Below are 576,716 nucleotides of genomic sequence, written 5' to 3'. Positions count from 1 at the left end.
ATGCTCTATGACCCCTGTCATCACAAAGCTCCACGACACTTGTCATCACAATGATCCATGACCCCATTCATCACAATGCTTCATGACCACTGTCATCACAATGCTCGATGACCCTTGTCATCACAATGCTCCATGCCGTTGTCATCAGAATGCTCCTTGGCCCCTCTAATCACAATTGTCCATGCCCTTTTAATCACAATGCTCCAGAATTTTTGTCATCATAATGTTCCATGGCCGTGTCATCACAATGCCCCATGACCCCTGTCATCACAATGCTCCATGGCCCCTGTCATCCCAGTGCTCCATGATATCTTTCTTCACAATTCTAGATGACCACTGTCATTGCAATGCCCCATGACACCTGTCTTCACATTTCGCCATGTCCCTTGTCATCACAATGCTCCATGAACCGTGTCATCACAATATTCCAGGACACTTGTCGTCACAATGATCCTTGACCACATTCATCTGAATACTCCATGGCCTATGTATTCACAATTTTTCATGGCCCCTGAAATCAAATTGCTCCATGTTCCCTTTCTAACAATGCTCCATGACCACTGTCAACACATTGTCCCATGACGCCTGTCATCACAATGCTCCATGGCCCTTTCATCACTATGCTCCATGATCCCTGTCTTCACAATGTTCTAGAACAATTGTCATCACAATGCACCATGACCCCTGTAATCACAATGCTCCATTCCCCTTTCATCACAGTGCTACAGAATTCTGGTCATCACAATATTCCATAACCGTGTCATCACAATGCTCTATGACCACTGTCATCACAATGCTCCATGACACTTGTCATCAAAATGATCCATGACCACATTCATCACAATGCTTCATGACCACTGTCATCACAATGCTCGATGACACTTGTCATCACAATGCTCCATGCCGTTGTCATCAGAATGCTCCTTGGTCCCTCGAATCACAATGGTCCATGCCCTTTTTATCACAATGCTCCAGAATTCTTGTCATCATAATGTTCCATGGCCGTGTCATCACAATGCCCCATGACCCTGTCATCACAATGCTCCATGGCCCCTGTCATCCCAGTTCTCCATGATATCTTTCTTCACAATTCTAGATGACCACTGTCATCACAATGCCCCAAGACATCTGTCTTCACATTTCGCCATGGCCCTTGTCATCGCAATGCTCCATGAACCGTGTCATCACAATATTCCAGGACACTTTTCGTCACAATGATCCTTGACCACTTTCATCTGAATACACCATGGTCTATGTATTCACAATTTTTCATGGCCCCTGAAATCAATTTGCTCCATGTTCCCTTTCTAACAATGCTCCATGACCACTGTCAACACATTGTCCCATGACGCTTGTCATCACAATGCTCCATGGCCCCTTTCATCACTATGCTCCATGATCCCTGTCTTCACAATGTTTTAGAACAATTGTCATCACAATGCACCATGACCCTTGTAATAACAATGCTCCATTCCCTTTTCATCACAGTGCTACAGAATTCTGGTCATCACAATATTCTATAACCGTGTCATCCCAATGCTCTATGACCCCTGTCATCACAATGCTCCACGACACTTGTCATCACAATGATCCATGACCCCATTCATCACAATGCTTCATGACCACTGTCATCACAATGCTCGATGACCCTTGTCATCACAATGCTCCATGCCGTTGTCATCAGAATGCTCCTTGGCCCCTCTAATCACAATTGTCCATGCCCTTTTTATCACAATGCTCCAGAATTTTTGTCATCATAATGTTCCATGGCCGTGTCATCACAATGTCCCATGACCCCTGTCATCACAATGCTCCATGGCCCCTGTCATCCCAGTGCTCCATGATATCTTTCTTCACAATTCTAGATGACCACTGTCATCACAATGCCCCATGACACCTGTCTTCACATTTCGCCATGTCCCTTGTCATCACAATGCTCCATGAACCGTATCATCACAATATTCCAGGACACTTGTCGTCACAATGATCCTTGACCACATTCATCTGAATACTCCATGGCCTATGTATTCACAATTTTTCATGGCCCCTGAAATCAAATTGCTCCATGTTCCCTTTCTAACAATGCTCCATGACCACTGTCAACACATTGTCCCATGACGCCTGTCATCACAATGCTCCATGGCCCTTTCATCACTATGCTCCATGATCCCTGTATTCACAATGTTCTAGAACAATTGTCATCACAATGCACCATGACCCCTGTAATCACAATGCTCCATTCCCCTTTCATCACAGTGCTACAGAATTCTGGTCATCACAATATTCCATAACCGTGTCATCACAATGCTCTATGACCCCTGTCATCACAATGCTCCACGACACTTGTCATCACAATGATCCATGACCCCATTCTTCACAATGCTTCATGACCACTGTCATCACAATGCTCGATGACCCTTGTCATCACAATGCTCCATGCCGTTGTCATCAGAATGCTCCTTGGCCCCTCTAATCACAATTGTCCATGCCCTTTTTATCACAATGCTCCAGAATTTTCGTCATCATAATGTTCCATGGCCGTGTCATCACAATGCCCCATGACCCCTGTCATCACAATGCTCCATGGCCCCTGTCATCCCAGTGCTCCATGATATCTTTCTTCACAATTCTAGATGACCACTGTCATCGCAATGCCCCATGACACCTGTTTTCACATTTCGCCATGTCCCTTGTCATCACAATGCTCCATGAACCGTGTCATCACAATATTCCAGGACACTTGTCGTCACAATGATCCTTGACCACATTCATCTGAATACTCCATGGCCTATGTATTCACAATTTTTCATGGCCCCTGAAATCAAATTGCTCCATGTTCCCTTTCTAACAATGCTCCATGACAACTGTCAACACATTGTCCCATGACGCCTGTCATCACAATGCTCCATGGCCCTTTCATCACTATGCTCCATGATCCCTGTCTTCACAATGTTCTAGAACAATTGTCATCACAATGGTCCATGACCCCTGTAATCACAATGCTCCATTCCCTTTTCATCACAGTGCTACAGAATTCTGGTAATCACAATATTCCATAACCGTGTCATCACAATGATCTATGACCACTGTCATCACAATGCTCGATGACCCTTGTCATCACAATGCTCCATGCCGTTGTCATCAGAATGCTCCTTGGCCCCTCTAATCACAATGGTCCATGCCCTTTTTATCACAATGCTCCAGACTTCTTGTCATCATAATGTTCCATGGCCGTGTCATCACAATGCCCCATGACCCCTGTCATCACAATGCTCCATGGCCCCTGTCATCTCAGTGCTCCATGATATCTTTCTTCACAATTCTAGATGACCACTGTCATCACAATGCCCCATGACACCTTTCTTCACATTTCGCCATGGCCCTTGTCATCGCAATGCTCCATGAACCGTGTCATCACAATATTCCAGGACACTTTTCGTCACAATGATCCTTGACCACTTTCATCTGAATACACCATGGTCTATGTATTCACAATTTTTCATGGCCCCTGAAATCAATTTGCTCCATGTTCCCTTTCTAACAATGCTCCATGACCACTGTCAACACATTGTCCCATGATGCCTGTCATCACAATGCTCCATGGCCCCTTTCATCACTATGCTCCATGATCCCTGTCTTCAAAATGTTCTAAACAATTTTCATCACAATGCTCCATGACCCCTGTAATCACAATGCTCCATTCCCTTTTCATCACAGTGCTACAGAATTCTGGTCATCACAATATTCCATAACCGTGTCATCACAATGCTGTATGACCCCTGTCATCACAATGCTCCACGACACTTGTCATCACAATGATCCATGACCACATTCATCACAATGCTTCATGACCACTCTCTTCACAATGCTCGATGACCCTTGTCATCACAATGCTCCATGCCGTTGTCATCAGAATGCTCCTTGGCCCCTCTAATCACAATGGTCCATGCCCTTTTTATCACAATGCTCCAGAATTCTTGTCATCATAATGTTCCATGGCCGTGTCATCACAATGCCCCATGACACCTGTCTTCACATTTCGCCATGGACCTTGTTATCGCAATGCTCCATGAACCGTGTCATCACAATATTCCAGGACACATTTCGTCACAATGATCCTTGACCACATTCATCTGAATACTCCATGGCCTATGTATTCACAATTTTTCATGGCCCCTGAAATCAAATTGCTCCATGTTCCCTTTCTAACAATGCTCCATGACCACTGTCAAAACAATGTCCCATGACGCCTGTCATCACAATGCTCCATGGCCCCTTTCATCACTATGCTCCATGATCCCTGTCATCACAATGTTCTAGAACAATTGTCATCACAATGCCCCATGACGCCTGTCATCACAATGCTTCATGGCCCCTTTCATCACTATGCTAAATGATCCCTGTCATCACAATGTTCTAGAACAATTTTCATCACAATGCTCCATGACCCCTGTAATCACAATGCTCCATTCCCTTTTCATCACAGTGCTACAGAATTCTGGTCATCACAATATTCAATAACCGTGTCATCACAATGCTCTATGACCCCTGTCATCACAATGCTCCACGACACTTGTCATCACAATGATCCATGACCACATTCATCACAATGCTTCATGACCACTGTCATCACAATGCTCGATGACCCTTGTCATCACAATGCTCCATGCCGTTGTCATCAGAATGCTCCTTGGCCCCTCTAATCACAATGGTCCATGCCCTTTTTATCACAATGCTCCACAATTCTTGTCATCATAATGTTCCATGGGCGTGTCATCACAATGCCCCATGACCCCTGTCATCACAATGCTCCATGGCCCCTGTCATCCAAGTGCTCCATGATATCTTTCTTCACAATTCTAGATGACCACTGTCACCACAATGCCCCATGACACCTGTCTTCACATTTCGCCATGGCCCTTGTCATCGCAATGCTCCATGAACCGTGTTATCACAATATTCCAGGACACTTTTTGTCACAATGATCCTTGACCACATTCATCTGAATACTCCATGGCCTATGTATTCACAATTTTCATGGCCCCTGAAATCAAATTGCTCCATGTTCCCTTTCTAACAAGGCTCCATGACCACTGTCAACACATTGTCCATGACGCCTGTCATCACAATGCTCCATGGCCCCTTTCATCACTATGCTCCATGATCCCTGTCTTCACAATGTTCTAGAACAATTGTCATCACAATGGTCCATGACCCCTGTAATCACAATGCTCCATTCCCTATTCATCACAGTGCTACAGAATTCTGGTAATCACAATATTCCATAACCGTGTCATCACAATGCTCTATGACCCCTGTCATCACAATGATCCACGACACATGTCATCACAATGATCCATGACCACGTTCATCTGAATACTCCATGGCCTATGTATTCACAATTTTTCATGGCCCCTGAAATCAAATTGCTCCATGTTCCCTTTCTAACAATGCTCCATGACCACTGTCAACACATTGTCCCATGACGCCTGTCATCACAATGCTCCATGGCCCATTCATCACTATGCTCCATGATCCCTGTCTTCACAATGTTCTAGAACAATTGTCATCACAATGCTCCATGACCACTGTAATCACAATGCTCCATTCCCTTTTCATCACAGTGCTACAGAATTCTGGTCATCACAAAATTCCATAACCGTGTCATCACAATGCTCTATGACCCCTGTCATCACAATGCTCCACGACACTTGTCATCACAATGATCCATGACCACATTCATCACAATGCTTCATGACCACTGTCATCACAATGCACGATGACCCTTGTCATCACAATTCTCCATGCCGTTGTCATCAGAATGCTGCTTGGCCCCTCTAATCACAATGGTCCATGCCGTTTTTATCACAATGCTCCAGACTTCTTGTCATCATAATTTTCCATGGCCGTGTCATCACAATGCCCCATGACTCCTGTCATCACCATGCTCCATGGCCCCTGTCATCCCAGTGCTCCATGATATCTTTCTTCACAATTCTAGATGACCACTGTCATCACAATGCCCCATGACTCCTGTCTTCACATTTCGCCATGGCCCTTGTCATCGCAATGCTCCATGAACTGTGTCATCACAATATTCCAAGACACTTTTCGTCCCAATGATCTTGACCACGTTCATCTGAATACTCCATGGCCTATGTATTCACAATTTTTCATGGCCCCTGAAATCAAATTGCTCCATGTTCCCTTTCTAACAATGCTCCATGACCACTGTCAACACATTGTCCCATGACGCCTGTCATCACAATGCTCCATGGCCCCTTTCATCACTATGCTCCATGATCCCTGTCTTCACAATGTTCTAGAACAATTGTCATCAAAATGCTCCATGACCGCTGTAATCAAAATGCTCCATTCCCTTTTCATAACAGTGCTACAGAATTCTGGTCATCACAATATTCTATAACCGTGTCATCCCAATGCTCTATGACCCCTGTCATCACAATGCTCCACGACACTTGTCATCACAATGATCCATGACCACATTCATCACAATGCTTCATGACCACTGTCATCACAATGCTCGATGACACTTGTCATCACAATGCTCCATGCCGTTGTCATCAGAATGCTCCTTGGCCCCTCTAATCACAATGGTCCATGCCCTATTTATCACAATGCTCCAGAATTCTTGTCATCATAGTGTTCCATGGCCGTGTCATCACAATGCCCCATGACCCGTGTCATCATAATGCTCCATGGCCCCTGTCATCCCACTGCTCCATGAAATCATTCTTCACAATTCTAGATGACCACTGTCATCACAAAGCCCCATGACAACTGTCTTCACATTTCGCCATGGCCCTTGTCATCGCAATGCTCCATGAACCGTGTCATCACAATATTACAGGACACTTGTCGTCACAATGATCCTTGACCACATTCATCTGAATACTCCATGGCCTATGTATTCACAATTTTTCATGGCCCCTGAAATCAAATTGCTCCATGTTCCCTTTCTAACAATGCTCCATGACCACTGTCAACACATTGTCCCATGACGCCTGTCATCACAATACTCCATGGCCCCATTCATCACTATGCTCCATGATCCCTGTCTTCACAATGTTCTAAACAATTGTCATCACAAAGCTCCATGACCCCTGTAATCACAAGCTCCATTCCCTTTTCATCACAGTGCTACAGAATTCTGGTCATCACAATATTCCATAACCGTGTCATCACAATGCTCTATGACCCCTGTCATCACAATGCTCCACGACACTTGTCATCACAATGATCCATGACCCCATTCATCAGAATGCTTCATGACCACTGTCATCACAATGCCCCATGACACCTGTCTTCACATTTCGCCATGGCCCTTGTCATCACAATGCTCCATGAACCGTGTCATCACAATATTCCAGGACACTTGTAGTCACAATGATCCTTGACAACATTCATCTGAATACTCCATGGCCTATGTATTCACAATTTTTCATGGCCCCTGAAATCAAATTGCTCCATGTTCCCTTTCTAACAATGCTCCATGACCACTGTCAACACATTGTCCCATGACGCCTGTCATCACAATGCTCCATGGCCCTTTCATCACTATGCTCCATGATCCCTGTCTTCAAAATGTTCTAGAACAATTGTCATCACAATGCACCATGACCCCTGTAATCACAATGCTCCATTCCCCGTTCATCACAGTGCTACAGAATTCTGGTCATCACAATATTCCATAACCGTGTCATCACAATGCCCCGTGACCCCTGTCATCACAATGCTCCACGACACTTGTCATCACAATGATCCATAACCACATTCATCACAATGCTTCATGACCACTGTCATCACAATCCTCGATGACCCTTGTCATCACAATGCTCCATGCCATTGTCATCAGAATGCTCCTTGGCCCCTCTAATCACAATGGTCCATGCCCTTTTTATCACAATGCTCCAGAATTCTTGTCATCATAATGTTCCATGGCCGTGTCATCACAATGCCCCATGACCCCTGTCATCACAATGCTCCATGGCCCCTGTCATCCCAGTGCTCCATGATATCTTTCTTCACAATTCTAGATGACCACTGTCATCACAATGCCCCATGACACCTTTCTTCACATTTCTCCATGTCCCTTGTCATCGCAATACTCCATGAACCGTGTCATCGCAATATTCCAGGACACTTTTCGTCACAATGATCCTTGACCACATTCATCTGAATACTCCATGGCCTACGTATTCACAATTTTTCATGGCCCCTGAAATCAAATTGTTCCATGTTCCCTTTCTAACAATGCTCCATGACCACTGTCAACACATTGTCCCCTGACGCCTGTCATCACAATGCTCCATGGCCCCTTTCATCACTATGCTCCATGATCCCTGTCTTCACAATGTTCTAGAACAATTGTCATCACAATGCTCCATGACCCCTGTAATCACAATGCTCCATTCCCTTTTCATCACAGTGCTACCGAATTCTGGTCATCACAATATTACATAACCGTGTCATCACAATGCTCTATGACCCCTGTCATCACAATGCTCCACGACACTTGTCATCACAATGATCCATGACCACTTTCATCACAATGCTTCATGACCACTGTCATCACAATGCTCGATGACCCTTGTCATCACAATGCTCCATGCCGTTGTCATCAGAATGCTCCTTGGCCCCTCTAATCACAATGGTCCATGCCCTTTTTATCACAATGCTCCAGAATTATTGTCATCATAATGTTCCATGGGCGTGTCATCACAATGCCCCATGACCCCTGTCATCACAATGCTCCATGGCCCCTGTCATCCAAGTGCTCCATGATATCTTTCTTCACAATTCTAGATGACCACTGTCACCACAATGCCCCATGACACCTGTCTTCACATTTCGCCATGGCCCTTGTCATCGCAATGCTCCATGAACCGTGTTATCACAATATTCCAGGACACTTTTTGTCACAATGATCCTTGACCACATTCATCTGAATACTCCATGGCCTATGTATTCACAATTTTCATGGCCCCTGAAATCAAATTGCTCCATGTTCCCTTTCTAACAAGGCTCCATGACCACTGTCAACACATTGTCCATGACGCCTGTCATCACAATGCTCCATGGCCCCTTTCATCACTATGCTCCATGATCCCTGTCTTCACAATGTTCTAGAACAATTGTCATCACAATGGTCCATGACCCCTGTCATCACAATGCTCCACGACACATGTCATCACAATGATCCATGACCACGTTCATCTGAATACTCCATGGCCTATGTATTCACAATTTTTCATGGCCCCTGAAATCAAATTGCTCCATGTTCCCTTTCTAACAATGCTCCATGACCACTGTCAACACATTGTCCCATGACACCTGTCATCACAATGCTCCATGGCCCATTCATCACTATGCTCCATGATCCCTGTCTTCACAATGTTCTAGAACAATTGTCATCACAATGCTCCATGACCCCTGTAATCACAATGCTCCATTCCCTTTTCATCACAGTGCTACAGAATTCTGGTCATCACAAAATTCCATAACCGTGTCATCACAATGCTCTATGACCCCTGTCATCACAATGCTCCACCACACTTGTCATCACAATGATCCATGACCACATTCATCACAATGCTTCATGACCACTGTCATCACAATGCACGATGACCCTTGTCATCACAATTCTCCATGCCGTTGTCATCAGAATGCTGCTTGGCCCCTCTAATCAAAATGGTCCATGCCCTTTTTATCACAATGCTCCAGACTTCTTGTCATCATAATTTTCCATGGCCGTGTCATCACAATGCCCCATGACTCCTGTCATCACCATGCTCCATGGCCCCTGTCATCCCAGTGCTCCATGATATCTTTCTTCACAATTCTAGATGACCACTGTCATCACAATGCCCCATGACACCTGTCTTCACATTTCGCCATGGCCCTTGTCATCGCAATGCTCCATGAACTGTGTCATCACAATATTCCAAGACACTTTTCGTCCCAATGATCCTTGACCACGTTCATCTGAATACTCCATGGCCTATGTATTCACAATTTTTCATGGCCCCTGAAATCAAATTGCTCCATGTTCCCTTTCTAACAATGCTCCATGACCACTGTCAACACATTGTCCCATGACGCCTGTCATCACAATGCTCCATGGCCCCTTTCATCACTGTGCTCCATGATCCCTGTCTTCACAATGTTCTAGAACAATTGTCATCAAAATGCTCCATGACCGCTGTAATCAAAATGCTCCATTCCCTTTTCATAACAGTGCTACAGAATTCTGGTCATCACAATATTACATAACCGTGTCATCACAATACTCTATGACCCCTGTCATCACAATGCTCCACGACACTTGTCATCACAATGATCCATGACCCCATTCATCAGAATGCTTCATGACCACTGTCATCACAATGCCCCATGACACCTGTCTTCACATTTCACCATGGCCCTTGTCATCGCAATGCTCCATGAACCGTGTCATCACAATATTCCAGGACACTTGTCGTCACAATGATCCTTGACCACATTCATCTGAACACTCCATGGCCTATGTATTCACAATTTTTCATGGCCCCTGAAATCAAATTGCTCCATGTTCCCTTTCTAACAATGCTCCATGACCACTGTCAACACATTGTCCCATGACGCCTGTCATCACAATGCTCCATGGCCCCTTTCATCACGGTGCTCCATGATCCGTGTCATCACAATGTTCTAGAACAATTGTCATCACAATGCTCCATGACCCCTGTAATCACAATGCTCCATTCCCTTTTCATCACAGTGCTACAGAATTCTGGTCATCACAATATTCCATAACCGTGTCATCACAATGCTCTATGACCCCTGTCATCACAATGCTCCACGACACTTGTCATCACAATGATCCATAACCACATTCATCACAATGCTTCATGACCACTGTCATTACAATGCTCGATGACCCTTGTCATCACAATGCTCCATGCCGTTGTCATCAGAATGATCCTTGGCCCCTGTAATCACAATGGTCGATGCCCTATTTATCACAATGCTCCAGAATTCTTGTCATCATAATGTTCCATGGCCGTGTCATCACAATGCCCCATGATCCCCGTCATCACAATGCTCCATGGCCCCTGTCATCCCACTGCTCCATGATATCTATCTTCACAATTCTAGATGACCACTGTCATCACAAAGCCCCATGACACCTGTCTTCACATTTCGCCATGGCCCTTGTCATCGCAATGCTCCATGAACCGTGTCATCACAATATTCCAGGACACTTGTCGTCACAATGATCCTTGACCACATTAATCTGAATACACCATGGCCTATGTATTCAAAATTTTTCATGGCCCCTGAAATCAAATTGCTCCATGTTCCCTTTCTAACAATGCTCCATGACCACTGTCAACACATTGTCCCATGACGCCTGTCATCACAATGCTCCATGGCCCCTTTCATCACTATGCTCCATGATCCCTGTCTTCACAATGTTCTAAACAATTGTCATCACAATGCTCCATGACCCCTGTAATCACAATGCTCCATTCCCTTTTCATCACAGTGCTACAGAATTCTGGTCATCACAAAATTCCATAACCGTGTCATCACAATGCTCTATGACCCCTGTCATCACAATGCTCCACGACACTTGTCATCACAATGATCCATAACCACATTCATCACAATGCTTCATGACCACTGTCATCACAATGCTCGATGACCCTTGTCATCATAATGCTCCATGCCGTTGTCATCAGAATGCTCCTTGGCCCCTCTAATCACAATGGTCCATGCCCTTTTATCACAATGCTCCAGAATTCTTGTCATCATAATGTTCCATGGCCGTGTCATCACAATGCCCCATGACCCCTGTCATCACAATGCTCCATGGCCCCTGTCATCCCACTGCTCCATGATATCTTTCTTCACAATTCTAGATGACCACTCTCATCACAAAGCCCCATGACACCTGTCTTCACATTTCGCCATGGCCATTGTCATCGCAATGCTCCATGAACCGTGTCATCACAATATTCCAGGACACTTGTCGTCACAATGATCCTTGCCCACATTCATCTGAATACTCCATGACCTATGTATTCACAATTTTTCATATCCCCTGAAATCAAAATGCTCCATGTTCCCTTTCTAACAATGCTCCATGACCACTGACAACACATTGTCCCATGACGCCTGTCATCACAATGCTCCATGGCCCCTTTCATCACTATGCTCCATGATCCCTGTCTTCACAATGTTCTAGAACAATTGTCATCACAATGCTCCATGACCCCTGTAATCACAATGCTCCATTCCCTTTTCATCACAGTGCTACAGAATTCTGTTCATCACAATATTCCATAACCGTGTCATCACAATGCTTTATGACCCCTGTCATCACAATGCTCCACGACACTTGTCATCACAATCATCCATGACCACATTGATCTGAATACTCCATGGCCTATGTGTTCACAATTTTTCATGGCCCCTGAAATCAAATTGCTCCATGTTCCCTTTCTAACAATGCTCCATGACCACTGTCAACACATTGTTCCATGACGCCTGTCATCACAAAGCTCCATGGACCTTTCATCACTATGCTCCATGATCCCTGTCTTCACAATGTTCTAAACAATTGTCATCACAATGCTCCATGGCCTCTGTAATCACAATGCTCCATTCCCTTTTCATCACAGTGCTACAGAATACTGGTCATCACAATATTCCATAACCGTGTCATCACAATGCTCTATGACCCCTGTCCTCACAATGCTCCACGACACTTGTCATCACAATGATGCATGACCACATTCATCACAATGCTTCATGACCACTGTCATCACAATGCTCGAAGACCATTGTCATCACAATGCTCCATGCCGTTGTCATCAGAATGCTCCTTGGTCCCTCTAATCACAATGGTCCATGCCCGTTTTATCACAATGCTCCAGAATTCTTGTCATCATAATGTTCCATGGCCGTGTCATCACAATGCCCCATGACGCCTGTCATCACAATGCTTCATGGCCCCTTTCATCACTATGCTCCATGATCCCTGTCATCACAATGTTCTAGAACAATTTTCATCACAATGCTCCATGACCCCTGTAATCACAATGCTCCATTCCCTTTTCATCACAGTGCTACAGAATTCTGGTCATCACAATATTCCATAACCGTGTCATCACAATGCTCTATGACCCCTGTCATCACAATGCTCCACAACACTTGTCATCACAATGATCCATGACCACATTCATCACAATGATTCATGACCACTGTCATCACAATGCTCGATGACACTTGTCATCACAATGCTCCATGCCGTTGTCATCAGAATGCTCCTTGGCCCCTCTAATCACAATGGTCCATGCCCTATTTATCACAATGCTCCAGAATTATTGTCATCATAATGTTCCATGGCCGTGTCATCACAATGCCCCATGACCCCTGTCATCACAATGTTCCATGGCCCCTGTCATCCCAGTGTTCCATGATATCTTTCTTCACAATTCTAGATGACCGCTGTCATCACAATGCCCCATGACACCTGTCTTCACATTTTGACATGGCCCTTGTCATCTCAATGCTCCATGAACCGTATCATCACAATATTCCAGGACACTTGTCCTCACAATGATCCTTGACCACATTCATCTGAATACTCCATGGCCTATGTATTCACAATTTTTCATGGCCCCTGAAATCAAATTGCTCCATGTTCCCTTTCTAACAATGCTCCATGACCACTGTCAACACATTGTCCCATGACGCCTGTCATCACAATGCTCCAAGGCCCCTTTCATCACTATGCTCCATGATCCCTGTCTTCACAATGTTCTAAACAATTGTCATCAAAATTCTCCATGGCCCCTGTAATCACAATGCTCCATTCCCTTTTCATCACAGTGCTACAGAATTCTGGTCATCACAATATTCCATAACCGTGTCATCACAATGCTCTATGACCCCTGTCCTCACAATGCTCCACGACACTTGTCATCACAATGATGCATGACCACATTCCTCACAATGCTTCATGACCACTGTCATCACAATGCTCGAAGACCATTGTCATCACAATGCTCCATGCCGTTGTCATCAGAATGCTCCTTGGTCCCTCTAATCACAATGGTCCATGCCCGTTTTATCACAATGCTCCAGAATTCTTGTCATCATAATGTTCCATGGCCGTGTCATCACAATGCCCCATGACGCCTGTCATCACAATGCTTCATGGCCCCTTTCATCACTATGCTCCATGATCCCTGTCATCACAATGTTCTAGAACAATTTTCATCACAATGCTCCATGACCCCTGTAATCACAATGCTCCATTCCCTTTTCATCACAGTGCTACAGAATTCTGGTCATCACAATATTCCATAACCGTGTCATCACAATGCTCTATGACCCCTGTCATCACAATGCTCCACAACACTTGTCATCACAATGATCCATGACCACATTCATCACAATGATTCATGACCACTGTCATCACAATGCTCGATGACCCTTGTCATCACAATGCTCCATGCCGTTGTCATCAGAATGCTCCTTGGCCCCTCTAATCACAATGGTCCATGCCCTATTTATCACAATGCTCCAGAATTATTGTCATCATAATGTTCCATGGCCGTGTCATCACAATGCCCCATGACCCCTGTCATCACAATGTTCCATGGCCCCTGTCATCCCAGTGTTCCATGATATCTTTCTTCACAATTCTAGATGACCACTGTCATCACAAAGCCCCATGACAACTGTCTTCACATTTCGCCATGGCCCTTGTCATCGCAATGCTCCATGAACCGTGTTATCACAATATTCCAGGACACTTTTTGTCACAATGATCCTTGACCACATTCATCTGAATACTCCATGGCCTATGTATTCACAATTTTCATGGCCCCTGAAATCAAATTGCTCCATGTTCCCTTTCTAACAAGGCTCCATGACCACTGTCAACACATTGTCCATGACGCCTGTCATCACAATGCTCCATGGCCCCTTTCATCACTATGCACCATGATCCCTGTCTTCACAATGTTCTAGAACAATTGTCATCACAATGGTCCATGACCCCTGTAATCACAATGCTCCATTCCCTATTCATCACAGTGCTACAGAATTCTGGTAATCACAATATTCCATAACCGTGTCATCACAATGCTCTATGACCCCTGTCATCACAATGATCCACGACACATGTCATCACAATGATCCATGACCACGTTCATCTGAATACTCCATGGCCTATGTATTCACAATTTTTCATGGCCCCTGAAATCAAATTGCTCCATGTTCCCTTTCTAACAATGCTCCATGACCACTGTCAACACATTGTCCCATGACGCCTGTCATCACAATGCTCCATGGCCCATTCATCACTATGCTCCATGATCCCTGTCTTCACAATGTTCTAGAACAATTGTCATCACAATGCTCCATGACCACTGTAATCACAATGCTCCATTCCCTTTTCATCACAGTGCTACAGAATTCTGGTCATCACAAAATTCCATAACCGTGTCATCACAATGCTCTATGACCCCTGTCATCACAATGCTCCACGACACTTGTCATCACAATGATCCATGACCACATTCATCACAATGCTTCATGACCACTGTCATCACAATGCACGATGACCCTTGTCATCACAATTCTCCATGCCGTTGTCATCAGAATGCTGCTTGGCCCCTCTAATCACAATGGTCCATGCCGTTTTTATCACAATGCTCCAGACTTCTTGTCATCATAATTTTCCATGGCCGTGTCATCACAATGCCCCATGACTCCTGTCATCACCATGCTCCATGGCCCCTGTCATCCCAGTGCTCCATGATATCTTTCTTCACAATTCTAGATGACCACTGTCATCACAATGCCCCATGACTCCTGTCTTCACATTTCGCCATGGCCCTTGTCATCGCAATGCTCCATGAAATGTGTCATCACAATATTCCAAGACACTTTTCGTCCCAATGATCCTTGACCACGTTCATCTGAATACTCCATGGCCTATGTATTCACAATTTTTCATGGCCCCTGAAATCAAATTGCTCCATGTTCCCTTTCTAACAATGCTCCATGACCACTGTCAACACATTGTCCCATGACGCCTGTCATCACAATGCTCCATGGCCCCTTTCATCACTATGCTCCATGATCCCTGTCTTCACAATGTTCTAGAACAATTGTCATCAAAATGCTCCATGACCGCTGTAATCAAAATGCTCCATTCCCTTTTCATAACAGTGCTACAGAATTCTGGTCATCACAATATTCTATAACCGTGTCATCCCAATGCTCTATGACCCCTGTCATCACAATGCTCCACGACACTTGTCATCACAATGATCCATGACCACATTCATCACAATGCTTCATGACCACTGTCATCACAATGCTCGATGACACTTGTCATCACAATGCTCCATGCCGTTGTCATCAGAATGCTCCTTGGCCCCTCTAATCACAATGGTCCATGCCCTATTTATCACAATGCTCCAGAATTCTTGTCATCATAGTGTTCCATGGCCGTGTCATCACAATGCCCCATGACCCGTGTCATCATAATGCTCCATGGCCCCTGTCATCCCACTGCTCCATGAAATCATTCTTCACAATTCTAGATGACCACTGTCATCACAAAGCCCCATGACAACTGTCTTCACATTTCGCCATGGCCCTTGTCATCGCAATGCTCCATGAACCGTGTCATCACAATATTACAGGACACTTGTCGTCACAATGATCCTTGACCACATTCATCTGAATACTCCATGGCCTATGTATTCACAATTTTTCATGGCCCCTGAAATCAAATTGCTCCATGTTCCCTTTCTAACAATGCTCCATGACCACTGTCAACACATTGTCCCATGACGCCTGTCATCACAATACTCCATGGCCCCATTCATCACTATGCTCCATGATCCCTGTCTTCACAATGTTCTAAACAATTGTCATCACAAAGCTCCATGACCCCTGTAATCACAAGCTCCATTCCCTTTTCATCACAGTGCTACAGAATTCTGGTCATCACAATATTCCATAACCGTGTCATCACAATGCTCTATGACCCCTGTCATCACAATGCTCCACGACACTTGTCATCACAATGATCCATGACCCCATTCATCAGAATGCTTCATGACCACTGTCATCACAATGCCCCATGACACCTGTCTTCACATTTCGCCATGGCCCTTGTCATCACAATGCTCCATGAACCGTGTCATCACAATATTCCAGGACACTTGTAGTCACAATGATCCTTGACAACATTCATCTGAATACTCCATGGCCTATGTATTCACAATTTTTCATGGCCCCTGAAATCAAATTGCTCCATGTTCCCTTTCTAACAATGCTCCATGACCACTGTCAACACATTGTCCCATGACGCCTGTCATCACAATGCTCCATGGCCCTTTCCTCACTATGCTCCATGATCCCTGTCTTCAAAATGTTCTAGAACAATTGTCATCACAATGCACCATGACCCCTGTAATCACAATGCTCCATTCCCCGTTCATCACAGTGCTACAGAATTCTGGTCATCACAATATTCCATAACCGTGTCATCACAATGCCCCGTGACCCCTGTCATCACAATGCTCCACGACACTTGTCATCACAATGATCCATAACCACATTCATCACAATGCTTCATGACCACTGTCATCACAATCCTCGATGACCCTTGTCATCACAATGCTCCATGCCATTGTCATCAGAATGCTCCTTGGCCCCTCTAATCACAATGGTCCATGCCCTTTTTATCACAATGCTCCAGAATTCTTGTCATCATAATGTTCCATGGCCGTGTCATCACAATGCCCCATGACCCCTGTCATCACAATGCTCCATGGCCCCTGTCATCCCAGTGCTCCATGATATCTTTCTTCACAATTCTAGATGACCACTGTCATCACAATGCCCCATGACACCTTTCTTCACATTTCTCCATGTCCCTTGTCATCGCAATACTCCATGAACCGTGTCATCGCAATATTCCAGGACACTTTTCGTCACAATGATCCTTGACCACATTCATCTGAATACTCCATGGCCTACGTATTCACAATTTTTCATGGCCCCTGAAATCAAATTGTTCCATGTTCCCTTTCTAACAATGCTCCATGACCACTGTCAACACATTGTCCCCTGACGCCTGTCATCACAATGCTCCATGGCCCCTTTCATCACTATGCTCCATGATCCCTGTCTTCACAATGTTCTAGAACAATTGTCATCACAATGCTCCATGACCCCTGTAATCACAATGCTCCATTCCCTTTTCATCACAGTGCTACCGAATTCTGGTCATCACAATATTACATAACCGTGTCATCACAATGCTCTATGACCCCTGTCATCACAATGCTCCACGACACTTGTCATCACAATGATCCATGACCACTTTCATCACAATGCTTCATGACCACTGTCATCACAATGCTCGATGACCCTTGTCATCACAATGCTCCATGCCGTTGTCATCAGAATGCTCCTTGGCCCCTCTAATCACAATGGTCCATGCCCTTTTTATCACAATGTTCCAGAATTATTGTCATCATAATGTTCCATGGGCGTGTCATCACAATGCCCCATGACCCCTGTCATCACAATGCTCCATGGCCCCTGTCATCCAAGTGCTCCATGATATCTTTCTTCACAATTCTAGATGACCACTGTCACCACAATGCCCCATGACACCTGTTTTCACATTTCGCCATGGCCCTTGTCATCGCAATGCTCCATGAACCGTGTTATCACAATATTCCAGGACATTTTTGTCACAATGATCCTTGACCACATTCATCTGAATACTCCATGGCCTATGTATTCACAATTTTCATGGCCCCTGAAATCAAATTGCTCCATGTTCCCTTTCTAACAAGGCTCCATGACCACTGTCAACACATTGTCCATGACGCCTGTCATCACAATGCTCCATGGCCCCTTTCATCACTATGCTCCATGATCCCTGTCTTCACAATGTTCTAGAACAATTGTCATCACAATGGTCCATGACCCCTGTCATCACAATGCTCCACGACACATGTCATCACAATGATCCATGACCACGTTCATCTGAATACTCCATGGCCTATGTATTCACAATTTTTCATGGCCCCTGAAATCAAATTGCTCCATGTTCCCTTTCTAACAATGCTCCATGACCACTGTCAACACATTGTCCCATGACACCTGTCATCACAATGCTCCATGGCCCATTCATCACTATGCTCCATGATCCCTGTCTTCACAATGTTCTAGAACAATTGTCATCACAATGCTCCATGACCCCTGTAATCACAATGCTCCATTCCCTTTTCATCACAGTGCTACAGAATTCTGGTCATCACAAAATTCCATAACCGTGTCATCACAATGCTCTATGACCCCTGTCATCACAATGCTCCACCACACTTGTCATCACAATGATCCATGACCACATTCATCACAATGCTTCATGACCACTGTCATCAAAATCCTCGATGACCCTTGTCATCACAATGCTCCATGCCGTTGTCATCAGAATGCTCCTTGGCCGCTCTAATAACAATGGTCCATGCCCTTTTTAACACAATGCTCCCGAATTCTTGTCATAAAAATGTTCCATGGCCATGTCATCACAATGCCCCATGACCCCTGTCTTCACAATGCTCCATGGCCCCTGTCATCCCAGTGCTCCATGATAGCTTTCTTCACAATTCTAGATGACCACTGTCATCACAATGCCCCATTACACCTGTCTTCACATTTCGCCATGGCCCTTGCCATCGCAGTGCTCCATGAACCGTTTCATCACTATATTCCAGGACACTTTTCGTCACAATGATCCTTGACCACATTCATCTGAATACTCCATGGCCTATGTATTCACAATTTTTCATGGCCCCTGAAATCAAATTGCTCCATGTTCCCTTTCTAACAATGCTCCATTACCACTGTCAACACAATGTCCCATGACGCCTATCATCACAATGCTCCATGGCCCCTTTCATCACTATGCTCCATGATCCCTGTCTTCACAATGTTCTAGAACAATTGTCATCACAATGCTCCATGACCCCTGTAATCACAATGCTCCATTCCCTTTTCATCACAGTGCTACAGAATTCTGGTCATCACAATATTCCATAACCGTGTCATCACAATGCTGTATGACCCCTGTCATCACAATGCTCCACGACACGTGTCATCACAATGATCCATGACCACATTCATCACAATGCTTCATGACCACTGTCATCACAATGCTCGATGACCCTTGTCATCGCAATGCTCCATGCCGTTGTCATCAGAATGCTCCTTGGCCCCTCTAATCACAATGGTCCATGCCCTTTTTATCACAATGCTCCAGACTTCTTGTCATCATAATGTTCCATGGCCATGTCATCACAATGCCCCATGACCCCTGTCATCACAATGCTCCATGGCCCCTGTCATCCCAGTGCTCCATGATATCTTTCTTCACAATTCTAGATGACCACTGTCATCACAATGCCCCATGACACCTTTCTTCACATTTCGCCATGGCCCTTGTCATCGCAATGCTCCATGAACCGTGTCATCACAATATTCCAGGACACATTTCGTCACAATGATCCTTGACCACATTCATCTGAATACTCCATGGCCTTTGTATTCACAATTTTTCATGACCCCTGAAATCAAATTGCTCCATGTTCCCTTTCTAACAATGCTCCATGACCACTGTCAACACATTTTCCCATGATGACTGTCATCACAATGCTCCATGGCCCCTTTCATCACTAGGCTCCATGATCCCTGTCTTCACAATGTTCTGGAACAATTGTCATCACAATGCTCCATGACCCCTGTAATCACAATGCTCCATTCCCTATTCATCACAGTGCTACAGAATTCTGGTCATCACAATATTCCATAACCGAGTCATCACAATGCTCTATGACCCCTGTCATCACAATGCTCCACGACACTTGTCATCACAATGATCCATGACCACATTCATCACAATGCTTCATGACAACTGTCATCACAATGCTCGATGACCCTTGTCATCACAATGCTCCATGCCGTTGTCATCAGAATGCTCCTTGGCCCCTCTAATCACAATGGTCCATGCCCTTTTTATCACAATGCTCCAGACTTCTTGTCATCATAATGTTCCATGGCCGTATCATCACAATGCCCCATGACTAATGTCATCACAATGCTCCATGGCCCCTGTCATCCCAGTGCTCCATGATATCTTTCTTCACAATTCTGGATAACCACTGTCATCACAATGCCCCATGACACCTTTCTTCACATTTCGCCATGGACCTTTTCATCGCAATGCTCCATGAACCCTGTCATCACAATATTACAGGACACTTGTCGTCACAATGATCCTTGACCACATTCATCTGAATACTCCATGGCCTATGTATTCACAATTTTTCATGGCCCCTGAAATCAAATTGCTCCATGTTCCCTTTCTAACAATGCTCCATGACCACTGTCAAAACAATGTCCCATGATGCCTGTCATCACAATGCTCCATGGCCCCTTTCATCACTATGCTCCATGATCCCTGTCATCACAATGTTCTAGAACAATTGTCATCACAATGCTCCATGACCCCTGTAATCACAATGCTCTATTCCTTTATCATCACAGTGCTACAGAATTCTGGTCATCATAATATTCCATAACCGTGTCATCACAATGCTCTATGACCCCTCTCATCACAATGCTCCACGACACTTGTCATCACAATGATCCATGACCACATTCATCGGAATACTCCATGGCCTATGTATTCACAATTTTTCATGGCCCCTGAAATCAAATTGCTCCATGTTCCCTTTCTAACAATGCTCCATGACCACTGTCAACACATTGTCCCATGACGCCTGTTATCACAATGCTCCATGGCCCCTTTCATCACTATGTTCCATGATCCCTGTCTTCACAATGTTCTAGAACAATTGTCATCACAATGCTCCATGACCCCTGTAATCACAATGCTCCATTCCCTTTTCATCACAGTGCTACAGAATTCTGGTCATCACAATATTCCATAACCGTGTCATCACAATGCTCTATGACCCCTGTCATCACAATCCTCCACGACACTTGTCATCACAATGATCCATGACCACATTCATCACAATGCTTCATGACCACTGTCATCACAATGCTCGATGACCCTTGTCATCCAATGCTCCATGCCGTTGTCATCAGAATGCTCCTTGGCCCCTCTAATCACAAAGATCCATGCCCTTTTTATCACAATGCTCCAGAATTCTTGTTATCCTAATGTTCCATGGCCGTGTCATCACAATGTCACATGACCCCTGTCATCACAATGCTCCATGGCCCCTGTCATCCCAGTGCTCCATGATAACTTTCTTCACAGTTCTAGATGACCACTGTCATCACAATGCCCCATGACACCTGTCTTCACATTTCTCCATGGCCCTTGTCATCGCAATCCTCCATGAACCGTGTCATCACAATATTCCAGGACACTTTTCGTCACAATGATCCTTGACCACTTTCATCTGAATACACCATGGTCTATGTATTCACAATTTTTCATGGCCCCTGAAATCAAATTGCTCCATGTTCCCTTTCTAACAATGCTCCATGACCACTGTCAACACATTGTCCCATGACGCCTGTCATCACAATGTTCCATGGCCCCTTTCATCACTATGCTCCATGATCCTGGTCTTCACAATGTTCTAGAACAATTGTCATCACAATGCTCCATGACCCTTGTAATAACAATGCTCCATTCCATTTTCATCACAGTGCTACAGAATTCTGGTCATCACAATATTCTATAACCGTGTCATCCCAATGCTCTATGACCCCTGTCATCACAAAGCTCCACGACACTTGTCATCACAATGATCCATGACCCCATTCATCACAATGCTTCATGACCACTGTCATCACAATGCTCGATGACCCTTGTCATCACAATGCTCCATGCCGTTGTCATCAGAATGCTCCTTGGCCCCTCTAATCACAATTGTCCATGCCCTTTTTATCACAATGCTCCAGAATTTTTGTCATCATAATGTTCCATGGCCGTGTCATCACAATGCCCCATGACCCCTGTCATCACAATGCTCCATGGCCCCTGTCATCCCAGTGCTCCATGATATCTTTCTTCACAATTCTAGATGACCACTGTCATCGCAATGCCCCATGACACCTGTCTTCACATTTCGCCATGTCCCTTGTCATCACAATGCTCCATGAACCGTGTCATCACAATATTCCAGGACACTTGTCGTCACAATGATCCTTGACCACATTCATCTGAATACTCCATGGCCTATGTATTCACAATTTTTCATGGCCCCTGAAATCAAATTGCTCCATGTTCCCTTTCTAACAATGCTCCATGACCACTGTCAACACATTGTCCCATGACGCCTGTCATCACAATGCTCCATGGCCCTTTCATCACTATGCTCCATGATCCCTGTCTTCACAATGTTCTAGAACAATTGTCATCACAATGCACCATGACCCCTGTAATCACAATGCTCCATTCCCCTTTCATCACAGTGCTACAGAATTCTGGTCATCACAATATTCCATAACCGTGTCATCACAATGCTCTATGACCACTGTCATCACAATGCTCCACGACACTTGTCATCAAAATGATCCATGACCACATTCATCACAATGCTTCATGACCACTGTCATCACAATGCTCGATGACCCTTGTCATCACAATGCTCCATGCCGTTGTCATCAGAATGCTCCTTGGTCCCTCGAATCACAATGGTCCATGCCCTTTTTATCACAATGCTCCAGAATTCTTGTCATCATAATGTTCCATGGCCGTGTCATCACAATGCCCCATGACCCTGTCATCACAATGCTCCATGGCCCCTGTCATCCCAGTTCTCCATGATATCTTTCTTCACAATTCTAGATGACCACTGTCATCACAATGCCCCAAGACACCTGTCTTCACATTTCGCCATGGCCCTTGTCATCGCAATGCTCCATGAACCGTGTCATCACAATATTCCAGGACACTTTTCGTCACAATGATCCTTGACCACTTTCATCTGAATACACCATGGTCTATGTATTCATAATTTTTCATGGCCCCTGAAATCAATTTGCTCCATGTTCCCTTTCTAACAATGCTCCATGACCACTGTCAACACATTGTCCCATGACGCCTGTCATCACAATGCTCCATGGCCCCTTTCATCACTATGCTCCATGATCCCTGTCTTCACAATGTTTTAGAACAATTGTCATCACAATGCACCATGACCCTTGTAATAACAATGCTCCATTCCCTTTTCATCACAGTGCTACAGAATTCTGGTCATCACAATATTCTATAACCGTGTCATCCTAATGCTCTATGACCCCTGTCATCACAATGCTCCACGACACTTGTCATCACAATGATCCATGACCCCATTCATCACAATGCTTCATGACCACTGTCATCACAATGCTCGATGACCCTTGTCATCACAATGCTCCATGCCGTTGTCATCAGAATGCTCCTTGGCCCCTCTAATCACAATTGTCCATGCCCTTTTTATCACAATGCTCCAGAATTTTTGTCATCATAATGTTCCATGGCCGTGTCATCACAATGTCCAATGACCCCTGTCATCACAATGCTCCATGGCCCCTGTCATCCCAGTGCTCCATGATATCTTTCTTCACAATTCTAGATGACCACTGTCATCACAATGCCCCATGACACCTGTCTTCACATTTCGCCATGTCCCTTGTCATCACAATGCTCCATGAACCGTATCATCACAATATTCCAGGACACTTGTCGTCACAATGATCCTTGACCACATTCATCTGAATACTCCATGGCCTATGTATTCACAATTTTTCATGGCCCCTGAAATCAAATTGCTCCATGTTCCCTTTCTAACAATGCTCCATGACCACTGTCAACACATTGTCCCATGACGCCTGTCATCACAATGCTCCATGGCCCTTTCATCACTATGCTCCATGATCCCTGTCTTCACAATGTTCTAGAACAATTGTCATCACAATGCATCATGACCCCTGTAATCACAATGCTCCATTCCACTTTCATCACAGTGCTACAGAATTCTGGTCATCACAATATTCCATAACCGTGTCATCACAATGCTCTATGACCACTGTCATCACAATGCTCGATGACCCTTGTCATCACAATGCTCCATGCCGTTGTCATCAGAATGCTCCTTGGCCCCTCTAATCACAATGGTCCATGCCCTTTTTATCACAATGCTCCAGACTTCTTGTCATCATAATGTTCCATGGCCGTGTCATCACAATGCCCCATGACCAATGTCATCACAATGCTCCATGGCCCCTGTCATCCCAGTGCTCCATGATATCTTTCTTCACAATTCTAGATAACCACTGTCATCACAATGCCCCATGACACCTTTCTTCACATTTCGCCATGGACCTTTTCATCGCAATGCTCCATGAACCGTGTCATCACAATATTCCAGGACACTTTTCGTCACAATGATCCTTGACCACATTCATCGGAATACTCCATGGCCTATGTATTCACAATTTTTCATGGCCCCTGAAATCAAATTACTCCATGTTCCCTTTCTAACAATGCTCCATGACCACTGTCAACACATTGTCCCATGACGCCTGTTATCACAATGCTCCATGGCCCCTTTCATCACTATGCTCCATGATCCCTGTCTTCACAATGTTCTAGAACAATTGTCATCACAATGCTCCATGACCCCTGTAATCACAATGCTCCATTCCCTTTTCATCACAGTGCTACAGAATTCTGGTCATCACAATATTCCATAACCGTGTCATCACAATGCTCTATGACCCCTGTCATCACAATGCTCCACGACACATGTCATCACAATGATCCATGACCACATTCATCACAATGCTTCATGACCACTGTCATCACAATGCTCGATGACCCTTGTCATCACAATGCTCCATGCCGTTGTCATCAGAATGCTCCTTGGCCCCTCTAATCACAAAGATCCATGCCCTTTTTATCACAATGCTCCAGAATTCTTGTTCTCCTAATGTTCCATGGCCGTGTCATCACAATGTCACATGACCCCTGTCATCACAATGCTCCATGGCCCCTGTCATCCCAGTGCTCCATGATATCTTTCTTCACAATTCTAGATGACCACTGTCATCACAATGCCCCATGACACCTGTCTTCACATTTCTCCATGGCCCTTGTCATCGCAATGCTCCATGAACCGTGTCATCACAATATTCCAGGACACTTTTCGTCACAATGATCCTTGACCACTTTCATCTGAATACACCATGGTCTATGTATTCACAATTTTTCATGGCCCCTGAAATCAAATTGCTCCATGTTCCCTTTCTAAAAATGCTCCATGACCACTGTCAACACATTGTCCCATGACGCCTGTCATCACAATGCTCCATGGCCCCTTTCATCACTATGCTCCATGATCCTGGTCTTCACAATGTTCTAGAACAATTGTCATCACAATGCTCCATGACCCTTGTAATAACAATGCTCCATTCCCTTTTCATCACAGTGCTACAGAATTCTGGTCATCACAATATTCTATAACCGTGTCATCCCAATGCTCTATGACCCCTGTCATCACAAAGCTCCACGACACTTGTCATCACAATGATCCATGACCCCATTCATCACAATGCTTCATGACCACTGTCATCACAATGCTCGATGACCCTTGTCATCACAATGCTCCATGCCGTTGTCATCAGAATGCTCCTTGGCCCCTCTAATCACAAAGATCCATGCCCTTTTTATCACAATGCTCCAGAATTCTTGTTATCCTAATGTTCCATGGCCGTGTCATCACAATGTCACATGACCCCTGTCATCACAATGCTCCATGGCCCCTGTCATCCCAGTGCTCCATGATAACTTTCTTCACAATTCTAGATGACCACTGTCATCACAATGCCCCATGACACCTGTCTTCACATTTCTCCATGGCTCTTGTCATCGCAATCCTCCATGAACCGTGTCATCACAATATTCCAGGACACTTTTCGTCACAATGATCCTTGACCACTTTCATCTGAATACACCATGGTCTATGTATTCACATTTTTTCATGGCCCCTGAAATCAAATTGCTCCATGTTCCCTTTCTAACAATGCTCCATGACCACTGTCAACACATTGTCCCATGACGCCTGTCATCACAATGTTCCATGGCCCCTTTCATCACTATGCTCCATGATCCTGGTCTTCACAATGTTCTAGAACAATTGTCATCACAATGCTCCATGACCCTTGTAATAACAATGCTCCATTCCATTTTCATCAGAGTGCTACAGAATTCTGGTCATCAAAATATTCTATAACCGTGTCATCCCAATGCTCTATGACCCCTGTCATCACAAAGCTCCACGACACTTGTCATCACAATGATCCATGACCCCATTCATCACAATGCTTCATGACCACTGTCATCACAATGCTCGATGACCCTTGTCATCACAATGCTCCATGCCGTTGTCATCAGAATGCTCCTTGGCCCCTCTAATCACAATTGTCCATGCCCTTTTAATCACAATGCTCCAGAATTTTTGTCATCATAATGTTCCATGGCCGTGTCATCACAATGCCCCATGACCCCTGTCATCACAATGCTCCATGGCCCCTGTCATCCCAGTGCTCCATGATATCTTTCTTCACAATTCTAGATGACCACTGTCATTGCAATGCCCCATGACACCTGTCTTCACATTTCGCCATGTCCCTTGTCATCACAATGCTCCATGAACCGTGTCATCACAATATTCCAGGACACTTGTCGTCACAATGATCCTTGACCACATTCATCTGAATACTCCATGGCCTATGTATTCACAATTTTTCATGGCCCCTGAAATCAAATTGCTCCATGTTCCCTTTCTAACAATGCTCCATGACCACTGTCAACACATTGTCCCATGACGCCTGTCATCACAATGCTCCATGGCCCTTTCATCACTATGCTCCATGATCCCTGTCTTCACAATGTTCTAGAACAATTGTCATCACAATGCACCATGACCCCTGTAATCACAATGCTCCATTCCCCTTTCATCACAGTGCTACAGAATTCTGGTCATCACAATATTCCATAACCGTGTCATCACAATGCTCTATGACCACTGTCATCACAATGCTCCATGACACTTGTCATCAAAATGATCCATGACCACATTCATCACAATGCTTCATGACCACTGTCATCACAATGCTCGATGACACTTGTCATCACAATGCTCCATGCCGTTGTCATCAGAATGCTCCTTGGTCCCTCGAATCACAATGGTCCATGCCCTTTTTATCACAATGCTCCAGAATTCTTGTCATCATAATGTTCCATGGCCGTGTCATCACAATGCCCCATGACCCTGTCATCACAATGCTCCATGGCCCCTGTCATCCCAGTTCTCCATGATATCTTTCTTCACAATTCTAGATGACCACTGTCATCACAATGCCCCAAGACATCTGTCTTCACATTTCGCCATGGCCCTTGTCATCGCAATGCTCCATGAACCGTGTCATCACAATATTCCAGGACACTTTTCGTCACAATGATCCTTGACCACTTTCATCTGAATACACCATGGTCTATGTATTCACAATTTTTCATGGCCCCTGAAATCAATTTGCTCCATGTTCCCTTTCTAACAATGCTCCATGACCACTGTCAACACATTGTCCCATGACGCTTGTCATCACAATGCTCCATGGCCCCTTTCATCACTATGCTCCATGATCCCTGTCTTCACAATGTTTTAGAACAATTGTCATCACAATGCACCATGACCCTTGTAATAACAATGCTCCATTCCCTTTTCATCACAGTGCTACAGAATTCTGGTCATCACAATATTCTATAACCGTGTCATCCCAATGCTCTATGACCCCTGTCATCACAATGCTCCACGACACTTGTCATCACAATGATCCATGACCCCATTCATCACAATGCTTCATGACCACTGTCATCACAATGCTCGATGACCCTTGTCATCACAATGCTCCATGCCGTTGTCATCAGAATGCTCCTTGGCCCCTCTAATCACAATTGTCCATGCCCTTTTTATCACAATGCTCCAGAATTTTTGTCATCATAATGTTCCATGGCCGTGTCATCACAATGTCCCATGACCCCTGTCATCACAATGCTCCATGGCCCCTGTCATCCCAGTGCTCCATGATATCTTTCTTCACAATTCTAGATGACCACTGTCATCACAATGCCCCATGACACCTGTCTTCACATTTCGCCATGTCCCTTGTCATCACAATGCTCCATGAACCGTATCATCACAATATTCCAGGACACTTGTCGTCACAATGATCCTTGACCACATTCATCTGAATACTCCATGGCCTATGTATTCACAATTTTTCATGGCCCCTGAAATCAAATTGCTCCATGTTCCCTTTCTAACAATGCTCCATGACCACTGTCAACACATTGTCCCATGACGCCTGTCATCACAATGCTCCATGGCCCTTTCATCACTATGCTCCATGATCCCTGTATTCACAATGTTCTAGAACAATTGTCATCACAATGCACCATGACCCCTGTAATCACAATGCTCCATTCCCCTTTCATCACAGTGCTACAGAATTCTGGTCATCACAATATTCCATAACCGTGTCATCACAATGCTCTATGACCCCTGTCATCACAATGCTCCACGACACTTGTCATCACAATGATCCATGACCCCATTCTTCACAATGCTTCATGACCACTGTCATCACAATGCTCGATGACCCTTGTCATCACAATGCTCCATGCCGTTGTCATCAGAATGCTCCTTGGCCCCTCTAATCACAATTGTCCATGCCCTTTTTATCACAATGCTCCAGAATTTTCGTCATCATAATGTTCCATGGCCGTGTCATCACAATGCCCCATGACCCCTGTCATCACAATGCTCCATGGCCCCTGTCATCCCAGTGCTCCATGATATCTTTCTTCACAATTCTAGATGACCACTGTCATCGCAATGCCCCATGACACCTGTTTTCACATTTCGCCATGTCCCTTGTCATCACAATGCTCCATGAACCGTGTCATCACAATATTCCAGGACACTTGTCGTCACAATGATCCTTGACCACATTCATCTGAATACTCCATGGCCTATGTATTCACAATTTTTCATGGCCCCTGAAATCAAATTGCTCCATGTTCCCTTTCTAACAATGCTCCATGACAACTGTCAACACATTGTCCCATGACGCCTGTCATCACAATGCTCCATGGCCCTTTCATCACTATGCTCCATGATCCCTGTCTTCACAATGTTCTAGAACAATTGTCATCACAATGGTCCATGACCCCTGTAATCACAATGCTCCATTCCCTTTTCATCACAGTGCTACAGAATTCTAGTAATCACAATATTCCATAACCGTGTCATCACAATGATCTATGACCACTGTCATCACAATGCTCGATGACCCTTGTCATCACAATGCTCCATGCCGTTGTCATCAGAATGCTCCTTGGCCCCTCTAATCACAATGGTCCATGCCCTTTTTATCACAATGCTCCAGACTTCTTGTCATCATAATGTTCCATGGCCGTGTCATCACAATGCCCCATGACCCCTGTCATCACAATGCTCCATGGCCCCTGTCATCTCAGTGCTCCATGATATCTTTCTTCACAATTCTAGATGACCACTGTCATCACAATGCCCCATGACACCTTTCTTCACATTTCGCCATGGCCCTTGTCATCGCAATGCTCCATGAACCGTGTCATCACAATATTCCAGGACACTTTTCGTCACAATGATCCTTGACCACTTTCATCTGAATACACCATGGTCTATGTATTCACAATTTTTCATGGCCCCTGAAATCAATTTGCTCCATGTTCCCTTTCTAACAATGCTCCATGACCACTGTCAACACATTGTCCCATGATGCCTGTCATCACAATGCTCCATGGCCCCTTTCATCACTATGCTCCATGATCCCTGTCTTCAAAATGTTCTAAACAATTTTCATCACAATGCTCCATGACCCCTGTAATCACAATGCTCCATTCCCTTTTCATCACAGTGCTACAGAATTCTGGTCATCACAATATTCCATAACCGTGTCATCACAATGCTGTATGACCCCTGTCATCACAATGCTCCACGACACTTGTCATCACAATGATCCATGACCACATTCATCACAATGCTTCATGACCACTCTCTTCACAATGCTCGATGACCCTTGTCATCACAATGCTCCATGCCGTTGTCATCAGAATGCTCCTTGGCCCCTCTAATCACAATGGTCCATGCCCTTTTTATCACAATGCTCCAGAATTCTTGTCATCATAATGTTCCATGGCCGTGTCATCACAATGCCCCATGACACCTGTCTTCACATTTCGCCATGGACCTTGTTATCGCAATGCTCCATGAACCGTGTCATCACAATATTCCAGGACACATTTCGTCACAATGATCCTTGACCACATTCATCTGAATACTCCATGGCCTATGTATTCACAATTTTTCATGGCCCCTGAAATCAAATTGCTCCATGTTCCCTTTCTAACAATGCTCCATGACCACTGTCAAAACAATGTCCCATGACGCCTGTCATCACAATGCTCCATGGCCCCTTTCATCACTATGCTCCATGATCCCTGTCATCACAATGTTCTAGAACAATTGTCATCACAATGCCCCATGACGCCTGTCATCACAATGCTTCATGGCCCCTTTCATCACTATGCTAAATGATCCCTGTCATCACAATGTTCTAGAACAATTTTCATCACAATGCTCCATGACCCCTGTAATCACAATGCTCCATTCCCTTTTCATCACAGTGCTACAGAATTCTGGTCATCACAATATTCAATAACCGTGTCATCACAATGCTCTATGACCCCTGTCATCACAATGCTCCACGACACTTGTCATCACAATGATCCATGACCACATTCATCACAATGCTTCATGACCACTGTCATCACAATGCTCGATGACCCTTGTCATCACAATGCTCCATGCCGTTGTCATCAGAATGCTCCTTGGCCCCTCTAATCACAATGGTCCATGCCCTTTTTATCACAATGCTCCACAATTCTTGTCATCATAATGTTCCATGGGCGTGTCATCACAATGCCCCATGACCCCTGTCATCACAATGCTCCATGGCCCCTGTCATCCAAGTGCTCCATGATATCTTTCTTCACAATTCTAGATGACCACTGTCACCACAATGCCCCATGACACCTGTCTTCACATTTCGCCATGGCCCTTGTCATCGCAATGCTCCATGAACCGTGTTATCACAATATTCCAGGACACTTTTTGTCACAATGATCCTTGACCACATTCATCTGAATACTCCATGGCCTATGTATTCACAATTTTCATGGCCCCTGAAATCAAATTGCTCCATGTTCCCTTTCTAACAAGGCTCCATGACCACTGTCAACACATTGTCCATGACGCCTGTCATCACAATGCTCCATGGCCCCTTTCATCACTATGCTCCATGATCCCTGTCTTCACAATGTTCTAGAACAATTGTCATCACAATGGTCCATGACCCCTGTAATCACAATGCTCCATTCCCTATTCATCACAGTGCTACAGAATTCTGGTAATCACAATATTCCATAACCGTGTCATCACAATGCTCTATGACCCCTGTCATCACAATGATCCACGACACATGTCATCACAATGATCCATGACCACGTTCATCTGAATACTCCATGGCCTATGTATTCACAATTTTTCATGGCCCCTGAAATCAAATTGCTCCATGTTCCCTTTCTAACAATGCTCCATGACCACTGTCAACACATTGTCCCATGACGCCTGTCATCACAATGCTCCATGGCCCATTCATCACTATGCTCCATGATCCCTGTCTTCACAATGTTCTAGAACAATTGTCATCACAATGCTCCATGACCACTGTAATCACAATGCTCCATTCCCTTTTCATCACAGTGCTACAGAATTCTGGTCATCACAAAATTCCATAACCGTGTCATCACAATGCTCTATGACCCCTGTCATCACAATGCTCCACGACACTTGTCATCACAATGATCCATGACCACATTCATCACAATGCTTCATGACCACTGTCATCACAATGCACGATGACCCTTGTCATCACAATTCTCCATGCCGTTGTCATCAGAATGCTGCTTGGCCCCTCTAATCACAATGGTCCATGCCGTTTTTATCACAATGCTCCAGACTTCTTGTCATCATAATTTTCCATGGCCGTGTCATCACAATGCCCCATGACTCCTGTCATCACCATGCTCCATGGCCCCTGTCATCCCAGTGCTCCATGATATCTTTCTTCACAATTCTAGATGACCACTGTCATCACAATGCCCCATGACTCCTGTCTTCACATTTCGCCATGGCCCTTGTCATCGCAATGCTCCATGAACTGTGTCATCACAATATTCCAAGACACTTTTCGTCCCAATGATCTTGACCACGTTCATCTGAATACTCCATGGCCTATGTATTCACAATTTTTCATGGCCCCTGAAATCAAATTGCTCCATGTTCCCTTTCTAACAATGCTCCATGACCACTGTCAACACATTGTCCCATGACGCCTGTCATCACAATGCTCCATGGCCCCTTTCATCACTATGCTCCATGATCCCTGTCTTCACAATGTTCTAGAACAATTGTCATCAAAATGCTCCATGACCGCTGTAATCAAAATGCTCCATTCCCTTTTCATAACAGTGCTACAGAATTCTGGTCATCACAATATTCTATAACCGTGTCATCCCAATGCTCTATGACCCCTGTCATCACAATGCTCCACGACACTTGTCATCACAATGATCCATGACCACATTCATCACAATGCTTCATGACCACTGTCATCACAATGCTCGATGACACTTGTCATCACAATGCTCCATGCCGTTGTCATCAGAATGCTCCTTGGCCCCTCTAATCACAATGGTCCATGCCCTATTTATCACAATGCTCCAGAATTCTTGTCATCATAGTGTTCCATGGCCGTGTCATCACAATGCCCCATGACCCGTGTCATCATAATGCTCCATGGCCCCTGTCATCCCACTGCTCCATGAAATCATTCTTCACAATTCTAGATGACCACTGTCATCACAAAGCCCCATGACAACTGTCTTCACATTTCGCCATGGCCCTTGTCATCGCAATGCTCCATGAACCGTGTCATCACAATATTACAGGACACTTGTCGTCACAATGATCCTTGACCACATTCATCTGAATACTCCATGGCCTATGTATTCACAATTTTTCATGGCCCCTGAAATCAAATTGCTCCATGTTCCCTTTCTAACAATGCTCCATGACCACTGTCAACACATTGTCCCATGACGCCTGTCATCACAATACTCCATGGCCCCATTCATCACTATGCTCCATGATCCCTGTCTTCACAATGTTCTAAACAATTGTCATCACAAAGCTCCATGACCCCTGTAATCACAAGCTCCATTCCCTTTTCATCACAGTGCTACAGAATTCTGGTCATCACAATATTCCATAACCGTGTCATCACAATGCTCTATGACCCCTGTCATCACAATGCTCCACGACACTTGTCATCACAATGATCCATGACCCCATTCATCAGAATGCTTCATGACCACTGTCATCACAATGCCCCATGACACCTGTCTTCACATTTCGCCATGGCCCTTGTCATCACAATGCTCCATGAACCGTGTCATCACAATATTCCAGGACACTTGTAGTCACAATGATCCTTGACAACATTCATCTGAATACTCCATGGCCTATGTATTCACAATTTTTCATGGCCCCTGAAATCAAATTGCTCCATGTTCCCTTTCTAACAATGCTCCATGACCACTGTCAACACATTGTCCCATGACGCCTGTCATCACAATGCTCCATGGCCCTTTCATCACTATGCTCCATGATCCCTGTCTTCAAAATGTTCTAGAACAATTGTCATCACAATGCACCATGACCCCTGTAATCACAATGCTCCATTCCCCGTTCATCACAGTGCTACAGAATTCTGGTCATCACAATATTCCATAACCGTGTCACCACAATGCCCCGTGACCCCTGTCATCACAATGCTCCACGACACTTGTCATCACAATGATCCATAACCACATTCATCACAATGCTTCATGACCACTGTCATCACAATCCTCGATGACCCTTGTCATCACAATGCTCCATGCCATTGTCATCAGAATGCTCCTTGGCCCCTCTAATCACAATGGTCCATGCCCTTTTTATCACAATGCTCCAGAATTCTTGTCATCATAATGTTCCATGGCCGTGTCATCACAATGCCCCATGACCCCTGTCATCACAATGCTCCATGGCCCCTGTCATCCCAGTGCTCCATGATATCTTTCTTCACAATTCTAGATGACCACTGTCATCACAATGCCCCATGACACCTTTCTTCACATTTCTCCATGTCCCTTGTCATCGCAATACTCCATGAACCGTGTCATCGCAATATTCCAGGACACTTTTCGTCACAATGATCCTTGACCACATTCATCTGAATACTCCATGGCCTACGTATTCACAATTTTTCATGGCCCCTGAAATCAAATTGTTCCATGTTCCCTTTCTAACAATGCTCCATGACCACTGTCAACACATTGTCCCCTGACGCCTGTCATCACAATGCTCCATGGCCCCTTTCATCACTATGCTCCATGATCCCTGTCTTCACAATGTTCTAGAACAATTGTCATCACAATGCTCCATGACCCCTGTAATCACAATGCTCCATTCCCTTTTCATCACAGTGCTACCGAATTCTGGTCATCACAATATTACATAACCGTGTCATCACAATGCTCTATGACCCCTGTCATCACAATGCTCCACGACACTTGTCATCACAATGATCCATGACCACTTTCATCACAATGCTTCATGACCACTGTCATCACAATGCTCGATGACCCTTGTCATCACAATGCTCCATGCCGTTGTCATCAGAATGCTCCTTGGCCCCTCTAATCACAATGGTCCATGCCCTTTTTATCACAATGCTCCAGAATTATTGTCATCATAATGTTCCATGGGCGTGTCATCACAATGCCCCATGACCCCTGTCATCACAATGCTCCATGGCCCCTGTCATCCAAGTGCTCCATGATATCTTTCTTCACAATTCTAGATGACCACTGTCACCACAATGCCCCATGACACCTGTCTTCACATTTCGCCATGGCCCTTGTCATCGCAATGCTCCATGAACCGTGTTATCACAATATTCCAGGACACTTTTTGTCACAATGATCCTTGACCACATTCATCTGAATACTCCATGGCCTATGTATTCACAATTTTCATGGCCCCTGAAATCAAATTGCTCCATGTTCCCTTTCTAACAAGGCTCCATGACCACTGTCAACACATTGTCCATGACGCCTGTCATCACAATGCTCCATGGCCCCTTTCATCACTATGCTCCATGATCCCTGTCTTCACAATGTTCTAGAACAATTGTCATCACAATGGTCCATGACCCCTGTCATCACAATGCTCCACGACACATGTCATCACAATGATCCATGACCACGTTCATCTGAATACTCCATGGCCTATGTATTCACAATTTTTCATGGCCCCTGAAATCAAATTGCTCCATGTTCCCTTTCTAACAATGCTCCATGACCACTGTCAACACATTGTCCCATGACACCTGTCATCACAATGCTCCATGGCCCATTCATCACTATGCTCCATGATCCCTGTCTTCACAATGTTCTAGAACAATTGTCATCACAATGCTCCATGACCCCTGTAATCACAATGCTCCATTCCCTTTTCATCACAGTGCTACAGAATTCTGGTCATCACAAAATTCCATAACCGTGTCATCACAATGCTCTATGACCCCTGTCATCACAATGCTCCACCACACTTGTCATCACAATGATCCATGACCACATTCATCACAATGCTTCATGACCACTGTCATCACAATGCACGATGACCCTTGTCATCACAATTCTCCATGCCGTTGTCATCAGAATGCTGCTTGGCCCCTCTAATCAAAATGGTCCATGCCCTTTTTATCACAATGCTCCAGACTTCTTGTCATCATAATTTTCCATGGCCGTGTCATCACAATGCCCCATGACTCCTGTCATCACCATGCTCCATGGCCCCTGTCATCCCAGTGCTCCATGATATCTTTCTTCACAATTCTAGATGACCACTGTCATCACAATGCCCCATGACACCTGTCTTCACATTTCGCCATGGCCCTTGTCATCGCAATGCTCCATGAACTGTGTCATCACAATATTCCAAGACACTTTTCGTCCCAATGATCCTTGACCACGTTCATCTGAATACTCCATGGCCTATGTATTCACAATTTTTCATGGCCCCTGAAATCAAATTGCTCCATGTTCCCTTTCTAACAATGCTCCATGACCACTGTCAACACATTGTCCCATGACGCCTGTCATCACAATGCTCCATGGCCCCTTTCATCACTGTGCTCCATGATCCCTGTCTTCACAATGTTCTAGAACAATTGTCATCAAAATGCTCCATGACCGCTGTAATCAAAATGCTCCATTCCCTTTTCATAACAGTGCTACAGAATTCTGGTCATCACAATATTACATAACCGTGTCATCACAATACTCTATGACCCCTGTCATCACAATGCTCCACGACACTTGTCATCACAATGATCCATGACCCCATTCATCAGAATGCTTCATGACCACTGTCATCACAATGCCCCATGACACCTGTCTTCACATTTCGCCATGGCCCTTGTCATCGCAATGCTCCATGAACCGTGTCATCACAATATTCCAGGACACTTGTCGTCACAATGATCCTTGACCACATTCATCTGAACACTCCATGGCCTATGTATTCACAATTTTTCATGGCCCCTGAAATCAAATTGCTCCATGTTCCCTTTCTAACAATGCTCCATGACCACTGTCAACACATTGTCCCATGACGCCTGTCATCACAATGCTCCATGGCCCCTTTCATCACGGTGCTCCATGATCCGTGTCATCACAATGTTCTAGAACAATTGTCATCACAATGCTCCATGACCCCTGTAATCACAATGCTCCATTCCCTTTTCATCACAGTGCTACAGAATTCTGGTCATCACAATATTCCATAACCGTGTCATCACAATGCTCTATGACCCCTGTCATCACAATGCTCCACGACACTTGTCATCACAATGATCCATAACCACATTCATCACAATGCTTCATGACCACTGTCATTACAATGCTCGATGACCCTTGTCATCACAATGCTCCATGCCGTTGTCATCAGAATGATCCTTGGCCCCTGTAATCACAATGGTCGATGCCCTATTTATCACAATGCTCCAGAATTCTTGTCATCATAATGTTCCATGGCCGTGTCATCACAATGCCCCATGATCCCCGTCATCACAATGCTCCATGGCCCCTGTCATCCCACTGCTCCATGATATCTATCTTCACAATTCTAGATGACCACTGTCATCACAAAGCCCCATGACACCTGTCTTCACATTTCGCCATGGCCCTTGTCATCGCAATGCTCCATGAACCGTGTCATCACAATATTCCAGGACACTTGTCGTCACAATGATCCTTGACCACATTAATCTGAATACACCATGGCCTATGTATTCAAAATTTTTCATGGCCCCTGAAATCAAATTGCTCCATGTTCCCTTTCTAACAATGCTCCATGACCACTGTCAACACATTGTCCCATGACGCCTGTCATCACAATGCTCCATGGCCCCTTTCATCACTATGCTCCATGATCCCTGTCTTCACAATGTTCTAAACAATTGTCATCACAATGCTCCATGACCCCTGTAATCACAATGCTCCATTCCCTTTTCATCACAGTGCTACAGAATTCTGGTCATCACAAAATTCCATAACCGTGTCATCACAATGCTCTATGACCCCTGTCATCACAATGCTCCACGACACTTGTCATCACAATGATCCATAACCACATTCATCACAATGCTTCATGACCACTGTCATCACAATGCTCGATGACCCTTGTCATCATAATGCTCCATGCCGTTGTCATCAGAATGCTCCTTGGCCCCTCTAATCACAATGGTCCATGCCCTTTTATCACAATGCTCCAGAATTCTTGTCATCATAATGTTCCATGGCCGTGTCATCACAATGCCCCATGACCCCTGTCATCACAATGCTCCATGGCCCCTGTCATCCCACTGCTCCATGATATCTTTCTTCACAATTCTAGATGACCACTCTCATCACAAAGCCCCATGACACCTGTCTTCACATTTCGCCATGGCCATTGTCATCGCAATGCTCCATGAACCGTGTCATCACAATATTCCAGGACACTTGTCGTCACAATGATCCTTGCCCACATTCATCTGAATACTCCATGACCTATGTATTCACAATTTTTCATATCCCCTGAAATCAAAATGCTCCATGTTCCCTTTCTAACAATGCTCCATGACCACTGACAACACATTGTCCCATGACGCCTGTCATCACAATGCTCCATGGCCCCTTTCATCACTATGCTCCATGATCCCTGTCTTCACAATGTTCTAGAACAATTGTCATCACAATGCTCCATGACCCCTGTAATCACAATGCTCCATTCCCTTTTCATCACAGTGCTACAGAATTCTGTTCATCACAATATTCCATAACCGTGTCATCACAATGCTTTATGACCCCTGTCATCACAATGCTCCACGACACTTGTCATCACAATCATCCATGACCACATTGATCTGAATACTCCATGGCCTATGTGTTCACAATTTTTCATGGCCCCTGAAATCAAATTGCTCCATGTTCCCTTTCTAACAATGCTCCATGACCACTGTCAACACATTGTTCCATGACGCCTGTCATCACAAAGCTCCATGGACCTTTCATCACTATGCTCCATGATCCCTGTCTTCACAATGTTCTAAACAATTGTCATCACAATGCTCCATGGCCTCTGTAATCACAATGCTCCATTCCCTTTTCATCACAGTGCTACAGAATACTGGTCATCACAATATTCCATAACCGTGTCATCACAATGCTCTATGACCCCTGTCCTCACAATGCTCCACGACACTTGTCATCACAATGATGCATGACCACATTCATCACAATGCTTCATGACCACTGTCATCACAATGCTCGAAGACCATTGTCATCACAATGCTCCATGCCGTTGTCATCAGAATGCTCCTTGGTCCCTCTAATCACAATGGTCCATGCCCGTTTTATCACAATGCTCCAGAATTCTTGTCATCATAATGTTCCATGGCCGTGTCATCACAATGCCCCATGACGCCTGTCATCACAATGCTTCATGGCCCCTTTCATCACTATGCTCCATGATCCCTGTCATCACAATGTTCTAGAACAATTTTCATCACAATGCTCCATGACCCCTGTAATCACAATGCTCCATTCCCTTTTCATCACAGTGCTACAGAATTCTGGTCATCACAATATTCCATAACCGTGTCATCACAATGCTCTATGACCCCTGTCATCACAATGCTCCACAACACTTGTCATCACAATGATCCATGACCACATTCATCACAATGATTCATGACCACTGTCATCACAATGCTCGATGACACTTGTCATCACAATGCTCCATGCCGTTGTCATCAGAATGCTCCTTGGCCCCTCTAATCACAATGGTCCATGCCCTATTTATCACAATGCTCCAGAATTATTGTCATCATAATGTTCCATGGCCGTGTCATCACAATGCCCCATGACCCCTGTCATCACAATGTTCCATGGCCCCTGTCATCCCAGTGTTCCATGATATCTTTCTTCACAATTCTAGATGACCGCTGTCATCACAATGCCCCATGACACCTGTCTTCACATTTTGACATGGCCCTTGTCATCTCAATGCTCCATGAACCGTATCATCACAATATTCCAGGACACTTGTCCTCACAATGATCCTTGACCACATTCATCTGAATACTCCATGGCCTATGTATTCACAATTTTTCATGGCCCCTGAAATCAAATTGCTCCATGTTCCCTTTCTAACAATGCTCCATGACCACTGTCAACACATTGTCCCATGACGCCTGTCATCACAATGCTCCAAGGCCCCTTTCATCACTATGCTCCATGATCCCTGTCTTCACAATGTTCTAAACAATTGTCATCAAAATTCTCCATGGCCCCTGTAATCACAATGCTCCATTCCCTTTTCATCACAGTGCTACAGAATTCTGGTCATCACAATATTCCATAACCGTGTCATCACAATGCTCTATGACCCCTGTCCTCACAATGCTCCACGACACTTGTCATCACAATGATGCATGACCACATTCCTCACAATGCTTCATGACCACTGTCATCACAATGCTCGAAGACCATTGTCATCACAATGCTCCATGCCGTTGTCATCAGAATGCTCCTTGGTCCCTCTAATCACAATGGTCCATGCCCGTTTTATCACAATGCTCCAGAATTCTTGTCATCATAATGTTCCATGGCCGTGTCATCACAATGCCCCATGACGCCTGTCATCACAATGCTTCATGGCCCCTTTCATCACTATGCTCCATGATCCCTGTCATCACAATGTTCTAGAACAATTTTCATCACAATGCTCCATGACCCCTGTAATCACAATGCTCCATTCCCTTTTCATCACAGTGCTACAGAATTCTGGTCATCACAATATTCCATAACCGTGTCATCACAATGCTCTATGACCCCTGTCATCACAATGCTCCACAACACTTGTCATCACAATGATCCATGACCACATTCATCACAATGATTCATGACCACTGTCATCACAATGCTCGATGACCCTTGTCATCACAATGCTCCATGCCGTTGTCATCAGAATGCTCCTTGGCCCCTCTAATCACAATGGTCCATGCCCTATTTATCACAATGCTCCAGAATTATTGTCATCATAATGTTCCATGGCCGTGTCATCACAATGCCCCATGACCCCTGTCATCACAATGTTCCATGGCCCCTGTCATCCCAGTGTTCCATGATATCTTTCTTCACAATTCTAGATGACCACTGTCATCACAAAGCCCCATGACAACTGTCTTCACATTTCGCCATGGCCCTTGTCATCGCAATGCTCCATGAACCGTGTTATCACAATATTCCAGGACACTTTTTGTCACAATGATCCTTGACCACATTCATCTGAATACTCCATGGCCTATGTATTCACAATTTTCATGGCCCCTGAAATCAAATTGCTCCATGTTCCCTTTCTAACAAGGCTCCATGACCACTGTCAACACATTGTCCATGACGCCTGTCATCACAATGCTCCATGGCCCCTTTCATCACTATGCACCATGATCCCTGTCTTCACAATGTTCTAGAACAATTGTCATCACAATGGTCCATGACCCCTGTAATCACAATGCTCCATTCCCTATTCATCACAGTGCTACAGAATTCTGGTAATCACAATATTCCATAACCGTGTCATCACAATGCTCTATGACCCCTGTCATCACAATGATCCACGACACATGTCATCACAATGATCCATGACCACGTTCATCTGAATACTCCATGGCCTATGTATTCACAATTTTTCATGGCCCCTGAAATCAAATTGCTCCATGTTCCCTTTCTAACAATGCTCCATGACCACTGTCAACACATTGTCCCATGACGCCTGTCATCACAATGCTCCATGGCCCATTCATCACTATGCTCCATGATCCCTGTCTTCACAATGTTCTAGAACAATTGTCATCACAATGCTCCATGACCACTGTAATCACAATGCTCCATTCCCTTTTCATCACAGTGCTACAGAATTCTGGTCATCACAAAATTCCATAACCGTGTCATCACAATGCTCTATGACCCCTGTCATCACAATGCTCCACGACACTTGTCATCACAATGATCCATGACCACATTCATCACAATGCTTCATGACCACTGTCATCACAATGCACGATGACCCTTGTCATCACAATTCTCCATGCCGTTGTCATCAGAATGCTGCTTGGCCCCTCTAATCACAATGGTCCATGCCGTTTTTATCACAATGCTCCAGACTTCTTGTCATCATAATTTTCCATGGCCGTGTCATCACAATGCCCCATGACTCCTGTCATCACCATGCTCCATGGCCCCTGTCATCCCAGTGCTCCATGATATCTTTCTTCACAATTCTAGATGACCACTGTCATCACAATGCCCCATGACTCCTGTCTTCACATTTCGCCATGGCCCTTGTCATCGCAATGCTCCATGAACTGTGTCATCACAATATTCCAAGACACTTTTCGTCCCAATGATCCTTGACCACGTTCATCTGAATACTCCATGGCCTATGTATTCACAATTTTTCATGGCCCCTGAAATCAAATTGCTCCATGTTCCCTTTCTAACAATGCTCCATGACCACTGTCAACACATTGTCCCATGACGCCTGTCATCACAATGCTCCATGGCCCCTTTCATCACTATGCTCCATGATCCCTGTCTTCACAATGTTCTAGAACAATTGTCATCAAAATGCTCCATGACCGCTGTAATCAAAATGCTCCATTCCCTTTTCATAACAGTGCTACAGAATTCTGGTCATCACAATATTCTATAACCGTGTCATCCCAATGCTCTATGACCCCTGTCATCACAATGCTCCACGACACTTGTCATCACAATGATCCATGACCACATTCATCACAATGCTTCATGACCACTGTCATCACAATGCTCGATGACACTTGTCATCACAATGCTCCATGCCGTTGTCATCAGAATGCTCCTTGGCCCCTCTAATCACAATGGTCCATGCCCTATTTATCACAATGCTCCAGAATTCTTGTCATCATAGTGTTCCATGGCCGTGTCATCACAATGCCCCATGACCCGTGTCATCATAATGCTCCATGGCCCCTGTCATCCCACTGCTCCATGAAATCATTCTTCACAATTCTAGATGACCACTGTCATCACAAAGCCCCATGACAACTGTCTTCACATTTCGCCATGGCCCTTGTCATCGCAATGCTCCATGAACCGTGTCATCACAATATTACAGGACACTTGTCGTCACAATGATCCTTGACCACATTCATCTGAATACTCCATGGCCTATGTATTCACAATTTTTCATGGCCCCTGAAATCAAATTGCTCCATGTTCCCTTTCTAACAATGCTCCATGACCACTGTCAACACATTGTCCCATGACGCCTGTCATCACAATACTCCATGGCCCCATTCATCACTATGCTCCATGATCCCTGTCTTCACAATGCTCTAAACAATTGTCATCACAAAGCTCCATGACCCCTGTAATCACAAGCTCCATTCCCTTTTCATCACAGTGCTACAGAATTCTGGTCATCACAATATTCCATAACCGTGTCATCACAATGCTCTATGACCCCTGTCATCACAATGCTCCACGACACTTGTCATCACAATGATCCATGACCCCATTCATCAGAATGCTTCATGACCACTGTCATCACAATGCCCCATGACACCTGTCTTCACATTTCGCCATGGCCCTTGTCATCACAATGCTCCATGAACCGTGTCATCACAATATTCCAGGACACTTGTAGTCACAATGATCCTTGACAACATTCATCTGAATACTCCATGGCCTATGTATTCACAATTTTTCATGGCCCCTGAAATCAAATTGCTCCATGTTCCCTTTCTAACAATGCTCCATGACCACTGTCAACACATTGTCCCATGACGCCTGTCATCACAATGCTCCATGGCCCTTTCATCACTATGCTCCATGATCCCTGTCTTCAAAATGTTCTAGAACAATTGTCATCACAATGCACCATGACCCCTGTAATCACAATGCTCCATTCCCCGTTCATCACAGTGCTACAGAATTCTGGTCATCACAATATTCCATAACCGTGTCATCACAATGCCCCGTGACCCCTGTCATCACAATGCTCCACGACACTTGTCATCACAATGATCCATAACCACATTCATCACAATGCTTCATGACCACTGTCATCACAATCCTCGATGACCCTTGTCATCACAATGCTCCATGCCATTGTCATCAGAATGCTCCTTGGCCCCTCTAATCACAATGGTCCATGCCCTTTTTATCACAATGCTCCAGAATTCTTGTCATCATAATGTTCCATGGCCGTGTCATCACAATGCCCCATGACCCCTGTCATCACAATGCTCCATGGCCCCTGTCATCCCAGTGCTCCATGATATCTTTCTTCACAATTCTAGATGACCACTGTCATCACAATGCCCCATGACACCTTTCTTCACATTTCTCCATGTCCCTTGTCATCGCAATACTCCATGAACCGTGTCATCGCAATATTCCAGGACACTTTTCGTCACAATGATCCTTGACCACATTCATCTGAATACTCCATGGCCTACGTATTCACAATTTTTCATGGCCCCTGAAATCAAATTGTTCCATGTTCCCTTTCTAACAATGCTCCATGACCACTGTCAACACATTGTCCCCTGACGCCTGTCATCACAATGCTCCATGGCCCCTTTCATCACTATGCTCCATGATCCCTGTCTTCACAATGTTCTAGAACAATTGTCATCACAATGCTCCATGACCCCTGTAATCACAATGCTCCATTCCCTTTTCATCACAGTGCTACCGAATTCTGGTCATCACAATATTACATAACCGTGTCATCACAATGCTCTATGACCCCTGTCATCACAATGCTCCACGACACTTGTCATCACAATGATCCATGACCACTTTCATCACAATGCTTCATGACCACTGTCATCACAATGCTCGATGACCCTTGTCATCACAATGCTCCATGCCGTTGTCATCAGAATGCTCCTTGGCCCCTCTAATCACAATGGTCCATGCCCTTTTTATCACAATGCTCCAGAATTATTGTCATCATAATGTTCCATGGGCGTGTCATCACAATGCCCCATGACCCCTGTCATCACAATGCTCCATGGCCCCTGTCATCCAAGTGCTCCATGATATCTTTCTTCACAATTCTAGATGACCACTGTCACCACAATGCCCCATGACACCTGTCTTCACATTTCGCCATGGCCCTTGTCATCGCAATGCTCCATGAACCGTGTTATCACAATATTCCAGGACACTTTTTGTCACAATGATCCTTGACCACATTCATCTGAATACTCCATGGCCTATGTATTCACAATTTTCATGGCCCCTGAAATCAAATTGCTCCATGTTCCCTTTCTAACAAGGCTCCATGACCACTGTCAACACATTGTCCATGACGCCTGTCATCACAATGCTCCATGGCCCCTTTCATCACTATGCTCCATGATCCCTGTCTTCACAATGTTCTAGAACAATTGTCATCACAATGGTCCATGACCTCTGTCATCACAATGCTCCACGACACATGTCATCACAATGATCCATGACCACGTTCATCTGAATACTCCATGGCCTATGTATTCACAATTTTTCATGGCCCCTGAAATCAAATTGCTCCATGTTCCCTTTCTAACAATGCTCCATGACCACTGTCAACACATTGTCCCATGACACCTGTCATCACAATGCTCCATGGCCCATTCATCACTATGCTCCATGATCCCTGTCTTCACAATGTTCTAGAACAATTGTCATCACAATGCTCCATGACCCCTGTAATCACAATGCTCCATTCCCTTTTCATCACAGTGCTACAGAATTCTGGTCATCACAAAATTCCATAACCGTGTCATCACAATGCTCTATGACCCCTGTCATCACAATGCTCCACCACACTTGTCATCACAATGATCCATGACCACATTCATCACAATGCTTCATGACCACTGTCATCACAATGCACGATGACCCTTGTCATCACAATTCTCCATGCCGTTGTCATCAGAATGCTGCTTGGCCCCTCTAATCAAAATGGTCCATGCCCTTTTTATCACAATGCTCCAGACTTCTTGTCATCATAATTTTCCATGGCCGTGTCATCACAATGCCCCATGACTCCTGTCATCACCATGCTCCATGGCCCCTGTCATCCCAGTGCTCCATGATATCTTTCTTCACAATTCTAGATGACCACTGTCATCACAATGCCCCATGACACCTGTCTTCACATTTCGCCATGGCCCTTGTCATCGCAATGCTCCATGAACTGTGTCATCACAATATTCCAAGACACTTTTCGTCCCAATGATCCTTGACCACGTTCATCTGAATACTCCATGGCCTATGTATTCACAATTTTTCATGGCCCCTGAAATCAAATTGCTCCATGTTCCCTTTCTAACAATGCTCCATGACCACTGTCAACACATTGTCCCATGACGCCTGTCATCACAATGCTCCATGGCCCCTTTCATCACTGTGCTCCATGATCCCTGTCTTCACAATGTTCTAGAACAATTGTCATCAAAATTCTCCATGACCGCTGTAATCAAAATGCTCCATTCCCTTTTCATAACAGTGCTACAGAATTCTGGTCATCACAATATTACATAACCGTGTCATCACAATACTCTATGACCCCTGTCATCACAATGCTCCACGACACTTGTCATCACAATGATCCATGACCCCATTCATCAGAATGCTTCATGACCACTGTCATCACAATGCCCCATGACACCTGTCTTCACATTTCGCCATGGCCCTTGTCATCGCAATGCTCCATGAACCGTGTCATCACAATATTCCAGGACACTTGTCGTCACAATGATCCTTGACCACATTCATCTGAACACTCCATGGCCTATGTATTCACAATTTTTCATGGCCCCTGAAATCAAATTGCTCCATGTTCCCTTTCTAACAATGCTCCATGACCACTGTCAACACATTGTCCCATGACGCCTGTCATCACAATGCTCCATGGCCCCTTTCATCACGGTGCTCCATGATCCGTGTCATCACAATGTTCTAGAACAATTGTCATCACAATGCTCCATGACCCCTGTAATCACAATGCTCCATTCCCTTTTCATCACAGTGCTACAGAATTCTGGTCATCACAATATTCCATAACCGTGTCATCACAATGCTCTATGACCCCTGTCATCACAATGCTCCACGACACTTGTCATCACAATGATCCATAACCACATTCATCACAATGCTTCATGACCACTGTCATTACAATGCTCGATGACCCTTGTCATCACAATGCTCCATGCCGTTGTCATCAGAATGATCCTTGGCCCCTGTAATCACAATGGTCGATGCCCTATTTATCACAATGCTCCAGAATTCTTGTCATCATAATGTTCCATGGCCGTGTCATCACAATGCCCCATGATCCCCGTCATCACAATGCTCCATGGCCCCTGTCATCCCACTGCTCCATGATATCTATCTTCACAATTCTAGATGACCACTGTCATCACAAAGCCCCATGACACCTGTCTTCACATTTCGCCATGGCCCTTGTCATCGCAATGCTCCATGAACCGTGTCATCACAATATTCCAGGACACTTGTCGTCACAATGATCCTTGACCACATTAATCTGAATACACCATGGCCTATGTATTCAAAATTTTTCATGGCCCCTGAAATCAAATTGCTCCATGTTCCCTTTCTAACAATGCTCCATGACCACTGTCAACACATTGTCCCATGACGCCTGTCATCACAATGCTCCATGGCCCCTTTCATCACTATGCTCCATGATCCCTGTCTTCACAATGTTCTAAACAATTGTCATCACAATGCTCCATGACCCCTGTAATCACAATGCTCCATTCCCTTTTCATCACAGTGCTACAGAATTCTGGTCATCACAAAATTCCATAACCGTGTCATCACAATGCTCTATGACCCCTGTCATCACAATGCTCCACGACACTTGTCATCACAATGATCCATAACCACATTCATCACAATGCTTCATGACCACTGTCATCACAATGCTCGATGACCCTTGTCATCATAATGCTCCATGCCGTTGTCATCAGAATGCTCCTTGGCCCCTCTAATCACAATGGTCCATGCCCTTTTATCACAATGCTCCAGAATTCTTGTCATCATAATGTTCCATGGCCGTGTCATCACAATGCCCCATGACCCCTGTCATCACAATGCTCCATGGCCCCTGTCATCCCACTGCTCCATGATATCTTTCTTCACAATTCTAGATGACCACTCTCATCACAAAGCCCCATGACACCTGTCTTCACATTTCGCCATGGCCATTGTCATCGCAATGCTCCATGAACCGTGTCATCACAATATTCCAGGACACTTGTCGTCACAATGATCCTTGCCCACATTCATCTGAATACTCCATGACCTATGTATTCACAATTTTTCATATCCCCTGAAATCAAAATGCTCCATGTTCCCTTTCTAACAATGCTCCATGACCACTGACAACACATTGTCCCATGACGCCTGTCATCACAATGCTCCATGGCCCCTTTCATCACTATGCTCCATGATCCCTGTCTTCACAATGTTCTAGAACAATTGTCATCACAATGCTCCATGACCCCTGTAATCACAATGCTCCATTCCCTTTTCATCACAGTGCTACAGAATTCTGTTCATCACAATATTCCATAACCGTGTCATCACAATGCTTTATGACCCCTGTCATCACAATGCTCCACGACACTTGTCATCACAATCATCCATGACCACATTGATCTGAATACTCCATGGCCTATGTGTTCACAATTTTTCATGGCCCCTGAAATCAAATTGCTCCATGTTCCCTTTCTAACAATGCTCCATGACCACTGTCAACACATTGTTCCATGATGCCTGTCATCACAAAGCTCCATGGCCCTTTCATCACTATGCTCCATGATCCCTGTCTTCACAATGTTCTAAACAATTGTCATCACAATGCTCCATGGCCTCTGTAATCACAATGCTCCATTCCCTTTTCATCACAGTGCTACAGAATACTGGTCATCACAATATTCCATAACCGTGTCATCACAATGCTCTATGACCCCTGTCCTCACAATGCTCCACGACACTTGTCATCACAATGATGCATGACCACATTCATCACAATGCTTCATGACCACTGTCATCACAATGCTCGAAGACCATTGTCATCACAATGCTCCATGCCGTTGTCATCAGAATGCTCCTTGGTCCCTCTAATCACAATGGTCCATGCCCGTTTTATCACAATGCTCCAGAATTCTTGTCATCATAATGTTCCATGGCCGTGTCATCACAATGCCCCATGACGCCTGTCATCACAATGCTTCATGGCCCCTTTCATCACTATGCTCCATGATCCCTGTCATCACAATGTTCTAGAACAATTTTCATCACAATGCTCCATGACCCCTGTAATCACAATGCTCCATTCCCTTTTCATCACAGTGCTACAGAATTCTGGTCATCACAATATTCCATAACCGTGTCATCACAATGCTCTATGACCCCTGTCATCACAATGCTCCACAACACTTGTCATCACAATGATCCATGACCACATTCATCACAATGATTCATGACCACTGTCATCACAATGCTCGATGACACTTGTCATCACAATGCTCCATGCCGTTGTCATCAGAATGCTCCTTGGCCCCTCTAATCACAATGGTCCATGCCCTATTTATCACAATGCTCCAGAATTATTGTCATCATAATGTTCCATGGCCGTGTCATCACAATGCCCCATGACCCCTGTCATCACAATGTTCCATGGCCCCTGTCATCCCAGTGTTCCATGATATCTTTCTTCACAATTCTAGATGACCGCTGTCATCACAATGCCCCATGACACCTGTCTTCACATTTTGACATGGCCCTTGTCATCTCAATGCTCCATGAACCGTATCATCACAATATTCCAGGACACTTGTCCTCACAATGATCCTTGACCACATTCATCTGAATACTCCATGGCCTATGTATTCACAATTTTTCATGGCCCCTGAAATCAAATTGCTCCATGTTCCCTTTCTAACAATGCTCCATGACCACTGTCAACACATTGTCCCATGACGCCTGTCATCACAATGCTCCAAGGCCCCTTTCATCACTATGCTCCATGATCCCTGTCTTCACAATGTTCTAAACAATTGTCATCAAAATTCTCCATGGCCCCTGTAATCACAATGCTCCATTCCCTTTTCATCACAGTGCTACAGAATTCTGGTCATCACAATATTCCATAACCGTGTCATCACAATGCTCTATGACCCCTGTCCTCACAATGCTCCACGACACTTGTCATCACAATGATGCATGACCACATTCCTCACAATGCTTCATGACCACTGTCATCACAATGCTCGAAGACCATTGTCATCACAATGCTCCATGCCGTTGTCATCAGAATGCTCCTTGGTCCCTCTAATCACAATGGTCCATGCCCGTTTTATCACAATGCTCCAGAATTCTTGTCATCATAATGTTCCATGGCCGTGTCATCACAATGCCCCATGACGCCTGTCATCACAATGCTTCATGGCCCCTTTCATCACTATGCTCCATGATCCCTGTCATCACAATGTTCTAGAACAATTTTCATCACAATGCTCCATGACCCCTGTAATCACAATGCTCCATTCCCTTTTCATCACAGTGCTACAGAATTCTGGTCATCACAATATTCCATAACCGTGTCATCACAATGCTCTATGACCCCTGTCATCACAATGCTCCACAACACTTGTCATCACAATGATCCATGACCACATTCATCACAATGATTCATGACCACTGTCATCACAATGCTCGATGACCCTTGTCATCACAATGCTCCATGCCGTTGTCATCAGAATGCTCCTTGGCCCCTCTAATCACAATGGTCCATGCCCTATTTATCACAATGCTCCAGAATTATTGTCATCATAATGTTCCATGGCCGTGTCATCACAATGCCCCATGACCCCTGTCATCACAATGTTCCATGGCCCCTGTCATCCCAGTGTTCCATGATATCTTTCTTCACAATTCTAGATGACCGCTGTCATCACAATGCCCCATGACACCTGTCTTCACATTTTGACATGGCCCTTGACATCTCAATGCTCCATGAACCGTATCATCACAATATTCCAGGACACTTGTCGTCACAATGATCCTTGACCACATTCATCTGAATACTCCATGGCCTATGTATTCACAATTTTTCATGGCCCCTGAAATCAAATTGCTCCATGTTCCCTTTCTAACAATGCTCCATGACACTGTCAACACATTGTCCCATGACGCCTGTTATCACAATGCTCCATGGCCCCTTTCATCACTATGCTCCATGATCCCTGTCTTCACAATGTTCTAGAACAATTGTCATCACAATGCTGCATGACACCTGTAATCACAATGCTCAATTCCCTTTTCATCACAGAGCTACAGAATTCTGGTCATCACAATATTACATAACCGTGTCATCACAATGCTCTATGACCCCTGTCATCACAATGCTCCACGACACTTTTCATCACAATGATCCATGACCACATTCATCTGAATACTCCATGGCCTATGTATTCACAATTTTTCATGGCCCCTGAAATCAAATTGCTCCATGTTCCCTTTCTAACAATGCTCCATGACCACTGTCAACACATTGTCCCATGACGCCTGTCATCACAATGCTCCATGGCCCTTTCATCACTATGCTCCATGATCCCTGTCTTCACAATGTTCTAGAACAATTGTCATCACAATGCTCCATGACCCCTGTAATCACAATGCTCCATTCCCTTTTCATCACAGTGCTACCGAATTCTGGTCATCACAAAATTCCATATCCGTGTCATCGCAATGCTCTATGACCCCTGTCATAACAATGCTCCACGACACATGTCATCACAATGATCCATGACCACATTCATCACAATGCTTCATGACCACAGTCATCACAATGCTCGATGACCCTTGTCATCACAATGCTCCATGCCGTTGTCATCAGAATGCTCCTTGGCCCCTCTAATCACAATGTTTCATGCCCTTTTTATCACAATGCTTCAGAATTCTTGTCATAATAATGTTTCATGGCCGTGTCATCACAATGCCCCATGACCACTGTCATCACAATGCTCCATGGCCCCTGTCATCCCACTGCTCCATGATATCTTTCTTCACAATTCTAGATGACCACTGTCATCACAAAGCCCCATGACACCTGCCTTCACATTTCGCCATGGCCCTTGTCATCGCAATGCTCCATGAACCGTGTCATCACAATATTCCAGGACACTTGTCGTCACAATGATCCTTGACCACATACATCTGAATATTCCATGGCCTATGTATTCACAATTTTTCATGGCCCCTGAAATCAAATTGCTCCATGTTCCCTTTCTAACAATGCTCCATGACCACTGTCAACACATTGTCCCATGACGCCTGTCATCACAATGCTCCATGGCCCCTTTCATCACTATGCTCCATGATCCCTGTCTTCACAATGTTCTAAACAATTGTCATCACAATGCTCCATGGCCTCTGTAATCACAATGCTCCATTCCCTTTTCATCACAGTGCTACAGAATTCTGGTCATCACAATATTCCATAACCGTGTCATCACAATGCTCTATGACCCCTGTCCTCACAATGCTCCACGACACTTGTCATCACAATGATGCATGACCACATTCATCACAATGCTTCATGACCACTGTCATCACAATGCTCGATGACCATTGTCATCACAATGCTCCATGCCGTTGTCATCAGAATGCTCCTTGGCCCCTCTAATCACAATGGTCCATGCCCGTTTTATCACAATGCTCCAGAATTCTTGTCATCATAATGTTCCATGGCCGTGTCATCACAATGCCCCATGAGGCCTGTCATCACAATGCTTCATGGCCCCTTTCATCACTATGCTCCATGATCCCTGTCATCACAATGTTCTAGAACAATTTTCATCACAATGCTCCATGACCCCTGTAATCAAAATGCTCCATTCCCTTTTCATCACAGTGCTACAGAATTCTGGTCATCACAATATTCCATAACCGTGTCATCACAATGCTCTATGACCCCTGTCATCACAATGCTCCACGACAATTGTCATCACAATGATCCATGACCACATTCATCACAATGCTTCATGACCACTGTCATCACAATGCTCGATGACCCTTGTCATCACAATGCTACCTGCCGTTGTCATCAGAATGCTCCTTGGCCCCTCTAATCACAATGGTCCATGCCCTATTTATCACAATGCTCCAGAATTATTGTCATCATAATGTTCCATGGCCGTGTCATCACAATGCCCCATGACCCCTGTCATCACAATGTTCCATGGCCCCTGTCATCCCAGTGTTCCATGATATCTTTCTTCACAATTCTAGATGACCACTGTCATCACAATGCCCCATGACACCTGTCTTCACATTTTGCCATTGCCCTTGTCATCTCAATTCTCCCTGAACCTTGTCATCACAATATTCCAGGACACTTGTCGTCACAATGATCCTTGACCACATTCATCTGAATACTCCATGGCCTATGTATTCACAATTTTTCATGGCCCCTGAAATCAAATTGCTCCATGTTCCCTTTCTAGCAATGCTCCATGACTCTGTCAACACATTGTCCCATGACGCCTGTCATCACAATGCTCCATGGCCCCTTTCATCACTGTGCTCCATGATCCGTGTCATCACAATGTTCTAGAACAATTGTCATCACATTGCTCCATGACCCCTGTAATCACAATGCTCCATTCCCTTTTCATCACAGTGCTACAGAATTCTCGTCATCACAATATTCCATAACCGTGTCATCACAATGCTCTATGACCCCTGTCATCACAATGCTCCACGACATTTGTCATCACAATGATCCATGACCACATTCATCACAATGCTTCATGACCACTGTCATCACAATGCTCGATGACACTTGTCATCACAATGCTCCATGCCGTTGTCATCAGAATGCTCCTTGGCCCCTCTAATCACAATGGGCCATGCCCTATTTATCACAATGCTCCAGAATTCTTGTCATCATAATGTTCCATGGCCGTGTCATCACAATGCCCCATGATACCCGTCATCACAATGCTCCATGGCCCCTGTCATCCCACTGCTCCATGATATCTATCTTCACAATTCTAGATGACCACTGTCATCACAAAGCCCCATGACACCTGTCTTCACATTTCGCCATGGCCCTTGTCATCGCAATGCTCCATGAACCGTGTCATCACAATATTCCAGGACACTTGTCGTCACAATGATCCTTGCCCACATTCATCTGAATACTCCATGGCATATGTATTCACAATTTTTCATATCCCCTGAAATCAAATTGCTCCATGTTCCCTTTCTAACAATGCTCCATGACCACTGACAACACATTGTCCCATGACGCCTGTCATCACAATGCTCCATGGCCCCTTTCATCACTATGCTCCATGATCCCTGTCTTCACAATGTTCTAGAACAATTGTCATCACAATGCTCCATGAACCCTGTAATCACAATGCTCCATTCCCTTTTCATCACAGTGCTACAGAATTCTGGTCATCACAATATTCCATAACCGTGTCATCACAATGCTCTATGACCCCTGTCCTCACAATGCTCCACGACACATGTCATGACAATGATGCATGACCACATTCATCACAATGCTTCATGACCACTGTCATCACAATGCTCGAAGACCATTGTCATCAAAATGCTCCATGCCGTTGTCATCAGAATGCTCCTTGGCCCCTCTAATCACAATGGTCCATGACCTTTTTATCACAATGCTCCAGAATTCTTGTCATCATAATGTTCCATGGCCGTGTCATCACAAGGCCCCATGAACCCTGTCATCACAATGCTCCATGGCCCCTGTCATCCCAGTTCTCCATGATATCTTTCTTCATAATTCTAGATGACCACTGTCATCACAAAGCCCCATGACACCTGTCTTCACATTTCGCCATGGCCCTTGTCATCGCAATGCTCCATGAACCGTGTCATCACAATATTCCATGACACTTTTCGTCACAATGATCCTTGACCACATTCATCTGAATAGTCCATGGCCTATGTATTCACAATTTTTCATGGCCCCTGAAATCAAATTGCTCCATGTTCCCTTTCTAACAATGCTCCATGACCACTGACAACACATTGTCCCATGACGCCTGTCATCACAATGCTCCATGGCCCCTTTCATCACTATGCTCCATGATCCCTGTCTTCACAATGTTCTAGAACAATTGTCATCACAATGCTCCATGAACCCTGTAATCACAATGCTCCATTTCCTTTTCATCACAGTGCTACAGAATTCTGGTCATCACAATATTCCATAACCGTGTCATCGCAATGCTCTATGACCCCTGTCATCACAATGCTCCACGACACTTGTCATCACAATGATCCATGACCACATTCATCACAATGCTTCATTACCACTGTCATCACAATGCTCAATGACCCTTGTCATCACAATGCTCCATGTCGTTGTCATCAGAATGCTCCTTGGCCCCTCTAATCACAATGTTCCATGCCCTTTTTATCACAATGCTCCAGACTTCTTGTCATAATAATGTTCCATGGCCGTGTCATCACAATGCCCCATGAACCCTGTCATCACAATGCTCCATGGCCCCTGTCATCCCAGTGCTCCATGATATCTTTCTTCACAATTCTATATGACCACTGTCATCACAATGCCCCATGACACCTCTCTTCACATTTCGCCATGGCCCTTGTTATCGCAATGCTCCATGAACCGTGTCATCACAATATTCCAGGACACTTGTCGTCACAATGATCCTTGACCACATTCATCTGAATACTCCATGGCCTATGTATTCACAATTTTTCATGGCCCCTGAAATCAAATTGCTCCATGTTCCCTTTCTAACAATGCTCCATGACCACTGTCAACACATTGTCCCATGACGCCTGTCATCACAATGCTCCATGGCCCCTTTCATCACTATGCTCCATGAACCCTGTCTTCACAATGTTCTAAAAAATTGTCATCACAATGCTCCATGACTCCTGTAATCACAATGCTCCATTCCCTTTTCATCACAGTGCTACAGAATTCTGGTCATCACAAAATTCCATAACCGTGTCATCACAATGCTCTATGACCCCTGTCATCACAATGCTCCACGACACTTGTCATCACAATGATCCATGACCACATTCATCTGAATACTCCATGGCCTATGTATTCACAATTTTTCATGGCCCCTGAAATCAAATTGCTCCATGTTCCCTTTCTAACAATGCTCCATGACCACTGTCAACACATTGTCCCATGACGCCTGTCATCAAAATGCTCCATGGCCCCTTTCATCACTATGCTCCATGATCCCTGTCTTCACAATGTTCTAGAACAATTGTCATCACAATGCTCCATGACCCCTGTAATCACAATGCTCCATTCCCTTTTCATCACAGTGCTACACAATTCTGGTCATCACAATATTCCATAACCGTGTCATCACAATGCTCTATGACCCCTGTCATCACAATGCTCCACGACACTTATCATCACAATGATCCATGACCACATTCATCACAATGCTTCATGACCACAGTCATCACAATGCTCGATGACACTTGTCATCACAATGCTCCATGCCGTTGTCATCAGAATGCTCCTTGGCCCCTCTAATCACAATGTTTCATGCCCTTTTTATCACAATGCTTCAGAATTCTTGTCATAATAATGTTTCATGGCCGTGTCATCACAATGCCCCATGACCACTGTCATCACAATGCTCCATGGCCCCTGTCATCCCACTGCTCCATGATATCTTTCTTCACAATTCTAGATGACCACTGTCATCACAAAGCCCCATGACACCTGCCTTCACATTTCGCCATGGCCCTTGTCATCGCAATGCTCCATGAACCGTGTCATCACAATATTCCAGGACACTTGTCGTCACAATGATCCTTGACCACATACATCTGAATATTCCATGGCCTATGTATTCACAATTTTTCATGGCCCCTGAAATCAAATTGCTCCATGTTCCCTTTCTAACAATGCTCCATGACCACTGTCAACACATTGTCCCATGACGCCTGTCATCACAATGCTCCATGGCCCCTTTCATCACTATGCTCCATGATCCCTGTCTTCACAATGTTCTAAACAATTGTCATCACAATGCTCCATGGCCTCTGTAATCACAATGCTCCATTCCCTTTTCATCACAGTGCTACAGAATTCTGGTCATCACAATATTCCATAACCGTGTCATCACAATGCTCTATGACCCCTGTCCTCACAATGCTCCACGACACTTGTCATCACAATGATGCATGACCACATTCATCACAATGCTTCATGACCACTGTCATCACAATGCTCGATGACCATTGTCATCACAATGCTCCATGCCGTTGTCATCAGAATGCTCCTTGGCCCCTCTAATCACAATGGTCCATGCCCGTTTTATCACAATGCTCCAGAATTCTTGTCATCATAATGTTCCATGGCCGTGTCATCACAATGCCCCATGAGGCCTGTCATCACAATGCTTCATGGCCCCTTTCATCACTATGCTCCATGATCCCTGTCATCACAATGTTCTAGAACAATTTTCATCACAATGCTCCATGACCCCTGTAATCAAAATGCTCCATTCCCTTTTCATCACAGTGCTACAGAATTCTGGTCATCACAATATTCCATAACCGTGTCATCACAATGCTCTATGACCCCTGTCATCACAATGCTCCACGACAATTGTCATCACAATGATCCATGACCACATTCATCACAATGCTTCATGACCACTGTCATCACAATGCTCGATGACCCTTGTCATCACAATGCTACCTGCCGTTGTCATCAGAATGCTCCTTGGCCCCTCTAATCACAATGGTCCATGCCCTATTTATCACAATGCTCCAGAATTATTGTCATCATAATGTTCCATGGCCGTGTCATCACAATGCCCCATGACCCCTGTCATCACAATGTTCCATGGCCCCTGTCATCCCAGTGTTCCATGATATCTTTCTTCACAATTCTAGATGACCACTGTCATCACAATGCCCCATGACACCTGTCTTCACATTTTGCCATTGCCCTTGTCATCTCAATGCTCCCTGAACCTTGTCATCACAATATTCCAGGACACTTGTCGTCACAATGATCCTTGACCACATTCATCTGAATACTCCATGGCCTATGTATTCACAATTTTTCATGGCCCCTGAAATCAAATTGCTCCATGTTCCCTTTCTAGCAATGCTCCATGACTCTGTCAACACATTGTCCCATGACGCCTGTCATCACAATGCTCCATGGCCCCTTTCATCACTGTGCTCCATGATCCGTGTCATCACAATGTTCTAGAACAATTGTCATCACATTGCTCCATGACCCCTGTAATCACAATGCTCCATTCCCTTTTCATCACAGTGCTACAGAATTCTCGTCATCACAATATTCCATAACCGTGTCATCACAATGCTCTATGACCCCTGTCATCACAATGCTCCACGACATTTGTCATCACAATGATCCATGACCACATTCCTCACAATGCTTCATGACCACTGTCATCACAATGCTCGATGACACTTGTCATCACAATGCTCCATGCCGTTGTCATCAGAATGCTCCTTGGCCCCTCTAATCACAATGGGCCATGCCCTATTTATCACAATGCTCCAGAATTCTTGTCATCATAATGTTCCATGGCCGTGTCATCACAATGCCCCATGATACCCGTCATCACAATGCTCCATGGCCCCTGTCATCCCACTGCTCCATGATATCTATCTTCACAATTCTAGATGACCACTGTCATCACAAAGCCCCATGACACCTGTCTTCACATTTCGTCATGGCCCTTGTCATCGCAATGCTCCATGAACCGTGTCATCACAATATTCCAGGACACTTGTCGTCACAATGATCCTTGCCCACATTCATCTGAATACTCCATGGCCTATGTATTCACAATTTTTCATATCCCCTGAAATCAAATTGCTCCATGTTCCCTTTCTAACAATGCTCCATGACCACTGACAACACATTGTCCCATGACGCCTGTCATCACAATGCTCCATGGCCCCTTTCATCACTATGCTCCATGATCCCTGTCTTCACAATGTTCTAGAACAATTGTCATCACAATGCTCCATGAACCCTGTAATCACAATGCTCCATTCCCTTTTCATCACAGTGCTACAGAATTCTGGTCATCACAATATTCCATAACCGTGTCATCACAATGCTCTATGACCCCTGTCCTCACAATGCTCCACGACACATGTCATGACAATGATGCATGACCACATTCATCACAATGCTTCATGACCACTGTCATCACAATGCTCGAAGACCATTGTCATCACAATGCTCCATGCCGTTGTCATCAGAATGCTCCTTGGCCCCTCTAATCACAATGGTCCATGAACTTTTTATCACAATGCTCCAGAATTCTTGTCATCATAATGTTCCATGGCCGTGTCATCACAAGGCCCCATGAACCCTGTCATCACAATGCTCCATGGCCCCTGTCATCCCAGTCCTCCATGATATCTTTCTTCATAATTCTAGATGACCACTGTCATCACAAAGCCCCATGACACCTGTCTTCACATTTCGCCATGGCCCTTGTCATCGCAATGCTCCATGAACCGTGTCATCACAATATTCCATGACACTTTTCGTCACAATGATCCTTGACCACATTCATCTGAATACTCCATGGCCTATGTATTCACAATTTTTCATGGCCCCTGAAATCAAATTGCTCCATGTTCCCTTTCTAACAATGCTCCATGACCACTGACAACACATTGTCCCATGACGCCTGTCATCACAATGCTCCATGGCCCCTTTCATCACTATGCTCCATGATCCCTGTCTTCACAATGTTCTAGAACAATTGTCATCACAATGCTCCATGAACCCTGTAATCACAATGCTCCATTTCCTTTTCATCACAGTGCTACAGAATTCTGGTCATCACAATATTCCATAACCGTGTCATCGCAATGCTCTATGACCCCTGTCATCACAATGCTCCACGACACTTGTCATCACAATGATCCATGACCACATTCATCACAATGCTTCATTACCACTGTCATCACAATGCTCAATGACCCTTGTCATCACAATGCTCCATGTCGTTGTCATCAGAATGCTCCTTGGCCCCTCTAATCACAATGTTCCATGCCCTTTTTATCACAATGCTCCAGACTTCTTGTCATAATAATGTTCCATGGCCGTGTCATCACAATGCCCCATGAACCCTGTCATCACAATGCTCCATGGCCCCTGTCATCCCAGTGCTCCATGATATCTTTCTTCACAATTCTATATGACCACTGTCATCACAATGCCCCATGACACCTCTCTTCACATTTCGCCATGGCCCTTGTTATCGCAATGCTCCATGAACCGTGTCATCACAATATTCCATGACACTTGTCGTCACAATGATCCTTGACCACATTCATCTGAATACTCCATGGCCTATGTATTCACAATTTTTCATGGCCCCTGAAATCAAATTGCTCCATGTTCCCTTTCTAACAATGCTCCATGACCACTGACAACACATTGTCCCATGACGCCTGTCATCACAATGCTCCATGGCCCCTTTCATCACTATGCTCCATGATCCCTGTCTTCACAATGTTCTAGAACAATTGTCATCACAATTCTCCATGAACCCTGTAATCACAATGCTCCATTTCCTTTTCATCACAGTGCTACAGAATTCTGGTCATCACAATATTCCATAACCGTGTCATCGCAATGCTCTATGACCCCTGTCATCACAATGCTCCACGACACTTGTCATCACAATGATCCATGACCACATTCATCACAATGCTTCATTACCACTGTCATCACAATGCTCAATGACCCTTGTCATCACAATGCTCCATGTCGTTGTCATCAGAATGCTCCTTGGCCCCTCTAATCACAATGTTCCATGCCCTTTTTATCACAATGCTCCAGACTTCTTGTCATAATAATGTTCCATGGCCGTGTCATCACAATGCCCCATGAACCCTGTCATCACAATGCTCCATGGCCCCTGTCATCCCAGTGCTCCATGATATCTTTCTTCACAATTCTATATGACCACTGTCATCACAATGCCCCATGACACCTCTCTTCACATTTCGCCATGGCCCTTGTTATCGCAATGCTCCATGAACCGTGTCATCACAATATTCCAGGACACTTGTCGTCACAATGATCCTTGACCACATTCATCTGAATACTCCATGGCCTATGTATTCACAATTTTTCATGGCCCCTGAAATCAAATTGCTCCATGTTCCCTTTCTAACAATGCTCCATGACCACTGTCAACACATTGTCCCATGACGCCTGTCATCACAATGCTCCATGGCCCCTTTCATCACTATGCTCCATGAACCCTGTCTTCACAATGTTCTAAAAAATTGTCATCACAATGCTCCATGAGTCCTGTAATCACAATGCTCCATTCCCTTTTCATCACAGTGCTACAGAATTCTGGTCATCACAAAATTCCATAACCGTGTCATCACAATGCTCTATGACCCCTGTCATCACAATGCTCCACGACACTTGTCATCACAATGATCCATGACCACATTCATCTGAATACTCCATGGCCTATGTATTCACAATTTTTCATGGCCCCTGAAATCAAATTGCTCCATGTTCCCTTTCTAACAATGCTCCATGACCACTGTCAACACATTGTCCCATGACGCCTGTCATCACAATGCTCCATGGCCCCTTTCATCACTATGCTCCATGATCCCTGTCTTCACAATGTTCTAAACAATTGTCATCACAATGCTCCATGGCCCCTGTAATCACAATGCTCCATTCCCTTTTCATCACAGTGCTACAGAATTCTGGTCATCACAATATTCCATAACCGTGTCATCACAATGCTCTATGACCCCTGTCCTCACAATGCTCCACGACACTTGTCATCACAATGATGCATGACCACATTCATCACAATGCTTCATGACCACTGTCATCACAATGCTCGATGACCATTGTCATCACAATGCTCCATGCCGTTGTCATCAGAATGCTCCTTGGCCCCTCTAATCACAATGGTCCATGCCCGTTTTATCACAATGCTCCAGAATTCTTGTCATCATAATTTTCCATGGCCGTGTCATCACAATGCCCCATGACGCCTGTCATCACAATGCTTCATGGCCCCTTTCATCACTATGCTCCATGATCCCTGTCATCACAATGTTCTAGAACAATTTTCATCACAATTCTCCATGACCCCTGTAATCACAATGCTCCATTCCCTTTTCATCACAGTGCTACAGAATTCTGGTCATCACAATATTCCATAACCGTGTCATCAAAATGCTCTATGACCCCTGTCATCACAATGCTCCACGACACTTGTCATCACAATGATCCATGACCACATTCATCACAATGCTTCATGACCACTGTCATCAAAATGCTCGATGACCCTTGTCATCACAATGCTCCATGCCGTTGTCATCAGAATGCTCCTTGGCCCCTCTAATCACAATGGTCCATGCCCTATTTATCACAATGTTCCAGAATTATTGTCATCATAATGTTCCATGGCCGTGTCATCACAATGCCCCATGACCCCTGTCATCACAATGTTCCATGGCCCCTGTCATCCCAGTGTTCCATGATATCTTTCTTCACAATTCTAGATGACCACTGTCATCACAATGCCCCATGACACCTGTCTTCACATTTTGCAATGGCCCTTGTCATCTCAATGCTCCATGAACCGTGTCATCACCATATTCCAGGACACTTGTCGTCACAATGATCCTTGACCACATTCATCTGAATACTCCATGGCCTATGTATTCACAATTTTTCATGGCCCCTGAAATCAAATTGCTCCATGTTCCCTTTCTAACAATGCTCCATGACCACTGTCAACACATTGTCCCATGACGCCTGTCATCACAATGCTCCATGGCCCTTTCATCACTATGCTCCATGATCCCTGTCTTCACAATGTTCTAGAACAATTGTCATCACAATGCTCCATGACCCCTGTAATCACAATGCTCCATTCCCTTTTCATCACAGTGCTACCGAATTCTGGTCATCACAAAATTCCATATCCGTGTCATCGCAATGCTCTATGACCCCTGTCATAACAATGCTCCACGACACATGTCATCACAATGATCCATGACCACATTCATCACTATGCTTCATGACCACTGTCATCACAATGCTCGATGACCCTTGTCATCACAATGCTCCATGCCGTTGCCATCAGAATGCTCCTTGGCCCCTCTAATCACAATTGTCCATGCCCTTTTTATCACAATGCTCCAGACTTCTTGTCATCATAATGTTCCATGGCCGTGTCATCACAATGCCCCATGATCCCCGTCATCACAATGCTCCATGGCCCCTGTCATCCCACTGCTCCATGATATCTATCTTCACAATTCTAGATGACCACTGTCATCACAAAGCCCCATAACACCTGTCTTCACATTTCGCCATGGCCCTTGTCATCGCAATGCTCCATGAACCGTGTCATCACAATATTCCAGGACACTTGTCGTCACAATGATCCTTGCCCACATTCATCTGAATACTCCATGGCCTATGTATTCACAATTTTTCATATCCCCTGAAATCAAATTGCTCCATGTTCCCTTTCTAACAATGCTCCATGACCACTGACAACACATTGTCCCATGACGCCTGTCATCACAATGCTCCAAGTCCCCTTTCATCACTATGCTCCATGATCCCTGTCTTCACAATGTTCTAGAACAATTGTCATCACAATGCTCCATGACCCCTGTAATCACAATGCTCCATTCACTTTTCATCACAGTGCTACAGAATTCTGGTCATCACAATATTCCATAACCGTGTCATCACAATGCTCTATGACCCCTGTCATCACAATGCTCCACGACACTTGTCATCACAATGATCCATGACCACATTCATCTGAATACTCCATGGCCTATGTATTCACAATTTTTCATGGCCCCTGAAATCAAATTGCTCCATGTTCCCTTTCTAAAAATGCTCCATGACCACTGTCAACACATTGTCCCATGACGCCTGTCATCACAATGCTCCATGGCCCTTTCATCACTATGCTCCATGATCCCTGTCTTCACAATGTTCTAGAACAATTTTCATCACAATGCTCCATGACCCCTGTTATCACAATGCTCCATTCCCTTTTCATCACAGTGCTACAGAATTCTGGTCATCACAATATTCCATAACCGTGTAATCGCAATGCTCTATGACCCCTGTCATCACAATGCTCCACGACACTTGTCATCACAATGATCCATGACCACATTCATCACAATGCTTCATGACCACTGTCATCACAATGCTCAATGACCCTTGTCATCACAATGCTCCATGCCGTTGTCATCAGAATGCTCCTTGGCCCCTCTAATCACAATGTTCCATGCCCTTTTTATCACAATGCTCCAGACTTCTTGTCATAATAATGTTCCATGGCCGTGTCATCACAATGCCCCATGAACCCTGTCATCACAATGCTCCATGGCCCCTGTCATCCCAGTGCTCCATGATATCTTTCTTCACAATTCTAGATGACCACTGTCATCACAATGCCCCATGACACCTCTCTTCACATTTCGCCATGGCCCTTGTTATCGCAATGCTCCATGAACCGTGTCATCACAATATTCCAGGACACTTGTCGTCACAATGATCCTTGACCACATTCATCTGAATACTGCATGGCCTATGTATTCACAATTTTTCATGGCCCCTGAAATCAAATTGCTCCATGTTCCCTTTCTAACAATGCTCCATGACACTGTCAACACATTGTCCCATGACGCCTGTCATCACAATGCTCCATGGCCCCTTTCATCACTATGCTCCATGATCCCTGTCATCACAATGTTCTAGAACAATTGTCATCACAATGCTCCATGACCCCTGTAATCACAATGCTCCATTCCCTTTTCATCACAGTGCTACAGAATTCTGGTCATCACAATATTCCATAACCGTGTCATCACAATGCTCTATGAACCCTGTCATCACAATGCTCCACGACATTTGTCATCACAATGATGCATGACCACATTCATCACATTGCTTCATGACCACTGTCATCACAATGCTCGATGACCATTGTCATCACAATGCTCCATGCCGTTGTCATCAGAATGCTCCTTGGCCCCTCTAATCACAATGGTCCATGACCTTTTTATCACAATGCTCCAGAATTCTTGTCATCATAATGTTCCATGGCCGTGTCATCACAATGCCCCATGAACCCTGTCATCACAATGCTCCATGGCCCCTGTCATCCCAGTGCTCCATGATATCTTTCTTCACAATTCTAGATGACCACTGTCATCACAAAGCCCCATGACACCTGCCTTCACATTTCGCCATGGCCCTTGTCATCGCAATGCTCCATGAACCGTGTCATCACAATATTCCAGGACACATGTCGTCACAATGATCCTTGACTACATACATCTGAATACTCCATGGCCTATGTATTCACAATTTTTCATGGCCCCTGAAATCAAATTGCTCCATGTTCCCTTTCTAACAATGCTCCATGACCACTGTCAACACATTGTCCCATGACGCCTGTCATCATAATGCTCCATGGCCCCTTTCATCACTATGCTCCATGAACCCTGTCTTCACATTGTTCTAAACAATTGTCATCACAGTGCTCCATGACTCCTGTAATCACAATGCTCCATTCCCTTTTCATCACAGTGCTACAGAATTCTGGTCATCACAAAATTCCATAACCGTGTCATCACAATGCTCTATGACCCCTGTCATCACAATGCTCCACGACACTTGTCATCACAATGATCCATAACCACATTCATCACAATGCTTCATGACCACTGTCATCACAATGCTCGATGACCCTTGTCATCATAATGCTCCATGCCCTTGTCATCAGAATGCTCCTTGGCCCCTCTAATCACAATGGTCCATGCCCTTTTATCACAATGCTCCAGAATTCTTGTCATCATAATGTTCCATGACCGTGTCATTACAATGCCCCATGACCCCTGTCATCACAATGCTCCATGGCCCCTTGTCATCCCACTGCTCCATGATATCTTTCTTCACAATTCTAGATGACCACTGTCATCACAAAGCCCCATGACACCTGTCTTCACATTTCGCCATGGCCCTTGTTATCGCAATGCTCCATGAACCGTGTCATCACAATATTCCAGGACACTTGTCGTCACAATGATCATTGACCACATTCATCTGAATACTCCATGGCCTATGTATTCACAATTTTTCATGGCCCCTGAAATCAAATTGCTCCATGTTCCCTTTCTAACAATGCTCCATGACCACTGTCAACACATTGTCCCATGATGCCTCTCATCACAATGCTCCATGGCCCTTTCATCACTATGCTCCATGATCCCTGTCTTCACAATGTTCTAGAACAATTTTCATCACAATGCTCCATGACCCCTGTAATCACAATGCTCCATTCCCTTTTCATCACAGTGCTACAGAAATCTGGTCATCACAATATTCCATAACCGTGTGATCGCAATGCTCTATGACCCCTGTCATCACAATGCTCCACGACACTTGTCATCACAATGATCCATGACCACATTCATCACAATGCTTCATGACCACTGTCATCACAATGCTCGATGACGCTTGTCATCATAATGCTCCATGCCGTTGTCATCAGAATGCTCCTTGGCCCCTCTAATCACAATGGTCCATGCCCTTTTATCACAATGCTCCAGAATTCTTGTCATCATAATGTTCCATGACCGTGTCATCACAATGCCCCATGACCCCTGTCATCACAATGCTCCATGGCCCCTGTCATCCCACTGATCCATGATATCTTTCTTCACAATTCTAGATGACCACTGTCATCACAAAGCCCCATGACACCTGTCTTCACATTTCGCCATGGCCCTTGTCATCGCAATGCTCCATGAACCGTGTCATCACAATATTCCAGGACACTTTTCGTCACAATGATCCTTGACCACATTCATCTGAATACTCAATGGCCTATGTATTCACAATTTTTCATGTCCCCTGAAATCAAATTGCTCCAGGTTCCCTTTCAAACAATGCTCCATGACCACTGTCAACACAATGTCCCATGACGCCTGTCATCACTATGCTCCATGGCCCCTTTCATCACTGTGCTCCATGATCCGTGTCATCACAATGTTCTAGAACAATTGTCATCACATTGCTCCATGACCCCTGTAATCACAATGCTCCATTCCCTTTTCATCACAGTGCTACAGAATTCTGGTCATCACAATATTCCATAACCGTGTCATCACAATGCTCTATGACCCCTGTCATCACAATGCTCCACGACATTTGTCATCACAATGATCCATGACCACATTCATCACAATGCTTCATGACCACTGTCATCACAATGCTCGGTGACCCTTGTCATCACAATGCTCCATGCCGTTGTCATCAGAATGCTCCTTGGCCCCTCTAATCACAATGGGCCATGCCCTATTTATCACAATGCTCCAGAATTCTTGTCATCATAATGTTCCATGGCCGTGTCATCACAATGCCCCATGATACCCGTCATCACAATGCTCCATGGCCCCTGTCATCCCACTGCTCCATGATATCTATCTTCACAATTCTAGATGACCACTGTCATCACAAAGCCCCATGACACCTGTCTTCACATTTCGCCATGGCCCTTGTCATCGCAATGCTCCATGAACCGTGTCATCACAATATTCCAGGACACTTGTCGTCACAATGATCCTTGCCCACATTCATCTGAATACTCCATGGCCTATGTATTCACAATTTTTCATATCCCCTGAAATCAAATTGCTCCATGTTCCCTTTCTAACAATGCTCCATGACCACTGACAACACATTGTCCCATGACGCCTGTCATCACAATGCTCCATGGCCCCTTTCATCACTATGCTCCATGATCCCTGTCTTCACAATGTTCTAGAACAATTGTCATCACAATGCTCCATGACCCCTGTAATCACAATGCTCCATTCCCCTTTCATCACAGTGCTACAGAATTCTGGTCATCACAATATTCCATAACCGTGTCATCACAATGCTCTATGACCCCTGTCCTCACAATGCTCCGCGACACTTGTCATCACAATGATGCATGACCACATTCATCACTATGCTTCATGACCACTGTCATCACAATGCTCGATGACCATTGTCATCACAATGCTCCATGCCGTTGTCATCAGAATGCTCCTTGGCCCCTCTAATCACAATGGTCCATGACCTTTTTATCACAATGCTCCAGAATTCTTGTCATCATAATGTTCCATGGCCGTGTCATCACAATGCCCCATGAACCCTGTCATCACAATGCTCCATGGCCCCTGTCATCCCAGTGCTCCATGATATCTTTCTTCACAATTCTAGATGACCACTGTCATCACAAAGCCCCATGACACCTGCCTTCACATTTCGCCATGGCCCTTGTCATCGCAATGCTCCATGAACCGTGTCATCACAATATTCCAGGACACTTGTCGTCACAATGATCCTTGACCACATACATCTGAATACTCCATGGCCTATGTATTCACAATTTTTCATGGCCCCTGAAATCAAATTGCTCCATGTTCCCTTTCTAACAATGCTCCATGACCACTGTCAACACATTGTCCCATGACGCCTGTCATCACAATGCTCCATGGCCCCTTTCATCACTATGCTCCATGAACCCTGTCTTCACAATGTTCTAAACAATTGTCATCACAATGCTCCATGACTCCTGTAATCACAATGCTCCATTCCCTTTTCATCACAGTGCTACAGAATTCTGGTCATCACAAAATTCCATAACCGTGTCATCACAATGCTCTATGACCCCTGTCATCACAATGCTCCACGACACTTGTCATCACAATGATCCATGACCACATTCATCTGAATACTCCATGGCCTATGTATTCACAATTTTTCATGGCCCCTGAAATCAAATTGCTCCATGTTCCCTTTCTAACAATGCTCCATGACCACTGTCAACACATTGTCCCATGACGCCTGTCATCACAATGCTCCATGGCCCCTTTCATCACTATGCTCCATGATCCCTGTCTTCACAATGTTCTAGAACAATTGTCATCACAATGCTCCATGACCCCTGTAATCACAATGCTCCATTCCCTTTTCATCACAGTGCTACAGAATTCTGGTCATCACAATATTCCATACCCGTGTCATCACAATGCTCTATGACCCCTGTCATCACAATGCTCCACGACACTTGTCATCACAATGATCCATGACCACATTCATCACAATGCTTCATGACCACTGTCATCACAATGCTCGATGACCCTTGTCATCACAATGCTCCATGCCGTTGTCATCAGAATGCTCCTTGGCCCCTCTAATCACAATGGTCCATGCCCTTTTTATCACAATGCTCCAAAATTCTTGTCATCATAATGTTCCATGGCTGTGTCATCACAATGCCCCATGACCCCTGTCATCACAATGCTCCATGGCCCCTGTTATCCCAATGCTCCATGATATCTTTCTTCACAATTCTAGATGACCACTGTCATCACAAAGCCCCATGACACCTGCCTTCACATTTCGCCATGGCCCTTGTCATCGCAATGCTCCATGAACCGTGTCATCACAATATTCCAGGACACTTGTCGTCACAATGATCCTTGACCACATACATCTGAATATTCCATGGCCTATGTATTCACAATTTTTCATGGCCCCTGAAATCAAATTGCTCCATGTTCCCTTTCTAACAATGCTCCATGACCACTGTCAACACATTGTCCCATGACGCCTGTCATCACAATGCTCCATGGCCCCTTTCATCACTATGCTCCATGATCCCTGTCTTCACAATGTTCTAAACAATTGTCATCACAATGCTCCATGCCGTTGTCATCAGAATGCTCCTTGGCCCCTCTAATCACAATGGTCCATGACCTTTTTATCACAATGCTCCAGAATTCTTGTCATCATAATGTTCCATGGCCGTGTCATCACAATGCCCCATGAACCCTGTCATCACAATGCTCCATGGCCCCTGTCATCCCAGTGCTCCATGATATCTTTCTTCACAATTCTAGATGACCACTGTCATCACAAAGCCCCATGACACCTGCCTTCACATTTCGCCATGGCCCTTGTCATCGCAATGCTCCATGAACCGTGTCATCACAATATTCCAGGACACTTGTCGTCACAATGATCCTTGACCACATACATCTGAATACTCCATGGCCTATGTATTCACAATTTTTCATGGCCCCTGAAATCAAATTGCTCCATGTTCCCTTTCTAACAATGCTCCATGACCACTGTCAACACATTGTCCCATGACGCCTGTCATCACAATGCTCCATGGCCCCTTTCATCACTATGCTCCATGAACCCTGTCTTCACAATGTTCTAAACAATTGTCATCACAATGCTCCATGACTCCTGTAATCACAATGCTCCATTCCCTTTTCATCACAGTGCTACAGAATTCTGGTCATCACAAAATTCCATAACCGTGTCATCACAATGCTCTATGACCCCTGTCATCACAATGCTCCACGACACTTGTCATCACAATGATCCATGACCACATTCATCTGAATACTCCATGGCCTATGTATTCACAATTTTTCATGGCCCCTGAAATCAAATTGCTCCATGTTCCCTTTCTAACAATGCTCCATGACCACTGTCAACACATTGTCCCATGACGCCTGTCATCACAATGCTCCATGGCCCCTTTCATCACTATGCTCCATGATCCCTGTCTTCACAATGTTCTAGAACAATTGTCATCACAATGCTCCATGACCCCTGTAATCACAATGCTCCATTCCCTTTTCATCACAGTGCTACAGAATTCTGGTCATCACAATATTCCATACCCGTGTCATCACAATGCTCTATGACCCCTGTCATCACAATGCTCCACGACACTTGTCATCACAATGATCCATGACCACATTCATCACAATGCTTCATGACCACTGTCATCACAATGCTCGATGACCCTTGTCATCACAATGCTCCATGCCGTTGTCATCAGAATGCTCCTTGGCCCCTCTAATCACAATGGTCCATGCCCTTTTTATCACAATGCTCCAAAATTCTTGTCATCATAATGTTCCATGGCTGTGTCATCACAATGCCCCATGACCCCTGTCATCACAATGCTCCATGGCCCCTGTTATCCCAATGCTCCATGATATCTTTCTTCACAATTCTAGATGACCACTGTCATCACAAAGCCCCATGACACCTGCCTTCACATTTCGCCATGGCCCTTGTCATCGCAATGCTCCATGAACCGTGTCATCACAATATTCCAGGACACTTGTCGTCACAATGATCCTTGACCACATACATCTGAATATTCCATGGCCTATGTATTCACAATTTTTCATGGCCCCTGAAATCAAATTGCTCCATGTTCCCTTTCTAACAATGCTCCATGACCACTGTCAACACATTGTCCCATGACGCCTGTCATCACAATGCTCCATGGCCCCTTTCATCACTATGCTCCATGATCCCTGTCTTCACAATGTTCTAAACAATTGTCATCACAATGCTCCATGGCCCCTGTAATCACAATGCTCCATTCCCTTTTCATCACAGTGCTACAGAATTCTGGTCATCACAATATTCCATAACCGTGTCATCACAATGCTCTATGACCCCTGTCCTCACAATGCTCCACGACACTTGTCATCACAATGATGCATGACCACATTCATCACAATGCTTCATGACCACTGTCATCACAATGCTCGATGACCATTGTCATCACAATGCTCCATGCCGTTGTCATCAGAATGCTCCTTGGCCCCTCTAATCACAATGGTCCATGCCCGTTTTATCACAATGCTCCAGAATTCTTGTCATCATAATGTTCCATGGCCGTGTCATCACAATGCCCCATGACGCCTGTCATAACAATGCTTCATGGCCCCTTTCATCACTATGCTCCATGATCCCTGTCATCACAATGTTCTAGAACAATTTTCATCACAATTCTCCATGACCCCTGTAATCACAATGCTCCATTCCCTTTTCATCACAGTGCTACAGAATTCTGGTCATCACAATATTCCATAACCGTGTCATCAAAATGCTCTATGACCCCTGTCATCACAATGCTCCACGACACTTGTCATCACAATGATCCATGACCACATTCATCACAATGCTTCATGACCACTGTCATCAAAATGCTCGATGACCCTTGTCATCACAATGCTCCATGCCGTTGTCATCAGAATGCTCCTTGGCCCCTCTAATCACAATGGTCCATGCCCTATTTATCACAATGCTCCAGAATTATTGTCATCATAATGTTCCATGGCCGTGTCATCACAATGCCCCATGACCCCTGTCATCACAATGTTCCATGGCCCCTGTCATCCCAGTGTTCAATGATATCTTTCTTCACAATTCTAGATGACCACTGTCATCACAATGCCCCATGACACCTGTCTTCACATTTTGCAATGGCCCTTGTCATCTCAATGCTCCATGAACCGTGTCATCACCATATTCCAGGACACTTGTCGTCACAATGATCCTTGACCACATTCATCTGAATACTCCATGGCCTATGTATTCACAATTTTTCATGGCCCCTGAAATCAAATTGCTCCATGTTCCCTTTCTAACAATGCTCCATGACCACTGTCAACACATTGTCCCATGACGCCTGTCATCACAATGCTCCATGGCCCTTTCATCACTATGCTCCATGATCCCTGTCTTCACAATGTTCTAGAACAATTGTCATCACAATGCTCCATGACCCCTGTAATCACAATGCTCCATTCCCTTTTCATCACAGTGCTACCGAATTCTGGTCATCACAAAATTCCATATCCGTGTCATCGCAATACTCTATGACCCCTGTCATAACAATGCTCCACGACACATGTCATCACAATGATCCATGACCACATTCATCACAATGCTTCATGACAACTGTCATCACAATGCTCGATGACGCTTGTCATCACAATGCTCCATGCCGTTGTCATCAGAATGCTCCTTGGCCCCTCTAATCACAATTGTCCATGCCCTTTTTATCACAATGCTCCAGACTTCTTGTCATCATAATGTTCCATGGCCGTGTCATCACAATGCCCCATGATCCCCGTCATCACAATGCTCCATGGCCCCTGTCATCCCACTGCTCCATGATATCTATCTTCACAATTCTAGATGACCACTGTCATCACAAAGCCCCATAACACCTGTCTTCACATTTCGCCATGGCCCTTGTCATCGCAATGCTCCATGAACCGTGTCATCACAATATTCCAGGACACTTGTCGTCACAATGATCCTTGCCCACATTCATCTGAATACTCCATGGCCTATGTATTCACAATTTTTCATATCCCCTGAAATCAAATTGCTCCATGTTCCCTTTCTAACAATGCTCCATGACCACTGACAACACATTGTCCCATGACGCCTGTCATCACAATGCTCCAAGGCCCCTTTCATCACTATGCTCCATGATCCCTGTCTTCACAATGTTCTAGAACAATTGTCATCACAATGCTCCATGACCCCTGTAATCACAATGCTCCATTCACTTTTCATCACAGTGCTACAGAATTCTGGTCATCACAATATTCCATAACCGTGTCATCACAATGCTCTATGACCCCTGTCATCACAATGCTCCACGACACTTGTCATCACAATGATCCATGACCACATTCATCTGAATACTCCATGGCCTATGTATTCACAATTTTTCATGGCCCCTGAAATCAAATTGCTCCATGTTCCCTTTCTAAAAATGCTCCATGACCACTGTCAACACATTGTCCCATGACGCCTGTCATCACAATGCTCCATGGCCCTTTCATCACTATGCTCCATGATCCCTGTCTTCACAATGTTCTAGAACAATTTTCATCACAATGCTCCATGACCCCTGTTATCACAATGCTCCATTCCCTTTTCATCACAGTGCTACAGAATTCTGGTCATCACAATATTCCATAACCGTGTCATCACAATGCTCTATGAACCCTGTTATCACAATGCTCCACGACACTTGTCATCACAATGATCCATGACCACATTCATCACAATGCTTCATGACCACTGTCATCAAAATGCTCGATGACCCTTGTCAACACAATGCTCCATGCCGTTGTCATCAGAATGCTCCTTGGCCCCTCTAATCACAATGGTCCATGACCTTTTTATCACAATGCTCCAGAATTCTTGTCATCATAATGTTCCATGGCCGTGTCATCACAATGCCCCATGAACCCTGTCATCACAATGCTCCATGGCCCCTGTCATCCCAGTGCTCCATGATATCTTTCTTCACAATTCTAGATGACCACTGTCATCACAAAGCCCCATGACACCTGCCTTCACATTTCGCCATGGACCTTTTCATCGCAATGCTCCATGAACCGTGTCATCACAATATTCCAGGACACTTTTCGTCACAATGATCCTTGACCACATTCATCTGAATACTCCGTGGCCTATGTATTCACAATTTTTCATGGCCCCTGAAATCAAATTGCTCCATGTTCCCTTTCTAACAATGCTCCATGACCACTGTCAACACATTGTCCCATGACGCCTGTCATCACAATGCTCCATGGCCCCTTTCATCACTATGCTCCATGAACCCTGTCTTCACATTGTTCTAAACAATTGTCATCACAGTGCTCCATGACTCCTGTAATCACAATGCTCCATTCCCTTTTCATCACAGTGCTACAGAATTCTGGTCATCACAAAATTCCATAACCGTGTCATCACAATGCTCTATGACCCCTGTCATCACAATGCTCCACGACACTTGTCATCACAATGATCCATAACCACATTCATCACAATGCTTCATGACCACTGTCATCACAATGCTCGATGACCCTTGTCATCATAATGCTCCATGCCCTTGTCATCAGAATGCTCCTTGGCCCCTCTAATCACAATGGTCCATGCCCTTTTATCACAATGCTCCAGAATTCTTGTCATCATAATGTTCCATGACCGTGTCATAACAATGCCCCATGACCCCTGTCATCACAATGCTCCATGGCCCCTTGTCATCCCACTGCTCCATGATATCTTTCTTCACAATTCTAGATGACCACTGTCATCACAAAGCCCCATGACACCTGTCTTCACATTTCGCCATGGCCCTTGTCATCGCAATGCTCCATGAACCGTGTCATCACAATATTCCAGGACACTTTTCATCACAATGATCCTTGACCACATTCATCTGAATACTCCATGGCCTATGTATTCACAATTTTTCATGGCCCCTGAAATCAAATTGCTCCATGTTCCCTTTCTAACAATGCTCCATGACCACTGTCAACACATTGTCCCATGATGCCTCTCATCACAATGCTCCATGGCCCTTTCATCACTATGCTCCATGATCCCTGTCTTCACAATGTTCTAGAACAATTTTCATCACAATGCTCCATGACCCCTGTAATCACAATGCTCCATTCCCTTTTCATCACAGTGCTACAGAATTCTGGTCATCACAATATTCCATAACCGTGTCATCGCAATGCTCTATGACCCCTGTCATCACAATGCTCCACGACACTTGTCATCACAATGATCCATGACCACATTCATCACAATGCTTCATGACCACTGTCATCACAATGCTCGATGACCATTGTCATCACAATGCTCCATGCCGTTGTCATCAGAATGCTCCTTGGCCCCTCTAATCACAATGGTCCATGCCCGTTTTATCACAATGCTCCAGAATTCTTGTCATCATAATGTTCCATGGCCGTGTCATCACAATGCCCCATGACGCCTGTCATCACAATGCTTCATGGCCCCTTTCATCACTATGCTCCATGATCCCTGTCATCACAATGTTCTAGAACATTTTTCATCACAATTCTCCATGACCCCTGTAATCACAATGCTCCATTCCCTTTTCATCACAGTGCTACAGAATTCTGGTCATCACAATATTCCATAACCGTGTCATCACAATGCTCTATGACCCCTGTCATCACAATGCTCCACGACACTTGTCATCACAATGATCCATGACCACATTCATCACAATGCTTCATGACCACTGTCATCAAAATGCTCGATGACCCTTGTCATCACAATGCTCCATGCCGTTGTCATCAGAATGCTCCTTGGCCCCTCTAATCACAATGGTCCATGCCCTATTTATCACAATGCTCCAGAATTATTGTCATCATAATGTTCCATGGCCGTGTCATCACAATGCCCCATGACCCCTGTCATCACAATGTTCCATGGCCCCTGTCATCCCAGTGTTCCATGATATCTTTCTTCACAATTCTAGATGACCACTGTCATCACAATGCCCCATGACACCTGTCTTCACATTTTGCAATGGCCCTTGTCATCTCAATGCTCCATGAACCGTGTCATCACCATATTCCAGGACACTTGTCGTCACAATGATCCTTGACCACATTCATCTGAATACTCCATGGCCTATGTATTCACAATTTTTCATGGCCCCTGAAATCAAATTGCTCCATGTTCCCTTTCTAACAATGCTCCATGACCACTGTCAACACATTGTCCCATGACGCCTGTCATCACAATGCTCCATGGCCCTTTCATCACTATGCTCCATGATCCCTGTCTTCACAATGTTCTAGAACAATTGTCATCACAATGCTCCATGACCCCTGTAATCACAATGCTCCATTCCCTTTTCATCACAGTGCTACCGAATTCTGGTCATCACAAAATTCCATATCCGTGTCATCGCAATGCTCTATGACCCCTGTCATAACAATGCTCCACGACACATGTCATCACAATGATCCATGACCACATTCATCACAATGCTTCATGACAACTGTCATCACAATGCTCGATGACCCTTGTCATCACAATGCTCCATGCCGTTGTCATCAGAATGCTCCTTGGCCCCTCTAATCACAATTGTCCATGCCCTTTTTATCACAATGCTCCAGACTTCTTGTCATCATAATGTTCCATGGCCATGTCATCACAATGCCCCATGATCCCCGTCATCACAATGCTCCATGGCCCCTGTCATCCCACTGCTCCATGATATCTATCTTCACACTTCTAGATGACCACTGTCATCACAAAGCCCCATAACACCTGTCTTCACATTTCGCCATGGCCCTTGTCATCGCAATGCTCCATGAACCGTGTCATCACAATATTCCAGGACACTTGTCGTCACAATGATCCTTGCCCACATTCATCTGAATACTCCATGGCCTATGTATTCACAATTTTTCATATCCCCTGAAATCAAATTGCTCCATGTTCCCTTTCTAACAATGCTCCATGACCACTGACAACACATTGTCCCATGACGCCTGTCATCACAATGCTCCAAGGCCCCTTTCATCACTATGCTCCATGATCCCTGTCTTCACAATGTTCTAGAACAATTGTCATCACAATGCTCCATGACCCCTGTAATCACAATGCTCCATTCACTTTTCATCACAGTGCTACAGAATTCTGGTCATCACAATATTCCATAACCGTGTCATCACAATGCTCTATGACCCCTGTCATCACAATGCTCCACGACACTTGTCATCACAATGATCCATGACCACATTCATCTGAATACTCCATGGCCTATGTATTCACAATTTTTCATGGCCCCTGAAATCAAATTGCTCCATGTTCCCTTTCTAAAAATGCTCCATTACCACTGTCAACACATTGTCCCATGACGCCTGTCATCACAATGCTCCATGGCCCTTTCATCACTATGCTCCATGATCCCTGTCTTCACAATGTTCTAGAACAATTTTCATCACAATGCTCCATGACCCCTGTTATCACAATGCTCCATTCCCTTTTCATCACAGTGCTACAGAATTCTGGTCATCACAATATTCCATAACCGTGTCATCACAATGCTCTATGAACCCTGTCATCACAATGCTCCACGACACTTGTCATCACAATGATCCATGACCACATTCATCACAATGCTTCATGACCACTGTCATCAAAATGCTCGATGACCCTTGTCATCACAATGCTCCATGCCGTTGTCATCAGAATGCTCCTTGGCCCCTCTAATCAGAATGGTCCATGACCTTTTTATCACAATGCTCCAGAATTCTTGTCATCATAATGTTCCATGGCCGTGTCATCACAATGCCCCATGAACCCTGTCATCACAATGCTCCATGGCCCCTGTCATCCCAGTGCTCCATGATATCTTTCTTCACAATTCTAGATGACCACTGTCATCACAAAGCCCCATGACACCTGCCTTCACATTTCGCCATGGCCCTTTTCATCGCAATGCTCCATGAACCGTGTCATCACAATATTCCAGGACACTTGTCGTCACAATGATCCTTGACTACATACACCTGAATACTCCATGGCCTATGTATTCACAATTTTTCAAGGCCCCTGAAATCAAATTGCTCCATGTTCCCTTTCTAACAATGCTCCATGACCACTGTCAACACATTGTCCCATGACGCCTGTCATCACAATGCTCCATGGCCCCTTTCATCACTATGCTCCATGAACCCTGTCTTCACATTGTTCTAAACAATTGTCATCACAGTGCTCCATGACTCCTGTAATCACAATGCTCCATTCCCTTTTCATCACAGTGCTACAGAATTCTGGTCATCACAAAATTCCATAACCGTGTCATCACAATGCTCTATGACCCCTGTCATCACAATGCTCCACGACACTTGTCATCACAATGATCCATAACCACATTCATCACAATGCTTCATGACCACTGTCATCACAATGCTCGATGACCCTTGTCATCATAATGCTCCATGCCCTTGTCATCAGAATGCTCCTTGGCCCCTCTAATCACAATGGTCCATGCCCTTTTATCACAATGCTCCAGAATTCTTGTCATCATAATGTTCCATGACCGTGTCATAACAATGCCCCATGACCCCTGTCATCACAATGCTCCATGGCCCCTTGTCATCCCACTGCTCCATGATATCTTTCTTCACAATTCTAGATGACCACTGTCATCACAAAGCCCCATGACACCTGTCTTCACATTTCGCCATGGCCCTTGTCATCGCAATGCTCCATGAACCGTGTCATCACAATATTCCAGGACACTTTTCATCACAATGATCCTTGACCACATTCATCTGAATACTCCATGGCCTATGTATTCACAATTTTTCATGGCCCCTGAAATCAAATTGCTCCATGTTCCCTTTCTAACAATGCTCCATGACCACTGTCAACACATTGTCCCATGATGCCTCTCATCACAATGCTCCATTCCCTTTTCATCACAGTGCTACAGAATTCTGGTCATCACAATATTCCATAACCGTGTCATCGCAATGCTCTATGACCCCTGTCATCACAATGCTCCACGACACTTGTCATCACAATGATCCATGACCACATTCATCACAATGCTTCATGACCACTGTCATCACAATGCTCGATGACCCTTGTCATCATAATGCTCCATGCCGTTGTCATCAGAATGCTCCTTGGCCCCTCTAATTACAATGGTCCATGCGCTTTTATCACAATGCTCCAGAATTCTTGTCATCATAATGTTCCATGACCGTGTCATCACAATGCCCCATGACCCCTGTCATCACAATGCTCCATGGCCCCTGTCATCCCACTGCTCCATGATATCTTTCTTCACAATTCTAGATGACCACTGTCATCACAAAGCCCCATGACACCTGTCTTCACATTTCGCCATGGCCCTTGTCATCGCAATGCTCCATGAACCGTGTCATCACAATATTCCAGGACACTTTTCGTCACAATGATCCTTGACCACATTCATCTGAATACTCAATGGCCTATGTATTCACAATTTTTCATGTCCCCTGAAATCAAATTGCTCCAGGTTCCCTTTCAAACAATGCTCCATGACCACTGTCAACACAATGTCCCATGACGCCTGTCATCACAATGCTCCATGGCCCCTTTCATCACTGTGCTCCATGATCCGTGTCATCACAATGTTCTAGAACAATTGTCATCACATTGCTCCATGACCCCTGTAATCACAATGCTCCATTCCCTTTTCATCACAGTGCTACAGAATTCTGGTCATCACAATATTCCATAACCGTGTCATCACAATGCTCTATGACCCCTGTCATCACAATGCTCCACGACATTTGTCATCACAATGATCCATGACCACATTCATCACAATGCTTCATGACCACTGTCATCACAATGCTCGATGACACTTGTCATCACAATGCTCCATGCCGTTGTCATCAGAATGCTCCTTGGCCCCTCTAATCACAATGGGCCATGCCCTATTTATCACAATGCTCCAGAATTCTTGTCATCATAATGTTCCATGGCCGTGTCATCACAATGCCCCATGATACCCGTCATCACAATGCTCCATGGCCCCTGTCATCCCACTGCTCCATGATATCTATCTTCACAATTCTAGATGACCACTGTCATCACAAAGCCCCATGACACCTGTCTTCACATTTCGCCATGGCCCTTGTCATCGCAATGCTCCATGAACCGTGTCATCACAATATTCCAGGACACTTGTCGTCACAATGATCCTTGCCCACATTCATCTGAATACTCCATGGCCTATGTATTCACAATTTTTCATATCCCCTGAAATCAAATTGCTCCATGTTCCCTTTCTAACAATGCTCCATGACCACTGACAACACATTGTCCCATGACGCCTGTCATCACAATGCTCCATGGCCCCTTTCATCACTATGCTCCATGATCCCTGTCTTCACAATGTTCTAGAACAATTGTCATCACAATGCTCCATGACCCCTGTAATCACAATGCTCCATTCCCTTTTCATCACAGTGCTACAGAATTCTGGTCATCACAATATTCCATAACCGTGTCATCACAATGCTCTATGACCCCTGTCCTCACAATGCTCCACGACACTTGTCATCACAATGATGCATGACCACATTCATCACAATGCTTCATGACCACTGTCATCACAATGCTCGATGACCATTGTCATCACAATGCTCCATGCCGTTGTCATCAGAATGCTCCTTGGCCCCTCTAATCACAATGGTCCATGACCTTTTTATCACAATGCTCCAGAATTCTTGTCATCATAATGTTCCATGGCCGTGTCATCACAATGCCCCATGAACCCTGTCATCACAATGCTCCATGGCCCCTGTCATCCCAGTGCTCCATGATATCTTTCTTCACAATTCTAGATGACCACTGTCATCACAAAGCCCCATGACACCTGCCTTCACATTTCGCCATGGCCCTTGTCATCGCAATGCTCCATGAACCGTGTCATCACAATATTCCAGGACACTTGTCGTCACAATGATCCTTGACCACATACATCTGAATACTCCATGGCCTATGTATTCACAATTTTTCATGGCCCCTGAAATCAAATTGCTCCATGTTCCCTTTCTAACAATGCTCCATGACCACTGTCAACACATTGTCCCATGACGCCTGTCATCACAATGCTCCATGGCCCGTTTCATCACTATGCTCCATGAACCCTGTCTTCACAATGTTCTAAACAATTGTCATCACAGTGCTCCATGACTCCTGTAATCACAATGCTCCATTCCCTTTTCATCACAGTGCTACAGAATTCTGGTCATCACAAAATTCCATAACCGTGTCATCACAATGCTCTATGACCCCTGTCATCACAATGCTCCACGACACTTGTCATCACAATGATCCATAACCACATTCATCACAATGCTTCATGACCACTGTCATCACAATGCTCGATGACCCTTGTCATCATAATGCTCCATGCCGTTGTCATCAGAATGCTCCTTGGCCCCTCTAATCACAATGGTCCATGCCCTTTTATCACAATGCTCCAGAATTCTTGTCATCATAATGTTCCATGACCGTGTCATAACAATGCCCCATGAACCCTGTCATCACAATGCTCCATGGCCCCTTGTCATCCCACTGCTGCATGACATCTTTCTTCACAATTCTATATTACCACTGTCATCACAAAGCCCCATGACGCCTGTCTTCACATTTAGCCATGGCCCTTGTCATCGCAATGCTCCATGAACCGTGTCATCACAATATTCCAGGACACTTTTCGTCACAATGATCCTTGACCACATTCATCTGAATACTCCATGGCCTATGTATTCACAATTTTTCATGGCCCCTGAAATCAAATTGCTCCATGTTCCCTTTCTAACAATGCTCCATGACCACTGTCAACACATTGTCCCATGACGCCTGTCATCACAATGCTCCATGGCCCCTTTCATCACTATGCTCCATGAACCCTGTCTTCACAATGTTCTAAACAATTGTCATCACAATGCTCCATGACTCCTGTAATCACAATGCTCCATTCCCTTTTCATCACAGTGCTACTGAATTCTGGTCATCACAAAATTCCATAACCGTGTCATCACAATGCTCTATGACCCCTGTCATCACAATGCTCCACGACACTTGTCATCACAATGATCCATGACCACATTCATCTGAATACTCCATGGCCTATGTATTCACAATTTTTCATGGCCCCTGAAATCAAATTGCTCCATGTTCCCTTTCTAACAATGCTCCATGACCACTGTCAACACATTGTCCCATGACGCCTGTCATCACAATGCTCCATGGCCCCTTTCATCACTATGCTCCATGATCCCTGTCTTCACAATGTTCTAGAACAATTGTCATCACAATGCTCCATTACCCCTCTAATCACAATGCTCCATTCCCTTTTCATCACAGTGCTACAGAATTCTGGTCATCACAATATTCCATACCCGTGTCATCACAATGCTCTATGACCCCTGTCATCACAATGCTCCACGACACTTGTCATCACAATGATCCATGACCACATTCATCACAATGCTTCATGACCACTGTCATCACAATGCTCGATGACCCTTGTCATCACAATGCTCCATGCCGTTGTCATCAGAATGCTCCTTGGCCCCTCTAATCACAATGGTCCATGCCCTTTTTATCACAATGCTCCAAAATTCTTGTCATCATAATGTTCCATGGCTGTGTCATCACAATGCCCCATGACCCCTGTCATCACAATGCTCCATGGCCCCTGTTATCCCAATGCTCCATGATATCTTTCTTCACAATTCTAGATGACCACTGTCATCACAAAGCCCCATGACACCTGCCTTCACATTTCGCCATGGCCCTTGTCATCGCAATGCTCCATGAACCGTGTCATCACAATATTCCAGGACACTTGTCGTCACAATGATCCTTGACCACATACATCTGAATATTCCAGGGCCTATGTATTCACAATTTTTCATGGCCCCTGAAATCAAATAGCTCCATGTTCCCTTTCTAACAATGCTCCATGACCACTGTCAACACATTTTCCCATGACGACTGTCATCACAATGCTCCATGGCCCCTTTCATCACTAGGCTCCATGATCCCTGTCTTCACAATGTTCTGGAACAATTGTCATCACAATGCTCCATGACCCCTGTAATCACAATGCTCCATTCCCTATTCATCACAGTGCTACAGAATTCTGGTCATCACAATATTCCATAACCGTGTCATCACAATGCTCTATGACCCCTGTCATCACAATGCTCCACGACACTTGTCATCAAAATGATCCATGACCACATTCATCACAATGCTTCATGACCACTGTCATCACAATGCTCGATGACCCTTGTCATCACAATGCTCCATGCCGTTGTCATCAGAATGCTCCTTGGTCCCTCGAATCACAATGGTCCATGCCCTTTTTATCACAATGCTCCAGAATTCTTGTCATCATAATGTTCCATGGCCGTGTCATCACAATGCCCCATGACCCTGTCATCACAATGCTCCATGGCCCCTGCCATCCCAGTTCTCCATGATATCTTTCTTCACAATTCTAGATGACCACTGTCATCACAATGCCCCAAGACACCTGTCTTCACATTTCGCCATGGCCCTTGTCATCGCAATGCTCCATGAACCGTGTCATCACAATATTCCAGGACACTTTTCGTCACAATGATCCTTGACCACTTTCATCTGAATACACCATGGTCTAGGTATTCACAATTTTTCATGGCCCCTGAAATCAAATTGCTCCATGTTCCCTTTCTAACAATGCTCCATGACCACTGTCAACACATTGTCCCATGACGCCTGTCATCACAATGCTCCATGGCCGCTTTCATCACTATGCTCCATGATCCTGGTCTTCACAATGTTCTAGAACAATTGTCATCACAATGCTCCATGACCCTTGTAATAACAATGCTCCATTCCATTTTCATCACAGTGCTACAGAATTCTGGTCATCAAAATATTCTATAACCGTGTCATCCCAATGCTCTATGACCCCTATCATCACAAAGCTCCACGACACTTGTCATCACAATGATCCATGACCCCATTCATCACAATGCTTCATGACCACTGTCATCACAATGCTCGATGACCCTTTTCATCACAATGCTCCATGCCGTTGTCATCAGAATGCTCCTTGGCCCCTCTAATCACAATTGTCCATGCCCTTTTTATCACAATGCTCCAGAATTTTTGTCATCATAATGTTCCATGGCCGTGTCATCACAATGCCCCATGACCCCTGTCATCACAATGCTCCATGGCCCCTGTCATCCCAGTGCTCCATGATATCTTTCTTCACAATTCTAGATGACCACTGTCATCGCAATGCCCCATGACACCTGTCTTCACATTTCGCCATGTCCCTTGTCATCACAATGCTCCATGAACCGTGTCATCACAATATTCCAGGACACTTGTCGTCACAATGATCCTTGACCACATTCATCTGAATACTCCATGGCCTATGTATTCACAATTTTTCATGGCCCCTGAAATCAAATTGCTCCATGTTCCCTTTCTAACAATGCTCCATGACCACTGTCAACACATTGTCCCATGACGCCTGTCATCACAATGCTCCATGGCCCTTTCATCACTATGCTCCATGATCCCTGTCTTCACAATGTTCTAGAACAATTTTCATCACAATGCACCATGACCCCTGTAATCACAATGCTCCATTCCCCTTTCATCACAGTGCTACAGAATTCTGGTCATCACAATATTCCATAACCGTGTCATCACAATGCTCTATGACAACTGTCATCACAATGCTCGATGACCCTTTTCATCACAATGCTCCATGCCGTTGTCATCAGAATGCTCTTTGGCCCCTCTAATCACAATGGTCCATGCCCTTTTTATCACAATGCTCCAGACTTCTTGTCATCATAATGTTCCATGGCCGTGTCATCACAATGCCCCATGACCCTTGTCATCACAATGCTCCATGGCCCCTGTCATCTCAGTGCTCCATGATATCTTTCTTCACAATTCTAGATGACCACTGTCATCACAATGCCCCATGACACCTTTCTTCACATTTCGCCATGGCCCTTTTCATCGCAATGCTCCATGAACCGTGTCATCACAATATTCCAGGACACTTTTCGTCACAATGATCCTTGACCACTTTCATCTGAATACACCATGGCCTATGTATTCACAATTTTTCATGGCCCCTGAAATCAAATTGCTCCATGTTCCCTTTCTAACAATGCTCCATGACCACTGTCAACACAATGTCCCATGACGCCTGTCATCACCATGCTCCATGGCCCCTTTCAACACTATGCTCCATGATCCCAGTCATCACAATGTTTTAGAACAATTGTCATCACAATGCTCCATGACCCCTGTAATCACAATGCTCCATTCCCTTTTCATCACAGTGCTACAGAATTCTGGTCATCACAATATTCCATAACCGTGTCATCACAATGCTCTATGACCCCAGTCATCACAATGCTCCACGACACTTGTCATCACAATGATCCATGACCACATTCATCACAATGCTTCATGACCACTGTCATCACAATGCTCGATGACCCTTGTCATCACAATGCTCCATGCCGTTGTCATCAGAATGCTCCTTGGTCCCTCGAATCACAATGGTCCATGCCCTTTTTATCACAATGCTCCAGAATTCTTGTCATCATAATTTTCCATGGCCGTGTCATCACAATGCCCCATGACTCCTGTCATCACAATGCTCCATGGCCCCTGTCATCCCAGTTCTCCATGATATCTTTCTTCACAATTCTAGATGACCACTGTCATCACAATGCCCCAAGACACCTGTCTTCACATTTCGCCATGGCCCTTGTCATCGCAATGCTCCATGAACCGTGTCATCACAATATTCCAGGACACTTTTCTTCACAATGATCCTTGACCACTTTCATCTGAATACACCATGGTCTATGTATTCACAATTTTTTATGGCCTCTGAAATCAAATTGCTCCATGTTCCCTTTCTAACAATGCTCCATGACCACTGTCAAAACAATGTCCCATGACGCCTGTCATCACAATGCTCCATGGCCCCTTTCATCACTATGCTCCATGATCCCTGTCTTCACAATGCTCTAGAACAATTGTCATCAAAATGCTCCATGACCCCTGTAATCACAATGCTCCATTCCCTTTTCATCACAGTGCTAAAGAATTCTGGTCATCACAATATTCCATAACCGTGTCATCACAATGCTCTATGACCCCTGTCATCACAATGCTCCACGACACTTGTCATCAAAATGATCCATGACCACATTCATCACAATGCTTCATGACCACTGTCATCACAATGCTCGATGACCCTTGTCATCACAATGCTCCATGCCGTTGTCATCAGAATGCTCCTTGGCCCCTCAAATCACAATGGTCCATGCCCTATTTATCACAATGCTCCAGAATTCTTGTCATCATAATGTTCCATGGCCGTGTCTTCACAATGCCCCATGACCCCTGTCATCACAATGCTCCATGGCCCCTGTCATCCCACTGCTCCATGATATCTTTCTTCACAATTCTAGATGACCACTGTCATCACAAAGCCCCATGACACCTGTCTTCACATTTCGCCATGGCCGTTGTCATCGCTATGCTTCATGAACCGTGTCATCACAATATTCCAGGACAATTGTCGTCACAATGATCCTTGACCACATTCATCTGAATACTCCATGGCCTATGTATTCACAATTTTTCATGGCCCCTGAAATCAAATTGCTCCATGTTCCCTTTCTAACAATGCTCCATGACCACTGTCAACATATTGTCCCATGACGCCTGTCATCACAATGCTCCATGACCCCTGTAATCATAATGCTCCATTCCCTATTCATCACAGTGCTACAGAATTCTGGTCATCACAATATTCCATAACCGTGTCATCACAATGCTCTATGACCCCTGTCATCACAATGCTCCACGACACTTGTCATCACAATGATCCATGACCACATGCATCACAATGCTTCATCACCACTCTCATCACAATGCTCGATGACCCTTGTCATCACAATGCTCCATGCCGTTGTCATCAGAATGCTCCTTGGCCCCTCTAATCACAATGGTCCATGCCCTTTTTATCACAATGCTCCAGAATTCTTGCCATCATAATGTTCCATGGCCGTGTCATCACAATGCCCCATGACCCCTGTCATCACAATGCTCCATGGCCTCTGTCATCCCAGTGCTCCATGATATCTTTCTTCACAATTCTAGATGACCACTGTCATCACAATGCCCCATGACACCTGTCTTCACATTTTGCAATGGCCCTTGTCATCTCAATGCTCCATGAACCGTGTCATCACCATATTCCAGGACACTTGTCGTCACAATGATCCTTGACCACATTCATCTGAATACTCCATGGCCTATGTATTCACAATTTTTCATGGCCCCTGAAATCAAATTGCTCCATGTTCCCTTTCTAACAATGCTCCATGACCACTGTCAACACATTGTCCCATGACGCCTGTCATCACAATGCTCCATGGCCCTTTCATCACTATGCTCCATGATCCCTGTCTTCTCAATGTTCTAGAACAATTGTCATCACAATGCTCCATGACCCCTGTAATCACAATGCTCCATTCCCTTTTCATCACAGTGCTACCGAATTCTGGTCATCACAAAATTCCATATCCGTGTCATCGCAATGCTCTATGACCCCTGTCATAACAATGCTCCACGACACATGTCATCACAATGATCCATGACCACATTCATCACAATGCTTCATGACAACTGTCATCACAATGCTCGATGACGCTTGTCATCACAATGCTCCATGCCGTTGTCATCAGAATGCTCCTTGGCCCCTCTAATCACAATTGTCCATGCCCTTTTTATCACAATGCTCCAGACTTCTTGTCATCATAATGTTCCATGGCCGTGTCATCACAATGCCCCATGATCCCCGTCATCACAATGCTCCATGGCCCCTGTCATCCCACTGCTCCATGATATCTATCTTCACAATTCTAGATGACCACTGTCATCACAAAGCCCCATAACACCTGTCTTCACATTTCGCCATGGCCCTTGTCATCGCAATGCTCCATGAACCGTGTCATCACAATATTCCAGGACACTTGTCGTCACAATGATCCTTGCCCACATTCATCTGAAAACTCCATGGCCTATGTATTCACAATTTTTCATATCCCCTGAAATCAAATTGCTCCATGTTCCCTTTCTAACAATGCTCCATGACCACTGACAACACATTGTCCCATGACGCCTGTCATCACAATGCTCCAAGGCCCCTTTCATCACTATGCTCCATGATCCCTGTCTTCACAATGTTCTAGAACAATTGTCATCACAATGCTCCATGACCCCTGTAATCACAATGCTCCATTCACTTTTCATCACAGTGCTACAGAATTCTGGTCATCACAATATTCCATAACCGTGTCATCACAATGCTCTATGACCCCTGTCATCACAATGCTCCACGACACTTGTCATCACAATGATCCATGACCACATTCATCTGAATACTCCATGGCCTATGTATTCACAATTTTTCATGGCCCCTGAAATCAAATTGCTCCATGTTCCCTTTCTAAAAATGCTCCATGACCACTGTCAACACATTGTCCCATGACGCCTGTCATCACAATGCTCCATGGCCCTTTCATCACTATGCTCCATGATCCCTGTCTTCACAATGTTCTAGAACAATTTTCATCACAATGCTCCATGACCCCTGTTATCACAATGCTCCATTCCCTTTTCATCACAGTGCTACAGAATTCTGGTCATCACAATATTCCATAACCGTGTCATCACAATGCTCTATGACCCCTGTCATCACAATGCTCCACGACACTTGTCATCACAATGATCCATGACCACATTCATCACAATGCTTCATGACCACTGTCATCAAAATGCTCGATGACCCTTGTCATCACAATGCTCCATGCCGTTGTCATCAGAATGCTCCTTGGCCCCTCTAATCACAATGGTCCATGCCCTATTTATCACAATGCTCCAGAATTATTGTCATCATAATGTTCCATGGCCGTGTCATCACAATGCCCCATGACCCCTGTCATCACAATGTTCCATGGCCCCTGTAATCCCAGTGTTCCATGATATCTTTCTTCACAATTCTAGATGACCACTGTCATCACAATGCCCCATGACACCTGTCTTCACATTTTGCAATGGCCCTTGTCATCTCAATGCTCCATGAACCGTGTCATCACCATATTCCAGGACACTTGTCGTCACAATGATCCTTGACCACATTCATCTGAATACTCCATGGCCTATGTATTCACAATTTTTCATGGCCCCTGAAATCAAATTGCTCCATGTTCCCTTTCTAACAATGCTCCATGACCACTGTCAACACATTGTCCCATGACGCCTGTCATCACAATGCTCCATGGCCCTTTCATCACTATGCTCCATGATCCCTGTCTTCACAATGTTCTAGAACAATTGTCATCACAATGCTCCATGACCCCTGTAATCACAATGCTCCATTCCCTTTTCATCACAGTGCTACCGAATTCTGGTCATCACAAAATTCCATATCCGTGTCATCGCAATGCTCTATGACCCCTGTCATAACAATGCTCCACGACACATGTCATCACAATGATCCATGACCACATTCATCACAATGCTTCATGACAACTGTCATCACAATGCTCGATGACCCTTGTCATCACAATGCTCCATGCCGTTGTCATCAGAATGCTCCTTGGCCCCTCTAATCACAATTGTCCATGCCCTTTTTATCACAATGCTCCAGACTTCTTGTCATCATAATGTTCCATGGCCATGTCATCACAATGCCCCATGATCCCCGTCATCACAATGCTCCATGGCCCCTGTCATCCCACTGCTCCATGATATCTATCTTCACAATTCTAGATGACCACTGTCATCACAAAGCCCCATAACACCTGTCTTCACATTTCGCCATGGCCCTTGTCATCGCAATGCTCCATGAACCGTGTCATCACAATATTCCAGGACACTTGTCGTCACAATGATCCTTGCCCACATTCATCTGAATACTCCATGGCCTATGTATTCACAATTTTTCATATCCCCTGAAATCAAATTGCTCCATGTTCCCTTTCTAACAATGCTCCATGACCACTGACAACACATTATCCCATGACGCCTGTCATCACAATGCTCCAAGGCCCCTTTCATCACTATGCTCCATGATCCCTGTCTTCACAATGTTCTAGAACAATTGTCATCACAATGCTCCATGACCCCTGTAATCACAATGCTCCATTCACTTTTCATCACAGTGCTACAGAATTCTGGTGATCACAATATTCCATAACCGTGTCATCACAATGCTCTATGACCCCTGTCATCACAATGCTCCACGACACTTGTCATCACAATGATCCATGACCACATTCATCTGAATACTCCATGGCCTATGTATTCACAATTTTTCATGGCCCCTGAAATCAAATTGCTCCATGTTCCCTTTCTAAAAATGCTCCATGACCACTGTCAACACATTGTCCCATGACGCCTGTCATCACAATGCTCCATGGCCCTTTCATCACTATGCTCCATGATCCCTGTCTTCACAATGTTCTAGAACAATTTTCATCACAATGCTCCATGACCCCTGTTATCACAATGCTCCATTCCCTTTTCATCACAGTGCTACAGAATTCTGGTCATCACAATATTCCATAACCGTGTCATCACAATGCTCTATGAACCCTGTCATCACAATGCTCCACGACACTTGTCATCACAATGATCCATGACCACATTCATCACAATGCTTCATGACCACTGTCATCAAAATGCTCGATGACCCTTGTCATCACAATGCTCCATGCCGTTGTCATCAGAATGCTCCTTGGCCCCTCTAATCAGAATGGTCCATGACCTTTTTATCACAATGCTCCAGAATTCTTGTCATCATAATGTTCCATGGCCGTGTCATCACAATGCCCCATGAACCCTGTCATCACAATGCTCCATGGCCCCTGTCATCCCAGTGCTCCATGATATCTTTCTTCACAATTCTAGATGACCACTGTCATCACAAAGCCCCATGACACCTGCCTTCACATTTCGCCATGGCCCTTTTCATCGCAATGCTCCATGAACCGTGTCATCACAATATTCCAGGACACTTGTCGTCACAATGATCCTTGACTACATACACCTGAATACTCCATGGCCTATGTATTCACAATTTTTCATGGCCCCTGAAATCAAATTGCTCCATGTTCCCTTTCTAACAATGCTCCATGACCACTGTCAACACATTGTCCCATGACGCCTGTCATCACAATGCTCCATGGCCCCTTTCATCACTATGCTCCATGAACCCTGTCTTCACATTGTTCTAAACAATTGTCATCACAGTGCTCCATGACTCCTGTAATCACAATGCTCCATTCCCTTTTCATCACAGTGCTACAGAATTCTGGTCATCACAAAATTCCATAACCGTGTCATCACAATGCTCTATGACCCCTGTCATCACAATGCTCCACGACACTTGTCATCACAATGATCCATAACCACATTCATCACAATGCTTCATGACCACTGTCATCACAATGCTCGATGACCCTTGTCATCATAATGCTCCATGCCGTTGTCATCAGAATGCTCCTTGGCCCCTCTAATCACAATGGTCCATGCCCTTTTATCACAATGCTCCAGAATTCTTGTCATCATAATGTTCCATGACCGTGTCATAACAATGCCCCATGAACCCTGTCATCACAATGCTCCATGGCCCCTTGTCATCCCACTGCTGCATGATATCTTTCTTCACAATTCTATATTACCACTGTCATCACAAAGCCCCATGACGCCTGTCTTCACATTTAGCCATGGCCCTTGTCATCGAAATGCTCCATGAACCGTGTCATCACAATATTCCAGGACACTTTTCGTCACAATGATCCTTGACCACATTCATCTGAATACTCCATGGCCTATGTATTCACAATTTTTCATGGCCCCTGAAATCAAATTGCTCCATGTTCCCTTTCTAACAATGCTCCATGACCACTGTCAACACATTGTCCCATGACGCCTGTCATCACAATGCTCCATGGCCCCTTTCATCACTATGCTCCATGAACCCTGTCTTCACAATGTTCTAAACAATTGTCATCACAATGCTCCATGACTCCTGTAATCACAATGCTCCATTCCCTTTTCATCACAGTGCTACAGAATTCTGGTCATCACAAAATTCCATAACCGTGTCATCACAATGCTCTATGACCCCTGTCATCACAATGCTCCACGACACTTGTCATCACAATGATCCATGACCACATTCATCTGAATACTCCATGGCCTATGTATTCACAATTTTTCATGGCCCCTGAAATCAAATTGCTCCATGTTCCCTTTCTAACAATGCTCCATGACCACTGTCAACACATTGTCCCATGACGCCTGTCATCACAATGCTCCATGGCCCCTTTCATCACTATGCTCCATGATCCCTGTCTTCACAATGTTCTAGAACAATTGTCATCACAATGCTCCATTACCCCTCTAATCACAATGCTCCATTCCTTTTCATCACAGTGCTACAGAATTCTGGTCATCACAATATTCCATACCCGTGTCATCACAATGCTCTATGACCCCTGTCATCACAATGCTCCACGACACTTGTCATCACAATGATCCACGACCACATTCATCACAATGCTTCATGACCACTGTCATCAAAATGCTCGATGACCCTTGTCATCACAATGCTCCATGCCGTTGTCATCAGAATGCTCCTTGGCCCCTCTAATCACAATGGTCCATGCCCTTTTTATCACAATGCTCCAAAATTCTTGTCATCATAAGGTTCCATGGCTGTGTCATCACAATGCCCCATGACCCCTGTCATCACAATGCTCCATGGCCCCTGTTATCCCAATGCTCCATGATATCTTTCTTCACAATTCTAGATGACCACTGTCATCACAAAGCCCCATGACACCTGCCTTCACATTTCGCCATGGCCCTTGTCATCGCAATGCTCCATGAACCGTGTCATCACAATATTCCAGGACACTTGTCGTCACAATGATCCTTGACCACATACATCTGAATATTCCAGGGCCTATGTATTCACAATTTTTCATGGCCCCTGAAATCAAATTGCTCCATGTTCCCTTTCTAACAATGCTCCATGACCACTGTCAACACATTGTCCCATGACGCCTGTCATCACAATGCTCCATGGCCCCTTTCATCACTATGCTCCATGATCCCTGTCTTCACAATGTTCTAAACAATTGTCATCACAATGCTCCATGCCGTTGTCATCAGAATGCTCCTTGGCCCCTCTAATCACAATGGTCCATGACCTTTTTATCACAATGCTCCAGAATTCTTGTCATCATAATGTTCCATGGCCGTGTCATCACAATGCCCCATGGACCCTGTCATCACAATGCTCCATGGCCCCTGTCATCCCAGTGCTCCATGATATCTTTCTTCACAATTCTAGATGACCACTGTCATCACAAAGCCCCATGACACCTGCCTTCACATTTCGCCATGGCCCTTGTCATCGCAATGCTCCATGAACCGTGTCATCACAATATTCCAGGACACTTGTCGTCACAATGATCCTTGACCACATACATCTGAATACTCCATGGCCTATGTATTCACAATTTTTCATGGCCCCTGAAATCAAATTGCTCCATGTTCCCTTTCTAACAATGCTCCATGACCACTGTCAACACATTGTCCCATGACGCCTGTCATCACAATGCTCCATGGCCCCTTTCATCACTATGCTCCATGAACCCTGTCTTCACAATGTTCTAAACAATTGTCATCACAATGCTCCATGACTCCTGTAATCACAATGCTCCATTCCCTTTTCATCACAGTGCTACAGAATTCTGGTCATCACAAAATTCCATAACCGTGTCATCACAATGCTCTATGACCCCTGTCATCACAATGCTCCACGACACTTGTCATCACAATGATCCATGACCACATTCATCTGAATACTCCATGGCCTATGTATTCACAATTTTTCATGGCCCCTGAAATCAAATTGCTCCATGTTCCCTTTCTAACAATGCTCCATGACCACTGTCAACACATTGTCCCATGACGCCTGTCATCACAATGCTCCATGGCCCCTTTCATCACTATGCTCCATGATCCCTGTCTTCACAATGTTCTAGAACAATTGTCATCACAATGCTCCATTACCCCTGTAATCACAATGCTCCATTCCCTTTTCATCACAGTGCTACAGAATTCTGGTCATCACAGTATTCCATAACCGTGTCATCACAATGCTCTATGACCCCTGTCATCACAATGCTCCACGACACTTGTCATCACAATGATCCATGACCACATTCATCACAATGCTTCATGACCACTGTCATCACAATGCTCGATGACCCTTGTCATCACAATGCTCCATGCCGTTGTCATCAGAATGCTCCTTGGCCCCTCTAATCACAATGGTCCATGCCCTTTTTATCACAATGCTCCAAAATTCTTGTCATCATAATGTTCCATGGCTGTGTCATCACAATGCCCCATGACCCCTGTCATCACAATGCTCCATGGCCCCTGTTATCCCAATGCTCCATGATATCTTTCTTCACAATTCTAGATGACCACTGTCATCACAAAGCCCCATGACACCTGCCTTCACATTTCGCCATGGCCCTTGTCATCGCAATGCTCCATGAACCGTGTCATCACAATATTCCAGGACACTTGTCGTCACAATGATCCTTGACCACATACATCTGAATATTCCATGGCCTATGTATTCACAATTTTTCATGGCCCCTGAAATCAAATTGCTCCATGTTCCCTTTCTAACAATGCTCCATGACCACTGTCAACACATTGTCCCATGACGCCTGTCATCACAAAGCTCCATGGCCCCTTTCATCACTATGCTCCATGATCCCTGTCTTCACAATGTTCTAAACAATTGTCATCACAATGCTCCATGGCCCCTGTAATCACAATGCTCCATTCCCTTTTCATCACAGTGCTACAGAATTCTGCTCATCACAATATTCCATAACCGTGTCATCACAATGCTCTATGACCCCTGTCCTCACAATGCTCCACGACACTTGTCATCACAATGATGCATGACCACATTCATCACAATGCTTCATGACCACTGTCATCACAATGCTCGATGACCATTGTCATCACAATGCTCCATGCCGTTGTCATCAGAATGCTCCTTGGCCCCTCTAATCACAATGGTCCATGCCCGTTTTATCACAATGCTCCAGAATTCTTGTCATCATAATGTTCCATGGCCGTGTCATCACAATGCCCCATGACGCCTGTCATCACAATGCTTCATGGCCCCTTTCATCACTATGCTCCATGATCCCTGTCATCACAATGTTCTAGAACAATTTTCATCACAATTCTCCATGACCCCTGTAATCACAATGCTCCATTCCCTTTTCATCACAGTGCTACAGAATTCTGGTCATCACAATATTCCATAACCGTGTCATCACAATGCTCTATGACCCCTGTCATCACAATGCTCCACGACATTTGTCATCACAATGATCCATGACCACATTCATCACAATGCTTCATGACCACTGTCATCACAATGCTCGATGACCCTTGTCATCACAATGCTCCATGCCGTTGTCATCAGAATGCTCCTTGGCCCCTCTAATCACAATGGGCCATGCCCTATTTATCACAATGCTCCAGAATTCTTGTCATCATAATGTTCCATGGCCGTGTCATCACAATGTCCCATGATACCCGTCATCACAATTCTCCATGGCCCCTGTCATCCCACTGCTCCATGATATCTATCTTCACAATTCTAGATGACCACTGTCATCACAAAGCCCCATGACACCTGTCTTCACATTTCGCCATGGCCCTTGTCATCGCAATGCTCCATGAACCGTGTCATCACAATATTCCAGGACACTTGTCGTCACAATGATCCTTGCCCACATTCATCTGAATACTCCATGGCCTATGTATTCACAATTTTTCATATCCCCTGAAATCAAATTGCTCCATGTTCCCTTTCTAACAATGCTCCATGACCACTGACAACACATTGTCCCATGACGCCTGTCATCACAATGCTCCATGGCCCCTTTCATCACTATGCTCCATGATCCCTGTCTTCACAATGTTCTAGAACAATTGTCATCACAATGCTCCATGACCCCTGTAATCACAATGCTCCATTCCCTTTTCATCACAGTGCTACAGAATTCTGGTCATCACAATATTCCATAACCGTGTCATCACAATGCTCTATGACCCCTGTCCTCACAATGCTCCACGACACTTGTCATCACAATGATGCATGACCACATTCATCACAATGCTTCATGACCACTGTCATCACAATGCTCGATGACCATTGTCATCACAATGCTCCATGCCGTTGTCATCAGAATGCTCCTTGGCCCCTCTAATCACAATGGTCCATGACCTTTTTATCACAATGCTCCAGAATTCTTGTCATCATAATGTTCCATGGCCGTGTCATCACAATGCCCCATGAACCCTGTCATCACAATGCTCCATGGCCCCTGTCATCCCAGTGCTCCATGATATCTTTCTTCACAATTCTAGATGACCACTGTCATCACAAAGCCCCATGACACCTGCCTTTACATTTCGCCATGGCCCTTGTCATCGCAATGCTCCATGAACCGTGTCATCACAATATTCCAGGACACTTGTCGTCACAATGATCCTTGACCACATACATCTGAATACTCCATGGCCTATGTATTCACAATTTTTCATGGCCCCTGAAATCAAATTGCTCCATGTTCCCTTTCTAACAATGCTCCATGACCACTGTCAACACATTGTCCCATGACGCCTGTCATCACAATGCTCCATGGCCCGTTTCATCACTATGCTCCATGAAACCTGTCTTCACAATGTTCTAAACAATTGTCATCACAGTGCTCCATGACTCCTGTAATCACAATGCTCCATTCCCTTTTCATCACAGTGCTACAGAATTCTGGTCATCACAAAATTCCATAACCGTGTCATCACAATGCTCTATGACCCCTGTCATCACAATGCTCCACGACACTTGTCATCACAATGATCCATAACCACATTCATCACAATGCTTCATGACCACTGTCATCAGAATGCTCGATGACCCTTGTCATCATAATGCTCCATGCCGTTGTCATCAGAATGCTCCTTGGCCCCTCTAATCACAATGGTCCATGCCCTTTTATCACAATGCTCCAGAATTCTTGTCATCATAATGTTCCATGACCGTGTCATAACAATGCCCCATGAACCCTGTCATCACAATGCTCCATGGCCCCTTGTCATCCCACTGCTCCATGATATCTTTCTTCACAATTCTATATTACCACTGTCATCACAAAGCTCCATGACGCCTGTCTTCACATTTAGCCATGGCCCTTTTCATCGCAATGCTCCATGAACCGTGTCATCACAATATTCCAGGACACTTTTCATCACAATGATCCTTGACCACATTCATCTGAATACTCCATGGCCTATGTATTCACAATTTTTCATGGCCCCTGAAATCAAATTGCTCCATGTTCCCTTTCTAACAATGCTCCATTACCACTGTCAACACAATGTCCCATGACGCCTATCATCACAATGCTCCATGGCCCCTTTCATCACTATGCTCCATGATCCCTGTCTTCACAATGTTCTAGAACAATTGTCATCACAATGCTCCATGACCCCTGTAATCACAATGCTCCATTCCCTTTTCATCACAGTGCTACAGAATTCTGGTCATCACAATATTCCATAACCGTGTCATCACAATGCTGTATGACCCCTGTCATCACAATGCTCCACGACACGTGTCATCACAATGATCCATGACCACATTCATCACAATGCTTCATGACCACTGTCATCACAATGCTCGATGACCCTTGTCATCGCAATGCTCCATGCCGTTTTCATCAGAATGCTCCTTGGCCCCTCTAATCACAATGGTCCATGCCCTTTTTATCACAATGCTCCAGACTTCTTGTCATCATAATGTTCCATGGCCATGTCATCACAATGCCCCATGACCCCTGTCATCACAATGCTCCATGGCCCCTGTCATCCCAGTGCTCCATGATATCTTTCTTCACAATTCTAGATGACCACTGTCATCACAATGCCCCATGACACCTTTCTTCACATTTCGCCATGGCCCTTGTCATCGCAATGCTCCATGAACCGTGTCATCACAATATTCCAGGACACATTTCGTCACAATGATCCTTGACCACATTCATCTGAATACTCCATGGCCTTTGTATTCACAATTTTTCATGACCCCTGAAATCAAATTGCTCCATGTTCCCTTTCTAACAATGCTCCATGACCACTGTCAACACATTTTCCCATGACGACTGTCATCACAATGCTCCATGGCCCCTTTCATCACTAGGCTCCATGATCCCTGTCTTCACAATGTTCTGGAACAATTGTCATCACAATGCTCCATGACCCCTGTAATCACAATGCTCCATTCCCTATTCATCACAGTGCTACAGAATTCTGGTCATCACAATATTCCATAACCGTGTCATCACAATGCTCTATGACCCCTGTCATCACAATGCTCCACGACACTTGTCATCAAAATGATCCATGACCACATTCATCACAATGCTTCATGACCACTGTCATCACAATGCTCGATGACCCTTGTCATCACAATGCTCCATGCCGTTGTCATCAGAATGCTCCTTGGTCCCTCAAATCACAATGGTCCATGCCCTTTTTATCACAATGCTCCAGAATTCTTGTCATCATAATGTTCCATGGCCGTGTCATCACAATGCCCCATTACCCTGTCATCACAATGCTCCATGGCCCCTGCCATCCCAGTTCTCCATGATATCTTTCTTCACAATTCTAGATGACCACTGTCATCACAATGCCCCAAGACACCTGTCTTCACATTTCGCCATGGCCCTTGTCATCGCAATGCTCCATGAACCGTGTCATCACAATATTCCAGGACACTTTTCGTCACAATGATCCTTGACCACTTTCATCTGAATACACCATGGTCTAGGTATTCACAATTTTTCATGGCCCCTGAAATCAAATTGCTCCATGTTCCCTTTCTAACAATGCTCCATGACCACTGTCAACACATTGTCCCATGACGCCTGTCATCACAATGCTCCATGGCCGCTTTCATCACTATGCTCCATGAGCCTGGTCTTCACAATGTTCTAGAACAATTGTCATCACAATGCTCCATGACCCTTGTAATAACAATGCTCCATTCCATTTTCATCACAGTGCTATAGAATTCTGGTCATCACAATATTCTATAACCGTGTCATCCCAATGCTCTATGACCCCTATCATCACAAAGCTCCACGACACTTGTCATCACAATGATCCATGACCCCATTCATCACAATGCTTCATGACCACTGTCATCACAATGCTCGATGACCCTTTTCATCACAATGCTCCATGCCGTTGTCATCAGAATGCTCCTTGGCCCCTCTAATCACAATTGTCCATGCCCTTTTTATCACAATGCTCCAGAATTTTTGTCATCATAATGTTCCATGGCCGTGTCATCACAATGCCCCATGACCCCTGTCATCACAATGCTCCATGGCCCCTGTCATCCCAGTGCTCCATGATATCTTTCTTCACAATTCTAGATGACCACTGTCATCGCAATGCCCCATGACACCTGTCTTCACATTTCGCCATGTCCCTTGTCATCACAATGCTCCATGAACCGTGTCATCACAATATTCCAGGACACTTGTCGTCACAATGATCCTTGACCACATTCATCTGAATACTCCATGGCCTATGTATTCACAATTTTTCATGGCCCCTGAAATCAAATTGCTCCATGTTCCCTTTCTAACAATGCTCCATGACCACTGTCAACACATTGTCCCATGACGCCTGTCATCACAATGCTCCATGGCCCTTTCATCACTATGCTTCATGATCCCTGTCTTCACAATGTTCTAGAACAATTTTCATCACAATGCACCATGACCCCTGTAATCACAATGCTCCATTCCCCTTTCATCACAGTGCTACAGAATTCTGGTCATCACAATATTCCATAACCGTGTCATCACAATGCTCTATGACAACTGTCATCACAATGCTCGATGACCCTTTTCATCACAATGCTCCATGCCGTTGTCATCAGAATGCTCTTTGGCCCCTCTAATCACAATGGTCCATGCCCTTTTTATCACAATGCTCCAGACTTCTTGTCATCATAATGTTCCATGGCCGTGTCATCACAATGCCCCATGACCCTTGTCATCACAATGCTCCATGGCCCCTGTCATCTCAGTGCTCCATGATATCTTTCTTCACAATTCTAGATGACCACTGTCATCACAATGCCCCATGACACCTTTCTTCACATTTCGCCATGGCCCTTTTCATTGCAATGCTCCATGAACCGTGTCATCACAATATTCCAGGACACTTTTCGTCACAATGATCCTTGACCACTTTCATCTGAATACACCATGGCCTATGTATTCACAATTTTTCATGGCCCCTGAAATCAAATTGCTCCATGTTCCCTTTCTAACAATGCTCCATGACCACTGTCAACACAATGTCCCATGACGCCTGTCATCACCATGCTCCATGGCCCCTTTCATCACTATGCTCCATGATCCCAGTCATCACAATGTTCTAGAACAATTGTCATCACAATGCTCCATGACCCCTGTAATCACAATGCTCCATTCCCTTTTCATCACAGTGCTACAGAATTCTGGTCATCACAATATTCCATAACCGTGTCATCACAATGCTCTATGACCCCAGTCATCACAATGCTCCACGACACTTGTCATCACAATGATCCATGACCACATTCATCACAATGCTTCATGACCACTGTCATCACAATGCTCGATGACCCTTGTCATCACAATGCTCCATGCCGTTGTCATCAGAATGCTCCTTTGTCCCTCGAATCACAATGGTCCATGCCCTTTTTATCACAATGCTCCAGAATTCTTGTCATCATAATTTTCCATGGCCGTGTCATCACAATGCCCCATGACTCCTGTCATCACAATGCTCCATGGCCCCTGTCATCCCAGTTCTCCATGATATCTTTCTTCACAATTCTAGATGACCACTGTCATCACAATGCCCCAAGACACCTGTCTTCACATTTCGCCATGGCCCTTGTCATCGCAATGCTCCATGAACCGTGTCATCACAATATTCCAGGACACTTTTCTTCACAATGATCCTTGACCACTTTCATCTGAATACACCATGGTCTATGTATTCACAATTTTTTATGGCCTCTGAAATCAAATTGCTCCATGTTCCCTTTCTAACAATGCTCCATGACCACTGTCAAAACAATGTCCCATGACGCCTGTCATCACAATGCTCCATGGCCCCTTTCATCACTATGCTCCATGATCCCTGTCTTCACAATGCTCTAGAACAATTGTCATCAAAATGCTCCATGACCCCTGTAATCACAATGCTCCATTCCCTTTTCATCACAGTGCTAAAGAATTCTGGTCATCACAATATTCCATAACCGTGTCATCACAATGCTCTATGACCCCTGTCATCACAATGCTCCACGACACTTGTCATCAAAATGATCCATGACCACATTCATCACAATGCTTCATGACCACTGTCATCACAATGCTCGATGACCCTTGTCATCACAATGCTCCATGCCGTTGTCATCAGAATGCTCCTTGGCCCCTCAAATCACAATGGTCCATGCCCTATTTATCACAATGCTCCAGAATTCTTGTCATCATAATGTTCCATGGCCGTGTCTTCACAATGCCCCATGACCCCTGTCATCACAATGCTCCATGGCCCCTGTCATCCCACTGCTCCATGATATCTTTCTTCACAATTCTAGATGACCACTGTCATCACAAAGCCCCATGACACCTGTCTTCACATTTCGCCATGGCCGTTGTCATCGCTATGCTTCATGAACCGTGTCATCACAATATTCCAGGACAATTGTCGTCACAATGATCCTTGACCACATTCATCTGAATGCTCCATGGCCTATGTATTCACAATTTTTCATGGCCCCTGAAATCAAATTGCTCCATGTTCCCTTTCTAACAATGCTCCATGACCACTGTCAACATATTGTCCCATGACGCCTGTCATCACAATGCTCCATGACCCCTGTAATCATAATGCTCCATTCCCTATTCATCACAGTGCTACAGAATTCTGGTCATCACAATATTCCATAACCGTGTCATCACAATGCTCTATGACCCCTGTCATCACAATGCTCCACGACACTTGTCATCACAATGATCCATGACCACATGCATCACAATGCTTCATCACCACTCTCATCACAATGCTCGATGACCCTTGTCATCACAATGCTCCATGCCGTTGTCATCAGAATGCTCCTTGGCCCCTCTAATCACAATGGTCCATGCCCTTTTTATCACAATGCTCCAGAATTCTTGCCATCATAATGTTCCATGGCCGTGTCATCACAATGCCCCATGACCCCTGTCATCACAACGCTCCATGGCCCCTGTCATCCCAGTGCTCCATGATATCTTTCTTCACAATTCTATATGACCACTGTCAACACAATTCCCCATGACACCTGTCTTCACATTTCGCCATGGCCCTTGTCATCGCAATGCTCCATGAACCGTGTCATCACAATATTCCAGGACACATTTCGTCACAATGATCCTTGACCACATTCATCTGAATACTCCATGGCCTATGTATTCACAATTTTTCATGGCCCCTGAAATCAAATTGCTCCATGTTCCCTTTCTAACAATGCTCCATGACCACTGTCAACACATTTTCCCATGACGACTGTCATCACAATGCTCCATGGCCCCTTTCATCACTAGGCTCCATGATCCCTGTCTTCACAATGTTCTGGAACAATTGTCATCACAATGCTCCATGACCCCTGTAATCACAATGCTCCATTCCCTATTCATCACAGTGCTACAGAATTCTGGTCATCACAATATTCCATAACCGTGTCATCACAATGCTCTATGACCCCTGTCATCACAATGCTCCACGACACTTGTCATCAAAATGATCCATGACCACATTCATCACAATGCTTCATGACCACTGTCATCACAATGCTCGATGACCCTTGTCATCACAATGCTCCATGCCGTTGTCATCAGAATGCTCCTTGGCCCCTCGAATCACAATGGTCCATGCCCTTTTTATCACAATGCTCCAGAATTCTTGTCATCATAATGTTCCATGGCCGTGTCATCACAATGCCCCATGACCCTGTCATCACAATGCTCCATGGCCCCTGCCATCCCAGTTCTCCATGATATCTTTCTTCACAATTCTAGATGACCACTGTCATCACAATGCCCCAAGACACCTGTCTTCACATTTCGCCATGGCCCTTGTCATCGCAATGCTCCATGAACCGTGTCATCACAATATTCCAGGACACTTTTCGTCACAATGATCCTTGACCACTTTCATCTGAATACACCATGGTCTATGTATTCACAATTTTTCATGTCCCCTGAAATCAAATTGCTCCATGTTCTCTTTCTAACAATGCTCCATGACCACTGTCAACACATTGTCCCATGACGCCTGTCATCACAATGCTCCATGGCCCCTTTCATCACTATGCTCCATGATCCTGGTCTTCACAATGTTCTAGAACAATTGTCATCACAATGCTCCATGACCCTTGTAATAACAATGCTCCATTCCATTTTCATCACAGTGCTACAGAATTCTGGTCATCACAATATTCTATAACCGTGTCATCCCAATGCTCTATGACCCCTGTCATCACAAAGCTCCACGACACTTGTCATCACAATGATCCATGACCCCATTCATCACAATGCTTCATGACCACTGTCATCACAATGCTCGATGACCCTTGTCATCACAATGCTCCATGCCGTTGTCATCAGAATGCTCCTTGGCCCCTCTAATCACAATGGTCCATGCCCTTTTTATCACAATGCTCCAGAATTTTTGTCATCATAATGTTCCATGGCCGTGTCATCACAATGCCCATGACCCCTGTCATCACAATGCTCCATGGCCCCTGTCATCCCAGTGCTCCATGATATCTTTCTTCACAATTCTAGATGACCACTGTCATCGCAATGCCCCATGACACCTGTCTTCACATTTCGCCATGTCCCTTGTCATCACAATGCTCCATGAACCGTGTCATCACAATATTCCAGGACACTTGTCGTCACAATGATCCTTGACCACATTCATCTGAATACTCCATGGCCTATGTATTCACAATTTTTGATGGCCCCTGAAATCAAATTGCTCCATGTTCCCTTTCTAACAATGCTCCATGACCACAGTCAACACATTGTCCCATGATGCCTGTCATCACAATGCTCCATGGCCCTTTCATCACTATGCTCCATGATCCCTGTCTTCACAATGTTCTAGAACAATTGTCATCACAATGCACCATGACCCCTGTAATCACAATGCTCCATTCCCCTTTCATCACAGTGCTACAGAATTCTGGTCATCACAATATTCCATAACCGTGTCATCACAATGCTCTATGACCACTGTCATCACAATGCTCGATGACCCTTGTCATCACAATGCTCCATGCCGTTGTCATCAGAATGCTCCTTGGCCCCTCTAATCACAATGGTCCATGCCCTTTTTATCACAATGCTCCAGACTTCTTGTCATCATAATGTTCCATGGCCGTATCATCACAATGCCCCATGACTAATGTCATCACAATGCTCTATGGCCCCTGTCATCCCAGTGCTCCATGATATCTTTCTTCACAATTCTAGATAACCACTGTCATCACAATGCCCCATGACACCTTTCTTCACATTTCGCCATGGACCTTTTCATCGCAATGCTCCATGAACCCTGTCATCACAATATTACAGGACACTTGTCGTCACAATGATCCTTGACCACATTCATCTGAATACTCCATGGCCTATGTATTCACAATTTTTCATGGCCCCTGAAATCAAATTGCTCCATGTTCCCTTTCTAACAATGCTCCATGACCACTGTCAACACAATGTCCCATGATGCCTGTCATCACAATGCTCCATGGCCCCTTTCATCACTATGCTCCATGATCCCTGTCATCACAATGTTCTAGAACAATTGTCATCACAATGCTCCATGACCCCTGTAATCACAATGCTCTATTCCTTTTTCATCACAGTGCTACAGAATTCTGGTCATCATAATATTCCATAACCGTGTCATCACAATGCTCTATGACCCCTCTCATCACAATGCTCCACGACACTTGTCATCACAATGATCCATGACCACATTCATCACAATGCTTCATGACCACTGTCATCACAATGCTCGATGACCCTTGTCATCACAATGCTCCATGCCGTTGTCATCAGAATGCTCCTTGGCCCCTCTAATCACAAAGATCCATGCCCTTTTTATCACAATGCTCCAGAATTCTTGTTATCCTAATGTTCCATGGCCGTGTCATCACAATGTCACATGACCCCTGTCATCACAATGCTCCATGGCCCCTGTCATCCCAGTGCTCCATGATAACTTTCTTCACAATTCTAGATGACCACTGTCATCACAATGCCCCATGACACCTGTCTTCACATTTCTCCATGGCCCTTGTCATCCTAATCCTCCATGAACCGTGTCATCACAATATTCCAGGACACTTTTCGTCACAATGATCCTTGACCACTTTCATCTGAATACACCATGGTCTATGTATTCACAATTTTTCATGGCCCCTGAAATCAAATTGCTCCATGTTCCCTTTCTAACAATGCTCCATGACCACTGTCAACACATTGTCCCATGACGCCTGTCATCACAATGTTCCATGGCCCCTTTCATCACTATGCTCCATGATCCTGGTCTTCACAATGTTCTAGAACAATTGTCATCACAATGCTCCATGACCCTTGTAATAACAATGCTCCATTCCATTTTCATCACAGTGCTACAGAATTCTGGTCATCACAATATTCTATAACCGTGTCATCCCAATGCTCTATGACCCCTGTCATCACAAAGCTCCACGACACTTGTCATCACAATGATCCATGACCCCATTCATCACAATGCTTCATGACCACTGTCATCACAATACTCGATGACCCTTGTCATCACAATGCTCCATGCCGTTGTCATCAGAATGCTCCTTGGCCCCTCTAATCACAATTTTCCATGCCCTTTTTATCACAATGCTCCAGAATTTTTGTCATCATAATGTTCCATGGCCGTGTCATCACAATGCCCCATGACCCCTGTCATCACAATGCTCCATGGCCCCTGTCATCCCAGTGCTCCATGATATCTTTCTTCACAATTCTAGATGACCACTGTCATCGCAATGCCCCATGACACCTGTCTTCACATTTCGCCATGTCCCTTGTCATCACAATGCTCCATGAACCGTGTCATCACAATATTCCAGGACACTTGTCGTCACAATGATCCTTGACCACATTCATCTGAATACTCCATGGCCTATGTATTCACAATTTTTCATGGCCCCTGAAATCAAATTGCTCCATGTTCCCTTTCTAACAATGCTCCATGACCACTGTCAACACATTGTCCCATGACGCCTGTCATCACAATGCTCCATGGCCCTTTCATCACTATGCTCCATGATCCCTGTCTTCACAATGTTCTAGAACAATTGTCATCACAATGCACCATGACCCCTGTAATCACAATGCTCCATTCCCCTTTCATCACAGTGCTACAGAATTCTGGTCATCACAATATTCCATAACCGTGTCATCACAATGCTCTATGACAACTGTCATCACAATGCTCGATGACCCTTTTCATCACAATGCTCCATGCCGTTGTCATCAGAATGCTCTTTGGCCCCTCTAATCACAATGGTCCATGCCCTTTTTATCACAATGCTCCAGACTTCTTGTCATCATAATGTTCCATGGCCGTGTCATCACAATGCCCCATGACCCTTGTCATCACAATGCTCCATGGCCCCTGTCATCTCAGTGCTCCATGATATCTTTCTTCACAATTCTAGATGACCACTGTCATCACAATGCCCCATGACACCTTTCTTCACATTTCGCCATGGCCCTTTTCATTGCAATGCTCCATGAACCGTGTCATCACAATATTCCAGGACACTTTTCGTCACAATGATCCTTGACCACTTTCATCTGAATACACCATGGCCTATGTATTCACAATTTTTCATGGCCCCTGAAATCAAATTGCTCCATGTTCCCTTTCTAACAATGCTCCATGACCACTGTCAACACAATGTCCCATGACGCCTGTCATCACCATGCTCCATGGCCCCTTTCATCACTATGCTCCATGATCCCAGTCATCACAATGTTCTAGAACAATTGTCATCACAATGCTCCATGACCCCTGTAATCACAATGCTCCATTCCCTTTTCATCACAGTGCTACAGAATTCTGGTCATCACAATATTCCATAACCGTGTCATCACAATGCTCTATGACCCCAGTCATCACAATGCTCCACGACACTTGTCATCACAATGATCCATGACCACATTCATCACAATGCTTCATGACCACTGTCATCACAATGCTCGATGACCCTTGTCATCACAATGCTCCATGCCGTTGTCATCAGAATGCTCCTTTGTCCCTCGAATCACAATGGTCCATGCCCTTTTTATCACAATGCTCCAGAATTCTTGTCATCATAATTTTCCATGGCCGTGTCATCACAATGCCCCATGACTCCTGTCATCACAATGCTCCATGGCCCCTGTCATCCCAGTTCTCCATGATATCTTTCTTCACAATTCTAGATGACCACTGTCATCACAATGCCCCAAGACACCTGTCTTCACATTTCGCCATGGCCCTTGTCATCGCAATGCTCCATGAACCGTGTCATCACAATATTCCAGGACACTTTTCTTCACAATGATCCTTGACCACTTTCATCTGAATACACCATGGTCTATGTATTCACAATTTTTTATGGCCTCTGAAATCAAATTGCTCCATGTTCCCTTTCTAACAATGCTCCATGACCACTGTCAAAACAATGTCCCATGACGCCTGTCATCACAATGCTCCATGGCCCCTTTCATCACTATGCTCCATGATCCCTGTCTTCACAATGCTCTAGAACAATTGTCATCAAAATGCTCCATGACCCCTGTAATCACAATGCTCCATTCCCTTTTCATCACAGTGCTAAAGAATTCTGGTCATCACAATATTCCATAACCGTGTCATCACAATGCTCTATGACCCCTGTCATCACAATGCTCCACGACACTTGTCATCAAAATGATCCATGACCACATTCATCACAATGCTTCATGACCACTGTCATCACAATGCTCGATGACCCTTGTCATCACAATGCTCCATGCCGTTGTCATCAGAATGCTCCTTGGCCCCTCAAATCACAATGGTCCATGCCCTATTTATCACAATGCTCCAGAATTCTTGTCATCATAATGTTCCATGGCCGTGTCTTCACAATGCCCCATGACCCCTGTCATCACAATGCTCCATGGCCCCTGTCATCCCACTGCTCCATGATATCTTTCTTCACAATTCTAGATGACCACTGTCATCACAAAGCCCCATGACACCTGTCTTCACATTTCGCCATGGCCGTTGTCATCGCTATGCTTCATGAACCGTGTCATCACAATATTCCTGGACAATTGTCGTCACAATGATCCTTGACCACATTCATCTGAATGCTCCATGGCCTATGTATTCACAATTTTTCATGGCCCCTGAAATCAAATTGCTCCATGTTCCCTTTCTAACAATGCTCCATGACCACTGTCAACATATTGTCCCATGACGCCTGTCATCACAATGCTCCATGACCCCTGTAATCATAATGCTCCATTCCCTATTCATCACAGTGCTACAGAATTCTGGTCATCACAATATTCCATAACCGTGTCATCACAATGCTCTATGACCCCTGTCATCACAATGCTCCACGACACTTGTCATCACAATGATCCATGACCACATGCATCACAATGCTTCATCACCACTCTCATCACAATGCTCGATGACCCTTGTCATCACAATGCTCCATGCCGTTGTCATCAGAATGCTCCTTGGCCCCTCTAATCACAATGGTCCATGCCCTTTTTATCACAATGCTCCAGAATTCTTGCCATCATAATGTTCCATGGCCGTGTCATCACAATGCCCCATGACCCCTGTCATCACAACGCTCCATGGCCCCTGTCATCCCAGTGCTCCATGATATCTTTCTTCACAATTCTATATGACCACTGTCAACACAATTCCCCATGACACCTGTCTTCACATTTCGCCATGGCCCTTGTCATCGCAATGCTCCATGAACCGTGTCATCACAATATTCCAGGACACATTTCGTCACAATGATCCTTGACCACATTCATCTGAATACTCCATGGCCTATGTATTCACAATTTTTCATGGCCCCTGAAATCAAATTGCTCCATGTTCCCTTTCTAACAATGCTCCATGACCACTGTCAACACATTTTCCCATGACGACTGTCATCACAATGCTCCATGGCCCCTTTCATCACTAGGCTCCATGATCCCTGTCTTCACAATGTTCTGGAACAATTGTCATCACAATGCTCCATGACCCCTGTAATCACAATGCTCCATTCCCTATTCATCACAGTGCTACAGAATTCTGGTCATCACAATATTCCATAACCGTGTCATCACAATGCTCTATGACCCCTGTCATCACAATGCTCCACGACACTTGTCATCAAAATGATCCATGACCACATTCATCACAATGCTTCATGACCACTGTCATCACAATGCTCGATGACCCTTGTCATCACAATGCTCCATGCCGTTGTCATCAGAATGCTCCTTGGCCCCTCGAATCACAATGGTCCATGCCCTTTTTATCACAATGCTCCAGAATTCTTGTCATCATAATGTTCCATGGCCGTGTCATCACAATGCCCCATGACCCTGTCATCACAATGCTCCATGGCCCCTGCCATCCCAGTTCTCCATGATATCTTTCTTCACAATTCTAGATGACCACTGTCATCACAATGCCCCAAGACACCTGTCTTCACATTTCGCCATGGCCCTTGTCATCGCAATGCTCCATGAACCGTGTCATCACAATATTCCAGGACACTTTTCGTCACAATGATCCTTGACCACTTTCATCTGAATACACCATGGTCTATGTATTCACAATTTTTCATGTCCCCTGAAATCAAATTGCTCCATGTTCCCTTTCTAACAATGCTCCATGACCACTGTCAACACATTGTCCCATGACGCCTGTCATCACAATGCTCCATGGCCCCTTTCATCACTATGCTCCATGATCCTGGTCTTCACAATGTTCTAGAACAATTGTCATCACAATGCTCCATGACCCTTGTAATAACAATGCTCCATTCCATTTTCATCACAGTGCTACAGAATTCTGGTCATCACAATATTCTATAACCGTGTCATCCCAATGCTCTATGACCCCTGTCATCACAAAGCTCCACGACACTTGTCATCACAATGATCCATGACCCCATTCATCACAATGCTTCATGACCACTGTCATCACAATGCTCGATGACCCTTGTCATCACAATGCTCCATGCCGTTGTCATCAGAATGCTCCTTGGCCCCTCTAATCACAATGGTCCATGCCCTTTTTATCACAATGCTCCAGAATTTTTGTCATCATAATGTTCCATGGCCGTGTCATCACAATGCCCCATGACCCCTGTCATCACAATGCTCCATGGCCCCTGTCATCCCAGTGCTCCATGATATCTTTCTTCACAATTCTAGATGACCACTGTCATCGCAATGCCCCATGACACCTGTCTTCACATTTCGCCATGTCCCTTGTCATCACAATGCTCCATGAACCGTGTCATCACAATATTCCAGGACACTTGTCGTCACAATGATCCTTGACCACATTCATCTGAATACTCCATGGCCTATGTATTCACAATTTTTGATGGCCCCTGAAATCAAATTGCTCCATGTTCCCTTTCTAACAATGCTCCATGACCACAGTCAACACATTGTCCCATGATGCCTGTCATCACAATGCTCCATGGCCCTTTCATCACTATGCTCCATGATCCCTGTCTTCACAATGTTCTAGAACAATTGTCATCACAATGCACCATGACCCCTGTAATCACAATGCTCCATTCCCCTTTCATCACAGTGCTACAGAATTCTGGTCATCACAATATTCCATAACCGTGTCATCACAATGCTCTATGACCACTGTCATCACAATGCTCGATGACCCTTGTCATCACAATGCTCCATGCCGTTGTCATCAGAATGCTCCTTGGCCCCTCTAATCACAATGGTCCATGCCCTTTTTATCACAATGCTCCAGACTTCTTGTCATCATAATGTTCCATGGCCGTATCATCACAATGCCCCATGACTAATGTCATCACAATGCTCTATGGCCCCTGTCATCCCAGTGCTCCATGATATCTTTCTTCACAATTCTAGATAACCACTGTCATCACAATGCCCCATGACACCTTTCTTCACATTTCGCCATGGACCTTTTCATCGCAATGCTCCATGAACCCTGTCATCACAATATTACAGGACACTTGTCGTCACAATGATCCTTGACCACATTCATCTGAATACTCCATGGCCTATGTATTCACAATTTTTCATGGCCCCTGAAATCAAATTGCTCCATGTTCCCTTTCTAACAATGCTCCATGACCACTGTCAACACAATGTCCCATGATGCCTGTCATCACAATGCTCCATGGCCCCTTTCATCACTATGCTCCATGATCCCTGTCATCACAATGTTCTAGAACAATTGTCATCACAATGCTCCATGACCCCTGTAATCACAATGCTCTATTCCTTTTTCATCACAGTGCTACAGAATTCTGGTCATCATAATATTCCATAACCGTGTCATCACAATGCTCTATGACCCCTCTCATCACAATGCTCCACGACACTTGTCATCACAATGATCCATGACCACATTCATCACAATGCTTCATGACCACTGTCATCACAATGCTCGATGACCCTTGTCATCACAATGCTCCATGCCGTTGTCATCAGAATGCTCCTTGGCCCCTCTAATCACAAAGATCCATGCCCTTTTTATCACAATGCTCCAGAATTCTTGTTATCCTAATGTTCCATGGCCGTGTCATCACAATGTCACATGACCCCTGTCATCACAATGCTCCATGGCCCCTGTCATCCCAGTGCTCCATGATAACTTTCTTCACAATTCTAGATGACCACTGTCATCACAATGCCCCATGACACCTGTCTTCACATTTCTCCATGGCCCTTGTCATCCTAATCCTCCATGAACCGTGTCATCACAATATTCCAGGACACTTTTCGTCACAATGATCCTTGACCACTTTCATCTGAATACACCATGGTCTATGTATTCACAATTTTTCATGGCCCCTGAAATCAAATTGCTCCATGTTCCCTTTCTAACAATGCTCCATGACCACTGTCAACACATTGTCCCATGACGCCTGTCATCACAATGTTCCATGGCCCCTTTCATCACTATGCTCCATGATCCTGGTCTTCACAATGTTCTAGAACAATTGTCATCACAATGCTCCATGACCCTTGTAATAACAATGCTCCATTCCATTTTCATCACAGTGCTACAGAATTCTGGTCATCACAATATTCTATAACCGTGTCATCCCAATGCTCTATGACCCCTGTCATCACAAAGCTCCACGACACTTGTCATCACAATGATCCATGACCCCATTCATCACAATGCTTCATGACCACTGTCATCACAATACTCGATGACCCTTGTCATCACAATGCTCCATGCCGTTGTCATCAGAATGCTCCTTGGCCCCTCTAATCACAATTTTCCATGCCCTTTTTATCACAATGCTCCAGAATTTTTGTCATCATAATGTTCCATGGCCGTGTCATCACAATGCCCCATGACCCCTGTCATCACAATGCTCCATGGCCCCTGTCATCCCAGTGCTCCATGATATCTTTCTTCACAATTCTAGATGACCACTGTCATCGCAATGCCCCATGACACCTGTCTTCACATTTCGCCATGTCCCTTGTCATCACAATGCTCCATGAACCGTGTCATCACAATATTCCAGGACACTTGTCGTCACAATGATCCTTGACCACATTCATCTGAATACTCCATGGCCTATGTATTCACAATTTTTCATGGCCCCTGAAATCAAATTGCTCCATGTTCCCTTTCTAACAATGCTCCATGACCACTGTCAACACATTGTCCCATGACGCCTGTCATCACAATGCTCCATGGCCCTTTCATCACTATGCTCCATGATCCCTGTCTTCACAATGTTCTAGAACAATTGTCATCACAATGCACCATGACCCCTGTAATCACAATGCTCCATTCCCCTTTCATCACAGTGCTACAGAATTCTGGTCATCACAATATTCCATAACCGTGTCATCACAATGCTCTATGACCACTGTCATCACAATGCTCCACGACACTTGTCATCAAAATGATCCATGACCACATTCATCACAATGCTTCATGACCACTGTCATCACAATGCTCGATGACCCTTGTCATCACAATGCTCCATGCCGTTGTCATCAGAATGCTCCTTGGTCCCTCGAATCACAATGGTCCATGCCCTTTTTATCACAATGCTCCAGAATTCTTGTCATCATAATGTTCCATGGCCGTGTCATCACAATGCCCCATGACCCTGTCATCACAATGCTCCATGGCCCCTGTCATCCCAGTTCTCCATGATATCTTTCTTCACAATTCTAGATGACCACTGTCATCACAATGCCCCAAGACACCTGTCTTCACATTTCGCCATGGCCCTTGTCATCGCAATGCTCCATGAACCGTGTCAGCACAATATTCCAGGACACTTTTCGTCACAATGATCCTTGACCACTTTCATCTGAATACACCATGGTCTATGTATTCACAATTTTTCATGGCCCCTGAAATCAATTTGCTCCATGTTCCCTTTCTAACAATGCTCCATGACCACTGTCAACACATTGTCCCATGACGCCTGTCATCACAATGCTCCATGGCCCCTTTCATCACTATGCTCCATGATCCCTGTCTTCACAATGTTTTAGAACAATTGTCATCACAATGCACCATGACCCTTGTAATAACAATGCTCCATTCCCTTTTCATCACAGTGCTACAGAATTCTGGTCATCACAATATTCTATAACCGTGTCATCCCAATGCTCTATGACCCCTGTCATCACAATGCTCCACGACACTTGTCATCACAATGATCCATGACCCCATTCATCACAATGCTTCATGACCACTGTCATCACAATGCTCGATGACCCTTGTCATCACAATGCTCCATGCCGTTGTCATCAGAATGCTCCTTGGCCCCTCTAATCACAATTGTCCATGCCCTTTTTATCACAATGCTGCAGAATTTTTGTCATCATAATGTTCCATGGCCGTGTCATCACAATGTCCCATGACCCCTGTCATCACAATGCTCCATGGCCCCTGTCATCCCAGTGCTCCATGATATCTTTCTTCACAATTCTAGATGACCACTGTCATCACAATGCCCCATGACACCTGTCTTCACATTTCGCCATGTCCCTTGTCATCACAATGCTCCATGAACCGTATCATCACAATATTCCAGGACACTTTTCGTCACAATGATCCTTGACCACATTCATCTGAATACTCCATGGCCTATGTATTCACAATTTTTCATGGCCCCTGAAATCAAATTGCTCCATGTTCCCTTTCTAACAACGCTCCATGACCACTGTCAACACATTGTCCCATGACGCCTGTCATCACAATGCTCCATGGCCCTTTCATCACTATGCTCCATGATCCCTGTCTTCACAATGTTCTAGAACAATTGTCATCACAATGCACCATGACCCCTGTAATCACAATGCTCCATTCCCCTTTCATCACAGTGCTACAGAATTCTGGTCATCACAATATTCCATAACCGTGTCATCACAATGCTCTATGACCACTGTCATCACAATGCTCCACGACACGTGTCATCAAAATGATCCATGACCACATTCATCACAATGCTTCATGACCACTGTCATCACAATGCTCGATGACGCTTGTCATCACAATGCTCCATGCCGTTGTCATCAGAATGCTCCTTGGTCCCTCGAATCACAATGGTCCATGCCCTTTTTATCACAATGCTACAGAATTCTTGTCATCATAATGTTCCATGGCCGTGTCATCACAATGCCCCATGACCCTGTCATCACAATGCTCCATGGCCCCTGTCATCCCAGTTCTCCATGATATCTTTCTTCACAATTCTAGATGACCACTGTCATCACAATGCCCCAAGACACCTGTCTTCACATTTCGCCATGGCCCTTGTCATCGCAATGCTCCATGAACCGTGTCAGCACAATATTCCAGGACACTTTTCGTCACAATGATCCTTGACCACTTTCATCTGAATACACCATGGTCTATGTATTCACAATTTTTCATGGCCCCTGAAATCAATTTGCTCCATGTTCCCTTTCTAACAATGCTCCATGACCACTGTCAACACATTGTCCCATGACACCTGTCATCACAATGCTCCATGGCCCCTTTCATCACTATGCTCCATGATCCTTGTCTTCACAGTGTTTTAGAACAATTGTCATCACAATGCACCATGACCCTTGTAATAACAATGCTCCATTCCCTTTTCATCACAGTGCTACAGAATTCTGGTCATCACAATATTCTATAACCGTGTCATCCCAATGCTCTATGACCCCTGTCATCACAATGCTCCACGACACTTGTCATCACAATGATCCATGACCCCATTCATCACAATGCTTCATGACCACTGTCATCACAATGCTCGATGACCCTTGTCATCACAATGCTCCATGCCGTTGTCATCAGAATGCTCCTTGGCCCCTCTAATCACAATTGTCCATGCCCTTTTTATCACAATGCTCCAGAATTTTTGTCATCATAATGTTCCATGGCCTTGTCATCAAAATGTCCCATGACCCCTGTCATCACAATGCTCCATGGCCCCTGTCATCCCAGTGCTCCATGATATCTTTCTTCACAATTCTAGGTGACCACTGTCATCACAATGCCCCATGACACCTGTCTTCACATTTCGCCATGTCCCTTGTCATCACAATGCTCCATGAACCGTGTCATCACAATATTCCAGGACACTTGTCGTCACAATGATCCATGACCACATTCATCTGAATACTCCATGGCCTATGTATTCACAATTTTTCATGGCCCCTGAAATCAAATTGCTCCATGTTCCCTTTCTAACAATGCTCCATGACCACTGTCAACACATTGTACCATGACGCCTGTCATCACAATGCTCCATGGCCCTTTCATCACTATGCTCCATGAACCCTGTCTTCACAATGTTCTAGAACAATTGTCATCACAATGCACCATGACCCCTGTAATCACAATGCTCCATTCCCCTTTCATCACAGTGCTACAGAATTCTGGTCATCACAATATTCCATAACCGTGTCATCACAATGCTCTATGACCACTGTCATCACAATGCTCGATGACCCTTGTCATCACAATGCTCCATGCCGTTGTCATCAGAATGCTCCTTGGCCCCTCTAATCACAATGGTCCATGCCCTTTTTATCACAATGCTCCAGACTTCTTGTCATCATAATGTTCCATGGCCGTGTCATCACAATGCCCCATGACTAATGTCATCACAATGCTCCATGGCCCCTGTCATCACAGTGCTCCATGATATCTTTCTTCACAATTCTAGATAACCACTGTCATCACAATGCCCCATGACACCTTTCTTCACATTTCGCCATGGACCTTTTCATCGCAATGCTCCATGAACCCTGTCATCACAATATTACAGGACACTTGTCGTCACAATGATCCTTGACCACATTCATCTGAATAATCCATGGCCTATGTATTCACAATTTTTCATGGCCCCTGAAATCAAATTGCTCCATGTTCCCTTTCTAACAATGCTCCATGACCACTGTCAACACAATGTCCCATGATGCCTGTCATCACAATGCTCCATGGCCCCTTTCATCACTATGCTCCATGATCACTGTCATCACAATGTTCTAGAACAATTGTCATCACAATGCTCCATGACCCCTGTAATCACAATGCTCTATTCCTTTTTCATCACAGTGCTACAGAATTCTGGTCATCACAATATTCCATAACCGTGTCATCACAATGCTCTATGACCCCTCTCATCACAATGCTCCACGACACTTGTCATCACAATGATCCATGACCACATTCATCGGAATACTCCATGGCCTATGTATTCACAATTTTTCATGGCCCCTGAAATCAAATTGCTCCATGTTCCCTTTCTAACAATGCTCCATGACCACTGTCAACACATTGTCCCATGACGCCTGTTATCACAATGCTCCATGGCCCCTTTCATCACTATGCTCCATGATCCCTGTCTTCACAATGTTCTAGAACAATTGTCATCACAATGCTCCATGACCCCTGTAATCACAATGCTCCATTCCCTTTTCATCACAGTGCTACAGAATTCTGGTCATCACAATATTCCATAACCGTGTCATCACAATGCTCTATGACCCCTGTCATCACAATCCTCCACGACACTTGTCATCACAATGATCCATGACCACATTCATCACAATGCTTCATGACCACTGTCATCACAATGCTCGATGACCCTTGTCATCACAATGCTCCATGCCGTTGTCATCAGAATGCTCCTTGGCCCCTCTAATCACAAAGATCCATGCCCTTTTTATCACAATGCTCCAGAATTCTTGTTATCCTAATGTTCCATGGCCGTGTCATCACAATGTCACATGACCCCTGTCATCACAATGCTCCATGGCCCCTGTCATCCCAGTGCTCCATGATAACTTTCTTCACAATTCTAGATGACCACTGTCATCACAATGCCCCATGACACCTGTCTTCACATTTCTCCATGGCCCTTGTCATCGCAATCCTCCATGAACCGTGTCATCACAATATTCCAGGACACTTTTCGTCACAATGATCCTTGACCACTTTCATCTGAATACACCATGGTCTATGTATTCACATTTTTTCATGGCCCCTGAAATCAAATTGCTCCATGTTCCCTTTCTAACAATGCTCCATGACCACTGTCAACACATTGTCCCATGACGCCTGTCATCACAATGTTCCATGGCCCCTTTCATCACTATGCTCCATGATCCTGGTCTTCACAATGTTCTAGAACAATTGTCATCACAATGCTCCATGACCCTTGTAATAACAATGCTCCATTCCATTTTCATCAGAGTGCTACAGAATTCTGGTCATCACAATATTCTATAACCGTGTCATCCCAATGCTCTATGACCCCTGTCATCACAAAGCTCCACGACACTTGTCATCACAATGATCCATGACCCCATTCATCACAATGCTTCATGACCACTGTCATCACAATGCTCGATGACCCTTGTCATCACAATGCTCCATGCCGTTGTCATCAGAATGCTCCTTGGCCCCTCTAATCACAATTGTCCATGCCCTTTTTATCACAATGCTCCAGAATTTTTGTCATCATAATGTTCCATGGCCGTGTCATCACAATGCCCCATGACCCCTGTCATCACAATGCTCCATGGCCCCTGTCATCCCAGTGCTCCATGATATCTTTCTTCACAATTCTAGATGACCACTGTCATTGCAATGCCCCATGACACCTGTCTTCACATTTCGCCATGTCCCTTGTCATCACAATGCTCCATGAACCGTGTCATCAAAATATTCCAGGACACTTGTCGTCACAATGATCCTTGACCACATTCATCTGAATACTCCATGGCCTATGTATTCACAATTTTTCATGGCCCCTGAAATCAAATTGCTCCATGTTCCCTTTCTAACAATGCTCCATGACCACTGTCAACACATTGTCCCATGACGCCTGTCATCACAATGCTCCATGGCCCTTTCATCACTATGCTCCATGATCCCTGTCTTCACAATGTTCTAGAACAATTGTCATCACAATGCACCATGACCCCTGTAATCACAATGCTCCATTCCCATTTCATCACAGTGCTACAGAATTCTGGTCATCACAATATTCCATAACCGTGTCATCACAATGCTCTATGACCACTGTCATCACAATGCTCCATGACACTTGTCATCAAAATGATCCATGACCACATTCATCACAATGCTTCATGACCACTGTCATCACAATGCTCGATGACCCTTGTCATCACAATGCTCCATGCCGTTGTCATCAGAATGCTCCTTGGTCCCTCGAATCACAATGGTCCATGCCCTTTTTATCACAATGCTCCAGAATTCTTGTCATCATAATGTTCCATGGCCGTGTCATCACAATGCCCCATGACCCTGTCATCACAATGCTCCATGGCCCCTGTCATCCCAGTTCTCCATGATATCTTTCTTCACAATTCTAGATGACCACTGTCATCACAATGCCCCAAGACACCTGTCTTCACATTTCGCCATGGCCCTTGTCATCGCAATGCTCCATGAACCGTGTCATCACAATATTCCAGGACACATTTCGTCACAATGATCCTTGACCACTTTCATCTGAATACACCATGGTCTATGTATTCACAATTTTTCATGGCCCCTGAAATCAATTTGCTCCATGTTCCCTTTCTAACAATGCTCCATGACCACTGTCAACACATTGTCCCATGACGCTTGTCATCACAATGCTCCATGGCCCCTTTCATCACTATGCTCCATGATCCCTGTCTTCACAATGTTTTAGAACAATTGTCATCACAATGCACCATGACCCTTGTAATAACAATGCTCCATTCCCTTTTCATCACAGTGCTACAGAATTCTGGTCATCACAATATTCTATAACCGTGTCATCCCAATGCTCTATGACCCCTGTCATCACAATGCTCCACGACACTTGTCATCACAATGATCCATGACCCCATTCATCACAATGCTTCATGACCACTGTCATCACAATGCTCGATGACCCTTGTCATCACAATGCTCCATGCCGTTGTCATCAGAATGCTCCTTGGCCCCTCTAATCACAATTGTCCATGCCCTTTTTATCACAATGCTCCAGACTTCTTGTCATCATAATGTTCCATGGCCGTGTCATCACAATGCCCCATGACCAATGTCATCACAATGCTCCATGGCCCCTGTCATCCCAGTGCTCCATGATATCTTTCTTCACAATTCTAGATAACCACTGTCATCACAATGCCCCATGACACCTTTCTTCACATTTCGCCATGGACCTTTTCATCGCAATGCTCCATGAACCGTGTCATCACAATATTCCAGGACACTTGTCGTCACAATGATCCTTGACCACATTCATCTGAATACTCCATCGCCTATGTATTCACAATTTTTCATGGCCCCTGAAATCAAATTGCTCCATGTTCCCTTTCTAACAATGCTCCATGACCACTGTCAACACAATGTCCCATGATGCCTGTCATCACAATGCTCCATGGCCCCTTTCATCACTATGCTCCATGATCCCTGTCATCACAATGTTCTAGAACCATTGTCATCACAATGCTCCATGACCCCTGTAATCACAATGCTCTATTCATTTTTCATCACAGTGCTACAGAATTCTGGTCATCACAAAATTCCATAACCGTGTCATCACAATGCTCTATGACCCATGTCATCACAATGCTCCACGACACTTGTCATCACAATGATCCATGACCACATTCATCGGAATAATCCATGGCCTATGTATTCACAATTTTTCATGGCCCCTGAAATCAAATTACTCCATGTTCCCTTTCTAACAATGCTCCATGACCACTGTCAACACATTGTCCCATGACGCCTGTTATCACAATGCTCCATGGCCCCTTTCATCACTATGCTCCATGATCCCTGTCTTCACAATGTTCTAGAACAATTGTCATCACAATGCTCCATGACCCCTTTAATCACAATGCTCCATTCCCTTTTCATCACAGTGCTATAGAATTCTGGTCATCACAATATTCCATAACCGTGTCATCACAATGCTCTATGACCCCTGTCATCACAATGCTCCACGACACATGTCATCACAATGATCCATGACCACATTCATCACAATGCTTCATGACCACTGTCTTCACAATGCTCGATGACCCTTGTCATCACAATGCTCCATGCCGTTGTCATCAGAATGCTCCTTGGCCCCTCTAATCACAAAGATCCATGCCCTTTTTATCACAATGCTCCAGAATTCTTGTTCTCCTAATGTTCCATGGCCGTGTCATCACAATGTCACATGACCCCTGTCATCACAATGCTCCATGGCCCCTGTCATCCCAGTGCTCCATGATATCTTTCTTCACAATTCTAGATGACCACTGTCATCACAAAGCCCCATGACACCTGTCTTCACATTTCGCCATGGCCCTTGTCATCGCAATGCTCCATGAACCGTGTCATCACAATATTCCAGGACACTTTTCGTCACAATGATCCTTGACCACTTTCATCTGAATACACCATGGTCTATGTATTCACAATTTTTCATGGCCCCTGAAATCAAATTGCTCCATGTTCCCTTTCTAAAAATGCTCCATGACCACTGTCAACACATTGTCCCATGACGCCTGTCATCACAATGCTCCATGGCCCCTTTCATCACTATGCTCCATGATCCTGGTCTTCACAATGTTCTAGAACAATTGTCTTCACAATGCTCCATGACCCTTGTAATAACAATGCTCCATTCCATTTTCATCACAGTGCTACAGAATTCTGGTCATCAATATATTCTATAACCGTGTCATCCCAATGCTCTATGACCCCTGTCATCACAAAGCTCCACGACACTTGTCATCACAATGATCCATGACCCCATTCTTCACAATGCTTCATGACCACTGTCATCACAATGCTCGATGACCCTTGTCATCACAATGCTCCATGCCGTTGTCATCAGAATGCTCCTTGGCCCCTCTAATCACAAAGATCCATGCCCTTTTTATCACAATGCTCCAGAATTCTTGTTATCCTAATGTTCCATGGCCGTGTCATCACAATGTCACCTGACCCCTGTCATCACAATGCTCCATGGCCCCTGTCATCCCAGTGCTCCATGATAACTTTCTTCACAATTCTAGATGACCACTGTCATCACAATGCCCCATGACACCTGTCTTCACATTTCTCCATGGCCCTTGTCATCGCAATCCTCCATGAACCGTGTCATCACAATATTCCAGGACACTTTTCGTCACAATGATCCTTGACCACTTTCATCTGAATACACCATGGTCTATGTATTCACAATTTTTCATGGCCCCTGAAATCAAATTGCTCCATGTTCCCTTTCTAACAATGCTCCATGACCACTGTCAACACATTGTCCCATGACGCCTGTCATCACAATGTTCCATGGCCCCTTTCATCACTATGCTCCATGATCCTGGTCTTCACAATGTTCTAGAACAATTGTCATCACAATGCTCCATGACCCTTGTAATAACAATGCTCCATTCCATTTTCATCAGAGTGCTACAGAATTCTGGTCATCACAATATTCTATAACCGTGTCATCCCAATGCTCTATGACCCCTGTCATCACAAAGCTCCACGACACTTGTCATCACAATGATCCATGACCACATTCATCACAATGCTTCATGACCACTGTCATCACAATGCTCGATGACCCTTGTCATCACAATGCTCCATGCCGTTGTCATCAGAATGCTCCTTGGCCCCTCTAATCACAATTGTCCATGCCCTTTTTATCACAATGCTCCAGAATTTTTGTCATCATAATGTTCCATGGCCGTGTCATCACAATGCCCCATGACCCCTGTCATCACAATGCTCCATGGCCCCTGTCATCCCAGTGCTCCATGATATCTTTCTTCACAATTCTAGATGACCACTGTCATTGCAATGCCCCATGACACCTGTCTTCACATTTCGCCATGTCCCTTGTCATCACAATGCTCCATGAACCGTGTCATCAAAATATTCCAGGACACTTGTCGTCACAATGATCCTTGACCACATTCATCTGAATACTCCATGGCCTATGTATTCACAATTTTTCATGGCCCCTGAAATCAAATTGCTCCATGTTCCCTTTCTAACAATGCTCCATGACCACTGTCAACACATTGTCCCATGACGCCTGTCATCACAATGCTCCATGGCCCTTTCATCACTATGCTCCATGATCCCTGTCTTCACAATGTTCTAGAACAATTGTCATCACAATGCACCATGACCCCTGTAATCACAATGCTCCATTCCCCTTTCATCACAGTGCTACAGAATTCTGGTCATCACAATATTCCATAACCGTGTCATCACAATGCTCTATGACCACTGTCATCACAATGCTCCATGACACTTGTCATCAAAATGATCCATGACCACATTCATCACAATGCTTCATGACCACTGTCATCACAATGCTCGATGACCCTTGTCATCACAATGCTCCATGCCGTTGTCATCAGAATGCTCCTTGGTCCCTCGAATCACAATGGTCCATGCCCTTTTTATCACAATGCTCCAGAATTCTTGTCATCATAATGTTCCATGGCCGTGTCATCACAATGCCCCATGACCCTGTCATCACAATGCTCCATGGCCCCTGTCATCCCAGTTCTCCATGATATCTTTCTTCACAATTCTAGATGACCACTGTCATCACAATGCCCCAAGACACCTGTCTTCACATTTCGCCATGGCCCTTGTCATCGCAATGCTCCATGAACCGTGTCATCACAATATTCCAGGACACTTTTCGTCACAATGATCCTTGACCACTTTCATCTGAATACACCATGGTCTATGTATTCACAATTTTTCATGGCCCCTGAAATCAATTTGCTCCATGTTCCCTTTCTAACAATGCTCCATGACCACTGTCAACACATTGTCCCATGACGCTTGACATCACAATGCTCCATGGCCCCTTTCATCACTATGCTCCATGATCCCTGTCTTCACAATGTTTTAGAACAATTGTCATCACAATGCACCATGACCCTTGTAATAACAATGCTCCATTCCCTTTTCATCACAGTGCTACAGAATTCTGGTCATCACAATATTCTATAACCGTGTCATCCCAATGCTCTATGACCCCTGTCATCACAATGCTCCACGACACTTGTCATCACAATGATCCATGACCCCATTCATCACAATGCTTCATGACCACTGTCATCACAATGCTCGATGACCCTTGTCATCACAATGCTCCATGCCGTTGTCATCAGAATGCTCCTTGGCCCCTCTAATCACAATTGTCCATGCCCTTTTTATCACAATGCTCCAGACTTCTTGTCATCATAATGTTCCATGGCCGTGTCATCACAATGCCCCATGACCAATGTCATCACAATGCTCCATGGCCCCTGTCATCCCAGTGCTCCATGATATCTTTCTTCACAATTCTAGATAACCACTGTCATCACAATGCCCCATGACACCTTTCTTCACATTTCGCCATGGACCTTTTCATCGCAATGCTCCATGAACCGTGTCATCACAATATTCCAGGACACTTGTCGTCACAATGATCCTTGACCACATTCATCTGAATACTCCATGGCCTATGTATTCACAATTTTTCATGGCCCCTGAAATCAAATTGCTCCATGTTCCCTTTCTAACAATGCTCCATGACCACTGTCAACACAATGTCCCATGATGCCTGTCATCACAATGCTCCATGGCCCCTTTCATCACAATGCTCCATGATCCCTGTCATCACAATGTTCTAGAACAATTGTCATCACAATGCTCCATGACCCCTGTAATCACAATGCTCTATTCATTTTTCATCACAGTGCTACAGAATTCTGGTCATCACAAAATTCCATAACCGTGTCATCACAATGCTCTATGACCCATGTCATCACAATGCTCCACGACACTTGTCATCACAATGATCCATGACCACATTCATCGGAATACTCCATGGCCTATGTATTCACAATTTTTCATGGCCCCTGAAATCAAATTACTCCATGTTCCCTTTCTAACAATGCTCCATGACCACTGTCAACACATTGTCCCATGACGCCTGTTATCACAATGCTCCATGGCCCCTTTCATCACTATGCTCCATGATCCCTGTCTTCACAATGTTCTAGAACAATTGTCATCACAATGCTCCATGACCCCTTTAATCACAATGCTCCATTCCCTTTTCATCACAGTGCTACAGAATTCTGGTCATCACAATATTCCATAACCGTGTCATCACAATGCTCTATGACCCCTGTCATCACAATGCTCCACGACACATGTCATCACAATGATCCATGACCACATTCATCACAATGCTTCATGACCACTGTCTTCACAATGCTCGATGACCCTTGTCATCACAATGCTCCATGCCGTTGTCATCAGAATGCTCCTTGGCCCCTCTAATCACAAAGATCCATGCCCTTTTTATCACAATGCTCCAGAATTCTTGTTCTCCTAATGTTCCATGGCCGTGTCATCACAATGTCACATGACCCCTGTCATCACAATGCTCCATGGCCCCTGTCATCCCAGTGCTCCATGATATCTTTCTTCACAATTCTAGATGACCACTGTCATCACAAAGCCCCATGACACCTGTCTTCACATTTCGCCATGGCCCTTGTCATCGCAATGCTCCATGAACCGTGTCATCACAATATTCCAGGATACTTTTCGTCACAATGATCCTTGACCACTTTCATCTGAATACACCATGGTCTATGTATTCACAATTTTTCATGGCCCCTGAAATCAAATTGCTCCATGTTCCCTTTCTAAAAATGCTCCATGACCACTGTCAACACATTGTCCCATGACGCCTGTCATCACAATGCTCCATGGCCCCTTTCATCACTATGCTCCATGATCCTGGTCTTCACAATGTTCTAGAACAATTGTCTTCACAATGCTCCATGACCCTTGTAATAACAATGCTCCATTCCATTTTCATCACAGTGCTACAGAATTCTGGTCATCAATATATTCTATAACCGTGTCATCCCAATGCTCTATGACCCCTGTCATCACAAAGCTCCACGACACTTGTCATCACAATGATCCATGACCCCATTCTTCACAATGCTTCATGACCACTGTCATCACAATGCTCGATGACCCTTGTCATCACAATGCTCCATGCCGTTGTCATCAGAATGCTCCTTGGCCCCTCTAATCACAATTGTCCATGCCCTTTTTATCACAATGCTCCAGAATTTTTGTCATCATAATGTTCCATGGCCGTGTCATCACAATGCCCCATGACCCCTGTCATCACAATGCTCCATGGCCCCTGTCATCCCAGTGCTCCATGATATCTTTCTTCACAATTCTAGATGACCACTGTCATCGCAATGCCCCATGACACCTGTCTTCACATTTCGCCATGTCCCTTGTCATCACAATGCTCCATGAACCGTGTCATCACAATATTCCAGGACACTTGTCGTCACAATGATCCTTGACCACATTCATCTGAATACTCCATGGCCTATGTATTCACAATTTTTCATGGCCCCTGAAATCAAATTGCTCCATGTTCCCTTTCTAACAATGCTCCATGACAACTGTCAACACATTGTCCCATGACGCCTGTCATCACAATGCTCCATGGCCCTTTCATCACTATGCTCCATGATCCCTGTCTTCACAATGTTCTAGAACAATTGTCATCACAATGGTCCATGACCCCTGTAATCACAATGCTCCATTCCCTTTTCATCACAGTGCTACAGAATTCTGGTAATCACAATATTCCATAACCGTGTCATCACAATGATCTATGACCACTGTCATCACAATGCTCGATGACCCTTGTCATCACAATGCTCCATGCCGTTGTCATCAGAATGCTCCTTGGCCCCTCTAATCACAATGGTCCATGCCCTTTTTATCACAATGCTCCAGACTTCTTGTCATCATAATGTTCCATGGCCGTGTCATCACAATGCCCCATGACCCCTGTCATCACAATGCTCCATGGCCCCTGTAATCTCAGTGCTCCATGATATCTTTCTTCACAATTCTAGATGACCACTGTCATCACAATGCCCCATGACACCTTTCTTCACATTTCGCCATGGCCCTTGTCATCGCAATGCTCCATGAACCGTGTCATCACAATATTCCAGGACACTTTTCGTCACAATGATCCTTGACCACTTTCATCTGAATACACCATGGTCTATGTATTCACATTTTTTCATGGCCCCTGAAATCAAATTGCTCCATGTTCCCTTTCTAACAATGCTCCATGACCACTGTCAACACATTGTCCCATGATGCCTGTCATCACAATGCTCCATGGCCCCTTTCATCACTATGCTCCATGATCCTGGTCTTCACAATGTTCTAGAACAATTGTCATCACAATGCTCCATGACCCTTGTAATAACAATGCTCCATTCCCTTTTCATCACAGTGCTACAGAATTCTGGTCATCACAATATTCTATAACAGTGTCATCCCAATGCTCTATGACCCCTGTCATCACAATGCTCCACGACACTTGTCATCACAATGATCCATGACCCCATTCATCACAATGCTTCATGACCACTGTCATCACAATGCTCGATGACCCTTGTCATCACAATGATCCATGCCGTTGTCATCAGAATGCTCCTTGGCCCCTCTAATCACAATGGTCCATGCCCTTTTTATCACAATGCTCCAGAATACTTGTCATCCTAATGTTCCATGGCCGTGTCCTCACAATGCCCCATCACCCCTGTCATAAAAATGCTCCATGGCCCCTGTCATCCCAGTGCTCCATGATATCTTTCTTCACAATTCTAGTTGACCACTGTCATCACAATGCCCCATGACACCTGTCTTCACATTTCGCCATGGCCCTTGTCATCGCAATGCTCCATGAACCGTGTTATCACAATATTCCCGGACACTTTTCGTCACAATGATCCTTGACCACATTCATCTGAATACTCCATGGCCTATGTATTCACAATTTTTCATGGCCCCTGAAATCAAATTGCTCCATATTCCCTTTCTAACAATGCTCCATGACCACTGTCAACACATTGTCCCATGACGCCTGTCATCACAATGCTCCATGGCCCCTTTCATCACTATGCTCCATGATCCCTGTCTTCACAATGTTCTAAACAATTGTCATCACAATGCTCCATGACCCCTGTAATCACAATGCTCCATTCCCTTTTCATCACAGTGCTACAGAATTCTGATCATCACAATATTCCATAACCGTGTCATCACAATGCTGTATGACCCCTGTCATCACAATGCTCCACGACACTTGTCATCACAATGATCCATGACCACATTCATCACAATGCTTCATGACCACTGTCTTCACAATGCTCGATTACCCTTGTCATCACAATGCTCCATGCCGTTGTCATCAGAATGCTCCTTGGCCCCTCTAATCACAATGGTCCATGCCCTTTTTATCACAATGCTCCAGAATTCTTGTCATCATAATGTTCCATGGCCGTGTCATCACAATGCCCCATGACACCTGTCTTCACATTTCGCCATGGCCCTTGTCATCGCAATGCTCCATGAACTGTGTCATCACAATATTCCAGGACACATTTCGTCACAATGATCCTTGACCACATTCATCTGAATACTCCATGGCCTATGTATTCCCAATTTTTCATGGCCCCTGAAATCAAATTGCTCCATGTTCCCTTTCTAACAATGCTCCATGACCACTGTCAAAACAATGTCCCATGACGCCTGTCATCACAATGCTCCATGGCCCCTTTCATCACTCTGCTCCATGATCCCTGTCATCACAATGTTCTAGAACAATTGTCATCACAATGCCCCATGACGCCTGTCATCACAATGCTTCATGGCCCCTTTCATCACTATGCTAAATGATCCCTGTCATCACAATGTTCTAGAACAATTTTCATCACAATGCTCCATGACCCCTGTAATCACAATGCTCCATTCCCTTTTCATCACAGTGCTACAGAATTCTGGTCATCACAATATTCAATAACCGTGTCATCACAATGCTCTATGACCCCTGTCATCACAATGCTCCACGACACTTGTCATCACAATGATCCATGACCACATTCATCACAATGCTTCATGACCACTGTCATCACAATGCTCGATGACGCTTGTCATCACAATGCTCCATGCCGTTGTCATCAGAATGCTCCTTGGCCCCTCTAATCACAATGGTCCATGCCCTTTTTATCACAATGCTCCACAATTCTTGTCATCATAATGTTCCATGGGCGTGTCATCACAATGCCCCATGACCCCTGTCATCACAATACTCCATGGCCCCTGTCATCCAAGTGCTCCATGATATCTTTCTTCACAATTCTAGATGACCACTGTCACCACAATGCCCCATGACACCTGTCTTCACATTTCGCCATGGCCCTTGTCATCGCAATGCTCCATGAACCGTGTTATCACAATATTCCAGGACACTTTTTGTCACAATGATCCTTGACCACATTCATCTGAATACTCCATGGCCTATGTATTCACAATTTTCATGGCCCCTGAAATCAAATTGCTCCATGTTCCCTTTCTAACAAGGCTCCATGACCACTGTCAACACATTGTCCATGACGCCTGTCATCACAATGCTCCATGGCCCCTTTCATCACTATGCTCCATGATCCCTGTCTTCACAATGTTCTAGAACAATTGTCATCACAATGGTCCATGACCCCTGTAATCACAATGCTCCATTCCCTATTCATCACAGTGCTACAGAATTCTGGTAATCACAATATTCCTAACCGTGTCATCACAATGCTCTATGACCCCTGTCATCACAATGATCCACGACACATGTCATCACAATGATCCATGACCACGTTCATCTGAATACTCCATGGCCTATGTATTCACAATTTTTCATGGCCCCTGAAATCAAATTGCTCCATGTTCCCTTTCTAACAATGCTCCATGACCACTGTCAACACATTGTCCCATGACGCCTGTCATCACAATGCTCCATGGCCCATTCATCACTATGCTCCATGATCCCTGTCTTCACAATGTTCTAGAACAATTGTCATCACAATGCTCCATGACCCCTGTAATCACAATGCTCCATTCCCTTTTCATCACAGTGCTACAGAATTCTGGTCATCACAAAATTCCATAACCGTGTCATCACAATGCTCTATGACCCCTGTCATCACAATGCTCCACGACACTTGTCATCACAATGATCCATGACCACATTCATCACAATGCTTCATGACCACTGTCATCACAATGCACGATGACCCTTGTCATCACAATTCTCCATGCCGTTGTCATCAGAATGCTGCTTGGCCCCTCTAATCACAATGGTCCATGCCCTTTTTATCACAATGCTCCAGACTTCTTGTCATCATAATTTTCCATGGCCGTGTCATCACAATGCCCCATGACTCCTGTCATCACCATGCTCCATGGCCCCTGTCATCCCAGTGCTCCATGATATCTTTCTTCACAATTCTAGATGACCACTGACATTGCAATGCCCCATGACACCTGTCTTCACATTTCGCCATGTCCCTTGTCATCACAATGCTCCATGAACCGTGTCATCAAAATATTCCAGGACACTTGTCGTCACAATGATCCTTGACCACATTCATCTGAATACTCCATGGCCTATGTATTCACAATTTTTCATGGCCCCTGAAATCAAATTGCTCCATGTTCCCTTTCTAACAATGCTCCATGACCACTGTCAACACATTGTCCCATGACGCCTGTCATCACAATGCTCCATGGCCCTTTCATCACTATGCTCCATGATCCCTGTCTTCACAATGTTCTAGAACAATTGTCATCACAATGCACCATGACCCCTGTAATCACAATGCTCCATTCCCCTTTCATCACAGTGCTACAGAATTCTGGTCATCACAATATTCCATAACCGTGTCATCACAATGCTCTATGACCACTGTCATCACAATGCTCCATGACACTTGTCATCAAAATGATCCATGACCACATTCATCACAATGCTTCATGACCACTGTCATCACAATGCTCGATGACCCTTGTCATCACAATGCTCCATGCCGTTGTCATCAGAATGCTCCTTGGTCCCTCGAATCACAATGGTCCATGCCCTTTTTATCACAATGCTCCAGAATTCTTGTCATCATAATGTTCCATGGCCGTGTCATCACAATGCCCCATGACCCTGTCATCACAATGCTCCATGGCCCCTGTCATCCCAGTTCTCCATGATATCTTTCTTCACAATTCTAGATGACCACTGTCATCACAATGCCCCAAGACACCTGTCTTCACATTTCGCCATGGCCCTTGTCATCGCAATGCTCCATGAACCGTGTCATCACAATATTCCAGGACACTTTTCGTCACAATGATCCTTGACCACTTTCATCTGAATACACCATGGTCTATGTATTCACAATTTTTCATGGCCCCTGAAATCAATTTGCTCCATGTTCCCTTTCTAACAATGCTCCATGACCACTGTCAACACATTGTCCCATGACGCTTGTCATCACAATGCTCCATGGCCCCTTTCATCACTATGCTCCATGATCCCTGTCTTCACAATGTTTTAGAACAATTGTCATCACAATGCACCATGACCCTTGTAATAACAATGCTCCATTCCCTTTTCATCACAGTGCTACAGAATTCTGGTCATCACAATATTCTATAACCGTGTCATCCCAATGCTCTATGACCCCTGTCATCACAATGCTCCACGACACTTGTCATCACAATGATCCATGACCCCATTCATCACAATGCTTCATGACCACTGTCATCACAATGCTCGATGACCCTTGTCATCACAATGCTCCATGCCGTTGTCATCAGAATGCTCCTTGGCCCCTCTAATCACAATTTTCCATGCCCTTTTTATCACAATGCTCCAGACTTCTTGTCATCATAATGTTCCATGGCCGTGTCATCACAATGCCCCATGACCAATGTCATCACAATGCTCCATGGCCCCTGTCATCCCAGTGCTCCATGATATCTTTCTTCACAATTCTAGATAACCACTGTCATCACAATGCCCCATGACACCTTTCTTCACATTTCGCCATGGACCTTTTCATCGCAATGCTCCATGAACCGTGTCATCACAATATTCCAGGACACTTGTCGTCACAATGATCCTTGACCACATTCATCTGAATACTCCATGGCCTATGTATTCACAATTTTTCATGGCCCCTGAAATCAAATTGCTCCATGTTCCCTTTCTAACAATGCTCCATGACCACTGTCAACACATTGTTCCATGACGCCTGTCATCACAATGCTCCATGGCCCTTTCATCAATATGCTCCATGATCCCTGTCTTCACAATGTTCTAGAACAATTGTCATCACAATGCTCCATGACCCCTGTAATCACAATGCTCTATTCATTTTTCATCACAGTGCTACAGAATTCTGGTCATCACAAAATTCCATAACTGTGTCATCACAATGCTCTATGACCCATGTCATCACAATGCTCCACGACACTTGTCATCACAATGATCCATGACCACATTCATCGGAATACTCCATGGCCTATGTATTCACAATTTTTCATGGCCCCTGAAATCAAATTACTCCATGTTCCCTTTCTAACAATGCTCCATGACCACTGTCAACACATTGTCCCATGACGCCTGTTATCACAATGCTCCATGGCCCCTTTCATCACTATGCTCCATGATCCCTGTCTTCACAATGTTCTAGAACAATTGTCATCACAATGCTCCATGACCCCTTTAATCACAATGCTCCATTCCCTTTTCATCACAGTGCTACAGAATTCTGGTCATCACAATATTCCATAACCGTGTCATCACAATGCTCTATGACCCCTGTCATCACAATGCTCCACGACACATGTCATCACAATGATCCATGACCACATTCATCACAATGCTTCATGACCACTGTCTTCACAATGCTCGATGACCCTTGTCATCACAATGCTCCATGCCGTTGTCATCAGAATGCTCCTTGGCCCCTCTAATCACAAAGATCCATGCCCTTTTTATCACAATGCTCCAGAATTCTTGTTCTCCTAATGTTCCATGGCCGTGTCATCACAATGTCACATGACCCCTGTCATCACAATGCTCCATGGCCCCTGTCATCCCAGTGCTCCATGATATCTTTCTTCACAATTCTAGATGACCACTGTCATCACAAAGCCCCATGACACCTGTCTTCACATTTCGCCATGGCCCTTGTCATCGCAATGCTCCATGAACCGTGTCATCACAATATTCCAGGACACTTTTCGTCACAATGATCCTTGACCACTTTCATCTGAATACACCATGGTCTATGTATTCACAATTTTTCATGGCCCCTGAAATCAAATTGCTCCATGTTCCCTTTCTAAAAATGCTCCATGACCACTGTCAACACATTGTCCCATGACGCCTGTCATCACAATGCTCCATGGCCCCTTTCATCACTATGCTCCATGATCCTGGTCTTCACAATGTTCTAGAACAATTGTCTTCACAATGCTCCATGACCCTTGTAATAACAATGCTCCATTCCATTTTCATCACAGTGCTACAGAATTCTGGTCATCAATATATTCTATAACCGTGTCATCCCAATGCTCTATGACCCCTGTCATCACAAAGCTCCACGACACTTGTCATCACAATGATCCATGACCCCATTCTTCACAATGCTTCATGACCACTGTCATCACAATGCTCGATGACCCTTGTCATCACAATGCTCCATGCCGTTGTCATCAGAATGCTCCTTGGCCCCTCTAATCACAATTGTCCATGCCCTTTTTATCACAATGCTCCAGAATTTTTGTCATCATAATGTTCCATGGCCGTGTCATCACAATGCCCCATGACCCCTGTCATCACAATGCTCCATGGCCCCTGTCATCCCAGTGCTCCATGATATCTTTCTTCACAATTCTAGATGACCACTGTCATCGCAATGCCCCATGACACCTGTCTTCACCTTTCGCCATGTCCCTTGTCATCACAATGCTCCATGAACCGTGTCATCACAATATTCCAGGACACTTGTCGTCACAATGATCCTTGACCACATTCATCTGAATACTCCATGGCCTATGTATTCACAATTTTTCATGGCCCCTGAAATCAAATTGCTCCATGTTCCCTTTCTAACAATGCTCCATGACAACTGTCAACACATTGTCCCATGACGCCTGTCATCACAATGCTCCATGGCCCTTTCATCAATATGCTCCATGATCCCTGTCTTCACAATGTTCTAGAACAATTGTCATCACAATGGTCCATGACCCCTGTAATCACAATGCTCCATTCTCTTTTCATCACAGTGCTACAGAATTCTGGTAATCACAATATTCCATAACCGTGTCATCACAATGATCTATGACCACTGTCATCACAATGCTCGATGACCCTTGTCATCACAATGCTCCATGCCGTTGTCATCAGAATGCTCCTTGGCCCCTCTAATCACAATGGTCCATGCCCTTTTTATCACAATGCTCCAGACTTCTTGTCATCATAATGTTCCATGGCCGTGTCATCACAATGCCCCATGACCCCTGTCATCACAATGCTCCATGGCCCCTGTAATCTCAGTGCTCCATGATATCTTTCTTCACAATTCTAGATGACCACTGTCATCACAATGCCCCATGACACCTTTCTTCACATTTCGCCATGGCCCTTGTCATCGCAATGCTCCATGAACCGTGTCATCACAATATTCCAGGACACTTTTCGTCACAATGATCCTTGACCACTTTCATCTGAATACACCATGGTCTATGTATTCACATTTTTTCATGGCCCCTGAAATCAAATTGCTCCATGTTCCCTTTCTAACAATGCTCCATGACCACTGTCAACACATTGTCCCATGATGCCTGTCATCACAATGCTCCATGGCCCCTTTCATCACTATGCTCCATGATCCTGGTCTTCACAATGTTCTAGAACAATTGTCATCACAATGCTCCATGACCCTTGTAATAACAATGCTCCATTCCCTTTTCATCACAGTGCTACAGAATTCTGGTCATCACAATATTCTATAACAGTGTCATCCCAATGCTCTATGACCCCTGTCATCACAATGCTCCACGACACTTGTCATCACAATGATCCATGACCCCATTCATCACAATGCTTCATGACCACTGTCATCACAATGCTCGATGACCCTTGTCATCACAATGATCCATGCCGTTGTCATCAGAATGCTCCTTGGCCCCTCTAATCACAATGGTCCATGCCCTTTTTATCACAATGCTCCAGAATACTTGTCATCCTAATGTTCCATGGCCGTGTCCTCACAATGCCCCATCACCCCTGTCATAAAAATGCTCCATGGCCCCTGTCATCCCAGTGCTCCATGATATCTTTCTTCACAATTCTAGTTGACCACTGTCATCACAATGCCCCATGACACCTGTCTTCACATTTCGCCATGGCCCTTGTCATCGCAATGCTCCATGAACCGTGTCATCACAATATTCCCGGACACTTTTCGTCACAATGATCCTTGACCACATTCATCTGAATACTCCATGGCCTATGTATTCACAATTTTTCATGGCCCCTGAAATCAAATTGCTCCATATTCCCTTTCTAACAATGCTCCATGACCACTGTCAACACATTGTCCCATGACGCCTGTCATCACAATGCTCCATGGCCCCTTTCATCACTATGCTCCATGATCCCTGTCTTCACAATGTTCTAAACAATTGTCATCACAATGCTCCATGACCCCTGTAATCACAATGCTCCATTCCCTTTTCATCACAGTGCTACAGAATTCTGATCATCACAATATTCCATAACCGTGTCATCACAATGCTGTATGACCCCTGTCATCACAATGCTCCACGACACTTGTCATCACAATGATCCATGACCACATTCATCACAATGCTTCATGACCACTGTCTTCACAATGCTCGATTACCCTTGTCATCACAATGCTCCATGCCGTTGTCATCAGAATGCTCCTTGGCCCCTCTAATCACAATGGTCCATGCCCTTTTTATCACAATGCTCCAGAATTCTTGTCATCATAATGTTCCATGGCCGTGTCATCACAATGCCCCATGACACCTGTCTTCACATTTCGCCATGGCCCTTGTCATCGCAATGCTCCATGAACTGTGTCATCACAATATTCCAGGACACATTTCGTCACAATGATCCTTGACCACATTCATCTGAATACTCCATGGCCTATGTATTCACAATTTTTCATGGCCCCTGAAATCAAATTGCTCCATGTTCCCTTTCTAACAATGCTCCATGACCACTGTCAAAACAATGTCCCATGACGCCTGTCATCACAATGCTCCATGGCCCCTTTCATCACTCTGCTCCATGATCCCTGTCATCACAATGTTCTAGAACAATTGTCATCACAATGCCCCATGACGCCTGTCATCACAATGCTTCATGGCCCCTTTCATCACTATGCTAAATGATCCCTGTCATCACAATGTTCTAGAACAATTTTCATCACAATGCTCCATGACCCCTGTAATCACAATGCTCCATTCCCTTTTCATCACAGTGCTACAGAATTCTGGTCATCACAATATTCAATAACCGTGTCATCACAATGCTCTATGACCCCTGTCATCACAATGCTCCACGACACTTGTCATCACAATGATCCATGACCACATTCATCACAATGCTTCATGACCACTGTCATCACAATGCTCGATGACGCTTGTCATCACAATGCTCCATGCCGTTGTCATCAGAATGCTCCTTGGCCCCTCTAATCACAATGGTCCATGCCCTTTTTATCACAATGCTCCACAATTCTTGTCATCATAATGTTCCATGGGCGTGTCATCACAATGCCCCATGACCCCTGTCATCACAATACTCCATGGCCCCTGTCATCCAAGTGCTCCATGATATCTTTCTTCACAATTCTAGATGACCACTGTCACCACAATGCCCCATGACACCTGTCTTCACATTTCGCCATGGCCCTTGTCATCGCAATGCTCCATGAACCGTGTTATCACAATATTCCAGGACACTTTTTGTCACAATGATCCTTGACCACATTCATCTGAATACTCCATGGCCTATGTATTCACAATTTTCATGGCCCCTGAAATCAAATTGCTCCATGTTCCCTTTCTAACAAGGCTCCATGACCACTGTCAACACATTGTCCATGACGCCTGTCATCACAATGCTCCATGGCCCCTTTCATCACTATGCTCCATGATCCCTGTCTTCACAATGTTCTAGAACAATTGTCATCACAATGGTCCATGACCCCTGTAATCACAATGCTCCATTCCCTATTCATCACAGTGCTACAGAATTCTGGTAATCACAATATTCCTAACCGTGTCATCACAATGCTCTATGACCCCTGTCATCACAATGATCCACGACACATGTCATCACAATGATCCATGACCACGTTCATCTGAATACTCCATGGCCTATGTATTCACAATTTTTCATGGCCCCTGAAATCAAATTGCTCCATGTTCCCTTTCTAACAATGCTCCATGACCACTGTCAACACATTGTCCCATGACGCCTGTCATCACAATGCTCCATGGCCCTTTCATCACTATGCTCCATGATCCCTGTCTTCACAATGTTCTAGAACAATTGTCAGCACAATGCACCATGACCCCTGTAATCACAATGCTCCATTCCCCGTTCATCACAGTGCTACAGAATTCTGGTCATCACAATATTCCATAACCGTGTCATCACAATGTCCCGTGACCCCTGTCATCACAATGCTCCACGACACTTGTCATCACAATGATCCATAACCACATTCATCACAATGCTTCATGACCACTGTCATCACAATCCTCGATGACCCTTGTCATCACAATGCTCCATGCCATTGTCATCAGAATGCTCCTTGGCCCCTCTAATCACAATGGTCCATGCCCTTTTTATCACAATGCTCCAGAATTCTTGTCAACATAATGTTCCATGGCCGTGTCATCACAATGCCCCATGACCCCTGTCATCACAATGCTCCATGGCCCCTGTCATCCCAGTGCTCCATGATATCTTTCTTCACAATTCTAGATGACCACTGTCATCACAATGCCCCATGACACCTTTCTTCACATTTCTCCATGTCCCTTGTCATCGCAATTCTCCATGAACCGTGTCATCGCAATATTCCAGGACACTTTTCGTCACAATGATCCTTGACCACATTCATCTGAATACTCCATGGCCTACGTATTCACAATTTTTCATGGCCCCTGAAATCAAATTGTTCCATGTTCCCTTTCTAACAATGCTCCATGACCACTGTCAACACATTGTCCCCTGACGCCTGTCATCACAATGCTCCATGGCCCCTTTCATCACTATGCTCCATGATCCCTGTCTTCACAATGTTCTAGAACAATTGTCATCACAATGCTCCATGACCCCTGTAATCACAATGCTCCATTCCCTTTTCATCACAGTGCTACCGAATTCTGGTCATCACAATATTACATAACCGTGTCATCACAATGCTCTATGACCCCTGTCATCACAATGCTCCACGACACTTGTCATCACAATGATCCATGACCACTTTCATCACAATGCTTCATGACCACTGTCATCACAATGCTCGATGACCCTTGTCATCACAATGCTCCATGCCGTTGTCATCAGAATGCTCCTTGGCCCCTCTAATCACAATGGTCCATGCCCTTTTTATCACAATGCTCCAGAATTATTGTCATCATAATGTTCCATGGGCGTGTCATCACAATGCCCCATGACCCCTGTCATCACAATGCTCCATGGCCCCTGTCATCCAAGTGCTCCATGATATCTTTCTTCACAATTCTAGATGACCACTGTCACCACAATGCCCCATGACACCTGTCTTCACATTTCGCCATGGCCCTTGTCATCGCAATGCTCCATGAACCGTGTTATTACAATATTCCGGGACACTTTTTGTCACAATGATCCTTGACCACATTCATCTGAATACTCCATGGCCTATGTATTCACAATTTTCATGGCCCCTGAAATCAAATTGCTCCATGTTCCCTTTCTAACAAGGCTCCATGACCACTGTCAACACATTGTCCATGACGCCTGTCATCACAATGCTCCATGGCCCCTTTCATCACTATGCTCCATGATCCCTGTCTTCACAATGTTCTAGAACAATTGTCATCACAATGGTCCATGACCCCTGTCATCACAATGCTCCACGACACATGTCATCACAATGATCCATGACCACGTTCATCTGAATACTCCATGGCCTATGTATTCACAATTTTTCATGGCCCCTGAAATCAAATTGCTCCATGTTCCCTTTCTAACAATGCTCCATGACCACTGTCAACACATTGTCCCATGACGCCTGTCATCACAATGCTCCATGGCCCATTCATCACTATGCTCCATGATCCCTGTCTTCACAATGTTCTAGAACAATTGTCATCACAATGCTCCATGACCCCTGTAATCACAATCTCCATTCCCTTTTCATCACAGTGCTACAGAATTCTGGTCATCACAAAATTCCATAACCGTGTCATCACAATGCTCTATGACCCCTGTCATCACAATGCTCCACCACACTTGTCATCACAATGATCCATGACCACATTCATCACAATGCTTCATGACCACTGTCATCACAATGCACGATGACCCTTGTCATCACAATTCTCCATGCCGTTGTCATCAGAATGCTGCTTGGCCCCTCTAATCACAATGGTCCATGCCCTTTTTATCACAATGCTCCAGACTTCTTGTCATCATAATTTTCCATGGCCGTGTCATCACAATGCCCCATGACTCCTGTCATCACCATGCTCCATGGCCCCTGTCATCCCAGTGCTCCATGATATCTTTCTTCACAATTCTAGATGACCACTGTCATCACAATGCCCCATGACACGTGTCTTCACATTTCGCCATGGCCCTTGTCATCGCAATGCTCCATGAACTGTGTCATCACAATATTCCAAGACACTTTTCGTCCCAATGATCCTTGACCACGTTCATCTGAATACTCCATGGCCTATGTATTCACAATTTTTCATGGCCCCTGAAATCAAATTGCTCCATGTTCCCTTTCTAACAATGCTCCATGACCACTGTCAACACATTGTCCCATGACGCCTGTCATCACAATGCTCCATGGCCCCTTTCATCACTGTGCTCCATGATCCCTGTCTTCACAATGTTCTAGAACAATTGTCATCAAAATGCTCCATGACCGCTGTAATCAAAATGCTCCATTCCCTTTTCATAACAGTGCTACAGAATTCTGGTCATCACAATATTACATAACCGTGTCATCACAATACTCTATGACCCCTGTCATCACAATGCTCCACGACACTTGTCATCACAATGATCCATGACCCCATTCATCAGAATGCTTCATGACCACTGTCATCACAATGCCCCATGACACCTGTCTTCACATTTCGCTATGGCCCTTGTCATCACAATGCTCCATGAACCGTGTCATCACAATATTCCAGGACACTTGTCGTCACAATGATCCTTGACAACATTCATCTGAATACTCCATGGCCTATGTATTCACAATTTTTCATGGCCCCTGAAATCAAATTGCTCCATGTTCCCTTTCTAACAATGCTCCATGACCACTGTCAACACATTGTCCCATGACGCCTGTCATCACAATGCTCCATGGCCCTTTCATCACTATGCTCCATGATCCCTGTCTTCACAATGTTCTAGAACAATTGTCATCACAATGCACCATGACCCCTGTAATCACAATGCTCCATTCCCCGTTCATCACAGTGCTACAGAATTCTGGTCATCACAATATTCCATAACCGTGTCATCACAATGCCCCATGACCCCTGTCATCACAATGCTCCACGACACTTGTCATCACAATGATCCATAACCACATTCATCACAATGCTTCATGACCACTGTCATCACAATCCTCGATGACCCTTGTCATCACAATGCTCCATGCCATTGTCATCAGAATGCTCCTTGGCCCCTCTAATCACAATGGTCCATGCCCTTTTTATCACAATGCTCCAGAATTCTTGTCATCATAATGTTCCATGGCCGTGTCATCACAATGCCCCATGACCCCTGTCATCACAATGCTCCATGGCCCCTGTCATCCCAGTGTTCCATGATATCTTTCTTCACAATTCTAGATGACCACTGTCATCACAATGCCCCATGACACCTTTCTTCACATTTCTCCATGTCCCTTGTCATCGCAATTCTCCATGAACCGTGTCATCGCAATATTCCAGGACACTTTTCGTCACAATGATCCTTGACCACATTCATCTGAATACTCCATGGCCTACGTATTCACAATTTTTCATGGCCCCTGAAATCAAATTGTTCCATGTTCCCTTTCTAACAATGCTCCATGACCACTGTCAACACATTGTCCCCTGACGCCTGTCATCACAATGCTCCATGGCCCCTTTCATCACTATGCTCCATGATCCCTGTCTTCACAATGTTCTAGAACAATTGTCATCACAATGCTCCATGACCCCTGTAATCACAATGCTCCATTCCCTTTTCATCACAGTGCTACCGAATTCTGGTCATCACAATATTACATAACCGTGTCATCACAATGCTCTATGACCCCTGTCATCACAATGCTCCACGACAATTGTCATCACAATGATCCATGACCACATTCATCACAATGCTTCATGACCACTGTCATCACAATGCTCGATGACCCTTTTCATCACAATGCTCCATGCCGTTGTCATCAGAATGCTCCTTGGCCCCTGTAATCACAAAGATCCATGCCCTTTTTATCACAATGCTCCAGAATACTTGTCATCCTAATGTTCCATGGCCGTGTCCTCACAATGCCCCTTCACCCCTGTCATAAAAATGCTCCATGGCCCCTGTCATCCCAGTGCTCCATGATATCTTTCTTCACAATTCTAGATGACCACTGTCATCACAATGCCCCATGACACCTGTCTTCACATTTCGCCATGGCCCTTGTCATCGCAATGCTCCATGAACCGTGTCATCACAATATTCCAGGACACTTGTCGTCACAATGATCCTTGACCACATTCATCTGAACACTCCATGGCCTATGTATTCACAATTTTTCATGGCCCCTGAAATCAAATTGCTCCATGTTCCCTTTCTAACAATGCTCCATGACCACTGTCAACACATTGTCCCATGACGCCTGTCATCACAATGCTCCATGGCCCCTTTCATCACGGTGCTCCATGATCCGTGTCATCACAATGTTCTAGAACAATTGTCATCACAATGCTCCATGACCCCTGTAATCACAATGCTCCATTCCCTTTTCATCACAGTGCTACAGAATTCTGGTCATCACAATATTCCATAACCGTGTCATCACAATGCTCTATGACCCCTGTCATCACAATGCTCCACGACACTTGTCATCACAATGATCCATAACCACATTCATCACAATGCTTCATGACCACTGTCATTACAATGCTCGATGACCCTTGTCATCACAATGCTCCATGCCGTTGTCATCAGAATGATCCTTGGCCCCTGTAATCACAATGGTCGATGCCCTATTTATCACAATGCTCCAGAATTCTTGTCATCATAATGTTCCATGGCCGTGTCATCACAATGCCCCATGATCCCCGTCATCACAATGCTCCATGGCCCCTATCATCCCACTGCTCCATGATATCTATCTTCACAATTCTAGATGACCACTGTCATCACAAAGCCCCATGACACCTGTCTTCACATTTCGCCATGGCCCTTGTCATCGCAATGCTCCATGAACCGTGTCATCACAATATTCCAGGACACTTGTCGTCACAATGATCCTTGACCACATTAATCTGAATACACCATGGCCTATGTATTCAAAATTTTTCATGGCCCCTGAAATCAAATTGCTCCATGTTCCCTTTCTAACAATGCTCCATGAACACTGTCAACACATTGTCCCATGACGCCTGTCATCACAATGCTCCATGGCCCCTTTCATCACTATGATCCATGATCCCTGTCTTCACAATGTTCTAAACAATTGTCATCACAATGCTCCATGACCCCTGTAATCACAATGCTCCATTCCCTTTTCATCACAGTGCTACAGAATTCTGGTCATCACAAAATTCCATAACCGTGTCATCACAATGCTCTATGACCCCTGTCATCACAATGCTCCACGACACTTGTCATCACAATGATCCATAACCACATTCATCACAATGCTTCATGACCACTGTCATCACAATGCTCGATGACACTTGTCATCATAATGCTCCATGCCGTTGTCATCAGAATGCTCCTTGGCCCCTCTAATCACAATGGTCCATGCCCTTTTATCACAATGCTCCAGAATTCTTGTCATCATAATGTTCCATGGCCGTGTCATCACAATGCCCCATGACCCCTGTCATCACAATGCTCCATGGCCCCTGTCATCCCACTGCTCCATGATATCTTTCTTCACAATTCTAGATGACCACTCTCATCACAAAGCCCCATGACACCTGTCTTCACATTTCGCCATGGCCATTGTCATCGCAATGCTCCATGAACCGTGTCATCACAATATTCCAGGACACTTGTCGTCACAATGATCCTTGCCCACATTCATCTGAATACTCCATGACCTATGTATTCACAATTTTTCATATCCCCTGAAATCAAAATGCTCCATGTTCCCTTTCTAACAATGCTCCATGACCACTGACAACACATTGTCCCATGACGCCTGTCATCACAATGCTCCATGGCCCCTTTCATCACTATGCTCCATGATCCCTGTCTTCACAATGTTCTAGAACAATTGTCATCACAATGCTCCATGACCCCTGTAATCACAATGCTCCATTCCCTTTTCATCACAGTGCTACAGAATTCTGTTCATCACAATATTCCATAACCGTGTCATCACAATGCTTTATGACCCCTGTCATCACAATGCTCCACGACACTTGTCATCATAATCATCCATGACCACATTGATCTGAATACTCCATGGCCTATGTATTCACAATTTTTCATGGCCCCTGAAATCAAATTGCTCCATGTTCCCTTTCTAACAATGCTCCATGACCACTGTCAACACATTGTTCCATGACGCCTGTCATCACAAAGCTCCATGGCCCTTTCATCACTATGCTCCATGATCCCTGTCTTCACAATGTTCTAAACAATTGTCATCACAATGCTCCATGGCCTCTGTAATCACAATGCTCCATTCCCTTTTCATCACAGTGCTACAGAATTCTGGTCATCACAATATTCCATAACCGTGTCATCACAATGCTCTATGACCCCTGTCCTCACAATGCTCCACGACACTTGTCATCACAATGATGCATGACCACATTCATCACAATGCTTCATGACCACTGTCATCACAATGCTCGAAGACCATTGTCATCACAATGCTCCATGCCGTTGTCATCAGAATGCTCCTTGGTCCCTCTAATCACAATGGTCCATGCCCGTTTTATCACAATGCTCCAGAATTCTTGTCATCATAATGTTCCATGGCCGTGTCATCACAATGCCCCATGACGCCTGTCATCACAATGCTTCATGGCCCCTTTCATCACTATGCTCCATGATCCCTGTCATCACAATGTTCTAGAACAATTTTCATCACAATGCTCCATGACTCCTGTAATCACAATGCTCCATTCCCTTTTCATCACAGTGCTACAGAATTCTGGTCATCACAATATTCCATAACCGTGTCATCACAATGCTCTATGACCCCTGTCATCACAATGCTCCACAACACTTGTCATCACAATGATCCATGACCACATTCATCACAATGATTCATGACCACTGTCATCACAATGCTCGATGACACTTGTCATCACAATGCTCCATGCCGTTGTCATCAGAATGCTCCTTGGCCCCTCTAATCACAATGGTCCATGCCCTATTTATCACAATGCTCCAGAATTATTGTCATCATAATGTTCCATGGCCGTGTCATCACAATGCCCCATGACCCCTGTCATCACAATGTTCCATGGCCCCTGTCATCCCAGTGTTCCATGATATCTTTCTTCACAATTCTAGATGACCGCTGTCATCACAATGCCCCATGACACCTGTCTTCACATTTTGACATGGCCCTTGTCATCTCAATGCTCCATGAACCGTATCATCACAATATTCCAGGACACTTGTCGTCACAATGATCCTTGACCACATTCATCTGAATACTCCATGGCCTATGTATTCACAATTTTTCATGGCCCCTGAAATCAAATTGCTCCATGTTCCCTTTCTAACAATGCTCCATGACCACTGTCAACACATTGTCCCATGACGCCTGTCATCACAATGCTCCAAGGCCCCTTTCATCACTATGCTCCATGATCCCTGTCTTCACAATGTTCTAAACAATTGTCATCACAATTCTCCATGGCCCCTGTAATCACAATGCTCCATTCCCTTTTCATCACAGTGCTACAGAATTCTGGTCATCACAATATTCCATAACCGTGTCATCACAATGCTCTATGACCCCTGTCCTCACAATGCTCCACGACACTTGTCATCACAATGATGCATGACCACATTCATCACAATGCTTCATGACCACTGTCATCACAATGCTCGAAGACCATTGTCATCACAATGCTCCATGCCGTTGTCATCAGAATGCTCCTTGGTCCCTCTAATCACAATGGTCCATGCCCGTTTTATCACAATGCTCCAGAATTCTTGTCATCATAATGTTCCATGGCCGTGTCATCACAATGCCCCATGACGCCTGTCATCACAATGCTTCATGGCCCCTTTCATCACTATGCTCCATGATCCCTGTCATCACAATGTTCTAGAACAATTTTCATCACAATGCTCCATGACCCCTGTAATCACAATGCTCCATTCCCTTTTCATCACAGTGCTACAGAATTCTGGTCATCACAATATTCCATAACCGTGTCATCACAATGCTCTATGACCCCTGTCATCACAATGCTCCACAACACTTGTCATCACAATGATCCATGACCACATTCATCAAAATGATTCATGACCACTGTCATCACAATTCTCGATGACCCTTGTCATCACAATGCTCCATGCCGTTGTCATCAGAATGCTCCTTGGCCCCTCTAATCACAATGGTCCATGCCCTATTTATCACAATGCTCCAGAATTATTGTCATCATAATGTTCCATGGCCGTGTCATCACAATGCCCCATGACCCCTGTCATCACAATGTTCCATGGCCCCTGTCATCCCAGTGTTCCATGATATCTTTCTTCACAATTCTAGATGACCGCTGTCATCACAATGCCTCATGACACCTGTCTTCACATTTTGACATGGCCCTTGACATCTCAATGCTCCATGAACCGTATCATCACAATATTCCAGGACACTTGTCGTCACAATGATCCTTGACCACATTCATCTGAATACTCCATGGCCTATGTATTCACAATTTTTCATGGCCCCTGATATCAAATTGCTCCATGTTCCCTTTCTAACAATGCTCCATGACACTGTCAACACATTGTCCCATGACGCCTGTTATCACAATGCTCCATGGCCCCTTTCATCACTATGCTCCATGATCCCTGTCTTCACAATGTTCTAGAACAATTGTCATCACAATGCTGCATGACACCTGTAATCACAATGCTCCATTCCCTTTTCATCACAGAGCTACAGAATTCTGGTCATCACAATATTACATAACCGTGTCATCACAATGCTCTATGACCCCTGTCATCACAATGCTCCACGACAATTTTCATCACAATGATCCATGACCACATTCATCTGAATACTCCATGGCCTATGTATTCACAATTTTTCATGGCCCCTGAAATCAAATTGCTCCATGTTCCCTTTCTAACAATGCTCCATGACCACTGTCAACACATTGTCCCATGACGCCTGTCATCACAATGCTCCATGGCCCTTTCATCACTATGCTCCATGATCCCTGTCTTCACAATGTTCTAGAACAATTGTCATCACAATGCTCCATGACCCCTGTAATCACAATGCTCCATTCCCTTTTCATCACAGTGCTACCGAATTCTGGTCATCACAAAATTCCATATCCGTGTCATCGCAATGCTCTATGACCCCTGTCATAACAATGCTCCACGACACATGTCATCACAATGATCCATGACCACATTCATCACAATGCTTCATGACCACTGTCATTACAATGCTCGATGACCCTTGTCATCACAATGCTCCATGCCGTTGTCATCAGAATGATCCTTGGCCCCTGTAATCACAATGGTCGATGCCCTATTTATCACAATGCTCCAGAATTCTTGTCATCATAATGTTCCATGGCCGTGTCATCACAATGCCCCATGATCCCCGTCATCACAATGCTCCATGGCCCCTGTCATCCCACTTCTCCATGATATCTATCTTCACAATTCTAGATGACCACTGTCATCACAAAGCCCCATGACACCTGTCTTCACATTTCGCCATGGCCCTTGTCATCGCAATGCTCCATGAACCGTGTCATCACAATATTCCAGGACACTTGTCGTCACAATGATCCTTGACCACATTAATCTGAATACACCATGGCCTATGTATTCAAAATTTTTCATGGCCCCTGAAATCAAATTGCTCCATGTTCCCTTTCTAACAATGCTCCATGACCACTGTCAACACATTGTCCCATGACGCCTGTCATCACAATGCTCCATGGCCCCTTTCATCACTATGCTCCATGATCCCTGTCTTCACAATGTTCTAAACAATTGTCATCACAATGCTCCATGACCCCTGTAATCACAATGCTCCATTCCCTTTTCATCACAGTGCTACAGAATTCTGGTCATCACAAAATTCCATAACCGTGTCATCACAATGCTCTATGACCCCTGTCATCACAATGCTCCACGACACTTGTCATCACAATGATCCATAACCACATTCATCACAATGCTTCATGACCACTGTCATCACAATGCTCGATGACCCTTGTCATCATAATGCTCCATGCCGTTGTCATCAGAATGCTCCTTGGCCCCTCTAATCACAATGGTCCATGCCCTTTTATCACAATGCTCCAGAATTCTTGTCATCATAATGTTCCATGGCCGTGTCATCACAATGCCCCATGACCCCTGTCATCACAATGCTCCATGGCCCCTTTCATCCCACTGCTCCATGATATCTTTCTTCACAATTCTAGATGACCACTCTCATCACAAAGCCCCATGACACCTGTCTTCACATTTCGCCATGGCCATTGTCATCGCAATGCTCCATGAACCGTGTCATCACAATATTCCAGGACACTTGTCGTCACAATGATCCTTGCCCACATTCATCTGAATACTCCATGACCTATGTATTCACAATTTTTCATATCCCCTGAAATCAAAATGCTCCATGTTCCCTTTCTAACAATGCTCCATGACCACTGACAACACATTGTCCCATGACGCCTGTCATCACAATGCTCCATGGCCCCTTTCATCACTATGCTCCATGATCCCTGTCTTCACAATGTTCTAGAACAATTGTCATCACAATGCTCCATGACCCCTGTAATCACAATGCTCCATTCCCTTTTCATCACAGTGCTACAGAATTCTGTTCATCACAATATTCCATAACCGTGTCATCACAATGCTTTATGACCCCTGTCATCACAATGCTCCACGACACTTGTCATCACAATCATCCATGACCACATTGATCTGAATACTCCATGGCCTATGTATTCACAATTTTTCATGGCCCCTGAAATCAAATTGCTCCATGTTCCCTTTCTAACAATGCTCCATGACCACTGTCAACACATTGTTCCATGACGCCTGTCATCACAAAGCTCCATGGCCCTTTCATCACTATGCTCCATGATCCCTGTCTTCACAATGTTCTAAACAATTGTCATCACAATGCTCCATGGCCTCTGTAATCACAATGCTCCATTCCCTTTTCATCACAGTGCTACAGAATTCTGGTCATCACAATATTCCATAACCGTGTCATCACAATGCTCTATGACCCCTGTCCTCACAATGCTCCACGACACTTGTCATCACAATGATGCATGACCACATTCATCACAATGCTTCATGACCACTGTCATCACAATGCTCGAAGACCATTGTCATCACAATGCTCCATGCCGTTGTCATCAGAATGCTCCTTGGTCCCTCTAATCACAATGGTCCAAGCCCGTTTTATCACAATGCTCCAGAATTCTTGTCATCATAATGTTCCATGGCCGTGTCATCACAATGCCCCATGACGCCTGTCATCACAATGCTTCATGGCCCCTTTCATCACTATGCTCCATGATCCCTGTCATCACAATGTTCTAGAACAATTTTCATCACAATGCTCCATGACTCCTGTAATCACAATGCTCCATTCCCTTTTCATCACAGTGCTACAGAATTCTGGTCATCACAATATTCCATAACCGTGTCATCACAATGCTCTATGACCCCTGTCATCACAATGCTCCACAACACTTGTCATCACAATGATCCATGACCACATTCATCACAATGATTCATGACCACTGTCATCACAATGCTCGATGACACTTGTCATCACAATGCTCCATGCCGTTGTCATCAGAATGCTCCTTGGCCCCTCTAATCACAATGGTCCATGCCCTATTTATCACAATGCTCCAGAATTATTGTCATCATAATGTTCCATGGCCGTGTCATCACAATGCCCCATGACCCCTGTCATCACAATGTTCCATGGCCCCTGTCATCCCAGTGTTCCATGATATCTTTCTTCACAATTCTAGATGACCGCTGTCATCACAATGCCCCATGACACCTGTCTTCACATTTTGACATGGCCCTTGTCATCTCAATGCTCCATGAACCGTATCATCACAATATTCCAGGACACTTGTCGTCACAATGATCCTGGACCACATTCATCTGAATACTCCATGGCCTATGTATTCACAATTTTTCATGGCCCCTGAAATCAAATTGCTCCATGTTCCCTTTCTAACAATGCTCCATGACCACTGTCAACACATTGTCCCATGACGCCTGTCATCACAATGCTCCAAGGCCCCTTTCATCACTATGCTCCATGATCCCTGTCTTCACAATGTTCTAAACAATTGTCATCACAATTCTCCATGGCCCCTGTAATCACAATGCTCCATTCCCTTTTCATCACAGTGCTACAGAATTCTGGTCATCACAATATTCCATAACCGTGTCATCACAATGCTCTATGACCCCTGTCCTCACAATGCTCCACGACACTTGTCATCACAATGATGCATGACCACATTCATCACAATGCTTCATGACCACTGTCATCACAATGCTCGAAGACCATTGTCATCACAATGCTCCATGCCGTTGTCATCAGAATGCTCCTTGGTCCCTCTAATCACAATGGTCCATGCCCGTTTTATCACAATGCTCCAGAATTCTTGTCATCATAATGTTCCATGGCCGTGTCATCACAATGCCCCATGACGCCTGTCATCACAATGCTTCATGGCCCCTTTCATCACTATGCTCCATGATCCCTGTCATCACAATGTTCTAGAACAATTTTCATCACAATGCTCCATGACCCCTGTAATCACAATGCTCCATTCCCTTTTCATCACAGTGCTACAGAATTCTGGTCATCACAATATTCCATAACCGTGTCATCACAATGCTCTATGACCCCTGTCATCACAATGCTCCACAACACTTGTCATCACAATGATCCATGACCACATTCATCACAATGATTCATGACCACTGTCATCACAATGCTCGATGACCCTTGTCATCACAATGCTCCATGCCGTTGTCATCAGAATGCTCCTTGGCCCCTCTAATCACAATGGTCCATGCCCTATTTATCACAATGCTCCAGAATTATTGTCATCATAATGTTCCATGGCCGTGTCATCACAATGCCCCATGACCCCTGTCATCACAATGTTCCATGGCCCCTGTCATCCCAGTGTTCCATGATATCTTTCTTCACAATTCTAGATGACCGCTGTCATCACAATGCCCCATGACACCTGTCTTCACATTTTGACATGGCCCTTGACATCTCAATGCTCTATGACCCCTGTCATCACAATGCTCCACGACACTTTTCATCACAATGATCCATGACCACATTCATCTGAATACTCCATGGCCTATGTATTCACAATTTTTCATGGCCCCTGAAATCAAATTGCTCCATGTTCCCTTTCTAACAATGCTCCATGAACACTGTCAACACATTGTCCCATGACGCCGGTCATCACAATGCTCCATGGCCCTTTCATCACTATGCTCCATGATCCCTGTCTTCACAATGTTCTAGAACAATTGTCATCACAATGCTCCATGACCCCTGTAATCACAATGCTCCATTCCCTTTTCATCACAGTGCTACCGAATTCTGGTCATCACAAAATTCCATATCCGTGTCATCGCAATGCTCTATGACCCCTGTCATAACAATGCTCCACGACACATGTCATCACAATGATCCATGACCACATTCATCACAATGCTTCATGACCACAGTCATCACAATGCTCGATGACCCTTGTCATCACAATGCTCCATGCCGTTGTCATCAGAATGCTCCTTGGCCCCTCTAATCACAATGTTTCATGCCCTTTTTATCACAATGCTTCAGAATTCTTGTCATAATAATGTTTCATGGCCGTGTCATCACAATGCCCCATGACCACTGTCATCACAATGCTCCATGGCCCCTGTCATCCCACTGCTCCATGATATCTTTCTTCACAATTCTAGATGACCACTGTCATCACAAAGCCCCATGACACCTGCCTTCACATTTCGCCATGGCCCTTGTCATCGCAATGCTCCATGAACCGTGTCATCACAATATTCCAGGACACTTGTCGTCACAATGATCCTTGACCACATACATCTGAATATTCCATGGCCTATGTATTCACAATTTTTCATGGCCCCTGAAATCAAATTGCTCCATGTTCCCTTTCTAACAATGCTCCATGACCACTGTCAACACATTGTCCCATGACGCCTGTCATCACAATGCTCCATGGCCCCTTTCATCACTATGCTCCATGATCCCTGTCTTCACAATGTTCTAAACAATTGTCATCACAATGCTCCATGGCCTCTGTAATCACAATGCTCCATTCCCTTTTCATCACAGTGCTACAGAATTCTGGTCATCACAATATTCCATAACCGTGTCATCACAATGCTCTATGACCCCTGTCCTCACAATGCTCCACGACACTTGTCATCACAATGATGCATGACCACATTCATCACAATGCTTCATGACCACTGTCATCACAATGCTCGATGACCATTGTCATCACAATGCTCCATGCCGTTGTCATCAGAATGCTCCTTGGCCCCTCTAATCACAATGGTCCATGCCCGTTTTATCACAATGCTCCAGAATTCTTGTCATCATAATGTTCCATGGCCGTGTCATCACAATGCCCCATGACGCCTGTCATCACAATGCTTCATGGCCACTTTCATCACTATGCTCCATGATCCCTGTCATCACAATGTTCTAGAACAATTTTCATCACAATGCTCCATGACCCCTGTAATCAAAATGCTCCATTCCCTTTTCATCACAGTGCTACAGAATTCTGGTCATCACAATATTCCATAACCGTGTCATCACAATGCTCTATGACCCCTGTCATCACAATGCTCCACGACAATTGTCATCACAATGATCCATGACCACATTCATCACAATGCTTCATGACCACTGTCATCACAATGCTCGATGACCCTTGTCATCACAATGCTACCTGCCGTTGTCATCAGAATGCTCCTTGGCCCCTCTAATCACAATGGTCCATGCCCTATTTATCACAATGCTCCAGAATTATTGTCATCATAATGTTCCATGGCCGTGTCATCACAATGCCCCATGACCCCTTTCATCACAATGTTCCATGGCCCCTGTCATCCCAGTGTTCCATGATATCTTTCTTCACAATTCTAGATGACCACTGTCATCACAATGCCCCATGACACCTGTCTTCACATTTTGCCATTGCCCTTGTCATCTCAATGCTCCCTGAACCTTGTCATCACAATATTCCAGGACACTTGTCGTCACAATGATCCTTGACCACATTCATCTGAATACTCCATGGCCTATGTATTCACAATTTTTCATGGCCCCTGAAATCAAATTGCTCCATGTTCCCTTTCTAACAATGCTCCATGACTCTTTCAACACATTGTCCCATGACGCCTGTCATCACAATGCTCCATGGCCCCTTTCATCACTGTGCTCCATGATCCGTGTCATCACAATGTTCTAGAACAATTGTCATCACATTGCTCCATGACCCCTGTAATCACAATGCTCCATTCCCTTTTCATCACAGTGCTACAGAATTCTGGTCATCACAATATTCCATAACCGTGTCATCACAATGCTCTATGACCCCTGTCATCACAATGCTCCACGACATTTGTCATCACAATGATCCATGACCACATTCATCACAATGCTTCATGACCACTGTCATCACAATGCTCGATGACCCTTGTCATCACAATGCTCCATGCCGTTGTCATCAGAATGCTCCTTGGCCCCTCTAATCACAATGGGCCATGCCCTATTTATCACAATGCTCCAGAATTCTTGTCATCATAATGTTCCATGGCCGTGTCATCACAATGCCCCATGATACCCGTCATCACAATGCTCCATGGCCCCTGTTATCCCACTGCTCCATGATATCTATCTTCACAATTCTAGATGACCACTGTCATCACAAAGCCCCATGACACCTGTCTTCACATTTTGCCATTGCCCTTGTCATCTCAATGCTCCCTGAACCTTGTCATCACAATATTCCAGGACACTTGTCGTCACAATGATCCTTGCCCACATTCATCTGAATACTCCATGGCCTATGTATTCACAATTTTTCATATCCCCTGAAATCAAATTGCTCCATGTTCCCTTTCTAACAATGCTCCATGACCACTGACAACACATTGTCCCATGACGCCTGTCATCACAATGCTCCATGGCCCCTTTCATCACTATGCTCCATGATCCCTGTCTTCACAATGTTCTAGAACAATTGTCATCACAATGCTCCATGAACCCTGTAATCACAATGCTCCATTCCCTTTTCATCACAGTGCTACAGAATTCTGGTCATCACAATATTCCATAACCGTGTCATCACAATGCTCTATGACCCCTGTCCTCACAATGCTCCACGACACATGTCATGACAATGATGCATGACCACATTCATCACAATGCTTCATGACCACTGTCATCACAATGCTCGAAGACCATTGTCATCACAATGCTCCATGCCGTTGTCATCAGAATGCTCCTTGGCCCCTCTAATCACAATGGTCCATGACCTTTTTATCACAATGCTCCAGAATTCTTGTCATCATAATGTTCCATGGCCGTGTCATCACAAGGCCCCATGAACCCTGTCATCACAATGCTCCATGGCCCCTGTCATCCCAGTCCTCCATGATATCTTTCTTCATAATTCTAGATGACCACTGTCATCACAAAGCCCCATGACACCTGTCTTCACATTTCGCCATGGCCCTTGTCATCGCAATGCTCCATGAACCGTGTCATCACAATATTCCATGACACTTTTCGTCACAATGATCCTTGACCACATTCATCTGAATACTCCATGGCCTATGTATTCACAATTTTTCATGGCCCCTGAAATCAAATTGCTCCATGTTCCCTTTCTAACAATGCTCCATGACCACTGACAACACATTGTCCCATGACGCCTGTCATCACAATGCTCCATGGCCCCTTTCATCACTATGCTCCATGATCCCTGTCTTCACAATGTTCTAGAACAATTGTCATCACAATGCTCCATGAACCCTGTAATCACAATGCTCCATTTCCTTTTCATCACAGTGCTACAGAATTCTGGTCATCACAATATTCCATAACCGTGTCATCGCAATGCTCTATGACCCCTGTCATCACAATGCTCCACGACACTTGTCATCACAATGATCCATGACCACATTCATCTGAATACTCCATGGCCTATGTATTCACAATTTTTCATGGCCCCTGAAATCAAATTGCTCCATGTTCCCTTTCTAACAATGCTCCATGACCACTGTCAACACATTGTCCCATGACGCCTGTCATCACAATGCTCCATGGCCCCTTTCATCACTATGCTCCATGATCCCTGTCTTCACAATGTTCTAGAACAATTGTCATCACAATGCTCCATGACCCCTGTAATCACAATGCTCCATTCCCTTTTCATCACAGTGCTACAGAATTCTGGTCATCACAATATTCCATAACCGTGTCATCACAATGCTCTATGACCCCTGTCATCACAATGCTCCACGACACTTGTCATCACAATGATCCATGACCACATTCATCACAATGCTTCATGACCACTGTCATCACAATGCTCGATGACCCTTGTCATCACAATGCTCCATGCCGTTGTCATCAGAATGCTCCTTGGCCCCTCTAATCACAATGGTCCATGCCCTTTTTATCACAATGCTCCAAAATTCTTGTCATCATAATGTTCCATGGCTGTGTCATCACAATGCCCCATGACCCCTGTCATCACAATGCTCCATGGCCCCTGTTATCCCAATGCTCCATGATATCTTTCTTCACAATTCTAGATGACCACTGTCATCACAAAGCCCCATGACACCTGCCTTCACATTTCGCCATGGCCCTTGTCATCGCAATGCTCCATGAACCGTGTCATCACAATATTCCAGGACACTTGTCGTCACAATGATCCTTGACCACATACATCTGAATATTCCATGGCCTATGTATTCACAATTTTTCATGGCCCCTGAAATCAAATTGCTCCATGTTCCCTTTCTAACAATGCTCCATGACCACTGTCAACACATTGTCCCATGACGCCTGTCATCACAATGCTCCATGGCCCCTTTCATCACTATGCTCCATGATCCCTGTCTTCACAATGTTCTAAACAATTGTCATCACAATGCTCCATGGCCCCTGTAATCACAATGCTCCATTCCCTTTTCATCACAGTGCTACAGAATTCTGGTCATCACAATATTCCATAACCGTGTCATCACAATGCTCTATGACCCCTGTCCTCACAATGCTCCACGACACTTGTCATCACAATGATGCATGACCACATTCATCACAATGCTTCATGACCACTGTCATCACAATGCTCGATGACCATTGTCATCACAATGCTCCATGCCGTTGTCATCAGAATGCTCCTTGGCCCCTCTAATCACAATGGTCCATGCCCGTTTTATCACAATGCTCCAGAATTCTTGTCATCATAATGTTCCATGGCCGTGTCATCACAATGCCCCATGACGCCTGTCATCACAATGCTTCATGGCCCCTTTCATCACTATGCTCCATGATCCCTGTCATCACAATGTTCTAGAACAATTTTCATCACAATTCTCCATGACCCCTGTAATCACAATGCTCCATTCCCTTTTCATCACAGTGCTACAGAATTCTGGTCATCACAATATTCCATAACCGTGTCATCAAAATGCTCTATGACCCCTGTCATCACAATGCTCCACGACACTTGTCATCACAATGATCCATGACCACATTCATCACAATGCTTCATGACCACTGTCATCAAAATGCTCGATGACCCTTGTCATCACAATGCTCCATGCCGTTGTCATCAGAATGCTCCTTGGCCCCTCTAATCACAATGGTCCATGCCCTATTTATCACAATGTTCCAGAATTATTGTCATCATAATGTTCCATGGCCGTGTCATCACAATGCCCCATGACCCCTGTCATCACAATGTTCCATGGCCCCTGTCATCCCAGTGTTCCATGATATCTTTCTTCACAATTCTAGATGACCACTGTCATCACAATGCCCCATGACACCTGTCTTCACATTTTGCAATGGCCCTTGTCATCTCAATGCTCCATGAACCGTGTCATCACCATATTCCAGGACACTTGTCGTCACAATGATCCTTGACCACATTCATCTGAATACTCCATGGCCTATGTATTCACAATTTTTCATGGCCCCTGAAATCAAATTGCTCCATGTTCCCTTTCTAACAATGCTCCATGACCACTGTCAACACATTGTCCCATGACGCCTGTCATCACAATGCTCCAAGGCCCTTTCATCACTATGCTCCATGATCCCTGTCTTCACAATGTTGTAGAACAATTGTCATCACAATGCTCCATGACCCCTGTAATCACAATGCTCCATTCCCTTTTCATCACAGTGCTACCGAATTCTGGTCATCACAAAATTCCATATCCGTGTCATCGCAATGCTCTATGACCCCTGTCATAACAATGCTCCACGAAACATGTCATCACAATGATCCATGACCACATTCATCACAATGCTTCATGACCACTGTCATCACAATGCTCGATGACCCTTGTCATCACAATGCTCCATGCCGTTGCCATCAGAATGCTCCTTGGCCCCTCTAATCACAATTGTCCATGCCCTTTTTATCACAATGCTCCAGACTTCTTGTCATCATAATGTTCCATGGCCGTGTCATCACAATGCCCCATGATCCCCGTCATCACAATGCTCCATGGCCCCTGTCATCCCACTGCTCCATGATATCTATCTTCACAATTCTAGATGACCACTGTCATCACAAAGCCCCATAACACCTGTCTTCACATTTCGCCATGGCCCTTCTCATCGCAATGCTCCATGAACCGTGTCATCACAATATTCCAGGACACTTGTCGTCACAATGATCCTTGCCCACATTCATCTGAATACTCCATGGCCTATGTATTCACAATTTTTCATATCCCCTGAAATCAAATTGCTCCATGTTCCCTTTCAAACAATGCTCCATGACCACTGACAACACATTGTCCCATGACGCCTGTCATCACAATGCTCCAAGTCCCCTTTCATCATTATGCTCCATGATCCCTGTCTTCACAATGTTCTAGAACAATTGTCATCACAATGCTCCATGACCCCTGTAATCACAATGCTCCATTCACTTTTCATCACAGTGCTACAGAATTCTGGTCATCACAATATTCCATAACCGTGTCATCACAATGCTCTATGACCCCTGTCATCACAATGCTCCACGACACTTGTCATCACAATGATCCATGACCACATTCATCTGAATACTCCATGGCCTATGTATTCACAATTTTTCATGGCCCCTGAAATCAAATTGCTCCATGTTCCCTTTCTAAAAATGCTCCATGACCACTGTCAACACATTGTCCCATGACGCCTGTCATCACAATGCTCCATGGCCCTTTCATCACTATGCTCCATGATCCCTGTCTTCACAATGTTCTAGAACAATTTTCATCACAATGCTCCATGACCCCTGTAATCACAATGCTCCATTCCCTTTTCATCACAGTGCTACAGAATTCTGGTCATCACAATATTCCATAACCGTGTAATCGCAATGCTCTATGACCCCTGTCATCACAATGCTCCACGACACTTGTCATCACAATGATCCATGACCACATTCATCACAATGCTTCATGACCACTGTCATCACAATGCTCAATGACGCTTGTCATCACAATGCTCCATGCCGTTGTCATCAGAATGCTCCTTGGCCCCTCTAATCACAATGTTCCATGCCCTTTTTATCACAATGCTCCAGACTCCTTGTCATAATAATGTTCCATGGCCGTGTCATCACAATGCCCCATGAACCCTGTCATCACAATGCTCCATGGCCCCTGTCATCCCAGTGCTCCATGATATCTTTCTTCACAATTCTAGATGACCACTGTCATCACAATGCCCCATGACACCTCTCTTCACATTTCGCCATGGCCCTTGTTATCGCAATGCTCCATGAACCGTGTCATCACAATATTCCAGGACACTTGTCGTCACAATGATCCTTGACCACATTCATCTGAATACTGCATGGCCTATGTATTCACAATTTTTCATGGCCCCTGAAATCAAATTGCTCCATGTTCCCTTTCTAACAATGCTCCATGACACTGTCAACACATTGTCCCATGACGCCTGTCATCACAATGCTCCATGGCCCCTTTCATCACTATGCTCCATGATCCCTGTCATCACAATGTTCTAGAACAATTGTCATCACAATGCTCCATGACCCCTTTAATCACAATGCTCCATTCCCTTTTCATCACAGTGCTACACAATTCTGGTCATCACAATATTCCATAACCGTGTCATCACAATGCTCTATGAACCCTGTCATCACAATGCTCCACGACATTTGTCATCACAATGATGCATGACCACATTCATCACATTGCTTCATGACCACTGTCATCACAATGCTCGATGACCATTGTCATCACAATGCTCCATGCCGTTGTCATCAGAATGCTCCTTGGCCCCTCTAATCACAATGGTCCATGACCTTTTTATCACAATGCTCCAGAATTCTTGTCATCATAATGTTCCATGGCCGTGTCATCACAATGCCCCATGAACCCTGTCATCACAATGCTACATGGCCCCTGTCATCCCAGTGCTCCATGATATCTTTCTTCACAATTCTAGATGACCACTGTCATCACAAAGCCCCATGACACCTGCCTTCACATTTCGCCATGGCCCTTGTCATCGCAATGCTCCATGAACCGTGTCATCACAATATTCCAGGACACTTGTCGTCACAATGATCCTTGACCACATTCATCTGAATACTCCATGGCCTATGTATTCACAATTTTTCATGGCCCCTGAAATCAAATTGCTCCAGGTTCCCTTTCAAACAATGCTCCATGACCACTGTCAACACAATGTCCCATGACGCCTGTCATCACAATGCTCCATGGCCCCTTTCATCACTGTGCTCCATGATCCGTGTCATCACAATGTTCTAGAACAATTGTCATCACATTGCTCCATGACCCCTGTAATCACAATGCTCCATTCCCTTTTCATCACAGTGCTACAGAATTCTGGTCATCACAATATTCCATAACCGTGTCATCACAATGCTCTATGACCCCTGTCATCACAATGCTCCACGACATTTGTCATCACAATGATCCATGACCACATTCATCACAATGCTTCATGACCACTGTCATCACAATGCTCGGTGACCCTTGTCATCACAATGCTCCATGCCGTTGTCATCAGAATGCTCCTTGGCCCCTCTAATCACAATGGGCCATGCCCTATTTATCACAATGCTCCAGAATTCTTGTCATCATAATGTTCCATGGCCGTGTCATCACAATGCCCCATGATACCCGTCATCACAATGCTCCATGGCCCCTGTCATCCCACTGCTCCATGATATCTATCTTCACAATTCTAGATGACCACTGTCATCACAAAGCCCCATGACACCTGTCTTCACATTTCGCCATGGCCCTTGTCATCGCAATGCTCCATGAACCGTGTCATCACAATATTCCAGGACACTTGTCGTCACAATGATCCTTGCCCACATTCATCTGAATACTCCATGGCCTATGTATTCACAATTTTTCATATCCCCTGAAATCAAATTGCTCCATGTTCCCTTTCTAACAATGCTCCATGACCACTGACAACACATTGTCCCATGACGCCTGTCATCACAATGCTCCATGGCCCCTTTCATCACTATGCTCCATGATCCCTGTCTTCACAATGTTCTAGAACAATTGTCATCACAATGCTCCATGACCCCTGTAATCACAATGCTCCATTCCCTTTTCATCACAGTGCTACAGAATTCTGGTCATCACAATATTCCATAACCGTGTCATCACAATGCTCTATGACCCCTGTCCTCACAATGCTCCGCGACACTTGTCATCACAATGATGCATGACCACATTCATCACAATGCTTCATGACCACTGTCATCACAATGCTCGATGACCATTGTCATCACAATGCTCCATGCCGTTGTCATCAGAATGCTCCTTGGCCCCTCTAATCACAATGGTCCATGACCTTTTTATCACAATGCTCCAGAATTCTTGTCATCATAATGTTCCATGGCCGTGTCATCACAATGCCCCATGAACCCTGTCATCACAATGCTCCATGGCCCCTGTCATCCCAGTGCTCCATGATATCTTTCTTCACAATTCTAGATGACCACTGTCATCACAAAGCCCCATGACACCTGCCTTCAAATTTCGCCATGGCCCTTGTCATCGCAATGCTCCATGAACCGTGTCATCACAATATTCCAGGACACTTGTCGTCACAATGATCCTTGACCACATACATCTGAATACTCCATGGCCTATGTATTCACAATTTTTCATGGCCCCTGAAATCAAATTGCTCCATGTTCCCTTTCTAACAATGCTCCATGACCACTGTCAACACATTGTCCCATGACGCCTGTCATCACAATGCTCCATGGCCCCTTTCATCACTATGCTCCATGAACCCTGTCTTCACAATGTTCTAAACAATTGTCATCACAATGCTCCATGACTCCTGTAATCACAATGCTCCATTCCCTTTTCATCACAGTGCTACAGAATTCTGGTCATCACAAAATTCCATAACCGTGTCATCACAATGCTCTATGACCCCTGTCATCACAATGCTCCACGACACTTGTCATCACAATGATCCATGACCACATTCATCTGAATACTCCATGGCCTATGTATTCACAATTTTTCATGGCCCCTGAAATCAAATTGCTCCATGTTCCCTTTCTAACAATGCTCCATGACCACTGTCAACACATTGTCCCATGACGCCTGTCATCACAATGCTCCATGGCCCCTTTCATCACTATGCTCCATGATCCCTGTCTTCACAATGTTCTAGAACAATTGTCATCACAATGCTCCATTACCCCTGTAATCACAATGCTCCATTCCCTTTTCATCACAGTGCTACAGAATTCTGGTCATCACAATATTCCATACCCGTGTCATCACAATGCTCTATGACCCCTGTCATCACAATGCTCCACGACACTTGTCATCACAATGATCCATGACCACATTCATCACAATGCTTCATGACCACTGTCATCACAATGCTCGATGACCCTTGTCATCACAATGCTCCATGCCGTTGTCATCAGAATGCTCCTTGGCCCCTCTAATCACAATGGTCCATGCCCTTTTTATCACAATGCTCCAAAATTCTTGTCATCATAATGTTCCATGGCTGTGTCATCACAATGCCCCATGACCCCTGTCATCACAATGCTCCATGGCCCCTGTTATCCCAATGCTCCATGATATCTTTCTTCACAATTCTAGATGACCACTGTCATCACAAATCCCCATGACACCTGCCTTCACATTTCGCCATGGCCCTTGTCATCGCAATGCTCCATGAACCGTGTCATCACAATATTCCAGGACACTTGTCGTCACAATGATCCTTGACCACATACATCTGAATATTCCATGGCCTATGTATTCACAATTTTTCATGGCCCCTGAAATCAAATTGCTCCATGTTCCCTTTCTAACAATGCTCCATGACCACTGTCAACACATTGTCCCATGACGCCTGTCATCACAATGCTCCATGGCCCCTTTCATCACTATGCTCCATGATCCCTGTCTTCACAATGTTCTAAACAATTGTCATCACAATGCTCCATGCCGTTGTCATCAGAATGCTCCTTGGCCCCTCTAATCACAATGGTCCATGACCTTTTTATCACAATGCTCCAGAATTCTTGTCATCATAATGTTCCATGGCCGTGTCATCACAATGCCCCATGAACCCTGTCATCACAATGCTCCATGGCCCCTGTCATCCCAGTGCTCCATGATATCTTTCTTCACAATTCTAGATGACCACTGTCATCACAAAGCCCCATGACACCTGCCTTCACATTTCGCCATGGCCCTTGTCATCGCAATGCTCCATGAACCGTGTCATCACAATATTCCAGGACACTTGTCGTCACAATGATCCTTGACCACATACATCTGAATACTCCATGGCCTATGTATTCACAATTTTTCATGGCCCCTGAAATCAAATTGCTCCATGTTCCCTTTCTAACAATGCTCCATGACCACTGTCAACACATTGTCCCATGACGCCTGTCATCACAATGCTCCATGGCCCCTTTCATCACTATGCTCCATGAACCCTGTCTTCACAATGTTCTAAACAATTGTCATCACAATGCTCCATGACTCCTGTAATCACAATGCTCCATTCCCTTTTCATCACAGTGCTACAGAATTCTGGTCATCACAAAATTCCATAACCGTGTCATCACAATGCTCTATGACCCCTGTCATCACAATGCTCCACGACACTTGTCATCACAATGATCCATGACCACATTCATCTGAATACTCCATGGCCTATGTATTCACAATTTTTCATGGCCCCTGAAATCAAATTGCTCCATGTTCCCTTTCTAACAATGCTCCATGACCACTGTCAACACATTGTCCCATGACGCCTGTCATCACAATGCTCCATGGCCCCTTTCATCACTATGCTCCATGATCCCTGTCTTCACAATGTTCTAGAACAATTGTCATCACAATGCTCCATTACCCCTGTAATCACAATGCTCCATTCCCTTTTCATCACAGTGCTACAGAATTCTGGTCATCACAATATTCCATACCCGTGTCATCACAATGCTCTATGACCCCTGTCATCACAATGCTCCACGACACTTGTCATCACAATGATCCATGACCACATTCATCACAATGCTTCATGACCACTGTCATCACAATGCTCGATGACCCTTGTCATCACAATGCTCCATGCCGTTGTCATCAGAATGCTCCTTGGCCCCTCTAATCACAATGGTCCATGCCCTTTTTATCACAATGCTCCAAAATTCTTGTCATCATAATGTTCCATGGCTGTGTCATCACAATGCCCCATGACCCCTGTCATCACAATGCTCCATGGCCCCTGTTATCCCAATGCTCCATGATATCTTTCTTCACAATTCTAGATGACCACTGTCATCACAAATCCCCATGACACCTGCCTTCACATTTCGCCATGGCCCTTGTCATCGCAATGCTCCATGAACCGTGTCATCACAATATTCCAGGACACTTGTCGTCACAATGATCCTTGACCACATACATCTGAATATTCCATGGCCTATGTATTCACAATTTTTCATGGCCCCTGAAATCAAATTGCTCCATGTTCCCTTTCTAACAATGCTCCATGACCACTGTCAACACATTGTCCCATGACGCCTGTCATCACAATGCTCCATGGCCCCTTTCATCACTATGCTCCATGATCCCTGTCTTCACAATGTTCTAAACAATTGTCATCACAATGCTCCATGCCGTTGTCATCAGAATGCTCCTTGGCCCCTCTAATCACAATGGTCCATGACCTTTTTATCACAATGCTCCAGAATTCTTGTCATCATAATGTTCCATGGCCGTGTCATCACAATGCCCCATGAACCCTGTCATCACAATGCTCCATGGCCCCTGTCATCCCAGTGCTCCATGATATCTTTCTTCACAATTCTAGATGACCACTGTCATCACAAAGCCCCATGACACCTGCCTTCACATTTCGCCATGGCCCTTGTCATCGCAATGCTCCATGAACCGTGTCATCACAATATTCCAGGACACTTGTCGTCACAATGATCCTTGACCACATACATCTGAATACTCCATGGCCTATGTATTCACAATTTTTCATGGCCCCTGAAATCAAATTGCTCCATGTTCCCTTTCTAACAATGCTCCATGACCACTGTCAACACATTGTCCCATGACGCCTGTCATCACAATGCTCCATGGCCCCTTTCATCACTATGCTCCATGAACCCTGTCTTCACAATGTTCTAAACAATTGTCATCACAATGCTCCATGACTCCTGTAATCACAATGCTCCATTCCCTTTTCATCACAGTGCTACAGAATTCTGGTCATCACAAAATTCCATAACCGTGTCATCACAATGCTCTATGACCCCTGTCATCACAATGCTCCACGACACTTGTCATCACAATGATCCATGACCACATTCATCTGAATACTCCATGGCCTATGTATTCACAATTTTTCATGGCCCCTGAAATCAAATTGCTCCATGTTCCCTTTCTAACAATGCTCCATGACCACTGTCAACACATTGTCCCATGACGCCTGTCATCACAATGCTCCATGGCCCCTTTCATCACTATGCTCCATGATCCCTGTCTTCACAATGTTCTAGAACAATTGTCATCACAATGCTCCATGACCCCTGTAATCACAATGCTCCATTCCCTTTTCATCACAGTGCTACAGAATTCTGGTCATCACAATATTCCATAACCGTGTCATCACAATGCTCTATGACCCCTGTAATCACAATGCTCCACGACACTTGTCATCACAATGATCCATGACCACATTAATCACAATGCTTCATGACCACTGTCATCACAATGCTCGATGACCCTTGTCATCACAATGCTCCATGCCGTTGTCATCAGAATGCTCCTTGGCCCCTCTAATCACAATGGTCCATGCCCTTTTTATCACAATGCTCCAAAATTCTTGTCATCATAATGTTCCATGGCTGTGTCATCACAATGCCCCATGACCCCTGTCATCACAATGCTCCATGGCCCCTGTTATCCCAATGCTCCATGATATCTTTCTTCACAATTCTAGATGACCACTGTCATCACAAAGCCCCATGACACCTGCCTTCACATTTCGCCATGGCCCTTGTCATCGCAATGCTCCATGAACCGTGTCATCACAATATTCCAGGACACTTGTCGTCACAATGATCCTTGACCACATACATCTGAATATTCCATGGCCTATGTATTCACAATTTTTCATGGCCCCTGAAATCAAATTGCTCCATGTTCCCTTTCTAACAATGCTCCATGACCACTGTCAACACATTGTCCCATGACGCCTGTCATCACAATGCTCCATGGCCCCTTTCATCACTATGCTCCATGATCCCTGTCTTCACAATGTTCTAAACAATTGTCATCACAATGCTCCATGGCCCCTGTAATCACAATGCTCCATTCCCTTTTCATCACAGTGCTACAGAATTCTGGTCATCACAATATTCCATAACCGTGTCATCACAATGCTCTATGACCCCTGTCCTCACAATGCTCCACGACACTTGTCATCACAATGATGCATGACCACATGCATCACAATGCTTCATGACCACTGTCATCACAATGCTCGATGACCATTGTCATCACAATGCTCCATGCCGTTGTCATCAGAATGCTCCTTGGCCCCTCTAATCACAATGGTCCATGCCCGTTTTATCACAATGCTCCAGAATTCTTGTCATCATAATGTTCCATGGCCGTGTCATCACAATGCCCCATGACGCCTGTCATCACAATGCTTCATGGCCCCTTTCATCACTCTGCTCCATGATCCCTGTCATCACAATGTTCTAGAACAATTTTCATCACAATTCTCCATGACCCCTGTAATCACAATGCTCCATTCCCTTTTCATCACAGTGCTACAGAATTCTGGTCATCACAATATTCCATAACCGTGTCATCACAATGCTCTATGACCCCTGTCATCACAATGCTCCACGACACTTGTCATCACAATGATCCATGACCACATTCATCACAATGCTTCATGACCACTGTCATCAAAATGCTCGATGACCCTTGTCATCACAATGCTCCATGCCGTTGTCATCAGAATGCTCCTTGGCCCCTCTAATCACAATGGTCCTTGCCCTATTTATCACAATGCTCCAGAATTATTGTCATCATAATGTTCCATGGCCGTGTCATCACAATGCCCCATGACCCCTGTCATCACAATGTTCCATGGCCCCTGTCATCCCAGTGTTCCATGATATCTTTCTTCACAATTCTAGATGACCACTGTCATCACAAAGCCCCATGACACCTGTCTTCACATTTCGCCATGTCCCTTGTCATCGCAATGCTCCATGAACCGTGTCATCACAATATTCCAGGACACATGTCATCACAATGATCCATGACCACATTCATCTGAATACTCCATGGCCTATGTATTCACAATTTTTCATGGCCCCTGAAATCAAATTGCTCCATGTTCCCTTTCTAACAATGCTCCATGACCACTGTCAACACATTGTCCCATGACGCCTGTCATCACAAAGCTCCATGGACCTTTCATCACTATGCTCCATGATCCCTGTCTTCACAATGTTCTACAACAATTGTCATCAAAATGCTCCATGACCCCTGTAATCACAATGCTCCATTCCCTTTTCAACACAGTGCTACAGAATTCTGGTCATCACAATATTCCATAACCGTGTCATCACAATGCTCTATGACCCCTGTCATCACAATGCTCCACGACACTTTTCATCACAATGATCCATAACCACATTCATCACAATGCTTCATGACCACTGTCATCACAATGCTCGATGACCCTTGTCATCACAATGCTCCATGCCGTTGTCATCAGAATGCTCCTTGGCCCCTCTATTCACAATGGTCCATGCCCTATTTATCACAATGCTCCAGAATTTTTGTCATCATAATGTTCCATAGCCGTGTCATCACAATGCCCCATGATCCTCGTCATCACAATGCTCCATGGCCCCTGTCATCCCACTGCTCCATGATATCTATCTTCACAATTCTAGATGACCACTGTCACCACAAAGCCCCATGACACCTGTCTTCACATTTCGCCATGGCCCTTGTCATCGCAATGCTCCATGAACCGTGTCATCACAATATTCCAGGACATTTGTCGTCACAATGATCCTTGCCCTCATTCATCTGAATACTCCATGGCCTATGTATTCACAATTTTTCATATCCCCTGAAATCAAATTGCTCCATGTTCCCTTTCTAACAATGCTCCATGTCCACTGTCAACACAATGTCCCATGACGCCTGTCAACACAAATCTCCATTGCCCTTTTCATCACTATGCTCCATGATCCCTGTCATCACAAAGTTCTAGAACAATTGTCATCACAATGCTCCATGACCCCTGTAATCACAATGCTCCATGCCGTTTTCATCACTGTGCTACAGAATTCTGGTCATCACAATATTCCATAACAGTGTCATCACAATGCTCTATGACCCCTGTCATCACAATGCTCCACGACACTTTTCATCACAATGATGCATGACAACATTCATCACAATGCTTCATGACCACTGTCATCACAATGCTCGATGACCCTTGTCATGACAATGCTCCATGCCGTTGTCATCAGAATGCTCCTTGGCCCCTCTAATATCAATGGTCCATGACCATTTTATCACAATGCTCCAGAATTCTTGTCATAATAATGTTCCATGGCCGTGTCATCACAATGCCCCATGATCCCTGTCATCACAATGCTCCTTGGCCCCTGTCATCCCAGTGCTCCATGATATCTTTCTTCACAATTCTAGATGACCACTGTCATCACAATAACGCATGACACCTGTCTTCACCTTTCGCCATGGCCCTTGTAATCGCAATGCTCCATGAACCTTGTCATCACAATATTCCAGTACACTTTTCGTCACAATGATCCTTGACCACATTCATCTGAATACTCCATGGCCTATGTATTCGCAATTTTTCATGGCCCCTGAAATCAAATTGCTCCATGTTCCCTTTCTAACAATGCTCCATGACCACTGTCAACACAATGTCCCATGACGCCTGTCATCACAATGCTCCATGGCCCCTTTCATCTCTATGCTCCATGATCCCTGTCATCACAATGTTCTAGAACAATTGTCATCACAATGCTCCATGACCCCTGTAATCACAATGCTCCATTCCCTTTTCATCACAGTGCTACAGAATTCTGGTCATCACAATATTCCATAACCGTGTCATCACAATGCTCTATGACCCCTGTCATCACAATGCTCCACGACACTTGTCATCACAATGATGCATGACCACATTCATCACAATGCTTCATGACCACTGTCATCACAATGCTCGATGACCCTTGTCATCACAATGCTCCATGCCGTTGTGATCAGAATGCTCCTTGGCCCCTCTAATCACAATGGTCCAGGCCCATTTTATCACAATGCTCCAGAATTCTTGTCATCATAATGTTCCATGGCCGTGTCATCACAATGCCCCATGACCCCTGTCATCACAATGCTCCATGTCCCCTGTCATCCCAGTGCTCCATGATATCTTTCTTCACAATTCTAGAGGACCACTGTCATCACAATGCCCCATGAAACCTGTCTTCACATTTCGCCATGGACCTTGTCATCGCAATACTCCATGAACCGTGTCATCACAATATTCCAGGACACTTTTCGTCACAATGATCCTTGACCACATTCATCTGAATACTCCATGGCGTATGTATTCGCAATTTTTCATGGCCCCTGAAATCAAATTGCTCCATGTTCCCTTTCTAACAATGCTCCATGTCCAGTGTCAACACAATGTCCCATGACGCCTGTCAACACAAATCTCCATTGCCCTTTTCATCACTATGCTCCATGATCCCTGTCATCACAATGTTCTAGAACAATTGTCATCACAATGCTCCATGACCCCTGTAATCACAATGCTCCATTCCCTTTTCATCACAGTCCTACAGAATTCTGGTCATCACAATATTCCATAACCGTGTCACCACATTGTTCTATGACCCCTGTCATCACAATGCTCCACGACACTTGTCATCACAATGATCCATGACCACTTTCATCACAATGCTTCATGACCACTATCATCACAATGCTCGATTACCCTTGTCATCACAATGTTCCATGCCGTTGTCATCACAATGCTCCTTGGCCTCTCTAATCACCATGGTCCATAACCTTTTTATCACAATGCTCCAGAATTCTTGTCATCATAATGTTCCATGGCCGTGTCATCACAATGCCCCATGACCCCTGTCATCACAATGCTCCATGGCCCCTGTCATCCCAGTGCTCCGTGATATCTTTCTTCACAATTCTAGATGACCACTGTCATCACAATGCCGCATGACACCTGTCTTCACCTTTCACCATGGCCCTTGTCATCGCAATGCTCCATGAACCGTGTCATCACAATATTCCAGTACACTTTTCGTCACAATGATCCTTGACCACATTCATCTGAATACTCCATGGCCTTTGTATTCGCAATTTTTCATGGCCCCTGAAATCAAATTGCTCCATGTTCCCTTTCTAACAATGCTCCATGACCACTGTCAACACAATGTCCCATGACGCCTGTCAACACAATGCTCCATTGCCCTTTTCATCACTATGCTCCATGATCCCTGTCATCACAATGATCTAGAAAAATTGTCATCACAATTCTCCATGACCCCTGTAATCACAATGTTCCATTCAATTTTCATCACTGTGGTACAGAATTCTGGTCATCACAATATTCCATAACCGTGTCATCACAATGCTCTATGACCCCTGTCATCACAATGCTGCACGACACTAGTCATCACAATGATGCATGACCACTTTCATCACAATGCTTCATGACCACTATCATCACAATGCTCGATTACCCTTGTCATCACAATGCTCCATGCCGTTGTCCTCACAATGCTCCTTGGCCTCTCTAATCACCATGGTCCATAACCTTTTTATCACAATGCTCCAGAATTCTTGTCATCATAATGTTCCATGGCCGTGTCATCACAATGCCCCATGACCCCTGTCATCACAATGCTCCATGGCCCCTGTCATCCCAGTGCTCCATGATATCTTTCTTCACAATTCTAGATGACCACTGTCATCACAATGCCGCATGACACCTGTCTTCACCTTTCACCATGGCCCTTGTCATAGCAATGCTCCATGAACCGTGTCATCACAATATTCCAGGACAATTTTCGTCACAATGATCCTTGACCACATTCATCTGAATACTCCATGGCCTTTGTATTCGCAATTTTTCATGGCCCCTGAAATCAAATTGCTCCATGTTCCCTTTCTAACAATGCTCCATGACCACTGTCAACACAATGTCCCATGACGCCTGTCAACACAATGCTCCATTGCCCTTTTCATCACTATGCTCCATGATCCCTGTCATCACAATGTTCTAGAACAATTGTCATCACAATGCTCCATGACCCCTGTAATCACAATGCTCCATTCCCTTTTCATCACAGTGCTACAGAATTCTGGTCATCACAATATAACATAACCGTGTCACCACATTGTTCTATGACCCCTGTCATCACAATGCTCCACGACACTTGTCATCACAATGATCCATGACCACATTCATCACAATGCTTCATGACCACTGTCATCACAATGCTCGATGACCATTGTCATCACAATGCTCCATGCCGTTGTCATCAGAATGCTCCTTGGCCCCTCTAATAACAATGGTCCATGACCTTCTTATCACAATGCTCCAGAATTCTTGTCATAAAAATGTTCCATGGCCGTGTCATCACAATGCCCCATGAACCCTGTCATCAAAATGCTCCATGGCCCCTGTCATCCCAGTGCTCCGTGATATCTTTCTTCACAATTCTCGATGACCACTGTCATCACAATGCCGCATGGCACCTGTCTTCACCTTTCGCCATGGCTCTTGTCATCGCAATGCTCCATGAACCGTGTCATCACAATATTCCAGTACACTTTTTGTCACAATGATCCTTGACCACATTCATCTGAATACTCCATGGCCTATGTATTCGCAATTTTTCATGGCCCCTGAAATCAAATTGCTCCATGTTCACTTTCTAACAATGCTCCATGACCACTGTCAACACAATGTCCCATGACGCCTGTCAACACAATGCTCCATTGCCCGTTTCATCACTATGCTCCATGATCCCTGTCATACACAATGATCTAGAAAAATTGTCATCACAATTCTCCATGACCCCTGTAATCACAATGTTCCATTCAATTTTCATCACTGTGGTACAGAATTCTGGTCATCACAATATTCCATAACCGTGTCATCACAATGCTCTATGACCCCTGTCATCACAATGCTCCACGACACTTGTCATCACAATGATGCATGACCACATTCATCACAATGCTTCATGACCACTGTCATCACAATGCTCGATGACCCTTGTCATCACAATGCTCCATGCCGTTGTGATTAGAATGCTCCTTGGCCCCTCTAATCACAATGGTCCAGGCCCATTTTATCACAATGCTCCAGAATTCTTGTCATCATAATGTTCCATGGCCGTGTCATCACAATGCCCCATGACCCCTGTCATCACAATGCTCCATGGCCCCTGTCATCCCAGTGCTCCATGATATCTTTCTTCACAATTCTAGAGGACCACTGTCATCACAATGCCCCATGACACCTGTCTTCACATTTCGCCATGGACCTTGTCATCGCAATGCTCCATGAACCGTGCCATCACAATATTCCAGGACACTTTTCGTCACAATGATCCTTGACCACATTCATCTGAATACTCCATGGCGTATGTATTCGCAATTTTTCATGGCCCCTGAAATCAAATTGCTCCATGTTCCCTTTCTAACAATGCTCCATGTCCACTGTCAACACAATGTCCCATGACGCCTGTCAACACAAATCTCCATTGCCCTTTTCATCACTATGCTCCATGATCCCTGTCATCACAATGTTCTAGAACAATTGTCATCACAATGCTCCATGACCCCTGTAATCACAATGCTCCATGCCGTTTTCATCACTGTGCTACAGAATTCTGGTCATCACAATATTCCATAACAGTGTCATCACAATGCTCTATGACCCCTGTCATCACAATGCTCCACGACACTTGTCATCACAATGATCCAGGACCACATTCATCTGAATACTCCATGGCCTATGTATTCACAATTTTTCATGGCCCATGAAATCAAATTGCTCCATGTTCCCTTTCTAACAATGCTCCATGACCACTGTCAACACATTGTCCCATGACGCCTGTCATCACAATGCTCCAAGGCCCCTTTCATCACTATGCTCCATGATCCCTGTCTTCACAATGTTCTAAACAATTGTCATCACAATTCTCCATGGCCCCTGTAATCACAATGCTCCATTCCCTTTTCATCACAGTGCTACAGAATTCTGGTCATCACAATATTCCATAACCGTGTCATCACAATGCTCTATGACCCCTGTCCTCACAATGCTCCACGACACTTGTCATCACAATGATGCATGACCACATTCATCACAATGCTTCATGACCACTGTCATCAAAATGCTCGATGACCATTGTCATCACAATGCTCCATGCCGTTGTCATCAGAATGCTCCTTGGCCCCTCTAATCACAATGGTCCATGCCCGTTTTATCACAATGCTCCAGAATTCTTGTCATCATAATGTTCCATGGCCGTGTCATCACAATGCCCCATGACGCCTGTCATCACAATGCTTCATGGCCCCTTTCATCACTATGCTCCATGATCCCTGTCATCACAATGTTCTAGAACAATTTTCATCACAATGCTCCATGACCCCTGTAATCACAATGCTCCATTCCCTTTTCATCACAGTGCTACAGAATTCTGGTCATCACAATATTCCATAACCGTGTCATCACAATGCTCTATGACCCCTGTCATCACAATGCTCCACAACACTTGTCATCACAATGATCCATGACCACATTCATCACAATGATTCATGACCACTGTCATCACTAAGCTCGATGACCCTTGTCATCACAATGCTCCATGCCGTTGTCATCAGAATGCTCCTTGGCCCCTCTAATCACAATGGTCCATGCCCTATTTATCACAATGCTCCAGAATTTTTGTCATCATAATGTTCCATGGCCGTGTCATCACAATGCCCCATGACCCCTGTCAACACAATGTTCCATGGCCCCTGTCATCCCAGTGTTCCATGATATCTTTCTTCACAATTCTAGATGACCACTGTCATCACAATGCCCCATGACACCTGTCTTCACATTTTGCCATGGCCCTTGTCATCTCAATGCTCCATGAACCTTGTCATCACAATATTCCAGGACACTTGTCGTCACAATGATCATTGACCACATTCATCTGAATACTCCATGGCCTATGTATTCACAATTTTCATGGCCCCTGAAATCAAATTGCTCCATGTTCCCTTTCTAACAATGCCTCATGACACTGTCAACACATTGTCCCATGACGCCTGTTATCACAATGCTCCATGGCCCCTTTCATCACTATGCTCCATGATCCCGGTCTTCACAATGTTCTAGAACAATTGTCATCACAATGCTGCATGACACCTGTAATCACAATGCTCCATTCCCTTTTCATCACAGTGCTACAGAATTCTGGTCATCACAATATTCCATAACCGTGTCATCACAATGCTCTATGACCCCTGTCATCACAATGCTCCACGACACATGTCATCACAATGATTCATGACCACATTCATCTGAATACTCCATGGCCTATGTATTCACAATTTCTCATGGCCCCTGAAATCAAATTGCTCCATGTTCCCTTTCTAACAATGCTCCATGACCACTGTCAACACATTGTCCCATGACGCCTGTCATCACAATGCTCCATGGCCCTTTCATCACTATGCTCCATGATCCCTGTCTTCACAATGTTCTAAACAATTGTCATCACAATGCTCCATGACCCCTGTAATCACAATGCTCCATGCCCTTTTCATCACTGTGCAACAGAATTCTGGTCATCACAAAATTCCATAACCGTGTCATCACAATGCTCTATGACCCCTGTCATCACAATGCTCCACGACACTTTTCATCACAATGATCCATAACCACATTCATCACAATGCTTCATGACCACTGTCATCACAATGCTCGATGACCCTTGTCATCATAATGCTCCATGCGGTTGTCATCAGAATGCTCCTTGGCCCCTCTAATCACAATGGTCCATGCCCTTTTATCACAATGCTCCAGAATTCTTGTCATCATAATGTTCCATGACCGTGTCATCACAATGCCCCATGACCCCTGTCATCACAATGCTCCATGGCCCCTGTCATCCCACTGCTCCATGATATCTTTCTTCACAATTCTAGATGACCACTGTCATCACAAAGCCCCATGACACCTGTCTTCACATTTCGCCATGGCCCTTGTCATCGCAATGCTCCATGAACCGTGTCATCAAAATATTCCAGGACACTTTTCGTCACAATGATCCTTGACCACATTCATCTGAATACTCCATGGCCTATGTATTCACAATATTTCATGGCCCCTGAAATCAAATTGCTCCATGTTCCCTTTCTAACAATGCTCCATGACCACTGTCAACACATTGTCCCATGACGCCTGTCATCACAATGCTCCATGGCCCCTTTCATCACTATGCTCCATGAACCCTGTCTTCACTATGTTCTAAACAATTGTCATCACAATGCTCCATGACTCCTGTAATCACAATGCTCCATTCCCTTTTCATCACAGTGCAACAGAATTCTGGTCATCACAAAATTCCATAACCGTGTCATCACAATGCTCTATGACCCCTGTCATCACAATGCTCCACGACACTTGTCATCACAATGATCCATAACCACATTCATCAAAATGCTTCATTACCACTGTCATCACAATGCTCGATGACCTTTGTCATCATAATGCTTCATGCCGTTGTCATCAGAATGCTCCTTGGCCCCTCTAATCACAATGGTCCATGCCCTTTTATCACAATGCTCCAGAATTCTTGTCATCATAATGTTCCATGACCGTGTCATCACAATGCCCCATGACCCCTGTCATCACAATGCTCCATGGCCCCTGTCATCCCACTGCTCCATGATATCTTTCTTCACAATTCTAGATGACCACTGTCATCACAAAGCCCCATGACACCTGCCTTCACATTTCGCCATGGCCCTTGTCATCGCAATGCTCCATGAACCGTGTCATCACAATATTCCAGGACACTTGTCGTCACAATGATCCTTGACCACATACATCTGAATATTCCATGGCCTATGTATTCACAATTTTTCATGGCCCCTGAAATCAAATTGCTCCATGTTCCCTTTCTAACAATGCTCCATGACCACTGTCAACACATTGTCCCATGACGCCTGTCATCACAATGCTCCATGGCCCCTTTCATCACTATGCTCCATGATCCCTGTCTTCACAATGTTCTAAACAATTGTCATCACAATGCTCCATGGCCTCTGTAATCACAATGCTCCATTTCCTTTTCATCACAGTGCTACAGAATTCTGGTCATCACAATATTCCATAACCGTGTCATCACAATGCTCTATGACCCCTGTCCTCACAATGCTCCACGACACTTTTCATCACAATGATGCATGACCACATTCATCACAATGCTTCATGACCACTGTCATCACAATGCTCGATGACCATTGTCATCACAATGCTCCATGCCGTTGTCATCAGAATGCTCCTTGGCCCCTCTAATCACAATGGTCCATGCCCGTTTTATCACAATGCTCCAGAATCCTTGTCATCATAATGTTCCATGGCCGTGTCATCACAATGCCCCATGACGCCTGTCATCACAATGCTTCATGGCCCCTTTCATCACTATGCTCCATGATCCCTGTCATCACAATGTTCTAGATCAATTTTCATCACAATGCTCCATGACCCCTGTAATCACAATGCTCCATTCCTTTTTCATCACAGTGCTACAGAATTCTGGTCATCACAATATTCCATAACCGTGTCATCACAATGCTCTATGACCCCTGTCATCACAATGCTCCACGACACTTGTCATCACAATGATCCATGACCACATTCATCACAATGCTTCATGACCACTGTCATAACAATGCTCGATGACCCTTGTCATCACAATGCTCCATGCCGTTGTTATCAGAATGCTCCTTGGCCCCTCTAATCACAATGGTCCATGCCCTATTTATCACAATGCTCCAGAATTATTGTCATCATAATGTTCCATGGCCATGTCATCACAATGCCCCATGACCCCTGTCATCACAATGTTCCATGGCCCCTGTCATCCCAGTGTTCCATGATATCTTTCTTCACAATTCTAGATGACCGCTGTCATCACAATGCCCCATGACACCTGTCTTCACATTTTGCCATGGCCCTTGTCATCTCAATGCTCCATGAACCGTATCATCACAATATTCCAGGACACTTGTCGTCACAATGATCCTTGACCACATTCATCTGAATACTCCATGGCCTATGTATTCACAATTTTTCATGGCCCCTGAAATCAAATTGCTCCATGTTCCCTTTCTAACAATGCTCCATGACACTGTCAACACATTGTCCCATGACGCCTGTTATCACAATGCTCCATGGCCCCTTTCATCACTATGCTCCATGATCCCTGTCTTCACAATGTTCTAGAACAATTGTCATCACAATGCTGCATGACACCTGTAATCACAATGCTCCATTCCCTTTTCATCACAGAGCTACAGAATTCTGGTCATCACAATATTACATAACCGTGTCATCACAATGCTCTATGACCCCTGTCATCACAATGCTCCACGACACTTGTCATCACAATGATCCATGACCACATTCATCTGAATACTCCATGGCCTATGTATTCACAATTTTTCATGGCCCCTGAAATCAAATTGCTCCATGTTCCCTTACTAACAATGCTCCATGACCACTGTCAGCACATTGTCCCATGACGCCTGTCATCACAATGCTCCATGGCCCTTTCAACACTATGCTCCATGATCCCTGTCTTCACAATGTTCTAGAACAATTGTCATCACAATGCTCCATGACCCCTGTAATCACAATGCTCCATTCCCTTTTCATCACAGTGCTACCGAATTCTGGTCATCACAAAATTCCATATCCGTGTCATCGCAATGCTCTATGACCCCTGTCATAACAATGCTCCACGACACATGTCATCACAATGATCCATGACCACATTCATCACAGTGCTTCATGACCACAGTCATCACAATGCTCGATGACCCTTGTCATCACAATGCTCCATGCCGTTGTCATCAGAATGCTCCTTGGCCCCTCTAATCACAATGTTCCATGCCCTTTTTATCACAATGCTCCAGAATTCTTGTCATAATAATGTTTCATGGCCGTGTCATCACAATGCCCCATGACCCCTGTCATCACAGTGTTCCATGGCCCCTGTCATCCCAGTGCTCCATGATATCTTTCTTTACAATTATAGATGACCACTGTCATCACAAAGCCCCATGACACCTGCCTTCACATTTCGCCATGGCCCTTGTCATCGCAATGCTCCATGAACCGTGTCATCACAATATTCCAGTACACTTGTCGTCACAATGATCCTTGACCACATACATCTGAATACTCCATGGCCTATGTATTCACAATTTTTCATGGCCCCTGAAATCAAATTGCTCCATGTTCCCTTTCTAACAATGCTCCATGACCACTGTCAACACATTGTCCCATGACGCCTATCATCACAATGCTCCATGGCCCCTTTCATCACTATGCTCCATGAACCCTGTCTTCACTATGTTCTAAACAATTGTCATCACAATGCTCCATGACTCCTGTAATCACAATGCTCCATTCCCTTTTCATCACAGTGCAACAGAATTCTGGTCATCACAAAATTCCATAACCGTGTCATCACAATGCTCTATGACCCCTGTCATCACAATGCTCCACGACACTTGTCATCACAATGATCCATAACCACATTCATCAAAATGCTTCATTACCACTGACATCACAATGCTCGATGACCTTTGTCATCATAATGCTTCATGCCGTTGTCATCAGAATGCTCCTTGGCCCCTCTAATCACAATGGTCCATGCCCTTTTATCACAATGCTCCAGAATTCTTGTCATCATAATGTTCCATGACCGTGTCATCACAATGCCCCATGACCCCTGTCATCACAATGCTCCATGGCCCCTGTCATCCCACTGCTCCATGATATCTTTCTTCACAATTCTAGATGACCACTGTCATCACAAAGCCCCATGACACCTGCCTTCACATTTCGCCATGGCCCTTGTCATCGCAATGCTCCATGAACCGTGTCATCACAATATTCCAGGACACTTGTCGTCACAATGATCCTTGACCACATACATCTGAATATTCCATGGCCTATGTATTCACAATTTTTCATGGCCCCTGAAATCAAATTGCTCCATGTTCCCTTTCTAACAATGCTCCATGACCACTGTCAACACATTGTCCCATGACGCCTGTCATCACAATGCTCCATGGCCCCTTTCATCACTATGCTCCATGATCCCTGTCTTCACAATGTTCTAAACAATTGTCATCACAATGCTCCATGTCCTCTGTAATCACAATGCTCCATTCCCTTTTCATCACAGTGCTACAGAATTCTGGTCATCACAATATTCCATAACCATGTCATCACAATGCTCTATGACCCCTGTCCTCACAATGCTCCACGACACTTGTCATCACAATGATGCATGACCACATTCATCACAATGCTTCATGACCACTGTCATCACAATGCTCGATGACCATTGTCATCACAATGCTCCATGCCGTTGTCATCAGAATGCTCCTTGGCCCCTCTAATCACAATGGTCCATGCCCGTTTTATCACAATGCTCCAGAATTCTTGTCATCATAATGTTCCATGGCCGTGTCATCACAATGCCCCATGACCCCATTCATCACAATGTTCCATGGCCCCTGTCATCCCAGTGTTCCATGATATCTTTCTTCACAATTCTAGATGACCACTGTCATCACAATGCCCCATGACACCTGTCTTCACATTTTGCCATGGCCCTTTTCATCTCAATGCTCCATGAACCGTATCATCACAATATTCCAGGACACTTGTCGTCACAATGATCCTTGACCACATTCATCTGAATACTCCATGGCCTATGTATTCACAATTTTTCATGGCCCCTGAAATCAAATTGCTCCATGTTCCCTTTCTAACAATGCTCCATGACACTGTCAACACATTGTCCCATGACGCCTGTTCTCACAATGCTCCATGGCCCCTTTCATCACTATGCTCCATGATCCCTGTCTTCACAATGTTCTAGAACAATTGTCATCACAATGCTGCATGACACCTGTAATCACAATGCTCCATTCCCTTTTCATCACAGTGCTACAAAATTCTGGTCATCACAATACTACATAACCATGTCATCACAATGCTCTATGACCCCTGTCATCACAATGCTCCACGACACTTGTCATCACAATGATCCATGACCACATTCATCTGAATACTCCATGGCCTATGTATTCACAATTTTTCATGGCCCCTGAAATCAAATTGCTCCATGTTCCCTTTCTAACAATGCTCCATGACCACTGTCAACACATTGTCCCATGACGCCTGTCATCACAATGCTCCATGGCCCTTTCATCACTATGCTCCATGATCCCTGTCTTCACAATGTTCTAGAACAATTTTCATCACAATGCTCCATGACCCCTGTAATCACAATGCTCCATTCCCTTTTCATCACAGTGCTACCGAATTCTGGTCATCACAAAATTCCATATCCGTGTCATCGCAATGCTCTATGACGCCTGTCATAACAATGCTCCACGACACATGTCATCACAATGATCCATGACCACATTCATCACAATGCTTCATGACCACTGTCATCACAATGCTCGATGACCCTTGTCATCATAATGCTCCATGCCCTTGTCATCAGAATGCTCCTTGGCCCCTCTAATCACAATGGTCCATGCCCTTTTATCACAATGCTCCAGAATTCTTGTCATCATAATGTTCCATGACCGTGTCATAACAATGCCCCATGACCCCTGTCATCACAATGCTCCATGGCCCCTTGTCATCCCACTGCTCCATGATATCTTTCTTCACAATTCTAGATGACCACTGTCATCACAAAGCCCCATGACACCTGTCTTCACATTTCGCCATGGCCCTTGTCATCCCAATGCTCCATGAACCGTGTCATCACAATATTCCAGGACACTTTTCGTCACAATGATCCTTGACCACATTTATCTGAATACTCCATGGCCTATGTATTCACAATTTTTCATGGCCCCTGAAATCAAATTGCTCCATGTTCCCTTTCTAACAATGCTCCATGACCACTGTCAACACATTGTCCAATGATGCCTGTCATCACAATGCTCCATGGCCCTTTCATCACTATGCTCCATGATCCCTGTCTTCACAATGTTCTAGAACAATTTTCATCACAATGCTCCATGACCCCTGTAATCACAATGCTCCATTCCCTTTTCATCACAGTGCTACAGAATACTGGTCATCACAATATTCCATAACCGTGTCATCGCAATGCTCTATGACCCCTGTCATCACAATGCTCCACGACACTTGTCATCACAATGATCCATGACCACATTCATCACAATGCTTCATGACCACTGTCATCACAATGCTCAATGACCCTTGTAATCACAATGCTCCATGCCGTTGTCATCAGAATGCTCCTTGGCCCCTCTAATCACAATGTTCCATGCCCTTTTTATCACAATGCTCCATACTTATGTCATAATAATGTTCCATGGCCGTGTCATCACAATGCCCCATGAACCCTGTCATCACAATGCTCCATGGCCCCTGTCATCCCAGTGCTCCATGATATCTTTCTTCACAATTCTAGATGACCACTGTCATCACAATGCCCCATGACACCTGCCTTCACATTTCGCCATGGCCCTTGTCATCGCAATGCTCCATGAACCGTGTCATCACAATATTCCAGGACACTTGTCGTCACAATGATCCTTGACCACATACATCAGAATATTCCATGGCCTATGTATTCACAATTTTTCATGGCCCCTGAAATCAAATTGCTCCATGTTCCCTTTCTAACAATGCTCCATGACCACTGTCAAAACATTGTCCCATGACGCCTGTCATCACAATGCTCCATGGTCCCTTTCATCACTATGCTCCATGATCCCTGTCTTCACAATGTTCTAAACAATTGTCATCACAATGCTCCATGGCCCCTGTAATCACAATGCCCCATTCCCTTTTCATCACAGTGCTACAGAATTCTGGTCATCACAATATTCCATAACCGTGTCATCACAATGCTCTATGACCCCTGTCCTCACAATGCTCCACGACACTTCTCATCACAATGATGCATGACCACATTCATCACAATGCTTCATGACCACTGTCATCACAATGCTCGATGACCATTGTCATCACAATGCTCCATGCCGTTGTCATCAGAATGCTCCTTGGCCCCTCTAATCACAATGGTCCATGCCCGTTTTATCACAATGCTCCAGAATTCTTGTCATCATAATGTTCCATGGCCGTGTCATCACAATGCCCCATGACGCCTGTCATCACAATGCTTCATGGCCCCTTTCATCACTATGCTCCATGATCCCTGTCATCACAATGTTCTAGAACAATTTTCATCACAATGCTCCATGACCCCTGTAATCAAAATGCTCCATTCCCTTTTCATCACAGTGCTACAGAATTCTGGTCATCACAATATTCCATAGCCGTGTCATCACAATGCTCTATGACCCCTGTCATCACAATGCTCCACGACAATTTTCATCACAATGATCCATGACCACATTCATCACAATGCTTCATGACCACTGTCATCACAATGCTCGATGACCCTTGTCATCACAATGCTCCCTGCCGTTGTCATCAGAATGCTCCTTGGCCCCTCTAATCACAATGGTCCATGCCCTATTTATCACAATGCTCCAGAATTATTGTCATCATAATGTTCCATGGCCGTGTCATCACAATGCCCCATGACCCCTGTCATCACAATGTTCCATGGCCCCTGTCATCCCAGTGTTCCATGATATCTTTCTTCACAATTCTAGATGACCACTGTCATCACAATGCCCCATGACACCTGTCTTCACATTTTGCCATTGCCCTTGTCATCTCAATGCTCCATGAACCTTGTCATCACAATATTCCAGGACACTTGTCGTCACAATGATCCTTGACCACATTCATCTGAATACTCCATGGCCTATGTATTCACAATTTTTCATGGCCCCTGAAATCAAATTGCTCCATGTTCCCTTTCTAACAATGCTCCATGACTCTGTCAACACATTGTCCCATGACGCCTGTCATCACAATGCTCCATGGCCCCTTTCATCACTATGCTCCATGATCCCTGTCTTCACAATGTTCTAAACAATTGTCATCACAATGCTCCATGGCCCCTGTAATCACAATGCCCCATTCCCTTTTCATCACAGTGCTACAGAATTCTGGTCATCACAATATTCCATAACCGTGTCATCACAATTCTCTATGACCCCTGTCCTCACAATGCTCCACGACACTTGTCATCACAATGATGCATGACCACATTCATCACAATGCTTCATGACCACTGTCATCACAATGCTCGATGACCATTGTCATCACAATGATCCATGCCGTTGTCATCAGAATGCTCCTTGGCCCCTCTAATCACAATGGTCCATGCCCGTTTTATCACAATGCTCCAGAATTCTTGTCATCATAATGTTCCATGGCCGTGTCATCACAATGCCCCATGACGCCTGTCATCACAATGCTTCACGGCCCCTTTCATCACTATGCTCCATGATCCCTGTCATCACAATGTTCTAGAACAATTGTCATCACAATGCTCCATGGCCCCTGTAATCACAATGCCCCATTCCATTTTCATCACACTGCTACAGAATTCTGGTCATCATAATATTCCATAACCGTGTCATCACAATGCTCTATGACCCCTGTCCTCACAATGCTCCACGACACTTGTCATCACAATGATGCATGACCACATTCATCACAATGCTTCATGACCACTGTCATCACAATGCTCGATGACCATTGTCATCACAATGCTCCATGCCGTTGTCATCAGAATGCTCCTTGGCCACTCTAATCACAATGGTCCATGCCCGTTTTATCACAATGCTCCAGAATTCTTGTCATCATAATGTTCCATGGCCGTGTCATCACAATGCCCCATGACCCCTGTCATCACAATGTTCCATGGCCCCTGTCATCCCAGTGTTCCATGATATCTTTCTTCACAATTCTAGATGACCACTGTCATCACAATGCCCCATGACACCTGTCTTCACATTTTGCCATTGCCCTTGTCATCTCAATGCTCCATGAACCTTGTGATCACAATATTCCAGGACACTTGTCGTCACAATGATCCTTGACCACATTCATCTGAATACTCCATGGCCTATGTATTCACAATTTTTCATGGCCCCTGAAATCAAATTGCTCCATGTTCCCTTTCTAACAATGCTCCATGACTCTGTCAACACATTGTCCCATGACGCCTGTTATCACAATGCTCCATGGCCCCTTTCATCACTATGCTCCATGATCCCTGTCTTCACAATGTTCTAGAACAATTGTCATCACATTGCTCCATGACCCCTGTAATCACAATGCTCCATTCCCTTTTCATCACAGTGCTACAGAATTCTGGTCATCACAATATTCCATAACCGTGTCATCACAATGCTCTATGACCCCTGTCCTCACAATGCTCCACGACACTTGTCATCACAATGATGCATGACCACATTCATCACAATGCTTCATGACCACTGTCATCACAATGCTCGAAGACCATTGTCATCACAATGCTCCATGCCGTTGTCATCAGAATGCTCCTTGGCCCCTCTAATCACAATGGTCCATGACCTTTTTATCACAATGCTCCAGAATTCTTGTCATCATAATGTTCCATGGCCGTGTCATCACAAGGCCCCATGAACCCTGTCATCACAATGCTCCATGGCCCCTGTCATCCCAGTGCTCCATGATATCTTTCTTCACAATTCTAGATGACCACTGTCATCACAAAGCCCCATGACACCTGCCTTCACATTTCGCCATGGCCCTTGTCATCGCAATGCTCCATGAACCGTGTCATCACAATATTCCAGGACACTTGTCGTCACAATGATCCTTGACCACATACATCTGAATACTCCATGGCCTATGTATTCACAATTTTTCATGGCCCCTGAAATCAAATTGCTCCATGTTCCCTTTCTAACAATGCTCCATGACCACTGTCAACACATTGTCCCATGACGCCTGTCATCACAATGCTCCATGGCCCCTTTCATCACTATGCTCCATGAACCCTGTCTTCACAATGTTCTAAACAATTGTCATCACAGTGCTCCATGACTCCTGTAATCACAATGCTCCATTCCGTTTTCATCACAGTGCTACAGAATTCTGGTCATCACAAAATTCCATAACCGTGTCATCACAATGCTCTATGACCCCTGTCATCACAATGCTCCACGACACTTGTCATCACAATGATCCATAACCACATTCATCACAATGCTTCATGACCACTGTCATCACAATGCTCGATGACCCTTGTCATCATAATGCTCCATGCCGTTGTCATCAGAATGCTCCTTGGCCCCTCTAATCACAATGGTCCATGCCCTTTTATCACAATGCTCCAGAATTCTTGTCATCATAATGTTCCATGACCGTGTCATAACAATGCCCCATGACCCCTGTCATCACAATGCTCCATGGCCCCTTGTCATCCCACTGCTCCATGATATCTTTCTTCACAATTCTATATGGCCACTGTCATCACAAAGCCCCATGACACCTGTCTTCACATTTAGCCATGGCCCTTGTCATCGCAATGCTCCATGAACCGTGTCATCACAATATTCCATGACACATTTCGTCACAATGATCCTTGACCACATCCATCTGAATACTCCATGGCCTATGTATTCACAATTTTTCATGGCCCCTGAAATCAAATTGCTCCATGTTCCCTTTCTAACAATGCTCCATGACCATTGTCAACAAATTGTCCCATGATGCCTGTCATCACAATGCTCCATGGCCCTTTCATCACTATGCTCCATGATCCCTGTCTTCACAATGTTCTAGAACAATTGTCATCACAATGCTCCATGACCCCTGTAATCACAATGCTCCATTCCCTTTTCATCACAGTGCTACAGAATTCTGGTCATCACAATATTCCATAACCGTGTCATCGCAATGCTCTATGACCCCTGTCATCACAATGCTCCACGACACTTGTCATCACAATGATCCATGACCACATTCATCACAATGCTTCATGACCACTGTCATCACAATGCTCGATGACCATTGTCATCACAATGCTCCATGCCGTTGTCATCAGAATGCTCCTTAGCCCCTCTAAACACAATGGTCCATGTCCTTTTTATCACAATGATCCAAAATTCTTGTCATCATAATGTTCCATGGCTGTGTCATCACAATGCCCCATGACCCCTGTCATCACAATGCTCCATGGCCCCTGTTATCCCAATGCTCCATGATATCTTTCTTCACAATTCTAGATGACCACTGTCATCACAAAGCCCCATGACACCTGCCTTCACATTTCGCCATGGCCCTTGTCATCGCAATGCTCCATGAACCGTGTCATCACAATATTCCAGGACACTTGTCGTCACAATGATCCTTGACCACATACATCTGAATATTCCATGGCCTATGTATTCACAATTTTTCATGGCCCCTGAAATCAAATTGCTCCATGTTCCCTTTCTAACAATGCTCCATGACCACTGTCAACACATTGTCCCATGACGCCTGTCATCACAATGCTCCATGGCCCCTTTCATCACTATGCTCCATGATCCCTGTCTTCACAATGTTCTAAACAATTGTCATCACAATGCTCCATGGCCCCTGTAATCACAATGCTCCATTCCCTTTTCATCACAGTGCTACAGAATTCTGGTCATCACAATATTCCATAACCGTGTCATCACAATGCTCTATGACCCCTGTCCTCACAATGCTCCACGACACTTGTCATCACAATGATGCATGACCACATTCATCACAATGCTTCATGACCACTGTCATCACAATGCTCGATGACCATTGTCATCACAATGCTCCATGCCGTTGTCATCAGAATGCTCCTTGGCCCCTCTAATCACAATGGTCCATGCCCGTTTTATCACAATGCTCCAGAATTCTTGTCATCATAATGTTCCATGGCCGTGTCATCAGAATGCCCCATGACGCCTGACATCACAATGCTTCATGGCCCCTTTCATCACTATGCTCCATGATCCCTGTCATCACAATGTTCTAGAACAATTTTCATCACAATGCTCCATGACCCCTGTAATCACAATTCTCCATTCCCTTTTCATCACAGTGCTACAGAATTCTGGTCATCACAATATTCCATAACCGTGTCATCACAATGCTCTATGACCCCTGTCATCACAATGCTCCACGACACTTGTCATCACAATGATCCATGACCACATTCATCACAATGCTTCATGACCACTGTCATCAAAATGCTCGATGACCCTTGTCATCACAATGCTCCATGCCGTTGTCATCAGAATGCTCCTTGGCCCCTCTAATCACAATGGTCCATGCCCTATTTATCACAATGCTCCAGACTTCTTGTCATCATAATGTTCCATGGCCGTGTCATCACAATGCCCCATGATCCCCGTCATCACAATGCTCCATGGCCCCTGTCATCCCACTGCTCCATGATATCTATCTTCACAATTCTAGATGACCACTGTCATCACGAAGCCCCATAACACCTGTCTTCACATTTCGCCATGGCCCTTGTCATCGCAATGCTCCATGAACCGTGTCATCACAATATTCCAGGACACTTGTCGTCACAATGATCCTTGCCCACATTCATCTGAATACTCCATGGCCTATGTATTCACAATTTTTCATATCCCCTGAAATCAAATTGCTCCATGTTCCCTTTCTAACAATGCTCCATGACCACTGACAACACATTGTCCCATGACGCCTGTCATCACAATGCTCCAAGGCCCCTTTCATCACTATGCTCCATGATCCCTGTCTTCACAATGTTCTAGAACAATTGTCATCACAATGCTCCATGACCCCTGTAATCACAATGCTCCATTCACTTTTCATCACAGTGCTACAGAATTCTGGTCATCACAATATTCCATAACCGTGTCATCACAATGCTCTATGACCCCTGTCATCACAATGCTCCACGACACTTGTCATCACGATGATCCATGACCACATTCATCTGAATACTCCATGGCCTATGTATTCACAATTTTTCATGGCCCCTGAAATCGAATTGCTCCATGTTCCCTTTCTAAAAATGCTCCATGACCACTGTCAACACATTGTCCCATGACGCCTGTCATCACAATGCTCCATGGCCCTTTCATCACTATGCTCCATGATCCCTGTCTTCACAATGTTCTAGAACAATTTTCATCACAATGCTCCATGACCCCTGTTATCACAATGCTCCATTCCCTTTTCATCACAGTGCTACAGAATTCTGGTCATCACAATATTCCATAACCGTGTAATCGTAATGCTCTATGACCCCTGTCATCACAATGCTCCACGACACTTGTCATCACAATGATCCATGACCACATTCATCACAATGCTTCATGACCACTGTCATCACAATGCTCAATGACCCTTGTCATCACAATGCTCCATGCCGTTGTCATCAGAATGCTCCTTGGCCCCTCTAATCACAATGTTCCATGCCCTTTTTATCACAATGCTCCAGAATTCTTGTCATAATAATGTTCCATGGCCGTGTCATCACAATGCCCCATGAACCCTGTCATCACAATGCTCCATGGCCCCTGTCATCCCAGTGCTCCATGATATCTTTCTTCACAATTCTAGATGACCACTGTCATCACAATGCCCCATGACACCTCTTTTCACATTTCGCCATGGCCCTTGTTATCGCAATGCTCCATGAACCGTGTCATCACAATATTCCAGGACACTTGTCGTCACAATGATCCTTGACCACCTTCATGTGAATACTGCATGGCCTATGTATTCACAATTTTTCATGGCCCCTGAAATCAAATTGCTCCATGTTCCCTTTCTAACAATGCTCCATGACACTGTCAACACATTGTCCCATGACGCCTGTCATCACAATGCTCCATGGCCCCTTTCATCACTATGCTCCATGATCCCTGTCATCACAATGTTCTAGAACAATTGTCATCGCAATGCTCCATGACCCCTGTAATCACAATGCTCCATTCCCTTTTCATCACAGTGCTACAGAATTTTGGTCATCACAATATTCCATAACCGTGTCATCACAATGCTCTATGAACCCTGTCATCACAATGCTCCACGACACTTGTCATCACAATGATGCATGACCACATTCATCACAATGCTTCATGACCACTGTCATCACAATGCTCGATGACCATTGTCATCACAATGCTCCATGCCGTTGTCATCAGAATGCTCCTTGGCCCCTCTAATCACAATGGTCCATGACCTTTTTATCACAATGCTCCAGAATTCTTGTCATCATAATGTTCCATGGCCGTGTCATCACAATGCCCCATGAACCCTGTCATCACAATGCTCCATGGCCCCTGTCATCCCAGTGCTCCATGATATCTTTCTTCACAATTCTAGATGACCACTGTCATCACAAAGCCCCATGACACCTGCCTTCACATTTCGCCATGGCCCTTGTCATCGCAATGCTCCATGAACCGTGTCATCACAATATTCCAGGACACTTGTCGTCACAATGATCCTTGACCACATACATCTGAATACTCCATGGCCTATGTATTCACAATTTTTCATGGCCCCTGAAATCAAATTGCTCCATGTTCCCTTTCTAAAAATGCTCCATGACCACTGTCAACACATTGTCCCATGACGCCTGTCATCACAATGCTCCATGGCCCCTTTCATCACTATGCTCCATGAACCCTGTCTTCACATTGTTCTAAACAATTGTCATCACAGTGCTCCATGACTCCTGTAATCACAATGCTCCATTCCCTTTTCATCACAGTGCTACAGAATTCTGGTCATCACAAAATTCCATAACCGTGTCATCACAATGCTCTTTGACCCCTGTCATCACAATGCTCCACGACACTTGTCATCACAATGATCCATAACCACATTCATCACAATGCTTCATGACCACTGTCATCACAATGCTCGATGAACCTTGTCATCATAATGCTCCATGCCCTTGTCATCAGAATGCTCCTTGGCCCCTCTAATCACAATGGTCCATGCCCTTTTATCACAATGCTCCAGAATTCTTGTCATCATAATGTTCCATGACCGTGTCATAACAATGCCCCATGACCCCTGTCATCACAATGCTCCATGGCCCCTTGTCATCCCACTGCTCCATGATATCTTTCTTCACAATTCTAGATGACCACTGTCATCACAAAGCCCCATGACACCTGTCTTCACATTTCGCCATGGCCCTTGTCATCGCAATGCTCCATGAACCGTGTCATCACAATATTCCAGGACACTTTTCGTCACAATGATCCTTGACCACATTCATCTGAATACTCCATGGCCTATGTATTCACAATTTTTCATGGCCCCTGAAATCAAATTGCTCCATGTTCCCTTTCTAACAATGCTCCATGACCACTGTCAACATATTGTCCCATGACGCCTGTCATCACAATGCTCCATGGCCCCTTTCATCACTATGCTCCATGAACCCTGTCTTCACAATGTTCTAAAAAATTGTCATCACAATGCTCCATGACTCCTGTAATCACAATGCTCCATTCCCTTTTCATCACAGTGCTACAGAATTCTGGTCATCACAAAATTCCATAACCGTGTCATCACAATGCTCTATGACCCCTGTCATCACAATGCTCCACGACACTTGTCATCACAATGATCCATGACCACATTCATCTGAATACTCCATGGCCTATGTATTCACAATTTTTCATGGCCCCTGAAATCAAATTGCTCCATGTTCCCTTTCTAACAATGCTCCATGACCACTGTCAACACATTGTCCCATGACGCCTGTCATCACAATGCTCCATGGCCCCTTTCATCACTATGCTCCATGATCCCTGTCATCACAATGTTCTAGAACAATTGTCATCACAATGCTCCATGACCACTGTAATCACAATGCTCCATTCCCTTTTCATCACAGTGCTACAGAATTCTGGTCATCACAATATTCCATAACCGTGTCATCACAATGCTCTATGACCCCTGTCCTCACAATGCTCCACGACACTTGTCATCACAATGATGCATGACCACATTCATCACAATGCTTCATGACCACTGTCATCACAATGCTCGATGACCCTTGTCATCACAATGCTCCATGCCGTTGTCATCAGAATGCTCCTTGGCCCCTCTAATCACAATGGGCCATGCCCTATTTATCACAATGCTCCAGAATTCTTGTCATCATAATGTTCCATGGCCGTGTCATCACAATGCCCCATGATACCCGTCATCACAATGCTCCATGGCCCCTGTCATCCCACTGCTCCATGATATCTATCTTCACAATTCTAGATGACCACTGTCATCACAAAGCCCCATGACAGCTGTCTTCACATTTCGCCATGGCCCTTGTCATCGCAATGCTCCATGAACCGTGTCATCACAATATTCCAGGACACTTGTCGTCACAATGATCCTTGCCCACATTCATCTGAATACTCCATGGCCTATGTATTCACAATTTTTCATATCCCCTGAAATCAAATTGCTCCATGTTCCCTTTCTAACAATGCTCCATGACCACTGACAACACATTGTCCCATGACGCCTGTCATCACAATGCTCCATGGCCCCTTTCATCACTATGCTCCATGATCCCTGTCTTCACAATGTTCTAGAACAATTGTCATCACAATGCTCCATGACCCCTGTAATCACAATGCTCCATTCCCTTTTCATCACAGTGCTACAGAATTCTGGTCATCACAATATTCCATAACCGTGTCATCACAATGCTCTATGACCCCTGTCCTCACAATGCTCCACGACACTTGTCATCACAATGATGCATGACCACATTCATCACAATGCTTCATGACCACTGTCATCACAATGCTCGATGACCTTTGTCATCACAATGCTCCATGCCGTTGTCATCAGAATGCTCCTTGGCCCCTCTAATCACAATGGTCCATGACCTTTTTATCACAATGCTCCAGAATTCTTGTCATCATAATGTTCCATGGCCGTGTCATCACAATGCCCCATGAACCCTGTCATCACAATGCTCCATGGCCCCTGTCATCCCAGTGCTCCATGATATCTTTCTTCACAATTCTAGATGACCACTGTCATCACAAAGCCCCATGACACCTGCCTTCACATTTCGCCATGGCCCTTGTCATCGCAATGCTCCATGAACCGTGTCATCACAATATTCCAGGACACTTGTCGTCACAATGATCCTTGACCACATACATCTGAATATTCCATGGCCTATGTATTCACAATTTTTCATGGCCCCTGAAATCAAATTGCTCCATGTTCCCTTTCTAACAATGCTCCATGACCACTGTCAACACATTGTCCCATGACGCCTGTCATCACAATGCTCCATGGCCCCTTTCATCACTATGCTCCATGATCCCTGTCTTCACAATGTTCTAAACAATTGTCATCACAATGCTCCATGGCCCCTGTAATCACAATGCTCCATTCCCTTTTCATCACAGTGCTACAGAATTCTGGTCATCACAATATTCCATAACCGTGTCATCACAATGCTCTATGACCCCTGTCCTCACAATGCTCCACGACACTTGTCATCACAATGATGCATGACCACATTCATCACAATGCTTCATGACCACTGTCATCACAATGCTCGATGACCATTGTCATCACAATGCTCCATGCCGTTGTCATCAGAATGCTCCTTGGCCCCTCTAATCACAATGGTCCATGCCCTTTTTATCACAATGCTCCAGAATTCTTGTCATCATAATGTTCCATGGCCGTGTCATCACAATGCCCCATGACGCCTGTCATCACAATGCTTCATGGCCCCTTTCATCACTATGCTCCATGATCCCTGTCATCACAATGTTCTAGAACAATTTTCATCACAATGCTCCATGACCCCTGTAATCACAATTCTCCATTCCCTTTTCATCACAGTGCTACAGAATTCTGGTCATCACAATATTCCATAACCGTGTCATCACAATGCTCTATGACCCCTGTCATCACAATGCTCCACGACACTTGTCATCACAATGATCCATGACCACATTCATCACAATGCTTCATGACCACTGTCATCAAAATGCTCGATGACCCTTGTCATCACAATGCTCCATGCCGTTGTCATCAGAATGCTCCTTGGCCCCTCTAATCACAATGGTCCATGCCCTATTTATCACAATGCTCCAGACTTCTTGTCATCATAATGTTCCATGGCCGTGTCATCACAATGCCCCATGATCCCCGTCATCACAATGCTCCATGGCCCCTGTCATCCCACTGCTCCATGATATCTATCTTCACAATTCTAGATGACCACTGTCATCACGAAGCCCCATAACACCTGTCTTCACATTTCGCCATGGCCCTTGTCATCGCAATGCTCCATGAACCGTGTCATCACAATATTCCAGGACACTTGTCGTCACAATGATCCTTGCCCACATTCATCTGAATACTCCATGGCCTATGTATTCACAATTTTTCATATCCCCTGAAATCAAATTGCTCCATGTTCCCTTTCTAACAATGCTCCATGACCACTGACAACACATTGTCCCATGACGCCTGTCATCACAATGCTCCAAGGCCCCTTTCATCACTATGCTCCATGATCCCTGTCTTCACAATGTTCTAGAACAATTGTCATCACAATGCTCCATGACCCCTGTAATCACAATGCTCCATTCACTTTTCATCACAGTGCTACAGAATTCTGGTCATCACAATATTCCATAACCGTGTCATCACAATGCTCTATGACCCCTGTCATCACAATGCTCCACGACACTTGTCATCACGATGATCCATGACCACATTCATCTGAATACTCCATGGCCTATGTATTCACAATTTTTCATGGCCCCTGAAATCGAATTGCTCCATGTTCCCTTTCTAAAAATGCTCCATGACCACTGTCAACACATTGTCCCATGACGCCTGTCATCACAATGCTCCATGGCCCTTTCATCACTATGCTCCATGATCCCTGTCTTCACAATGTTCTAGAACAATTTTCATCACAATGCTCCATGACCCCTGTTATCACAATGCTCCATTCCCTTTTCATCACAGTGCTACAGAATTCTGGTCATCACAATATTCCATAACCGTGTAATCGTAATGCTCTATGACCCCTGTCATCACAATGCTCCACGACACTTGTCATCACAATGATCCATGACCACATTCATCACAATGCTTCATGACCACTGTCATCACAATGCTCAATGACCCTTGTCATCACAATGCTCCATGCCGTTGTCATCAGAATGCTCCTTGGCCCCTCTAATCACAATGTTCCATGCCCTTTTTATCACAATGCTCCAGAATTCTTGTCATAATAATGTTCCATGGCCGTGTCATCACAATGCCCCATGAACCCTGTCATCACAATGCTCCATGGCCCCTGTCATCCCAGTGCTCCATGATATCTTTCTTCACAATTCTAGATGACCACTGTCATCACAATGCCCCATGACACCTCTTTTCACATTTCGCCATGGCCCTTGTTATCGCAATGCTCCATGAACCGTGTCATCACAATATTCCAGGACACTTGTCGTCACAATGATCCTTGACCACCTTCATGTGAATACTGCATGGCCTATGTATTCACAATTTTTCATGGCCCCTGAAATCAAATTGCTCCATGTTCCCTTTCTAACAATGCTCCATGACACTGTCAACACATTGTCCCATGACGCCTGTCATCACAATGCTCCATGGCCCCTTTCATCACTATGCTCCATGATCCCTGTCATCACAATGTTCTAGAACAATTGTCATCGCAATGCTCCATGACCCCTGTAATCACAATGCTCCATTCCCTTTTCATCACAGTGCTACAGAATTTTGGTCATCACAATATTCCATAACCGTGTCATCACAATGCTCTATGAACCCTGTCATCACAATGCTCCACGACACTTGTCATCACAATGATGCATGACCACATTCATCACAATGCTTCATGACCACTGTCATCACAATGCTCGATGACCATTGTCATCACAATGCTCCATGCCGTTGTCATCAGAATGCTCCTTGGCCCCTCTAATCACAATGGTCCATGACCTTTTTATCACAATGCTCCAGAATTCTTGTCATCATAATGTTCCATGGCCGTGTCATCACAATGCCCCATGAACCCTGTCATCACAATGCTCCATGGCCCCTGTCATCCCAGTGCTCCATGATATCTTTCTTCACAATTCTAGATGACCACTGTCATCACAAAGCCCCATGACACCTGCCTTCACATTTCGCCATGGCCCTTGTCATCGCAATGCTCCATGAACCGTGTCATCACAATATTCCAGGACACTTGTCGTCACAATGATCCTTGACCACATACATCTGAATACTCCATGGCCTATGTATTCACAATTTTTCATGGCCCCTGAAATCAAATTGCTCCATGTTCCCTTTCTAACAATGCTCCATGACCACTGTCAACACATTGTCCCATGACGCCTGTCATCACAATGCTCCATGGCCCCTTTCATCACTATGCTCCATGAACCCTGTCTTCACATTGTTCTAAACAATTGTCATCACAGTGCTCCATGACTCCTGTAATCACAATGCTCCATTCCCTTTTCATCACAGTGCTACAGAATTCTGGTCATCACAAAATTCCATAACCGTGTCATCACAATGCTCTTTGACCCCTGTCATCACAATGCTCCACGACACTTGTCATCACAATGATCCATAACCACATTCATCACAATGCTTCATGACCACTGTCATCACAATGCTCGATGAACCTTGTCATCATAATGCTCCATGCCCTTGTCATCAGAATGCTCCTTGGCCCCTCTAATCACAATGGTCCATGCCTTTTTATCACAATGCTCCAGAATTCTTGTCATCATAATGTTCCATGACCGTGTCATAACAATGCCCCATGACACCTGTCTTCACATTTCGCCATGGCCCTTGTCATCGCAATGCTCCATGAACCGTGTCATCACAATATTCCAGGACACTTTTCGTCACAATGATCCTTGACCACATTCATCTGAATACTCCATGGCCTATGTATTCACAATTTTTCATGGCCCCTGAAATCAAATTGCTCCATGTTCCCTTTCTAACAATGCTCCATGACCACTGTCAACATATTGTCCCATGACGCCTGTCATCACAATGCTCCATGGCCCCTTTCATCACTATGCTCCATGAACCCTGTCTTCACAATGTTCTAAAAAATTGTCATCACAATGCTCCATGACTCCTGTAATCACAATGCTCCATTCCCTTTTCATCACAGTGCTACAGAATTCTGGTCATCACAAAATTCCATAACCGTGTCATCACAATGCTCTATGACCCCTGTCATCACAATGCTCCACGACACTTGTCATCACAATGATCCATGACCACATTCATCTGAATACTCCATGGCCTATGTATTCACAATTTTTCATGGCCCCTGAAATCAAATTGCTCCATGTTCCCTTTCTAACAATGCTCCATGACCACTGTCAACACATTGTCCCATGACGCCTGTCATCACAATGCTCCATGGCCCCTTTCATCACTATGCTCCATGATCCCTGTCATCACAATGTTCTAGAACAATTGTCATCACAATGCTCCATGACCACTGTAATCACAATGCTCCATTCCCTTTTCATCACAGTGCTACAGAATTCTGGTCATCACAATATTCCATAACCGTGTCATCACAATGCTCTATGACCCCTGTCCTCACAATGCTCCACGACACTTGTCATCACAATGATGCATGACCACATTCATCACAATGCTTCATGACCACTGTCATCACAATGCTCGATGACCCTTGTCATCACAATGCTCCATGCCGTTGTCATCAGAATGCTCCTTGGCCCCTCTAATCACAATGGGCCATGCCCTATTTATCACAATGCTCCAGAATTCTTGTCATCATAATGTTCCATGGCCGTGTCATCACAATGCCCCATGATACCCGTCATCACAATGCTCCATGGCCCCTGTCATCCCACTGCTCCATGATATCTATCTTCACAATTCTAGATGACCACTGTCATCACAAAGCCCCATGACAGCTGTCTTCACATTTCGCCATGGCCCTTGTCATCGCAATGCTCCATGAACCGTGTCATCACAATATTCCAGGACACTTGTCGTCACAATGATCCTTGCCCACATTCATCTGAATACTCCATGGCCTATGTATTCACAATTTTTCATATCCCCTGAAATCAAATTGCTCCATGTTCCCTTTCTAACAATGCTCCATGACCACTGACAACACATTGTCCCATGACGCCTGTCATCACAATGCTCCATGGCCCCTTTCATCACTATGCTCCATGATCCCTGTCTTCACAATGTTCTAGAACAATTGTCATCACAATGCTCCATGACCCCTGTAATCACAATGCTCCATTCCCTTTTCATCACAGTGCTACAGAATTCTGGTCATCACAATATTCCATAACCGTGTCATCACAATGCTCTATGACCCCTGTCCTCACAATGCTCCACGACACTTGTCATCACAATGATGCATGACCACATTCATCACAATGCTTCATGACCACTGTCATCACAATGCTCGATGACCATTGTCATCACAATGCTCCATGCCGTTGTCATCAGAATGCTCCTTGGCCCCTCTAATCACAATGGTCCATGACCTTTTTATCACAATGCTCCAGAATTCTTGTCATCACAATGTTCCATGGCCGTGTCATCACAATGCCCCATGAACCCTGTCATCACAATGCTCCATGGCCCCTGTCATCCCAGTGCTCCATGATATCTTTCTTCACAATTCTAGATGACCTCTGTCATCACAAAGCCCCATGACACCTGCCTTCACATTTCGCCATGGCCCTTGTCATCGCAATGCTCCATGAACCGTGTCATCACAATATTCCAGGACACTTGTCGTCACAATGATCCTTGACCACATACATCTGAATACTCCATGGCCTATGTATTCACAATTTTTCATGGCCCCTGAAATCAAATTGCTCCATGTTCCCTTTCTAACAATGCTCCATGACCACTGTCAACACATTGTCCCATGACGCCTGTCATCACAATGCTCCATGGCCCGTTTCATCACTATGCTCCATGAACCCTGTCTTCACAATGTTCTAAACAATTGTCATCACAGTGCTCCATGACTCCTGTAATCACAATGCTCCATTCCCTTTTCATCACAGTGCTACAGAATTCTGGTCATCACAAAATTCCATAACCGTGTCATCACAATGCTCTATGACCCCTGTCATCACAATGCTCCACGACACTTGTCATCACAATGATCCATAACCACATTCATCACAATGCTTCATGACCACTGTCATCACAATGCTCGATGACCCTTGTCATCATAATGCTCCATGCCGTTGTCATCAGAATGCTCCTTGGCCCCTCTAATCACAATGGTCCATGCCCTTTTATCACAATGCTCCAGAATTCTTGTCATCATAATGTTCCATGACCGTGTCATAACAATGCCCCATGAACCCTGTCATCACAATGCTCCATGGCCCCTTGTCATCCCACTGCTCCATGATATCTTTCTTCACAATTCTATATGACCACTGTCATCACAAAGCCCCATGACACCTGTCTTCACATTTAGCCATGGCCCTTGTCATCGCAATGCTCCATGAACCGTGTCATCACAATATTCCAGGACAATTTTCGTCACAATGATCCTTGACCACATTCATCTGAATACTCCATGGCCTATGTATTCACAATTTTTCATGGCCCCTGAAATCAAATTGCTCCATGTTCCCTTTCTAACAATGCTCCATGACCACTGTCAACACATTGTCCCATGATGCCTGTCATCACAATGCCCCATGGCCCTTTCATCACTATGCTCCATGATCCCTGTCTTCACAATGTTCTAGAACAATTTTCATCACAATGCTCCATGACCCCTGTAATCACAATGCTCCATTCCCTTTTCATCACAGTGCTACAGAATTCTGGTCATCACAATATTCCATAACCGTGTCATCGCAATGCTCTATGACCCCTGTCATCACAATGCTCCACGACACTTGTCATCACAATGATCCATGACCACATTCATCACAATGCTTCATGACCACTGTCATCACAATGCTCAATGACCCTTGTCATCACAATGCTCCATGCCGTTGTCATCAGAATGCTCCTTGGCCCCTCTAATCACAATGTTCCATGCCCTTTTTATCACAATGCTCCAGACTTCTTGTCATAATAATGTTCCATGGCCGTGTCATCACAATGCCCCATGAACCCTGTCATCACAATGCTCCATGGCCCCTGTCATCCCAGTGCTCCATGATATCTTTCTTCACAATTCTAGATGACCACTGTCATCACAATGCCCCATGACACCTCTCTTCACATTTCGCCATGGCCCTTGTTATCGCAATGCTCCATGAACCGTGTCATCACAATATTCCAGGACACTTGTCGTCACAATGATCCTTGACCACATTCATCTGAATACTCCATGGCCTATGTATTCACAATTTTTCATGGCCCCTGAAATCAAATTGCTCCATGTTCCCTTTCTAACAATGCTCCATGACCACTGTCAACACATTGTCCCATGACGCCTATCATCACAATGCTCCATGGCCCCTTTCATCACTATGCTCCATGAACCCTGTCTTCACAATGTTCTAAACAATTGTCATCACAATGCTCCATGACTCCTGTAATCACAATGCTCCATTCCCTTTTCATCACAGTGCTACAGAATTCTGGTCATCACAAAATTCCATAACCGTGTCATCACAATGCTCTATGACCCCTGTCATCACAATGCTCCACGACACTTGTCATCACAATGATCCATGACCACATTCATCTGAATACTCCATGGCCTATGTATTCACAATTTTTCATGGCCCCTTAAATCAAATTGCTCCATGTTCCCTTTCTAACAATGCTCCATGACCACTGTCAACACATTGTCCCATGACGCCTGTCATCACAATCCTCCATGGCCCCTTTCATCACTATGCTCCATGATCCCTGTCTTCACAATGTTCTAGAACAATTGTCATCACAGTGCTCCATGACCCCTGTAATCACAATGCTCCATTCCCTTTTCATCACAGTGCTACAGAATTCTGGTCATCACAATATTCCATAACCGTGTCATCACAATGCTCTATGACCCCTGTCATCACAATGCTCCACGACACTTGTCATCACAATGATCCATGACCACATTCATCACAATGCTTCATGACCACTGTCATCACAATGCTCGATGACCCTTGTCATCACAATGCTCCATGCCGTTGTCATCAGAATGCTCCTTGGCCCCTCTAATCACAATGGTCCATGCCCTTTTTATCACAATGCTCCAGAATTCTTGTCATCATAATGTTCCATGACTGTGTCATCACAATGCCCCATGACCCCTGTCATCACAATGCTCCATGGCCCCTGTTATCCCAGTGCTCCATGATATCTTTCTTCACAATTCTAGATGACCACTGTCATCACAAAGCCCCATGACACCTGCCTTCACATTTCGCCATGGCCCTTGTCATCGCAATGCTCCATGAACCGTGTCATCACAATATTCCAGGACACTTGTCGTCACAATGATCCTTGACGACATACATCTGAATATTCCATGGCCTATGTATTCACAATTTTTCATGGCCCCTGAAATCAAATTGCTCCATGTTCCCTTTCTAACAATGCTCCATGACCACTGTCAACACATTGTCCCATGACGCCTGTCATCACAATGCTCCATGGCCCCTTTCATCACTAAGCTCCATGATCCCTGTCTTCACAATGTTCTAAACAATTGTCATCACAGTGCTCCATTGCCCCTGTAATCACAATGCTCCATTCCCTTTTCATCACAGTGCTACAGAATTCTGGTCATCACAATATTCCATAACCGTGTCATCACAATGCTCTATGACCCCTGTCCTCACAATGCGCCACGACACTTGTCATCACAATGATCCATAACCACATTCATCACAATGCTTCATGACGACTGTCATCACAATGCTCGATGACCATTGTCATCACAATGCTCCATGCCGTTGTCATCAGAATGCTCCTTGGCCCCTCTAATCACAATGGTCCATGCCCGTTTTATCACAATGCTCCAGAATTCTTGTCACCATAATGTTCCATGGCCGTGTCATCACAATGCCCCATGACGCCTGTCATCACAATGCTTCATGGCCCCTTTCATCAATATGCTCCATGATCCCTGTCATCACAATGTTCTAGAACAATTTTCATCACAATGCTCCATGACCCCTGTAATCACAATGCTCCATTCCCTTTTCATCACAGTGCTACAGAATTCTGGTCATCACAATATTCCATAACCGTGTCATCACAATGCTCTATGACCCCTGTCATCACATTGCTCCACGACACTTGTCATCACAATGATCCATGACCACATTCATCACAATGCTTCATGACCACTGTCATCAAAATGCTCGATGACCATTGTCATCACAATGCTCCATGCCGTTGTCATCAGAATGCTCCTTGGCCCCTCTAATCACAATGGTCCATGCCCTTTTTATCACAATGCTCCAGAATTCTTGTCATCATAATGTTCCATGGCCATATCATCACAATGCCCCATGACCCCTGTCATCACAATGTTCCATGGCCCCTGTCATCCCAGTGTTCCATGATATCTTTCTTCACAATTCTAGATGACCACTGTCATCACAATGCCCCATGACACCTGTCTTCACATTTTGCAATGGCCCTTGTCATCTCAATGCTCCATGAACCGTGTCATCACAATATTCCAGGACACTTGTCGTCACAATGATCCTTGACCACATTCATCTGAATACTCCATGGCCTATGTATTCACAATTTTTCATGGCCCCTGAAATCAAATTGCTCCATGTTCCCTTTCTAACAATGCTCCATGACCACTGTCAACATATTGTCCCATGACGCCTGTCATCACAATGCTCCATGGCCCCTTTCATCACTATGCTCCATGATCCCTGTCATCACAATGTTCTAGAACAATTGTCATCACAATGCTCCATGACCACTGTAATCACAATGCTCCATTCCCTTTTCATCACAGTGCTACAGAATTCTGGTCATCACAATATTCCATAACCGTGTCATCACAATGCTCTATGACCCCTGTCCTCACAATGCTCCACGACACTTGTCATCACAATGATGCATGACCACATTCATCACAATGCTTCATGACCACTGTCATCACAATGCTCGATGACCATTGTCATCACAATGCTCCATGCCGTTGTCATCAGAATGCTCCTTGGCCCCTCTAATCACAATGGTCCATGCCCTTTTTATCACAATGCTCCAGAAGTCTTGTCATCATAATGTTCCATGGCCGTGTCATCACAATGCCCCATGAACACTGTCATCACAATGCTCCATGGCCCCTGTCATCCCAGTGCTCCATGATATCTTTCTTCACAATTCTAGATGACCACTGTCATCACAAAGCCCCATGACTCCTGCCTTCACATTTCGCCATGGCCCTTGTCATCGCAATGCTCCATGAACCGTGTCATCACAATATTCCAGGACACTTGTCGTCACAATGATCCTTGACAACATACATCTGAATACTCCATGGCCTATGTATTCACAATTTTTCATGGCCCCTCAAATCAAATTGCTCCATGTTCCCTTTCTAACAATGCTCCATGACCACTGTCAACACATTGTCCCATGACGCCTGTCATCACAATGCTCCATGGCCCCTTTCATCACTATGCTCCATGATCCCTGTCTTCACAATGTTCTAAACAATTGTCATCACAATGCTCCATGGCCCCTGTAATCACAATGCTCCATTCCCTTTTCATCACAGTGCTACAGAATTCTGGTCATCACAATATTCCATAACCGTGTCATCACAATGCTCTATGACCCCTGTCCTCACAATGCTCCACGACACTTGTCATCACAATGATGCATGACCACATTCATCACAATGCTTCATGACCACTGTCATCACAGTGCTCGATGACCATTGTCATCACAATGCTCCATGCCGTTGTCATCAGAATGCTCCTTGGCCCCTCTAATCACAATGGTCCATGCCCGTTTTATCACAATGCTCCAGAATTCTTGTCATCATAATGTTCCATGGCCGTGTCATCACAATGCCCCATGACGCCTGTCATCACAATGCTTCATGGCCCCTTTCATCACTATGCTCCATGATCCCTGTCATCACAATGTTCTAGAACAATTTTCATCACAATGCTCCATGACCCCTGTAATCACAATGCTCCATTCCCTTTTCATCACAGTGCTACAGAATTCTGGTCATCACAATATTCCATAACCGTGTCATCACAATGCTCTATGACCCCTGTCATCACAATGCTCCACGACACTTGTCATCACAATGATCCATGACCACATTCATCACAATGCTTCATGACCACTGTCATCACAATGCTCGATGACCCTTGTCATCACAATGCTCCATGCCGTTGTCATCAGAATGCTCCTTGGCCCCTCTAATCACAATGGTCCATGCCCTATTTATCACAATGCTCCAGAATTATTGTCATCATAATGTTCCATGGCCGTGTCATCACAATGCCCCATGACCCCTGTCATCACAATGTTCCATGGCCCCTGTCATCCCAGTGTTCCATGATATCTTTCTTCACAATTCTAGATGACCACTGTCATCACAATGCCCCATGACACCTGTCTTCACATTTTGCAATGGCCCTTGTCATCTCAATGCTCCATGAACCGTGTCATCACAATATTCCAGGACACTTGTCGTCACAATGATCCTTGACCACATTCATCTGAATACTCCATGGCCTATGTATTCACAATTTTTCATGGCCCCTGAAATCAAATTGCTCCATGTTCCCTTTCTAAAAATGCTCCATGACCACTGTCAACACATTGTCCCATGACGCCTGTCATCACAATGCTCCATGGCCCTTTCATCACTATGCTCCATGATCCCTGTCTTCACAATGTTCTAGAACAATTTTCATCACAATGCTCCATGACCCCTGTTATCACAATGCTCCATTCCCTTTTCATCACAGTGCTACAGAATTCTGGTCATCACAATATTCCATAACCGTGTAATCGTAATGCTCTATGACCCCTGTCATCACAATGCTCCACGACACTTGTCATCACAATGATCCATGACCACATTCATCACCATGCTTCATGACCACTGTCATCACAATGCTCAATGACCCTTGTCATCACAATGCTCCATGCCGTTGTCATCAGAATGCTCCTTGGCCCCTCTAATCACATTGTTCCATGCCCTTTTTATCACAATGCTCCAGACTTCTTGTCATAATAATGTTCCATGGCCGTGTCATCACAATGCCCCATGAACCCTGTCATCACAATGCTCCATGGCCCCTGTCATCCCAGTGCTCCATGATATCTTTCTTCACAATTGTAGATGACCACTGTCATCACAATGCCCCATGACACCTCTTTTCACATTTCGCCATGGCCCTTGTTATCGCAATGCTCCATGAACCGTGTCATCACAATATTCCAGGACACTTGTCGTCACAATGATCCTTGACCACATTCATCTGAATACTGCATGGCCTATGTATTCACAATTTTTCATGGCCCCTGAAATCAAATTGCTCCATGTTCCCTTTCTAACAATGCTCCATGACACTGTCAACACATTGTCCCATGACGCCTGTCATCACAATGCTCCATGGCCCCTTTCATCACTATGCTCCATGATCCCTGTCATCACAATGTTCTAGAACAATTGTCATCGCAATGCTCCATGACCCCTGTAATCACAATGCTCCATTCCCTTTTCATCACAGTGCTACAGAATTCTGGTCATCACAATATTCCATAACCGTGTCATCACAATGCTCTATGAACCCTGTCATCACAATGCTCCACGACACTTGTCATCACAATGATGCATGACCACATTCATCACAATGCTTCATGACCACTGTCATCACAATGCTCGATGACCGTTGTCATCACAATGCTCCATGCCGTTGTCATCAGAATGCTCCTTGGCCCCTCTAATCACAATGGTCCATGACCTTTTTATCACAATGCTCCAGAATTCTTGTCATCATAATGTTCCATGGCCGTGTCATCACAATGCCCCATGAACCCTGTCATCACAATGCTCCATGGCCCCTGTCATCCCAGTGCTCCATGATATCTCTCTTCACAATTCTAGATGACCACTGTCATCAAAAAGCCCCATGACACCTGCCTTCACATTTCGCCATGGCCCTTGTCATCGCAATGCTCCATGAACCGTGTCATCACAATATTCCAGGACACTTGTCGTCACAATGATCCTTGACCACATACATCTGAATACTCCATGGCCTATGTATTCACAATTTTTCATGGCCCCTGAAATCAAATTGCTCCATGTTCCCTTTCTAACAATGCTCCATGACCACTGTCAACACATTGTCCCATGACGCCTGTCATCACAATGCTCCATGGCCCCTTTCATCACTATGCTCCATGAACCCTGTCTTCACATTGTTCTAAACAATTGTCATCACAGTGCTCCATGACTCCTGTAATCACAATGCTCCATTCCCTTTTCATCACAGTGCTACAGAATTCTGGTCATCACAAAATTCCATAACCGTGTCATCACAATGCTCTATGACCCCTGTCATCACAATGCTCCACGACACTTGTCATCACAATGATCCATAACCACATTCATCACAATGCTTCATGACCACTGTCATCACAATGCTCGATGAACCTTGTCATCATAATGCTCCATGCCCTTGTCATCAGAATGCTCCTTGGCCCCTCTAATCACAATGGTCCATGCCCTTTTATCACAATGCTCCAGAATTCTTGTCATCACAATGTTCCATGACCGTGTCATAACAATGCCCCATGACCCCTGTCATCACAATGCTCCATGGCCCCTTGTCATCCCACTGCTCCATGATATCTTTCTTCACAATTCTAGATGACCACTGTCATCACAAAGCCCCATGACACCTGTCTTCACATTTCGCCATGGCCCTTGTCATCGCAATGCTCCATGAACCGTGTCATCACAATATTCCAGGACACTTTTCGTCACAATGATCCTTGACCACATTCATCTGAATACTCCATGGCCTATGTATTCACAATTTTTCATGGCCCCTGAAATCAAATTGCTCCATGTTCCCTTTCTAACAATGCTCCATGACCACTGTCAACACATTGTCCCATGATGCCTCTCATCACAATGCTCCATGGCCCTTTCATCACTATGCTCCATGATCCCTGTCTTCACAATGTTCTAGAACAATTTTCATCACAATGCTCCATGTCCCCTGTAATCACAATGCTCCATTCCCTTTTCATCACAGTGCTACAGAATTCTGGTCATCACAATATTCCATAACCGTGTCATCACAATGCTCTATGACCCCTGTCATCACAATGCTCCACGACATTTGTCATCACAATGATCCATGACCACATTCATCACAATGCTTCATGACCACTGTCATCACAATGCTCGATGACCCTTGTCATCACAATGCTCCATGCCGTTGTCATCAGAATGCTCCTTGGCCCCTCTAATCACAATGGGCCATGCCCTATTTATCACAATGCTCCAGAATTCTTGTCATCATAATGTTCCATGGCCGTGTCATCACAATGCCCCATGATACCCGTCATCACAATGCTCCATGGCCCCTGTCATCCCACTGCTCCATGATATCTATCTTCACAATTCTAGATGACCATTGTCATCACAAAGCCCCATGACACCTGTCTTCACATTTCGCCATGGCCCTTGTCATCGCAATGCTCCATGAACCGTGTCATCACAATATTCCAGGACACTTGTCGTCACAATGATCCTTGCCCACATTCATCTGAATAATCCATGGCCTATGTATTCACAATTTTTCATATCCCCTGAAATCAAATTGCTCCATGTTCCCTTTCTAACAATCCTCCATGACCACTGACAACACATTGTCCCATGACGCCTGTCATCACAATGCTCCATGGCCCCTTTCATCACTATGCTCCAAGATCCCTGTCTTCACAATGTTCTAGAACAATTGTCATCACAATGCTCCATGACCCCTGTAATCACAATGCTCCATTCCCTTTTCATCACAGTGCTACAGAATTCTGGTCATCACAATATTCCATAACCGTGTCATCACAATGATCTATGACCCCTGTCCTCACAATGCTCCACGACACTTGTCATCACAATGATGCATGACCACATTCATCACAATGCTTCATGACCACTGTCATCACAATGCTCGATGACCATTGTCATCACAATGCTCCATGCCGTTGTCATCAGAATGCTCCTTGGCCCCTCTAATCACAATGGTCCATGACCTTTTTATCACAATGCTCCAGAATTCTTGTCATCATAATGTTCCATGGCCGTGTCATCACAATGCCCCATGACCCCTTTCATCGCAATGCTCCATGGCCCCTGTCATCCCAGTGCTCCATGATATCTTTCTTCACAATTCTAGATGACCACTGTCATCACAAAGCCCCATGACACCTGCCTTCACATTTCGCCATGGCCCTTGTCATCGCAATGCTCCATGAACCGTGTCATCACAATATTCCAGGACACTTGTCGTCACAATGATCCTTGACCACATACATCTGAATATTCCATGGCCTATGTATTCACAATTTTTCATGGCCCCTGAAATCAAATTGCTCCATGTTCCCTTTCTAACAATGCTCCATGACCACTGTCAACACATTGTCCCATGACGCCTGTCATCACAATGCTCCATGGCCCCTTTCATCACTATGCTCCATGATCCCTGTCTTCACAATGTTCTAAACAATTGTCATCACAATGCTCCATGGCCCCTGTAATCACAATGCTCCATTCCCTTTTCATCACAGTGCTACAGAATTCTGGTCATCACAATATTCCATTACCGTGTCATCACAATGCTCTATGACCCCTGTCCTCACAATGCTCCACGACACTTGTCATCACAATGATGCATGACCACATTCATCACAATGCTTCATGACCACTGTCATCACAATGCTCGATGACCATTGTCATAACAATGCTCCATGCCGTTGTCATCAGAATGCTCCTTGGCCCCTCTAATCACAATGGTCCATGCCCGTTTTATCACAATGCTCCAGAATTCTTGTCATCATAATGTTCCATGGCCGTGTCATCACAATGCCCCATGACGCCTGTCATCACAATGCTTCATGGCCCCTTTCATCACTATGCTCCATGATCCCTGTCATCACAATGTTCTAGAACAATTTTCATCACAATGCTCCATGACCCCTGTAATCACAATGCTCCATTCCCTTTTCATCACAGTGCTACAGAATTCTGGTCATCACAATATTCCATAACCGTGTCATCACAATGCTCTATGACCCCTGTCATCACAATGCTCCACGACACTTGTCATCACAATGATATATGACCACATTCATCACAATGCTTCATGACCACTGTCATCAAATGCTCGATGACCCTTGTCATCACAATGCTCCATGCCGTTGTCATCAGAATGCTCCTTGGCCCCTCTAATCACAATGGTCCATGCCCGTTTTATCACAATGCTCCAGAATTATTGTCATCATAATGTTCCATGGCCGTGTCATCACAATGCCCCATGACCCCTGTCATCACAATGTTCCATGGCCCCTGTCATCCCAGTGTTCCATGATATCTTTCTTCACAATTCTAGATGACCACTGTCATCACAATGCCCCATGACACCTGTCTTCACATTTTGCAATGGCCCTTGTCATCTCAATGCTCCATGAACCGTGTCATCACCATATTCCAGGACACTTGTCGTCACAATGATCCTTGACCACATTCATCTGAATACTCCATGGCCTATGTATTCACAATTTTTCATGGCCCCTGAAATCAAATTGCTCCATGTTCCCTTTCTAACAATGCTCCATGACCACTGTCAACACATTGTCCCATGACGCCTGTCATCACAATGCTCCATGGCCCTTTCATCACTATGCTCCATGATCCCTGTCTTCACAATGTTCTTGAACAATTGTCATCACAATGCTCCATGACCCCTGTAATCACAATGCTCCATTCCCTTTTCATCACAGTGCTACCGAATTCTGGTCATCACAAAATTCCATATCCGTGTCATCGCAATGCTCTATGACCCCTGTCATAACAATGCTCCACGACACATGTCATCACAATGATCCATGACCACATTCATCACAATGCTTCATGACCACTGTCATCACAATGCTCGATGACCCTTGTCATCACAATGCTCCATGCCGTTGTCATCAGAATGCTCCTTGGCCCCTCTAATCACAATTGTCCATGCCCTTTTTATCACAATGCTCCAGACTTCTTGTCATCATAATGTTCCATGGCCGTGTCATCACAATGCCCCATGATCCCCGTCATCACAATGCTCCATGGCCCCTGTCATCCCACTGCTCCATGATATCTATCTTCACAATTCTAGATGACCACTGTCATCACGAAGCCCCATAACACCTGTCTTCACATTTCGCCATGGCCCTTGTCATCGCAATGCTCCATGAACCGTGTCATCACAATATTCCAGGACACTTGTCGTCACAATGATCCTTGCCCACATTCATCTGAATACTCCATGGCCTATGTATTCACAATTTTTCATATCCCCTGAAATCAAATTGCTCCATGTTCCCTTTCTAACAATGCTCCATGACCACTGACAACACATTGTCCCATGACGCCTGTCATCACAATGCTCCAAGGCCCCTTTCATCACTATGCTCCATGATCCCTGTCTTCACAATGTTCTAGAACAATTGTCATCACAATGCTCCATGACCCCTGTAATCACAATGCTCCATTCACTTTTCATCACAGTGCTACAGAATTCTGGTCATCACAATATTCCATAACCGTGTCATCACAATGCTCTATGACCCCTGTCATCACAATGCTCCACGACACTTGTCATCACGATGATCCATGACCACATTCATCTGAATACTCCATGGCCTATGTATTCACAATTTTTCATGGCCCCTGAAATCAAATTGCTCCATGTTCCCTTTCTAAAAATGCTCCATGACCACTGTCAACACATTGTCCCATGACGCCTGTCATCACAATGCTCCATGGCCCTTTCATCACTATGCTCCATGATCCCTGTCTTCACAATGTTCTAGAACAATTTTCATCACAATGCTCCATGACCCCTGTTATCACAATGCTCCATTCCCTTTTCATCACAGTGCTACAGAATTCTGGTCATCACAATATTCCATAACCGTGTAATCGTAGTGCTCTATGACCCCTGTCATCACAATGCTCCACGACACTTGTCATCACAATGATCCATGACCACATTCATCACAATGCTTCATGACCACTGTCATCACAATGCTCAATGACCCTTGTCATCACAATGCTCCATGCCGTTGTCATCAGAATGCTCCTTGGCCCCTCTAATCACAATGTTCCATGCCCTTTTTATCACAATGCTCCAGACTTTTTGTCATAATAATGTTCCATGGCCGTGTCATCACAATGCCCCATGAAACCTGTCATCACAATGCTCCATGGCCCCTGTCATCCCAGTGCTCCATGATAACTTTCTTCACAATTCTAGATGACCACTGTCATCACAATGCCCCATGACACCTCTTTTCACATTTCGCCATGGCCCTTGTTATCGCAATGCTCCATGAACCGTGTCATCACAATATTCCAGGACACTTGTCGTCACAATGATCCTTGACCACATACATCTGAATACTCCATGGCCTATGTATTCACAATTTTTCATGGCCCCTGAAATCAAATTGCTCCATGTTCCCTTTCTAACAATGCTCCATGACCACTGTCAACACATTGTCCCATGACGCCTGTCATCACAATGCTCCATGGCCCCTTTCATCACTATGCTCCATGAACCCTGTCTTCACATTGTTCTAAACAATTGTCATCACAGTGCTCCATGACTCCTGTAATCACAATGCTCCATTCCCTTTTCATCACAGTGCTACAGAATTCTGGTCATCACAAAATTCCATAACCGTGTCATCACAATGCTCTATGACCCCTGTCATCACAATGCTCCACGACACTTGTCATCACAATGATCCATAACCACATTCATCACAATGCTTCATGACCACTGTCATCACAATGCTCGATGAACCTTGTCATCATAATGCTCCATGCCCTTGTCATCAGAATGCTCCTTGGCCCCTCTAATCACAATGGTCCATGCCCTTTTATCACAATGCTCCAGAATTCTTGTCATCATAATGTTCCATGACCGTGTCATAACAATGCCCCATGACCCCTGTCATCACAATGCTCCATGGCCCCTTGTCATCCCACTGCTCCATGATATCTTTCTTCACAATTCTAGATGACCACTGTCATCACAAAGCCCCATGACACCTGTCTTCACATTTCGCCATGGCCCTTGTCATCGCAATGCTCCATGAACCGTGTCATCACAATATTCCAGGACACTTTTCGTCACAATGATCCTTGACCACATTCATCTGAATACTCCATGGCCTATGTATTCACAATTTTTCATGGCCCCTGAAATCAAATTGCTCCATGTTCCCTTTCTAACAATGCTCCATGACCACTGTCAACACATTGTCCCATGATGCCTCTCATCACAATGCTCCATGGCCCTTTCATCACTATGCTCCATGATCCCTGTCTTCACAATGTTCTAGAACAATTTTCATCACAATGCTCCATGTCCCCTGTAATCACAATGCTCCATTCCCTTTTCATCACAGTGCTACAGAATTCTGGTCATCACAATATTCCATAACCGTGTCATCACAATGCTCTATGACCCCTGTCATCACAATGCTCCACGACATTTGTCATCACAATGATCCATGACCACATTCATCACAATGCTTCATGACCACTGTCATCACAATGCTCGATGACCCTTGTCATCACAATGCTCCATGCCGTTGTCATCAGAATGCTCCTTGGCCCCTCTAATCACAATGGGCCATGCCCTATTTATCACAATGCTCCAGAATTCTTGTCATCATAATGTTCCATGGCCGTGTCATCACAATGCCCCATGATACCCGTCATCACAATGCTCCATGGCCCCTGTCATCCCACTGCTCCATGATATCTATCTTCACAATTCTAGATGACCACTGTCATCACAAAGCCCCATGACACCTGTCTTCACATTTCGCCATGGCCCTTGTCATCGCAATGCTCCATGAACCGTGTCATCACAATATTCCAGGACACTTGTCGTCACAATGATCCTTGCCCACATTCATCTGAATACTCCATGGCCTATGTATTCACAATTTTTCATATCCCCTGAAATCAAATTGCTCCATGTTCCCTTTCTAACAATGCTCCATGACCACTGTCAACACATTGTCCCATGACGCCTGTCATCACAATGCTCCATGGCCCCTTTCATCACTATGCTCCATGATCCCTGTCTTCACAATGTTCTAGAACAATTGTCATCACAATGCTCCATGACCCCTGTAATCACAATGCTCCATTCCCTTTTCATCACAGTGCTACAGAATTCTGGTCATCACAATATTCCATAACCGTGTCATCACAATGCTCTATGACCCCTGTCCTCACAATGCTCCACGACACTTGTCATCACAATGATGCATGACCACATTCATCACAATGCTTCATGACCACTGTCATCACAATGCTCGATGACCATTGTCATCACAATTCTCCATGCCGTTGTCATCAGAATGCTCCTTGGCCCCTCTAATCACAATGGTCCATGACCTTTTTATCACAATGCTCCAGAATTCTTGTCATCATAATGTTCCATGGCCGTGTCATCACAATGCCCCATGAACCCTGTCATCACAATGCTCCATAGCCCCTGTCATCCCAGTGCTCCATGATATCTTTCTTCACAATTCTAGATGACCACTGTCATCACAAAGCCCCATGACACCTGCCTTCACATTTCGCCATGGCCCTTGTCATCGCAATGCTCCATGAACCGTGTCATCACAATATTCCAGGACACTTGTCGTCACAATGATCCTTGACCACATACATCTGAATACTCCATGGCCTATGTATTCACAATTTTTCATGGCCCCTGAAATCAAATTGCTCCATGTTCCCTTTCTAACAATGCTCCATGACCACTGTCAACACATTGTCCCATGACGCCTGTCATCACAATGCTCCATGGCCCGTTTCATCACTATGCTCCATGAACCCTGTCTTCACAATGTTCTAAACAATTGTCATCACAGTGCTCCATGACTCCTGTAATCACAATGCTCCATTCCCTTTTCATCACAGTGCTACAGAATTCTGGTCATCACAAAATTCCATAACCGTGTCATCACAATGCTCTATGACCCCTGTCATCACAATGCTCCACGACACTTGTCATCACAATGATCCATAACCACATTCATCACAATGCTTCATGACCACTGTCATCACAATGCTCGATGACCCTTGTCATCATAATGCTCCATGCTGTTGTCATCAGAATGCTCCTTGGCCCCTCTAATCACAATGGAACATGCCCTTTTATCACAATGCTCCACAATTCTTGTCATCATAATGTTCCATGACCGTGTCATCACAATGCCCCATGAACCCTGTCATCACAATGCTCCATGGCCCCTGTCATCCCAGTGCTCCATGATATCTTTCTTCACAATTCTAGATGACCACTGTCATCACAATGCCCCATGACACCTCTCTTCACATTTCGCCATGGCCCTTGTTATCGCAATGCTCCATGAACCGTGTCATCACAATATTCCAGGACACTTGTCGTCACAATGATCCTTGACCACATTCATCTGAATACTCCATGGCCTATGTATTCACAATTTTTCATGGCCCCTGAAATCAAATTGCTCCATGTTCCCTTTCTAACAATGCTCCATGACCACTGTCAACACATTGTCCCATGACGCCTATCATCACAATGCTCCATGGCCCCTTTCATCACTATGCTCCATGAACCCTGTCTTCACAATGTTCTAAACAATTGTCATCACAATGCTCCATGGCTCCTGTAATCACAATGCTCCATTCCCTTTTCATCACAGTGCTACAGAATTCTGGTCATCACAAAATTCCATAACCGTGTCATCACAATGCTCTATGACCCCTGTCATCACAATGCTCCACGACACTTGTCATCACAATGATCCATGACCACATTCATCTGAATACTCCATGGCCTATGTATTCACAATTTTTCATGGCCCCTGAAATCAAATTGCTCCATGTTCCCTTTCTAACAATGCTCCATGACCACTGTCAACACATTGTCCCATGACGCCTGTCATCACAATGCTCCATGGCCCCTTTCATCACTATGCTCCATGATCCCTGTCTTCACAATGTTCTAGAACAATTGTCATCACAATGCTCCATGACCCCTGTAATCACAATGCTCCATTCCCTTTTCATCACAGTGCTACAGAATTCTGGTCATCACAATATTCCATAACCGTGTCATCACAATGCTCTATGACCCCTGTCCTCACAATGCTCCACGACACTTGTCATCACAATGATCCATGACCACATTCATCACAATGCTTCATGACCACTGTCATCACAATGCTCGATGACCCTTGTCATCACAATGCTCCATGCCGTTGTCATCAGAATGCTCCTTGGCCCCTCTAATCACAATGGTCCATGCCCTTTTTATCACAATGCTCCAAAATTCTTGTCATCATAATGTTCCATGGCTGTGTCATCACAATGCCCCATGACCTCTGTCATCACAATGCTCCATGGCCCCTATTATCCCAATGCTCCATGATATCTTTCTTCACAATTCTAGATGACCACTGTCATCACAAAGCCCCATGACACCTGCCTTCACATTTCGCCATGGCCCTTGTCATCGCAATGCTCCATGAACCGTGTCATCACAATATTCCAGGACACTTGTCGTCACAATGATCCTTGACCACATACATCTGAATATTCCATGGCCTATGTATTCACAATTTTTCATGGCCCCTGAAATCAAATTGCTCCATGTTCCCTTTCTAACAATGCTCCATGACCACTGTCAACACATTGTCCCATGACGCCTGTCATCACAATGCTCCATGGCCCCTTTCATCACTATGCTCCATGAACCCTGTCTTCACAATGTTCTAAACAATTGTCATCACAATGCTCCATGGCTCCTGTAATCACAATGCTCCATTCCCTTTTCATCACAGTGCTACAGAATTCTGGTCATCACAAAATTCCATAACCGTGTCATCACAATGCTCTATGACCCCTGTCATCACAATGCTCCACGACACTTGTCATCACAATGATCCATGACCACATTCATCTGAATACTCCATGGCCTATGTATTCACAATTTTTCATGGCCCCTGAAATCAAATTGCTCCATGTTCCCTTTCTAACAATGCTCCATGACCACTGTCAACACATTGTCCCATGACGCCTGTCATCACAATGCTCCATGGCCCCTTTCATCACTATGCTCCATGATCCCTGTCTTCACAATGTTCTAGAACAATTGTCATCACAATGCTCCATGACCCCTGTAATCACAATGCTCCATTCCCTTTTCATCACAGTGCTACAGAATTCTGGTCATCACAATATTCCATAACCGTGTCATCACAATGCTCTATGACCCCTGTCCTCACAATGCTCCACGACACTTGTCATCACAATGATCCATGACCACATTCATCACAATGCTTCATGACCACTGTCATCACAATGCTCGATGACCCTTGTCATCACAATGCTCCATGCCGTTGTCATCAGAATGCTCCTTGGCCCCTCTAATCACAATGGTCCATGCCCTTTTTATCACAATGCTCCAAAATTCTTGTCATCATAATGTTCCATGGCTGTGTCATCACAATGCCCCATGACCTCTGTCATCACAATGCTCCATGGCCCCTATTATCCCAATGCTCCATGATATCTTTCTTCACAATTCTAGATGACCACTGTCATCACAAAGCCCCATGACACCTGCCTTCACATTTCGCCATGGCCCTTGTCATCGCAATGCTCCATGAACCGTGTCATCACAATATTCCAGGACACTTGTCGTCACAATGATCCTTGACCACATACATCTGAATATTCCATGGCCTATGTATTCACAATTTTTCATGGCCCCTGAAATCAAATTGCTCCATGTTCCCTTTCTAACAATGCTCCATGACCACTGTCAACACATTGTCCCATGACGCCTGTCATCACAATGCTCCATGGCCCCTTTCATCACTATGCTCCATGAACCCTGTCTTCACAATGTTCTAAACAATTGTCATCACAATGCTCCATGGCCCCTATAATCACAATGCTCCATTCCCTTTTCATCACAGTGCTACAGAATTCTGGTCATCACAATATTCCATAACCGTGTCATCACAATGCTCTATGACCCCTGTCCTCACAATGCTCCACGACACTTGTCATCACAATGATGCATGACCACATTCATCACAATGCTTCATGACCACTGTCATCACAATGCTCGATGACCATTGTCATCACAATGCTCCATGCCGTTGTCATCAGAATGCTCCTTGGCCCCTCTAATCACAATGGTCCATGCCCGTTTTATCACAATGCTCCAGAATTCTTGTCATCATAATGTTCCATGGCCGTGTCATCACAATGCCCCATGACGCCTGTCATCACAATGCTTCATGGCCCCTTTCATCAATATGCTCCATGATCCCTGTCATCACAATGTTCTAGAACAATTTTCATCACAATGCTCCATGACCCCTGTAATCACAATGCTCCATTCCCTTTTCATCACAGTGCTACAGAATTCTGGTCATCACAATATTCCATAACCGTGTCATCACAATGCTCTATGACCCCTGTCATCACATTGCTCCACGACACTTGTCATCACAATGATCCATGACCACATTCATCACAATGCTTCATGACCACTGTCATCAAAATGCTCGATGACCATTGTCATCACAATGCTCCATGCCGTTGTCATCAGAATGCTCCTTGGCCCCTCTAATCACAATGGTCCATGCCCTTTTTATCACAATGCTCCAGAATTCTTGTCATCATAATGTTCCATGGCCGTATCATCACAATGCCCCATGACCCCTGTCATCACAATGTTCCATGGCCCCTGTCATCCCAGTGTTCCATGATATCTTTCTTCACAATTCTAGATGACCACTGTCATCACAATGCCCCATGACACCTGTCTTCACATTTTGCAATGGCCCTTGTCATCTCAATGCTCCATGAACCGTGTCATCACAATATTCCAGGACACTTGTCGTCACAATGATCCTTGACCACATTCATCTGAATACTCCATGGCCTATGTATTCACAATTTTTCATGGTCCCTGAAATCAAATTGCTCCATGTTCCCTTTCTAACAATGCTCCATGACACTGTCATCACATTGTCCCATGACGCCTGTTATCACAATGCTCCATGGCCCCTTTCATCACTATGCTCCATGATCCCTGTCTTCACAATGTTTTAGAACAATTGTCATCAAATGCTGCATGACACCTGTAATCACAATGCTCCATTCCCTTTTCATCACAGTGCTACAGAATTCTGGTCATCACAATATTACATAACCGTGTCATCACAATGCTCTATGAACCCTGTCATCACAATGCTCCACGACACATGTCATCACAATGATCCTTGACTACATTCATCTGAATAATCCATGGCCTATGTATTCACAATTTTTCATGGCCCCTGATATCAAATTGCTCCATGTTCCCTTTCTAACAATGCTCCATGACCACTGTCAACACATTGTCCCATGATGCCTCTCATCACAATGCTCCATGTCCCTTTCATCACCATGCTCCATGATCCCTGTCTTCACAATGTTCTAGAACAATTTTCATCACAATGCTCCATGACCCCTGTAATCACAATGCTCCATTCCCTTTTCATCACAGTGCTACAGAATTCTGGTCATCACAATATTCCATAACCGTGTCATCACAATGCTCTATGACCCCTGTCATCACAATGCTCCACGACACTTGTCATCACAATGATCCATAACCACATTCATCACAATGCTTCATGACCACTGTCATCACAATGCTCGATGACCCTTGTCATCATAATGCTCCATGCCGTTGTCATCAGAATGCTCCTTGGCCCCTCTAATCACAATGGTCCATGCCCTTTTATCACAATGCTCCAGAATTCTTGTCATCATAATGTTCCATGACCGTGTCATCACAATGCCCCATGACCCCTGTCATCACAATGCTCCATGGCCCCTTGTCATCCCACTGCTCCATGATATCTTTCTTCACAAATCTAGATGACCACTGTCATCACAATGCCCCATGACACCTGTCTTCACATTTCGCCATGGCCCTTGTCATCGCAATGCTCCATGAACCGTGTCATCACAATATTCCAGGACACTTGTCGTCACAATGATCCTTGCCCACATTCATCTGAATACTCCATGGCCTATGTATTCACAATTTTTCATATCCCCTGAAATCAAATTGCTCCATGTTCCCTTTCTAACAAAGCTCCATGACCACTGACAACACATTGTCCCATGACGCCTGTCATCACAATGCTCCATGTCCCCTTTCATCACTATGCTCCATGATCCCTGTCTTCACAATGTTCTAGAACAATTGTCATCACAATGCTCCATGACGCCTGTAATCACAATGCTCCATTCCCTTTTCATCACAGTGCTACAAAATTCTGGTCATCCCAATATTCCATAACCATGTCATCACAATGCTCTCTGACCCCTGTCATCACAATGCTCCATGACACTTGTCATCACGATGATCCATGACCACATTCATCTGAATACTCCATGGCCTATGTATTCACAATTTTTCATGGCCCCTGAAATCAAATTGCTCCATGTTCCCTTTCTAAAAATGCTCCATGACCACTGTCAACTCATTGTCCCATGACGCCTATCATCACAATGCTCCATGGCCCTTTCATTACTATGCTCCATGATCCCTGTCTTAACAATGTTCTAGAACAATTTTCATCACAATGCTCCATGACCCCTGTAATCACAATGCTCCATTCCCTTTTCATCACAGTGCTACAGAATTCTGGTCATCACAATATTCCATAACCGTGTCATCGCAATGCTCTATGACCCCTGTCATCACAATGCTCCACGACACTTGTCATCACAATGATCCATGACCACATTCATCACAATGCTTCATGACCACTGTCATCACAATGCTCAATGACCATTGTCATCACAATGCTCCATGCCGTTGTCATCAGAATGCTCCTTGGCCACTCTAATCACAATGTTCCATGCCCTTTTTATCACAATGCTCCAGACTACTTGTCATAATAATGTTCCATGGCCGTGTCATCACAATGCCCCATGAACCCTGTCATCACATTGCTCCATGGCCCCTGTCATCCCAGTGCTCCATGATATCTTTCTTCACAATTCTAGATGACCACTGTCATCACAATGCCCCATGACACCTCTCTTCACATTTCGCCATGGCCCTTGTTATCGCAATGCTCCATGAACCGTGTCATCACAATATTCCAGGACACTTGTCGTCACAATGATCCTTGACCACATTCATCTGAATACTCCATGGCCTATGTATTCACAATTTTTTCATGGCCCCTGAAATCAAATTGCTCCATGTTCCCTTTCTAACAATGCTCCATGACCACTGTCAACATATTGTCCCATGACGCCTGTCATCACAATGCTCCATGGCCCCTTTCATCACTATGCTCCATGATCCCTGTCATCACAATGTTCTAGAACAATTGTCATCACAATGCTCCATGACCCCTGTAATCACAATGCTCCATTCCCTTTTCATCACAGTGCTACAGAATTCTGGTCATCACAATATTCCATAACTGTGTCATCACAATGCTCTATGACCCCTGTCCTCACAATGCTCCACGACACTTGTCATCACAATGATGCATGACCACATTCATCACAATGCTTCATGACCACTGTCATCACAATGCTCGATGACCATTGTCATCACAATGCTCCATGCCGTTGTCATCAGAATGCTCCTTGGCCCCTCTAATCACAATGGTCCATGCCCTTTTTATCACAATGCTCCAGAAGTCTTGTCATCATAATGTTCCATGGCCGTGTCATCTCAATGCCCCATGAACCCTGTCATCACAATGCTCCATGGCCCCTGTCATCCCAGTGCTCCATGACATCTTTCTTCACAATTCTAGATGACCACTGTCATCACAAAGCCCCATGACACCTGCCTTCACATTTCGCCATGGCCCTTGTCATCGCAATGCTCCATGAACCGTGTCATCACAATATTCCAGGACACTTGTCGTCACAATGATCCTTGACCACATACATCTGAATACTCCATGGCCTATGTATTCACAATTTTTCATGGCCCCTCAAATCAAATTGCTCCATGTTCCCTTTCTAACAATGCTCCATGACCACTGTCAACACATTGTCCCATGACGCCTGTCATCACAATGCTCCATGGCCACTTTCATCACTATGCTCCATGATCCCTGTCTTCACAATGTTCTAAACAATTGTCATCACAATGCTCCATGGCCCCTGTAATCACAATGCTCCATTCCCTTTTCATCACAGTGCTACAGAATTCTGGTCATCACAATATTCCATAACCGTGTCATCACAATGCTCTATGACCCCTGTCCTCACAATGCTCCACGACACTTGTCATCACAATGATGCATGACCACATTCATCACAATGCTTCATGACCACTGTCATCACAATGCTCGATGACCATTGTCATCACAATGCTCCATGCCGTTGTCATCAGAATGCTCCTTGGCCCCTCTAATCACAATGGTCCATGCCCGTTTTATCACAATGCTCCAGAATTCTTGTCATCATAATGTTCCATGGCCGTGTCATCACAATGCCCCATGACGCCTGTCATCACAATGCTTCATGGCCCCTTTCATCACTATGCTCCATGATCTCTGTCATCACAATGTTCTAGAACAATTTTCATCACAATGCTCCATGACCCCTGTAATCACAATGCTCCATTCCCTTTTCATCACAGTGCTACAGAATTCTGGTCATCACAATATTCCATAACCGTGTCATCACAATGCTCTATGACCCCTGTCATCACAATGCTCCACGACACTTGTCATCACAATGATCCATGACCACATTCATCACAATGCTTCATGACCACTGTCATCACAATGCTCGATGACCCTTGTCATCACAATGCTCCATGCCGTTGTCATCAGAATGCTCCTTGGCCCCTCTAATCACAATGGTCCATGCCCTATTTATCACAATGCTCCAGAATTATTGTCATCATAATGTTCCATGGCCGTGTCATCACAATGCCCCATGACCCCTGTCATCACAATGTTCCATGGCCCCTGTCATCCCAGTGTTCCATGATATCTTTATTCACAATTCTAGATGACCACTGTCATCACAATGCCCCATGACACCTGTCTTCACATTTTGCAATGGCCCTTGTCATCTCAATGCTCCATGAACCGTGTCATCACAATATTCCAGGACACTTGTCGTCACAATGATCCTTGACCACATTCATCTGAATACTCCATGGCCTATGTATTCACAATTTTTCATGGCCCCTGAAATCAAATTGCTCCATGTTCCCTTTCTAAGAATGCTCCATGACACTGTCAACACATTGTCCCATGACGCCTGTTATCACAATGCTCCATTGCCCCTTTCATCACTATGCTCCATGATCCCTGTCTTCACAATGTTCTAGAACAATTGTCATCAAATGTTGCATGACACCTGTAATCACAATGCTCCATTCCCTTTTCATCACAGTGCTACAGAATTCTGGTCATCACAATATTACATAACCGTGTCATCACAATGCTCTATGACCCCTGTCATCACAATGCTCCACGACACTTGTCATCACAATGATCCTTGACCACATTCATCTGAATACTCCATGGCCTATGTATTCACAATTTTTCATGGCCCCTGATATCAAATTGCTCCATGTTCCCTTTCTAACAATGCTCCATGACCACTGTCAACACATTGTCCCATGACGCCTGTCATCACAATGCTCCATGGCCCTTTCATCACTATGCTCCATGATCCCTGTCTTCACAATATTCTAGAACAATTGTCATCACAATGCTCCATGACCCCTGTAATCACAATTCTCCATTCCCTTTTCATCACAGTGCTACCGAATTCTGGTCATCACAAAATTCCATATTCGTGTCATCGCAATGCTCTATGACCCCTGTCATCACAATGCTCCACGACACTTGTCATCACAATGATCCATGACCACATTCATCACAATGCTTCATGACCACTGTCATCACAATGCTCGATGACCCTTGTCATCAAAATGCTCCATGCCGTTGTCATCAGAATGCTCCTTGGCCCCTCTAATCACAATGGTCCATGCCCTTTTTATCACAATGCTCCAGACTTCTTGTCATCATAATGTTTCATGGCCGTGTCATCACAATGCCCCATGACCACTGTCATCACAATGCTCCATGGCCCCTGTCATCCCAGTGCTCCATGATATCTTTCTTCACAATTCTAGATGACCACTGTCATCACAAAGCACCATGACACCTGCCTTCACATTTCGCCATGGCCCTTGTCATCGCAATGCTCCATGAACCGTGTCATCACAATATTGCAGGACACTTGTCGTCACAATGATCCTTGACCACATACATCTGAATACTCCATGGCCTATGTATTCACAATTTTTCATGGCCCCTGAAATCAAATTGCTCCATGTTCCCTTTCTAACAATGCTCCATGACCACTGTCAACATATTGTCCCATGACGCCTGTCATCACAATGCTCCATGGCACCTTTCATCACTATGCTCCATGAACCCTGTCTTCACAATGTTCTAAACAATTGTCATCACAATGCTCCATGACTCCTGTAATCACAATGCTCCATTCCCTTTTCATCACAGTGCTACAGAATTCTGGTCATCACAAAATTCCATAACCGTGTCATCACAATGCTCTATGACCCCTGTCATCACAATGCTCCACGACACTTGTCATCACAATGATCCATAACCACATTCATCACAATGCTTCATGACCACTGTCATCACAATGCTCGATGACCCTTGTCATCATAATGCTCCATGCCGTTGTCATCAGAATGCTCCTTGGCCCCTCTAATCACAATGGTCCATGCCCTTTTATCACAATGCTCCAGAATTATTGTCATCATAATGTTCCATGTCCGTGTCATCACAATGCCCCATGACCCCTGTCATCACAATGCTCCATGGCCCCTTGTCATCCCACTGCTCCATGATATCTTTCTTCACAAATCTAGATGACCACTGTCATCACAATGCCCCATGACACCTGTCTTCACATTTCGTCATGGCCCTTGTCATCGCAATGCTCCATGAACCGTGTCATCACAATATTCCAGGACACTTGTCGTCACAATGATCCTTGCCCACATTCATCTGAATACTCCATGGCCTATGTATTCACAATTTTTCATATCCCCTGAAATCAAATTGCTCCATGTTCCCTTTCTAACAATGCTCCATGACCACTGACAACACATTGTCCCATGACGCCTGTCATCACAATGCTCCATGTCCCCTTTCATCACTATGCTCCATGATCCCTGTCTTCACAATGTTCTAGAACAATTGTCATCACAATGCTCCATGACGCCTGTAATCACAATGCTCCATTCCCTTTTCATCACAGTGCTACAGAATTCTGGTCATCCCAATATTCCATAACCGTGTCATCAAAATGCTCTATGACCCCTGTCATCACAATGCTCCATGACACTTGTCATCACGATGATCCATGACCACATTCATCTGAATACTCCATGGCCTATGTATTCACAATTTTTCATGGCCCCTGAAATCAAATTGCTCCATGTTCCCTTTCTAACAATGCTCCATGACCACTGTCAACACATTGTCCCATGACGCCTGTCATCACAATGCTCCATGGCCCCTTTCATCACTATGCTCCATGATCCCTGTCTTCACAATGTTCTAAACAATTGTCATCACAATGCTCCATGGCCCCTGTAATCACAATGCTCCATTCCCTTTTCATCACAGTGCTACAGAATTCTGGTCATCACAATATTCCATAACCGTGTCATCACAATGCTCTATGACCCCTGTCCTCACAATGCTCCACGACACTTGTCATCACAATGATGCATGACCACATTCATCACAATGCTTCATGACCACTGTCATCACAATGCTCGATGACCATTTTCATCACAATGCTCCATGCCGTTGTCATCAGAATGCTCCTTGGCCCCTCTAATCACAATGGTCCATGCCCGTTTTATCACAATGCTCCAGAATTCTTGTCATCATAATGTTCCATGGCCGTGTCATCACAATGCCCCATGACGCCTGTCATCACAATGCTTCATGGCCCCTTTCATCAATATGCTCCATGATCCCTGTCATCACAATGTTCTAGAACAATTTTCATCACAATGCTCCATGACCCCTGTAATCACAATGCTCCATTCCCTTTTCATCACAGTGCTACAGAATTCTGGTCATCACAATATTCCATAACCGTGTCATCACAATGCTCTATGACCCCTGTCATCACAATGCTCCACGACACTTGTCATCAGAATGATCCATGACCACATTCATCACAATGCTTCATGACCTCTGTCATCAAAATGCTCGATGACCCTTGTCATCACAATGCTTCATGCCGTTGTCATCAGAATGCTCCTTGGCCCCTCTAATCACAATGGTCCATGCCCTATTTATCACAATGCTCCAGAATTCTTGTCATCATAATGTTCCATGGCCGTGTCATCACAATGCCCCATGACCCCTGTCATCACAATGTTCCATGGCCCCTGTCATTCCAGTGTTCCATGATATCTTTCTTCACAATTCTAGATGACCACTGTCATCACAATGCCCCATGACACCTGTCTTCACATTTTGCAATGGCCCTTGTCATCTCAATGCTCCATGAACCGTGTCATCACCATATTCCAGGACACTTGTCGTCACAATGATCCTTGACCATATTCATCTGAATACTCCATGGCCTATGTATTCACAATTTTTCATGGCCCCTGAAATCAAATTGCTCCATGTTCCCTTTCTAAGAATGCTCCATGACACTGTCAACACATTGTCCCATGACGCCTGTTATCACAATGCTCCATGGCCCCTTTCATCACTATGCTCCATGATCCCTGTCTTCACAATGTTTTAGAACAATTGTCATCAAATGCTGCATGACACCTGTAATCACAATGCTCCATTCCCTTTTCATCACAGTGCTACAGAATTCTGGTCATCACAATATTACATAACCGTGTCATCACAATGCTCTATGACCCCTGTCATCACAATGCTCCACGACACATGTCATCACAATGATCCTTGACCACATTCATCTGAATACTCCATGGCCTATGTATTCACAATTTTTCATGGCCCCTGATATCAAATTGCTCCATGTTCCCTTTCTAACAATGCTCCATGACCACTGTCAACACATTGTCCCATGACGCCTGTCATCACAATGCTCCATGGCCCTTTCATCACTATGCTCCATGATCCCTGTCTTCACAATGTTCTAGAACAATTGTCATCACAATGCTCCATGACTCCTTTAATCACAATGCTCCATTCCCTTTTCATCACAGTGCTACAGAATTCTGGTCATCACAAAATTCCATAACCGTGTCATCACAATGCTCTATGACCTCTGTCATCACAATGCTCCACGACACTTGTCATCACAATGATCCATAACCACATTCATCACAATGCTTCATGACCACTGTCATCACAATGCTCGATGACCCTTGTCATCATAATGCTCCATGCCGTTGTCATCAGAATGCTCCTTGGCCCCTCTAATCACAATGGTCCATGCCCTTTTATCACAATGCTCCAGAATTCTTGTCATCATAATGTTCCATGACCGTGTCATCACAATGCCCCATGACCCCTGTCATCACAATGCTCCATGGCCCCTTGTCATCCCACTGCTCCATGATATCTTTCTTCACAAATCTAGATGACCACTGTCATCACAATGCCCCATGACACCTGTCTTCACATTTCGCCATGGCCCTTGTCATCGCAATGCTCCATGAACCGTGTCATCACAATATTCCAGGACACTTGTCGTCACAATGATCCTTGCCCACATTCATCTGAATACTCCATGGCCTATGTATTCACAATTTTTCATATCCCCTGAAATCAAATTGCTCCATGTTCCCTTTCTAACAAAGCTCCATGACCACTGACAACACATTGTCCCATGACGCCTGTCATCACAATGCTCCATGTCCCCTTTCATCACTATGCTCCATGATCCCTGTCTTCACAATGTTCTAGAACAATTGTCATCACAATGCTCCATGACGCCTGTAATCACAATGCTCCATTCCCTTTTCATCACAGTGCTACAGAATTCTGGTCATCCCAATATTCCATAACCATGTCATCACAATGCTCTCTGACCCCTGTCATCACAATGCTCCATGACACTTGTCATCACGATGATCCATGACCACATTCATCTGAATACTCCATGGCCTATGTATTCACAATTTTTCATGGCCCCTGAAATCAAATTGCTCCATGTTCCCTTTCTAAAAATGCTCCATGACCACTGTCAACTCATTGTCCCATGACGCCTGTCATCACAATGCTCCATGGCCCTTTCATTACTATGCTCCATGATCCCTGTCTTAACAATGTTCTAGAACAATTTTCATCACAATGCTCCATGACCACTGTAATCACAATGCTCCATTCCCTTTTCATCACAGTGCTACAGAATTCTGGTCATCACAATATTCCATAACCGTGTCATCGCAATGCTCTATGACCCCTGTCATCACAATGCTCCACGACACTTGTCATCACAATGATCCATGACCACATTCATCACAATGCTTCATGACCACTGTCATCACAATGCTCAATGACCCTTGTCATCACAATGCTCCATGCCGTTGTCATCAGAATGCTCCTTGGCCCCTCTAATCACAATGGTCCATGCCCTTTTTATCACAATGCTCCAGAAGTCTTGTCATCATAATGTTCCATGGCCGTGTCATCACAATGCCCCATGAACCCTGTCATCACATTGCTCCATGGCCCCTGTCATCCCAGTGCTCCATGATATCTTTCTTCACAATTCTAGATGACCACTGTCATCACAATGCCCCATGACACCTCTCTTCACATTTCGCCATGGCCCTTGTTATCGCAATGCTCCATGAACCGTGTCATCACAATATTCCAGGACACTTGTCGTCACAATGATCCTTGACCACATTCATCTGAATACTCCATGGCCTATGTATTCACAATTTTTCATGGCCCCTGAAATCAAATTGCTCCATGTTCCCTTTCTAACAATGCTCCATGACCACTGTCAACATATTGTCCCATGACGCCTGTCATCACAATGCTCCATGGCCCCTTTCATCACTATGCTCCATGATCCCTGTCATCACAATGTTCTAGAACAATTGTCATCACAATGCTCCATGACCCCTGTAATCACAATGCTCCATTCCCTTTTCATCACAGTGCTACAGAATTCTGGTCATCACAATATTCCATAACCGTGTCATCACAATGCTCTATGACCCCTGTCCTCACAATGCTCCACGACACTTGTCATCACAATGATGCATGACCACATTCATCACAATGCTTCATGACCACTGTCATCACAATGCTCGATGACCATTGTCATCACAATGCTCCATGCCGTTGTCATCAGAATGCTCCTTGGCCCCTCTAATCACAATGGTCCATGCCCTTTTTATCACAATGCTCCAGAAGTCTTGTCATCATAATGTTCCATGGCCGTGTCATCACAATGCCCCATGAACCCTGTCATCACAATGCTCCATGGCCCCTGTCATCCCAGTGCTCCATGATATCTTTCTTCACAATTCTAGATGACCACTGTCATCACAAAGCCCCATGACACCTGCCTTCACATTTCGCCATGGCCCTTGTTATCGCAATGCTCCATGAACCGTGTCATCACAATATTCCAGGACACATGTCGTCACAATGATCCTTGACCACATACATCTGAATACTCCATGGCCTATGTATTCACAATTTTTCATGGCCCCTCAAATCAAATTGCTCCATGTTCCCTTTCTAACAATGCTCCATGACCACTGTCAACACATTGTCCCATGATGCCTGTCATCACAATGCTCCATGGCCACTTTCATCACTATGCTCCATGATCCCTGTCTTCACAATGTTCTAAACAATTGTCATCACAATGCTCCATGGCCCCTGTAATCACAATGCTCCATTCCCTTTTCATCACAGTGCTACAGAATTCTGGTCATCACAATATTCCATAACCGTGTCATCACAATGCTCTATGACCCCTGTCCTCACAATGCTCCACGACACTTGTCATCACAATGATGCATGACCACATTCATCACAATGCTTCATGACCACTGTCATCACAATGCTCGATGACCATTGTCATCACAATGCTCCATGCCGTTGTCATCAGAATGCTCCTTGGCCCCTCTAATCACAATGGTCCATGCCCGTTTTATCACAATGCTCCAGAATTCTTGTCATCATAATGTTCCATGGCCGTGTCATCACAATGCCCCATGACGCCTGTCATCACAATGCTTCATGGCCCCTTTCATCACTATGCTCCATGATCCCTGTCATCACAATGTTCTAGAACAATTTTCATCACAATGCTCCATGACCCCTGTAATCACAATGCTCCATTCCCTTTTCATCACAGTGCTACAGAATTCTGGTCATCACAATATTCCATAACCGTGTCATCACAATGCTCTATGACCCCTGTCATCACAATGCTCCACGACACTTGTCATCACAATGATCCATGACCACATTCATCACAATGCTTCATGACCACTGTCATCACAATGCTCGATGACCCTTGTCATCACAATGCTCCATGCCGTTGTCATCAGAATGCTCCTTGGCCCCTCTAATCACAATGGTCCATGCCCTATTTATCACAATGCTCCAGAATTATTGTCATCATAATGTTCCATGGCCGTGTCATCACAATGCCCCATGACCCCTGTCATTACAATGTTCCATGGCCCCTGTCATCCCAGTGTTCCATGATATCTTTATTCACAATTCTAGATGACCACTGTCATCACAATGCCCCATGACACCTGTCTTCACATTTTGCAATGGCCCTTGTCATCTCAATGCTCCATGAACCGTGTCATCACAATATTCCAGGACACTTGTCGTCACAATGATCCTTGACCACATTCATCTGAATACTCCATGGCCTATGTATTCACAATTTTTCATGGCCCCTGAAATCAAATTGCTCCATGTTCCCTTTCTAAGAATGCTCCATGACACTGTCAACACATTGTCCCATGACGCCTGTTATCACAATGCTCCATGGCCCCTTTCATCACTATGCTCCATGATCCCTGTCTTCACAATGTTCTAGAACAATTGTCATCAAATGCTGCATGACACCTGTAATCACAATGCTCCATTCCCTTTTCATCACAGTGCTACAGAATTCTGGTCATCACAATATTACATAACCGTGTCATCACAATGCTCTATGACCCCTGTCATCACAATGCTCCACGACACTTGTCATCACAATGATCCTTGACCACATTCATCTGAATACTCCATGGCCTATGTATTCACAATTTTTCATGGCCCCTGATATCAAATTGCTCCATGTTCCCTTTCTAACAATGCTCCATGACCACTGTCAACACATTGTCCCATGACGCCTGTCATCACAATGCTCCATGGCCCTTTCATCACTATGCTCCATGATCCCTGTCTTCACAATATTCTAGAACAATTGTCATCACAATGCTCCATGACCCCTGTAATCACAATGCTCCATTCCCTTTTCATCACAGTGCTACCGAATTCTGGTCATCACAAAATTCCATATTCGTGTCATCGCAATGCTCTATGACCCCTGTCATCACAATGCTCCACGACACTTGTCATCACAATGATCCATGACCACATTCATCACAATGCTTCATGACCACTGTCATCACAATGCTCGATGACCCTTGTCATCAAAATGCTCCATGCCGTTGTCATCAGAATGCTCCTTGGCCCCTCTAATCACAATGGTCCATGCCCTTTTATCACAATGCTCCAGAATTCTTGTCATCATAATGTTCCATATCCGTGTCATCACAATGCCCCATGACCCCTGTCATCACAATGCTCCATGGCCCCTTGTCATCCCACTGCTCCATGATATCTTTCTTCACAAATCTAGATGACCACTGTCATCACAATGCCCCATGACACCTGTCTTCACATTTCGTCATGGCCCTTGTCATCGCAATGCTCCTTGAACCGTGTCATCACAATATTCCAGGACACTTGTCGTCACAATGATCCTTGACCACATTCATCTGAATACTCCATGGCCTATGTATTCACAATTTTTCATGGCCCCTGAAATCAAATTGCTCCATGTTCCCTTTCTAAAAATGCTCCATGACCACTGTCAACTCATTCTCCCATGACGCCTGTCATCACAATGCTCCATGGCCCTTTCATTACTATGCTCCATGATCCCTGTCTTCACAATGTTCTAGAACAATTTTCATCACAATGCTCCATGACCCCTGTAATCACAATGCTCCATTCCCTTTTCATCACAGTGCTACAGAATTCTGGTCATCACAATATTCCATAACCGTGTCATCGCAATGCTCTATGACCCCTGTCATCACAATGCTCCACGACACTTGTCATCACAATGATCCATGACCACATTCATCACAATGCTTCATGACCACTGTCATCACAATGCTCAATGACCCTTGTCATCACAATGCTCCATGCCGTTGTCATCAGAATGCTCCTTGGCCCCTCTAATCACAATGGTCCTTGCCCTTTTTATCACAATGCTCCAGACTTTTTGTCATAATAATGTTCCATGGCCGTGTCATCACAATGCCCCATGAACCCTGTCATCACAATGCTCCATGGCCCCTGTCATCCCAGTGCTCCATGATATCTTTCTTCACAATTCTAGATGACCACTGTCATCACAATGCCCCATGACACCTCTCTTCACATTTCGCCATGGCCCTTGTTATCGCAATGCTCCATGAACCGTGTCATCACAATATTCCAGGACACTTGTCGTCACAATGATCCTTGACCACATTCATCTGAATACTCCATGGCCTATGTATTCACAATTTTTCATGGCCCCTGAAATCAAATTGCTCCATGTTCCCTTTCTAACAATGCTCCATGAACACTGTCAACACATTGTCCCATGACGCCTGTCATCACAATGCTCCATGGCCCCTTTCATCACTATGCTCCATGATCCCTGTCATCACAATGTTTTAGAACAATTGTCATCACAATGCTCCATGACCCCTGTAATCACAATGCTCCATTCCCTTTTCATCACAGTGCTACAGAATTCTGGTCATCACAATATTCCATAACCGTGTCATCACAATGCTCTATGACCCCTGTCCTCACAATGCTCCACGACAATTGTCATCACAATGATGCATGACCACATTCATCACAATGCTTCATGACCACTGTCATCACAATGCTCGATGACCATTGTCATCACAATGCTCCATGCCGTTGTCATCAGAATGCTCCTTGGCCCCTCTAATCACAATGGTCCATGCCCTTTTTATCACAATGCTCCAGAAGTCTTGTCATCATAATGTTCCATGGCCGTGTCATCACAATGCCCCATGAACCCTGTCATCACAATGCTCCATGGCCCCTGTCATCCCAGTGCTCCATGATATCTTTCTTCACAATTCTAGATGACCACTGTCATCACAAAGCCCCATGACACCTGCCTTCACATTTCGCCATGGCCCTTGTCATCGCAATGTTCCATGAACCGTGTCATCACCATATTCCAGGACACTTGTCGTCACAATGATCCTTGACCACATACATCTGAATACTCCATGGCCTATGTATTCACAATTTTTCATGGCCCCTGAAATCAAATTGCTCCATGTTCCCTTTCTAACAATGCTCCATGACCACTGTCAACACATTGTCCCATGACGCCTGTCATCACAATGCTCCATGGCCCCTTTCATCACTATGCTCCATGAACCCTGTCTTCACAATGTTCTAAACAATTGTCATCACAATGCTCCATGAGTCCTGTAATCACAATGCTCCATTCCCTTTTCATCACAGTGCTACAGAATTCTGGTCATCACAAAAGTCCATAACCGTGTCATCACAATGCTCTATGACCCCTGTCATCACAATGCTCCACGACACTTGTCATCACAATCATCCCTGACCACATTCATCTGAATACTCCATGGCCTATGTATTCACAATTTTTCATGGCCCCTGAAATCAAATTGCTCCATGTTCCCTTTGTAACAATGCTCCATGACCACTGTCAACACATTGTCCCATGACGCCTGTCATCACAATGCTCCATGGCCCCTTTCATCACTATGCTCCATGATCCCTGTCTTCACAATGTTCTAGAACAATTGTCATCACAATGCTCCATGACCCCTGTAATCACAATGCTCCATTCCCTTTTCATCACAGTGCTACAGAATTCTGGTCATCACAATATTCCATAACCGTGTCATCACAATGCTCTATGACCCCTGTCATCACAATGCTCCACGACACTTGTCATCACAATGATCCATGACCACATTCATCACAATGCTTCATGACCACTGTCATCACAATGCTCGATGACCCTTGTCAACACAATGCTCCATGCCGTTGTCATCAGAATGCTCCTTGGCCCCTCTAATCACAATGGTCCATGCCCTTTTTATCACAATGCTCCAAAATTCTTGTCATCATAATGTTCCATGGCTGTGTCATCACAATGCCCCATGACCCCTGTCATCACAATGCTCCATGGCCCCTGTTATCCCAATGCTCCATGATATCTTTCTTCACAATTCTAGATGACCACTGTCATCACAAAGCCCCATGACACCTGCCTTCACATTTCGCCATGGCCCTTGTCATCGCAATGCTCCATGAACCGTGTCTTCACAATATTCCAGGACACTTGTCGTCACAATGATCCTTGACCACATACATCTGAATATTCCATGGCCTATGTATTCACAATTTTTCATGGCCCCTGAAATCAAATTGCTCCATGTTCCCTTTCTAACAATGCTCCTGACCACTCTCAACACATTGTCCCATGACGCCTGTCATCACAATGCTCCATGGCCCCTTTCATCACTATGCTCCATGATCCCTGTCTTAACAATGTTCTAAACAATTGTCATCACAATGCTCCTTGGCCCCTCTAATCACAATGGTCTATGACCTTTTTATCACAATGCTCCAGAATTCTTGTCATCATAATGTTCCATGGCCGTGTCATCACAATGCCCCATGACGCCTGTCATCACAATGCTTCATGGCCCCTTTCATCACTATGCTCCATGATCCCTGTCATCACAATGTTCTAGAACAATTTTCATCACAATGCTCCATGACCCATGTAATCACAATGCTCCATTCCCTTTTCATCACAGTGCTACAGAATTCTGGTCATCACAATATTCCATAACCGTGTCATCACAATGCTCTATGACCCCTGTCATCACAATGCTCCACGACACTTGTCATCACAATGATCCATGACCACATTCATCACAATGCTTCATGACCTCTGTCATCAAAATGCTCGATGACACTTGTCATCACAATGCTCCATGCCGTTGTCATCAGAATGCTCCTTGGCCCCTCTAATCACAATGGTCCATGCCCTATTTATCACAATGCTCCAGAATTCTTGTCATCATAATGTTCCATGGCCGTGTCATCACAATGCCCCATGACCCCTGTCATCACAATGTTCCATGGCCCCTGTCATCCCAGTGTTCCATGATATCTTTCTTCACAATTCTAGATGACCACTGTCATCACAATGCCCCATGACACCTGTCTTCACATTTTGCAATGGCCCTTGTCATCTCAATGCTCCATGAACCGTGTCATCACCATATTCCAGGACACTTGTCGTCACAATGATCCTTGACCACATTCATCTGAATACTCCATGGCCTATGTATTCACAATTTTTCATGGCCCCTGAAATCAAATTGCTCCATGTTCCCTTTCTAAGAATGCTCCATGACACTGTCAACACATTGTCCCATGACGCCTGTTATCACAATGCTCCATGGCCCCTTTCATCACTATGCTCCATGATCCCTGTCTTCACAATGTTCTAGAACAATTGTCATCAAATGCTGCATGACACCTGTAATCACAATGCTCCATTCCCTTTTCATCACAGTGCTACAAAATTCTGGTCATCACAATATTACATAACCGTGTCATCACAATGCTCTATGACCCCTGTCATCACAATGCTCCACGACACTTGTCATCACAATGATCCTTGACCACATTCATCTGAATACTCCATGGCCTATGTATTCACAATTTTTCATGGCCCCTGATATCAAATTGCTCCATGTTCCCTTTCTAACAATGCTCCATGACCACTGTCAACACATTGTCCCATGACGCCTGTCATCACAATGCTCCATGGCCCTTTCATCACTATGCTCCATGATCCCTGTCTTCACAATATTCTAGAACAATTGTCATCACAATGCTCCATGACCCCTGTAATCACAATGCTCCATTCCCTTTTCATCACAGTGCTACCGAATTCTGGTCATCACAAAATTCCATATTCGTGTCATCGCAATGCTCTATGACCCCTGTCATCACAATGCTCCACGACACTTGTCATCACAATGATCCATGACCACATTCATCACAATGCTTCATGACCACTGTCATCACAATGCTCGATGACCATTGTCATCAAAATGCTCCATGCCGTTGTCATCAGAATGCTCCTTGGCCCCTCTAATCACAATGGTCCATGCCCTTTTATCACAATGCTCCAGAATTCTTGTCATCATAATGTTCCATATCCGTGTCATCACAATGCCCCATGACCCCTGTCATCACAATGCTCCATGGCCCCTTGTCATCCCACTGCTCCATGATATCTTTCTTCACAAATCTAGATGACCACTGTCATCACAATGCCCCATGACACCTGTCTTCACATTTCGTCATGGCCCTTGTCATCGCAATGCTCCATGAACCGTGTCATCACAATATTCCAAGACACTTGTCGTCACAATGATCCTTGCCCACATTCATCTGAATACTCCATGGCCTATGTATTCACAATTTTTCATATCCCCTGAAATCAAATTGCTCCATGTTCCCTTTCTAACAATGCTCCATGACCACTGACAACACATTGTCCCATGACGCCTGTCATCACAATGCTCCATGTCCCCTTTCATCACTATGCTCCATGATCCCTGTCTTCACAATGTTCTAGAACAATTGTCATCACAATGCTCCATGACGCCTGTAATCACAATGCTCCATTCCCTTTTCATCACAGTGCTACAGAATTCTGGTCATCCCAATATTCCATAACCGTGTCATCACAATGCTCTATGACCCCTGTCATCACAATGCTCCATGACACTTGTCATCACGATGATCCATGACCACATTCATCTGAATACTCCATGGCCTATGTATTCACAATTTTTCATGGCCCCTGAAATCAAATTGCTCCATGTTCCCTTTCTAACAATGCTCCATGACCACTGTCAACACATTGTCCCTTGACGCCTGTCATCACAATGCTCCATGGCCCCTTTCATCACTATGCTCCATGATCCCTGTCTTCACAATGTTCTAAACAATTGTCATCACAATGCTCCATGGCCCCTGTAATCACAATGCTCCATTCCCTTTTCATCACAGTGCTACAGAATTCTGGTCATCACAATATTCCATAACCGTGTCATCACAATGCTCTATGACCCCTGTCCTCACAATGCTCCACGACACTTGTCATCACAATGATGCATGACCACATTCATCACAATGCTTCATGACCACTGTCATCACAATGCTCGATGACCATTTTCATCACAATGCTCCATGCCGTTGTCATCAGAATGCTCCTTGGCCCCTCTAATCACAATGGTCCATGCCCGTTTTATCACAATGCTCCAGAATTCTTGTCATCATAATGTTCCATGGCCGTGTCATCACAATGCCCCATGACGCCTGTCATCACAATGCTTCATGGCCCCTTTCATCAATATGCTCCATGATCCCTGTCATCACAATGTTCTAGAACAATTTTCATCACAATGCTCCATGACCCCTGTAATCACAATGCTCCATTCCCTTTTCATCACAGTGCTACAGAATTCTGGTCATCACAATATTCCATAACCGTGTCATCACAATGCTCTATGACCCCTGTCATCACAATGCTCCACGACACTTGTCATCACAATGATCCATGACCACATTCATCACAATGCTTCATGACCTCTGTCATCAAAATGCTCGATGACACTTGTCATCACAATGCTCCATGCCGTTGTCATCAGAATGCCCCTTGGCCCCTCTAATCACAATGGTCCATGCCCTATTTATCACAATGCTCCAGAATTCTTGTCATCATAATGTTCCATGGCCGTGTCATCACAATGCCCCATGACCCCTGTCATCACAATGTTCCATGGCCCCTGTCATTCCAGTGTTCCATGATATCTTTCTTCACAATTCTAGATGACCACTGTCATCACAATGCCCCATGACACCTGTCTTCACATTTTGCAATGGCCCTTGTCATCTCAATGCTCCATGAACCGTGTCATCACCATATTCCAGGACACTTGTCGTCACAATGATCCTTGACCACATTCATCTGAATACTCCATGGCCTATGTATTCACAATTTTTCATGGCCCCTGAAATCAAATTGCTCCATGTTCCCTTTCTAAGAATGCTCCATGACACTGTCAACACATTGTCCCATGACGCCTGTTATCACAATGCTCCATGGCCCCTTTCATCACTATGCTCCATGATCCCTGTCTTCACAATGTTCTAGAACAATTGTCATCAAATGCTGCATGACACCTGTAATCACAATGCTCCATTCCCTTTTCATCACAGTGCTACAGAATTCTGGTCATCACAAAATTCCATATTCGTGTCATCGCAATGCTCTATGACCCCTGTCATCACAATGCTCCACGACACTTGTCATCACAATGATCCATGACCACATTCATCACAATGCTTCATGACCACTGTCATCACAATGCTCGATGACCCTTGTCATCATAATGCTCCATGCCGTTGTCATCAGAATGCTCCTTGGCCCCTCTAATCACAATGGTCCATGCCCTTTTATCACAATGCTCCAGAATTCTTGTCATCATAATGTTCCATGGCCGTGTCATCACAATGCCCCATGACCCCTGTCATCACAATGCTCTATGGCCCCTTGTCATCCCACTGCTCCATGATATCTTTCTTCACAAATCTAGATGACCACTGTCATCACAATGCCCCATGACACCTGTCTTCACATTTCGCCATGGCCCTTGTCATCACAATGCTCTATGACCCCTGTCATCACAATGCTCCATGACACTTGTCATCACGATGATCCATGACCACATTCATCTGAATACTCCATGGCCTATGTATTCACAATTTTTCATGGCCCCTGAAATCAAATTGCTCCATGTTCCCTTTCTAAAAATGCTCCATGACCACTGTCAACTCATTCTCCCATGACGCCTGTCATCACAATGCTCCATGGCCCTTTCATTACTATGCTCCATGATCCCTGTCTTCACAATGTTCTAGAACAATTTTCATCACAATGCTCCATGACCCCTGTAATCACAATGCTCCATTCCCTTTTCATCACAGTGCTACAGAATTCTGGTCATCACAATATTCCATAACCGTGTCATCGCAATGCTCTATGACCCCTGTCATCACAATGCTCCACGACACTTGTCATCACAATGATCCATGACCACATTCATCACAATGCTTCATGACCACTGTCATCACAATGCTCAATGACCCTTGTCATCACAATGCTCCATGCCGTTGTCATCAGAATGCTCCTTGGCCCCTCTAATCACAATGGTCCTTGCCCTTTTTATCACAATGCTCCAGACTTTTTGTCATAATAATGTTCCATGGCCGTGTCATCACAATGCCCCATGAACCCTGTCATCACAATGCTCCATGGCCCCTGTCATCCCAGTGCTCCATGATATCTTTCTTCACAATTCTAGATGACCACTGTCATCACAATGCCCCATGACACCTCTCTTCACATTTCGCCATGGCCCTTGTTATCGCAATGCTCCATGAACCGTGTCATCACAATATTCCAGGACACTTGTCGTCACAATGATCCTTGACCACATTCATCTGAATACTCCATGGCCTATGTATTCACAATTTTTCATGGCCCCTGAAATCAAATTGCTCCATGTTCCCTTTCTAACAATGCTCCATGAACACTGTCAACACATTGTCCCATGACGCCTGTCATCACAATGCTCCATGGCCCCTTTCATCACTATGCTCCATGATCCCTGTCATCACAATGTTTTAGAACAATTGTCATCACAATGCTCCATGACCCCTGTAATCACAATGCTCCATTCCCTTTTCATCACAGTGCTACAGAATTCTGGTCATCACAATATTCCATAACCGTGTCATCACAATGCTCTATGACCCCTGTCCTCACAATGCTCCACGACAATTGTCATCACAATGATGCATGACCACATTCATCACAATGCTTCATGACCACTGTCATCACAATGCTCGATGACCATTGTCATCACAATGCTCCATGCCGTTGTCATCAGAATGCTCCTTGGCCCCTCTAATCACAATGGTCCATGCCCTTTTTATCACAATGCTCCAGAAGTCTTGTCATCATAATGTTCCATGGCCGTGTCATCACAATGCCCCATGAACCCTGTCATCACAATGCTCCATGGCCCCTGTCATCCCAGTGCTCCATGATATCTTTCTTCACAATTCTAGATGACCACTGTCATCACAAAGCCCCATGACACCTGCCTTCACATTTCGCCATGGCCCTTGTCATCGCAATGTTCCATGAACCGTGTCATCACCATATTCCAGGACACTTGTCGTCACAATGATCCTTGACCACATACATCTGAATACTCCATGGCCTATGTATTCACAATTTTTCATGGCCCCTGAAATCAAATTGCTCCATGTTCCCTTTCTAACAATGCTCCATGACCACTGTCAACACATTGTCCCATGACGCCTGTCATCACAATGCTCCATGGCCCCTTTCATCACTATGCACCATGAACCCTGTCTTCACAATGTTCTAAACAATTGTCATCACAATGCTCCATGAGTCCTGTAATCACAATGCTCCATTCCCTTTTCATCACAGTGCTACAGAATTCTGGTCATCACAAAAGTCCATAACCGTGTCATCACAATGCTCTATGACCCCTGTCATCACAATGCTCCACGACACTTGTCATCACAATCATCCCTGACCACATTCATCTGAATACTCCATGGCCTATGTATTCACAATTTTTCATGGCCCCTGAAATCAAATTGCTCCATGTTCCCTTTGTAACAATGCTCCATGACCACTGTCAACACATTGTCCCATGACGCCTGTCATCACAATGCTCCATGGCCCCTTTCATCACTATGCTCCATGATCCCTGTCTTCACAATGTTCTAGAACAATTGTCATCACAATGCTCCATGACCCCTGTAATCACAATGCTCCATTCCCTTTTCATCACAGTGCTACAGAATTCTGGTCATCACAATATTCCATAACCGTGTCATCACAATGCTCTATGACCCCTGTCATCACAATGCTCCACGACACTTGTCATCACAATGATCCATGACCACATTCATCACAATGCTTCATGACCACTGTCATCACAATGCTCGATGACCCTTGTCAACACAATGCTCCATGCCGTTGTCATCAGAATGCTCCTTGGCCCCTCTAATCACAATGGTCCATGCCCTTTTTATCACAATGCTCCAAAATTCTTGTCATCATAATGTTCCATGGCTGTGTCATCACAATGCCCCATGACCCCTGTCATCACAATGCTCCATGGCCCCTGTTATCCCAATGCTCCATGATATCTTTCTTCACAATTCTAGATGACCACTGTCATCACAAAGCCCCATGACACCTGCCTTCACATTTCGCCATGGCCCTTGTCATCGCAATGCTCCATGAACCGTGTCTTCACAATATTCCAGGACACTTGTCGTCACAATGATCCTTGACCACATACATCTGAATATTCCATGGCCTATGTATTCACAATTTTTCATGGCCCCTGAAATCAAATTGCTCCATGTTCCCTTTCTAACAATGCTCCTGACCACTGTCAACACATTGTCCCATGACGCCTGTCATCACAATGCTCCATGGCCCCTTTCATCACTATGCTCCATGATCCCTGTCTTAACAATGTTCTAAACAATTGTCATCACAATGCTCCTTGGCCCCTCTAATCACAATGGTCTATGACCTTTTTATCACAATGCTCCAGAATTCTTGTCATCATAATGTTCCATGGCCGTGTCATCACAATGCCCCATGACGCCTGTCATCACAATGCTTCATGGCCCCTTTCATCACTATGCTCCATGATCCCTGTCATCACAATGTTCTAGAACAATTTTCATCACAATGCTCCATGACCCCTGTAATCACAATGCTCCATTCCCTTTTCATCACAGTGCTACAGAATTCTGGTCATCACAATATTCCATAACCGTGTCATCACAATGCTCTATGACCCCTGTCATCACAATGCTCCACGACACTTGTCATCACAATGATCCATGACCACATTCATCACAATGCTTCATGACCTCTGTCATCAAAATGCTCGATGACCCTTGTCATCACAATGCTCCATGCCGTTGTCATCAGAATGCTCCTTGGCCCCTCTAATCACAATGGTCCATGCCCTATTTATCACAATGCTCCAGAATTCTTGTCATCATAATGTTCCATGGCCGTGTCATCACAATGCCCCATGACCCCTGTCATCACAATGTTCCATGGCCCCTGTCATCCCAGTGTTCCATGATATCTTTCTTCACAATTCTAGATGACCACTGTCATCACAATGCCCCATGACACCTGTCTTCACATTTTGCAATGGCCCTTGTCATCTCAATGCTCCATGAACCGTGTCATCACCATATTCCAGGACACTTGTCGTCACAATGATCCTTGACCACATTCATCTGAATACTCCATGGCCTATGTATTCACAATTTTTCATGGCCCCTGAAATCAAATTGCTCCATGTTCCCTTTCTAAGAATGCTCCATGACACTGTCAACACATTGTCCCATGACGCCTGTTATCACAATGCTCCATGGCCCCTTTCATCACTATGCTCCATGATCCCTGTCTTCACAATGTTCTAGAACAATTGTCATCAAATGCTGCATGACACCTGTAATCACAATGCTCCATTCCCTTTTCATCACAGTGCTACAGAATTCTGGTCATCACAATATTACATAACCGTGTCATCACAATGCTCTATGACCCCTGTCATCACAATGCTCCACAACACTTGTCATCACAATGATCCTTGACCACATTCATCTGAATACTCCATGGCCTATGTATTCACAATTTTTCATGGCCCCTGATATCAAATTGCTCCATGTTCCCTTTCTAACAATGCTCCATGACCACTGTCAACACATTGTCCCATGACGCCTGTCATCACAATGCTCCATGGCCCTTTCATCACTATGCTCCATGATCCCTGTCTTCACAATGTTCTAGAACAATTTTCATCACAATGCTCCATGACCCCTGTAATCACAATGCTCCATTCCCTTTCCATCACAGTGCTACCGAATTCTGGTCATCACAAAATTCCATATTCGTGTCATCGCAATGCTCTATGACCCCTGTCATCACAATGCTCCACGACACATGTCATCACAATGATCCATGACCACATTCATCACAATGCTTCATGACCACTGTCATCACAATGCTCGATGACCCTTGTCATCATAATGCTCCATGCCGTTGTCATCAGAATGCTCCTTGGCCCCTCTAATCACAATGGTCCATGCCCTTTTATCACAATGCTCCAGAATTCTTGTCATCATAATGTTCCATGACCGTGTCATCACAATGCCCCATGACCCCTGTCATCACAATGCTCCATGGCCCCTTGTCATCCCACTGCTCCATGATATCTTTCTTCACAAATCTAGATGACCACTGTCATCACAATGCCCCATGACACCTGTCTTCACATTTCGCCATGGCCCTTGTCATCGCAATGCTCCATGAACCGTGTCATCACAATATTCCAGTACACTTTTTGTCACAACGATCCTTGACCACATTCATCTGAATACTCCATGGCCTATGTATTCACAATTTTTCATGGCCCCTGAAATCAAATTGCTCCATGTTCCCTTTCTAAAAATGCTCCATGACCACTGTCAACTCATTGTCCCATGACGCCTGTCATCACAATGCTCCATGGCCCTTTCATTACTATGCTCCATGATCCCTGTCTTCACAATGTTCTAGAACAATTGTCATCACAATGCTCCATGACCCCTGTAATCACAATGCTCCATTCCCTTTTCATCACAGTGCTACAGAATTCTGGTCATCACAATATTCCATAACCGTGTCATCACAATGCTCTATGACCCCTGTCATCACAATGCTCCACGACACATGTCATCACAATGATGCATGACCACATTCATCACAATGCTTCATGACCACTGTCATCACAATGCTCGATGACCATTGTCATCACAATGCTCCATGCCGTTGTCATCAGAATGCTCCTTGGCCCCTCTAATCACAATGGTCCATGCCCTTTTTATCACAATGCTCCAGAAGTCTTGTCATCATAATGTTCCATGGCCGTGTCATCACAATGCCCCATGAACCCTGTCATCACAATGCTCCATGGCCCCTGTCATCCCAGTGCTCCATGATATCTTTCTTCACAATTCTAGATGACCACTGTCATCACAAAGCCCCATGACACCTGCCTTCACATTTCGCCATGGCCCTTGTCATCGCAATGCTCCATGAACCGTGTCATCACCATATTCCAGGACACTTGTCGTCACAATGATCCTTGACCACATACATCTGAATACTCCATGGCCTATGTATTCACAATTTTTCATGGCCCCTGAAATCAAATTGCTCCATGTTCCCTTTCTAACAATGCTCCATGACCACTGTCAACACATTGTCCCATGACGCCTGTCATCACAATGCTCCATGGCCCCTTTCATCACTATGCTCCATGAACCCTGTCTTCACAATGTTCTAAACAATTGTCATCACAATGCTCCATGACTCCTGTAATCACAATGCTCCATTCCCTTTTCATCACAGTGCTACAGAATTCTGGTCATCACAAAAGTCCATAACCGTGTCATCACAATGCTCTATGACCCCTGTCATCACAATGCTCCACGACACTTGTCATCACAATCATCCCTGACCACATTCATCTGAATACTCCATGGCCTATGTATTCACAATTTTTCATGGCCCCTGAAATCAAATTGCTCCATGTTCCCTTTGTAACAATGCTCCATGACCACTGTCAACACATTGTCCCATGACGCCTGTCATCACAATGCTCCATGGCCCCTTTCATCACTATGCTCCATGATCCCTGTCTTCACAATGTTCTAGAACAATTGTCATCACAATGCTCCATGACCCCTGTAATCACAATGCTCCATTCCCTTTTCATCACAGTGCTACAGAATTCTGGTCATCACAATATTCCATAACCGTGTCATCACAATGCTCTATGACCCCTGTCATCACAATGCTCCACGACACTTGTCATCACAATGATCCATGACCACATTCATCACAATGCTTCATGACCACTGTCATCACAATGCTCGATGACCCTTGTCAACACAATGCTCCATGCCGTTGTCATCAGAATGCTCCTTGGCCCCTCTAATCACAATGGTCCATGCCCTTTTTATCACAATGCTCCAAAATTCTTGTCATCATAATGTTCCATGGCTGTGTCATCACAATGCCCCATGACCCCTGTCATCACAATGCTCCATGGCCCCTGTTATCCCAATGCTCCATGATATCTTTCTTCACAATTATAGATGACCACTGTCATCACAAAGCCCCATGACACCTGCCTTCACATTTCGCCATGGCCCTTGTCATCGCAATGCTCCATGAACCGTGTCTTCACAATATTCCAGGACACTTGTCGTCACAATGATCCTTGACCACATACATCTGAATATTCCATGGCCTATGTATTCACAATTTTTCATGGCCCCTGAAATCAAATTGCTCCATGTTCCCTTTCTAACAATGCTCCATGACCACTGTCAACACATTGTCCCATGACGCCTGTCATCACAATGCTCCATGGCCCCTTTCATCACTATGCTCCATGATCCCTGTCTTCACAATGTTCTAAACAATTGTCATCACAATGCTCCATGGCCCCTGTAATCACAATGCTCCATTCCCTTTTCATCACAGTGCTACAGAATTCTGGTCATCACAATATTCCATAACCGTGTCATCACAATGCTCTATGACCCCTGTCCTCACAATGCTCCACGACACTTGTCATCACAATGATGCATGACCACATTCATCACAATGCTTCATGACCACTGTCATCACAATGCTCGATGACCATTGTCATCACAATGCTCCATGCCGTTGTCATCAGAATGCTCCTTGGCCCCTCTAATCACAATGGTCCATGCCCGTTTTATCACAATGCTCCAGAATTCTTGTCATCATAATGTTCCATGGCCGTGTCATCACAATGCCCCATGACGCCTGTCATCACAATGCTTCATGTCCCCTTTCATCACTATGCTCCATGATCCCTGTCATCACAATGTTCTAGAACAATTTTCATCACAATGCTCCATGACCCCTGTAATCACAATGCTCCATTCCCTTTTCATCACAGTGCTACAGAATTCTGGTCATCACAATATTCCATAACCGTGTCATCACAATGCTCTATGACCCCGGTCATCACAATGCTCCACGACACTTGTCATCACAATGATCCATGACCACATTCATCACAATGCTTCATGACCTCTGTCATCAAAATGCTCGATGACCCTTGTCATCACAATGCTCCATGCCGTTGTCATCAGAATGCTCCTTGGCCCCTCTAATCACAATGGTCCATGCCCTATTTATCACAATGCTCCAGAATTCTTGTCATCATAATGTTCCATGGCCGTGTCATCACAATGCCCCATGACCCCTGTCATCACAATGTTCCATGGCCCCTGTCATCCCAGTGTTCCATGATATCTTTCTTCACAATTCTAGATGACCACTGTCATCACAATGCCCCATGACACCTGTCTTCACATTTTGCAATGGCCCTTGTCATCTCAATGCTCCATGAACCGTGTCATCACCATATTCCAGGACACTTGTCGTCACAATGATCCTTGACCACATTCATCTGAATACTCCATGGCCTATGTATTCACAATTTTTCATGGCCCCTGAAATCAAATTGCTCCATGTTCCCTTTCTAAGAATGCTCCATGACACTGTCAACACATTGTCCCATGACGCCTGTTATCACAATGCTCCATGGCCCATTTCATCACTATGCTCCATGATCCCTGTCTTCACAATGTTCTAGAACAATTGTCATCAAATGCTGCATGACACCTGTAATCACAATGCTCCATTCCCTTTTCATCACAGTGCTACAGAATTCTGGTCATCACAATATTACATAACCGTGTCATCAAAATGCTCTATGACCCCTGTCATCACAATGCTCCACGACACTTGTCATCACAATGATCCTTGACCACATTCATCTGAATACTCCATGGCCTATGTATTCACAATTTTTCATGGCCCCTGATATCAAATTGCTCCATGTTCCCTTTCTAACAATGCTCCATGACCACTGTCAACACATTGTCCCATGACGCCTGTCATCACAATGCTCCATGGCCCTTTCATCACTATGCTCCATGATCCCTGTCTTCACAATGTTCTAGAACAATTGTCATCACAATGCTCCATGACCCCTGTAATCACAATGCTCCATTCCCTTTCCATCACAGTGCTACCGAATTCTGGTCATCACAAAATTCCATATTCGTGTCATCGCAATGCTCTATGACCCCTGTCATCACAATGCTCCACGACACATGTCATCACAATGATCCATGACCACATTCATCACAATGCTTCATGACCACTGTCATCACAATGCTCGATGACCCTTGTCATCATAATGCTCCATGCCGTTGTCATCAGAATGCTCCTTGGCCCCTCTAATCACAATGGTCCATGCCCTTTTATCACAATGCTCCAGAATTCTTGTCATCATAATGTTCCATTGCCGTGTCATCACAATGCCCCATGACCCCTGTCATCACAATGCTCCATGGCCCCTTGTCATCCCACTGCTCCATGATATCTTTCTTCACAAATCTAGATGACCACTGTCATCACAATGCCCCATGACACCTGTCTTCACATTTCGCCATGGCCCTTGTCATCGCAATGCTCCATGAACCGTGTCATCACAATATTCCAGGACACTTGTCGTCACAATGATCCTTGCCCACATTCATCTGAATACTCCATGGCCTATGTATTCACAATTTTTCATATCCCCTGAAATCAAATTGCTCCATGTTCCCTTTCTAACAATGCTCCATGACCACTGACAACACATTGTCCCATGACGCCTGTCATCACAATGCTCCATGTCCCCTTTCATCACTATGCTCCATGATCCCTGTCTTCACAATGTTCTAGAACAATTGTCATCACAATGCTCCATGACGCCTGTAATCACAATGCTCCATTCCCTTTTCATCACAGTGCTACAGAATTCTGGTCATCCCAATATTCCATAACCGTGTCATCACAATGCTCTATGACCCCTGTCATCACAATGCTCCATGACACTTGTCATCACGATGATTCATGACCACATTCATCTGAATACTCCATGGCCTATGTATTCACAATTTTTCATGGCCCCTGAAATCAAATTGCTCCATGTTCCCTTTCTAAAAATGCTCCATGACCACTGTCAACTCATTGTCCCATGACGCCTGTCATCACAATGCTCCATGGCCCTTTCATTACTATGCTCCATGATCCCTGTCTTCACAATGTTCTAGAACAATTGTCATCACAATGCTCCATGACCCCTGTAATCACAATGCTCCATTCCCTTTTCATCACAGTGCTACAGAATTCTGGTCATCACAATATTCCATAACCGTGTCATCACAATGCTCTATGACCCCTGTCATCACAATGCTCCACGACACATGTCATCACAATGATGCATGACCACATTCATCACAATGCTTCATGACCACTGTCATCACAATGCTCGATGACCATTGTCATCACAATGCTCCATGCCGTTGTCATCAGAATGCTCCTTGGCCCCTCTAATCACAATGGTCCATGCCCTTTTTATCACAATGCTCCAGAAGTCTTGTCATCATAATGTTCCATGGCCGTGTCATCACAATGCCCCATGAACCCTGTCATCACAATGCTCCATGGCCCCTGTCATCCCAGTGCTCCATGATATCTTTCTTCACAATTCTAGATGACCACTGTCATCACAAAGCCCCATGACACCTGCCTTCACATTTCGCCATGGCCCTTGTCATCGCAATGCTCCATGAACCGTGTCATCACCATATTCCAGGACACTTGTCGTCACAATGATCCTTGACCACATACATCTGAATACTCCATGGCCTATGTATTCACAATTTTTCATGGCCCCTGAAATCAAATTGCTCCATGTTCCCTTTCTAACAATGCTCCATGACCACTGTCAACACATTGTCCCATGACGCCTGTCATCACAATGCTCCATGGCCCCTTTCATCACTATGCTCCATGAACCCTGTCTTCACAATGTTCTAAACAATTGTCATCACAATGCTCCATGACTCCTGTAATCACAATGCTCCATTCCCTTTTCATCACAGTGCTACAGAATTCTGGTCATCACAAAAGTCCATAACCGTGTCATCACAATGCTCTATGACCCCTGTCATCACAATGCTCCACGACACTTGTCATCACAATCATCCCTGACCACATTCATCTGAATACTCCATGGCCTATGTATTCACAATTTTTCATGGCCCCTGAAATCAAATTGCTCCATGTTCCCTTTGTAACAATGCTCCATGACCACTGTCAACACATTGTCCCATGACGCCTGTCATCACAATGCTCCATGGCCCCTTTCATCACTATGCTCCATGATCCCTGTCTTCACAATGTTCTAGAACAATTGTCATCACAATGCTCCATGACCCCTGTAATCACAATGCTCCATTCCCTTTTCATCACAGTGCTACAGAATTCTGGTCATCACAATATTCCATAACCGTGTCATCACAATGCTCTATGACCCCTGTCATCACAATGCTCCACGACACTTGTCATCACAATGATCCATGACCACATTCATCACAATGCTTCATGACCACTGTCATCACAATGCTCGATGACCCTTGTCAACACAATGCTCCATGCCGTTGTCATCAGAATGCTCCTTGGCCCCTCTAATCACAATGGTCCATGCCCTTTTTATCACAATGCTCCAAAATTCTTGTCATCATAATGTTCCATGGCTGTGTCATCACAATGCCCCATGACCCCTGTCATCACAATGCTCCATGGCCCCTGTTATCCCAATGCTCCATGATATCTTTCTTCACAATTATAGATGACCACTGTCATCACAAAGCCCCATGACACCTGCCTTCACATTTCGCCATGGCCCTTGTCATCGCAATGCTCCATGAACCGTGTCTTCACAATATTCCAGGACACTTGTCGTCACAATGATCCTTGACCACATACATCTGAATATTCCATGGCCTATGTATTCACAATTTTTCATGGCCCCTGAAATCAAATTGCTCCATGTTCCCTTTCTAACAATGCTCCATGACCACTGTCAACACATTGTCCCATGACGCCTGTCATCACAATGCTCCATGGCCCCTTTCATCACTATGCTCCATGATCCCTGTCTTCACAATGTTCTAAACAATTGTCATCACAATGCTCCATGGCCCCTGTAATCACAATGCTCCATTCCCTTTTCATCACAGTGCTACAGAATTCTGGTCATCACAATATTCCATAACCGTGTCATCACAATGCTCTATGACCCCTGTCCTCACAATGCTCCACGACACTTGTCATCACAATGATGCATGACCACATTCATCACAATGCTTCATGACCACTGTCATCACAATGCTCGATGACCATTGTCATCACAATGCTCCATGCCGTTGTCATCAGAATGCTCCTTGGCCCCTCTAATCACAATGGTCCATGCCCGTTTTATCACAATGCTCCAGAATTCTTGTCATCATAATGTTCCATGGCCGTGTCATCACAATGCCCCATGACGCCTGTCATCACAATGCTTCATGTCCCCTTTCATCACTATGCTCCATGATCCCTGTCATCACAATGTTCTAGAACAATTTTCATCACAATGCTCCATGACCCCTGTAATCACAATGCTCCATTCCCTTTTCATCACAGTGCTACAGAATTCTGGTCATCACAATATTCCATAACCGTGTCATCACAATGCTCTATGACCCCGGTCATCACAATGCTCCACGACACTTGTCATCACAATGATCCATGACCACATTCATCACAATGCTTCATGACCTCTGTCATCAAAATGCTCGATGACCCTTGTCATCACAATGCTCCATGCCGTTGTCATCAGAATGCTCCTTGGCCCCTCTAATCACAATGGTCCATGCCCTATTTATCACAATGCTCCAGAATTCTTGTCATCATAATGTTCCATGGCCGTGTCATCACAATGCCCCATGACCCCTGTCATCACAATGTTCCATGGCCCCTGTCATCCCAGTGTTCCATGATATCTTTCTTCACAATTCTAGATGACCACTGTCATCACAATGCCCCATGACACCTGTCTTCACATTTTGCAATGGCCCTTGTCATCTCAATGCTCCATGAACCGTGTCATCACCATATTCCAGGACACTTGTCGTCACAATGATCCTTGACCACATTCATCTGAATACTCCATGGCCTATGTATTCACAATTTTTCATGGCCCCTGAAATCAAATTGCTCCATGTTCCCTTTCTAAGAATGCTCCATGACACTGTCAACACATTGTCCCATGACGCCTGTTATCACAATGCTCCATGGCCCATTTCATCACTATGCTCCATGATCCCTGTCTTCACAATGTTCTAGAACAATTGTCATCAAATGCTGCATGACACCTGTAATCACAATGCTCCATTCCCTTTTCATCACAGTGCTACAGAATTCTGGTCATCACAATATTACATAACCGTGTCATCAAAATGCTCTATGACCCCTGTCATCACAATGCTCCACGACACTTGTCATCACAATGATCCTTGACCACATTCATCTGAATACTCCATGGCCTATGTATTCACAATTTTTCATGGCCCCTGATATCAAATTGCTCCATGTTCCCTTTCTAACAATGCTCCATGACCACTGTCAACACATTGTCCCATGACGCCTGTCATCACAATGCTCCATGGCCCTTTCATCACTATGCTCCATGATCCCTGTCTTCACAATGTTCTAGAACAATTGTCATCACAATGCTCCATGACCCCTGTAATCACAATGCTCCATTCCCTTTCCATCACAGTGCTACCGAATTCTGGTCATCACAAAATTCCATATTCGTGTCATCGCAATGCTCTATGACCCCTGTCATCACAATGCTCCACGACACATGTCATCACAATGATCCATGACCACATTCATCACAATGCTTCATGACCACTGTCATCACAATGCTCGATGACCCTTGTCATCATAATGCTCCATGCCGTTGTCATCAGAATGCTCCTTGGCCCCTCTAATCACAATGGTCCATGCCCTTTTATCACAATGCTCCAGAATTCTTGTCATCATAATGTTCCATTGCCGTGTCATCACAATGCCCCATGACCCCTGTCATCACAATGCTCCATGGCCCCTTGTCATCCCACTGCTCCATGATATCTTTCTTCACAAATCTAGATGACCACTGTCATCACAATGCCCCATGACACCTGTCTTCACATTTCGCCATGGCCCTTGTCATCGCAATGCTCCATGAACCGTGTCATCACAATATTCCAGGACACTTGTCGTCACAATGATCCTTGCCCACATTCATCTGAATACTCCATGGCCTATGTATTCACAATTTTTCATATCCCCTGAAATCAAATTGCTCCATGTTCCCTTTCTAACAATGCTCCATGACCACTGACAACACATTGTCCCATGACGCCTGTCATCACAATGCTCCATGTCCCCTTTCATCACTATGCTCCATGATCCCTGTCTTCACAATGTTCTAGAACAATTGTCATCACAATGCTCCATGACGCCTGTAATCACAATGCTCCATTCCCTTTTCATCACAGTGCTACAGAATTCTGGTCATCCCAATATTCCATAACCGTGTCATCACAATGCTCTATGACCCCTGTCATCACAATGCTCCATGACACTTGTCATCACGATGATTCATGACCACATTCATCTGAATACTCCATGGCCTATGTATTCACAATTTTTCATGGCCCCTGAAATCAAATTTCTCCATGTTCCCTTTCTAAAAATGCTCCATGACCACTGTCAACTCATTGTCCCATGACGCCTGTCATCACAATGCTCCATGGCCCTTTCATTACTATGCTCCATGATCCCTGTCTTCACAATGTTCTAGAACAATTTTCATCACAATGCTCCATGACCCCTGTAATCACAATGCTCCATTCCCTTTTCATCACAGTGCTACAGAATTCTGGTCATCACAATATTCCATAACCGTGTCATCACAATGCTCTATGACCCCTGTCATCACAATGCTCCACGACACTTGTCATCACAATGATCCATGACCACATTCATCACAATGCTTCATGACCACTGTCATCACAATGCTCAATGACCCTTGTCATCACAATGCTCCATGCCGTTGTCATCAGAATGCTCCTTGGCCCCTCTAATCACAATGTTCCATGCCCTTTTTATCACAATGCTCCAGACTTCTTGTCAAAATAATGTTCCATGGCCGTGTCATCACAATGCCCCATGAACCTTGTCATCACAATGCTCCATGGCCCCTGTCATCCCAGTGCTCCATGATATCTTTCTTCACAATTCTAGATGACCACTGTCATCACAATGCCCCATGACACCTGTCTTCACATTTTGCCATGGCCCTTGTCATGTCAATGCTCCATGAACCGTGTCATCACAATATTCAAGGACACTTGTCGTCACAATGATCCTTGAACTCATTCATCAGAATTCTCCATGGCCTATGTATTCACAATTTTTCATGGCCCCTGAAATCAAATTGCTCCATGTTCCCTTTTTAACAATGCTACATGACACTGTCAACACATTGTCCCATGACGCCTGTCATCACAATGCTCCATGGCCCCTTTCATCACTATGCTCCATGATCCCTGTCTTCACAATGTTCTAGAACAATTGTCATCAAATGCTGCATGACACCTGTAATCACAATGCTCCATTCCCTTTTCATCACAGTGCTACAGAATTCTGGTCATCACAATATTACATAACCGTGTCATCACAATGCTCTATGACCCCTGTCATCACAATGCTCCACGACACTCGTCATCACAATGATCCCTGACCACATTCATCTGAATACTCCATGGCCTATGTATTCACAATTTTTCACGGCCCCTGATATCAAAATGCTCCATGTTCCCTTTCTAACAATGCTCCATGACCACTGTCAACACATTGTCCCATGACGCCTGTCATCACAATGCTCCATGGCCCCTTTCATCACTATGCTCCATGAACCCTGTCTTCACAATGTTCTAAACAATTGTCATCACAATGCTCCATGACTCTTGTAATCACATTGCTCCATTCCCTTTTCATCACAGTGCTACAGAATTCTGGTCATCACAATATTCCATAACCGTGTCATCACAATGCTCTATGACCCCTGTCATCACAATGCTCCACGACACTTGTCATCACAATGATCCATAACCACATTCATCACAATGCTTCATGACCACTGTCATCACAATGCTCGATGACCCTTGTCATCACAATTCTCCATGCCGTTGTCATCAGAATGCTCCTTGGCCCCTCTAATCACAATGGTCCGTGCCCTTTTTATCACAATGCTCCAGAATTCTTGTCATCATAATGTTCCATGGCCGTGTCATCACAATGCCCCATGACCACTGTCATCACAATGCTCCATGGCCCCTGTCATCCCAGTGCTCCATGATATCTTTCTTCACAATTCTAGATGACCACTGTCATCACAATGCCCCATGACACCTTTCTTCACATTTCTCCATGTCCCTTGTCATCGCAATTCTCCATGAACCGTGTCATCGCAATATTCCAGGACACTTTTCGTCACAATGATCCTTGACCACATTCATCTGAATACTCCATGGCCTATGTATTCACAATTTTTCATGGCCCCTGAAATCAAATTGTTCCATGTTCCCTTTCTAACAATGCTCCATGACCACTGTCAACACATTGTCCCCTGACGCCTGTCATCACAATGCTCCATGGCCCCTTTCATCACTATGCTCCATGATCCCTGTCTTCACAATGTTCTAGAACAATTGTCATCACAATGCTCCATGACCCTGTAATCACAATGCTCCATTCCCTTTCCATCACAGTGCTACAGAATTCTGGTCATCACAATATTACATAACCGTGTCATCAAAATGCTCTATGACCCCTGTCATCACAATGCTCCACGACACTTGTCATCACAATGATCCATAACCACATTCATCACAATGCTTCATGACCACTGTCATCACAATGCTCGATGACCCTTGTCATCATAATGCTCCATGCAGTTGTCATCAGAATGCTCCTTGGCCCCTCTAATCACAATGGTCTATGACCTTTTTATCACAATGCTCCAGAATTCTTGTCATCATAATGTTCCATGGCCGTGTCATCACAATGCCCCATGACCCCTGTCATCACAATGCTCCATGGCCCCTGTCATCCCAGTGCTCCATGATATCTTTCTTCACAATTCTAGATGACCACTGTCATCACAAAGCCCCATGACACCTGTCTTCACATTTCGCCATGGCCCTTGTCATCCCAATGCTCCATGAACCGTGTCATCACAATATTCCAGGACACTTTTCGTCACAATGATCCTTGACCACATTCATCTGAATACTCCATGGCCTATGTATTCACAATTGTTCATGGCCCCTGAAATCAAATTGCTCCATGTTCCGTTTCTAACAATGCTCCATGACCACTGTCAACACAATGTCCCATGACGCCTGTCATCACAATGCTCCATGGCCCCTTTCATCACTATGCTCCATGATCCCTGTCATCACAATGTTCTAGAACAATTGTCATCACAATGCTCCATGACCCCTGTAATCACAATGCTCCATTCCCTTTTCATCACAGTGCTACAGAATTCTGGTCATCACAATATTCCATAACCGTGTCATCACAATGCTCTATGAACCCTGTCATCACAATGCTCCACGACACTTGTCATCACAATGATACATGACCACATTCATCACAATGCTTCATGACCACTGTCATCACAATGCTCGATGACCCTTGTCATCACAATGCTCCATGCCGTTGTCATCAGAATGCTCCTTGGCCCCTCTAATCACAATGGTCCATGCCCTTTTTATCACAATGCTCCAGAATTCTTGTCATCATAATGTTCCTTGGCCGTGTCATCACAATGCCCCATGACCCCTGTCATCACAATGCTCCATGGCCCCTGTCATCCCAGTGCTCCATGATATCTTTCTTCACAATTCTAGATGACCACGGTCACCACAATGCCCCATGACACCTGTCTTCACATTTCGCCATGGCCCTTGTCATCGCAATGCTCCATGAACCGTGTCATCACAATATTCCAGGACACTTGTCGTCACAATGATCCTTGATCACATTCATCTGAATACTGCATGGCCTATGTATTCACAATTTTTCATGGCCCCTGAAATCAAATTGCTCCATGTTCCCTTTCTAACAAGGCTCCATGACCACTGTCAACATATTGTCCCATGACGCCTGTCTTCACAATGCTCCTTGGCCCCTTTCATCAATATGCTCCATGATCCCTGTCTTCACAGTATTCTAGAACAATTGTCATCACAATACTCCATGACCCCTGTAATTACAATGCTCCATTCCCTTTTCATCACAGTGCTACAGAATTCTGGTCATCACAATATTCCATAACCGTGTCATCACAATGCTCTATGACCCCTGTCATCACAATGCTCCACGACACTTGTCATCACAATGATCCATGACCACATTCATCTGAATACTCCATGGCCTATGTATTCAAAATTTTTCATGGCCCCTGAAATCAAATTGCTCCATGTTCCCTTTTTACAATGCTCCATGACCACTGTCAACACATTGTCCCATGACGCCTGTCATCACAATGCTCCATGGCCCTTTCATCACTATGCTCCATGATCCCTGTCTTCACAATGTTCTGGAACAATTGTCATCACAATGCTCCATGACCCCTATAATCACAATGCTCCATTCCCTTTTCATCACAGTGCTACAGAATTCTGGTCATCACAATATTCCATAACCGTGCATCACAATGCTCTATGACCCCTGTCATCACAATGCTCCACGACACTTGTCATCACAATGATCCATGACCACATTCATCACAATGCTTCATGACCACTGTCATCACAATGCTCGATGACCCTTGTCATCACAATGCTCCATGCCGTTGTCATCAGAATGCTCCTTGGCCCCTCTAATCACAATGGTCCATGCCCTTTTTATCACAATGCTCCAGAATTCTTGTCATCATAATGTTCCATGGCCGTGTCATCACAATGCCCCATGACACCTGTCTTCGCATTTCGCCATGGCCCTTGTCATCGCAATGCTCCATGAACCGTGTCATCACAATATTCCAGGACACATTTCGTCACAATGATCCTTGACCACATTCATCTGAATACTCCATGGCCTATGTATTCACAATTTTTCATGGCCCCTGAAATCAAATTGCTCCATGTTCCCTTTCTAACAATGCTCCATGACAACTGTCAAAACAATGTCCCATGACGCCTGTCATCACAATGCTCCATGGCCCCTTTCATCACTATGCTCCATTATCCCTGTCATCACAATGTTCTAGAACAATTGTCATCACAATGCTCCATGACCCCTGTAATCACAATGCTCCATTCCCTTTTCATCACAGTGCTACAGAATTCAGGTCATCACAATATTCCATAAACGTGTCATCACAATGCTCTATGAACCCTGTCATCACAATGCTCCACGACACTTGTCATCACAATGATCCATGACCACATTCATCACAATGCTTCATGACCACTGTCATCACAATGCTCGATGACCCTTGTCATCACAATGCTCCATGCCGTTGTCATCAGAATGCTCCTTTTCCCCTCTAATCACAATGGTCCATGCCCTTTTTATCACAATGCTCCAGAATTCTTGTCATCATAATGTTCCATGGCCGTGTCATCACAATGCCCCATGACCCCTGTCATCACAATGCTCCATGGCCCCTGTCATCCCACTGCTCCATGATATCTTTCTTCACAATTCTAGATGACCACTGTCACCACAATGCCCCATGACACCTGTCTTCACATTTCGCCATGGCCCTTGTCATCGCAATGCTCCATGAACCGTGTCCTCACAATATTCCAGGACACTTGTAGTCACAATGATCCTTGACCACATTCATCTGAATACTCCATGGCCTATGTATTCACAATTTTTCATGGCCCCTGAAATCAAATTGCTCCATGTTCCCTTTCTAACAATTCTCCATGACCACTGTCAACACAATGTCCCATGACGCCTGTCATCACAATGCTCCATGGCCCCTTTCATCACTATGCTCCATGATCCCTGTCATCACAATATTCTAGAACAATGGTTATCACAATGCTCCATGACCCCTGTAATCACAATGCTCCATTCCCTTTTCATCACAGTGCTACAGAATTCTGGTCATCACAATATTCCATAACCGTGTCATCACAATGCTCTATGACCCCTGTCATCACAATGCTCCACGACACTTGTCATCACAATGATCCATGACCACATTCATCTGAATACTCCATGGCCTATGTATTCACAATTTTTCATGGCCCCTGAAATCAAATTGCTCCATGTTCCCTTTCTAACAATGCTCCATGACCACTGTCAACACATTGTCCCATGACGCCTGTCATCACAATGCTCCATGGCCCTTTCATCACTATGCTCCATGATCCCTGTCTCCAGAATGTTCTAGAACAATTGTCATCACAATGCTCCATGACCCCTGTAATCACAATGCTCCATTCCCTTTTCATCACAGTGCTACAGAATTCTGGTCATCACAAAATTCCATAACCGTGTCATCACAATGCTGTATGACCCCTGTCATCACAATGCTCCACGACACATGTCATCACAATGATCCATGACCACATTCATCACAATGCTTCATGACCACTGTCATCACAATGCTCGATGACCCTTGTCATCACAATGCTCCATGCCGTTGTCATCAGAATGCTCCTTGGCCCCTCTAATCACAATGGTCCATGCCCTATTTATCACAATGCTCCAGAATTCTTGTCATCATAATGTTCCATGGCCGTGTCATCACAATGCCCCATGACCCCTGTCATCACAATGCTCCATGGCCCCTGTCATCCCACTGCTCCATGATATCTTTCTTCACAATTCTAGATGACCACTGTCATCACAAAGCCCCATGACACCTGTCTTCACATTTTGCCATGGCCCTTGTCATCGCAATGCTCCATGAACCGTGTCATCACAATATTCCAGGACACTTGTCGTCACAATGATCCTTGACCACATTCATCTGAATACTCCATGGCCTATGTATTCACAATTTTTCATGGCCCCTGAAATCAAATTGCTCCATGTTCCCTTTCTAACAATGCTCCATGACCACTGTCAACACCTTGTCCCATGACGCCTGTCATCACAATGCTCCATGGCCCCTTTCATCACTATGCTCCATGATCCCTGTCTTCAAAATGTTCTAAACAATTGTCATCACAATGCTCCATGACCCCTGTAATCACAATGCTCCATTCCTTTTTCATCACAGTGCTACAGAATTCTGGTCATCACAATATTCCATAACCCTGTCATCACAATGCTCTATGACCCCTGTCATCACAATGCTCCACGACACTTGTCATCACAATGATCCATGACCACATTCATAACAATGCTTCAGGACCACTGTCATCACAATGCTCGATGACCCTTGTCATCACAATGCTCCATGCTGTTGTCATCAGAATGCTCCTTGGCCCCTCTAATCACAATGGTCCATGCCCTTTTTATCACAATGCTCCAGAATTCTTGTCATCATAATGTTCCATGGCAGTGTCATCACAATGCCCCATGACACCTGTCTTCGCATTTCGCCATGGCCCTTTTCATCGCAATGCTCCATGAACCGTGTCATCACAATATTCCAGTACACTTTTCGTCACAATGATCCTTGACCACATTCATCTGAATACTCCATGGCCTATGTATTCACAATTTTTCATGGCCCCTGAAATCAAATTGCTCCATGTTCCCTTTCTAACAATGCTCCATGACCACTGTCAAAACAATGTCCCATGACGCCTGTCATCACAATGCTCCATGGCCCCTTTCATCACTATGCTCCATGAACCCTGTCTTCACAATGTTCTAAACAATTGTCATCACAATGCTCCATGACTCCTGTAATCACAATGCTCCATTCCCTTTTCATCACAGTGCTACAGAATTCTGGTCATCACAAAATTCCATAACCGTGTCATCACAATGCTCTATGACCCCTGTCATCACAATGCTCCACGACACTTGTCATCACAATGATCCCTGACCACATTCATCTGAATACTCCATGGCCTATGTATTCACAATTTTTCACGGCCCCTGATATCAAATTGCTCCATGTTCCCTTTCTAACAATGCTCCATGACCACTGTCAACACATTGTCCCATGACGCCTGTCATCACAATGCTCCATGGCCCCTTTCATCACTATGCTCCATGAACCCTGTCTTCACAATGTTCTAAACAATTGTCATCACAATGCTCCATGACTAATGTAATCACAATGCTCCATTCCCTTTTCATCACAGTGCTACAGAATTCTGGTCATCACAATATTCCATAACCGTGTCATCAAAATGCTCTATGACCCCTGTCATCACAATGCTCCACGACACTTGTCATCACAATGATCCATGACCACATTCATCACAATGCTTCATGACCACTGTCATCACAATGCTCGATGACCCTTGTCATCACAATGCTCCATGCCGTTGTCATCAGAATGCTCCTTGGCCCCTCTAATCACAATGGTCCATGCCCTTTTTATCACAATGCTCCAAAATTCTTGTCATCATAATGTTCCATGGCTGTGTCATCACAATGCCCCATGACCCCTGTCATCACAATGCTCCATGGCCCCTGTTATCCCAATGCTCCATGATATCTTTCTTCACAATTCTAGATGACCACTGTCATCACAAAGCCCCATGACACCTGCCTTCACATTTCGCCATGGCCCTTGTCATCGCAATGCTCCATGAACCGTGTCATCACAATATTCCAGGACACTTGTCGTCACAATGATCCTTGACCACATTCATCTGAATACTCCATGGCCTATGTATTCACAATTTTTCATGGCCCCTGAAATCAAATTGTTCCATGTTCCCTTTCTAACAATGCTTCATGACCACTGTCAACACATTGTCCCCTGACGCCTGTCATCACAATGCTCCATGGCCCCTTTCATCACTATGCTCCATGATCCCTGTCTTCACAATGTTCTAGAACAATTGTCATCACAATGCTCCATGACCCTGTAATCACAATGCTCCATTCCCTTTTCATCACAGTGCTACAGAATTCTGGTCATCACAATATTACATAACAGTGTCATCAAAATGCTCTATGACCCCTGTCATCACAATGCTCCACGACACTTGTCATCACAATGATCCATGACCACATTCATCACAATGCTTCATGACCACTGTCATCACAATGCTCGATGACCCTTTTCATCACAATGCTCCATGCCGTTGTCATCAGAATGCTCCTTGGCCCCTCTAATCGCAAAGATCCATGCCCATTTTATCACAATGCTCCAAAATTCTTGTCATCATTATGTTCCATGGCTGTGTCATCACAATGCCCCATGGCCCCTGTCATCACAATGCTCCATGGCCCCTGTTATCCCAATGCTCCATGATATCTTTCTTCACAATTCTAGATGACCACTGTCATCACAAAGCCCCATGACACCTGCCTTCACATTTCGCCATGGCCCTTGTTATCGCAATGCTCCATGAACCGTGTCATCACAATATTCCAGGACACTTGTCGTCACAATGATCCTTGACCACATACATCTGAATATTCCATGGCCTATGTATTCACAATTTTTCATGGCCCCTGAAATCAAATTGCTCCATGTTCCCTTTCTAACAATGCTCCATAACCACTGTCAACACATTGTCCCATGACGCCTGTCATCACAATGCTCCATGGCCCCGTTCATCACTATGCTCCATGATCCCTGTCTTCACAATGTTCTAAACAATTTTCATCACAATGCTCCATGGCCCCTGTAATCACAATGCTCCATTCCCTTTTCATCACAGTGCTACAGAATTCTGGTCATCACAATATTCCATAACCGTGTCATCAAAATGCTCTATGACCCCTGTCCTCACAATGCTCCACGACACTTGTCATCACAATGATGCATGACCACATTCATCACAATGCTTCATGACCACTGTCATCACAATGCTCGATGACCATTGTCATCACAATGCTCCATGCCGTTGTCATCAGAATGCTCCTTGGCCCCTCTAATCACAATGGTCCATGCCCGTTTTATCACAATGCTCCAGAATTCTTGTCATCATAATGTTCCATGGCCGTGTCATCACAATGCCCCATGACGCCTGTCATCACAATGCTTCATGGCCCCTTTCATCACTATGCTCCATGATCCCTGTCCTCACAATGTTCTAGAACAATTTTCATCACAATGCTCCATGAACCCTGTAATCACAATGCTCCATTCCCTTTTCATCACAGTGCTACAGAATTCTGCTCATCACAATATTCCATAACCGTGTCATCACAATGCTCTATGACCCCTGTCATCACAATGCTCCACGACACTTGTCATCACAATGATCCATGACCACATTCATCACAATGCTTCATGACCACTGTCATCACAATGCTCGATGACCCTTGTCATCACAATGCTCCATGCCGTTGTCATCAGAATGCTCCTTGGCCCCTCTAATCACAATGGTCCATGCCCTATTTATCACAATGCTCCAGAATTCTTGTCATCATAATGTTCCATGGCCGTGTCATCACAATGCCCCATGACACCTGTCTTCACATTTTGCCATGGCCCTTGTCATCGCAATGCTCCATGAACCGTGTCATCACAATATTCCAGGACACTTGTCGTCACAATGATCCTTGACCACATTCATCTGAATACTCCATGGCCTATGTATTCAAAATTTTTCATGGCCCCTGAAATCAAATTGCTCCATGTTCCCTTTCTAACAATGCTCCATGACCACTGACAACACATTGTCCCATGACGCCTGTCATCACAATGCTCCATGGCCCCTTTCATCACTATGCTCCATGATAACTGTCTTCACAATGTTCTAGAAAAATTGTCATCACAATGCTCCATGACCCCTGTAATCACAATGCTCCATTCCCTTTTCATCACAGTGCTACAGAATTCTGGTCATCACAAAATTCCATAACCGTGTCATCACAATGCTCTATGACCCCTGTCATCACAATGCTACACGACACATGTCATCACAATGATCCATAACCACATTCATCACAATGCTTCATGACCACTGTCATCACAATGCTCGATGACCCTTGTCATCATAATGCTCCATGCAGTTGTCATCAGAATGCTCCTTGGCCCCTCTAATCACAATGGTCTATGACCTTTTTATCACAATGCTCCAGAATTCTTGTCATCATAATGTTCCATGGCCGTGTCATCACAATGCCCCATGACCCCTGTCATCACAATGCTCCATGGCCCCTGTCATCCCAGTGCTCCATGATATCTTTCTTCACAATTCTAGATGACCACTGTCATCACAAAGCCCCATGACACCTGTCTTCACATTTCGCCATGGCCCTTGTCATCCCAATGCTCCATGAACCGTGTCATCACAATATTCCAGGACACGTTTCGTCACAATGATCCTTGACCACATTCATCTGAATACTCCATGGCCTATGTATTCACAATTGTTCATGGCCCCTGAAATCAAATTGCTCCATGTTCCGTTTCTAACAATGCTCCATGACCACTGTCATCACAATGTCCCAAGACGCCTGTCATCACAATGCTCCATGGCCCCTTTCATCACTATGCTCCATGATCCCTGTCATCACAATGTTCTAGAACAATTGTCATCACAATGCTCCATGACCCCTGTAATCACAATGCTCCATTCCCTTTTCATCACAGTGCTACAGAATTCTGGTCATCACAATATTCCATAACCGTGTCATCACAATGCTCTATGACCCCTGTCATCACAATGCTCCACGACACTTGTCATCACAATGATCCATGACCACATTCATCACAATGCTTCATGACCACTGTCATCACAATGCTCGATGACACTTGTCATCACAATGCTCCATGCCGTTGTCATCAGAATGCTCCTTGGCCCCTCTAATCACAATGGTCCATGCCCTTTTTATCACAATGCTCCAGAATTCTTGTCATCATAATGTTCCTTGGCCGTGTCATCACAATGCCCCATGACCCCTGTCATCACAATGCTCCATGGCCCCTGTCATCCCAGTGCTCCATGATATCTTTCTTCACAATTCTAGATGACCACTGTCACCACAATGCCCCATGACACCTGTCTTCACATTTCGCCATGGCCCTTGTCATCGCAATGCTCCATGAACCGTGTCATCACAATATTCCAGGACACTTGTCGTCACAATGATCCTTGATCACATTCATCTGAATACTGCATGGCCTATGTATTCACAATTTTTCATGGCCCCTGAAATCAAATTGCTCCATGTTCCCTTTCTAACAAGGCTCCATGACCACTGTCAACATATTGTCCCATGACGCCTGTCTTCACAATGCTCCTTGGCCCCTTTCATCAATATGCTCCATGATCCCTGTCTTCACAGTATTCTAGAACAATTGTCATCACAATACTCCATGACCCCTGTAATTACAATGCTCCATTCCCTTTTCATCACAGTGCTACAGAATTCTGGTCATCACAATATTCCATAACCGTGTCATCACAATGCTCTATGACCCCTGTCATCACAATGCTCCACGACACTTGTCATCACAATGATCCATGACCACATTCATCTGAATACTCCATGGCCTATGTATTCAAAATTTTTCATGGCCCCTGAAATCAAATTGCTCCATGTTCCCTTTTTACAATGCTCCATGACCACTGTCAACACATTGTCCCATGACGCCTGTCATCACAATGCTCCATGGCCCTTTCATCACTATGCTCCATGATCCCTGTCTTCACAATGTTCTGGAACAATTGTCATCACAATGCTCCATGACCCCTATAATCACAATGCTCCATTCCCATTTCATCACAGTGCTACAGAATTCTGGTCATCACAAAATTCCATAACCGTGTCATCACAATGCTCTATGACCCCTGTCATCACAATGCTCCACGACACATGTCATCACAATGATCCATGACCACATTCATCACAATGCTTCATGACCACTGTCATCACAATGCTCGATGACACTTGTCATCACAATGCTCCATGCCGTTGTCATCAGAATGCTCCTTGGCCCCTCTAATCACAATGGTCCATGCCGTATTTATCACAATGCTCCAGAATTCTTGTCATCATAATGTTCAATGGCCGTGTCATCACAATGCCCCATGACCCCTGTCATCACAATGCTCCATGGCCCCTGTCATCCCAGTGCTCCATGATATCTTTCTTCACAATTCTAGATGACCACTGTCATCACAAAGCCCCATGACACCTGTGTTCACATTTCGCCATGGCCCTTGTCATCGCAATGCTCCATGAACCGTGTCATCACAATATTCCAGGACACTTGTTGTCACAATGATCCTTGACCACATTCATCTGAATACTCCATGGCCTATGTATTCACAATTTTTCATGGCCCCTGAAATCAAATTGCTCCATGTTCCCTTTCTAACAATGCTCCATGACCACTGTCAACACCTTGTCCCATGACGCCTGTCATCACAATGCTCCATGGCCCCTTTCATCACTATGCTCCATGATCCCTGTCTTCACAATGTTCTAAACAATTGTCATCACAATGCTCCATGACCCCTGTAATCACAATGCTCCATTCCCTTTTCATCACAGTGCTACAGAATTCTGGTCATCACAATATTCCATAACCGTGTCATCACAATGCTCTATGACCCCTGTCATCACAATGCTCCACGACACTTGTCATCACAATGATCCATGACCACATTCATCACAATGCTTCATGACCACTGTCATCACAATGCTCGATGACCCTTGTCATCACAATGCTCCATGCCGTTGTCATCAGAATGCTCCTTGGCCCCTCTAATCACAATGGTCCATGCCCTTTTTATCACAATGCTCCAGAATTCTTGTCATCATAATGTTCCATGGCCGTGTCATCACAATGCCCCATGACACCTGTCTTCGCATTTCGCCATGGCCCTTGTCATCGCAATGCTCCATGAACCGTGTCATCACAATATTCCAGGACACTTGTCGTCACAATGATCCTTGACCACATTCATCTGAATACTCCATGGCCTATGTATTCACAATTTTTCATGGCCCCTGAAATCAAATTGCTCCATGTTCCCTTTCTAACAATGCTCCATGACCACTGTCAAAACAATGTCCCATGACGCCTGTCATCACAATGCTCCATGGCCCCTTTCATCACTATGCTCCATTATCCCTGTCATCACAATGTTCTAGAACAATTGTCATCACAATGCTCCATGACCCCTGTAATCACAATGCTCCATTCCCTTTTCATCACAGTGCTACAGAATTCAGGTCATCACTATATTCCATAAACGTGTCATCACAATGCTCTATGAACCCTGTCATCACAATGCTCCACGACACTTGTCATCACAATGATCCATGACCACATTCATCACAATGCTTCATGACCACTGTCATCACAATGCTCGATGACCCTTTTCATCACAATGCTCCATGCCGTTGTCATCAGAATGCTCCTTGGCCCCTCTAATCGCAAAGATCCATGCCCATTTTATCACAATGCTCCAAAATTCTTGTCATCATTATGTTCCATGGCTGTGTCATCACAATGCCCCATGGCCCCTGTCATCACAATGCTCCATGGCCCCTGTTATCCCAATGCTCCATGATATCTTTCTTCACAATTCTAGATGACCACTGTCATCACAAAGCCCCATGACACCTGCCTTCACATTTCGCCATGGCCCTTGTTATCGCAATGCTCCATGAACCGTGTCATCACAATATTCCAGGACACTTGTCGTCACAATGATCCTTGACCACATACATCTGAATATTCCATGGCCTATGTATTCACAATTTTTCATGGCCCCTGAAATCAAATTGCTCCATGTTCCCTTTCTAACAATGCTCCATAACCACTGTCAACACATTGTCCCATGACGCCTGTCATCACAATGCTCCATGGCCCCGTTCATCACTATGCTCCATGATCCCTGTCTTCACAATGTTCTAAACAATTTTCATCACAATGCTCCATGGCCCCTGTAATCACAATGCTCCATTCCCTTTTCATCACAGTGCTACAGAATTCTGGTCATCACAATATTCCATAACCGTGTCATCAAAATGCTCTATGACCCCTGTCCTCACAATGCTCCACGACACTTGTCATCACAATGATGCATGACCACATTCATCACAATGCTTCATGACCACTGTCATCACAATGCTCGATGACCATTGTCATCACAATGCTCCATGCCGTTGTCATCAGAATGCTCCTTGGCCCCTCTAATCACAATGGTCCATGCCCGTTTTATCACAATGCTCCAGAATTCTTGTCATCATAATGTTCCATGGCCGTGTCATCACAATGCCCCATGACGCCTGTCATCACAATGCTTCATGGCCCCTTTCATCACTATGCTCCATGATCCCTGTCCTCACAATGTTCTAGAACAATTTTCATCACAATGCTCCATGAACCCTGTAATCACAATGCTCCATTCCCTTTTCATCACAGTGCTACAGAATTCTGCTCATCACAATATTCCATAACCGTGTCATCACAATGCTCTATGACCCCTGTCATCACAATGCTCCACGACACTTGTCATCACAATGATCCATGACCACATTCATCACAATGCTTCATGACCACTGTCATCACAATGCTCGATGACCCTTGTCATCACAATGCTCCATGCCGTTGTCATCAGAATGCTCCTTGGCCCCTCTAATCACAATGGTCCATGCCCTATTTATCACAATGCTCCAGAATTCTTGTCATCATAATGTTCCATGGCCGTGTCATCACAATGCCCCATGACACCTGTCTTCACATTTTGCCATGGCCCTTGTCATCGCAATGCTCCATGAACCGTGTCATCACAATATTCCAGGACACTTGTCGTCACAATGATCCTTGACCACATTCATCTGAATACTCCATGGCCTATGTATTCAAAATTTTTCATGGCCCCTGAAATCAAATTGCTCCATGTTCCCTTTCTAACAATGCTCCATGACCACTGACAACACATTGTCCCATGACGCCTGTCATCACAATGCTCCATGGCCCCTTTCATCACTATGCTCCATGATAACTGTCTTCACAATGTTCTAGAAAAATTGTCATCACAATGCTCCATGACCCCTGTAATCACAATGCTCCATTCCCTTTTCATCACAGTGCTACAGAATTCTGGTCATCACAAAATTCCATAACCGTGTCATCACAATGCTCTATGACCCCTGTCATCACAATGCTACACGACACATGTCATCACAATGATCCATAACCACATTCATCACAATGCTTCATGACCACTGTCATCACAATGCTCGATGACCCTTGTCATCATAATGCTCCATGCAGTTGTCATCAGAATGCTCCTTGGCCCCTCTAATCACAATGGTCTATGACCTTTTTATCACAATGCTCCAGAATTCTTGTCATCATAATGTTCCATGGCCGTGTCATCACAATGCCCCATGACCCCTGTCATCACAATGCTCCATGGCCCCTGTCATCCCAGTGCTCCATGATATCTTTCTTCACAATTCTAGATGACCACTGTCATCACAAAGCCCCATGACACCTGTCTTCACATTTCGCCATGGCCCTTGTCATCCCAATGCTCCATGAACCGTGTCATCACAATATTCCAGGACACGTTTCGTCACAATGATCCTTGACCACATTCATCTGAATACTCCATGGCCTATGTATTCACAATTGTTCATGGCCCCTGAAATCAAATTGCTCCATGTTCCGTTTCTAACAATGCTCCATGACCACTGTCATCACAATGTCCCAAGACGCCTGTCATCACAATGCTCCATGGCCCCTTTCATCACTATGCTCCATGATCCCTGTCATCACAATGTTCTAGAACAATTGTCATCACAATGCTCCATGACCCCTGTAATCACAATGCTCCATTCCCTTTTCATCACAGTGCTACAGAATTCTGGTCATCACAATATTCCATAACCGTGTCATCACAATGCTCTATGACCCCTGTCATCACAATGCTCCACGACACTTGTCATCACAATGATCCATGACCACATTCATCACAATGCTTCATGACCACTGTCATCACAATGCTCGATGACACTTGTCATCACAATGCTCCATGCCGTTGTCATCAGAATGCTCCTTGGCCCCTCTAATCACAATGGTCCATGCCCTTTTTATCACAATGCTCCAGAATTCTTGTCATCATAATGTTCCTTGGCCGTGTCATCACAATGCCCCATGACCCCTGTCATCACAATGCTCCATGGCCCCTGTCATCCCAGTGCTCCATGATATCTTTCTTCACAATTCTAGACGACCACTGTCACCACAATGCCCCATGACACCTGTCTTCACATTTCGCCATGGCCCTTGTCATCGCAATGCTCCATGAACCGTGTCATCACAATATTCCAGGACACTTGTCGTCACAATGATCCTTGATCACATTCATCTGAATACTGCATGGCCTATGTATTCACAATTTTTCATGGCCCCTGAAATCAAATTGCTCCATGTTCCCTTTCTAACAAGGCTCCATGACCACTGTCAACATATTGTCCCATGACGCCTGTCTTCACAATGCTCCTTGGCCCCTTTCATCAATATGCTCCATGATCCCTGTCTTCACAGTATTCTAGAACAATTGTCATCACAATACTCCATGACCCCTGTAATTACAATGCTCCATTCCCTTTTCATCACAGTGCTACAGAATTCTGGTCATCACAATATTCCATAACCGTGTCATCACAATGCTCTATGACCCCTGTCATCACAATGCTCCACGACACTTGTCATCACAATGATCCATGACCACATTCATCTGAATACTCCATGGCCTATGTATTCAAAATTTTTCATGGCCCCTGAAATCAAATTGCTCCATGTTCCCTTTTTACAATGCTCCATGACCACTGTCAACACATTGTCCCATGACGCCTGTCATCACAATGCTCCATGGCCCTTTCATCACTATGCTCCATGATCCCTGTCTTCACAATGTTCTGGAACAATTGTCATCACAATGCTCCATGACCCCTATAATCACAATGCTCCATTCCCATTTCATCACAGTGCTACAGAATTCTGGTCATCACAAAATTCCATAACCGTGTCATCACAATGCTCTATGACCCCTGTCATCACAATGCTCCACGACACATGTCATCACAATGATCCATGACCACATTCATCACAATGCTTCATGACCACTGTCATCACAATGCTCGATGACACTTGTCATCACAATGCTCCATGCCGTTGTCATCAGAATGCTCCTTGGCCCCTCTAATCACAATGGTCCATGCCGTATTTATCACAATGCTCCAGAATTCTTGTCATCATAATGTTCAATGGCCGTGTCATCACAATGCCCCATGACCCCTGTCATCACAATGCTCCATGGCCCCTGTCATCCCAGTGCTCCATGATATCTTTCTTCACAATTCTAGATGACCACTGTCATCACAAAGCCCCATGACACCTGTGTTCACATTTCGCCATGGCCCTTGTCATCGCAATGCTCCATGAACCGTGTCATCACAATATTCCAGGACACTTGTCGTCACAATGATCCTTGACCACATTCATCTGAATACTCCATGGCCTATGTATTCACAATTTTTCATGGCCCCTGAAATCAAATTGCTCCATGTTCCCTTTCTAACAATGCTCCATGACCACTGTCAACACCTTGTCCCATGACGCCTGTCATCACAATGCTCCATGGCCCCTTTCATCACTATGCTCCATGATCCCTGTCTTCACAATGTTCTAAACAATTGTCATCACAATGCTCCATGACCCCTGTAATCACAATGCTCCATTCCCTTTTCATCACAGTGCTACAGAATTCTGGTCATCACAATATTCCATAACCGTGTCATCACAATGCTCTATGACCCCTGTCATCACAATGCTCCACGACACTTGTCATCACAATGATCCATGACCACATTCATCACAATGCTTCATGACCACTGTCATCACAATGCTCGATGACCCTTGTCATCACAATGCTCCATGCCGTTGTCATCAGAATGCTCCTTGGCCCCTCTAATCACAATGGTCCATGCCCTTTTTATCACAATGCTCCAGAATTCTTGTCATCATAATGTTCCATGGCCGTGTCATCACAATGCCCCATGACACCTGTCTTCGCATTTCGCCATGGCCCTTGTCATCGCAATGCTCCATGAACCGTGTCATCACAATATTCCAGGACACTTGTCGTCACAATGATCCTTGACCACATTCATCTGAATACTCCATGGCCTATGTATTCACAATTTTTCATGGCCCCTGAAATCAAATTGCTCCATGTTCCCTTTCTAACAATGCTCCATGACCACTGTCAAAACAATGTCCCATGACGCCTGTCATCACAATGCTCCATGGCCCCTTTCATCACTATGCTCCATTATCCCTGTCATCACAATGTTCTAGAACAATTGTCATCACAATGCTCCATGACCCCTGTAATCACAATGCTCCATTCCCTTTTCATCACAGTGCTACAGAATTCAGGTCATCACTATATTCCATAAACGTGTCATCACAATGCTCTATGAACCCTGTCATCACAATGCTCCACGACACTTGTCATCACAATGATCCATGACCACATTCATCACAATGCTTCATGACCACTGTCATCACAATGCTCGATGACCCTTGTCATCACAATGCTCCATGCCGTTGTCATCAGAATGCTCCTTTTCCCCTCTAATCACAATGGTCCATGCCCTTTTTATCACAATGCTCCAGAATTATTGTCATCATAATGTTCCTTGGCCGTGTCATCACAATGCCCCATGACCCCTGTCATCACAATGCTCCATGGCCCCTGTCATCCCACTGCTCCATGATATCTTTCTTCACAATTCTAAATGACCACTGTCATCACAAAGCCCCATGACACCTGTCTTCACATTTCGCCATGGCCTTTGTCATCGCAATGCTCCATGAACCGTGTCATCACAATATTCCAGGACACTTGTCGTCACAATGATCCTTGACCACATTCATCTGAATACACCATGGCCTATGTATTCACAATTTTTCATGGCCCCTGAAATCAAATTGCTCCATGTTCCCTTTCTAACAATGCTCCATGACACTGTCAACACATTGTCCCATGACGCCTGTTATCACAATGCTCCATGGCCCCTTTCATCACTATGCTCCATGATCCCTGTCTTCACAATGTTCTAGAACAATTATCATCACAATGCTGCATGACACCTGTAATCACAATGCTCCATTCCCTTTTCATCACAGTGCTACAGAATTCTGTTCATCACAATATTACATAACCGTGTCATCACAATGCTCTATGACCCGTGTCATCACAATGCTCCACGACAATTGTCATTACAATGATCCATGACCACATTCATCACAATGCTTCATGACCACTGTCATCACAATGCTCGATGACCCTTGTCATCACAATGGTCCATGCCGTTGTCATCAGAATGCTCCTTGGCCCCTCTAATCACAATGGTCCATGCCCTTTTTATCACAATGCTCCAGAATTATTTTCATCATAATGTTCCTTGGCCGTGTCATCACAATGCCCCATGACCCCTGTCATCACAATGCTCCATGGCCCCTGTCATCCCAGTGCTCCATGATATCTTTCTTCACAATTCTAGATGACCACTGTCACCACAATGCCCCATGACACCTGTCTTCACATTTCGCCATGGCCCTTGTCATCGCAATGCTCCATGAACCGTGTCCTCACAATATTCCAGGACACTTGTAGTCACAATGATCCTTGACCACATTCATCTGAATACTCCATGGCCTATGTATTCACAATTTTTCATGGCCCCTGAAATCAAATTGCTCCATGTTCCCTTTCTAACAATTCTCCATGACCACTGTCAACACAATGTCCCATGACGCCTGTCATCATAATGCTCCATGGCCCCTTTCATCACTATGCTCCATGATCCCTGTCATCACAATATTCTAGAACAATGGTTATCACAATGCTCCATGACCCCTGTAATCACAATGCTCCATTCCCTTTTCATCACAGTGCTACAGAATTCTGGTCATCACAATATTCCATAACCGTGTCATCACAATGCTCTATGACCCCTGTCATCACAATGCTCCACGACACTTGTCATCACAATGATCCATGACCACATTCATCTGAATACTCCATGGCCTATGTATTCACAATTTTTCATGGCCCCTGAAATCAAATTGCTCCATGTTCCCTTTCTAACAATGCTCCATGACCACTGTCAACACATTGTCCCATGACGCCTGTCATCACAATGCTCCATGGCCCTTTCATCACTATGCTCCATGATCCCTGTCTCCAGAATGTTCTACAACAATTGTCATCACAATGCTCCATGACCCCTGTAATCACAATGCTCCATTCCCTTTTCATCACAGTGCTACAGAATTCTGGTCATCACAAAATTCCATAACCGTGTCATCACAATGCTCTATGACCCCTGTCATCACAATGCTCCACGACACATGTCATCACAATGATCCATGACCACATTCATCACAATGCTTCATGACCACTGTCATCACAATGCTCGATGACCCTTGTCATCACAATGCTCCATGCCGTTGTCATCAGAATGCTCCTTGGCCCCTCTAATCACAATGGTCCATGCCCTATTTATCACAATGCTCCAGAATTCTTGTCATCATAATGTTCCATGGCCGTGTCATCACAATGCCCCATGACCCCTGTCATCACAATGCTCCATGGCCCCTGTCATCCCACTGCTCCATGATATCTTTCTTCACAATTCTAGATGACCACTGTCATCACAAAGCCCCATGACACCTGTCTTCACATTTTGCCATGGCCCTTGTCATCGCAATGCTCCATGAACCGTGTCATCACAATATTCCAGGACACTTGTCGTCACAATGATCCTTGACCACATTCATCTGAATACTCCATGGCCTATGTATTCACAATTTTTCATGGCCCCTGAAATCAAATTGCTCCATGTTCCCTTTCTAACAATGCTCCATGACCACTGTCAACACCTTGTCCCATGACGCCTGTCATCACAATGCTCCATGGCCCCTTTCATCACTATGCTCCATGATCCCTGTCTTCAAAATGTTCTAAACAATTGTCATCACAATGCTCCATGACCCCTGTAATCACAATGCTCCATTCCTTTTTCATCACAGTGCTACAGAATTCTGGTCATCACAATATTCCATAACCCTGTCATCACAATGCTCTATGACCCCTGTCATCACAATGCTCCACGACACTTGTCATCACAATGATCCATGACCACATTCATAACAATGCTTCAGGACCACTGTCATCACAATGCTCGATGACCCTTGTCATCACAATGCTCCATGCTGTTGTCATCAGAATGCTCCTTGGCCCCTCTAATCACAATGGTCCATGCCCTTTTTATCACAATGCTCCAGAATTCTTGTCATCATAATGTTCCATGGCAGTGTCATCACAATGCCCCATGACACCTGTCTTCGCATTTCGCCATGGCCCTTGTCATCGCAATGCTCCATGAACCGTGTCATCACAATATTCCAGGACACATTTCGTCACAGTGATCCTTGACCACATTCATCTGAATACTCCATGGCCTATGTATTCACAATTTTTCATGGCCCCTGAAATCAAATTGCTCCATGTTCCCTTTCTAACAATGCTCCATGACCACTGTCAAAACAATGTCCCATGACGCCTGTCATCACAATGCTCCATGGCCCCTTTCATCACTATGCTCCATGAACCCTGTCTTCACAATGTTCTAAACAATTGTCATCACAATGCTCCATGACTCCTGTAATCACAATGCTCCATTCCCTTTTCATCACAGTGCTACAGAATTCTGGTCATCACAAAATTCCATAACCGTGTCATCACAATGCTCTATGACCCCTGTCATCACAATGCTCCACGACACTTGTCATCACAATGATCCATAACCACATTCATCACAATGCTTCATGACCACTGTCATCACAATGCTCGATGACCCTTGTCATCACAATTCTCCATGCCGTTGTCATCAGAATGCTCCTTGGCCCCTCTAATCACAATGGTCCGTGCCCTTTTTATCACAATGCTCCAGAATTCTTGTCATCATAATGTTCCATGGCCGTGTCATCACAATGCCCCATGACCACTGTCATCACAATGCTCCATGGCCCCTGTCATCCCAGTGCTCCATGATATCTTTCTTCACAATTCTAGATGACCACTGTCATCACAATGCCCCATGACACCTTTCTTCACATTTCTCCATGTCCCTTGTCATCGCAATTCTCCATGAACCGTGTCATCGCAATATTCCAGGACACTTTTCGTCACAATGATCCTTGACCACATTCATCTGAATACTCCATGGCCTATGTATTCACAATTTTTCATGGCCCCTGAAATCAAATTGTTCCATGTTCCCTTTCTAACAATGCTTCATGACCACTGTCAACACATTGTCCCCTGACGCCTGTCATCACAATGCTCCATGGCCCCTTTCATCACTATGCTCCATGATCCCTGTCTTCACAATGTTCTAGAACAATTGTCATCACAATGCTCCATGACCCTGTAATCACAATGCTCCATTCCCTTTTCATCACAGTGCTACAGAATTCTGGTCATCACAATATTACATAACCGTGTCATCAAAATGCTCTATGACCCCTGTCATCACAATGCTCCACGACACTTGTCATCACAATGATCCATGACCACATTCATCACAATGCTTCATGACCACTGTCATCACAATGCTCGATGACCCTTTTCATCACAATGCTCCATGCCGTTGTAATCAGAATGCTCCTTGGCCCCTCTAATCGCAAAGATCCATGCCCATTTTATCACAATGCTCCAAAATTCTTGTCATCATTATGTTCCATGGCTGTGTCATCACAATGCCCCATGGCCCCTGTCATCACAATGCTCCATGGCCCCTGTTATCCCAATGCTCCATGATATCTTTCTTCACAATTCTAGATGACCACTGTCATCACAAAGCCCCATGACACCTGCCTTCACATTTCGCCATGGCCCTTGTTATCGCAATGCTCCATGAACCGTGTCATCACAATATTCCAGGACACTTGTCGTCACAATGATCCTTGACCACATACATCTGAATATTCCATGGCCTATGTATTCACAATTTTTCATGGCCCCTGAAATCAAATTGCTCCATGTTCCCTTTCTAACAATGCTCCATGACCACTGTCAACACATTGTCCCATGACGCCTGTCATCACAATGCTCCATGGCCCCGTTCATCACTATGCTCCATGATCCCTGTCTTCACAATGTTCTAAACAATTTTCATCACAATGCTCCATGGCCCCTGTAATCACAATGCTCCATTCCCTTTTCATCACAGTGCTACAGAATTCTGGTCATCACAATATTCCATAACCGTGTCATCAAAATGCTCTATGACCCCTGTCCTCACAATGCTCCACGACACTTGTCATCACAATGATGCATGACCACATTCATCACAATGCTTCATGACCACTGTCATCACAATGCTCGATGACCATTGTCATCACAATGCTCCATGCCGTTGTCATCAGAATGCTCCTTGGCCCCTCTAATCACAATGGTCCATGCCCGTTTTATCACAATGCTCCAGAATTCTTGTCATCATAATGTTCCATGGCCGTGTCATCACAATGCCCCATGACGCCTGTCATCACAATGCTTCATTGCCCCTTTCATCACTATGCTCCATGATCCCTGTCCTCACAATGTTCTAGAACAATTTTCATCACAATGCTCCATGACCCCTGTAATCACAATGCTCCATTCCCTTTTCATCACAGTGCTACAGAATTCTGCTCATCACAATATTCCATAACCGTGTCATCACAATGCTCTATGACCCCTGTCATCACAATGCTCCACGACACTTGTCATCACAATGATCCATGACCACATTCATCACAATGCTTCATGACCACTGTCATCACAATGCTCGATGACCCTTGTCATCACAATGCTCCATGCCGTTGTCATCAGAATGCTCCTTGGCCCCTCTAATCACAATGGTCCATGCCCTATTTATCACAATGCTCCAGAATTCTTGTCATCATAATGTTCCATGGCCGTGTCATCACAATGCCCCATGACACCTGTCTTCACATTTCGCCATGGCCCTTGTCATCGCAATGCTCCATGAACCGTGTCATCACAATATTCCAGGACATTTGTCGTCACAATGATCCTTGACCACATTCATCTGAATACTCCATGGCCTATGTATTCAAAATTTTCATGGCCCCTGAAATCAAATTGCTCCATGTTACCTTTCTAACAATGCTCCATGACCACTGACAACACATTGTCCCATGACGCCTGTCATCACAATGCTCCATGGCCCCTTTCATCACTATGCTCCATGATAACTGTCTTCACAATGTTCTAGAAAAATTGTCATCACAATGCTCCATGACCCCTGTAATCACAATGCTCCATTCCCTTTTCATCACAGTGCTACAGAATTCTGGTCATCACAAAATTCCATAACCGTGTCATCACAATGCTCTATGACCCCTGTCATCACAATGCTACACGACACATGTCATCACAATGATCCATAACCACATTCATCACAATGCTTCATGACCACTGTCATCACAATGCTCGATGACCCTTTTCATCATAATGCTCCATGCAGTTGTCATCAGAATGCTCCTTGGCCCCTCTAATCACAATGGTCTATGACCTTTTTATCACAATGCTCCAGAATTCTTGTCATCATAATGTTCCATGGCCGTGTCATCACAATGCCCCATGACCCCTGTCATCACAATGCTCCATGGCCCCTGTCATCCCAGTGCTCCATGATATCTTTCTTCACAATTCTAGATGACCACTGTCATCACAAAGCCCCATGACACCTGTCTTCACATTTCGCCATGGCCCTTGTCATCCCAATGCTCCATGAACCGTGTCATCACAATATTCCAGGACACTTTTCGTCACAATGATCCTTGACCACATTCATCTGAATACTCCATGGCCTATGTATTCACAATTGTTCATGGCCCCTGAAATCAAATTGCTCCATGTTACCTTTCTAACAATGCTCCATGACCACTGTCAACACAATGTCCCATGACGCCTGTCATCACAATGCTCCATGGCCCCTTTCATCACTATGCTCCATGATCCCTGTCATCACAATGTTCTAGAACAATTGTCATCACAATGCTCCATGACCCCTGTAATCACAATGCTCCATTCCCTTTTCATCACAGTGCTACAGAATTCTGGTCATCACAATATTCCATAACCGTGTCATCACAATGCTCTATGACCCCTGTCATCACAATGCTCCACGACACTTGTCATCACAATGATGCATGACCACATTCATCACAATGCTTCATGACCACTGTCATCACAATGCTCGATGACCCTTGTCATCACAATGCTCCATGCCGTTGTCATCAGAATGCTCCTTGGCCCCTCTAATCACAATGGTCCATGCCCTTTTTATCACAATGCTCCAGAATTCTTGTCATCATAATGTTCCTTGGCCGTGTCATCACAATGCCCCATGACCCCTGTCATCACAATGCTCCATGGCCCCTGTCATCCCAGTGCTCCATGATATCTTTCTTCACAATTCTAGATGACCACTGTCACCACAATGCCCCATGACACCTGTCTTCACATTTCGCCATGGCCCTTGTCATCGCAATGCTCCATGAACCGTGTCATCACAATATTCCAGGACACTTGTCGTCACAATGATCCTTGATCACATTCATCTGAATACTGCATGGCCTATGTATTCACAATTTTTCATGGCCCCTGAAATCAAATTGCTCCATGTTCCCTTTCTAACAAGGCTCCATGACCACTGTCAACATATTGTCCCATGACGCCTGTCTTCACAATGCTCCTTGGCCCCTTTCATCAATATGCTCCATGATCCCTGTCTTCACAGTATTCTAGAACAATTGTCATCAGAATACTCCATGACCCGTGTAATTACAATGCTCCATTCCCTTTTCATCACAGTGCTACAGAATTCTGGTCATCACAATATTCCATAACCGTGTCATCACAATGCTCTATGACCCCTGTCATCACAATGCTCCACGACACTTGTCATCACAATGATCCATGACCACATTCATCTGAATACTCCATGGCCTATGTATTCAAAATTTTTCATGGCCCCTGAAATCAAATTGCTCCATGTTCCCTTTCTAACAATGCTCCATGACCACTGTCAACACATTGTCCCATGACGCCTGTCATCACAATGCTCCATGGCCCATTCATCACTATGCTCCATGATCCCTGTCTTCACAATGTTCTAGAACAATTGTCATCACAATGCTCCATGACCCCTATAATCACAATGCTCCATTCCCATTTCATCACAGTGCTACAGAATTCTGGTCATCACAAAATTCCATAACCGTGTCATCACAATGCTCTATGACCCCTGTCATCACAATGCTCCACGACACATGTCATCACAATGATCCATGACCACATTCATCACAATGCTTCATGACCACTGTCATCACAATCCTCGATGACCCTTGTCATCACAATGCTCCATGCCGTTGTCATCAGAATGCTCCTTGGCCCCTCTAATCACAATGGTCCATGCCCTATTTATCACAATGCTCCAGAATTCTTGTCATCATAATGTTCAATGGCCGTGTCATCACAATGCCCCATGACCCCTGTCATCACAATGCTCCATGGCCCCTGTCATCCCAGTGCTCCATGATATCTTTCTTCACAATTCTAGATGACCACTGTCATCACAAAGCCCCATGACACCTGTGTTCACATTTCGCCATGGCCCTTGTCATCGCAATGCTCCATGAACCGTGTCATCACAATATTCCAGGACACTTGTCGTCACAATGATCCTTGACCACATTCATCTGAATACTCCATGGCCTATGTATTCACAATTTTTCATGGCCCCTGAAATCAAATTGCTCCATGTTCCCTTTCTAACAATGCTCCATGACCACTGTCAACACATTGTCCCATGACGCCTGTCATCACAATGCTCCATGGCCCCTTTCATCACTATGCACCATGATCCCTGTCTTCACAATGTTCTAAACAATTGTCATCACAATGCTCCATGACCCCTGTAATCACAATGCTCCATTCCCTTTTCATCACAGTGCTACAGAATTCTGGTCATCACAATATTCCATAACCGTGTCATCACAATGCTCTATGACCCCTGTCATCACAATGCTCCACGACACTTGTCATCACAATGATCCATGACCACATTCATCACAATGCTTCATGACCACTGTCATCACAATGCTCGATGACCCTTGTCATCACAATGCTCCATGCCGTTGTCATCAGAATGCTCCTTGGCCCCTCTAATCACAATGGTCCATGACCTTTTTATCACAATGCTCCAGAATTCTTGTCATCATAATGTTCCATGGCCGTGTCATCACAATGCCCCATGACACCTGTCTTCGCATTTCGCCATGGCCCTTGTCATCGCAATGCTCCATGAACCGTGTCATCACAATATTCCAGGACACATTTCGTCACAATGATCCTTGACCACATTCATCTGAATACTCCATGGCCTATGTATTCACAATTTTTCATGGCCCCTGAAATCAAATTGCTCCATGTTCCCTTTCTAACAATGCTCCATGACCACTGTCAAAACAATGTCCCATGACGCCTGTCATCACAAAGCTCCATGGCCCCTTTCATCACTATGCTCGATGATCCCTGTCTTCACAATGTTCTAGAACAATTATCATCACAATGCTGCATGACACCTGTAATCACAATGCTCCATTCCCTTTTCATCACAGTGCTACAGAAATCTGTTCATCACAATATTACATAACCGTGTCATCACAATGCTCTATGACCCCTGTCATCACAATGCTCCACGACAATTGTCATTACAATGGTCCATGACCACATTCATCACAATGCTTCATGACCACTGTCATCACAATGCTCGATGACCCTTGTCATCACAATGGTCCATGCCGTTGTCATCAGAATGCTCCTTGGCCCCTCTAATCACAATGGTCCATGCCCTTTTTATCACAATGCTCCAGAATTATTGTCATCATAATGTTCCTTGGCCGTGTCATCACAATGCCCCATGACCCCTGTCATCACAATGCTCCATGGCCCCTGTCATCCCAGTGCTCCATGATATCTTTCTTCACAATTCTAGATGACCACTGTCACCACAATGCCCCATGACACCTGTCTTCACATTTCGCCATGGCCCTTGTCATCGCAATGCTCCATGAACCGTGTCCTCACAATATTCCAGGACACTTGTAGTCACAATGATCCTTGACCACATTCATCTGAATACTCCATGGCCTATGTATTCACAATTTTTCATGGCCCCTGAAATCAAATTGCTCCATGTTCCCTTTCTAACAATTCTCCATGACCACTGTCAACACAATGTCCCATGACGCCTGTCATCACAATGCTCCATGGCCCCTTTCATCACTATGCTCCATGATCCCTGTCATCACAATATTCTAGAACAATGGTTATCACAATGCTCCATGACCCCTGTAATCACAATGCTCCATTCCCTTTTCATCACAGTGCTACAGAATTCTGGTCATCACAATATTCCATAACCGTGTCATCACAATGCTCTATGACCCCTGTCATCACAATGCTCCACGACACATGTCATGACAATGATGCATGACCACATTCATCTGAATACTCCATGGCCTATGTATTCACAATTTTTCATGGCCCCTGAAATCAAATTGCTCCATGTTCCCTTTCTAACAACGCTCCATGACCACTGTCAACACATTGTCCCATGACGCCTGTCATCACAATGCTCCATGGCCCTTTCATCACTATGCTCCATGATCCCTGTCTTCAGAATGTTCTAGAACAATTGTCATCACAATGCTCCATGACCCCTGTAATCACAATGCTCCATTCCCTTTTCATCACAGTGCTACAGAATTCTGGTCATCACAAAATTCCATAACCGTGTCATCACAATGCTCTATGACCCCTGTCATCACAATGCTCCACGACACATGTCATCACAATGATCCATGACCACATTCATCACAATGCTTCATGACCACTGTCATCACAATGCTCGATGACCCTTGTCATCACAATGCTCCATGCCGTTGTCATCAGAATGCTCCTTGGCCCCTCTAATCACAATGGTCCATGCCCTATTTATCACAATGCTCCAGAATTCTTGTCATCATAATGTTCCATGGCCGTGTCATCACAATGCCCCATGACCCCTGTCATCACAATGCTCCATGGCCCCTGTCATCCCACTGCTCCATGATATCTTTATTCACAATTCTAGATGACCACTGTCATCACAAAGCCCCATGACACCTGTCTTCACATTTTGCCATGGCCCTTGTCATCGCAATGCTCCATGAACCGTGTCATCACAATATTCCAGGACACTTGTCGTCACAATGATCCTTGACCACATTCATCTGAATACTCCATGGCCTATGTATTCACAATTTTTCTTGGCCCCTGAAATCAAATTGCTCCATGTTCCCTTTCTAACAATGCTCCATGACCACTGTCAACACCTTGTCCCATGACGCCTGTCATCACAATGCTCCATGGCCCCTTTCATCACTATGCTCCATGATCCCTGTCTTCAAAATGTTCTAAACAATTGTCATCACAATGCTCCATGACCCCTGTAATCACAATGCTCCATTCCTTTTTCATCACAGTGCTACAGAATTCTGGTCATCACAATATTCCATAACCCTGTCATCACAATGCTCTATGACCCCTGTCATCACAATGCTCCACGACACTTGTCATCACAATGATCCATGACCACATTCATCACAATGCTTCATGACCACTGTCATCACAATGCTCGATGACCCTTGTCATCACAATGCTCCATGCCGTTGTCATCAGAATGCTCCTTGGCCCCACTCATCACAATGGTCCATGCCCTTTTTATCACAATGCTCCAGAATTCTTGTCATCATAATGTTCCTTGGCCGTGTCATCACAATGCCCCATGACCCCTGTCATCACAATGCTCCATGGCCCCTGTCATCCCACTGCTCCATGATATCTCTCTTCACAATTCTAGAGGACCACTGTCATCACAAAGCCCCATGACACCTGTCTTCACATTTCGCCATGGCCCTTGTCATCGCAATGCTCCATGAACCGTGTCATCACAATATTCCAGGACACTTGTCGTCACAATGATCCTTGACCACATTCATCTGAATACTCCATGGCCTATGTATTCAAAATTTTTCATGGCCCCTGAAATCAAATTGCTCCATGTTCCCTTTCTAACAATGCTCCATGACCACTGTCAACACATTGTCCCATGACGCCTGTCATCACAATGCTCCATGGCCCCTTTCATCACTATGCTCCATGATAACTGTCTTCACAATGTTCTAGAAAAATTGTCATCACAATGCTCCATGACCCCTGTAATCACAATGCTCCATTTCCTTTTCATCACAGTGCTACAGAATTCTGGTCATCACAAAATTCCATAACCGTGTCATCACAATGATCTATGACCCCTGTCATCACAATGCTCCACGACACTTGTCATCACAATGATCCATGACCACATTCATCACAATGCTTCATGACCACTGTCATCACAATGCTCGATGACCCTTGTCATCATAATGCTCCATGCAGTTGTCATCAGAATGCTCCTTGGCCCCTCTAATCACAGTGGTCTATGACTTTTTATCACAATGCTCCAGAATTCTTGTCATCATAATGTTCCATGGCCGTGTCATCACAATGCCCCATGACCACTGTCATCACAATGCTCCATGGCCCCTGTCATCCCAGTGCTCCATGATATCTTTCTTCACAATTCTAGATGACCACTGTCATCACAATGCCCCATGACACCTGTCTTCACATTTCGCCATGGCCCTTGTCATCGCAATGCTCCATGAACCGTGTCATCACAATATTCCAGGACACTTTTCGTCACAATGATCCTTGACCACATTCATCTGAATACTCCATGGCCTATGTATTCACAATTGTTCATGGCCCCTGAAATCAAATTGCTCCATGTTCCGTTTCTAACAATGCTCCATGACCACTGTCAACACAATGTCCCATGACGCCTGTCATCACAATGCTCCATGGCCCCTTTCATCACTATGCTCCATGATCCCTGTCATCACAATGTTCTAGAACAATTGTCATCACAATTCTCTATGACCCCTGTAATCACAATGCTCCATTCCCTTTTCATCACAGTGCTACAGAATTCTGGTCATCACAATATTCCATAACCGTGTCATCACAATGCTCTATGACCCCTGTCATCACAATGCTCCACGACACTTGTCATCACAATGATGCATGACCACATTCATCACAATTCTTCATGACCACTGTCATCACAATGCTCGATGACCCTTGTCATCACAATGCTCCATGCCGTTGTCATCAGAATGCTCCTTGGCCCCTCTAATCACAATGGTCCATGCCCGTTTTATCACAATGCTCCAGAATTCTTGTCATCATAATGTTCCATGGCCGTGTCATCACAATGCCCCATGACGCCTGTCATCACAATGCTTCATGGCCCCTTTCATCACTATGCTCCATGATCCCTGTCATCACAATTTTCTAGAACAATTTTCATCACAATGCTCCATGACCCCTGTAATCACAATGCTCCATTCCCTTTTCATCACAGTGCTACAGAATTCTGGTCATCACAATATTCCATAACCGTGTCATCACAATGCTCTTTGACCCCTGTCAGCACAATGCTCCACGATACTTGTCATCACAATGATCCATGACCACATTCATCACAATGCTTCATGACCACTGTCATCACAATGCTCGATGACCCTTGTCATCACAATGCTCCATGCCGTTGTCATCAGAATGCTCCTTGGCCCCTCTAATCACAATGGTCCATGCCCTATTTATCACAATGCTCCAGAATTATTGTCATCATAATGTTCCATGGCCGTGTCATCACAATGCCCCATGACCCCTGTCATCACAATGTTCCATGGCCCCTGTCGTCCCAGTGTTCCATGATATCTTTCTTCACAATTCTAGATGACCACTGTCATCACAATGCCCCATGACCCCTGTCATCACAATGCTCCATGGCCCCTGTCATCCCAGTGCTCCATGATATCTTTCTTCACAATTCTAGAGGACCACTGTCATCACAATGCCCCATGACACCTGTCTTCACATTTCGCCATGGCCCTTGTCATCCCAATGCTCCATGAACCATGTCATCACAATATTCCAGGACACTTGTCGTCACAATGATCCTTGACCACATTCATCTGAATACTCCATGGCCTATGTATTCACAATTTTTCATGGCCCCTGAAATCAAATTGCTCCATGTTCCCTTTCTAACAATGCTCCATGACACTGTCAACACATTGTCCCATGACGCCTGTTATCACAATGCTCCATGGCCCCATTCATCACTATGCTCCATGATCCCTGTCTTCACAATGTTCTAGAACAATTGTCATCACAATGCTCCATGACTCCTGTAATCACAATGCTCCATTCCCTTTTCATCACAGTGCTACAGAATTCTGGTCATCACAAAATTCCATAACCGTGTCATCACAATGCTCTATGACCCCTGTCATCACAATGCTCCACGACACTTGTCATCACAATGATCCATAACCACATTCATCACAATGCTTCATGACCACTGTCATCACAAAGCTCGATGACCCTTGTCATCACAATGCTCCATGCCGTTGTCATCAGAATGCTCCTTGGCCCCTCTAATCTCAATGGTCCATGCCCATTTTATCACAATGCTCCAGAATTCTTGTCATCATAATGTTCCATGGCCGTGTCATCACAATGCCCCATGAACCCTGTCATCACAATGCTCCATGGCCCCTGTCATCCCAGTGCTCCATGATATATATCTTCACAATTCTAAAGGACCACTGTCATCACAATGCCCCATGACACCTGTCTTCACATTTCGCCATGGCCCTTGTCATCGCAATGCTCCATGAACCGTGTCATCACAATATTCCAGGACACTTTTCGTCACAATGATCCTTGACCACATTCATCTGAATACTCCATGGCCTATGTATTCACAATTTTTCATGGCCCCTGAAATCAAATTGCTCCAGGTTCCCTTTCAAACAATGCTCCATGACCACTGTCAACACAATGCCCCATGACGCCTGTCATCACAATGCTCCATGGCCCCTTTCATCACTGTGCTCCATGATCCGTGTCATCACAATGTTCTAGAACAATTTTCATCACAATGCTCTATGACCCCTGTAATCACAATGCTCCATTCCCTTTTCATCACAGTGCTACAGAATTCTGGTCATCACAATATTCCTTAACCGTGTCATCACAATGCTCTATGACTCCTGTCATAACAATGCTCCACGACACTTGTCATCACAATGATCCATGACCACATTCATCACAACGCTTCATGACCACTGTCATCACAATGCTCGATGACCCTTGTCATCACAATGCTCCATGCCGTTGTCATCAGAATGCTCCTTGGCCCCTCTAATCACAATGGTCCATGCCCTATTTATCACAATGCTCCAGAATTATTGTCATCATAATGTTCCATGGCCGTGTCATCACAATGCCCCATGACCCCTGTCATCACAATGTTCCATGGCCCCTGTCATCCCAGTGCTCCATGATATCTTTCTTCACAATTCTAGATGACCACTGTCATCACAATGCCCCATGACACCTGTCTTCACATTTTGCCATGGCCCTTGTCATCTCAATGCTCCATGAACCGTGTCATCACAATATACCAGGACACTTGTCGTCACAATGATCCTTGACCACATTCATCTGAATACTCCATGGCCTATGTATTCACAATTTTTCATGGCCCCTGAAATCAAATTGCTCCATGTTCCCTTTCTAACAATGCTCCATGACACTGTCAACACATTGTCCCATGACGCCTGTTATCACAATGCTCCATGGCCCCTTTCATCACTATGCTCCATGATCCCTGTCTTCACAATGATCTAGAACAATTGTCATCACAATGCTGCATGACACCTGTAATCACAATGCTCCATTCCCTTTTCATCACAGTGCTACAGAATTCTGGTCATCACAATATTACATAACCGTGTCATCACAATGCTCTATGACCCCTGTCATCACAATGCTCCACGACACTTGTCATCACAATGATCCATGACCACATTCATCTGAATACTCCATGGCCTATGTATTCACAATTTTTCATGGCCCCTGATATCAAATTGCTCCATGTTCCCTTTCTAACAATGCTCCATGACCACTGTGAACAGATTGTCCCATGACGCCTGTCATCACAATGCTCCATGGCCCTTTCATCACTATGCTCCATGATCCCTGTCTTCACAATGTTCTAGAACAATTGTCATCACAATGCTCCATGACCCCTGTAATCACAATGCTCCATTCCCTTTTCATCACAGTGCTACCGAATTCTGGTCCAAAATTCCATATCCGTGTCATCGCAATGCTCTATGACCCATGTCATCACAATGCTCCACGACACTTGTCATCACAATGATCCATGACCACATTCATCACAATGCTTCATGACCACTGTCATCACAATGCTCGATGACCCTTGTCATCACAATGCTCCATGCCGTTGTCATCAGAATGCTCCTTGGCCCCTCTAATCACAATGTTCCATGCCCTTTTTATCACAATGCTCCAGACTTCTTGTCATCATAATGTTTCATGGCCGTGTCATCACAATGCCCCATGACCCCTGTCATCACAATGCTCCATGGCCCCTGTCATCCCAGTGCTCCATGATATCTTTCTTCACAATTCTAGATGACCACTGTCATCACAAAGCCACATGACACCTGCCTTCACATTTCGCCATGGCCCTTGTCATCGCAATGCTCCATGAACCGTGTCATCACAATATTCTAGGACACTTGTCGTCACAATGATCCTTGACCACATACATCTGAATACTACATGGCCTATGTATTCACAATTTTTCATGGCCCCTGAAATCAAATTGCTCCATGTTCCTTTTCTAACAATGCTCCATGACCACTGTCAACACATTGTCATATGACGCCTGTCATCACAATGCTCCATGGCCCCTTTCATCTCTATGCTCCATGAACCCTGTCTTCACAATGTTCTAAACAATTGTCATCACAATGCTCCATGACTCCTGTAATCACAATGCTCCATTCCCTTTTCATCACAGTGCTACAGAATTCTGGTCATCACAATATTCCATAACCGTGTCATCCCAATGCTCTATGACCCCTGTCATCACAATGCTACACGACACTTGTCATCACAATGATCCATAACCACATTCATCACAATGCTTCATGACCACTGTCATCACAATGCTCGATGACCATTGTCATCACAATGCTCCATGCCGTTGTCATCAGAATGCTCCTTGGCCCCTCTAATCACAATGGTCCATGCCCTTTTTATCACAATGCTCCAGAATTCTTGTCATCATAATGTTCCATGGCCGTGTCATCACAATGCCCCATGACCCCTGTCATCACAATGCTCCATGGCCCCTGTCATCCCACTGCTCCATGATATCTTTCTTCACAATTCTAGATGACCACTGTCATCACAATGCCCCATGACACCTTTCTTCACATTTCTCCATGGCCCTTGTCATCGCAATTCTCCATGAACCGTGTCATCGCAATATTCCAGGACACTTTTCGTCACAATGATCGTTGACCACATTCATCTGAATACTCCATGGCCTATGTATTCACAATTTTTCATGACCCCTGAAATCAAATTGTTCCATGTTCCCTTTCTAACAATGCTCCATGACCACTGTCAACACATTGTCCCCTGACGCCTGTCATCACAATGCTCCATGGCCCCTTTCATCACTATGCTCCATGATCCCTGTCTTCACAGTGTTCTAGAACAATTATCATCACAATGCTCCATGACCCCTGTAATCACAATGCTCCATTCCCTTTTCATCACAGTGCTACAGAATTCTGGTCATCACAATATTCCATAACCGTGTCATCACAATATTCCATAACCATGTCATCACAATGCTCTATGACCCCTGTCATCACAATGCTCCACGACACTTGTCATCACAATGATCCATGACCACATTCATCACAATGCTTCATGACCACTGTCATCACAATGCGCGATGACCCTTTTCATCACAATGCTCCATGCCGTTGTCATCAGAATGCTCCTTGGCCCCTCTAACCACAAAGATCCATGCCCTTTTTATCACAGTGCTCCAGAATTCTTGTCATCCTAATGTTCCATGGCCGTGTCCTCACAATGCCCCATGACCCCTGTCAGAAAAATGCTCCATGGCCCCTGTCATCCCAGTGCTCCATGATATCTTTCTTCAGAATTCTAGATGACCACTGTCATCACAAAGCCCCATGACACCTGTCTTCACATTTCGCCATGGCCCTTGTCATCGCAATGCTCCATGAACCATGTCTTCACAATATTCCAGGACACTTGTCGTCACAATGATCCTTGACCACATTCATCTGAATACTCCATGGCCTATGTATTCACAATTTTTCATGGCCCCTGAAATCAAATTGCTCCATGTTCCCTTTCTAACAATGCTCCATGACCACTGTCAACACCTTGTCCCATGACGCCTGTCATCACAATGCTCCATGGCCCCTTTCATCACTATGCTCCATGATCCCTGTCTTCACAGTGTTCTAAACAATTGTCATCACAATGCTCCATGACCCCTGTAATCACAATGCTCCATTCCCTTTTCATCACAGTGCTACATAATTCTGGTCATCACAATATTCCATAACCGTGTCATCACAGTGCTGTATGACCCCTGTCATCACAATGCTCCACGACACTTGTCATCACAATGATCCATGACCACATTCATCACAATGCTTCATGACCACTGTCATCACAATGCTCGATGACCCTTGTCATCACAATGCTCCATGCCGTTGTCATTAGAATGCTCCTTGGCCCCTCTAATCACAATGGTCCATGCCCTTTTTATCACAATGCTCCAGAATTCTTGTCATCATAATGTTCCATGGCCTTGTCATCACAATGCCCCATGACCCCTGTCATCACAATGCTCCATGGCCCCTGTCATCCCACTTCTCCATTATATCTTTCTTCACAATTCTAGATGACCACTGTCATCACAATGTCCCATGACACTTGTCTTCACATTTCGCCATGGCCCTAGTCATCGCAATGCTCCATGAACCGTGTCATCACAATATTCCAGGACACTTGTCGTCACAATGATCCTTGACCACATTCATCTGAATACTCCATGGCCTATGTATTCACAATTTTTCATGGCCCCTGAAATCAAATTGCTCCATGTTCCCTTTCTAAAAATGCTCCAAGACCACTGTCAAAACAATGTCCCATGACGCCTGTCATCACAATGCTCCATGGCCCCTTTCATCACTATGCTCCATGATCCCTGTCATCACAATGTTCTAGAACAATTGTCATCACAATGCTCCATGACCCCTGTCATCACAATGCTCCACGACACTTGTCATCACAATGATCCATGACCACATTCATCACAATGCTTCATGACCACTGTCATCACAAAGCTCGATGACCCTTGTCATCACAATGCTCCATGCCGTTTTAATCAGAATGCTCCTTGGCCCCTCTAATCTCAATGGTCCATGCCCATTTTATCACAATGCTCCAGAATTCTTGTCATCATAATGTTCCATGGCCGTGTCCTCACAATGCCCCATGACCCCTGTCAGAAAAATGCTCCATGGCCCCTGTCATCCCAGTGCTCCATGATATATTTCTTCACAATTCTAGAGGACCACTGTCATCACAATGCCCCATGACACCTGTCTTCACATTTCACCATGGCCCTTGTCATCGCAATGCTCCATGAACCGTGTCATCACAATATTCCAGGACACTTTTCGTCACAATGATCCTTGACCACATTCATCTGAATACTCCATGGCCTATGTATTCACAATTTTTCATGGCCCCTGAAATCAAATTGCTCCAGGTTCCCTTTCAAACAATGCTTCATGACCACTGTCAAAACAATGTCCCATGACGCCTGTCATCACAATTCTCCATGGCCCCTTTCATCACTGTGCTCCATGTTCCGTGTCATCACAATGTTCTAGAACAATTTTCATCACAATGCTCCATGACCCCTGTAATCACAATGCTCCATTCCCTTTTCATCACAGTGCTACAGAATTCTGGTCATCACAATATTCCATAACCGTGTCATCACAATGCTCTATGACTCCTGTCATCACAATGCTCCACGACACTTGTCATCACAATGATCCATGACCACATTCATCACAATGCTTCATGACCACTGTCATCACAATGCTCGATGACCCTTGTCATCACAATGCTCCATGCCGTTGTCATCAGAATGCTCCTTGGCCCCTCTAATCACAATGGTCCATGCCCTATTTATCACAATGCTCCAGAATTATTGTCATCATAATGTTCCATGGCCGTGTCATCACAATGCCCCATGACCCCTGTCATCACAATGTTCCATGGCCCCTGTCATCCCAGTGCTCCATGATATCTTTCTTCACAATTCTAGATGACCACTCTCATCACAATGCCCCATGACACCTGTGTTCACATTTTGCCATGGCCCTTGTCATCTCAATGCTCCATGAACCGTGTCATCACAATATTCCAGGACACTTGTCGTCACAATGATCCTTGACCACATTTATCTGAATACTCCATGGCCTATGTATTCACAATTTTTCATGGCCCCTGAAATCAAATTGCTCCATGTTCCCTTTCTAACAATGCTCCATGACCACTGTGAACACATTGTCCCATGACGCCTGTCATCACAATGCTCCATGGCCCTTTCATCACTATGCTCCATGATCCCTGTCTTCACAATGTTCTAGAACAATTGTCATCACAATGCTCCATGACCCCTGTAATCACAATGCTCCATTCCCTTTTCATCACAGTGCTACCGAATTCTGGTCATCACAAAATTCCATATCCGTGTCATCGCAATGCTTTATGACCCCTGTCATCACAATGCTCCACGACACTTTTCATCACAATGATCCATGACCACATTCATCACAATGCTTCATGACCACTGTCATCACAATGCTCGATGAACCTTGTCATCACAATGCTCCATGCCGTTGTCATCAGAATGCTCCTTGGCCCCTCTAATCACAATGGTCCATGCCCTTTTTATCACAATGCTCCAAAATTCTTGTCATCATAATGTTCCATGGCTGTGTCATCACAATGCCCCATGACCCCTGTCATCACAATGCTCCATGGCCCCTGTTATCCCAATGCTCCATGATATCTTTCTTCACAATTCTAGATGACCACTGTCATCACAGAGCCCCATGACACCAGCCTTCACATTTCGCCATGGCCCTTGTCATCGCAATGCTCCATGAACCGTGTCATCACAATATTCCAGGACACTTGTCGTCACAATGATCCTTGACCACATACATCTGAATATTCCATGGCCTATGTATTCACAATTTTTCATGACCCCTGAAATCAAATTGCTCCATGTTCCCTTTCTAACAATGCTCCATGACCACTGTCAACACATTGTCCCATGACGCCTGTCATCACAATGCTCCATGGCCCCTTTCATCACTATGCTACATGATCCCTGTCTTCACAATGTTCTAAACAATTGTCATCACAATGCTCCATGTCCCCTGTCATCACAATGCTCCATTCCCTTTTCATCACAGTGCTACAGAATTCTGGTCATCACAATATTCCATAACCGTGTCATCACAATGCTCTATGACCCCTGTCCTCACAATGCTCCACGACACTTGTCATCACAATGATGCATGACCACATTCATCACAATGCTTCATGACCACTGTCATCACAATGCTCGATGACCATTGTCATCACAATGCTCCATGCCGTTGTCATCAGAATGCTCCTTGGCCCCTCTAATCACAATGGTCCATGCCCGTTTTATCACAATGCTCCAGAATTCTTGTCATCATAATGTTCCATGGCCGTGTCATCACAATGCCCCATGACGCCTGTCATCACAATGCTTCATGGCCCCTTTCATCACTATGCTCCATGATCCCTGTCCTCACAATGTTCTAGAACAATTTTCATCACAATGCTCCATGACCCCTGTAATCACAATGCTCCATTCCCTTTTCATCACAGTGCTACAGAATTCTGCTCATCACAATATTCCATAACCGTGTCATCACAATGCTCTGTGACCCCTGTCATCACAATGCTCCACGACAATTGTCATCACAATGATCCATGACCACATTCATCACAATGCTTCATGACCACTGTCATCACAATGCTCGATGACCCTTGTCATCACAATGCTCCATGCCGTTGTCATCAGAATGCTCCTTGGCCCCTCTAATCACAATGTTCCATGCCCTTTTTATCACTATGCTCCAGACTTCTTGTCATCATAATGTTTCATGGCCGTGTCATCACAATGCCCCATGACCCCTGTCATCACAATGCTCCATGCCGTTGTCATCAGAATGCTCCTTGGCCCCTCTAATCACAATGGTCCATGCCCTATTTATCACAATGCTCCAGAATTATTGTCATCATAATGTTCCATGGCCGTGTCATCACAATGCCCCATGACACCTGTCTTCACATTTCGCCATGGCCCTTGTCATCGCAATGCTCCATGAACCGTGTCATCACAATATTCCAGGACATTTGTCGTCACAATGATCCTTGACCACATTCATCTGAATACTCCATGGCCTATGTATTCAAAATTTTCATGGCCCCTGAAATCAAATTGCTCCATGTTACCTTTCTAACAATGCTCCATGACCACTGACAACACATTGTCCCATGACGCCTGTCATCACAATGCTCCATGGCCCCTTTCATCACTATGCTCCATGATAACTGTCTTCACAATGTTCTAGAAAAATTGTCATCACAATGCTCCATGACCCCTGTAATCACAATGCTCCATTCCCTTTTCATCACAGTGCTACAGAATTCTGGTCATCACAAAATTCCATAACCGTGTCATCACAATGCTCTATGACCCCTGTCATCACAATGCTACACGACACATGTCATCACAATGATCCATAACCACATTCATCACAATGCTTCATGACCACTGTCATCACAATGCTCGATGACCCTTGTCATCATAATGCTCCATGCAGTTGTCATCAGAATGCTCCTTGGCCCCTCTAATCACAATGGTCTATGACCTTTTTATCACAATGCTCCAGAATTCTTGTCATCATAATGTTCCATGGCCGTGTCATCACAATGCCCCATGACCCCTGTCATCACAATGCTCCATGGCCCCTGTCATCCCAGTGCTCCATGATATCTTTCTTCACAATTCTAGATGACCACTGTCATCACAAAGCCCCATGACACCTGTCTTCACATTTCGCCATGGCCCTTGTCATCCCAATGCTCCATGAACCGTGTCATCACAATATTCCAGGACACTTTTCGTCACAATGATCCTTGACCACATTCATCTGAATACTCCATGGCCTATGTATTCACAATTGTTCATGGCCCCTGAAATCAAATTGCTCCATGTTACCTTTCTAACAATGCTCCATGACCACTGTCAACACAATGTCCCATGACGCCTGTCATCACAATGCTCCATGGCCCCTTTCATCACTATGCTCCATGATCCCTGTCATCACAATGTTCTAGAACAATTGTCATCACAATGCTCCATGACCCTGTAATCACAATGCTCCATTCCCTTTTCATCACAGTGCTACAGAATTCTGGTCATCACAATATTCCATAACCGTGTCATCACAATGCTCTATGACCCCTGTCATCACAATGCTCCACGACACTTGTCATCACAATGATGCATGACCACATTCATCACAATGCTTCATGACCACTGTCATCACAATGCTCGATGACCCTTGTCATCACAATGCTCCATGCCGTTGTCATCAGAATGCTCCTTGGCCCCTCTAATCACAATGGTCCATGCCCTTTTTATCACAATGCTCCAGAATTCTTGTCATCATAATGTTCCTTGGCCGTGTCATCACAATGCCCCATGACCCCTGTCATCACAATGCTCCATGGCCCCTGTCATCCCAGTGCTCCATGATATCTTTCTTCACAATTCTAGATGACCACTGTCACCACAATGCCCCATGACACCTGTCTTCACATTTCGCCATGGCCCTTGTCATCGCAATGCTCCATGAACCGTGTCATCACAATATTCCAGGACACTTGTCGTCACAATGATCCTTGATCACATTCATCTGAATACTGCATGGCCTATGTATTCACAATTTTTCATGGCCCCTGAAATCAAATTGCTCCATGTTCCCTTTCTAACAAGGCTCCATGACCACTGTCAACATATTGTCCCATGACGCCTGTCTTCACAATGCTCCTTGGCCCCTTTCATCAATATGCTCCATGATCCCTGTCTTCACAGTATTCTAGAACAATTGTCATCAGAATACTCCATGACCCGTGTAATTACAATGCTCCATTCCCTTTTCATCACAGTGCTACAGAATTCTGGTCATCACAATATTCCATAACCGTGTCATCACAATGCTCTATGACCCCTGTCATCACAATGCTCCACGACACTTGTCATCACAATGATCCATGACCACATTCATCTGAATACTCCATGGCCTATGTATTCAAAATTTTTCATGGCCCCTGAAATCAAATTGCTCCATGTTCCCTTTCTAACAATGCTCCATGACCACTGTCAACACATTGTCCCATGACGCCTGTCATCACAATGCTCCATGGCCCATTCATCACTATGCTCCATGATCCCTGTCTTCACAATGTTCTAGAACAATTGTCATCACAATGCTCCATGACCCCTATAATCACAATGCTCCATTCCCATTTCATCACAGTGCTACAGAATTCTGGTCATCACAAAATTCCATAACCGTGTCATCACAATGCTCTATGACCCCTGTCATCACAATGCTCCACGACACATGTCATCACAATGATCCATGACCACATTCATCACAATGCTTCATGACCACTGTCATCACAATGCTCGATGACCCTTGTCATCACAATGCTCCATGCCGTTGTCATCAGAATGCTCCTTGGCCCCTCTAATCACAATGGTCCATGCCCTATTTATCACAATGCTCCAGAATTCTTGTCATCATAATGTTCAATGGCCGTGTCATCACAATGCCCCATGACCCCTGTCATCACAATGCTCCATGGCCCCTGTCATCCCAGTGCTCCATGATATCTTTCTTCACAATTCTAGATGACCACTGTCATCACAAAGCCCCATGACACCTGTGTTCACATTTCGCCATGGCCCTTGTCATCGCAATGCTCCATGAACCGTGTCATCACAATATTCCAGGACACTTGTCGTCACAATGATCCTTGACCACATTCATCTGAATACTCCATGGCCTATGTATTCACAATTTTTCATGGCCCCTGAAATCAAATTGCTCCATGTTCCCTTTCTAACAATGCTCCATGACCACTGTCAACACATTGTCCCATGACGCCTGTCATCACAATGCTCCATGGCCCCTTTCATCACTATGCACCATGATCCCTGTCTTCACAATGTTCTAAACAATTGTCATCACAATGCTCCATGACCCCTGTAATCACAATGCTCCATTCCCTTTTCATCACAGTGCTACAGAATTCTGGTCATCACAATATTCCATAACCGTGTCATCACAATGCTCTATGACCCCTGTCATCACAATGCTCCACGACACTTGTCATCACAATGATCCATGACCACATTCATCACAATGCTTCATGACCACTGTCATCACAATGCTCGATGACCCTTGTCATCACAATGCTCCATGCCGTTGTCATCAGAATGCTCCTTGGCCCCTCTAATCACAATGGTCCATGACCTTTTTATCACAATGCTCCAGAATTCTTGTCATCATAATGTTCCATGGCCGTGTCATCACAATGCCCCATGACACCTGTCTTCGCATTTCGCCATGGCCCTTGTCATCGCAATGCTCCATGAACCGTGTCATCACAATATTCCAGGACACATTTCGTCACAATGATCCTTGACCACATTCATCTGAATACTCCATGGCCTATGTATTCACAATTTTTCATGGCCCCTGAAATCAAATTGCTCCATGTTCCCTTTCTAACAATGCTCCATGACCACTGTCAAAACAATGTCCCATGACGCCTGTCATCACAAAGCTCCATGGCCCCTTTCATCACTATGCTCGATGATCCCTGTCTTCACAATGTTCTAGAACAATTATCATCACAATGCTGCATGACACCTGTAATCACAATGCTCCATTCCCTTTTCATCACAGTGCTACAGAAATCTGTTCATCACAATATTACATAACCGTGTCATCACAATGCTCTATGACCCCTGTCATCACAATGCTCCACGACAATTGTCATTACAATGGTCCATGACCACATTCATCACAATGCTTCATGACCACTGTCATCACAATGCTCGATGACCCTTGTCATCACAATGGTCCATGCCGTTGTCATCAGAATGCTCCTTGGCCCCTCTAATCACAATGGTCCATGCCCTTTTTATCACAATGCTCCAGAATTATTGTCATCATAATGTTCCTTGGCCGTGTCATCACAATGCCCCATGACCCCTGTCATCACAATGCTCCATGGCCCCTGTCATCCCAGTGCTCCATGATATCTTTCTTCACAATTCTAGATGACCACTGTCACCACAATGCCCCATGACACCTGTCTTCACATTTCGCCATGGCCCTTGTCATCGCAATGCTCCATGAACCGTGTCCTCACAATATTCCAGGACACTTGTAGTCACAATGATCCTTGACCACATTCATCTGAATACTCCATGGCCTATGTATTCACAATTTTTCATGGCCCCTGAAATCAAATTGCTCCATGTTCCCTTTCTAACAATTCTCCATGACCACTGTCAACACAATGTCCCATGACGCCTGTCATCACAATGCTCCATGGCCCCTTTCATCACTATGCTCCATGATCCCTGTCATCACAATATTCTAGAACAATGGTTATCACAATGCTCCATGACCCCTGTAATCACAATGCTCCATTCCCTTTTCATCACAGTGCTACAGAATTCTGGTCATCACAATATTCCATAACCGTGTCATCACAATGCTCTATGACCCCTGTCATCACAATGCTCCACGACACTTGTCGTCACAATGATCCATGACCACATTCATCTGAATACTCCATGGCCTATGTATTCACAATTTTTCATGGCCCCTGAAATCAAATTGCTCCATGTTCCCTTTCTAACAATGCTCCATGACCACTGTCAACACATTGTCCCATGACGCCTGTCATCACAATGCTCCATGGCCCTTTCATCACTATGCTCCATGATCCCTGTCTTCAGAATGTTCTAGAACAATTGTCATCACAATGCTCCATGACCCCTGTAATCACAATGCTCCATTCCCTTTTCATCACAGTGCTACAGAATTCTGGTCATCACAAAATTCCATAACCGTGTCATCACAATGCTCTATGACCCCTGTCATCACAATGCTCCACGACACATGTCATCACAATGATCCATGACCACATTCATCACAATGCTTCATGACCACTGTCATCACAATGCTCGATGACCCTTGTCATCACAATGCTCCATGCCGTTGTCATCAGAATGCTCCTTGGCCCCTCTAATCACAATGGTCCATGCCCTATTTATCACAATGCTCCAGAATTCTTGTCATCATAATGTTCCATGGCCGTGTCATCACAATGCCCCATGACCCCTGTCATCACAATGCTCCATGGCCCCTGTCATCCCACTGCTCCATGATATCTTTATTCACAATTCTAGATGACCACTGTCATCACAAAGCCCCATGACACCTGTCTTCACATTTTGCCATGGCCCTTGTCATCGCAATGCTCCATGAACCGTGTCATCACAATATTCCAGGACACTTGTCGTCACAATGATCCTTGACCACATTCATCTGAATACTCCATGGCCTATGTATTCACAATTTTTCTTGGCCCCTGAAATCAAATTGCTCCATGTTCCCTTTCTAACAATGCTCCATGACCACTGTCAACACCTTGTCCCATGACGCCTGTCATCACAATGCTCCATGGCCCCTTTCATCACTATGCTCCATGATCCCTGTCTTCAAAATGTTCTAAACAATTGTCATCACAATGCTCCATGACCCCTGTAATCACAATGCTCCATTCCTTTTTCATCACAGTGCTACAGAATTCTGGTCATCACAATATTCCATAACCCTGTCATCACAATGCTCTATGACCCCTGTCATCACAATGCTCCACGACACTTGTCATCACAATGATCCATGACCACATTCATCACAATGCTTCATGACCACTGTCATCACAATGCTCGATGACCCTTGTCATCACAATGCTCCATGCCGTTGTCATCAGAATGCTCCTTGGCCCCACTCATCACAATGGTCCATGCCCTTTTTATCACAATGCTCCAGAATTCTTGTCATCATAATGTTCCTTGGCCGTGTCATCACAATGCCCCATGACCCCTGTCATCACAATGCTCCATGGCCCCTGTCATCCCACTGCTCCATGATATCTCTCTTCACAATTCTAGAGGACCACTGTCATCACAAAGCCCCATGACACCTGTCTTCACATTTCGCCATGGCCCTTGTCATCGCAATGCTCCATGAACCGTGTCATCACAATATTCCAGGACACTTGTCGTCACAATGATCCTTGACCACATTCATCTGAATACTCCATGGCCTATGTATTCAAAATTTTTCATGGCCCCTGAAATCAAATTGCTCCATGTTCCCTTTCTAACAATGCTCCATGACCACTGTCAACACATTGTCCCATGACGCCTGTCATCACAATGCTCCATGGCCCCTTTCATCACTATGCTCCATGATAACTGTCTTCACAATGTTCTAGAAAAATTGTCATCACAATGCTCCATGACCCCTGTAATCACAATGCTCCATTTCCTTTTCATCACAGTGCTACAGAATTCTGGTCATCACAAAATTCCATAACCGTGTCATCACAATGATCTATGACCCCTGTCATCACAATGCTCCACGACACTTGTCATCACAATGATCCATGACCACATTCATCACAATGCTTCATGACCACTGTCATCACAATGCTCGATGACCCTTGTCATCATAATGCTCCATGCAGTTGTCATCAGAATGCTCCTTGGCCCCTCTAATCACAGTGGTCTATGACTTTTTATCACAATGCTCCAGAATTCTTGTCATCATAATGTTCCATGGCCGTGTCATCACAATGCCCCATGACCACTGTCATCACAATGCTCCATGGCCCCTGTCATCCCAGTGCTCCATGATATCTTTCTTCACAATTCTAGATGACCACTGTCATCACAATGCCCCATGACACCTGTCTTCACATTTCGCCATGGCCCTTGTCATCGCAATGCTCCATGAACCGTGTCATCACAATATTCCAGGACACTTTTCGTCACAATGATCCTTGACCACATTCATCTGAATACTCCATGGCCTATGTATTCACAATTGTTCATGGCCCCTGAAATCAAATTGCTCCATGTTCCGTTTCTAACAATGCTCCATGACCACTGTCAACACAATGTCCCATGACGCCTGTCATCACAATGCTCCATGGCCCCTTTCATCACTATGCTCCATGATCCCTGTCATCACAATGTTCTAGAACAATTGTCATCACAATTCTCTATGACCCCTGTAATCACAATGCTCCATTCCCTTTTCATCACAGTGCTACAGAATTCTGGTCATCACAATATTCCATAACCGTGTCATCACAATGCTCTATGACCCCTGTCATCACAATGCTCCACGACACTTGTCATCACAATGATGCATGACCACATTCATCACAATTCTTCATGAACACTGTCATCACAATGCTCGATGACCCTTGTCATCACAATGCTCCATGCCGTTGTCATCAGAATGCTCCTTGGCCCCTCTAATCACAATGGTCCATGCCCGTTTTATCACAATGCTCCAGAATTCTTGTCATCATAATGTTCCATGGCCGTGTCATCACAATGCCCCATGACGCCTGTCATCACAATGCTTCATGGCCCCTTTCATCACTATGCTCCATGATCTCTGTCATCACAATTTTCTAGAACAATTTTCATCACAATGCTCCATGACCCCTGTAATCACAATGCTCCATTCCCTTTTCATCACAGTGCTACAGAATTCTGGTCATCACAATATTCCATAACCGTGTCATCACAATGCTCTTTGACCCCTGTCAGCACAATGCTCCACGATACTTGTCATCACAATGATCCATGACCACATTCATCACAATGCTTCATGACCACTGTCATCACAATGCTCGATGACCCTTGTCATCACAATGCTCCATGCCGTTGTCATCAGAATGCTCCTTGGCCCCTCTAATCACAATGGTCCATGCCCTATTTATCACAATGCTCCAGAATTATTGTCATCATAATGTTCCATGGCCGTGTCATCACAATGCCCCATGACCCCTGTCATCACAATGTTCCATGGCCCCTGTCGTCCCAGTGTTCCATGATATCTTTCTTCACAATTCTAGATGACCACTGTCATCACAATGCCCCATGACCCCTGTCATCACAATGCTCCATGGCCCCTGTCATCCCAGTGCTCCATGATATCTTTCTTCACAATTCTAGAGGACCACTGTCATCACAATGCCCCATGACACCTGTCTTCACATTTCGCCATGGCCCTTGTCATCCCAATGCTCCATGAACCATGTCATCACAATATTCCAGGACACTTGTCGTCACAATGATCCTTGACCACATTCATCTGAATACTCCATGGCCTATGTATTCACAATATTTCATGGCCCCTGAAATCAAATTGCTCCATGTTCCCTTTCTAACAATGCTCCATGACACTGTCAACACATTGTCCCATGACGCCTGTTATCACAATGCTCCATGGCCCCATTCATCACTATGCTCCATGATCCCTGTCTTCACAATGTTCTAGAACAATTGTCATCACAATGCTCCATGACTCCTGTAATCACAATGCTCCATTCCCTTTTCATCACAGTGCTACAGAATTCTGGTCATCACAAAATTCCATAACCGTGTCATCACAATGCTCTATGACCCCTGTCATCACAATGCTCCACGACACTTGTCATCACAATGATCCATAACCACATTCATCACAATGCTTCATGACCACTGTCATCACAAAGCTCGATGACCCTTGTCATCACAATGCTCCATGCCGTTGTCATCAGAATGCTCCTTGGCCCCTCTAATCTCAATGGTCCATGCCCATTTTATCACAATGCTCCAGAATTCTTGTCATCATAATGTTCCATGGCCGTGTCATCACAATGCCCCATGAACCCTGTCATCACAATGCTCCATGGCCCCTGTCATCCCAGTGCTCCATGATATATATCTTCACAATTCTAAAGGACCACTGTCATCACAATGCCCCATGACACCTGTCTTCACATTTCGCCATGGCCCTTGTCATCGCAATGCTCCATGAACCGTGTCATCACAATATTCCAGGACACTTTTCGTCACAATGATCCTTGACCACATTCATCTGAATACTCCATGGCCTATGTATTCACAATTTTTCATGGCCCCTGAAATCAAATTGCTCCAGGTTCCCTTTCAAACAATGCTCCATGACCACTGTCAACACAATGCCCCATGACGCCTGTCATCACAATGCTCCATGGCCCCTTTCATCACTGTGCTCCATGATCCGTGTCATCACAATGTTCTAGAACAATTTTCATCACAATGCTCTATGACCCCTGTAATCACAATGCTCCATTCCCTTTTCATCACAGTGCTACAGAATTCTGGTCATCACAATATTCCTTAACCGTGTCATCACAATGCTCTATGACTCCTGTCATAACAATGCTCCACGACACTTGTCATCACAATGATCCATGACCACATTCATCACAACGCTTCATGACCACTGTCATCACAATGCTCGATGACCCTTGTCATCACAATGCTCCATGCCGTTGTCATCAGAATGCTCCTTGGCCCCTCTAATCACAATGGTCCATGCCCTATTTATCACAATGCTCCAGAATTATTGTCATCATAATGTTCCATGGCCGTGTCATCACAATGCCCCATGACCCCTGTCATCACAATGTTCCATGGCCCCTGTCATCCCAGTGCTCCATGATATCTTTCTTCACAATTCTAGATGACCACTGTCATCACAATGCCCCATGACACCTGTCTTCACATTTTGCCATGGCCCTTGTCATCTCAATGCTCCATGAACCGTGTCATCACAATATACCAGGACACTTGTCGTCACAATGATCCTTGACCACATTCATCTGAATACTCCATGGCCTATGTATTCACAATTTTTCATGGCCCCTGAAATCAAATTGCTCCATGTTCCCTTTCTAACAATGCTCCATGACACTGTCAACACATTGTCCCATGACGCCTGTTATCACAATGCTCCATGGCCCCTTTCATCACTATGCTCCATGATCCCTGTCTTCACAATGATCTAGAACAATTGTCATCACAATGCTGCATGACACCTGTAATCACAATGCTCCATTCCCTTTTCATCACAGTGCTACAGAATTCTGGTCATCACAATATTACATAACCGTGTCATCACAATGCTCTATGACCCCTGTCATCACAATGCTCCACGACACTTGTCATCACAATGATCCATGACCACATTCATCTGAATACTCCATGGCCTATGTATTCACAATTTTTCATGGCCCCTGATATCAAATTGCTCCATGTTCCCTTTCTAACAATGCTCCATGACCACTGTGAACAGATTGTCCCATGACGCCTGTCATCACAATGCTCCATGGCCCTTTCATCACTATGCTCCATGATCCCTGTCTTCACAATGTTCTAGAACAATTGTCATCACAATGCTCCATGACCCCTGTAATCACAATGCTCCATTCCCTTTTCATCACAGTGCTACCGAATTCTGGTCCAAAATTCCATATCCGTGTCATCGCAATGCTCTATGACCCATGTCATCACAATGCTCCACGACACTTGTCATCACAATGATCCATGACCACATTCATCACAATGCTTCATGACCACTGTCATCACAATGCTCGATGACCCTTGTCATCACAATGCTCCATGCCGTTGTCATCAGAATGCTCCTTGGCCCCTCTAATCACAATGTTCCATGCCCTTTTTATCACAATGCTCCAGACTTCTTGTCATCATAATGTTTCATGGCCGTGTCATCACAATGCCCCATGACCCCTGTCATCACAATGCTCCATGGCCCCTGTCATCCCAGTGCTCCATGATATCTTTCTTCACAATTCTAGATGACCACTGTCATCACAAAGCCACATGACACCTGCCTTCACATTTCGCCATGGCCCTTGTCATCGCAATGCTCCATGAACCGTGTCATCACAATATTCTAGGACACTTGTCGTCACAATGATCCTTGACCACATACATCTGAATACTACATGGCCTATGTATTCACAATTTTTCATGGCCCCTGAAATCAAATTGCTCCATGTTCCTTTTCTAACAATGCTCCATGACCACTGTCAACACATTGTCATATGACGCCTGTCATCACAATGCTCCATGGCCCCTTTCATCACTATGCTCCATGAACCCTGTCTTCACAATGTTCTAAACAATTGTCATCACAATGCTCCATGACTCCTGTAATCACAATGCTCCATTCCCTTTTCATCACAGTGCTACAGAATTCTGGTCATCACAATATTCCATAACCGTGTCATCCCAATGCTCTATGACCCCTGTCATCACAATGCTACACGACACTTGTCATCACAATGATCCATAACCACATTCATCACAATGCTTCATGACCACTGTCATCACAATGCTCGATGACCATTGTCATCACAATGCTCCATGCCGTTGTCATCAGAATGCTCCTTGGCCCCTCTAATCACAATGGTCCATGCCCTTTTTATCACAATGCTCCAGAATTCTTGTCATCATAATGTTCCATGGCCGTGTCATCACAATGCCCCATGACCCCTGTCATCACAATGCTCCATGGCCCCTGTCATCCCACTGCTCCATGATATCTTTCTTCACAATTCTAGATGACCACTGTCATCACAATGCCCCATGACACCTTTCTTCACATTTCTCCATGGCCCTTGTCATCGCAATTCTCCATGAACCGTGTCATCGCAATATTCCAGGACACTTTTCGTCACAATGATCGTTGACCACATTCATCTGAATACTCCATGGCCTATGTATTCACAATTTTTCATGACCCCTGAAATCAAATTGTTCCATGTTCCCTTTCTAACAATGCTCCATGACCACTGTCAACACATTGTCCCCTGACGCCTGTCATCACAATGCTCCATGGCCCCTTTCATCACTATGCTCCATGATCCCTGTCTTCACAGTGTTCTAGAACAATTATCATCACAATGCTCCATGACCCCTGTAATCACAATGCTCCATTCCCTTTTCATCACAGTGCTACAGAATTCTGGTCATCACAATATTCCATAACCGTGTCATCACAATATTCCATAACCATGTCATCACAATGCTCTATGACCCCTGTCATCACAATGCTCCACGACACTTGTCATCACAATGATCCATGACCACATTCATCACAATGCTTCATGACCACTGTCATCACAATGCGCGATGACCCTTTTCATCACAATGCTCCATGCCGTTGTCATCAGAATGCTCCTTGGCCCCTCTAACCACAAAGATCCATGCCCTTTTTATCACAGTGCTCCAGAATTCTTGTCATCCTAATGTTCCATGGCCGTGTCCTCACAATGCCCCATGACCCCTGTCAGAAAAATGCTCCATGGCCCCTGTCATCCCAGTGCTCCATGATATCTTTCTTCAGAATTCTAGATGACCACTGTCATCACAAAGCCCCATGACACCTGTCTTCACATTTCGCCATGGCCCTTGTCATCGCAATGCTCCATGAACCATGTCTTCACAATATTCCAGGACACTTGTCGTCACAATGATCCTTGACCACATTCATCTGAATACTCCATGGCCTATGTATTCACAATTTTTCATGGCCCCTGAAATCAAATTGCTCCATGTTCCCTTTCTAACAATGCTCCATGACCACTGTCAACACCTTGTCCCATGACGCCTGTCATCACAATGCTCCATGGCCCCTTTCATCACTATGCTCCATGATCCCTGTCTTCACAGTGTTCTAAACAATTGTCATCACAATGCTCCATGACCCCTGTAATCACAATGCTCCATTCCCTTTTCATCACAGTGCTACATAATTCTGGTCATCACAATATTCCATAACCGTGTCATCACAGTGCTGTATGACCCCTGTCATCACAATGCTCCACGACACTTGTCATCACAATGATCCATGACCACATTCATCACAATGCTTCATGACCACTGTCATCACAATGCTCGATGACCCTTGTCATCACAATGCTCCATGCCGTTGTCATTAGAATGCTCCTTGGCCCCTCTAATCACAATGGTCCATGCCCTTTTTATCACAATGCTCCAGAATTCTTGTCATCATAATGTTCCATGGCCTTGTCATCACAATGCCCCATGACCCCTGTCATCACAATGCTCCATGGCCCCTGTCATCCCACTTCTCCATTATATCTTTCTTCACAATTCTAGATGACCACTGTCATCACAATGTCCCATGACACTTGTCTTCACATTTCGCCATGGCCCTAGTCATCGCAATGCTCCATGAACCGTGTCATCACAATATTCCAGGACACTTGTCGTCACAATGATCCTTGACCACATTCATCTGAATACTCCATGGCCTATGTATTCACAATTTTTCATGGCCCCTGAAATCAAATTGCTCCATGTTCCCTTTCTAAAAATGCTCCAAGACCACTGTCAAAACAATGTCCCATGACGCCTGTCATCACAATGCTCCATGGCCCCTTTCATCACTATGCTCCATGATCCCTGTCATCACAATGTTCTAGAACAATTGTCATCACAATGCTCCATGACCCCTGTCATCACAATGCTCCACGACACTTGTCATCACAATGATCCATGACCACATTCATCACAATGCTTCATGACCACTGTCATCACAAAGCTCGATGACCCTTGTCATCACAATGCTCCATGCCGTTTTAATCAGAATGCTCCTTGGCCCCTCTAATCTCAATGGTCCATGCCCATTTTATCACAATGCTCCAGAATTCTTGTCATCATAATGTTCCATGGCCGTGTCCTCACAATGCCCCATGACCCCTGTCAGAAAAATGCTCCATGGCCCCTGTCATCCCAGTGCTCCATGATATATTTCTTCACAATTCTAGAGGACCACTGTCATCACAATGCCCCATGACACCTGTCTTCACATTTCACCATGGCCCTTGTCATCGCAATGCTCCATGAACCGTGTCATCACAATATTCCAGGACACTTTTCGTCACAATGATCCTTGACCACATTCATCTGAATACTCCATGGCCTATGTATTCACAATTTTTCATGGCCCCTGAAATCAAATTGCTCCAGGTTCCCTTTCAAACAATGCTTCATGACCACTGTCAAAACAATGTCCCATGACGCCTGTCATCACAATTCTCCATGGCCCCTTTCATCACTGTGCTCCATGTTCCGTGTCATCACAATGTTCTAGAACAATTTTCATCACAATGCTCCATGACCCCTGTAATCACAATGCTCCATTCCCTTTTCATCACAGTGCTACAGAATTCTGGTCATCACAATATTCCATAACCGTGTCATCACAATGCTCTATGACTCCTGTCATCACAATGCTCCACGACACTTGTCATCACAATGATCCATGACCACATTCATCACAATGCTTCATGACCACTGTCATCACAATGCTCGATGACCCTTGTCATCACAATGCTCCATGCCGTTGTCATCAGAATGCTCCTTGGCCCCTCTAATCACAATGGTCCATGCCCTATTTATCACAATGCTCCAGAATTATTGTCATCATAATGTTCCATGGCCGTGTCATCACAATGCCCCATGACCCCTGTCATCACAATGTTCCATGGCCCCTGTCATCCCAGTGCTCCATGATATCTTTCTTCACAATTCTAGATGACTACTCTCATCACAATGCCCCATGACACCTGTGTTCACATTTTGCCATGGCCCTTGTCATCTCAATGCTCCATGAACCGTGTCATCACAATATTCCAGGACACTTGTCGTCACAATGATCCTTGACCACATTTATCTGAATACTCCATGGCCTATGTATTCACAATTTTTCATGGCCCCTGAAATCAAATTGCTCCATGTTCCCTTTCTAACAATGCTCCATGACCACTGTGAACACATTGTCCCATGACGCCTGTCATCACAATGCTCCATGGCCCTTTCATCACTATGCTCCATGATCCCTGTCTTCACAATGTTCTAGAACAATTGTCATCACAATGCTCCATGACCCCTGTAATCACAATGCTCCATTCCCTTTTCATCACAGTGCTACCGAATTCTGGTCATCACAAAATTCCATATCCGTGTCATCGCAATGCTTTATGACCCCTGTCATCACAATGCTCCACGACACTTTTCATCACAATGATCCATGACCACATTCATCACAATGCTTCATGACCACTGTCATCACAATGCTCGATGAACCTTGTCATCACAATGCTCCATGCCGTTGTCATCAGAATGCTCCTTGGCCCCTCTAATCACAATGGTCCATGCCCTTTTTATCACAATGCTCCAAAATTCTTGTCATCATAATGTTCCATGGCTGTGTCATCACAATGCCCCATGACCCCTGTCATCACAATGCTCCATGGCCCCTGTTATCCCAATGCTCCATGATATCTTTCTTCACAATTCTAGATGACCACTGTCATCACAGAGCCCCATGACACCAGCCTTCACATTTCGCCATGGCCCTTGTCATCGCAATGCTCCATGAACCGTGTCATCACAATATTCCAGGACACTTGTCGTCACAATGATCCTTGACCACATACATCTGAATATTCCATGGCCTATGTATTCACAATTTTTCATGACCCCTGAAATCAAATTGCTCCATGTTCCCTTTCTAACAATGCTCCATGACCACTGTCAACACATTGTCCCATGACGCCTGTCATCACAATGCTCCATGGCCCCTTTCATCACTATGCTACATGATCCCTGTCTTCACAATGTTCTAAACAATTGTCATCACAATGCTCCATGTCCCCTGTCATCACAATGCTCCATTCCCTTTTCATCACAGTGCTACAGAATTCTGGTCATCACAATATTCCATAACCGTGTCATCACAATGCTCTATGACCCCTGTCCTCACAATGCTCCACGACACTTGTCATCACAATGATGCATGACCACATTCATCACAATGCTTCATGACCACTGTCATCACAATGCTCGATGACCATTGTCATCACAATGCTCCATGCCGTTGTCATCAGAATGCTCCTTGGCCCCTCTAATCACAATGGTCCATGCCCGTTTTATCACAATGCTCCAGAATTCTTGTCATCATAATGTTCCATGGCCGTGTCATCACAATGCCCCATGACGCCTGTCATCACAATGCTTCATGGCCCCTTTCATCACTATGCTCCATGATCCCTGTCATCACAATTTTCTAGAACAATTTTCATCACAATGCTCCATGACCCCTGTAATCACAATGCTCCATTCCCTTTTCATCACAGTGCTACAGAATTCTGCTCATCACAATATTCCATAACCGTGTCATCACAATGCTCTGTGACCCCTGTCATCACAATGCTCCACGACAATTGTCATCACAATGATCCATGACCACATTCATCACAATGCTTCATGACCACTGTCATCACAATGCTCGATGACCCTTGTCATCACAATGCTCCATGCCGTTGTCATCAGAATGCTCCTTGGCCCCCCTAATCACAATGTTCCATGCCCTTTTTATCACTATGCTCCAGACTTCTTGTCATCATAATGTTTCATGGCCGTGTCATCACAATGCCCCATGACCCCTGTCATCACAATGCTCCATGGCCCCTGTCATCCCAGTGCTCCATGATATCTTTCTTCACGATTCTAGATGACCACTGTCATCACAAAGCCACATGACACCTGCCTTCACATTTCGCCATGGCCCTTGTCATCGCAATGCTCCATGAACCGTGTCATCACAATATTCCAGGACACTTGTCGTCACAATGATCCTTGACCACATACATCTGAATACTCCATGGCCTATGTATTCACAATTTTTCATGGCCCCTGAAATCAAATTGCTCCATGTTCCCTTTCTAACAATGCTCCATGACCACTGTCAACACATTGTCCCATGACGCCTGTCATCACAATGCTCCATGGCCCCTTTCATCACTATGCTCCATGAACCCTGTCTTCACAATGTTCTAAACAATTGTCATCACAATGCTCCATGACTCCTGTAATCACAATGCTCCATTCCCTTTTCATCACAGTGCTACAGAATTCTGGTCATCACAATACTCCATAACCGTGTCATCACAATGCTCTATGACCCCTGTCATCACAATGCTCCACGACACTTGTCATCACAATGATCCATTACCACATTCATCACAATGCTTCATGACCACTGTCATCATAATGCTCGATGACCATTGTCATCACAATGCTCCATGCCGTTGTCATCAGAATGCCCTTGGCCCCTCTAATCACAATGGTCCATGCCCTTTTTATCACAATGCTCCAGAATTCTTGTCATCATAATGTTCCATGGCCGTGTCATCACAATGCCCCATGACACCTGTCTTCACATTTCGCCATGGCCCTTGTCATCGCAATGCTCCATGAACCGTGTCATCACAATATTCCAGGACACTTTTCGTCACAATGATCCTTGACCACATTCATCTGAATACTCCATGGCCTATGTATTCACAATTTTTCATGGCCCCTGAAATCAAATTGCTCCATGTTCCGTTTCTAACAATGCTCCATGACCACTGTCAACACAATGTCCCATGACGCCTGTCATCACAATGCTCCATGGCCCGTTTCATCACTATGCTCCATGATCCCTGTCATCACAATGTTCTAGAACAATTGTCATCACAATGCTCCATGACCCCTGTAATCACAATGCTCCATTCCCTTTTCATCACAGTGCTACAGAATTCTGGTCATCACAATATTCCATAACCGTGTCATCACAATGCTCTATGACCCCTGTCATCACAATGCTCCGCGACACTTTTCATCACAATGATCCATGACCGCATTCATCACAATGCTTCATGACCCCTGTCATCACAATGTTCCATGGCCCCTGTCATCCCAGTGCTCCATGATATCTTTCTTCACAATTCTAGATGACCACTGTCATCACAATGCCCCATGACACCTGTCTTCACATTTTGCCATGGCCCTTGTCATCTCAATGCTCCATGAACCGTGTCATCACAATATTCCAGGACACTTGTCGTCACAATGATCCTTGACCACATTTATCTGAATACTCCATGGCCTATGTATTCACAATTTTTCATGGCCCCTGAAATCAAATTGCTCCATGTTCCATTTCTAACAATGCTCCATGACCACTGTGAACACATTGTCCCATGACGCCTGTCATCACAATGCTCCATGGCCCTTTCATCACTATGCTCCATGATCCCTGTCTTCACAATGTTCTAGAACAATTGTCATCACAATGCTCCATGACCCCTGTAATCACAATGCTCCATTCCCTTTTCATCACAGTGCTACCGAATTCTGGTCATCACAAAATTCCATATCCGTGTCATCGCAATGCTCTATGACCCCTGTCATCACAATGCTCCACGACACTTTTCATCACAATGATCCATGACCACATTCATCACAATGCTTCATGACCACTGTCATCACAATGCTCGATGAACCTTGTCATCACAATGCTCCATGCCGTTGTCATCAGAATGCTCCTTGGCCCCTCTAATCACAATGGTCCATGCCCTTTTTATCACAATGCTCCAAAATTCTTGTCATCATAATGTTCCATGGCTGTGTCATCACAATGCCCCATGACCCCTGTCATCACAATGCTCCATGGCCCCTGTTATCCCAATGCTCCATGATATTTTTCTTCACAATTCTAGATGACCACTGTCATCACAGAGCCCCATGACACCAGCCTTCACATTTCGCCATGGCCCTTGTCATCGCAATGCTCCATGAACCGTGTCATCACAATATTCCAGGACACTTGTCGTCACAATGATCCTTGACCACATACATCTGAATATTCCATGGCCTATGTATTCACAATTTTTCATGACCCCTGAAATCAAATTGCTCCATGTTCCCTTTCTAACAATGCTCCATGACCACTGTCAACACATTGTCCCATGACGCCTGTCATCACAATGCTCCATGGCCCCTTTCATCACTATGCTACATGATCCCTGTCTTCACAATGTTCTAAACAATTGTCATCACAATGCTCCATGGCCCCTGTCATCACAATGCTCCATTCCCTTTTCATCACAGTGCTACAGAATTCTGGTCATCACAATATTCCATAACCGTGTCATCACAATGCTCTATGACCCCTGTCCTCACAATGCTCCACGACACTTGTCATCACAATGATGCATGACCACATTCATCACAATGCTTCATGACCACTGTCATCACAATGCTCGATGACCATTGTCATCACAATGCTCCATGCCGTTGTCATCAGAATGCTCCTTGGCCCCTCTAATCACAATGGTCCATGCCCGTTTTATCACAATGCTCCAGAATTCTTGTCATCATAATGTTCCATGGCCGTGTCATCACAATGCCCCATGACGCCTGTCATCACAATGCTTCATGGCCCCTTTCATCACTATGCTCCATGATCCCTGTCATCACAATTTTCTAGAACAATTTTCATCACAATGCTCCATGACCCCTGTAATCACAATGCTCCATTCCCTTTTCATCACAGTGCTACAGAATTCTGCTCATCACAATATTCCATAACCGTGTCATCACAATGCTCTGTGACCCCTGTCATCACAATGCTCCACGACAATTGTCATCACAATGATCCATGACCACATTCATCACAATGCTTCATGACCACTGTCATCACAATGCTCGATGACCCTTGTCATCACAATGCTCCATGCCGTTGTCATCAGAATGCTCCTTGGCCCCTCTAATCACAATGTTCCATGCCCTTTTTATCACTATGCTCCAGACTTCTTGTCATCATAATGTTTCATGGCCGTGTCATCACAATGCCCCATGACCCCTGTCATCACAATGCTCCATGGCCCCTGTCATCCCAGTGCTCCATGATATCTTTCTTCACAATTCTAGATGACCACTGTCATCACAAAGCCACATGACACCTGCCTTCACATTTCGCCATGGCCCTTGTCATCGCAATGCTCCATGAACCGTGTCATCACAATATTCCAGGACACTTGTCGTCACAATGATCCTTGACCACATACATCTGAATACTCCATGGCCTATGTATTCACAATTTTTCATGGCCCCTGAAATCAAATTGCTCCATGTTCCCTTTCTAACAATGCTCCATGACCACTGTCAACACATTGTCCCATGACGCCTGTCATCACAATGCTCCATGGCCCCTTTCATCACTATGCTCCATGAACCCTGTCTTCACAATGTTCTAAACAATTGTCATCACAATGCTCCATGACTCCTGTAATCACAATGCTCCATTCCCTTTTCATCACAGTGCTACAGAATTCTGGTCATCACAATATTCCATAACCGTGTCATCACAATTCTCTATGACCCCTGTCATCACAATGCTCCACGACACTTGTCATCACAATGATCCATTACCACATTCATCACAATGCTTCATGACCACTGTCATCATAATGCTCGATGACCATTGTCATCACAATGCTCCATGCCGTTGTCATCAGAATGCCCTTGGCCCCTCTAATCACAATGGTCCATGCCCTTTTTATCACAATGCTCCAGAATTCTTGTCATCATAATGTTCCATGGCCGTGTCATCACAATGCCCCATGACACCTGTCTTCACATTTCGCCATGGCCCTTGTCATCGCAATGCTCCATGAACCGTGTCATCACAATATTCCAGGACACTTTTCGTCACAATGATCCTTGACCACATTCATCTGAATACTCCATGGCCTATGTATTCACAATTTTTCATGGCCCCTGAAATCAAATTGCTCCATGTTCCGTTTCTAACAATGCTCCATGACCACTGTCAACACAATGTCCCATGACGCCTGTCATCACAATGCTCCATGGCCCGTTTCATCACTATGCTCCATGATCCCTGTCATCACAATGTTCTAGAACAATTGTCATCACAATGCTCCATGACCCCTGTAATCACAATGCTCCATTCCCTTTTCATCACAGTGCTACAGAATTCTGGTCATCACAATATTCCATAACCGTGTCATCACAATGCTCTATGACCCCTGTCATCACAATGCTCCGCGACACTTTTCATCACAATGATCCATGACCGCATTCATCACAATGCTTCATGACCACTGTCATCACAATGCTCGATGACCCTTGTCATCACACTGCTCCATGCCGTTGTCATCAGAATGCTCCTTCGCCCCTCTAATCACAATGGTCCATGCCCTTTTTATCACAATGCTCCAGAATTCTTGATATCATAATGTTCCTTGGCCGTTTCATCACAATGCCCCATGACCCCTGTCATCACAATGCTCCATGGCCCCTGTCATCCCAGTGCTCCATTATATCTTTCTTCACAATTCTAGATGACCACTGTCATCACAAAGCCCCATGACACCTGTCTTCACATTTCGCCATGGCCCTTGTCATCGCAATGCTCCATGAACCGTGTCATCACAATATTCCAGGACACTTTTCGTCACAATGATCCTTGACCACATTCATCTGAATACTCCATGGCCTATGTATTCACAATTTTTCATGGCCCCTGAAATCAAATTGCTCCATGTTCCCTTTCTAACAATGCTCCATGACCACTGTCAACACATTGTCCCATGACGCCTGTCATCACAATTCTCCATGGCCCCTTTCATCACTATGCTCCATGAACCCTGTCTTCACAATGTTCTAAACAATTTCATCACAATGGTCCATGACTCCTGTAATCACAATGCTCCATTCCTTTTTCATCACAGTGCTACAGAATTCTGGTCATCACAATATTCCATAACCGTGTCATCACAATGCTCTATGACCCCTGTCATCACAATGCTCCACGACACTTGTCATCACAATGATCCATAACCACATTCATCACAATGCTTCATGACCACTGTCATCACAATGCTCGATGACCCTTGTCATCACAATGCTCCATGCCGTTTTCATCACAATGCTCCTTGGCCCATCTAATCACAATGGTCCATGCCATATTTATCACAATGCTCCAGAATACTTGTCATTATAATGTTCCATGGCCGTGTCATCACAATGCCCCATGATCCCCGTCATCACAATGCTCCATGGCCCCTGTCATCCCACTGCTCCATGATATCTATCTTCACAATTCTAGATGACCACTGTCATCACAAAGCCCCATGACACCTGTCTTCACATTTCGCCATGGCCCTTGTCATCGCAATGCTCCATGAACCGTGTCATCACAATATTCCAGGACACTTGTCGTCACAATGACCCTTGCCCACATTCATCTGAATACTCCATGGCCTATGTATTCACAATTTTTCATATCCCCTGAAATCAAATTGCTCCATGTTCCCTTTCTAACAATGCACCATGACCACTGACAACACATTTTCCCATGACGCCTGTCATCACAATGCTCCATGGCCCCTTTCATCACTATGCTCCATGATCCCTGTCTTCACAATGTTCTAGAACAATTGTCATCACAATGCTCCATGACCCTTGTAATCACAATGCTCCATTCCATTTTCATCACTGTGCTACAGATTTCTGGTCTTCACAATATTCCATAACCATGTCATCAAAATGCTCTATGACCCCTGTCATCACAATGCTCCACGACACTTGTCATCACAATGATCCATGACCACATTCATCACAATGCTTCATGACCACTGTCATCACAATGCTCGATGACCCTTGTCATCACAATGTTCCATGCCGTTGTCATCAGAATGCTCCTTGGCCCCTCTAATCACAATGGTCCATGCCCTTTCTATCACAATGCTCCAGAATTCTTGTCATCATAAAGTTCCATGGCCGTGTCATCACAATGCCCCATGACACCTGTCTTCACAGTTCGCCATGGCCCTTGTCATCGCAATGCTCCATGAACCGTGTCATCACAATATTCCAGGACACTTGTCGTCACAATGATCCTTGACCACATTCATCTGAATACTCCATGGCCTATGCATTCACATTTTTTCATGGCCCCTGAAATCAAATTGCTCCATGTTCCCTTTCTAACAATGCTCCATGACCACTGTCAACACATTGTCCCATGACGCCTGTCATCACAATACTCCATGGCCCCTTTCATCACTATGCTCCATGATCCCTGTCTTCACAATGTTCTAAACAATTGTCATCACAATGCTCCATGACCCCTGTAATCACAATGCTCCATTCCCTTTTCATCACAGTGCTACAGAATTCTGGTCATCACAAAATTCCATAACCGTGTCATCACAATGCTCTATGACCCCTGTCATCACAATGCTCCACGACACTTGTCATCACAATGATCCATGACCACATTCATCACAATGCTTCATGACCACTGTCATCACAATGCTCGATGACCCTTGTCATCACAAAGCTCCATGCCGTTTTCATCAGAATGCTCCTTGGCCCCTCTAATCACAATGGTCCATGCCCTATTTATCACAATGCTCCAGAATTCTTGTCATCATAATGTTCCATGGCCGTGTCATCACAATGCCCCATGACCCCTGTCATCACAAGGCTCCATGGCCCCTGTCATCCCACTGCTCCATGATATCTTTCTTCACAATTCTAGATGACCACTGTCATCACAAAGCCCCATGACACCTGTCTTCACATTTCGCCATGGCCCTTGTCATCGCAATGCTCCATGAACCGTGTCATCACAATATTCCAGGACACTTGTCGTCACAATGATCCTTGACCACATTCATCTGAATCCTCCATGGCCTATGTATTCACAATTTTTCATGGCCCCTGAAATCAAATTGCTCCATGTTCCCTTTCTAACAATGCTCCATGACCACTGTCAACACATTGTCCCATGACGCCTGTCATCACAATGCTCCATGGACCCTTTCATCATTATGCTCCATGATCCCTGTCTTTACAATGTTCTAAACAATTGTCATCACAATGCTCCATGACCCCTGTAACCACAATGCTGCATTCCCTTTTCATCACAGTGCTACAGAATTCTGGTCATCACAATATTCCATAACCGTGTCATCACAATGCTCTATGACCCCTGTCATCACAATGCTCCACGACACTTGTCATCACAATGATCCATGACCACATTCATCACAATGCTTCATGACCACTGTCATCACAATGCTCGATGACACTTCTCATCACAATGCTCCATGCCGCTGTCATCAGAATGCTCCTTGGCCCCTCTAATCACAATGGTCCATGCCCTTTTTATTACAATGCTCCAAAATTCTTGTCATCATAATGTTCCATGGCAGTGTCATCACAATACCCCATGACCCCTGTCATCACAATGCTCCATGGCCCCTGTTATCCCAATGCTCCATGATATCTTTCTTCACAATTCTAGATGACCACTGTCATCACAAAGCCCCATGACACCTGCCTTCACATTTCGCCATGGCCCTTGTCATCGCAATGCTCCATGAACCTTGTCATCACAATATTCCAGGACACTTTTCGTCACAATGATCCTTGACCACATTCATCTGAATACTCCATGGCCTATGTATTCACAGTTGTTCATGGCCCCGGAAATCAAATTGCTCCATGTTCCCTTTCTAACAATGCTCCATGACCACTGTCAACACATTGTCCCATGACGCCTGTCATCACAATGCTCCATGGCCCCTTTCATCATTATGCTCCATGATCCCTGTCTTCACAATGTTCTAAACAATTGTCATCACAATGCTCCATGGCCCCTGTAATCACAATGTTCCATTCCCTTTTCATCACAGTGCTACAGAATACTGGTCATCACAATATTCCATAACCGTGTCATCACAATGCTCTATGACCCCTGTCCTCACAATGCTCCACGACAATTGTCATCACAATAATCCATAACCACATTCATCACAATGCTTCATGACCACTGTCATCACAATGCTCGATGAACCTTGTCATCACAATGCTCCATGCCGTTGTCATCAGAATGCTCCTTGGCCCCTCTAATCACAATGGTCCATGCCCTTTTTATCACAATGCTCCAGAATTCTTGATATCATAATGTTCCATGGCCGTGTCATCACAATGCTCCATGACCCCTGTCATCACAATGCTCCATGGCCCCTGTCATCCCAGTGCTCCATGATATCTTTCTTCACAATTCTAGATGATGACTGTCATCACAAAGCCCCATGACACCTGTCTTCACATTTCGCCATGGCCCTTGTCTTCGCAATGCTCCATGAATCGTGTCATCACAATATTCCAGGACACTTGTCGTCACAATGATCCTTGACCACATTCATCTGAATACTCCATGGCCTATGTAATCACAATTTTTCATGGCCCCTGAAATCAAATTGCTCCATGTTCCCTTTCTAACAATGCTCCATGACCACTGTCAACACATTGTCCCATGACGCCTGTCATCACAATGCTCCATGGCCCCTTTCATCACTATGCTCCATGATCCCTGTCTTCACAGTGTTCTAAACAATTGTCATCACAATGCTCCATGACCCCTGTAATCACAATGCTCCATTCCCTTTTCATCACAGTGCTACAGAATTCTGGTCATCACAATATTCCATAACCGTGTCATCACAGTGCTGTATGACCCCTGTCATCACAATGCTCCACGACTCTTGTCATCACAATGATCCATGACCACATTCATCACAATGCTTCATGACCACTGTCATCACAATGCTCGATGACCCTTGTCATCACAATGCTCCATGCCGTTGTCATCAGAATGCTCCTTGGCCCCTCTAATCACAATGGTCCATGCCCTTTTTATCACAATGCTCCAGAATTCTTGTCATCATAATGTTCCATGGCCGTGTCATCACAATGCCCCATGACACCTGTCTTCACATTTCGCCATGGCCCTTGTCATCGCAATGCTCCATGAACCGTGTCATCACAATATTCCAGGACACATTTCGTCACAATGATCCTTGACCACATTCATCTGAATACTCCATGGCCTATGTATTCACAATTTTTCATGGCCCCTGAAATCAAATTGCTCCATGTTCCCTTTCTAACAATGCTCCATGACCACTGTCAAAACAATGTCCCATGACGCCTGTCATCACAATGCTCCATGGCCCCTTTCATCACTATGCTCCATGATCCCTGTCATCACAATGTTCTAGAACAATTGTCATAACAATGCTCCATGACCCCTGTCATCACAATGCTCCACGACACTTGTCATCACAATGATCCATGACCACATTCATCACAATGCTTCATGTCCACTGTCATCACAAAGCTCGATGACCCTTGTCATCACAATGCTCCATGCCGTTGTCATCAGAATGCTCCTTGGCCCCTCTAATCTCAATGGTCCATGCCCATTTTATCACAATGCTCCAGAATTCTTGTCATCATAATGTTCCATGGCCGTGTCCTCACAATGCCCCATGACCCCTGTCAGAAAAATGCTCCATGGCCCCTGTCATCCCAGTGCTCCATGATATATTTCTTCACAATTCTAGAGGACCACTGTCATCACAATGCCCCATGACACCTGTCTTCACATTTCACCATGGCCCTTGTCATCGCAATGCTCCATGAACCGTGTCATCACAATATTCCAGGACACTTTTCGTCACAATGATCCTTGACCACATTCATCTGAATACTCCATGGCCTATGTATTCACATTTTTTCATGGCCCCTGAAATCAAATTGCTCCAGGTTCCCTTTCAAACAATGCTCCATGACCACTGTCAAAACAATGTCCCATTACGCCTGTCATCACAATTCTCCATGGCCCCTTTCATCACTGTGCTCCATGTTCCGTGTCATCACAATGTTCTAGAACAATTTTCATCACAATGCTCCATGACCCCTGTAATCACAATGCTCCATTCCCTTTTCATCACAGTGCTACAGAATTCTGGTCATCACAATATTCCATAACCGTGTCATCACAGTGCTCTATGACTCCTGTCATCACAATGCTCCACGACACTTGTCATCACAATGATCCATGACCACATTCATCACAATGCTTCATGACCACTGTCATCACAATGCTCGATGACCCTTGTCATCACAATGCTCCATGCCGTTGTCATCAGAATGCTCCTTGGCCCCTCTAATCACAATGGTCCATGCCCTATTTATCACAATGCTCCAGAATTATTGTCATCATAATGTTCCATGGCCGTGTCATCACAATGCCCCATGACCCCTGTCATCACAATGTTCCATGGCCCCTGTCATCCCAGTGCTCCATGATATCTTTCTTCACAATTCTAGATGACCACTGTCATCACAATGCCCCATGACACCTGTCTTCACATTTTGCCATGGCCCTTGTCATCTCAATGCTCCATGAACCGTGTCATCACAATATTCCAGGACACTTGTCGTCACAATGATCCTTGACCACATTTATCTGAATCCTCCATGGCCTATGTATTCACAATTTTTCATGGCCCCTGAAATCAAATTGCTCCATGTTCCCTTTCTAACAATGCTCCATGACCACTGTGAACACATTGTCCCATGACGCCTGTCATCACGATGCTCCATGGCCCTTTCATCACTATGCTCCATGATCCCTGTCTTCACAATGTTCTAGAACAATTGTCATCACAATGCTCCATGACCCCTGTAATCACAATGCTCCATTCCCTTTTCATCACAGTGCTACCGAATTCTGGTCATCATAAAATTCCATATCCGTGTCATCGCAATGCTCTATGACCCCTGTCATCACAATGCTCCACGACACTTTTCATCACAATGATCCATGACCACATTCATCACAATGCTTCATGACCACTGTCATCACAATGCTCGATGACCCTTGTCATCACAATGCTCCATGCCGTTGTCATCAGAATGCTCCTTGGCCCCTCTTATCACAATGGTCCATGCCCTTTTTATCACAATGCTCCAAAATTCTTGTCATCATAATGTTCCATGGCTGTGTCATCACAATGCCCCATGACCCCTGTCATCACAATGCTCCATGGCCCCTGTTATCCCAATGCTCCATGATATCTTTCTTCACAATTCTAGATGACCACTGTCATCACAAAGCCACATGACACCTGCCTTCACATTTCGCCATGGCCCTTGTCATCGCAATGCTCCATGAACCTTGTCATCACAATATTCCAGGACACTTTTCGTCACAATGATCCTTGACCACATTCATCTGAATACTCCATGGCCTATGTATTCACAGTTGTTCATGGCCCCGGAAATCAAATTGCTCCATGTTCCCTTTCTAACAATGCTCCATGACCACTGTCAACACATTGTCCCATGACGCCTGTCATCACAATGCTCCATGGCCCCTTTCATCACTATGCTCCATGATCCCTGTCTTCACAATGTTCTAAACAATTGTCATCACAATGCTCCATGGCCCCTGTAATCACAATGTTCCATTCCCTTTTCATCACAGTGCTACAGAATACTGGTCATCACAATATTCCATAACCGTGTCATCACAATGCTCTATGACCCCTGTCCTCACAATGCTCCACGACAATTGTCATCACAATAATCCATAACCACATTCATCACAATGCTTCATGACCACTGTCATCACAATGCTCGATGAACCTTGTCATCACAATGCTCCATGCCGTTGTCATCAGAATGCTCCTTGGCCCCTCTAATCACAATGGTCCATGCCCTTTTTATCACAATGCTCCAGAATTCTTGATATCATAATGTTCCATGGCCGTGTCATCACAATGCTCCATGACCCCTGTCATCACAATGCTCCATGGCCCCTGTCATCCCAGTGCTCCATGATATCTTTCTTCACAATTCTAGATGACGACTGTCATCACAAAGCCCCATGACACCTGTCTTCACATTTCGCCATGGCCCTTGTCTTCGCAATGCTCCATGAATCGTGTCATCACAATATTCCAGGACACTTGTCGTCACAATGATCCTTGACCACATTCATCTGAATACTCCATGGCCTATGTAATCACAATTTTTCATGGCCCCTGAAATCAAATTGCTCCATGTTCCCTTTCTAACAATGCTCCATGACCACTGTCAACACATTGTCCCATGACGCCTGTCATCACAATGCTCCATGGCCCCTTTCATCACTATGCTCCATGATCCCTGTCTTCACAGTGTTCTAAACAATTGTCATCACAATGCTCCATGACCCCTGTAATCACAATGCTCCATTCCTTTTTCATCACAGTGCTACAGAATTCTGGTCATCACAATATTCCATAACCGTGTCATCACAGTGCTGTATGACCCCTGTCATCACAATGCTCCACGACTCTTGTCATCACAATGATCCATGACCACATTCATCACAATGCTTCATGACCACTGTCATCACAATGCTCGATGACCCTTGTCATCACAATGCTCCATGCCGTTGTCATCAGAATGCTCCTTGGCCCCTCTAATCACAATGGTCCATGCCCTTTTTATCACAATGCTCCAGAATTCTTGTCATCATAATGTTCCATGGCCGTGTCATCACAATGCCCCATGACACCTGTCTTCACATTTCGCCATGGCCCTTGTCATCGCAATGCTCCATGAACCGTGTCATCACAATATTCCAGGACACATTTCGTCACAATGATCCTTGACCACATTCATCTGAATACTCCATGGCCTATGTATTCACAATTTTTCATGGCCCCTGAAATCAAATTGCTCCATGTTCCCTTTCTAACAATGCTCCATGACCACTGTCAAAACAATGTCCCATGACGCCTGTCATCACAATGCTCCATGGCCCCTTTCATCACTATGCTCCATGATCCCTGTCATCACAATGTTCTAGAACAATTGTCATAACAATGCTCCATGACCCCTGTCATCACAATGCTCCACGACACTTGTCATCACAATGATCCATGACCACATTCATCACAATGCTTCATGACCACTGTCATCACAAAGCTCGATGACCCTTGTCATCACAATGCTCCATGCCGTTGTCATCAGAATGCTCCTTGGCCCCTCTAATCTCAATGGTCCATGCCCATTTTATCACAATGCTCCAGAATTCTTGTCATCATAATGTTCCATGGCCGTGTCCTCACAATGCCCCATGACCCCTGTCAGAAAAATGCTCCATGGCCCCTGTCATCCCAGTGCTCCATGATATATTTCTTCACAATTCTAGAGGACCACTGTCATCACAATGCCCCATGACACCTGTCTTCACATTTCACCATGGCCCTTGTCATCGCAATGCTCCATGAACCGTGTCATCACAATATTCCAGGACACTTTTCGTCACAATGATCCTTGACCACATTCATCTGAATACTCCATGGCCTATGTATTCACATTTTTTCATGGCCCCTGAAATCAAATTGCTCCAGGTTCCCTTTCAAACAATGCTCCATGACCACTGTCAAAACAATGTCCCATGACGCCTGTCATCACAATTCTCCATGGCCCCTTTCATCACTGTGCTCCATGTTCCGTGTCATCACAATGTTCTAGAACAATTTTCATCACAATGCTCCATGACCCCTGTAATCACAATGCTCCATTCCCTTTTCATCACAGTGCTACAGAATTCTGGTCATCACAATATTCCATAACCGTGTCATCACAATGCTCTATGACTCCTGTCATCACAATGCTCCACGACACTTGTCATCACAATGATCCATGACCACATTCATCACAATGCTTCATGACCACTGTCATCACAATGCTCGATGACCCTTGTCATCACAATGCTCCATGCCGTTGTCATCAGAATGCTCCTTGGCCCCTCTAATCACAATGGTCCATGCCCTATTTATCACAATGCTCCAGAATTATTGTCATCATAATGTTCCATGGCCGTGTCATCACAATGCCCCATGACCCCTGTCATCACAATGTTCCATGGCCCCTGTCATCCCAGTGCTCCATGATATCTTTCTTCACAATTCTAGATGACCACTGTCATCACAATGCCCCATGACACCTGTCTTCACATTTTGCCATGGCCCTTGTCATCTCAATGCTCCATGAACCGTGTCATCACAATATTCCAGGACACTTGTCGTCACAATGATCCTTGACCACATTTATCTGAATCCTCCATGGCCTATGTATTCACAATTTTTCATGGCCCCTGAAATCAAATTGCTCCATGTTCCCTTTCTAACAATGCTCCATGACCACTGTGAACACATTGTCCCATGACGCCAGTCATCACGATGCTCCATGGCCCTTTCATCACTATGCTCCATGATCCCTGTCTTCACAATGTTCTAGAACAATTGTCATCACAATGCTCCATGACCCCTGTAATCACAATGCTCCATTCCCTTTTCATCACAGTGCTACCGAATTCTGGTCATCACAAAATTCCATATCCGTGTCATCGCAATGCTCTATGACCCCTGTCATCACAATGCTCCACGACACTTTTCATCACAATGATCCATGACCACATTCATCACAATGCTTCATGACCACTGTCATCACAATGCTCGATGACCCTTGTCATCACAATGCTCCATGCCGTTGTCATCAGAATGCTCCTTGGCCCCTCTTATCACAATGGTCCATGCCCTTTTTATCACAATGCTCCAAAATTCTTGTCATCATAATGTTCCATGGCTGTGTCATCACAATGCCCCATGACCCCTGTCATCACAATGCTCCATGGCCCCTGTTATCCCAATGCTCCATGATATCTTTCTTCACAATTCTAGATGACCACTGTCATCACAGAGCCCCATGACACCTGCCTTCACATTTCGCCATGGCCCTTGTCATCGCAATGCTCCATGAACCGTGTCATCACAATATTCCAGGACACTTGTCGTCACAATGATCCTTGACCACATACATCTGAATATTCCATGGCCTATGTATTCACAATTTTTCATGGCCCCTGAAATCAAATTGCTCCATGTTCCCTTTCTAACAATGCTCCATGACCACTGTCAACACATTGTCCCATGACGCCTGTCATCACAATGTTCCATGGCCCCTTTCATCACTATGCTACATGATCCCTGTCTTCACAATGTTCTAAACAATTGTCATCACAATGCTCCATGGCCCCTGTCATCACAATGCTCCATTCCCTTTTCATCACAGTGCTACAGAATTCTGGTCATCACAATATTCCATAACCGTGTCATCACAATGCTCTATGACCCCTGTCCTCACAATGCTCCACGACACTTGTCATCACAATGATGCATGACCACATTCATCACAATGCTTCATGACCACTGTCATCACAATGCTCGATGACCATTGTCATCACAATGCTCCATGCCGTTGTCATCAGAATGCTCCTTGGCCCCTCTAATCACAATGGTCCATGCCCGTTTTATCACAATGCTCCAGAATTCTTGTCATCATAATGTTCCATGGCCGTGTCATCACAATGCCCCATGACGCCTGTCATCACAATGCTTCATGGCCCCTTTCATCCCTATGCTCCATGATCCCTGTCATCACAATTTTCTAGAACAATTTTCATCACAATGCTCCATGACCCCTGTAATCACAATGCTCCATTCCCTTTTCATCACAGTGCTACAGAATTCTGCTCATCACAATATTCCATAACCGAGTCATCACAATGCTCTGTGACCCCTGTCATCACAATGCTCCACGACACTTGTCATCACAATGATCCATGACCACATTCATCACAATGCTTCATGACCACTCTCATCACAATGCTCGATGACACTTGTCATCACAATGCTCCATGCCGTTGTCATCAGAATGCTCCTTGGCCCCTCTAATCACAATGTTCCATGCCCTTTTTATCACTATGCTCCAGACTTCTTGTCATCATAATGTTTCATGGCCGTGTCATCACAATGCCCCATGACCCCTGTCATCACAATGCTCCATGGCCCCTGTTATCCCAATGCTCCATGATATCTTTCTTCACAATTCTAGATGACCACTGTCATCACAAATCCACATGACACCTGCCTTCACATTTCGCCATGGCCCTTGTCATCGCAATGCTCCATGAACCGTGTCATCACAATATTCCAGGACACTTGTCGTCACAATGATCCTTGACCACATACATCTGAATACTCCATGGCCTATGTATTCACAATTTTTCATGGCCCCTGAAATCAAATTGCTCCATGTTCCCTTTCTAACAATGCTCCATGACCACTGTCAACACATTGTCCCATGACGCCTGTCATCACAATGCTCCATGGACCCTTTCATCACTATGCTCCATGATACCTGTCTTTACAATGTTCTAAACAATTGTCATCACAATGCTCCATGACCCCTGTAATCACAATGCTCCATTCCCTTTTCATCACAGTGCTACAGAATTCTGGTCATCACAATATTCCATAACCGTGTCATCACAATGCTCTATGACCCCTGTCATCACAATGCTCCACGACACTTGTCATCACAATGATCCATGACCACATTCATCACAATGCTTCATGACCACTGTCATCACAATGCTCGATGACACTTGTCATCACAATGCTCCATGCCGCTGTCATCAGAATGCTCCTTGGCCCCTCTAATCACAATGCTCCATGCCCTTTTTATCACAATGCTCCAAAATTCTTGTCATCATAATGTTCCATGGCAGTGTCATCACAATGCCCCATGACCCCTGTCATCACAATGCTCCATGGCCCCTGTTATCCCAATGCTCCATGATATCTTTCTTCACAATTCTAGATGACCACTGTCATCACAAAGCCCCATGACACCTGCCTTCACATTTCGCCATGGCCCTTGTCATCGCAATGCTCCATGAACCTTGTCATCACAATATTCCAGGACACTTTTCGTCACAATGATCCTTGACCACATTCATCTGAATACTCCATGGCCTATTTATTCACAGTTGTTCATGGCCCCTGAAATCAAATTGCTCCATGTTCCCTTTCTAACAATGCTCCATGACCACTGTCAACACATTGTCCCATGACGCCTGTCATCACAATGCTCCATGGCCCCTTTCATCACTATGCTCCATGATCCCTGTCTTCACAATGTTCTAAACAATTGTCATCACAATGCTCCATGGCCCCTGTAATCACAATGCTCCATTCCCTTTTCATCACAGTGCTACAGAATTCTGGTCATCACAATATTCCATAACCGTGTCATCACAGTGCTGTATGACCCCTGTCATCACAATGCTCCACGACTCTTGTCATCACAATGATCCATGACCACATTCATCACAATGCTTCATGACCACTGTCATCACAATGCTCGATGACCCTTGTCATCACAATGCTCCATGCCGTTGTCATCAGAATGCTCCTTGGCCCCTCTAATCACAATGGTCCATGCCCTTTTTATCACAATGCTCCAGAATTCTTGTCATCATAATGTTCCATGGCCGTGTCATCACAATGCCCCATGACACCTGTCTTCACATTTCGCCATGGCCCTTGTCATCGCAATGCTCCATGAACCGTGTCATCACAATATTCCAGGACACATTTCGTCACAATGATCCTTGACCACATTCATCTGAATACTCCATGGCCTATGTATTCACAATTTTTCATGGCCCCTGAAATCAAATTGCTCCATGTTCCCTTTCTAACAATGCTCCATGACCACTGTCAAAACAATGTCCCATGACGCCTGTCATCACAATGCTCCATGGCCCCTTTCATCACTATGCTCCATGATCCCTGTCATCACAATGTTCTAGAACAATTGTCATAACAATGCTCCATGACCCCTGTCATCACAATGCTCCACGACACTTGTCATCACAATGATCCATGACCACATTCATCACAATGCTTCATGTCCACTGTCATCACAAAGCTCGATGACCCTTGTCATCACAATGCTCCATGCCGTTGTCATCAGAATGCTCCTTGGCCCCTCTAATCTCAATGGTCCATGCCCATTTTATCACAATGCTCCAGAATTCTTGTCATCATAATGTTCCATGGCCGTGTCCTCACAATGCCCCATGACCCCTGTCAGAAAAATGCTCCATGGCCCCTGTCATCCCAGTGCTCCATGATATATTTCTTCACAATTCTAGAGGACCACTGTCATCACAATGCCCCATGACACCTGTCTTCACATTTCACCATGGCCCTTGTCATCGCAATGCTCCATGAACCGTGTCATCACAATATTCCAGGACACTTTTCGTCACAATGATCCTTGACCACATTCATCTGAATACTCCATGGCCTATGTATTCACATTTTTTCATGGCCCCTGAAATCAAATTGCTCCAGGTTCCCTTTCAAACAATGCTCCATGACCACTGTCAAAACAATGTCCCATTACGCCTGTCATCACAATTCTCCATGGCCCCTTTCATCACTGTGCTCCATGTTCCGTGTCATCACAATGTTCTAGAACAATTTTCATCACAATGCTCCATGACCCCTGTAATCACAATGCTCCATTCCCTTTTCATCACAGTGCTACAGAATTCTGGTCATCACAATATTCCATAACCGTGTCATCACAATGCTCTATGACTCCTGTCATCACAATGCTCCACGACACTTGTCATCACAATGATCCATGACCACATTCATCACAATGCTTCATGACCACTGTCATCACAATGCTCGATGACCCTTGTCATCACAATGCTCCATGCCGTTGTCATCAGAATGCTCCTTGGCCCCTCTAATCACAATGGTCCATGCCCTATTTATCACAATGCTCCAGAATTATTGTCATCATAATGTTCCATGGCCGTGTCATCACAATGCCCCATGACCCCTGTCATCACAATGTTCCATGGCCCCTGTCATCCCAGTGCTCCATGATATCTTTCTTCACAATTCTAGATGACCACTGTCATCACAATGCCCCATGACACCTGTCTTCACATTTTGCCATGGCCCTTGTCATCTCAATGCTCCATGAACCGTGTCATCACAATATTCCAGGACACTTGTCGTCACAATGATCCTTGACCACATTTATCTGAATCCTCCATGGCCTATGTATTCACAATTTTTCATGGCCCCTGAAATCAAATTGCTCCATGTTCCCTTTCTAACAATGCTCCATGACCACTGTGAACACATTGTCCCATGACGCCTGTCATCACGATGCTCCATGGCCCTTTCATCACTATGCTCCATGATCCCTGTCTTCACAATGTTCTAGAACAATTGTCATCACAATGCTCCATGACCCCTGTAATCACAATGCTCCATTCCCTTTTCATCACAGTGCTACCGAATTCTGGTCATCATAAAATTCCATATCCGTGTCATCGCAATGCTCTATGACCCCTGTCATCACAATGCTCCACGACACTTTTCATCACAATGATCCATGACCACATTCATCACAATGCTTCATGACCACTGTCATCACAATGCTCGATGACCCTTGTCATCACAATGCTCCATGCCGTTGTCATCAGAATGCTCCTTGGCCCCTCTTATCACAATGGTCCATGCCCTTTTTATCACAATGCTCCAAAATTCTTGTCATCATAATGTTCCATGGCTGTGTCATCACAATGCCCCATGACCCCTGTCATCACAATGCTCCATGGCCCCTGTTATCCCAATGCTCCATGATATCTTTCTTCACAATTCTAGATGACCACTGTCATCACAAAGCCACATGACACCTGCCTTCACATTTCGCCATGGCCCTTGTCATCGCAATGCTCCATGAACCTTGTCATCACAATATTCCAGGACACTTTTCGTCACAATGATCCTTGACCACATTCATCTGAATACTCCATGGCCTATGTATTCACAGTTGTTCATGGCCCCGGAAATCAAATTGCTCCATGTTCCCTTTCTAACAATGCTCCATGACCACTGTCAACACATTGTCCCATGACGCCTGTCATCACAATGCTCCATGGCCCCTTTCATCACTATGCTCCATGATCCCTGTCTTCACAATGTTCTAAACAATTGTCATCACAATGCTCCATGGCCCCGGTAATCACAATGTTCCATTCCCTTTTCATCACAGTGCTACAGAATACTGGTCATCACAATATTCCATAACCGTGTCATCACAATGCTCTATGACGCCTGTCCTCACAATGCTCCACGACAATTGTCATCACAATAATCCATAACCACATTCATCACAATGCTTCATGACCACTGTCATCACAATGCTCGATGAACCTTGTCATCACAATGCTCCATGCCGTTGTCATCAGAATGCTCCTTGGCCCCTCTAATCACAATGGTCCATGCCCTTTTTATCACAATGCTCCAGAATTCTTGATATCATAATGTTCCATGGCCGTGTCATCACAATGCTCCATGACCCCTGTCATCACAATGCTCCATGGCCCCTGTCATCCCAGTGCTCCATGATATCTTTCTTCACAATTCTAGATGACGACTGTCATCACAAAGCCCCATGACACCTGTCTTCACATTTCGCCATGGCCCTTGTCTTCGCAATGCTCCATGAATCGTGTCATCACAATATTCCAGGACACTTGTCGTCACAATGATCCTTGACCACATTCATCTGAATACTCCATGGCCTATGTAATCACAATTTTTCATGGCCCCTGAAATCAAATTGCTCCATGTTCCCTTTCTAACAATGCTCCATGACCACTGTCAACACATTGTCCCATGACGCCTGTCATCACAATGCTCCATGGCCCCTTTCATCACTATGCTCCATGATCCCTGTCTTCACAGTGTTCTAAACAATTGTCATCACAATGCTCCATGACCCCTGTAATCACAATGCTCCATTCCTTTTTCATCACAGTGCTACAGAATTCTGGTCATCACAATATTCCATAACCGTGTCATCACAGTGCTGTATGACCCCTGTCATCACAATGCTCCACGACTCTTGTCATCACAATGATCCATGACCACATTCATCACAATGCTTCATGACCACTGTCATCACAATGCTCGATGACCCTTGTCATCACAATGCTCCATGCCGTTGTCATCAGAATGCTCCTTGGCCCCTCTAATCACAATGGTCCATGCCCTTTTTATCACAATGCTCCAGAATTCTTGTCATCATAATGTTCCATGGCCGTGTCATCACAATGCCCCATGACACCTGTCTTCACATTTCGCCATGGCCCTTGTCATCGCAATGCTCCATGAACCGTGTCATCACAATATTCCAGGACACATTTCGTCACAATGATCCTTGACCACATTCATCTGAATACTCCATGGCCTATGTATTCACAATTTTTCATGGCCCCTGAAATCAAATTGCTCCATGTTCCCTTTCTAACAATGCTCCATGACCACTGTCAAAACAATGTCCCATGACGCCTGTCATCACAATGCTCCATGGCCCCTTTCATCACTATGCTCCATGATCCCTGTCATCACAATGTTCTAGAACAATTGTCATAACAATGCTCCATGACCCCTGTCATCACAATGCTCCACGACACTTGTCATCACAATGATCCATGACCACATTCATCACAATGCTTCATGACCACTGTCATCACAAAGCTCGATGACCCTTGTCATCACAATGCTCCATGCCGTTGTCATCAGAATGCTCCTTGGCCCCTCTAATCTCAATGGTCCATGCCCATTTTATCACAATGCTCCAGAATTCTTGTCATCATAATGTTCCATGGCCGTGTCCTCACAATGCCCCATGACCCCTGTCAGAAAAATGCTCCATGGCCCCTGTCATCCCAGTGCTCCATGATATATTTCTTCACAATTCTAGAGGACCACTGTCATCACAATGCCCCATGACACCTGTCTTCACATTTCACCATGGCCCTTGTCATCGCAATGCTCCATGAACCGTGTCATCACAATATTCCAGGACACTTTTCGTCACAATGATCCTTGACCACATTCATCTGAATACTCCATGGCCTATGTATTCACATTTTTTCATGGCCCCTGAAATCAAATTGCTCCAGGTTCCCTTTCAAACAATGCTCCATGACCACTGTCAAAACAATGTCCCATGACGCCTGTCATCACAATTCTCCATGGCCCCTTTCATCACTGTGCTCCATGTTCCGTGTCATCACAATGTTCTAGAACATTTTTCATCACAATGCTCCATGACCCCTGTAATCACAATGCTCCATTCCCTTTTCATCACAGTGCTACAGAATTCTGGTCATCACAATATTCCATAACCGTGTCATCACAATGCTCTATGACTCCTGTCATCACAATGCTCCACGACACTTGTCATCACAATGATCCATGACCACATTCATCACAATGCTTCATGACCACTGTCATCACAATGCTCGATGACCCTTGTCATCACAATGCTCCATGCCGTTGTCATCAGAATGCTCCTTGGCCCCTCTAATCACAATGGTCCATGCCCTATTTATCACAATGCTCCAGAATTATTGTCATCATAATGTTCCATGGCCGTGTCATCACAATGCCCCATGACCCCTGTCATCACAATGTTCCATGGCCCCTGTCATCCCAGTGCTCCATGATATCTTTCTTCACAATTCTAGATGACCACTGTCATCACAATGCCCCATGACACCTGTCTTCACATTTTGCCATGGCCCTTGTCATCTCAATGCTCCATGAACCGTGTCATCACAATATTCCAGGACACTTGTCGTCACAATGATCCTTGACCACATTTATCTGAATCCTCCATGGCCTATGTATTCACAATTTTTCATGGCCCCTGAAATCAAATTGCTCCATGTTCCCTTTCTAACAATGCTCCATGACCACTGTGAACACATTGTCCCATGACGCCAGTCATCACGATGCTCCATGGCCCTTTCATCACTATGCTCCATGATCCCTGTCTTCACAATGTTCTAGAACAATTGTCATCACAATGCTCCATGACCCCTGTAATCACAATGCTCCATTCCCTTTTCATCACAGTGCTACCGAATTCTGGTCATCACAAAATTCCATATCCGTGTCATCGCAATGCTCTATGACCCCTGTCATCACAATGCTCCACGACACTTTTCATCACAATGATCCATGACCACATTCATCACAATGCTTCATGACCACTGTCATCACAATGCTCGATGACCCTTGTCATCACAATGCTCCATGCCGTTGTCATCAGAATGCTCCTTGGCCCCTCTTATCACAATGGTCCATGCCCTTTTTATCACAATGCTCCAAAATTCTTGTCATCATAATGTTCCATGGCTGTGTCATCACAATGCCCCATGACCCCTGTCATCACAATGCTCCATGGCCCCTGTTATCCCAATGCTCCATGATATCTTTCTTCACAATTCTAGATGACCACTGTCATCACAGAGCCCCATGACACCTGCCTTCACATTTCGCCATGGCCCTTGTCATCGCAATGCTCCATGAACCGTGTCATCACAATATTCCAGGACACTTGTCGTCACAATGATCCTTGACCACATACATCTGAATATTCCATGGCCTATGTATTCACAATTTTTCATGGCCCCTGAAATCAAATTGCTCCATGTTCCCTTTCTAACAATGCTCCATGACCACTGTCAACACATTGTCCCATGACGCCTGTCATCACAATGTTCCATGGCCCCTTTCATCACTATGCTACATGATCCCTGTCTTCACAATGTTCTAAACAATTGTCATCACAATGCTCCATGGCCCCTGTCATCACAATGCTCCATTCCCTTTTCATCACAGTGCTACAGAATTCTGGTCATCACAATATTCCATAACCGTGTCATCACAATGCTCTATGACCCCTGTCCTCACAATGCTCCACGACACTTGTCATCACAATGATGCATGACCACATTCATCACAATGCTTCATGACCACTGTCATCACAATGCTCGATGACCATTGTCATCACAATGCTCCATGCCGTTGTCATCAGAATGCTCCTTGGCCCCTCTAATCACAATGGTCCATGCCCGTTTTATCACAATGCTCCAGAATTCTTGTCATCATAATGTTCCATGGCCGTGTCATCACAATGCCCCATGACGCCTGTCATCACAATGCTTCATGGCCCCTTTCATCCCTATGCTCCATGATCCCTGTCATCACAATTTTCTAGAACAATTTTCATCACAATGCTCCATGACCCCTGTAATCACAATGCTCCATTCCCTTTTCATCACAGTGCTACAGAATTCTGCTCATCACAATATTCCATAACCGAGTCATCACAATGCTCTGTGACCCCTGTCATCACAATGCTCCACGACACTTGTCATCACAATGATCCATGACCACATTCATCACAATGCTTCATGACCACTCTCATCACAATGCTCGATGACACTTGTCATCACAATGCTCCATGCCGTTGTCATCAGAATGCTCCTTGGCCCCTCTAATCACAATGTTCCATGCCCTTTTTATCACTATGCTCCAGACTTCTTGTCATCATAATGTTTCATGGCCGTGTCATCACAATGCCCCATGACCCCTGTCATCACAATGCTCCATGGCCCCTGTTATCCCAATGCTCCATGATATCTTTCTTCACAATTCTAGATGACCACTGTCATCACAAATCCACATGACACCTGCCTTCACATTTCGCCATGGCCCTTGTCATCGCAATGCTCCATGAACCGTGTCATCACAATATTCCAGGACACTTGTCGTCACAATGATCCTTGACCACATACATCTGAATACTCCATGGCCTATGTATTCACAATTTTTCATGGCCCCTGAAATCAAATTGCTCCATGTTCCCTTTCTAACAATGCTCCATGACCACTGTCAACACATTGTCCCATGACGCCTGTCATCACAATGCTCCATGGACCCTTTCATCACTATGCTCCATGATACCTGTCTTTACAATGTTCTAAACAATTGTCATCACAATGCTCCATGACCCCTGTAATCACAATGCTCCATTCCCTTTTCATCACAGTGCTACAGAATTCTGGTCATCACAATATTCCATAACCGTGTCATCACAATGCTCTATGACCCCTGTCATCACAATGCTCCACGACACTTGTCATCACAATGATCCATGACCACATTCATCACAATGCTTCATGACCACTGTCATCACAATGCTCGATGACACTTGTCATCACAATGCTCCATGCCGCTGTCATCAGAATGCTCCTTGGCCCCTCTAATCACAATGCTCCATGCCCTTTTTATCACAATGCTCCAAAATTCTTGTCATCATAATGTTCCATGGCAGTGTCATCACAATGCCCCATGACCCCTGTCATCACAATGCTCCATGGCCCCTGTTATCCCAATGCTCCATGATATCTTTCTTCACAATTCTAGATGACCACTGTCATCACAAAGCCCCATGACACCTGCCTTCACATTTCGCCATGGCCCTTGTCATCGCAATGCTCCATGAACCTTGTCATCACAATATTCCAGGACACTTTTCGTCACAATGATCCTTGACCACATTCATCTGAATACTCCATGGCCTATTTATTCACAGTTGTTCATGGCCCCTGAAATCAAATTGCTCCATGTTCCCTTTCTAACAATGCTCCATGACCACTGTCAACACATTGTCCCATGACGCCTGTCATCACAATGCTCCATGGCCCCTTTCATCACTATGCTCCATGATCCCTGTCTTCACAATGTTCTAAACAATTGTCATCACAATGCTCCATGGCCCCTGTAATCACAATGTTCCATTCCCTTTTCATCACAGTGCTACAGAATACTGGTCATCACAATATTCCTTAACCGTGTCATCACAATGCTCTATGACCCCTGTCCTCACAATGCTCCACGACAATTGTCATCACAATAATCCATAACCACATTCATCACAATGCTTCATGACCACTGTCATCACAATGCTCGATGAACCTTGTCATCACAATGCTCCATGCCGTTGTCATCAGAATGCTCCTTGGCCCCTCTAATCACAATGGTCCATGCCCTTTTTATCACAATGCTCCAGAATTCTTGATATCATAATGTTCCATGGCCGTGTCATCACAATGCTCCATGACCCCTGTCATCACAATGCTCCATGGCCCCTGTCATCCCAGTGCTCCATGATATCTTTCTTCACAATTCTAGATGACGACTGTCATCACAAAGCCCCATGACACCTGTCTTCACATTTCGCCATGGCCCTTGTCTTCGCAATGCTCCATGAATCGTGTCATCACAATATTCCAGGACACTTGTCGTCACAATGATCCTTGACCACATTCATCTGAATACTCCATGGCCTATGTAATCACAATTTTTCATGGCCCCTGAAATCAAATTGCTCCATGTTCCCTTTCTAACAATGCTCCATGACCACTGTCAACACATTGTCCCATGACGCCTGTCATCACAATGCTCCATGGCCCCTTTCATCACTATGCTCCATGATCCCTGTCTTCACAGTGTTCTAAACAATTGTCATCACAATGCTCCATGACCCCTGTAATCACAATGCTCCATTCCCTTTTCATCACAGTGCTACAGAATTCTGGTCATCACAATATTCCATAACCGTGTCATCACAGTGCTGTATGACCCCTGTCATCACAATGCTCCACGACACTTGTCATCACAATGATCCATGACCACATTCATCACAATGCTTCATGACCACTGTCATCACAATGCTCGATGACCCTTGTCATCATAATGTTCCATGGCCGTGTCATCACAATGCCCCATGACACCTGTCTTCACATTTCGCCATGGCCCTTGTCATCGCAATGCTCCATGAACCGTGTCATCACAATATTCCAGGACACATTTCGTCACAATGATCCTTGACCACATTCATCTGAATATTCCATGGCCTATGTATTCACAATTTTTCATGGCCCCTGAAATCAAATTGCTCCATGTTCCCTTTCTAACAATGCTCCATGACCACTGTCAAAACAATGTCCCATGACGCCTGTCATCACAATGCTCCATGGCCCCTTTCATCACTATGCTCCATGATCCCTGTCATCACAATGTTCTAGAACAATTGTCATAACAATGCTCCATGACCCCTGTCATCACAATGCTCCACGACACTTGTCATCACAATGATCCATGACCACATTCATCACAATGCTTCATGACCACTGTCATCACAAAGCTCGATGACCCTTGTCATCACAATGCTCCATGCCGTTGTCATCAGAATGCTCCTTGGCCCCTCTAATCTCAATGGTCCATGCCCATTTTATCACAATGCTCCAGAATTCTTGTCATCCTAATGTTCCATGGCCGTGTCCTCACAATGCCCCATGACCCCTGTCAGAAAAATGCTCCATGGCCCCTGTCATCCCAGTGCTCCATGATATATTTCTTCACAGTTCTTGAGGACCACTGTCATCACAATGCCCCATGACACCTGTCTTCACATTTCACCATGGCCCTTGTCATCGCAATGCTCCATGAACCGTGTCATCACAATATTCCAGGACACTTTTCGTCACAATGATCCTTGACCACATTCATCTGAATACTCCATGGCCTATGTATTCACATTTTTTCATGGCCCCTGAAATCAAATTGCTCCAGGTTCCCTTTCAAACAATGCTCCATGACCACTGTCAAAACAATGTCCCATGACGCCTGTCATCACAATTCTCCATGGCCCCTTTCATCACTGTGCTCCATGTTCCGTGTCATCACAATGTTCTAGAACAATTTTCATCACAATGCTCCATGACCCCTGTAATCACAATGCTCCATTCCCTTTTCATCACAGTGCTACAGAATTCTGGTCATCACAATATTCCATAACCGTGTCATCACAATGCTCTATGACTCCTGTCATCACAATGCTCCACGACACTTGTCATCACAATGATCCATGACCACATTCATCACAATGCTTCATGACCACTGTCATCACAATGCTCGATGACCCTTGTCATCACAATGCTCCATGCCGTTGTCATCAGAATGCTCCTTGGCCCCTCTAATCACAATGGTCCATGCCCTATTTATCACAATGCTCCAGAATTATTGTCATCATAATGTTCCATGGCCGTGTCATCACAATGCCCCATGACCCCTGTCATCACAATGTTCCATGGCCCCTGTCATCCCAGTGCTCCATGATATCTTTCTTCACAATTCTAGATGACCACTGTCATCACAATGCCCCATGACACCTGTCTTCACATTTTGCCATGGCCTTTGTCATCTCAATGCTCCATGAACCGTGTCATCACAATATTCCAGGACACTTGTCGTCACAATGATCCTTGACCACATTTATCTGAATACTCCATGGCCTATGTATTCACAATTTTTCATGGCCCCTGAAATCAAATTGCTCCATGTTCCCTTTCTAACAATGCTCCATGACCACTGTGAACATATTGTCCCATGACGCCTGTCATCACAATGCTCCATGGCCCTTTCATCACTATGCTCCATGATCCCTGTCTTCACAATGTTCTAGAACAATTGTCATCACAATGCTCCATGACCCCTGTAATCACAATGCTCCACTCCCTTTTCATCACAGTGCTACCGAATTCTGGTCATCACAAAATTCCATATCCGTGTCATCGCAATGCTCTATGACCCCTGTCATCACAATTCTCCACGACAATTTTCATCACAATGATCCATGACCACATTCATCACAATGCTTCATGACCACTGTCATCACAATGCTCGATGACCCTTGTCATCACAATGCTCCATGCCGTTGTCATCAGAATGCTCCTTGGCCCCTCTTATCACAATGGTCCATGCCCTTTTTATCACAATGCTCCAAAATTCTTGTCATCATAATGTTCCATGGCTGTGTCATCACAATGCCCCATGACCCCTGTCATCACAATGCTCCATGGCCCCTGTTATCCCAATGCTCCATGATATCTTTCTTCACAATTCTAGATGACCACTGTCATCACAGAGCCCCATGACACCTGCCTTCACATTTCGCCATGGCCCTTGTCATCGCAATGCTCCATGAACCGTGTCATCACAATATTCCAGGACACTTGTCGTCACAATGATCCTTGACCACATACATCTGAATATTCCATGGCCTATGTATTCACAATTTTTCATGGCCCCTGAAATCAAATTGCTCCATGTTCCCTTTCTAACAATGCTCCATGACCACTGTCAACACATTGTCCCATGACGCCTGTCATCACAATGCTCCATGGCCCCTTTCATCACTATGCTACATGATCCCTGTCTTCACAATGTTCTAAACAATTGTCATCACAATGCTCCATGGCCCCTGTCATCACAATGCTCCATTCCCTTTTCATCACAGTGCTACAGAATTCTGGTCATCACAATATTCCTTAACCGTATCATCACAATGCTCTATGACCCCTGTCCTCACAATGCTCCACGACACTTGTCATCACAATGATGCATGACCACATTCATCACAATGCTTCATGACCACTGTCATCACAATGCTCGATGACCATTGTCATCACAATGCTCCATGCCGTTGTCATCAGAATGCTCCTTGGCCCCTCTAATCACAATGGTCCATGCCCGTTTTATCACAATGCTCCAGAATTCTTGTCATCATAATGTTCCATGGCCGTGTCATCACAATGCCCCATGACGCCTGTCATCACAGTGCTTCATGGCCCCTTTCATCACTATGCTCCATGATCCCTGTCATCACAATTTTCTAGAACAATTTTCATCACAATGCTCCATGACCCCTGTAATCACAATGCTCCATTCCCTTTTCATCACAGTGCTACAGAATTCTGCTCATCACAATATTCCATAACCGTGTCATCACAATGCTCTGTGACCCCTGTCATCACAATGCTCCACGACACTTGTCATCACAATGATCCATGACCACATTCATCACAATGCTTCATGACCACTGTCATCACAATGCTCGATGACACTTGTCATCACAATGCTCCATGCCGTTGTCATCAGAATGCTCCTTGGCCCCTCTAATCACAATGTTCCATGCCCTTTTTATCACTATGCTCCAGACTTCTTGTCATCATAATGTTTCATGGCCGTGTCATCACAATGCCCCATGACCCCTGTCATCACAATGCTCCATGGCCCCTGTTATCCCAATGCTCCATGATATCTTTCTTCACAATTCTAGATGACCACTGTCATCACAAAGCCACATGACACCTGCCTTCACATTTCGCCATGGCCCTTGTCATCGCAATGCTCCATGAACCTTGTCATCACAATATTCCAGGACACTTTTCGTCACAATGATCCTTGACCACATTCATCTGAATACTCCATGGCCTATGTATTCACAGTTGTTCATGGCCCCGGAAATCAAATTGCTCCATGTTCCCTTTCTAACAATGCTCCATGACCACTGTCAACACATTGTCCCATGACGCCTGTCATCACAATGCTCCATGGCCCCTTTCATCACTATGCTCCATGATCCCTGTCTTCACAATGTTCTAAACAATTGTCATCACAATGCTCCATGGCCCCTGTAATCACAATGTTCCATTCCCTTTTCATCACAGTGCTACAGAATACTGGTCATCACAATATTCCATAACCGTGTCATCACAATGCTCTATGACCCCTGTCCTCACAATGCTCCACGACAATTGTCATCACAATAATCCATAACCACATTCATCACAATGCTTCATGACCACTGTCATCACAATGCTCGATGAACCTTGTCATCACAATGCTCCATGCCGTTGTCATCAGAATGCTCCTTGGCCCCTCTAATCACAATGGTCCATGCCCTTTTTATCACAATGCTCCAGAATTCTTGATATCATAATGTTCCATGGCCGTGTCATCACAATGCTCCATGACCCCTGTCATCACAATGCTCCATGGCCCCTGTCATCCCAGTGCTCCATGATATCTTTCTTCACAATTCTAGATGATGACTGTCATCACAAAGCCCCATGACACCTGTCTTCACATTTCGCCATGGCCCTTGTCTTCGCAATGCTCCATGAATCGTGTCATCACAATATTCCAGGACACTTGTCGTCACAATGATCCTTGACCACATTCATCTGAATACTCCATGGCCTATGTAATCACAATTTTTCATGGCCCCTGAAATCAAATTGCTCCATGTTCCCTTTCTAACAATGCTCCATGACCACTGTCAACACATTGTCCCATGACGCCTGTCATCACAATGCTCCATGGCCCCTTTCATCACTATGCTCCATGATCCCTGTCTTCACAGTGTTCTAAACAATTGTCATCACAATGCTCCATGACCCCTGTAATCACAATGCTCCATTCCTTTTTCATCACAGTGCTACAGAATTCTGGTCATCACAATATTCCATAACCGTGTCATCACAGTGCTGTATGACCCCTGTCATCACAATGCTCCACGACTCTTGTCATCACAATGATCCATGACCACATTCATCACAATGCTTCATGACCACTGTCATCACAATGCTCGATGACCCTTGTCATCACAATGCTCCATGCCGTTGTCATCAGAATGCTCCTTGGCCCCTCTAATCACAATGGTCCATGCCCTTTTTATCACAATGCTCCAGAATTCTTGTCATCATAATGTTCCATGGCCGTGTCATCACAATGCCCCATGACACCTGTCTTCACATTTCGCCATGGCCCTTGTCATCGCAATGCTCCATGAACCGTGTCATCACAATATTCCAGGACACATTTCGTCACAATGATCCTTGACCACATTCATCTGAATACTCCATGGCCTATGTATTCACAATTTTTCATGGCCCCTGAAATCAAATTGCTCCATGTTCCCTTTCTAACAATGCTCCATGACCACTGTCAAAACAATGTCCCATGACGCCTGTCATCACAATGCTCCATGGCCCCTTTCATCACTATGCTCCATGATCCCTGTCATCACAATGTTCTAGAACAATTGTCATAACAATGCTCCATGACCCCTGTCATCACAATGCTCCACGACACTTGTCATCACAATGATCCATGACCACATTCATCACAATGCTTCATGACCACTGTCATCACAAAGCTCGATGACCCTTGTCATCACAATGCTCCATGCCGTTGTCATCAGAATGCTCCTTGGCCCCTCTAATCTCAATGGTCCATGCCCATTTTATCACAATGCTCCAGAATTCTTGTCATCATAATGTTCCATGGCCGTGTCCTCACAATGCCCCATGACCCCTGTCAGAAAAATGCTCCATGGCCCCTGTCATCCCAGTGCTCCATGATATATTTCTTCACAATTCTAGAGGACCACTGTCATCACAATGCCCCATGACACCTGTCTTCACATTTCACCATGGCCCTTGTCATCGCAATGCTCCATGAACCGTGTCATCACAATATTCCAGGACACTTTTCGTCACAATGATCCTTGACCACATTCATCTGAATACTCCATGGCCTATGTATTCACATTTTTTCATGGCCCCTGAAATCAAATTGCTCCAGGTTCCCTTTCAAACAATGCTCCATGACCACTGTCAAAACAATGTCCCATGACGCCTGTCATCACAATTCTCCATGGCCCCTTTCATCACTGTGCTCCATGTTCCGTGTCATCACAATGTTCTAGAACAATTTTCATCACAATGCTCCATGACCCCTGTAATCACAATGCTCCATTCCCTTTTCATCACAGTGCTACAGAATTCTGGTCATCACAATATTCCATAACCGTGTCATCACAATGCTCTATGACTCCTGTCATCACAATGCTCCACGACACTTGTCATCACAATGATCCATGACCACATTCATCACAATGCTTCATGACCACTGTCATCACAATGCTCGATGACCCTTGTCATCACAATGCTCCATGCCGTTGTCATCAGAATGCTCCTTGGCCCCTCTAATCACAATGGTCCATGCCCTATTTATCACAATGCTCCAGAATTATTGTCATCATAATGTTCCATGGCCGTGTCATCACAATGCCCCATGACCCCTGTCATCACAATGTTCCATGGCCCCTGTCATCCCAGTGCTCCATGATATCTTTCTTCACAATTCTAGATGACCACTGTCATCACAATGCCCCATGACACCTGTCTTCACATTTTGCCATGGCCCTTGTCATCTCAATGCTCCATGAACCGTGTCATCACAATATTCCAGGACACTTGTCGTCACAATGATCCTTGACCACATTTATCTGAATCCTCCATGGCCTATGTATTCACAATTTTTCATGGCCCCTGAAATCAAATTGCTCCATGTTCCCTTTCTAACAATGCTCCATGACCACTGTGAACACATTGTCCCATGACGCCTGTCATCACGATGCTCCATGGCCCTTTCATCACTATGCTCCATGATCCCTGTCTTCACAATGTTCTAGAACAATTGTCATCACAATGCTCCATGACCCCTGTAATCACAATGCTCCATTCCCTTTTCATCACAGTGCTACCGAATTCTGGTCATCACAAAATTCCATATCCGTGTCATCGCAATGCTCTATGACCCCTGTCATCACAATGCTCCACGACACTTTTCATCACAATGATCCATGACCACATTCATCACAATGCTTCATGACCACTGTCATCACAATGCTCGATGACCCTTGTCATCACAATGCTCCATGCCGTTGTCATCAGAATGCTCCTTGGCCCCTCTTATCACAATGGTCCATGCCCTTTTTATCACAATGCTCCAAAATTCTTGTCATCATAATGTTCCATGGCTGTGTCATCACAATGCCCCATGACCCCTGTCATCACAATGCTCCATGGCCCCTGTTATCCCAATGCTCCATGATATCTTTCTTCACAATTCTAGATGACCACTGTCATCACAGAGCCCCATGACACCTGCCTTCACATTTCGCCATGGCCCTTGTCATCGCAATGCTCCATGAACCGTGTCATCACAATATTCCAGGACACTTGTCGTCACAATGATCCTTGACCACATACATCTGAATATTCCATGGCCTATGTATTCACAATTTTTCATGGCCCCTGAAATCAAATTGCTCCATGTTCCCTTTCTAACAATGCTCCATGACCACTGTCAACACATTGTCCCATGACGCCTGTCATCACAATGTTCCATGGCCCCTTTCATCACTATGCTACATGATCCCTGTCTTCACAATGTTCTAAACAATTGTCATCACAATGCTCCATGGCCCCTGTCATCACAATGCTCCATTCCCTTTTCATCACAGTGCTACAGAATTCTGGTCATCACAATATTCCATAACCGTGTCATCACAATGCTCTATGACCCCTGTCCTCACAATGCTCCACGACACTTGTCATCACAATGATGCATGACCACATTCATCACAATGCTTCATGACCACTGTCATCACAATACTCGATGACCATTGTCATCACAATGCTCCATGCCGTTGTCATCAGAATGCTCCTTGGCCCCTCTAATCACAATGGTCCATGCCCGTTTTATCACAATGCTCCAGAATTCTTGTCATCATAATGTTCCATAGCCGTGTCATCACAATGCCCCATGACGCCTGTCATCACAATGCTTCATGGCCCCTTTCATCCCTATGCTCCATGATCCCTGTCATCACAATTTTCTAGAACAATTTTCATCACAATGCTCCATGACCCCTGTAATCACAATGCTCCATTCCCTTTTCATCACAGTGCTACAGAATTCTGCTCATCACAATATTCCATAACCGAGTCATCACAATGCTCTGTGACCCCTGTCATCACAATGCTCCACGACACTTGTCATCACAATGATCCATGACCACATTCATCACAATGCTTCATGACCACTCTCATCACAATGCTCGATGACACTTGTCATCACAATGCTCCATGCCGTTGTCATCAGAATGCTCCTTGGCCCCTCTAATCACAATGTTCCATGCCCTTTTTATCACTATGCTCCAGACTTCTTGTCATCATAATGTTTCATGGCCGTGTCATCACAATGCCCCATGACCCCTGTCATCACAATGCTCCATGGCCCCTGTTATCCCAATGCTCCATGATATCTTTCTTCACAATTCTAGATGACCACTGTCATCACAAATCCACATGACACCTGCCTTCACATTTCGCCATGGCCCTTGTCATCGCAATGCTCCATGAACCGTGTCATCACAATATTCCAGGACACTTGTCGTCACAATGATCCTTGACCACATACATCTGAATACTCCATGGCCTATGTATTCACAATTTTTCATGGCCCCTGAAATCAAATTGCTCCATGTTCCCTTTCTAACAATGCTCCATGACCACTGTCAACACATTGTCCCATGACGCCTGTCATCACAATGCTCCATGGACCCTTTCATCACTATGCTCCATGATACCTGTCTTTACAATGTTCTAAACAATTGTCATCACAATGCTCCATGACCCCTGTAATCACAATGCTCCATTCCCTTTTCATCACAGTGCTACAGAATTCTGGTCATCACAATATTCCATAACCGTGTCATCACAATGCTCTATGACCCCTGTCATCACAATGCTCCACGACACTTGTCATCACAATGATCCATGACCACATTCATCACAATGCTTCATGACCACTGTCATCACAATGCTCGATGACACTTGTCATCACAATGCTCCATGCCGCTGTCATCAGAATGCTCCTTGGCCCCTCTAATCACAATGGTCCATGCCCTTTTTATCACAATGCTCCAAAATTCTTGTCATCATAATGTTCCATGGCAGTGTCATCACAATGCCCGATGACCCCTGTCATCACAATGCTCCATGGCCCCTGTTATCCCAATGCTCCATGATATCTTTCTTCACAATTCTAGATGACCACTGTCATCACAAAGCCCCATGACACCTGCCTTCACATTTCGCCATGGCCCTTGTCATCGCAATGCTCCATGAACCTTGTCATCACAATATTCCAGGACACTTTTCGTCACAATGATCCTTGACCACATTCATCTGAATACTCCATGGCCTATTTATTCACAGTTGTTCATGGCCCCTGAAATCAAATTGCTCCATGTTCCCTTTCTAACAATGCTCCATGACCACTGTCAACACATTGTCCCATGACGCCTGTCATCACAATGCTCCATGGCCCCTTTCATCACTATGCTCCATGATCCCTGTCTTCACAATGTTCTAAACAATTGTCATCACAATGCTCCATGGCCCATGTAATCACAATGTTCCATTCCCTTTTCATCACAGTGCTACAGAATACTGGTCATCACAATATTCCTTAACCGTGTCATCACAATGCTCTATGACCCCTGTCCTCACAATGCTCCACGACAATTGTCATCACAATAATCCATAACCACATTCATCACAATGCTTCATGACCACTGTCATCACAATGCTCGATGAACCTTGTCATCACAATGCTCCATGCCGTTGTCATCAGAATGCTCCTTGGCCCCTCTAATCACAATGGTCCATGCCCTTTTTATCACATTGCTCCAGAATTCTTGATATCATAATGTTCCATGGCCGTGTCATCACAATGCTCCATGACCCCTGTCATCACAATGCTCCATGGCCCCTGTAATCCCAGTGCTCCATGATATCTTTCTTCACAATTCTAGATGACGACTGTCATCACAAAGCCCCATGACACCTGTCTTCACATTTCGCCATGGCCCTTGTCTTCGCAATGCTCCATGAATCGTGTCATCACAATATTCCAGGACACTTGTCGTCACAATGATCCTTGACCACATTCATCTGAATACTCCATGGCCTATGTAATCACAATTTTTCATGGCCCCTGAAATCAAATTGCTCCATGTTCCCTTTCTAACAATGCTCCATGACCACTGTCAACACATTGTCCCATGACGCCTGTCATCACAATGCTCCATGGCCCCTTTCATCACTATGCTCCATGATCCCTGTCTTCACAGTGTTCTAAACAATTGTCATCACAATGCTCCATGACCCCTGTAATCACAATGCTCCATTCCCTTTTCATCACAGTGCTACAGAATTCTGGTCATCACAATATTCCATAACCGTGTCATCACAGTGCTGTATGACCCCTGTCATCACAATGCTCCACGACACTTGTCATCACAATGATCCATGACCACATTCATCACAATGCTTCATGACCACTGTCATCACAATGCTCGATGACCCTTGTCATCATAATGTTCCATGGCCGTGTCATCACAATGCCCCATGACACCTGTCTTCACATTTCGCCATGGCCCTTGTCATCGCAATGCTCCATGAACCGTGTCATCACAATATTCCAGGACACATTTCGTCACAATGATCCTTGACCACATTCATCTGAATATTCCATGGCCTATGTATTCACAATTTTTCATGGCCCCTGAAATCAAATTGCTCCATGTTCCCTTTCTAACAATGCTCCATGACCACTGTCAAAACAATGTCCCATGACGCCTGTCATCACAATGCTCCATGGCCCCTTTCATCACTATGCTCCATGATCCCTGTCATCACAATGTTCTAGAACAATTGTCATAACAATGCTCCATGACCCCTGTCATCACAATGCTCCACGACACTTGTCATCACAATGATCCATGACCACATTCATCACAATGCTTCATGACCACTGTCATCACAAAGCTCGATGACCCTTGTCATCACAATGCTCCATGCCGTTGTCATCAGAATGCTCCTTGGCCCCTCTAATCTCAATGGTCCATGCCCATTTTATCACAATGCTCCAGAATTCTTGTCATCCTAATGTTCCATGGCCGTGTCCTCACAATGCCCCATGACCCCTGTCAGAAAAATGCTCCATGGCCCCTGTCATCCCAGTGCTCCATGATATATTTCTTCACAATTCTAGAGGACCACTGTCATCACAATGCCCCATGACACCTGTCTTCACATTTCACCATGGCCCTTGTCATCGCAATGCTCCATGAACCGTGTCATCACAATATTCCAGGACACTTTTCGTCACAATGATCCTTGACCACATTCATCTGAATACTCCATGGCCTATGTATTCACATTTTTTCATGGCCCCTGAAATCAAATTGCTCCAGGTTCCCTTTCAAACAATGCTCCATGACCACTGTCAAAACAATGTCCCATGACGCCTGTCATCACAATTCTCCATGGCCCCTTTCATCACTGTGCTCCATGTTCCGTGTCATCACAATGTTCTAGAACAATTTTCATCACAATGCTCCATGACCCCTGTAATCACAATGCTCCATTCCCTTTTCATCACAGTGCTACAGAATTCTGGTCATCACAATATTCCATAACCGTGTCATCACAATGCTCTATGACTCCTGTCATCACAATGCTCCACGACACTTGTCATCACAATGATCCATGACCACATTCATCACAATGCTTCATGACCACTGTCGTCACAATGCTCGATGACCCTTGTCATCACAATGCTCCATGCCGTTGTCATCAGAATGCTCCTTGGCCCCTCTAATCACAATGGTCCATGCCCTTTTTATCACAATGCTCCAGAATTCTTGATATCATAATGTTCCATGGCCGTGTCATCACAATGCTCCATGACCCCTGTCATCACAATGCTCCATGGCCCCTGTAATCCCAGTGCTCCATGATATCTTTCTTCACAATTCTAGATGACGACTGTCATCACAAAGCCCCATGACACCTGTCTTCACATTTCGCCATGGCCCTTGTCTTCGCAATGCTCCATGAATCGTGTCATCACAATATTCCAGGACACTTGTCGTCACAATGATCCTTGACCACATTCATCTGAATACTCCATGGCCTATGTAATCACAATTTTTCATGGCCCCTGAAATCAAATTTCTCCATGTTCCCTTTCTAACAATGCTCCATGACCACTGTCAACACATTGTCCCATGACGCCTGTCATCACAATGCTCCATGGCCCCTTTCATCACAATGCTCCATGACCCCTGTAATCACAATGCTCCATTCCCTTTTCATCACAGTGCTACAGAATTCTGGTCATCACAATATTCCATAACCGTGTCATCACAGTGCTGTATGACCCCTGTCATCACAATGCTCCACGACACTTGTCATCACAATGATCCATGACCACATTCATCACAATGCTTCATGACCACTGTCATCACAATGCTCGATGACCCTTGTCATCATAATGTTCCATGGCCGTGTCATCACAATGCCCCATGACACCTGTCTTCACATTTCGCCATGGCCCTTGTCATCGCAATGCTCCATGAACCGTGTCATCACAATATTCCAGGACACATTTCGTCACAATGATCCTTGACCACATTCATCTGAATATTCCATGGCCTATGTATTCACAATTTTTCATGGCCCCTGAAATCAAATTGCTCCATGTTCCCTTTCTAACAATGCTCCATGACCACTGTCAAAACAATGTCCCATGACGCCTGTCATCACAATGCTCCATGGCCCCTTTCATCACTATGCTCCATGATCCCTGTCATCACAATGTTCTAGAACAATTGTCATAACAATGCTCCATGACCCCTGTCATCACAATGCTCCACGACACTTGTCATCACAATGATCCATGACCACATTCATCACAATGCTTCATGACCACTGTCATCACAAAGCTCGATGACCCTTGTCATCACAATGCTCCATGCCGTTGTCATCAGAATGCTCCTTGGCCCCTCTAATCTCAATGGTCCATGCCCATTTTATCACAATGCTCCAGAATTCTTGTCATCCTAATGTTCCATGGCCGTGTCCTCACAATGCCCCATGACCCCTGTCAGAAAAATGCTCCATGGCCCCTGTCATCCCAGTGCTCCATGATATATTTCTTCACAATTCTAGAGGACCACTGTCATCACAATGCCCCATGACACCTGTCTTCACATTTCACCATGGCCCTTGTCATCGCAATGCTCCATGAACCGTGTCATCACAATATTCCAGGACACTTTTCGTCACAATGATCCTTGACCACATTCATCTGAATACTCCATGGCCTATGTATTCACATTTTTTCATGGCCCCTGAAATCAAATTGCTCCAGGTTCCCTTTCAAACAATGCTCAATGACCACTGTCAAAACAATGTCCCATGACGCCTGTCATCACAATTCTCCATGGCCCCTTTCATCACTGTGCTCCATGTTCCGTGTCATCACAATGTTCTAGAACAATTTTCATCACAATGCTCCATGACCCCTGTAATCACAATGCTCCATTCCCTTTTCATCACAGTGCTACAGAATTCTGGTCATCACAATATTCCATAACCGTGTCATCACAATGCTCTATGACTCCTGTCATCACAATGCTCCACGACACTTGTCATCACAATGATCCATGACCACATTCATCACAATGCTTCATGACCACTGTCATCACAATGCTCGATGACCCTTGTCATCACAATGCTCCATGCCGTTGTCATCAGAATGCTCCTTGGCACCTCTAATCACAATGGTCCATGCCCTATTTATCACAATGCTCCAGAATTATTGTCATCATAATGTTCCATGGCCGTGTCATCACAATGCCCCATGACCCCTGTCATCACAATGTTCCATGGCCCCTGTCATCCCAGTGCTCCATGATATCTTTCTTCACAATTCTAGATGACCACTGTCATCACAATGCCCCATGACACCTGTCTTCATATTTTGCCATGGCCCTTGTCATCTCAATGCTCCATGAACCGTGTCATCACAATATTCCAGGACACTTGTCGTCACAATGATCCTTGACCACATTTATCTGAATCCTCCATGGCCTATGTATTCACAATTTTTCATGGCCCCTGAAATCAAATTGCTCCATGTTCCCTTTCTAACAATGCTCCATGACCACTGTGAACACATTGTCCCATGACGCCTGTCATCACGATGCTCCATGGCCCTTTCATCACTATGCTCCATGATCCCTGTCTTCACAATGTTCTAGAACAATTGTCATCACAATGCTCCATGACCCCTGTAATCACAATGCTCCATTCCCTTTTCATCACAGTGCTACCGAATTCTGGTCATCACAAAATTCCATATCCGTGTCATCGCAATGCTCTATGACCCCTGTCATCACAATGCTCCACGACACTTTTCATCACAATGATCCATGACCACATTCATCACAATGCTTCATGACCACTGTCATCACAATGCTCGATGACCCTTGTCATCACAATGCTCCATGCCGTTGTCATCAGAATGCTCCTTGGCCCCTCTTATCACAATGGTCCATGCCCTTTTTATCACAATGCTCCAAAATTCTTGTCATCATAATGTTCCATGGCTGTGTCATCACAATGCCCCATGACCCCTGTCATCACAATGCTCCATGGCCCCTGTTATCCCAATGCTCCATGATATCTTTCTTCACAATTCTAGATGACCACTGTCATCACAGAGCCCCATGACACCTGCCTTCACATTTCGCCATGGCCCTTGTCATCGCAATGCTCCATGAACCGTGTCATCACAATATTCCAGGACACTTGTCGTCACAATGATCCTTGACCACATACATCTGAATATTCCATGGCCTATGTATTCACAATTTTTCATGGCCCCTGAAATCAAATTGCTCCATGTTCCCTTTCTAACAATGCTCCATGACCACTGTCAACACATTGTCCCATGACGCCTGTCATCACAATGTTCCATGGCCCCTTTCATCACTATGCTACATGATCCCTGTCTTCACAATGTTCTAAACAATTGTCATCACAATGCTCCATGGCCCCTGTCATCACAATGCTCCATTCCCTTTTCATCACAGTGCTACAGAATTCTGGTCATCACAATATTCCATAACCGTGTCATCACAATGCTCTATGACCCCTGTCCTCACAATGCTCCACGACACTTGTCATCACAATGATGCATGACCACATTCATCACAATGCTTCATGACCACTGTCATCACAATGCTCGATGACCATTGTCATCACAATGCTCCATGCCGTTGTCATCAGAATGCTCCTTGGCCCCTCTAATCACAATGGTCCATGCCCGTTTTATCACAATGCTCCAGAATTCTTGTCATCATAATGTTCCATAGCCGTGTCATCACAATGCCCCATGACGCCTGTCATCACAATGCTTCATGGCCCCTTTCATCCCTATGCTCCATGATCCCTGTCATCACAATTTTCTAGAACAATTTTCATCACAATGCTCCATGACCCCTGTAATCACAATGCTCCATTCCCTTTTCATCACAGTGCTACAGAATTCTGCTCATCACAATATTCCATAACCGAGTCATCACAATGCTCTGTGACCCCTGTCATCACAATGCTCCACGACACTTGTCATCACAATGATCCATGACCACATTCATCACAATGCTTCATGACCACTCTCATCACAATGCTCGATGACACTTGTCATCACAATGCTCCATGCCGTTGTCATCAGAATGCTCCTTGGCCCCTCTAATCACAATGTTCCATGCCCTTTTTATCACTATGCTCCAGACTTCTTGTCATCATAATGTTTCATGGCCGTGTCATCACAATGCCCCATGACCCCTGTCATCACAATGCTCCATGGCCCCTGTTATCCCAATGCTCCATGATATCTTTCTTCACAATTCTAGATGACCACTGTCATCACAAATCCACATGACACCTGCCTTCACATTTCGCCATGGCCCTTGTCATCGCAATGCTCCATGAACCGTGTCATCACAATATTCCAGGACACTTGTCGTCACAATGATCCTTGACCACATACATCTGAATACTCCATGGCCTATGTATTCACAATTTTTCATGGCCCCTGAAATCAAATTGCTCCATGTTCCCTTTCTAACAATGCTCCATGACCACTGTCAACACATTGTCCCATGACGCCTGTCATCACAATGCTCCATGGACCCTTTCATCACTATGCTCCATGATACCTGTCTTTACAATGTTCTAAACAATTGTCATCACAATGCTCCATGACCCCTGTAATCACAATGCTCCATTCCCTTTTCATCACAGTGCTACAGAATTCTGGTCATCACAATATTCCATAACCGTGTCATCACAATGCTCTATGACCCCTGTCATCACAATGCTCCACGACACTTGTCATCACAATGATCCATGACCACATTCATCACAATGCTTCATGACCACTGTCATCACAATGCTCGATGACACTTGTCATCACAATGCTCCATGCCGCTGTCATCAGAATGCTCCTTGGCCCCTCTAATCACAATGGTCCATGCCCTTTTTATCACAATGCTCCAAAATTCTTGTCATCATAATGTTCCATGGCAGTGTCATCACAATGCCCCATGACCCCTGTCATCACAATGCTCCATGGCCCCTGTTATCCCAATGCTCCATGATATCTTTCTTCACAATTCTAGATGACCACTGTCATCACAAAGCCCCATGACACCTGCCTTCACATTTCGCCATGGCCCTTGTCATCGCAATGCTCCATGAACCTTGTCATCACAATATTCCAGGACACTTTTCGTCACAATGATCCTTGACCACATTCATCTGAATACTCCATGGCCTATTTATTCACAGTTGTTCATGGCCCCTGAAATCAAATTGCTCCATGTTCCCTTTCTAACAATGCTCCATGACCACTGTCCACACATTGTCCCATGACGCCTGTCATCACAATGCTCCATGGCCCCTTTCATCACTATGCTCCATGATCCCTGTCTTCACAATGTTCTAAACAATTGTCATCACAATGCTCCATGGCCCCTGTAATCACAATGTTCCATTCCCTTTTCATCACAGTACTACAGAATACTGGTCATCACAATATTCCTTAACCGTGTCATCACAATGCTCTATGACCCCTGTCCTCACAATGCTCCACGACAATTGTCATCACAATAATCCATAACCACATTCATCACAATGCTTCATGACCACTGTCATCACAATGCTCGATGAACCTTGTCATCACAATGCTCCATGCCGTTGTCATCAGAATGCTCCTTGGCCCCTCTAATCACAATGGTCCATGCCCTTTTTATCACAATGCTCCAGAATTCTTGATATCATAATGTTCCATGGCCGTGTCATCACAATGCTCCATGACCCCTGTCATCACAATGCTCCATGGCCCCTGTCATCCCAGTGCTCCATGATATCTTTCTTCACAATTCTAGATGACGACTGTCATCACAAAGCCCCATGACACCTGTCTTCACATTTCGCCATGGCGCTTGTCTTCGCAATGCTCCATGAATCGTGTCATCACAATATTCCAGGACACTTGTCGTCACAATGATCCTTGACCACATTCATCTGAATACTCCATGGCCTATGTAATCACAATTTTTCATGGCCCCTGAAATCAAATTGCTCCATGTTCCCTTTCTAACAATGCTCCATGACCACTGTCAACACATTGTCCCATGACGCCTGTCATCACAATGCTCCATGGCCCCTTTCATCACTATGCTCCATGATCCCTGTCTTCACAGTGTTCTAAACAATTGTCATCACAATGCTCCATGACCCCTGTAATCACAATGCTCCATTCCCTTTTCATCACAGTGCTACAGAATTCTGGTCATCACAATATTCCATAACCGTGTCATCACAGTGCTGTATGACCCCTGTCATCACAATGCTCCACGACACTTGTCATCACAATGATCCATGACCACATTCATCACAATGCTTCATGACCACTGTCATCACAATGCTCGATGACCCTTGTCATCATAATGTTCCATGGCCGTGTCATCACAATGCCCCATGACACCTGTCTTCACATTTCGCCATGGCCCTTGTCATCGCAATGCTCCATGAACCGTGTCATCACAATATTCCAGGACACATTTCGTCACAATGATCCTTGACCACATTCATCTGAATATTCCATGGCCTATGTATTCACAATTTTTCATGGCCCCTGAAATCAAATTGCTCCATGTTCCCTTTCTAACAATGCTCCATGACCACTGTCAAAACAATGTCCCATGACGCCTGTCATCACAATGCTCCATGGCCCCTTTCATCACTATGCTCCATGATCCCTGTCATCACAATGTTCTAGAACAATTGTCATAACAATGCTCCATGACCCCTGTCATCACAATGCTCCACGACACTTGTCATCACAATGATCCATGACCACATTCATCACAATGCTTCATGACCACTGTCATCACAAAGCTCGATGACCCTTGTCATCACAATGCTCCATGCCGTTGTCATCAGAATGCTCCTTGGCCCCTCTAATCTCAATGGTCCATGCCCATTTTATCACAATGCTCCAGAATTATTGTCATCCTAATGTTCCATGGCCGTGTCCTCACAATGCCCCATGACCCCTGTCAGAAAAATGCTCCATGGCCCCTGTCATCCCAGTGCTCCATGATATATTTCTTCACAATTCTAGAGGACCACTGTCATCACAATGCCCCATGACACCTGTCTTCACATTTCACCATGGCCCTTGTCATCGCAATGCTCCATGAACCGTGTCATCACAATATTCCAGGACACTTTTCGTCACAATGATCCTTGACCACATTCATCTGAATACTCCATGGCCTATGTATTCACATTTTTTCATGGCCCCTGAAATCAAATTGCTCCAGGTTCCCTTTCAAACAATGCTCCATGACCACTGTCAAAACAATGTCCCATGACGCCTGTCATCACAATTCTCCATGGCCCCTTTCATCACTGTGCTCCATGTTCCGTGTCATCACAATGTTCTAGAACAATTTTCATCACAATGCTCCATGACCCCTGTAATCACAATGCTCCATTCCCTTTTCATCACAGTGCTACAGAATTCTGGTCATCACAATATTCCATAACCGTGTCATCACAATGCTCTATGACTCCTGTCATCACAATGCTCCACGACACTTGTCATCACAATGATCCATGACCACATTCATCACAATGCTTCATGACCACTGTCATCACAATGCTCGATGACCCTTGTCATCACAATGCTCCATGCCGTTGTCATCAGAATGCTCCTTGGCCCCTCTAATCACAATGGTCCATGCCCTATTTATCACAATGCTCCAGAATTATTGTCATCATAATGTTCCATGGCCGTGTCATCACAATGCCCCATGACCCCTGTCATCACAATGTTCCATGGCCCCTGTCATCCCAGTGCTCCATGATATCTTTCTTCACAATTCTAGATGACCACTGTCATCACAATGCCCCATGACACCTGTCTTCACATTTTGCCATGGCCTTTGTCATCTCAATGCTCCATGAACCGTGTCATCACAATATTCCAGGACACTTGTCGTCACAATGATCCTTGACCACATTTATCTGAATACTCCATGGCCTATGTATTCACAATTTTTCATGGCCCCTGAAATCAAATTGCTCCATGTTCCCTTTCTAAAAATGCTCCATGACCACTGTGAACATATTGTCCCATGACGCCTGTCATCACAATGCTCCATGGCCCTTTCATCACTATGCTCCATGATCCCTGTCTTCACAATGTCCTAGAACAATTGTCATCACAATGCTCCATGACCCCTGTAATCACAATGCTCCACTCCCTTTTCATCACAGTGCTACCGAATTCTGGTCATCACAAAATTCCATATCCGTGTCATCGCAATGCTCTATGACCCCTGTCATCACAATGCTCCACGACACTTTTCATCACAATGATCCATGGCCACATTCATCACAATGCTTCATGACCACTGTCATCACAATGCTCGATGACCCTTGTCATCACAATGCTCCATGCCGTTGTCATCAGAATGCTCCTTGGCCCCTCTTATCACAATGGTCCATGCCCTTTTTATCACAATGCTCCAAAATTCTTGTCATCATAATGTTCCATGGCTGTGTCATCACAATGCCCCATGACCCCTGTCATCACAATGCTCCATGGCCCCTGTTATCCCAATGCTCCATGATATCTTTCTTCACAATTCTAGATGACCACTGTCATCACAGAGCCCCATGACACCTGCCTTCACATTTCGCCATGGCCCTTGTCATCGCAATGCTCCATGAACCGTTTCATCACAATATTCCAGGACACTTGTCGTCACAATGATCCTTGACCACATACATCTGAATATTCCATGGCCTATGTATTCACAATTTTTCATGGCCCCTGAAATCAAATTGCTCCATGTTCCCTTTCTAACAATGCTCCATGACCACTGTCAACACATTGTCCCATGACGCCTGTCATCACAATGCTCCATGGCCCCTTTCATCACTATGCTACATGATCCCTGTCTTCACAATGTTCTAAACAATTGTCATCACAATGCTCCATGGCCCCTGTCATCACAATGCTCCATTCCCTTTTCATCACAGTGCTACAGAATTCTGGTCATCACAATATTCCATAACCGTGTCATCACAATGCTCTATGACCCCTGTCCTCACAATGCTCCACGACACTTGTCATCACAATGATGCATGACCACATTCATCACAATGCTTCATGACCACTGTCATCACAATGCTCGATGACCATTGTCATCACAATGCTCCATGCCGTTGTCATCAGAATGCTCCTTGGCCCCTCTAATCACAATGGTCCATGCCCGTTTTATCACAATGCTCCAGAATTCTTGTCATCATAATGTTCCATGGCCGTGTCATCACAATGCCCCATGACGCCTGTCATCACAATGCTTCATGGCCCCTTTCATCACTATGCTCCATGATCCCTGTCATCACAATTTTCTAGAACAATTTTCATCACAATGCTCCATGACCCCTGTAATCACAATGCTCCATTCCCTTTTCATCACAGTGCTACAGAATTCTGCTCATCACAATATTCCATAACCGTGTCATCACAATGCTCTGTGACCCCTGTCATCACAATGCTCCACGACACTTGTCATCACAATGATCCATGACCACATTCATCACAATGCTTCATGACCACTGTCATCACAATGCTCGATGACACTTGTCATCACAATGCTCCATGCCGTTGTCATCAGAATGCTCCTTGGCCCCTCTAATCACAATGTTCCATGCCCTTTTTATCACTATGCTCCAGACTTCTTGTCATCATAATGTTTCATGGCCGTGTCATCACAATGCCCCATGACCCCTGTCATCACAATGCTCCATGGCCCCTGTTATCCCAATGCTCCATGATATCTTTCTTCACAATTCTAGATGACCACTGTCATCACAAAGCCACATGACACCTGCCTTCACATTTCGCCATGGCCCTTGTCATCGCAATGCTCCATGAACCGTGTCATCACAATATTCCAGGACACTTGTCGTCACAATGATCCTTGACCACATACATCTGAATACTCCATGGCCTATGTATTCACAATTTTTCATGGCCCCTGAAATCAAATTGCTCCATGTTCCCTTTCTAACAATGCTCCATGACCACTGTCAACACATTGTCCCATGACGCCTGTCATCACAATGCTCCATGGACCCTTTCATCACTATGCTCCATGAACACTGTCTTCACAATGTTCTAAACAATTGTCATCACAATGCTCCATGACTCCTGTAATCACAATGCTCCATTCCCTTTTCATCACAGTGCTACAGAATTCTGGTCATCACAATATTCCATAACCGTGTCATCACAATGCTCTATGACCCCTGTCATCACAATGCTCCACGACACTTGTCATCACAATGATGCATGACCACATTCATCACAATGCTTCATGACCACTGTCATCACAATGCTCGATGACCATTGTCATCACAATGCTCCATGCCGTTGTCATCAGAATGCCCTTGGCCCCTCTAATCACAATGGTCCATGCCCTTTTTATCACAATGCTCCAGAATTCTTGTCATCATAATGTTCCATGGCCGTGTCATCACAATGCCCCATGACACCTGTCTTCACAGTTCGCCATGGCCCTTGTCATCGCAATGCTCCATGAACCGTGTCATCACAATATTCCAGGACACTTTTTGTCACAATGATCCTTGACCACATTCATCTGAATACTCCATGGCCTATGTATTCAAAATTTTTCATGGCCCCTGAAATCAAATTGCTCCATGTTCCCTTTCTAACAATGCTCCATGACCACTGTCAACACATTGTCCCATGACGCCAGTCATCACAATGCTCCATGGCCCTTTCATCACTATGCTCCATGATCCCTGTCTTCACAATGTTCTAGAACAATTGTCATCACAATGCTCCATGACCCCTGTAATCACAATGCTCCATTCCTTTTTCATCACAGTGCTACAGAATTCTGGTCATCACAAAATTCCATAACCGTGTCATCACAATGCTCTATGACCCCTGTCATCACAATGCTACACGACACTTGTCATCACAATGATCCATGACCACATTCATCACAATGCTTCATGACCACTGTCAGCACAATGCTCGATGACCCTTGTCATCACAATGCTCCATGCCGTTGTCATCAGAATGCTCCTTGGCCCCTCTAATAACAATGGTCCATGCTCTTTTTATCACAATGCTCCCGAAATCTTTTCATCATAATGTTCCATGGCCGTGTCATCACAATGCCCCATGACCCCTGTCTTCACAATGCTCCATGGCCCCTGTCATCCCAGTGCTCCATGATATCTTTCTTCACAATTCTAGATGACCACTGTCATCACAATGCCCCATGACACCTGTCTTCACATTTCGCCATGGCCCTTGTCATCGCAATGCTCCATGATCCTTGTCATCACAATATTCCAGGACACTTGTCGTCACAATGATCCTTGACCACATTCATCTGAATACTCCATGGCCTATGTATTCACAATTTTTCATGGCCCCTGAAATCAAATTGCTCCATGTTACCTATCTAACAATGCTCCATGACCACTGTTAACACAATGTCCCATGACGCCTGTCATCACAATGCTCCATGGCCCCTCTCATCACTATGCTCCATGATCCCTGTCTTCACAATGTTCTAAACAATTGTCATCACAATGCTCCATGACCCCTGTAATCACAATGCTCCATTCCCTTTTCATCACAGTGCTACAGAATTCTGGTCATCACAAAATTCCATAACCGTGTCATCACAATGCTCTATGACCCCTGTCATCACAATGCTCCACGACACTTGTCATCACAATGATCCATGACCACATTCATCACAATGCTTCATGACCACTGTCATCACAATGCTCGATGACCCTTGTCATCACAAAGCTCCATGCCGTTGTCATCAGAATGCTCCTTGGCCCCTCTAATCACAATGGTCCATGCCCTATTTATCACAATGCTCCAGAATTCTTGTCATCATAATGTTCCATGGCCGTGTCATCACAATGCCCCATGACCCCTGTCATCACAAGGCTCCATGGCCCCTGTCATCCCACTGCTCCATGATATCTTTCTTCACAATTCCAGATGACCACTGTCATCACAAAGCCCCATGACACCTGTCTTCACATTTCGCCATGGCCCTTGTCATCGCATTGCTCCATGAACCGTGTCATCACAATATTCCAGGACACTTGTCGTCACAATGATCCTTGACCACATTCATCTGAATCCTCCATGGCCTATGTATTCACAATTTTTCATGGCCCCTGAAATCAAATTGCTCCATGTTCCCTTTCTAACAATGCTCCATGACCACTGTCAACACATTGTCCCATGACGCCTGTCATCACAATGCTCCATGGACCCTTTCATCACTATGCTCCATGATACCTGTCTTTACAATGTTCTAAACAATTGTCATCACAATGCTCCTTGACCCCTGTAATCAAAATGCTCCATTCCCTTTTCATCACAGTGCTACAGAATTCTGGTCATCACAATATTCCATAACCGTGTCATCACAATGCTCTATGACCCCTGTCATCACAATGCTCCACGACACTTGTCATCACAATGATCCATGACCACATTCATCACAATGCTTCATGACCACTGTCATCACAATGCTCGATGACACTTGTCATCACAATGCTCCATGCCGCTGTCATCAGAATGCTCCTTGGCCCCTCTAATCACAATGGTCCATGCCCTTTTTATCACAATGCTCCAAAATTCTTGTCATCATAATGTTCCATGGCAGTGTCATCACAATGCCCCATGACCCCTGTCATCACAATGCTCCATGGCCCCTGTTATCCCAATGCTCCATGATATCTTTCTTCACAATTCTAGATGACCACTGTCATCACAAAGCCCCATGACACCTGCCTTCACATTTCGCCATGGCCCTTGTCTTCGCAATGCTCCATGAATCGTGTCATCACAATATTCCAGGACACTTGTCGTCACAATGATCCTTGACCACATTCATCTGAATACTCCATGGCCTATGTAATCACAATTTTTCATGGCCCCTGAAATCAAATTGCTCCATGTTCCCTTTCTAACAATGCTCCATGACCACTGTCAACACATTGTCCCATGACGCCTGTCATCACAATGCTCCATGGCCCCTTTCATCACTATTCTCCATGATCCCTGTCTTCACAATGTTCTAAACAATTGTCATCACAATGCTCCATGACCCCTGTAGTCACAATGCTCCATTCCATTTTCATCACAGTTCTACAGAATTCTGGTCATCACAATATTCCATAACCGTGTCATCACAATGCTCTATGACTCCTGTCATCACAATGCTCCACGACACTTGTCATCACAATGATCCATGACCACATTCATCACAATGTTTCATGACCACTGTCATCACAATGCTCGATGACCCTTGTCATAACAATGCTCCATGCCGTTGTCATCAGAATGCTCCTTGGCCCCTCTAATCACAATGGTCCATGCCCTTTCTATCACAATGCTCCAGAATTCTTGTCATCATAATGTTCCATGGCCGTGTCATCACAATGCCCCATGACACCTGTCTTCACAGTTCGCCATGGCCCTTGTCATCGCAATGCTCCATGAACCGTGTCATCACAATATTCCAGGACACTTTTTGTCACAATGATCCTTGACCACATTCATCTGAATACTCCATGGCCTATGTTTTCACAGTTGTTCATGGCCCCTGAAATCAAATTGCTCCATGTTCCCTTTCTAACAATGCTCCAAGACCACTGTCAACACATTGTCCCATGACGCCTGTCATCACAATTCTCCATGGCCCCTTTCATCACTATGCTCCATGATCCCTGTCTTCACAATGTTCTAAACAATTGTCATCACAATGCTCCATGGCCCCTGTAATCACAATGTTCCATTCCCTTTTAATCACAGTGCTACAGAATACTGGTCATCACAATATTCCATAACCGTGTCATCACAATGCTCTATGACCCCTGTCCTCACAATGCTCCACGACAATTGTCATCACAATAATCCATAACCACATTCATCACAATGCTTCATGACCACTGTCATCACAATGCTCGATGACCCTTGTCATCACAATGCTCCATGCCGTTGTCATCAGAATGCTCCTTGGCCCCTCTAATCACAATGGTCCATGCCCTTTTTATCACAATGCTCCAGAATTCTTGATATCATAATGTTCCATGGCCGTGTCATCACAATGCTCCATGACCCCTGTCATCACAATGCTCCATGGCCCCTGTCATCCCAGTGCTCCATGATATCTTTCTTCACAATTCTAGATGACGACTGTCAACACAAAGCCCCATGACACCTGTCTTCACATTTCGCCATGGCCCTTGTCTTCGCAATGCTCCATGAATCGTGTCATCACAATATTCCAGGACACTTGTCGTCACAATGATCCTTGACCACATTCATCTGAATACTCCATGGCCTATGTAATCACAATTTTTCATGGCCCCTGAAATCAAATTGCTCCATGTTCCCTTTCTAACAATGCTCCATGACCACTGTCAACACATTGTCCCATGACGCCTGTCATCACAATGCTCCATGGCCCCTTTCATCACTATTCTCCATGATCCCTGTCTTCACAATGTTCTAAACAATTGTCATCACAATGCTCCATGACCCCTGTAGTCACAATGCTCCATTCCCTTTTCATCACAGTTCTACAGAATTCTGGTCATCACAATATTCCATAACCGTGTCATCACAATGCTCTATGACTCCTGTCATCACAATGCTCCACGACACTTGTCATCACAATGATCCATGACCACATTCATCACAATGTTTCATGACCACTGTCATCACAATGCTCGATGACCCTTGTCATAACAATGCTCCATGCCGTTGTCATCAGAATGCTCCTTGGCCCCTCTAATCACAATGGTCCATGCCCTTTCTATCACAATGCTCCAGAATTCTTGTCATCATAATGTTCCATGGCCGTGTCATCACAATGCCCCATGACACCTGTCTTCACAGTTCGCCATGGCCCTTGTCATCGCAATGCTCCATGAACCGTGTCATCACAATATTCCAGGACACTTTTTGTCACAATGATCCTTGACCACATTCATCTGAATACTCCATGGCCTATGTATTCAAAATTTTTCATGGCCCCTGAAATCAAATTGCTCCATGTTCCCTTTCTAACAATGCTCCATGACCACTGTCAACACATTGTCCCATGACGCCAGTCATCACAATGCTCCATGGCCCTTTCATCACTATGCTCCATGATCCCTGTCTTCACAATGTTCTAGAACAATTGTCATCACAATGCTCCATGACCCCTGTAATCACAATGCTCCATTCCTTTTTCATCACAGTGCTACAGAATTCTGGTCATCACAAAATTCCATAACCGTGTCATCACAATGCTCTATGACCCCTGTCATCACAATGCTACACGACACTTGTCATCACAATGATCCATGACCACATTCATCACAATGCTTCATGACCACTGTCAGCACAATGCTCGATGACCCTTGTCATCACAATGCTCCATGCCGTTGTCATCAGAATGCTCCTTGGCCCCTCTAATAACAATGGTCCATGCTCTTTTTATCACAATGCTCCCGAAATCTTTTCATCATAATGTTCCATGGCCGTGTCATCACAATGCCCCATGACCCCTGTCTTCACAATGCTCCATGGCCCCTGTCATCCCAGTGCTCCATGATATCTTTCTTCACAATTCTAGATGACCACTGTCATCACAATGCCCCATGACACCTGTCTTCACATTTCGCCATGGCCCTTGTCATCGCAATGCTCCATGATCCTTGTCATCACAATATTCCAGGACACTTGTCGTCACAATGATCCTTGACCACATTCATCTGAATACTCCATGGCCTATGTATTCACAATTTTTCATGGCCCCTGAAATCAAATTGCTCCATGTTACCTATCTAACAATGCTCCATGACCACTGTTAACACAATGTCCCATGACGCCTGTCATCACAATGCTCCATGGCCCCTCTCATCACTATGCTCCATGATCCCTGTCATCACAATGTTCTAGAACAATTGTCATCACAATGCTCCATGACCCCTGTAATAACAATGCTCCATTCCCTGTTCATCACAGTGCTACAGAATTCTGGTCATCAAAATATTCAATAACCATGTCATCACAATGCTCTATGACCCCTGTCATCACAATGCTCCACGACACTTTTCATCACAATGATTCATGACCACATTCATAACAACGCTTCATGCCCACTGTCATCACAATGCTCGATGACAATTGTCATAACAATGCTCCATGCCGTTGTCATCAGAATGCTCCTTGGCCCTTCTAATTACAATGGTCCATGCCCTTTTTATCACAATGCTCCAGAATTTTTGTCATCATAATGTTCCATGGCCGTGTCATCACAATGCCCCATGACCCCTGTCATCACAATGCTCCATGGCCCCTGTCATCCCAGTGCTCCATGATATCTTTCTTCACAATTCTAGATGACCACTGTCATCACAATGCCCCATGACACCTGTCTTCACATTTCGCCATGGCCCTTGTCATCGCAATGCTCCATGAACCGTGTCATCACAATATTCCAGGACACATTTCGTCACAATGATCCTTGACCACATTCATCTGAATACTCCATGGCCTATGTATTCACAATTTTTCATGGCCCCTGAAATCAAATTGCTCCATGTTCCTTTTCAAACAATGCTCCATGACCACTGTCAACACAATGTCCCATGACGCCTATCATCACAATGCTCCATGGCCCCTTTCATCACTGTGCTCCATGATCCGTGTCATCACAATGTTCTAGAACAATTGTCATCACAATGCTCCATGACCCCTGTAATCACAATGCTCCATTCCCTTTTCATCACAGTGCTACAGAATTCTGGTCATCACAATATTCCATAACCGTGTCATCACAATGCTCTATGACCCCTGTCATCACAATGCTCCACGACACTTGTCATCACAATGATCCATGACCACATTCATCACAATGCTTCATGACCACTGTCATCACAATGCTCGATGACCCTTGTCATCAAAATGCTCCATGCCGTTGTCATCAGAATGCTCCTTGGCCCCTCTAATCACAATGGTCCATGACCTTTTTATCACAATTCTCCAAAATTCTTGTCATCATAATGTTCCATGGCTGTGTCATCACAATGCCCCATGACCCCTGTCATCACAATGCTCCATGGCCCCTGTTATCCCAGTGCTCCATGATATCTTTCTTCACAATTCTAGATGACCACTGTCATCACAATGCCCCATGACACCTGCCTTCACATTTCGCCATGGCCCTTGTCATCGCAATGCTCCATGAACCGTGTCATCACAATATTCCAGGACACTTGTCGTCACAATGATCCTTGACCACATTCATCTGAATATTCCATGGCCTATGTATTCACAATTTTTCATGGCCCCTGAAATCAAATTGCTCCATGTTCCCTTTCTAACAATGCTCCATGACCACTGTCAAAACATTGTCCCATGACGCCTGTCATCACAATGCTCCATGGCCACTTTCATCACTATGCTCCATGATCACTGTCTTCACAATGTTCTAAACAATTGTCATCACAATGCTCCATGGCCCCTGTAATCACAATGCTCCATTCCCTTTTCATCACAGTGCTACAGAATTCTGCTCATCACAATATTCCATAACCGTGTCATCACAATGCTCTATGACCCCTGTCATCACAGTGCTCCACGACACTTGTCATCACAATGATGCATGACCACATTCATCACCATGCTTCATGACCACTGTCATCACAATGCTCGATGACCATTGTCATCACAATGCTCCATGCCGTTGTCATCAGAATGCTCCTTGGCCCCTCTAATCACAATGGTCCATGCCCGTTTTATCACAATGCTCCAGAATTCTTGTCATCATAATGTTCCATGGCCGTGTCATCACAATGCCCCATGACGCCTGTCATCACAATGCTCCATGGCCCTTTCATCACTATGCTCCATGATCCCTGTCTTCACAATGTTCTAGAACAATTGTCATCACAATGCTCCATGACCCCTGTAATCACAATGCTCCATTCCCTTTTCATCACAGTGCTACAGAATTCTGGTCATCACAATATTCCATAACCGTGTCATCACAATGCTCTATGACCCCTGTCATCACAATGCTCCACGACACTTGTCATCACAATGATCCATGACCACATTCATCACAATGCTTCATGACCACGGTCATCACAATACTCGATGACACTTGTCATCACAATGCTCCATGCCGTTGTCATCAGAATGCTCCTTGGCCGCTCTAATCACAATGGTCCATGCCCTTTTTATCACAATGCTCCAGAATTCTTGTCATCATAATGTTCCATGGCCGTGTCATCACAATGCCCCATGACCCCTGTCATCACAATGCTCCATGGCCTCTGTCCTCCCAGTGCTCCATGATATCTTTCTTCACAATTCTAGATGACCACTGTCACCACAATGCCCCATGACACCTGTCTTCACATTTCGCCATGGCCCTTGTCATCGCAATGCTCCATGAACCGTGTCATCACAATATTCCAGGACACTTTTCGTCACAATGATCCTTGACCATATTCATCTGAATAATCCATGGCCTATGTATTCACAATTGTTCATGGCCCCTGAAATCAAATTGCTCCATGTTCCCTTTCTAACAATGCTCCATGACCACTGTCAACACAATGTCCCATGACGCCTGTCATCACAATGCTCCATGGCCCCTTTCATCACTATGCTCCATGATCCTTGTCTTCACAATGTTCTAAACAATTGTCATCACATTGCTCCATGACCACTGTAATCAGAATGCTCCATTCCATTTTCATCACAGTGCTACAGAATTCTGGTCATCACAATATTTCATAACCGTGTCATCACAATGCTCTATGACCCCTGTCATCACAATGCTGCACAACACTTGTCATCACAATGATCCATGACCACATTCATCACAATGCTTCATGACCACTGTCATCACAATGCTCGATGACCCTTGTCATCACAATTCTCCATGCCATTGTCATCAGAATGCTCCATGTTCCTCTAATCACAAGGGTCCATGCCCTTTTTATCACAATGCTCGATAATTTTTGTCATCATAATGTTCCATGGCCGTGTCATCACAATGCCCCATGACCCCTGTCATCACAGTGTTCTATGGCCCCTATCATCCCAGTGCTCCATGATATCTTTCTTCACAATTCTAGATGACCACTGTCATCACAATGCCCCATGACACCTGACTTCACATTTCGCCATGGCCCTTGTCATCGCAATGCTCCATGAACCGTGTCATCACAATATTCCAGGACACATTTCGTCACAATTATCCTTGACCACATTCATCTGAATAATCCATGTCCTTTGTATTCGCAATTTTTCATGGCCCCTGAAATCAAATTGCTCCATGTTCTCTTTCTAACAATGCTCCATGACCACTGTCAACACAATGTCCCATGACGCCTATCATCACAATGCTCCATGGCGCCTTTCATCACTATGTTCCATGATCCCTGTCATCACAATGTTCTAGCACAATTGTCATCACAATGCTCCATGACCCCTGTAATCACAATGCTCCATTCCCTTTTAATCACAGTGCTACAGAATTCTGGTCATCACAATATTCCATAACCGTGTCATCACAATGCTCTATGACCCCTGTCATCACAAGGCTCCACGACACTTGTCATCACAATGATCCATGACCACATTCATCACAATGCTTCATGACCACTGTCATCACAATGCTCGATGACCCTTGTCATCACAATGCTCCATGCCGTTGTCATCAAAATGCTCCTTGGCCCCTCTAATCACAATGGTCCATGCCCTTTCTATCACAATGCTCCAGAATTCTTGTCATCATAATGTTCCATGGCCGTGTCATCACAATGCCCCATGACCCCTGTCATCACAATGCTCCATGGCCCCTGTCATCCCAGTGCTCCATGATATCTTTCTTCACAATTCTCGATGACCACTGTCATCACAATGCCCCATGACACATGTCTTCACATTTTGCCATGGCCCTTGTCATCGCAATGCTCCATGAACCGTGTCATCACAATATTCCAGGACACTTTTCGTCACAATGATCCTTGACCACATTCATATGAATACTCCATGGCCTATGTATTCGCAATTTTTCATGGCCCCTGAAATCAAATTGCTCCATGTTCCCTTTCTAACAATGCTCCATGACCACTGTCAAAAAATGTCCCATGACGCCTGTCAACACAATGCTTCATTGCCCGTTTCATCACTATGTTCCATGATCCCTGTCATCACAATGTTCTAGCACAATTGTCATCACAATGCTCCATGACCCCTGTAATCACAATACTCCATTCCCTTTTCATCACAGTGCTACAGAATTCTGGTCATCAGAATATTCCATAACCATGTCATCACAATGCTCTATGAACCCTGTCATCACAATGCTCCACGACACTTGTCATCACAATGATCCATGACCACATTCATCACAATGCTTCATGACCACTGTCATCACAATGCTCGATGACACTTGTCATCACAATGCTCCATGAGGTTGTGATCAGAATGCTCTTTGGCCCCTCTAATCACAATGGTCCATGCCCATTTTATCACAATGCTCCAGAATTCTTGTCTTCATAATGTTCCTTGGCCGTGTCATCACAATGCCCCATGACCCCTGTCATCACAATGCTCCATGGCCCCTGTCATCCCAGTGCTCCATGATATCTTTCTTCACAATTCTAGAGGACCACTGTCATCACAAAGCCCCATGACACCTGTCTTCACATTTCGCCATGGCCCTTGTCATCCCAATGCTCTATGAACCGTGTCATCACAATATTCCAGGACACTTTTCGTCACAATGATCCTTGACCACATTCATCTGAATACTCCATGGCCTATGTATTCACAATTTTTTATGGTTCCTGAAATTAAATTGCTCCATGTTCTCTTTCTAACAATGCTCCATGACCACTGTCAACACAATGTCCCATGACGCCTATCATCACAATGCTCCTTGGCCCCTTTCATCACTATGCTCCATGATCCCTGTCATCACAATGTTCTAGAACAATTGTCATCACAATGCTCCATGACCCCTGTAATCACAATGCTCCATTCCCTTTTCATCACAGTGCTACAGAAATCTGGTCATCACAATTTTCCATAACCGTGTCATCACAATGCTCTATGACCCCTGTCATCACAATGCTCCACGACACTTGTCATCACAATGATCCATGACCACATTCATAACAATGCTTCATGACCACTGTCATCACAATGCTCGATGACCCTTGTCATCACAATGCTCCATGCAGTTGTCATCAGAATGCTCCTTAGGCCCTCTAATCACAATGGTCCATGCGTTTTTATCACAATGCTCCAGAATTCTTGTCATCATAATGTTCCATGGCCGTGTCATCACAATGCCCCATGACCCCTGTCATCACAATGTTCCATGTCCCCTATCATCCCAGTGCTCCATGATATCTTTCTTCACAATTCTAGATGACCACTGTCATCACAATGCCCCATGACACCTGTCTTCACATTTCGCCATGGCCCTTGTCATCGCAATGCTCCATTAACCGAGTCATCACAATATTCCAGGACACTTTTCGTCACAATGATCCTTGACCACATTCATCTGAATACTTCATGGCCTATGTATTCGCAATTTTTCATGGCCCCTGAAATCAAATTGCTCCATGTTCCCATTTTAACAATGCTCCATGACCACTGTCAACACAATGTCCCATGATGCCTGTCAACACAATGCTCCATTGCCCGTTGCATCACTACGCTCCATGATCACTGTCATCACAATGTTATAGAACAATTGTCAACACAATGCTCCATCACCCCTGTAATCACAATGCTCCATGCCCTTTTCATCACTGTGGTACAGAATTCTGGTCATCACAATATTCCATAACCGTGTCATCACAATGCTATATGACCCCTGTCATCACAATGCTCCACGACACTTGTCATCACAGTGATGCATGACCACATTCATCACAATGCTTCATGACCACTGTCATCACAAAGCTCGATGACACTTGTCATCACAATGCTCCATGCCGTTGTCATCAGAATGCTCCTTGGCCCCTCTAATCTCAATGGTCCATGCCCATTTTATCACAATTCTCCAGAATTCTTGTCATCATAATGTTCCATGGCCGTGTCATCACAATGCCCCATGACCCCTGTCATCACAATGCTCCATGGCCCCTGTCATCCCAGTGCTCCATGATATCTTTCTTCACAATTCTAGATGACCACTGTCACCACAATGCCCCATGACACCTGTCTTCACATTTCGCCATGGCCCATGTCATCGCAATGCTCCATGAACCGTGTCATCACAATATTCCAGGACACTTTTTGTCACAATGATCCTTGACCACATTCATCTGAATACTCCATGGCCTATGTATTCACAATTTTTCATGGCCCCTGAAATCAAATTGCTCCATGTTCCCTTTCTAACAAGGCTCCATGACCACTGTCAACACATTGTCCCATGACGCCTGTCATCACAATGCTCCATGGCCCTTTCATCAGTATGCTCCATGATCCCTGTCTTCACAATGTTCTAGAACAATTGTCATCACAATGCTCCATGACCCCTGTAATCACAATGCTCCATTCCCTTTTCATCACAGTGCTACCGAATTCTCGTCATCACAAAATTCCATATCCGTGTCATCGCAATGCTCTATGACCCCTGTCATCACAATGCTCCACGACAATTGTCATCACAATGATCCATAACCACATTCATCACACTGCTTCATGACCACTATCATCAAAATGCTCGATGACCCTTGTCATCATAATGCTCCATGCCGTTGTCATCAGAATGCTCCTTGGCCCCTCTAATCACAATGGTCCATGTCCTTTTTATCACAATGCTCCAGAATTCTTGTCATCATAATGTTCCATGGTCGTGTCATCACAATGCCCCATGAACCCTGTCATCACAATGCTCCATGGCCCATGTCATCCCAGTGCTCCATGATATCTTTCTTCACAATTCTAGATGACCACTGTCATCACAATGCCCCATGACACTTCTCTTCACATTTCGCCATGGCCCTTGTTATCGCAATGCTCCATGAACCGTGTCATCACAATATTCCAGGACACTTGTCGTCACAATGATCCTTGACCACATACATCTGAATATTACATGGCCTATGTATTCACAATTTTTCATGGCCCCTGAAATCAAATTGCTCCATGTTCCCTTTCTAACAAGGCTCCATGACCACTGTCAACACATTGTCCCATGACGCCTGTCATCACAATGCTCCATGGCCCCTTTCATCACTATGCTCCATGATCCCTGTCTTCACAATGTTCTAAACAATTGTCATCACAATGCCCCATGGCCCCTGTAATCACAATGCTCCATTCCCTTTTCATCACAGTGCTACAGAATTCTGCTCATCACAATATTCCATAACCGTTTCATCACAATGCTCTATGACCCCTGTCCTCACAGTGCTCCACGACACTTGTCATCACAATGATGCATGACCACATTCATCACAATGCTTCATGACCACTTTCATCACAATGCTCGATGACCCTTGTCATCAAAATGCTCCATGCCGTTGTCATCAGAATGCTCCTTGGCCCCTCTAATCACAATGGTCCATGACCTTTTTATCACAATGCTCCAGAATTCTCGTCATCATAATGTTCCATGGCCGTGTCATCACAATGCCCCATGACCCCTGTCATCACAATGCTCCATGTCCTCTGTCATCCCAGTGCTCCATGATATCTTTCTTCACAATTCTAGATGACCACTGTCACCACAATGCCCCATGACACCTGTCTTCACATTTCGCCATGGCCCTTGTCATCGCAATGCTCCATGAACCGTGTCATCACAATATTCCAGGACACTTTTTGTCACAATGATCCTTGACCACATTCATCTGAATACTCCATGGCCTATGTATTCAAAATTTTTCATGGCCCCTGAAATCAAATTGCTCCATGTTCCCTTTCTAACAATGCTCCATGACCACTGTCAACACATTGTCCTATGACGCCAGTCATCACAATGCTCCATGGCCCTTTCATCACTATGCTCCATGATCCCTGTCTTCACAATGTTCTAGAACAATTGTCATCACAATGCTCCATGACCCCTGTAATCACAATGCTTCATTCCCTTTTCATCACAGTGCTACAGAATTCTGGTAATCACAAAATTCCATAACCGTGTCATCACAATGCTCTATGACCCCTGTCATCACAATGCTACACGACACATGTCATCACAATGATCCATGACCACATTCATCACAATGCTTCATGACCACTGTCAGCACAATGCTCGATGACCCTTGTCATCACAATGCTCCATGCCGTTGTCATCAGAATGCTCCTTGGCCCCTCTAATAACAATGGTCCATGCTCTTTTTATCACAATGCTCCAGAATTCTTGTCATCATAATGTTCCATGGCCGTGTCATCACAATGCCCCATGACCCCTGTCATCACAATGCTCCATGGCCCCTGTCATCCCACTGCTCCATGATATCTTTCTTCACAATTCTAGATGACCACTGTCATCACAATGCCCCATGACACCTGTCTTCACATTTCGCCATGGCCCTTGTCATCGCAATGCTCCATGAACCGTGTCATCACAATATTCCAGGACACTTTTCGTCACAATGATCCTTGACCACATTCATCTGAATACTCCATGGCCTATGTATTCACAATTTTTCATGGCCCCTGAAATCAAATTGCTCCATGTTCCCTATCTAACAATGCTCCAGGACCACTGTCAACACAATGTCCCATGACGCCTGTCATCACAATGCTCCATGGCCCCTCTCATCACTATGCTCCATGATCCCTGTCATCACAATGTTCTAGAACAATTGTCATCACAATGCTCCATGACCCCTGTAATCACAATGCTCCATTCCCTGTTCATCACAGTGCTACAGAATTCTGGTCATCACAATATTCCATAACCATGTCATCACAATGCTCTATGACCCCTGTCATCACAATGCTCCACGACACTTTTCATCACAATGATTCATGACCACATTCATAACAACGCTTCATGCCCACTGTCATCACAATGCTCGATGACCCTTGTCATCACAATGCTCCATGCCGTTGTCATCAGAATGCTCCTTGGCCCTTCTAATTACAATGGTCCATGCCCTTTTTATCACAATGCTCCAGAATTCTTGTCATCATAATGTTCCATGGCCGTGTCATCACAATGCCCCATGACCCCTGTCATCACAATGCTCCATGGCCCCTGTCATCCCAGTGCTCCATGATATCTTTCTTCACAATTCTAGAGGACCACTGTCATCACAATGCCCCATGACACCTGTCTTCACATTTCGCCATGGCCCTTGTCATCGCAATGCTCCATGAACCGTGTCATCACAATATTCCAGGACACATTTCGTCACAATGATCCTTGACCACATTCATCTGAATACTCCATGGCCTATGTATTCACAATTTTTCATGGCCCCTGAAATCAAATTGCTCCATGTTCCTTTTCAAACAATGCTCCATGACCACTGTCAACACAATGTCCCATGACGCCTATCATCACAATGCTCCATGGCCCCTTTCATCACTATGCTCCATGATCCGTGTCATCACAATGTTCTAGAACAATTGTCATCACAATGCTCCATGACCCCTGTAATCACAATGCTCCATTCCCTTTTCATCACAGTGCTACAGAATTCTGGTCATCACAATATTCCATAACCGTGTCATCACAATGCTCTATGACCCCTGTCATCACAATGCTCCACGACACTTGTCATCACAATGATCCATGACCACATTCATCACAATGCTTCATGACCACTGTCATCACAATGCTCGATGACCCTTGTCATCACAATGCTCCATGCCGTTGTCATCAGAATGCTCCTTGGCCCCTCTAATCACAATGGTCCATGACCTTTTTATCACAATTCTCCAAAATTCTTGTCATCATAATGTTCCATGGCTGTGTCATCACAATGCCCCATGACCCCTGTCATCACAATGCTCCATGGCCCCTGTTATCCCAGTGCTCCATGATATCTTTCTTCACAATTCTAGATGACCACTGTCATCACAATGCCCCATGACACCTGCCTTCACATTTCGCCATGGCCCTTGTCATCGCAATGCTCCATGAACCGTGTCATCACAATATTCCAGGACACTTGTCGTCACAATGATCCTTGACCACATTCATCTGAATATTCCATGGCCTATGTATTCACAATTTTTCATGGCCCCTGAAATCAAATTGCTCCATGTTCCCTTTCTAACAATGCTCCATGACCACTGTCAAAACATTGTCCCATGACGCCTGTCATCACAATGCTCCATGGCCACTTTCATCACTATGCTCCATGATCCCTGTCTTCACAATGTTCTAAACAATTGTCATCACAATGCTCCATGGCCCCTGTAATCACAATGCTCCATTCCCTTTTCATCACAGTGCTACAGAATTCTGCTCATCACAATATTCCATAACCGTGTCATCACAATGCTCTATGACCCCTGTCATCACAGTGCTCCACGACACTTGTCATCACAATGATGCATGACCACATTCATCACCATGCTTCATGACCACTGTCATCACAATGCTCGATGACCATTGTCATCACAATGCTCCATGCCGTTGTCATCAGAATGCTCCTTGGCCCCTCTAATCACAATGGTCCATGCCCGTTTTATCACAATGCTCCAGAATTCTTGTCATCATAATGTTCCATGGCCGTGTCATCACAATGCCCCATGACGCCTGTCATCACAATGCTTCATGGCCCCTTTCATCACTATGCTCCATGATCCCTGTCATCACAATGTTCTAGAAAAATTTTCATCACAATGCTCCATGACCCCTGTAATCACAATGCTCCATTCCCTTTTCATCACAGTGCTACAGAATTCTGGTCATCACAATATTCCATAACCGTGTCATCACAATGCTCTATGACCCCTGTCATCACAATGCTCCACGACACTTGTCATCACAATGATCCATGACCACATTCATCACAATGCTTCATGACCACTGTCATCACAATGCTCGATGACCATTGTCATCACAATGCTCCATGCCGTTGTCATCAGAATGCCCTTGGCCCCTCTAATCACAATGGTCCATGCCCTTTTTATCACAATGCTCCAGAATTCTTGTCATCATAATGTTCCATGGCCGTGTCATCACAATGCCCCATGACACCTGTCTTCACAGTTCGCCATGGCCCTTGTCATCGCAATGCTCCATGAACCGTGTCATCACAATATTCCAGGACACTTTTTGTCACAATGATCCTTGACCACATTCATCTGAATACTCCATGGCCTATGTATTCAAAATTTTTCATGGCCCCTGAAATCAAATTGCTCCATGTTCCCTTTCTAACAATGCTCCATGACCACTGTCAACACATTGTCCCATGACGCCAGTCATCACAATGCTCCATGGCCCTTTCATCACTATGCTCCATGATCCCTGTCTTCACAATGTTCTAGAACAATTGTCATCACAATGCTCCATGACCCCTGTAATCACAATGCTCCATTCCTTTTTCATCACAGTGCTACAGAATTCTGGTCATCACAAAATTCCATAACCGTGTCATCACAATGCTCTATGACCCCTGTCATCACAATGCTACACGACACTTGTCATCACAATGATCCATGACCACATTCATCACAATGCTTCATGACCACTGTCAGCACAATGCTCGATGACCCTTGTCATCACAATGCTCCATGCCGTTGTCATCAGAATGCTCCTTGGCCCCTCTAATAACAATGGTCCATGCTCTTTTTATCACAATGCTCCCGAAATCTTTTCATCATAATGTTCCATGGCCGTGTCATCACAATGCCCCATGACCCCTGTCTTCACAATGCTCCATGGCCCCTGTCATCCCAGTGCTCCATGATATCTTTCTTCACAATTCTAGATGACCACTGTCATCACAATGCCCCATGACACCTGTCTTCACATTTCGCCATGGCCCTTGTCATCGCAATGCTCCATGATCCTTGTCATCACAATATTCCAGGACACTTGTCGTCACAATGATCCTTGACCACATTCATCTGAATACTCCATGGCCTATGTATTCACAATTTTTCATGGCCCCTGAAATCAAATTGCTCCATGTTACCTATCTAACAATGCTCCATGACCACTGTTAACACAATGTCCCATGACGCCTGTCATCACAATGCTCCATGGCCCCTCTCATCACTATGCTCCATGATCCCTGTCTTCACAATGTTCTAAACAATTGTCATCACAATGCTCCATGACCCCTGTAATCACAATGCTCCATTCCCTTTTCATCACAGTGCTACAGAATTCTGGTCATCACAAAATTCCATAACCGTGTCATCACAATGCTCTATGACCCCTGTCATCACAATGCTCCACGACACTTGTCATCACAATGATCCATGACCACATTCATCACAATGCTTCATGACCACTGTCATCACAATGCTCGATGACCCTTGTCATCACAAAGCTCCATGCCGTTGTCATCAGAATGCTCCTTGGCCCCTCTAATCACAATGGTCCATGCCCTATTTATCACAATGCTCCAGAATTCTTGTCATCATAATGTTCCATGGCCGTGTCATCACAATGCCCCATGACCCCTGTCATCACAAGGCTCCATGGCCCCTGTCATCCCACTGCTCCATGATATCTTTCTTCACAATTCCAGATGACCACTGTCATCACAAAGCCCCATGACACCTGTCTTCACATTTCGCCATGGCCCTTGTCATCGCATTGCTCCATGAACCGTGTCATCACAATATTCCAGGACACTTGTCGTCACAATGATCCTTGACCACATTCATCTGAATCCTCCATGGCCTATGTATTCACAATTTTTCATGGCCCCTGAAATCAAATTGCTCCATGTTCCCTTTCTAACAATGCTCCATGACCACTGTCAACACATTGTCCCATGACGCCTGTCATCACAATGCTCCATGGACCCTTTCATCACTATGCTCCATGATACCTGTCTTTACAATGTTCTAAACAATTGTCATCACAATGCTCCTTGACCCCTGTAATCAAAATGCTCCATTCCCTTTTCATCACAGTGCTACAGAATTCTGGTCATCACAATATTCCATAACCGTGTCATCACAATGCTCTATGACCCCTGTCATCACAATGCTCCACGACACTTGTCATCACAATGATCCATGACCACATTCATCACAATGCTTCATGACCACTGTCATCACAATGCTCGATGACACTTGTCATCACAATGCTCCATGCCGCTGTCATCAGAATGCTCCTTGGCCCCTCTAATCACAATGGTCCATGCCCTTTTTATCACAATGCTCCAAAATTCTTGTCATCATAATGTTCCATGGCAGTGTCATCACAATGCCCCATGACCCCTGTCATCACAATGCTCCATGGCCCCTGTTATCCCAATGCTCCATGATATCTTTCTTCACAATTCTAGATGACCACTGTCATCACAAAGCCCCATGACACCTGCCTTCACATTTCGCCATGGCCCTTGTCTTCGCAATGCTCCATGAATCGTGTCATCACAATATTCCAGGACACTTGTCGTCACAATGATCCTTGACCACATTCATCTGAATACTCCATGGCCTATGTAATCACAATTTTTCATGGCCCCTGAAATCAAATTGCTCCATGTTCCCTTTCTAACAATGCTCCATGACCACTGTCAACACATTGTCCCATGACGCCTGTCATCACAATGCTCCATGGCCCCTTTCATCACTATTCTCCATGATCCCTGTCTTCACAATGTTCTAAACAATTGTCATCACAATGCTCCATGACCCCTGTAGTCACAATGCTCCATTCCATTTTCATCACAGTTCTACAGAATTCTGGTCATCACAATATTCCATAACCGTGTCATCACAATGCTCTATGACTCCTGTCATCACAATGCTCCACGACACTTGTCATCACAATGATCCATGACCACATTCATCACAATGTTTCATGACCACTGTCATCACAATGCTCGATGACCCTTGTCATAACAATGCTCCATGCCGTTGTCATCAGAATGCTCCTTGGCCCCTCTAATCACAATGGTCCATGCCCTTTCTATCACAATGCTCCAGAATTCTTGTCATCATAATGTTCCATGGCCGTGTCATCACAATGCCCCATGACACCTGTCTTCACAGTTCGCCATGGCCCTTGTCATCGCAATGCTCCATGAACCGTGTCATCACAATATTCCAGGACACTTTTTGTCACAATGATCCTTGACCACATTCATCTGAATACTCCATGGCCTATGTTTTCACAGTTGTTCATGGCCCCTGAAATCAAATTGCTCCATGTTCCCTTTCTAACAATGCTCCAAGACCACTGTCAACACATTGTCCCATGACGCCTGTCATCACAATTCTCCATGGCCCCTTTCATCACTATGCTCCATGATCCCTGTCTTCACAATGTTCTAAACAATTGTCATCACAATGCTCCATGGCCCCTGTAATCACAATGTTCCATTCCCTTTTAATCACAGTGCTACAGAATACTGGTCATCACAATATTCCATAACCGTGTCATCACAATGCTCTATGACCCCTGTCCTCACAATGCTCCACGACAATTGTCATCACAATAATCCATAACCACATTCATCACAATGCTTCATGACCACTGTCATCACAATGCTCGATGACCCTTGTCATCACAATGCTCCATGCCGTTGTCATCAGAATGCTCCTTGGCCCCTCTAATCACAATGGTCCATGCCCTTTTTATCACAATGCTCCAGAATTCTTGATATCATAATGTTCCATGGCCGTGTCATCACAATGCTCCATGACCCCTGTCATCACAATGCTCCATGGCCCCTGTCATCCCAGTGCTCCATGATATCTTTCTTCACAATTCTAGATGACGACTGTCAACACAAAGCCCCATGACACCTGTCTTCACATTTCGCCATGGCCCTTGTCTTCGCAATGCTCCATGAATCGTGTCATCACAATATTCCAGGACACTTGTCGTCACAATGATCCTTGACCACATTCATCTGAATACTCCATGGCCTATGTAATCACAATTTTTCATGGCCCCTGAAATCAAATTGCTCCATGTTCCCTTTCTAACAATGCTCCATGACCACTGTCAACACATTGTCCCATGACGCCTGTCATCACAATGCTCCATGGCCCCTTTCATCACTATTCTCCATGATCCCTGTCTTCACAATGTTCTAAACAATTGTCATCACAATGCTCCATGACCCCTGTAGTCACAATGCTCCATTCCCTTTTCATCACAGTTCTACAGAATTCTGGTCATCACAATATTCCATAACCGTGTCATCACAATGCTCTATGACTCCTGTCATCACAATGCTCCACGACACTTGTCATCACAATGATCCATGACCACATTCATCACAATGTTTCATGACCACTGTCATCACAATGCTCGATGACCCTTGTCATAACAATGCTCCATGCCGTTGTCATCAGAATGCTCCTTGGCCCCTCTAATCACAATGGTCCATGCCCTTTCTATCACAATGCTCCAGAATTCTTGTCATCATAATGTTCCATGGCCGTGTCATCACAATGCCCCATGACACCTGTCTTCACAGTTCGCCATGGCCCTTGTCATCGCAATGCTCCATGAACCGTGTCATCACAATATTCCAGGACACTTTTTGTCACAATGATCCTTGACCACATTCATCTGAATACTCCATGGCCTATGTATTCAAAATTTTTCATGGCCCCTGAAATCAAATTGCTCCATGTTCCCTTTCTAACAATGCTCCATGACCACTGTCAACACATTGTCCCATGACGCCAGTCATCACAATGCTCCATGGCCCTTTCATCACTATGCTCCATGATCCCTGTCTTCACAATGTTCTAGAACAATTGTCATCACAATGCTCCATGACCCCTGTAATCACAATGCTCCATTCCTTTTTCATCACAGTGCTACAGAATTCTGGTCATCACAAAATTCCATAACCGTGTCATCACAATGCTCTATGACCCCTGTCATCACAATGCTACACGACACTTGTCATCACAATGATCCATGACCACATTCATCACAATGCTTCATGACCACTGTCAGCACAATGCTCGATGACCCTTGTCATCACAATGCTCCATGCCGTTGTCATCAGAATGCTCCTTGGCCCCTCTAATAACAATGGTCCATGCTCTTTTTATCACAATGCTCCCGAAATCTTTTCATCATAATGTTCCATGGCCGTGTCATCACAATGCCCCATGACCCCTGTCTTCACAATGCTCCATGGCCCCTGTCATCCCAGTGCTCCATGATATCTTTCTTCACAATTCTAGATGACCACTGTCATCACAATGCCCCATGACACCTGTCTTCACATTTCGCCATGGCCCTTGTCATCGCAATGCTCCATGATCCTTGTCATCACAATATTCCAGGACACTTGTCGTCACAATGATCCTTGACCACATTCATCTGAATACTCCATGGCCTATGTATTCACAATTTTTCATGGCCCCTGAAATCAAATTGCTCCATGTTACCTATCTAACAATGCTCCATGACCACTGTTAACACAATGTCCCATGACGCCTGTCATCACAATGCTCCATGGCCCCTCTCATCACTATGCTCCATGATCCCTGTCATCACAATGTTCTAGAACAATTGTCATCACAATGCTCCATGACCCCTGTAATAACAATGCTCCATTCCCTGTTCATCACAGTGCTACAGAATTCTGGTCATCAAAATATTCAATAACCATGTCATCACAATGCTCTATGACCCCTGTCATCACAATGCTCCACGACACTTTTCATCACAATGATTCATGACCACATTCATAACAACGCTTCATGCCCACTGTCATCACAATGCTCGATGACAATTGTCATAACAATGCTCCATGCCGTTGTCATCAGAATGCTCCTTGGCCCTTCTAATTACAATGGTCCATGCCCTTTTTATCACAATGCTCCAGAATTTTTGTCATCATAATGTTCCATGGCCGTGTCATCACAATGCCCCATGACCCCTGTCATCACAATGCTCCATGGCCCCTGTCATCCCAGTGCTCCATGATATCTTTCTTCACAATTCTAGATGACCACTGTCATCACAATGCCCCATGACACCTGTCTTCACATTTCGCCATGGCCCTTGTCATCGCAATGCTCCATGAACCGTGTCATCACAATATTCCAGGACACATTTCGTCACAATGATCCTTGACCACATTCATCTGAATACTCCATGGCCTATGTATTCACAATTTTTCATGGCCCCTGAAATCAAATTGCTCCATGTTCCTTTTCAAACAATGCTCCATGACCACTGTCAACACAATGTCCCATGACGCCTATCATCACAATGCTCCATGGCCCCTTTCATCACTGTGCTCCATGATCCGTGTCATCACAATGTTCTAGAACAATTGTCATCACAATGCTCCATGACCCCTGTAATCACAATGCTCCATTCCCTTTTCATCACAGTGCTACAGAATTCTGGTCATCACAATATTCCATAACCGTGTCATCACAATGCTCTATGACCCCTGTCATCACAATGCTCCACGACACTTGTCATCACAATGATCCATGACCACATTCATCACAATGCTTCATGACCACTGTCATCACAATGCTCGATGACCCTTGTCATCAAAATGCTCCATGCCGTTGTCATCAGAATGCTCCTTGGCCCCTCTAATCACAATGGTCCATGACCTTTTTATCACAATTCTCCAAAATTCTTGTCATCATAATGTTCCATGGCTGTGTCATCACAATGCCCCATGACCCCTGTCATCACAATGCTCCATGGCCCCTGTTATCCCAGTGCTCCATGATATCTTTCTTCACAATTCTAGATGACCACTGTCATCACAATGCCCCATGACACCTGCCTTCACATTTCGCCATGGCCCTTGTCATCGCAATGCTCCATGAACCGTGTCATCACAATATTCCAGGACACTTGTCGTCACAATGATCCTTGACCACATTCATCTGAATATTCCATGGCCTATGTATTCACAATTTTTCATGGCCCCTGAAATCAAATTGCTCCATGTTCCCTTTCTAACAATGCTCCATGACCACTGTCAAAACATTGTCCCATGACGCCTGTCATCACAATGCTCCATGGCCACTTTCATCACTATGCTCCATGATCACTGTCTTCACAATGTTCTAAACAATTGTCATCACAATGCTCCATGGCCCCTGTAATCACAATGCTCCATTCCCTTTTCATCACAGTGCTACAGAATTCTGCTCATCACAATATTCCATAACCGTGTCATCACAATGCTCTATGACCCCTGTCATCACAGTGCTCCACGACACTTGTCATCACAATGATGCATGACCACATTCATCACCATGCTTCATGACCACTGTCATCACAATGCTCGATGACCATTGTCATCACAATGCTCCATGCCGTTGTCATCAGAATGCTCCTTGGCCCCTCTAATCACAATGGTCCATGCCCGTTTTATCACAATGCTCCAGAATTCTTGTCATCATAATGTTCCATGGCCGTGTCATCACAATGCCCCATGACGCCTGTCATCACAATGCTCCATGGCCCTTTCATCACTATGCTCCATGATCCCTGTCTTCACAATGTTCTAGAACAATTGTCATCACAATGCTCCATGACCCCTGTAATCACAATGCTCCATTCCCTTTTCATCACAGTGCTACAGAATTCTGGTCATCACAATATTCCATAACCGTGTCATCACAATGCTCTATGACCCCTGTCATCACAATGCTCCACGACACTTGTCATCACAATGATCCATGACCACATTCATCACAATGCTTCATGACCACGGTCATCACAATACTCGATGACACTTGTCATCACAATGCTCCATGCCGTTGTCATCAGAATGCTCCTTGGCCGCTCTAATCACAATGGTCCATGCCCTTTTTATCACAATGCTCCAGAATTCTTGTCATCATAATGTTCCATGGCCGTGTCATCACAATGCCCCATGACCCCTGTCATCACAATGCTCCATGGCCTCTGTCCTCCCAGTGCTCCATGATATCTTTCTTCACAATTCTAGATGACCACTGTCACCACAATGCCCCATGACACCTGTCTTCACATTTCGCCATGGCCCTTGTCATCGCAATGCTCCATGAACCGTGTCATCACAATATTCCAGGACACTTTTCGTCACAATGATCCTTGACCATATTCATCTGAATAATCCATGGCCTATGTATTCACAATTGTTCATGGCCCCTGAAATCAAATTGCTCCATGTTCCCTTTCTAACAATGCTCCATGACCACTGTCAACACAATGTCCCATGACGCCTGTCATCACAATGCTCCATGGCCCCTTTCATCACTATGCTCCATGATCCTTGTCTTCACAATGTTCTAAACAATTGTCATCACATTGCTCCATGACCACTGTAATCAGAATGCTCCATTCCATTTTCATCACAGTGCTACAGAATTCTGGTCATCACAATATTTCATAACCGTGTCATCACAATGCTCTATGACCCCTGTCATCACAATGCTGCACAACACTTGTCATCACAATGATCCATGACCACATTCATCACAATGCTTCATGACCACTGTCATCACAATGCTCGATGACCCTTGTCATCACAATTCTCCATGCCATTGTCATCAGAATGCTCCATGTTCCTCTAATCACAAGGGTCCATGCCCTTTTTATCACAATGCTCGATAATTTTTGTCATCATAATGTTCCATGGCCGTGTCATCACAATGCCCCATGACCCCTGTCATCACAGTGTTCTATGGCCCCTATCATCCCAGTGCTCCATGATATCTTTCTTCACAATTCTAGATGACCACTGTCATCACAATGCCCCATGACACCTGACTTCACATTTCGCCATGGCCCTTGTCATCGCAATGCTCCATGAACCGTGTCATCACAATATTCCAGGACACATTTCGTCACAATTATCCTTGACCACATTCATCTGAATAATCCATGTCCTTTGTATTCGCAATTTTTCATGGCCCCTGAAATCAAATTGCTCCATGTTCTCTTTCTAACAATGCTCCATGACCACTGTCAACACAATGTCCCATGACGCCTATCATCACAATGCTCCATGGCGCCTTTCATCACTATGTTCCATGATCCCTGTCATCACAATGTTCTAGCACAATTGTCATCACAATGCTCCATGACCCCTGTAATCACAATGCTCCATTCCCTTTTAATCACAGTGCTACAGAATTCTGGTCATCACAATATTCCATAACCGTGTCATCACAATGCTCTATGACCCCTGTCATCACAAGGCTCCACGACACTTGTCATCACAATGATCCATGACCACATTCATCACAATGCTTCATGACCACTGTCATCACAATGCTCGATGACCCTTGTCATCACAATGCTCCATGCCGTTGTCATCAAAATGCTCCTTGGCCCCTCTAATCACAATGGTCCATGCCCTTTCTATCACAATGCTCCAGAATTCTTGTCATCATAATGTTCCATGGCCGTGTCATCACAATGCCCCATGACCCCTGTCATCACAATGCTCCATGGCCCCTGTCATCCCAGTGCTCCATGATATCTTTCTTCACAATTCTCGATGACCACTGTCATCACAATGCCCCATGACACATGTCTTCACATTTTGCCATGGCCCTTGTCATCGCAATGCTCCATGAACCGTGTCATCACAATATTCCAGGACACTTTTCGTCACAATGATCCTTGACCACATTCATATGAATACTCCATGGCCTATGTATTCGCAATTTTTCATGGCCCCTGAAATCAAATTGCTCCATGTTCCCTTTCTAACAATGCTCCATGACCACTGTCAAAAAATGTCCCATGACGCCTGTCAACACAATGCTTCATTGCCCGTTTCATCACTATGTTCCATGATCCCTGTCATCACAATGTTCTAGCACAATTGTCATCACAATGCTCCATGACCCCTGTAATCACAATACTCCATTCCCTTTTCATCACAGTGCTACAGAATTCTGGTCATCAGAATATTCCATAACCATGTCATCACAATGCTCTATGAACCCTGTCATCACAATGCTCCACGACACTTGTCATCACAATGATCCATGACCACATTCATCACAATGCTTCATGACCACTGTCATCACAATGCTCGATGACACTTGTCATCACAATGCTCCATGAGGTTGTGATCAGAATGCTCTTTGGCCCCTCTAATCACAATGGTCCATGCCCATTTTATCACAATGCTCCAGAATTCTTGTCTTCATAATGTTCCTTGGCCGTGTCATCACAATGCCCCATGACCCCTGTCATCACAATGCTCCATGGCCCCTGTCATCCCAGTGCTCCATGATATCTTTCTTCACAATTCTAGAGGACCACTGTCATCACAAAGCCCCATGACACCTGTCTTCACATTTCGCCATGGCCCTTGTCATCCCAATGCTCTATGAACCGTGTCATCACAATATTCCAGGACACTTTTCGTCACAATGATCCTTGACCACATTCATCTGAATACTCCATGGCCTATGTATTCACAATTTTTTATGGTTCCTGAAATTAAATTGCTCCATGTTCTCTTTCTAACAATGCTCCATGACCACTGTCAACACAATGTCCCATGACGCCTATCATCACAATGCTCCTTGGCCCCTTTCATCACTATGCTCCATGATCCCTGTCATCACAATGTTCTAGAACAATTGTCATCACAATGCTCCATGACCCCTGTAATCACAATGCTCCATTCCCTTTTCATCACAGTGCTACAGAAATCTGGTCATCACAATTTTCCATAACCGTGTCATCACAATGCTCTATGACCCCTGTCATCACAATGCTCCACGACACTTGTCATCACAATGATCCATGACCACATTCATAACAATGCTTCATGACCACTGTCATCACAATGCTCGATGACCCTTGTCATCACAATGCTCCATGCAGTTGTCATCAGAATGCTCCTTAGGCCCTCTAATCACAATGGTCCATGCGTTTTTATCACAATGCTCCAGAATTCTTGTCATCATAATGTTCCATGGCCGTGTCATCACAATGCCCCATGACCCCTGTCATCACAATGTTCCATGTCCCCTATCATCCCAGTGCTCCATGATATCTTTCTTCACAATTCTAGATGACCACTGTCATCACAATGCCCCATGACACCTGTCTTCACATTTCGCCATGGCCCTTGTCATCGCAATGCTCCATTAACCGAGTCATCACAATATTCCAGGACACTTTTCGTCACAATGATCCTTGACCACATTCATCTGAATACTTCATGGCCTATGTATTCGCAATTTTTCATGGCCCCTGAAATCAAATTGCTCCATGTTCCCATTTTAACAATGCTCCATGACCACTGTCAACACAATGTCCCATGATGCCTGTCAACACAATGCTCCATTGCCCGTTGCATCACTACGCTCCATGATCACTGTCATCACAATGTTATAGAACAATTGTCAACACAATGCTCCATCACCCCTGTAATCACAATGCTCCATGCCCTTTTCATCACTGTGGTACAGAATTCTGGTCATCACAATATTCCATAACCGTGTCATCACAATGCTATATGACCCCTGTCATCACAATGCTCCACGACACTTGTCATCACAGTGATGCATGACCACATTCATCACAATGCTTCATGACCACTGTCATCACAAAGCTCGATGACACTTGTCATCACAATGCTCCATGCCGTTGTCATCAGAATGCTCCTTGGCCCCTCTAATCTCAATGGTCCATGCCCATTTTATCACAATTCTCCAGAATTCTTGTCATCATAATGTTCCATGGCCGTGTCATCACAATGCCCCATGACCCCTGTCATCACAATGCTCCATGGCCCCTGTCATCCCAGTGCTCCATGATATCTTTCTTCACAATTCTAGATGACCACTGTCACCACAATGCCCCATGACACCTGTCTTCACATTTCGCCATGGCCCATGTCATCGCAATGCTCCATGAACCGTGTCATCACAATATTCCAGGACACTTTTTGTCACAATGATCCTTGACCACATTCATCTGAATACTCCATGGCCTATGTATTCACAATTTTTCATGGCCCCTGAAATCAAATTGCTCCATGTTCCCTTTCTAACAAGGCTCCATGACCACTGTCAACACATTGTCCCATGACGCCTGTCATCACAATGCTCCATGGCCCTTTCATCAGTATGCTCCATGATCCCTGTCTTCACAATGTTCTAGAACAATTGTCATCACAATGCTCCATGACCCCTGTAATCACAATGCTCCATTCCCTTTTCATCACAGTGCTACCGAATTCTCGTCATCACAAAATTCCATATCCGTGTCATCGCAATGCTCTATGACCCCTGTCATCACAATGCTCCACGACAATTGTCATCACAATGATCCATAACCACATTCATCACACTGCTTCATGACCACTATCATCAAAATGCTCGATGACCCTTGTCATCATAATGCTCCATGCCGTTGTCATCAGAATGCTCCTTGGCCCCTCTAATCACAATGGTCCATGTCCTTTTTATCACAATGCTCCAGAATTCTTGTCATCATAATGTTCCATGGTCGTGTCATCACAATGCCCCATGAACCCTGTCATCACAATGCTCCATGGCCCATGTCATCCCAGTGCTCCATGATATCTTTCTTCACAATTCTAGATGACCACTGTCATCACAATGCCCCATGACACTTCTCTTCACATTTCGCCATGGCCCTTGTTATCGCAATGCTCCATGAACCGTGTCATCACAATATTCCAGGACACTTGTCGTCACAATGATCCTTGACCACATACATCTGAATATTACATGGCCTATGTATTCACAATTTTTCATGGCCCCTGAAATCAAATTGCTCCATGTTCCCTTTCTAACAAGGCTCCATGACCACTGTCAACACATTGTCCCATGACGCCTGTCATCACAATGCTCCATGGCCCCTTTCATCACTATGCTCCATGATCCCTGTCTTCACAATGTTCTAAACAATTGTCATCACAATGCCCCATGGCCCCTGTAATCACAATGCTCCATTCCCTTTTCATCACAGTGCTACAGAATTCTGCTCATCACAATATTCCATAACCGTTTCATCACAATGCTCTATGACCCCTGTCCTCACAGTGCTCCACGACACTTGTCATCACAATGATGCATGACCACATTCATCACAATGCTTCATGACCACTTTCATCACAATGCTCGATGACCCTTGTCATCAAAATGCTCCATGCCGTTGTCATCAGAATGCTCCTTGGCCCCTCTAATCACAATGGTCCATGACCTTTTTATCACAATGCTCCAGAATTCTCGTCATCATAATGTTCCATGGCCGTGTCATCACAATGCCCCATGACCCCTGTCATCACAATGCTCCATGTCCTCTGTCATCCCAGTGCTCCATGATATCTTTCTTCACAATTCTAGATGACCACTGTCATCACAATGCCCCATGACACCTGACTTCACATTTCGCCATGGCCCTTGTCATCGCAATGCTCCATGAACCGTGTCATCACAATATTCCAGGACACATTTCGTCACAATTATCCTTGACCACATTCATCTGAATAATCCATGTCCTTTGTATTCGCAATTTTTCATGGCCCCTGAAATCAAATTGCTCCATGTTCTCTTTCTAACAATGCTCCATGACCACTGTCAACACAATGTCCCATGACGCCTATCATCACAATGCTCCATGGCGCCTTTCATCACTATGTTCCATGATCCCTGTCATCACAATGTTCTAGCACAATTGTCATCACAATGCTCCATGACCCCTGTAATCACAATGCTCCATTCCCTTTTAATCACAGTGCTACAGAATTCTGGTCATCACAATATTCCATAACCGTGTCATCACAATGCTCTATGACCCCTGTCATCACAAGGCTCCACGACACTTGTCATCACAATGATCCATGACCACATTCATCACAATGCTTCATGACCACTGTCATCACAATGCTCGATGACCCTTGTCATCACAATGCTCCATGCCGTTGTCATCAAAATGCTCCTTGGCCCCTCTAATCACAATGGTCCATGCCCTTTCTATCACAATGCTCCAGAATTCTTGTCATCATAATGTTCCATGGCCGTGTCATCACAATGCCCCATGACCCCTGTCATCACAATGCTCCATGGCCCCTGTCATCCCAGTGCTCCATGATATCTTTCTTCACAATTCTCGATGACCACTGTCATCACAATGCCCCATGACACATGTCTTCACATTTTGCCATGGCCCTTGTCATCGCAATGCTCCATGAACCGTGTCATCACAATATTCCAGGACACTTTTCGTCACAATGATCCTTGACCACATTCATATGAATACTCCATGGCCTATGTATTCGCAATTTTTCATGGCCCCTGAAATCAAATTGCTCCATGTTCCCTTTCTAACAATGCTCCATGACCACTGTCAAAAAATGTCCCATGACGCCTGTCAACACAATGCTTCATTGCCCGTTTCATCACTATGTTCCATGATCCCTGTCATCACAATGTTCTAGCACAATTGTCATCACAATGCTCCATGACCCCTGTAATCACAATACTCCATTCCCTTTTCATCACAGTGCTACAGAATTCTGGTCATCAGAATATTCCATAACCATGTCATCACAATGCTCTATGAACCCTGTCATCACAATGCTCCACGACACTTGTCATCACAATGATCCATGACCACATTCATCACAATGCTTCATGACCACTGTCATCACAATGCTCGATGACACTTGTCATCACAATGCTCCATGAGGTTGTGATCAGAATGCTCTTTGGCCCCTCTAATCACAATGGTCCATGCCCATTTTATCACAATGCTCCAGAATTCTTGTCTTCATAATGTTCCTTGGCCGTGTCATCACAATGCCCCATGACCCCTGTCATCACAATGCTCCATGGCCCCTGTCATCCCAGTGCTCCATGATATCTTTCTTCACAATTCTAGAGGACCACTGTCATCACAAAGCCCCATGACACCTGTCTTCACATTTCGCCATGGCCCTTGTCATCCCAATGCTCTATGAACCGTGTCATCACAATATTCCAGGACACTTTTCGTCACAATGATCCTTGACCACATTCATCTGAATACTCCATGGCCTATGTATTCACAATTTTTTATGGTTCCTGAAATTAAATTGCTCCATGTTCTCTTTCTAACAATGCTCCATGACCACTGTCAACACAATGTCCCATGACGCCTATCATCACAATGCTCCTTGGCCCCTTTCATCACTATGCTCCATGATCCCTGTCATCACAATGTTCTAGAACAATTGTCATCACAATGCTCCATGACCCCTGTAATCACAATGCTCCATTCCCTTTTCATCACAGTGCTACAGAAATCTGGTCATCACAATTTTCCATAACCGTGTCATCACAATGCTCTATGACCCCTGTCATCACAATGCTCCACGACACTTGTCATCACAATGATCCATGACCACATTCATAACAATGCTTCATGACCACTGTCATCACAATGCTCGATGACCCTTGTCATCACAATGCTCCATGCAGTTGTCATCAGAATGCTCCTTAGGCCCTCTAATCACAATGGTCCATGCGTTTTTATCACAATGCTCCAGAATTCTTGTCATCATAATGTTCCATGGCCGTGTCATCACAATGCCCCATGACCCCTGTCATCACAATGTTCCATGTCCCCTATCATCCCAGTGCTCCATGATATCTTTCTTCACAATTCTAGATGACCACTGTCATCACAATGCCCCATGACACCTGTCTTCACATTTCGCCATGGCCCTTGTCATCGCAATGCTCCATTAACCGAGTCATCACAATATTCCAGGACACTTTTCGTCACAATGATCCTTGACCACATTCATCTGAATACTTCATGGCCTATGTATTCGCAATTTTTCATGGCCCCTGAAATCAAATTGCTCCATGTTCCCATTTTAACAATGCTCCATGACCACTGTCAACACAATGTCCCATGATGCCTGTCAACACAATGCTCCATTGCCCGTTGCATCACTACGCTCCATGATCACTGTCATCACAATGTTATAGAACAATTGTCAACACAATGCTCCATCACCCCTGTAATCACAATGCTCCATGCCCTTTTCATCACTGTGGTACAGAATTCTGGTCATCACAATATTCCATAACCGTGTCATCACAATGCTATATGACCCCTGTCATCACAATGCTCCACGACACTTGTCATCACAGTGATGCATGACCACATTCATCACAATGCTTCATGACCACTGTCATCACAAAGCTCGATGACACTTGTCATCACAATGCTCCATGCCGTTGTCATCAGAATGCTCCTTGGCCCCTCTAATCTCAATGGTCCATGCCCATTTTATCACAATTCTCCAGAATTCTTGTCATCATAATGTTCCATGGCCGTGTCATCACAATGCCCCATGACCCCTGTCATCACAATGCTCCATGGCCCCTGTCATCCCAGTGCTCCATGATATCTTTCTTCACAATTCTAGATGACCACTGTCACCACAATGCCCCATGACACCTGTCTTCACATTTCGCCATGGCCCATGTCATCGCAATGCTCCATGAACCGTGTCATCACAATATTCCAGGACACTTTTTGTCACAATGATCCTTGACCACATTCATCTGAATACTCCATGGCCTATGTATTCACAATTTTTCATGGCCCCTGAAATCAAATTGCTCCATGTTCCCTTTCTAACAAGGCTCCATGACCACTGTCAACACATTGTCCCATGACGCCTGTCATCACAATGCTCCATGGCCCTTTCATCAGTATGCTCCATGATCCCTGTCTTCACAATGTTCTAGAACAATTGTCATCACAATGCTCCATGACCCCTGTAATCACAATGCTCCATTCCCTTTTCATCACAGTGCTACCGAATTCTCGTCATCACAAAATTCCATATCCGTGTCATCGCAATGCTCTATGACCCCTGTCATCACAATGCTCCACGACAATTGTCATCACAATGATCCATAACCACATTCATCACACTGCTTCATGACCACTATCATCAAAATGCTCGATGACCCTTGTCATCATAATGCTCCATGCCGTTGTCATCAGAATGCTCCTTGGCCCCTCTAATCACAATGGTCCATGTCCTTTTTATCACAATGCTCCAGAATTCTTGTCATCATAATGTTCCATGGTCGTGTCATCACAATGCCCCATGAACCCTGTCATCACAATGCTCCATGGCCCATGTCATCCCAGTGCTCCATGATATCTTTCTTCACAATTCTAGATGACCACTGTCATCACAATGCCCCATGACACTTCTCTTCACATTTCGCCATGGCCCTTGTTATCGCAATGCTCCATGAACCGTGTCATCACAATATTCCAGGACACTTGTCGTCACAATGATCCTTGACCACATACATCTGAATATTACATGGCCTATGTATTCACAATTTTTCATGGCCCCTGAAATCAAATTGCTCCATGTTCCCTTTCTAACAAGGCTCCATGACCACTGTCAACACATTGTCCCATGACGCCTGTCATCACAATGCTCCATGGCCCCTTTCATCACTATGCTCCATGATCCCTGTCTTCACAATGTTCTAAACAATTGTCATCACAATGCCCCATGGCCCCTGTAATCACAATGCTCCATTCCCTTTTCATCACAGTGCTACAGAATTCTGCTCATCACAATATTCCATAACCGTTTCATCACAATGCTCTATGACCCCTGTCCTCACAGTGCTCCACGACACTTGTCATCACAATGATGCATGACCACATTCATCACAATGCTTCATGACCACTTTCATCACAATGCTCGATGACCCTTGTCATCAAAATGCTCCATGCCGTTGTCATCAGAATGCTCCTTGGCCCCTCTAATCACAATGGTCCATGACCTTTTTATCACAATGCTCCAGAATTCTCGTCATCATAATGTTCCATGGCCGTGTCATCACAATGCCCCATGACCCCTGTCATCACAATGCTCCATGTCCTCTGTCATCCCAGTGCTCCATGATATCTTTCTTCACAATTCTAGATGACCACTGTCACCACAATGCCCCATGACACCTGTCTTCACATTTCGCCATGGCCCTTGTCATCGCAATGCTCCATGAACCGTGTCATCACAATATTCCAGGACACTTTTTGTCACAATGATCCTTGACCACATTCATCTGAATACTCCATGGCCTATGTATTCAAAATTTTTCATGGCCCCTGAAATCAAATTGCTCCATGTTCCCTTTCTAACAATGCTCCATGACCACTGTCAACACATTGTCCCATGACGCCAGTCATCACAATGCTCCATGGCCCTTTCATCACTATGCTCCATGATCCCTGTCTTCACAATGTTCTAGAACAATTGTCATCACAATGCTCCATGACCCCTGTAATCACAATGCTTCATTCCCTTTTCATCACAGTGCTACAGAATTCTGGTAATCACAAAATTCCATAACCGTGTCATCACAATGCTCTATGACCCCTGTCATCACAATGCTACACGACACATGTCATCACAATGATCCATGACCACATTCATCACAATGCTTCATGACCACTGTCAGCACAATGCTCGATGACCCTTGTCATCACAATGCTCCATGCCGTTGTCATCAGAATGCTCCTTGGCCCCTCTAATAACAATGGTCCATGCTCTTTTTATCACAATGCTCCAGAATTCTTGTCATCATAATGTTCCATGGCCGTGTCATCACAATGCCCCATGACCCCTGTCATCACAATGCTCCATGGCCCCTGTCATCCCACTGCTCCATGATATCTTTCTTCACAATTCTAGATGACCACTGTCATCACAATGCCCCATGACACCTGTCTTCACATTTCGCCATGGCCCTTGTCATCGCAATGCTCCATGAACCGTGTCATCACAATATTCCAGGACACTTTTCGTCACAATGATCCTTGACCACATTCATCTGAATACTCCATGGCCTATGTATTCACAATTTTTCATGGCCCCTGAAATCAAATTGCTCCATGTTCCCTATCTAACAATGCTCCAGGACCACTGTCAACACAATGTCCCATGACGCCTGTCATCACAATGCTCCATGGCCCCTCTCATCACTATGCTCCATGATCCCTGTCATCACAATGTTCTAGAACAATTGTCATCACAATGCTCCATGACCCCTGTAATCACAATGCTCCATTCCCTGTTCATCACAGTGCTACAGAATTCTGGTCATCACAATATTCCATAACCATGTCATCACAATGCTCTATGACCCCTGTCATCACAATGCTCCACGACACTTTTCATCACAATGATTCATGACCACATTCATAACAACGCTTCATGCCCACTGTCATCACAATGCTCGATGACCCTTGTCATCACAATGCTCCATGCCGTTGTCATCAGAATGCTCCTTGGCCCTTCTAATTACAATGGTCCATGCCCTTTTTATCACAATGCTCCAGAATTCTTGTCATCATAATGTTCCATGGCCGTGTCATCACAATGCCCCATGACCCCTGTCATCACAATGCTCCATGGCCCCTGTCATCCCAGTGCTCCATGATATCTTTCTTCACAATTCTAGAGGACCACTGTCATCACAATGCCCCATGACACCTGTCTTCACATTTCGCCATGGCCCTTGTCATCGCAATGCTCCATGAACCGTGTCATCACAATATTCCAGGACACATTTCGTCACAATGATCCTTGACCACATTCATCTGAATACTCCATGGCCTATGTATTCACAATTTTTCATGGCCCCTGAAATCAAATTGCTCCATGTTCCTTTTCAAACAATGCTCCATGACCACTGTCAACACAATGTCCCATGACGCCTATCATCACAATGCTCCATGGCCCCTTTCATCACTATGCTCCATGATCCGTGTCATCACAATGTTCTAGAACAATTGTCATCACAATGCTCCATGACCCCTGTAATCACAATGCTCCATTCCCTTTTCATCACAGTGCTACAGAATTCTGGTCATCACAATATTCCATAACCGTGTCATCACAATGCTCTATGACCCCTGTCATCACAATGCTCCACGACACTTGTCATCACAATGATCCATGACCACATTCATCACAATGCTTCATGACCACTGTCATCACAATGCTCGATGACCCTTGTCATCACAATGCTCCATGCCGTTGTCATCAGAATGCTCCTTGGCCCCTCTAATCACAATGGTCCATGACCTTTTTATCACAATTCTCCAAAATTCTTGTCATCATAATGTTCCATGGCTGTGTCATCACAATGCCCCATGACCCCTGTCATCACAATGCTCCATGGCCCCTGTTATCCCAGTGCTCCATGATATCTTTCTTCACAATTCTAGATGACCACTGTCATCACAATGCCCCATGACACCTGCCTTCACATTTCGCCATGGCCCTTGTCATCGCAATGCTCCATGAACCGTGTCATCACAATATTCCAGGACACTTGTCGTCACAATGATCCTTGACCACATTCATCTGAATATTCCATGGCCTATGTATTCACAATTTTTCATGGCCCCTGAAATCAAATTGCTCCATGTTCCCTTTCTAACAATGCTCCATGACCACTGTCAAAACATTGTCCCATGACGCCTGTCATCACAATGCTCCATGGCCACTTTCATCACTATGCTCCATGATCCCTGTCTTCACAATGTTCTAAACAATTGTCATCACAATGCTCCATGGCCCCTGTAATCACAATGCTCCATTCCCTTTTCATCACAGTGCTACAGAATTCTGCTCATCACAATATTCCATAACCGTGTCATCACAATGCTCTATGACCCCTGTCATCACAGTGCTCCACGACACTTGTCATCACAATGATGCATGACCACATTCATCACCATGCTTCATGACCACTGTCATCACAATGCTCGATGACCATTGTCATCACAATGCTCCATGCCGTTGTCATCAGAATGCTCCTTGGCCCCTCTAATCACAATGGTCCATGCCCGTTTTATCACAATGCTCCAGAATTCTTGTCATCATAATGTTCCATGGCCGTGTCATCACAATGCCCCATGACGCCTGTCATCACAATGCTTCATGGCCCCTTTCATCACTATGCTCCATGATCCCTGTCATCACAATGTTCTAGAAAAATTTTCATCACAATGCTCCATGACCCCTGTAATCACAATGCTCCATTCCCTTTTCATCACAGTGCTACAGAATTCTGGTCATCACAATATTCCATAACCGTGTCATCACAATGCTCTATGACCCCTGTCATCACAATGCTCCACGACACTTGTCATCACAATGATCCATGACCACATTCATCACAATGCTTCATGACCACTGTCATCACAATACTCGATGACACTTGTCATCACAATGCTCCATGCCGTTGTCATCAGAATGCTCCTTGGCCGCTCTAATCACAATGGTCCATGCCCTTTTTATCACAATGCTCCAGAATTCTTGTCATCATAATGTTCCATGGCCGTGTCATCACAATGCCCCATGACCCCTGTCATCACAATGCTCCATGGCCTCTGTCCTCCCAGTGCTCCATGATATCTTTCTTCACAATTCTAGATGACCACTGTCACCACAATGCCCCATGACACCTGTCTTCACATTTCGCCATGGCCCTTGTCATCGCAATGCTCCATGAACCGTGTCATCACAATATTCCAGGACACTTTTCGTCACAATGATCCTTGACCATATTCATCTGAATAATCCATGGCCTATGTATTCAAAATTTTTCATGGCCCCTGAAATCAAATTGCTCCATGTTCCCTTTCTAACAATGCTCCATGACCACTGTCAACACAATGTCCCATGACGCCTGTCATCACAATGCTCCATGGCCCCTTTCATCACTATGCTCCATGATCCTTGTCTTCACAATGTTCTAAACAATTGTCATCACATTGCTCCATGACCACTGTAATCAGAATTCTCCATTCCATTTTCATCACAGTGCTACAGAATTCTGGTCATCACAATATTTCATAACCGTGTCATCACAATGCTCTATGACCCCTGTCATCACAATGCTGCACAACACTTGTCATCACAATGATCCATGACCACATTCATCACAATGCTTCATGACCACTGTCATCACAATGCTCGATGACCCTTGTCATCACAATTCTCCATGCCATTGTCATCAGAATGCTCCATGTTCCTCTAATCACAAGGGTCCATGCCCTTTTTATCACAATGCTCGATAATTTTTGTCATCATAATGTTCCATGGCCGTGTCATCACAATGCCCCATGACCCCTGTCATCACAATGTTCCATGGCCCCTATCATCCCAGTGCTCCATGATATCTTTCTTCACAATTCTAGATGACCACTGTCATCACAATGCCCCATGACACCTGACTTCACATTTCGCCATGGCCCTTGTCATCGCAATGCTCCATGAACCGTGTCATCACAATATTCCAGGACACATTTCGTCACAATTATCCTTGACCACATTCATCTGAATACTCCATGTCCTTTGTATTCGCAATTTTTCATGGCCCCTGAAATCAAATTGCTCCATGTTCTCTTTCTAACAATGCTCCATGACCACTGTCAACACAATGTCCCATGACGCCTATCATCACAATGCTCCATGGCCCCTTTCATCACTATGCTCCATGATCCCTGTCATCACAATATTCTAGAACAATTGTCATCACAATGCTCCATGACCCCTGTAATCACAATGCTCCATTCCCTTTTCATCACAGTGCTACAGAATTCTGGTCATCACAATATTCCATAACCGTGTCATCACAATGCTCTATGACCCCTGTCATCACAATGCTCCACGACACTTGTCATCACAATGATCCATGACCACATTCATCACAATGCTTCATGACCACTGTCATCACAATGCTCGATGACCCTTGTCATCACAATGCTCCATGCCGTTGTCATCAGAATGCTCCTTGGCCCCTCTAATCACAATGGTCCATGACCTTTTTATCACAATTCTCCAAAATTCTTGTCATCATAATGTTCCATGGCTGTGTCATCACAATGCCCCATGACCCCTGTCATCACAATGCTCCATGGCCCCTGTTATCCCAGTGCTCCATGATATCTTTCTTCACAATTCTAGATGACCACTGTCATCACAATGCCCCATGACACCTGCCTTCACATTTCGCCATGGCCCTTGTCATCGCAATGCTCCATGAACCGTGTCATCACAATATACCAGGACACTTGTCGTCACAATGATCCTTGACCACATTCATCTGAATATTCCATGGCCTATGTATTCACAATTTTTCATGGCCCCTGAAATCAAATTGCTCCATGTTCCCTTTCTAACAATGCTCCATGACCACTGTCAAAACATTGTCCCATGACGCCTGTCATCACAATGCTCCATGGCCACTTTCATCACTATGCTCCATGATCCCTGTCTTCACAATGTTCTAAACAATTGTCATCACAATGCTCCATGGCCCCTGTAATCACAATGCTCCATTCCCTTTTCATCACAGTGCTACAGAATTCTGCTCATCACAATATTCCATAACCGTGTCATCACAATGCTCTATGACCCCTGTCATCACAGTGCTCCACGACACTTGTCATCACAATGATGCATGACCACATTCATCACCATGCTTCATGACCACTGTCATCACAATGCTCGATGACCATTGTCATCACAATGCTCCATGCCGTTGTCATCAGAATGCTCCTTGGCCCCTCTAATCACAATGGTCCATGCCCGTTTTATCACAATGCTCCAGAATTCTTGTCATCATAATGTTCCATGGCCGTGTCATCACAATGCCCCATGACGCCTGTCATCACAATGCTTCATGGCCCCTTTCATCACTATGCTCCATGATCCCTGTCATCACAATGTTCTAGAAAAATTTTCATCACAATGCTCCATGACCCCTGTAATCACAATGCTCCATTCCCTTTTCATCACAGTGCTACAGAATTCTGGTCATCACAATATTCCATAACCGTGTCATCACAATGCTCTATGACCCCTGTCATCACAATGCTCCACGACACTTGTCATCACAATGATCCATGACCACATTCATCACAATGCTTCATGACCACTGTCATCACAATACTCGATGACACTTGTCATCACAATGCTCCATGCCGTTGTCATCAGAATGCTCCTTGGCCGCTCTAATCACAATGGTCCATGCCCTTTTTATCACAATGCTCCAGAATTCTTGTCATCATAATGTTCCATGGCCGTGTCATCACAATGCCCCATGACCCCTGTCATCACAATGCTCCATGGCCTCTGTCCTCCCAGTGCTCCATGATATCTTTCTTCACAATTCTAGATGACCACTGTCACCACAATGCCCCATGACACCTGTCTTCACATTTCGCCATGGCCCTTGTCATCGCAATGCTCCATGAACCGTGTCATCACAATATTCCAGGACACTTTTCGTCACAATGATCCTTGACCATATTCATCTGAATAATCCATGGCCTATGTATTCAAAATTTTTCATGGCCCCTGAAATCAAATTGCTCCATGTTCCCTTTCTAACAATGCTCCATGACCACTGTCAACACAATGTCCCATGACGCCTGTCATCACAATGCTCCATGGCCCCTTTCATCACTATGCTCCATGATCCTTGTCTTCACAATGTTCTAAACAATTGTCATCACATTGCTCCATGACCACTGTAATCAGAATTCTCCATTCCATTTTCATCACAGTGCTACAGAATTCTGGTCATCACAATATTTCATAACCGTGTCATCACAATGCTCTATGACCCCTGTCATCACAATGCTGCACAACACTTGTCATCACAATGATCCATGACCACATTCATCACAATGCTTCATGACCACTGTCATCACAATGCTCGATGACCCTTGTCATCACAATTCTCCATGCCATTGTCATCAGAATGCTCCATGTTCCTCTAATCACAAGGGTCCATGCCCTTTTTATCACAATGCTCGATAATTTTTGTCATCATAATGTTCCATGGCCGTGTCATCACAATGCCCCATGACCCCTGTCATCACAATGTTCCATGGCCCCTATCATCCCAGTGCTCCATGATATCTTTCTTCACAATTCTAGATGACCACTGTCATCACAATGCCCCATGACACCTGACTTCACATTTCGCCATGGCCCTTGTCATCGCAATGCTCCATGAACCGTGTCATCACAATATTCCAGGACACATTTCGTCACAATTATCCTTGACCACATTCATCTGAATACTCCATGTCCTTTGTATTCGCAATTTTTCATGGCCCCTGAAATCAAATTGCTCCATGTTCTCTTTCTAACAATGCTCCATGACCACTGTCAACACAATGTCCCATGACGCCTATCATCACAATGCTCCATGGCCCCTTTCATCACTATGCTCCATGATCCCTGTCATCACAATATTCTAGAACAATTGTCATCACAATGCTCCATGACCCCTGTAATCACAATGCTGCATTCCCTTTTCATCACAGTGCTACAGAATTCTGGTCATCACAATATTCCATAACCGTGTCATCACAATGCTCTATGACCCCTGTCATCACAATGCTCCACGACACTTGTCATCACAATGATCCATGACCACATTCATCACAATGCTTCATGACCACTGTCATCACAATGCTCGATGACCCTTGTCATCACAATGCTCCATGCCGTTGTCATCAGAATGCTCCTTGGCCCCTCTAATCACAATGGTCCATGACCTTTTTATCACAATTCTCCAAAATTCTTGTCATCATAATGTTCCATGGCTGTGTCATCACAATGCCCCATGACCCCTGTCATCACAATGCTCCATGGCCCCTGTTATCCCAGTGCTCCATGATATCTTTCTTCACAATTCTAGATGACCACTGTCATCACAATGCCCCATGACACCTGCCTTCACATTTCGCCATGGCCCTTGTCATCGCAATGCTCCATGAACCGTGTCATCACAATATTCCAGGACACTTGTCGTCACAATGATCCTTGACCACATTCATCTGAATATTCCATGGCCTATGTATTCACAATTTTTCATGGCCCCTGAAATCAAATTGCTCCATGTTCCCTTTCTAACAATGCTCCATGACCACTGTCAAAACATTGTCCCATGACGCCTGTCATCACAATGCTCCATGGCCACTTTCATCACTATGCTCCATGATCCCTGTCTTCACAATGTTCTAAACAATTGTCATCACAATGCTCCATGGCCCCTGTAATCACAATGCTCCATTCCCTTTTCATCACAGTGCTACAGAATTCTGCTCATCACAATATTCCATAACCGTGTCATCACAATGCTCTATGACCCCTGTCATCACAGTGCTCCACGACACTTGTCATCACAATGATGCATGACCACATTCATCACCATGCTTCATGACCACTGTCATCACAATGCTCGATGACCCTTGTCATCACAATGCTCCATGCCGTTGTCATCAGAATGCTCCTTGGCCCCTCTAATCACAATGGTCCATGCCCTTTCTATCACAATGCTCCAGAATTCTTGTCATCATAATGTTCCATGGCCGTGTCATCACAATGCCCCATGACCCCTGTCATCACAATGCTCCATGGCCCCTGTCATCCCAGTGCTCCATGATATCTTTCTTCACAATTCTCGATGACCACTGTCATCACAATGCCCCATGACACATGTCTTCACATTTTGCCATGGCCCTTGTCATCGCAATGCTCCATGAACCGTGTCATCACAATATTCCAGGACACTTTTCGTCACAATGATCCTTGACCACATTCATATGAATACTCCATGGCCTATGTATTCGCAATTTTTCATGGCCCCTGAAATCAAATTGCTCCATGTTCCCTTTCTAACAATGCTCCATGACCACTGTCAACAAAATGTCCCATGACGCCTGTCAACACAATGCTTCATTGCCCGTTTCATCACTATGTTCCATGATCCCTGTCATCACAATGTTCTAGCACAATTGTCATCACAATGCTCCATGACCCCTGTAATCACAATACTCCATTCCCTTTTCATCACAGTGCTACAGAATTCTGGTCATCAGAATATTCCATAACCATGTCATCACAATGCTCTATGAACCCTGTCATCACAATGCTCCACGACACTTGTCATGACAATGATCCATGACCACATTCATCACAATGCTTCATGACCACTGTCATCACAATGCTCGATGACACTTGTCATCACAATGCTCCATGAGGTTGTGATCAGAATGCTCCTTGGCCCCTCTAATCACAATGGTCCATGCCCATTTTATCACAATGCTCCAGAATTCTTGTCTTCATAATGTTCCTTGGCCGTGTCATCACAATGCCCCATGACCCCTGTCATCACAATGCTCCATGGCCCCTGTCATCCCAGTGCTCCATGATATCTTTCTTCACAATTCTAGAGGACCACTGTCATCACAAAGCCCCATGACACCTGTCATCACATTTCGCCATGGCCCTTGTCATCCCAATGCTCTATGAACCGTGTCATCACAATATTCCAGGACACTTTTCGTCACAATGATCCTTGACCACATTCATCTGAATACTCCATGGCCTATGTATTCACAATTTTTTATGGCCCCTGAAATTAAATTGCTCCATGTTCTCTTTCTAACAATGCTCCATGACCACTGTCAACACAATGTCCCATGACGCCTATCATCACAATGCTCCTTGGCCCCTTTCATCACTATGCTCCATGATCCCTGTCATCACAATGTTCTAGAACAATTGTCATCACAATGCTCCATGACCCCTGTAATCACAATGCTCCATTCCCTTTTCATCACAGTGCTACAGAAATCTGGTCATCACAATTTTCCATAACCGTGTCATCACAATGCTCTATGACCCCTGTCATCACAATGCTCCACGACACTTGTCATCACAATGATCCATGACCACATTCATAACAATGCTTCATGACCACTGTCATCACAATGCTCGATGACCCTTGTCATCACAATGCTCCATGCAGTTGTCATCAGAATGCTCCTTAGGCCCTCTAATCACAATGGTCCATGCGTTTTTATCACAATGCTCCAGAATTCTTGTCATCATAATGTTCCATGGCCGTGTCATCACAATGCCCCATGACCCCTGTCATCACAATGTTCCATGTCCCCTATCATCCCAGTGCTCCATGATATCTTTCTTCACAATTCTAGATGACCACTGTCATCACAATGCCCCATGACACCTGTCTTCACATTTCGCCATGGCCCTTGTCATCGCAATGCTCCATTAACCGAGTCATCACAATATTCCAGGACACTTTTCGTCACAATGATCCTTGACCACATTCATCTGAATACTTCATGGCCTATGTATTCGCAATTTTTCATGGCCCCTGAAATCAAATTGCTCCATGTTCCCATTTTAACAATGCTCCATGACCACTGTCAACACAATGTCCCATGATGCCTGTCAACACAATGCTCCATTGCCCGTTGCATCACTACGCTCCATGATCACTGTCATCACAATGTTATAGAACAATTGTCATCACAATGCTCCATCACCCCTGTAATCACAATGCTCCATGCCCTTTTCATCACTGTGGTACAGAATTCTGGTCATCACAATATTCCATAACCGTGTCATCACAATGCTATATGACCCCTGTCATCACAATGCTCCACGACACTTGTCATCACAGTGATGCATGACCACATTCATCACAATGCTTCATGACCACTGTCATCACAAAGCTCGATGACACTTGTCATCACAATGCTCCATGCCGTTGTCATCAGAATGCTCCTTGGCCCCTCTAATCTCAATGGTCCATGCCCATTTTATCACAATTCTCCAGAATTCTTGTCATCATAATGTTCCATGGCCGTGTCATCACAATGCCCCATGACCCCTGTCATCACAATGCTCCATGGCCCCTGTCATCCCAGTGCTCCATGATATCTTTCTTCACAATTCTAGATGACCACTGTCACCACAATGCCCCATGACACCTGTCTTCACATTTCGCCATGGCCCATGTCATCGCAATGCTCCATGAACCGTGTCATCACAATATTCCAGGACACTTTTTGTCACAATGATCCTTGACCACATTCATCTGAATACTCCATGGCCTATGTATTCACAATTTTTCATGGCCCCTGAAATCAAATTGCTCCATGTTCCCTTTCTAACAAGGCTCCATGACCACTGTCAACACATTGTCCCATGACGCCAGTCATCACAATGCTCCATGGCCCTTTCATCAGTATGCTCCATGATCCCTGTCTTCACAATGTTCTAGAACAATTGTCATCACAATGCTCCATGACCCCTGTAATCACAATGCTCCATTCCCTTTTCATCACAGTGCTACCGAATTCTCGTCATCACAAAATTCCATATCCGTGTCATCGCAATGCTCTATGACCCCTGTCATCACAATGCTCCACGACAATTGTCATCACAATGATCCATAACCACATTCATCACACTGCTTCATGACCACTATCATCAAAATGCTCGATGACCCTTGTCATCATAATGCTCCATGCCGTTGTCATCAGAATGCTCCTTGGCCCCTCTAATCACAATGGTCCATGTCCTTTTTATCACAATGCTCCAGAATTCTTGTCATCATAATGTTCCATGGTCGTGTCATCACAATGCCCCATGAACCCTGTCATCACAATGCTCCATGGCCCATGTCATCCCAGTGCTCCATGATATCTTTCTTCACAATTCTAGATGACCACTGTCATCACAATGCCCCATGACACTTCTCTTCACATTTCGCCATGGCCCTTGTTATCGCAATGCTCCATGAACCGTGTCATCACAATATTCCAGGACACTTGTCGTCACAATGATCCTTGACCACATACATCTGAATATTCCATGGCCTATGTATTCACAATTTTTCATGGCCCCTGAAATCAAATTGCTCCATGTTCCCTTTCTAACAAGGCTCCATGACCACTGTCAACACATTGTCCCATGACGCCTGTCATCACAATGCTCCATGGCCCCTTTCATCACTATGCTCCATGATCCCTGTCTTCACAATGTTCTAAACAATTGTCATCACAATGCCCCATGGCCCCTGTAATCACAATGCTCCATTCCCTTTTCATCACAGTGCTACAGAATTCTGGTCATCACAATATTCCATAACCGTTTCATCACAATGCTCTATGACCCCTGTCCTCACAGTGCTCCACGACACTTGTCATCACAATGATGCATGACCACATTCATCACAATGCTTCATGACCACTTTCATCACAATGCTCGATGACCCTTGTCATCACAATGCTCCATGCCGTTGTCATCAGAATGCTCCTTGGCCCCTCTAATCACAATGGTCCATGACCTTTTTATCACAATGCTCCAGAATTCTTGTCATCATAATGTTCCATGGCCGTGTCATCACAATGCCCCATGACCCCTGTCATCACAATGCTCCATGTCCTCTCTCATCCCAGTGCTCCATGATATCTTTCTTCACAATTCTAGATGACCACTGTCACCACAATGCCCCATGACACCTGTCTTCACATTTCGCCATGGCCCTTGTCATCGCAATGCTCCATGAACCGTGTCATCACAATATTCCAGGACACTTTTTGTCACAATGATCCTTGACCACATTCATCTGAATACTCCATGGCCTATGTATTCAAAATTTTTCATGGCCCCTGAAATCAAATTGCTCCATGTTCCCTTTCTAACAATGCTCCATGACCACTGTCAACACATTGTCCCATGACGCCAGTCATCACAATGCTCCATGGCCCTTTCATCACTATGCTCCATGATCCCTGTCTTCACAATGTTCTAGAACAATTGTCATCACAATGCTCCATGACCCCTGTAATCACAATGCTTCATTCCCTTTTCATCACAGTGCTACAGAATTCTGGTCATCACAAAATTCCATAACCGTGTCATCACAATGCTCTATGACCCCTGTCATCACAATGCTACACGACACATGTCATCACAATGATCCATGACCACATTCATCACAATGCTTCATGACCACTGTCAGCACAATGCTCGATGACCCTTGTCATCACAATGCTCCATGCCGTTGTCATCAGAATGCTCCTTGGCCCCTCTAATAACAATGGTCCATGCTCTTTTTATCACAATGCTCCAGAATTCTTGTCATCATAATGTTCCATGGCCGTGTCATCACAATGCCCCATGACCCCTGTCATCACTATGCTCCATGGCCCCTGTCATCCCACTGCTCCATGATATCTTTCTTCACAATTCTAGATGACCACTGTCATCACAATGCCCCATGACACCTGTCTTCACATTTCGCCATGGCCCTTGTCATCGCAATGCTCCATGAACCGTGTCATCACAATATTCCAGGACACTTTTCGTCACAATGATCCTTGACCACATTCATCTGAATACTCCATAGCCTATGTATTCACAATTTTTCATGGCCCCTGAAATCAAATTGCTCCATGTTCCCTATCTAACAATGCTCCAGGACCACTGTCAACACAATGTCCCATGACGCCTGTCATCACAATGCTCCATGGCCCCTCTCATCACTATGCTCCATGATCCCTGTCATCACAATGTTCTAGAACAATTGTCATCACAATGCTCCATGACCCCTGTAATCACAATGCTCCATTCCCTGTTCATCACAGTGCTACAGAATTCTGGTCATCACAATATTCCATAACCATGTCATCACAATGCTCTATGACCCCTGTCATCACAATGCTCCACGACACTTTTCATCACAATGATTCATGACCACATTCATAACAACGCTTCATGCCCACTGTCATCACAATGCTCGATGACCCTTGTCATCACAATGCTCCATGCCGTTGTCATCAGAATGCTCCTTGGCCCTTCTAATTACAATGGTCCATGCCCTTTTTATCACAATGCTCCAGAATTCTTGTCATCATAATGTTCCATGGCCGTGTCATCACAATGCCCCATGACCCCTGTCATCACAATGCTCCATGGCCCCTGTCATCCCAGTGCTCCATGATATCTTTCTTCACAATTCTAGAGGACCACTGTCATCACAATGCCCCATGACACCTGTCTTCACATTTCGCCATGGCCCTTGTCATCGCAATGCTCCATGAACCGTGTCATCACAATATTCCAGGACACATTTCGTCACAATGATCCTTGACCACATTCATCTGAATACTCCATGGCCTATGTATTCACAATTTTTCTTGGCCCCTGAAATCAAATTGCTCCATGTTCCTTTTCAAACAATGCTCCATGACCACTGTCAACACAATGTCCCATGACGCCTGTCATCACAATGCTCCATGGCCCCTTTCATCACTGTGCTCCATGATCCGTGTCATCACAATGTTCTAGAACAATTGTCATCACAATGCTCCATGACCCCTGTAATCACAATGCTCCATTCCCTTTTCATCACAGTGCTACAGAATTCTGGTCATCACAATATTCCATAACCGTGTCATCACAATGCTCTATGACCCCTGTCATCACAATGCTCCACGACACTTCTCATCACAATGATCCATGACCACATTCATCACAATGCTTCATGACCATTGTCATCACAATGCTCGATGACCCTTGTCATCACAATGCTCCATGCCGTTGTCATCAGAATGCTCCTTGGCCCCTCTAATCACAATGGTCCATGACCATTTTTCACAATTCTCCAAAATTCTTGTCATCATAATGTTCCATGGCTGTGTCATCACAATGCCCCATGACCCCTGTCATCACAATGCTCCATGGCCCCTGTTATCCCAATGCTCCATGATATCTTTCTTCACAATTCTAGATGACCACTGTCATCACAAAGCCCCATGACACCTGCCTTCACATTTCGCCATGGCCCTTGTCATCGCAATGCTCCATGAACCGTGTCATCACAATATTCCAGGACACTTGTCGTCACAATGATCCTTGACCACATTCATCTGAATAATCCATGGCCTATGTATTCACAATTGTTCATGGCCCCTGAAATCAAATTGCTCCATGTTCCCTTTCTAACAATGCTCCATGACCACTGTCAACACATTGTCCCATGATGCCTGTCATCACAATGCTCCATGGCCCCTTTCATCACTATGTTCCATGATCCCTGTCATCACAATGTTCTAGCACAATTGTCATCACAATGCTCCATGACCCCTGTAATCACAATGCTCCATTCCCTTTTAATCACAGTGCTACAGAATTCTGGTCATCACAATATTCCATAACCGTGTCATCACAATGCTCTATGACCCCTGTCATCACAAGGCTCCACGACACTTGTCATCACAATGATCCATGACCACATTCATCACAATGCTTCATGACCACTGTCATCACAATGCTCGATGACCCTTGTCATCACAATGCTCCATGCCGTTGTCATCAGAATGCTCCTTGGCCCCTCTAATCACAATGGTCCATGCCCTTTCTATCACAATGCTCCAGAATTCTTGTCATCATAATGTTCCATGGCCGTGTCATCACAATGCCCCATGACCCCTGTCATCACAATGCTCCATGGCCCCTGTCATCCCAGTGCTCCATGATATCTTTCTTCACAATTCTCGATGACCACTGTCATCACAATGCCCCATGACACATGTCTTCACATTTTGCCATGGCCCTTGTCATCGCAATGCTCCATGAACCGTGTCATCACAATATTCCAGGACACTTTTCGTCACAATGATCCTTGACCACATTCATATGAATACTCCATGGCCTATGTATTCGCAATTTTTCATGGCCCCTGAAATCAAATTGCTCCATGTTCCCTTTCTAACAATGCTCCATGACCACTGTCAACAAAATGTCCCATGACGCCTGTCAACACAATGCTTCATTGCCCGTTTCATCACTATGTTCCATGATCCCTGTCATCACAATGTTCTAGCACAATTGTCATCACAATGCTCCATGACCCCTGTAATCACAATACTCCATTCCCTTTTCATCACAGTGCTACAGAATTCTGGTCATCAGAATATTCCATAACCATGTCATCACAATGCTCTATGAACCCTGTCATCACAATGCTCCACGACACTTGTCATCACAATGATCCATGACCACATTCATCACAATGCTTCATGACCACTGTCATCACAATGCTCGATGACACTTGTCATCACAATGCTCCATGAGGTTGTGATCAGAATGCTCCTTGGACCCTCTAATCACAATGGTCCATGCCCATTTTATCACAATGCTCCAGAATTCTTGTCTTCATAATGTTCCTTGGCCGTGTCATCACAATGCCCCATGACCCCTGTCATCACAATGCTCCATGGCCCCTGTCATCCCAGTGCTCCATGATATCTTTCTTCACAATTCTAGAGAACCACTGTCATCACAAAGCCCCATGACACCTGTCTTCACATTTCGCCATGGCCCTTGTCATCCCAATGCTCTATGAACCGTGTCATCACAATATTCCAGGACACTTTTCGTCACAATGATCCTTGACCACATTCATCTGAATACTCCATGGCCTATGTATTCACAATTTTTTATGGCCCCTGAAATTAAATTGCTCCATGTTCTCTTTCTAACAATGCTCCATGACCACTGTCAACACAATGTCCCATGACGCCTATCATCACAATGCTCCTTGGCCCCTTTCATCACTATGCTCCATGATCCCTGTCATCACAATGTTCTAGAACAATTGTCATCACAATGCTCCATGACCCCTGTAATCACAATGCTCCATTCCCTTTTCATCACAGTGCTACAGAAATCTGGTCATCACAATTTTCCATAACCGTGTCATCACAATGCTCTATGACCCCTGTCATCACAATGCTCCACGACACTTGTCATCACAATGATCCATGACCACATTCATAACAATGCTTCATGACCACTGTCATCACAATGCTCGATGACCCTTGTCATCACAATGCTCCATGCAGTTGTCATCAGAATGCTCCTTAGGCCCTCTAATCACAATGGTCCATGCGTTTTTATCACAATGCTCCAGAATTCTTGTCATCATAATGTTCCATGGCCGTGTCATCACAATGCCCCATGACCCCTGTCATCACAATGTTCCATGTCCCCTATCATCCCAGTGCTCCATGATATCTTTCTTCACAATTCTAGATGACCACTGTCATCACAATGCCCCATGACACCTGTCTTCACATTTCGCCATGGCCCTTGTCATCGCAATGCTCCATTAACCGAGTCATCACAATATTCCAGGACACTTTTCGTCACAATGATCCTTGACCACATTCATCTGAATACTTCATGGCCTATGTATTCGCAATTTTTCATGGCCCCTGAAATCAAATTGCTCCATGTTCCCATTTTAACAATGCTCCATGACCACTGTCAACACAATGTCCCATGATGCCTGTCAACACAATGCTCCATTGCCCGTTGCATCACTACGCTCCATGATCACTGTCATCACAATGTTATAGAACAATTGTCATCACAATGCTCCATCACCCCTGTAATCACAATGCTCCATGCCCTTTTCATCACTGTGGTACAGAATTCTGGTCATCACAATATTCCATAACCGTGTCATCACAATGCTATATGACCCCTGTCATCACAATGCTCCACGACACTTGTCATCACAGTGATGCATGACCACATTCATCACAATGCTTCATGACCACTGTCATCACAAAGCTCGATGACACTTGTCATCACAATGCTCCATGCCGTTGTCATCAGAATGCTCCTTGGCCCCTCTAATCTCAATGGTCAATGCCCATTTTATCACAATTCTCCAGAATTCTTGTCATCATAATGTTCCATGGCCGTGTCATCACAATGCCCCATGACCCCTGTCATCACAATGCTCCATGGCCCCTGTCATCCCAGTGCTCCATGATATCTTTCTTCACAATTCTAGATGACCACTGTCACCACAATGCCCCATGACACCTGTCTTCACATTTCGCCATGGCCCATGTCATCGCAATGCTCCATGAACCGTGTCATCACAATATTCCAGGACACTTTTTGTCACAATGATCCTTGACCACATTCATCTGAATACTCCATGGCCTATGTATTCACAATTTTTCATGGCCCCTGAAATCAAATTGCTCCATGTTCCCTTTCTAACAAGGCTCCATGACCACTGTCAACACATTGTCCCATGACGCCAGTCATCACAATGCTCCATGGCCCTTTCATCAGTATGCTCCATGATCCCTGTCTTCACAATGTTCTAGAACAATTGTCATCACAATGCTCCATGACCCCTGTAATCACAATGCTCCATTCCCTTTTCATCACAGTGCTACCGAATTCTCGTCATCACAAAATTCCATATCCGTGTCATCGCAATGCTCTATGACCCCTGTCATCACAATGCTCCACGACAATTGTCATCACAATGATCCATAACCACATTCATCACACTGCTTCATGACCACTATCATCAAAATGCTCGATGACCCTTGTCATCATAATGCTCCATGCCGTTGTCATCAGAATGCTCCTTGGCCCCTCTAATCACAATGGTCCATGTCCTTTTTATCACAATGCTCCAGAATTCTTGTCATCATAATGTTCCATGGTCGTGTCATCACAATGCCCCATGAACCCTGTCATCACAATGCTCCATGGCCCATGTCATCCCAGTGCTCCATGATATCTTTCTTCACAATTCTAGATGACCACTGTCATCACAATGCCCCATGACACTTCTCTTCACATTTCGCCATGGCCCTTGTTATCGCAATGCTCCATGAACCGTGTCATCACAATATTCCAGGACACTTGTCGTCACAATGATCCTTGACCACATACATCTGAATATTCCATGGCCTATGTATTCACAATTTTTCATGGCCCCTGAAATCAAATTGCTCCATGTTCCCTTTCTAACAAGGCTCCATGACCACTCTCAACACATTGTCCCATGACGCCTGTCATCACAATGCTCCATGGCCCCTTTCATCACTATGCTCCATGATCCCTGTCTTCACAATGTTCTAAACAATTGTCATCACAATGCCCCATGGCCCCTGTAATCACAATGCTCCATTCCCTTTTCATCACAGTGCTACAGAATTCTGCTCATCACAATATTCCATAACCGTTTCATCACAATGCTCTATGACCCCTGTCCTCACAGTGCTCCACGACACTTGTCATCACAATGATGCATGACCACATTCATCACAATGCTTCATGACCACTTTCATCACAATGCTCGATGACCCTTGTCATCACAATGCTCCATGCCGTTGTCATCAGAATGCTCCTTGGCCCCTCTAATCACAATGGTCCATGACCTTTTTATCACAATGCTCCAGAATTCTTGTCATCATAATGTTCCATGGCCGTGTCATCACAATGCCCCATGACCCCTGTCATCACAATGCTCCATGTCCTCTGTCATCCCAGTGCTCCATGATATCTTTCTTCACAATTCTAGATGACCACTGTCACCACAATGCCCCATGACACCTGTCTTCACATTTCGCCATGGCCCTTGTCATCGCAATGCTCCATGAACCGTGTCATCACAATATTCCAGGACACTTTTTGTCACAATGATCCTTGACCACATTCATCTGAATACTCCATGGCCTATGTATTCAAAATTTTTCATGGCCCCTGAAATCAAATTGCTCCATGTTCCCTTTCTAACAATGCTCCATGACCACTGTCAACACATTGTCCCATGACGCCAGTCATCACAATGCTCCATGGCCCTTTCATCACTATGCTCCATGATCCCTGTCTTCACAATGTTCTAGAACAATTGTCATCACAATGCTCCATGACCCCTGTAATCACAATGCTTCATTCCCTTTTCATCACAGTGCTACAGAATTCTGGTCATCACAAAATTCCATAACCGTGTCATCACAATGCTCTATGACCCCTGTCATCACAATGCTACACGACACATGTCATCACAATGATCCATGACCACATTCATCACAATGCTTCATGACCACTGTCAGCACAATGCTCGATGACCCTTGTCATCACAATGCTCCATGCCGTTGTCATCAGAATGCTCCTTGGCCCCTCTAATAACAATGGTCCATGCTCTTTTTATCACAATGCTCCAGAATTCTTGTCATCATAATGTTCCATGGCCGTGTCATCACAATGCCCCATGACCCCTGTCATCACTATGCTCCATGGCCCCTGTCATCCCACTGCTCCATGATATCTTTCTTCACAATTCTAGATGACCACTGTCATCACAATGCCCCATGACACCTGTCTTCACATTTCGCCATGGCCCTTGTCATCGCAATGCTCCATGAACCGTGTCATCACAATATTCCAGGACACTTTTCGTCACAATGATCCTTGACCACATTCATCTGAATACTCCATGGCCTATGTATTCACAATTTTTCATGGCCCCTGAAATCAAATTGCTCCATGTTCCCTATCTAACAATGCTCCAGGACCACTGTCAACACAATGTCCCATGACGCCTGTCATCACAATGCTCCATGGCCCCTCTCATCACTATGCTCCATGATCCCTGTCATCACAATGTTCTAGAACAATTGTCATCACAATGCTCCATGACCCCTGTAATCACAATGCTCCATTCCCTGTTCATCACAGTGCTACAGAATTCTGGTCATCACAATATTCCATAACCATGTCATCACAATGCTCTATGACCCCTGTCATCACAATGCTCCACGACACTTTTCATCACAATGATTCATGACCACATTCATAACAACGCTTCATGCCCACTGTCATCACAATGCTCGATGACCCTTGTCATCACAATGCTCCATGCCGTTGTCATCAGAATGCTCCTTGGCCCTTCTAATTACAATGGTCCATGCCCTTTTTATCACAATGCTCCAGAATTCTTGTCATCATAATGTTCCATGGCCGTGTCATCACAATGCCCCATGACCCCTGTCATCACAATGCTCCATGGCCCCTGTCATCCCAGTGCTCCATGATATCTTTCTTCACAATTCTAGAGGACCACTGTCATCACAATGCCCCATGACACCTGTCTTCACATTTCGCCATGGCCCTTGTCATCGCAATGCTCCATGAACCGTGTCATCACAATATTCCAGGACACATTTCGTCACAATGATCCTTGACCACATTCATCTGAATACTCCATGGCCTATGTATTCACAATTTTTCTTGGCCCCTGAAATCAAATTGCTCCATGTTCCTTTTCAAACAATGCTCCATGACCACTGTCAACACAATGTCCCATGACGCCTGTCATCACAATGCTCCATGGCCCCTTTCATCACTGTGCTCCATGATCCGTGTCATCACAATGTTCTAGAACAATTGTCATCACAATGCTCCATGACCCCTCTAATCACAATGCTCCATTCCCTTTTCATCACAGTGCTACAGAATTCTGGTCATCACAATATTCCATAACCGTGTCATCACAATGCTCTATGACCCCTGTCATCACAATGCTCCACGACACTTCTCATCACAATGATCCATGACCACATTCATCACAATGCTTCATGACCATTGTCATCACAATGCTCGATGACCCTTGTCATCACAATGCTCCATGCCGTTGTCATCAGAATGCTCCTTGGCCCCTCTAATCACAATGGTCCATGACCATTTTTCACAATTCTCCAAAATTCTTGTCATCATAATGTTCCATGGCTGTGTCATCACAATGCCCCATGACCCCTGTCATCACAATGCTCCATGGCCCCTGTTATCCCAATGCTCCATGATATCTTTCTTCACAATTCTAGATGACCACTGTCATCACAAAGCCCCATGACACCTGCCTTCACATTTCGCCATGGCCCTTGTCAACGCAATGCTCCATGAACCGTGTCATCACAATATTCCAGGACACTTGTCGTCACAATGATCCTTGACCACATTCATCTGAATAATCCATGGCCTATGTATTCACAATTGTTCATGGCCCCTGAAATCAAATTGCTCCATGTTCCCTTTCTAACAATGCTCCATGACCACTGTCAACACATTGTCCCATGATGCCTGTCATCACAATGCTTCATGGCCACTTTCATCACTATGCTCCATGATCCCTGTCTTCACAATGTTCTAAACAATTGTCATCACAATGCTCCATGGCCCCTGTAATCACAATGCTCCATTCCCTTTTCATCACAGTGCTACAGAATTCTGCTCATCACAATATTCCATAACCGTGTCATCACAATGCTCTATGACCCCTGTCCTCACAGTGCTCCACGACACTTGTCATCACAATGATGCATGACCACATTCATCACCATGCTTCATGACCACTGTCATCACAATGCTCGATGACCATTGTCATCACAATGCTCCATGCCGTTGTCATCAGAATGCTCCTTGGCCCCTCTAATCACAATGGTCCATGCCCGTTTTATCACAATGCTCCAGAATTCTTGTCATCATAATGTTCCATGGCCGTGTCATCACAATGCCCCATGACGCCTGTCATCACAATGCTTCATGGCCCCTTTCATCACTATGCTCCATGATCCCTGTCATCACAATGTTCTAGAACAATTGTCATCACAATGCTCCATGACCCCTGTAATCACAATGCTCCATTCCCTTTTCATCACAGTGCTACAGAATTCTGGTCATCACAATATTCCATAACCGTGTCATCACAATGCTCTATGACCCCTGTCATCACAATGCTCCACGACATTTGTCATCACAATGATCCATGACCACATTCATCACAATGCTTCATGACCACTGTCATCACAATACTCGATGACCCTTGTCATCACAATGCTCCATGCCGTTGTCATCAGAATGCTCCTTGGCCGCTCTAGTCACAATGGTCCATGCCCTTTTTATCACAATGCTCCAGAATACTTGTCATCATAATGTTCCATGGCCGTGTCATCACAATGCCCCATGACCCCTGTCATCACAATGCTCCATGGCCTCTGTCCTCCCAGTGCTCCATGATATCTTTCTTCACAATTCTAGATGACCACTGTCACCAAAATGCCCCATGACACCTGTCTTCACATTTCGCCATGGCCCTTGTCATCGCAATGCTCCATGAACCGTGTCATCACAATATTCCAGGACACTTTTCGTCACAATGATCCTTGACCACATTCATCTGAATAATCCATGGCCTATGTATTCACAATTGTTCATGGCCCCTGAAATCAAATTGCTCCATGTTCCCTTTCTAACAATGCTCCATGACCACTGTCAACACAATGTCCCATGACGCCTGTCATCACAATGCTCCATGGCCCCTTTCATCACTATGCTCCATGATCCTTGTCTTCACAATGTTCTAAACAATTGTCATCACATTGCTCCATGACCACTGTAATCAGAATGCTCCATTCCATTTTCATCACAGTGCTACAGAATTCTGGTCATCACAATATTTCATAACCGTGTCATCACAATGCTCTATGACCCCTGTCATCACAATGCTGCACAACACTTGTCATCACAATGATCCATGACCACATTCATCACAATGCTTCATGACCACTGTCATCACAATGCTCGATGACCCTTGTCATCACAATTCTCCATGCCATTGTCATCAGAATGCTCCATGGTCCTCTAATCACAAGGGTCCATGCCCTTTTTATCACAATGCTCGATATATTTTGTCATCATAATATTCCATGGCCGTGTCATCACAATGCCCCATGACCCCTGTCATCACAATGTTCCATGTCCCCTATCATCCCAGTGCTCCATGATATCTTTCTTCACAATTCTAGATGACCACTGTCATCACAATGCCCCATGACACCTGACTTCACATTTCGCCATGGCCCTTGTCATCGCAATGCTCCATGAACCGTGTCATCACAATATTCCAGGACACATTTCGTCACAATTATCCTTGACCACATTCATCTGAATACTCCATGTCCTTTGTATTCGCAATTTTTCATGGCCCCTGAAATCAAATTGCTCCATGTTCTCTTTCTAACAATGCTCCATGACCACTGACAACACAATGTCCCATGACGCCTATCATCACAATGCTCCATGGCCCCTTTCATCACTATGCTCCATGATCCCTGTCATCACAATGTTCTAGAACAATTGTCATCACAATGCTCCATGACCCCTGTAATCACAATGCTCCATTCCCTTTTCATCACAGTGCTACAAAATTCTGGTCATCACAATATTCCATAACCGTGTCATCACAATGCTCTATGACCCCTGTCATCACAATGCTCCACGACACTTGTCATCACAATGATCCATGACCACATTCATCACAATGCTTCATGACCACTGTCATCACAATGCTCGATGAACCTTGTCATCACAATGCTCCATGCCGTTGTCATCAGAATGCTCCATGGCCCCTCTAATCACAATGGTCCATGCCCTTTCTATCACAATGCTCCAGAATTCTTGTCATCATAATGTTCCATGGCCGTGTCATCACAATGCCCCATGACCCCTGTCATCACAATGCTCCATGGCCCCTGTCATCCCAGTGCTCCATGATATCTTTCTTCACAATTCTCGATGACCACTGTCATCACAATGCCCCATGACACCTGTCTTCACATTTCGCCATGGCCCTTGTCATCGCAATGCTCCATGAACCGTGTCATCACAATATTCCAGGACACTTGTCGTCACAATGATCCTTGACCACATACATCTGAATATTCCATGGCCTATGTATTCACAATTTTTCATGGCCCCTGAAATCAAATTGCTCCATGTTCCCTTTCTAACAATGCTCCATGACCACTGTCAACACATTGTCCCATGATGCCTGTCATCACAATGCTCCATGGCCACTTTCATCACTATGCTCCATGATCCCTGTCTTCACAATGTTCTAAACAATTGTCATCACAATGCTCCATGGCCCCTGTAATCACAATGCTCCATTCCCTTTTCATCACAGTGCTACAGAATTCTGCTCATCACAATATTCCATAACCGTGTCATCACAATGCTCTATGACCCCTGTCCTCACAGTGCTCCACGACACTTGTCATCACAATGATGCATGACCACATTCATCACCATGCTTCATGACCACTGTCATCACAATGCTCGATGACCATTGTCATCACAATGCTCCATGCCGTTGTCATCAGAATGCTCCTTGGCCCCTCTAATCACAATGGTCCATGCCCGTTTTATCACAATGCTCCAGAATTCTTGTCATCATAATGTTCCATGGCCGTATCATCACAATGCCCCATGACGCCTGTCATCACAATGCTTCATGGCCCCTTTCATCACTATGCTCCATGATCCCTGTCATCACAATGTTCTAGAACAATTGTCATCACAATGCTCCATGACCCCTGTAATCACAATGCTCCATTCCCTTTTCATCACAGTGCTACAGAATTCTGGTCATCACAATATTCCATAACCGTGTCATCACAATGCTCTATGACCCCTGTCATCACAATGCTCCACGACACTTGTCATCACAATGATCCATGACCACATTCATCACAATGCTTCATGACCACTGTCATCACAATACTCGATGACCCTTGTCATCACAATGCTCCATGCCGTTGTCATCAGAATGCTCCTTGGCCGCTCTAGTCACAATGGTCCATGCCCTTTTTATCACAATGCTCCAGAATACTTGTCATCATAATGTTCCATGGCCGTGTCATCACAATGCCCCATGACCACTGTCATCACAATGCTCCATGGCCTCTGTCCTCCCAGTGCTCCATGATATCTTTCTTCACAATTCTAGATGACCACTGTCACCAAAATGCCCCATGACACCTGTCTTCACATTTCGCCATGGCCCTTGTCATCGCAATGCTCCATGAACCGTGTCATCACAATATTCCAGGACACTTTTCGTCACAATGATCCTTGACCACATTCATCTGAATAATCCATGGCCTATGTATTCACAATTGTTCATGGCCCCTGAAATCAAATTGCTCCATGTTCCCTTTCTAACAATGCTCCATGACCACTGTCAACACAATGTCCCATGACGCCTGTCATCACAATGCTCCATGGCCCCTTTCATCACTATGCTCCATGATCCTTGTCTTCACAATGTTCTAAACAATTGTCATCACATTGCTCCATGACCACTGTAATCAGAATGCTCCATTCCATTTTCATCACAGTGCTACAGAATTCTGGTCATCACAATATTTCATAACCGTGACATCACAATGCTCTATGACCCCTGTCATCACAATGCTGCACAACACTTGTCATCACAATGATCCATGACCACATTCATCACAATGCTTCATGACCACTGTCATCACAATGCTCGATGACCCTTGTCATCACAATTCTCCATGCCATTGTCATCAGAATGCTCCATGGTCCTCTAATCACAAGGGTCCATGCCCTTTTTATCACAATGCTCGATAATTTTTGTCATCATAATATTCCATGGCCGTGTCATCACAATGCCCCATGACCCCTGTCATCACAATGTTCCATGTCCCCTATCATCCCAGTGCTCCATGATATCTTTCTTCACAATTCTAGATGACCACTGCCATCACAATGCCCCATGACACCTGACTTCACATTTCGCCATGGCCCTTGTCATCGCAATGCTCCATGAACCGTGTCATCACAATATTCCAGGACACATTTCGTCACAATTATCCTTGACCACATTCATCTGAATACTCCATGTCCTTTGTATTCGCAATTTTTCATGGCCCCTGAAATCAAATTGCTCCATGTTCTCTTTCTAACAATGCTCCATGACCACTGACAACACAATGTCCCATGACGCCTATCATCACAATGCTCCATGGCCCCTTTCATCACTATGCTCCATGATCCCTGTCATCACAATGTTCTAGAACAATTGTCATCACAATGCTCCATGACCCCTGTAATCACAATGCTCCATTCCCTTTTCATCACAGTGCTACAAAATTCTGGTCATCACAATATTCCATAACCGTGTCATCACAATGCTCTATGACCCCTGTCATCACAATGCTCCACGACACTTGTCATCACAATGATCCATGACCACATTCATCACAATGCTTCATGACCACTGTCATCACAATGCTCGATGAACCTTGTCATCACAATGCTCCATGCCGTTGTCATCAGAATGCTCCATGGCCCCTCTAATCACAATGGTCCATGCCCTTTTTATCACAATGCTCCAGAATTCTTGTCATCATAATGTTCCATGGCCGTGTCATCACAATGCCCCATGACCCCTGTCATCACAATGCTCCATGGCCCCTGTCATCCCAGTGCTCCATGATATCTTTCTTCACAATTCTCGATGACCACTGTCATCACAATGCCCCATGACACCTGTCTTCACATTTCGCCATGGCCCTTGTCATCGCAATGCTCCATAAACCGAGTCATCACAATATTCCAGGACACTTTTCGTCACAATGATCCTTGACCACATTCATCTGAATACTTCATGGCCTATGTATTCGCAATTTTTCATGGCCCCTGAAATCAAATTGCTCCATGTTCCCATTTTAACAATGCTCCATGACCACTGTCAACACAATGTCCCATGATGCCTGTCAACACAATGCTCCATTGCCCGTTGCATCACTACGCTCCATGATCACTGTCATCACAATGTTATAGAACAATTGTCATCACAATGCTCCATCACCCCTGTAATCACAATGCTCCATGCCCTTTTCATCACTGTGGTACAGAATTCTGGTCATCACAATATTCCATAACCGTGTCATCACAATGCTATATGACCCCTGTCATCACAATGCTCCACGACACTTGTCATCACAGTGATGCATGACCACATTCATCACAATGCTTCATGACCACTGTCATCACAAACTCGATGACCCTTGTCATCACAATGCTCCATGCCGTTGTCATCAGAATGCTCCTTGGCCCCTCTAATCTCAATGGTCCATGCCCATTTTATCACAATTCTCCAGAATTCTTGTCATCGTAATGTTCCATGGCCGTGTCATCACAATGCCCCATGACCCCTGTCATCACAATGCTCCATGGCCCCTGTCATCCCAGTGCTCCGTGATATCTTTCTTCACAATTCTCGATGACCACTGTCATCACAATGCCCCATGACACCTGTCTTCACATTTCGCCATGGCCCTTGTCATAGCAATGCTCCATGAACCGTGTCATCACAATATTCCAGGACATTTTTCGTCACAATGATCCTTGACCACATTCATCTGAATACTCCATGGCCTATGTATTCGCAATTTTTCATGGCCCCTGAAATCAAATTGCTCCATGTTCCCTTTCTAAAAATGCTCCATGACCACTGTCAACACAATGTCCCATGACGCCTGTCAACGCAATGCTCCATTGCCCGTTTCATCACTATGCTCCATGATCCCTGTCATCACAATGTTCTAGAAAAATTGTCATCACAATTCTCCATGACCCCTGTAATCACAATGCTCCATTCCATTTTCATCACTGTGGTACAGAATTCTGGTCATCACAATATTCCATAACCGTGTCATCACAATGCTCTATGACCCCTGTCATCACAATGCTCCACGACACTTGTCATCACAATGATGCATGACCACATTCATCACAATGCTTCATGACCACTGTCATCACAATGCTCGATGACCCTTTTCATCACAATGCTCCATGCCGTTGTGATCAGAATGCTCCTTGGCCCCTCTAATCACAATTGTCCATGCCCATTTTATCACAATGCTCCAGAATTCTTGTCATCATAATGTTCCATGGCCGTGTCATCACAATGCCCCATGACCTCTGTCATCACAATGCTCCATGGCCCCTGTTATCCCAGTGCTCCATGATATCTTTCTTCACAATTCTAGAGGACCACTGTCATCACAATGCCCCATGACACCTGTCTTCACATTTCGCCATGGACCTTGTCATCGCAATGCTCCATGAACCGTGTCATCACAATATTCCAGGACACTTTTCGTCACAATGATCCTTGACCACATTCATCTGAATACTCCATGGCGTATGTATTCGCAATTTTTCATGGCCCCTGAAATCAAATTGCTCCATGTTCCCTTTCTAACAATGCTCCATGTCCACTGTCAAAATAATGTCCCATGACGCCTGTCAACACAAATCTCCATTGCCCTTTTCATCGCTATGCTCCATGATCACTGTCATCACAATGTTCTAGAACAATTGTCATCACAATGCTCCATGACCCCTGTAATCACAATGCTCCATTCCCTTTTCATCACAGTCCTACAGAATTCTGGTCATCACAATATTCCATAACCGTGTCATCACAATGCTCCATGAACCCTGTCATCACAATTCTCCACGAAACTTGTCATCACAATGATCCATGACCACATTCATCACAATGCTCCATGCCGTTGTCATCAGAATGCTCCTTAGCCCCTCTAATCACAATGGTCCATGCCCTTTTTATCACAATGCTGCAGAATTCTTGTCATCATAATGTTCTATGGCCGTGTCATCACAATGCCCCAGGACCTCTGTCATCACAATGTTCCATGTACCCTATCATCCCAGTGCTCCATGATATCTTTCTTCACAATTCTAGATGACCACTGTCATCACAATGCCCCATGACACCTGTCTTCACATTTCGCCATTGCCCTTGTCATCGCAATGCTCCATGAACCGTGTCATCACAATATTCCAGGACACTTTTTGTCACAATGATCCTTGACCACATTCATCTGAATACTTCATGGCCTAAGTATTCGCAATTTTTCATGGCCCCTGAAATCAAATTGCTCCATGTTCCCATTTTAACAATGCTCCATGACCACTGTCAACACAATGGCCCATGATCCCTGTCAACACAATGCTCCATTGCCCGTTGCATCACTACGCTCCATGATCACTGTCATCACAATGTTATAGAACAATTGTCATCACAATGCTCCATCACCCCTGTAATCACAATGCTCCATGCCCTTTTCATCACTGTGGTACAGAATTCTGCTCATCACAATATTCCATAACCGTGTCATCACAATGCTCTATGAGCCCTGTCATCACAATGCTCCACGACAATTGTCATCACAATGATGCATGACCACATTCATCACAATGCTTCATGACCACTGTCATCACAAAGCTCGATGACCCTTGTCATCACAATGCTCCATGCCGTTGTCATCAGAATGCTCCTTGGCCCCTCTAATCTCAATGGTCCATGCCCATTTTATCACAATTCTCCAGAATTCTTGTCATCATAATGTTCCATGGCCGTGTCATCACAATGCCCCATGACCCCTGTCATCACAATGCTCCATGGCCCCTGTCATCCCAGTGCTCCGTGATATCTTTCTTCACAATTCTCGATGACCACTGTCATCACAATGCCCCATGACACCTGTCTTCACATTTCGCCATGGCCCTTGTCATCGCAATGCTCCATGAACCGTGTCATCACAATATTCCAGTACACATTTCGTCACAATGATCCTTGACCACATTCATCAGAATACTCCATGGCCTATGTATTCACAATTTTTCATGGCCCCTGAAATCAAATTGCTCCATGTTCCCTTTCTAACAATGCTCCATGACCACTGTCAACACATTGTTCCATGACGCCTGTCATCACAATGCTCCATGGCCCCTTTCATCCGTATGCTCCATGATCCCTGTCATCACAATGTTCTAGAAAAATTGTCATCACAATGCTCCATGACCCCTGTAATCACAATGCTCCATTCCCTTTTCATCACAGTGCTACAGAATTCTGGTCATCACAATATTCCATAACCGTGTCATCACAATGCTCTATGACCCCTGTCATCACAATGCTCCACGACAATTGTCATCACAATGATCCATGACCACATTCATCACAATGCTTCATGACCACAGTCATCACAATGCTCGATGACCCTTGTCATCACAATGCTCCATGCCGTTGTCATCAGAATGCTCCTTGGCCCCTCTAATCACAATGGTCTATGCCCTTTTTATCACAATGCTCCAGAATTCTTGTCATCATAATGTTCCATGGCCGTGTCATCACAATGCCCCATGACCCCTGTCATCACAATGTTCCATGGCCCCTATCATCCCAGTGCTCCATGATATCTTTCTTCACAATTCTAGATGACCACTGTCATCACAATGCCCCATGACACCTGTCTTCACATTTCGCCATGGACCTTGTCATCGCAATGCTCCATGAACCGTGTCATCACAATATTCCAGGACACTTTTCGTCACAATGATCCTTGACCACATTCATCTGAATACTCCATGGCGTATGTATTCGCAATTTTTCATGGCCCCTGAAATCAAATTGCTCCATGTTCCCTTTCAAAACAATGCTCCATGACCACTGTCAACACAATGTCCCATGACGCCTGTCAACACAATGCTCCATTGCCCCTTTCATCACTATGCTCCATTATCCCTGTCATCACAATGTTTTAGAACAATTGTCATCACAATGCTCCATGACCCCTGTAATCACAATGCTCCATGCCCTTTTCTTCACTGTGCTACAGAATTCTAGTCATCACAATATTCCTTAACCGTGTCATCACAATGCTCTATGACCCCTGTCATCACAATGCTCCACGACACTTGTCATCACAATGATGCATGACAACATTCATCACAATGCTTCATGACCACTGTCATCACAATGCTCGATGACCCTTGTCATCACAATGCTCCATGCCGTTGTCATCAGAATGCTCCTTGGCCCCTCTAATAACAATGGTCCATGACCTTTTTATCACAATGCTACAGAATTCTTGTCATAATAATGTTCCATGGCCGTGTCATCACAATGCTCCATGGCCCCTGTCATCCCAGTGCTCCATGATATCTTTCTTCACAATTCTAGATGACCGCTGTCATCACAATGCCGCATGACACCTGTCTTCACCTTTCGCCATGGCCCTTGTCATCGCAATGCTCCATGAACCGTGTCATCACAATATTCCAGTACACTTTTCGTCACAATGATCCTTGACCACATTCATCTGAATACTCCATGGCCTATGTATTCGCAATTTTTCATGGCCCCTGAAATCAAATTGCTCCATGTTCCCTTTCTAACAATGCTCCATGAGCACTGTCAACACAATGTCCCATGACGCCTGTCAACACAATGCTCCATTGCCCGTTTCATCACTATGCTCCATGATCCCTGTCATAACAATGTTCTAGAAAAATTGTTATCACAATTCTCCATGACCCCTGTAATCACAATGCTCCATTCCATTTTCATCACTGTGGTACAGAATTCTGGTCATCACAATATTCCATAACCGTGTCATCACAATGCTCTATGACCCCTGTCATCACAATGCTCCACGACACTTGTCAACACAATGATGCATGACCACATTCATCACAATGCTTCATGACCACTGTCATCACAATGCTCGATGACCCTTGTCATCACCATGCTCCATGGCGTTGTGATCAGAATGCTCCTTGGCCCCTCTAATCACAATTGTCCATGCCCATTTTATCACAATGCTCCAGAATTCTTGTCATCATAATGTTCCATGGCCGTGTCATCACAATGCCCCATGACCCCTGTCATCACAATGCTCCATGGCCCCTGTCATCCCAGTGCTCCATGATATCTTTCTTCACAATTCTAGAGGACCACTGTCATCACAATGCCCCATGACACCTGTCTTCACATTTCGCCATGGACCTTGTCATCGCAATGCTCCATGAACCGTGTCATCACAATATTCCAGGACACTTTTAGTCACAATGATCCTTGACCACATTCATCTGAATACTCCATGGCGTATGTATTCGCAATTTTTCATGGCCCCTGAAATCAAATTGTTCCATGTTCCCTTTCTAACAACGCTCCATGTCCACTGTCAAAACAAAGTCCCATGACGCCTGTCAACACAAATCTCCATTGCCCTTTTCATCACTATGCTCCATGATCCCTGTCATCACAATGTTCTAGAACAATTGTCATCACAATGCTCCATGACCCCTGTAATCACAATGCTCCATTCCCTATTCATCACAGTCCTATAGAATTCTGGTCATCACAATATTCCATAACCGTGTCATCACAATGCTCTATGACCGTTGTCATCACAATTCTCCACGACACTTGTCATCACAATGATCCATGACCACATTCATCACAATGCTCCATGCCGTTGTCATCAGAATGCTCCTTGGCCCCTCTAATCACAATGGTCCATGCCCTTTTTATCACAATGCTCCGGAATTCTTGTCATCATAATGTTCCATGGCCGTGTCATCACAATGCCCCATGACCCCTGTCATCACAATGCTCCATGGCCCCTGTCATCCCAGTGCTCCATGATATCTTTCTTCACAATTCTAGATGACCACTGTCAACACAATTCCCCATGACACCTGTCTTCACATTTCGCCATGGCCCTTGTCATCGCAATGCTCCATGAACCGTGTCATCACAATATTCCAGGACACATTTCGTCACAATGATCCTTGACCACATTCATCTGAATACTCCATGGCCTATGTATTCACAATTTTTCATGGCCCCTGAAATCAAATTGCTCCATGTTCCCTTTCTAAAAATGCTCCATGACCACTGTCAACACATTGTCCCATGACGCCTGTCATCACAATGCTCCATGGCCCCTTTCATCACTATGCTCCATGATCCCTGTCATCACAATGTTCTAGAACAATTGTCATCACAATGCTCCATCGCCCCTGTAATCACAATGCTCCATTCCCTTTTCATCACAGTCCTACAGAATTCTGGTCATCACAATATTCCATAACCGTGTCATCACAATGCTCTATGACCCCTGTCATCACAATGCTCCACGACACTTGTCATCACAATGATGCATGACCACATTCATCACAATGCTTCATGACCACTGTCATCACAAAGCTCGATGACCCTTGTCATCACAATGCTCCATGCCGTTGTCATCAGAATGCTCCTTGGCCCCTCTAATCTCAATGGTCCATGCCCATTTTATCACAATTCTCCAGAATTCTTGTCATCACAATGTTCCATGGCCGTGTCATCACAATGCCCCATGACCCCTGTCATCACAATGCTCCATGGCCCCTGTCATCCCAGTGCTCCGTGATATCTTTCTTCACAATTCTCGTTGACCACTGTCATCACAATGCCCCATGACACCTGTCTTCACATTTCGCCATGGCCCTTGTCATCGCAATGCTCCATGAACCGTGTCATCACAATATTCCAGTACAATTTTCGTCACAATGATCCTTGACCACATTCATCAGAATACTCCATGGCCTATGTATTCACAATTTTTCATGGCCCCTGAAATCAAATTGCTCCATGTTCCCTTTCTAACAATGCTCCATGACCACTGTCAACAAATTGTCCCATGACGCCTGTCATCACAATGCTCCATGGCCCCTTTCATCAGTATGCTCCATGATCCCTGTCATCACAATGTTCTAGAACAATTGTCATCACAATGCTCCATCGCCCCTGTAATCACAATGCTCCATTCCCTTTTCATCACAGTGCTACAGAATTCTGGTCATCACAATATTCCATAACCGTGTCATCACAATGCTCTATGACCCCTGTCATCACAATGCTCCACGACACTTGTCATCACAATGATGCATGACCACATTCATCACAATGCTTCATGACCACTGTCATCACAATGCTCGATGACCCTTGTCATCACAATGCTCCATGCCGTTTTCATCAGAATGCTCCTTGGCCCCTCTAATCACAATGGTCCATGCCCTTTTTATCACAATGCTCCAGAATTCTTGTCATCATAATGTTCCATGGCCGTGTCATCACAATGCCCCATGACCCCTGTCATCACAATGTTCCATGTCCCCTATCATCCCAGTGCTCCATGATATCTTTCTTCACAATTCTAGATGACCACTGTCATCACAATGCCCCATGACACCTGTCTTCACATTTCGCCATGGCCCGTGTCATCGCAATGCTCCATGAACCTTGTCATCACAATATTCCAGGACACTTTTCGTCACAATGATCCTTGACCACATTCATCTGAATTCTCCATGGCCTATGTGTTCGCAATTTTTCATGGCCCCTGAAATCAAATTGCTCCATGTTCCCTTTCTAACAATGCTCCATGACCTCTGTCAGTACAATGTCCCATGACGCCTGTCAACACAATGCTCCATTGCCCGTTTCATCACTATGCTCCATGATCACTGTCATCACAATGTTCTAGAACAATTTCATCACAATGCTCTATGACCCATGTAATCACAATGCTCCATTCCCTTTTCATCACTGTGGTACAGAATTCTGGTCATCACAATATTCCATAAACGTGTCATCACAATGCTCTATGACCCCTGTCATCACAATGCTCCACAACACTTGTCATCACAATGATGCATGACCACATTCATCACAATGCTTCATGACCACTGTCATCACAAAGCTCGATGACCCTTGTCATTACAATGCTCTATGCATTTTTCATCAAAATGCTCCTTGGCCCCTCTAATCTCAATGGTCCATGCCCATTTTATCACAATGCTCCAGAATTATTGTCATCATAATGTTCCATGGCCGTGTCATCACAATGCCCCATGACCCCTGTCATCAAAATGCTCCATGGTCCCTGTCATCCCAGTGCTCCATGATATCTTTCTTCACAATTCTAGAGGACCACTGTCATCACAATGCCCCATGACACCTGTCTTCACATTTCGCCATTGCCCTTGTCATCGCAATGCTCCATGAACCGTGTCATCACAATATTCCAGGACAATTTTCGTCACAATGATCCTTGACCACATTCATCTGAACACTCCATGGCCTATGTATACACAATTTTTCATGGCCCTTGAAATCAATTTGCTCCATGTTCCCTTTCTAACAATGCTCCATGACCACTGTCAACACATTGTCCCATGACGCCTATCATCACAACGCTCCATGGCCCCTTTCATCACTATGCTCCATGATCCCAGTCATCACAATGTTCTAGAAAAATTGTCATCACAATGCTCCATTCCCTTTTCATCACAGTGCTACAGAATTCTGGTCATCACAATATTCCATAACCGTGTCATCACAATGCTCTATGACCCCTGTCATCACAGTGCTCCACGACACTTGTCATCACAACGATGCATGACCACATTCATCACCATGCTTCATGACCACTGTCATCACAATGCTCGATGACCCTTGTCATCACAATGCTCCATGCCGTTGTCATCAGAATGCTCCTTGGCCCCTCTAATCACAATGGTCCATGCCCATTTTATCACAATGTTCCAGAATTCTTGTCATCATAATGCTCCATGGCCGTGTCATCACAAAGCCACATGACCCCTGTCATCACAATGCTCCATGGCCCCTGTCATCCCAGTGCTCCATGATATCTTTCTTCACAATTCTAGAGGACCACTGTCATCACAATGCCCCATGACACCTGTCTTCACATTTCGCCATGGCCCTTGTCATCGCAATGCTCCATGAACCGTGTCATCACAATATTCCAGGACACTTTTCGTCACAATGATCCTTGACCACATTCATCTGAATACTCCATGGCCTATGTATTCACAATTTTTCATGGCTTCTGAAATCACTTTGCTCCATGTTCCCTATCTAACAATGCTCCATGACCACTGTCAACACAATGTCTGGTGACGCCTGTCCTCACAATGCTCCATGGCCCCTTTCATCACTATGCTCCATGATCCCTGTCATCACAATGATCTAGAACAATTGTCATCACAATGCTCCATGACCCCTGTAATCACAATGCTCCATTCCCTTTTCATCACAGTGCTACAGAATTCTGGTCATCACAATATTCCATAACCGTGTCATCACAATGCTCTATGACCCCTGTCATCACAATGCTCCACGACACTTGTCATCACAATGATCCATGACCACATTCATCACAATGCTTCATGACCACAGTCATCACAAAGCTCGATGAACCTTGTCATCACAATGCTCCATGCCGTTGTCATCAGAATGCTCCTTGGCCCCTCTAATCACAATGGTCTATGCCCTTTTTATCACAATGCTCCAGAATTCTTGTCATCATAATGTTCCATGGCCGTGTCATCACAATGCTCCATGACCCCTGTCATCACAATGTTCCGTGGCCCCTATCATCCCAGTGCTCCATGATATCTTTCTTCACAATTCTAGATGACCACTGTCATCACAATGCCCCATGACACCTGTCTTCACATTTCGCCATGGCCCTTGTCATCGCAATGCTCCATGAACCGTGTCATCACAATATTCCAGGACACTTTTCGTCACAATGATCCTTGACCACATTCATCTGAATACTCCATGGCGTATGTATTCGCAATTTTTCATGGCCCCTGAAATCAATTTGCTCCATGTTCCCTTTCAAAACAATGCTCCATGACCACTGTCAACACAATGTCCCATGATGCCTGTCAACACAATGCTCCATTGCCCCTTTCATCACTATGCTCCATTATCCTTGTCATCACAATGTTTTAGAACAATTGTCATCACAATGCTCCATGACCCCTGTAATCACAATGCTCCATGCCCTTTTCATCACTGTGCTACAGAATTCTAGTCATCACAATATTCCATAACCGTGTCATCACAATGCTCTATGACCCCTGTCATCACAATGCTCCACGACACTTGTCATCAAAATGATGCATGACAACATTCATCACAATGCTTCATGACCACTGTCATCACAATGCTCGATGACCCTTGTCATCACAATGCTCCATGCCGTTGTCATCAGAATGCTCCTTGGCCCCTCTAATAACAATGGTCCATGACCTTTTTATCACAATGCTCCAAAATTCTTGTCATAATAATGTTCCATGGCCGTGTCATCACAATGCCCCATGACCCCTGTCATCACAATGATCCATGGCCCCTGTCATCCCAGTGCTCCATGATATCTTTCTTCACAATTCTAGATGACCACTGTCATCACAATGCCGCATGACACCTGTCTTCACCTTTCGCCATGGCCCTTGTCATCGGAATGCTCCATGAACCGTGTCATCACAATATTCCAGTACACTTTTCGTCACAATGATCCTTGACCACATTCATCTGAATACTCCATGGCCTATGTATTCGCAATTTTTCATGGCCCCTGAAATCAAATTGCTCCATGTTCCCTTTCTAACAATGCTCCATGACCACTGTCAACACAATGTCCCATGACGCCTGTCAACACAATGCTCCATTGCCCGTTTCATCACTATGCTCCATGATCCCTGTCATCACAATGTTCTAGAAAAATTGTCATCACAATTCTCGATGACCCCTGTAATCACAATGCTCCATTCCATTTTCATCACTGTGGTACAGAATTCTGGTCATCACAATATTCCATAACCGTGTCATCACAATGCTCTATGACCCCTGTCATCACAATGCTCCACGACACTTGTCATCACAATGATGCATGACCACATTCATCACAATGCTTCATGACCACTGTTATCACAATGCTCGATGACCCTTGTCATCACAATGCTCCATGCCGTTGTGATCAGAATGCTCCTTGGCCCCTCTAATCACAATTGTCCATGCCCATTTTATCACAATGCTCCAGAATTCTTGTCATCATAATGTTCCATGGCCGTGTCATCACAATGCCCCATGACCCCTGTCATCACAATGCTCCATGGCCCCTGTCATCCCAGTGCTCCATGATATCTTTCTTCACAATTCTAGAGGACCACTGTCATCACAATGCCCCATGACACCTCTCTTCACATTTCGCCATGGACCTTGTCATCGCAATGCTCCATGAACCGTGTCATCACAATATTCCAGGACACTTTTCGTCCCAATGATCCTTGACCACATTCATCTGAATACTCCATGGCGTATGTATTCGCAATTTTTCATGGCCCCTGAAATCAAATTGTTCCATGTTCCCTTTCTAACAATGCTCCATGTCCACTGTCAAAACAATGTCCCATGACGCCTGTCAACACAAATCTCCATTGCCCTTTTCATCACTATGCTCCATGATCCCTGTCATCACAATGTTCTAGAACAATTGTCATCACAATGCTCCATGACCCCTGTAATCACAATGCTCCATTCCCTTTTCTTCACAGTGCTACAGAATTCTGGTCATCACAATATTCCATAACCGTGTCATCACAATGCTCTATGACCGCTGTCATCACAATTCTCCACGACACTTGTCATCACAATGATCCATGACCACATTCATCACAATGCTCCATGCCGTTGTCATCAGAATGCTCCTTGGCCCCTCTAATCACAATGGTCCATGCCCTTTTTATCACAATGCTCCGGAATTCTTGACATCATAATGTTCCATGGCCGTGTCATCACAATGCCCCATGACCCATGTCATCACAATGCTCCATGGCCCCTGTCATCCCAGTGCTCCATGATATCTTTCTTCACAATTCTACAGGACCACTGTCATCACAATGCCCCATGACACCTGTCTTCACATTTCTCCATGGCCCTTGTCATCGCAATGCTCCATGAACCGTGTCATCACAATATTCCAGGACACTTTTCGTCACAATTATCCTTGACCACATTCATCTGAATACTCCATGGCCTATGTATTCGCAATTTTTCATGGCCCCTGAAATCAAATTGCTCCATGTTCCCTTTCTAACAATGCTCCATGACCACTGTCAACCCAATGTCCCATGACGCCTATCATCACAATGCTCCATGGCCCCTTTCATCACTATGCTCCATGATCCCTGTCATCACAATGTTCTAGAACAATTGTCATCAAAATGCTCCATGACCCCTGTAATCACAATGCTCCATTCCCTTTTCATCACAGTGCTACAGAATTCTGGTCATCACAATATTCCATAACCGTGTCATCACAATGCTCTCTGACCCCTGTCATCACAATGCTCCACGACACTTGTCATCACAATGATGCATGACCACTTTCATCACAATGCTTCATGACCACTGTCATCACAAAGCTCGATGACCCTTGTCATCACAATGCTCCATGCCGTTGTCATCAGAATTCTCCTTGGCCCCTCTAATCTCAATGGTCCATGCCCATTTTATCACAATTCTCCAGAATTCTTGTCATCACAATGTTCCATGGCCGTGCCATCACAATGCCCCATGACCCCTGTCATCACAATGCTCCATGGCCCCAGTCATCCCAGTGCTCCGTGATATCTTTCTTCACAATTCTCGATGACCACTGTCATCACAATGCCCCATGACACCTGTCTTCACATTTCGCCATGGCCCTTGTCATCGCAATGTTCCATGAACCGTGTCATCACAATATTCCAGTACACTTTTCGTCACAATGATCCTTGACCACATTCATCAGAATACTCCATGGCCTATGTATTCACAATTTTTCATGGCCCCTGAAATCAAATTGCTCCATGTTCCCTTTCTAACAATGCTCCATGACCACTGTCAACACATTGTCCCATGACGCCTGTCATCACAATGCTCCATGGCCCCTTTCATCAGTATGCTCCATGATCCCTGTCATCACAATGTTCTAGAACAATTGTCATCACAATGCTCCATCGCCCCTGTAATCACAATGCTCCATTCCCTTTTCATCACAGTGCTACAGAATTCTGGTCATCACAATATTCCATAACCGTGTCATCACAATGCTCTATGACCCCTTTCATCACAATGCTCCACGACACTTGTCATCACAATGATGCATGACCACATTCATCACAATGCTTCATGACCACTGTCATCACAATGCTCGATGACCCTTGTCATCACAATGCTCCATGCCGTTGTCATCAGAATGCTCCTTGGCCCCTGTAATCACAATGGTCCATGCCCATTTTATCGCAATGTTCCAGAATTCTTGTCATCATAATGCTCCGTGGCAGTGTCATCACAAAGCCACATGACCCCTGTCATCACTAATGCTCCATGGCCCATGTCATCCCAGTGCTCCATGATATCTTTCCTCACAATTCTAGAGGACCACTGTCATCACAATGCCCCATGACACCTGTCTTCACATTTCGCCATGGCCCTTGTCATCGCAATGCTCCATGAACCGTGTCATCACAATATTCCACGACACTTTTCGTCACAATGATCCTTGACCACATTCATCTGAATACTCCATGGCCTATGTATTCACAATTGTTCATGGCCCCTGAAATCAAATTGCTCCATGTTCCCTTTCTAACAATGCTCCATGACCACTGTCAGCACAATGTCCCATGACGCCTTTCAACACAATGCTCCATTGCCCGTTTCATCACTATGCTCCATGATCACTGTCATCACAATGTTCTAGAACAATTTCATCACAATGCTCTATGACCCATGTAATCACAATGCTCCATTCCCTTTTCATCACTGTGGTACAGAATTCTGGTCATCACAATATTCCATAACCGTGTCATCACAATGCTCTATGACCCCTGTCATCACAATGCTCCACGACACTTGTCATCACAATGATGCATGACCACATTCATCACAATGCTTCATGACCACTGTCATCACAAAGCTCGATGACCCTTGTCATCACAATGCTCCATGCATTTGTCATCAAAATGCTCCTTGGCCCCTCTAATCTCAATGGTCCATGCCCATTTTATCACAATGCTCCAGAATTATTGTCATCATAATGTTCCTTGGCCGTGTCATCACAATGCCCCATGACCCCTGTCATCAAAATGCTCCATGGCCCCTGTCATCCCAGTGCTCCATGATATCTTTCTTCACAATTCTAGAGGACCACTGTCATCACAATGCCCCATGACACCTGTCTTCACATTTCGCCATGGCCCTTGTCATCGCAATGCTCCATGAACCGTGTCATCACAATATTCCAGGACACTTTTCGTCACAATGATCCTTGACCACATTCATCTGAATACTCCATGGCCTATGTATACACAATTTTTCATGGCCCTTGAAATCAATTTGCTCCATGTTCCCTTTCTAACAATGCTCCATGACCACTGTCAACACATTGTCCCATGACGCCTATCATCACAACGCTCCATGGCCCCTTTCATCACTATGCTCCTTGATCCCAGTCATCACAATGTTCTAGAAAAATTGTCATCACAATGCTCCATGACCCCTGTAATCACAATGCTCCATTCCCTTTTCATCACAGTGCTACAGAATTCTGGTCATCACAATATTCCATAACCGTGTCATCATAATGCTCTTTGACCCCTGTCATCACAATGCTCCACGACACTTGTCATCACAACGATGCATGACCACATTCATCACAATGCTTCATGACCACTGTCATCACAATGCTCGATGACCCTTGTCATCACAATGCTCCATGCCGTTGTCATCAGAATGCTCCTTGGCCCCTCTAATCACAATGGTCCATGCCCGTTTTATCACAATGTTCCAGATTTCTTGTCATCATAATGCTCCATGGCCGTGTCATCACAAAGCCACATGACCCCTGTCATCACAATGCTCCATGGCCCCTGTCATCCCAGTGCTCCATGATATCTTTCTTCACAATTCTAGAGGACCACAGTCATCACAATGCCCCATGACACCTGTCTTCACATTTCGCCATGGCCATTGTCATCGCAATGCTCCATGAACCGTGTCATCACAATATTCCAGGACACTTTTCGTCACAATGATCCTTGACCACATTCATCTGAATACTCCATGGCCTATGTATTCACAATTTTTCATGGCCCCTGAAATCAAATTGCTCCATGTTCCCTTTCTAACAATGCTCCATGACCACTGTCAACACATTGTCCCATGACGCCTGTCATCACAATGCTCCATGGCCCCTTTCATCACTATGCTCCATGAACCCTGTCTTCACATTGTTCTAAACAATTGTCATCACAGTGCTCCATGACTCCTGTAATCACAATGCTCCATTCCCTTTTCATCACAGTGCTTCAGAATTCTGGTCATCACAAAATTCCATAACCGTGTCATCACAATGCTCTATGACCCCTGTCATCACAATGCTCCACGACACTTGTCATCACAATGATGCATGACCACATTCATCACAATGCTTCATGACCACTGTCATCACAAAGCTCGATGACCCTTGTCATCACAATGCTCCATGCCGTTGTCATCAGAATGCTCCTTGGCCCCTCTAATCTCAATGGTCCATGCCCATTTTATCGCAATGTTCCAGAATTCTTGTCATCATAATGCTCCGTGGCAGTGTCATCACAAAGCCACATGACCCCTGTCATCACAATGCTCCATGGCCCATGTCATCCCAGTGCTCCATGATATCTTTCCTCACAATTCTAGAGGACCACTGTCATCACAATGCCCCATGACACCTGTCTTCACATTTCGCCATGGCCCTTGTCATCGCAATGCTCCATGAACCGTGTCATCACAATATTCCAGGACACTTTTCGTCACAATGATCCTTGACCACATTCATCTGAATACTCCATGGCCTATGTATTCACAATTGTTCATGGCCCCTGAAATCAAATTGCTCCATGTTCCCTTTCTAACAATGCTCCATGACCACTGTCAACACAATGTCCCATGACGCCTGTCATCACAATGCTCCATGGCCCCTTTCATCAACTATGCTCCATGATCCCTGTCATCACAATGTTCTAGAACAGTTGTCATCACAATGTTCCATGACCCCTGTAATCACAATGCTCCATTCCCTTTTCATCACAGTGCTACAGAATTCTGGTCATCACAATATTCAATAACCGTGTCATCAAAATGCTCTATGACCCCTGTCATCACAATGCTCCACGACACTTGTCATCACAATGATGCATGACCACATTCATCACAATGCTTCATGACCACTGTCATCACAATGCTCGATGACCCTTGTCATCACAATGCTCCATGCCTTTTTCATCAGAATGTTCCTTGGCCCCTCTAATCACAATGGTCCATGCCCTTTTTATCACAATGCTCCAGAATTCTTGTCATCATAATGTTCCATGGCCGTGTCATCACAATGCCCCATGACCCCTGTCATCACAATGTTCCATGTCCCCTATCATCCCAGTGCTCCATGATATCTTTCTTCACAATTCTAGATGACCCCTGTCATCACAATGCCCCATGACACCTGTCTTCACATTTCGCCATGGCCCTTGTCATCGCAATGCTCCATGAACCGTGTCATCACAATATTCCAGGACAATTTTCGTCACAATGATCCTTGACCACATTCATCTGAATTCTCCATGGCGTATGTATTCGCAATTTTTCATGGCCCCTGAAATCAAATTGCTCTATGTTCCCTTTCTAACAATGCTCCATGACCACTGTCAGCACAATGTCCCATGACGCCTGTCAACACAATGCTCCATTGCCCGTTTCATCACTATGCTCCATGATCACTGTCATCACAATGTTCTAGAACAATTTCATCACAATGCTCTATGACCCATGTAATCAAAATGCTCCATTCCCTATTCATCACTGTGGTATAGAATTCTGGTCATCACAATATTCCATAACCGTGTCATCACAATGCTCTATGACCCCTGTCATCACAATGCTCCACGACACTTGTCATCACAATGATGCATGACCACATTCATCACAATGCTTCATGACCACTGTCATCACAAAGCTCGATGACCATTGTCATCACAATGCTCCATGCATTTGTCATCAAAATGCTCCTTGGCCCCTCTAATCTCAATGGTCCATGCCCATTTTATCACAATGCTCCAGAATTCTTGTCATCATAATGTTCCATGGCCGTGTCATCACAATGCCCCATGACCCCTGTCATCAAAATGCTCCATGGCCCCTGTCATCCCAGTGCTCCATGATATCTTTCTTCACAATTCTAGAGGACCACTGTCATCACAATGCCCCATGACACCTGACTTCACATTTCGCCATGGCCCTTGTCATCGCAATGCTCCATGAACCGTGTCATCTCAATATTCCAGGACACTTTTCGTCACAATGATCCTTGACCACATTCATCTGAATACTCCATGGCCTATGTATACACAATTTTTCATGGCCCTTGAAATCAATTTGCTCCATGTTCCCTTTCTAACAATGCTCCATGACCACTGTCAACACATTGTCCCATGACGCCTATCATCACAACGCTCCATGGCCCCTTTCATCACTATGCTCCATGATCCCTGTCATCACAATGTTCTAGAAAAATTATCATCACAATGCTCCATGACCCCTGTAATCACAATGCTCCATTCCCTTTTCATCACAGTGCTACAGAATTCTGGTCATCACAATATTCCATAACCGTGTCATCACAATGCTCTATGACCCCTGTCATCACAGTGCTCCACGACACTTGTCATCACAATGATGCATGACCACATTCATCACCATGCTTCATGACCACTGTCATCACAATGCTCGATGACCCTTGTCATCAAAATGCTCCATGCCGTTTTCATCAGAATGCTACTTGGCCCCTCTAATCACAATGGTCCATGCCCATTTTATCGCAATGTTCCAGAATTCTTGTCATCATAATGCTCCATGGCCGTGTCATCACAAAGCCACATGACCCCTGTCATCACAATGCTCCATGGCCCCTGTCATCCCAGTGCTCCATGATATCTTTCTTCACAATTCTAGAGGACCACTGTCATCACAATGCCCCATGACACCTGTCTTCACATTTCGCCATGGCCCTTGTCATCGCAATGCTCCATGAACCGTGTCATCACAATATTCCAGGACACTTTTCGTCACAATGATCCTTGACCACATTCATCTGAATACTCCATGGCCTATGTATTCACAATTTTTCATGGCTTCTGAAATCACTTTGCTCCATGTTCCGTTTCTAACAATGCTCCATGACCACTGTCAACACAATGTCCGGTGACGCCTGTCCTCACAATGCTCCATGGCCCCTTTCATCACTATGCTCCATGATCCCTGTCATCACAATGTTCTAGAACAATTGTCAACACATTGCTCCATGTCCCCTGTAATCACAATGCTCCATTCCATTTTCATCACAGTGCTACAGAATTCTGGTCATCACAATATTCCATAACCGTGTCATCACAATGCTCTATGACCCCTGTCATCACAATGTTCCACGACACTTGTCATCACAATGATCCATGACCACATTCATCACAATGCTTCATGACCACTGTCATCACAATGCTCGATGACCCTTGTCATCACAATACTCCATGCCGTTGTCTTCAGAATGCTCCTTGGCCCCTCTAATCACAATGGTCCATGCCCTTTTTATGACAATGCTCCAGAATTCTTGTCATCATAATGTTCCATGGCCGTGTCATCACAATGCCCCATGACCCCTGTCATCACAATGCTCCATGGCCCCTGTCATCCCAGTGCTCCGTGATATCTTTCTTCACAATTTTCGATGACCACTGTCATCACAATGCCCCATGACACCTGTCTTCACATTTCGCCATGGCCCTTGTCATCGCAATGCTCCATGAACCGTGTCATCACAATATTCCAGGACACTTTTCGTCACAATGATCCTTGACCACATTCATCAGAATACTCCATGGCCTATGTATTCACAATTTTTCATGGCCCCTGAAATCAAATTGCTCCATGTTCCCTTTCTAACAATGCTCCATGACCACTGTCAACACATTGTCCCATGACGCCTGTCATCACAATGCTCCATGGCCCCTTTCATCAGTATGCTCCATGATCCCTGTCATCACAATGTTCTAGAACAATTGTCAGCACAATGCTCCATCGCCCCTGTAATCAGAATGCTCCATTCCCTTTTCATCACAGTGCTACAGAATTCTGGTCATCACAATATTCCATAACCGTGTCATCACAATGCTCTATGAAACCTGTCATCACAATGCTCCACGACACTTGTCATCACAATGATGCATGACCACATTCATCACCATGCTTCATGACCACTGTCATCACAATGCTCGATGAACCTTGTCATCACAATGCTCCATGCCGTTGCCATCAGAATGCTCCTTGGCCCCTCTAATCACAATGGTCCATGCCCATTTTATCGCAATGTTCCAGAATTCTTGTCATCATAATGCTCCATGGCCGTGTCATCACAAAGCCACATGACCCCTGTCATCACAATGCTCCATGGCCCATGTCATCCCAGTGCTCCATGATATCTTTCCTCACAATTCTAGAGGACAACTGTCATCACAATGCCCCATGACACCTGTCTTCACATTTCGCCATGGCCCTTTTCATCGCAATGCTCCATGAACCGTGTCATCACAATATTCCAGGACACTTTTCGTCACAATGATCCTTGACCACATTCATCTGAATTCTCCATGGCGTATGTATTCGCAATTTTTCATGGCCCCTGAAATCAAATTGCTCCATGTTCCCTTTCTAACAATGCTCCATGACCACTGTCAGCACAATGTCCCATGACGCCTGTCAACACAATGCTCCATTGCCCGTTTCATCACTATGCTCCATGATCACTGTCATCACAATGTTCTAGAACAATTTCATCACAATGCTCTATGACCCATGTAATCACAATGCTCCATTCCCTTTTCATCACTGTGGTACAGAATTCTGGTCATCACAATATTCCATAACCGTGTCAGCACAATGCTCTCTGACCCCTGTCATCACAATGCTCCACGACACTTGTCATCACAATGATGCATGACCACATTCATCACAATGCTTCATGACCACTGTCATCACAATGCTAGATGACCCTTGTCATCACAATACTCCATGCCGTTGTCATCAGAATGCTCCTTGGCCCCTCTAATCCCAATGGTCCATGCCCTATTTATCACAATGCTCCAGAATTCTTGTCATCATAATGTTCCATGGCCGTGTCATCACAATGCCCCATGACCCCTGTCATCACAATGCTCCATGGCCCCTGTCATCCCAGTGCTCCGTGATATCTTTCTTCACAATTCTCGATGACCACTGTCATCACAATGCCCCATGACACCTGTCTTCACATTTCGCCATGGCCCTTGTCATCGCAATGCTCCATGAACCGTGTCATCACAATATTCCAGTACACTTTTCGTCACAATGATCCTTGACCACATTCATCAGAATACTCCATGGCCTATGTATTCACAATTTTTCATGGCCCCTGAAATCAAATTGCTCCATGTTCCCTTTCTAACAATGCTCCATGACCAATGTCAACACATTGTCCCATGACGCCTGTCATCACAATGCTCCATGGCCCCTTTCATCAGTATGCTCCATGATCTCTGTCATCACAATGTTCTAGAACAATTGTCATCACAATGCTCCATCGCCCCTGTAATCACAATGCTCCATTCCCTTTTCATCACAGTGCTACAGAATTCTGGTCATCACAATATTCCATAACCGTGTCATCACAATGCTCTATGACCCCTGTCATCACAATGCTCCACGACACTTGTCTTCACAATGATGCATGACCACATTCATCACAATGCTTCATGACCACTGTCATCACAATGCTCGATGACCCTTGTCATCACAATGCTCCATGCCGTTGTCAACAGAATGCTCCTTGGCCCCTCTAATCACAATGGTCCATGCCCATTTTATCGCAATGTTCCAGAATTCTTGTCATCATAATGCTCCATGGCCGTGTCATCACAAAGCCACATGACCCCTGTCATCACAATGCTCCATGGCCCATGTCATCCCAGTGCTCCATGATATCTTTCCTCACAATTCTAGATGACCACTGTCATCACAAAGCCCCATGACACCTGTCTTCACATTTCGCCATGGCCCTTGTCATCCCAATGCTCCATGAACCGTGTCATCACAGTATTCCAGGACACTTTTCGTCACAATGATCCTTGACCACATTCATCTGAATACTCCATGGCCTATGTATTCACAATTTTTCATGGCTTCTGAAATCACTTTGCTCCATATTCCCTTTCTAACAATGCTCCATGACCACTGTCAACACAATGTCCGGTGATGCCTGTCCTCACAATGCTCCATGGCTCCTTTCATCACTATGTTCCATGATCCCTGTCATCACAATGTTCTAGAACAATTGTCAACACATTGCTCCATGTCCCCTGTAATCACAATGCTCCATTCCCTTTTCATCACAGTGCTACAGAATTCTGGTCATCACAATATTCCATAACCGTGTCATCACAATGCTCTATGACCCCTGTAATCACAATGTTCCACGACACTTGTCATCACAATTATCCATGACCACATTCATCACAATGCTTCATGACCACTGTCATCACAATGCTCGATGACCCTTGTCATCACAATGCTCAATGCCGTTGTCATCAGAATGCTCCTTGGCCCCTCTAATCACAATGGTCCATGCAATTTTTATCACAATGCTCCAGAATTCTTGTCATCATAATGTTCCATGGCCGTGTCATCACAATGCCCCATGACCCCTGTCATCACAATGCTCCATGGCCCCTGTCATCCCAGTGCTCCATGATATCTTTCTTCACAATTCTAGAGGACCACTGTCATCACAATGCCCCATGACACCTGTCTTCTCATTTCGCCATGGCCCTTGTCATCGCAATGCTCCATGAACCGTGTCATCACAATATTCCAGGACACTTTTCGTCACAATGATCCTTGACCACATTCATCTGAATACTCCATGGCCTATGTATTCACAATTTTTCATGGCCCCTGAAATCAAATTGCTCCATGTTCCCTTTCTAACAATGCTCCATGACCACTGTCAACACAATGTCCCATGACGCCTGTCAACACAATGTTCCATTGCCCCTTTCATCACTATGCTCCATGATCCCTGTCATCACAATGATCTAGAACAATTGTCATCACAATGCTCCATGACCCCTGTAATCACAATGCTCCATGCCCTTTTCATCACTGTGCTACACAATTCTGGTCATCACAATATTCCATCACCGTGTCATCACATTGTTCTATGTCCCCTGTCAACACAATGCTCCACGACACTTGTCATCACAATGATGCATGACCACATTCATCACAATGCTTCATGACCACTGTCATCACAATGCTCCATGCCGTTGTCATCAGAATTCTCCTTGGCCCCTCTAATCACAATGGTCCATGACCTTTTTATCACAATGCTCCAGAATTGTTGTCATAATAATGTTCCCTGGCCGAGTCATCACAATGCCCCAAGACCCCTGTCATCACAATGCTCCATGGCCCCTGTCATCCCAGTGCTCCATGATATCTTTCTTCACAATTCTAGAGAACCACTGCCATCACAAAGCCCCATGACACCTGTCTTCACATTTCGCCATGGCCCTTGTGATCGCAATGCTCCATGAACCGTGTCATCACAATATTCCAGGACACTTTTCGTCACAATGATCCTTGACCACATTCATCTGAATACTCCATGGCCTATGTATTCACAATTTTTCATGGCCCCTGAAATCAAATTGCTCCATGTTCCCTTTCTAACAATGCTCCATGACCACTGTCAACACAATGTCCCATGACGCCTGTCATCACAATGCACCATGGCCCCTTTCATCACTATGCTCCATGATCCCTGTCATCACAATGTTCTAGAACATTTGTCAACACAATGCTCCATGACCCCTGTAATCACAATGCTCCATTCCCTTTTCATCACAGTGCTACAGAATTCTGGTCATCACAATATTCCATAACCGTGTCATCACAATGCTCTATGACCCCTGTCATCACAATGCTCCACGACACTTGTCATCACAATGATGCATGACCACATTCATCACAATGCTTCATGACCACTGTCATCACAATGCTCGATGACCCTTGTCATCACAATGCTCCATGCCGTTGTCATCAGAATGCTCCTTGGCCCCTCTAATCACAATGGTCTACGCCCTTTTTATCACAATGCTCCAGAATTCTTGTCATCTTATTGTTCCATGGCCGTGTCATCACAATGCCCCATGACCCCTGTCATCACAATGTTCCATGGCCCCTGTCTTCCCAGTGCTCCATGATATCTTTCTTCACAATTCTAGATGACCACTGTCATCACAATGCCCCATGACACCTGTCTTCACATTTCTCCATGGCCCTTGTCATCGCAATGCTCCATGAACCGTGTCATCAGAATATTCCAGGACACTTTTCGTCACAATGATCCATGACCACATTCATCTGAATACTCCATGGCGTATGTATTCGCAATTTTTAATGGCCCCTGAAATCAAATTGCTCCATGTTCCCTTTCTAACAATGCTCCATGACCAATGTAAACACATTGTCCCATGACGCCTGTCATCACAGTGCTCCATGGCCCCTTTCATCAGTATCCTCCATGATCCCTCTCATCACAATGTTCTAGAACAATTGTCATCACAATGCTCCATGACCACTGTAATCACAATGCTCCATTCCCTTTTCATCACAGTCCTACAGAATTCTGGTCATCACAATATTCCATAACCGTGTCATCACAATGCTCTATGACCCCTGTCATCACAATGCTCCACGACACTTGTCATCACAATGATGCATGACAACATTCATCACAATGCTTCATGACCACTGTCATCACAATGCTCGATGACCCTTGTCATCACAATGCTCCATGCCGTTGTCATCAGAATGCTCCTTGGCCCCTCTAATAACAATGGTCCATGACCTTTTTATCACAATGCTCCAGAATTCTTGTCATAATAATGTTCCATGGCCGTGTCATCACAATGCCCCATGACCCCTGTCATCACAATGCTCCATGGCCCCTGTCATCCCAGTGCTCCATGATATCTTTCTTCACAATTCTAGAGGACCACTGTCATCACAATGCCCCATGACACCTGTCTTCACATTTCGCCATGGACCTTGTCATCGCAATGCTCCATGAACCGTGTCATCACAATATTCCAGGACAATTTTCGTAACAATGATCCTTGACCACATTCATCTGAATACTCCATGGCGTATGTATTCACAATTTTTCATGGCCTCTGTAATCAAATTGTTCCATGTTCCCTTTCTAACAATGCTCCATGTCCACTGTCAAAACAATGTCCCATGACGCCTGTCAACACAAATCTCCATTGCCCTTTTCATCACTATGCTCCATGATCCCTGTCATCACAATGTTCTAGAACAATTGTCATCACAATGCTCCATGACCACTGTAATCACAATGCTCCATTCCCTTTTCATCACAGTCCTACAGAATTCTGGTCATCACAATATTCCATAACCGTGTCATCACAATGCTCTATGACCGCTGTCATCACAATTCTCCACGACACTTGTCATCACAATGATCCATGACCACATTCATCACAATGCTCCATGCCGTTGTCATCAGAATGCTCCTTGGCCCCTCTAATCACAATGGTCCATGCCATTTTTATCACAATGCTCCGGAATTCTTGTCATCATAATGTTCCATGGCCGTGTCATCACAATGCCCCATGACCCCTGTCATCACAATGCTCCATGGCCCCTGTCATCCCAGTGCTCCATGATATCTTTCTTCACAATTCTAGAGGACCACTGTCATCACAATGCCCCATGACACCTGTCTTCACATTTCGCCATGGACCTTGTCATCGCAATGCTCCATGAACCGTGTCATCACAATATTCCAGGACAATTTTCGTCACAATGATCCTTGACCACATTCATCTGAATACTCCATGGCGTATGTATTCACAATTTTTCATGGCCCCTGAAATAAAATTGTTCCATGTTCCCTTTCTAACAATGCTCCATGTCCACTGTCAAAACAATGTCCCATGACGCCTGTCAACACAAATCTCCATTGCCCTTTTCATCACTATGCTCCATGATCCCTGTCATCACAATGTTCTAGAACAATTGTCATCACAATGCTCCATGACCCCTGTAATCACAATGCTCCATTCCCTATTCATCACAGTCCTACAGAATTCTGGTCATCACAATATTCCATAACCGTGTCATCACAATGCTCTATGACCGCTGTCATCACAATTCTCCACGACACTTGTCATCACAATGATCCATGACCACATTCATAACAATGCTCCATGCCGTTGTCATCAGAATGCTCCTTGGCCCCTCTAATCACAATGGTCCATGCCCTTTTTATCACAATGCTCCGGAATTCTTGTCATCATAATGTTCCATGGCCGTGTCATAACAATGCCCCATGACCCCTGTCATCACAATGCTCCATGGCCCTTGTCATCCCAGTGCTCCATGATATCTTTCTTCACAATTCTAGAGGACCACTGTCATCACAATGCCCCATGACACCTGTCTTCACATTTCGCCATGGCCCTTGTCATCCCAATGCTCTATGAACCGTGTCATCACAATATTCCAGGACACTTTTCGTCACAATGATCCTTGACCACATTCATCTGAATACTCCATGGCCTATGTATTCACAATTTTTTATGGCCCCTGAAATTAAATTGCTCCATGTTCTCTTTCTAACAATGCTCCATGACCACTGTCAACCCAATGTCCCATGATGCCTATCATCACAATGCTCCATGGCCCCTTTCATCACTATGCTCCATGATCCCTGTCATCACAATGTTCTAGAACAATTGTCATCAAAATGCTCCATGACCCCTGTAATCACAATGCTCCATTCCCTTTTCATCACAGTGCTACAGAATTCTGGTCATCACAATATTCCATAACCGTGTCATCACAATGCTCTATGACCCCTGTCATCACAATGCTCCACGACACTTGTCATCACAATGATGCATGACCACATTCATCACAATGCTTCATGTCCACTGTCATCACAAAGCTCGATGACCCTTGTCAACACAATGCTCCATGCCGTTGTCATCAGAATGCTCCTTGGCCCCTCTAATCTCAATGGTCCATGCCCTTTTTATCACAATTCTCCAGAATTCTTGTCATCACAATGTTCCATGGCCGTGTCATCACAATGCCCCATGACCCCTGTCATCACAATGCTCCATGGCCCCTGTCATCCCAGTGCTCCGTGATATCTTTCTTCACAATTCTCGATGACCACTGTCATCACAATGCCCCATGACACCTGTCTTCACATTTCGCCATGGCCCTTCTCATCGCAATGCTCCATGAACCGTGTCATCAAAATATTCCAGTACACATTTCGTCAAAATGATCCTTGACCACATTCATCTGAATACTCCTTGGCCTATGTATTCACAATTGTTCATGGCCCCTGAAATCAAATTGCTCCATGTTCCCTTTCTAACAATGCTCCATGACCACTGTCAACACAATGTCCCATGACGCCTGTCATCACAATGCTCCATGGCTCCTTTCATCACTATGCTCCATGATCCCTGTCATCACAATGTTCTAGAACAGTTGTCATCACAATGTTCCATGACCCCTGTAATCACAATGCTCCATTCCCTTTTCATCACAGTGCTACAGAATTCTGGTCATCACAATATTCAATAACCGTGTCATCAAAATGCTCTATGACCCCTGTCATCACAATGCTCCACGACACTTGTCATCACAATGATGCATGACCACATTCATCAGAATGCTTCATGACTACTGTCATCACAATGCTCGATGACCCTTGTCATCACAATGCTCCATGCCGTTTTCATCAGAATGCTCCTTGGCCCCTCTAATCACAATGGTCCATGCCCTTTTTATCACAATGCTCCAGAATTCTTGTCATCATAATGTTCCATGGCCGTGTCATCACAATGCCCCATGACCCCTGTCATCACAATGTTCCATGTCCCCTATCATCCCAGTGCTCCATGATATCTTTCTTCACAATTCTAGATGACCACTGTCATCACAATGCCCCATGACACCTGTCTTCACATTTCTCCATGGCCCTTGTCATCGCAATGCTCCATGAACCGTGTCATCAGAATATTCCAGGACACTTTTCGTCACAATGATCCATGACCACATTCATCTGAATACTCCATGGCGTATGTATTCGCAATTTTTAATGGCCCCTGAAATCAAATTGCTCCATGGTCCCTTTCTAACAATGCTCCATGACCACTGTCAACACATTGTCCCATGACGCCTGTCATCACAGTGCTCCATGGCCCCTTTCATCAGTATCCTCCATGATCCCTCTCATCACAATGTTCTAGAACAATTGTCATCACAATGCTCCATGACCCCTGTAATCACAATGCTCCATTCCCTTTTCATCACTGTGGTACAGAATTCTGGTCATCACAATATTCCATAACCGTGTCATCACAATGCTCTATGACCCCTGTCATCACAATGCTCCACGACACTTGTCATCACAATATTGCATGACAACATTCATCACAATGCTTCATGACCACTGTCATCACAATGCTCGATGACCCTTGTCATCACAATGCTCCATGCCGTTGTCATCAGAATGCTCCTTGGCCCCTCTAATAACAATGGTCAATGACCTTTTTATCACAATGCTCCAGAATTCTTGTCATAATAATGTTCCATGGCCGTGTCATCACAATGCCCCATGACCACTGTCATCACAATGCTCCATGGCCCCTGTCATCCCAGTGCTCCATGATATCTTTCTTCACAATTCTAGATGACCACTGTCATCACAATGCCGCATGACACCTGTCTTCACCTTTCGCCATGGCCCTTGTCATCGCAATGCTCCATGAACCGTGTCATCACAATATTACAGTACACTTTTCGTCACAATGATCCTTGACCACATTCATCTGAATAATCCATGGCCTATGTATTCGCAATTTTTCATGGCCCCTGAAATCAAATTGCTCCATGTTCCCTTTCTAACAATGCTCCATGACCACGGTCAACACAATCTCCCATGACGCCTGTCAACACAATGCTCCATTGCCCGTTTCATCACTATGCTCCATGATCCCTGTCATCACAATGTTCTAGAAAAATTGTCATCACAATTCTCCATGACCCCTGTAATCACAATGCTCCATTCCATTTTCATCAATGTGGTACAGAATTCTGGTCATCACAATATTCCATAACCGTGTCATCACAATGCTCTATGACCCCTGTCATCACAATGCTCCACGACACTTGTCATCACAATGATGCATGACCACATTCATCACAATGATGCATGACCACTGTCATCACAATGCTCGATGACCCTTGTCATCACAATGCTCCATGCCGTTGTGATCAGAATGCTCCTTGGCCCCTCTAATCACAATTGTCCATGCCCATTTTATCACAATGCTCCAGAATTCTTGTCATCATAATGTTCCATGGCCGTGTCATCACAATGCCCCATGACCCCTGTCATCACAATGCTCCATGGCCCCTGTCATCCCAGTGCTCCATGATATCTTTCTTCACAATTCTAGAGGACCACTGTCATCACAATGCCCCATGACACCTGTCTTCACATTTCGCCATGGACCTTGTCATCGAAATGCTCCATGAACCGTGTCATCACAATATTCCAGGACACTTTTCGTCACAATGATCCTTGACCACATTCATCTGAATACTCCATGGCGTATGTATTCACAATTTTTCATGGCCCCTGAAATCAAATTGTTCCATGTTCCCTTTCTAACAATGCTCCATGTCCACTGTCAAAACAATGTCCCATGACGCCTGTCAACACAAATCTCCATTGCCCTTTTCATCACTATGCTCCATGATCCCTGTCATCACAATGTTCTAGAACAATTGTCATCACAATGCTCCATGACCCCTGTAATCACAATGCTCCATTCCCTTTTCATCACAGTCCTACAGAATTCTGGTCATCACAATATTCCATAACCGTGTCATCACAATGCTCTATGACCGCTGTCATCACAATTCTCCACGACACTTGTCATCACAATGAACCATGACCACATTCATCACAATGCTCCATGCCGTTGTCATCAGAATGCTCCTTGGCCCCTCTAATCACAATGGTCCATGCCCTTTTTATCACAATGCTCCGGAATTCTTGTCATCATAATGTTCCATGGCCGTGTCATCACATTGCCCCATGACCCCTGTCATCAAAATGCTCCATGGCCCCTGTCATCCCAGTGCTCCATGATATCTTTCTTCACAATTGTGGATGACCACTGTCATCACAATGCCCCATGACACCTGTCTTCACATTTCGCCATGGCCCTTGTCATCGCAATGCTCCATGAACCGTGTCATCACAATATTCCAGGACACATTTCGTCACAATGATCCTTGACCACATTCATCTGAATACTCCATGGCCTATGTATTCACAATTGTTCATGGCCCCTGAAATCAAATTGCTCCATGTTCCCTTTCTAACAATGCTCCATGACCACTGTCAACACAATGTCCCATGACGCCTGTCATCACAATGCTCCATGGCCCCTTTCATCAACTATGCTCCATGATCCCTGTCATCACAATGTTCTAGAACATTTGTCATCTCAATGCTCCATGACCCCTTAATCACAATGCTCCATTCCCTTTTAATCACAGTGCTACAGAATTCTGGTCATCACAATATTCAATAACCGTGTCATCACAATGCTCTATGACCCCTGTCATCACAATGCTCCACGACACTTGTCATCACAATGATCCATGACCACATTCATCACAATGCTCGATGACCCTTGTCATCACAATGCTCCATGCCGTTGTCATCAGAATGCTCCTTGGCCCCTCTAATCACAATGGTCCATGCCCTTTTTATCACAATGCTCCAGAATTCTTGTCATCATAATGTTCTATGGCCGTGTCATCACAATGCCCCATGAACCCTGTCATCACAATGCTCCTTGGCCCCTGTCATCCCTGTGCTCCATGATATCTTTCTTCACAATTCTAAATGACCACTGTCATCACAATGCCCCATGACACCTGTCTTCACATTTCGCCATGGCCCTTGTTATCGCAATGCTCCATGAACCGTGTCGTCACAATATTCCAGGACACTTTTCGTCACAATGATCCTAGACCACATTCATCTGAATACTCTATGGCCTATGTATTCACAATTGTTCATAGCCCCTGAAATCAAATTGCTCCATGTTCCCTTTCTATCAATGCTCCATGACCACTGTCAACACAATGTCCCGTGACGCCTGTCATCACAATGCTTCATGGCCCCTTTCATCACTATTCTCCATGATCCCGGTCATCACAATGTTCTAGAACAATAGTCAACACAATGCTCCATGTCCCCTGTAATCACAAAGCTCCATTCACTTTTCATCACAGTGCTACAGAATTCTGGTCATCACAATATTCCATAACCGTGTCATCACAATGCTCTATGACCCCTGTCATCACAATGTTCCACGACACTTGTCATCACAATGATCCATGACCACATTCATCACAATGCTTCATGACCACTGTCATCACAATGCTCGATGACCCTTGTCATCACAATACTCCATGCCGTTGTCATCAGAATGCTCCTTGGCCCCTCTAATCACAATGGTCCATGCCATTTTTATCACAATGCTCCAGAATTCTTGTCATCATAATGTTCCATGGCCGTGTCATCACAATGCCCCATGACCCCTGTCATCACAATGCTCCATGGCCCAAGTCATCCCAGTGCTCCATGATATCTTTCTTCATAATTCTAGATGACCACTGTCATCACAATGCCCCGTGACACCTGTCTTCACATTTCGCCATGGCCCTTGTCATCGCAAAGCTCCATGAACCGTGTCATCACAATATTCCAGGACACTTTTCGTCACAATGATCCTTGACCACATTCATCTGTATACTCCATGGCGTATGTATTCGCAATTTTTCATGGCCCCTGAAATCAAATTGCTCCATGTTCCCTTTCTAACAATGCTCCATGACCACTGTCAACACAATGTCCCATGACGCCTGTCAACAGAATGCTCCATTGCCCCTTTCATCACTATGCTCCATGATCCCTGTCATCCCAATGTTCTAGAACAATTGTCATCACAATGCTCCATGACCCCTGTAAACACAATGCTCCATGCCCTTTTCATCACTGTGCTACAGAATTCTGGTCATCACAATATTCCATCACCGTGTCATCACAATGCTCTCTGTCCCCTGTCATCACAATGCTCCAAGACACTTGTCATCACAATGATGCATGACCACATTCATCACAATGCTTCATGACCACTGTCATCACAATGCTCCATGCCGTTGTCATCAGAATGCTCCTTGGCCCCTCTAATCACAATGGTCCATGACCTTTTTATCACAATGCTCCAGAATTCTTGTCATCATAATGTTCCATGGCCATGTCATCACAATGCCCCATGACCCCTGTCATCACAATGCTCCATGGCCCCTGTCATCCCAGTGCTCCATGATATCTTTCTTCACAATACTAGATGACCATTGTCATCACAATGCCGCATGACACCTGTCTTCACCTTTCGCCATGGCCCTTGTCATCGCAATGCTCCATGAACCGTGTCATCACAATATTCCAGGACACTTTTTGTCACAAGGATCCTTGACCACATTCATTTGAATACTCCATGGCCTATGTATTCACAATTGTTCATGGCCCCTGAAATCAAATTGCTCCATGTTCCCTTTCTAACAATGCTCCATGACCACTGTCAACACAATGTCCCATGACGCCTGTCATCACAATGCTCCATGGCACCTTTCATCACTATGCTCCATGATCCCTGTTATCACAACGTTCTAGAACAATTGTCAACACAATGCTCCATGACCATTGTAATCACAATGCTCCATGCCCTTTTCATCACAGTGCTACATAATTCTGGTCATCACAATATTCCATAACCGTGTCATCACAATGCTCTATGACCCCTGTCATCACAATGCTCCACGACACTTTTCATCACAATGATCCATGACCACATTCATCACAATGCTTCATGACCACTATCATCAAAAAGCTCGATGACCCTTGTCATCACAATGCTCCATGCTGTTGTCATCAGAATGCTCCTTGGCCCCTCTAATCACAATGTTCCACGCCCTTTTTATCACAATGCTCCAGAATTCTTGTCATCTTATTGTTCCATGGCCGTGTCATCACAATGCCCCATGACCCCTGTCATCACAATGTTCCATGGCCCCTGTCTTCCCAGTTCTCCATGATATCTTTCTTCACAATTCTAGATGACCACTGTAATCACAATGCCCCATGACACCTGTCTTCACATTTCTCCATGGCCCTTGTCATCGCAATGCTCCATGAACCGTGTCATCAGAATATTCCAGGACACTTTTCGTCTCAATCATCCTTGACCACATTCATCTGAATACCCCATGGCGTATGTATTCGCAATTTTTAATGGCCCCTGAAATCAAATTGCTCCATGTTCCCTTTCTAACAATGCTCCATGTCTACTGTCAAAACAATGTCCCATGACGCCTGTCTACACAATGCTCCATTGCCCCTTTCATCACTATGCTCCATGATCCCTGTCATCACAATGTTCTAGAACAATTGTCATCACAATGCTCCATGACCACTGTAATCACAATGCTCCATGCCCTTTTCATCACTGTGCTACAGAATTCTGGTCATCACAATATTCCATAACCGTGTCATCACAATGCTCTATGACACCTGTCATCACAATGCTCCACGACACTTGTCATCACAATGATGCATGACCACATTCATCACAATGCTTCATGACAACTGTCATCACAATGCTCCATGCCGTTGTCATCAGAATGCTCCTTGGCCCCTCTAATCACAATGGTCCATGACCTTTTTATCACAATGCTCCAGACTTCTTGTCATCATAATGTTCCATGGCCGTGTCATCAAAATGCCCAATGACCCCTGTCATCACAATGTTCCATGGCCCCTATCATCCCAGTGCTCCATGATATCTTTCTTCACAATTCTAGATGACCACTGTCATCACAATGCCCCATGACACCTGTCTTCACATTTCGCCATGGCTCTTGTCATCGCAATGCTCCATGAACCGTGTCATCACAATATTCTAGGACACTTTTCGTCACAATGATCCTTGACCACATTCATCTGAATACTCCATGGCGTATGTATTCGCAATTTTTCATGGCCCCTGAAATCAAATTGCTCCATGTTTCCTTTCAAAACAATGCTCCATGACAACTGTCAACACAATGTCCCATGACGCCTGTCAACACAATGCTCCATTGCCCCTGTCATCACTATGCTCCATTATCCCTCTCATCACAATGTTCTAGAACAATTGTCATCACAATGTTCCATGACCCCTGTAATCACAATGCTCCATGCCCTTTTCATCACTGTGCTACAGAATTCTGGTCATCACAATATTCCATAACCGTGTCATCAAAATGCTCTATGACCACTGTCATCACAATGCTCCACGACAGTTGTCATCACAATGATGCATGACAACATTCATCACAATGCTTCATGACCACTGTCATCACAATGCTCGATGACCCTTGTCATCACAATGCTCCATGCCGTTGTCATCAGAATGCTCCTTGGCCCCTCTAATCACAATGGTCCATGACATTTTTATCACAATGCTCCAGAATTCTTGTCATAATAATGTTCCATGGCCGTGTCATCACATTGCCCCATGACCCCTGTCATCAAAATGCTCCATGGCCCCTGTCATCCCAGTGCTCCATGATATCTTTCTTCACAATTCTAGAGGACCACTGCCATCACAATACCCCATGACACCTGTCTTCACATTTCGCCATGGCCCTTGTCATCGCAATGCTCCATGAACCGTGTCATCACAATATTCCAGGACACTTTTCGTCACAATGATCCTTGACCACATTCATCTGAATACTCCATGGCCTATGTATTCACAATTGTTCATGGCCCCTGAAATCAAATTGCTCCATGTTCCCTTTCTAACAATGCTCCATGACCACTGTCAACACAATTTTCCATGACGCCTGTCATCACAATGCACCATGGCCCCTTTCATCACTATGCTCCATGATCCCTGTCATCACAATGTTCTAGAACATTTGTCAACACAATGCTCCATGACCCCTGTAATCACAATGCTCCACGACACTTGTCATCACAATGATGCATGACCACATTCATCACAATGCTTCATGACCACTGTCATCACAATGCTCGATGACCCTTGTCATCACAATGCTCCATGCCGTTGTCATCAGAATGCTCCTTGGCCCCTCTAATCACAATGGTCCATGCCCATTTTATCACAATGTTCCAGAATTCTTGTCATCATAATGCTCCATGGCCGTGTCATCACAAAGCCACATGACCCCTGTCCTCACAATGCTCCATGGACCCTGTCATCCCAGTGCTCCATGATATCTTTCTTCACAATTCTAGAGGACCACTGTCATCACAATGCCCCATGACACATGTCTTCACATTTCGCCATGGCCCTTGTCATTGCAATGCTCCATGAACCGTGTCATCACAATATTCCAGGACACTTTTCGTCACAATGATCCTTGACCACATTCATCTGAATACTCCATGGCCTATGTATTCACAATTTTTCATGGCTTCTGAAATCACTTTGCTCCATGTTCCCTTTCTAACAATGCTCCATGACCACTGTCAAAACAATGTCCAGTGACGCCTGTCCTCACAATGCTCCATGGCCCCTTTCATCACTATGCTCCATGATCCCTGTCATCACAATGTTCTAGAACAATTGTCAACACATTGCTCCATGTCCCCTGTAATCACAATGCTCCATTCACATTTCATCACAGTGCTACAGAATTCTGGTCATCACAATATTCCATAACCGTGTCATCACAATGCTCTATGACCCCTGTCATCACAATGTTCCACGACACTTGTCATCACAATGATCCATGACCACATTCCTCACAATGCTTCATGACCACTGTCATCACAATGCTCGTTGACCCTTGTCATCACAATACTCCATGCCGTTGTCATCAGAATGCTCCTTGGCCCCTCTAATCACAATGGTCCATGCCCTTTTTATCACAATGCTCCAGAATTCTTGTCATCATAATGTTCCATGGCCGTGTCATCACAATGCCCCTTGACACCTGTCATCACAATGCTCCATGGCCCAAGTCATCCCAGTGCTCCATGATATCTTTCTTCACAATTCTAGATGACCACTGTCATCACAATGCCCCATGACACCTGTCTTCACATTTCGCCATGGACCTTGTCATCGCAAAGCTCCATGAACCGTGTCATCACAATATTCCAGGACACTTTTCGTCACAATGATCCTTGACCACATTCATCTGAATACTCCATGGCGTATGTATTCGCAATTTTTCATGGCCCCTGAAATCAAATTGCTCAATGTTCCCTTTCTGACAATGCTCCATGACCACTGTCAACACAATGTCCCATGACGCCTGTCAACACAATGCTCCATTGCCCCTTTCATCACTATGCTCCATGATCCCTGTCATCACAATGATCTAGAACAATTGTCATCACAATGCTCCATGACCCCTGTAATCACAATGCTCCATGCCCTTTTCATCACTGTGCTACAGAATTCTGGTCATCACAATATTCCATAACCGTGTCATCACAATGCTCTATGTCCCCTGTCAACACAATGCTCCACCGCAGTTGTCATCACAATGTTGCATGACAACATTCATCACAATGCTTCATGACCACTGTCATCACAATGCTCGATGACCCTTGTCATCACAATGCTCCATGCCATTGTCATCAGAATGCTCCTTGGCCCCTCTAATCACAATGGTCCATGACCTTTTTATCACAATGCTCCAGAATTCTTGTCATAATAATGTTCCATGGCCGTGTCATCACATTGCCCCATGACCCCTGTCATCAAAATGCTCCATGGCCCCTGTCATCCCAGTGCTCCATGATATCTTTCTTCACAATTGTGGATGACCACTGTCATCACAATGCCCCATGACACCTGTCTTCACATTTCGCCATGGCCCTTGTCATCGCAATGCTCCATGAACCGTGTCATCACAATATTCCAGGACACATTTCGTCACAATGATCCTTGACCACATTCATCTGAATACTCCATGGCCTATGTATTCACAATTGTTCATGGCCCCTGAAATCAAATTGCTCCATGTTCCCTTTCTAACAATGCTCCATGACCACTGTCAACACAATGTCCCATGACGCCTGTCATCACAATGCTCCATGGCCCCTTTCATCAACTATGCTCCATGATCCCTGTCATCACAATGTTCTAGAACATTTGTCACCTCAATGCTCCATGACCCCTGTAATCACAATGCTCCATTCCCTTTTAATCACAGTGCTACAGAATTCTGGTCATCACAATATTCAATAACCGTGTCATCACAATGCTCTATGACCCCTGTCATCACAATGCTCCACGACACTTGTCATCACAATGATCCATGACCACATTCATCACAATGCTCGATGACCCTTGTCATCACAATGCTCCATGCCGTTGTCATCAGAATGCTCCTTGGCCCCTCTAATCACAATTGTCCATGCCCTTTTTATCACAATGCTCCAGAATTCTTGTCATCATAATGTTCTATGGCCGTGTCATCACAATGCCCCATGAACCCTGTCATCACAATGCTCCTTGGCCCCTGTCATCCCTGTGCTCCATGATATCTTTCTTCACAATTCTAGATGACCACTGTCATCACAATGCCCCATGACACCTGTCTTCACATTTCGCCATGGCCCTTGTTATCGCAATGCTCCATGAACCGTGTCGTCACAATATTCCAGGACACTTTTCGTCACAATGATCCTAGACCACATTCATCTGAATACTCTATGGCCTATGTATTCACAATTGTTCATAGCCCCTGAAATCAAATTGCTCCATGTTCCCTTTCTATCAATGCTCCATGACCACTGTCAACACAATGTCCCGTGACGCCTGTCATCACAATGCTTCATGGCCCCTTTCATCACTATTCTCCATGATCCCGGTCATCACAATGTTCTAGAACAATAGTCAACACAATGCTCCATGTCCCCTGTAATCACAAAGCTCCATTCACTTTTCATCACAGTGCTACAGAATTCTGGTCATCACAATATTCCATAACCGTGTCATCACAATGCTCTATGACCCCTGTCATCACAATGTTCCACGACACTTGTCATCACAATGATCCATGACCACATTCATCACAATGCTTCATGACCACTGTCATCACAATGCTCGATGACCCTTGTCATCACAATACTCCATGCCGATGTCATCAGAATGCTCCTTGGCCCCTCTAATCACAATGGTCCATGCCATTTTTATCACAATGCTCCAGAATTCTTGTCATCATAATGTTCCATGGCCGTGTCATCACAATGCCCCATGACCCCTGTCATCACAATGCTCCATGGCCCAAGTCATCCCAGTGCTCCATGATATCTTTCTTCATAATTCTAGATGACCACTGTCATCACAATGCCCCGTGACACCTGTCTTCACATTTCGCCATGGCCCTTGTCATCGCAAAGCTCCATGAACCGTGTCATCACAATATTCCAGGACACTTTTCGTCACAATGATCCTTGACCACATTCATCTGAATACTCCATGGCGTATGTATTCGCAATTTTTCATGGCCCCTGAAATCAAATTGCTCCATGTTCCCTTTCTAACAATGCTCCATGACCACTGTCAACACAATGTCCCATGACGCCTGTCAACAGAATGCTCCATTGCCCCTTTCATCACTATGCTCCATGATCCCTGTCATCCCAATATTCTAGAACAATTGTCATCACAATGCTCCATGACCCCTGTAAACACAATGCTCCATGCCCTTTTCATCACTGTGCTACAGAATTCTGGTCATCACAATATTCCATCACCATGTCATCACAATGCTCTCTGTCCCCTGTCATCACAATGCTCCAAGACACTTGTCATCACAATGATGCATGACCACATTCATCACAATGCTTCATGACCACTGTCATCACAATGCTCCATGCCGTTGTCATCAGAATGCTCCTTGGCCCCTCTAATCACAATGGTCCATGACCTTTTTATCACAATGCTCCAGAATTCTTGTCATCATAATGTTCCATGGCCATGTCATCACAATGCCCCATGACCCCTGTCATCACAATGCTCCATGGCCCCTGTCATCCCAGTGCTCCATGATATCTTTCTTCACAATACTAGATGACCATTGTCATCACAATGCCGCATGACACCTGTCTTCACCTTTCGCCATGGCCCTTGTCATCGCAATGCTCCATGAACCGTGTCATCACAATATTCCAGGACACTTTTTGTCACAAGGATCCTTGACCACATTCATTTGAATACTCCATGGCCTATGTATTCACAATTGTTCATGGCCCCTGAAATCAAATTGCTCCATGTTCCCTTTCTAACAATGCTCCATGACCACAGTCAACACAATGTCCCATGACGCCTGTCATCACAATGCTCCATGGCACCTTTCATCACTATGCTCCATGATCCCTGTTATCACAACGTTCTAGAACAATTGTCAACACAATGCTCCATGACCATTGTAATCACAATGCTCCATGCCCTTTTCATCACAGTGCTACATAATTCTGGTCATCACAATATTCCATAACCGTGTCATCACAATGCTCTATGACCCCTGTCATCACAATGCTCCACGACACTTTTCATCACAATGATCCATGACCACATTCATCACAATGCTTCATGACCACTATCATCAAAAAGCTCGATGACCCTTGTCATCACAATGCTCCATGCTGTTGTCATCAGAATGCTCCTTGGCCCCTCTAATCACAATGTTCCACGCCCTTTTTATCACAATGCTCCAGAATTCTTGTCATCTTATTGTTCCATGGCCGTGTCATCACAATGCCCCATGACCCCTGTCATCACAATGTTACATGGCCCCTGTCTTCCCAGTTCTCCATGATATCTTTCTTCACAATTCTAGATGACCACTGTAATCACAATGCCCCATGACACCTGTCTTCACATTTCTCCATGGCCCTTGTCATCGCAATGCTCCATGAACCGTGTCATCAGAATATTCCAGGACACATTTCGTCTCAATCATCCTTGACCACATTCATCTGAATACCCCATGGCGTATGTATTCGCAATTTTTAATGGCCCCTGAAATCAAATTGCTCCATGTTCCCTTTCTAACAATGCTCCATGTCTACTGTCAACACAATGTCCCATGACGCCTGTCAACAGAATGCTCCATTGCCCCTTTCATCACTATGCTCCATGATCCCTGTCATCACAATGTTCTAGAACAATTGTCATCACAATGCTCCATGACCACTGTAATCACAATGCTCCATGCCCTTTTCATCACTGTGCTACAGAATTCTGGTCATCACAATATTCCATAACCGTGTCATCACAATGCTCTATGACACCTGTCATCACAATGCTCCACGACACTTGTCATCACAATGATGCATGACCACATTCATCACAATGCTTCATGACCACTGTCATCACAATGCTCCATGCCGTTGTCATCAGAATGCTCCTTGGCCCCTCTAATCACAATGGTCCATGACCTTTTTATCACAATGCTCCAGACTTCTTGTCATCATAATGTTCCATGGCCGTGTCATCAAAATGCCCAATGACCCCTGTCATCACAATGTTCCATGGCCCCTATCATCCCAGTGCTCCATGATATCTTTCTTCACAATTCTAGATGACCACTGTCATCACAATGCCCCATGACACCTGTCTTCACATTTCGCCATGGCTCTTGTCATCGCAATGCTCCATGAACCGTGTCATCACAATATTCTAGGACACTTTTCGTCACAATGATCCTTGACCACATTCATCTGAATACTCCATGGCGTATGTATTCGCAATTTTTCATGGCCCCTGAAATCAAATTGCTCCATGTTTCCTTTCAAAACAATGCTCCATGACCACTGTCAACACAATGTCCCATGACGCCTGTCAACACAATGCTCCATTGCCCCTGTCATCACTATGCTCCATTATCCCTGTCATCACAATGTTCTAGAACAATTGTCATCACAATGTTCCATGACCCCTGTAATCACAATGCTCCATGCCCTTTTCATCACTGTGCTACAGAATTCTGGTCATCACAATATTCCATAACCGTGTCATCAAAATTCTCTATGACCACTGTCATCACAATGCTCCACGACAGTTGTCATCACAATGATGCATGACAACATTCATCACAATGCTTCATGACCACTGTCATCACAATGCTCGATGACCCTTGTCATCACAATGCTCCATGCCGTTGTCATCAGAATGCTCCTTGGCCCCTCTAATCACAATGATCCATGACCTTTTTATCACAATGCTCCAGAATTCTTGTCATAATAATGTTCCATGGCCGTGTCATCACATTGCCCCATGACCCCTGTCATCAAAATGCTCCATGGCCCCTGTCATCCCAGTGCTCCATGATATCTTTCTTTACAATTCTAGAGGACCACTGCCATCACAATACCCCATGACACCTGTCTTCTCATTTCGCCATGGCCCTTGTCATCGCAATGCTCCATGAACCGTGTCATCACAATATTCCAGGACACTTTTCGTCACAATGATCCTTGACCACATTCATCTGAATACTCCATGGCCTATGTATTCACAATTGTTCATGGCCCCTGAAATCAAATTGCTCCATGTTCCCTTTCTAACAATGCTCCATGACCACTGTCAACACAATGTCCCATGACGCCTGTCATCACAATGCACCATGGCCCCTTTCATCACTATGCTCCATGATCCCTGTCATCACAATGTTCTAGAACATTTGTCAACACAATGCTCCATGACCCCTGTAATCACAATGCTCCATTCCCTTTTCATCACAGTGCTACAGAATTCTGGTCATCACAATATTCCATAACCGTGTCATCACAATGCTCTATGACCCCTGCCATCACAATGCTCCACGACACTTGTCATCACAATGATGCATGACCACATTCATCACCATGCTTCATGACCACTGTCATCACAATGCTCGATGACCCTTGTCATCACAATGCTCCATGCCGTTGTCATCAGAATGCTCCTTGGCCCCTCTAATCACAATGGTCCATGCCCATTTTATCACAATGTTCCAGAATTCTTGTCATCATAATGCTCCATGGCCGTGTCATCACAAAGCCACATGACCCCTGTCATCACAATGCTCCATGGCCCCTGTCATCCCAGTGCTCCATGATATCTTTCTTCACAATTCTAGAGGACCACTGTCATCACAATGCCCCATGACACATGTCTTCACATTTCGCCATGGCCCTTGTCATTGCAATGCTCCATGAACCGTGTCATCACAATATTCCAGGACAATTTTCGTCACAATGATCCTTGACCACATTCATCTGAATACTCCATGGCCTATGTATTCACAATTTTTCATGGCTTCTGAAATCACTTTGCTCCATGTTCCCTTTCTAACAATGCTCCATGACCACTGTCAACACAATGTCCAGTGACGCCTGTCCTCACAATGCTCCATGGCCCCTTTCATCACTATGCTCCATGATCCCTGTCATCACAATGTTCTAGAACAATTGTCAACACATTGCTCCATGTCCACTGTAATCACAATGCTCCATTCACATTTCATCACAGTGCTACAGAATTCTGGTCATCACAATATTCCATAACCGTGTCATCACAATGCTCTATGACCCCTGTCATCACAATGTTCCACGACACTTGTCATCACAATGATGCATGACAACATTCATCACAATGCTTCATGACCACAGTCATCACAATGCTCGATGACCCTTGTCATCACAATGCTCCATGCCGTTGTCATCAGAATGCTCCTTGGCCCCTCTAATCACAATGGTCCATGACATTTTATCACAATGCTCCAGAATTCTTGTCATAATAATGTTCCATGGCCGTGTCATCACATTGCCCCATGACCCCTGTCATCAAAATGCTCCATGGCCCCTGTCATCCCAGTGCTCCATGATATCTTTCTTCACAATTGTGGATGACCACTGTCATCACAATGCCCCATGACACCTGTCTTCACATTTCGCCATGGCCCTTGTCATCGCAATGCTCCATAAACCGTGTCATCACAATATTCCAGGACACATTTCGTCACAATGATCCTTGACCACATTCATCTGAATACTCCATGGCCTATGTATTCACAATTGTTCATGGCCCCTGAAATCAAATTGCTCCATGTTCCCTTTCTAACAATGCTCCATGACCACTGTCAACACAATGTCCCATGACGCCTGTCAACAGAATGCTCCATTGCCCCTTTCATCACTATGCTCCATGATCCCTGTCATCCCAATGTTCTAGAACAATTGTCATCACAATGCTCCATGACCCCTGTAATCACAATGCTCCATGCCCTTTTCATCACTGTGCTAAAGAATTCTGGTCATCACAATATTCCATCACCGTGTCATCACAATGCTCTCTGTCCCCTGTCATCACAATGCTCCAAGACACTTGTCATCACAATGATGCATGACCACATTCATCACAATGCTTCATGACCACTGTCATCACAATGCTCCATGCCGTTGTCATCAGAATGCTCCTTGGCCCCTCTAATCACAATGGTCCATGACCTTTTTATCACAATGCTCCAGAATTCTTGTCATCATAATGTTCCATGGCCATGTCATCACAATGCCCCATGACCCCTGTCATCACAATGCTCCATGGCCCCTGTCATCCCAGTGCTCCATGATATCTTTCTTCACAATACTAGATGACCATTGTCATCACAATGCCGCATGACACCTGTCTTCACCTTTCGCCATGGCCCTTGTCATCGCAATGCTCCATGAACCGTGTCATCACAATATTCCAGGACACTTGTCGTCACAATGATCCTTGACCACATTCATCTGAATATTCCATGGCCTATGTATTCACAATTGTTCATGGCCCCTGAAATCAAATTGCTCCATGTTCCCTTTCTAACAATGCTCCATGACCACTGTCAAAACATTGTCCCATGACGCCTGTCATCACAATGCTCCATGGCCCCTTTCATCACTATGCTCCATGATCCCTGTCATCACAACTTTCTAGAACAATTGTCAACACAATGCTCCATGACCACTGTAATCACAATGTTCCATTCCCTTTTCATCACAGTGCTACAGAATTCTGGTCATCACAATATTCCATAACCGTGTCATCACAATGCTCTATGACCCCTGTCATCACAATGCTCCACGACACTTCTCATCACAATGATCCATGACCACATTCATCACAATGCTTCATGACCACTATCATCACAAAGCTCGATGACCCTTGTCATCACAATGCTCCATGCCGTTGTCATCAGAATGCTCCTTGGCCCCTCTAAACACAATGGTCCATGCCCTTTTTATCACAATGCTCCAGAATACTTGTCACCATAATGTTCCATGGCTGTGTCATCACAATGCCCCATGATCCCTGTCATCACAATATTCCATGGCCCCTGTCTTCCCAGTGCTCCATGATATCATTCTTCACAATTCTAGATGACCACTGTCATCACAATGCCCCATGACACCTGTCTTCACATTTCGCCTTGACCCTTGTCATCGCAATGCTTCATGAACCGTGTCATCACAATATTCCAGGACACTTTTCGTCACAATGATCCTTGACCACATTCATCTGAATACTCGATGGCGTATGTATTCACAATTTTTCATGGCCCCTGAAATCAAATTGCTCCATGTTCCCTTTCTAACAATGCTCCATGTCCACTGTCAACACAATGTCCCATGACACCGGTCAACACAATGCTCCATTGCCCCTTTCATCACTATGCTCCATGATCCCTGTCATCACAATGTTCTAGAACAATTGTCATCACAATGCTCCATGACCACTGTAATCACAATGCTCCATGCCCTTTTCATCACTGTGCTACAGAATTCTGGTCATCACAATATTCCATAACCGTGTCATCACAATGCTCTATGACCCCTGTCATCACAATGCTCCACGACACTTGTCATCACAATGATGCATGACCACATTCATCACAATGCTTCATGACCACTGTCATCACAATGCTCCATGCCGTTGTCATCAGAATGCTCCTTGGCCCCTCTAATCACAATGGTCCATGACCATTTTATCACAATGCTCCAGAATTCTTGTCATAATAATGTTCCCTGGCCGTGTCATCACAATGCCCCATGACCCCTGTCATCACAATGCTCCATGGCCCCTGTCATTACAGTGCTCCATGATATCTTTCTTCACAATTCTAGATGACCAGTGTCATCACAATGCCGCATGACACCTGTCTTCACATTTCACCATGGCCCTTGTCCTCGCAATGCTCCATGAACCGTGTCATCACAATATTCCAGGACACATTTCGTCCCAATGATCCTTGACCACATTCATCTGAATATTCCATGGCCTATGTATTTACAATTTTTCATGGCCCCTGAAATCAAAATGCTCCATGCTCCCTTTCTAACAATGCTCCATGAACACTGTCAACACAAAGTCCCATGACGCCTGTCATCACAATGCTCCATGGCCCCTTTCATCACTATGCTTCATGATCCCTGTCATCACAATGTTCTAGAACATTTGTCATCACAATGCTCCATGACCCCTGTAATCACAATGCTCCATTCCCTTTTCATCACAGTGCTACAGAATTCTGGTCATCACAATATTCAATAACCGTGTCATCACAATGCTCTATGACCCCTGTCATCACAATGCTCCACGACACTTGTCATCACAATGATCCATGACCACATTCATCACAATGCTTCTTGACCACTGTCATCACAATGCTCGATTACCCTTGTCATCACAATGCTCAATGCCGTTGTCATCAGAATGCTCCTTGGCCCCTCTAATCACAATGGTCTATGCCCTTTTTATCACAATGCTCCAGAATTCTTGTCATCATAATGTTCCATGGCCGTGTCATCAAAATGCCCCATGACCCCTGTCATCACAATGTTCCATGGCCCCTATCATCCCAGTGCTAAATGATATCTTTCTTCAGAATTCTAGATGACCACTGTCATCACAATGCCCCATGACACCTGTCTTCACATTTTGCCATGGCCCTTGTCATCGCAATGCTCCATGAACCGTGTCATCACAATATTCCAGGACACTTTTCGTCACAATGATCCTTGACCACATTCATCTGAATATTCCATGGCCTATGTATTCACAATTTTTCATGGCCCCTGAAATCAAATTGCTCCATGTTCCCTTTCTAACAATGCTCCATGACCACTGTCAACACAATGTCTCATGACGCCTGTCATCACAATGCTCCATGGCCCCTTTCATCACTATGCTCCATGATCCCTGTCATCACAATGTTCTAGAACATTTGTCAACACAATGCTCCATGACCCCTGTAATCACAATGCTCCATTCCCTTTTCATCACAGTGCTACAGAATTCTGGTCATCACAATATTCCATAACCGTGTCATCACAATGCTCTATGACCCCTGTCATCACAATGCTCCACGACACTTGTCATCACAATGATGCATGACCACATTCATCACAATGCTTCATGACCACTGTCATCACAATGCTCGATGACCCTTGTCATCAAAATGCTCCATGCCCTTGTGATCAGAATGTTCCTTGGCCCCTCTAATCACAATGGTCCATGCCCATTTTATCACAATGCTCCAGAATTCTTGTCATCATAATGTTCCATGGCCGTGTCATCACAATGCCCCATGACCCCTGTCATCACAATGCTCCATGACCCCTGTCATCCCAGTGCTCCATGATATCTTTCTTCACAATTCTAGATGACCACTGTCATCACAATGCCCCATGACACCTGTCTTCACATTTCGCCATTGCCCTTGTCATAGCAATGTTCCATGAACCGTGTCATCACAATATTCCAAGACACTTTTCGTCACAATGATCCTTGACCACATTCATGTGAATATTCCATGGCCTATGTATTCACAATTTTTCATGGCCCCTGAAATCAAAATGCTCCATGTTCCCTTTCTAACAATGCTCCATGACCACTGTCAACACAATGTCTCATGACGCCTGTCATCACAATGCTCCATGGCCCCTTTCATCACTATGCTCCATGATCCCTGTCATCACAATGTTCTAGAACAATTGTCATCACAATGCTCCATGACACCTGTAATCACAGTGCTCCATTCCCTTTTCATCACAGTGCTACAGAATTCTGGTCATCACAATATTCCATAACCGTGTCATCACAATGCTCTATGACCCCTGTCATCACAATGCTCCACGACACTTGTCATCACAATGATCCATGACCACATTCATCACAATGCTCCATGCCGTTGTCATCAGAATGTTCCTTGGCCCCTCTAATCACAATGGTCCATGCCCTTTTTATCACAATGCTCCAGAATTCTTGTCATCATAATGTTCCATGGCCGTGTCATCACAATGCCCCATGTCCCCTGTCATCACAATGCTCCATGACCCCTGTCATCCCAGTGCTCCATGATATCTTTCTTCACAATTCTAGATGACCACTGTCATCACAATGCCCCATGACACCTGTCTTCACATTTCGCCATTGCCCTTGTCATCGCAATGCTCCATGAACCGTGTCATCACAATATTCCAAGACAATTTTCGTCACAATGATCCTTGACCACATTCATCTGAATATTCCATGGCCTATGTATTCACAATTTTTCATGGCCCCTGAAATCAAAATGCTCCATGTTCCCTTTCTAACAATGCTCCATGACCACTGTCAACACAATGTCTCATGACGCCTGTCATCACAATGCTCCATGGCCCCTTTCATCACTATGCTCCATGATCCCTGTCATCACAATGTTCTAGAACATTTGTCATCACAATGCTCCATGACCCCTGTAATCACAATGCTCCATTCCCTTTTCATCACAGTGCTACAGAATTCTGGTCATCACAATATTCCATAACCGTGTCATCACAATGGTCTATGACCCCTGTCATCACAATGCTCCACGACACTTGTCATCACAATGATGCATGACCACATTCATCACAATGCTTCATGACCACTGTCATCACAATGCTCCATGCCGTTGTCATCAGAATGCTCCTTGTCCCCTCTAATCACAATGGTCCATGACCTTTTTTTCACAATGCTCCAGAATTCTTGTCATCATAATGTTCCATGGCCATGTCATCACAATGCCCCATGACCCCTGTCATCACAATGCTCCATGGCCCCTGTCATCCCAGTGCTCCATGATATCTTTCTTCACAATTCTAGATGACCATTGTCATCACAATGCCGCATGACACCTGTCTTCACCTTTCGCCATGGCCCTTGTCATCGCAATGCTCCATGAAACGTGTCATCACAATATTCCAGGACACTTTTCGTCACAATGATCCTTGACCACATTCATCTGAATACTCCATGGCCTATGTATTCACAATTGTTCATGGCCCCTGAAATCAAATTGCTCCATGTTCCCTTTCTAACAATGCTCCATGACCACTGTCAACACATTGTCCCATGACGCCTGTCATCACAATGCTCCATGGCCCCTTTCATCACTATGCTCCATGATCCCTGTCATCACAACGTTCTAGAACATTTGTCAACACAATGCTCCATGACCATTGTAATCACAATGTTCCATTCCCTTTTCATCACAGTGCTACAGAATTCTGGTCATCACAATATTCCATAACCGTGTCATCACAATGCTCTATGACCCCTGTCATCACAATGCTCCACGACACGTGTCATCACAATGATGCATGACCACATTCATCACAATGCTTCATGACCACTGTCATCACAATGCTCCATGCCGTTGTCATCAGAATGCTCCTTGGCCCCTCTAATCACAATGGTCCATGACCTTTTTATCACAATGCTCCAGAATTCTTGTCATAATAATGTTCCCTGGCCGTGTCATCACAATGCCCCATGACCCCTGTCATCACAATGCTCCATGGCCCCTGTCATTACAGTGCTCCATGATATCTTTCTTCACAATTCTAGATGATCAGTGTCATCACAATGCCGCATGACACCTGTCTTCACATTTCACCATGGCCCTTGTCCTCGCAATGCTCCATGAACCGTGTCATCACAATATTCCAGGACACTTTTCGTCCCAATGATCCTTGACCACATTCATCTGAATATTCCATGGCCTATGTATTCACAATTGTTCATGGCCCCTGAAATCAAATTGCTCCATGTTCCCTTTCTAACAATGCTCCATGACCACTGTCAACACAATGTCCCATGACGCCTGTCATCACAATGCACCATGGCCCCTTTCATCACTATGCTCCATGATCCCTGTCATCACAATGTTCTAGAACATTTGTCAACACAATGTCCCATGACGCCTGTCATCACAATGCTCCATGGCCCCTTTCATCACTATGCTCCATGATCCCTGTCATCACAATGTTCTAGAACAATTGTCATCACAATGCTCCATGACCCCTGTCATCACAATGCTCCACGACACTTGTCATCACAATGATCCATGACCACATTCATCACAATGCTTCATGACCACTGTCATCACAATGCTCGATGACCCTTGTCATCACAATGCTCCATGCCGTTGTCATCAGAATGCTCCTTGGCCCCTCTAATCACAATGGTCCATGCCCTTTTTATCACAATGCTCCAGAATTATTGTCATCATTATGTTCCATGGCCGTGTCATCACTATGCCCCATGACCCCTGTCATCAGAATGCTCCATGGCCCCTCTCATCTCAGTGCTCCATGATATCTTTCTTCACAATTCTAGATGACCACTGTCATCACAATGCCCCATGACACCTGTCTTCACATTTCGCCATGGCCCTTGTCATCGCAATGCTCCATGAACCGTGTCATCACAATATTCCAGGACACTTTTTGTCACAAGGATCCTTGACCACATTCATTTGAATACTCCATGGCCTATGTATTCACAATTGTTCATGGCCCCTGAAATCAAATTGCTCCATGTTCCCTTTCTAACAATGCTCCATGACCACTGTCAACAAAATGTCCCATGACGCCTGTCATCACAATGCTCCATGGCACCTTTCATCACTATGCTCCATGATTCCTGTTATCACAACGTTCTAGAACAATTGTCAACAAAATGCTCCATGACCCCTGTATTCACAATGCTCCATGCTCTTTTCATCACAGTGCTACATAATTCTGGTCATCACAATATTCCATAACCGTGTCATCACAATGCTCTATGACCCCTGTCATCACAATGCTCCAAGACACTTTTCATCACAATGATCCATGACCACATTCATCACAATGCTTCATGACCACTATCATCAAAAAGCTCGATGACCGTTGTCATCACAATGCTCCATGCTGTTGTCATCAGAATGCTCCTTGGCCCCTCTAATCACAATGTTCCACGCCCTTTTTATCACAATGCTCCAGAATTCTTGTCATCTTATTGTTCCATGGCCGTGTCATCACAATGCCCCATGACCCCTGTCATCACAATGTTCCATGGCCCCTGTCTTCCCAGTTCTCCATGATATCTTTCTTCACAATTCTAGATGAACACTGTCATCACAATGCCCCATGACACCTGTCTTCACATTTCTCCATGGCCCTTGTCATCGCAATGCTCCATGAACCGGGTCATCAGAATATTCCAGGACACTTTTCGTCTCAATCATCCTTGACCACATTCATCTGAATACCCCATGGCGTATGTATTCGCAATTTTTAATGGCCCCTGAAATCAAATTGCTCCATGTTCCCTTTCTAACAATGCTCCATGTCCACTGTCAAAACAATGTCCCATGACGCCTGTCAACACAATGCTCCATGGCCCCTTTCATCACTATGCTCCATGATCCCTGTCATCACAATGTTCTAGAACAATTGTCATCACAATGCTCCATGACCACTGTAATCACAATGCTCCATGCCCTTTTCATCACTGTGCTACAGAATTCTGGTCATCACAATATTCCATAACCGTGTCATCACAATGCTCTATGACACCTGTCATCACAATGCTCCACGACACTTGTCATCACAATGATGCATGACCACATTCATCACAATGCTTCATGACCACTGTCATCACAATGCTCCATGCCGTTGTCATCAGAATGCTCCTTGGCCCCTCTAATCACAATGGTCCATGACCTTTTTATCACAATGCTCCAGACTTCTTGTCATCATAATGTTCCATGGCCGTGTCATCAAAATGCCCAATGACCCCTGTCATCACAATGTTCCATGGCCCCTATCTTCCCAGTGCTCCATGATATCTTTCTTCACAATTCTAGATGACCACTGTCATCACAATGCCCCATGACACCTGTCTTCACATTTCGCCATGGCTCTTGTCATCGCAATGCTCCATGAACCGTGTCATCACAATATTCTAGGACACTTTTCGTCACAATGATCCTTGACCACATTCATCTGAATACTCCATGGCGTATGTATTCGCAATTTTTCATGGCCCCTGAAATCAAATTGCTCCATGTTTCCTTTCAAAACAATGCTCCATGACCACTGTCAACACAATGTCCCATGACGCCTGTCAACACAATGCTCCATTGCCCCTGTCATCACTATGCTCCATTATCCCTGTCATCACAATGTTCTAGAACAATTGTCATCACAATGTTCCATGACCCCTGTAATCACAATGCTCCATGCCCTTTTCATCACTGTGCTACAGAATTCTGGTCATCACAATATTCCATAACCGTGTCATCAAAATTCTCTATGACCACTGTCATCACAATGCTCCACGACAGTTGTCATCACAATGATGCATGACAACATTCATCACAATGCTTCATGACCACTGTCATCACAATGCTCGATGACCCTTGTCATCACAATGCTCCATGCCGTTGTCATCAGAATGCTCCTTGGCCCCTCTAATCACAATGATCCATGACCTTTTTATCACAATGCTCCAGAATTCTTGTCATAATAATGTTCCATGGCCGTGTCATCACATTGCCCCATGACCCCTGTCATCAAAATGCTCCATGGCCCCTGTCATCCCAGTGCTCCATGATATCTTTCTTTACAATTCTAGAGGACCACTGCCATCACAATACCCCATGACACCTGTCTTCTCATTTCGCCATGGCCCTTGTCATCGCAATGCTCCATGAACCGTGTCATCACAATATTCCAGGACACTTTTCGTCACAATGATCCTTGACCACATTCATCTGAATACTCCATGGCCTATGTATTCACAATTGTTCATGGCCCCTGAAATCAAATTGCTCCATGTTCCCTTTCTAACAATGCTCCATGACCACTGTCAACACAATGTCCCATGACGCCTGTCATCACAATGCACCATGGCCCCTTTCATCACTATGCTCCATGATCCCTGTCATCACAATGTTCTAGAACATTTGTCAACACAATGCTCCATGACCCCTGTAATCACAATGCTCCATTCCCTTTTCATCACAGTGCTACAGAATTCTGGTCATCACAATATTCCATAACCGTGTCATCACAATGCTCTATGACCCCTGCCATCACAATGCTCCACGACACTTGTCATCACAATGATGCATGACCACATTCATCACCATGCTTCATGACCACTGTCATCACAATGCTCGATGACCCTTGTCATCACAATGCTCCATGCCGTTGTCATCAGAATGCTCCTTGGCCCCTCTAATCACAATGGTCCATGCCCATTTTATCACAATGTTCCAGAATTCTTGTCATCATAATGCTCCATGGCCGTGTCATCACAAAGCCACATGACCCCTGTCATCACAATGCTCCATGGCCCCTGTCATCCCAGTGCTCCATGATATCTTTCTTCACAATTCTAGAGGACCACTGTCATCACAATGCCCCATGACACATGTCTTCACATTTCGCCATGGCCCTTGTCATTGCAATGCTCCATGAACCGTGTCATCACAATATTCCAGGACAATTTTCGTCACAATGATCCTTGACCACATTCATCTGAATACTCCATGGCCTATGTATTCACAATTTTTCATGGCTTCTGAAATCACTTTGCTCCATGTTCCCTTTCTAACAATGCTCCATGACCACTGTCAACACAATGTCCAGTGACGCCTGTCCTCACAATGCTCCATGGCCCCTTTCATCACTATGCTCCATGATCCCTGTCATCACAATGTTCTAGAACAATTGTCAACACATTGCTCCATGTCCACTGTAATCACAATGCTCCATTCACATTTCATCACAGTGCTACAGAATTCTGGTCATCACAATATTCCATAACCGTGTCATCACAATGCTCTATGACCCCTGTCATCACAATGTTCCACGACACTTGTCATCACAATGATGCATGACAACATTCATCACAATGCTTCATGACCACAGTCATCACAATGCTCGATGACCCTTGTCATCACAATGCTCCATGCCGTTGTCATCAGAATGCTCCTTGGCCCCTCTAATCACAATGGTCCATGACATTTTATCACAATGCTCCAGAATTCTTGTCATAATAATGTTCCATGGCCGTGTCATCACATTGCCCCATGACCCCTGTCATCAAAATGCTCCATGGCCCCTGTCATCCCAGTGCTCCATGATATCTTTCTTCACAATTGTGGATGACCACTGTCATCACAATGCCCCATGACACCTGTCTTCACATTTCGCCATGGCCCTTGTCATCGCAATGCTCCATAAACCGTGTCATCACAATATTCCAGGACACATTTCGTCACAATGATCCTTGACCACATTCATCTGAATACTCCATGGCCTATGTATTCACAATTGTTCATGGCCCCTGAAATCAAATTGCTCCATGTTCCCTTTCTAACAATGCTCCATGACCACTGTCAACACAATGTCCCATGACGCCTGTCAACAGAATGCTCCATTGCCCCTTTCATCACTATGCTCCATGATCCCTGTCATCCCAATGTTCTAGAACAATTGTCATCACAATGCTCCATGACCCCTGTAATCACAATGCTCCATGCCCTTTTCATCACTGTGCTAAAGAATTCTGGTCATCACAATATTCCATCACCGTGTCATCACAATGCTCTCTGTCCCCTGTCATCACAATGCTCCAAGACACTTGTCATCACAATGATGCATGACCACATTCATCACAATGCTTCATGACCACTGTCATCACAATGCTCCATGCCGTTGTCATCAGAATGCTCCTTGGCCCCTCTAATCACAATGGTCCATGACCTTTTTATCACAATGCTCCAGAATTCTTGTCATCATAATGTTCCATGGCCATGTCATCACAATGCCCCATGACCCCTGTCATCACAATGCTCCATGGCCCCTGTCATCCCAGTGCTCCATGATATCTTTCTTCACAATACTAGATGACCATTGTCATCACAATGCCGCATGACACCTGTCTTCACCTTTCGCCATGGCCCTTGTCATCGCAATGCTCCATGAACCGTGTCATCACAATATTCCAGGACACTTGTCGTCACAATGATCCTTGACCACATTCATCTGAATATTCCATGGCCTATGTATTCACAATTGTTCATGGCCCCTGAAATCAAATTGCTCCATGTTCCCTTTCTAACAATGCTCCATGACCACTGTCAAAACATTGTCCCATGACGCCTGTCATCACAATGCTCCATGGCCCCTTTCATCACTATGCTCCATGATCCCTGTCATCACAACTTTCTAGAACAATTGTCAACACAATGCTCCATGACCACTGTAATCACAATGTTCCATTCCCTTTTCATCACAGTGCTACAGAATTCTGGTCATCACAATATTCCATAACCGTGTCATCACAATGCTCTATGACCCCTGTCATCACAATGCTCCACGACACTTCTCATCACAATGATCCATGACCACATTCATCACAATGCTTCATGACCACTATCATCACAAAGCTCGATGACCCTTGTCATCACAATGCTCCATGCCGTTGTCATCAGAATGCTCCTTGGCCCCTCTAAACACAATGGTCCATGCCCTTTTTATCACAATGCTCCAGAATACTTGTCACCATAATGTTCCATGGCTGTGTCATCACAATGCCCCATGATCCCTGTCATCACAATATTCCATGGCCCCTGTCTTCCCAGTGCTCCATGATATCATTCTTCACAATTCTAGATGACCACTGTCATCACAATGCCCCATGACACCTGTCTTCACATTTCGCCTTGACCCTTGTCATCGCAATGCTTCATGAACCGTGTCATCACAATATTCCAGGACACTTTTCGTCACAATGATCCTTGACCACATTCATCTGAATACTCGATGGCGTATGTATTCACAATTTTTCATGGCCCCTGAAATCAAATTGCTCCATGTTCCCTTTCTAACAATGCTCCATGTCCACTGTCAACACAATGTCCCATGACACCGGTCAACACAATGCTCCATTGCCCCTTTCATCACTATGCTCCATGATCCCTGTCATCACAATGTTCTAGAACAATTGTCATCACAATGCTCCATGACCACTGTAATCACAATGCTCCATGCCCTTTTCATCACTGTGCTACAGAATTCTGGTCATCACAATATTCCATAACCGTGTCATCACAATGCTCTATGACCCCTGTCATCACAATGCTCCACGACACTTGTCATCACAATGATGCATGACCACATTCATCACAATGCTTCATGACCACTGTCATCACAATGCTCCATGCCGTTGTCATCAGAATGCTCCTTGGCCCCTCTAATCACAATGGTCCATGACCATTTTATCACAATGCTCCAGAATTCTTGTCATAATAATGTTCCCTGGCCGTGTCATCACAATGCCCCATGACCCCTGTCATCACAATGCTCCATGGCCCCTGTCATTACAGTGCTCCATGATATCTTTCTTCACAATTCTAGATGACCAGTGTCATCACAATGCCGCATGACACCTGTCTTCACATTTCACCATGGCCCTTGTCCTCGCAATGCTCCATGAACCGTGTCATCACAATATTCCAGGACACATTTCGTCCCAATGATCCTTGACCACATTCATCTGAATATTCCATGGCCTATGTATTTACAATTTTTCATGGCCCCTGAAATCAAAATGCTCCATGCTCCCTTTCTAACAATGCTCCATGAACACTGTCAACACAAAGTCCCATGACGCCTGTCATCACAATGCTCCATGGCCCCTTTCATCACTATGCTTCATGATCCCTGTCATCACAATGTTCTAGAACATTTGTCATCACAATGCTCCATGACCCCTGTAATCACAATGCTCCATTCCCTTTTCATCACAGTGCTACAGAATTCTGGTCATCACAATATTCAATAACCGTGTCATCACAATGCTCTATGACCCCTGTCATCACAATGCTCCACGACACTTGTCATCACAATGATCCATGACCACATTCATCACAATGCTTCTTGACCACTGTCATCACAATGCTCGATTACCCTTGTCATCACAATGCTCAATGCCGTTGTCATCAGAATGCTCCTTGGCCCCTCTAATCACAATGGTCTATGCCCTTTTTATCACAATGCTCCAGAATTCTTGTCATCATAATGTTCCATGGCCGTGTCATCAAAATGCCCCATGACCCCTGTCATCACAATGTTCCATGGCCCCTATCATCCCAGTGCTAAATGATATCTTTCTTCAGAATTCTAGATGACCACTGTCATCACAATGCCCCATGACACCTGTCTTCACATTTTGCCATGGCCCTTGTCATCGCAATGCTCCATGAACCGTGTCATCACAATATTCCAGGACACTTTTCGTCACAATGATCCTTGACCACATTCATCTGAATATTCCATGGCCTATGTATTCACAATTTTTCATGGCCCCTGAAATCAAATTGCTCCATGTTCCCTTTCTAACAATGCTCCATGACCACTGTCAACACAATGTCTCATGACGCCTGTCATCACAATGCTCCATGGCCCCTTTCATCACTATGCTCCATGATCCCTGTCATCACAATGTTCTAGAACATTTGTCAACACAATGCTCCATGACCCCTGTAATCACAATGCTCCATTCCCTTTTCATCACAGTGCTACAGAATTCTGGTCATCACAATATTCCATAACCGTGTCATCACAATGCTCTATGACCCCTGTCATCACAATGCTCCACGACACTTGTCATCACAATGATGCATGACCACATTCATCACAATGCTTCATGACCACTGTCATCACAATGCTCGATGACCCTTGTCATCAAAATGCTCCATGCCCTTGTGATCAGAATGTTCCTTGGCCCCTCTAATCACAATGGTCCATGCCCATTTTATCACAATGCTCCAGAATTCTTGTCATCATAATGTTCCATGGCCGTGTCATCACAATGCCCCATGACCCCTGTCATCACAATGCTCCATGACCCCTGTCATCCCAGTGCTCCATGATATCTTTCTTCACAATTCTAGATGACCACTGTCATCACAATGCCCCATGACACCTGTCTTCACATTTCGCCATTGCCCTTGTCATAGCAATGTTCCATGAACCGTGTCATCACAATATTCCAAGACACTTTTCGTCACAATGATCCTTGACCACATTCATGTGAATATTCCATGGCCTATGTATTCACAATTTTTCATGGCCCCTGAAATCAAAATGCTCCATGTTCCCTTTCTAACAATGCTCCATGACCACTGTCAACACAATGTCTCATGACGCCTGTCATCACAATGCTCCATGGCCCCTTTCATCACTATGCTCCATGATCCCTGTCATCACAATGTTCTAGAACAATTGTCATCACAATGCTCCATGACACCTGTAATCACAGTGCTCCATTCCCTTTTCATCACAGTGCTACAGAATTCTGGTCATCACAATATTCCATAACCGTGTCATCACAATGCTCTATGACCCCTGTCATCACAATGCTCCACGACACTTGTCATCACAATGATCCATGACCACATTCATCACAATGCTCCATGCCGTTGTCATCAGAATGTTCCTTGGCCCCTCTAATCACAATGGTCCATGCCCTTTTTATCACAATGCTCCAGAATTCTTGTCATCATAATGTTCCATGGCCGTGTCATCACAATGCCCCATGTCCCCTGTCATCACAATGCTCCATGACCCCTGTCATCCCAGTGCTCCATGATATCTTTCTTCACAATTCTAGATGACCACTGTCATCACAATGCCCCATGACACCTGTCTTCACATTTCGCCATTGCCCTTGTCATCGCAATGCTCCATGAACCGTGTCATCACAATATTCCAAGACAATTTTCGTCACAATGATCCTTGACCACATTCATCTGAATATTCCATGGCCTATGTATTCACAATTTTTCATGGCCCCTGAAATCAAAATGCTCCATGTTCCCTTTCTAACAATGCTCCATGACCACTGTCAACACAATGTCTCATGACGCCTGTCATCACAATGCTCCATGGCCCCTTTCATCACTATGCTCCATGATCCCTGTCATCACAATGTTCTAGAACATTTGTCATCACAATGCTCCATGACCCCTGTAATCACAATGCTCCATTCCCTTTTCATCACAGTGCTACAGAATTCTGGTCATCACAATATTCCATAACCGTGTCATCACAATGGTCTATGACCCCTGTCATCACAATGCTCCACGACACTTGTCATCACAATGATGCATGACCACATTCATCACAATGCTTCATGACCACTGTCATCACAATGCTCCATGCCGTTGTCATCAGAATGCTCCTTGTCCCCTCTAATCACAATGGTCCATGACCTTTTTTTCACAATGCTCCAGAATTCTTGTCATCATAATGTTCCATGGCCATGTCATCACAATGCCCCATGACCCCTGTCATCACAATGCTCCATGGCCCCTGTCATCCCAGTGCTCCATGATATCTTTCTTCACAATTCTAGATGACCATTGTCATCACAATGCCGCATGACACCTGTCTTCACCTTTCGCCATGGCCCTTGTCATCGCAATGCTCCATGAAACGTGTCATCACAATATTCCAGGACACTTTTCGTCACAATGATCCTTGACCACATTCATCTGAATACTCCATGGCCTATGTATTCACAATTGTTCATGGCCCCTGAAATCAAATTGCTCCATGTTCCCTTTCTAACAATGCTCCATGACCACTGTCAACACATTGTCCCATGACGCCTGTCATCACAATGCTCCATGGCCCCTTTCATCACTATGCTCCATGATCCCTGTCATCACAACTTTCTAGAACAATTGTCAACACAATGCTCCATGACCATTGTAATCACAATGTTCCATTCCCTTTTCATCACAGTGCTACAGAATTCTGGTCATCACAATATTCCATAACCGTGTCATCACAATGCTCTATGACCCCTGTCATCACAATGCTCCACGACACGTGTCATCACAATGATGCATGACCACATTCATCACAATGCTTCATGACCACTGTCATCACAATGCTCCATGCCGTTGTCATCAGAATGCTCCTTGGCCCCTCTAATCACAATGGTCCATGACCTTTTTATCACAATGCTCCAGAATTCTTGTCATAATAATGTTCCCTGGCCGTGTCATCACAATGCCCCATGACCCCTGTCATCACAATGCTCCATGGCCCCTGTCATTACAGTGCTCCATGATATCTTTCTTCACAATTCTAGATGATCAGTGTCATCACAATGCCGCATGACACCTGTCTTCACATTTCACCATGGCCCTTGTCCTCGCAATGCTCCATGAACCGTGTCATCACAATATTCCAGGACACTTTTCGTCCCAATGATCCTTGACCACATTCATCTGAATATTCCATGGCCTATGTATTCACAATTGTTCATGGCCCCTGAAATCAAATTGCTCCATGTTCCCTTTCTAACAATGCTCCATGACCACTGTCAACACAATGTCCCATGACGCCTGTCATCACAATGCACCATGGCCCCTTTCATCACTATGCTCCATGATCCCTGTCATCACAATGTTCTAGAACATTTGTCAACACAATGTCCCATGACGCCTGTCATCACAATGCTCCATGGCCCCTTTCATCACTATGCTCCATGATCCCTGTCATCACAATGTTCTAGAACAATTGTCATCACAATGCTCCATGACCCCTGTCATCACAATGCTCCACGACACTTGTCATCACAATGATCCATGACCACATTCATCACAATGCTTCATGACCACTGTCATCACAATGCTCGATGACCCTTGTCATCACAATGCTCCATGCCGTTGTCATCAGAATGCTCCTTGGCCCCTCTAATCACAATGGTCCATGCCCTTTTTATCACAATGCTCCAGAATTATTGTCATCATTATGTTCCATGGCCGTGTCATCACTATGCCCCATGACCCCTGTCATCAGAATGCTCCATGGCCCCTCTCATCTCAGTGCTCCATGATATCTTTCTTCACAATTCTAGATGACCACTGTCATCACAATGCCCCATGACACCTGTCTTCACATTTCGCCATGGCCCTTGTCATCGCAATGCTCCATGAACCGTGTCATCACAATATTCCAGGACACTTTTTGTCACAAGGATCCTTGACCACATTCATTTGAATACTCCATGGCCTATGTATTCACAATTGTTCATGGCCCCTGAAATCAAATTGCTCCATGTTCCCTTTCTAACAATGCTCCATGACCACTGTCAACAAAATGTCCCATGACGCCTGTCATCACAATGCTCCATGGCACCTTTCATCACTATGCTCCATGATTCCTGTTATCACAACGTTCTAGAACAATTGTCAACAAAATGCTCCATGACCCCTGTATTCACAATGCTCCATGCTCTTTTCATCACAGTGCTACATAATTCTGGTCATCACAATATTCCATAACCGTGTCATCACAATGCTCTATGACCCCTGTCATCACAATGCTCCAAGACACTTTTCATCACAATGATCCATGACCACATTCATCACAATGCTTCATGACCACTATCATCAAAAAGCTCGATGACCGTTGTCATCACAATGCTCCATGCTGTTGTCATCAGAATGCTCCTTGGCCCCTCTAATCACAATGTTCCACGCCCTTTTTATCACAATGCTCCAGAATTCTTGTCATCTTATTGTTCCATGGCCGTGTCATCACAATGCCCCATGACCCCTGTCATCACAATGTTCCATGGCCCCTGTCTTCCCAGTTCTCCATGATATCTTTCTTCACAATTCTAGATGAACACTGTCATCACAATGCCCCATGACACCTGTCTTCACATTTCTCCATGGCCCTTGTCATCGCAATGCTCCATGAACCGGGTCATCAGAATATTCCAGGACACTTTTCGTCTCAATCATCCTTGACCACATTCATCTGAATACCCCATGGCGTATGTATTCGCAATTTTTAATGGCCCCTGAAATCAAATTGCTCCATGTTCCCTTTCTAACAATGCTCCATGTCCACTGTCAAAACAATGTCCCATGACGCCTGTCAACACAATGCTCCATGGCCCCTTTCATCACTATGCTCCATGATCCCTGTCATCACAATGTTCTAGAACAATTGTCATCACAATGCTCCATGACCACTGTAATCACAATGCTACATGCCCTTTTCATCACTGTGCTACAGAAATCTGGTCATCACAATATTCCATAACCGTGTCATCACAATGCTCTATGACACCTTTCATCACAATGCTCCACGACACTTGTCATCACAATGATGCATGACAACATTCATCACAATGCTTCATGACCACTGTCATCACAATGCTCGATGACCCTTGTCATCACAATGCTCCATGCCGTTGTCATCAGAATGCTCCTTGGCCCTTCTAATCACAATGGTCCATGACCTTTTTATCACAATGCTCCAGAATTCTTGTCATAATAATGTTCCATGGCCGTGTCATCACATTGCCCCATGACCCCTGTCATCAAAATGCTCCATGGCCCCTGTCATCCCAGTGCTCCATTATATCTTTCTTCACAATTCTAGAGGACCACTGCCATCACAATACCCCATGACACCTGTCTTCACATTTCGCCATGGCCCTTGTCATCGCAATGCTCCATGAACCGTGTCATCACAATATTCCAGGACACTTTTCGTCACAATGATCCTTGACCACATTCATCTGAATATTCCATGGCCTATGTATTCACAATTGTTCATGGCCCCTGAAATCAAATTGCTCCATGTTCCCTTTCTAACAATGCTCCATGACCACTGTCAACACAATGTCCCATGACGCCTGTCATCACAATGCACCATGGCCCCTTTCATCACTATGCTCCATGATCCCTGTCATCACAATGTTCTAGAACATTTGTCAACACAATGCTCCATGACCCCTGTAATCACAATGCTCCATTCCCTTTTCATCACAGTGCTACAGAATTCTGGTCATCACAATATTCCATAACCGTGTCATCACAATGCTCCATGACCCCTGCCATCACAATGCTCCACGACACTTGTCATCACAATGATGCATGACCACATTCATCACCATGCTTCATGACCACTGTCATCACAATGCTCGATGACCCTTGTCATCACAATGCTCCATGCCGTTGTCATCAGAATGCTCCTTGGCCCCTCTAATCACAATGGTCCATGCCCATTTTATCACAATGTTCCAGAATTCTTGTCATCATAATGCTCCATGGCCGTATCATCACAAAGCCACATGACCCCTGTCATCACAATGCTCCATGGCCCCTGTCATCCCAGTGCTCCATGATATCTTTCTTCACAATTCTAGATGACCATTGTCATCACAATGCCGCATGACACCTCTCTTCACCTTTCGCCATGGCCCTTGTCATTGCAATGCTCCATGAACCGTGTCATCACAATATTCCAGGACACTTTTCGTCACAATGATCCTTGACCACATTCATCTGAATACTCCATGGCCTATGTATTCACAATTTTTCATGGCTTCTGAAATCACTTTGCTCCATGTTCCCTTTCTAACAATGCTCCATGACCACTGTCAACACAATGTCCAGTGACGCCTGTCCTCACAGTGCTCCATGGCCCCTTTCATCACTATGCTCCATGATCCCTGTCATCACAATGTTCTAGAACAATTGTCAACACATTGCTCCATGTCCCCTGTAATCACAATGCTCCATTCACATTTCATCACAGTGCTACAGAATTCTGGTCATCACAATATTCCATAACCGTGTCATCACAATGCTCTATGACCCCTGTCATCACAATGTTCCACGACACTTGTCATCACAATGATCCATGACCACATTCATCACAATGCTTCATGACCACTGTCATCACAATGCTCGTTGACCCTTGTCATCACAATACTCCATGCCGTTGTCATCAGAATGCTCCTTGGCCCCTCTAATCACAATGGTCCATGCCCTTTTTATCACAATGCTCCAGAATTCTTGTCATCATAATGTTCCATGGCCGTGTCATCACAATGCCCCTTGACCCCTGTCATCACAATGCTCCATGGCCCAAGTCATCCCAGTGCTCCATGATATCTTTCTTCACAATTCTAGATGACCACTGTCATCACAATGCCCCATGACACCTGTCTTCACATTTCGCCATGGACCTTGTCATCGCAAAGCTCCATGAACCGTGTCATCACAATATTCCAGGACACTTTTCGTCACAATGATCCTTGACAACATTCATCTGAATACTCCATGGCGTATGTATTCGCAATTTTTCATGGCCCCTGAAATCAAATTGCTCCATGTTCCCTTTCTGACAATGCTCCATGACCACTGTCAACACAATGTCCCATGACGCCTGTCAACACAATGCTCCATTGCCCCTTTCATCACTATGCTCCATGATCCCTGTCATCACAATGATCTAGAACAATTGTCATCAAAATGCTCCATGACCCCTGTAATCACAATGCTCCATGCCCTTTTCATCACTGTGCTACAGAATTCTGGTCATCACAATATTCCATCACCGTGTCATCACAATGCTCTATGTCCCCTGTCAACACAATGCTCCACGACAGTTGTCATCACAATGATGCATGACAACATTCATCACAATGCTTCATGACCACTGTCATCACAATGCTCGATGACCCTTGTCATCACAGTGCTCCATGCCGTTGTCATCAGAATGCTCCTTGGCCCCTCTAATCACAATGGTCCATGACCTTTTTATCACAATGCTCCAGAATTCTTGTCATAATAATGTTCCATGGCCGTGTCATCACATTGCCCCATGACCCCTGTCATCAAAATGCTCCATGGCCCCTGTCATCCCAGTGCTCCATGATATCTTTCTTCACAATTGTGGATGACCACTGTCATCACAATGCCCCATGACACCTGTCTTCACATTTCGCCATGGCCCTTGTCATCGCAATGCTCCATGAACCGTGTCATCACAATATTCCAGGACACATTTCGTCACAATGATCCTTGACCACATTCATCTGAATACTCCATGGCCTATGTATTCACAATTGTTCATGGCCCCTGAAATCAAATTGCTCCATGTTCCCTTTCTAACAATGCTCCATGACCACTGTCAACACAATGTCCCATGACGCCTGTCATCACAATGCTCCATGGCCCCTTTCATCAACTATGCTCCATGATCCCTGTCATCACAATGTTCTAGAACATTTGTCATCTCAATGCTCCATGACCCCTGTAATCACAATGCTCCATTCCCTTTTAATCACAGTGCTACAGAATTCTGGTCATCACAATATTCAATAACCGTGTCATCACAATGCTCTATGACCCCTGTCATCACAATGCTCCACGACACTTGTCATCACAATGATCCATGACCACATTCATCACAATGCTCGATGACCCTTGTCATCACAATGCTCCATGCCGTTGTCATCAGAATGCTCCTTGGCCCCTCTAATCACAATTGTCCATGCCCTTTTTATCACAATGCTCCAGAATTCTTGTCATCATAATGTTCTATGGCCGTGTCATCACAATGCCCCATGAACCCTGTCATCACAATGCTCCTTGGCCCCTGTCATCCCTGTGCTCCATGATATCTTTCTTCACAATTCTAGATGACCACTGTCATCACAATGCCCCATGACACCTGTCTTCACATTTCGCCATGGCCCTTGTTATCGCAATGCTCCATGAACCGTGTCGTCACAATATTCCAGGACACTTTTCGTCACAATGATCCTTGACCACATTCATCTGAATACTCTATGGCCTATGTATTCACAATTGTTCATGGCCCCTGAAATCAAATTGCTCCATGTTCCCTTTCTATCAATGCTCCATGACCACTGTCAACACAATGTCCCGTGACGCCTGTCATCACAATGCTTCATGGCCCCTTTCATCACTATTCTCCATGATCCCTGTCATCACAATGTTCTAGAACAATAGTCAACACAATGCTCCATGTCCCCTGTAATCACAAAGCTCCATTCACTTTTCATCACAGTGCTACAGAATTCTGGTCATCACAATATTCCATAACCGTGTCATCACAATGTTCTATGACCCCTGTCATCACAATGTTCCACGACACTTGTCATCACAATGATCCATGACCACATTCCTCACAATGCTTCATGACCACTGTCATCACAATGCTCGATGACCCTTGTCATCACAATACTCCATGCCGTTGTCATCAGAATGCTCCTTGGCCCCTCTAATCACAATGGTCCATGCCATTTTTATCACAATGCTCCAGAATTCTTGTCATCATAATGTTCCATGGCCGTGTCATCACAATGCCCCATGATCCCTGTCATCACAATGTTCCATGGCCCCTGTCTTCCCAGTGCTCCATGATATCTTTCTTCACAATTCTAGATGACCACTGTCATCACAATGCCCCATGACACCTGTCTTCACATTTCGCCTTGACCCTTGTCATCGCAATGCTTCATGAACCGTGTCATCACAATATTCCAGGACACTTTTCGTCACAATGATCCTTGACCACATTCATCTGAATACTCGATGGCGTATGTATTCGAAATTTTCCATGGCCCCTGAAATCAAATTGCTCCATGTTCCCTTTCTAACAATGCTCCATGTCCACTGTCAACACAATGTCCCATGACACCGGTCAACACAATGCTCCATGGCCCCTTTCATCACTATGCTCCATGATCCCTGTCATCACAATGTTCTAGAACAATTGTCATCACAATGCTCCATGACCACTGTAATCACAATGCTCCATGCCCTTTTCATCACTGTGCTACAGAATTCTGGTCATCACAATATTCCATAACCGTGTCATCACAATGCTCTATGACCCCTGTCATCACAATGCTCCACGACACTTGTCATCACAATGATGCATGACCACATTCATCACAATGCTTCATGACCACTGTCATCACAATGCTCCATGCCGTTGTCATCAGAATGCTCCTTGGCCCCTCTAATCACAATGCTCCATGACCTTTTTATCACAATGCTCCAGAATTCTTGTCATAATAATGTTCCCTGGCCGTGTCATCACAATGCCCCATGACCCCTGTCATCACAATGCTCCATGGCCCCTGTCATTACAGTGCTCCATGATATCTTTCTTCACAATTCTAGATGACCAGTGTCATCACAATGCCGCATGACACCTGTCTTCACATTTCACCATGGCCCTTGTCCTCGCAATGCTCCATGAACCGTGTCATCACAATATTCCAGGACACATTTCGTCCCAATGATCCTTGACCACATTCATCTGAATATTCCATGGCCTATGTATTTCCAATTTTTCATGGCCCCTGAAATCAAAATGCTCCATGCTCCCTTTCTAACAATGCTCCATGAACACTGTCAACACAAAGTCCCATGACGCCTGACATCACAATGCTCCATGGCCCCTTTCATCACTATGCTCCATGATCCCTGTCATCACAATGTTCTAGAACATTTGTCATCACAATGCTCCATGACCCCTGTAATCACAATGCTCCATTCCCTTTTCATCACAGTGCTACAGAATTCTGGTAATCACAATATTCCATAACCGTGTCATCACAATGGTCTATGACCCCTGTCATCACAATGCTCCACGACACTTGTCATCACAATGATGCATGACAACATTCATCACAATGCTTCATGACCACTGTCATCACAATGCTCGATGACACTTGTCATCACAATGCTCCATGCCATTGTCATCAGAATGCTCCTTGGCCCCTCTAATCACAATGGTCCATGACCTTTTTATCACAATGCTCCAGAATTCTTGTCATAATAATGTTCCATGGCCGTGTCATCACAATGCCCCATGACCCCTGTCATCACAATGCTCCATGGCCCCTGTCATCCCAGTGCTCCATGATATCTTTCTTCACAATTCTAGATGACCACTGTCATCACAATGCCGCATGACACCTGTTTTCACCTTTCGCCATGGCCCTTATCATCGCAATGCTCCATGAACCGTGTCATCACAATATTCCAGGACACTTTTCGTCCCAATGATCCTTGACCACATTCATCTGAATACTCCATGGCCTATGTATTCGCAATTTTTCATGGCCCCTGAAATCAAATTGCTCCATGTTCCCTTTCTAACAATGCTCCATGACCACTGTCAACACAATGTCCCATGACGCCTGTCAACACAATGCTCCATTGCTCCTTTCATCACTATGCTCCATGATCCCTGTCATCACAATGTTCTAGAACAATTGTCATCACAATGCTCCATGACCCCTGTAATCACAATGCTCCATTCCCTTTTCATCACTGTGGTACAGAATTCTGGTCATCACAATATTCCATAACCGTGTCATCACAATGCTCTATGACCCCTGTCATCACAATGCTCCACGACACTTGTCATCACAATGATGCATGACCACATTCATCACAATGCTTCATGACCACTGTCATCACAATGCTCGATGACCCTTGTCATCACAATGCTCCATGCCGTTGTGATCAGAATGCTCCTTGGCCCCTCTAATCACAATGGTCCATGCCCATTTTATCACAATGCTCCAGAATTCTTGTCATCATAATGTTCCATGGCCGTGTCATCACAATGCCCCATGACCCCTGTCATCACAATGCTCCATGACCCCTGTCATCCCAGTGCTCCATGATATCTTTCTTCACAATTCTAGATGACCACTGTCATCACAATGCCCCATGACACCTGTCTTCACATTTCGCCATTGCCCTTGTCATCGCAATGTTCCATGAACCGTGTCATCACAATATTCCAAGACACTTTTCGTCACAATGATCCTTGACCACATTCATCTGAATATTCCATGGCCTATGTATTCACAATTTTTCATGGCCCCTGAAATCAAAATGCTCCATGTTCCCTTTCTAACAATGCTCCATGACCACTGTCAACACAATGTCTCATGACGCCTGTCATCACAATGCTCCATGGCCCCTTTCATCACTATGGTCCATGATCCCTGTCATCACAATGTTCTAGAACATTTGTCATCACAATGCTCCATGACCCCTGTAATCACAGTGCTCCATTCCCTTTTCATCACAGTGCTACAGAATTCTGGTCATCACAATATTCCATAACCGTGTCATCACAATGCTCTATGACCCCTGTCATCACAATGCTCCACGACCCTTGTCATCACAATGATCCATGACCACATTCATCACAATGCCCCATGCCGTTGTCATCAGAATGTTCCTTGGCCCCTCTAATCACAATGGTCCATGCCCTTTTTATCACAATGCTCCAGAATTCTTGTCATCATAATGTTCCATGGCCGTGTCATCACAATGCCCCATGACGCCTGTCATCACAATGCTCCATGGCCCCTTTCATCACTATGGTCCATGATCCCTGTCATCACAATGTTCTAGAACATTTGTCATCACAATGCTCCATGACCCCTGTAATCACAATGCTCCATTCCCTTTTCATCACAGTGCTACAGAATTCTGGTCATCACAATATTCCATAACCGTGTCATCACAATGGTCTATGACCCCTGTCATCACAATGCTCCACGACACATGTCATCAAAATGATGCATGACCACATTCATCACAATGCTTCATGACCACTGTCATCACAATGCTCCATGCCGTTGTCATCAGAATGCTCCTTGGCCCCTCTAATCACAATGGTCCATGACCTTTTTATCACAATGCTCCAGAATTCTTGTCATAATAATGTTCCCTGGCCGTGTCATCACAATGCCCCATGACCCATGTCATCACAATGCTCCATGGCCCCTGTCATTACAGCGCTCCATGATATCTTTCTTCACAATTCTAGATGATCAGTGTCATCACAATGCCGCATGACACCTGTCTTCACATTTCACCATGGCCCTTGTCCTCGCAATGCTCCATGAACCGTGTCATCACAATATTCCAGGACACTTTTCGTCCCAATGATCCTTGACCACATTCATCTGAATAGTCCATGGCCTATGTATTTACAATTTTTCATGGCCCCTGAAATCAAAATGCTCCATGCTCCCTTTCTAACAATGCTCCATGAACACTGTCAACACAATGTCCCATGACGCCTGTCATCACAATGCTCCATGGCCCCTTTCATCACTATGCTTCATGATCCCTGTCATCACAATGTTCTAGAACATTTGTCATCACAATGCTCCATGACCCCTGTAATCACAATGCTCCATTCCCTTTTCATCACAGTGCTACAGAATTCTGGTCATCACAATATTCAATAACCGTGTCATCACAATGCTCTATGACCACTGTCATCACAATGCTCCACGACACTTGTCATCACAATGATCCATGACCACATTCATCACAATGCTTCATGACCACTGTCATCACAATGCTCGATGACCCTTGTCATCACAATGCTCAATGCCGTTGTCATCAGAATGCTCCTTGGCCCCTCTAATCACAATGGTCTATGCCCTTTTTATCACAATGCTCCAGAATTCTTGTCATCATAATGTTCCATGGCCGTGTCATCAAAATCCCCCATGACCCCTGTCATCACAATGTTCCATGGCCCCTATCATCCCAGTGCTAAATGATATCTTTCTTCAGAATTCTAGATGACCACTGTCATCACAATGCCCCATGACACCTGTCTTCACATTTTGCCATGGCCCTTGTCATCGCAATGCTCCATGACCCGTGTCATCACAATATTCCAGGACACTTTTCGTCACAATGATCCTTGACCACATTCATCTGAATACTCCATGGCGTATGTATTCGCAATTTTTCATGGCCCCGGAAATCAAATTGCTCCATGTTCCCTTTCAAAACAATGCTCCATGACCACTGTCAACACAATGTCCCATGACGCCTGTCAACACAATGCTCGATTGCCCCTGTCATCACTATGCTCCATTATCCCTGTCATCACAATGTTCTAGAACAATTGTCAACACAATGCTCCATGACCCCTGTAATCACAATGCTCCATTCCCTTTTCATCACAGTGCTACAGAATTCTGGTCATCACAATATTCCATAACCGTGTCATCACAATGCTCTATGACCCCTGTCATCACAATGCTCCAAGACACTTGTCATCACAATGATGAATGACCACATTCATCACAATGCTTCATGACCACTGTCATCACAATGCTCGATGACCCTTGTCATCACAATGCTCCATGCCGTTGTGATCAGAATGCTCCTTGGCCACTCTAATCACAATGGTCCATGCCCATTTTATCACAATGCTCCAGAATTCTTTTAATTATAATGTTCCATTGCCGTGTCATCACAATGCCCCATGACCCCTGTCTTCACAATGCTCCATGGCCCAAGTCATCCCAGTGCTCCATGATATCTTTCTTCACAATTCTAGATGACCACTGTCATCACAAAGCCCCGTGACACCTGTCTTCACATTTCGGCATGGCCCTTGTCATCGCAAAGCTCCATGATCCGTGTCCTCACAATATCCCAGGACACTTATCGTCACAATGATCCTTGACCACATTCATCTGAATACTCCATGGCGTATGTATTCGCAATTTTTCATGGCCCCTGAAATCAAATTGCTCCATGTTCCCTTTCTAACATTGCTCCATGACCACTGTCAACACAATGTCCCATGACGACTGTCAACAGAATGCTCCATTGCCCCTTTCATCACTATGCTCCATGATCCCTGTCATCCCAATGTTCTAGAACAATTGTCATCACAATGCTCCATGACCCCTGTAATCACAATGCTCCATTCCCTTTTCATCACTGTGGTACAGAATTCTGGTCATCACAATATTCCATAACCGTGTCATCACAATGCTCTATGACCCCTGTCATCACAATGCTCCACGACACTTGTCATCACAATGATGCATGACCACATTCATCACAATGCTTCATGACCACTGTCATCACAATGCTCCATGCCGTTGTCATCAGAATGCTCCTTGGCCCCTCTTATCACAATGGTCCATGACCTTTTTATCACAATGCTCCAGAATTCTTGTCATAATAATGTTCCCTGGCCATGTCATCACATTGCCCCATGACCCCTGTCATCACAATGCTCCATGGCCCCTGTCATCCCAGTGCTCCATGATATCTTTCTTCACAATTCTAGATGACCACTGTCATCACAATGCCGCATGACACCTGTTTTCACCTTTCGCCATGGCCCTTATCATCGCAATGCTCCATGAACCGTGTCATCACAATATTCCAGGACACTTTTCGTCCCAATGATCCTTGACCACATTCATCTGAATATTCCATGGCCTATGTATTCGCAATTTTTCATGGCCCCTGAAATCAAATTGCTCCATGTTCCCTTTCTAACAATGCTCCATGACCACTGTCAACACAATGTCTCATGACGCCTGTCATCACAATGCTCCATGGCCCCTTTCATCACTATGCTCCATGATCCCTGTCATCACAATGTTCTAGAACAATTGTCATCACAATGCTCCATGACCCCTGTAATCACAGTGCTCCATTCCCTTTTCATCACAGTGCTACAGAATTCTGGTCATCACAATATTCCATAACCGTATCATCACAATGCTCTATGACCCCTGTCATCACAATGCTCCACGACACTTGTCATCACAATGATCCATGACCACATTCATCACATTGCTCCATGCCGTTGTCATCAGAATGTTCCTTGGCCCCTCTAATCACAATGGTCCATGCCCTTTTTATCACAATGCTCCAGAATTCTTGTCATCATAATGTTCCATGGCCGTGTCATCACAATGCCCCATGACCCCTGTCATCACAATGCTCCATGACCCCTGTCATCCCAGTGCTCCATGATATCTTTCTTCACAATTCTAGATGACCACTGTCATCACAATGCCCCATGACACCTGTCTTCACATTTCGCCATTGCCCTTGTCATCGCAATGCTCCATGAACCGTGTCATCACAATATTCCAAGACACTTTTCGTCACAATGATCCTTGACCACATTCATCTGAATATTCCATGGCCTATGTATTCACAATTTTTCATGGCCCCTGAAATCAAAATGCTCCATGTTCCCTTTCTAACAATGCTCCATGACCACTGTCAACACAATGTCTCATGACGCCTGTCATCACAATGATCCATGGCCCCTTTCATCACTATGCTCCATGATCCCTGTCATCACAATGTTCTAGAACATTTGTCATCACAATGCTCCATGACCCCTGTAATCACAATGCTCCATTCCCTTTTCATCACAGTGCTACAGAATTCTGGTCATCACAATATTCCATAACCGTGTCATCACAATGGACTATGACCCCTGTCATCACAATGCTCCACGACACTTGTCATCACAATGATGCATGACCACATTCATCACAATGCTTCATGACCACTGTCATCACAATGCTCGATGACCCTTGTCATCACAATGCTCCATGCCGTTGTCATCAGAATGCTCCTTGGCCCCTCTAATCACAATGGTCCATGCCCTTTTTATCACAATGCTCCAGAATTCTTGTCATAATAATGTTCCATGGCCGTGTCATCACAATGCCCCATGACCCCTGTCATCACAATGCTCCATGGCCCCTGTCATCCCAGTGCTCCATGATATCTTTCTTCACAATTCTAGATGACCACTGTCATCACAATGCCGCATGACACCTGTTTTCACCTTTCGCCATGGCCCTTGTCATCGCAATGCTCCATGAACCGTGTCATCACAATATTCCAAGACACTTTTCGTCACAATGATCCTTGACCACATTCATCTGAATATTCCATGGCCTATGTATTCACAATTTTTCATGGCCCCTGAAATCAAAATGCTCCATGTTCCCTTTGTAACAATGCTCCATGACCACTGTCAACACAATGTCTCATGACGCCTGTCATCACAATGCTCCATGGCCCCTTTCATCACTATGCTCCATGATCCCTGTCATCACAATGTTCTAGAACAATTGTCATCACAATGCTCCATGACCCCTGTAATCACAGTGCTCCATTCCCTTTTCATCACAGTGCTACAGAATTCTGGTCATCACAATATTCCATAACCGTGTCATCACAATGCTCTATGACCCCTGTCATCACAATGCTCCACGACACTTGTCATCACAATGATCCATGACCACATTCATCACAATGCTCCATGCCGTTGTCATCAGAATGCTCCTTGGCCCCTCTAATCACAATGGTCCATGCCCTTTTTATCACAATGCTCCAGAATTCTTGTCATCATAATGTTCCATGGCCGTGTCATCACAATGCCCCATGACCCCTGTCATCACAATGCTCCATGACCCCTGTCATCCCAGTGCTCCATGATATCTTTCTTCACAATTCTAGATGACCACTGTCATCACAATGCCCCATGACACCTGTCTTCACATTTCGCCATTGCCCTTGTCATCGCAATGCTCCATGAACCGTGTCATCACAATATTCCAAGACACTTTTCGTCACAATGATCCTTGACCACATTCATCTGAATATTCCATGGCCTATGTATTCACAATTTTTCATGGCCCCTGAAATCAAAATGCTCCATGTTCCCTTTCTAACAATGCTCCATGACCACTGTCAACACAATGTCTCATGACGCCTGTCATCACAATGCTCCATGGCCCCATTCATCACTATGCTCCATGATCCCTGTCATCACAATGTTCTAGAACATTTGTCATCACAATGCTCCATGACCCCTGTAATCACAATGCTCCATTCCCTTTTCATCACAGTGCTACAGAATTCTGGTCATCACAATATTCCATAACCGTGTCATCACAATGCTCTATGACCCCTGTCATCACAATGCTCCACGACACTTGTCATCACAATGATGCATGACCACATTCATCACAATGCTTCATGACCACTGTCATCACAATGCTCGATGATCCTTGTCATCACAATGCTCCATGCCGTTGTCATCAGAATGCTCCTTGGCCCCTCTAATCACAATGGTCCATGACCTTTTTATCACAATGCTCCAGAATTCTTGTCATAATAATGTTCCATGGCCGTGTCATCACAATGCCCCATGACCCCTGTCATCACAATGCTCCATGGCCCCTGTCCTCCCAGTGCTCCATGATATCTTTCTTCACAATTCTAGAAGACCACTGTCATCACAATGCCGCATGACACCTGTTTTCACCTTTCGCCATGGCCCTTGTCATCGCAATGCTCCATGAACCATGTCATCACAATATTCCAGGACACTTTTCGTCACAATGATCCTTGACCACATTCATCTGAATACTCCATGGCCTATGTATTCGCAATTTTTCATGGCCCCTGAAATCAAATTTCTCCATGTTCCCTTTCTAACAATGCTCCATGACCACTGTCAACACAATGTCCCATGACGCCTGTCAACACAATGCTCCATTGCCCGTTTCATCACTATGCTCCATTATCCCTGTCATCACAATGTTCTAGAACAATTGTCATCACAATGCTCCATGACCCCTGTAATCACAATGCTCCATTCCCTTTTCATCACTGTGGTACAGAATTCTGGTCATCACAATATTCCATAACCGTGTCATCACAATGCTCTATGACCCGTGTCATCACAATGCTCCACGACACTTGTCATCACAATGATGCATGACAACAATCATCACAATGCTTCATGACCACTGTCATCACAATGCTCCATGCCGTTGTCATCAGAATGCTCCTTGGCCCCTCTAATCACAATGGTCCATGACCTTTTATCACAATGCTCCAGAATTCTTGTCATCATAATGTTCCATCCCGTGTCATCACAATGCCCCATGACCCCTGTCATCACAATGCTCCAGGGCCCCTGTCATTCCAGTGCTCCATGATATCTTTCTTCACAATTCTAGATGACCAGTGTCATCACAATGCCGCATGACACCTGTCTTCACATTTCACCATGGCCCTTGTCCTCGCAATGCTCCATGAACCGTGTCATCACAATATTCCAGGACACATTTCGTCCCAATGATCCTTGACCACATTCATCTGAATATTCCATGGCCTATGTATTTACAATTTTTCATGGCCCCTGAAATCAAAATGCTCCATGTTCCCTTTCTAACAATGCTCCATGAACACTGTCAACACAATATCCCATGACGCCTGTCATCACAATGCTCCATGGCCCCTTTCATCACTATGCTTCATGATCCCTGTCATCACAATGTTCTAGAACATTTGTCATCACAATGCTCCATGACCCCTGTAATCACAATTCTCCATTCCCTTTTCATCACAGTGCTACAGAATTCTGGTCATCACAATATTCAATAACCGTGTCATCACAATGCTGTATGACACCTGTCATCACAATGCTCCACGACACTTGTCATCACAATGATCCATGACCACATTCATCACAATGCTTCATGACCACTGTCATCACAATGCTCGATGACCCTTGTCACCACAATGCTCAATGCCGTTGTCATCAGAATGCTCCTTGGCCCCTCTAATCACAATGGTCTATGCCCTTTTTATCACAATGCTCCAGAATTCTTGTCATCATAATGTTCCATGGCCGTGTCATCAAAATGCCCCATGACACCTGTCATCACAATGTTCCATGGCCCCTATCATCCCAGTGCTCCATGATATCTTTCTTCACAATTCTAGATGACCACTGTCATCACAATGCCCCATGACACCTGTCTTCACATTTCGCCATGGCCCTTGTCATCGCAATGCTCCATGAACCGTGTCATCACAATATTCCAAGACACTTTTAGTCACAATGATCCTTGACCACTTTCATCTGAATACTCCATGGCGTATGTATTCGCAATTTTTCATGGCCCCTGAAATCAAATTGCTCCATGTTCCCTTTCAAAACAATGCTCCATGACCACTGTCAACTCAATGTCCCATGACGCCTGTCAACACAATGCTCCATTGCCCCTGTCATCACTATGCTCCATTATCCCTATCATCACAATGTTCTATAACAATTGTCATCACAATGCTCCATGACCCCTGTAATCACAATGCTCCATTCCCTTTTCATCACTGTGCTACAGAATTCTGGTCATCACAATATTCCATAATTGTGTCATCACAATGCTCTATGACCCCTGTCATCACAATGCTCCACGACACTTGTCATCACAATGATGCATGACCACATTCATCACAATGCTTCATGACCACTGTCATCACAATGCTCGATGACCCTTGTCATCACAATGCTCCATGCCGTTGTGATCAGAATGCTCCTTGGCCACTCTAATCACAATGGTCCATGACCTTTTTATCACAATGCTCCAGAATTCTTGTCATAATAATGTTCCATGGCCGTGTCATCACAATGCCCCATGACCCCTGTCATCACAATGCTCCATGGCCCCTGTCATCCCAGTGCTCCATGATATCTTTCTTCACAATTCTAGATGACCACTGTCATCACAATGCCGCATGACACCTGTTTTCACCTTTCGCCATGGCCCTTGTCATCGCAATGCTCCATGAACCGTGTCATCACAATATTCCAGGACACTTTTCGTCACAATGATCCTTGACCACATTCATCTGAATACTCCATGGCCTATGTATTCGCAATTTTTCATGGCCCCTGAAATCAAATTTCTCCATGTTCCCTTTCTAAAAGTGCTCCATGACCACTGTCAACACAATGTCCCATGACGCCTGTCAACACAATGCTCCATTGCCCGTTTCATCACTATGCTCCATGATCCCTGTCATCACAATGTTCTAGAACAATTGTCATCACAATGCTCCATGACCCCTGTAATCACAATGCTCCATGCCCTTTTCATCACTGTGCTACAGAATTCTGGTCATCACAATATTCCATCACCGTGTCATCACAATGCTCACTGTCCCCTGTCATCACAATGCTCCAAGACACTTGTCATCACAATGATGCATGACCACATTCATCACAATGCTTCATGACCACTGTCATCACAATGCTCCATGCCGTTGTCATCAGAATGCTCCTTGTCCCCTCTAATCACAATGGTCCATGACCTTTTTATCACAATGCTCCAGAATTCTTGTCATCATAATGTTCCATGGCCATGTCATCACAATGCCCCATGACCCCTGTCATCACAATGCTCCATGGCCCCTGTCATCCCAGTGCTCCATGATATCTTTCTTCACAATTCTAGATGACCATTGTCATCACAATGCCGCATGACACCTGTCTTCACCTTTCGCCATGGCCCTTGTCATCGCAATGCTCCATGAAACGTGTCATCACAATATTCCAGGACACTTTTCGTCACAATGATCCTTGACCACATTCATCTGAATACTCCATGGCCTATGTATTCACAATTGTTCATGGCCCCTGAAATCAAATTGCTCCATGTTCCCTTTCTAACAATGCTCCATGACCACTGTCAACACATTGTCCCATGACGCCTGTCATCACAATGCTCCATGGCCCCTTTCATCACTATGCTCCATGATCCCTGTCATCACAACTTTCTAGAACAATTGTCAACACAATGCTCCATGACCATTGTAATCACAATGTTCCATTCCCTTTTCATCACAGTGCTACAGAATTCTGGTCATCACAATATTCCATAACCGTGTCATCACAATGCTCTATGACCCCTGTCATCACAATGCTCCACGACACTTGTCATCACAATGATCCATGACCACATTCATCACAATGCTTCATGACCACTATCATCACAAAGCTCGATGACCCTTCTCATCACAATGCTCCATGCCGTTGTCATCAGAATGCTCCTTGGCCCCTCTAATCACAATGGTCCATGCCCTTTTTATCACAATGCTCCAGAATACTTGTCATCATAATGTTCCATGGCCGTGTCATCAAAATCCCCCATGACCCCTGTCATCACAATGTTCCATGGCCCCTATCATCCCAGTGCTAAATGATATCTTTCTTCAGAATTCTAGATGACCACTGTCATCACAATGCCCCATGACACCTGTCTTCACATTTTGCCATGGCCCTTGTCATCGCAATGCTCCATGAACCGTGTCATCACAATATTCCAGGACACTTTTCGTCACAATGATCCTTGACCACATTCATCTGAATACTCCATGGCGTATGTATTCGCAATTTTTCATGGCCCCTGAAATCAAATTGCTCCATGTTCCCTTTCAAAACAATGCTCCATGATCACTGTCAACACAATCTCCCATGACGCCTGTCAACACAATGCTCGATTGCCCCTGTCATCACTATGCTCCATTATCCCTGTCATCACAATGTTCTAGAACAATTGTCAACACAATGCTCCATGACCCCTGTAATCACAATGCTCCTTTCCCTTTTCATCACAGTGCTACAGAATTCTGGTCATCACAATATTCCATAACCGTGTCATCACAATGCTCTATGACCCCTGTCATCACAATGCTCCACGACACTTGTCATCACAATGATGCATGACCACATTCATCACAATGCTTCATGACCACTGTCATCACAATGCTCCATGCCGTTGTCATCAGAATGCTCCTTGGCCCCTCTTATCACAATGGTCCATGACCTTTTTATCACAATGCTCCAGAATTCTTGTCATAATAATGTTCCCTGGCCGTGTCATCACAATGCCCCATGACCCCTGTCATCACAATGCTCCATGGCCCCTGTCATTACAGTGCTCCATGATATCTTTCTTCACAATTCTAGATGACCAGTGTCATCACAATGCCGCATGACACCTGTCTTCACATTTCACCATGGCCCTTGTCCTCGCAATGCTCCATGAACCGTGTCATCACAATATTCCAGGACACATTTCGTCCCAATGATCCTTGACCACATTCATCTGAATATTCCATGGCCTATGTATTTACAATTTTTCATGGCCCCTGAAATCAAAATGCTCCATGCTCCCTTTCTAACAATGCTCCATGAACACTGTCAACACAATGTCCCATGACGCCTGTCATCACAATGCTCCATGGCCCCTTTCATCACTATGCTTCATGATCCCTGTCATCACAATGTTCTAGAACATTTGTCATCACAATGCTCCATGACCCCTGTAATCACAATGCTCCATTCCCTTTTCATCACAGTGCTACAGAATTCTGGTCATCACAATATTCAATAACCGTGTCATCACAATGCTCTATGACCCCTGTCATCACAATGCTCCACGACACTTGTCATCACAATGATCCATGACCACATTCATCACAATGCTTCATGACCACTGTCATCACAATGCTCGATGAACCTTGTCATCACAATGCTCAATGCCGTTGTCATCAGAATGCTCCTTGGCCCCTCTAATCACAATGGTCTATGCCCTTTTTATCACAATGCTCCAGAATTCTTGTCATCATAATGTTCCATGGCCGTGTCATCAAAATGCCCCATGACCCCTGTCATCACAATGTTCCATGGCCCCTATCATCCCAGTGCTAAATGATATGTTTCTTCAGAATTCTAGATGACCACTGTCATCACAATGCCCCATGACACCTGTCTTCACATTTTGCCATGGCCCTTGTCATCGCAATGCTCCATGAACCGTGTCATCACAATATTCCAGGACACTTTTCGTCACAATGATCCTTGACCACATTCATCTGAATATTCCATGGCCTATGTATTCACAATTTTTCATGGCCCCTGAAATCAAATTGCTCCATGTTCCCTTTCTAACAATGCTCCATGACCACTGTCAACACAATGTCTCATGACGCCTGTCATCACAATGCTCCATGGCCCCTTTCATCACTATGCTCCATGATCCCTGTCATCACAATGTTCTAGAACATTTGTCATCACAATGCTCCATGACCCCTGTAATCACAATGCTCCATTCCCTTTTCATCACAGTGCTACAGAATTCTGGTAATCACAATATTCCATAACCGTGTCATCACAATGGTCTATGAACCCTGTCATCACAATGCTCCACGACACTTGTCATCACAATGATGCATGACAACATTCATCACAATGCTTCATGACCACTGTCATCACAATGCTCGATGACACTTGTCATCACAATGCTCCATGCCATTGTCATCAGAATGCTCCTTGGCCCCTCTAATCACAATGGTCCATGCCCTTTTTATCACAATGCTCCAGAATTCTTGTCATAATAATGTTCCATGGCCGTGTCATCACAATGCCCCATGACCCCTGTCATCACAATGCTCCATGGCCCCTGTCATCCCAGTGCTCCATGATATCTTTCTTCACAATTCTAGATGACCACTGTCATCACAATGCCGCATGACACCTGTTTTCACCTTTCGCCATGGCCCTTATCATCGCAATGCTCCATGAACCGTGTCATCACAATATTCCAGGACACTTTTCGTCCCAATGATCCTTGACCACATTCATCTGAATACTCCATGGCCTATGTATTCGCAATTTTTCATGGCCCCTGAAATCAAATTGCTCCATGTTCCCTTTCTAACAATGCTCCATGACCACTGTCAACACAATGTCCCATGACGCCTGTCAACACAATGCTCCATTGCTCGTTTCATCACTATGCTCCATGATCCCTGTCATCACAATGTTCTAGAACAATTGTCATCACAATGCTCCATGACCCCTGTAATCACAATGCTCCATTCCCTTTTCATCACTGTGGTACAGAATTCTGGTCATCACAATATTCCATAACCGTGTCATCACAATGCTCTATGACCCCTGTCATCACAATGCTCCACGACACTTGTCATCACAATGATGCATGACCACATTCATCACAATGCTTCATGACCACTGTCATCACAATGCTCGATGACCCTTGTCATCACAATGCTCCATGCCGTTGTGATCAGAATGCTCCTTGGCCCCTCTAATCACAATGGTCCATGCCCATTTTATCACAATGCTCCAGAATACTTGTCATCATAATGTTCCATGGCCGTGTCATCACAATGCCCCATGACCACTGTCATCACAATGCTCCATGACCCCTGTCATCCCAGTGCTCCATGATATCTTTCTTCACAATTCTAGATGACCACTGTCATCACAATGCCCCATGACACCTGTCTTCACATTTCGCCATTGCCCTTGTCATCGCAATGTTCCATGAACCGTGTCCTCACAATATTCCAAGACACTTTTCGTCACAATGATCCTTGACCACATTCATCTGAAAATTCCATGGCCTATGTATTCACAATTTTTCATGGCCCCTGAAATCAAAATGCTCCATGTTCCCTTTCTAACAATGCTCCATGACCACTGTCAACACAATGTCTCATGACGCCTGTCATCACAATGCTCCATGGCCCCTTTCATCACTATGCTCCATGATCCCTGTCATCACAATGTTCTAGAACAATTGTCATCACAATGCTCCATGACCCCTGTAATCACAGTGCTCCATTCCCTTTTCATCACAGTGCTACAGAATTCTGGTCATCACAATATTCCATAACCGTGTCATCACAATGCTCTATGACCACTGTCATCACAATGCTCCACGACCCTTGTCATCACAATGATCCATGACCACATTCATCACAATGCTCCATGCCGTTGTCATCAGAATGTTCCTTGGCCCTTTTAATCACAATGGTCCATGCCCTTTTTATCACAATGCTCCAGAATTCTTGTCATCATAATGTTCCATGGCCGTGTCATCACAATGCCCCATGACCCCTGTCATCACAATGCTCCATGACCCCTGTCATCCCAGTGCTCCATGATATCTTTCTTCACAATTCTAGATGACCACTGTCATCACAATGCCCCATGACACCTGTCTTCACATTTCGCCATGGCCCTTGTCATCGCAATGCTCCATGAACCGTGTCATCACAATATTCCAGGACACGTTTCGTCACAATTATCCTTGACCACATTCATCTGAATACTCCATGGCCTATGTATTCCCAATTTTTCATGGCCCCTGAAATCAAATTGCTCCATGTTCCCTTTCTAACAATGCTCCATGACCACTGTCAACCCAATGTCTCATGACGCCTGTCATCACAATGCTCCATGGCCCCTTTCATCACTATGCTCCATGATCCCTGTCATCACAATGCTCCATTCCCTTTTCATCACAGTGCTACAGAATTCTGGTCATCACAATATTCCATAACCGTGTCATCACAATGGTCTATGACCCCTGTCATCACAATGCTCCACGACACTTGTCATCACAATGATGCATGACCACATTCATCACAATGCTTCATGACCACTGTCATCACAATGCTCGATGACCCTTGTCATCACAATGCTCCATGCCGTTGTCATCAGAATGCTCCTTGGCCCCTCTAATCACAATGGTCCATGACCTTTTTATCACAATGCACCAGAATTCTTGTCATAATAATGTTCCATGGCCGTGTCATCACAATGCCCCATGACCCCTGTCATCACAATGCTCCATGGCCCCTGTCATCCCAGTGCTCCATGATATCTTTCTTCACAATTCTAGATGACCACTGTCATCACAATGCCGCATGACACCTGTTTTCACCTTTCGCCATGGCCCTTGTCATCGCAATGCTCCATGAACCGTGTCATCACAATATTCCAGGACACTTTTCGTCACAATGATCCTTGACCACATTCATCTGAATACTCCATGGACTATGTATTCGCAATTTTTCATGGCCCCTGAAATCAAATTTCTCCATGTTCCCTTTCTAACAATGCTCCCTGACCACTGTCAACACAATGTCCCATGACGCCTGTCAACACAATGCTCCATTGCCCGTTTCATCACTATGCTCCATGATCCCTGTCATCACAATGTTCTAGAACAATTGTCATCACAATGCTCCATGACCCCTGTAATCACAATACTCCATTCCCTTTTCATCACTGTGGTACAGAATTCTGGTCATCACAATATTCCATAACCGTGTCATCACAATGCTCTATGACCCCTGTCATCACAATGCTCCACGACACTTGTCATCACAATGATGCATGACCACATTCATCACAATGCTTCATGACCACTGTCATCACAATGCTCCATGCCGTTGTCATCAGAATGCTCCTTGGCCCCTCTTATCACAATGGTCCATGACCTTTTTATCACAATGCTCCAGAATTCTTGTCATAATAATGTTCCCTGGCCGTGTCATCACAATGCCCCATGACCCCTGTCATCACAATGCTCCATGGCCCCTGTCATTCCAGTGCTCCATGATATCTTTCTTCACAATTCTAGATGACCACTGTCATCACAATGCCGCATGACACCTGTCTTCACATTTCGCCATGGCCCTTGTCTTCGCAATGCTCCATGAACCGTGTCATCACAATATTCCAGGACACATTTCGTCCCAATGATCCTTGACCACATTCATCTGAATATTCCATGGCCTATGTATTCACAATTTTTCATGGCCCCTGAAATCAAATTGCTCCATGTTCCCTTTCTAACAATGCTCCATGACCACTGTCAACACAATGTCTCATGACGCCTGTCATCACAATGCTCCATGGCCGCTTTCATTACTATGCTCCATGATCCCTGTCATCACAATGATCTAGAACAAATTTCATCACAATGCTCCATGACCACTGTAATCACAATGCTCCATTCCCTTTTCATCACAGTGCTACAGAATTCTGGTCATCACAATATTCCATAACCGTGTCATCACAATGCTCTATGACCCCTGTCATCACAATGCTCCACGACACTTGTCATCACAATGATGCATGACCACATTCATCACAATGCTTCATGACCACTGTCATCACAATGCTCGATGATCCTTGTCATCACAATGCTCCATGCCGTTGTCATCAGAATGCTCCTTGGCCCCTCTAATCACAATGGTCCATGACCTTTTTATCACAATGCTCCAGAATTCTTGTCATAATAATGTTCCATGGCCGTGTCATCACAATGCCCCATGACCCCTGTCATCACAATGCTCCATGGCCCCTGTAATCCCAGTGCTCCATGATATCTTTCTTCACAATTCTAGAAGACCACTGTCATCACAATGCCGCATGACACCTGTTTTCACCTTTCGCCATGGCCCTTGTCATCGCAATGCTCCATGAACCATGTCATCACAATATTCCAGGACACTTTTCGTCACAATGATCCTTGACCACATTCATCTGAATACTCCATGGCCTATGTATTCGCAATTTTTCATGGCCCCTGAAATCAAATTTCTCCATGTTCCCTTTCTAACAATGCTCCATGACCACTGTCAACACAATGTCCCATGACGCCTGTCAACACAATGCTCCATTGCCCGTTTCATCACTAAGCTCCATTATCCCTGTCATCACAATGTTCTAGAACAATTGTCATCACAATGCTCCATGACCCCTGTAATCACAATGCTCCATTCCCTTTTCATCACTGTGGTACAGAATTCTGGTCATCACAATATTCCATAACCGTGTCATCACAATGCTCTATGACCCGTTTCATCACAATGCTCCACGACACTTGTCATCACAATGATGCATGACCACAATCATCACAATGCTTCATGACCACTGTCATCACAATGCTCCATGCCGTTGTCATCAGAATGCTCCTTGGCCCCTCTAATCACAATGGTCCATGACCTTTTATCACAATGCTCCAGAATTCTTGTCATCATAATGTTCCATCCCGTGTCATCACAATGCCCCATGACCCCTGTCATCACAATGCTCCAGGGCCCCTGTCATTCCAGTGCTCCATGATATCTTTCTTCACAATTCTAGATGACCAGTGTCATCACAATGCCGCATGACACCTGTCTTCACATTTCACCATGGCCCTTGTCCTCGCAATGCTCCATGAACCGTGTCATCACAATATTCCAGGACACATTTCGTCCCAATGATCCTTGACCACATTCATCTGAATATTCCATGGCCTATGTATTTACAATTTTTCATGGCCCCTGAAATCAAAATGCTCCATGTTCCCTTTCTAACAATGCTCCATGAACACTGTCAACACAATATCCCATGACGCCTGTCATCACAATGCTCCATGGCCCCTTTCATCACTATGCTTCATGATCCCTGTCATCACAATGTTCTAGAACATTTGTCATCACAATGCTCCATGACCCCTGTAATCACAATTCTCCATTCCCTTTTCATCACAGTGCTACAGAATTCTGGTCATCACAATATTCAATAACCGTGTCATCACAATGCTGTATGACACCTGTCATCACAATGCTCCACGACACTTGTCATCACAATGATCCATGACCACATTCATCACAATGCTTCATGACCACTGTCATCACAATGCTCGATGACCCTTGTCACCACAATGCTCAATGCCGTTGTCATCAGAATGCTCCTTGGCCCCTCTAATCACAATGGTCTATGCCCTTTTTATCACAATGCTCCAGAATTCTTGTCATCATAATGTTCCATGGCCGTGTCATCAAAATGCCCCATGACACCTGTCATCACAATGTTCCATGGCCCCTATCATCCCAGTGCTCCATGATATCTTTCTTCACAATTCTAGATGACCACTGTCATCACAATGCCCCATGACACCTGTCTTCACATTTCGCCATGGCCCTTGTCATCGCAATGCTCCATGAACCGTGTCATCACAATATTCCAAGACACTTTTAGTCACAATGATCCTTGACCACTTTCATCTGAATACTCCATGGCGTATGTATTCGCAATTTTTCATGGCCCCTGAAATCAAATTGCTCCATGTTCCCTTTCAAAACAATGCTCCATGACCACTGTCAACTCAATGTCCCATGACGCCTGTCAACACAATGCTCCATTGCCCCTGTCATCACTATGCTCCATTATCCCTATCATCACAATGTTCTATAACAATTGTCATCACAATGCTCCATGACCCCTGTAATCACAATGCTCCATTCCCTTTTCATCACTGTGCTACAGAATTCTGGTCATCACAATATTCCATAATTGTGTCATCACAATGCTCTATGACCCCTGTCATCACAATGCTCCACGACACTTGTCATCACAATGATGCATGACCACATTCATCACAATGCTTCATGACCACTGTCATCACAATGCTCGATGACCCTTGTCATCACAATGCTCCATGCCGTTGTGATCAGAATGCTCCTTGGCCACTCTAATCACAATGGTCCATGACCTTTTTATCACAATGCTCCAGAATTCTTGTCATAATAATGTTCCATGGCCGTGTCATCACAATGCCCCATGACCCCTGTCATCACAATGCTCCATGGCCCCTGTCATCCCAGTGCTCCATGATATCTTTCTTCACAATTCTAGATGACCACTGTCATCACAATGCCGCATGACACCTGTTTTCACCTTTCGCCATGGCCCTTGTCATCGCAATGCTCCATGAACCGTGTCATCACAATATTCCAGGACACTTTTCGTCACAATGATCCTTGACCACATTCATCTGAATACTCCATGGCCTATGTATTCGCAATTTTTCATGGCCCCTGAAATCAAATTTCTCCATGTTCCCTTTCTAAAAGTGCTCCATGACCACTGTCAACACAATGTCCCATGACGCCTGTCAACACAATGCTCCATTGCCCGTTTCATCACTATGCTCCATGATCCCTGTCATCACAATGTTCTAGAACAATTGTCATCACAATGCTCCATGACCCCTGTAATCACAATGCTCCATGCCCTTTTCATCACTGTGCTACAGAATTCTGGTCATCACAATATTCCATCACCGTGTCATCACAATGCTCACTGTCCCCTGTCATCACAATGCTCCAAGACACTTGTCATCACAATGATGCATGACCACATTCATCACAATGCTTCATGACCACTGTCATCACAATGCTCCATGCCGTTGTCATCAGAATGCTCCTTGTCCCCTCTAATCACAATGGTCCATGACCTTTTTATCACAATGCTCCAGAATTCTTGTCATCATAATGTTCCATGGCCATGTCATCACAATGCCCCATGACCCCTGTCATCACAATGCTCCATGGCCCCTGTCATCCCAGTGCTCCATGATATCTTTCTTCACAATTCTAGATGACCATTGTCATCACAATGCCGCATGACACCTGTCTTCACCTTTCGCCATGGCCCTTGTCATCGCAATGCTCCATGAAACGTGTCATCACAATATTCCAGGACACTTTTCGTCACAATGATCCTTGACCACATTCATCTGAATACTCCATGGCCTATGTATTCACAATTGTTCATGGCCCCTGAAATCAAATTGCTCCATGTTCCCTTTCTAACAATGCTCCATGACCACTGTCAACACATTGTCCCATGACGCCTGTCATCACAATGCTCCATGGCCCCTTTCATCACTATGCTCCATGATCCCTGTCATCACAACTTTCTAGAACAATTGTCAACACAATGCTCCATGACCATTGTAATCACAATGTTCCATTCCCTTTTCATCACAGTGCTACAGAATTCTGGTCATCACAATATTCCATAACCGTGTCATCACAATGCTCTATGACCCCTGTCATCACAATGCTCCACGACACTTGTCATCACAATGATCCATGACCACATTCATCACAATGCTTCATGACCACTATCATCACAAAGCTCGATGACCCTTCTCATCACAATGCTCCATGCCGTTGTCATCAGAATGCTCCTTGGCCCCTCTAATCACAATGGTCCATGCCCTTTTTATCACAATGCTCCAGAATACTTGTCATCATAATGTTCCATGGCCGTGTCATCAAAATCCCCCATGACCCCTGTCATCACAATGTTCCATGGCCCCTATCATCCCAGTGCTAAATGATATCTTTCTTCAGAATTCTAGATGACCACTGTCATCACAATGCCCCATGACACCTGTCTTCACATTTTGCCATGGCCCTTGTCATCGCAATGCTCCATGAACCGTGTCATCACAATATTCCAGGACACTTTTCGTCACAATGATCCTTGACCACATTCATCTGAATACTCCATGGCGTATGTATTCGCAATTTTTCATGGCCCCTGAAATCAAATTGCTCCATGTTCCCTTTCAAAACAATGCTCCATGATCACTGTCAACACAATCTCCCATGACGCCTGTCAACACAATGCTCGATTGCCCCTGTCATCACTATGCTCCATTATCCCTGTCATCACAATGTTCTAGAACAATTGTCAACACAATGCTCCATGACCCCTGTAATCACAATGCTCCTTTCCCTTTTCATCACAGTGCTACAGAATTCTGGTCATCACAATATTCCATAACCGTGTCATCACAATGCTCTATGACCCCTGTCATCACAATGCTCCACGACACTTGTCATCACAATGATGCATGACCACATTCATCACAATGCTTCATGACCACTGTCATCACAATGCTCCATGCCGTTGTCATCAGAATGCTCCTTGGCCCCTCTTATCACAATGGTCCATGACCTTTTTATCACAATGCTCCAGAATTCTTGTCATAATAATGTTCCCTGGCCGTGTCATCACAATGCCCCATGACCCCTGTCATCACAATGCTCCATGGCCCCTGTCATTACAGTGCTCCATGATATCTTTCTTCACAATTCTAGATGACCAGTGTCATCACAATGCCGCATGACACCTGTCTTCACATTTCACCATGGCCCTTGTCCTCGCAATGCTCCATGAACCGTGTCATCACAATATTCCAGGACACATTTCGTCCCAATGATCCTTGACCACATTCATCTGAATATTCCATGGCCTATGTATTTACAATTTTTCATGGCCCCTGAAATCAAAATGCTCCATGCTCCCTTTCTAACAATGCTCCATGAACACTGTCAACACAATGTCCCATGACGCCTGTCATCACAATGCTCCATGGCCCCTTTCATCACTATGCTTCATGATCCCTGTCATCACAATGTTCTAGAACATTTGTCATCACAATGCTCCATGACCCCTGTAATCACAATGCTCCATTCCCTTTTCATCACAGTGCTACAGAATTCTGGTCATCACAATATTCAATAACCGTGTCATCACAATGCTCTATGACCCCTGTCATCACAATGCTCCACGACACTTGTCATCACAATGATCCATGACCACATTCATCACAATGCTTCATGACCACTGTCATCACAATGCTCGATGAACCTTGTCATCACAATGCTCAATGCCGTTGTCATCAGAATGCTCCTTGGCCCCTCTAATCACAATGGTCTATGCCCTTTTTATCACAATGCTCCAGAATTCTTGTCATCATAATGTTCCATGGCCGTGTCATCAAAATGCCCCATGACCCCTGTCATCACAATGTTCCATGGCCCCTATCATCCCAGTGCTAAATGATATGTTTCTTCAGAATTCTAGATGACCACTGTCATCACAATGCCCCATGACACCTGTCTTCACATTTTGCCATGGCCCTTGTCATCGCAATGCTCCATGAACCGTGTCATCACAATATTCCAGGACACTTTTCGTCACAATGATCCTTGACCACATTCATCTGAATATTCCATGGCCTATGTATTCACAATTTTTCATGGCCCCTGAAATCAAATTGCTCCATGTTCCCTTTCTAACAATGCTCCATGACCACTGTCAACACAATGTCTCATGACGCCTGTCATCACAATGCTCCATGGCCCCTTTCATCACTATGCTCCATGATCCCTGTCATCACAATGTTCTAGAACATTTGTCATCACAATGCTCCATGACCCCTGTAATCACAATGCTCCATTCCCTTTTCATCACAGTGCTACAGAATTCTGGTAATCACAATATTCCATAACCGTGTCATCACAATGGTCTATGAACCCTGTCATCACAATGCTCCACGACACTTGTCATCACAATGATGCATGACAACATTCATCACAATGCTTCATGACCACTGTCATCACAATGCTCGATGACACTTGTCATCACAATGCTCCATGCCATTGTCATCAGAATGCTCCTTGGCCCCTCTAATCACAATGGTCCATGCCCTTTTTATCACAATGCTCCAGAATTCTTGTCATAATAATGTTCCATGGCCGTGTCATCACAATGCCCCATGACCCCTGTCATCACAATGCTCCATGGCCCCTGTCATCCCAGTGCTCCATGATATCTTTCTTCACAATTCTAGATGACCACTGTCATCACAATGCCGCATGACACCTGTTTTCACCTTTCGCCATGGCCCTTATCATCGCAATGCTCCATGAACCGTGTCATCACAATATTCCAGGACACTTTTCGTCCCAATGATCCTTGACCACATTCATCTGAATACTCCATGGCCTATGTTTTCGCAATTTTTCATGGCCCCTGAAATCAAATTGCTCCATGTTCCCTTTCTAACAATGCTCCATGACCACTGTCAACACAATGTCCCATGACGCCTGTCAACACAATGCTCCATTGCTCGTTTCATCACTATGCTCCATGATCCCTGTCATCACAATGTTCTAGAACAATTGTCATCACAATGCTCCATGACCCCTGTAATCACAATGCTCCATTCCCTTTTCATCACTGTGGTACAGAATTCTGGTCATCACAATATTCCATAACCGTGTCATCACAATGCTCTATGACCCCTGTCATCACAATGCTCCACGACACTTGTCATCACAATGATGCATGACCACATTCATCACAATGCTTCATGACCACTGTCATCACAATGCTCGATGACCCTTGTCATCACAATGCTCCATGCCGTTGTGATCAGAATGCTCCTTGGCCCCTCTAATCACAATGGTCCATGCCCATTTTATCACAATGCTCCAGAATACTTGTCATCATAATGTTCCATGGCCGTGTCATCACAATGCCCCATGACCACTGTCATCACAATGCTCCATGACCCCTGTCATCCCAGTGCTCCATGATATCTTTCTTCACAATTCTAGATGACCACTGTCATCACAATGCCCCATGACACCTGTCTTCACATTTCGCCATTGCCCTTGTCATCGCAATGTTCCATGAACCGTGTCCTCACAATATTCCAAGACACTTTTCGTCACAATGATCCTTGACCACATTCATCTGAAAATTCCATGGCCTATGTATTCACAATTTTTCATGGCCCCTGAAATCAAAATGCTCCATGTTCCCTTTCTAACAATGCTCCATGACCACTGTCAACACAATGTCTCATGACGCCTGTCATCACAATGCTCCATGGCCCCTTTCATCACTATGCTCCATGATCCCTGTCATCACAATGTTCTAGAACAATTGTCATCACAATGCTCCATGACCCCTGTAATCACAGTGCTCCATTCCCTTTTCATCACAGTGCTACAGAATTCTGGTCATCACAATATTCCATAACCGTGTCATCACAATGCTCTATGACCACTGTCATCACAATGCTCCACGACCCTTGTCATCACAATGATCCATGACCACATTCATCACAATGCTCCATGCCGTTGTCATCAGAATGTTCCTTGGCCCTTTTAATCACAATGGTCCATGCCCTTTTTATCACAATGCTCCAGAATTCTTGTCATCATAATGTTCCATGGCCGTGTCATCACAATGCCCCATGACCCCTGTCATCACAATGCTCCATGACCCCTGTCATCCCAGTGCTCCATGATATCTTTCTTCACAATTCTAGATGACCACTGTCATCACAATGCCCCATGACACCTGTCTTCACATTTCGCCATGGCCCTTGTCATCGCAATGCTCCATGAACCGTGTCATCACAATATTCCAGGACACGTTTCGTCACAATTATCCTTGACCACATTCATCTGAATACTCCATGGCCTATGTATTCCCAATTTTTCATGGCCCCTGAAATCAAATTGCTCCATGTTCCCTTTCTAACAATGCTCCATGACCACTGTCAACCCAATGTCTCATGACGCCTGTCATCACAATGCTCCATGGCCCCTTTCATCACTATGCTCCATGATCCCTGTCATCACAATGTTCTAGAACAATTGTCATCACAATGCTCCATGACCACTGTAATCACAATGCTCCATGCCCTTTTCATCACTGTGCTACAGAATTCTGGTCATCACAATATTCCATAACCGTGTCATCACAATGCTCTATGACCCCTGTCATCACAATGCTCCACGACACTTGTCATCACAATGATGCATGACCACATTCATCACAATGCTTCATGACCACTGTCATCACAATGCTCCATGCCGTTGTCATCAGAATGCTCCTTGGCCCCTCTAATCACAATGGTCCATGACCTTTTTATCACAATGCTCCAGAATTCTTGTCATAATAATGTTCCCTGGCCGTGTCATCACAATGCCCCATGACCCCTGTCATCACAATGCTCCATGGCCCCTGTCATTACAGTGCTCCATGATATCTTTCTTCACATTTCTAGATGACCAGTGTCATCACAATGCCGCATGACACCTGTCTTCACATTTCACCATGGCCCTTGTCCTCGCAATGCTCCATGAACCGTGTCATCACAATATTCCAGGACACATTTCGTCCCAATGATCCTTGACCACATTCATCTGAATATTCCATGGCCTATGTATTTACAATTTTTCATGGCCCCTGAAATCAAAATGCTCCATGCTCCCTTTCTAACAATGCTCCATGAACACTGTCAACACAATGTCCCATGACGCCTGTCATCACAATGCTCCATGGCCCCTTTCATCACTATGCTTCATGATCCCTGTCATCACAATGTTCTAGAACATTTGTCATCACAATGCTCCATGACCCCTGTAATCACAATGCTCCATTCCCTTTTCATCACAGTGCTACAGAATTCTGGTCATCACAATATTCAATAACCGTGTCATCACAATGCTCTATGACCCCTGTCATCACAATGCTCCACGACACTTGTCATCACAATGATCCATGACCACATTCATCACAATGCTTCATGACCACTGTCATCACAATGCTCGATGAACCTTGTCATCACAATGCTCAATGCCGTTGTCATCAGAATGCTCCTTGGCCCCTCTAATCACAATGGTCTATGCCCTTTTTATCACAATGCTCCAGAATTCTTGTCATCATAATGTTCCATGGCCGTGTCATCAAAATGCCCCATGACCCCTGTCATCACAATGTTCCATGGCCCCTATCATCCCAGTGCTAAATGATATCTTTCTTCAGAATTCTAGATGACCACTGTCATCACAATGCCGCATGACACCTGTTTTCACCTTTCGCCATGGCCCTTATCATCGCAATGCTCCATGAACCGTGTCATCACAATATTCCAGGACACTTTTCGTCACAATGATCCTTGACCACATTCATCTGAATATTCCATGGCCTATGTATTCACAATTTTTCATGGCCCCTGAAATCAAATTGCTCCATGTTCCCTTTCTAACAATGCTCCATGACCACTGTCAACACAATGTCTCATGACGCCTGTCATCACAATGCTCCATGGCCCCTTTCATCACTATGCTCCATGATCCCTGTCATCACAATGTTCTAGAACATTTGTCATCACAATGCTCCATGACCCCTGTAATCACAATGCTCCATTCCCTTTTCCTCACAGTGCTACAGAATTCTGGTAATCACAATATTCCATAACCGTGTCATCACAATGGTCTATGACCCCTGTCATCACAATGCTCCACGACACTTGTCATCACAATGATGCATGACAACATTCATCACAATGCTTCATGACCACTGTCATCACAATGCTCGATGACACTTGTCATCACAATGCTCCATGCCATTGTCATCAGAATGCTCCTTGGCCCCTCTAATCACAATGGTCCATGCCCTTTTTATCACAATGCTCCAGAATTCTTGTCATAATAATGTTCCATGGCCGTGTCATCACAATGCCCCATGACCCCTGTCATCACAATGCTCCATGGCCCCTGTCATCCCAGTGCTCCATGATATCTTTCTTCACAATTCTAGATGACCACTGTCATCACAATGCCGCATAACACCTGTTTTCACCTTTCGCCATGGCCCTTATCATCGCAATGCTCCATGAACCGTGTCATCACAATATTCCAGGACACTTTTCGTCCCAATGATCCTTGACCACATTCATCTGAATACTCCATGGCCTATGTATTCGCAATTTTTCATGGCCCCTGAAATCAAATTGCTCCATGTTCCCTTTCTAACAATGCTCCATGACCACTGTCAACACAATGTCCCATGACGCCTGTCAACACAATGCTCCATTGCTCGTTTCATCACTATGCTCCATGATCCCTGTCATCACAATGTTCTAGAACAATTGTCATCACAATGCTCCATGACCCCTGTAATCACAATGCTCCATTCCCTTTTCATCACTGTGGTACAGAATTCTGGTCATCACAATATTCCATAACCGTGTCATCACAATGCTCTATGACCCCTGTCATCACAATGCTCCACGACACTTGTCATCACAATGATGCATGACCACATTCATCACAATGCTTCATGACCACTATCATCACAATGCTCGATGACCCTTGTCATCACAATGCTCCATGCCGTTGTGATCAGAATGCTCCTTAGCCCCTCTAATCACAATGGTCCATGCCCATTTTATCACAATGCTCCAGAATTCTTGTCATCATAATGTTCCATGGCCGTGTCATCACAATGCCCCATGACCCCTGTCATCACAATGCTCCATGACCCCTGTCATCCCAGTGCTCCATGATATCTTTCTTCACAGTTCTAGATGACCACTGTCATCACAATGCCCCATGACACCTGTCTTCACATTTCGCCATTGCCCTTGTCATCGCAATGTTCCATGAACCGTGTCATCACAATATTCCAAGACACTTTTCGTCACAATGATCCTTGACCACATTCATCTGAATATTCCATGGCCTATGTATTCACAATTTTTCATGGCCCCTGAAATCAAAATGCTCCATGTTCCCTTTCTAACAATGCTCCATGACCACTGTCAACACAATGTCTCATGACGCCTGTCATCACAATGCTCCATGGCCCCTTTCATCACTATGCTCCATGATCCCTGTCATCACAATGTTCTAGAACAATTGTCATCACAATGCTCCATGACCCCTGTAATCACAGTGCTCCATTCCCTTTTCATCACAGTGCTACAGAATTCTGGTCATCACAATATTCCATAACCGTGTCATCACAATGCTCTATGACCCCTGTCATCACAATGCTCCACGACCCTTGTCATCACAATGATCCATGACCACATTCATCACAATGCTCCATGCCGTTGTCATCAGAATGTTCCTTGGCCCCTCTAATCACAATGGTCCATGCCCTTTTTATCACAATGCTCCAGAATTCTTGTCATCATAATGTTCCATGGCCGTGTCATCACAATGCCCCATGACCCCTGTCATCACAATGCTCAATGACCCCTGTCATCCCAGTGCTCCATGATATCTTTCTTCACAATTCTAGATGTCCACTGTCATCACAATGCCCCATGACACCTGTCTTCACATTTCGCCATTGCCCTTGTCATCGCAATGCTCCATGAACCGTGTCATCACAATATTCCAAGACACTTTTCGTCACAATGATCCTTGACCACATTCATCTGAATATTCCATGGCCTTTGTATTCACAATTTTTCATGGCCCCTGAAATCAAAATGCTCCATGTTCCCTTTCTAACAATGCTCCATGACCACTGTCAACACAATGTCTCATGACGCCTGTCATCACAATGCTCCATGGCCCCTTTCATCACTATGCTCCATGATCCCTGTCATCACAATGTTCTAGAACATTTGTCATCACAATGCTCCATGACCCCTGTAATCACAATGCTCCATTCCCTTTTCATCACAGTGCTACAGAATTCTGGTCATCACAATATTCCATAACCGTGTCATCACAATGGTCTATGACCCCTGTCATCACAATGCTCCACGACACTTGTCATCACAATGATGCATGACCACATTCATCACAATGCTTCATGACCACTGTCATCACAATGCTCGATGACCCTTGTCATCACAATGCTCCATGCCGTTGTCATCAGAATGCTCCTTGGCCCCTCTAATCACAATGGTCCATGACCTTTTTATCACAATGCACCAGAATTCTTGTCATAATAATGTTCCATGGCCGTGTCATCACAATGCCCCATGCCCCTGTCATCACAATGCTCCATGGCCCCTGTCATCCCAGTGCTCCATGATATCTTTCTTCACAATTCTAGATGACCACTGTCATCACAATGCCGCATGACACCTGTTTTCACCTTTCGCCATGGCCCTTGTCATCGCAATGCTCCATGAACCGTGTCATCACAATATTCCAGGACACTTTTCGTCACAATGATCCTTGACCACATTCATCTGAATACTCCATGGCCTATGTATTCGCAATTTTTCATGGCCCCTGAAATCAAATTTCTCCATGTTCCCTTTCTAACAATGCTCCCTGACCACTGTCAACACAATGTCCCATGACGCCTGTCAACACAATGCTCCATTGCCCGTTTCATCACTATGCTCCATGATCCCTGTCATCACAATGTTCTAGAACAATTGTCATCACAATGCTCCATGACCCCTGTAATCACAATGCTCCATGCCCTTTTCATCACTGTGCTACAGAATTCTGGTCATCACAATATTCCATCACCGTGTCATCACAATGCTCTCTGTCCCCTGTCATCACAATGCTCCAAGACACTTGTCATCACAATGATGCATGACCACATTCATCACAATGCTTCATGACCACTGTCATCACAATGCTCCATGCCGTTGTCATCAGAATGCTCCTTGTCCCCTCTAATCACAATGGTCCATGACCTTTTTATCACAATGCTCCAGAATTCTTGTCATCATAATGTTCCATGGCCATGTCATCACAATGCCCCATGACCCCTGTCATCACAATGCTCCATGGCCCCTGTCATCCCAGTGCTCCATGATATCTTTCTTCACAATTCTAGATGACCATTGTCATCACAATGCCGCATGACACCTGTCTTCACCTTTCGCCATGGCCCTTGTCATCGCAATGCTCCATGAAACGTGTCATCACAATATTCCAGGACACATTTCGTCACAATGATCCTTGACCACATTCATCTGAATACTCCATGGCCTATGTATTCACAATTGTTCATGGCCCCTGAAATCAAATTGCTCCATGTTCCCTTTCTAACAATGCTCCATGACCACTGTCAACACATTGTCCCATGACGCCTGTCATCACAATGCTCCATGGCCCCTTTCATCACTATGCTCCATGATCCCTGTCATCACAACTTTCTAGAACAATTGTCAACACAATGCTCCATGACCATTGTAATCACAATGTTCCATTCCCTTTTCATCACAGTGCTACAGAATTCTGGTCATCACAATATTCCATAACCGTGTCATCACAATGCTCTATGACCCCTGTCATCACAATGCTCCACGACACTTGTCATCACAATGATCCATGACCACATTCATCACAATGCTTCATGACCACTATCATCACAAAGCTCGATGACCCTTCTCATCACAATGCTCCATGCCGTTGTCATCAGAATGCTCCTTGGCCCCTCTAATCACAATGGTCCATGCCCTTTTTATCACAATGCTCCAGAATACTTGTCATCATAATGTTCCATGGCTGTGTCATCACAATGCCCCATGATCCCTGTCATCACAATGTTCCATGGCCCCTGTCTTCCCAGTGCTCCATGATATCTTTCTTCACAATTCTAGATGACCACTGTCATCACAATGCCGCATGACACCTGTTTTCACCTTTCGCCATGGCCCTTGTCATCGCAATGCTCCATGAACCGTGTCATCACAATATTCCAGGACACTTTTCGTCACAATGATCCTTGACCACATTCATCTGAATACTCCATGGCGTATGTATTCGCAATTTTTCATGGCCCCTGAAATCAAATTGCTCCATGTTCCCTTTCTAACAATGCTCCATGTCCACTGTCAACACAATGTCCCATGACGCCGGTCAACACAATGCTCCATTGCCCCTTTCATCACTATGCTCCATGATCCCTGTCATCACATTGTTCTAGAACAATTGTCATCACAATGCTCCATGACCAGTGTAATCACAATGCTCCATGCCCTTTTCATCACTGTGCTACAGAATTCTGGTCATCACAATATTCCATAACCGTGTCATCACAATGCTCTATGACCCCTGTCATCACAATGCTCCACGACACTTGTCATCACAATGATGCATGACCACATTCATCACAATGCTTCATGACCACTGTCATCACAATGCTCCATGCCGTTGTCATCAGAATGCTCCTTGGCCCCTCTAATCACAATGGTCCATGACCTTTTTATCACAATGCTCCAGAATTCTTGTCATAATAATGTTCCCTGGCCGTGTCATCACAATGCCCCATGACCCCTGTCATCACAATGCTCCATGGCCCCTGTCATTACAGTGCTCCATGATATCTTTCTTCACAATTCTAGATGATCAGTGTCATCACAATGCCGCATGACACCTGTCTTCACATTTCACCATGGCCCTTGTCCTCGCAATGCTCCATGAACCGTGTCATCACAATATTCCAGGACACATTTCGTCCCAATGATCCTTGACCACATTCATCTGAATATTCCATGGCCTATGTATTTACAATTTTTCATGGCCCCTGAAATCAAAATGCTCCATGCTCCCTTTCTAACAATGCTCCATGAACACTGTCAACACAATGTCCCATGACGCCTGTCATCACAATGCTCCATGGCCCCTTTCATCACTATGCTTCATGATCCCTGTCATCACAATGTTCTAGAACATTTGTCATCACAATGCTCCATGACCCCTGTAATCACAATGCTCCATTCCCTTTTCATCACAGTGCTACAGAATTCTGGTCATCACAATATTCCATAACCGTGTCATCACAATGCTCTATGACCCCTGTCATCACAATGCTGCACGACACTTGTCATCACAATGATGCATGACAACATTCATCACAATGCTTCATGACCACTGTCATCACAATGCTCGATGACACTTGTCATCACAATGCTCCATGCCGTTGTGATCAGAATGCTCCTTGGCCACTCTAATCACAATGGTCCATGCCCATTTTATCACAATGCTCCAGAATTCTTTTCATCATAATGTTCCATTGCCGTGTCATCACAATGCCCCATGACCCCTGTCATCACAATGCTCCATGGCCCAAGTCATCCCAGTGCTCCATGATATCTTTCTTCACAATTCTAGATGACCACTGTCATCACAATGCCCCGTGACACCTGTCTTCACATTTCGGCAAGGCCCTTGTCATCGCAAAGCTCCATGATCCGTGTCCTCACAATATCCCAGGACACTTATCGTCACAATGATCCTTGACCACATTCATCTGAATACTCCATGGCCTATGTATTCGCAATTTTTCATGGCCCCTGAAATCAAATTGCTCCATGTTCCCTTTCTAACAATGCTCCATGACCACTGTCAACACAATGTCCCATGACGCCTGTCAACAGAATGCTCCATTGCCCCTTTCATCACTATGCTCCATGATCCCTGTCATCCCAATGTTCTAGAACAATTGTCATCACAATGCTCCATGACCCCTGTAATCACAATGCTCCATTCCCTTTTCATCACTGTGGTACAGAATTCTGGTCATCACAATATTCCATAACCGTGTCATCACAATGCTCTATGACCCCTGTCATCACAATGCTCCACGACACTTGTCATCACAATGATGCATGACAACATTCATCACAATGCTTCATGACCACTGTCATCACAATGCTCGATGACACTTGTCATCACAATGCTCCATGCCATTGTCATCAGAATGCTCCTTGGCCCCTCTAATCACAATGGTCCATGACCTTTTTATCACAATGCTCCAGAATTCTTGTCATAATAATGTTCCATGGCCGTGTCATCACAATGCCCCATGACCCCTGTCATCACAATGCTCCATGGCCCCTGTCATCCCAGTGCTCCATGATATCTTTCTTCACAATTCTAGATGACCACTGTCATCACAATGCCGCATGACACCTGTTTTCACCTTTCGCCATGGCCCTTATCATCGCAATGCTCCATGAACCGTGTCATCACAATATTCCAGGACACTTTTCGTCCCAATGATCCTTGACCACATTCATCTGAATACTCCATGGCCTATGTATTCGCAATTTTTCATGGCCCCTGAAATCAAATTGCTCCATGTTCCCTTTCTAACAATGCTCCATGACCACTGTCAACACAATGTCTCATGACGCCTGTCATCACAATGCTCCATGGCCCCTTTCATCACTATGCTCCATGATCCCTGTCATCACAATGTTCTAGAACAATTGTCATCACAATGCTCCATGACCCCTGTAATCACAGTGCTCCATTCCCTTTTCATCACAGTGCTACAGAATTCTGGTCATCACAATATTCCATAACCGTATCATCACAATGCTCTATGACCCCTGTCATCACAATGCTCCACGACACTTGTCATCACAATGATCCATGACCACATTCATCACAATGCTCCATGCCGTTGTCATCAGAATGTTCCTTGGCCCCTCTAATCACAATGGTCCATGCCCTTTTTATCACAATGCTCCAGAATTCTTGTCATCATAATGTTCCATGGCCGTGTCATCACAATGCCCCATGACCCCTGTCATCACAATGCTCCATGACCCCTGTCATCCCAGTGCTCCATGATATCTTTCTTCACAATTCTAGATGACCACTGTCATCACAATGCCCCATGACACCTGTCTTCACATTTCGCCATTGCCCTTGTCATCGCAATGCTCCATGAACCGTGTCATCACAATATTCCAAGACACTTTTCGTCACAATGATCCTTGACCACATTCATCTGAATATTCCATGGCCTATGTATTCACAATTTTTCATGGCCCCTGAAATCAAAATGCTCCATGTTCCCTTTCTAACAATGCTCCATGACCACTGTCAACACAATGTCTCATGACGCCTGTCATCACAATGCTCCATGGCCCCTTTCATCACTATGCTCCATGATCCCTGTCATCACAATGTTCTAGAACATTTGTCATCACAATGCTCCATGACCCCTGTAATCACAATGCTCCATTCCCTTTTCATCACAGTGCTACAGAATTCTGGTCATCACAATATTCCATAACCGTGTCATCACAATGGTCTATGACCCCTGTCATCACAATGCTCCACGACACTTGTCATCACAATGATGCATGACCACATTCATCACAATGCTTCATGACCACTGTCATCACAATGCTCGATGACCCTTGTCATCACAATGCTCCATGCCGTTGTCATCAGAATGCTCCTTGGCCCCTCTAATCACAATGGTCCATGCCCTTTTTATCACAATGCTCCAGAATTCTTGTCATAATAATGTTCCATGGCCGTGTCATCACAATGCCCCATGACCCCTGTCATCACAATGCTCCATGGCCCCTGTCATCCCAGTGCTCCATGATATCTTTCTTCACAATTCTAGATGACCACTGTCATCACAATGCCGCATGACACCTGTTTTCACCTTTCGCCATGGCCCTTGTCATCGCAATGCTCCATGAACCGTGTCATCACAATATTCCAAGACACTTTTCGTCACAATGATCCTTGACCACATTCATCTGAATATTCCATGGCCTATGTATTCACAATTTTTCATGGCCCCTGAAATCAAAATGCTCCATGTTCCCTTTGTAACAATGCTCCATGACCACTGTCAACACAATGTCTCATGACGCCTGTCATCACAATGCTCCATGGCCCCTTTCATCACTATGCTCCATGATCCCTGTCATCACAATGTTCTAGAACAATTGTCATCACAATGCTCCATGACCCCTGTAATCACAGTGCTCCATTCCCTTTTCATCACAGTGCTACAGAATTCTGGTCATCACAATATTCCATAACCGTGTCATCACAATGCTCTATGACCCCTGTCATCACAATGCTCCACGACACTTGTCATCACAATGATCCATGACCACATTCATCACAATGCTCCATGCCGTTGTCATCAGAATGCTCCTTGGCCCCTCTAATCACAATGGTCCATGCCCTTTTTATCACAATGCTCCAGAATTCTTGTCATCATAATGTTCCATGGCCGTGTCATCACAATGCCCCATGACCCCTGTCATCACAATGCTCCATGACCCCTGTCATCCCAGTGCTCCATGATATCTTTCTTCACAATTCTAGATGACCACTGTCAACACAATGCCCCATGACACCTGTCTTCACATTTCGCCATTGCCCTTGTCATCGCAATGCTCCATGAACCGTGTCATCACAATATTCCAAGACACTTTTCGTCACAATGATCCTTGACCACATTCATCTGAATATTCCATGGCCTATGTATTCACAATTTTTCATGGCCCCTGAAATCAAAATGCTCCATGTTCCCTTTCTAACAATGCTCCATGACCACTGTCAACACAATGTCTCATGACGCCTGTCATCACAATGCTCCATGGCCCCTTTCATCACTATGCTCCATGATCCCTGTCATCACAATGTTCTAGAACATTTGTCATCACAATGCTCCATGACCCCTGTAATCACAATGCTCCATTCCCTTTTCATCACAGTGCTACAGAATTCTGGTCATCACAATATTCCATAACCGTGTCATCACAATGCTCTATGACCCCTGTCATCACAATGCTCCACGACACTTGTCATCACAATGATCCATGACCACATTCATCACAATGCTTCATGACCACTGTCATCACAATGCTCGATGACCCTTGTCATCACAATGCTCCATGCCGTTGTCATCAGAATGCTCCTTGGCCCCTCTAATCACAATGGTCTATGCCCTTTTTATCACAATGCTCCAGAATTCTTGTCATCATAATGTTCCATGGCCGTGTCATCAAAATCCCCCATGACCCCTGTCATCACAATGTTCCATGGCCCCTATCATCCCAGTGCTAAATGATATCTTTCTTCAGAATTCTAGATGACCACTGTCATCACAATGCCCCATGACACCTGTCTTCACATTTTGCCATGGCCCTTGTCATCGCAATGCTCCATGAACCGTGTCATCACAATATTCCAGGACACTTTTCGTCACAATGATCCTTGACCACATTCATCTGAATACTCCATGGCGTATGTATTCGCAATTTTTCATGGCCCCTGAAATCAAATTGCTCCATGTTCCCTTTCAAAACAATGCTCCATGACCACTGTCAACACAATGTCCCATGACGCCTGTCAACACAATGCTCGATTGCCCCTGTCATCACTATGCTCCATCATCCCTGTCATCAAAATGTTCTAGAACAATTGTCAACACAATGCTCCATGACCCCTGTAATCACAATGCTCCATTCCCTTTTCATCACAGTGCTACAGAATTCTGGTCATCACAATATTCCATAACCGTGTCATCACAATGCTCTATGACCCCTGTCATCACAATGCTCCAAGACACTTGTCATCACAATGATGCATGACCACATTCATCACAATGCTTCATGACCACTGTCATCACAATGCTCGATGACACTTGTCATCACAATGCTCCATGCCGTTGTCATCAGAATGCTCCTTGGCCACTCTAATCACAATGGTCCATGCCCATTTTATCACAAAGCTCCAGAATTCTTTTCATCATAATGTTCCATTGCCGTGTCATCACAATGCCCCATGACCCCTGTCATCACAATGCTCCATGGCCCAAGTCATCCCAGTGCTCCATGATATCTTTCTTCACAATTCTAGATGACCACTGTCATCACAATGCCCCGTGACACCTGTCTTCACATTTCGGCATGGCCCTTGTCATCGCAAAGCTCCATGATCCGTGTCCTCACAATATCCCAGGACACTTATCGTCACAATGATCCTTGACCACATTCATCTGAATACTCCATGGCGTATGTATTCGCAATTTTTCATGGCCCCTGAAATCAAATTGCTCCATGTTCCCTTTCTAACAATGCTCCATGACCACTGTCAACACAATGTCCCATGACGCCTGTCAACAGAATGCTCCATTGCCCCTTTCATCACTATGCTCCATGATCCCTGTCATCCCAATGTTCTAGAACAATTGTCATCACAATGCTCCATGACCCCTGTAATCACAATGCTCCATTCCCTTTTCATCACTGTGGTACAGAATTCTGGTCATCACAATATTCCATAACCGTGTCATCACAATGCTCTATGACCCCTGTCATCACAATGCTCCACGACACTTGTCATCACAATGATGCATGACCACATTCATCACAATGCTTCATGACCACTGTCATCACAATGCTCCATGCCGTTGTCATCAGAATGCTCCTTGGCCCCTCTTATCACAATGGTCCATGACCTTTTTATCACAATGCTCCAGAATTCTTGTCATAATAATGTTCCCTGGCCGTGTCATCACAATGCCCCATGACCCCTGTCATCACAATGCTCCATGGCCCCTGTCATTCCAGTGCTCCATGATATCTTTCTTCACAATTCTAGATGACCACTGTCATCACAATGCCCCGTGACACCTGTCTTCACATTTCGCCATGGCCCTTGTCCTCGCAATGCTCCATGAACCGTGTCATCACAATATTCCAGGACACATTTCGTCCCAATGATCCTTGACCACATTCATCTGAATATTCCACGGCCTATGTATTCACAATTTTTCATGGCCCCTGAAATCAAATTGCTCCATGTTCCCTTTCTAACAATGCTCCATGACCACTGTCAACACAATGTCTCATGACGCCTGTCATCACAATGCTTCATGGCCGCTTTCATCACTATGCTCCATGATCCCTGTCATCACAATGTTCTAGAACATTTGTCATCACAATGCTCCATGACCCCTGTAATCACAATGCTCCATTCCCTTTTCATCACAGTCCTACAGAATTCTGGTAATCACAATATTCCATAACCGTGTCATCACAATGGTCTATGACCCCTGTCATCACAATGCTCCACGACACTTGTCATCACAATGATGCATGACAACATTCATCACAATGCTTCATGACCACTGTCATCACAATGCTCGATGACACTTGTCATCACAATGCTCCATGCCATTGTCATCAGAATGCTCCTTGGCCCCTCTAATCACAATGGTCCATGACCTTTTTATCACAATGCTCCAGAATTCTTGTCATAATAATGTTCCATGGCCGTGTCATCACAATGCCCCATGACCCCTGTCATCACAATGCTCCATGGCCCCTGTCATCCCAGTGCTCCATGATATCTTTCTTCACAATTCTAGATGACCACTGTCATCACAATGCCGCATGACACCTGTTTTCACCTTTCGCCATGGCCCTTATCATCGCAATGCTCCATGAACCGTGTCATCACAATATTCCAGGACACTTTTCGTCCCAATGATCCTTGACCACATTCATCTGAATACTCCATGGCCTATGTATTCGCAATTTTTCATGGCCCCTGAAATCAAATTGCTCCATGTTCCCTTTCTAACAATGCTCCATGACCACTGTCAACACAATGTCTCATGTCGCCTGTCATCACAATGCTCCATGGCCCCTTTCATCACTATGCTCCATGGCCCCTTTCATCACAATGTTCTAGAACAATTGTCATCACAATGCTCCATGACCCCTGTAATCACAGTGCTCCATTCCCTTTTCATCACAGTGCTACAGAATTCTGGTCATCACAATATTCCATAACCGTATCATCACAATGCTCTATGACCCCTGTCATCACAATGCTCCACGACACTTGTCATCACAATGATCCATGACCACATTCATCACAATGCTCCATGCCGTTGTCATCAGAATGTTCCTTGGCCCCTCTAATCACAATGGTCCATGCCCTTTTTATCACAATGCTCCAGAATTCTTGTCATCATAATGTTCCATGGCCGTGTCATCACAATGCCCCATGACCCCTGTCATCACAATGCTCCATGACCCCTGTCATCCCAGTGCTCCATGATATCTTTCTTCACAATTCTAGATGACCACTGTCATCACAATGCCCCATGACACCTGTCTTCACATTTCGCCATTGCCCTTGTCATCGCAATGCTCCATGAACCGTGTCATCACAATATTCCAAGACACTTTTCGTCACAATGATGCTTGACCACATTCATCTGAATATTCCATGGCCTATGTATTCACAATTTTTCATGGCCCCTGAAATCAAAATGCTCCATGTTCCCTTTCTAAGAATGCTCCATGACCACTGTCAACACAATGTCTCATGACGCCTGTCATCACAATGCTCCATGGCCCCTTTCATCACTATGCTCCATGATCCCTGTCATCACAATGTTCTAGAACATTTGTCATCACAATGCTCCATGACCCCTGTAATCACAATGCTCCATTCCCTTTTCATCACAGTGCTACAGAATTCTGGTCATCACAATATTCCATAACCGTGTCATCACAATGGTCTATGACCCCTGTCATCACAATGCTCCACGACACTTGTCATCACAATGATGCATGACCACATTCATCACAATGCTTCATGACCACTGTCATCACAATGCTCGATGACCCTTGTCATCACAATGCTCCATGCCGTTGTCATCAGAATGCTCCTTGGCCCCTCTAATCACAATGGTCCATGCCCTTTTTATCACAATGCTCCAGAATTCTTGTCATAATAATGTTCCATGGCCGTGTCATCACAATGCCCCATGACCCCTGTCATCACAATGCTCCATGGCCCCTGTCATCCCAGTGCTCCATGATATCTTTCTTCACAATTCTAGATGACCACTGTCATCACAATGCCGCATGACACCTGTTTTCACCTTTCGCCATGGCCCTTGTCATCGCAATGCTCCATGAACCGTGTCATCACAATATTCCAAGACACTTTTCGTCACAATGATCCTTGACCACATTCATCTGAATATTCCATGGCCTATGTATTCACAATTTTTCATGGCCCCTGAAATCAAAATGCTCCATGTTCCCTTTGTAACAATGCTCCATGACCACTGTCAACACAATGTCTCATGACGCCTGTCATCACAATGCTCCATGGCCCCTTTCATCACTATGCTCCATGATCCCTGTCATCACAATGTTCTAGAACAATTGTCATCACAATGCTCCATGACCCCTGTAATCACAGTGCTCCATTCCCTTTTCATCACAGTGCTACAGAATTCTGGTCATCACAATATTCCATAACCGTGTCATCACAATGCTCTATGACCCCTGTCATCACAATGCTCCACGACACATGTCATCACAATGATCCATGACCACATTCATCACAATGCTCCATGCCGTTGTCATCAGAATGCTCCTTGGCCCCTCTAATCACAATGGTCCATGCCCTTTTTATCACAATGCTCCAGAATTCTTGTCATCATAATGTTCCATGGCCGTGTCATCACAATGCCCCATGACCCCTGTCATCACAATGCTCCATGACCCCTGTCATCCCAGTGCTCCATGATATCTTTCTTCACAATTCTAGATGACCACTGTCATCACAATGCCCCATGACACCTGTCTTCACATTTCGCCATTGCCCTTGTCATCGCAATGCTCCATGAACCGTGTCATCACAATATTCCAAGACACTTTTCGTCACAATGATCCTTGACCACATTCATCTGAATATTCCATGGCCTATGTATTCACAATTTTTCATGGCCCCTGAAATCAAAATGCTCCATGTTCCCTTTCTAACAATGCTCCATGACCACTGTCAACACAATGTCTCATGACGCCTGTCATCACAATGCTCCATGGCCCCTTTCATCACTATGCTCCATGATCCCTGTCATCACAATGTTCTAGAACATTTGTCATCACAATGCTCCATGACCCCTGTAATCACAATGCTCCATTCCCTTTTCATCACAGTGCTACAGAATTCTGGTCATCACAATATTCCATAACCGTGTCATCACAATGCTCTATGACCCCTGTCATCACAATGCTCCACGACACTTGTCATCACAATGATGCATGACCACATTCATCACAATGCTTCATGACCACTGTCATCACAATGCTCGATGACCCTTGTCATCACAATGCTCCATGCCGTTGTCATCAGAATGCTCCTTGGCCCCTCTAATCACAATGGTCCATGACCTTTTTATCACAATGCTCCAGAATTCTTGTCATAATAATGTTCCATGGCCGTGTCATCACAATGCCCCATGACCCCTGTCATCACAATGCTCCATGGCCCCTGTCCTCCCAGTGCTCCATGATATCTTTCTTCACAATTCTAGAAGACCACTGTCATCACAATGCCGCATGACACCTGTATTCACCTTTCGCCATGGCCCTTGTCATCGCAATGCTCCATGAACCGTGTCATCACAATATTCCAGGACACTTTTCGTCACAATGATCCTTGACCACATTCATCTGAATACTCCATGGCCTATGTATTCGCAATTTTTCATGGCCCCTGAAATCAAATTTCTCCATGTTCCCTTTCTAACAATGCTCCATGACCACTGTCAACACAATGTCCCATGACGCCTGTCAACACAATGCTCCATTGCCCGTTTCATCACTATGCTCCATTATCCCTGTCATCACAATGTTCTAGAACAATTGACATCACAATGCTCCATGACCCCTGTAATCACAATGCTCCATTCCCTTTTCATCACAGTGGTACAGAATTCTGGTCATCACAATATTCCATAACCTTGTCATCACAATGCTCTATGACCCCTGTCATCACAATGCTCCACGACACTTGTCATCACAATGATGCATGACCACAATCATCACAATGCTTCATGACCCTTGTCATCACAATGCTCAATGCCGTTGTCATCAGAATGCTCCTTGGCCCCTCTAATCACAATGGTCTATGCCCTTTTTATCACAATGCTCCAGAATTCTTGTCATCATAATGTTCCATGGCCGTGTCATCAAAATGCCCCATGACCACTGTCATCACAATGTTCCATGGCCCCTATCATCCCAGTGCTCCATGATATCTTTCTTCACAATTCTAGATGACCACTGTCATCACAATGCCCCATGACACCTGTCTTCACATTTCGCCATGGCCCTTGTCATCGCAATGCTCCATGAACCGTGTCATCACAATATTCCAGGACACTTTTCGTCACAATGATCCTTGACCACTTTCATCTGAATACTCCATGGCGTATGTATTCGCAATTTTTTATGGCCCCTGAAATCAAATTGCTCCATGTTCCCTTTCAAAACAATGCTCCATGACCACTGTCAACTCAATGTCCCATGACGCCTGTCAACACAATGCTCCATTGCCCCTGTCATCACTATGCTCCATTATCCCTATCATCACAATGTTCTATAACAATTGTCATCACAATGCTCCATGACCCCTGTAATCACAATGCTCCATTCCCTTTTCATCACTGTGCTACAGAATTCTGGTCATCACAATATTCCATAATTGTGTCATCACAATGCTCCACGACACTTGTCATCACAATGATGCATGACCACATTCATCACAATGCTTCATGACCACTGTCATCACAATGCTCGATGACCCTTGTCATCACAATGCTCCATGCCGTTGTGATCAGAATGCTCCTTGGCCACTCTAATCACAATGGTCCATGCCCATTTTATCACAATGCTCCATAATTCTTTTCATCATAATGTTCCATGGCCGTGTCATCACAATGCCCCATGACCCCTGTCATCACAATGTTCTAGAACAATTGTCATCACAATGCTCCATGACCCCTGTAATCACAGTGCTCCATGCCCTTTTCATCACAGTGCTACAGAATTCTGGTCATCACAATATTCCATAACCGTGTCATCACAATGCTCTATGACCCCTGTCATCACAATGCTCCACGACACTTGTCATCACAATGATCCATGACCACATTCATCACAATGCTTCATGACCACTGTCATTACAATGCTCGATGACACTTTTCATCACAATGCCCCATGCCGTTGTCATCAGAATGCTCCTTGGCCCCTCTAATCACAATGGTCCATGACCTTTTTATCACAATGCTCCAGAATTCTTGTCATAATAATGTTCCCTGGCCGTGTCATCACAATGCCCCATGACCCCTGTCATCACAATGCTACATGGCCCCTGTCATTCCAGTGCTCCATGATATCTTTCTTCACAATTCTAGATGACCACTGTCATCACAATGCCGCATGACACCTGTCTTCACATTTCGCCATGGCCCTTGTCCTCGCAATGCTCCATGAACCGTGTCATCACAATATTCCAGGACACATTTCGTCCCAATGATCCTTGACCACTTTCATCTGAATATTCCATGGCCTATGAATTCACAATTTTTCATGGCCCCTGAAATCAAAATGCTCCATGTTCCCTTTCTTACAATGCTCCATGACAACTGTCAACACAATGTCTCATGACGCCTGTCATCACAAAGCTCCATGGCCCCTTTCATCACTATGCTCCATGATCCCTGTCATCACAATGTTCTAGAACATTTGTCATCACAATGCTCCTTGACCCCTGTAATCACAATGCACCATTCCCTTTTCATCACAGTGCTACAGAATTCTGGTAATCACAATATTCCATAACCGTGTCATCACAATGGTCTATGACCCCTGTCATCACAATGCTCCACGACACTTGTCATCACAATGATGCATGACAACATTCATCACAATGCTTCATGACCACTGTCATCACAATGCTCGATGACCCTTGTCATCACAATGCTCCATGCCGTTGTCATCAGAATGCTCCTTGGCCACTCTAATCACAATGGTCCATGCCCATTTTATCACAATGCTCCAGAATTCTTGTCATAATAATGTTCCATGGCCGTGTCATCACAATGCCCCATGAACCCTGTCATCACAATGCTCCATGGCCCCTGTCATCCCAGTGCTCCATGATATCTTTCTTCACAATTCTACATGACCACTGTCATCACAATGCCCCATGACACCTGTCTTCACATTTCGCCATTGCCCTTGTCATCGCAATGCTCCATGAACCGTGTCATCACAATATTCCAAGACACTTTTCGTCACAATGATCCTTGACCACATATATCTGAATACACCATGGCCTATGTATTCGCAATTTTACATGGCCCCTGAAATCAAATTGCTCCATGTTCCCTTTCTAACAATGCTCCATGACCACTGTCAACACAATGTCCCATGACGCCTGTCATCACAATGCTCCATGGCCCCTTTCATCACTATGCTCCATGATCCCTGTCATCACAATGTTCTAGAACAATTGTCATCACAATGTTCCATGACCCCTGTAATCACAATGCTCCATTCCCTTTTCATCACAGTGCTACAGAATTCTGGTCATCACAATATTCCATAACCGTGTCATCACAATGCTCTATGACCCCTGTCATCACAATGCTCCACGACACTTGTCATCACAATGATCCATGACCACATTCATCACAATGCTCGATGACCCTTGTAATCACAATACTCCATGCCGTTGTCATCAGAATGCTCCTTGGCCCCTCTAATCACAATGGTCCATGCCCTTTTTATCACAATGCTCCAGAATTCTTGTCATCATGATGTTCCATAGCCGTGTCATCACAATGCCCCATGACCCCTGTCATCACAATGCTCCATGGCCCAAGTCATCCCAGTGCTCCATGATATCTTTCTTCACAATTCTAGATGACCACTGTCATCACAATGCCCCATGACACCTGTCTTCACATTTCACCATGGCCCTTGTCATCGCAATGCTCCATGAACCGTGTCATCACAATATTCCAGGACACTTTTCGTCACAATGATCCTTGACCACATTCATCTGAATACTCCATGGCCTATGTATTCACATTTTTCATTGGCCCCAGAAATTGAATTTCTCCATGTTCTCTTTCTAACAATGCTCCATGAACACTGTCCACACAATGTCCCATGACGCCTGTCATCACAATGCTCCATGGCCCCTTTCATCACTATGCTCCATGATCCCTGTCATCACAATGTTCTAGAACAATTGTCATCACAATGCCCCATGACCCCTGTAATCACAATGCTCCATTCCCTTTTCATCACTGTGGTACAGAATTCTGGTCATCACAATATTCCATAACCGTGTCATCACAATGCTCTATGACCCCTGTAATCACAATGCTCCACGACACATGTCATCACAATGATGCATGACCACATTCATCACAATGCTTCATGACCACTGTCATCACAAAGCTCGATGACCCTTGTCATCACAATGCTCCATGCCGTTGTCATCAGAATGCTCCTTGGCCCCTCTAATCTCAATGGTCCATGCCCATTTTATCACAATGCTCCCGAAATCTTGTCATCATAATGCTCCATGGCTGTGTCATCACAAAGCCACATGACCACTGTCATCACAATGCTCCATGGCCCCTCTCATCCCAGTGCTCCATGATATCTTTCTTCACAATTTTAGAGGACCACTGTCATCACAATGCCCATGACACCTGTCTTCACATTTCGCCATGGCCCTTATCATCGTAATGCTCCATGAACCGTGTCATCACAATATTCCAGGACACTTTTTGTCACAATGATCCTTGACCACATTCATCTGAATACTCCATGGCCTATGTATTCACAATTGTTCATGGCCCCTGAAATCAAATTGCTCCATGTTCACTTTCTAACAATGCTCCATGACCACTGTCAACACAATGTCGCATGACGCCTGTCATCACAATGCTCCATGGCCCCTTTCATCACTATGCTCCATGATCCCTGTCATCACAATGTTCTAGAACAATTGTCGACACATTGCTCCATGTCCCCTGTAATCACAATGCTCCATTCCCTTTTCATCACAGTGCTACAGAATTCTGGTCATCACAATATTCCATAACCGTGTCATCACAATGCTCTATGACCCCTGTCATCACAATGTTCCACGATACTTGTCATCACAAAGATCCATGACCACATTCATCACAATGCTTCATGACCACTGTCATCACAATGCTCGATAACCCTTGTCATCACAATACTCCAGGCCGTTGTCATCAGAATGCTCCTTGGCCCCTCTAATCACAATGGTCCATGCCCTTTTTATCACAATGCTCCAGAATTCTTGTCATCATAATGTTCCATGGCCGTGTCATCACAATGCCCCATGACCCCTGTCATCACAATGCTCCATGGCCCAAGTCATCCCAGTGCTCCATGATATCTTTCTTCACAATTCTAGATGACCACTGTCATCACAATGCCCCATGACACCTGTCTTCACATGTCACCATGGTCCTTGTCATCGCAATGCTCCATGAACCGTGTCATCACAATATCCCAGGACACTTTTCGTCACAATGATCCTTGACCACATTCATCTGAATACTCTATGGCCTATGTATTCGCAATTTTTCATGGCCCCTGAAATCAAATTGCTCCATGTTCCCTTTCTAACAATGCTCCATGACCACTGCCAACACAATGTCCCATGACGCCTGTCATCACAATGCTCCATGGCCCTTTTAATCACTATGCTCGATGATCCCTGTCTTCACAATGTTCTAGAACAATTGTCATCACAATGATCCATGACCCCTGTAATCACAATGCTCCATTCCCTTTTCATCACAGTGCTACAGAATACTGGTCATCACAATATTCCATAACCGTGTCATCACAATGCTCTATGGCCTCTGTCATCACAATGCTCCACGACACTTATCATCACAATGATCCATAACCGCATTCATCCCAATGCTTCTGAACCACTCTCAACACAATGCTCGATGACCCTTGTCATCACAATGCTCCATGCCGTTGTCATCAGAATGCTCCTTGGCCCCTCTAATCACAATGGTCCATGCTCTTTTTATCACAATGCTCCAGAATTCTTGTCATCATAATGTTCCATTGCCGTGTCATCACAATGCCCCATGACCCCTGTCATCACAATGCTCCATGGCCCCTGTCATCCCAGTGCTCCATGATATAATTCTTCACAATTCTAGATGACCACTGTCATCACAATGCCCCATGACACCTGTCTTCACATTTCGCCATGGCCCTTGTCATCGCAATGCTCCATGAACCGTGTCATCACAATATTACAGTACAATTTTCGTCACAATGATCCTTGACCACATTCATCTGAATACTCCATGGCCTATGTATTCACAATTTTTCATGGCCCCTGAAATCAAATTGCTCCATGTTCCCTTTCTAACAATGCTCCATGACCACTGCCAACACAATGTCCCATGACGCCTTTCATCACAATGCTCCATGGCCCCTATAATCACTATGCTCGATTATCCCTGTCTTCACAATGTTCTACAACAATTGTCATCACAATGCTCCATGACCCCTGTAATCACAATGCTCCATTCCCTTTTCATCACAGTGCTACAGAATTCTGGTCATCACAATATTCCATAACCGTGTCATCACAATGCTCTATGACCCCTGTCATCACAATGCTCCACGACACTTGTCATCACAATGATCCATGACCACATTCATCACAATGCTCGATGACCCTTGTAATCACAATACTCCATGCCGTTGTCATCAGAATGCTCCTTGGCCCCTCTAATCACAATGGTCCATGCCCTTTTTATCACAATGCTCCAGAATTCTTGTCATCATGATGTTCCATAGCCGTGTCATCACAATGCCCCATGACCCCTGTCATCACAATGCTCCATGGCCCAAGTCATCCCAGTGCTCCATGATATCTTTCTTCACAATTCTAGATGACCACTGTCATCACAATGCCCCATGACACCTGTCTTCACATTTCACCATGGCCCTTGTCATCGCAATGCTCCATGAACCGTGTCATCACAATATTCCAGGACACTTTTCGTCACAATGATCCTTGACCACATTCATCTGAATACTCCATGGCCTATGTATTCACATTTTTCATTGGCCCCAGAAATTGAATTTCTCCATGTTCTCTTTCTAACAATGCTCCATGAACACTGTCCACACAATGTCCCATGACGCCTGTCATCACAATGCTCCATGGCCCCTTTCATCACTATGCTCCATGATCCCTGTCATCACAATGTTCTAGAACAATTGTCATCACAATGCCCCATGACCCCTGTAATCACAATGCTCCATTCCCTTTTCATCACTGTGGTACAGAATTCTGGTCATCACAATATTCCATAACCGTGTCATCACAATGCTCTATGACCCCTGTAATCACAATGCTCCACGACACATGTCATCACAATGATGCATGACCACATTCATCACAATGCTTCATGACCACTGTCATCACAAAGCTCGATGACCCTTGTCATCACAATGCTCCATGCCGTTGTCATCAGAATGCTCCTTGGCCCCTCTAATCTCAATGGTCCATGCCCATTTTATCACAATGCTCCCGAAATCTTGTCATCATAATGCTCCATGGCTGTGTCATCACAAAGCCACATGACCACTGTCATCACAATGCTCCATGGCCCCTCTCATCCCAGTGCTCCATGATATCTTTCTTCACAATTCTAGAGGACCACTGTCATCACAATGCCCCATGACACCTGTCTTCACATTTCGCCATGGCCCTTATCATCGTAATGCTCCATGAACCGTGTCATCACAATATTCCAGGACACTTTTCGTCACAATGATCCTTGACCACATTCATCTGAATACTCCATGGCCTATGTATTCACAATTTTTCATGGCCCCTGAAATCAAAATGCTCCATGTTCCCTTTCTAACAATGCTCCATGACCACTGTCAACACAATGTCTCATGACGCCTGTCATCACAATGCTCCATGGCCCCTTTCATCACTATGCTCCATGATCCCTGTCATCACAATGTTCTAGAACAATTGTCATCACAATGCTCCATGACACCTGTAATCACAGTGCTCCATTCCCTTTTCATCACAGTGCTACAGAATTCTGGTCATCACAATATTCCATAACCGTGTCATCACAATGCTCTATGACCCCTGTCATTACAATGTTCCACGATACTTGTCATCACAAAGATCCATGACCACATTCATCACAATGCTTCATGACCACTGTCATCACAATGCTCGATAACCCTTGTCATCACAATACTCCAGGCCGTTGTCATCAGAATGCTCCTTGGCCCCTCTAATCACAATGGTCCATGCCCTTTTTATCACAATGCTCCAGAATTCTTGTCATCATAATGTTCCATGGCCGTGTCATCACAATGCCCCATGACCCCTGTCATCACAATGCTCCATGGCCCAAGTCATCCCAGTGCTCCATGATATCTTTCTTCACAATTCTAGATGACCACTGTCATCACAATGCCCCATGACACCTGTATTCACATGTCACCATGGCCCTTGTCATCGCAATGCTCCATGAACCGTGTCATCACAATATCCCAGGACACTTTTCGTCACAATGATCCTTGACCACATTCATCTGAATACTCTATGGCCTATGTATTCGCAATTTTTCATGGCCCCTGAAATCAAATTGCTCCATGTTCCCTTTCTAACAATGCTCCATGACCACTGCCAACACAATGTCCCATGACGCCTGTCATCACAATGCTCCATGGCCCTTTTAATCACTATGCTCGATGATCCCTGTCTTCACAATGTTCTAGAACAATTGTCATCACAATGATCCATGACCCCTGTAATCACAATGCTCCATTCCCTTTTCATCACAGTGCTACAGAATACTGGTCATCACAATATTCCATAACCGTGTCATCACAATGCTCTATGGCCTCTGTCATCACAATGCTCCACGACACTTATCATCACAATGATCCATAACCGCATTCATCCCAATGCTTCTGAACCACTCTCAACACAATGCTCGATGACCCTTGTCATCACAATGCTCCATGCCGTTGTCATCAGAATGCTCCTTGGCCCCTCTAATCACAATGGTCCATGCTCTTTTTATCACAATGCTCCAGAATTCTTGTCATCATAATGTTCCATTGCCGTGTCATCACAATGCCCCATGACCCCTGTCATCACAATGCTCCATGGCCCCTGTCATCCCAGTGCTCCATGATATAATTCTTCACAATTCTAGATGACCACTGTCATCACAATGCCCCATGACACCTGTCTTCACATTTCGCCATGGCCCTTGTCATCGCAATGCTCCATGAACCGTGTCATCACAATATTACAGTACAATTTTCGTCACAATGATCCTTGACCACATTCATCTGAATACTCCATGGCCTATGTATTCACAATTTTTCATGGCCCCTGAAATCAAATTGCTCCATGTTCCCTTTCTAACAATGCTCCATGACCACTGCCAACACAATGTCCCATGACGCCTTTCATCACAATGCTCCATGGCCCCTATAATCACTATGCTCGATTATCCCTGTCTTCACAATGTTCTACAACAATTGTCATCACAATGCTCCATGACCCCTGTAATCACAATGCTCCATTCCCTTTTCATCACAGTGCTACAGAATACTGGTCATCACAATATTCCATAACCGTGTCATCACAATGCTCTATGACCCCTGTCATCACAATGCTCCACGACACTTGTCATCACAATGATCCATAACCACATTCATCACAATGCTACATGACCACAATCATCACAATGCTCGATAAACCTTGTCATCACAATGCTCCATGCCGTTGTCATCAGAATGCTCCTTGGCCCCTCTAATCACAATGGTCCATGCCCTTTTATCACAATGCTCCAGACTTCTTGTCATCATAATGTTCCATGGCCGTGTCATCACAATGCCCCATGACCCCTGTCATCACAATGCTCCATGGCCCCTGTCATCCCACTGCTCCATGATATCTTTCTTCACAATTCTAGATGACCACTGTCATCACAATGCCCCATGACACCTGTCTTCACATTTCGCCATGGCCTTTGTCATCGCAATGCTCCATGAACCGTGTCATCACAATATTCCAGGACATTTTTCATCACAATGATCCTTGACCACATTCATCTGAATACTCCATGGCCTATGTATTCAAAATTTTTCATGGCCCCTGAAATCAAATTGCTCCATGTTCCCTTTCTAACAATGCTCCATGACCACTGTCAACACAATGTCCCATGACGCCTGTCATCACAATGCTCCATGGCCCCTTTCATCACTATGCTCCATGATCCCTGTCATCACAATGTTCTAGAACAATTGTCATCACAATGCTCCATGACCCCTGTAATCACAATGCTCCATTCCCTTTTCATCACAGTGCTACAGAATTCTGGTCATCACAATATTCCATAACCCTGTCATCACAATGCTCTATGACCCCTGTCATCACAATGCTCCACGACACTTGTCATCACAATGATCCATAACCACATTCATCACAATGCTACATGACCACAATCATCACAATGCTCGATAAACCTTATCATCACAATGCTCCATGCCGTTGTCATCAGAATGCTCCTTGGCCCCTCTAATCACAATGGTCCATGCCCCTTTATCACAATGCTCCAGACTTCTTGTCATCATAATGTTCCATGGCCGTGTCATCACAATGCCCCATGACCCCTGTCATCACAATGCTCCATGGCCCCTGTCATCCCACTGCTCCATGATATCTTTCTTCACAATTCTAGATGACCACTGTCATCACAATGCCCCATGACACCTGTCTTCACATTTCGCCATGGCCTTTGTCATCGCAATGCTCCATGAACCGTGTCATCACAATATTCCAGGACATTTTTCATCACAATGATCCTTGACCACATTCATCTGAATACTCCATGGCCTATGTATTCAAAATTTTTCATGGCCCCTGAAATCAAATTGCTCCATGTTCCCTTTCTAACAATGCTCCATGACCACTGTCAACACAATGTCCCATGACGCCTGTCATCACAATGCTCCATGGCCCCTTTCATCACTATGCTCCATGATCCCTGTCATCACAATGTTCTAGAACAATTGTCATCACAATGCTCCATGACCCCTGTAATCACAATGCTCCATTCCCTTTTCATCACAGTGCTACAGAATTCTGGTCATCACAATATTCCATAACCGTGTCATCACAATGCTCTATGACCCCTGTCATCACAATGCTCCACGACAATTGTCATCACAATGATCCATGACCACATTCATCACAATGCTTCATGACCACTGGCATCACAATGCTCGATGACCCTTTTCATCACAATGCCCCATGCCGTTGTCATCAGAATGCTCCTTGGCCTCTCTAATCACAATGCTCCATGCTCTTTTTATCACAATGCTCCAGAATTCTTGTCATCATAATGTTCCATGGCCGTGTCATCACAATGCCCCATGACCCCTGTCATCACAATGCTCCATGGCCCCTGTCATCCCAGTGCTCCATGATATCATTCTTTACAATTATAGATGACCACTGTCATCACAATGCCCCATGACACCTGTCTTCATATTTCTCCATGGCCCATGTCATCGCAATGCTCCATGAACCGTGTCATCACAATATTCCAGTACACTTTTCGTCACAAAGATCCTTGACCACATTCATCTGAATACTCCATGGCCTATGTATTCACAATTTTTCATGGCCCCTGAAATCAAATTGCTCAATATTCCCTTTCTAACCATGCTCCATGACCACTGTCAACACATTTTCCCATGACGTCTGTCATCACAATGCTCCATGGCCCCTTTCATCACTATGCTCCATGATCCCTGTCATCACAATGTTCTAGAAAAATTGTCATCACAATGCTCCATGACCCCTGTAATCACAGTGCTCCATTCCCTTTTCATCACAGTGCTACAGAATTCTGGTCATCACAATATTCCATAACCGTGTCATCACAATGCTCTATGACCCCTGTCATCACAATGCTCCACGACACTTGTCATCACAATGATCCATGACCACATTCATCACAATGCTCCATGCCGTTGTCATCAGAATGCTCCTTGGCCCCTGTAATCACAATGGTCCATGACCCCTGTCATCCCAGTGCTCCATGATATCTTTCTTCACAATTCTAGATGACCACTGTCATCACAATGCCCCATGACACCTGTCTTCACATTTCGCCATTGCCCTTGTCATCGCAATGCTCCATGAACCGTGTCATCACAATATTCCAAGACACTTTTCGTCACAATGATCCTTGACCACATATATCTGAATACACCATGGCCTATGTATTCGCAATTTTACATGGCCCCTGAAATCAAATTGCTCCATGTTCCCTTTCTAACAATGCTCCATGACCACTGTCAACACAATGTCCCATGATGCCTGTCATCACAATGCTCCATGGCCCCTTTCATCACTATGCTCCATGATCCCTGTCATCACAATGTTCTAGAACAATTGTCATCACAATGTTCCATGACCCCTGTAATCACAATGCTCCATTCCCTTTTCATCACAGTGCTACAGAATTCTGGTCATCACAATATTCCATAACCGTGTCATCACAATGCTCTATGACCCCTGTCATCACAATGCTCCACGACACTTGTCATCACAATGATCCATGACCACATTCATCACAATGCTCGATGACCCTTGTAATCACAATACTCCATGCCGTTGTCATCAGAATGCTCCTTGGCCCCTCTAATCACAATGGTCCATGCCCTTTTTATCACAATGCTCCAGAATTCTTGTCATCATGATGTTCCATAGCCGTGTCATCACAATGCCCCATGACCCCTGTCATCACAATGCTCCATGGCCCAAGTCATCCCAGTGCTCCATGATATCTTTCTTCACAATTCTAGATGACCACTGTCATCACAATGCCCCATGACACCTGTCTTCACATTTCACCATGGCCCTTGTCATCGCAATGCTCCATGAACCGTGTCATCACAATATTCCAGGACACTTTTCGTCACAATGATCCTTGACCACATTCATCTGAATACTCCATGGCCTATGTATTCACATTTTTCATTGGCCCCAGAAATTGAATTTCTCCATGTTCTCTTTCTAACAATGCTCCATGAACACTGTCCACACAATGTCCCATGACGCCTGTCATCACAATGCTCCATGGCCCCTTTCATCACTATGCTCCATGATCCCTGTCATCACAATGTTCTAGAACAATTGTCATCACAATGCCCCATGACCCCTGTAATCACAATGCTCCATTCCCTTTTCATCACTGTGGTACAGAATTCTGGTCATCACAATATTCCATAACCGTGTCATCACAATGCTCTATGACCCCTGTAATCACAATGCTCCACGACACATGTCATCACAATGATGCATGACCACATTCATCACAATGCTTCATGACCACTGTCATCACAAAGCTCGATGACCCTTGTCATCACAATGCTCCATGCCGTTGTCATCAGAATGCTCCTTGGCCCCTCTAATCTCAATGGTCCATGCCCATTTTATCACAATGCTCCCGAAATCTTGTCATCATAATGCTCCATGGCTGTGTCATCACAAAGCCACATGACCACTGTCATCACAATGCTCCATGGCCCCTCTCATCCCAGTGCTCCATGATATCTTTCTTCACAATTCTAGAGGACCACTGTCATCACAATGCCCCATGACACCTGTCTTCACATTTCGCCATGGCCCTTATCATCGTAATGCTCCATGAACCGTGTCATCACAATATTCCAGGACACTTTTTGTCACAATGATCCTTGACCACATTCATCTGAATACTCCATGGCCTATGTATTCACAATTGTTCATGGCCCCTGAAATCAAATTGCTCCATGTTCCCTTTCTAACAATGCTCCATGACCACTGTCAACACAATGTCGCATGACGCCTGTCATCACAATGCTCCATGGCCCCTTTCATCACTATGCTCCATGATCCCTGTCATCACAATGTTCTAGAACAATTGTCAACACATTGCTCCATGTCCCCTGTAATCACAATGCTCCATTCCCTTTTCATCACAGTGCTACAGAATTCTGGTCATCACAATATTCCATAAACGTGTCATCACAATGCTCTATGACCCCTGTCATCACAATGTTCCACGATACTTGTCATCACAAAGATCCATGACCACATTCATCACAATGCTTCATGACCACTGTCATCACAAAGCTCGATGACCCTTGTCATCACAATGCTCCATGCCGTTGTCATCAGAATGCTCCTTGGCCCCTCTAATCTCAATGGTCCATGCCCTTTTTATCACAATGCTCCAGAATTCTTGTCATCATAATGTTCCATGGCCGTGTCATCACAATGCCCCATGACCCCTGTCATCACAATGCTCCATGGCCCAAGTCATCCCAGTGCTCCATGATATCTTTCTTCACAATTCTAGATGACCACTGTCATCACAATGCCCCATGACACCTGTCTTCACATGTCACCATGGCCCTTGTCATCGCAATGCTCCATGAACCGTGTCATCACAATATCCCAGGACACTTTTCGTCACAATGATCCTTGACCACATTCATCTGAATACTCTATGGCCTATGTATTCGCAATTTTTCATGGCCCCTGAAATCAAATTGCTCCATGTTCCCTTTCTAACAATGCTCCATGACCACTGCCAACACAATGTCCCATGACGCCTGTCATCACAATGCTCCATGGCCCTTTTAATCACTATGCTCGATGATCCCTGTCTTCACAATGTTCTAGAACAATTGTCATCACAATGATCCATGACCCCTGTAATCACAATGCTCCATTCCCTTTTCATCACAGTGCTACAGAATACTGGTCATCACAATATTCCATAACCGTGTCATCACAATGCTCTATGGCCTCTGTCATCACAATGCTCCACGACACTTATCATCACAATGATCCATAACCGCATTCATCACAATGCTTCTGAACCACTCTCAACACAATGCTCGGTGACCCTTGTCATCACAATGCTCCATGCCGTTGTCATCAGAATGCTCCTTGGCCCCTCTAATCACAATGGTCCATGCTCTTTTTATCACAATGCTCCAGAATTCTTGTCATCATAATCTTCCATTGCCGTGTCATCACAATGCCCCATGACCCCTGTCATCACAATGCTCCATGGCCCCTGTCATCCCAGTGCTCCATGATATAATTCTTCACAATTCTAGATGACCACTGTCATCCCAATGCCCCATGACACCTGTCTTCACATTTCGCCATGGCCCTTATCATCGTAATGCTCCATGAACCGTGTCATCACAATATTCCAGGACACTTTTTGTCACAATGATCCTTGACCACATTCATCTGAATACTCCATGGCCTATGTATTCACAATTGTTCATGGCCCCTGAAATCAAATTGCTCCATGTTCACTTTCTAACAATGCTCCATGACCACTGTCAACACAATGTCGCATGACGCCTGTCATCACAATGCTCCATGGCCCCTTTCATCACTATGCTCCATGATCCCTGTCATCACAATGTTCTAGAACAATTGTCGACACATTGCTCCATGTCCCCTGTAATCACAATGCTCCATTCCCTTTTCATCACAGTGCTACAGAATTCTGGTCATCACAATATTCCATAACCGTGTCATCACAATGCTCTATGACCCCTGTCATCACAATGTTCCACGATACTTGTCATCACAAAGATCCATGACCACATTCATCACAATGCTTCATGACCACTGTCATCACAATGCTCGATAACCCTTGTCATCACAATACTCCAGGCCGTTGTCATCAGAATGCTCCTTGGCCCCTCTAATCACAATGGTCCATGCCCTTTTTATCACAATGCTCCAGAATTCTTGTCATCATAATGTTCCATGGCCGTGTCATCACAATGCCCCATGACCCCTGTCATCACAATGCTCCATGGCCCAAGTCATCCCAGTGCTCCATGATATCTTTCTTCACAATTCTAGATGACCACTGTCATCACAATGCCCCATGACACCTGTCTTCACATGTCACCATGGCCCTTGTCATCGCAATGCTCCATGAACCGTGTCATCACAATATCCCAGGACACTTTTCGTCACAATGATCCTTGACCACATTCATCTGAATACTCTATGGCCTATGTATTCGCAATTTTTCATGGCCCCTGAAATCAAATTGCTCCATGTTCCCTTTCTAACAATGCTCCATGACCACTGCCAACACAATGTCCCATGACGCCTGTCATCACAATGCTCCATGGCCCTTTTAATCACTATGCTCGATGATCCCTGTCTTCACAATGTTCTAGAACAATTGTCATCACAATGATCCATGACCCCTGTAATCACAATGCTCCATTCCCTTTTCATCACAGTGCTACAGAATACTGGTCATCACAATATTCCATAACCGTGTCATCACAATGCTCTATGGCCTCTGTCATCACAATGCTCCACGACACTTATCATCACAATGATCCATAACCGCATTCATCACAATGCTTCTGAACCACTCTCAACACAATGCTCGGTGACCCTTGTCATCACAATGCTCCATGCCGTTGTCATCAGAATGCTCCTTGGCCCCTCTAATCACAATGGTCCATGCTCTTTTTATCACAATGCTCCAGAATTCTTGTCATCATAATCTTCCATTGCCGTGTCATCACAATGCCCCATGACCCCTGTCATCACAATGCTCCATGGCCCCTGTCATCCCAGTGCTCCATGATATAATTCTTCACAATTCTAGATGACCACTGTCATCACAATGCCCCATGACACCTGTCTTCACATTTCGCCATGGCCCTTATCATCGTAATGCTCCATGAACCGTGTCATCACAATATTCCAGGACACTTTTTGTCACAATGATCCTTGACCACATTCATCTGAATACTCCATGGCCTATGTATTCACAATTGTTCATGGCCCCTGAAATCAAATTGCTCCATGTTCACTTTCTAACAATGCTCCATGACCACTGTCAACACAATGTCGCATGACGCCTGTCATCACAATGCTCCATGGCCCCTTTCATCACTATGCTCCATGATCCCTGTCATCACAATGTTCTAGAACAATTGTCGACACATTGCTCCATGTCCCCTGTAATCACAATGCTCCATTCCCTTTTCATCACAGTGCTACAGAATTCTGGTCATCACAATATTCCATAACCGTGTCATCACAATGCTCTATGACCCCTGTCATCACAATGTTCCACGATACTTGTCATCACAAAGATCCATGACCACATTCATCACAATGCTTCATGACCACTGTCATCACAATGCTCGATAACCCTTGTCATCACAATACTCCAGGCCGTTGTCATCAGAATGCTCCTTGGCCCCTCTAATCACAATGGTCCATGCCCTTTTTATCACAATGCTCCAGAATTCTTGTCATCATAATGTTCCATGGCCGTGTCATCACAATGCCCCATGACCCCTGTCATCACAATGCTCCATGGCCCAAGTCATCCCAGTGCTCCATGATATCTTTCTTCACAATTCTAGATGACCACTGTCATCACAATGCCCCATGACACCTGTCTTCACATGTCACCATGGCCCTTGTCATCGCAATGCTCCATGAACCGTGTCATCACAATATCCCAGGACACTTTTCGTCACAATGATCCTTGACCACATTCATCTGAATACTCTATGGCCTATGTATTCGCAATTTTTCATGGCCCCTGAAATCAAATTGCTCCATGTTCCCTTTCTAACAATGCTCCATGACCACGGCCAACACAATGTCCCATGACGCCTGTCATCACAATGCTCCATGGCCCTTTTAATCACTATGCTCGATGATCCCTGTCTTCACAATGTTCTAGAACAATTGTCATCACAATGATCCATGACCCCTGTAATCACAATGCTCCATTCCCTTTTCATCACAGTGCTACAGAATACTGGTCATCACAATATTCCATAACCGTGTCATCACAATGCTCTATGGCCTCTGTCATCACAATGCTCCACGACACTTATCATCACAATGATCCATAACCGCATTCATCCCAATGCTTCTGAACCACTCTCAACACAATGCTCGATGACACTTGTCATCACAATGCTCCATGCCGTTGTCATCAGAATGCTCCTTGGCCCCTCTAATCTCAATGGTCCATGCCCTTTTTATCACAATGCTCCAGAATTCTTGTCATCATAATGTTCCATGGCCGTGTCATCACAATGCCCCATGACCCCTGTCATCACAATGCTCCATGGCCCAAGTCATCCCAGTGCTCCATGATATCTTTCTTCACAATTCTAGATGACCACTGTCATCACAATGCCCCATGACACCTGTCTTCACATGTCACCATGGCCCTTGTCATCGCAATGCTCCATGAACCGTGTCATCACAATATCCCAGGACACTTTTCGTCACAATGATCCTTGACCACATTCATCTGAATACTCTATGGCCTATGTATTCGCAATTTTTCATGGCCCCTGAAATCAAATTGCTCCATGTTCCCTTTCTAACAATGCTCCATGACCACTGCCAACACAATGTCCCATGACGCCTGTCATCACAATGCTCCATGGCCCTTTTAATCACTATGCTCGATGATCCCTGTCTTCACAATGTTCTAGAACAATTGTCATCACAATGATCCATGACCCCTGTAATCACAATGCTCCATTCCCTTTTCATCACAGTGCTACAGAATACTGGTCATCACAATATTCCATAACCGTGTCATCACAATGCTCTATGGCCTCTGTCATCACAATGCTCCACGACACTTATCATCACAATGATCCATAACCGCATTCATCACAATGCTTCATGACCACTGTCATCACAATGCTCGATGACCCTTTTCATCACAATGCCCCATGCCGTTGTCATCAGAATGCTCCTTGGCCTCTCTAATCACAATGCTCCATGCTCTTTTTATCACAATGCTCCAGAATTCTTGTCATCATAATGTTCCATGGCCGTGTCATCACAATGCCCCATGACCCCTGTCATCACAATGCTCCATGGCCCCTGTCATCCCAGTGCTCCATGATATCATTCTTTACAATTATAGATGACCACTGTCATCACAATGCCCCATGACACCTGTCTTCATATTTCTCCATGGCCCATGTCATCGCAATGCTCCATGAACCGTGTCATCACAATATTCCAGTACACTTTTCGTCACAAAGATCCTTGACCACATTCATCTGAATACTCCATGGCCTATGTATTCACAATTTTTCATGGCCCCTGAAATCAAATTGCTCAATATTCCCTTTCTAACCATGCTCCATGACCACTGTCAACACATTTTCCCATGACGTCTGTCATCACAATGCTCCATGGCCCCTGTCATCCCAGTGCTCCATGATATCTTTCTTCACAATTCTACATGACCACTGTCATCACAATGCCCCATGACACCTGTCTTCACATTTCGCCATTGCCCTTGTCATCGCAATGCTCCATGAACCGTGTCATCACAATATTCCAAGACACTTTACGTCACAATGATCCTTGACCACATATATCTGAATACACCATGGCCTATGTATTCGCAATTTTACATGGCCCCTGAAATCAAATTGCTCCATGTTCCCTTTCTAACAATGCTCCATGACCACTGTCAACACAATGTCCCATGATGCCTGTCATCACAATGCTCCATGGCCCCTTTCATCACTATGCTCCATGATCCCTGTCATCACAATGTTCTAGAACAATTGTCATCACAATGTTCCATGACCCCTGTAATCACAATGCTCCATTCCCTTTTCATCACAGTGCTACAGAATTCTGGTCATCACAATATTCCATAACCGTGTCATCACAATGCTCTATGACCCCTGTCATCACAATGCTCCACGACACTTGTCATCACAATGATGCATGACCACATTCATCACAATGCTTCATGACCACTGTCATCACAAAGCTCGATGACCCTTGTCATCACAATGCTCCATGCCGTTGTCATCAGAATGCTCCTTGGCCCCTCTAATCTCCATGGTCCATGCCCATTTTATCACAATGCTCCCGAAATCTTGTCATCATAATGCTCCATGGCTGTGTCATCACAAAGCCACATGACCACTGTCATCACAATGCTCCATGGCCCCTCTCATCCCAGTGCTCCATGATATCTTTCTTCACAATTCTAGAGGACCACTGTCATCACAATGCCCCATGACACCTGTCTTCACATTTCGCCATGGCCCTTATCATCGTAATGCTCCATGAACCGTGTCATCACAATATTCCAGGACACTTTTTGTCACAATGATCCTTGACCACATTCATCTGAATACTCCATGGCCTATGTATTCACAATTGTTCATGGCCCCTGAAATCAAATTGCTCCATGTTCACTTTCTAACAATGCTCCATGACCACTGTCAACACAATGTCGCATGACGCCTGTCATCACAATGCTCCATGGCCCCTTTCATCACTATGCTCCATGATCCCTGTCATCACAATGTTCTAGAACAATTGTCAACACATTGCTCCATGTCCCCTGTAATCACAATGCTCCATTCCATTTTCATCACAGTGCTACAGAATTCTGGTCATCACAATATTCCATAACCGTGTCATCACAATGCTCTATGACCCCTGTCATCACAATGTTCCACGATACTTGTCATCACAAAGATCCATGACCACATTCATCACAATGCTTCATGACCACTGTCATCACAATGCTCGATAACCCTTGTCATCACAATACTCCAGGCCGTTGTCATCAGAATGCTCCTTGGCCCCTCTAATCACAATGGTCCATGCCCTTTTTATCACAATGCTCCAGAATTCTTGTCATCATAATGTTCCATGGCCGTGTCATCACAATGCCCCATGACCCCTGTCATCACAATGCTCCATGGCCCAAGTCATCCCAGTGCTCCATGATATCTTTCTTCACAATTCTAGATGACCACTGTCATCACAATGCCCCATGACACCTGTCTTCACATGTCACCATGGCCCTTGTCATCGCAATGCTCCATGAACCGTGTCATCACAATATCCCAGGACACTTTTCGTCACAATGATCCTTGACCACATTCATCTGAATACTCTATGGCCTATGTATTCGCAATTTTTCATGGCCCCTGAAATCAAATTGCTCCATGTTCCCTTTCTAACAATGCTCCATGACCACTGCCAACACAATGTCCCATGACGCCTGTCATCACAATGCTCCATGGCCCTTTTAATCACTATGCTCGATGATCCCTGTCTTCACAATGTTCTAGAACAATTGTCATCACAATGATCCATGACCCCTGTAATCACAATGCTCCATTCCCTTTTCATCACAGTGCTACAGAATACTGGTCATCACAATATTCCATAACCGTGTCATCACAATGCTCTATGGCCTCTGTCATCACAATGCTCCACGACACTTATCATCACAATGATCCATAACCGCATTCATCACAATGCTTCTGAACCACTCTCAACACAATGCTCGGTGACCCTTGTCATCACAATGCTCCATGCCGTTGTCATCAGAATGCTCCTTGGCCCCTCTAATCACAATGGTCCATGCTCTTTTTATCACAATGCTCCAGAATTCTTGTCATAATAATGTTCCATGGCCGTGTCATCACAATGCCCCATGACCCCTGTCATCACAATGCTCCATGGCCCCTGTCATCCCAGTGCTCCATGATATCTTTCTTCACAATTCTAGATGACCACTGTCATCACAATGCCGCATGACACCTGTTTTCACCTTTCGCCATGGCCCTTATCATCGCAATGCTCCATGAACCGTGTCATCACAATATTCCAGGACACTTTTCGTCCCAATGATCCTTGACCACATTCATCTGAATACTCCATGGCCTATGTATTCGCAATTTTTCATGGCCCCTGAAATCAAATTGCTCCATGTTCCCTTTCTAACAATGCTCCATGACCACTGTCAACACAATGTCTCATGACGCCTGTCATCACAATGCTCCATGGCCCCTTTCATCACTATGCTCCATGATCCCTGTCATCACAATGTTCTAGAACAATTGTCATCACAATGCTCCATGACCCCTGTAATCACAGTGCTCCATTCCCTTTTCATCACAGTGCTACAGAATTCTGGTCATCACAATATTCCATAACCGTATCATCACAATGCTCTATGACCCCTGTCATCACAATGCTCCACGACACTTGTCATCACAATGATCCATGACCACATTCATCACAATGCTCCATGCCGTTGTCATCAGAATGTTCCTTGGCCCCTCTAATCACAATGGTCCATGCCCTTTTTATCACAATGCTCCAGAATTCTTGTCATCATAATGTTCCATGGCCGTGTCATCACAATGCCCCATGACCCCTGTCATCACAATGCTCCATGACCCCTGTCATCCCAGTGCTCCATGATATCTTTCTTCACAATTCTAGATGACCACTGTCATCACAATGCCCCATGACACCTGTCTTCACATTTCGCCATTGCCCTTGTCATCGCAATGCTCCATGAACCGTGTCATCACAATATTCCAAGACACTTTTCGTCACAATGATCCTTGACCACATTCATCTGAATATTCAATGGCCTATGTATTCACAATTTTTCATGGCCCCTGAAATCAAAATGCTCCATGTTCCCTTTCTAACAATGCTCCATGACCACTGTCAACACAATGTCTCATGACGCCTGTCATCACAATGCTCCATGGCCCCTTTCATCACTATGCTCCATGATCCCTGTCATCACAATGTTCTAGAACATTTGTCATCACAATGCTCCATGACCCCTGTAATCACAATGCTCCATTCCCTTTTCATCACAGTGCTACAGAATTCTGGTCATCACAATATTCCATAACCGTGTCATCACAATGGTCTATGACCCCTGTCATCACAATGCTCCACGACACTTGTCATCACAATGATGCATGACCACATTCATCACAATGCTTCATGACCACTGTCATCACAATGCTCGATGACCCTTGTCATCACAATGCTCCATGCCGTTGTCATCAGAATGCTCCTTGGCCCCTCTAATCACAATGGTCCATGCCCTTTTTATCACAATGCTCCAGAATTCTTGTCATAATAATGTTCCATGGCCGTGTCATCACAATGCCCCATGACCCCTGTCATCACAATGCTCCATGGCCCCTGTCATCCCAGTGCTCCATGATATCTTTCTTCACAATTCTAGATGACCACTGTCATCACAATGCCGCATGACACCTGTTTTCACCTTTCGCCATGGCCCTTGTCATCGCAATGCTCCATGAACCGTGTCATCACAATATTCCAAGACACTTTTCGTCACAATGATCCTTGACCACATTCATCTGAATATTCCATGGCCTATGTATTCACAATTTTTCATGGCCCCTGAAATCAAAATGCTCCATGTTCCCTTTGTAACAATGCTCCATGACCACTGTCAACACAATGTCTCATGACGCCTGTCATCACAATGCTCCATGGCCCCTTTCATCACTATGCTCCATGATCCCTGTCATCACAATGTTCTAGAACAATTGTCATCACAATGCTCCATGACCCCTGTAATCACAGTGCTCCATTCCCTTTTCATCACAGTGCTACAGAATTCTGGTCATCACAATATTCCATAACCGTGTCATCACAATGCTCTATGACCCCTGTCATCACAATGCTCCACGACACTTGTCATCACAATGATCCATGACCACATTCATCACAATGCTCCATGCCGTTGTCATCAGAATGCTCCTTGGCCCCTCTAATCACAATGGTCCATGCCCTTTTTATCACATTGCTCCAGAATTCTTGTCATCATAATGTTCCATGGCCGTGTCATCACAATGCCCCATGACCCCTGTCATCACAATGCTCCATGACCCCTGTCATCCCAGTGCTCCATGATATCTTTCTTCACAATTCTAGATGACCACTGTCAACACAATGCCCCATGACACCTGTCTTCACATTTCGCCATTGCCCTTGTCATCGCAATGCTCCATGAACCGTGTCATCACAATATTCCAAGACACTTTTCGTCACAATGATCCTTGACCACATTCATCTGAATATTCCATGGCCTATGTATTCACAATTTTTCATGGCCCCTGAAATCAAAATGCTCCATGTTCCCTTTCTAACAATGCTCCATGACCACTGTCAACACAATGTCTCATGACGCCTGTCATCACAATGCTCCATGGCCCCTTTCATCACTATGCTCCATGATCCCTGTCATCACAATGTTCTAGAACATTTGTCATCACAATGCTCCATGACCCCTGTAATCACAATGCTCCATTCCCTTTTCATCACAGTGCTACAGAATTCTGGTCATCACAATATTCCATAACCGTGTCATCACAATGCTCTATGACCCCTGTCATCACAATGCTCCACGACACTTGTCATCACAATGATGCATGACCACATTCATCACAATGCTTCATGACCACTGTCATCACAATGCTCGATGACCCTTGTCATCACAATGCTCCATGCCGTTGTCATCAGAATGCTCCTTGGCCCCTCTAATCACAATGGTCCATGACCTTTTTATCACAATGCTCCAGAATTCTTGTCATAATAATGTTCCATGGCCGTGTCATCACAATGCCCCATGACCCCTGTCATCACAATGCTCCATGGCCCCTGTCCTCCCAGTGCTCCATGATATCTTTCTTCACAATTCTAGAAGACCACTGTCATCACAATGCCGCATGACACCTGTTTTCACCTTTCGCCATGGCCCTTGTCATCGCAATGCTCCATGAACCGTGTCATCACAATATTCCAGGACACTTTTCGTCACAATGATCCTTGACCACATTCATCTGAATACTCCATGGCCTATGTATTCGCAATTTTTCATGGCCCCTGAAATCAAATTTCTCCATGTTCCCTTTCTAACAATGCTCCATGACCACTGTCAACACAATGTCCCATGACGCCTGTCAACACAATGCTCCATTGCCCGTTTCATCACTATGCTCCATGATCCCTGTCATCACAATGTTCTAGAACAATTGTCATCACAATGCTCCATGACCCCTGTAATCACAATGCTCCATGCCCTTTTCATCACTGTGCTACAGAATTCTGGTCATCACAATATTCCATCACCGTGTCATCACAATGCTCTCTGTCCCCTGTCATCACAATGCTCCAAGACACTTGTCATCACAATGATGCATGACCACATTCATCACAATGCTTCATGACCACTGTCATCACAATGCTCCATGCCGTTGTCATCAGAATGCTCCTTGTCCCCTCTAACCACAATGGTCCATGACCTTTTTATCACAATGCTCCAGAATTCTTGTCATCATAATGTTCCATGGCCATGTCATCACAATGCCCCATGACCCCTGTCATCACAATGCTCCATGGCCCCTGTCATCCCAGTGCTCCATGATATCTTTCTTCACAATTCTAGATGACCATTGTCATCACAATGCCGCATGACACCTGTCTTCACCTTTCGCCATGGCCCTTGTCATCGCAATGCTCCATGAAACGTGTCATCACAATATTCCAGGACACATTTCGTCACAATGATCCTTGACCACATTCATCTGAATACTCCATGGCCTATGTATTCACAATTGTTCATGGCCCCTGAAATCAAAATGCTCCATGTTCCCTTTCTAACAATGCTCCATGACCACTGTCAACACAATGTCTCATGACGCCTGTCATCACAATGCTCCATGGCCCCTTTCATCACTATGCTCCATGATCCCTGTCATCACAATGTTCTAGAACATTTGTCATCACAATGCTCCATGACCCCTGTAATCACAATGCTCCATTCCCTTTTCATCACAGTGCTACAGAATTCTGGTCATCACAATATTCCATAACCGTGTCATCACAATGGTCTATGACCCCTGTCATCACAATGCTCCACGACACTTGTCATCACAATGATGCATGACCACATTCATCACAATGCTTCATGACCACTGTCATCACAATGCTCGATGACCCTTGTCATCACAATGCTCCATGCCGTTGTCATCAGAATGCTCCTTGGCCCCTCTAATCACAATGGTCCATGCCCTTTTTATCACAATGCTCCAGAATTCTTGTCATAATAATGTTCCATGGCCGTGTCATCACAATGCCCCATGACCCCTGTCATCACAATGCTCCATGGCCCCTGTCATCCCAGTGCTCCATGATATCTTTCTTCACAATTCTAGATGACCACTGTCATCACAATGCCGCATGACACCTGTTTTCACCTTTCGCCATGGCCCTTGTCATCGCAATGCTCCATGAACCGTGTCATCACAATATTCCAAGACACTTTTCGTCACAATGATCCTTGACCACATTCATCTGAATATTCCATGGCCTATGTATTCACAATTTTTCATGGCCCCTGAAATCAAAATGCTCCATGTTCCCTTTGTAACAATGCTCCATGACCACTGTCAACACAATGTCTCATGACGCCTGTCATCACAATGCTCCATGGCCCCTTTCATCACTATGCTCCATGATCCCTGTCATCACAATGTTCTAGAACAATTGTCATCACAATGCTCCATGACCCCTGTAATCACAGTGCTCCATTCCCTTTTCATCACAGTGCTACAGAATTCTGGTCATCACAATATTCCATAACCGTGTCATCACAATGCTCTATGACCCCTGTCATCACAATGCTCCACGACACTTGTCATCACAATGATCCATGACCACATTCATCACAATGCTCCATGCCGTTGTCATCAGAATGCTCCTTGGCCCCTCTAATCACAATGGTCCATGCCCTTTTTATCACAATGCTCCAGAATTCTTGTCATCATAATGTTCCATGGCCGTGTCATCACAATGCCCCATGACCCCTGTCATCACAATGCTCCATGACCCCTGTCATCCCAGTGCTCCATGATATCTTTCTTCACAATTCTAGATGACCACTGTCAACACAATGCCCCATGACACCTGTCTTCACATTTCGCCATTGCCCTTGTCATCGCAATGCTCCATGAACCGTGTCATCACAATATTCCAAGACACTTTTCGTCACAATGATCCTTGACCACATTCATCTGAATATTCCATGGCCTATGTATTCACAATTTTTCATGGCCCCTGAAATCAAAATGCTCCATGTTCCCTTTCTAACAATGCTCCATGACCACTGTCAACACAATGTCTCATGACGCCTGTCATCACAATGCTCCATGGCCCCTTTCATCACTATGCTCCATGATCCCTGTCATCACAATGTTCTAGAACATTTGTCATCACAATGCTCCATGACCCCTGTAATCACAATGCTCCATTCCCTTTTCATCACAGTGCTACAGAATTCTGGTCATCACAATATTCCATAACCGTGTCATCACAATGCTCTATGACCCCTGTCATCACAATGCTCCACGACACTTGTCATCACAATGATGCATGACCACATTCATCACAATGCTTCATGACCACTGTCATCACAATGCTCGATGACCCTTGTCATCACAATGCTCCATGCCGTTGTCATCAGAATGCTCCTTGGCCCCTCTAATCACAATGGTCCATGACCTTTTTATCACAATGCTCCAGAATTCTTGTCATAATAATGTTCCATGGCCGTGTCATCACAATGCCCCATGACCCCTGTCATCACAATGCTCCATGGCCCCTGTCCTCCCAGTGCTCCATGATATCTTTCTTCACAATTCTAGAAGACCACTGTCATCACAATGCCGCATGACACCTGTTTTCACCTTTCGCCATGGCCCTTGTCATCGCAATGCTCCATGAACCGTGTCATCACAATATTCCAGGACACTTTTCGTCACAATGATCCTTGACCACATTCATCTGAATACTCCATGGCCTATGTATTCGCAATTTTTCATGGCCCCTGAAATCAAATTTCTCCATGTTCCCTTTCTAACAATGCTCCATGACCACTGTCAACACAATGTCCCATGACGCCTGTCTACACAATGCTCCATTGCCCGTTTCATCACTATGCTCCATGATCCCTGTCATCACAATGTTCTAGAACAATTGTCATCACAATGCTCCATGACCCCTGTAATCACAATGCTCCATGCCCTTTTCATCACTGTGCTACAGAATTCTGGTCATCACAATATTCCATCACCGTGTCATCACAATGCTCTCTGTCCCCTGACATCACAATGCTCCAAGACACTTGTCATCACAATGATGCATGACCACATTCATCACAATGCTTCATGACCACTGTCATCACAATGCTCCATGCCGTTGTCATCAGAATGCTCCTTGTCCCCTCTAATCACAATGGTCCATGACCTTTTTATCACAATGCTCCAGAATTCTTGTCATCATAATGTTCCATGGCCATGTCATCACAATGCCCCATGACCCCTGTCATCACAATGCTCCATGGCCCCTGTCATCCCAGTGCTCCATGATATCTTTCTTCACAATTCTAGATGACCATTGTCATCACAATGCCGCATGACACCTGTCTTCACCTTTCGCCATGGCCCTTGTCATCGCAATGCTCCATGAAACGTGTCATCACAATATTCCAGGACACATTTCGTCACAATGATCCTTGACCACATTCATCTGAATACTCCATGGCCTATGTATTCACAATTGTTCATGGCCCCTGAAATCAAATTGCTCCATGTTCCCTTTCTAACAATGCTCCATGACCACTGTCAACACATTGTCCCATGACGCCTGTCATCACAATGCTCCATGGCCCCTTTCATCACTATGCTCCATGATCCCTGTCATCACAACTTTCTAGAACAATTGTCAACACAATGCTCCATGACCATTGTAATCACAATGTTCCATTCCCTTTTCATCACAGTGCTACAGAATTCTGGTCATCACAATATTACATAACCGTGTCATCACAATGCTCTATGACCGCTGTCATCACAATGCTCCACGACACTTGTCATCACAATGATCCATGACCACATTCATCACAATGCTTCATGACCACTATCATCACAAAGCTCGATGACCCTTCTCATCACAATGCTCCATGCCGTTGTCATCAGAATGCTCCTTGGCCCCTCTAATCACAATGGTCCATGCCCTTTTTATCACAATGCTCCAGAATACTTGTCATCATAATGTTCCATGGCTGTGTCATCACAATGCCCCATGATCCCTGTCATCACAATGTTCCATGGCCCCTGTCTTCCCAGTGCTCCATGATATCTTTCTTCACAATTCTAGATGACCACTGTCATCACAATGCCGCATGACACCTGTTTTCACCTTTCGCCATGGCCCTTGTCATCGCAATGCTCCATGAACCGTGTCATCACAATATTCCAGGACACTTTTCGTCACAATGATCCTTGACCACATTCATCTGAATACTCTATGGCGTATGTATTCGCAATTTTTCATGGCCCCTGAAATCAAATTGCTCCATGTTCCCTTTCTAACAATGCTCCATGTCCACTGTCAACACAATGTCCCATGACGCCGGTCAACACATTGCTCCATTGCCCCTTTCATCACTATGCTCCATGATCCCTGTCATCACATTGTTCTAGAACAATTGTCATCACAATGCTCCATGACCACTGTAATCACAATGCTCCATGCCCTTTTCATCACTGTGCTACAGAATTCTGGTCATCACAATATTCCATAACCGTGTCATCACAATGCTCTATGACCCCTGTCATCACAATGCTCCACGACACTTGTCATCACAATGATGCATGACCACATTCATCACAATGCTTCATGACCACTGTCATCACAATGCTCCATGCCGTTGTCATCAGAATGCTCCTTGGCCCCTCTAATCACAATGGTCCATGACCTTTTTATCACAATGCTCCAGAATTCTTGTCATAATAATGTTCCCTGGCCGTGTCATCACAATGCCCCATGACCCCTGTCATCACAATGCTCCATGGCCCCTGTCATTACAGTGCTCCATGATATCTTTCTTCACAATTCTAGATGATCAGTGTCATCACAATGCCGCATGACACCTGTCTTCACATTTCACCATGGCCCTTGTCCTCGCAATGCTCCATGAACCGTGTCATCACAATATTCCAGGACACATTTCGTCCCAATGATCCTTGACCACATTCATCTGAATATTCCATGGCCTATGTATTTACAATTTTTCATGGCCCCTGAAATCAAAATGCTCCATGCTCCCTTTCTAACAATGCTCCATGAACACTGTCAACACAATGTCCCATGACGCCTGTCATCACAATGCTCCATGGCCCCTTTCATCACTATGCTTCATGATCCCTGTCATCACAATGTTCTAGAACATTTGTCATCACAATGCTCCATGACCCCTGTAATCACAATGCTCCATTCCCTTTTCATCACAGTGCTACAGAATTCTGGTCATCACAATATTCAATAACCGTGTCATCACAATGCTCTATGACCCCTGTCATCACAATGCTCCACGACACTTGTCATCACAATGATCCATGACCACATTCATCACAATGCTTCATGACCACTGTCATCACAATGCTCGATGACCCTTGTCATCACAATGCTCAATGCCGTTGTCATCAGAATGCTCCTTGGCCCCTCTAATCACAATGGTCTATGCCCTTTTTATCACAATGCTCCAGAATTCTTGTCATCATAATGTTCCATGGCCGTGTCATCAAAATCCCCCATGACCCCTGTCATCACAATGTTCCATGGCCCCTATCATCCCAGTGCTAAATGATATCTTTCTTCAGAATTCTAGATGACCACTGTCATCACAATGCCCCATGACACCTGTCTTCACATTTTGCCATGGCCCTTGTCATCGCAATGCTCCATGAACCGTGTCATCACAATATTCCAGGACACTTTTCGTCACAATGATCCTTGACCACATTCATCTGAATACTCCATGGCGTATGTATTCGCAATTTTTCATGGCCCCTGAAATCAAATTGCTCCATGTTCCCTTTCAAAACAATGCTCCATGACCACTGTCAACACAATGTCCCATGACGCCTGTCAACACAATGCTCGATTGCCCCTGTCATCACTATGCTCCATTATCCCTGTCATCAAAATGTTCTAGAACAATTGTCAACACAATGCTCCATGACCCCTGTAATCACAATGCTCCATTCCCTTTTCATCACAGTGCTACAGAATTCTGGTCATCACAATATTCCATAACCGTGTCATCACAATGCTCTATGACCCCTGTCATCACAATGCTCCAAGACACTTGTCATCACAATGATGCATGACCACATTCATCACAATGCTTCATGACCACTGTCATCACAATGCTCGATGACACTTGTCATCACAATGCTCCATGCCGTTGTGATCAGAATGCTCCTTGGCCACTCTAATCACAATGGTCCATGCCCATTTTATCACAATGCTCCAGAATTCTTTTCATCATAATGTTCCATTGCCGTGTCATCACAATGCCCCATGACCCCTGTCATCACAATGCTCCATGGCCCAAGTCATCCCAGTGCTCCATGATATCTTTCTTCACAATTCTAGATGACCACTGTCATCACAATGCCCCGTGACACCTGTCTTCACATTTCGGCATGGCCCTTGTCATCGCAAAGCTCCATGATCCGTGTCCTCACAATATCCCAGGACACTTATCGTCACAATGATCCTTGACCACATTCATCTGAATACTCCATGGCGTATGTATTCGCAATTTTTCATGGCCCCTGAAATCAAATTGCTCCATGTTCCCTTTCTAACAATGCTCCATGACCACTGTCAACACAATGTCCCATGACGCCTGTCAACAGAATGCTCCATTGCCCCTTTCATCACTATGCTCCATGATCCCTGTCATCCCAATGTTCTAGAACAATTGTCATCACAATGCTCCATGACCCCTGTAATCACAATGCTCCATTCCCTTTTCATCACTGTGGTACAGAATTCTGGTCATCACAATATTCCATAACCGTGTCATCACAATGCTCTATGACCCCTGTCATCACAATGCTCCACGACACTTGTCATCACAATGATGCATGACCACATTCATCACAATGCTTCATGACCACTGTCATCACAATGCTCCATGCCGTTGTCATCAGAATGCTCCTTGGCCCCTCTTATCACAATGGTCCATGACCTTTTTATCACAATGCTCCAGAATTCTTGTCATAATAATGTTCCCTGGCCGTGTCATCACAATGCCCCATGACCCCTGTCATCACAATGCTCCATGGCCCCTGTCATTCCAGTGCTCCATGATATCTTTCTTCACAATTCTAGATGACCACTGTCATCACAATGCCGCATGACACCTCTCTTCACATTTCGCCATGGCCCTTGTCCTCGCAATGCTCCATGAACCGTGTCATCACAATATTCCAGGACACATTTCGTCCCAATGATCCTTGACCACATTCATCTGAATATTCCACGGCCTATGTATTCACAATTTTTCATGGCCCCTGAAATCAAATTGCTCCATGTTCCCTTTCTAACAATGCTCCATGACCACTGTCAACACAATGTCTCATGACGCCTGTCATCACAATGCTTCATGGCCGCTTTCATCACTATGCTCCATGATCCCTGTCATCACAATGTTCTAGAACATTTGTCATCACAATGCTCCATGACCCCTGTAATCACAATGCTCCATTCCCTTTTCATCACAGTGCTACAGAATTCTGGTAATCACAATATTCCATAACCGTGTCATCACAATGGTCTATGACCCCTGTCATCACAATGCTCCACGACACTTGTCATCACAATGATGCATGACAACATTCATCACAATGCTTCATGACCACTGTCATCACAATGCTCGATGACACTTGTCATCACAATGCTCCATGCCATTGTCATCAGAATGCTCCTTGGCCCCTCTAATCACAATGGTCCATGACCTTTTTATCACAATGCTCCAGAATTCTTGTCATAATAATGTTCCATGGCCGTGTCATCACAATGCCCCATGACCCCTGTCATCACAATGCTCCATGGCCCCTGTCATCCCAGTGCTCCATGATATCTTTCTTCACAATTCTAGATGACCACTGTCATCACAATGCCGCATGACACCTGTTTTCACCTTTCGCCATGGCCCTTATCATCGCAATGCTCCATGAACCGTGTCATCACAATATTCCAGGACACTTTTCGTCCCAATGATCCTTGACCACATTCATCTGAATACTCCATGGCCTATGTATTCGCAATTTTTCATGGCCCCTGAAATCAAATTGCTCCATGTTCCCTTTCTAACAATGCTCCATGACCACTGTCAACACAATGTCTCATGACGCCTGTCATCACAATGCTCCATGGCCCCTTTCATCACTATGCTCCATGATCCCTGTCATCACAATGTTCTAGAACAATTGTCATCACAATGCTCCATGACCCCTGTAATCACAGTGCTCCATTCCCTTTTCATCACAGTGCTACAGAATTCTGATCATCACAATATTCCATAACCGTATCATCACAATGCTCTATGACCCCTGTCATCACAATGCTCCACGACACTTGTCATCACAATGATCCATGACCACATTCATCACAATGCTCCATGCCGTTGTCATCAGAATGTTCCTTGGCCCCTCTAATCACAATGGTTCATGCCCTTTTTATCACAATGCTCCAGAATTCTTGTCATCATAATGTTCCATGGCCGTGTCATCACAATGCCCCATGACCCCTGTCATCACAATGCTCCATGACCCCTGTCATCCCAGTGCTCCATGATATCTTTCTTCACAATTCTAGATGACCACTGTCATCACAATGCCCCATGACACCTGTCTTCACATTTCGCCATTGCCCTTGTCATCGCAATGCTCCATGAACCGTGTCATCACAATATTCCAAGACACTTTTCGTCACAATGATCCTTGACCACATTCATCTGAATATTCCATGGCCTATGTATTCACAATTTTTCATGGCCCCTGAAATCAAAATGCTCCATGTTCCCTTTCTAACAATGCTCCATGACCACTGTCAACACAATGTCTCATGACGCCTGTCATCACAATGCTCCATGGCCCCTTTCATCACTATGCTCCATGATCCCTGTCATCACAATGTTCTAGAACATTTGTCATCACAATGCTCCATGACCCCTGTAATCACAATGCTCCATTCCCTTTTCATCACAGTGCTACAGAATTCTGGTCATCACAATATTCCATAACCGTGTCATCACAATGGTCTATGACCCCTGTCATCACAATGCTCCACGACACTTGTCATCACAATGATGCATGACCACATTCATCACAATGCTTCATGACCACTGTCATCACAATGCTCGATGACCCTTGTCATCACAATGCTCCATGCCGTTGTCATCAGAATGCTCCTTGGCCCCTCTAATCACAATGGTCCATGCCCTTTTTATCACAATGCTCCAGAATTCTTGTCATAATAATGTTCCATGGCCGTGTCATCACAATGCCCCATGACCCCTGTCATCACAATGCTCCATGGCCCCTGTCATCCCAGTGCTCCATGATATCTTTCTTCACAATTCTAGATGACCACTGTCATCACAATGCCGCATGACACCTGTTTTCACCTTTCGCCATGGCCCTTGTCATCGCAATGCTCCATGAACCGTGTCATCACAATATTCCAAGACACTTTTCGTCACAATGATCCTTGACCACATTCATCTGAATATTCCATGGCCTATGTATTCACAATTTTTCATGGCCCCTGAAATCAAAATGCTCCATGTTCCCTTTGCAACAATGCTCCATGACCACTGTCAACACAATGTCTCATGACGCCTGTCATCACAATGCTCCATGGCCCCTTTCATCACTATGCTCCATGATCCCTGTCATCACAATGTTCTAGAACAATTGTCATCACAATGCTCCATGACCCCTTTAATCACAGTGCTCCATTCCCTTTTCATCACAGTGCTACAGAATTCTGGTCATCACAATATTCCATAACCGTGTCATCACAATGCTCTATGACCCCTGTCATCACAATGCTCCACGACACATGTCATCACAATGATCCATGACCACATTCATCACAATGCTTCATGACCACTGTCATCTCAATGCTCCATGCCGTTGTCATCAGAATGCTCCTTGGCCCCTCTAATCACAATGGTCCATGACCTTTTATCACAATGCTCCAGAATTCTTGTCATAATAATGTTCCATGGCCGTGTCATCACAATGCCCCATGACCCCTGTCATCACAATGCTCCATGGCCCCTGTCCTCCCAGTGCTCCATGATATCTTTCTTCACAATTCTAGATGACCAGTGTCATCACAATGCCACATGACACCTGTCTTCACATTTCACCATGGCCCTTGTCCTCGCAATGCTCCATGAACCGTGTCATCACAATATTCCAGGACACATTTCGTCCCAATGATCCTTGACCACATTCATCTGAATATTCCATGGCCTATGTATTTACAATTTTTCATGGCCCCTGAAATCAAAATGCTCCATGTTCCCGTTCTAACAATGCTCCATGAACACTTTCAACACAATATCCCATGACGCCTGTCATCACAATGCTCCATGGCCCCTTTCATCACTATGCTTCATGATCCCTGTCATCACAATGTTCTAGAACATTTGTCATCACAATGCTCCATGACCCCTGTAATCACAATGCTCCATTCCCTTTTCATCACAGTGCTACAGAATTCTGGTCATCACAATATTCAATAACCGTGTCATCACAATGCTCTATGACCCCTGTCATCACAATGCTCCACGACACTTGTCATCACAATGATCCATGACCACATTCATCACAATGCTTCATGACCACTGTCATCACAATGCTCGATGACCCTTGTCATCACAATGCTCAATGCCGTTGTCATCAGAATGCTCCTTGGCCCCTCTAATCACAATGGTCTATGCCCTTTTTATCACAATGCTCCAGAATTCTTGTCATCATAATGTTCCATGGCCGTGTCATCAAAATGCCCCATGACCACTGTCATCACAATGTTCCATGGCCCCTATCATCCCAGTGCTCCATGATATCTTTCTTCACAATTCTAGATGACCACTGACATCACAATGCCCCATGACACCTGTCTTCACATTTCGCCATGGCCCTTGTCATCGCAATGCTCCATGAACCGTGTCATCACAATATTCCAGGACACTTTTCGTCACAATGATCCTTGACCACTTTCATCTGAATACTCCATGGCGTATGTATTCGCAATTTTTCATGGCCCCTGAAATCAAATTGCTCCATGTTCCCTTTCAAAACAATGCTCCATGACCACTGTCAACTCAATGTCCCATGACGCCTGTCAACACAATGCTCCATTGCCCCTGTCATCACTATGCTCCATTATCCCTATCATCACAATGTTCTATAACAATTGTCATCACAATGCTCCATGACCCCTGTAATCACAATGCTCCATTCCCTTTTCATCACTGTGCTACAGAATTCTGGTCATCACAATATTCCATAATTGTGTCATCACAATGCTCTATGACCCCTGTCATCACAATGCTCCACGACACTTGTCATCACAATGATGCATGACCACATTCATCACAATGCTTCATGACCACTGTCATCACAATGCTCGATGACCCTTGTCATCACAATGCTCCATGCCGTTGTGATCAGAATGCTCCTTGGCCACTCTAATCACAATGGTCCATGCCCATTTTATCACAATGCTCCATAATTCTTTTCATCATAATGTTCCATGGCCGTGTCATCACAATGCCCCATGACACCTGTCATCACAATGTTCTAGAACAATTGTCATCACAATGCTCCATGACCCCTGTAATCACAGTGCTCCATGCCCTTTTCATCACAGTGCTACAGAATTCTGGTCATCACAATATTCCATAACCGTGTCATCACAATGCTCTATGACCCCTGTCATCACAATGCTCCACGACACTTGTCATCACAATGATCCATGACCACATTCATCACAATGCTCCATGCCGTTGTCATCAGAATGCTCCTTGGCCCCTCTAATCACAATGGTCCATGCCCTTTTTATCACAATGCTCCACAATTCTTGTCATGATAATGTTCCATGGCCGTGTCATCACAATGCCCCATGACCCCTGTCATCACAATGCTCCATGACCCCTGTCATCCCAGTGCTCCATGATATCTTTCTTCACAATTCTAGATGACCACTGTCATCACAATGCCCCATGACACCTGTATTCACATTTCGCCATGGCCCTTGTCATCGCAATGCTCCATGAACCGTGTCATCACAATATTCCAGGACACTTTTCGTCACAATGATCCTTGACCACATTCATCTGAATACTCCATGGCGTATGTATTCGCAATTTTTCATGGCCCCTGAAATCAAATTGCTCCATGTTCCCTTTCTAACAATGCTCCATGTCCACTGTCAACACATTGTCCCATGACGCCTGTCAACACAATGCTCCATTGCCCCTTTCATCACTATGCTCCATGATCCCTGTCATCACAATGTTCTAGAACAATTGTCATCACAATGCTCCATGACCACTGTAATCACAATGCTCCATGCCCTTTTCATCACTGTGCTACAGAATTCTGGTCATCACAATATTCCATAACCGTGTCATCACAATGCTCTATGACCCCTGTCATCACAATGCTCCACGACACTTGTCATCACAATGATGCATGTCCACATTCATCACAATGCTTCATGACCACTGTCATCACAATGTTCCATGCCGTTGTCATCAGAATGCTCCTTGGCCCCTCTAATCACAATGGTCCATGACCTTTTTATCACAATGCTCCAGAATTCTTGTCATAATAATGTTCCCTGGCCGTGTCATCACAATGCCCCATGACCCCTGTCATCACAATGCTACATGGCCCCTGTCATTCCAGTGCTCCATGATATCTTTCTTCACAATTCTAGATGACCACTGTCATCACAATGCCGCATGACACCTGTCTTCACATTTCGCCATGGCCCTTGTCCTCGCAATGCTCCATGAACCGTGTCATCACAATATTCCAGGACACATTTCGTCCCAATGATCCTTGACCACTTTCATCTGAATATTCCATGGCCTATGAATTCACAATTTTTCATGGCCCCTGAAATCAAAATGCTCCATGTTCCCTTTCTAACAATGCTCCATGACCACTGTCAACACAATGTCTCATGACGCCTGTCATCACAATGCTCCATGGCCCCTTTCATCACTATGCTCCATGATCCCTGTCATCACAATGTTCTAGAACATTTGTCATCACAATGCTCCTTGACCCCTGTAATCACAATGCTCCATTCCCTTTTCATCACAGTGCTACAGAATTCTGGTAATCACAATATTCCATAACCGTGTCATCACAATGGTCTATGACCCCTGTCATCACAATGCTCCACGACACTTGTCATCACAATGATGCATGACAACATTCATCACAATGCTTCATGACCACTGTCATCACAATGCTCGATGACCCTTGTCATCACAATGCTCCATGCCGTTGTCATCAGAATGCTCCTTGGCCACTCTAATCACAATGGTCCATGCCCATTTTATCACAATGCTCCAGAATTCTTGTCATAATAATGTTCCATGGCCGTGTCATCACAATGCCCAATGACCCCTGTCATCACAATGCTCCATGGCCCCTGTCATCCCAGTGCTCCATGATATCTTTCTTCACAATTCTAGATGACCACTGTCATCACAATGCCGCATGACACCTGTTTTCACCTTTCGCCATGGCCCTTGTCATCGCAATGCTCCATGAACCGTGTCATCACAATATACCAGGACATTTTTTGTCACAATGATCCTTGACCACATTCATCTGAATACTCCATGGCCTATGTATTCGCAATTTTTCATGGCCCCTGAAATCAAATTGCTCCATGTTCCCTTTCTAACAATGCTCCATGAACACTGTCAACACAATGTCCCATGACGCCTGTCAACACAATGCTCCATTGCCCGTTTCATCACTATGCTCCATGATCCCTGTCATCACAATGTTCTAGAACAATTGTCATCACAATGCTCCATGACCCCTGTAATCACAATGCTCCATTCCCTTTTCATCACTGTGGTACAGAATTCTGGTCATCACAATATTCCATAACCGTGTCATCACAATGCTCTATGACCCCTGTCATCACAATGCTCCACGACACTTGTCATCACAATGATGCATGACCACATTCATCACAATGCTTCATGACCACTGTCATCACAATGCTCGATGACCCTTGTCATCACAATGCTCCATGCCGTTGTGATCAGAATGCTCCTTGGCCCCTCTAATCACAATGGTCCATGCCCATTTTATCACAATGCTCCAGAATTATTGTCATCATAATGTTCTATGGCCGTGTCATCACAATGCCCCATGACCCCTGTCATCACAATGCTCCATGGTCCCTGTCATCCCAGTGCTCCATGATATCTTTCTTCACAATTCTAGAGGACCACTCTCATCACAATCCCCATGACACCTGTCTTCACATTTCGCCATGGCCCTTGTCATCGCAATGCTCCATGAACCGTGTCATCACAATATTCCAGGACACTTTTCGTCACAATGATCCTTGACCACATTCCTCTGAATACTCCCTGGCCTATGTATTCACAATTTCATTGGCCCCTGAAATTAAATTTCTCCATGTTCTCTTTCTAACAATGCTCCATGACCACTGTCAACACAATGTCCCATGACGCCTGTCATCACAATGCTCCATGGCCCCTTTCTTCACTATGCTCCATGATCCCTGTCATCACAATGTTCTAGAACAATTGTCATCAAATTGTTCCATGACCCCTGTAATCACAATGCTCCATTCCCTTTTCATCACAGTGCTACAGAATTCTGGTCATCACAATATTCCATAACCGTGTCATCACAATGCTCTATGACCCCTGTCATCACAATGCTCCACGACACTTGTCATCACAATGATCCATGACCACATTCATCACAATGCTCGATGACCCTTGTCATCACAATACTCCATGCCGTTGTCATCAGAATGCTCCTTGGCCCCTCTAATCACAATGGTCCATGCCCTTTTTATCACAATGCTCCAGAATTCTTGTCATAATAATGTTCCATGGCCGTGTCATCACAATGCCCCATGACCCCTGTCATCACAATGCTCCATGGCCCCTGTCCTCCCAGTGCTCCATGATATCTTTCTTCACAATTCTAGATGACCACTGTCATCACCATGCCGCATGACACCTGTTTTCACCTTTCGCCATGGCCCTTGTCATCGCAATGCTCCATAAACCGTGTCATCACAATATTCCAGGACACTTGTCGTCACAATGATCCTTGACCACATTCATCTGAATACTCCATGGCCTATGTATTCACAATTTTTCATGGCCCCTGAAATCAAATTTCTCCATGTTCCTTTTCTAACAATGCTCCATGACCACTGTCAACACAATGTCCCATGATGCCTGTCAACACAATGCTCCATTGCCCGTTTCATCACTATGCTCCATTATCCCTGTCATCACAATGTTCTAGAACAATTGTCATCACAATGCTCCATGACCCCTGTAATCACAATGCTCCATTCCCTTTTCATCACTGTGGTACAGAATTCTGGTCATCACAATATTCCATAACCGTGTCATCACAATGCTCTATGACCCCTGTCATCACAATGCTCCACGACACTTGTCATCACAATGATGCATGACCACAATCATCACAATGCTTCATGACCACTGTCATCACAATGCTCGATGACCCTTGTCATCACAATGCTCAATGCCGTTGTCATCAGAATGCTCCTTGGCCCCTCTAATCACAATGGTCTATGCCCTTTTTATCACAATGCTCCAGAATTCTTGTCATCATAATATTCCATGGCCGTGTCATCAAAATGCCCCATGACCACTGTCATCACAATGTTCCATGGCCCCTATCATCCCAGTGCTCCATGATATCTTTCTTCACAATTCTAGATGACCACTGTAATCACAATGCCCCATGACACCTGTCTTCACATTTCTCCATGGCCCTTGTCATCGCAATGCTCCATGAACCGTGTCATCACAATATTCCAGGACACTTTTCGTCACAATGATCCTTGACCACTTTCATCTGAATACTCCATGGCGTATGTATTCGCAATTTTTCATGGCCCCTGAAATCAAATTGCTCCATGTTCCCTTTCAAAACAATGCTCCATGACCACTGTCAACTCAATGTCCCATGACGCCTGTCAACACAATGCTCCATTGCCCCTGTCATCACTATGCTCCATGATCCCTATCATCACAATGTTCTATAACAATTGTCATCACAATGCTCCATGACCCCTGTAATCACAATGCTCCATTCCCTTTTCATCACTGTGCTACAGAATTCTGGTCATCACAATATTCCATAATTGTGTCATCACAATGCTCCACGACACTTGTCATCACAATGATGCATGACCACATTCATCACAATGCTTCATGACCACTGTCATCACAATGCTCGATGACCCTTGTCATCACAATGCTCCATGCCGTTGTGATCAGAATGCTCCTTGGCCACTCTAATCACAATGGTCCATGCCCATTTTATCACAATGCTCCATAATTCTTTTCATCATAATGTTCCATGGCCGTGTCATCACAATGCCCCTTGACCCCTGTCATCACAATGTTCTAGAACAATTGTCATCACAATGCTCCATGACCCCTGTAATCACAGTGCTCCATGCCCTTTTCATCACAGTGCTACAGAATTCTGGTCATCACAATATTCCATAACCGTGTCATCACAATGCTCTATGACCCCTGTCATCACAATGCTCCACGACACTTGTCATCACAATGATCCATGACCACATTCATCACAATGCTCCATGCCGTTGTCATCAGAATGCTCCTTGGCCCCTCTAATCACAATGGTCCATGCCCTTTTTATCACAATGCTCCAGAATTCTTGTCATCATAATGTTCCATGGCCGTGTCATCACAATGCCCCATGACCCCTGTCATCACAATGCTCCATGACCCCTGTCATCCCAGTGCTCCATGATATCTTTCTTCACAATTCTACATGACCACTGTCATCACAATGCCCCATGACACCTGTCTTCACATTTCGCCATGGCCCTTGTCATCGCAATGCTCCATGAACCGTGTCATCACAATATTCCAGGACACTTTTCGTCACAATGATCCTTGACCACATTCATCTGAATACTCCATGGCGTATGTATTCGCAATTTTTCATGGCCCCTGAAATCAAATTGCTCCATGTTCCCTTTCTAACAATGCTCCATGTCCACTGTCAACACATTGTCCCATGACGCCTGTCAACACAATGCTCCATTGCCCCTTTCATCACTATGCTCCATGATCCCTGTCATCACAATGTTCTAGAACAATTGTCATCACAATGCTGCATGACCACTGTAATCACAATGCTCCATGCCCTTTTCATCACTGTGCTACAGAATTCTGGTCATCACAATATTCCATAACCGTGTCATCACAATGCTCTATGACCCCTGTCATCACAATGCTCCACGACACTTGTCATCACAATGATGCATGTCCACATTCATCACAATGCTTCATGACCACTGTCATCACAATGTTCCATGCCGTTGTCATCAGAATGCTCCTTGGCCCCTCTAATCACAATGGTCCATGACCTTTTTATCACAATGCTCCAGAATTCTTGTCATAATAATGTTCCCTGGCCGTGTCATCACAATGCCCCATGACCCCTGTCATCACAATGCTACATGGCCCCTGTCATTCCAGTGCTCCATGATATCTTTCTTCACAATTCTAGATGACCACTGTCATCACAATGCCGCATGACACCTGTCTTCACATTTCGCCATGGCCCTTGTCCTCGCAATGCTCCATGAACCGTGTCATCACAATATTCCAGGACACATTTCGTCCCAATGATCCTTGACCACTTTCATCTGAATATTCCATGGCCTATGAATTCACAATTTTTCATGGCCCCTGAAATCAAAATGCTCCATGTTCCCTTTCTTACAATGCTCCATGACCACTGTCAACACAATGTCTCATGACGCCTGTCATCACAATGCTCCATGGCCCCTTTCATCACTATGCTCCATGATCCCTGTCATCACAATGTTCTTGAACATTTGTCATCACAATGCTCCTTGACCCCTGTAATCACAATGCTCCATTCCCTTTTCATCACAGTGCTACAGAATTCTGGTAATCACAATATTCCATAACCGTGTCATCACAATGGTCTATGACCCCTGTCATCACAATGCTCCACGACACTTGTCATCACAATGATGCATGACAACATTCATCACAATGCTTCATGACCACTGTCATCACAATGCTCGATGACCCTTGTCATCACAATGCTCCATGCCGTTGTCATCAGAATGCTCCTTGGCCACTCTAATCACAATGGTCCATGCCCATTTTATCACAATGCTCCAGAATTCTTGTCATAATAATGTTCCATGGCCGTGTCATCACAATGCCCCATGAACCCTGTCATCACAATGCTCCATGGCCCCTGTCATCCCAGTGCTCCATGATATCTTTCTTCACAATTCTACATGACCACTGTCATCACAATGCCCCATGACACCTGTCTTCACATTTCGCCATTGCCCTTGTCATCGCAATGCTCCATGAACCGTGTCATCACAATATTCCAAGACACTTTTCGTCACAATGATCCTTGACCACATATATCTGAATACACCATGGCCTATGTATTCGCAATTTTACATGGCCCCTGAAATCAAATTGCTCCATGTTCCCTTTCTAACAATGCTCCATGACCACTGTCAACACAATGTCCCATGACGCCTGTCATCACAATGCTCCATGGCCCCTTTCATCACTATGCTCCATGATCCCTGTCATCACAATGTTCTAGAACAATTGTCATCACAATGTTCCATGACCCCTGTAATCACAATGCTCCATTCCCTTTTCATCACAGTGCTACAGAATTCTGGTCATCACAATATTCCATAACCGTGTCATCACAATGCTCTATGACCCCTGTCATCACAATGCTCCACGACACTTGTCATCACAATGATCCATGACCACATTCATCACAATGCTCGATGACCCTTGTAATCACAATACTCCATGCCGTTGTCATCAGAATGCTCCTTGGCCCCTCTAATCACAATGGTCCATGCCCTTTTTATCACAATGCTCCAGAATTCTTGTCATCATGATGTTCCATAGCCGTGTCATCACAATGCCCCATGACCCCTGTCATCACAATGCTCCATGGCCCAAGTCATCCCAGTGCTCCATGATATCTTTCTTCACAATTCTAGATGACCACTGTCATCACAATGCCCCATGACACCTGTCTTCACATTTCACCATGGCCCTTGTCATCGCAATGCTCCATGAACCGTGTCATCACAATATTCCAGGACACTTTTCGTCACAATGATCCTTGACCACATTCATCTGAATACTCCATGGCCTATGTATTCACATTTTTCATTGGCCCCAGAAATTGAATTTCTCCATGTTCTCTTTCTAACAATGCTCCATGAACACTGTCCACACAATGTCCCATGACGCCTGTCATCACAATGCTCCATGGCCCCTTTCATCACTATGCTCCATGATCCCTGTCATCACAATGTTCTAGAACAATTGTCATCACAATGCCCCATGACCCCTGTAATCACAATGCTCCATTCCCTTTTCATCACTGTGGTACAGAATTCTGGTCATCACAATATTCCATAACCGTGTCATCACAATGCTCTATGACCCCTGTAATCACAATGCTCCACGACACATGTCATCACAATGATGCATGACCACATTCATCACAATGCTTCATGACCACTGTCATCACAAAGCTCGATGACACTTGTCATCACAATGCTCCATGCCGTTGTCATCAGAATGCTCCTTGGCCCCTCTAATCTCAATGGTCCATGCCCATTTTATCACAATGCTCCCGAAATCTTGTCATCATAATGCTCCATGGCTGTGTCATCACAAAGCCACATGACCACTGTCATCACAATGCTCCATGGCCCCTCTCATCCCAGTGCTCCATGATATCTTTCTTCACAATTCTAGAGGACCACTGGCATCACAATGCCCCATGACACCTGTCTTCACATTTCGCCATGGCCCTTATCATCGTAATGCTCCATGAACCGTGTCATCACAATATTCCAGGACACTTTTTGTCACAATGATCCTTGACCACATTCATCTGAATACTCCATGGCCTATGTATTCACAATTGTTCATGGCCCCTGAAATCAAATTGCTCCATGTTCACTTTCTAACAATGCTCCATGACCACTGTCAACACAATGTCGCATGACGCCTGTCATCACAATGCTCCATGGCCCCTTTCATCACTATGCTCCATGATCCCTGTCATCACAATGTTCTAGAACAATTGTCGACACATTGCTCCATGTCCCCTGTAATCACAATGCTCCATTCCCTTTTCATCACAGTGCTACAGAATTCTGGTCATCACAATATTCCATAACCGTGTCATCACAATGCTCTATGACCCCTGTCATCACAATGTTCCACGATACTTGTCATCACAAAGATCCATGACCACATTCATCACAATGCTTCATGACCACTGTCATCACAATGCTCGATAACCCTTGTCATCACAATACTCCAGGCCGTTGTCATCAGAATGCTCCTTGGCCCCTCTAATCACAATGGTCCATGCCCTTTTTATCACAATGCTCCAGAATTCTTGTCATCATAATGTTCCATGGCCGTGTCATCACAATGCCCCATGACCCCTGTCATCACAATGCTCCATGGCCCAAGTCATCCCAGTGCTCCATGATATCTTTCTTCACAATTCTAGATGACCACTGTCATCACAATGCCCCATGACACCTGTCTTCACATGTCACCATGGCCCTTGTCATCGCAATGCTCCATGAACCGTGTCATCACAATATCCCAGGACACTTTTCGTCACAATGATCCTTGACCACATTCATCTGAATACTCTATGGCCTATGTATTCGCAATTTTTCATGGCCCCTGAAATCAAATTGCTCCATGTTCCCTTTCTAACAATGCTCCATGACCACTGCCAACACAATGTCCCATGACGCCTGTCATCACAATGCTCCATGGCCCTTTTAATCACTATGCTCGATGATCCCTGTCTTCACAATGTTCTAGAACAATTGTCATCACAATGATCCATGACCCCTGTAATCACAATGCTCCATTCCCTTTTCATCACAGTGCTACAGAATACTGGTCATCACAATATTCCATAACCGTGTCATCACAATGCTCTATGGCCTCTGTCATCACAATGCTCCACGACACTTATCATCACAATGATCCATAACCGCATTCATCCCAATGCTTCTGAACCACTCTCAACACAATGCTCGATGACCATTGTCATCACAATGCTCCATGCCGTTGTCATCAGAATGCTCCTTGGCCCCTCTAATCACAATGGTCCATTCTCTTTTTATCACAATGCTCCAGAATTCTTGTCATCATAATGTTCCATTGCCGTGTCATCACAATGCCCCATGACCCCTGTCATCACAATGCTCCATGGCCCCTGTCATCCCAGTGCTCCATGATATAATTCTTCACAATTCTAGATGACCACTGTCATCACAATGCCCCATGACACCTGTCTTCACATTTCGCCATGGCCCTTGTCATCGCAATGCTCCATGAACCGTGTCATCACAATATTACAGTACAATTTTCGTCACAATGATCCTTGACCACATTCATCTGAATACTCCATGGCCTATGTATTCACAATTTTTCATGGCCCCTGAAATCAAATTGCTCCATGTTCCCTTTCTAACAATGCTCCATGACCACTGCCAACACAATGTCCCATGACGCCTTTCATCACAATGCTCCATGGCCCCTATAATCACTATGCTCGATTATCCCTGTCTTCACAATGTTCTACAACAATTGTCATCACAATGCTCCATGACCCCTGTAATCACAATGCTCCATTCCCTTTTCATCACAGTGCTACAGAATTCTGGTCATCACAATATTCCATAACCGTGTCATCACAATGCTCTATGACCCCTGTCATCACAATGCTCCACGACACTTGTCATCACAATGATCCATAACCACATTCATCACAATGCTACATGACCACAATCATCACAATGCTCGATAAACCTTGTCATCACAATGCTCCATGCCGTTGTCATCAGAATGCTCCTTGGCCCCTCTAATCACAATGGTCCATGCCCTTTTATCACAATGCTCCAGACTTCTTGTCATCATAATGTTCCATGGCCGTGTCATCACAATGCCCCATGACCCCTGTCATCACAATGCTCCATGGCCCCTGTCATCCCACTGCTCCATGATATCTTTCTTCACAATTCTAGATGACCACTGTCATCACAATGCCCCATGACACCTGTCTTCACATTTCGCCATGGCCTTTGTCATCGCAATGCTCCATGAACCGTGTCATCACAATATTCCAGGACATTTTTCATCACAATGATCCTTGACCACATTCATCTGAATACTCCATGGCCTATGTATTCAAAATTTTTCATGGCCCCTGAAATCAAATTGCTCCATGTTCCCTTTCTAACAATGCTCCATGACCACTGTCAACACAATGTCCCATGACGCCTGTCATCACAATGCTCCATGGCCCCTTTCATCACTATGCTCCATGATCCCTGTCATCACAATGTTCTAGAACAATTGTCATCACAATGCTCCATGACCCCTGTAATCACAATGCTCCATTCCCTTTTCATCACAGTGCTACAGAATTCTGGTCATCACAATATTCCATAACCCTGTCATCACAATGCTCTATGACCCCTGTCATCACAATGCTCCACGACACTTGTCATCACAATGATCCATAACCACATTCATCACAATGCTACATGACCACAATCATCACAATGCTCGATAAACCTTGTCATCACAATGCTCCATGCCGTTGTCATCAGAATGCTCCTTGGCCCCTCTAATCACAATGGTCCATGCCCCTTTATCACAATGCTCCAGACTTCTTGTCATCATAATGTTCCATGGCCGTGTCATCACAATGCCCCATGACCCCTGTCATCACAATGCTCCATGGCCCCTGTCATCCCAGTGCTCCATGATATCATTCTTTACAATTATAGATGACCACTGTCATCACAATGCCCCATGACACTTGTCTTCATATTTCTCCATGGCCCATGTCATCGCAATGCTCCATGAACCGTGTCATCACAATATTCCAGTACACTTTTCGTCACAAAGATCCTTGACCACATTCATCTGAATACTCCATGGCCTATGTATTCACAATTTTTCATGGCCCCTGAAATCAAATTGCTCAATATTCCCTTTCTAACCATGCTCCATGACCACTGTCAACACATTTTCCCATGACGTCTGTCAACACAATGCTCCATGGCCCCTTTCATCACTATGCTCCATGATCCCTGTCATCACAATGTTCTAGAAAAATTGTCATCA

The sequence above is a fragment of the Eschrichtius robustus genome, unplaced genomic scaffold (assembly GCF_028021215.1).
Source record: "Eschrichtius robustus isolate mEscRob2 unplaced genomic scaffold, mEscRob2.pri scaffold_26, whole genome shotgun sequence".
In the NCBI taxonomy this organism is placed as follows: Eukaryota; Metazoa; Chordata; class Mammalia; order Artiodactyla; family Eschrichtiidae; genus Eschrichtius; species Eschrichtius robustus.
This window is presented reverse-complemented; position numbering follows the sequence as displayed.